General features: G+C 43.5%; 1 protein-coding gene across 2 annotated transcripts; it reads right to left on the reverse strand.

Moving 5' to 3' along the window:
• Positions 1-21,544: 21,544 nt before the first annotated feature.
• On the reverse strand, positions 21,545-414,563 carry EPHA7 (EPH receptor A7). 2 transcript variants are annotated; one of them, XM_033937544.1, is made up of 17 exons: positions 414,227-414,563; positions 408,338-408,402; positions 401,684-402,353; positions 309,171-309,326; positions 300,678-301,013; positions 125,365-125,489; positions 111,171-111,339; positions 106,732-106,840; positions 96,186-96,241; positions 87,129-87,242; positions 69,600-69,785; positions 68,201-68,262; positions 57,309-57,518; positions 50,434-50,583; positions 33,437-33,630; positions 28,089-28,244; positions 21,545-21,927 (listed from the first exon to the last, which is right to left on the reverse strand). In XM_033937544.1, exons 1-17 carry the CDS (start codon positions 414,321-414,323, stop codon positions 21,813-21,815), a joined length of 2,970 nt encoding a protein of 989 aa, XP_033793435.1. In that variant the 5' UTR covers positions 414,324-414,563; the 3' UTR covers positions 21,545-21,812. The 2 variants fall into 2 exon arrangements, with proteins under 2 accessions (XP_033793435.1, XP_033793434.1); XM_033937543.1 differs by having other exon boundaries at positions 87,129-87,254.
• Positions 414,564-576,716: the final 162,153 nt, after the last annotated feature.

Genomic DNA, 576,716 nt, shown 5'->3' on the forward strand with positions numbered 1-576,716 from the left:
TAAGGGGACGCATTGGGGGGATTGCACTTCCCCACAATTGCCATGCTTCGGTTCCTCTTCTTCCTTCCTTCCTCCCCCCCGCGGGACCCTGCGGCACCATCAACTCTTACTCCCTCTAATGTCGGCCCTGCAGCTCCAGACTTCCTCGCACCTTCTCCCCTCCCCCTTTGGATCGCTATTATTTTAAATGTTATAGCCGCGGAGCTGTATCCATCAGTGGAGATGTCTAACCTCGGCCTGCCCCGGAACTCTTACTGCAACAGTGACTTCCTGTTCCTGCCTAGACGGGCGGCTGCTGCAGTAAGAGTTCCGGGGCAGGCCGAGGTTAGACATCTCCACTGATGGATACAGCTCCGCGGCTATAACATTTAAAATAATAGCGATCCAAAGGGGGAGGGGAGAAGGTGCGAGGAAGTCTGGAGCTGCAGGGCCGACATTAGAGGGAGTAAGAGTTGATGGTGCCGCAGGGTCCCGCGGGGGGGGGGGGGAGGAAGGAAGGAAGAAGAGGAACCGAAGCATGGCAATTGTGGGGAAGTGCAGAGCTGCAGGGAAGAGTGTTGCGGTACCCAGCTGGAGGGAGAAGGAAGATGAGGGAGGGAATTAAAGGAGATGCCAGGGCTTGGAGCGTAGGAGGAAGGTATGCCAGTCTAAGGGAAAAGGAAGGGGGAGATGTGAGAGCATGGAGGGGGAGCGAAAGATGGAAGAAAAGGAAAGGAGAGAGATGCCAGAGAATCAGGGAAGGGGAGATACCAGACTATGAGGAGAGGTGTGGGAGAGGGAAGGCGAGGAGAGAGATGCCAGACCAATGGGGTGAAAGGAGAGATGGAAGGGGGAGGCATACAGTTTCTGGAAGGGGCATAGAAGGAGAGAAGATGCCATATAGGGGAAGAGAGACGGCAGACAGTGGATGGAAGGAAGAGAGTTACAAGAAGATGAGGAAAGGAGAAACCACAGAAGACAAAGGTAGAAAAAAATTTCTATTTATTTATTGCTTTAGGAGACATGTGTCACTGTTTCTGTGAAGCATTGTATGCAGAGTCCAGCTTCTTGCTGGTTCAATTTAACCTTTGTCTATGTATTTTTATTTTATCCCCCCTTTTACAAAACTGTGAAGCGTTTTTAGCACCAGCCTTGGTGGTAGCAGCTCTGATGCTCAGAATTTTATGAGCATCAGAGCTGTTACCTCCGTAGCTAAAATCCACACTACAGTTTTGTAAAAGAGGGAGGGGTTAGTTTGTGATTACATATTCCTTACTAGGCGAAGGTGTTTTCTGTGTTCTGTGTGTTCGAAAGACATGGTTTTCTGTTAGGATTGACGGTGTAGGATTGATCTGTGCTGGTCTGGCTTGTTTAGTTTTACAATGGGTGTATTGATGTACTGTTCACTGCAATATGTAAGATGCTGCCTTTTCCTAGGTACTCATGTGTGACGTGTGGCTTGTTACTAAAAATCACGTTTTTCGTACAGATGGGGGGGGTGCCAAAAAATGATGGGCCCCGGATGTTACATATGCTAGGTACGCCACTGTATGTAAAGATACCAGAAAGCTGGCGTAGCAAAAACTTCTAAGTTTTGAGTATTTAACCCTCCCACAATCTCACGGGCACTCGTTTCAAGTTTATTGAGATTTTGATTTAAACGCAATATCAAATATTTTCAATGCGTATAACAAAAATAAATTTGGGGAAATAAATAAAACCATTTGAACCAGTGTTCCCGCTAAGCTGCGCTGGCGTGCGCTGGCGCACAAAATATTACATCGCAGCGCACACGTTTCTCGTCACAGCGCACGATCGGAAGAGGCGTACGGCAGATGGCAGGGCGGCGAGAGGAGAATCGGGCGAGTTGGCTCATAACTTGCTGGCACCCGATATTTTTGGCTCACGGTGAAAAAAGTTTGCTCACAACACCCGCCCGCTTAGAGGGAACACTGATAACAAATCTGTTGACAAAATATAATGGGGCAACACCATAAGCAACTTTTTAGTATAGGCATCCCAACTTAAAGATCACACGGGCCTCTACCAGAAGCCAATAATAGGGGGTAACGTGGTCGTACCAGGGTCAGTCAAGCCAAATTTTTCTTGGTACTTGTCAAATATACAATACTAGCTGATGCCCCGGCGTTGCACGGGTATTTAATTATAGCAATTACACTGTAAATGGATTCAAATAAAGATACTTTATAGTGGTGAATGAAATTATTGTTTTACAGCTTAATAAAAAGTACAATATTCAAATTATAATGTGAAATATTTGACAAAATGAATACAATACAACTAACGCAAAACGTGATTATAAACAACATTTTTAGTTTCACCTCCAGGAGCAAGAACATATAAATTCTTGGGTGAAGAGACCCCCAGAACATATCACCCCAGGTAGTGAGGGATCTGCATACCAAGTTTCGTTCAAATCGGTCAAGCCGTTTTTGCGTGATCGCGGCACATACACACATACATACCTCCGATTTTATATATATAGACTAGCTGATGCCCCGGCGTTGCACGGGTATTTAATTATAGCAATAACACTGTAAATGGATTCAAATAAAGATACATTATAGTGGTGAATGAAATTATTGTTTTACAGCTTAATAAAAAGTACAATATTCAAATTATAATGTGAAATATTTGACAAAATGAATACAATACAACTAACGCAAAACGTGATTATAAACAACATTTTTAGTTTCACCTCCAGGAGCAAGAACATATAAATTGTTGGGTGAACCCACCCTTGAGCAAGCAACATAGAGTTGTGGGCCGAGAGACCCCCAGAACATATCACTCCAGGTAGTGAGGGATCTGCATACCAATTTCGTTCAAATCGGTCAAGCCGTTTTTGAATTACAGTGAGAATGGCAGCTTTTTACATTTTTTTCCATTGACATGAATGGGTGAAATCTGGTTTTCTGTTTGTAGCTCCGCCCACGTGTGCAGGTGGGCCGCGAGACCCCCAGAACATATCATCCCAGGTAGTGAGGGATCTGCATACCAAGTTTCGTTCAAATCGGTCAAGCCGTTTTTGCGTGATCGTGGCACATACACACATACACACATACATACCTCCGATTTTATATATATAGATTACAATAGTCCAGTATACTCAGAAGTAGTGTCTGAACCAGAACTGTAAAAGCAGCGGCATTAAAGTAGGATCTGATGGTACATATTTTCCATAAGGTATAGTAACCCTTTTGAACCACTAAGTCTATCTGATTTTTCATGGTCAGGCACTGATCAAGAACTCCCAAGTTCATTTACAGAAATTAGATAGTTCAAAGTCTAATAGATGCTGGCTTTGTCATCGCGAAGCTGGGATATTAGATTATTTATTATACTATTGTCCCTTGATACTTAAATTTTGGAGATCTATCTAGGATCAAGTGAACAATATATTGGAAAATTCAGTGGCATTGACGTACGATACCATCCTATTTGGTACATTAATGAGAGCTAAAGTCATATATCTGCTAGGAATAACAAACTTCGCTTTGTAATGACAGGGGTTGCCATACAACTTAATTGGAAGAACTGGGATAGGTTAAATTACACTTTCTGGTGGGAATCCCTTTGTTATACTTTTAAAATGGAGCATCTGATGGCTATACAGCAGGGAAGGTACAGGAAATTTATGGATGTTTGGGAGCCGTTGACTAAATTTTGTAAGGAATGATAACTGACTTTATTTTACTGACCTTTAAACATCCACATCCACGGTGGGAGGGAGGGGGAGGGGGGAGGGGATTGTACTGGAATTGTTTGGGGAAATTTTTAAAGTTTCTTGTGGGAGGGTGGGGGAAAATAATTGCTTATTACTATATGTAAGATTATTGTGCTTTTCTTGTAATATTATATGTACATGAATTATTTGTATGCACAATTGTAAGTTGGAAAATTTAATAAAGATATATAAAAATAAAAAAAGAACTCCCAAGATTTTAATTGTAGGGCTTATTGTATATGATGTTGAATTGATCTTAATTATTGGTTCAAATAATAGTAGCGACAGAACTGCTGCTCCTGATTTTTGTGCTATTTACCTAGCAGTACCATGAAATCATTGAAAAATAATTTACGATAAGGACATAAACACGGGTTGTGAGATTGTGACTACTTTTAGAAAATAATAGAAAATATAAGAAACATAAAGAGAGAGAGAGAGAAATAAAAATAATAAACAGAAAGAAAGAAAAGAAAAAAAGTAATTAAGGGTTTTTCGCCTAGATGATTGAAATGTGAGCTAAGTGATTTTGTCACTTTCTGTGACCCGTATGAGTTATTAGCTCGAACTGAGGCTTTTTCCCTAAAAAAAGAATAGATTGGGCAAGACAAGTACAGATCGTCATCGTATATAGCGCAGTAAAATAATAGCTGCTAAGTAATAACACTAATTTAGGGCTCCGATAGCGTTTTTAGCAAGCGCAGAATTTTAGCATTTAGAACTAATGCTAGCTCAATGCTGGCATTAGCGTCTAGTATTCGCAGCAATTCTGTGCGTGCTAAGCGCGCGCTAAAACCACTATCGTAGCTTTGTAAAAGGAGCCCTTAGGTTTATTAATGTGGAGATCCTAAAAATATGGTCAACATATCATGACAATGGTTCTAAAAGGGACCCCTCCCCCTTTGAGAAGATTATAAGATTATATGACTTTGTGGTAGAATACGTTACTGGTTTTACTGGATCCTCCTCCTTCAATTCCTCACTAACATTGGACAGAAATTCTCCCCTGTTGGATACTATTTGCTCCATAAAGGTCGACTTCTTTTCTAATCTCCAAAACTGGGTCTCTACGCAACCTCATACAGAAAGAGACATCATTAAGACATCAACACAGCAGGAGGGATACTATGGAATAATATGATGAGCTAAATTACAATCACACATTTCTTTGTGCCTGCTGTTGCTGAAATGCAAATTGCGATATATTTGAAGTTTTAATGTGAAAGAGATTATTGACTTCATGCTGTATATTGTAGATAAGGGTGTCAGGTCAAAAGTGCGCCGGGACAAAGGCGCGCGCAGACAATTGAGGGCAGTGCGGAGGCGCGCGCCGAAGAAAATTACTGTTTTTAGGGGCTCCGATGGGGGGGTAGACCCCCACTTTACTTAATGTAGATTGCCCGCGTTGTGGGGGGCTTGGGGGAAAAAGTTAAGTTTCCAGTAAAATGTGGGGGGTTACAACCCCCAAACCCCCCACAACGCTGCCGCGATCTGTATTAAGTAAAGTGTGGGGGGGGGTTCTCCCCAACAAAAACCCCCGTCGTAGCCCCTAAAAACAGTAATTTTCTTCGGCGCGCGCCTCCGTCATGCGCTCAGTTGTCGGTGCGTGCCTTTGTCTTCCGCGATTATGTCTATGAACCGTAGATAAGAGGTTAATGATGCGAAATATGCTCTCTTTTTATGAGTGAACTAGCAGATATAAGTGAGGGTCACAAGCGGTGGGGCGTGTGATGAGCAGCTTGCTAGCACATCGCCCCAAACTTGGAGAGAATAGATGAAGGTGAGGAGGAAATCCCTTTTTAGTAAGCAGTACCAGATAGCCAGTTTCCCCATTAATCTAGGAAGCTACGTGCTAAGAAAAGATGGCCTCAGTAGTAACTACAGCTCCCATGAGGGTGGAGTGAAACTGAGGACAGATTTACTAATAGCTGAAGCTGTTCATGGTGATAGGGAGAGAGCTTCAGTGCAGTGGCATAATAAGGGAGGAGGGCGGACTGCCCCAGATGCCATCTCGGTGAGGGCGCTGGCTTCAGTAATTTCCCCACGCACCATTGTTCCCTTCCCCTGTGCCTCTAACATTTTGCCGGCGCGAGCAGTGGCTTCAATCTGCCGCTCGCTCCAGCCTCCGCTCTCCCTCTGAAGTCACATCCTGGTCGTGGGACCAGGAAGTGATATCAGAGGGAGAGCCGAGGCTGAAACGGGCAGCAGGCTTGAGATGCTGCCCCCTACTGGCAAAGCTAAAGAGGTACAGGGGAAGGGAACAAGGGTGCATGCACAGGCAGGGGGAGTAAGGAAGGAGAGGGTTTGTTTGTAGTTCTGTGTGTATGAAAGACATGGTTTTCTGATAGTGTTGACCAGCCTTGTTTGGCGAAATGCAACAGGCATGGTTCCTGGGAGCACCTTGAAAAATAAACCTGATTTGAAGCTCCTTGTTGTCTGCCGATCTTCTTTTGTTCCACTTTGGATTCTTTGGTGGGCCATTTGCCTTGTTGTTTTGTTACAAATTAACATACATGGAGTGGAATGTACCAGAGGAGTTACAGATTTGGTTGTTTATACATATGGGTTAAAGTTGGACGACATAGAGTGAGGCAGTTGAGAGGAGTTGCAAACTTGGTTATTAATACAGACTTGTATTTCGGATAGTATTACGGCTGTACAATGCATTTGAACACTTTTATATACATTAGGAAAGGGTTCTGAGTTAAAGTCCTCGGCAAATAGGTGGGAAGGGAAGGAAGGGGAGATTTGTTCAGAGATGTTTGGGGCTTGCATAGAACTAAAACTGTACACTGGCACTGGTATGGTAATCTTTGTTGTTTGTTTTGAATTTTATAATAAAAGATAAAAAAAATACAAGTGGAAATAAAGAAGTAAATAAGAAAACAGGTAAATAAATGGGGTGGGGCATGGGAGGGGCGGGGCTAGGGGGGCCCAGTGTACTTTGTGGTATGCAGCCTATGCCAGCTAGGGTTGATCCTAGCCCTAAGCCAATGGCTAGAACATATAGCACAGTTACTTACCGTAACAGGTGTTATCCAGGGACAGCAGGCAGATATTCTTAACACATGGGTGACGTCACCGACGGAGCCCTCGGTACGGACCTTTTAACTAGAAGTTTCTAGTTGGCCGCACCGCGCGTGCGCGAGTGCCTTCCCGCCCGACGGAGGAGTGCGTGGTCCCCAGTTAGGATAAGCCAGCTAAGAAGCCAACCCGGGGAGGTGGGTGGGACTTAAGAATATCTGCCTGCTGTCCCTGGATAACACCTGTTACGGTAAGTAACTGTGCTTTATCCCAGGACAAGCAGGCAGCATATTCTTAACACATGGGTGACCTCCAAGCTAACAAAGAGGGAGGAGGGATGGTTGGCCATTAGGAAAATAAATTTTGTAACACAGATTGGCCGAAGTGTCCATCCCGTCTGGAGAATGCATCCAGACAGTAGTGAGTAGTGAACGTGTGAACTGAGGACCAAGTGGCCGCCTTGCAGATTTCCTCGATGGGCGTGGAACGGAGGAAAGCCACAGAAGCAGCCATAGCTCGGACTCTGTGGGCCGTGACAGATCCTTCCAGTGAGAGACCGGCCCGAGCATAACAGAAGGCAATACAGGCAGCAAGCCAATTTGAAAGTGTCCGTTTGGAGACAGGACGGCCCAAACGGTTGGGATCGAAAGACAAAAAGAGCTGAGGGGATGTTCGGTGAGCTCTGGTACGATCAAGGTAGTAAGCAAGGGCACGCTTACAATCCAGCGTGTGCAACGCCTGCTCTCCAGGATGCGAGTGAGGCTTAGGGAAGAAGACGGGAAGCACAATGGACTGGTTGAGGTGAAAAGCTGAGACCACCTTGGGAAGGAATTTAGGGTGGGTACGCAGAACAACCTTGTCATGGTGAAAAACAGTGAACGGTGGGTCGGCAACCAGTGCATGCAGTTCGCTAACCCTCCTGGCAGAGGTGATGGCAATTAGGAAAAGCACCTTCCAGGTAAGAAGCCTGAATGAAGTTGTGGCAAGAGGCTCAAACGGAGGTTTCATAAGGGCAGAGAGAACCACATTCAGGTCCCAGACGACGGGAGGAGGCTTGAGAGGCGGTTTGATGTTGAAGAGCCCTCTCATAAATCTTGAAACCAGAGGATGAGCCGTGAGGGGTTTCCCGAGAATAGGCTCGTGAAACGCAGTGATGGCACTGAGGTGGACTCTGATGGAAGTGGTTTTGAGGCCAGCGTTGGACAGCGAGAGCAAATAGTCCAAGACAGTTTCCACCGCCAAAGAGGTGGGTTCTTGATGATGCCGGAGACACCACGAGGAGAATCTGGTCCACTTCTGATGGTAACATTGAAGAGTGGCCGGTTTCCTGGAGGCGTCCAAAATGAGGCGGACCGGTTGAGATAGATTCTCCGGAGAGGTCAGCCCGAGAGAAACCAAGCTGTCAGGTGGAGGGAAGACAGGTTGGGATGTAGTAGAGACTGATTCTGCTGTGTAAGTAGAGTAGGAAACACAGGAAGAGGAATGGGCTCCCTGGAGCTGAGTTGAAGCAGAAGGGAGAACCAGTGTTGACGAGGCCACCGAGGGGCGATGAGGATCATGGTGGCATTGTCCTTGCGGAGTTTGGACAAGGTCCGCAACATCAAAGGAAGTGGAGGGAAGGCATAGAGGAACCGATCCCTCCAGTCGAGCAGGAATGCATCCGGGGCCAGACGGTGAGGAGAGAAGAGTCTGGAACAGAATTGGGGCAGCTGATGGTTGTGAGGTGCTGCAAAGAGGTCCACCTGCGGAGTGCCCCATCGAGCAAAGATGGAGAGTAGAGTCGGAGGGTCCAACGTCCACTCGTGAGGTTGAAGGATGCGGCTGAGATTGTCGGCCAGAGAGTTCTGTTCGCCCTGGATATAGACCGCCCTGAGAAAGAGATTGCGGTCCGTGGCCCAGGTCCAGATGCGCAGAGCCTCCAGACAAAGGGGGCGAGATCCGGTGCCGCCCTGCTTGTTTATGTAGTACATGGCGACTTGATTGTCTGTGCACAGGAGGAGGACTTGAGGACAGAGAAGATGCTGGAAAGCCTTGAGGGCGTAGAATATGGCTCTGAGTTCCAGGAAATTGATGTGATGACGACGCTCCTGTGGGGTCCAAAGTCCCTGGGTGCGTAGATCTCCCAGGTGAGCTCCCCACGCGTAGGGGGACGCATCTGTGGTGATGATCATAGAGTGGGGGGGCAGATGGAAAAGTAGACCCCTGGAAAGATTTGAGGAGTTCAACCACCATTGGAGAGATTGCTGAAGAGATGATGTCACAGAGATGGGATGAGAAAGAAGATCCGTAGTCTGTGACCACTGGTTGGCGAGCGTCCACTGAGGTGTACGAAGGTGGAGACGAGCCAGAGGAAGGACATGCACTGTCGAGGCCATGTGACCCAGGAGGACCATCATCTGTCGAGCAGGAATGGAGGGATGCATGAGTACCTGACGGCAGAGATGGAGCAGGGTCTGCTTGCGATCGGAGGGGAGAAAAGCCCTCATTAGCGTGGTGTCCAGAACTGCTCCAATGAATTGAAGTCGCTGGGTGGGAAGCAGATGCGACTTGGGGTAGTTGATCTCGAACCCCAGGAGGTGGAGGAGAGAGATGGTGTGATGAGTAGCCTGTAGCACAAGTGGAGACGTAGGTGCTTTCACCAACCAATCGTCCAAATAGGGGAACACCTGGAGGTTGTGAGACCTGAGGAAGGCCGCTACCACTATAAGGCACTTGGTGAAGACCCTGGGTGAGGAGGCGAGGCCGAACGGTAGCACCTTGTACTGATAGTGGTGGTGCAGTACCTGGAATCGCAGGTAGCGGCGAGAATGTTGATTGATGGAGATGTGAGTGTAGGCCTCTTTGAGGTCCAGGGAACATAGCCAGTCGTGTTGAGAAAGAAGAGGATAGAGCGTGGCAAGGGAGAGCATTCTGAACTTCTCCTTGACCAGACACTTGTTGAGGTCCCTGAGATCGAGAATGGGACGGAGGTCTCCCGTCTTTTTGGGTACCAGGAAGTAGCGGGAGTAGAATCCCTGCCCCCTTTGATCTGGAGGTACTTCTTCGATGGCATTGAGAAGGAGGAGGGATTGAACCTCCCTCAGGAGGAGGGGGGTTTGAGAAGAGTTTGAAGCAGACTCTACGGGAAGGTTGTCCGGGGGCAGAGTCTGGAAGTTGAGAGAGTAGCCGTGGCGGATGATGTTGAGGACCCACTGGTCCGACGTGATGACTTCCCAACGGCTTGAGAAAATGGTGAGACGACCCCCGATAGGCTGTGGAAGAGGCAGCGAGGGTGGATGACTGGCTATGCCCTGGAGAGAAGAGTCAAAAGGGCTGAGATTGTTTAGCAGGCTGAGGAGGCTTGGAGGGTTGGGTGGCCTGAGACCGAGCCTGGGCATGGTGCTGCTGTTGACGGGGTCGCCGAGATTGTTGGGGAGGCGGATTGAGTGGCCTGGCTGAGAACCTCCGCTGGTAGGATGATTGAGGCCGATAGGGTCGAGCAGGCGGAGCCTTCTTTTTCGGCTTGATTAGGGTGTCCCACCTAGTCTCATGGGCGGAGAGTTTCTGGGTGGTGGAATCCAGTGACTCTCCAAAAAGCTCATCCCCGAGACAGGGGGCGTTGGCCAGGCGGTCCTGGTGGTTGATGTCCAGGTCGGAGACTCTGAGCCAGGCCAAGCGACGCATGGCTACAGCCATAGCAGAGGCCCGAGAGGTGAGCTCGAAGGAGTCGTAGATCGAGCGGACCATATACTTGCGCATTTGGAGAAGGCCAGATATGTGCTGCTGGAATAGCGGGACCTTGCGCTCAGGAAGGTACTTCTGGAGGGCAGACAGCTGTTGGACCAAGTGTTTGAGATAAAAGGAAAAATGGAAGGAATAGTTGTTTGCCCTGTTGGCAAGCATGGCATTTTGGTAAAGCCTCTTGCCAAACTTGTCCATGGTCTTACCTTCTCTGCCAGGAGGGGTAGAGGCATAGACACTGGAGCCCTGAGTCTTTTTTAAGGTGGATTCCACCAGAAGGGACTCATGGGGTAATTGAGATTTGTCGAATCCTGGAATAGGGATGACACGGTAAAGGTTGTCCAGTTTACGGGGAGCTCCCGGTACCGTGAGGGGATTTTCCAAATTTTTGTAGAATGTCTCCCGTAAGATGTCATGTACGGGAAGTTTGAGGAACTCTTTAGGAGGTTGCTCAAAGTCTAAGGCTTCTAAAAAGGCTTGAGACTTTTTGGAGTCAGATTCAAGGGGAAGTGACAGAGCAGCAGACATTTCCCTCAGAAATTTAGAAAAAGAAGACTGCTCAGGTTTAGAGGAGGCATCAGGCGCCGATGGTTCCTCATCAGATGAGGAGGGATCCTCCTCGGTACCGAGAGGAGTCTCCTCCCATAAATCCGGATCCCTGACCTCTGGTGCGTGTCGGGACACCGGGGTGGAGGGTGCGGTGTGGTGAGTTTTGGACAAAGATTTACCAGAGCGCACCGAAACGGCACCAGGGGAGGACGATCGGCGTCGTTCTCGGTCCCGAGAAGAGTGCCGTACCGCCTGGTGCCGAGCAGGATCCACTGTGGTTCGAGAATGAACCACAGGATCATCAGGAAGTTGTTGTGCCGAAAGGATCGGCATCGAGGTGTTTACCGGTACCGAAGGAGTGGACACCGGGGGCTCGGTGCGGGGCTCGGGCCGGTCTGGTACCGGAAGGAGCGGTGCCAGGATAGAGGGTAGCAGTTGTTCAAGCTGTTTCTTCAACTGCTCCTGAAGCTGAGTTTGTAGGATGGCCGAGATACGGTCATCCAGGGGTGGCATCGGAACCGCTTTCTTTTTCTTCGGTTCCTTGGATGCCGCTCCACGCCCCGGCGATGAGGAGGCCGATGACGAGGCACTCACCGTTATCGGGGCGGAGCGTTTACGGGACCGGTGCGATGCCGGTATGGACGGTGTCGTCACCGTAGCTGGAGGGCGCTCGAGGGAAGAGGAAGGCTTCTTAGCCGGCTTACCTGGCGCCAGTGGCGCCGATGCGGGATCGGTCGGTGTCGAGCTGGACGGTGCCGATTTCTGCGGTACCGCCGCTGAGGGTGATGAATCCATCGCCGACTCGGAGCCGAAGAGCAGGGTTTGCTGGATTCTTCGGTTTTTAAGAGTACGTTTTTGTAAAGTGGCACAGCGGGTGCAAGAATCTGCCCGATGCTCCGGACCCAGGCACTGCAAACACCAATTGTGTGGGTCAGAAACGGAGATCGGGCGTGCACACCGCTGGCACTTCTTAAAACCGACCTGCGGGGGCATGAAGGGGAAGATAGCCTCCGCAAAATCGAAGTCCGAGGCCTGTATAATGGCAACAGGCCCCGCCGGGGCAAAAACGAAAGAAACAATAAAAATCAAAGTTTTTTTTTTTTTTTTTTTGTAATTGAAAGAAAAAGGAAACCCGGAGGTAGAGGAAGAAAAAAATATAACAAAAGCGCGAGCGGGAAGGCAAAAAGTGATTTCAACGGCCGTTGAAAAAATACACGCGTCTTCTTCGCTCCGCGGAAACGAAGAAACTGGGGACCACGCACTCCTCCGTCGGGCGGGAAGGCACTCGCGCACGCGCGGTGCGGCCAACTAGAAACTTCTAGTTAAAAGGTCCGTACCGAGGGCTCCGTCGGTGACGTCACCCATGTGTTAAGAATATGCTGCCTGCTTGTCCTGGGATAAGACCCTCTGTCTCAACAGTTTAAACCCCAAGGTGATTCTTTCCCTGACATTTTTTCCAATTCCAGCAGAGGGAGCCGGGGAGTAGAATTCCAGGCTTCCCCTCCCCCTTTTCTGCCCAAGGCTTCCAACCGGAAATGTGTTCCAGCTGGGGAGGTTGGGCGGGGCTGTAAACTCCTGAACCTAAAGTCTGAACAGGTAATTAGGGAGGGGGAGGGTTGGAGAGGGAGAAACCAGTCCCATGAACAGTTCCCCCTGGCTAGCTCAGGACTAGGAGCTCTGCAGGACCCTGAATGGCCTGAAGGCATGGAGCTTGGAGAAGCCGAGGCGGTGCTGGCTCCCAGTTGCTCTGAGGATCCCCAAGCTATGGAATTGGGAGTGGAACCAGTCCTGGAAGGACAACCTATGGACATAACTGTTTCCAAAGCAGTTCCCTGCCTACCTGACTCAGAGGTACAGCTAGTTCAATGAACTTTGGGATACTGAATTGTTTTGGAACTTTCTGGCTTTTTTGTTTGTTTGTTTTGCCAGTGTGGTGGGGAATTTTGCCCCACGTTTGAGGTGGGATTGAGGGCTCTTTAATGTGGCATATATCAGCACGTGGAGCACACCACCTGGCCAGCCTTACTACCGGCTGACATAGGGCAGTGTTGGGACACTGCTCCTTTTTGGACAAATTTTGTGTGTCTTGGAAAAAACCAAAAAGGACTGTTTGTGTTTTTCTGCGTAGTGCAGCCAAGTACTTTAAAGTTAAGACTCCAGAGTACAGAGTCTTCCCTTTGCCTTTCTTTTGGAGCTGTTTGGATTTATGATTTTGGCAATATGTGACTAAGAACATTAAGCTGTTTTCTTTCTTGTTTGGAAAAGCTCCTTGATTTATTTGAAGGATTCGGGACCAAGGGTGTTGGCCCCTTCCTATGGTGGAATTTAATAAATCCAGTCCGGATTTTCATCTTGACTCCTCTGGTTTTTGTGTTGGTGGAAATCCTGAACCACTGAGCGTATATCCTGACATTCCTTGTGTATCCTACCTTAGGTCACAAAGGCATAATTATCGTCCCTGCCTTCTGGGGCCCCTTGCCCTAAGGGTGCGGACGACAACTTGGTATCAGGAGTGGGATTATTTATTGCCTCCTGCTGGACATATTGGTGAACTTTGGCTATTGGAAAAAAAAAAAAAAACGTTTTTGAATTTTTTTTTGTTAGTTTGTTTTGTTGTTCCTGTATTAAGAGCTGTTTTTCCTCTCGTATATTATTAACACCTTTTATTTGTTATTAGAAGCCATATTATAAGTTGGCACACAGAGGGCCAATTTCAATATGATGTCTAACTCAGAGTTTAGACGTTTCGTGGAGCGCACACAAAATTCCAGTGCTCAATTTCAAAACTGCAAAACATCTATCTTGGGGGTTGTTGGTTTTTTTTTTTTTAATGGACGTGTTTGTGCTCAGTGCTTCTATCTGAGCCTTGTGGCGAACAGACTTGTACGGTCTGTGTCCTGCACTTTGCGAGAGACCAAGAAGAGTGGCTAAATCCAAGGAAGAAACAAAGACTGACAAACTTGTAGGGTCTGTGAATCGCACATGGCAAGAGAAAGGTGAAAGTTCAACAACACCAGTGTGTTGATCATTTCATTGTCACTCTAACAAATCGATTCTGGAAGACATCAAACAGGCTATGTCACTCAAAGCCTAAATGATGAAGTTACAACTTTCTTATTTTGGTCACACCATAAGAGAGAGATCACTGGAGAAGGACATCATGTTTGGGAAGATCGAAGGAGCCAGGCGAAGACGGCGATGTGCAATCAGATGGCTGGACACGTTGGAAACAACCATGGGGATGACGCTGGGGGACCTTTCCGGACTAGCACAAAAATGATTTCTTTTTAGATATGCAATTCATCAAGTTGAGTTGATGGCACCTAACAGCAGGAGGGAGGTAAAGGCATCTTGATTGGTAAGTTAAATACTGTCAGCAATACACCACATATCATCCCCATCATGGTTGACATGGTGGTGACTTCACAACCAGCATTTAATCATGGGTGACCTGGGCCTACAAAGAGTGGTGGGCAAGGTTCTGATCATCTTGTTGGGCAGACTGGATGGACCATGAAGGTCTTTTTCAGTCGTCATTTACTGTATTACAGGGTATTTACTATATTACTGAACCAGATCTCCCATATAAGGATATATTTTTCTTACATGGAAGATCTGACCCCTAGCAGTAGTCATGCCATTTTGAAGGCAGTGACAGATAGGGTAGGAACGATTGGGCATTGCTAGTTGCCCAGGAGCATCGGGTTATGGCTTTGTGGCTTGGTGCTACTAGGCCGTAAGAATAAAGTTGATTACAAAGTGGCTCAGAACCAGTGTTATTCCTCTAACATGGGATCCAGCAACCTGTGGTACCAGGATCCCACAAGTTACTGAATCCCGTGGACCATTAAGGTACGGTAAAGAGTGAAACTTTATCGCACCTTGATGAATTCTCTCCTTAAGGCAGACACGTCAAACTCTGGCCCACAGGTCAAATCTGGCCCGCGGTGTGCTGAAATTTGGCCTACCAATTTCAAATTTTCCCTGAAGCTGGACCACCGGTACAAGTGCCGCTCATCTGTAGGTTTGCGCCGCATCATCTATAGGTTCACAAGGCCTGCAGAGGATCGCTGGTCGGATATAGCGATCCTAGCAGGCCGCCTTAGCCTCAGCTGCACGTTCCCTCTGGCACGGTCCCGTATGTCAGCGGGACCGCACCAGAGGGAACGTGCAGCTGAGCTACGGCGGCCTGCTAGGATCACTACAGCCGACCAGCAATCCTCTGCAGGCCGCTTGAACCTACAGATGATACGGTGCGAACCTACCTGGAAGAGTGTACAGCCCACAGAACAGGCATGAAATACAGGTAAGGAAATAAAACTACTCGTTGCCAAATGTAATCTAACGCCAATTACGACTTATTTAGTGTCAATTTACATTTGCTTATGTTCAATCAAATTCAGTAGAGTTCTTGAATGTTCTCATTGCTGCAGAAGAGGGAAAATAGACTCAACAGTGAATCATTTAACTTTCAACTTTTCACATGTCCGTCTATAGTTAACTCTATATCTTCATGAACAGCATTGCTTTTATCTTTATTTGCATTTTACCAAAATCATACAAGTGTTACACTTGAATAAGAAACTTAAGGAAAGTTCTCAATCATTCAATAGGAAATTAAATAGTGCTTTATAGATCTCAATAAAAAAAAGGGCATGTAAGTACATAAGCCTGGGACCAACATGATTTTAATAAAGACCAGACAACAAAAGTTAGAAAAAATAATTTTATTTTCTGTTTTGTGATTACAATATGTCAGATTTGAAATGTGTATCCTGCCAGAGCTGGTGTTAGACAGCAAGCGTGAACTAGGACCTACAAGAGAGAGCAAAAGTCTTTGTATTTATTTTGTTTACATCACAGAGCCGGCGTGGGGTTGGAGAGGTTGTAACCCTAGACTTCTACTAAGACTAAGGGGTCCTTTTATTAAGGTGCGCATTTAGCACATGCTAAATTAGTTAGCGTACCTGAATAAAAGGACCCCCTAAGTATCATAATAAAAAATTTGGCCCGTGACTTAACCTATGTTTTAGATTTCGTCCCCTTATGTGATTTGAGTTTGACACCCCTGCCTTAAGGTGTACAGTGAGATGTATCCCTAGGATATCACAGACCTTTCAAGGAATACTATCGGATACATTTTGGAGGTCAGTTTAGAAATATCTACGTGCGGAAACAACAGCATATATCTGTAGATTTGTTACATGTGCAAATACCAATTTCAAAAAAGCAACTATTTACATTTGTAGATAACAGTGATGTGGAGATTTCAAAGGGACACGTTTTGAGCTTGAATTGAATAGGCAAAAAAGTGCACAAGCATTTCCCATTTTAAAATGAGAATACATGAATAGGCAACGTAATTTCTACATTGACCTTTGCTCCTCCTCTGAATCACACATGAAGGTCACAATCTTTAGTGTGCATCTATTGTATGGAATATGTTTTTTCATTTTTATGTCTGCTTTTTGCTGCTATGCGCTATGGTGGACTATGACAAGGTGAGCCCTATCACAGTTATTGGGGGTAATAGGCTACTGAAACTGGAGTTCCTGGCTCATGCATCACTTAGGACCCTTATGCACATACCCCTAAAAAAGAAGATAAAATGTACCTTTTGTTGATGAGTTCACTTGCTTTCCTCAAGAGATGCACATGTTGGATGCTGTTTTGTCTATTGGTACGGTTTCCCACTTGCTTTCTGTGCAGGGTATTTTTTCTGGCGCCCTACTCCGATCATTTTTGGTTGATTTTTCTCTCTTCAAGGAAGTCAAGTGTTTGGAGATTCTGCTACACCCTGGCGAAAAGAATGCTAGGAATGATTAAGAAGGGGATCACAAACAGATCGGAGAAGGTTATCATGCTGCTGTACCGGGCCATGGTATGCCCCCACCTGGAATACTGCGTCCAGCATTGATCGGCGTACATGAAGAAGGACACGGTACTATTCAAAAGGGTCCAGAGAAGAGCGACTATCAGTTAAGAGGCTGGAGGAGTTACCGTAGAGTGACAGATTGGAGAAACTAGGCCTCTTCTCCCTTGAAAAGAGGAGACTGATAGGGGACATGATTGAAATATTCAAGATAATGAAGGGAATAGACTTATTAGATAAAGACAGGTTGTTTACCCTTTCCAAGTTAGAGAGAACGTAAGGAAGTTCTTCTTCACCCAGAGAGTGGTAGAAAACTGGAACGCTCTTCCGGAGGCTGTTATAAGGGAAAATACCCTCCAGGGATTCAAGACAAAGACAAGTTCCTGCTAAATCGGAACGTATGCAGGTAAGGCTAAGTTTGTTAGGGCAATAGTCTTTGACCGCCGCGTGAGCGGACTGCTGGGCACGATGGACCACTGGTCTGACCCAGCAGAGACAATTCTTATGTTCACAATCTTGAGGCTCTCACCCAGGAGGCTACTTCTCAGATTTTTCAGTTCTTTAGCGTGTCTTATCTTTTTTGGCCATTTTTGAATCTACAGGCAGTCCCTGGGTTAAGAATGTCCGACAAACGTACGACTCATACTTATGTACCGGGGGGGTCCTGCCTCTCCCTTCCTGTGCCAACGTGCCCCCCTCTTCCTCCTTTCCTTTCCAAATGCGACCCTCCTCCTCCCTTCCACGTCCCAACGTGCCCTTCACGTTCTTCCCTCCATTCTGAGATAACACTAGAATCAAATGTTTTTCTTTATTTTGGTGAAATGTTCAAGTGCTGCAGTGTACATGTTGAAAGGGGAATTTCTGTGGATGCAGAATATTTGCTCAAAATGAGAACCATAACACCAAAATGGTTTATAATATTTTACTTTGGTGTTATAAATTGCACTCCAGTTCTTGCATTTTCTTTTGGTTCCTTTGTGTGCGAGCACCTTGGATCTTTTTTGTAGAATTTATTTTTTAGCCTGTCCTCCCAAAGGAGCTCGGAATGGTTTACAAATCAGGTACTCAAACATTTCCCTACCTGTCCCAGCAGGCCCACAATCTATATGATATTCCTGGGGCAGTGGAGGCTTAGGTGGCTTACCCAGGGCCACAAGGAGCATCTTGGGGCTTGAACCCACACCGCAGGGTGCTGAGGCTGTAGCTTTAACCACTACACCACACTCTCCTCTATAACACCATTTCAAATCCAATATGCATTGTCAGGACGTGGTATTTTTAGAGACCCATGATACTGTATATCAGGGCTGCCCAAGTCCGGTCCTCGAGATCTACTGGCAGGCCAGGTTTCCAGGCTATCCACAATGAACATGCATGAGAAAGATTTGCATACCAAGAAGGCAGTGCAGGCAAATCTCTCTCATGCGTATTCATTGTGGATACCCTGAAAACCTGGCCCGCCAGTAGATCTCGAGGACCGGACTTGGGCAGCCCTGCTGTACATAATTAAACTGCTACAATTTTTGCTGCATATAAACAGCATTGTGAAGTATCCTTTTTTTAAATCATCTAACCCAGGGGTGTCCAATGTCGGTCCTCGAGGGCCGCAATCCAGTCGGGTTTTCAGGATTTCCCCAATGAATATGCATTGAAAGCAGTGCATGCACATAGATCTCATGCATATTCATTGGGGAAATCCTGAAAACCCGACTGGATTGCGGCCCTCGAGGACCGACATTGGACACCCCTGATCTAACCGTACTGCCCGATATTCAGTGCTATTTAACTGGCCAGGAATGGCTCCTGGCCTTTTAAACAGTGCTAAGTGCTAATATTCAGCATGAGATAGCCATTAATATTAGTACTTAGCAGCCATGTTATGACTTAGCTGACTATCCATGAAATTTAAAGCGTTAACCAGATAAATTTAGTGACCAAATCGGGACATGTAAATAGGTGGTCTATTTTTAGCCACCATAAACTTAGCTGGCTAAGTTTTAGAGCGGCCCAAAATAAACCAGTCACCAGAAATATCCATGGTCAGTGCTAATCATGGGAGTTAGGCAGCCTATCTCCCGCAGTCTGAATATTAAGCTCTTAGAATAAAAGTTGTTTTTTTTTTTTTTATCTTGGAGCAACTGCCATTTTGAACCCAGGCCAGTATCAGGATGGGAGTGGAGGGGGGCCACTTCTGTCTCAAAACAACAAACCATTAAGGCGACATGGGGTAAAAACCCTGGGGGAAGGGGTATTGGTATATTTTGGTAAATTGCTGCTCTGGGAGTATGGTCTTTGATGGAGGGGAACAGCCAAGGGGGGGAGGGTGCTTTTGGGAAGAGGGGGATTGGGTGGGGGGACACCACTGTGGCTTAGTGAGTTATTTCTTTGGGTTGAGGCTGCGCTACCAGAATTCTGGTGCCATAACTACCATGGCCGCAACTCACCCTACTTGCCTTAAGCCACTAGACTGGGATTTTATTTTATCATGCTGGCTGTTTTAACAAGTGATAACCAATATCCATGAGTCAGTGCTATTGGCACCATAAAACCTGCATTAGCTGCTTAATTCAGCTTAGCAAAGGAGCCCCAAAATCAACCCCCCCCCCCACACACACACACACATGCACGCACATACATATTACATCCCCAAATCAGAGAACCTAAGCTACAAAGACGCTAGGGCAAACAAAAAAGACTCTGAAACACAATCCATATAGAAACTGTTATAGGTCCAAAAATATATTTACAGTCTATTATAAAGATTACAAATGGAGGTGTCTATGTATTGGTAATATGCTAAGTAAATACTTTTTACAGATTCTTCTTCAAAAGGAAATTTGTAAAATCACATTGTTGAGTTTTGTTTTTTTTTCTAATTAAAGAAATAAATAAAAGGCCAAAAACAATGTACAATGATCCAAAAGAGAGAGAGAAAAGAACCAAGGAAAACAAATCAGACTGAGTTTTCTGTAGCCGTCTTTGGTCCTAAATGTGGGAAGATAACATTATGTAGCTCTGAAGATACCTGTTTCATTTTGTGATGCTCTGTCAGTAAAATAGAAAAATATAGTGCATTTTCAGTGTATTCAGAGCTCACTACAGAGATAGTGTGTACAAAAACAACACAGTATAAATAAAAATTTACAAGCTTTACAGAGGAACATTTACAATTGTTTTGTAGACGCCCACATTATCAAACATAACCACTGTATGACTGATCCCTGGGATCTCTCTGTCAGAGTGTTAGACAAACAACCCAATTCTCTTTGGAGATACAGCAAATCATTTCTACGATAATTTCTAACTTTTCATTCTCTCTCTTTTTTTTTTTTTTTTTTTAAAGCAGTTCTCTTCATTTATAAGTCTGGTATAGACTATGATGTGTTCGTCTGTAAAGACACACATTCTTATTGCTTATGACAGTGTTCAACACTTCAGCACAAATTAATTTAATGGAAATTAAGAAACAAACAACAACAACAAAAAAAAAAAAGATGAGGCTTTTTTTTTCACGCTCCCTGTATAAATCAGAAACACTGAACAAACTTGCCTTTTGCTCGTGTTCCAAAATGGAGGACAATACGGTGCAACGCATGTGTGCACCTGAAGCTATAACAGCTTGGAAAACTATGCAATGCCACTTGCATCATGCTCCTTACTTCTAATACAAAACTTAAAGGCTTACGCTTAAAATATGACTGCATGCAACCGAATCTCTTATAAGATGGTTATCCCTCTCCAATTTGGTAGTGCAGAACATTGAAAAACTAATTCTGTGTGCTCAGATTAAATATTAGCTAACACTGAGGGCTCCTTTTACAAAGGCACGCTAGCGGCTTTAGCACGCACTAAGCGCACGCTACAATGCCTCTCGCGCTGGCTGCAACCGCCTCCTTTAAAGTAGGTGGTAGTTTTTCACCTTAGTAAAAGGAGCCCTGAATGATTCTATCCGGTTTCACGGACAGACAGTCCCTCCTCTCCCTAGTCTTCGATGTCAAACAGAATGCCTCACGACTTCTTACAGATGCGGATAAATTTTCTTTTATTAAAATCATTCTGCAAATTGTGTATTATTTGTTAAAGGTGCTTGGAACAAATCGGGGCTCATTATTGCTTCACTTGCTCTTTTTAGACATAGCACATGTCGGACATTACAAAAATATAAAAAAATAACGCCACTCTTTTCGACCTGCAATTTTCTGTCTACCTGCCCATTATCAAACAATATCAAAACAGCATTGACATAAACAGATTCAAAGAGTACAGAAAGGGGATACTGATATATATATATTTTTTTTTTTATAGAAATGCATTTTCAATCATGCTGTGTATGCTTCCAGAAACTCAAGAATCCTTCAGAGATCTCCCCCCCAAAAATAAAGAAGTCATACTATCAGCACTAAAAAGGTCCAAAGATATAAACTGCATACTAAAAGGAAGGCATTTATGAATAATAAGCAGAAATGATAAAAAAAAGAAGATTCATAAATCACAGATTTCAGGAAAATATTTTGTTGGATTTAACAATAAGACTGTGATTTAATGTGACAAATATAATCTATTTTCTTATATTCTTTATGCGTAATACCTTTTAAAAAGTCTTTGTTGATAAAAAGGAGGTTAGAGAAATCAAAGTGTTTTTCATTGTTTTGTTTTTTTTTTGTTTGTTTGTTTTTTCAGGTAGTACTTTTTTTTTTTTTTTTTAAATAGTCACTGCTGTTTCCTAAGCCACCGCTGGTGGACTCTATTTGCAATTTTTAGGTGGCACTTGGGAGTTCAAGTCTGTAGGTGCTTGTCCACTCTAGGAAGTAGTAAAGAGGACATTGGAGATCAAGTGTCTTCTAGCAGCTGTTCATGTGGTACTGAAGGCCAGTGCTGTTGTCTGAGTTTGTCAGCTCCCTCATAGGGGAGAAATGTCTATCAAACTTGGATGCCAGTGCCATGTAAATGTAGCATTTGTGCTCTCATAGTCTGAATACTGCTTATGATTTTCTTCTGATGACCCACTAGAGTGATTCCTAAGCTCAGTACATCCCTGTAAAATAAAGAAAAAAAATAAAATAAAATATGCATGTTTATTCTGTCTAAAACATGAGAAAAAATAACATTGCTTAAGGAACTGCACATTCCACTGGTCTCAGGTCAAAAGCGCGCCGGGACAAAGGCGCACCCAGACAATTGAGCGCAGCGCGCGCTGCCGCGCCGCTCTAAATTACTGTTTTTAGCGCTCCGACAGGAGGCGTGGGGGGGAACCCCCCCACTTTACTTAATAGACATCGCGCCGCGTTGTGGGGGCGTTATGGGGAGTGTGGGGGGTTGTAACCCCCACATTTTACTGAAAACTTCACTTTTTCCCTGTTTTTAGGGAAAAAGTTCAGTTTACAGTAAAATGTGGAGGGTTACAAACCCCCAAACCCCCCATAACGCCGGCGCGATGTCTATTAAGTAAACTGGGGGGGGTTCCCCAACAAAACCCCCCGTCGGAGCCCCTAAAAACTGTAATTTAGAGCGGCGCGGCGGCGCGCGCTGCACTCAATTGTCGGCGCGCGCTTTTGTCTTTCGCGCCGTTGTCTATGAACCCATTCCATTTTGTAGATTTAAACATAACAAAACTAAAATTAAAATGCCAGGTTCTAGATCATTTTGTACAAGAACACATCCCCATACATTTCTCAGATGTTAAGACAGCTTGATTTTAATTGTGGGATGGATTGTGTTTATATTGTGCATGTTTTTTCTTGGAAATCGCCTAGGTTTAGGCGGTGTAGAAATTTTTTAAATAAATAAATACTCTTTAAAGTTTTGTGAGATTGAATTCCATGTGATAAATGCTAAATAAAACATTAGCCATTTTGATGGCCAGACTGAACCATAATTACTAAGCATGCTTATGTTCTAATGTTCTTATATGATCAAGCAAAAAGAAAATTTAGAAAGCAGGTTTTATTGACATACATAAATTATTGTCACATGCATAGTAACTGCTAAATGCTTGTGTTAACTGTTGAGGCACTGCAAGCATTTTGGGGAGGGCTACCATCCAGCTGACACAGATAAGGGTTTGCTACTTTGCATGAATCGCCTGGCAGACGAAGCTAATTGTGTTGCACATTAAAGAGTCCTTGTAGTAAGGCATGCTAACTGATTTAGCGTGTGCCAACAATCAGTGTGCGCTAAATTCTGCTCCTATACTGTATAGCATTTATCGCGCATTAACTGTTCTGTACTATCAGTCATGTTAGCAATTAGGGCCAGATTTTCCAAATGGCACCGATGTCGGCGGCTGCCTTAAAAGCAGCCACCAACTGTGTATCAATCACTGGTTTATCCCCCCTCTTTTACTAAGGCACGCTAGACGATTTAGCGCACGTTAATCGATTAGCGCACGCTAAATTGTTTAGTGCGCCTTAGTAAAAGGACCCCTTAGAGACTTATGCCTCCAGCAAAGGTAGATGCCTGGGTTTTCAAGGACTACATGTCCAGCGTCTACCTTTGACGTGAATAACGCCTACACAGGTGTTTTACAGCACCTAACATCGCTTCCAGTGTTAACCATGCCTACAGTGGAATTAGGCATAATTCCCGTGCCATTTTTTTAGGTGCCTTGAAAATTATTTGAAAACATCATTTAAAAAGTGTTTTTTCTCATATGTGGGACTGCCTAGCTTACTAGAATGGGATGGAGGGAGTGTTGGCCATTAAGAAAATAAAATTTGCAATACTGCTTGGCTGAATTGACCATCCCATCTGGAAAAAAGATTCAAAAGAGTAGTGAGATGTGAATGTATGAACTGAGGACCAAGTAGCAGCTTTACAGATCTCATCAATAGGAGTGGAACGTATGAAAGCAACTGAAGTTACCATAGCTTGGACTTTGAGGGCTGTGACACGACTTCCCAGTTGCAGCCCAGTCTGAGCATAACAGAAGGCGATACAAGCCGCCAACTATTTAGAAATATTTTTTTGGATACAGGACATCCAAAATTATTAGGATCAAAAGAGACAAAAAGTTGAGGAGATGCTCTATGTGGTTGAGTTTTCTGTAAATAGTAAGCTAATGCTCATATGCAGTCCAAAATATGAAGAGCCGTTTCCCCAGGATGAGAATGAGGCTTAGGGAAAAACAGACCAGTCAATGGTAAACCTCTCACTGCTCATCCTTTTGTGTTCAGATTCATAAAAGGACTTTTCAATGTCAAACCACCTCCAGTGGTTTGGGATCTTAATGTGATCCTTGCTGCTTTGATGAAGCCTCCTTTTGAAACAATGTCTACGGCTTATCTCAAGTATCTTACTTGGAAACTGTTTTTTCTCATCTCCCTAATTTCAGCTCGACGAGTCAGTGAGTTTCAAGCACTGGTGGTTCCTCCTTTCACAGTATTCCACCATTAACAAAGTAGTGCTTCGCACCCATCCAAAGTTCCTTCCTAAAGCCATCACTGAATTCCATTTCAATCAATCTATTGTACTCCCAATGTTTCTCATGATCAGTGAGCTTTTGAATAGCATTTTCTATAGAGTCCCCAAATAGCTCATCACCCAAGCATGGAATGTTAGCCAATCTATGCTGGAGGTTGACATCTATATCGGAGACTCTGAGCCATGCCAGACATTTCATTGCCACTGACATAGCTGAGACTCTAGAAGATAATTCAAAGGAATCATAAGCTGATCTTGCCACATACCTTCTAGCCAGGGTGTGAGAGATGTGATGAAAATCCTGTAATTGTTGAGAAGGAATGAACCTATCAAAAGAAGACAATTTCTTAACCAGAGTCTTGATTTAGCAGGAAATATAGAAATTGTAGTTTTGGACTCTGTTGTCCATAATGCACCCTTCACGTCCTGGTGGCACTGATGCATAGATTCTGGATGGAGTAGATTTTTTCAAAGTCGAATCTACCACCAAAAACTGATGCTGGAGTTGCGGTTTATCATAACCAGGAGAAGAAATGATTTTGTATAAAGAGTCCAATTTTCTGGGGGCCATGATAATAGTAAGGGGTTTCCCAGTTCTTATGAAGAGTCTCCCTGAGAATACAATGTAATGGTAATCAAAGAAGTTCTTTAGGAGGTTCATCCTAGTCCAAAGCCTCCAAATATTCAGCACTGTAGGTAGAATCAGCTTCTAATTTGACTGGGAGCTCTTTACCTAATTGCCGAATAAATTTGTGAAGGAGTCTTTCAGTAGGAGACTTAGTTCTTTGTGGAGACTTTTGAGGAGACTTGCCAGAAGTATTGTCATAAGTCTCTGTAGTGGACTCAGGGCATCATCCACAGAGTCAGACTGTAAATCCAAATCATAAAAGTCTTTTGGTGAAGGGGTGCGTCGAGATCAATGTTGACATTGAGCCCAGTGCCGATCTGATGACGATGTATGATGTGATTTCCTTGTACGCTTTGTAGAACGGGAAGAAAAGCAATGCTTGCACTTCAAAGTAGCTGAAGATGAACAAAAATGAGTGGACTTGGATCATTGAGATGATGAGGAACAACGCTGATGACTCAAGGAACTGGATGGAGAACGGGCTCTATGTGCGGTGCTTGTACATGGAAGATCAACACTGTACCGAAGATCCAGTATCGGTACCGCAGGACCTTGTGGCCTTATGCTCAGGCTGGGTTGGTACCAATGGAGTCAGTGTCGGAGTAAGGAGTTTAAACATGTCACTGACTTGGAACAGGGCTTCCAGCTTTTCCTGGTACAAGGGCACCGGTACTATTTGGCATTCTGCTGGTACCATCGGTGCCTTGTCTGGCCTTGGAGAGGGTGAATTCAAAGAGAATGCACACCTCCATGGAGGAGAGGCCAGATGCAAGAGCGATAGTCGCTTGGTCGGCATCAAGGGGCTCGATGCAATGTTGACCTGCGAGACCTGTTGGGAAGCTGGTGGCTTTTTAGCTGGCTTAACTGATGACGCCGACGTGTAGAAGGCTGTGATGTCTTCTCGGTGTCCATACCTGTGCCGAACAACTTCTCTTGTTGGAGTTTATGACTCTTAATAGTATGTTTTTGCAGGGTAGAACTCAATACATGCCAACTATATGGTCAGTGGTGGAGATTTGCCACATGTGAGAATATTCTGCCTGCTTGTCCTGAGATAATCTGTTTTACTACTTGGGACCTGGGTTGGTCACTGTTGGAAACAGTGATGGCTTGATGGATCTTCAGTCTGCCTCAGGTTGGAAATTCTTATGTTCTTATTATAGTTATTACTTTTCTAAAAGCTGACATACGTATTCCAATATTAAAATGCAGAATAAAATGCTTTCTTTCTTCCTTTGTTGTCTAAGCATTTTGGTATTTCATATTTTTGTTCCCAGCGTCCATTTTCTGCTTTTCTCTGTTTTTTTCCTGTCTTTGTAGGGTCTCTTGTTCATTTGACATTTCTTATCTCTTCATGTCTATTGCTCAACCCCTCCCCCCCCCCGCCCCTTACAGCATTGCCCTTCCCGTGCTGGGCCACTCTCGTTCTCATAGTCCCTCTCTCATTTACACCCCTTTCCAGCATAGCCTGGTTCCTAGAATCCCCCCTGCCTAGCATCACTTCTCTACATTCCCTCTGCTTGAGTCCCCTCTCACTTCCCTTCCTCCATCATCCCTTGCCCAGAGTATTTTCTCCCTGTCTCTCACCTGACATCCCTGCCCCAGTCTGACATCTCTCCCGTCTTATCCTCTCTTCTCATTGAGTCCTTATTTCTCCTCACCCCCTCCACCAATCCAGCCTTTCAATCTTTTCCCCTCTACAATGAAGGGACACATGTACATCTTAATACATCAATAAATTAATATACCTAATCTTAAAAGAAAAATGGAACACACAATTCAGACAATTGCAAAATCCCTTCCCTTCCCCTCACCCCACACCAACCCAGTTTTTCTTTATTAAACTATCAGTACACTGCCAGCTCTCCTTCCCCATCTCTCCCTATCCCTCCCTTCCCCTCCCCAGTTTAGCATCTCTCCCTCTTCTTGTCCCTCTCCTCTATCCCATGAGTTTGTACCAATAAGGACAGCATTTCTTCTTTTCCCCCCTACTCCCTATTCATCTTCTGGGTCTGGCAGCTCTCTTTTCTCCCCCACTATGTGTCAAGTTTCAAGTTTAAGTTTGTTTATTTTTTATACACCGTCTATCAAAACAAATGTCTAAATGGTGTGCAATATAAAAAAATTATAAAAAAACTTCCTCCCTCTGGGTCCTCAAAAACCAATGAGCCTACTCCAGGCTCCCTGCTCCACAGTCTAGCAGCTATCTCTCCCTCTCATGGATCTCCCTTTTTCCACTTCCTTCCCTCTCCAGATCCAGCTTCTCTCTGTTTCGTCCCATGCACAATCTAATCTAATCTAATCTAATCTAATCTTGGGTTTATATACCGCATCATCTCCGCAGATGGAGCTCGACACGGTTTACATGGTTAGGGAAGGAACGGAACTCCAGTGGAATTATATAAGTATGAGAGAAGAGAGGTTGGTGTGAGAGTGCCAGGAGCGGGACGGGGTTACGTTCTGGAGAAGAGCCAGGTCTTCAGATGCTTACGGAATGGTAGAAGGGGGCTCAAATTGCGGAGAGGGGAAGGGAGACTGTTCCAGAGCTGAGTGATTACATATATGTAAAAAAAAAGGTGGGACCAAACAGAGAGAAGCACCAGGGCAGCCGGAAGCAGTGCATCTTTAGTGTTGTCCATGACTCGTTTTTTCAAGCATTGCAAGGGAGGAAGGAGTGCCGCTAGAGCCGGGGAGGGAATAGAGAATGGAAGAACCATGGGAGGGAGAATTGCCAGTGTGCAGGGCAGTGGGCAGGAAGCCTGTAGCAGGGGAAACCCTCCCCCCCAAAAACCTGGCTTTTCGGATGCCAGTTTTAAGGGTCTGCTGACAGCTGATCTGGCCATTGCAAAACCAGTCAGTTGGCAACCTTATTGATATTACTGTGCTATCATTAGGACATTATTTTACCGCTAACCTCATGTATTAGTAATTTGGCATCATTGTATGAAAATAGTACGAGCTATAATTTTTAAATATGTCTTTGCAGTATCCCACATTGTAACTATACCCCTGAATACACATTCATAATTTAAAATCTTCTCCCTCCCATACCATTCAGCTTTATAAACTGCGCCTGACCTGTACACCTGGCAAAAGTAGAACAAGTAAAATACACCGCTTTTCAATTCACAGTCAAAAACCTAACTTACTCTATAGTCATTCTGGCTACTAATTCCAGGGAGCTGTAGCCTGCTGCAGTGAAGTTGTCCTTATACTTTTCCATTTTGATGGCTTCTAACCAGTCTCCCACTGAACAAAACGACGTGAAGTCGAGAGTGCTCTGATCCAAAAGAGGGCTGATTGGTCTAAGTAAAAGAAGTGACAGTGAAGGATTGTTAGTTGTCAAAATCAATGTTAAGAAAATTTGATTACAAAGAGCCCTTTTAACCAAACTGTAGTAAGGAGTGACCTTTGCATGCTCTTATGCGGGTCATTTTTCTGTGTTAAGGCAATTTTTATTGCCAGAGTAAAATGGACGATTTTTGTATTTTTCCCTATTAATTGCTATGCACTAATTTTCCCATTAGCATGTGACACCTTACAACCAATACTAAAAAATACATTTTATCTTTTAACGCATGGCTTTCACACATATATGCGAAAATTGCTGCGGGATGCCTGAGTGTGCCCCGAGATAAGTCATGTTTTGCTGTGGTAAGCAATTTAAGGGCTCCTTTTACAAACCTGCACTAGCGGTTTAATGCGCGTAATAGCGTGCGCTAAACCGCCGGCCGCACTAACCACTACCGCCTTCTCTTGAGCAGGCGGTAGTTTTTCAGCCAGCGCGGGGGTTAGCGCGTGATGAAAAAGTCACGCGCGCAAAACCCGCTAATGCGCCTTCGTAAAAGGAGCCCTAAGTGGCCAGCACCCTTTCCTGCCTACTTAAATCATTTTGAATATTGGGTCCATATGATCTAAAGGAAAGGAGGGAGAAGGGAACATGATGGAGACCTCATAAGTATAAACAATGCACACAAGGGAAACATTATGAGGTCCTTTTATCAAGCTGTGGTAGGAGTTAAACTGCCTGCCGCGCTAGCCGCTAACGCCTGCATTGAATTTTTTAGCCGGCCGCGGGGGTTAGTGCATGATGAAATGTCCGACACGCTAACCCTGCAAGCGCGGCTTGATAAAAGGACCCCTATGTAAAAAAAGCTTTAGTGCCCATTTACTTGACAATTTAGGAGCTTCTCGAGAGGACAAATGGGTTTCTTACAAATAGTACTAGATCAAGATTTTGCTGTCAGATATGAGAGTATCTTACGTCTTTTGATAGGATTGTGGACACTCTTCACATTGAGAGAAATACATTTAAGAGACATCTATGTATAAATGGTTGTAGATTTATTTATTTATTTTTTTAATCTTTATTCATTTTTAAACTTTCAATAAATGTAACATACGATACAATTATTTTCTACTTTAACATAACTTAATATATCAACAAATTCAAACTCGCATCCAATATCCCAACTCCCATATACCCAACATTTGTTCTTAAACATTAACAATCATAGAGTGTTCCCTCCCCCCCTCCCCACCCTGGACGTGTATGCAAAATGGGGGAAAAAAAATTATACTGATTCTGTACAGTGTTTTGTTAATGGCTCCCATATATCCCTAAATTTCTTAAAATGACCCTGTTGTATAGCTATTGCCCGCTCCATTTTAAAGATTTGGCACAATGAATTCCATCAAAAATTGTAGTTCAGCCGATCCCAATTTTTCATAATCTGCTGTATGGCAACCCCTGTCATAATGATCAAAAATGTATTATTATTAGTCTCATTGCAGTACCAAATAACACAGTGTCATATGATAATGCCATCGGATTTTTCAGCAGATTGTTCATTGGCCCCCAAATGGATTTCCAAAAACTAATTATCAATGGACAATAGAATAATAGATGATCTAATGTCCCAGCTTCAAGATGACAGTGCCAGCATCTATTAGACTTAGAGCTATCTAATTTTTGTAAACGAACTGGGGTCCAAACTGCTCTATGTAATAAGAAAAACCAAGTTGTCTCATAGATGCCGACGCTGTACATCTCATCCTCCAAGCCCAAATTCGTGGCCATTGAGATGCATTAATTTGATGCTTAATCTCAATGCTCCAAATGTTACGCAGACCATTCTTTGGTTTTTTATTCAAAAATCCAGATATTAATTTATACCACTGTGCGGTCTGGTGTCCCAGGAAGTTCACCTGAAAACATAAGACCGGCAGACTATATTGACCAGTTAGATTTTTCCATTCAGGGAACCCCTCCTGAATGGCCTGCTTCAACTGCAATAGAATTCTAAAATAGCACTAGTTACTTTTCACCAAGGGTATACAGTCAATATAGACCAACTCAAAGGGTGGACCAAAACTTACATTACATTACATTACATTAGTGATTTCTATTCCGCTTGTGCCTTGCGGTTCTAAGCGGATTACAAGTTAGAAGACTGGACATTTCCAGTAGCATTGCAGTACATATAATCAAGAATGCGTTAAGTTACAATTGTTGTTCTGGACTTTTCCAGGATAAATTGGTAGTAGATAGTAGATAGTGATAGGTTGTTTAGACGAATAGAGATAATATTGTCCGGATTCTGTTGTTTAGACGAGTAGAGATAATACTGTCCGGATTCGGGTGTTGCTGGTGGTGGTGTTTGGGTAGTCATGAGAGCATTTTCTAATACTTTTGTGAGGTTATGATGATGGGAAGTGTTTTTTGAAGAGATGAGTTTTGATTTCTTTAGTAGATTGGTGATGGTAGTATCGATCTTTGCTGCCTGTGTCGCTAAAAGGCTGTCATATAGTTTCTTTCGTCGTGTTCCTTTGAGAGGGGGGTGAGTGAATAGGCTCTGGGTTCTCCTTAATCTGTGTGAGAGGTTACGGTGTAGTCTGTTGTTTAGGTAGCTGGGTGCTGTTCCATGTATTACTTTGTATAGTAGACAGTAGAATTTGAACTGGGATCTTGCTTTTATTGGTAGCCAGTGTGAGTCTAAGTATGCTTTGGTGATGTGGTCATATTTGCCTAGTGAGTAGATGATTCTGAGGGCTGTGTTCTGAACTGTCTGTAATTGTTTTATCATGTAATTTGGGCATGATAGGTATAGGCTGTTACAGTAATCTACAATACTCAGTACTAGGGATTGTACTAATATCTTGTATTGATCTTTGTTGAAGAATTTTCTTATTTTTCTTAGGTTACGTATTGTGAAGAATGCTCTTTGGATGATTTTGTGGATTTGAGACTGCATTGTGCAATTTCTGTCTAGTAGGATTCCCAGGATTTTGAGTGTGCTTTGCATTGGGTACTTGATTGTATTTACTTCTAGTTCTGTGAGAGATGGTTTTTTTTCCCTTTCCAGTAGTAGGAATTTAGTTTTTTCCGAGTTCAGTTTTAGTTTATGACTTGACATCCATTTTTCTACCGTTTCCATTATCATTTTCAGGTGGTTTGTGGATAAGGGGTCTTGAATATTAAACTTAGTCACCCCTTTCATGCCCTGGAGTACTTATAGATTTTACCCCGATCCTCAGCGACACCACTTGGAGCTCAAAACAATCTCATTGCTCCAAGCTTTACGTGTCAATTTGTCACTGGATCGATCGTTTATATTGTATTATTTGTATTTTTTTTAACTTTTGTCTGTTCTATATGTGTCAAACTTCAATATTCACATTTTGAAATAGTTTTAAGCATATCACTTAGCTTAGTCATGTGGTCTCTGGCAGGGGATTAACACCGACATGTTTCGCTATACAAGCTTTATCAAGGATAACCCCTGTTAAAAAACAAAAATTAATAATGTTCAAAAGGATAGCTGTCGAGGTCGCCAATCTTAATGGAACCAGAACAACTAAAGATTTCTTACCTCAACATGAATAACCGCCAACCTCTGACCACTATATCAAGAGAGATGGCGTCGGCGTCTTTTACAGAAATTAAATAGAGCAGAACCCGGGACAACTGTACCCACGTGATTACGTGGTCAACAGCATCACGGGACTACTTGCCGGATTTAAAGCTACAAGCTCGAATTATTATAGAAGAGACTGACAACCACCCAGAACAGAGGAGCAGAGATGGATATATGTTCTAGATACAGTAACACCTAAAGGCTTGATTGGGGAATTAGAGTGGGGCACGTTAATCTAGTCTGTGTTCTGGGTGGTTGTCAGTCTCTTCTATAATAATTCGAGCCTGTAGCTTTAAATCCGGCAAGTAGTCCCGTGACGCTGTTGACCACGTAATCACTTGGGTACAGTTGTCCCGGGTTCTGCTCTATTTAATTTCTGTAAAAGACGCCGCCGCCATCTCTTTTGATATAGTGGTCAGAGGTTGGCGGTTATTCATGTTGAGGTAAGAAATCTTTAGTTGTTCTGGTTCCATTAAGATTGGCGACCTCGACAGCTATCCTTTTGAACATTATTAATTTTAACTTTTGTTTTTTAACAGGGGTTATCCTTGATAAAGCTTGTATAGCGAAACATGTCGGCCTGCCAGAGACCACATGACTAAGCTAAGTGATATGCTTAAAACTATTTCAAAATGTGAATATTGAAGTTTGACACATATAGAACAGACAAAAGTTAAGAAAAATACAAATAATATAATATAAACGATCGATCCAGTGACGAATTGACACGTAAAGCTTGGAGCAATGAGATTGTTTTGAGCTCCAAGTGGTGTCGCTGAGGATCGGGGTAAAATCTATAAGTACTCCAGGGCATGAAAGGGGTGACTAAGTTTTGGTCCACCCTTTGAGTTGGTCTGCTTCAACTGCAACCATCTATAGCTTTGTGATTTGTTAAGACCAAATTTGTGTTGCAATCGTGAAAAGTCAAGCAGTTTACCATTTAATATAACATCATCCAAAGTACGTATTCCTACCTTCATCCAATGCTTCCAGATGACCTTAAATCCGCCAATTTGACATGCAGCTCCTGATTGGTGAGGCCCGACTTCAGTACAGGAAGAGGCAGTCGGAGCATACCGCGAGTGATTTCCTTCACTCGCCGGCGCTCTGGTTGCTCTCTCCTGTCTCCCCTGCTAAAAAACGTATTTGCAGTTTTTCAACATTCGCGGGGGTTGCTGGAACCGAATCCCCATGAATATCGGTAGAGTACTGTATATATCTATCTATCTATATATGTGTGTGTGTATATATATACTGTATATATGTGTATGTATATACATATATATACAATTTGATGAACATAATGTTGGAACCTTAAAGCAAAGGTGTTTATGAGCTGGGATCTAATGTGAAAGCTGCTGGGTTTGTGCCATTTATTTAATCCACATTTATGGTTCTAAAATGGCAGGTAAATCCCTACAGATATTTTGGAAAAGGCTGGAAATGAACACATCGTGGCTTGGACAACTCAATTCTGATCTTGACGTTCTACCGTATGTAGACCAGGACTTCACGTGTATGAAATAAAAGGCATAATTGCCCTAACAACCATTAAATGTAATCACAGGCATATGTCTTACCTACTGTAGGTCCCAAGAGGAGTTTTCAGACTGTTTGGGTTCCGAATCATTTTGTCCAGAATACCAACGATCTGCTCAAATTTTGGTCTTTCACTTCGCTCTTTTTGCCAGCAATCTAACATCAACTGGTGAAGACCTGCTGGGCAATCCATTGGTGCTGGTAAGCGATAACCCTCTTCAATGGCTTTTATAACCTAAGAACCCAAGTACAATTGTTTAGTCAAATAGAAATGCATGTTAAGAAAGCATTAACACTCGTACATTTGAAACCAAAACCCAAATGGTATGTCTCAGTTATTCAAACTCCTTTAACAAATCATTCTTTATATTGCAAAATAGTCTAAATCTGAACCATTTAAGCTACAAGAATGCCTAGAACAAATGCTCATACAGCTGGGAGAGAGGCCTAAGATTCCAGTTGGCCCAGGTGCCTATGGGAAGGGCCTTAAGTGACTGGGTCAATCAGGGCCTTAGGCCCCTCCCCGGTACATCCCACAATGCACCAGGAAGGGGGAAGACCCACCATTCAGTGCAGGTGGACTTGCCGGCCAGAGGGAGAAAGCATCCCTTCAGCCGGCCACCTAAAGAAGGTACTGGTGGGGTCTGGGTGGGCTTGGAGGGAGGGGGTTGGGGTGCTGGAGAATGTCTGGGGGGGGTTCTGGCAGGAGGGACTGGGTATCCCTCCTGCTGATGATCTTTGGGGGGGTTCCGGTAGGAGGGACTGGGCATCCCACCTGCTAGTAGGGGGAGGACGGGTTCCCTGCCGCAGACGCTAAAATGATCACAGCAAGGAGAATCCCTTGCTGCGATCAGTTCAGCGGCTGTGTCTATTTGAAATGTAGGCCAGCATTTTGCTGGCCTACATTTCAGGTGTCTAAGGCTGCCTAAGCACGCCTGAGGCCACTTCCGGGCGAAACCACGCTCACGCCTAGCCTTGGGTGAGCTGGTGGTAGGACGCTTACCGCCACCTACAATCCGGACACTATTTATAGAATTTGTCCCAAAATGTTCTTGGATACGTCTAAAAAGCTGTTTTCATTATCAGCACTTGGACGACCTGTCTTAGGCTATCAGTGGTATATAAATACTAATATAAATAAATAAAAAATCTGACCGCTGTCTTGAATCATCTGTAGTTTGTTCAGGAGAGTAGCGTTTTAGACCCAAATAGAGGGAGTTGTAATAATCCAGCTGGGACAGTATAAGCATTTGCATTAGCGGCAAAGTGACACTCTTGAAAAAAAGGCCTGATAAGTCTTAGTCTTTTCATATTGTAGAACAGTGGTCTCAAACTCAAACCCTTTGCAGGGCCACATTTTGGATTTGTAGGTATTTGGAGGGCCTCTGAAAAAATAGTTCATGTCTTATTAAAGAATTGACAATTTTGTATGAGGTAAAACTCATTATAGTTTATAAATCTTTCCTTTTGTCTAAGTCTTAATAATAATATTGTAACTTGTAGCTAAAGAGACATATGATCAAGAAACTGTTTTATTTTACTTTTGTGATTATGGTAAACATACCGAGGGCCTCAAAATAGTACCTGGCGGGCCGCATGTGGCCCCCGGGCCACGTGTTTGAGACCACTGTTGTAGAAGGTTTTCTTCCTTAGGTTGGTTACTTGAGATTCATAGGATAGAGTTGAGAATGACTTCTAGTACCTTGGACGTCTTGTTGATATACAGCATGGATCCTGAGGTTTAGAGTCCATGAACTAATAGATTGATCCATCCATCCTCCCATGCTGAGTTAAAACTTGTTAATATACACCTTTTCAGCCTTAGATACCCTGCCACTCACTAAGACCCTCCTAATTAAATATAGCATGTAAACTGGAAGACAAACCCAATTCCACTGTGAACAACATTGGTATCCAACTAGTATACAGACCCCCATACTCCCAATCTAATTGAACCACAAAATTCTAGAAATAATATCAAGCCTAGCCTGCCAATACTCCAGACTGTTTATTCTTGGAGATACCAACATATCTCTCAAGTCGACTACCAAAGATGCCAAAAAACTTCAAAAAAATTGCTAGAAGACAGCCAAATCACCCTTATGCCATCAACCTGCTCACATCTACACTCTCAGACCTCACCTCCAATGTCAAATGGACACTGGACCCCTAGTCAGACAACTACCTCCTTAACTTCAAACTGAACCTTGCAAAAGGAACAATAAAAACCCCAAAAGAGGAAAACTGGTATGAGGGAAAACAAATCCTACCACTTCTGGAACAAAGTTAATGAATCTCTTACTACCTAATTGAGCTGTACACATACAATGCTATCAAGCTGGAACACCTTCATTACCTCAAACACCTAAGACACTATTAAACTTGTTCATCGTGTCCTTGCTGGGGTGAAGTGTTCATCACTGATCTTGTTTGTGAATGAATGATTCAATACAAGCTCAGATTTATTAATTTGGTGTGCAAAAATCAAATAAAGAAAAGTACTTATCTTTAGCCTGACGGCTACCCAGCTGTTTCACTGCCAAGTTTTTTCAGGGGCTATGTCTCTTCAAAATCTCACCTCAGCCTCATTAAACTTGTGAGGTGCACCACTCATGGCGCTCTTCTCACATTGCAGGCCACTTTTGCAACACTCACACCGCAGGTCACTTTTGCGGTATAAGAAGAGCGGTATGAGTGGTGCGCCTCACAAGCTTAATGAGACTGAGGTGAGATTTTGAAAAGACATAGCCCCTGAAGAAACTTGGCAGTGAAACGACTGGGTAGCCATCGGCCTAAAGATAAGTGTTCTTCTTTATTTTATTTTTGCACACCAGATTTATAAATCTCAGCCTGTATTGAATCATTCATTCACAAACAAGACCAGTGATGAACACTTCACCCCAGCAAGGACACGAAGAACAAATTTAGCAGTGTTTGAGGTCTTGGAAAACAAGTGTTTGAACTTTGCATCAGTTTGTTCTTTGTCAGTTGTTAGTAAACTAGTTTAACAAACTGTGTTTTTCCACATACAGTTCGGACACCTCCATTACCAACACCCTAGGCATCTTTGCCCCGCAACACCCATGCAAAATAAAATGAGTTAAAACCTCCCCATGATTTACTGAAATACTGAAAACTGAAAAACAACAGTGCTGAAGTCTTGAAAGACTATGGCAGAAAAGCAAATCACCCGAAAACAAATCTCAATGGAGGAAGGCAATAAACAAATACAAATACAACATCTGGGAGGTTAAGAACTACCAGGCCAACATAATTGAAAACAAAACACTAGACAACAAAAAGCTATTTCATCTTGTACGGAGTTTAACGACACCCCGTAAATAAGACACCACAGGGCATCATAACCATCATAGGACATAGCTGACTTATTCCTCAATAAGACCAAAACGGTTCAAACAGAAGTTGCCAAAACGACTATCGCAACAAAACCCAACACAACACACACGTGAAAATCCAGTGGAACCCAGCAACGCTGACCAAATATGGAACTACTTCACCCTACTATCAACCACAGAGACAAAAAAGTTTACTAATTAAGCTTTCCACTTGTTGCAGTTCCCTGGACAACTGTCCCTCCTACCTTCTCTCTTCTGCACCTGAAACAATTATCACATGGATCACCAGGTTTCTACATTGTTTCCTAAACCAAAGCCAACTTCCAGAGGAGATGGGAAAAATAGTACTCATGCCAATACCTAAATCACCAAATGCAGATCTTTCTAATCCTCAAACTACAGACCCATTGCTGGCATACCCATACACACCAAAATACTAGAAATCCATGTAAGCAAACAACTTGCAACGTATATTGACCAACAGTCCTGCTTACATTCCTCCCAATTTGGATTCCTGCTACAGGAGTGACAGGTACCGCACTGAATTGGTTTAAAGATTTCCTCATAAAAAGAGAATACCTCGGTAAGAAAGATGACACCTTCTCCAACAAATGGAATACCTACTGTGGTGTACCCCATGGTTCATCACTCTTTCTTATATTATTTAACCTATTTATGAGCTCACTTGGAGATATTAAATTCAATGATGAGTGCATACTGTCATACGCAGATGACATCCTTTTCCTCATCCCAACAACTGCAAACTAATATGATACAACCCCCCAAAATCTCAGATAACATAGTTAAAATACAAACATGGGCAACCAACAACAAACTAAAACTAAACACATCTGAAATCAAAATTCTTAACTTCCATACTCCACAACAGTCAGCTCCAACAAACATCATTCTCCAGTCAGAAAATACCCTTGTAGTTGACAAATCCTCCAAGGTTCTAGGCTATATTCTAGACTCTACGCTATTAATGGAGCCACAAATCTCCATCCTCTGGAAGAAAACCTTCACCATGAAACAATTGAAATTAATCAAACCCTACTTCCATCAACAATACTTTGCCCTGCTTGTGCAGATAGTGATCCTTTCTCAACTAGATTACTACAACTCCTTTTACAAGGGTATCAATTCTACCCTTATCCGCAAACTGTATCTCATACAAAATACGGCAATAAGACTCATTTTCAGACTGAAAAAAATATGGCTCAATCTTTAACTACCTCAAACAACTTCATTCGCTACCTATCGCCTCTCAAATAAAATTCAAAACATCCTGCATTATGCACCACATACTCAACGGAAACTCTGCTGCACCCCTAATTCACCTACTATCCTCAGCATGGTCCATCTCACCCAGAAATCTCAAGAGAATACAGTTAAACCTCCCCACAACAACTAAAATCTCAACTATAAACATATATTCCACTCAATGTTCACATTCTCTAGGGTGAAAGTTGGAACGATCTCCCAACTGCCATCAGAACTGAATTTAACTATACCAAGTTTTGCAAGAAACTAAAGACCTTTCTCTTCCACTCAGCTCTTCACATCCATCAATGCCAAACAAGACCCAAATCCAACAGACTCTCAGAGTAATAGATGCATGGCACCACTCTTCAGCCTATTACCAACAGGGAACCAAGTACTCTGCTAACACTGGATAACGAATGAAACAGACTCTACCTTCCTCATGACTTGCTTCTTCTAACTATGCTAACTCTTCTGTCAGACATGCTCCTCCCCTTATGTTCTTTTAATGTACCTCCCGCAACACCTTAAAGTTGTATCAAACTCCCTTAATTGCACAACATGTCTTCTCCATCTCTTCAATTCCCAATAATCTTAGCCTATGCTTCTCTATGCTGTAATGTATTCCTAATATTCCTTTGACCTCTCCTTTCAGTTCTCCTTATTCCATTTTGTAAGTTGCCTTGAACCTATGTAGGCATAGTGCGATCTATAAATCCCTGATTAGATTAGACTAATTATTCTCCTTTTTTTGCCCCCTCCTTCTCTCCTTTCCCCTCTTATTGCAGCATGCTTGTTTTACATGAAACTCTTCAAAGCCAATTTCTGGCGTCAGCGGTATATCAACCAAATATACATAATTAAATAGTGGTATTATCTGGCATACACATTTACACAAAGCACTTAAAACCAACAAAGCACTAAGGGCTCCTTTTACGAAGGTGCGCTAGGGTTTTTAGCGCGCACACAAAATTACCACACGCTATAGCGCGCACCTTTGTAAAAGGAGCCCTAAGTCAAAACAGCAAATATCCAATAAATTTAAAGAAAGTGGAAAGAAAAATTAGAAAGGTTTTTATCTTTTTTACAAGCTTAATTTGTTTAGGGGAAATTCTCTGTGGTAAGAAAGTGACTAATGTAATGACATTATTTGAAAACAGCCCTCTGGGCATACCAGGACATCAGTAATAAAAAAAGCTCTTACAAACTATTTTAGGGCCCAAATTAGTCAACTTCTTATATCTTTAAAGGTTAAGAACTGCAGGCAGGGACTGTAAAAGGGAAGTATATGGCTCATTAACATGGTCCCATATATTTTTTTAAAAAATCTGGTAGGGGTGGGGGGGGTCTGGGAGGGTGGAGGGGGGGGTCCAGGGGATGGGATGGGCAATCCGGCAGGGGTTTGGGGAGAATGCCCAGCAGGAGGGATTGCATATTCCTCCTGCAGGTAAAGAGTTTTATCATGGGTGTGTTCGGGGAAGGGGGCATGAGAGATTGGGCATCTCTCCTGCCGGGGATCATTTGTGGGGTGTTTCACTGGCTTCAGGCAGGAGGGACTGGGCATCCTTCCTGCTGCGATTGTTTGGGGGGGGGGGGGGGGACAGTTCCAGGATTCTCTAACCGTCGTTGTTTATGACAGACGCCGGTTAGAGAATCATGCTTTTAGGTGAAGGAATGGCTATTTCTTCAACTAAAAGGTCTGATTTGGGCGTTTGGGACTTGGGTGATTTATTGGTTGGGAATGTGTTCTAAGCATACACGTAGTGGCGATGTGGGCAATTAAACTGCTGAACGTACAGGTTGGCCATTCTCGAAGAAAAAAAAACCACAATTTTTCGAGAATGGACATTTCCCTGCTGCCTAGGGCCTTAGGCCAAAAAGGGATTTAGACGTTGTTTTTGATTATGCCCCTCCAAAGAAGAACGGCCTGGGTGTTGAGGTCCACAGTTATGTCTACCACCAGCTCTTGCAGGATACATATTTCAAATTTGATATATTCTAAACACAAAATAGAAAATGAAATTATTTTTTTCTACCTTCTGTTGTCTCGTCATTTTATTCTTCAAATCATTTTAGTCTCAGGTGCTGGTCTATGGTTTTTTTTTTTTGTCTTCTCTTAACTCACTTGCAAGGGTCTCCTTACCATTAGACATTTCTTCTTTCTCCAAGCTCACTATCCATCTTCTATCTCTGTGTATGTATTATTCCCCATGTTCAGCATCTCCCTTCTCCATGTCTCCTATACATCCCTTTCTAGTATTTCCCCTGTGCCCATCTCCCTACCTTTATCATCTCACCATTCTATGATTCCCTCCCCCTGTGTACAGGGATTGAGAAAAGAGAGAGAAAGATCCAGTGTGCATTTCTCCCACTTCCTCTATCGCCACATCCATTTCTCCCTCTCTCATCCCCCAGATCATGTGCAGCATTTTTCACCACTGCCCACCAGCCCCATGCCCAACATTTCTCCTTCTATCACCCCTCTCTAGCACCATGCCACATCTCTCCATCCATCTATGTCCAACATTCCACCTACTTCATCCCCTTCAATCTGTCTCTCTGTTCCCTTTCAACAACCATATCCAACATTTATCCCCATGCATCTCTACCTCACTCCTTTCTCTATCTATGCCCAACAATTTTCCTCTTTCTTCCTTTCCCTATCACTCACACACTCATGCCCAACAATTCTCCCTTTCTATTCCCTCCCTCCCTCCTATGTCCCAAGTTAGTGCCCCATTCCTCCCTCCCTTGTGTCCCAAGTTCATGCCCCTTCCCTTCCTTCTGTGTCCAAAGTTCTTTCCCCCCTCCCTGCCTTTCTCCCAAATGTTCACCGTGCCATTCTCTAGTTGCCATCTAAGCTCACTCCAACCTATCCAACCATCCTGTTATTTGCAGGATACCTACTGTAAAGCCTGGCCAGTAATGTCCTCATGTTCCAAGTTAGTGGAGTTCCCATTGATGACCTCCCCAGCCCATCCTACACCGTATCACCACATATGGGACACAAACCGTAAAAGTTTGTCCAATACTGGCCTTAGTTCTTTAATTTATACCATTTGTTTTCTAATTAGAAATCCTCTGTGTTTATCCCATGCTTTTTTGAATTCCATCACCATTTTCCTTTCCACCACCTCCCTCGGGAGGGCATTCCAGTCATCCACCACCCTCTCCATAAAAAATAATTTCCTAACATTACTCCTAAGTCTTCCTCCCTGCAGCCTCAAGTTATGCCCTCTAGTTTTACCATTTTCCTTTCTCTGAAAAAGATTTGATTCTATATTCATACCTTTCAAGTATTTAAATATATGTATCATATCTCCCCTGTCCCTCCTCTCCTCTAGAGTATGCATGTTTAGGTCTTCCAATCTATTCTCGTACATCTTTTGGTTCAAACCCCTTACCATTTTTGTCATCTTCCTCTGGACCACTTCAAGTCTTTTTATATTCTTTGGCAGATACGGCCTCCAAAACTGAACACAATACTCCAAATATTGCCTCACCAATGACCTATATAGGGGCATCAACACCTCTCTTCTTCTGCTGGTTATTCCTCTTTCTATACAGCCTAGCATCCTTCTGGCTACAGCCACCGCCTTATCACACTGTTTAGATGCCTTTAGATCACTGTGTGCTGCAGTGTGCCTCCTGAGATTTCTGGTGTGCCGCGACACACTGGCGAGGAGGGGAGTCATCCACGCTGGCTGCCTGCCTACAGGATGTGCTTCTCGCGGCAAGAGGCACATCCTATAGGAAGTTAGCCAGCGTGGACGACTCTCCTCCTGGCTGGCGTCTCTCCTCTTCTCCCTGCACCTCCGGGATCCCTGTATTGGCAGGGTTGCGGTATGACATCGTCTACTTCCGGATGCCTTCCGGCCGGGGCACTGCATTTAGTGTGCCGCCGGCCTGGAAAAGTTTGCGGGACACTGCTTTAGATCCTCAGACACAAATCACCCCCAAGGCCCCTCTCTCCATCTCTGCTTATCAGCCTTGAGCCTCCCAGTGCATAAGGTTCCCTCGGATTTCTAATGACCATATTGTGATTACCGCACTGGGTGGAAGTGCCTCTCTTTGAACCCTCCTGAAGATGCTGTTTGTGAAACAGGGCTCCTGTCGAGAGATATGAAGCAGGATTTTGTATAAGAAGATGGCCTTCGATTTTTTAACCTAAGTGATTTGTGATATTTGTTTTCCTGCACAACTAGAACTTTAAAGAGAGCATATGAACTGCCCGTGGGCACTGCTTGCAACATTATAGATTAGAATCTGGTGTAGTTTTTTTTTTTGACTGATGATTAAACTGCACTTTCCATTTGTTAGCCCTGCTATATTGTTTTAAATGCCGACTGTACTGAAGTCTTTTTCTCCACCTTTATGGGGTATCTTTTTTCTATTTTATGGTGATATATGTAGCAACAGTCCCGGATTTCCTTCAGATGAGAGTAGTGTATTATTTTTTTTGTTTATATTTTGGTAGTTGAAATCACCCATTATTATTTTGTTACCCAATTTGTTAGCCTCCCTAATTTCTGATAACATTTCAGCATCTGTCCTTTCATCCTTGTCAGGTGGACGGTACTACACTCTTATCACTATCCTTTTCCCAGTTACACAGATTTTAAGGCCCGCTTCTGCTCCTGCAGAATTTTTAGCCCATTCGATTCTAGGGCCTCCTTAACATAAAACGCCACGCCTCCACCAATTTAATCCACCCTATCATGGTAATACAGTTTGTATTCCAGTATGACCGTGTCCCATTGGTTATTTTCCTTACACCAGGTCTCAGAGATGCCTATTATAACTATCTTTTCATTTAGTGCAATATACTGTATTCTAACTCTCCCATCTTGTTTCTTAGGCTTCTGGCATTTGCATACAGCCATTTCAAACAATGTTTGTCTTATCTATTTACAATTTGCTCGGCAGTTGGCATAGATAATTTGCAATCTTTAAAATAAGCCTGCTCCATATTTAAGGAAACCTAGTCTACAGTGGCCTGTATTGTAATCGCACTATCAGGATGTTCTGTCTTCCCTTTTATGATGATATCTTTTAAAGATACCTTGTTCTGAACCATGCTCTTTTGAATGATTGTTGTCATACACCTCCTCCTTATCATGTTATCTCAGCTACCAATGGCTCATGAGGCTGCCACAAGGTTGGGAGACCCTAAGTGGGATGAGGCTCGTCCCTGGCTATCTCAAGGCAATGAAGGAGCAATGGAATTTGAACTTGGATCTTCCTGGTTTTCAACTTGTGCTCTTACCAATAGGCTACTCCTCAGATACCCTCTGATCTTTAGTTGTAATTGTTTGATATGTATTATTGCTGGATGGTAAGAGGGGGTCTAGAGGTACTTTACAGATATCCATTCCTGACTGACTAATATTGGTTAGTTAGACAGGAAAAGGTAGCAATTTTGGCATCTTCTAATTGTTTAAGCACCTATTTTTGTTTATCTAATCAGTCTGAACTGGATTGCATTTTTTTAAAGAGTATTTTTAGGAGGAACTGCAGTTGTTTTCAACTACGATTACACAAGATATTCTGCAGTTGCAAAAATAAGTGCCTGATGGTGGCATGTTTCATTCCATGTGATGGGTATGATATAAATTTGTGTCGATACTCGTTAATTCATGCAGTGCGTATCTGATATGTTCTTGTGTGTTTATTAGATTCTCATGGCTGAATGTGGATTGTTAGCTCTTATTTTTTTCAGAAAATAGGAAAACAAGGAAGTTCAGCTAGATCTGTTGATACAGCTTTCTCCTGCATTTTAAGATACTGTACATTCTTCTTTCAAAGGTAGTTAGCTCTGCCTTAGTCATCTTCTATCCCTGTCAGACCTCTTCACATATTTGAATCAAGTACAGAAGGAAGGTGTCAAAGAAATGAAACTCTACTGGGTATCTAGGGAATGTAAATATTTCTCCGGCTCTGCCCCAAGGATTTATTTGCTCATATTTTGACAGTCCGTGAAATCTCTGACAGAGTCCTGTCAAATATTAACAACTTTCCACTCTGCCAAACTGACTTGCCATTAAAGACTTTTTTTTTTCTATTTTCTCCTATGATGTCGATCATCGAGTCCAAGGGGAAAAAAGATACATTAAATTACACTGGCATAAGCCACTGTTTAGCCAATTCAAATGTGCCACTCTTGGTCTTAGCTTTAAAGTGCAGAAAGTTTCTGTAGTTAATTGGCAAAATTTAACATGTGATAACATATAGTTAAAATACAGACAATGGTCCTCATTTTACAAGCCTTATTCGCTAGGCTCGGTTGGGGCACTGGTATTTAAACCAAGGGCCGCCGCGTATGCGGACTGCTGGGCACAATGGACCACTTGTCTGACCCAGGAGAGGCGATTCTTATGTTCTTATGATACTGTATCCCCCAAATTCTGTAAATGACAACTAACACTATGCACGCAAATTGGTGCACACAGCTGATTTGCACACAAGACTTAATTAAAAATTAACAGACCTAAATGGCACTGATAACTGGCAATTAACACCTCATAATAGCTGCTAATTGGCGTTAACTGGAAGTTATGCATGCAACTTGGTATACACACTGCCCATAATGTGCAAATCTGAAAAGGGAATGTGGTTAAGGGTGAATCATGAGCTTTTTTTTATTATAAGTTATGCGGAAGTTTATATTTTGCATGCCAATATGCACACAACTTTGGTGCAGGCATGTAGGCCAGGTTTTACTTGCTTAAATGGTTGTGCCTAAAAGTTATGATGAATACCGGTGTTAAACATGTCTCTATACAAACTTTTATAGAATCACGCGTAGCACTGCTCTAGTTGACGCCAATTTTTTAGGTGTGATATATAGAATTAGGCCTTATGGGCCGGATTCTGTAACAAGTTTCAAGTTTTATTTAAAATTTGATTCAATCGCTTATCAGGACTTCTAAGCGAGTTACAAGTAAAAAAGAGGGGATTAAAATAAACATCAATTAAAATACAAAAACAGTTTAAAACAGTATATAAAACAAACTGCTTAATTAACATAAGATGAGTAAACTTAACTAACATGAGACGAAAGGTAAGTAGGAAGGAAATACAATTATTATAGTAAAGGAGAACATTTAAGGAGAGCACAAAAGGTACGGGGTTGCTGAAAGTTGTTTCTTATGGAAGTTAAAAAAAGATGGAAAAAGTACTTGAATCAAGTTTTGAATGCTTTTTTAAATAACTAGCACCCAAATCGTGGGAGGGGCCATAGGGATCTGGTCAATCAGAGTCTTAGGCCACTCCCAGTGTATCCCAGAATGCACAGGGAAGGAGGCCTAAAACTCTGGTTTATCCAGGAGCCTAAAGCCCTCCTGATTCTATAAATGGAGCCTAACATGTAGGCAAGAAAACAAAACAAAACTGCAGGAAAATGTACAGGGTACAGGAATTTATTAAAATAGCAAAACATTTAAAAAATAAGACAAATACATAACAACATAAAATCCATCCAAAGAATTGGTCCTAATATTCATGTGCACCGGACCTGACCAGGGATGTATTTTATGTTGCGTATGTATTTGTCTTATTTTTTTGCTATTTTAATAAATTTCTGTACCCTGTACATTTTCCTGCAGTTTTGTTTTGTTTTCTTGTTGTGCACCTTTTCTGCAGGTTTTTGTTGATTCTTTTTTGTTTTGCCTAACATGTAGGCACCAAGGAGCACAAGTGTCAATCATAAGTTAGGTGCCATTTATAGAATTATGCCTAGTGGCGCCTAAAATGGTCTTAGGTGATATCTTAGGCACACTCTATTTATGCCAGGGTTTTCTTGGCTTAAATGAGTGCACTTAGGTCACAACATGCCCAAAATCTGCCCATTTAATGAAAAACATGCCCTGTAACCACCTTGGGTAGGCATCTACCATCTAATTAATTGCAATTTAATTACAATTTTCAATTAATGGTGCAGATTAAGACTTTTTAAATACAGGCAGCCCCCGGGTTAAGAACAGGTTCCGTTTTTTTAAACCGTTCTTAAGCTGAATTTCCAACGCGGATCCTAGTATTCTTCCCACCTTCTCCTTGAGGCCCCTCTTGCATCTCTTTCCATCCATCCCACTGTTCCCTCTCCACCACATCCAACATTATTCCCTCTCATCGCTTTCTTCCCCATGCATCTCCACCTCACTCCTCTCCCACCATGCCTAATAATTCTCTCTCCCTCCTTATGCCTAACAATTCTCCTCTTTCTTCATCTCCCCATGTGCACTATCTCTCTTTCCCTCTCACTCAGATACCCAATTCTCCCTTTCTATTCCCTCCCTCACCTCAACATCTCTTTCTCTCACTCCCTCCATTTTTCTATCCTATGACTGTGGCTGGAAGGAGGGAGCCAGCTAGAAGGTAAACACCCACTGGAGGGAGGCACATAATTGGGGCACAGAATGGAGGAAGGGAAGGAGAGAGAGGTGTTTGTTGGAACTCGGGAGGGAGAGGGGTACATTGGGACGCGGGAGGGAGGGAGAGGGGCGTGTTGGGACTCGGGAGGGAGAGGGGTGTGTTGGGACACCGAAGGTAGAGCAGGACCCCCGTTCGTAAGTACGAGTCTGACATAAGTCGGATGTTCGAGTTAGATGCCTAGATTGGCTAGCCGCGCTGATCTAGCCTCTCACCTCTCCGCACCTCCCTTGGATTTGTTCTCCCAAATACATCCCTCTGCACTTCTTTGCATTGAATATTAGCTGCCAGATGTTAAGACCATTGTTCTAACTTTTGCAGATCCTTTTTCATGCTTTCCACTCCCTCTGGGGTATCCACTCTGTTACAAATCTTGGTATCATCCACAAAAAGGCAAACCTTACCTTCTAACCCTTACATCATCTTAACTGAATTGTAAATAACACAGTACAATTAATATCATTTATTTATTTCTTATTTCTTAGGATTTATTTACTGGTTTTTTTTTGTTTTTCTTTTAAGGAATTCACTCAAGCCAGTGTGCAACAAGAATAAGTCAAACATAAGCAATAGACAATTACAGCAGTAATAATATTCAAATTACAATACAAAGTATGGTCTGAGGTGGCATTAACTGCTCTGTGATATTTGTCATGCTAACATAAGCCCATCATAAGAATAAGGAACCCAAAGATCTATCTAGCTTAAAATCTTGTTTCCAATAGTGACCAATCTAGGTCACAAGTATTTAGCATAGTAACACAGTAAATGACAGCAGATAAAGACCATCCAGTCCGCCCAACAGTCACATTAATTATCAAGGCAATGTTGAACCGACAATCCAGTACATTACAGCAATATAGCAAAAGACTAAAACAGATTTTATACTGCCTATCCTAGAAAAAAAAAGCAGTGGGTTTTCCCCCAAGTCCATCTTAATAATTGCATATAGACTTTTATTTTAGGAAATTATACAAAACCTTTTAAAACCCTGCTAAGCTAACTGCTTTTACAATTATACATTGAGTGAAGAACTATTTTCTCTGAGTTGTTCTAAATTTACTACTTAGTAGCTTCATAGCTTTAAAGAGCACACATATTAGGGATGGGCAATGATTAAAAAGATTAATTGTGATTAATTGTGCCTAGTCGCACAATTAATCGTGCCTAATCATAGTATGTGAAGGTGAAATTAAAATTGTGTTGGGGGAGGATCAGGACACAGCAGGGAGAAGGCTTCAAGGTTTGCCACAAACAGCGTGTAGGAATTTCTGCCTCTGCCAGCGACACTATGAAGAACCAGACCAGTTAACACGGAGAGGTGGGAGAAGAGATGCAGGACCACGAGATAAGCAAGGGAAGAGAAAGTAATGTTGGATAACAAAGGGGAGTTAAAAATTTTGGTCAGTGTTAAAATAGGTCATTGCAGTTAAAATTTTATCAAATTAAAACTGCGCCTAAAAACTTGGCACCAGCTAGTGTGGCGATAAACATAATTCTAGAAAAATTAGATGTACTTTATAGAGTCACGCTTAACGCCACCTAAATTGAGGTGTATCCTATGACAGGATTTTCTTCACTTTTAATACCTGCGCTTAAGTTAGGCACCTAACAGCACCTAATTCACAAAGAAGCGCCTGACTCAAAAAACACAACCAAAATCCACCCTTTAACATGCCCACTTTAAGGCAGGTGCTTTGGACTAGGTGCCTACTTTTTATAGAATTGTGTTTTTCAAGTTTGGTGCCTAATTTTCAATTGAGTCCAATTAAAGTAAATTAGGAGGTGTTAAGTGACAATTCTTGGCACTCACTAAGGGCTAGATTCACTAAGCCCACCGATCAACTTCTGACCACCTAGCGACTCCTTTTACAACCCAATTTCCCTCCGATCCGATTCACTAACCTCTGTCTCGATCATCCTCCGATCCGTGCATGCAAATGAGGGGGAACGGCATTCAAATGTAGGCAGGAAGCGATTCACTAAAAAGCAACACCGACTGGGCTGGCCAATCCAAAAATAAGCGACTGCTGAGGACCTGTCGCTGAGGTCCTTTCCGACTGCCCTGCCTTCTGCCGCCCTGCTCTCTGCCCTGATCTCATGCTCTCTCCTGCCCACCCCAAATCTCCTGTTCTCTCCTGCCTGCCCCGAATCTCTCCTGCCGCCCCGACTGGCCGCCCCGCTCTCGCCTCGACTCTCCTGCCCTTCCCCGCACTACGAACCCGTGGTTTTAACTTGCGGTTTTAAAGCGGGTTAAAACCACGGGCTCGCAAAGAAAAATAGGGTGGAGAGGAGTAATGTGCTTATAACCACCCTGGCAGAACATGAGGCGTACAGCAGCGTTTTTGAACAGATCAAAGGGGAGAGATTTGGGAACCATTGACCTTTTCCTGCAGTGTCAGGTCAAAACCGCGGAAGACAAAGGCGAGCGCCGAAGAAAATAACTGTTTATAGGGGCTCCGACGGGGGTGTGTGGGGGGGAACCCTCCTACTTTACTTTATACAGATCGCACCGCGTTGTGGGGGGCTTGGGGGGTTGTAACCCCCCACATTTTACTGAAAACTTCACTTTTTCCCTAAAAACAGGGAAAAAGTTAAGTTTACAGTATAATGAGGGGGGTTACAACCCCCAAACCACCCACAACACCGCCGCGATCTGTATTAAGTGGGGGGCCTCCCCCCCAAAAAACCCCGTCGGAGCCCCTAAAAACTGTCATTTTCTTTGGCGCGCGCCTCCTTCTTGCGCTCAGTTGTCGGCGCGCGCCTTTGTCTTCCGCGGTTTTGTCTATGAACCTTTCCTGCTGCCTAAAAAGCAACTCTTTATTGAAATTCCCTTACGTGTGATTTGCCCGAGTCATTCTCTTTTCCTTTGCTTGTGACTAAAAAAAAGTTAAAAAAGGTCTGCGCATGTGTCGGATGGGGGCTTGATTCCAATCGCCCTCATTTGCATGAGGGCGATTCGTGAATCAGCCCCCCCCCCCTGGACACGGATCGGATCAGATCCATGCCCTTTGTGAATCTAGCCCTAAGTCTATTAATAAATTAAGTTAGGTGCCTACATTGGCTAGGTGTACCAATGTAGGTGTTTAAATTAGGAGGAGTATATAGAATTGCCAATAAGGGGGAAATTCTATAAGAGGCGTCTAATTAGGTGCCTAGCTTAATTAGTAAAATTGGCTTCAATTATGAGCTTTAACAAGCTCATAATTGAAAATAATATAAATTAATTGAAAATAATCTAAATTAATTGGGTGATACACACTTATCTTCTTAGGTGCGATTCTACAAAAGATAGATGACGATCACATGGAGCCTAACTCCAAAGTAGGCATGTTTAGGGGCACAGAAGGACTTCTAGGGCCTAAGGACTTGGGCACTAGGTGTGGTTCTCTAAAGCATTGGTCACCAACCCTGTCCTGGAGATCCACCAGGCCAATCGGGTTTTCAGGATAGCCCTAATGAATATGCATGGATCAGATTTGCATGCCTGTCATTTCCATTATATGCAAATCTCTCGCATGCATATTCATTAGGGCTAGCCTGAAAACCCGATTGGCCTGGTGGTCCTCCAGGACAGGGTTGGGAACCACTGCTCTAAAGGACTTAAATATAGGCCTTAAAAACCCTGGCCTACATTAGAGGCACCTAAGTTTTAAGTTAGGTGCAATTCTGTAATAGGTGCCTAAGGGCTCCTTTTACGAAGGTGCGCTAGCGTTTTTAGCGCGCTCTAACCACGCGCTACATGAAAAATCTATGGAGGCGTTAGTGTTTGGCGCGTGCGCTATTGTAGCGTGAACTAAAACCGCTAGCGCGCCTATGTAAAAGGAGCCCTAAGTGTGACTGATAGGCGCCTTTATCTTTTTAGATGCCACTTACGGAATTTCCCCCTACATGGCCACCTTTATTATATATTCAAAGAGAGAAGTGAGAGAGAAAATGCTTTTATCTACCCATAGGCACTGATTACCTGCTATATGATTCAATAAACTTACATCCTGATTTGACATGTCCCAATAAGGCCTCTCTCCATAAGACATAGCTTCCCACATAACAATTCCATAGCTCCACACATCACTGGCTGATGTAAATTTGCGATACTGTATTGCTTCCGGAGCTGTCCATCGAACTGGAATTTTTCCACCCTGGTTAGAAAAAGAGGCTATTTAATGAACCAAATTTTCTTTTTTCCTTTTTTACTATGACTGGTAGAACAAGAAAATGTAATAAAAGTGCTAAAAGGTAAAGGACTGTTATTCAGAAACATGTTTTCATTCTGTTCAACATTTTCCACTGGATTTCACTTTGCTTATCGGTTGTAGGCAATTAATTCAGATTTCCAATGTCAACAGAGACACAGGTGCGCAAATGCTTAAGCTTCTCAGTCAATTTGTATGTTTCAATAATTCCTCAAGCGAACAGATGCTGAAAGTACCTCTGTTTTTCAAAATTCACCTCCTTGGGCGAATCTCTTCATAAAGGTGGTTAATAAATCCCAATAAATAAATAAAATTAATTATGACGCCTTTCTGCACATTTTAATGCATATTACTACTGTATTTGTCGATTCTAACGCATTGAAAATAGTGAAAAAAAAAGTTAGTATTGAGGGTGCAAATGTTTAAAATCCTTCTATTTGCTTCATTATTACTTTTTTTTTTCCCAAATTGTTAATAAAGCCCCAAATGGTTAGCTACTCGTCTGGCCTTCAATTAGTCAGGTGAAGACAATTCTATGGTAGAACAAATGCTGACACACTTCTAACCACCCCCACTTCTGTCTGCTCACAACAATTGCAGGCTCTTTTCAAAATGAAAGAGATTTACTCTCACAAAGCAGGGGAAAGCTATAAAATCATCTCTAAATGCTTCCAGCAAGCAATTTCAACAGTCAGAAACATTTTTAAGAAATGGAAGTTGAATTCGGGGCTAGGATCGAGAAAAAAAATCTCTCAAAGAACTGCCCAAAACTGGTCAAAAAAGAAAAAAAAAAACAGAACCACAGATCATTAAAAATAACCTGTTGAAGAATGTCGTTGATAATGGAGTCGTCTTCCACAGGCCCACAGTACGGGAGTAGCTAGAACTTGATTTTTTATGTGGTGGTGGTGGTGGTGGTGGGGGAAGTTATAAGTGAACTGGGGAATCAAACATTCCTCTCTGCCTCTCTCCCACCTCCCTCCTATATCTTTGCTGGCAGAGAAACTGAAGCCCTGCCAGCCAAATATATTCTCTGCCAGAGCCCGGGCTATGTTGCCTGAGTAGCAAGGAAGCAAGCGGGCTGCTCCAGCCACCAACACCAGCAATTCTACACAAGCTCAATTCAATTGCATGAACTAAGCATGCACAGTAGTGCCGACATCAGCATCTGGAGCATCCCATCAACTTCCTGCTTCTCTGACAATACAGGCGGAGACTCTGGTGGCAAATCTCTATGATTGGCGGGCCTTGAAAATCCCTTTAAGCCACGCTTGTAGGGCCACAATTTTGGAGGGGGCCTGAGTCCAAAGTGTGTGTATGGGTGGGGGAAGGAGGTCTCCGGGCCTCCACCTCCATATTTAAGCCACTGGTCCACAGAATAGCATTGCTTATACAACAATGACCATATAGGATTTATTAGATGGAAACCTCTTCTATGTCGTCATCTCCATTGTTTAAAGTATGCCAAAGATAACCTTGGTAAGTCTTACATTTTTGGGGAACAAAGTGCTTTGGGTAGATAACCTAAAAACATGCTATATACACTTGGACAACAGAAAGGTGAGGCAATTGAAAAACACTTTGCCAGTTGTTATGCTTTGGGGTTGTATGAAAGCTAATGGCACAGGAAAATATTTTGCAGATAGGAAGATAAGTCATTTTGAATTATACGAAGGGATGCTGAAATGTTCTCAGACCAACTAACCTCCTTCCTAAATTCTGAGCTTTATTTTGCAACTGTAACTGAAAAAAAGTGTTATCTTATTTTGGCAAGTGCCGATTTGCAGAAACAAAATTCTGTGTTTTGACATTGTTTCGGATCATTGATTGAACCATATCTACGCCATTCTCTTCTTGGTTGGGCTAAGAACTTTTCAGCACACCATCGTATATTTTTAATTTTGCTCTTAAGAACATAGCATACTGGTTCAGTCCAATGGTCCACCTAGCCCAGTAGCCCATTCTCATGGTGGCCAATCCAGGTCACTAGTACCTGGCCAAAACCCAAAGAGTATCAACATTCCATGCTACCAATCCAGAGCAAGCAGTGGCTTCCCCTATGTCTGTCTCAATAACAGAGTTTGGACTTTTCCTCCAGGAAATTGTCCAAGCCTTTTTAAAAACCAGCTCCATCAACCGCTCTTTCCACATCTTCTGGTGATGAGTTCCAGAGCTTAACTGTTCTCTGAGTGAAAAACATTTCCACTTATCGCTTTTAAAACTATTTCCCTATAACTTCGAGTGTTCCCTAGTCTTTGTAATTTTTGACTGAGTAAAACATTGATCCACTTGGACCTGTTCTACACCACCCAGGATTTTGTAGCCTTTAATCCTATCTCCCCTCAGCCGTCTCTTTTCCAAGCTGAAGGGCCCTAACCTCATCAGTCTTTCCTCATACGAGAGGAGCTCAATCCCTTTTATAATCTTGGTCGCTCTTCTATCGTTATATCTTTCTTTACATAAGGCAACCAGAACTGAACACAATATTTCAGGTGAAGTTGTACCATGGAACGATACAAAGGCGTTAGTCAAACCTAGGTTTGTGAGTAACATGGTTTGCGAGTGTTTTGCAAGACAAGTAAAACACTCCTGCAAACCTTAACTCGCAAAACGAGTGTTGACTCGCTAAACGAGCGCTCAGCTATGGTAGCCCAGGGGTGGGTACCTGCCTGTGGGTGCCGCAGCCCCTTTAGCACCCCTCTGAAGAGGCTGCGGCACCCACAGGCAGGTCGTGCATGCTTGTACGTGGAGCGCACGTTGTCGGGGTGGTGGCCGGTTTGACTCGGGAGTTGAGAGGTCCTGCAAAGTAAAACAAAAAACCAAAACAACAAACCTTTTGTTTCTTATCATTTTAGGAAGTTTGGTTTCCTTCTGGCTTGTATTTCCTCCCACCCTGCCCCTCACCCACTCACTCCATATCTTTCATTTCCTATAGAGACTAACTGGACTATTATACCCACTGAGGTAACTTCTGTCTATGGAATTGGTGTGTGGCTTTATCAGCCATTGACAACTCTCTCTGGAAGAGAATTAAGTTACTCAAGCAGTGGCCAACAGTAATCGCACCGAAGCCCACTGGAAATTAATGGGTTTCAGGGCTGTTGCCTCTTTGTAAAAGAGGGCGTTAATTTGTTGTCAATTATTAAATGAATTTTGGATTAAGGATTTAGAGTGTCTCTTTTAATAGAAAACAACCTCAGTACAAATGCAGGTTTAAATTTCAAAATATGCTTGATTAGAAGATCAAGATGACCCGGAAGCCTTCCCTTTGACATTGGGCCGCATGTAGGAGCATGTGATGGGAAACAAATGTAAGTGGAAGGCAGCAGGAGGATGGAGCCGGCCGGAGCAGGTAAACACCCATGGAAGGGAGGCACGAATTTGGGTCACAGAATGGAGGAAAGGAGCGCATTAGGACACAGAAGGAGGGAGCACAAACTTCAGACGAAGGATGGAGGAAGAAAGGAAGGAGGGAGGAGACATGAACTTGGGACACAGAATGAAGGGAGGGTGAGGAGCGTGAACGCTGGACAACTTCGGCATCAATCAGGACAATGAAGTCTTGCTTAATTTAAACTATCTCTGCAAATGTTACAAAGGAAGCAGAAACAAAAGATTGCAGCCCAAACTGCCCCTTTATCCGCTGATCACAGTACACACCAGTGCACCGAATTACCTGGATGTACAACACAGCTTAAAATGACATTAGCTCCCTCCAACCTCCCCCTCCCCCATCCAGGATAGTTTCAGCTATCTGCATTAATGGTGAGTTAGCTGCATTTGGGGCTTCCAAATCCAGTTCACTCTCAAGAACAGGCCAAGAAGGAGAAAGTTTGGATATCAGCCTTAACTAAACCCCCTCTTCCACGAAACTGAGCTAGCGGTTTTTAGCGTTGTGAGCCGCGCTGAATGTCCCGCCCTGCTCCCGACGCTCATAGGAACTCAATGAGCGTCGGGAGCAGTGCGGGCCATTCAGCGCAGCTCTCTGCGCTAAAAAACGCTAGCACGGTTTCGTAGAAGAGGGGGTAAGTGTCTGCCCGATAAGCCAGCACCTTGAAAGAAATCCTCTGACAGAGTCAGGAAGCAGCTCCTTTAGAAAAAAAAAAAAATATATATATATATATATATTAGTAACACTTTTTTCAATAAACCAAAAAATTACTTTTATTTTTGTAAAGATCTAACCCCTCTGTTTTACTAAGGTGCACTATGCATTTTAGCGTGTGTAAAGCATGCGCTAAACACTAATGTGTCCATAGACTAATATGCATGTGTTGGCGTTTAGCGCGTGGTTTAGACATGTTTATGTTATATGTGATAATCGTAGTGAAACAAGATTTTATGTATGTGATATGGAAACTACAATATTGCAAAAGGTGAAGTGGTGAAATATAAATAAAGTAGTGCAAAAAAACTCCACTTAAAGGTAGCCGAGAGTCTGCTCAAATGGAAGACAAAGCCTCAGGTTTTATTGGCAGAGCTCAAGCTCCAACCACCAGCTCCACAACACCGGCTTAAAAAACTTCCATAGAGTGACAACTCGCTGTTGACGTTTCAAGTAATTGAGGACTGAAATACTTTGCAACTGAAACCACTGGGAGTGTTTAAAGCAGTCTGTTGAAATGCCAACGTTTCACAGCACTAAGCCGCTTCTTCAGAGCTAATAAGACCTTGCTCGAATCTTCACAGAGTGACCGTGTTGTGCTCACGATCTCAGTGGTGGTCTGAGCTTGAGCTCTGTCAATAAAACCTGAGGCTTTTTCTTCCATTTGAGCAGACTCTCAGCTACCTTTTTTGCACTACTTTTTTTGTGATACGGTGGTATATAAATTTTTTAACAAATAAAATAAATAAATATTTATTTTATTTGTTAAAATAAAATGCTAAAAATGCTTTGCACACCTTAGTAAAAGGAGCTCTATGTTTTTTAAAAAAAATTCTTCCTTTTCCCCTATTTGAATATTACAAAGGAGAAAGAAGAAGAAAGCCAACAGACTCAAGAAACTCAAAGACACTGTGAGAAACATTTTCAAAACTATTTACCTGAGCAAATTGGCATTTTTGAGACCTGCCTTCCTTGTACATCTGAAAGAAGTATGTAGAGACTTTCTTAATGCTTATACCACTAGCCCAGGGGTTCTTAACCTGGGGTCCATGGATGGATTTCAGGGGGTCCATGAGGGTCAGATAAAAATTAACATTTATATTCATTATACAGCCCGGTTCTGTTGATTTTTCTCGCAGAATACGAGAGAGTAGATGTAGAATGGTAATAGAAAACGTAATAGTAATAGATCTGTTTTAATTTGCATAAGAGAATTGTATTTCATAATTTTAATGAGAGGCCATTACTTTTTGTATAAGAAAGGAATGGTTTATTTTAAAATTTACTTTGTATATGTCAAATATGTATGAGACAATCAAGGGCTCTTTTTATCAAGGCACGCTACGGGGGTTAGCGTGTCGGACATTTCATCACGCGCTAACCCCCGCGGCAAGCCTAAAAACTAATGCCTCGTCAATGGAAGCGTTAGCGACTAGCACGGCAGGCAGTTGAACGCGCGGTATTCCACGCGTTAACCACCTACCGCACCTTGATAAAAGGAGCCCCCAAATCTCGATAAATAATGTACATTATATTCATTGCATACAAAGTTGTGCTTATGTGAATATTTCTTCGGAAGCTTTCATCAGATTCTTAAAGGGGATCTGTGACTCAAAAAAGGATAAGAATCACTCCACTAGCCAGATAGAGAAGAGACATTCCTGAGAGCAGGAGAGCTTAGAATCAGGATCGACATTAGTTGGGAGGGGAGGAAAATAGGGCAGCTGCCCTGGGCCCCCACAGTTCCAGCAGACCCCCCCATGGGCAGGGATGTCCTTTCCTTCTCCTCACCAGGTTCCGAGGCCCTCCTCACTCTCAAGGAGGACATCGGTGCGACAGCAATTCTCTAATGCTGCCCACAGCCTCCTTGGCAATGTTCTTTTGCCACGGTCCGCCCCTTTTGACACAACTTCCTGTTTCTGCTTGGGTGTACCATGGCAGAAGAAAAGTGCCGAGAAGGCTACAGGCAGAAAATCACTGCCATGCTAGTGACCTCCTTGCATTTTTACAGGTGAGGGGGGCGTCAGAAACAGGTGAGAAGGGGAAAGACATCCCAACCCATAGAGAAACCCTGGAGCAGATGATTTGAAAATGATGGGAGGGCATTTGGAGTGTGAGGAAATCAAGAAGGGGGCAGGGAGAAGAATTGGGGGAGAGGCCTTTCTTAATATCTGCCATGGGCCCCAGAATGTCTAACATTAGCCCTGCTTAGAATAGGAAAACATTGCAAGTAAATTTAATTTTCTAGTATATGCATGTTTTTTCCCCCAGTTAATTTTTGCCCACATGGCTGATTTTTTGAAAATTGGTTATAAGATTTGTAGATTAAAAAAATACCCACATACTTTGCAGCTGTATGGGTCAGTTATTTAAGAACTGCTCTAATGTCTCATAATATGTTGCTGCCATTTTAGTTTCCTCATCCAAATATATTGACAGGCGCCAACCCAGGGATCTGTATTGCGTGCCTTCTTGGTGTCAAGATGACTGTTCCCTTTCATTATGTATTAACAACTTTAACTACCCCTCCAAATAAATAATCTTGTACAAAGCTTATATTTCTTACTGTAGTGGTGTAGACAGCTTCTGGATCATCCTCTATAACTCTGGACAATCCAAAGTCTGACACTTTACAAACAAGATTGCTGTTGACAAGAATGTTGCGTGCTGCAAGGTCTCTGTGTACGTATCCCATATCAGCCAAATACCTCATTCCAGCAGCAATTCCTCTCAGCATTCCTACCAGCTGAATAACTGTAAACTGCCCATCATGTTTCTAAAATGGAGAAAGAAAAAGGTTTCTGTATCATTAGAGTTAGGTTTATGCTCATTTCCATTTGTTATACTGCCTCTTGTAACCAGATGCGAGTACCACTGTGGTTTACAATCTGTTCTGTGAAAAGGAAAAACAACTCTCTAAAATTGAAAGGAACAACATAAGGAAGTTCTTCTTCACCCAGAGAGTGGTAGAAAACTGAAACGCTCTTCCGGAGTCTGTCTTAGGGGAAAACACCCTCCAGGGATTCAAGACAAAGTTCCTGCTGAATCGGAACGTATGCAGGTAGGGCTAGTCTCAGTTAGGGCGCTGGTCTTTGACCAGAGGGCCGCTGCGTGAGCTGACTGCTGGGCACGATGGACCACTGGTCTGACCCAGCAATGGCAATTATTATGTTCTTATGTTCTTTTGACTCTATCAAATGGAGGTGAAAGCGGGAAGAAAAAAAGAAGAGTCTAGGGAAGGGGTGTCAAAGTCCATCCTCGAGGGCCGCAATCCAGTTGGGTTTTCAGGATTTCCCCAATGAAAATGCATGAGATCTATTAGCATACAATGAAAGCAGTGCATGCAAATAGATCTCATGCATATTCATTGGGGAAATCCTGAAAACCTCACTGGATTGCGGCCCTCGAGGAGGGACTCTGACACCCCTGGTCTAGGGTGTCCTATTACTGTGCTAATGGATTTAGCAGACGTTAAGGCCTCAACGACGAGACCAGAACACACAACGAAGGAGTCATGAGGACAAGATGTCAAGATCTTCAGTTTTACTTTGGACATAAGCTTCTACATTGTTTTTACTGACATCTCTACAGCACTGTGCCACATTCAAGACAGACTCTTGATAAAGGCCTGGAAGCCGAAAAACTGCCAGTGTCGAGTCCTTGAGCCACTGCGGCATACTCATCAATAAAGTGACTTTTTGAACAATATACCCTTGGCTGATCTCTTGACATCTTGTCCTCATGACTCCTTCGTTGTGTTTAGCAGGCGTTAACCATTAGCACACTCTAAATGTTGTATACCAATGGGCTGCATGACAGCACACATTAATTTGTTAGAATGCACTAAATCCATTAGTGCACCTTAGTAAAAGGACCCCTAAGTATGCAGCAGCTTTATCTTTAGATATTTAAGTCTACAAGCCACAGGGCGCCTGGTTTTATAACAGGGCACCTATGTGATAGTACAAAAATCAACTTAACAACTCAAGAGAATGTAGCCAACAGGACCAATTAGAGGACTCCGTTTACAAAGCCGCGGTAGTGATTGTTGCTGTGGTAATCGCTCTGATGCCCATAGGGATTTAATGGGTGTTGAAGTGTTTGCTGCACGGCAGCCACTACCGCGGCTCTGAATAAAAAGAAGCACATATAATTGCTTCCTTCAAAACATCCTGAAATTCAATTATGGGTCCAAGCACCTTATTTAGGTGAAATAACTTATTTTAGTGAAGCAGAAAACCAACAGGTCTGCTCCTGGAAAGGGATTATGTTACCGAGATTAAACCAAAACAGTAAATTCTATGGGGAAATACTATAGTTCAGCTCTGCACCCATTGTTGCATGAGGAAGACTCCTGTGGATATAGAATATATGCTTGCATTTAACACTGTGAGAATGCAGAGTCAGGGGTCAGTATTTATTTTTCTATATTAGATTTCCAGGCAACATAATTTACAGCAACTCAATTAATTTTTGTTGCGTATAACCAGTGTTGGCAGTTTCGTTGGTTGGTTTGTACAGACTCACAATTCTTTATCCGAAATACTCGGGACCATTTTAGATTTTAGAATTTTTCATGCTTTTGTAATGGTGTCACCAGTGGCCGCAGTGATTCATGATCGTCGACTGCTGCAACACTGCAGGCTTCTCTGTGTCACCTCTTGCCTTGCTGACATCACTTCCTTTTTTCCTTCCTGGCTGGATGCAACAGAGAGAAGCATGCGGGGCCACAGCAGGCAAAAACTATCTCCCCTCTTTTACAAAGGCGCACTAAGCTTTTTAGCGCGCGCTAAACGCTAATGCGTGCATGTTATCCTATGGACGCATTAGAGGTTAGCGCACATGTCGATTTAGCGAGCGCTAAATCTGCGCTAAAACGCTTAGCGCACCTTTGTAAAAGAGGGGGCATGAGTCGCTGAGGCAACCGGCAACATCTCAGAGGTAGTGAAAAAACTGTGTGAAAAAGTGTGAAAAAACTGAATTACTAAAGTGACTTTGAGGCCCAGTTTCACTTTTGAAGTTAATAGTAAGCTTTATTGTACAAATTACTAATGTAACAATGTTACAAAAAAATTTAAATTTTTGGAGCTTTTTGGTTTTTAGAATTTTGGAGACAGGATCTTGTACCTGTATAGCTCTTGAATATAAAGATGACAGAGGTTAGTAGTCAACGGAGATTGCTCTGAGGAAAAGGATGTTACCAGTGGTGTGCCTCAAGGTTCTGTTCTTGGGTCTGTTCTTTTTAACATTTTTATAAGCGATATTGCTGAAGGGCTGTCGGGTAAGATTAGCATCTTTGCGGGTGATATCAAAATCTGCAATAGAGTAGACACCCCGGATGGTGTGAATAACTTGAAGAAAGACCTAGCGAAGCTTTAAGGATGGTCTGAAATTTGACAGTTAAAAGTTAATATTAAGAAATGCAAGGTCATGCATTTGGATTGCAAAAACTCGAAGGAACGGTACAGTTGCGGGGCCACCTTTTGGATTTGTCGGTACTTGGAGGGCCTCAGAAAAAAATAGTTAAAGTCTTATTAAAGAAATGACAATTTTGCACGAGATAAAACTCTTTATAGTTTATAAATCTTTCCTTTTGGCTAAGTCTTAATAATAATATTGTAATTTATAGCTAAAGAGACATATGTTGAAGAAACTGTTTTATTTTACTTTTGTGATTACGATAAATATACCGAGGGCATCAAAATAGTACCTGCATGTGGTCCCCGAGCCGCGAGTTTGAGACCAGTGGTTTAGGGGGTGAAGAACTTATGTGAACGACAGAAGAGCGGGACTTGGGTGTTATTGTATGTGATAACCTTAAGGTGGCCAAACGGGTTGAAAAGGTGACGGCGGAAGCTAGAAGGATGCTAGGGTGCATAGGAAGAAGTATGGCTAGTAGGAAAAAGGAGGTATTGATGCCCTTGCATAAGACTCTAGTGAGACCTCATTTAGGGGTCTTTTTACTAAGGCGTGCTAGCCGATTTAGATTGCGCTAAATGCTACGGCGCCCATAGAATACAAAGGGCGCCATGGCATTTAGCGTACGCTGAATCAGTTAGTGCGCACTCAATCAGATAACACGCCTTAGAAAAAGGACCCCTAAGAATATTGTGTACAATTCTAGAGGCCGCATCTTCAAAAAGATATAAAAAGGATGGAGTTGGTCCAGAGGAAGGCTACTAAAATGCTGTGTGGTTTTCGTGATAAGGCGTATGGGGACGGACTTAAAGATCTCAGCATGTATACTTTAGAGGAAAGGTGGGAGAGGGGAGATATGGTAGAGACGTTTAAATGCCTATGTGGGGTAAATGCGCATGAGTCGAGTCTCTTTCAATTGAAAGGAAGCACTAGGATGAAGTTAAGAGGTGATAGGCTCCGGAGTAATCTAAGGAAATACTATTTTTTACAAAAAGGGTGGTAAATGCGTGGAACAGTCTCCCGGAAGGAGTGGTGGAGACAGATACTGTGTCTGAATTCAAGAAGGCTTGGGATAGGCATGTGGGATCTCTTAGAGAGAGGAAGAGATAATGGTTATTGTGGATGGGCAGCTCTAAGACCTCACAATACAGGTGCAAAAAGCCTTAGCCTATAGGAAGAGGAGATGCAAATGTTAAGAACCTTAGCCAATAGGGAGAGGAGGAGATAATGGTTACTGCAGATGGGCAGACTGGATGGGCCATTTAGCCTTTATCTGCCATCATACTTCTAAACTGTGCTCTTCTTTTCCTGGAGCAACTACTTGATTAGTGTTTAGAATGAGGGGACCTCCTCAACCTATTTCCTGATCAGAGTTTTCAGGATGCCTGGGGGGATGCCACCTTACCCCTCACCTCAGGCAACAGACTGCTGTGTGCTGCCCCTTGGGATAAGTGCTGTTAATGGAGGGGGCCAAGAAAGAGGAAAAAGTTACGCCTGAGGAGGAGGAAGGTAGAAAAAAATTGCTGCCTGTAAGTGTGGGGAAGAAGTGCTGCCTGTGGATGGTCCCAGGAAAAAAAAAGTGCTGCCTGTTTGGGGTAGGCAGGGAGGGGAATACATTTTTCTATCCTTGTGGCATCGTATGGGGAATTGCTTGTAAGAAACATAGAAACATGATGGCAGATAAAGGCCAAATGGCCCATCTAGTCTGCCCATCCGCAGTAACCATTATCTCCTCCTCTCCCTATTGGCTAAGGTTCTTAACATTTGCATCTCCTCTTCCTATAGGCTAAGGCTCTTTGCACCTGTATTGTGAGGTCATAGAGCTGCCCATCCGCAGTAACCATTATTTCTTTCTCTCTCCGTGAGATCCCAAGTGCCTATCCCAGGCCCTCTTGAATTCAGACACAGTCTCTGTCTTCACCATCTCTTCTGGGAGACTGTTCCATGCTATCACCCTTTCTATAAAAAAAAAAGTATTTCCTTAGATTACTCTGGAAGAAGAAGAAAGAGGGAGGGTGCTGATATAAGTTCCAGGAAGGGGTAGAGGAGAGGTGTACTCTCCCCTTCCTAAGTCATGTGAATGTGACAGCAGGCACAATGAGAGAAATCTCTCACGGTACTAGCTCATTTCAGTTTTAAAAAATACCTGCCATACTCTTTCTTATACCCCACAATTATCAGCAAGAAATCATTGTGGCTTACATAAGATTAATAAGAATTCATAACAGTAACATCAAGGATCAGTCAATACAGAGTTCATGTCTTAGATTAGTGAGAACAGATGTGTTTCAGTGATTTTCTGAATTGAAGGCAGGAAGGGATCTGTCCAAGGCAGTTCCAAATCTTGGGACCTTGGAACTCAAAGGTACACTCTAAGAGTGATCTTTTCCTGGATTTGACGTGGAGAGGGAAGAGGCAGTTTGTATCCACACTGTTTTCATATGCTGACTTTAAATTCAGTGTTTTAGTCTGGTGTTTGTGTGTGTGTTGTTTTTTTTTTTTTTTAAATAACCATAATATTTATTTATTTGAAGGATTTATATTCCATGCTATCATTTAGTTTCTGGGTGGATTACAGACATAATAGTTTAGGATGTGGCACAACATAGCTTTCAGAGGTAGAGGAAATAAATATATATGAGATGTATGTATGCAAATGAATATGCTAATGCGCCAAGAGAACACAGAAGGAAATACCAGAAGAAACTGAAAAAAGCCAAGAGAGAGATAATTGCAAATGGCTAAAAATGTAAATAGGGGAGACAAAAATATTTTCAGGTATACAGTATTAGTGAAATCAGTCAAATGAATCTGTCAAACTATGCGCATTCTTATAACCCCTCAGTTCCAGGAAACTCACTATCCTTTCCTTCAGCAACACTTCCATTCCTTTTTCAATAACCGAAGTGAGGTTTATCGGCTTGTAGTTTCCAGCTTCTTCTCTGTCATCACTTTTGGGAAGAGGGACAACATCCATTCTTCTCCAATCCCTTTGGAACCTCTCCCATCTCCCAGGTTTTATTAAACAGATCTTTAAGAGGACCCACCAGAACTTCTCAGAGCTTCTTCAATATTTTGGGATGAATACCGTCTGGTCCCATGGCTTTGTCCACCTTCAATTTTTCAAGTTGTTCATAAACCCTTTCTTCCGTAAATGATGTGGTATCCACGCCATTCTCATATGTATCTTTGCCAGTCAATTGTGGTCCTTCTCTAGGATTTTCTTTGGTGAACACAGAAGCCTAAGAGAGCACAGAAGTATTTGTTTAGCACTTTTTGTTTTTCCTCATCACTCTCCACATAGCAGTTCCACTTTTAGCCTTCTTCCTTTCACTAATACGCATACTTGCAAAATTTTTTGTCTCCCCCTTTACATTTCTAGTCATTTGCTCTTCCGCTTTCACCAGGTGTATCTCTCTCTTGGCTTCTTTCAGTTTCATCTGGTATTTCTTTCTGTGTTCTCTTCCTGAGTTTGTTTGTATTTCATTAATGTCAGCTCTCTTGCCTTTATTTTCTCAGCCACTTGTTTGGAAAACCATATTGATTTCCTTTTACTCCTGCTTTATGTATTTTTCTCACGTAAAGGTCGGTAGCCATTTTTATAGCTCCTTTCAGCTTGGACCACTACCTTTCCAAGCTTATATGTTCTCCCATCCTGTCTACTCCCACATTTTACTGAAGTCAGTATGTTTGACATCCAGGACTGAGGTTTTGTGTGGCTGCCCTCTACTTTAGCTGTTATATCAAACCAAACTGTTTGATGATCACTACTGCCCAGGCAGGTACTCATTTGGACATTAGACACATTGTCCCCATTTGTGAGCACCAGATCCAGCAAAACTCATGGGTTCCATCACCATTTGTCTGAACAGAGCACTTTGAAAGGCATCCGCAATCTCTCGACTTCTTTCTGATTTCAGATGGAACTTTCCAATCTGCACCCAGCAGGTTGAAATCGCCCAGCAATAGCAACTCCCCTTTCTTGCCCAACTTCTGGATATCTGCAACCAGATCTTTACCAAGTTGCTCTGATTGTAATGGAGGTCTATAGATAACACCCATGTATTTATTATTTATTTAAAAAATATTTATTATCAGCCTAAACCCTAGGTGGCTTACAATAAAAACATCCTAAATCATCAAACGTTTACAAAAATCATCATTTACATCAATACAATAGATAAAATATTTTTGAGACAACTCTAATACAGGTTTAATTTTTTCAAGCTGATCCATATAGCCTCTTCATTCCTCATTCGCCATGCATTTCAGTTGAATGGATATTGTTTTTCATATATAGAGCTACTCCTCTAATTTTTTAATCATCTCTATCCTTCCAAAAAAGATTATAGCACAAATATGTTTGTGTTCCATCCATGGAAATCACTGAACCAGGTCTCTGTTATAGCAACAATATCTAAGTCTTCCTCTAACATCAGAGCTTACAGATCATGAACTTTGTTGTTTACATTCATTCTGATGGTCCTATTGGCTACATTGGCTTGTTAAATTAATTTTTGACTATTTTACAAAATTGGATATTTGGGGTTGCCTTTTTCTATATTACAAAATATACAGTAATAATGGCAAAATTCAAACAAATAACTCAAGCAAACACAAACTTATGTGGGATTCCTGAAATCTATAAAGTCAAAAAATGTTTTACATATACGTTATATTCTTAAAAGAAACAGTGGCCTATCATATGAGGCCAAGTCCTCAATAAAAAATTTGACCACAGCCACTTGAATATTTATATTCATAGATCCTCAAACAATTTTTATTAATTTTTTCAAACTTTCTACATTCAAATACTTTCCAGAAACAAAATTTATTTAACAAAGGCATCATTCTTCAAAATCATCTATCACACGCTCCATTCTATTAAATCAGCCATGCATTAGGAACAAAAGATCTAACAATTTTTTAATGTCACCTTAAGAAAATGATAATAGATGGATGATTTTTAATAGTGGACATTAAAAATGGTTACGTTTGCAAAATTTTTGAACTTAAGAGTTTCCACAATATATGGCTGTATATTTTAAATACAGTGTGTTCTGCTTTTCGAAAGAGAATATAGTCCAACTACTTCAGCTTATGCAATTTTTCTTATTCTAGTTAAAGTTAGAGTAAGTATGCAACCTGTCTATCATGCCCATGGGAAGCAAATAAAGTGGATTTGAGCTGCATAATTACTATTACTGATTATATATTTCATTTTAGAAATATTTCTAGTAGCTATATAAAAAATTCTGTATATAGCTTTATACCTGTTTTACTGACAAAGAAAAGAAAAACTATTCAAAACATACCTCATGAACCAACTCATAAACTAAGGTTAAAAAATACAGAAAAAAAACCTTTATGCAGAAAAAAAGAAGAATAAAAAAGAATTACAACAAATTAAACTACTGAACTAAAACTATTTTGTGTGTGAACAGCTGTATGATTACAACATTTTGCAAAGTGAAGTGGGGTCATGAATCTGATATACTGTCTTTCTGTGGTATAACAAAAGTGATTTACATTTATTGTATGCAGGTAATTTCTCTGTCTCTAGTGGATTCACAATCTAACTCCTTCCTCCACCCTTTTTACAAAGCCACGTAGCAACGGCCCTGAAGCCCTTTAAATGGGCCAATTGGCTTTGGAGCAGTTACTGCAGTGGCCCATGCTAAACGGCTTCGTAAAAGATGCTCTAAGCCAGGGGTAGGTAATTCCGGTCCTCGAGAGCCGGAGCCAGGTCAGGTTTTCAAGATATCCACAATAAATATGCATGAGATAGATTTGCATCTCAAGGAGGCAGTGCATGCAAATCCATCTCATACATATTCATGGTGGAGATCCTAAAAACCTGACCTGGCTCCGACTCTTGAGGACCGGAATTGCCTACCCCTGCTCTAAGTTTTTGTACCTAGGGCAGGGGTGGGCAACTCCGGTCCTCAAGGGCCGGAATCCAGTTGGGTTTTCAGGATTTCCCCAATGAATATGCATTAAAAGCAGTGCATGCAAATAGATCTCATGCATATTCAACACTTGTATTCAATATTTGTTTTGTATCTTATAGAACATGATTTCTAATTGAACCCTGGACCAATTTTCAGCCTCTAATGACGCCGACAGGTGAAACACAGACTTGTGTTGGGCACAATGGTTCAATTTTGATGAGATGATGTATGAACATGATGAAAAGTCAAGTGGATGAACAAACCGAGTTAAAAGAATAAAAAGAACAAAGTTTGCACATTATTTGAAGATTACGAAGTTTAACATTTGGACAACAAGTGAACTTTTATAGGGTGGGAAAGGTAGCTAGAGATATTTATTAGAGTTAAGATACATGAATTGAGTAAATGTTTGTGATTTATATGGAATTTTAAAGCATGAAATAAATGTTGATTGATTAAAATTGTGGTAATATAGCTCTTTATGGTGTATGAAATGATGCATATTCATTGAGGAAATCCTGAAAACCCGACTGGATTCCGGCCCTCGAGGACCGGAGTTGCCCACCACTGCCCTAGGGCAATAGAGAATTAGATGACTTTCTCAGGGTCACAGGGAGCTACAGTGGCTATTCCTCTACTCCTAAGGAATGTGATTGAACCATATTGGGGGAAATTCAGTAAATAGTACACAAAGTTAGACATGAGGAAGACCTTAGTATTCTTATTCTGCAAAGGGTGCTGGCTGAAACCTGGTGCAAATGCTGGTATGCAACTAATGGTGTTTGGCTGCGTAAATTATACTATTTTATAACACTGCACCTGAATTCCAGGAATGCCCATGCTCTTCCCAAGACTACTCTCCTTTTTGAGTCGCACACCATAAAATTTAGGCACGTATATTATAGACCTGGGATCTCAAAGTCCCTCCTTGAGGGCCGCAATCCAGTCGGGTTTTCAGGATTTCCCCAATGAATATGCATCGAAAGCAGTGCATGCACATAGATCTCATGCATAGTCATTGGGGAAATCCTGAAAACCCGACTGGATTGCGGCCCTCAAGGAGGGACTTTGAGACCCCTGTTATAGACTAAGGCACAGGGTAGATCCATATGTAACCCCCTCAGGAAAACCCTCTTGGGCCCCGAAAAGAGACAAGTGAGTTTTTCTAGAGGTTATTAGAAGAGAAAGTCTGTCAAACAGCCAGAAGGGGCTGGGATAACAGAATGTTCCTGGGAAATAGCCCAGTAGTTTAAGGGGGAGAAGACTACAGTAAAAGATGGGAGAGATGGTTGACAAGAGTCACTAAATTGGTGGAAGGTCTAAGTACTGAAAGTATTAGCTTGGACCTATGTGAAGTCTTTTGTAGCCCAGACCCCTGCTGAGATAGAGGAACTGAGGGGGGTGTCCTGTCTTGGTAAAATAAATGGAGTTGTGGCAGCACAGTTGGAACATCTCTGCCCAATGGCAGGGGTGATCAAAAGTGGAGAACTGGCCCTCTGGGGAGGAGGGAATGAGAACTCAAAGAACTGGGTAGGAAAGAGTCCTGTCAGTGAAGGAGATGGATGAGGAGAACTGCACCTCAAAGAGTGGACAGATAAGGGAGGTCTATCCGGTGAACAGATCTGGCATCTGGGAAAAGCCCAGTGGGAGCAGAGATGAAGAAGCCAGATCCAGATCCTGTTCTACAAAACAGGAAGGGATAGAGCCAACCACATGTGGGGAGTGACAGTGTTTGTCCTAGTGGATTTATTGGACTGTTTCTTGTTTCGAGATACAGTCTATTTGGTTAAAGACTGTTCATGAGTTTTTTTCCATCCATACCATTTAGTAAAAGGACCTCTTAAGTGGCTAAAGTTAACTGCTCAGCACAATCATTTTCAACAGGCTTTGATCCGGATGCCTTGTTTAGGCAGCTAGAACCCTTTGAAGACTCACCTCATAGCTACTAATCAATTTTTCCTCAAATACTAAAGAGATGAAAGTTGACGTTTTACCATTCCCAGGTTTGTTTGTTTTTAAATGGAGCCCAGCGTGTTTTACCTACTTGCCCTAAGAACTATTGTTTAGCATTTATGTGTAAGGCACTCACCCTAAGAAATGCATCAACGGCCCCATTTTCCATGAATTCTATCACGATCATGACTGGTTTCCCTAAAAGAAAAAAAAAAACACCACAACACAAAAACATTTTAAGAATGCATATCTTACTCTGCGGGTAATAATGGTCCAGATAACAAAAAAAAAAGCTTTTGATTTGAGAAAAGAGGAAAGTTACTCAGGTACACTCAGCTGGCTAAATAGCAAAAGCAGTCACAATCTCAGTTAACTGGTATTCATTTAAACAACCAGCAAAAAAATTGTTGGCAAAAAAAAAAAAAAAATCTCCAGCGCTCCTCAGATAACATCCACAGTGGTGCTCCTGACCCGACAACCCCCCTCCCTCCAGCCCCAGAGGCAATAACAGCAGCAGCCATAAATCTCCTTCCCTCCAGCTCCCAAAGCATCGCAGCAACCACAAATCTCCCTCCCTCTGTTCCCAAAACAGCAGGCAGCCCGTTCTGACAACCCCCTCCCTTCTTCTGTTCTTGAAGCTGCAGAGCCAGTCCTGACAACCCCCTCCCTCCGTTCCCAAAGCAGCAGAGAATCCTGACAAACCCACCTCCCTCCCGTACTCACCCAAATAGTAGCAGCAGCAGCAGCTGGCGAGCAGAGGAAGCACTGGTAAACAGGCAGCTTATGGACAGCCCAGGAAGTGATGTGACAGAGGAAAGGCCCAGCTGGGGCTGGCTGGAAGCAGCCTGTTTACCGGCACTTCCTTTGCTCACTGGCTGCCACTACAGTTTTGGATGAGTGAGAGAGGGGGGTTTGTCAGGACTGCTCTGCTGCTTCAGGAACGGAGGGAGGGGGTTGTCAGGACTGGCTCTACTATTTCATGAATGGAGGGAGGGAGGGTTGTCAGGACCGGCTCTACTGTTTCGGGAACGAAGGGAGGTAGGGAGTGAGGGGAGAAGGGGGAAGAGATAGTGGGGAGAGAAAGAAGGGAAGAACGGATGCTGGACCTACAAGTGGGGGTAGGGGGATGATAGAGTGAGGTGGGAAGGGAGATCAAACTTATTTTTACGGTAACTCTCAAACAACCAGAAACTAGTTATCCGGCATCTACCAATCCCCATGGGTGCCAGATAACTGAGATTCTATTGTACTACTAAAACTAAACCTAATTTCTTGTTTAAATTGCTTCCCAAGAAAAAAATCTCTTATTGGAGCATGTTAAAAAGAAAATCAGATTACAAACAGCGAGATGTGGTCATTCCAATCAAGCATCTTTTAGTCATTTATTTGTTCTTAATTTCTTTCCCGCCTAAAATATAGGAGGGTTACAAAATAAAACATAAAAAAAAATCATAAACAAACAAAATTCATACAAATAGCAATGACTCCTCACAACAATCTGCTAGTTTAATATGGCATATTCCCTGTGTTCTTACCTCTTGTAACAACGCCTTCTAAATGAACAACATTTGGATGGTCAAACTGGCCCATGATGCTTGCTTCACAGAGGAAGTCTCGCCTCTGTTTTTCCGTGTAGCCCACTTTCAGCGTTTTTATAGCCACTGCAACATCTCTCTTGCCGGGAAGTTTTAGGCGACCGCTACATACTTCTCCAAACTCTCCTGGAATGAATCACAAAAAAGTAGAGATAAATTCTAGATATTACTATTTATTATTGCCTCCTCGGTGCTTTCTAATTTTTTAATGTCATTGACTTGCCTGCAGGTTGGCTCTGTTCCCAACCCTCTTTCTTGTCAAAATCTCCTCCTTTTCATCTATAAAACAAATTCACTTCTTACTTGTCTATTTTTTTTAATGCACACTTTGTCCTTTTGATGTGGTCCTATGATGTAATGCCACATCACACATTTCAACGAAATTCATAGTTTGTAGAATGCAAAATATACATCAGACGTAATCTTGCAGCCAATATATTAGAGGAGTGTTAAGGCATGTTGCTGCTGAGTGCCAGCAGGGTAAAAAAAAAAACCCAGCTTAAATTTATATAACTGTTTAAGTGCTTTTTGAAAGAAAAGCTTTTGAAAAACTTCAAACACTCACTTTGCCTCGGGAATGAAACAGAACCTGAAAAGAAAATGATGTAACAATGCTCTGTTTCTGGTCCAACTGCGGCCTGAACAAGTAGGAAACTGGCATTCTCCTGTTGTTCAACTAATCCCATAGTTATCTCAGCTCGTGTCTCCCGGCCCAGATAACAGTTTCCACATGGCTGCAAGCACACTTTTCCCTCCGGATTCGCGGGGGATAGGGGCAGAGCCGGACCGCGAATGGCAAAAAAACCGCGAATATCCGGCTCTGACCTACCCCCGCCTCCCTCCCCGGCCTTACCCGGTGGTCTAGCGGGCTCTCGGGGCAGGAGCGATCTTCCTATGCTCCTTCCCCGTGCAGATCACCATGAGGAAATGGCTGCCGTGAGTTCCCATAGTCTCTCGAGACGCCGACGGGAACTCCCTACAGCTATTTCCTCATGGCGATCTTCACGGGGCAGGAGTGTAGGAAGATCGCTCCTGCCCCGAAAGCCCGCTAGACCACCGGGTAAGGCCGGGATGCCGGGGGGGAAGACTTAACGATGTTTTTTTTTTTCTTTTTTCCCCCTCCCCAAAAAATCGCGAATATGTGAAATCGTGATTACCGAAACCACGAATGGGGAGGGGGAAGTGTACCTCTTGTGTGTGCTTATGCTTGGTGTTGATTATTTATAGCAGTAGGTGCCACTGTCTCAGTTGTTTTGCTCTGCTTGGTTCTGATATTTTCTCCTCCACCAAAAAGTTTCTATTACAGATCCTTACCAATTCTTCTGTGACCTGGCCATCTGTTAAAGGAGGAAGGGGAAGATGAAGAAAGAGCAAAAATCCTCAGCACCCTGAGGTTGTGGGTTCAAACCCCATGCTGCTCCTGGTGACCCTGGGCAAGACACTTAATCCTCCACTGCCCCGTGCATATTAGATAGATTGTGAACTCACGGGGACAGATAGGGAAAATGCTCGAATACCTGATTTGTAACCCATTCTGAGTTCCTTTGGAAGAACGGTCTTTAAAAAATCGAATAAATTAAAACAATGGTTGCATACAACTCACCTCAAATAGTAGAAACATACACCCAAATAACAAGAAATATATACTTCCCCCTCCGAATCCGCGGGTTCAGCATCCGCGGATTCGGTTATTTGCGATTTTTTTTTTAGGGGGAAAAAAATAAAAAAAGCTTTGTTTCGGATCTTCCCCGCCTCCTCCCCCTCCCGGCATCCTGGCCTTACCTGGTGGTCTAGCGGGCTTTCGGGGCAGGAGCGATCTTCCTACGCTCCTGCCCCATGCAGATCGCCAATAGGAAATGGCTACCGTGAGTTCCCGTCGTAGTCTCGAGAGAACATCAGCATCTGGCATAGGAAAGCCTAGTAGAGTTGCACAGAGGTGTCTTATGTAGTGTGTGTGTGTGTGTGGGAGGGGGTGGACTAGTGAACCATAGAGAGGAGGACCCAGGCCCAAAAGCCACTCTAACCACTGCATTCATGGTGAAACATGTGCACTTACCAAACCCCCCCAAACCGTACTGCACTGCCATATAGGTGGCACCTGCAGCCATAAGGGCTATTGGGGTATAGTGGGTTTGGGGGCTCACCATGACCTATAAGGGAGTTGGGGTGAGATGTTTATGTGGCACACTTTTTGTGAAGTCCACAGCAGTGCCCTGTAAGGTGTCCCATTACTCTGTTGCCATGTGTGGGTGTCCAATCCATCACTTTGCTGGCCCCTTCCACGTCCAAAGGTCTTATTCTAGGCTTTTTTGACTTGGACAAATTTTTGGATGAGAATGGGGTATAAACTTAGTGGTCTGGACGATCAATCAGCTGGATGTACAAGTAGATGATTATCGAAAATTTTTTTATTTTGCATGTATTTTTCGAGAATGGACATTAGATGTTTCTGACTTTGGGCGACTAGCGACTTAGACCCAAAACGGACTTAGACTTTTTTTTTTATTATTATGCCCCTCCATGTATTGTAACAAGTGAATTAAGTTAATAAAAGTGAATGAAGTGGGAGTAGGTTTGCAGTTGAAGGGCACGACCAGGGGGCGTTTTGAGGCGTAAATCATCCTGGGAGTGAAGGGACTGGTTCAGCACATATGGAGGAAGCTTAGCCGTCACATAGCCTGGTGCCAAGTTCTGCAAGGATTTGAACGCTAGCATCAGGCCCTTGAAGACACAACGTTTGGCTACGGGCAGCCAGTGAGCTGATGCTAGTCTGGGAGACAGGGTTATGGGCACCAAGCCTGATCTTTTTAGAAGCCTGATCACCGCATTTTGAATACGCTGGAGATGTCATACATTCTTTGCCATGAGACCGTTGAATAGCGCATTGCAGTAATCCATGCGGGAGAGTACTAAGGCATAAAGTAGTTGGGCGAAGTTAGACTCTGAAAAGTAGTTCCTTATTTTTCAGAATTGTTGCAGATAGTAAAATGAGGAAGATACCACCTGAGAGATATGGTTGGAAAGCAACAGGTTGCAATCAAGGAGTATTCCTAGGCTGCACACTTGGTCTTTTGCAGTTATAGCAGTCGAGTCCCAGTGTATTGTTCCAAATTGCAACATATGGCTGCAAGAAATGGACATTCACAAAAGCAGATAGAAGAAAAATTGATGCCTTCAAGCTGTGGTGATGGAGAAGATTTCTACGAATCCCATGGCAGCAGCTTTCTTGAGTACATAACGAGTCGGGAGTGGTACAAGAGTACTGCTATGGTCCCTCTCCACAAAAGAGGAAGGAAGGAAGAGGACTGACTGTTTTTGAATCTTTGTTACTGCATTTCAAGGACCCCTGAGGAAGGCTTTATAAAGCCGAAACACAGCCCGTGTAGGGTCTGGTCATTGTTTTTTGCAGTGCCAACACTATATTATTGTTGGAAAAAGTCTTTGTGATATATTTTATTTGTTTTATACACCAATAAACTTTGCGATTTTAAACTCTTGGAAGTCCAGGAACTGGTTCCACATCTCTTTTCTTTGGTGTTACTTGATCATATAAACCCAAAGTTGTCCCTGGAAGGCAAGATTAACAGACAGAAACTGACCTATTTTGAACATGTGAAGAGGGCATATTCACTAGAAAAGTAAGTGCTATTCAGAATGGTCAGTGGTAAAAGGACGCAGGGGAGACCAAAGGCCCGTTGGCTGCATAACATTATGAATGACACGAGAATAAACATCAAGGAATTGAAAGAAGCCATGGAAAACAGGGAAGCTTGGTGAGGACTGGCCTACAGAGTATCCAAGGGTCAGACACGACTGGAAATGTAGGCCTGGAAAAACCCTGGCCTACGTTTTAGGTGCCCACTTTTGCCGGAAGCACAATTATCTAACTGTCACCAGTCACATGATTGACATGTGATTGGCGACCGCTTTTAAGGCAGCTGCCGACAATAGCACTAGTTAAAGAATCTGGGCTTCATGCACTAACTGATTAGTGCTGTCACGCCCACTTTCCACCCCCAAACATATCCCCTTTATGAAAAATAAAAAATATTTTTTACTATGTGGTGTACATGTGCAAACAGGCAAATTTACCACGGGATGCCAGTGCACATCCCATGGCAAGTCCTTTTTAATGTCTGGTAAGCACGCACTAGCGCTTACACAGTTTAATAAAATGACCCCATAGAGATTAATGCTGCTTCTATAACAATATATACCAACATTTTTTTTCCCACTGCACTGATATCTCTGAAAAACACTGTTGCTCACACTTACAGTGTTTGATAAATACTCACCACCACATTCAATTTCAGAACACCCCGGGGAAAGAACACACACTTCCCTTTCAGGATTTCATATTTTATTTTGGTCGATAGAAACAGACCCTTAATCAGAAATTATAACGTGCAATAAAAATATCACATTTTATTAATGTGAACAAATAAACCAGAGCTTTTAGAGTGTGGTTAAGCATGTGGTAAGCAGAAATGGGACCAGAACAATTGAAAGCAGTCACAAGATATAAATCAAGAACTTATTTTTCTAATGTAGTTTTAATAAAGATGCAAACCAAATAAGATTTTTTTTTTTTTCCGGTTAATTCTACTTTGGAAAAATATTTTATTTCTAAATCAAACCATCAAGGCAGCTTTAAGATCAAAACTGGCCTCTACATTTAAAACAAACTGAGGGAAATGAGGAGTACCAAACTAAGGGGCCCCTTTTACAAAGTTGCATTAGCAATTCTCGCGTGGCAAATGCACTGAAGTGCATTCAATTCCTATGGGCTTTGGCGCATTTGCCACAGGAGAATTGCTACTGCAGCTTCATAAAAGGGGCCCTAAAATTTTTATATCTATGAAAAATTAAAGCTTCAGAATCGACTTCTTCCTTTTGCTGTTTAAGAATAGCTTTACTGGTCCATCTAGCTCAGTAGCTCAACTTCACGGAGGCCAATCCAAGTTACAAGTACCAGGCAAAAACCCAAATAGTAGCAGCATTCCGTGCTACCATCCCATGTCTATCTCAACAACAGATTATGGACTTTTCTTCCAGGAATTTGTCCAAACCTTTTTAAAAAACCAGCTACATTAACTGCTCTTACCACGTCCTCTGGCAACACGTTTCAAAGCTTAACTATTATCTGAGTGAAAAAAATATTTCCTCCTATTGAGTGTCCCCCTAGTCTTTGCAAATTTTGATGCAATAAAAAATTGATCCAATTGTACCCGTTCTACTCCATTCAGGATTTTGTAGACTTTAATCATATCTCACCTCAGCCATCTCTTTTCCAAGCTGAATAGCCCTCACCTTTTTAGTCTTTCCTCATACGAGAGGAGTTCCATCCCCTTTATCATCTTGGTTGCTCTTCTTTGAACTTTTTCTAGTGTTGCTATATCTTTTTTGAGATAAGGAGACCAGAGCTGAAGGCAGTACTCAAGGTGAGGCTGCACCATTGAGCGATACAGAGGCATTATAATATTCTTAGTTTTGTTAATCATCCCTTTTCTAATAATTCCTAGCATCCTGTTTGCCTTCCTGGCTGCTGCTGCACATTGGGCAGAAGGCTTCAGCCTATTGTCTACGATGACACCCAGATCCTTTTCTTGAGAACTGACCCCCAAGATAATCCCTACCATCCGATAACTATGATTTGGATTATTCTTCCCAATGTGTATCACTTTGCATTTGTCCACATTGAATTTCATCTGCCATTTGGATGCCCAATCTTCCAATTTTCTAAGGTCTTCTTGCAATTTTTCACAGTCCACATGCATTTTAACAACTTTGAACAGTTTTGTGTCATCTGCAAATTTAATCATCTCACCCGCAGTTCCAATTTCTAGATCATTTATATATAAGTTAAATAGCACCGGTCCCAGCACAGATCGCTGAGGTACGCCGAGGTATCTGTCCGATAACCAGTTCTTAATCCACAATTGAACATTGCCTCCTACCCCATGGCTCTTTAATTTTCTCAGGAGCCTCTGATGAAGAACTTTGTCAAAAGCCTTCTTGAAATCTAGATAATACTATATCAACCGGCTCACCGTTATCCACATGTTTATTCACACCTTCAAAGAAATCAAGCAAATTGGTGAGGCAAGATCTCCCTTGGCTAAACCATTGCTGACTCTGTCTCATTAATTTATGTTTGTCTATATGTTTCACAATTTTATTTTTTATAATTGTTTCCACTATTTTGCCCGACACTGAGGTCAGTCTTAGCGGTCTGTAATTTCCCAAATCTCCTCTGGAACCCTTTTTTTAAAAAATTGGCATAACATTGGCCACCCTCCAATTTTCAGGTACTACAGACAATTTTAATGACAGGTTACAGATCACTGCAGCAGATCAGCAATTTCATGTTTGAGTTCTTTCAGTACCCTGGGATGTATACCATCTGATCCAGGTGATTTATCACTCTTTAACGTGTCAATTTGGCTTAGTACAGGGGTCTCAAAGTCCCTCCTTGAGGGCCATAATCCAGTCGGGTTTTCAGGATTTCCCCAATGAATATGCATGAAATCTATGTGCATGCACTGCTTTCAATGCATATTCATTGGGGAAATCCTGAAAACCCGACTGGATTGCGGCCCTCAAGGAGGGACTTTGAGATCCCTGGCTTAGTACGTCTTCCAGAAATTTCTTTCAATTCCTCTGCCTCATCACCCTTTAAAACCATTTCTGGTTCAGGTAGATTTCTTACAACTTTTTTCGTAAAAAGTGAAGCAAGGAATTCATTCACTCTCTCCGTTATGGCTCCATCTTCCCTGAGTGCACCTTTTACTCCTTGATCATCCAAGGTCCTACGGATTCCCTCACAGGTTTTCTGCTTTTGATGTACCTCAAAAAATTGTTACTATGAGTTTTTGCCTCTTTGGCAAGTTGTTTTTCATTTACCGGTAGCTTTCTTTATCAATGCTTTGCATTTAACTTGCCAGTGCTTATGTCTCGTCTTATTTTCTTCATTGGGATCCTTTTCCATTCTTTAAAGGATGTTTTCTTGGTTGTAATAGCCTCTTTCTCTTCATCTTTAAACCATGCCGGTTCTCATTTTCTCTTCTTTCCACCTTTGTTAATATGTGGAATACATTACATTACTTTCCATTAGTGATTTTTATTCTGCCTTAACCTTGCAGATCTAGGTGGATTACAAGAAGTATTCTGGGACATATCCAGGAAAATAACAATATTAGGTGCTATATCTAGGATTGGACTTGATTAGTCTGTCTTAGAAAATTTACTGAATAGCAGGGTTTGGTGGTTCAAAAATGTTTTTTCAAACTCAAAATGATTTGTTTCCTTTTGTCTATTTTGGACAACAAATATCTTAATATTCTTATTCATTCGCTGGTCATTTCCCATTTAGACTATTGTAATTCACTCTATCAGGGAATCACTCAGAAGGAAATCAGAAGGCTTCAGATAATACAGAACACGGCAGTAAAAAATTATCTTCATGGCAAAGAAATATAACCATGTTACTCCTAAGAACATAAGAACATAAGCAGTGCCTCCGCCGGGTCAGACCATAGGTCCATCCTGCCCGGCAGTCCGCTCGCGCGGCGGCCCAAACAGGTCACGACCTACCTGCATCACCAGAAGGGGCTCACTTGCCACCTTGTTTTCTCATTTAAGTCCTATCTTCCCATCGTAGTCCTAACCCTCCGGTCTTGCACATGCACGACCTATTGGGTTACTATACTTATTTCCTGGTTAGCTTTCTATACCTGTGTTACATCCCAGCATCTCTCTCAGTATCCCACGATCCCTTTATCCCTCAGGAATCCGTCCAATCCCTGTTTGAATGCCTGTACCGTACTCTGCCTGATCACTTCTTCCGGTAGCGCATTCCATGTGTCCACGACCCTTTGGGTGAAAAAAAACTTCCTTGCATTTGTTTTGAACCTATCTCCCTTCAGTTTCTCCGAATGCCCCCTCGTACTTGTTGTCCCCTTCAGTCTGAAGAATCTGTCCCTATCCACCCTCTCTATGCCCCTCATGATCTTGAAGGTCTCTATCATATCTCCCCTGAGTCTCCTTTTTTCCAGAGAGAAGAGCCCCAGCCTATCTAATCTCTCGGTGTATGGGCAGTGTTCCAGCCCCTTTACCAGTTTCGTTGCTCTCCTTTGGACTCTCTCAAGTACCGCCATGTCCTTCTTGAGGTGCGGCGACCAATACTGAACGCAGTATTCCAGATGTGGACGCACCATCGCTCGATACAATGGCATGATGACTTCCCGCGTCCTGGTTGTTATGCCCCTCTTTATGATGCCCAGCATCCTGTTGGCTTTTTTCGAGGCTGCTGCGCACTGTGCAGATGGCTTCAGTGATGCATCCACCAGCACACCCAAGTCTCTCTCAAGTCTGCTGTCTCCCAACAATGCCCCCCCCAATTTGTAGTTGAACAACGGGTTCTTTTTCCCTATATGCATGACCTTGCATTTTTCCACGTTAAAGCGCATTTGCCATTTGTTTGCCCAGTCTTCCAGCTTGTCCAGGTCCCTTTGCAGGTCCTCACACTCCTCCCTGGACCTAACTCTACCGCACAGTTTGGTATCGTCTGCAAATTTTATAACCTCGCACTTTGCCTCCTTTTCCAGGTCATTGATAAATATGTTGAAGAGTAACGGCCCCAGCACCGATCCCTGTGGCACACCGCTCGTGACTCCCTGCCAGTCAGAATATTGGCCCTTCACTCCGACCCTTTGCAGTCTACCCGACAACCAGTGCTTGATCCATCTGTGCACATCCCCTCCCACCCCGTGGTTCCACAGCTTCCTAAGCAGCCTTTCGTGTGGCACCTTGTCGAAAGCCTTTTGAAAATCGAGGTAAATGATGTCTATAGGTTCCCCATTGTCCACCCGACTGCTTATTCCCTCGAAGAAGTACAGAAGGTTCGTTAAGCATGACCTTCCCTTACAAAATCCATGCTGGCTTGTTCTCAGTAGGCCATTTCTCTCGATGTGCTCGCAAATACTGTCCTTGATCATAGCTTCCACCATCTTCCCTGTAATTGAAGTCAGGCTCACCGGCCTGTAGTTCCCGGGGTCACCCCTCGATCCCTTCTTGAAGATAGGTGTGACATTCGCCAATTTCCAGTCCTCTGGTACCTCTCCAGTTTTCAAGGATAGGTTGCAAACATGCTGGATTGTGCCCGCTATTTCTTGTCTTAGTTCCTTCAGAACCCTTGGGTGGATCCCGTCCGGGCCCGGCGATTTGCCGCATTTTAACCTGTCTATCTGTTTGAGGACATCCTCCTTACTTACCTCTATGTGTTCCAATTTTTCAGCCTGTTCCCCGCTCTGCTGAAAAACGCACACCGGTTGCCTTTCATCCACAGAATTACAATCAAATTACCGTATTTTCACGCATATAACACGCGCGTTATACACGATTTTACAAACCGTGCATAACCATGTGCGTTATACGTGTGAGCGCGTTGTACACATGTTTGTTTTTTTCATTCGAATCCAGCATTCCCCTGCGAACCGGCATCCTCCCCCCCCCCGCTCGCATCACCCGCCTCTCTCCCGCGATCCTACATCCCCCCCAGCACCGCAAAGACAACTCTTACCCGATTGGGCACCGGCACCGGCACCAGCACCAATGCACAGGATGTGCCAGTGCCCGAAGATCCTCCCTCGTTGGGTTGGGCTGGGCTGGGCTGGGCGGTGCGTTGCGAGAGAGATCCTTCTTCTTCCTGCGCCGGGCTGGACTAGGCTTTGAGCATTTGCGCATGCTCAAAGCCTTCTGGAGAGTGAGATGTGCCTAACGAACCTTCTGTACTTCTTTGAGGGAATAAGCAGTCGGATGGACAATGGGGAGCCCATAGACATCATTTACCTCGACTTTCAAAAGGCTTTCGACAAGGTGCCACATGAAAGGCTACTTAAGAAACTGTGGAGCCACGGGGTGGGAGGGGATGTGCACAGATGGATCAAGCACTGGCTGTCGGGTAGACTGCAGAGGGTTGGAGTAAAGGGTCAATATTCTGACTGGCGGGGAGTCACGAACGGTGTGCCACAGGGATCGGTGCTGGGGCCTTTACTCTTTAACATATTCATCAATGACCTGGAAAAGGAGGCAAAGTGTGAGGTTATAAAATTCGCAGACGATACCAAAATGTGCGGCAGAGTTAGGACCAGGGAGGAGTGTGAGGACCTACAAAGGGACCTGGACAAGCTGGAAGACTGGGCAAACAAATGGCAAATGCGCTTCAAAGTGGACAAATGCAAGGTCATGCATATAGGGAAAAAGAACCCGTTGTTCAGCTACAAATTAGGGGGGGTATTGTTGGGAGACAGCAGACTCGAGAGAGACTTGGGTGTGCTGGTGGATGCATCACTGAAGCCATCTGCACAGTGCGTAGCAGCCTCGAAAAAAGCCAACAGGATGCTGGGCATCATAAAGAAGGGCATAACAACCAGAACACGGGAAGTCATCATGCCATTGTATCGAGCGATGGTGCGTCCACATCTGGAATACTGCGTTCAGTATTGGTCGCCGCACCTCAAGAAGGACATGGCGGTACTTGAGAGAGTCCAAAGGAGAGCAACAAAAATGGTAAAAGGGCTGGAACACTGCTCATACGCCGAGAGGCTGGATAGGCTGGGGCTCTTCTCTCTGGAGAAAAGGAGACTCAGGGGAGATATGATAGAGACCTTCAAGATCATGAGGGGCATAGAGAGGGTGGATAGGGACAGATTCTTCAGACTGAAGGGGACAGCAAATACGAGGGGGCATTCTGAGAAACTGAAGGGAGACAGGTTCAAAACAAATGCAAGGAAGTTTTTTTTCACCCAAAGGGTCGTGGACACTTGGAATGCGCTACCGGAGGAAGTGATCAGGCAGAGTACGGTACAGGGATTCAAGCAGGGATTGGATGGATTCCTGAGGGATAGAGGGATCGTGGGGTACTGAGTAAACCAACCTGGTCATGCATGTGCAAGACCGGAGGGCTAGGACTTCGATAGGAGGGCAGAACTTAAATGGGAAACCAAGGTGGCAGGGGAGCCCCTTCTGATGATTCAGACAGGCCTTGACCTGTTTTTGGCCACCGCGGGAGCGGACTGCTGGGCAGGATGGACCTGTGGTCTGACCCGGCAGAGGCACTGCTTATGTTCTTATGTTCTCTCGCACAGCACCGCCCAGCCCAGCCCAACCCAACGAGGGAGGATCTTCGGGCACTGGCACTGGCACATCCTGTGCATTGGTGCTGGTGCCGGTGCCCAATCGGGTAAGAGTTGTCTTTGCGGTGCTGGGGGGGGGATGTAGGATCGCGGGGGAGGGGGGTGACGCGAGCAGGGGGGGGGGGGAGGATGCCGGTTCGCAGGGGGAATGCCAGATTCGAATGAAAAAAAAAATGCTCTCTCGGGTAAGCGAGCGGGGAGGAGGATGCCGGTTCGGAGTAGGCGGGAGGAGGTTTTAGCATGCGCGGTATATGCGTGTGCGCACTATATTAAATTTTTTTTACATAAATTTGTGTTCCCCGAGCGCTATACCCGTGTGCCCGTTTTACACGGGTGCGCGGTATATGGGTGAAAATACGGTACTTTTTCTTATCTTTAAGGTAAAAACAGATCACTCGTCATCTTTTATAGATAAATTGTTGACACTGTACACGATTTCTATAGATCTTCGACTGACATAACAAAATCTTCTTGCAATTCCTTCTGTTTGCTAGATCAGGGATAGGGAACTCCGGTCCTCGAGAGCCATATTCCAGTCAGGTTTTCAGGATTTCCCCAATGAATATGCATTGAAAGCAGTGCATGCAAATAGATCTCATGCATATTCATTGGGGAAATCCTGAAAACCCAACTGGAATACAGCTCTCGAGGACCGGAGTTCCCTACCCCTGTGCTAGATGTCTATGACTTTATGTAATCCGCCTTGAACCACAAGGTATTGGCGAAATAGAAATCACTAATGTAATGTAATGTAACTTGCAAAATAATCTTTTCGGTCATAGCACCCACACTATGGAACTCTCTCCCTTCAATTATGAGACAAGAAACTAATAGAGCTAAATTTAAAGCAAGCCTCAAAACCATTTCTAAAGATGTGTTTGGGGTAGAAATTAGAATCCTGATTTCAATCTATTCGAACTTTCTTTCATTTTTTTCCTTCTCCCTATCAACTTTTTTTTAATGTAATAATGTAATCCTGGCTGTTTTCCTCTTGTATCCTGTGTTTGTCCCTTGTTATCTTAATTGTCTATGTTAGTCTCCCTGTTTTAAATTCATTTTTTAGATTATGTTTTTATGTAAACCGCTTAGGATAAATTATAAGCAGTATATCAAACCAAAATAAAACTTGAAACTGAACTTGAATCACCAACCACCGCTACTTTACGCCTCTCCTAGTGGTCATGGATCCAGCAATTGTAGGGATTTCAAGCTTTGGTCCTTCCTCTCCCTGGGATGCTCTGATCTCTTCCACTTCCAGGGCAGCATACCGATTCTTTAGTTTAAGGGCGGTTGGAGTCACAGTACCAATCTTGCAGGCTTCTTTAATCTGAGTCCAGCTGTCTTCCCTCAGCACAGGCTGGAAAACCTTGATATCTCATGAACCATTTAATCGACGTACCTCTCATTCTCACAGATGCTTCTTGGTTTTGCCACTTCCTCTCTCAGTTCCTTTACTTCCTTAATGAGAGATTCAAGCTGAAGACAGCATGCACATGGAACCATTCCCTCTGCCTGGGTAACATTTTCTGTCTGCACAGAGACAGAAGCTATTATATGAGCAGCAGCTTTGGTGCCATGATTTTTCTCCAGCCCTAATGTGGTTGCAGAAATACTTACACATTGAAGAAAAAACAGAAAAATCCTACCAAAGCAATGCCCTGTTCCTGGTGGCAATTAACCTCAAGGGTCATCTGTGGAGTCTGATCTCTAAAAAATCCTCTCTGAGCCTACATACTGCTCTCTTGCCCCTCTATCTACTAAAACGGTCTCCTGCTCCTGTAAGGCCCAGTGGTATCTTCTGCACCACAGAGAACTAAAGCAGAAATGCCGCGTACTAGAGCGTAAATGGAAAAAAAAAATCTAAATCCCCCGCAGATAGACAGTCCTGGAGGGACAGTATCAAGTTCTACAATACAGTACTAAAAAAAGCAAGGAAGAATTTTTATTGTGACAAAATCACCAGATCCAATAACCAGAGCAGCACATTGTTTAATATCTGGTGCTCCTTAGCCTCTAAAAATGACTCCTCTATTCTCCCCTCCTCTCTAGCAGCGGACGACCTAGCAAAATTATTCAACGAAAAGGTTGCTACTATAAGAAGTTCTTTTCCATCAACAGTCACTTACAATTCTCTGGTGCCCAACGATACTAACCCTATCCCAGTAGACAGATTCTGGACAGTCTTTGAGCATGTATCCGAAGCCCAGGTCTCTAAACTGTGCCACAAATTAAGATCCTGCAAATGTGCCCTGGACCCGTTCCCTTCCTACCTTTACGAGAAAATTTCCGCACAGGTTATTTCATCTCTCATCAGACTTATCAACTCAGCCTTACTATCTGGCCTATTTTCCATACAAATGGGACACATTGCCCTGACCCCATTTCTGAAAAAAGCTGATCTAGACCCATCCTCCCCTTCCAGCTATTGTCCTATAGCAAATATTCCTCTCCTGACCAAAATGCTCACGGCTATTATATCCACTCAGCTCTCATCTTACTTAGAGAGATTCTCCATTCTATTACCTTGCCAATATGGCTTCAGACCCAATTTCAGCACTGAATCCCTGCTGGCCTCTTTAATCTCAAAGATCCAACAACTTCAATCTCGTAATAAGTTTGCTATCCTACTACAATTCGATCTATCTGCGGCCTTTGATGTTGTCCACCACGATATCCTAATTTACCAACTTTCTGAGATAGGCATTGATTTCAGTTTTAGGTTCTCAAAATTTTTATGATCCCGCTCTTACACTGTTAACATGAATGGAACCATGTCTTCTCCTTGGAGTCCGCTATGTGGTATTCCCCAGGGTTCACCTCTGTCCCCTATTCTTTTCAACATTTATATATGTTCTTTGAAATTCTTCCATCTATCTCCCTTTGAAACTCTATTACATATGTAGATGACATCCTTGTCCTTCTCAAGATAGATTCAAACCTCACTAACCTCACTGAAAATATAACAGCTTGCATAACGAAACTCCAATCCTGGGCCTTCTCTGTACAAATGAAGCTGAATGAGTCCAAAACAAAACTACTCTGGCTTGGCCCAAAATTAGATCAGTTACCCACGCTCATTCTACTATCTTCTGGTCCCACATTGCAGATCAAATTCTCAAGCAAAGTTTTGGGCATGATTATTGACTCTACACTTTCCCTTAATGATCATCTCAACTATCTGGTATAAAAATGTTTTTTTAGTCTTCCCATGTTGAGGAAAGTGAGATCCTGCTTCCGCCAACAAAATTTTGATGGCCTTATACAATCAATTATTCTTTCCAGACTGGACTATTGTAATTCCATCTATGTAAGTCTAACCAATAAAAATCCTCAAAGAGTTCAGTGAACCCAGAACACTGCGGCTAGGTTGACCTTCACAAAAAGCAAATTTGACCATGTTACCCTGCTTCTGTCAAAACTTCACTAGCTTCCGGTGATTTCTAGGATTCACTTTAAATGTACCTGCCTAATATTCAAGATCCTACATGGCATTCTTCCTCCCCTAATTCCACTATCCTGGAATTCTTCGAGACCTGACACTACCAGATCCGCCCATAAACTCAAACTATCTTTCCCCTTGTTAAAAGGCATTAAGTATGCAGGTATATTAGGGAAATCCCTTTTCTTCAAACTCACTGAGATTTGGAATAATCTCCCTGCCCTGCTGCTGAACCTAGGCTCATTCCAATTATTCCGAAAGTATCTGAAAACCTGGCTTTTCTCCAAAATGTAAAGCTATCTATTTAAAATGTAAAGCTAGCTATCCTCTTTATAACCTCTAATTTCTTATTATGTCCTTCCCTCATTTATTGAATTATCTGTAAAACGTGCTGAGCTCTATCTTTATGGAGATGTTGCAGTATACAAACTTAAGGTTTAGTTTGGTTTAGTTTAAAAAAAATCCTCAGAGTTCAGGTATGGTTAGGACCAGATTTTGGGCATGGGTTGACTTAGACATTGGTAGGCGCCTAATTCAGGGGTACTCATTTAGGCCAAGAAATTTTTTCATAAATGGAGTGCACCTAAAGTTTCAATGCCTAGCAGTGCCTATGACTTTGCTTAGGCACTACTAGGTGTGATTCTATAAATAGCGCCTAGTGGATGACTGACAATTGCGCTCAACAGCACTTACAAGTTAGGTGCTATTTATAGAATCAGGGCCTTACTGTCTACAACATGGAGGGTGGTAAATGTTTACATGGTAAATCCTCCCCATATACTAAGCAGTGGTAGACATTTCTACCACGGCCCTGAGCGCTAAATGCTCTGATGCTCATAGAATTCTCTTTTTTACGATTTAATTTCTGTCAGAGTTGAAAATCCAAGTTCTCCAAGATAAGAAGATCCAAATGGTATCATAGCCTAGATTACTTTATTGCTCAAGTTAGGATATCTACTGCATAAAAATAACAATAAAATTACTTGCTGTTAGTTTTCAAGGACCAATCAGATCAAAGAATGATGCTTGCCTGTGCGGTTGTATCCTTACACACGCAGACACTCATAAAATTGACAGACTCTTGCTTATGTGATGAACATGCAATCTATTCTAGTGTATACTTATGAAGGGAATTTTTTTTAAATATGGGTACGCTAAGTCCACTTTTTGCCACGGCTTTAAAAAAGGGGCCCCTAAGTGACTTGCCTAAGATGACAAGAAGCTACAGCAAGATATGAACTGGGGGTTTCCTGGTTCTCTTTCTTTTTTTTAATGATGTATAAAAATTTCAAAATAATACACCCAAGTATAATCACTTGTAAAGCACCAAAGAGAATCCGTGAAGATATAAAAGTTCATATTATAAGTCTTGATTAAGAAAAGAAGAAAAGGAAAAAAATTAGCCCCTTTATTAAATCTTAGCACACCTTAAATGCTAAGAAGTCCATTTTATACCTATGAGCATCTTAGCATTTAACATGCACTAATTCTGTTACTACACGCTAAGCTTTAGTAAAAGGGCCACTATTTTAAGTCCACGGACGTGGAGCATGGCATTACTTATATGGGAACCTAGGAAAAAATATTTCCATACAAACAGACAAGCAAACAGGGTTTCCATAGGGCAGACATGGTTTCCATAGGGTAGACAGGATTTCCACAGGGCTACTTCTCCACCCATATGAAATCAACTCAGAACACCATGAACTTAATAGTACATTTGCCCCTCTATCGTGTATGCCCGCTATTTAAAATCCAGTTTAAATATTACCCATCCAATATTCAGCGCTATTTAATTGGCCAGGAACAACCCCTGGCTGGTTAAATAGCGTTTGGCTGGCTAATCGCTAATATTCAGCTGTTGATAGCTTGCTATCCACCTTCGTGGCATGGCTTAGTTGGCTAGCCACAAATATTCAAGTGCTGACTAAGGGGTCCTTTCACTAAGGCCCTCTTTTACAAAGGCGCGCTAAGCGTTTTAGCATGGATTTAGCACGTGCTAAATCAAATGCGTGTGCTAACCGCTAATGCGTCCATAGGATGACATGCACGTGTTAGCATTTAGCGCGCGCTAAAACGCTTAGCGCATCTTTGTAAAATAGGGGGGGTAAGACATCCTAGCCATTTTAGCACACGTTAAACGCTAACGCGTCCTTTATAGTCTATGGACGCATTAGCATTTAGCGCGCTAAAACGGCGAGCGCACCTTAGTAAAAGGACCCCTAAGTTTAGAAGTGAAACTGGGCTTCCTAATAGCAGGTCTATTTTGGCCACTATTAACTTAACCAGTCAGCGGTGAATAGTAGGTTAAGGCCCCCTTTTTCTAAGCCGCGGGAGCGAGTGCAGTGCAGCAAATGCTCCAACATCCATTCACTCCCTATGGGCGTTGGAGCATTTCATGTGTCAGCCCGCGCTATTGGGCTTAGTAAAAGAGAGGGTACGTTAATAATGGTTACAAAAACGAAGAAAAGAAAAAACACAACCAGATAGTCAATGCCGGCATTAGAAACAGCCTGGAATTGAATTGGGGGGGGGGGGGGGGGTTCACTGACAACCACGGGGCTTAGCCAGGCTGCCTCCCACGGTCTCAATATTGGCCTTAATTGTTTCATCTCTCTCTTTTTTTACGTGGAAAATGTAATTTAGGTTACACATTTTTAAAGTCATGATGTATACTATGTTATACTATTCACATGCAGCTTCATGGCTTTCAATAGCTTGAGTAAATGCAAAGGCTTTACATGTGAAGCATAATTATTTGCCTGTCACTATGATATACGAGTTTTAAGCTTGGTTAAATAGAATAGCTGAGTGAGGAAGCCACAACAATCTTACCTGCGCCAATCACACGCTCAATTTTAATACAAGAGGCATCCAGCTCCTTGGCGAATTGATGGACAGCTCTATTTGGATCCTCGTAGGTTTCAGGGTCAATGTAGGTTTTGGTGCCTGGAAATTTAACTGTAATGATGTCAGAAACTATGACTGGGATGATGAAAAATGCTTACTGTGCATTCAGCCTAGACATTTCATTATACTAAGTAATCCTTGGAACACTGCAGCTGCTTCTGTGCCACCTTAGACGAAACAACTTGAAGCTGCTATAGCAGTGGACAATTTGTGGTGTGGTGTGAAGCAAGTTAAAAGGGAGCAGCTATTTCCTTAGGCATACATTCAACTAGTCCCTGTGGGGTCCTTTTACTGAGCTGTGTTAGGTGTTAAAGTGTGCCTAACGCAGCAAAAAAAATACCAAAAAACAAAAACGGAGTACTGCAGAATACGCTCAAGCATCCTGTGGCAACATTAAAATCAGTGCGTGGTAACCACTTACTAAAAAACTGTCTATTTTTTTTGGTTCATAGACAACCCCGCGAAAGACAAAGGCGCACGCCGACAACTGAGCGCAAGACGGAGGCGGCTTTTTAGGGGCTCCGACGGGGGGTTTTGTTGGGGAGCCCCCCCAGTTTACCTAATAGAGATCGCGCCGGCGTTGTGGGGGGTTTGGGAGGTTGTAACCCTCCACATTTTACTGTAAACTTAACTTTTTCCCTAAAAACAGGGAAAAAGTGAAGTTTTCAGTAAAATGTGGGGGGTTACAACCCCCCACACTCCCCACAACGCCCCCACATCACGGCGCGATCTCTATTAAGTAAAGTGGGGGGGTTCCCCCCACACACCCCCCTGTCGGAGCCGTAAAAACAGTAATTTTCTGGGGCGCGCACCTCCGCGCTACGCTCAATTGTCTGCGCGCGCCTTGGTCCCGGCGCGCTTTTGACCTGACACCATTTTTTTTTCATGGACTGAGAATGGGGGTCCCCTGCATTAACCAGTTAGCACGTCTATATTACCGCATACCAAACTGGTTAGCGCACAGATAATGCGGGAGTCCTTACCACCTACTAAATGGGTAGAGATAAGTGTTTATAAGATCATTTTAAAAAAGTGGCCACGTGGTAATAGCAACATTAATGCACGGCCATGAATGCAACAAACATTCTAAATGCTCCGACGCTCATAGAGTTCCCGTGAACACTGGAGCATTTAGAGCACCAGGTTGCAGTAGACACCTCTACCGTGGCTTGGTAAAAGAGGGCCAAAGACATCTTTTGTGGCTTGATAAAAACGGCTTTACGTGCACTAAGGCCACTTTTTACTGCAGTTCGGTAAAAGGAACCCCTGCGACTCCATGCTTTCTTCAGTCAATGCGCAATTAAACTGTGAGATAGTTGGCAGAGGATGTGGTCATATTTGACAGCAGCTGAGTTTATCAAAGATTTGGACAAATGTTTAGAGGACTTAACAAAAATGATTACAAGACTCAAACCCCCCTCTTTTACTAAGGCGCGCAAACTCATGTAGCGTGCGCTAAACGCTGACGCGTCCATTATATTCTATGGACGCGTTAGCGTTTAGCGCGCGCTAAATCAATTGGCGAGCACTAATTCAGTTTGTGCGTGCTAATCGGTGAGCGCACCTTAGTTAAAGGACCTAAAGTGTAAAAAAAAAAAAAAAGAATCGGAGGAAGTGTACTATCCAATAAGAAAACCTCAAATTAAAGAAAAAATAAAAACAACAAACACCCTCTAAGGAGCCCTTTTACTAAGCTGCACTACAAAATGGCCCCTGCACCAGTCTCTCCCATGCACTAAGCCCGTTTTTGCTGTGGCTGTAAATTCGGTTCACAGTCAAATGCGCGCAAGACAACAGCGCGCGGGCAAACCGGTGCGGACAAAAGGGCACAAGACAAGTGAGCGCAAGACAACTGAGCGCAAGACAATGTCGCGCAAATCATTTTCAGTAACAAGCACGAGCGGGACAACTGAGCGCAAGACATCTGAGCGCTGAGCTATCATTGCGCTCAATTGTCTCACGCTGAGTTATCCTGGCGCTCAATTGTCTCGCGCGCTATTATCTTTGCGCACTATTGTCTTTGCGCTGAGTTGTCTGCGTGTTTTTGTCCGCGCGCTGTTGTCTTGCGCGCATTTGACCTGTCACCGTAAATTCAGCCTTTTTCTGTTTATCTTTTTCTGGCTGTGTACTAATATTCGCATTAGCACGTTGCAGGAACACAGCGCCAGATCCTGTATAGGACACCTACATTAGGCGCTGCTACTTGCCCTAATTGAGGACATCTAGCGACGCCTAACTTTGAAATCTACACTCAACTTTTAAAAAAAAATTAGCTTAATTGGCACGGTAATTGATCGCACCATTTTTCAGTCAATCAAAACAAAACAAAACAAAAAAACCCAACTAATTAAGAGTTCGGCGCTAAACTCTTAGGGTGCCTAAGTGAAGGCAACCTCCTACGCCCACCTGAAAAGTATGCATGGTTAGGGGCAGATAATAGGCATGGTTGACAGGCATTGTTGGGCTAATATTCTGGCGCCTACCTCTAGAATGTCTAGCGAAGCGTAAGCACGCCTAGGTTCCTCTTGGCGGGATTCTATAAGCGGTGCCTTGCTATTGATTGACAACCATGCCGAGCAGCACCTACAATGTAGGTGCATTGAGGCGCTGTTTATAGAATCTGGCCCTTATTGCCTACTTTTTTGTAATGGACTCACTAGCATGTCAGTGGATTCGCGCAGCTATGCTCATTCTCCACCCTTCTCTTCCAAAAGAATAAATATGGTGTGGTTAGTGCATGCAGACAGCCAATAAAAATGAGCTTTGGGATTAGACACTTGCATGGACAGCACAATTGAAATGTTTCTCCCAAAGCCAAAACATGTTGTCTAAACTAGAGGTCTGCACGGGAACGGGGATCGCGGGAATCCCGCAGGAATCCCCCCATAACCCATGGGACTCCCACGGGGACCCCCCCTCTGGCCCACGGGACTCCCACGGGGACCCCCTTCTAGCCAACGGGACTTCCACGGGGATGGAAGGCTTTGGAAGCAGGGTTCGTCCACATAATATAATGGACACGTCAGCCTTAGTAAAAGAGGGGGTTTATAAGTTAATTACCTGAATAGAAAACAAAAAAAGGGTTCCATCAAAGAGATTCCACAAGGAAAACAGCAAAAGAAACTGTGGAATTGATGATTCTGTCAGAAGTAATTGCTGCTTTTTATTGACGGGCGGGGATGGAGGTAATTCCTTGCGGGGACGAGTGGGGACGGAGAGGATCCTGACGGGGACGGGTGGGGTCGGAGAGGATCCTGATGGGGATGGGTGGGACGGAGAGGATCCTGGCGGGGAAAGAGAGGATCCTGATGGAGACAGGAGAGGATGGGTGGGATTTCTGTCCTCGCGCAACTCTCTAGTCTAAACACCCAAAAACATTTCCCTTCTTTCTTGAGTGGATTTGGTTAAATTGGAGAAAATCCATACTTTTTGTCACATTCTGTATATTCCATGTTTTTAAAATACAAAATAAAATAAAAAATAGTCTCAAAATATGATCTTGATCTTTTGGAAATGAAAAAGTGGCCATAAGAGTTGCATGGGTAACAACTTCAGTTCTTGAATTCTCCATAAACCCTGGTAAATCCAAGAAATCTTGACTTAACTCATTTCATTCCTTATGGTACCTCAGCAATGTTTAATCATCACACAAATATCTTTACAAAATGTCTATAATGAAAATTTATAAAACAAACAAACAAAAAAGTTTTTGCAAAAACAAAAGGGGGGGGTAGTTTTTAATTTACTCTTAAAATGGATAAATCGGCACATAACAACCCCAACACTTTCTCATCTAATTTAGCTGCCTGATAGGCATGTGGAGGGGCATTTTTGATAGTGCAGACTGTTGAGAATTTCTTGAGTTAGAGAAACTGGGCCTCTTCTCCCTTGAAAACAGGAGACTGAGAGGGGACTTGATCGAAACATTCAAGATAATGAAGGGAATAGACTTAGTAGATAAAGACAGGTTGTTCACCCTCTCCAAGGTAGGGAGAAAGAGAGGGCACTCTCTAAAGTTGAAAGGGGATAGATTCCGTACAAACGTTAGGAAGTTCTTCTTCACTCAGAGAGTGGTGGAAAACTGGAACGCTCTTCCGGAGGCTGTTATAGGGGAAAACACCCTCCAGGGATTCAAGACGAAGTTAGACAAAGTTCCAGCTAAACCAGAACATACGCAGGTAAGGCTAGTCTCAGTTAGGGCACCGGTCTTTGACCTAAGGGCCGCCGCGTGAGCGGACTGCTGGGCACGATGGACCACTGGTCTGACCCAGCAGCGGCAATTCTTATGTTCTTAAACAACTACAATGTCAGAACAGGCTGATATTTGGAATACACATTTAGCTAAGACTTTAGAGAAATGGCACCACTAAAAAGGGTTCACCGTAATTCGCGCTTGGGACAAAGCCGCGCTGACATTTGAGCCCAAAAAATTGGGCGCAAGACTCCAGCGCGCCCCAGAAAAGTTAATTATAAAGAGCTCGGACGGGAGGGGGGGTGTACGGGGGGACCCTCCAGTTTACTTAATAGTGTTCGCATTGCCGTTGGGGGGAGGGTTGGGGGGTTGGAACCCCCCATTATAGAGGCAACTTAACCTTTTCCTGATTTTTTAGGAAAAGGTTAAGTTTTCTGTATAATGTGTGTGTGGGGGGGTTTGCATCCCCCCAACGGGAGCCAACGGCAGTGCGAACAGTATTAAGTGGGGGGTTCCCCCCCCATATCCCCCACCAGAGCTCTTTAAAATTAACTTTTACAGCAGCTCACTGGAGTCTTGCGCACAATTGTCTGGGCCAAAATGTCGGCGTGGCTTTGTCTGGCACGCTTTTGTCCCGATACCCTAAAGGTTCACAGTCATTTCCGCGCGGGACAAAGCCGCGCCGACATTTGAGCTCAGACAATTGGGCGCAAGACTCCAGCGCGCCGCCAGAAAAGTTAATTTTAAAGAGCTCCGATGGGGGTGTGTGAGGGGGAAACCCCCCCCCCCCGTTTACTTCATAGTGTTCGCGCTGCCGTTGGGCGCTTTTGTCCCATCACTCTAAAAAAAGGTCTTATGCCCCACTCACAAACAACTTTGGACCCTTAAGCGTGAAGGACGGAAACTAGAAATCTCGCCTGGATGAAGACAAGCTGAATTGTAGGAAACACATGACAAAGTGCCACCAAGCCTTAACAGCAGCCAAAAATCAATATTTCTTTCAATGCATTGAACAGGCTGCCAATTTAACCAAGCACTTGTTCAATGCAGTAAAGAGCCTACTGCATCCTCCTCAACAGAACCATTATATTACAAAGCTTTTTATATTCCGCCATAGCCCTTATGAGTTCCAGGTGGATTACAATAAAGCAGATGACCGGAAATAAACCCGATTAAACAGGCAATATTGAAAAAAAATCATAAAAACAACTAGTTCAAAAATTTCTTGAATAAAACTGTTTTTAAAGCTTTCTGAAAACTAAATCATTAGTTTCTGTTCTAACAGTGAGAGGAAGTTTACTCCAAATTGTCAGAGCTTGATAACTAAAAGAAACACTAAGTTCATTGACTAGCTTAATTGATTCAGGAGATGGAAATTGTAAACAGAATTGATTTTGTATATGAGCCGTCAAATCTGAACCTCAATGATTTTACTGCATACTTTGTCAACAAAATTAAAAGTATCTGCCAGGATTTACAGGCATTCCCATTTACCCTCCAATCAGCTAATCAGGAGTAAACAAACTCATTCCCTCTAACCCAATAACAGACAAAATCCTAAGAAACCTTCAACCAGCTACCTGCTCCCTCGACCCCTGCCCATCAAAGATAGAAAAGATGGCAAGCAGGGGCCTCATAGAAGGTGCCACAAAATTTGTGAATGGCTCTTTTTCAAATGGGCAACTATCAACAACATTAAAAAGAGCAGTGGTGTGGGTTTGTTTTTTGTTTGCTAAAGAAGAACAACCTTGATCAGGACAAACTCAAAAGTTGACGGCCAGTTTCTAACATTCCACTTCTAGGAAAATTTATAGTCTGTGTCCAACTCAGTGATTGGCTGGAAGAGAGAAACTGGTTAGACCCATGTCAATCTGGATTCAGACTCGGTTATGGAACAGAAACATTCCTTGCATCCCTATTAGATGATCTTCACAGAAACCCAGACAAGGGATCTGCGTCAGAGTTAGTACTACTAAGATTTCTCAACAGCTTTTGACACTGTGGATCATGATATTATGCTAGCAAGACTGGCAGAAACAGGTATCAACGGAACAGTACTTGTGTGGTTCAGATCCTGTCTATCAGACAGAAAACAGTCCTTACTGTTTGTCAGTGCCTCATCACCACCATGGATGATGTCTTGTGGGGTATCACAAGGATCAATACTGTCATTTATTCTGTTCAATATCTACTTCAAGCCACTAGCTAAGCTGATTCGATCAATGGATACTCAGTTCTACATCTATGCGTATGACGTTCAGCTACTCATACCCACTGAACCTGATTTATCCACAGTCCTGAATAAATTGACTACCTGTCTAACATCAGTTCAAGAAATGGCTAAAAACAACAAACTCTGCCTTATCCCAAGTAAAACCAAGCTTCTATGCGACCCTAACGTAAGCGAGTACATACCTGACATCAAAATCTCTTTTTGGAAAATTTAAACTCCTCCCTCAAATCACAAGTCAGGAACCTTGGGATGCACCTAGATTCAACACTTACTCTGATCCCCCCCCCCCAATTCAAACGACATTCAAGAGCTACTTCTCTCATTTGTGACAACTACACAGCCTCTCTCCTTATATTGGGAAGGGAAATCTTGCCACGATAACATCAAGATTGGGTTAGTGTAATGCGCTCTACACCGGTCGGACAAGAAAGGATCGGCACCAGCTCCAATTGGCCCGAGTTAATTAGCATCAATTAGGATTGGCTGTGCACTGTTCTATAGCTCGAGGTGGAAGAGGATATCTTCCGTCTTATGGGACCTTCGTCCACCAGAGGGCATCCGCTGAAAATCAGGGGAGGGAAATTTCATGGTGACTCCAGAAAGTATTTCTTCACCGAGAGGGTGGTCGATCATTGGAACGAACCCCCACGGCAGGTGATTGAGGCCAACAGCGTGGCAGATTTCAAAAATAAATGGGATATTCATGTGGGATCTCTAATGAGGTAAGGGCAGGGGGTTGGTGAGCAAACTCATGGGGGAAGGGTCACTGGAGTGGGCAGACTTGATGGGCTTTGGCCCTTTTCTGCCGTCATTTTTCTATGTTTCTTATAGCATGAATATGAAAGGGAGGCATGACCAGGGGCATTCTAAAAAGTTCCGTGTGGAATTACAGAATACTGCCTAACCGCACCTAACTCAAGCAGCAGCATTTATACTAGATTTTAACAGGCATATGACTGGCACCCAAAAGTTAGATGCAGGGTCTGCACCTCAATGCTATTCTATATAAGGTGTGTACCCTTTATAGAACAGCACTTAGCATCTAACTTTTTGGGTGCTATTCATTGAATTCCCTCCCTTGAGTGTCAGTGGCTCAGGTCTTGAATTATTGTAAGTACTATTTATTTCCATTTCTTAAATACTGCTTCTATTTGAAGCAGTTTACATTCAGCTACTCTATTTCTCCCTCTCTGTCCTGACGGGCTCACAATCTAACTCTGATACCTGGTGCAATGGAGTGTTAATGGACTTGCCCAGGGTCACAAGGAGCAGCATGGGGATTGAACCCACAACCTCGGAGTGCCGAGGCAAGGGTTTTAACCACTAGGCCACGCCTCCACTTACTGATTACAGAATAAACCCTGAAACTGGGTGTTATCTGAAATCCACCATCTACACTACTCACAGTATTGGTATTGATGAAGGGAGGGGCAGAATTAAGGAAATGAATTCTGAATGTACATGAGGTAGATATATTTTTGCTTTATTACGTTTTACCATAATTTGCAATTAGCACACATAAGGGTTCATATAATTTATGGTAGCATGGGAAAATTTTTAATCTGGTCAATTGGCTTAGGGCTCCTTTTACTAAGCTGTGTTAGGGCATTAGCGCACGCGACAATGCCGCACGCGCTAGACACTAATGCCAGAATTGAGCGCGGGATTAGCGCATGCTAATCTGCTGCGTGTGCTAAAAACGCTAGCGCACCTTAGTATAACTATTAGATAATACAATCTCCTAAGTAGATTGCCTAAGTAGACACAAGCCCACTAAACTACCAATTACATTTTATCATGGCTTATCATATGCATAATCAGAATTACTGTATTTTTCGCTCCATAAGACGTACTTTTTCCACCCCCCCGGTACCTTTTTTTTTAACTGGCGTGGTCAGTGCTGGACGGCTGCCTTTCTCCCTGCAGAGCAGTGCATAAGGCAGGAGCGCGCCCTTTGCGCTTCCTGCCTGGTCCCCCTTCTCTCCGTGATTGGCTTGCCGTCAGTTCTCGCGATTTGCGAGAACTGACGGCACGCCAATCATGGAGCGGAGCGGGACCAGGCAGGAAGTTAAAAATAGGTACCGGGGGGGGGGGGAGGGGGGCTGCGGGCTTCCTAATACCAGACATACCTAAGTGTAGAGGAGGAAAACCCAAGAAAAAAAATTCTCAACCAAATTTTTTTTTTCTTGGTTTTTCCTCATCTATAGGTGGGTGCATCTTATGGTCCAGTACGTCTTATCGAATGAAAAATACGATACTCTAAACCGATCCAAAGGAAAAAAACATAAATAAATAGATATATAAATTACATACAGAATATGATGAGCAATGGCAGACCCAGGCTTGCAAGTTTGAGTCTATTCAATCTGTTCTTATTTTTTGTACAGGCCAATCACTTTTATAGCTTTTAACTCAAGGACTATTGAATAAAAGTATCTGAATTTATATTGTTCACATAGAAAAGCCTGTTGTTTTACTGCAGTCTACAGCTGACTGCTCTCAGTACCCATAAGCACAAGCAACTTGGGAATTCTTGATGAAAAAGCAAAACACTTACAATGAAAGTAAAGTTCTTCATCTCCTTCCTGATCAGCTTTGCTGTAACCACAGTGCCTGAAAAGAAAACAAACTGTTTTAGTTGACAACCCTCTTAATTATATACAATGTGTTCAGTATCTTCCTTTCAACTAATTTTTAAGAGATGCGGGGGGATAAGGTGACATCCTGTATTACTGATATTCTGCGTGTCTTGGGGAAAGTCTTGAACATATGATTTTGAGCTTTTCTTATTTAAGAACATGCATAAGTGTTTATGCTAAGATGTATAAGTAAAGTGTGCTCCAGTGGACTTAAATCCCCAGAAAACTTTGCTTCTCCCAGAAAGCTAGGCTGTGACCACAGATCTTAAGCCCATCCTTCTTCTTCAGTTTGAGTGAGAACAGTTACCATATTTATCAGGCTGCATGGTTGCATGAGAACCTGAGTCTAGCATTGTTCTCCGACCAGATTTTCATTCTTTATTTCTAACAGTCTAATAGTACAGCTTAGGTTGCAATATCTAAGTTTGGAGCAGTGTTATTTTCCACTAGGTGTGTGGACACACTCCCAGCTTCCCCTTGAATAGGATGGGCTGGTAGAGTGAGAAGATTCTGTGAAAGTTCAACTGCCTTGAAATCATCAATTGTGTTTATTCTTTAGTTCATGTTATTAAAAAAAAAAAATTGTTCAAGAAATACAGAGTCTGGCTGATAACACTAAGATTAAAGAAGTAATGGTTAACGGAATAGGAGCCTCATACAATTGCTAATATAACTCAGAGTAAGTTCAGTAGTGCATGGCCATTCAGAGGAGTCCTTGCTTTTCAGTACAAAACCGGAGGAAATCTATGGTAAAGACTGTCCAGTAAAGCTGTAGTCAGCACATCTCCTATCTTTAATTATACCACTTACAATTCTGCACATTTAAACAACTAAGGGCCCAATAATCAAAGGATTTATGCTCCTTACTTCAGGCGACTTTTACTATGCTGTGTTAGGTGCTAACATGCACCTAGCATACCTAAAATGGCCTAAAGTGGGATGCACTAAAGCATTTCTTACTAGTTTTGCCATATTTATTTATGTATTCATTTAGGCATAGTAGGGATGGAGAATACGTGTTGAAGCATTAACCAGCTAGCATGCTGACATTACTGTATGCTAACTGGTTAATGTGGACTTAATGGGGGAGCTCTTATCCCCCTCTAAATAGAAGGCAGTCAGGACTCCTTTGTTAATTTTTTAAAAAAAATAGCTGTGTGTCTGATGGAAATATTAGTGCACAGCCAGAAATGAAACACACAGAAAAATAGCAATTTTATGCCATGTAAAGGCATGCTAAGTCTAATGACAGCCCCTACATTCTCCTCGTTGACAATCTATTAGAGTTGAGTGCATAAATTTACATTACATTACATTAGTGATTTCTATTCCACCATTACCTTGCGGTTCAAGGCGGATTACACAAGAGTTGTCAGGAGGTTACAGGAGTTGTAACATTACATAAGAATTGTTTATAACCTCTCTATCTCCTTCTTGCCTGCTCCCGACTCGCTAAGTTATATTGATTGATTGACTTATTTGTAAATTTCGCTGTAGATGTACAGTCTCTTATCATGTAAACCGCTCTGAACTACTCTGGTACTGCGGTATACAAAAATAAAGTTGTTATTATTATTATTATTATAAGAATTGTCGAGAACTTAAGAATTACATAAGAACTGTCGAGAACTTAAGGAGCAACATGTTGGATAATTCGAAACATTTTAGATTAGATATGGGTGGAGTGTGTGGTAGGTGGAGTTAGGGAAGGAACTTGTCGTGTTAAACAGGTTTTATGTGTTTTTTGAAGAGTAGGGTTTTAGTTTCTTTTTTGAAGGTTTTGTAGTCTGTGGTCGTAGATAGCAGATTGGTGATTTGTCTGTCTAGTTTAGCTGCTTTGGTGGCCATTAGGTTGTCATATAGTTTTCCTCGTCGGCATTTCCTAAGACCAAGCACTGTTTTAAGTTAAGTAATACTTTAGTCACTTTTTTCAGTTGTATGGAGTAATGCATTAGAATTTGACGAAACCTGAGATGAACTGTGAGAATAAGTAGTTAGGAAATACAATTGAAAAAAAAGAAAAAAAAACAAGAAAACATGAAAAAAGTATAAAAGGAAAATTTTTTAAATAATTTAAATCTAAGTTTAAAATAAGCTGCTATAAGGTAAAACTATTTATAGTAAATGGGTTTTTGGCCAATGACTGGAGCCCAGAGCACGGAGTCCATGACTGCGCGTAGGCTCCATTTCTGAGGCCTTTCCCTGTATGAAATTCACTATATGTCTAATGCATTTCTCGGGAAGAGTGGAAGAATAATTTGTATATAGTGTGTGATTTTGATCGGATATAGCACTCGGGTTAGTTTATAGCCCATTGCATCTTAGCCATATTTTGAGTATCAAGCTTCCTAGAATATACAAGGCCAATATTATTCTTCATTCCACCTGGACTACATTAAAATTTATAAATACCTTAACTCCTATTCCAATACAACAATCTACATGTCAATCCCTATGGTTAAACTCCAAGATACAAATCGGCAAGTCTAAAATCCTCTAGAAACACTGGTTGCAGGCAGGCATATGTACTCTAGATCAGTGGTTCCCAACCCTGTTCTGGAGGACCACCAGGCCAGTCGGGTTTTCAGGATAGCCATAATGAATATGCATGAGAGAGATCTGCATATAATTTGAGAAGCCAGGAATGCAAATCTGCTCCATGCATATTCATTAGGGCTATCCTGAAAACCCGACTGGCCCGGTGGTCCTCCAGGACAGGGTTGGGAACCACTACTCTAGATGATGTAATTTTTAAATGGGAAAATGGTAAATGTATTACAATTACAACAATCGTTTGGCATATCAAAGGGCTCCTTTTAGAAAGCCGCGCTAGCGGTTTTATCGCATGCACTAGACTAGTGCGCGCTAGCCGGAAATCTACCGCCTTCTCAAAAGGAGGCGGTAGCGGCTAGCGCACGCGGAAATTTAGCGCGCGCTATTCTGCGCGTTAAGTCCCTAGTGCGGCTTTGTAAAAGGAGCCCAAAGTCTCAAGCTTATAAATGGTTGCAGTTGAAACAAGGCCATTCAGAAAGGGTTCCCCGACTGGCGCAACTTAAAAAAATCAGTACAGCTTACCGGGCCTATGTTTCCAGACAGATTTTCAAGGGCCATCAGGCCGCTTAAGTGGTACAAATTAAAATCTGAGTATTTGGCGAAAAAAACCCCTAAAACAAGCTTACAAGACATTCGGAGTATAGAAACAAAGCAGCATATAATAATAATAATAATACCTTTATTCTTCTATACCGCCACAATCTTGCGACTTCTAGGCGGTTTACAATCAAGAGAGATGGACATTCAGCGAAATACAATAAGCAGATATTCAGAGGAAATATAGAGAGCAGAGGCCTTAAGAGGCAATAGTATAGAGATACAATTTGCTGAGCAAAAATATAGGATGTACATTTTAGTAGGTAATGTCCGACAGGATCTGTAGGGAATAAATAGCAACGTAAAATTACGATAAGATGAAGATAACAGAATATATATATAACAGTGCTGTAAGTTCTAGTGGAATAGGGAGGGGGGAGGGAGAGGGGAGAGCGGGTCAATTGTTTAGATATTTCTGGAACAGGTATGTTTTTAGGCTTTTCCTAAATTCCCCGTAAGTAGTGGGCGAAAGCAGTTGGTCTAGGTCTTTGCCCCATAGGGCTGCTTGGTGAGAGAGAAGGTGTTCGTGGTGTTTTTTTCATTTTGCAGCCTGTAAATGGAGGGGAGATGAATTTTGAGTGTGTGTTTCTCTTGAGTTTGTTATTAGAAAATGTGAAAAGGTCCGTTACGAAATTGGGGGTAAGGCCGTATAGTACTTTGAAGCACGCAATAGATTTGGACTTGGAGAATGAGATGTACAGCGCCAGCATCTATGAGATAAACATGGTTCTTTTTTGTTACACAGAATTTTTTGGACCCCCCAGTTCGTTTGCAAAAGTTGGATAATTCCAAGTCCAATAGATGCTGGCACTGTCATCTTGAAGTAGGGACACTGGATCATTTGTTATTCTGTTGTCTATTGATACTTAATTTTTGGTAAGCAATTTGGGGAAAAATGAACATGGTTTTAGGCGTCTCTCTGCCACTGTCTTATGGTGTGGTTTTATTTGGGACATTGATGAGACCCGGGTGTCCAAACTGACACACATAAAAGCAGACTTCTTCTGATTATGACCGGGGGGGGAGGAAAGGGGGGGCATGCAATTGATAACCAAGAACTGGAAAAATTATGATAGGCTAAACTTTTCTTTTTTGGTGGGAATCACTTTGTGTTAAAGGTATGAAAGAATGAATGCAGAACAATTGGGAAACAATAAAAGGTTAAAAAAAATATGGGGTCCTTTGGAAATATATGTTAAATAGCAGATTGATTAAATAGGTAAAATCCTTAATTCCTGGAATTTGTTAGTTTTCCACTCATATCCAGATAGGGAGGGAGGGAGGGAAAGGGAAAGGGGAAGGGCAAGGTACAGGGTAATTTGTTTTAATATTTGTCCCAATACAAGTGCTGTTAATTGTTGTATCGGTATGCATATTTGTATGTACTTTTCGTAAGTCTTGAAAATTAGTAAAGATTTTTTTTAAAAAAAATATCAACCAACCCGAATATAAACCGAGTTAACTCTCCCCCAAAAGGTTGACTCGAATATAAACCAGGGGGGGGAGGGGAGGGAAGGTGTCCTAACTGGCTCTACACCCAGTGCCCCCCCTCTCTCCATCCCACCTCCGTCAAAAGAGGAAGTTGCATCATCAGAGATGGGCCGGCCTAGCAAAGGCCTGAGGCTGCCTGATGGAATTCCCGGCTCAGTAGTATCTCTCCACTCCCTAGCGGCAGTTCACTGTGTGCTTTTAACTTCCCCACACAGCTGCCGTTAGTGCTAGTTTAGCCGCGGTTCCATTAGACAGCCTTGGAGTCTTTGCTAGGCCAGCCCGCCTCCGATGAAGCAAGTTCCTCTTTCTTTGGTGGCGGGCCAAGGCTGCCTGATAGAATCAACAGCTAAACTAATGCTAGTGGTCCGGGGGGGGGGGGGGGGGGAGGGAGGCTGGGAAGAGAAGATGAGAAAGGCAGGAGATATGTGATGGTAGAAGGAAGTTGGGAGACATACAGTGCTGGTGCCGTGTATACTTGATGGCGGAAGGAAGTTGGGAGACATACAGAGCCGGTGCCACGTACCCCCTGATAATGGTGCGTGTACCCCCTGGGGTATGCATACTGTGTGTTGAGAACCTCAGGGGTAGAAGACGTGTATTGTGAGACATTGCCGTGTGGGGACAAAACTGAGGTGCAGGGGAACTGCGCAGAAGAAGCCTGGATCTCATGCAAGGCTTTCCACAAAAATTTCAGAAAGTCAGAGAAGGTATCCTGACTAGGGAGCGTTGAGTCACCCCGAGATGACTCTACATTGGCCTGCGGGGCATCTGCGTCCTTACATGTGGAAAAGTCACTATTTCCAGGCCCTGAAAATAAAGATGGCCATCCCCAACAGGTTGGCTGCCCTTTTTGTCACCTTAGCATGCAGGGGAGAGGATAAGCTGGCTGTTACCGCCTGTTCGTGCCGCACAGCACATGGTGCAAGGACGCTCCTGAGATGCACATTTTGAACAATCCTGGCATGTATTTGGGATAGCAAAGCTCAAGGGTTCCATCCCAACCAGTTTTGAGGCAAAAATCAAAGTTTTGAAAGTGCAGTGAACTTTTGAAAATAAAATCGTTAAAAAATCCAAGTTGGCCACTGTCAAGAAATTTGCACCTAAAATCGCTATTTAAACAAACTAACCAAAGTGCAAAAACAGTGCTTTGGAGGGTTTTTCTGAGGAGGGGGGACCCAGGGATACATGCCAGGGACCCTCAAAAACCTGTATTTCAAATACTCCTCCAATTCACCTCAGATGCTGTAACAGGTTTACTCAATGTAATGTGCTGTAGCCTGCCTCAGCTCTCTTACAGTAGCTGGAAATGCCTCTTGAACACTGATCTTTGGGCTGCCAGTCAGACAAGGCATCTGACTGCTCCTCCATCCCTTCAGACCAAAGGATGCACTACTAGAAGGAGGGGGGCGGGACAAAAAATGAAACCAGCACCCTGCGAGACACCGCTGAGTCTCTTACGGATGCCTATCAGCCTGCACTCAAACCCCTTCTAAACAGTAGGTGAGGACAGTAAGTGGGGATGGCTCCGGGCTCCAAAATACTTCTGCAGGCTAGCTAACACGTACCACCAGGGATTGGCCTGTCAGCTGCAGACTGAAATATGCTTCTTCTCCACGCAGGCAGAGCTAGAATCAAGGTGAAAGCTCCAAGCAATGAAAACATCGAATAAGGTAAAAAAACAACAACAAAAAAACAACAACCCACAAATAAAATAAGAGAGAGCAGAACAGAAATACTCCTTCTAGCTCACATGCAGAAGGGAAAAACTGCAGGTGGCAGCAGAGCTCCCAGTGAAGTAGGAGGGACAAAGAAAAAATCCAGAGTGGATTCCTTCTGCATATGGCTCGTGGCCATGGGGAGATAACCCACTTGTCTAGAATGACAACTTGTTGCACTGAAAATACTAATTAGAAAACGTCCTTTTGAAAAGATCATGACAAACGTTAGATTAGGTCTCTGGACATGGTGCATGGATATAAGTAGCAAAATAGCTCCTTCAACATCTCTGAATATAAATCTCAACATCTTCAGGAAGACAAAAAGTCTTCTGGAATGCATATGGAAATTCTTTTGACGAGTATCCAAACCAGTATGGCTTTTCAGACAGTACTTTTCTGTTAGAATGAGTGATAGACCAGTTCTCTTTAGCAGTACTGGAATGTCAGCTATGTTGACATTTATGCTCAGAAATACAATCAATTTAATCATAAATATATCTAATCAAATTATGACAATATTGCAAACATAAGAAACCAAATTCTAAAATCCTGTAGGCCCAATCAGATAAAGATGGCTTAAAAAAATGGCTTTAGACAATAACAAATCATCTGCAAACAGAAATGGGTGTTAGGCCAAAGAGTCATGGACCTGGCAAAAGAGCCACATCTTCATAAATGCTTTCTCAAGGACTATATTATGTTAACATAGAGAGCAGAATATATTTCTGACGAGAAAGCAATATTTTTAAAGCAGCACTGAATTTATGTATATTTAATATAGTCAGCACCACTGCAATTGTCTAGTTAAGGCCTAATACAATAGCTGTTATCTGGATAATCTTCCCACTCTGTGGATGTATATGGTAATTGAAAATACATGGATAGATTATGTTTACTGAGCTGCAAGCTTGTAACTTTGTTTGAAAATTGACCTATTATTTAAGACAGGAGTGAGCTTGGAGTAAGACAGCAGTCGTACTCCCTATCATGTCTTTTTCTACAGATTATTTTTTCATCTATTAGAAAATTCTAAAACACTCGCTCAAAGAAGGTAGGATGAGATCAGACATTAGGGAATATTTCTTTACAAAAATGAGGGTGGAAGGAAGGAACTGTCTCGCAATAGAGGTACTAGAGATAAAAATGACATTAAAACTCAAGAAATTATGAGATAAGCACAGAGAATCATTATTTAACAAAAAGGAAAGGGCAAGTCGGAGATTGATAGGGTTCCATGGCATTGTTAAAATAAGTAATTGGCTAGACTTGATTGACTATATGGCCCTTATCTAACATCATGCTCTGTTTCTAAACAAAACCTCATCAATCTTTACACATCACTTCAATGGCCTACATTCTGCAGATTCTTCTCTTTCGTTTCTAACAAACACCTAGCAAACCTTCTAAGTGGCACCTCACCAAATCATACAACATATCAACAGTCTCCATAAGACAGCAGAAGCCTCTATAATGCACCTTATTAGCTGAGGGAGGCCAATGTAACGCCAATTTTTAAAAAGGGTTTCAGGGGAGATCCAGGAAATTACAGGCGAGTAAGCCTGACCTCAGTACCGGACAAAATAGTAGAAACGAGTATAAAAAATAAAATTACAGAACATGTAGACCAGGGGTGTCAAAGTCCCTCCTTGAGGGCTGCAATCCAGTCGGATTTTCAGGATTTCCCCAATGAATATGCATGAGATCTATTTGCATGCATTGCTTTCAATGCATATTCATTGGGGAAATCCTGAAAACCCGACTGGATTGCGGCCCTCGAGGAGGGACTTTGACACTCCTGATGTAGACAAACATGATTTAATGAGACAGAGTCAGCATGGGTTCAGCCTCACCAATTTGTTTGATTTCTTTGAAGGTGTGAATAAACATGTGGATAAAGGTGTTTCGGTTGATGTAGTGTATCTAGATTTCCAGAAAGCTTTAGACAAAGTTCCTCATGAGAGGCTCCTGAGAAAATTAAAGAGTCATGGGATAGGAGGCAATGTTCAAATATGGATTAAGAATTGGTTATCGGACAGAAAACAAAGGGTAGAATTAAATGGCCATTTTTCTCAACGGAGGAGGGTAAATAGTGGTGTGCTGCAGGGATCTGTACTAGGACTGGTGCTATTTAACTTATTTATAAATGATCTAGAAATTGGAACTACGAGTGAGGTGATTAAATTTGTAGATGGCATTAAATTGTTCAAAGTTGTTAAAACACATGCAGACTGTGGAAAAACTGCAGGAAGACCTTAGGAAATTGGAAGATTGGGCATCCAAATAGCAGATGAAATGTAATGTGGACAAATGCAAAGTGATGCACATTGGGAAGAATAATCCAAATCATAGTTACCGTATGCTAGGATCCACCTTGGGGGGTCAGCGTTCAAGAAAAAGATCTGGATGTCATCATGGACAACACGCTGAAACCTTACGCCCAATGTGTGGTGGCGGTCAAGAAAGCAAACAAGATTCTAGGAATTATTAGAAAAGGGATAGTAAACAAGACTAAGAATGTTATAATGCCCCTGTATCGCTCCATGGTGCGACCTCACTTTGAGTATTGCGTTCATTTTTGGTTTCCTTATCTCAAAAAAGATATAGCAGCAGTAGAAAAGGTTCAAAGAAGAGGAACCAAGATGATAAAGGGGATGGAACTCCTCTTGTATGAGGAAAGATTAAAGAGGTTAGGGCTCTTCAGCTTGGAAAAGAGACGGCTGAGGGGAGATATGATCGAAGTCTACAAAATCCTGAGTGGTGTAGAACGGGTACAAGTGGATCAATTTTTTACTACATCAAGATTTACAAAGACTAGGGCACACTCGATGAAGTTACAGATTGAAGACAAAGTTTTATTTTATTTTTCTTTCCAGCTTATGATTTATCTTTAATCTTATCTATTGTTTTGCCTTTTGTCTTTGTTTTGTTCTATTTCTATCATTTAAATTTCTCCAGAATTCTACTGTTCAACGGCTCCCCCTTCTGCTTCTATTCCTTTCTCTCCTCTCTTCTACCTTCCAAAGTATTTAGATCAATGCTGTCTTGTTAAAATGTTTATTTTATTTTTATTTTTCCTCTAACTCTACTTTTCACTTCTCTATTACCCTCCAGGTACTTTAGTTAGATTGTGAGCCTTCGGGACAGTAAGGGAATTTTTCAAGTACCTTTCTTATTTCTAATCTTAATGTATATTTTCTGTAAACCGCTTAGAACCTAACGGATGTAGCGGTATATAAGAAATAAATTACAAATTACAAATTACAGAGTAATACTTTTAAAAGGAAGAAATATTTTTTTCACTCAGAGAATAGTTAAGCTCTAGAATACGTTGCCAGAAGATGTGGTAAGAGCGATTAATGTAGCTGGTTTAAAAAAAAGTTTGGACAAGTTCCTGTAGGAACAGTCCATAGTCTTCTGCTGAGACAGACATGGAATAAGCCACTGCATGCTGTGAACTAGTGGCATGGAATGCTGCTACTATTTGGGTTTTTGACAGGTACTTGTGACTTGGATTGGCCTCCATGAAGACAGGAAACTGGGCAGGATGGACCATGGGTCTGATCCAGTAAGGCTATTCCTATGTTCTTATTTTACACAGCATATCAAGACTTCTAAACAGCATCTTATCCATCTCTAAGGCATTTATGCTGACCAACTGCATCTAAAAAAACTGGCTGATCGGTTTTTATACACGTGATCACTGCCTAGATAGCACCTCGTTAATCTCTAGACAGAGTTTTCTCACCCTCTTCAGAGTACCTCACCAGTTTTTGATGAGTCATTGGTCAGATGCTAAGAGGGTGCATTTGACATGGACTGTTGCCTGGCACTTTAATTGGTTATCTGATTTATCTGGGTGAAATATTTTCATTTTCCCAACACTCTTTTCTCCGTCCTCTGTCCCATTATGAGAAATGTATCCATGTCAGGAAGGAAGCATGATTTCTGCAGCTTTTGCTAGTATTATGTGAAGGTAGATAGGTGCCTGTGTGTCTTTAAAAAACAGCATTTAGCTTGGCGCCTAATTGTCTCTTAACTCAGGTACCCTGTTAATCCATATGTACTGCAGATCAATGAAAATACTTCTGAAGTACCATGCATTTACCTTCTTCCAATGATGAAGCCAAACACCATGAAGACCAGAATAATGGTGCCTGCCACTGCCACCACTGCTATGATGATGACGGGATTTTGTTCGCTGGTAACAGCTGTGGCTGGAAAAATAACAAAATGAAACACACCACGTTAACTTAGCAATGCAGTAAAAAGAATCGTAAAAAAGTTAAATGAACTCCTACGCATCCTAGCATGATCATTCATGTTTTCAATCACTACAAACAACAATTTTGTTCTATAGAAAATAATTTCTTCATGCACGCCGCCAGCTTAAATACTGCAAATGATATGAAACCATGCATTCTTCAGTGTTGCTTTTGCTACATAAGAGGAGAACAGAAAATGAGTCAAAATATTTTGCTGAAAGATCATTCAAATGAAGAATGAATAAAATAACAAACATTTTGCCATTTGAGTTTAGGTTAAGTAGACCATTTTCTCATTTCTCTTTCCGAAATCTATTATTAGACCAATTCTCTTATACAGTTGAAAATCTGTCTAAAGCAGCGGTCTCAAACACGCGGCCTACGGGCCGCATGTGGCTCTCCAGGTTTTATTTGCGGTCCGCGGTCCGCAGTCTGGAGGCATCATTCTCTTCCTTTTGGAGCAGCAGCCAGCTCGTTCTTTCAAAGCCGCGGGTTGGCGGCTCCTTGCGCTATCCACTCCTGCATCGGAAGCCTCTCTGATGTCACAACATCAGAGAGGCTTCAGACACAGGCACGGATTTCGCAAGGAGCCAGGTGCTTAAGGCCTCCTGCTGGGGAATGTTTTCGGGGGGGGGGGGGGGAGAGAGGGTTCCAGCAGGAGGGACTGGGCATTCTTCTTGCCAGGAGATGTCTTGGGGGTGAGGAGTGGCAGGAGTAATTGGGTATTCCTCCTGCTGCAGACATTTGGGGGTTGGGGAGTGGCTTCGGGAGTTCTGGCAGGAGTGACTGGGCATCCCTCCTGCCAGGGGATGTCTCAGGGGGGAGGGACGGGTTCCCTGCCGCTAAACTGATCGCAACAGGGAGATTCTCTTGCCACGATCAACTCAGCGACAACTTGATTCTCTAACTCAACCTTTTGACACCTATGGATTGGCAGAAATAAAAGAATTATTTTGTGGACCGGCACTGGTCCACGGAGCGGCGATTGAAGAACACTGGGCTAAGTCGTGGGCCAGATCTCGCCTAATCTCCGCCCCAGACCCCGTCCCCATAATAGTACTAATTGTAATGCCAGTTTTTCCATTCATTTTTCATATATACACAGAATATAATTTTATTAACAACACATAATGGTTAACCACAAAATTAAACTATACCAAACATACTGTATGTATGCTTCTTAACATTCATTCCTACCAGAAAACAGATAACCCTATGCAAATACGGGACCACAAACTAAAAGTACTAATATATACAAACAAACCCTAAAATTCAAGACTCTGTATGCTGTACAACCCCAGAGAAAAAGAAACATATGCATTTCTTCCTGAACAGTGCAAAATACAGACAGCCGATGTAAATTCTCAAAATTGACACTATTCAATCACTAAATTCAAAAATAAAGTCATTCCCCCTACCTTTGTTGCCTCCCTCCCTCCATGCTGTGCCTTAACTTCTGTCCTGCTCCCACCTGGCCATTTTATGCCACCCCCAGTGTTATCTTTGGGCCAGTTCCCTTTTCCTCACTGGCGCAGTGCACAAAACCGCGGGCAGCAGCTCCTTGCGTGTCCCGCGCCTGATCTGGAAGCCTTCTCTCTGATTTTATGACATCAGAGAGAAGGTTTCCAGTTCAGGCACAGGAAGTGCGTAGGAACCGTGGCAGTGAGGAAGAGGGAGCCAGCCCTAAGATAACGCCATATCAATCGCACCGCAGACCGGCGGCTTAAGAACACTGTCTCGGGCCCAGTGCACATGCCGGCCCTGTGGACCAGCAGGAAATTTGTGCGGACTGGCACCGATCCGTGGTTCGGCATTTGAAGAACACCGCACATGGACGCAGGTTAGAGAATCGTGGTGATTATATAGGATGCCCGTGTGTGATTCTCAAAAGCCGCTTAGGTGGTATCTGAGACTGGGTGTCCTATACAGAATCCAGCCCTTGGTGCACATTTGAATTAGCTTTTCCTCTTATTTGAGAAGGTTTGTTCCCCTTATCATTTTTTGCATTGACTGAGTCCTCAATTTTTATAGACTTTTAAGCATGAGGACCTCCGTGGTATTTAAACAGAAACTGGAACGGAAGACCACATTGATTGTGTTCAGATGCCAAATATCTTAACTGAATTTTCCTTCCTAAACGTTCCTTCAGCAGCCTTCAGACTTCATTCCTTTTCAGTTTCAAATATATTTAATAAACACGTTCAATACAGAACACATTTCAGACCTATTTAGCAGGAAGGTTAAATAAGGACTGATGTGCGTTAAAAAAATGTTTTCCCTAACACTTCTGCTTTGGAAGGAAAATGTGAACCATACAGGAGGATGCCTCTACTTTTGTTTAGTGGATGGGCGCATCGTGCGCAATGTGCGACAGCCTCAAAGAAAGCAAACAGAATGTATCACAACCCGGACGAAGGAAGTCATCATGCCGCTGTATCGCGCAATGGTGCGCCCACACCTGGAGTACTGTGTTCAATACTGGTCGCCGTACCTCAAGAAGGACATGGCGGTACTCGAGGGAGTGCAGAGGAGGGCGACTAAGCTGATAAAAGGTATGGAAAATTTTCCATACGCTGACAGGTTAAAAATGCTGGGGCTGTTCTCCCTGGAGAAGAGGAGACTTAGAGGGGACATGATAGAAACCTTCAAAATCCTTAAGGGCATAGAGAAAGTGAATAAGGACAGATTCTTCAAACTGTGGGGAGCCACAAGCACTAGGGGTCACTCGGAGAAATTGAAAGGGGACAGGTTTAGAACAAATGCTAGGAAGTTCTTTTTTACCCAGAGGGTGGTGGACACATGGAACGCGCTTCCGGAGGATGTGATAGGCCAGAACTCTGTACAGGGGTTCAAGAAGGGTTTGGATAGGTTCCTGGAGGATAAAGGGATAGAGGGGTACAGATAGAACTTGAGGTAGGTTATAAAAGTGGTCAGAAACCACTTCACAGGTCGCAGACCTGATGGGCCGCCGCGGGAGCGGACCGCTGGGCGAGATGGACCTCGGTCTGACCCAGTGGAGGCAACTTCTTATGTTCTTATGGATGAAATGACAATGTAGTGAAAAAAAGGAATGCTAGGGTTATTTTAGAAAAGCTTACACTTCTTATTATTCATCATTGCCATGGAAATTCAAGAAAAGGCCCAAAGATAGGTGCTTTAATTATGAGCTTTTTTTTTTTTTTTGTAAATCTTTATTCATTTTTATACGTACAATAAGTGTGATAATACATAAACACATTTGCACATTGAGAATATCACTTAATATTCAGCAATAATACCATTCATAAAATCTTATCTCCCTCCCTTCCCACCCCTTCATAATAAGTAATTAAATTACTTTATATAAGATGTTATACTTAAAATCCCCCCCCTCCCTGAAAAATGAACTTTAAGAATTAAGGGAAAAGTAACAACTAATCATTACAAAATTTTGTTAATGGCTCTCACCCATCTTGAAATTTCCTAATATATCCTCGCTGTGTTGCTATTACTCTTTCCATTTTATACATATGACATAATGAATTCCACCAAAAATTATAATTTAGTCTACTCCAGTTCTGACTTAGAGGAAAAACCAAACCCTTCATTGTCAATGTGCCCGGCTGCTTTGGGGGTTCTGCGGCAGCAGGCGGGACTTGTGTGTGTGTGTGTGGGGGGGGTCACCTGCTGCAGCCGCTCAGCTGATCGCTTGCTGCAATCAGATGATGGCAAGGGATCCCTCGATCAGGCGCCTGGGACATGGGTGCCGATTAAAGAATCGGGGCGGTTAGGCATCTGTCCATTAGGGCAGACGCGATTCTGTATAGGACGCTGATGTGCAATTCTCAGCTGCTTCTTAGGAAGCTGCTGAGACCGGCCTCCTATATAGAATCTGCCCTTTAGTGCATGCTAATGATTAGCTTGCTCTAAATGCTAAGAAGCCCATCTTATATCTATGAGCTTCTTAGCCTTTAGCACAGGCGCGAATCGTTAGCATGCACTAAGTTCGTTAGTGCATCTTGTTTAAAAGAACCCAACAGCCAGCGAGTCGTTAGCATGCACTAAGTTCGTTAGTGCATCTTGTTTAAAAGAACCCAACAGCCAGCGAGTCGTTAGCATGCACTAAGTTCGTTAGTGCATCTTGTTTAAAAGAACCCAACAGCCAGCGAATCGTTAGCATGCACTAAGTTCGTTAGTGCATCTTGTTTAAAAGAACCCAACAGCCAATAAAACAAGTCAGAAAGAAACTTGGAGGCCTTCAATGTTGCTTTTACTGTCTCTCTCAAACTGAAAAGAACAATACCTGTTGCTTCTTCTAGAGTGGCAACATCTAGTCTGGGACTGTAAAGTCCATAGCCCACTGCTGTGAAGGCGCGGATCTGGAAAACATACACTGTTCCTGGCTTTAGATTATTGATGGAGGCCGATGTAGACTTCGTTCTCACTGTCGAATAGGTGCGTTCCCTTTGATCCTGGAAAACAAGAAGTAATGACGCCATAAGACTGTCTTTACTATAATCCATCTCATAAATTAATCAACTAGTTTTCATAATTAAGAACATAAGAACATACGGAGTGCCTCTGCTGGGTCAGACCAGAGGTCCATCGTGCCCAGCAGTCCGCTCACGCGGTGGCCCATCAGGTCCAGGACCTGTATAGCAATCCTCTATCTATACCCTTCTATCCCCTTTTCCTTCAGGAAGTTATCTAATCCTTTCTTGAACCCCAATACTGTACTCTGTCCTATCACACCCTCTGGAAGCGCATTCTACGTGTGCTGAAATTGCTTGATTAACAATAGATCAGAACATTTGGATATATAGTAATACATAACTAACATTTCAAGGGATTTATAGTATGAAGCCAAAGTATTCTCTGGTCATGGAGAAACTCTAGTCATATAAAACTGCATTTCCACCAATCAAATAGACCAAAATATCTCTTATAGAAATAATTAACTGTGCATCCTCTGCAGTGTAGCAGTTCTGAGGGTTGGAATGGAATGGAACTTGATATACTGTCGTTCTGTGGTTACAAAATGGTTTACATATTATGTACAGATATTTATTTTGTACCTGGGATAATGCAGGGTTAAGGCCCGGATTCTGAAAGCAGCGGCGTAATTGGCAGGCGCAGTGCGGGGAAGAGCAGGAGCAGGCAGGAGAGATGGGGCAAAAGCGGGGCGGCATTCGAGGCGAGCAGGCGGGAGACATCGGGGCAGAGCAGGGCTTCTAAGGAGCTGGAGAGTCGGAGAGACGTTTTCGACTGGTCCCCAGCAGTCGCTTCTTGGGTTGATCGGCCAGCCCAGTCGGTTTTAAATTTTTGGTTGATGAATCGCGTCACGGTCCAATTTGCACGCGTTTCTCCTCATTTGCATGTACGGATTCGAAGCGAACCGCAGGAGAGGTTAGTGAATAGTGCAGGAGGGAAATCTGGTCGCAAAGGGGTGTGCCGATGTAGGTGCCTATCTTTAGGCGGACTATATAGAATGTGCCAGTTAGTGCTTCCTACTTAGGAAGAGATTAAGTATTCTCATGTTAATTCTACATTACCCAATGCAGGGCAGGGCAGCAAGTTAACTGTCAAATGCCTTCCATGCTTACTTTCCACCCATGCCCTATCCCTGACACAAAATGCACTTAGGGCCATATTCTATTAATGGTGCCTACATTGTAGGTGCTGCTCCGTACAGTTGTCCTTATAGAATCTCACCTAGTGATGCCTTGGCATGCTTAGGTGTCTCTAGGCATCCTAGAGGTAGGGTTAGGGGAAGTTTTACTTGGCGCCTAGCTCAAATACCTAAGTCAACCACGCCTAACCACGCTTACCTTTTAGGTAGGTGTCGTTAGGCACGAGGGCACCTTGAGTTGGACGTTGCTAGGCGCAGCTGCTGAGTTCCATGTGAAACTCTTATTAAAATGGTCAGTGTCAGAGTTAATACCGCCGTGGCCAGAGATAAAAAAGCCTAACGCGGCTTCATAAAAGGGGGGCCTTAGGCGCTTATTTCAGAATTGTGCCCAACTTAAAACTTAAGTGCTTGTAATGTGGGCCAGGGTTTTAAAGGCCTAACTCCTTTAGCGAGTCACGCCTAGCAGCACCTAAGTCATTCTCCACCCCTAAACATGCCTACTTTCGAGATAGGCACCATTAGGGGCCTATCTTTTGTAGAATCACACCTAAGAAGATAGGTGACCCATCAAAAGCGTGCCGGGTATTGGCGAGCCGACAATCAGACCCCAACATCTGTGCCCAGGACAAATGCGTGCCACTGCTCTGAGGCCTTCCCGTTTGCACTCTGAAGGGGGCGTGGGGGGGAAACCCCCCTTACTACACTTACAACTCATGCTCCTGTTTAGGGGTGAGGGGGGAACCCTCCCAGTACACTTAAAAGTCACGCTCTCCTCCCGAAGCCCGGCTCTTCCGCTCTCAGTGGGGGGTGTGGGGAAACCCTCCCCACTACAATCGCACTCTCATTCAGGGGATGCCGACGTGGTCTCAATTTAAAGATTGCCTTACCCCCCCCCACTACACTTACAATTTCACCCCGAAAACCCTGCTTACTACATGTGCACACTTGGCAGTGCACGCATTTCACGGAGCGGAATTGTCAGGGCGCATTGTCCTGTGAACTATTGACGGTGTACCAAGAAGATAAGCACCTATCACCCGGTTCATTTTTTTTTTTTTTTCAATTGCGAGTTTATTAAAGATCATAATTTAAGCCAATTTACTATTTAACCCTCTCTTTTTTCAAGGTGCACTAGAGGTTTTTAGAGCGGGCCAGCGAGGTATGAGCGTTGGAGCACTTACCTCGCAGGCCTATGCTAAAAATGTCTAGTGCAGCTTGATAAAAGAGGGGGTGAGTTAGGCACCTAACTTCTGGTGCCTATTTATTTAGGTGCCTTTTATAAAATCTCCCCCTAACCCCCTCTTCTATGAAACTGCGTTAGCGGTTTCTAGCGCGGAGAGCTGCGCTGAATGGCCCATGCTGCTCCCGATGCTCATTGAGTTCTTATGAGCGTCGGGAGCAGCGTGGGCCATTCAGCGCGGCTCCCTGCGCTTAAAACCGCTAGCGCGGTTTCGTAGAAGAGGGGGGTAAGTGTTTCCACGTAAGTGTCCCCTTTGACAAAGCCACAGTAGCAATGCTGCTGTGGTGATCGCACTGAAGTCCATTCGATTCCCGTGGACGTCAGTGCTTTTACTGCAGCAGCATCGCTACCGCGCCTTTGTCAATGAGGACCTAAATCCTGTGTTAACCAGATAGAGCTCACGCCACTTTGGTTGTTCCATAGCTATTTTGGTTATCTGCTCAACGACACGTACACTGTACACATATAGTCCTCATTTTTATCTGAGTACCCTATATCATCCGGACCCCTGAGGAAGGTGTGTTCGCTGAAACATGGACTGTGTAGGGTCCGGTTGGCCAATCACACGTGCACTATATATCTGGAGTTATACTTGTATTTTTATGGTTTTTTTGCAAAGAGCGAATAATAAATCATCTTTCAGAACATCCACAGCCACGGTTTTTTTTGTTTTCGTCGTTTGTATTGTTCTCACTGTGGAATATTGGGTCTTTGTTTTGTTGTGTTACACTAGCTGACTTCTATGTCCCCAACAAAAATATTTTTTTAAAATAATAGCTAGCACATGAATTGGTGCAAAATGCATTTGGTGAAAAGTCTTTTTTCCCTGCTGTGTGTGCTACCGCTTAATGCAGTTTAGTAAAATAGCCTTTAGATTAGTAAAATAAAACAAAAATATATTTTTAAAAAATCCTGAAGCACACAACAAAGACTGGAAAATTTTGTTTAATTTAAACATTATGATGGAACATTTTTCAAAAAAAAAAAAATTCCATAATTGATTATCTAAAGATTTTAAAAGCAAAGACTAAAATAAAATATAATCCCATTTTTCGCCTGAACTCAGTTTAAAGCAGTGTTTCTCAACTCGGTCCTGGGCTGCCCCTCCCTCCTTGCCAGTCAGGTTTTCAGGATATCCACATTGAATTTGGATAAACTTGATTTGCATACACTGCCTCCATTATATGCAAATTTCTTTCATGCATATTCATTGTGGATATCTTGAAAACCTGGCAAGGGGGGGGGGGGTACTCCAGGACCGAGTTGAGAAACACTGGTTTAAAGGATGATTCCTTCTGAAATAAAATAAAACAAAAGAAGCCCTCTCAAAAAGATATGCCTTCTACCTATAAACAAACATATCTAAGCTGTCCCTCCTAATCCACTTTAAAGCATGTTTTGTCATAACAAGGGGCAAGATTCTGACAGCTGTATAAATCTATACTTACATTTTATTGTATTCATATGATACAGCATAACCTCGCATCTTGAACCATAACAATTACATTTATCATGTCACATTTATTTTTAACAATGCAATACCTTCGATGGCTTTTCTAAGAAGACAACCCCGTTATTTTATTACAAGTCAGATATAATAAGAATGCATTTTGTAGCTTGACTGTGGGAAAATAATAAATCCTTCTCTTAGGCTTCCGCAGCTGGCATCATGTTTGTTGCAGTTGTCTGGGTCTCGCGACAACAATCAAACAATAAATCCCTTCTAAGGAGATAGCAAAAGACAGGAGTGCTTGGTGAAGGATTGAATTGAAACACATTTATGCCTGATCAGGTGCTTAGCGTGCACACACGATCGTTTAATTACAGCGATACCTTGGAATCCGAATGCCCCGGTACTCGAACAACTTGGAATCCGAACAAAAAATTCAAGCCCATTTTGCCCTGGAATCCGAGCACCCTGCACGTTGTTCGTGTGTGCTGGTGCCCCGGAATCCGAACGCCGCTTTGGAATCTGAATGCCAGGTCATCAAGTTTGCAGACGACACGAAGTTATGTCGGGCAATCGGATCGCAAAAGGATAGCGAGGAACTACAGAGAGATTTGAGCCAGTTAGAGAAATGGGCAGAGAAATGGCAGATGAAGTTTAAGGTGGAAAAATGCAAGGTAATGCATTTGGGCAGAAAGAACAAGGAGCACGAGTATAGAATGTCAGGTGCAACTCTGGGTAAGAGCGAACAAGAAAAGGACCTGGGGGTACTGATAAATAGGACCCTGAAACCGTCAGCACAATGCACGGCGGCAGCAAAGAAAGCAAATAGAATGTTGGGCATGATAAAGAAGGGAATCACAAGTAGATCGGAGAGGGTCATAATGCCGCTTTATAGAGCAATGGCCAGACCACACTTGGAATACTGTGTCCAACACTGGTCTCCCTACCTAAAGAAGGATATAAAACTGCTCGAGAGGGTGCAGAGGCGAGCAACGAAGCTGGTACAAGGTATGGAGAACTTGAACTACAAAGAACGACTTAAAAAACTGGAACTATTCTCCCTTGAGAAAAGGAGATTGCGAGGGGATCTGATTGAGACTTTTAAGATAATAAAAAGAATCGACAAGATAGAGCAGGATAAAAAGTTATTTACGATGTCAAATGTGACCAGGACAAGAAGTCATGGACTGAAGCTGAGGGGGACAAGCCCAGGACAAACGCCAGGAAGTTCTGCTTCACGCAGCGCGTGGTGGACACCTGGAATGCGCTCCCGGTAGAGGTTGATGCGGAACCCACAGTTCTTGGTTTTATGGGCAAGTTAGATGCACAACTCCTCAAAAGATGCACAGAAGGGTACGGGTGACTAACCTTTTTTTTTTTTTTTTTTCCCGCCAGGTTATACCTGGCTGGGCCTCCGCGTGAGCAGATCACCGGACTTGATGGACCTAAGGTCTGATCCGGAGATGGCAGTTCTTATGTTCTTATGCACGCTGTTCGTGTGTGGTTGTGCGTACGTTTCCCCAGCGCTCGGGCCACCCATACGTCGTTCAGTTCATTGTCGGAAGCTGTAGTGAAAGCATCTCATGTGATTTTCGCCTTTGTGTAGTGTGGTGAGGAAAATACTGTACTGTATTATTATTATTTAATATTTTACCTTAAATATTACATTGCACTGTATATGTTGTACAATGTCCGAAAGGAGCAGTGAGCCACAAATAAATAATCAGATGATCCAGTGTGGTGCAGGCTCATTCCACTGACAACACTGATTAACTGGATTATAGCCTTTTTTCCAATTTGATTCACACATCCAGGGAGGGAGGAATTATATTTTGTTGTATTCATTGACCAAATGAAAGTGCTGTTTATGTTTTTAATTGTATATTTGAAGTAATTCACTTTGTTTTTGTTCTTGAATTAGGGTGGGGGAGGGGGGTAATGTTTTGTAGTATTTCTTTGATCGATTGTAAGTGCTATTTTGAAGTCAATTGTATGTATATTTTAATGCACTGTTTTTGAATGGAAAATTAATAAAGATTTATAAAAAAATAAAAAGAAACAGCGGAAGAACGCAGGATTTGTCAAACGCTTTGAACGAATATATGTTTCTATGAGTGCTTAGAGGAAGTACATAAGAAATCGAATGTATATAGCATTGTCTGTACACTTGTTAGACAATGTACTGTTAGATGGAGTTTACAGGATGCAGTGAACCTAATTATTATGTTAAGTTCCTTTTGAATCTGGTTTAACCATGGGCTCCTTTTACAAAGGTGCACTAGTGTTTTTAGCGCACGCAGAAGATTAGCGCGCTGCTAAAAGGAGGCGGTAGCCGCTAGTGCGCGCGGCATTTTTAGCGCGTGCTAAAACAGCTAGCGCACCTTTGCAAAAAGAGCCCTATGTGCCTCTAGAACATCCTGTGGTAGTGAGTTCTGCAAGTTAACTATTAGGAAAAATTTTAACGAAGGCTGAGCACCTTGATTTTGTTTGCCTAGATTTAAGTTAATTTCCAACTAAACCTGAACCCTACATCTAAAGCTGCAATAGCTCTGGTTGAAAACTGACGTTTCTATTGGACTAGTAACAACTGATCAAGGTCACCATATCCATTAGGCAGTGGCGTACCTAGCATATGTGACACCCGGGACCCATCATTTTTTGACACCCCCCTCATCTATATGAAAAACATGATTTTTAGCATCAATCCACATATCGCACAACAAGATTGTGCCTAAGAAAATGCAACATCTTACATACTGCAGTGAGCAGCAGAACATCAATACATCCATTGTAAAACTAAACAAGCCAGACTAGTACAAATCGATCCTGCACAGTCAGTGCTAATAGAGAACCGTGTCTTTTGTACACACAGAACACAGAAAACACCTTTGCCCAGTATGGACTATGTAATCACAAACTATCCCCCCTCCCCACCTTTACAAAATTATAAGGCATTTTGTAGCACCAGCCATGGCGTATAGCTTTGACGCTCGTAGAATTGTATGAGCATAGGAGCTGTTACCACTGCGGCTAGCGTTAAAAGTGGTGGTGGCGGTGGGGTGCGGTGGGTTAAAATAGAAATATGTAGACAAAAGTTAAACTGAACCACCAAGAAACTGGACTCTGCACACAATGCAACACTACAGAAACAGCAATGCGTGTCCCCTAATATTGTGCAAAATATAAAGATAGGAGATGTAAAACACGCAAAATATCTGCCCGATTATAAAAAAAAAAAAAAAAAATTGAAAAGCCGGCAGAAGCCCTGACAGCAGTGACAGGAGGCTGTTTCTCCTGTCACTATTGTCAGGGCTTTAGCGATCCGTGCAGCTGGCTGGGGGCGTGCCAACGATCGTCTTCATTTGTATGCAGGCTTTTGGTGAATTCGTCGGCATGCATGCAAAACGGAAACGGATCGCACACGGATCGGAGGGTGAGTGAATCTAGCCCTTAGTTGCTTTGCTGCCACTTCACATTAATCCCCTAATTCTAGAAAGTTGTGTGCCCAAATTTGCAAGTTAATTATAGAATAAGGTCAATTGCATGCATAACTTAATAATAAACTGATAATTGGTGTTAACGAGTAACAATAGGCTTTGGCCTTAATTGGTGCTAACTGGTACCAATTAGCACTTAAGCTCGTAATTGCCCTTAGTTGGTATTCTAAAGGTTGCATGCTCAAATTTCAGAGCTAAAAACAGATGTAAAAGCTAGTGCCCAACTTAGGTGCACTTCAGGTAATTTCTGTAAATCCGCATGCAACTTCCTGGAATGTCCCCAACATGACCCCTGGCCATATCCCATTTTCAGATATGCATGATTGAAGTTAGGTGCTGTGCTTTATAGAACGGCGTGCAATGAGCTACATGCACACATTTTTAAGACTGCCAATTAGCATCAATAATTGATCATTAACCGATTATTGATGTTTCCAAGCTCATAAGTCAATTTATTTGCATGCACATCTTTGATCTGCACACGATGTAGGGTACAAAAATGTGGGCACGATATATAGAATACAGAGGATAGGTCATAAAACAGCAAGTTTTATAGGCAATTCACATAGATATTGTTTTATAAAATTATCTCCTTTATAACTCTTCTAGATCTGCTTTGCAGTCAAAAATTCTATCCAAAACATTTCTATAGCACTGCAAGTTGTAAGCAGTGCTACACACACAAAGAAGAGTCCCCGTTCCTCTGAGCTGACATTCGAGTCAAGATAGAATTGCGAGATAAACAAAATACAAATGACTGGCTAAAGCGGTGTGTCTCAGACTTTTCTAGCTCTGGCACACTAAACGGAGAAAATATTTTTTGTGGCACATTATAATTGAAATGATAAAACTGCAAAACCAACATAAAATTAAATTTGAGAGTTATTTATTTAAAGTTCTTTAAGCTACGAATGGGTAATTGTAACAATGGTGAAACTAAAGTAGATAGAATTGCTAATCAATGCAATGGATGTGCTTGTTTTTGAGTGCAAGTTAACTCAGAACGCAGCTCGATAGTCGACAGGCAAACACGCATTTCACCATCCACCATCTACAGTTGTTCTCTTTTAATTTCTGTCAGAGCTGAAAATCCAAGATCACAAAGATAAGAAGGTCCAAATGGTAACAAAGCCTTGACTGCTTTGCTGCTCAAATTAGGATAACTACTGCACAAAAAAATTAAAATAAAATGTCTTGCTGTTAGTTTTCAAGGACCAATCAAGTCAAAGAATGATGTTTGTCTGGGCGGTTGTATCTTTATTCTTACGTACATAGATGCTCATAACATTGACAGACTCTTGTGTACGCAATGTACATGTCATCTATTCTGGGGTATACATATGAAGGGAATTTTTCAAACTAAAATAAAATTCTGGAATCTCTTGTGGCACACCTGGTAGCTCTTCGGGGCATATGGTGGGGCATACAGTTTGAGAGACACTGGGCTAAAGAAACTGATCCAGATGCCAACAGCTGGCATTCATGAAGGTAGATGCTATTTACTTAGTTTACTTGGAAAGGGATATGGAGGTCAAAACCAGGGAGCAGCAATGAGGTTATGAAGTTTCTCCCCCTACAATCTGATTGACGTGGATCATGGATTAATAGAGAGAGGGGAACAGGGTACAGACTTTCTACTGTATCGTTTTCTCTGGAGGACAGGAGGTACAGAAGTGATATGATACAGCCATTTAAATATTTGAAAGGCATTAATATAAAACCAAATATTTTCCAGAGAAGAGGAACTGGTAAAACTAGAGAACATAAATTGAGGTGGAGGGGTGGTGGACTTAAGAAGAATGTTAGGAAATTTTTTTTCATGGAGAGGGTGATGAATGGCTGGAATGCCCTCCCAAGGGAAGTGGTGGGGAGGAAAATGGTGACATAATTCAAAAAAGAGTGGGATGAATACAGAGGATCTCTAATTAGACTATGAATGGGCAAACATTCACGCTCTGAATCCCACGAAGGAGATGGCTTGGATAGGCTGGAGTGGGTTTCAACGGCAACTCCAATAATTGGAACCTAAGGACCAGGTAGACTTCTCAGGTTTATGACCCAGAAATTAACAAAGAAAAATGACATTTTTAAATTTAATATTCATGAGCCATTGACCATAAATATCATCATGGTGGGTATTCTTTCCATAAAAGCGTCAATTACAGATGAACAGTCCAAATTATTATGTATTCTACTTAACTTATGGCTCCTTTTACTAATGTGCGCTAGTGGTTTTAGCACGCAACATTGTAGCGCACGCTAGACGCTAACGCCTCCATAGAGCTTGCGTTAGTATTTTTCATTTAGCGCGTGGTTTGCACGCGCTAATCTTCAGCGCGTGCTAAAAATGCTAGCGCACCTTAATAAAGGGATCCCTTAGTTATTAAAATAATTTTTACTCACTGGAAGGACTTTTCAAATATTGAATAAATAGAATGGCGGAATCTAGCAAGTCTAACTGCCATAAGAACATAAGAACATAACATAAGAAATGCCTCTGCTGGGTCAGACCCGAGGTCCATCGTGCCCAGCAGTCCGCTCACGCGGCGGCCCAACAGGTCCAGGACCTGTGCAGTAATCTTCTATCTATACCCCTCTATCCCTATTTCCAGTAGGAATTTGTCCAATCCTTTCTTGAACCCCAGTACCATACTCTGCCCTATTACGTCCTCTGGAAGCGCATTCCAGGTGTCCACCACACGTTGGGTAAAAAAGAACTTCCTAGTATTTGTTTTGAATCTGTCTCCTATCAACTTTTCCGAGTGCCCTCTTGTTCTTTTATTATTTGAATCTGTCCCTCTCTACTCTCTCTATGCCCTTCATGATCTTATAAGTCTCTATCATATCCCCTCTAAGTCTCCTCTTCTCCAGGGAAAAGAGACCTAGCTTCTCCAATCTCTCAGAATATGGCAGGTTTTCCATACCTTTTATCAGACATGTCGCTCTCCTCTGAACCCTCTCGACTAACGCCATATCCTTCTTAAGGTACGGTGACCAATATTGGACGCAGTACTCCAAATGCGGGCGCACCATCGCCCGATACAACGGCAGGATAACTTCTTTCGTTCTGGCTGTAATACCCTTTTTGATTATGCCAAGCATTCTATTCGCTCTCTTAGCGGCCGCTGCACACTGTGCTGACGGCTTCATTGTCATGTCCACCATTACCCCCAAGTCCCTTTCCTGGGTACTCTTATTCAATAACATCCCTCCCATTGTATAGTTGTGCCAAATATGAAAGAGTGTTTGCAGAAAAAAAGGGTTGCTTGCACATTAAAAAAAAAAAAAATTTGGTATCCTCTCATAAAATATTGCGACATATCACATTTAAAATGAATATTATTATTATTTCTCTAAATGGTAATGTACATCCATGCTGTTAGTTTCTTGTGTTAATACAGGTTGGCTTTAGAGCCAACACTATGGGCTCCTTTTACAAAGGTGTGTTAGGGCTTTAATGCGTGGAATAGCGCACGCTAAAATGCTACGCGCGCCAGCTGCTATTGTCTCCTCTTGAGCAGGTGGTAGTTTTTTGGGTAGCATGCGCTATAATCCGGTGCGTGAGCTAAAAACGCTAGCGAACCTTTGTAAAAGGAGCCCTATAAGTAGATTGGTTTGGGGGGTATTTTTTAATTGTAAAAGATATTGTTTTAAGAACTGCTCTTGTAATCTATTTTGTTTATCATTGGTTGTTATTCATCATTGTTATTATTTGAAAATTCTAATAAAAATTTATTGAACACACACACAAAAATAAAACAAAACAAAACAAAGAAAAATGACATTTTTTAATTTAATCATGTAATCACAGGCTAGATTGGATGGACTGTTCAGGTCTTTATCTGCTGTCATTTACTATGTTACCTGAACCCATGTGTACGCACACACACATAAACAAAGGGAAGTTCTATGAGGGGCCACGGAAAAGTGCTAGGTGCTATTCTATAAGAACATAAGAAGTTGCCTCCGCTGAGGCAGACCAGAGGTCCATCTCGCCCAGCGGTCCGCTCCCGCGGCGGCCCATCAGGCCCACTGCCTGAGCAGTGGTCCTTGACTATTTCTATAACCTATCTCTACTCCTATCCCTATAAACTACGTCAACTCTTATCTGTACCCTTCAATCCCTTTGTCCTCTAGGAACCTATCCAAACCTTCTTTGAAGCCCTGTAGCGTGCTCCTGCTTATCACAGCCTCCAGAAGTGTGTTCCATGTATCCACCACCCTCTGGGTGAAAAAGTACTTCCTAGCATTTGTTTTAAACCTGTCCCCTTTCAATTTCTCCTTGTACTTGTTGTTCCCCATAATTTGAAAAATCTGTCTCTGTCTACTTTTTCTATGCCCTTCAGGATCTTAAAGGTTTCTATCATGTCTCCTCTAAGTCTCCGCTTCTCCAGGGAGAACAGCCCCAGCTTTTTTAGTCTGTCAGTATATGAGAGGTTTTCCATACCCTTTATCAGCTTAGTTGCTCTTCTCTGGACTCCCTCAAGTACTGCCATGTCCTTCTTGAGGTACGGCGACCAGTACTTGACGCTAAACAGCCTTTATAGAATTGGTGCTTGGTATGGATTTTCCCAGTGCCTATCTTTGAATGTCTTCTATCTAAGGGGGGGCCAATGAAAATTTCTCAGCCCAACCAAGAAGAGAATGATGTGGAGCCACGAAACTTGCAAGTTATTCCACAATTTTCTTGACATTTCAGGCACTGGGAAGACCCATGCCAAGCACCAATTCTAAAAAGGCTGCTTAGCATCAAACAATCTTTATAAAATAAACACTTAGCCCAGATTCCGATGCCCATCTTTGGGCGCAAAGACTTTCCTCTGATGAAATCTGGTATAAATGCTGGCACGCAACCAGTGACAGCTGGGCATGTAAACGACCCTGTTCTTTAACACCGCATGCAAATTATGGGAATGCCCCTGACCTGCCCATGCTCCTCCCTTGGCCACACCCCCTTTTGAGCTGCATGCAAGAATTTAGGTGCACGGTGTTATAGGACAGTGCATAGGCAGAGCCATATGTACAGTAAGGTCCTAATTAATGTCAATATGTGATTATTAATGGCTCATTAATTAATCAGTTTGCCCACGGATCTGGAATCTGTGCCCAGATATAGGCAACTTTTATAGACTCTGGGGAATGTTGTTGAAAATTGCTTAGGGCAATACTGATGGATTATTTAAGTGTGATCTTAATTTAACAGAGCACAGAACACAAACTCCCTTTCTCACACACACACTCACTCACTGGAACACACTCATTCACTAACACAGTGGGCCAGATTCTCAACCATCGCCTAACTTAATTGGTTTACTTGGGTTTAAGTGGTGCGATAATTGGTTGTGCCAAAAAAACTCAACTGAAAACTTGTAAAAAAAAAAAAAAAAAATCCCTGTACACGGCCTACCTGACTGGCGCCTTGGTCCGTGGCGCCTACCACTGTCTAGTGATGCCGAAGGCCGGCAGTGGGCATGGTTAGGGATGGTGCTGGCCTTTGACATCACTAGGCAATGCTGGACATGATTCACAAAGAACCCTACACACTGGAAATGTAGTCCTGTGAAACCCTGGCCTATGTTTCTGGTGCCTAGGGTCCTTGCTAGGCACGCAGCTCCTGATTGGTAAGGCCAGACTTAGTGCAGGAAGAGGCGGTCGGAGCATACAGCGAGTGATTTCCTGCACTCGCCGGTGCTCTGGTTGCTCTCTCTTGCCTCTCCCACTGCCCTCTCCAGTCTCCCCATGAAAAACCATATTCGCGGTTTTTCAAGATTCGCGGGGGTTCCTGGAACGGAACCCCTGCGAATATCGGGGGAGTACTGTAAACATCTATGGTACATTGTCTTGTTAATGATGAATGTTTGTATACCCCCTCCCCTCATTTAAAAATAATTTTATTAATGTAAAACCGATTAGAAATCTGATATGCAGGATAACAAATTTTAATAAAACTTGGAAACATCACCCCTGACCTCATTCCGCATAATGAAACAGGTTCTCGGGGCCCTGGCTGGGGCAGGCTTTGTGAGGATACATCTGATCTATAAGAAATGATACATTGCAGCAGATTTATTGTTGCCCGCTCAGTAGAAGGGGGCAGTGTGGTTGTATAGACACCACTTTGCGGTGTTTCAGAGCAAGGATTCAGGTGCTTGCACAAGCCTTCTCTCTTGTAAAACTCTATCCTATTATTTATGGACAGCATCCAGCAATCATAGATTCCCCACTGAGAAGACAGAGAGAGGACGTGACTCACAAACACATGCAGGGCACATATGCTCCATCCTATTTGATGAGGAACAGCAGATGGCTGTGGCACTCCTATATATATATTAAACAGATATTGTACACAAAGGGAAGACACTCTTGGAATGACTTTAGTGCATATAAATCCAGATAACAAACAAGCGAATGTCAAAGACTTTAAAATATATACTTTTAAGACAGGCAGTACTCATAAAGGTTTTTTTTTTCCACTTGCCTTTCCCAAAACTGTTTCATTACTTATGGAGAACAGCACACAGAAAACCGCAAAGGAAGCCATTCTAAGAACTGCAATCTATTCCGTCAGACAACAGTAATTGTAATTTTTGCAGCATTAAACCTCTCCCTTCTATTTGGTGACTGGAGTACATGATGTAAACAGTGCACTGTTTATCGGTTTCAGATGCTCTTAGCACTTACTTTCTCATAATACTTGATTTCATATTCAGTGATGACTCCGTTGGGATGCTCTGGTTCCTGCCAGGAAAGCTCGATGCTCCGCTGCAGAACTCTCTCCTTCATTACTCCGCTAACCTGCGAGGGAGCTGTTTGGACAAGATGCGTCAAAAAAACAATGGTCAAGGGCGCTGGAGGCTTCAAAATAAAGTGTCACAAACTGATCAGCCCTCCCCCCCCCCTGCTGTTCCAGTTTCATTAAGGTAAATAAATAATGTACCTTTTCGAATCCCACCGCCGAGGGGGCTAATGAATATTCAAACCAGACCTTATTACTGTTCATAAACCATAATAAGAATTTAAATTAAAGTGCAAACAGCAGAAAGATGGCATTGTTCAAGTTAGTGCAAAACTCGAATCGATGGGATCGGAATCACAATTAAGCAAATGAATTCTAATTAAGCTCGGAAAACTATGCTTTCAAATTAATCTCCTGTGATGAAAAGTAAGATACACAATTTTTTTTTTTTTTAATCGCAATAGGCTTTGTCAACAAACATGATTAAAAAGTCATAGGTTTTGATGCCTTCAAGTGCACTTAATTCTGTATTGTTACGCATTTCCTCAACACTGCACAGACAAGTTTGCTAAACTTCCTTGTTTAATAGATGCCGACACAGATTGACTGAATGGTTGAAGCATTTCCATTCTAGTCTGGTAGACGAGACTCTGGAATGCAGAAACCCAATTTACTCTTCTTTAATTTGCTCTGTGATGATTAACTAGCTGTTTTCTCCTTTTTAAATGAGCAGTAGCACACTGAATTATTATTTTTTTGTCATATCATTATGTTTCATGTATCAAATTATGTATCACCAAGTACAATAAAATATTTCTAAATTGCTAAATCCGATTTTTAAGATGCTCAGATACCATTACCACCGTTCAAACTGATTTTGTGACAGCTTAAAATTACAGATGTCATCTCTTAAAATTGAATCCCAGCAATTTGAGCTTGTGTCATTTTTTTTCAATTAATTTTGCTCCTGAGTTTTACGCTTTCCAACATATGGAAATAATTACATAAAAGGGAGGTCGATGCCCAAATGTCTGTCCAATCATCCATTGAGTCTGTGCTATCTGTCTATATGAAATAATAATGCTCAAAAAAGGAAGCAAAATTCACCTAATTTGACAAGCAGGAAGAAAATGTGAATATAACGGCAGAATCATGAGCTTGGTACTTTCAGAAAACCAAGCTTCCAAAAGTTCTTCCTATTCTTTAACAGGGGGAAATGCTAGAACTGTTAGAATATCCAACACTCTCTATCTAAAACCCCATAATTCACCCTTTTCTTATCTCCTAAAGACCTCTACTTCCCGTTCGTAACTCTTTACCCAGCGTTTTATTACCTTAAAAATTCTATGTCATCGCTTATTCTATTCCTTCAAATTTTGAATGTAATTCTTGTTTTAGTTTGGATGTAATCCGCCTTGAACCGCAAGGTAATGGCAAAATAGAAATCACTAATGTAATGTAATATGGGTTCATAGACAACGGCGCGAAAGACAAAGGCGCGCCCAGACAATTGAGCGCAGCACGGAGGAGCGCACCGCTCAAAATTACTGTTTTTAGGGGCTCCGACGGGGAGGTTTGTTGGGGAACCCCCCCACTTTACTTAATAGACATCGCGCCGGCATTATGGGAGGTTTGGGGGGTTGTAACCCTCCACATTTTACTGTAAACTTAACTTTTTCCCTAAAAACAGGAAAAAAGTGAAGTTTTCAGTAAAATGTGGGGGGTTACAACCCCCCACAACACCCCCACAACGCGGCGCGATGTCTATTAAGTAAAGTGGGAGGGGGTTCTCCCCCCACACCCCCCTGTCGGAGCCCTAAAAACATAAATTTTGAGCGGCACGCGCCTCCGCGCTGCGCTCAATTGTCTGGGCGCGCCTTTGTCCCGGCGCGCTTTTGACCTGACACCTGTAATATGGACTACTGGTCCATACAAAAAAATAAAAATCACTTGCTCTGCCTTCCTGCACTTTGGCACAAAGAAACACAGGCACGCAGACAAAGGGGAAAATTACTCAAGTAGACTGCAAAAAATGAAATAATAGCAGTATCAAAGTCATCTTCCACACAATTCCCAAGAACACACACATACATTGTTTTATACTTATCACCTCACATCAAAACTATTCAAATCAATGATGAGTTTGCCTGTGGTTTGCTACCAAATGGGTACGTTGCCAGTTTATTTTCAGGGGTCTTTTTATAAGAAATTGAATAGTATTCTCACCAAATTTATTTGGCTGGGTAAAGCTGCTCGAATTGCTTTAGTATCTTTACAAAAACCAATTGGTCAGCTTAGTGTTGGGAAATCTGTCAGCTAGGTCACCACAGACTAGCCTTTGGTGGGGTGTGGGGGGCAAGGGGTGAAAGGGAGGTATTGGGGAGTTACGAGTTAATTGTTAATTGTTAGAATATTACTTCAATTTGTAATACAGATTTGGCCAAATCATGCCTATTATGCGGTATTTGCTGGTATGTGCTAGGATGGCTGCGTGCAAGTGCATGGTTACGAGGGGGTGTTAAAAAATTCTCAACCCAACCAACCAGCTTCCTAAATTCTAAGCGTTATTTTGCCATTGTAGCTGAAAAGCGTGTTATCTTGCTTCCTTAAGTGCCAATATACAGAAACAAAATTCTGTTTTTTGACATTGTTTCAGATCATTGCTTGAACCATATCCACGTCATTCTCTTCTTGGCTGGGCTGAAAACTTTTCAGCATCTCCTCGTAAAGCATATACTGTACCGTATGACCTTTTTAAATTCTTCTGCTTTAATCAATTGCCTGGTTTGTATGCTCTGCTCTTTATCTGCACTGCTTAAGCATTTGCAGATACCTACCCTCCTGTTCCTCTTGGTCATGTTTAAACAGAGTTATGCAGAAAACACATTTTGTATAGCCTTTTTAAAAAAAAAACCAAAAAACCACTATTGTACTTCTACAGATATAGCCACACCGGTACACTTGCACCCTCATCCCAACTCTGCATATACTCTCACCCATCTGCAACTGACACACATCCCTCTGGGAGGACAATTCTTTTTTTTTTTTAACTTTATTGATTTTACAAATATTAACAGTGCAACACACAGATAATGAACATGTCTGGGAGGATAATTCTATAAGTGGGTGTTTCCTTTTAGGTACTCTGATACAATGTGTTGAGAGCTCTAGTATACCAAGGGCGGGGGCGGTCCCAGGCAGTGGGAGGGGCTGAGGAGCGGTCACGGGGGCCACATCCCTTGTGCACAGCCGTCTGCTCTACCGGTCCCCGCCCCCCTCTAATGTTAATTTCCAGTTCTGGGACAGGGGAATGGCAGGGGCGACGGTCGTGCACACGCAGACCACAATCCCATGACTGCTCCACACATAGCCTCCACTGCCTGGAGAGGGAGTGCTCCACCCCAGGTGTCTGCCAAGCCAGGTACGATGCTGGTCAGGAGTATATTCTATAATAGCACCTGTGCACTCGGATTCTGTTAAGAAATACTAGTGTAACGTGGCATCAACACGCCTTCCGTTTATGTGCGACCAGTTCCACTAGCCACAGACCAACAGTGGTCACATAAATGCAGCCATGGTCTGCGCAACTTACAGTATTCTGTAGGTTGTGTCAGTGGTAGTCCCAACCACCCATGTGAATAGCCCCTTGCATTTACATACTATAGGGTCAGGCACTATAAATCATGCTCAAAAATGGGTGCCAGAAAAGACTGTCACTAAATGCAATTTTTTTTTTTTTTTTTTAAAGGCATCTGTCCTTTATAGAATCATGATTTCTGCCAATTCCCATACCCAAACTTTAAGCACCAGCCTTATGCCCAATGAAATCATGTGTATATATGCTGGCACCCAAGCTGGGCACCCTGATCCAGTACACCAGGGGTAGGGAACTCCGGTCCTCGAGAGCCGTATTCCAGTCGGGTTTTCAGGATTTCCCCAATGAATGTGCATTGAAAGCAGTGCATGCAAATAGATCTCATGCATAGTCATTGGAGGAAATCCTGAAAACCCGACTGGAATACGGCTCTCGAGGACCGGAGTTCCCTACCCCTGCAGTACACTATAATTAGACGTACAAATTTTTGGAATACCCTAGAGGAAAGGAGAGACAGGGGAGATATGATTCAGACGTTCAAATACTTAAAGGGTATTAACGTAGAACAAAATCTTTTCCAGAGAAAGGAAAATGGTAAAACCAGAGGACATAATTTGAGGTTGAGGGGTGGTAGATTCAGGGGCAATGTTAGGAAATTCTACTTTACGGAGAGGGTGGTGGATGCCTGGAATGCGCTCCCGAGAGAGGTGGTGGAGAGTAAAACTGTGACTGAGTTCAAAGAAGCGTGGGATGAACACAGAAGATTTAGAATCAGAAAATAATATTTAATATTGAACTAGGCCAGTTACTGGGCAGACTTGCACGGTCTGTGTCTGTGTATGGCCGTTTGGTGGAGGATGGGCAGGGGAGGGCTTCAATGGCTGGGAGGGTGTAGATGGGCTGGAGTAAGTCTTAACAGAGATTTCGGCAGTTGGAACCCAAGCACAGTACCGGGAAAAGCTTTGGATTCTTGTCCAGAAATAGCTAAGAAGAAAAAAAAAAAAAAAAATTAAATTTAATCAGGTTGGGCAGACTGGATGGACCATTCGGGTCTTTATCTGCCGTCATCTACTATGTTACTATGGCCACACCTCCACAGCCTCTTAATTCCTTGATTTATGTGAAGCTTTGAAACATCTAATACTTCTTTTGAAATGATTCCCCTCCTAAAGTTTTTGGCCCTCCCCATTTACAGTCCTTTTTTAAAAAAATTAATTTTACTTCGATGTATTTTAAACAACCTTTCCATCCCCTACTTTCCTTCCGTCTCATGTACGTTAATCCGAATTCGTCTAGTATTTTTAATATTTGATAAAATATTGCTTTTATTTACCTATTTTAATTGTCCCTTACAATCTTTTTATATTAAACACCGTCTAGACATTTGTTTTGATGGACAGTATATAAAAAATAAAGAAGCTTAAACTCCCTTTGCGATACATGCTATGGGAGACAGACGCTCTTCTCTATAGAACACTGCTCAACCAGATACCTATGTAAATTTTTGTAGGTGTCAATTTCAATAATTGGCTGTTAGCAGCCAATTAATGAAGGTTTAGAGCTAATTAGTCAATTAATATGCGAGTAAATCTGGGCACCATATATAGAATCTAGGACATGAAACTTGAAAGCGACAGGATTTTGTATATTTATGCCCTCAAATTCATATATACCTTCAATACATTCAACTAACCCCTCCTCAGAACATCTGTATATTATAAGATAAAAACCTATGGTTGGAAAGCAACCTCAAATTCATTTACCTGTATCTCCATGCTTTCACAACTTGTTTTTATTATTCTTTAATAATTCGTCTACCAGAGATGAGAAGATGGAAATGGGATTGGTGGAGAGCATACAAGTGTATTTTCATACCCATAACAAGTGTAAAGTCAATTTTTTTTCTGAAATATGGCTATTCTTCAGTTACCACAACAATGCTAAATCTATGTGGTTGGAAATTGATACAAACTAAATAACAAAAAAACCCCACACTCTTTAGAAAAAATGATGTATGGCTATCACACAAGAGCTATATTTCATGCTGTGGTGTTATACCTCAGACAATGAAGCATTTTACCCAATTCAGGTTTTTTTTTTCATATAATGATTTACAAGCTCCCGTTTACTTCATGGGTTACCAACCACCTACCTATTTCCATTTATTTTTTTTAAAAAATTTTCTTTTATTGTAGTGCATGTCAAATGTGTAAAATTATGGTCTGCACAAATATATTTTGTAATCCTTTGGATAAAACCAAATTCATCCTCCTAGAAAATGACAAGATCCAAACCACAACCAACCTAGACATAAACACAACCAATTATCCCATCCAAACCACCATAAAACTACTAGGCATGACCATAGACAGATGCTGCACAATGCAACCGCAAATAAATAAAACAATTCAAAAATCATTCGCAATCATGAGAAACCTGAGACAAGTCCGAAAATTCTTTGAAAGAACACAATTCCAACTTATAGTACAATCCCTAATACTAGGTATATTGGACTACTGTAACATACTCTTCCTTCCATGTCCTGCAACTACGATAAGACAACTCCAAACAATCCAAAATACAGCTTTGAGACTCATCTACTCATTGAAAAAACATGACCACATCACTGAAGCCTTCATCAACTCACACTGGCTCCCAATCCAAGAAAGAATCCAATTCAAATTCTACTGCATCTTATTTAAAACCCTACACGGAGACAGCCCATCATACCTGAACAATCGCCTCATCCAAGCACCCAGTACCAGACACAGAAAAACGCACTCCCCATTCATACCCCCCCCAATCAAAGAAGTAAAAAGAACAAAACTACACGACGGCCTCCTAGCCACTCAAGCCGCAAGACTGGACAACCAGATCTCCAACCTTCTGATGACCACCCCAGACTATAGGACGTTCAGAAAAGAAATAAAAACCACACTTTTCAAGAAATTCCTGAAACAGCAATAACAGCACGACCTCTAAATGCTCTTAAGATCTACAACTTACCTCTCTAGCTAATCATTGTAATTCTATCTTTTTAAATTAACCTTTTGTAATCCGCCTTGAACCGCAAGGTAATGGCGGAATAGAAATCCCTAATGTAATGTAATGTAATGTAATGTAATGTAAAAGAGAATACATCTTGCGCCATAATTCTAATTGTGGGGTTGTTTATATCATCAAATGCCCCTGCAATCTATTATACGTTGGTCAAACCTCAAGGCAATTTAACATCCACTTGAATGAACATAAAATTAACATCACCAGAGAAGTGTTGACAGCACCTCTCGTTAAGCATTGCAAAATTAATAAGCATGAATTTTTTTATTTGAAAGCAATAATAATTGATGTGATGTTTAGAGGGAGGAGAGGAGGGGATTAAAAAAAAAAAAAAAAATGCTAACCCAAAGAGAGCAAAGGTGGATTTTTAAACTTAACACACTAGAACAGGGGTCTGAAAGTCCCTCTGTGAGGGCCGCAATCCAGTCGGGGTTTCAGGATTTCCCCAATGAATACGCATGAGATCTATGTGCACGCGCTGCTTTCAATGCATATTCATTGGGGAAATCCTGAAAACCTGACTGGATTGTGGCCCTCAAGGAGGGACTTTGAGACCACTGCACTAGAACCTCTGGGTTTAAATAAGGCCATGGAGTGGCAACACTTTTATTGAGCTCGGTTTTTCACTGGAGCAATAATACAAATTAACTGGCCCCTCTTTTTTTGATTATAGTTTAATTCTTAATATGTGGATTTTGCGGCTTTCTAAGTAGACATTTGATGCGGCCGCGTTTTCCCTCCAGTCATGAGATAGATGTTAATGAGTTTGACGTCAGTACGTCTTTTTAACGTAGTACAGCATTTTTGGTGTGTTGCTTGGAATCGGCAGAAGAGTGGTGCACTGCTGCTAAGGTAAAGATGCTTTAGAATATTATTTTAAGTGATATATGTTAAGAAAGAAAATCGTATTTTCTTGTTTTCATAGTCACCGTTGCATTTGAAGCCCTGACACAGCGGGTAATTTGTTAACTCTGCGAAATGCAGGCTGCATCGGACTTGATTAAAATATATTCCAGCAACGGCTCCAAACTCCAATAATAGGCAGAGTTTGCAAGACAAGTACTGCCGTTTAAATGATATATTAACTAAATTTTTTGAACCTTCATGAGTCTTTGCACCATTTTGCCGATTTCCTTTACGAAAAGCCTGTTTGGCATTTAGAAACAGTTTGGCACTCTAAGCATAGAGTTTTAAGCACTTTATTACAATAAAATAAATTTTTCTTTAAATAAATGATAATAGGTAGGTGGTTGGTAACCCATGAAGTAAATGGGAGCTTGTAAGTCATTACATGAAAAAACACTGAATTGGGTAAAAATGCTCCACTGTCTAAGGTATACCACCACAGCATGAAATATAGCTCTTAGCTCTCATGTGATAGCCATACAGCGTTTTTATTCTAAAGAGTGTGGTATTTTGTTATTTTCTAAAGAGTGTGGTTTTGTGTTCTTCAGTTACAACAGCCTAATAAATGAAGAAATCTTAAGAACTGCAACTGAGATAGTATTTCAAAACTGACAAGAAGAAGATAATCTCTGCATGCATCCTCCTGACAGTACAATTTAGGAATGCATCTTCCTGGGAATATTCTCTGTCTGCAGAAAAGACCTTGATAAGCTAGCTGGACCAAACAAGTAAGAGTTATTTACCTCATGACATGTCTTGAACTTTAAGGCAATAAAGGAATGATTTATATTGAATGGCTTCTCAATTACAAAAAAAAAAAAAAAAAAGTACCTCCATATAATATGTAAACTGCTTTGGTTGTACCACAGAAAAGTGGTGCATCATAATCAAATATATAGATATTTAGCATACCAGCATATATGCACATACGATGCGTAAATGTTGAAATTATGTAAGTATGAAATATGCACATATCTCACAAAGGTTTATTCACCACACAAAATAATAAATACATAAATAATTAAAAGCCCGAAATGGCCATGTTTCGCTCTTTCATTAGGCGATATTTATTGGACTACACCTTCTGGATATATGGGGTATTTTGTAATCCTCTATACATGTCTTTTGACCAGCATTTCTCTCCTTCACCCTCTCCAGTCTCTGGTCTGGCACTGCTCCCTCCTCCTTCTCCTATGGCTAATAAACATAGCCTTGCTTTCCCGTAGCGACAATATGCAGAGCAGGCTGCTTTCAGATGGCTTGTGGAAATCCACTGCTTATTCCTAGGATAAACAGCATAAAATCTGTTTTACTACTTGGAATCTATATAGGTACTTGTGACTTGGGTTAGCTCTTGCTAGAAACAGGATACTGGGCTTGATGGATCTTCGGTCTGTCCCCATATGGTAATTCTTATGTTCCCTCTGCCGCATCCTGCTGACAGGAATTGCATCAGAGGGAGGCGGGATACAGCAGAGGGAAGACCCAGGGCTGGCTGAAAGCAGCCTCCTGTGCATGCTGTTGAAACTGGACAGCAAGGTAATATTAAGAGGGCCAGGGGAGAACGAGGAGGAAGTAATGCCAGACTATGGGCTGGACAGAGAAGAAGAGAAATGCTGGACCGAGAGGGGAGTGGGAGAAAGCTTTGGACCAAGGGAAGCACTAGAAATGGGCTCAGAGGCTAGGGGTTTTGGTGCCTTGTATCTCCAGTGCTTTGGATCAGTCTCACTTGGTCCAGTGGTTGAGCAGGCCCTGACCAAATTTCATCAGGTTCTTAGGATATCTACAATGAATATTTATGAGATAAATTTTTATAGAAAGGAGGATGTGCATGGCCACAAAGTGACAGACTGGGCCAGGAACTGATTGAATGGAAAGCGACAGAGGGTAGTGGTCAATGGAGATCTCTCTGAGGAAAAAGATGTTACCAGTGGTGTGCCTCAAGGTTTGGTTCTTGGGCCTGTACTTTTAAACATTTTTGTAAATGATATTGCTGAAGGGCTGTCAGGTAAGATTTGCCTTTTTGTGGATGATACCAAAATCTGCAATAGAGTAAACACCCTTGATGGTGTGAACAACATGAGGAAGGACCTAGCAAAGCTTGAGGAATGGTCTGAAATTTGGCAGCTAAGATTTAATGCTAAGAAATACATGGTTGTGCATTTGGGCTGCAAAAACCAGAGTGAACAGTACAGTTTGGGAAGTAAAGAACTTTTATGCACGAAAGAGGACTAAGACTTGGTTATGATAGTATGTGATGATCAAAATGTGGCCAAACAGGTTGAAATAGGCGATGGTGAAAGCTAGAAGGATGCTTGGGTACATAGGGAGAGGTATGGCCAGTAGGAAAAAGGAGATATTGATGCCTCCAAATAAGATTCTGGTGAGACCTCATTTAGAATATTGTACACAATTCTAGAGACCTCACCTTCAAAAAGATATAAACAGGATGAAGTCAGTCTCCCAGAAGAGGTGGTGGAGACAGAGACTGTGTCTGAATTCAAGAAAGAATGGGATAGGCACGTGGGATCTGAGAGAGAAGAAGAGGTAATGGTTACTGTGGATGGATAGACTGGATGGGCCATTTGGTCTTTGTCTGCAATCATGTTTCTATGTTTCTGTGTATACTTTGGATGAAAGACAAGAGAGGGGAGATATGATAGAGATGTTTAAATATCTACATGGCATAAATGTGCACGAGGCAAATCTCTTTAATTGGAAAGGAAGCTACGGAATGAGAAGGCATAGGATGAAGTTAAGAGGTGATAGGCTCTGGATTTATCTAAGGAAATACTTTTATGCCAAAAGGGTGGTAGATGCATGGTAGAAGTGATGGAGACAAACAGTCTGTCTGAGTTCAAGAAAATGTAGGACAGGCATGTAGGATCGCTTGAGGAGAGGAGAAGATAGTGGATGCTGTGGATGGGCAAACCGAATGGGCCATTTGGCCTTTATCTGCTTCCATGTTTTTATGTATCTCATAAATATTTATTGTGGGTATCCTGAAAGTCTGATGGGACTTGGTGTGCCCTGAGGACTGGCTTGAGAAGGGCTGCTATATGGAATAGAACATTATGCTCTTGAATTTGATCTGAGAATCAAATGAAAAGGAACTGAGGAAGCACAGGGTAAGAAATCAAGAGTGCTATGAGCAGATATCTTTAAGTGAGTAAAGTACCACTTGGGCACTATAATCTAAGGTTCTTTAATTCTGTTTCCATAGCAATAAAGCTAGACCTCTCACTGGGCTTTACTGGAACTAAAATCTTGTTTAAATTACTATTAACAAAAAGCACAGACACATACAATCCTGAACAACTTTGAATAAGATCAGTTTAATGCAGTTTCTTATGTGAATTGTCTAGAAATACCATTTACTTTTAAATATTTTCTGCAGATTCAATTGTATGAATAACCTACTAATTAACCTGGGCTGTATAATTAAGAAAAAAATTACTACAAAGAAGGTTAAGCTTGCCTGTTAATGACTGTCTCAAACAGGTCCCTAGGGCAAAGGAACATTAATGAACTGGAAATACCTCACCTAGAGGACATTATTACTACAATAAATGTTCAATCATAAAATAATCATTTTACGATGGTACAACAAATGGCTGGGAGTGAGGGAGGCTTCCTAGCTTGATCTGAGCTTCTTTACAGTGGAAAAAAAAAAAGAAAAATAAATATTGCTGCCAGGATACATTTTGAAATCACTTGTACGGCTTTTGCAAGGATGATCAATAAGCTTTCTTAACCTAAGAAGTAAAATCTGATAAAGAAGTATCCCTGATCGATTGCTTCCATGCAAAGGAATGAGATCCCGGGCACCCTTGGTTGCTCAGATTGAATGTAGCAACTTGATTATATGGACAAGAATTACCTGTTGGCGGAGACGGTTCTGGCTCAGTGGTTATAGGCACTGCTTCCATCTTGCACAGATCATGGGTTCAAATCACAAGTGTGGTCAGATACCCCAGCATATACTCCTACTTTTTTTTAGTGGCATTCTGACATCTGGGTGCGTCTCAATGACGCCAAGGTTGTGCATCAGACACGTCTACTTGCTCTGAACTACAGACATTGTGTGAGTAGTGTATCTCTTTTTCTTTTCTCAACCTTTTGGAAATGAAGGGCTCCTTTTACTAAGCTGCGCTAGCGGTTTTAGCGCGCTTAGCGCATGCTACAATGCCACGCACGCTAGATGCTTACACCTCCATTGAGCTGGCGTTAGTTTTTCCGCGAAGCGCGGGGGTTAGCGCGTGCTAAAAACGCTACCGCAGCTTAGTAAAAGGAGCCCTAAGTGTGATATGCAATATATATATTTTCAGGCACAGTGGTACCTTGGATTACGAGCATAATCCATTCCAGGAGCATGCTCGTAATCCAAAATGCTCGTTTATCGAAGCGAGTTTCCCCATAGGAAATAATGGAAACTCGCTTTGATACGTTCCCACCCCCAGAGGCCAGCGGCGCTGCTCTATCCCCCCCCCCCCGAGAACCGGCATTGCTCCCCCTGAAGGATCCCCCGCGATCCGGCACCCTCCGCCGCGATTGGGCACCCCCTTGCCGCTGCTTACTGTCATCTGAGCACCGGCATGTCCTGTGCGTTGGTGCCGGTGCCCGAAGATCGGCCTCCTCTTCTTGCTGGGCCTTGAGCATCTGCGCATGCTCAAGGCCTGCGAGTTCATTTATGTGCCTGACATGCAACCAACATGAACAGAGCTACAATGCCTTTGCTAAAAATCGTTGCTCTTTTATCTTGTTTAACTTCGAGCTAAACTCCACATTATATGAGTATAAAGTGCTCAGTTACCTCCACTATGTCATTTCTAAAGCATATTAAGACCACGATAGTTAAGGAACCACCACTGCACATTACAATTTCTTTTCCTGCCACAAATCAACCTGAATCAGCAGATATTAATTACCTTTTCTACCTCAATTCAATCTTAGTCTGCAAATGTTCATTTCTTGCTTATAGACAGTTCAAGATAATTATGTTGTGTACTTATCTTATTCCAGATGTCCCATTCACATTCTTCATTAGATATCATGCTATCGGGTCTTGTATATGCATCAATATCCCATTTGTGAAAAAGTGCTCTAACCAGTGTCCAACTTAATCAATAACATGCTCCGTATAAAGAGTATTAAAAAAATGTAAATGTTCCACCAATTACAAACTTCTTGTAATCCGTCCTGCTGCCCTCCGACCCAAGCTGGGTTTCAAAATCATCCTCAGGGAGAACAAACCCTAGGTGGAATTCTTCCGTGGCTGAGCTGCCGCTCCCAGGACTCTGTTGGTTGATTTTTAACAAAGGCATTGTAACTCTATTGAGATTTAAATTTGAATGCCAATTATGTAAATATAAGCATCTTGAAGTTTTTTGACAGTGATGCAACCAACCTGTCCATGCTCCTCCCAGGTTCACACCCCCTTGAAGTTGCATGCTCTGGAATTTGAGTGCACAACTTCTAGAATAGTGACAAATAGCTATATGCGCAACTGCTAACTGGTGCTAATTGGCACCAATTATAGCCAAGAATTGGTTGTTAATGCCAATTAGCTAATTATTGAATTAAGCTATGTGCACAGCTCACCTTATTCTATAACGTGCATGTGCAAATTTGGATGGTAATCAGAAATTTGAGCATATAAAAGATTATAGAACCAGGGAATAAGCGTATCTTCTCTGCATTAGCTTTATGAGCGTATCCTGAGAATGCCCCCAAAAGGTAATAAACATAGGGCTCCTTTTACGAAGGTGCGCTAGCGTTTTTAGCGCACGCACCGGATTAGCACACGCTAACTGAAAACCTACCGCCTGCTCAAAAGGAGGCGGTAACGGCTAGCGCGCGTGGCAATTTGGCGCGTGCTATTCTGCGCGCTAAGGCCTTAGCGCACCTTCGTAAAAGGAGCCCATAGTAACATAGTAGTATAGTAGATGACGGCAGATAAAGACCCGAATGGTCCATCCAGTCTGCCCAACCTGATTCAATTTAATTTTTTTTTTCTTCTTAGCTATTTCTGGGCAAGAATCCAAAGCCCTGCCTGGTACTGTGCTCAGGTTCCAACTACTGAAGTCTCCGTCTACACCTTCCCAGCCATTGAAGCCCTCCCCAGCCCATCCTCAACTAAACGGCCGTATACAGACACAGACCGTGCAAGTCTGCCCAGTACTGGCCTTAGTCCTTCAATATTTACTATTATGTTCTGATTCTAGAAACACCGCAGTTAATGTGCCTTTAGCAAAAGACTTCCTTGGTATCATTATTCACCCAAGATTCTCTTGACTTCCCTAAAACCAATAACAGTATTTTCTCTTCTTCCCACCCCTTTGATTCCTCTGTCAACCAAAGTGCCAATTTGGAATTGAAAAGGCATGACAACAACTAATAGAATGCACTAAGTCTGTACACGGAAATCCTACCCCCCTCCCCTCGGTTTCATTACTTAATCATCTGCATGCATTGTTCCCTGTTGTTCTTTGGCTGGAAGCGCACAAGAGCTGTCTGAGGGTATGTTCAGGATCAGTAGGGAGTGAATAAATAATAAACTATCTTGTCACTACACAGATACAGGATCTTTTTTTTTAATAATATGATTTGTTTTGGATAAAATGTCGCTTTACTAATCATACTGTTTGTACTTAACAAGCTAAGCCACTTATTGAATATTAAAAAGTAGAACTGCTTGGTCTGTGCTAGTGTCACAGTAGGTTATGCACCAAGGTATTGACCAAGATTTGTGACCAAGGATTCCTAAAGTCTTCACTGCTGTATGACCAGCCCGTCTTATGGTAAACCGCCTCGACCCACCTCTTATTGTAAACCCACCCCTACAATGTAACCTTATTCTGTACAAATATTCATGTGCTCAAAGACTTCATTGGGTTTTTTCTTCCGCTGAATGTCCAGCTCTTCTTTATTGTAAACCGCCTCGAACTACTTTGGCTTTGGCGGTATATAAACAATAAATTATTATTATTTAAAAGAATGGTGCTAGTGTTCCCTTTAAAAGGTGGGAACTGTACAATGATTGATTGATAAATATTCTACTATTTTAATTCACCTTGGTATTTGTCCTCTCTTTTGGTTCCTCACACTTCTTGCACTCTGTGCTCTCAAAATGGAAACCACCCAGGGCCCAGTACTCAGCCTAGGCCGATAAAACTGCTTCCAGCCGCGGATATACAATGTCAGGGCATGCTCAGCTTCCGACACTGAATATCTGGGTATGTCCACCAACCCGGAAACTAACTGGGCATTGTCTGATATTCAGACTGGCACCCAGTTAACTGGCCACATAAAGCTGGGACATTTATCTAGCTGGCTTATGCAGTTACTTAGCTGGTTAGAGGACTGAAAATTGTTACTAACCGGCTAAGTTGACACTCTAATCTAACTCCACCCTGAGCTGCCCCCTAATCTACCCAAGATAAAGAATGGCCAGTTAGCAGACACTAAATATCGGGTACGGACTTGTTCAGGTAAGTTTAACCTTAAACCCTTTTGTATATTGACATCGTAGTCTTGTCTTCGTCACAATTCCCTCAACCAAAGCCAAAAACAGCATCTCTATCAGGAGCAAACCCTGGGCATTACAGTCAACCACTAAGATCCTGGGAGTGATACTAGATCAGAAACTCACCATGAACACTCTAGTAGACGCTATGATAAACAAAGTACTTCTGAAGCTGCCAGCCTCGGGGCTTCCCCTGCTGGCTCAGCTGTTTGGGGCTTCCCTTGATAGCAGTAGTAGCGGGCAGCTTTTTAAATTTTGACAGAAGGGATGAGGGTAGGAGCTGTGCCTAGCAATTGCTTTTCTGAGCAGGTGCTAGGCACGGTTTCTCTCTCTTTTATTGGGGCTGCTCCGCAATCAGGCAGCGAGCCTCTAACCGGTGGTGTTGCCGCCATGATTTTCTAACTGGTGCTATTGTGTGATTGACACGTAAAGCCGACATGGGAGCCGGTTAGAAAATCTGGGGGTAAGGGCCTGATTCTCTGAAAGACCTCCCCCGAGTTCGGTGGCCTCCTAAAAAGCGACTGCAGATCGCATGTCAATCACACACATTGGCATCCTTTAGAGCAGGGCTGCCCAAGTCCAGTCCTTGAGATCTACTGGCAGTCCAGGTTTTCAGGATATCCACAATGAATATGCACGAGAGAGATTGGCCTGCACTGCCTTCTTGGTATGCAAATCTCTCTCATGCATGTTCATTGTGGATATCCTGAAAACCTGGACTGCCAGTTGATCTCGAGGACCGGACTTGGGCAGCCCTGCGTTAGAGACCCACATTTTTATTTTTCTAATAGACCCCTTAAATGTAGGCCAGTATTTTGCAGATCTACAGACGCCCAAGGCCACATCTGATGGAAACCACACCCACGCTGGCCTTGGGCGTCGGTAAGCATGCCTAGGTGCCTCCATAAGAGTGAGTCAGATGCTTATATTGTAGGCATGCTTCGCAGCATGGATTTTTTTGTTTTTAAACGTGCAACCTGATTGGCGAGATGGTGGTAGGATGTCTACCGCTGCCTACAATTGGGACTCTGTAGAATCCGCTCCTAGGTTCTTGATAGAGCATTGATCTACCGTATTTTCACGCATATAACGCGCGCGTTATACGCGTTTTTACCTACCGCACATACCCCTCGCGCGTTATACACGTGAGCGCGGTATACAAAATTTTTTTTACATAGTTCCCACCCCGCCCGACGCCCAATTCACCCCCCCCAGCAGGACCGCTCGCACCCCCACCCCGAACGACCGCTCGCACGCGCTCCCACCCGCACCCGCATCCACGATCGGAGCAAGAGGGAGCCCAAGCCCTCTTGCCCGGCCGACTCCCCAACTCCCCGACAATATCGGGCCAGAAGGGAGCCCAAACCCTCCTGGCCACGGCGACCCCCTACCCCCATCCCGCACTACATTACTGGCAGGAGGGATCCCAGGCCCTCCTGCCCTCGACGCAAACCCCCCTCCCTCCAACGACCGCCCCCCCCCAAGAACCTCCGACCGCCCCCCCAGCTGACCCGCGACCCCCCTGGCCGACCCCCACGACACCCCCACCCCCCTTCCCCGTACCTTTGGTAGTTGGCCGGACAGACGGGAGCCAAACCCGCCTGTCTGGCAGGCAGCCAACGACGGAATGAGGCCGGATTGGCCCATCCGTCCCAAAGCTCCGCCTACTGGTGGGGCCTAAGGCGTGTGGGCCAATCAGAATAGGCCCTGGAGCCTTAGGTCCCACCTGGGGGCGCGGCCTGAGGCACATGGGCCCAAACCGACGTCGGGGGGGGGGGGCATCAGGCTTTCAGAATGGGGAGAGACCTTCAAGGGGGACAGGCAGACCTTCAAGGGGGGACAGGACTTCAAGGGGGACAGGCAGACCGAAGGAAGTGAAAAAGCTATAAAATAAACCCACTAGCGTGTCAATGTGTTGAGAGGAAGAGGTGGTCTGGGAAATTCTGCTGAGAAAACTCCGGGTCCATTTCCAGGGCAGGGCCGGCGAAAGGAGAGTCGGGACAGCGCACGGAGAGTCGGGGAGGGCGAAAGGAGAGTCGGGGTGGCCAGAGGAGAGTCGGGGCGGGCGAAAGGACAGTCGGGCTGCATGCGCGGTATACCCGTGAGTGCGGTATACAAAAGTTTTTGTACATAAAATCGTGGTTTCTGCGCGCTATACCCGTGTGCGCATTTTACACGGATGCGCGTTATCTGCGTGAAAATACGGTATGTTCCCACAAATCTTCCCAACTCTGTTTTGCCTTTCGATCACTCTACTTGCACTACCTGCTGGCTATGTCCAGTCTCCGGATAATTCTGTAAACTGCATTAAACTTTCAGGTGTACAGCGGTATACAAATACAATTTTATGTTATGTCATGTTATTTCAAAAGTTGGGGGGAGGGGGGTGGGCTGCGCCTGGAAGAGATAACTACTGCCTTTATTGCAAATATACCCCTGTGCACCAAAGGGATACCACTAACATTTCTTAAAGGGATACCTAGAAGAAAACAAAAGTGTCATGTGTAGCCCTGGTCTGTGTGTGTAACACAATTTGCTCAGGGTTATTGTCTCTTGCATGATTTTGGGCCCTTGAACACTCCTTTTGCCTAAAATCCCAGTGAGTGCTAGTTCCTGAGACCGTGCCCTCTGACTAGGGTAGGTCACAGCTCCAGAAAGCTTCACAGGTTCTGCTCTGTCCAGTTTCCTGTTTCTTTAATGATTTCACTCCAGTAAGATCTCAGGCCTCAGTGTGATTAGCCTAGACCATTACCTCCCAGTAGCAGCAGTCTTTCAGGCCCCCTTCCCTTGTTTAAAAGCAGACTGAAAACCCACCTTTTTGATATAGCTTTCAATCCTTAACCCTGCTCCACTGCCCTCCAACCCAGCCTGCTGATTAACTGTTCCACCCCTTAACTGTAGCCATGACATCCTGTTTGTCTGTCTTGCCTGTTTAGATTGTAAGCTCTTTCGAGTAGGGACTGTTTTCTTACTCTTTGTGACTCTTTACAACGCTGCATGCTTCTGGTAGCGCTATAGAAATAATTAATAGTAGTAGTAGTAGTAGTAGACCTGTAGAAACATTTTTCCCCTACCATATGGTGGTTTGGGTTAAATGGAGGACTATCTAATGAGCAGAAAGATAGGTCATATTCGACTTTCAGGCTCAGGATTAGATGAACACTCATTTGAAGTTGCTTGGACCTCAGCTCCGTCCTTAAGTACGTAATCATCGCCATACTGTGACTAACAGAAGGTCAACCAAGACCAATACCTTGTTTCCAATAGGGGCTAATCCAGGTCACAAGTACTTGGGCAAGATCGCAAAAAAAACCTGTAGAACAGATTTCATGATGCTCATCCAAGGAATAAGCTGTGCATTTTCCCAAGTTCATCCTAATGATGGTTTATAGACTTTTATTTTCTGAAACTTGTCCAAATCTTTTTTTAAACCCTGCTAAGTTAACTGCTTTTACCACATTCTTTGTCAATGAATTCCAGAGTATAATTTCAAACTGATTGAATATTTTCTCCAACACCATATTAATAAAACAAATCAAACCATCACTGTATCCAGTGCCCTTCTACTGATATCCAGAGCCCAGTAATGAATCTTAATGCTTTGGGGGGGGAGGGGGCAATTCTAAGCTCTAAAAGGGACATTTATGGCCAGATGAACAACTGAGTTGATTATCCCATGACTTCCATATGGACTTTGGGCTGAGACCTGAGCTCCTCACTAGCTCCTCTTAACCCATCTAGCCCAGCATCCAGTTTCCACAGCGGCCAATCCAGGTCACAAGTATGTGGCAGAAACCCAAATAGTAGCAACATTCCATGCTACCAATCCCAGGGCAAACAGTGGCTTCCCCTATGTTTGTCTCAATAGCGGACTATGGATGTTTCCTTCAGGAACTTGTCCAAACCTTTTTTAAACCCAACTGCTCCAGTGAATTATGCATCCTGTTGACTAGAGAGCTTGGCATTTTGGGGATACTGTGCTTTATGGTAGTGGGAGAGTAAAGAAACAAGAGAAGGGAGGACTCCTGTACGGCAATTTTTCTGTCACTTGAAACAGGTACCACACCTGCAGCCTTCTCCTAGGCTACTGTACTACACTTAAGGATAAGTTTGGTTTGCTAGATTCACTCGAAGCAGTGAACACTAGCAGCTCTTTGATATCTCACCAATCTCTATTTTAATTCCTCTAAACAATTTTACTAACAAAATTTGAATCAGATATCATTTATTATGACCCAGATAGAACAGTGTACTATTACCTTCAAATTGAAGCATTATACTGAAAAGACTACCGTATTTTCTCGCATATAACGTGCGCGTTATACGTGTTTTTACATACCGCGCATACCCTTGCTTGTTATACGCGTGAGCGCGTTGTACAAAATTTTTTTTACATAGTTCCCCCCACCCGACGTACGATTCACCTCCTGCAGGACCGCTCGCACCCCCACCCCGAAGGACCGCTCGCACGCACCCGCATCCCCACCCCGAAGGATCGCTCGCACGCACTCCCACCCGCACCCGCACCCCCACCCTGAAGGACCGCTCGCACCCCCACAGCCTCCCGACCCCCCCCCCCCATCATGTAGAAGCTCCTACCGGTGTCCTGCTGCTTCCTCTTGGCGGTCCCGACACCTGACACGATCGGGGCAAGAGGGAGCTCAAGCCCTCTTGCCCCAGCCAACCGCGGCACCCCCGACACGATCGGGACAAGAGGGAGCTCAAGCTCTCTTGCCCCCCCGACTCCCCGACACGATCGAGGCAAAAGGGAGCCCAAGTCCTCTTGCCCCGCCGACTCCCCAACTCCCCGACAATATCGGGCCAAGAGGGAGCCCAAGTCCTCCTGGCCCTGGCAACCTCCCCCTCCTGCGGTCCTTTGGGGTGGGGGTGCGTGCGAGTGGTCCTTCGGGGTGGGGATGCAAGCGGTCCTGCGGGGGGGGGGGGGGGGGTGAATCAGACGTCAGGGGGGGGGGGATCAGGCTTTCAGGGTGGGGACAGGACTTCAAGGGGGAGAGGAGAGTCGGGGTGGCCAGAGGAGAGTCGGGCGGCGACGGGAGAGTCGGGCAGCATGCGCAGTATACGGGTGTGCGCGGTATATAAAAATTTCTGTACATAAATTTGTGTTTTTCACGCGCTATACCCGTGTGCGCGTTTTACACGGGTGCGCGTTATCTACGTGAAAATACGGTAAACTCTTCTTGGCTAGTCCCAATGATAAAATACATTGCTTCATCTTAATGGTCATGACTACCCGATTATTAAAACTATCAAAATTTTGGGAGTCACACTAGATTGCAACTTAACATTGACAGAACATACTAACTTAGTGGTTAAAAAAAAAATATGCTTTTTTGGATTGTGAACATTAAGGACCATAAAAAAAATATTTTGACCCTTTATCGTTCAGACTACTGGTACAGGCATTAATTTTATCCATTTTGGATTAATGTAACATCATTTGCTTGGGAGCTCCCAAGAAAATTCTAAGGAAATTGAGGATAAGTCAGAATACGGCTGTCCAATGGGTTTTTGGTTTAAAAAAGAATGACCACGTCAGTCCATACTATCGTTTACTTCATTGGCTGCCGTTAGAAGCAAGAGTATTATTTAAATTTTCTTGCATCTGCTTTAAGCTGATATCAGGATTGTCTCCAGCTTACCTTTTTCCTCATTTTGTGTTGCACAGACCGTTAAGGGAAACTAGAAATTCTCACTTATTTGCTTATCCAAAAATGAATGGTTGCAGATATAAGACCTTCTTAGATAGAACCCTAGCGTTTCAAGCAGGTAAATGTATTCACCAAGTTATTTTTTACTGCTCTTTTTGGAAATTAATTAAGACCACTTTGTTTGATAAATTCATTACCTAATAAAGGTTTTATTATTTGAAACTGTATTTTTACTGAATGTTTGCATTTTTAAGTATCACTGTATTTCGCTGCTTGACCAGCTCTTTTTTAGTGTAAACCACCTAGAACTTTTGGTTATGGCGGTATAAAAGAATAAAGTTATTATTATTCTCAGAAAGAGAGGAAGAACCAACCCCACAAACAGCAAAAGATGAAAACATCAGTGGAGATGACTAAAATGAAAACCGTTTTTATTAATTCTTGTGACTTCTTACTGACTCGACACTTACTTGTGTTTTCGCTCAAATGCCTGCGTCAAGAATCTAAGGCAACTTAAATAAATCAAATACCCACAGTGTAAGTATACATGCAAACTTTTACATGACTTGCACAACAAGAAATAACTAAGAAGAGTTATATCACATCATAGTGTGTTTTCAATTTCTCCTAGACGTTGTTCTCCCTGAAGACGAACATGAAACCCAGCTTGGGTCAGAGGGCAGCAAAAGATTAGACTTGATTGCAAGCATGACTATGTTATTTTAAAACGACACCGGACAGCACTTTATCACACAAGCACTTTATATGGATTAATTTAATGCGGTTCATGACACATGATAGTTAAACGCTGGACAGGAAGGCAACAAGAATAACAAGATAAGTACAGTTCTAAACATGTTTTTGATAGCATTTTAAAACAACTATATAGGTAATTGGAATATCAGCAATTTTTATGAGTAACATTCAAGTCATTGCACACTATGGGCTCCTTTTACAAAGCAGGCGGTAATTTTTCAGCTGGCGCGCGATAATCTTGTGTGCGCGCTAAAAATGCTAGCGCACCTTAGTATAAGGAGTCCTATGCTTTATGGAAGTGCAATGATGGTTCCAAAATTATCGTGGTCTGAACTGCATTAGCAATGACCTGGTGGTGGCACTGAGCACTTTACGATTATTTATTTATATTGGTAAAATAGTTATTTGGTCATAAATTGAATATTTAAAATAAGAAAATTATATTTTGAATGAAAGTGGCCCTATTGATAGTTGAAATACAATACAAACCAATTGTAGTCATGAATTTGCCAATATATAAACACACGGGCAGCTTAAAACTTAGGCATCTGGTATTCTACAGCAATTCAAATAAACACAAGCCCATGTCAAGTCAAAAAGGCAGTGGTCTTCGCTAATTTTTAAATAAGGGCCATTTTGAGTCCAAAAGGGGTGAAGGAAAGCAGAGAAATATATTCCTACTTTGAGCCATGACACCAACAACGCTTCTCAACATTCATTCCTACCAGAACACCTGGCCTTGATTACACATGCAGAACACAGATAAACTCAATGCAAATACAGGACCACATACTAAAAGTACTAATATACACAAAAAAAAACCTTAAGATACCAGAGAAACAGAAAGAAATGCATTTTTCCTTGAACAGTGCAAAATATAGACAGCAGATGTTAATTCTCAAAACTGACATATTTCAATCACTAAATTTAAAATATATATTTTTTCCCCTAAATTTGTTGTCTGGTGATTTAATTTTGCTAATCATCTTTTCCAAGTCTCAGGCTACACTTCCTTCTGTCTGTACTTAACTGTGTTTCCAGGGCCTTCTTATCCAATTGCTGTTTTTCTCTCCTTCACTTTCTGCTCTACATCCATCTTTATAGAATACAAAAAAAACCCTTATTTTTACTATAGCAGGCAATTCTTCAAAAAAACATTTAGAAAAGCTGTTAATACATTGAACATCTCTTCAGATAAGTGGCACTTTTTCCATCTTATATAGCATATCAACACCAATAATGTACTGTGGAAGCTGCATTTGCTCCTTTCAAATGTGACATGATTTAAATCTATGTTTGGTGTCAGCGACAACATATCGCTGTTGTGGTGCTTCTGGAGAACTTATGAGCACATTAAAAAAATTTAACAATGTATTAGCAGCTTTTCTAAATGTTTTTTTGAAGAATTGCCTGCTATAGTAAAAGTAATGTTGTTGTTTTTTTGTATTGTTCTATATTGAAGTCTTATTCCCCCTTTTGAAAGTGGATAGTAATTAAAATCCCCTGATCTTTTTGGATAATACCTACATCCATCTTTGGCATTAACTTTTAATATTCAACTTTCTTCATTTGTTCTGCTTTCTTCTCAAATCTATCTACTGTTCCATGTCTTCCCTTCCCATCTATCCATGTGCACCATCTCCTCCCTCTCTGCCCTTCCCCTCCATCCGTGTACCATCTCTTCCTTCTTTCTTTTCCCCTATTCCCATCTTTTCTTAAGCAACATTTTTTTCATCTCTCTTCCCTTCCCCACTCCTCTCATCCCTGTGCACCATCTCCTCCCTCTCCTCTTCATCCCTGTGCAGAATTTTCTCCCTTTCTCTCCCCCTCTGGTGGTCTGACATCTTTATCCTCTCCTTCCTACAGTCTGGCATCACTCTCCCCTACTTCCCTTCTCTCTTCCCCCTTTGTGGTCTGGCATCTCTCAGTCCTTCTCTTCTCCCTCTCCCTTACCTCTCTTTCCTTCTCCCCTGGTCTGGCAAGTCTCTCTCCTTCCCTTCTCGCAGTCCAACATCTCTCGCCCTCTCTTTCCTCTTATTATGGTCTGGTATCTTCTCTTCTCTTTCTCTTCCCTCTTCCTCCTCCCTACCATGGTTTAGGAATCTCTATCCTCCCCTTCCCTTCTGTCCTCTGAAGGTTTGGAATCTCTTTCTTTTTTCCCCTCCCCATCCCCGCAGTGCAGCATCTTTCTAAAAACTACCCCTCCTGCAATTCCCTCGTGATCCCTCCCCATGTTCCTTTCCTCTACAGTAAGGAAGCTGGTCTTGTACTCTTCGGGTCGCTGGCAGCATGAGTGACGTAAACACACTGCCTTTGGCGGCCTGGAAGCTTTGCCCCTGCTACTGCTTCCCGCCTTTGCAGGAAGCATTTTGCAAATGAGTCTCATAGGCACAAATATACTGTTTTTCTGGTAGACTGCTCATTTACCTTCTGGTTTTTTTTTCCATAAATCTCACTGTTTATCTCCAGTGACACATGTCAATTACAAGATTTATGGGATTGGAACGATAAAGCCCAATTTATAAATCATTCCCCATGCATGCCCACAAGTGTAATGACAGTGATTGCAATTGAATTGCTTGTTGCTATTTATTCCATTATGAGAAGATGTCAGTTTCGAGGTTGTTATTCATGGAACAAACTTTAAAGAAGACCTATCTTAATTGTGCATCCACCAATTCTTTTCAAATTGACCTTGTCTGAATATGAGTGATATTACTATTAGATTAGGAGCAAACAGCCTGATTTTCAACTGGCAGCAGGCTTTCACTGTACTGCCCGCCAATAGCACTGAAACCGGATATTCAATGCTGGGCTGTTTCCTGCAACTGGCATTGAATATCCAGTTTAATTTTAGGCTGCTTGTAGATGACCGTTAAGACAGCATTCTGTGCTAACCAGTCATCGACTAGTGAAAAAAGATAAGACAGTTATTTATATGGTCCTATTTATATCAGGTCCTAAGTTTGACCCACCCTCAATCACTCTGAGATAGCCAGCTCCTGGTTATGCACTAACCTCAAACATTCAGTGCACATAAATTCTTCACCCCCTAAACTGTACCATTCCCTCAGGTTTTTACAGCCCAAATGCATGAGCTTGCATTTATTAGCATTAAATTTTAGCTGCCAATTTTCAAACCATTCTTCAAGCTTCGCCAGGTCTTTCTTCATGTTATTCACACCATCCGGGGTGCAACATCTATTGCAGAGTTTGGTATCATCCGCAAACAGGCAAATCTTACCAGACAGCCATGCAGCAATATCGTTAATAAAAATGTTAAAAAGAACAGACCCAAGAACTGAAACTGGAGGCACACCACTGGTAACATCCTTGTCCTCAGAGCGATCTCCATCGATCACTACCCTCTGTCGCTTTCCACTCAACCAGTTCTTGACCCAGCCCGTCACTTTGGGACCTATCCCGAGGACACTCAGTTTCTTTATTAGACATCTATGTGGAACACTGTCAAAGGTTTTGCTAAAATCTAAATACACCACATCTAGCATACTCCCTCAATCCAATTCTCTGGTCACCCAGTCAAAGAAATTGATCACATTTGTCTGACAAGACTTACCTCTAGTGAATCCATGTTACCTCTGGTCCTGTAATCCATAGGATTCCAGAAACTTAACCATTCTCTGTTTTAAAAGTGTTTCTATTAATCTGCTTACCACAGAAGTCAGACTTACCGGCCTGTAATTTGACTTCTTCCTTACTTCCACTTTAGTGGAGAGGGATCACATACGCCTTTCTCCAGTCCTCCGGTACCACTCCCAACTCTAGAGACTCTTTGAAAAGGTCAGTCAGCGGAGCCACCAGAACTTCCCTAAGTTCCTTCAGCACCCTCAGATGTATACCATCCAGCCCCATCACTTTGTCTACCTTTCAAGTTTATTTGGACTTGATATACCACTTTTAAATACCTTTATTTAGCTAGCTCCTCACAAACAAAACCCTCTGAAAATCGATCATGGTCTACCACTCCTCCATCCCTATTCATATTTCTCTTCTAATTTTGTTTAACTGCTCATGTGCGACACCGCCATGGGTGGTGGACAGACTCTGTGGCACCGCAAGTCTCGCTGAAAGGGAATTGGGAAATGGGGGAGAATATTGGAGGAGGAGCTACTTCGACACCGATTAGCTCCCGAATTTTGTGACTAAGCCACACTGTATTGGAAAATGTTGATGTTGATTTTATTAAATTGTTTGCTGTTAACAATAAAGCTGCGGCCCATTTTTTGCCACTATATGTGAGTTGGTGTTTGTTATTTGGACAATCTGAACGATGTGCGAATTCCAGTGTTAAGTGGCTTGCAAATTAATCTGCAGCCTGATAACGCTGGATGAGCCAGTGAAGATGGTTGGGGGGGGAAAGGTTAATTAAATAATAGTAGGTAGGCAGGTGATTGTTAGGCAAGTTAGATAAGGGGAGGGAGAGTGGAAGCTGGAAGGGTAGGGATAGGTGTAAAGGAAAATGAGTTAGGATTGGTTGGAACGGGCTTTGGGATTGGAGAATTTTGTGAGGAGAATTGGCGTGCAGTGGAACACAGAACAGAAATATTTGTTAAGCAATTCAGCCTTTTCTATATCAGCTTCTACATATTTCTCCCCTTCACCTTTGAGTCTCACAATGCCACTTTTGCACTTCTTCCTATCACTAATATATCTAAAAAAAAAGTCTTGTCTCTCTGCTTTAAAGTGTCAGCAATTTTTTCTTCCTTTTGCATCTTTGCTTTCCTGATTACACGATCAGCTTCGTTGAACTTTTCCAGATATTTTTGCCACTTTCTGTGATCTTTTGTAGTTTATGAAAGCTAACCTCTTATTCCTTTCTTCTCAGCTCTCAGTTACTACTTTTAAGAACCAAAGCAGTCTTCTATCCCTCTTACTTTTACTTACTTGCCTCACAAAAAGATTTATCGCTCTTACAATTATTCCTTTCAGTTTTGCCTACTGCACTTCCAGACGTTCCCATCCAGCCAATTCCTTGACGTAATCCCCCATCCAACAAAGTTAGTTTATTAAAGTCTAGAATCTTTGCTTTTGAATGTGCCTTCTCTATACCCATTTTAATATTAAACCGTACCATGCAGTGATCACTGGATGCCAGATGATCACCCACTGTAACATCAGAAACACTTTCCCCGTTTATAAGCACTAAGTCCAGTATGACCCCTATCCCGTGTGGGTTCCATTACCAACTGCTGGAACAGTTCTCCTTGTAGAGAATCCAGGATCTCCCTATTTCTAGAAGACCCCGTAATAGGGATACGATACCCCAATCAACATCCGGTATATTAAAATCACCTATTAGTAAAACTTCCCCTTTTGTAAATATATTCTGAATGTCTACTATTAAATCTCTATCCACTTCTCCCATATATCAATGTAAATATATTCACCATTCCCTCTTTCCAAATTGATCCACAGTGCCTTTTCCTTGCCCTGCAGATCCTGCAATTGTGTGGCTTTAATATGATCTTTAACATATAACACTAGTCCCCCTCCTTTTCTTCTTACCCTGTCTTTCCTGAACAGATTATAGCCTGGTATAACTACATCCCAGCAGCCCTGCTCTCTCTGAGCAGAAGGAGAGAAAGAGTCCTCCTCCAATCTATGCCTCTTCACCATCGGGTCCCCCTGGGGCGACTGAAGCAGAAAAAGTGCCATAGAGGGATTTAATTGTTGGAGAAGAAAGGCCTGATGCAGAAGAAGCACAATCTCTGGGAAAAATGGCTGAGAAATCTTCAGACTTCCCTGGATCGCAGAATCATTTTTAACCATTTCTGTGCCCTCAGCCCCTTGGCTTGATGCTGTCCATGGAGGGACCCTTCTGAAGAGCCAGTAGTAAGTGCAAGTCTCACTGGGTACCCTTAACAGGGGGGTCTATCAATTCATCTCCCCCACTGCACCTCCATGTTCCCTGATGTCAGGGCACATGGAGCAAATAAAGGATGCTGCTCTCTGCTTCTCATAGCGGGAACAACATTTAACAAGCTCTGCCATCATAGAAGCTCGTTCTTGGCAAAAAAAAAAAACATGGCTTCTCGGCTGTCTGCATAGTTTGCGCCTTTTAAAAATGTGGTCGTAGTCACACAGTTTCCCCTTTATTTATTTTGTTTTCAAAGTCAGACTATCCCTAGGCTCCGCAAGAGGACAAAAAAATCAATCCCAGGGAAAATCACGGCACAGACCTGAAGCCGACAGCCAAAAAGAGGCAGGAACTGCACAGCCAAAAACAAGCACTGACAGCATCAAGCACAGACAGCAAGGGACTTACTCCGCTTGCTGCTTCTCACACTGTGCCCTGGGTCTCTGAAGTTAAATGCTGCCAACTGCAGAAAACTCTGATGGCAGAGGCCAACGCTGGCTCCCCTGGGGGGTTTTGCTGCAATTCAATCTTGTTGTTGTTGTTGTTTTTAAACTTTATTGATCAAATAAGCGAAAATATAACTCTCCTGCTAGCTGCTAAACAATACCTCCTTTTTTAACTAGAGGAGGGAGGATAGGAGTCATCTACCCATAAGTGATGCTGGGAAGGGTGGTAGGAACTGACCTGGCACCACTAGGTGTATCCCAATGCCAGGGACCCCAAAATATAAACCCTCAGCTCTCTGAATTAATATCCTAAGACAGGAGTAAGGCCATCACTAGAACAAAGCCAGGAGCATGGGAGAACCATCCATCCACCTGCAGGAGATAGAGAATACTGGGCATAAGAACATAAGAATAGCCTTACTGAGTCAGACCAATGGTTCATCTAACCCAGAAGCCTGTTCTCACGATAGCCAATCCAGGTCATTAGTGCCTAGCAAAACCCCCAAAAGTAGCAACATTCCCTGGGTAACCAGAGAATATACCATCCTTTCTCTCTCTCTATATATATATACAGTCAAACCTCGGTTTGTGAGTAACCCGGTTTGTGAGTGTTTTGCAAGACGAGCAAAACATTCTCGCAAAACTTGTCTCGCAAACCGAGTGTTGACTCGATTTGCGAGCACCCCCTCCGATAACCAGCATCGCTCTCCCCTGCTCGGCGAGAGGGAGAATTAAAAGGGCTTGAGCATGCGCAGATGCATGCTCAAAACCGGCAGAGACTGGGAAGAAGATCTTCAAGCGGCACTGGCACTTGTGGGCTGTGTGCCGGTGCCAAAGGGGGGGTGAGTTAAAGTTGGTCGGGTGGGGGGTTCCTGTTCTCGCGGGGGGGGGGGGGATGTGCCGATTCGAGCGGGAGAGGACCCTTTGCGAGCGGGGAGGGGAGCGATGCAGGTTATCGGGGGTGCTCGCAAATCGAGAATGTTTTGCTCGTCTTGCAAAACACTCGCAAACCGGGTTACTCAGTGCTCTCTATCTCCACCTGCTGGTGGATGGACATAATCCTTTCATTGGGATTTGTCTGCTGCTGATGACAAGAAAGGATTTCAGTTGTTAGAGGAGATAAAATGCTTCATGTTATGTCCATTACAGAATCTCGATTACATGACTCTGATGTGGTTTGCTGAATCAGATTAATTTCTAGAGAATTTTGTGGATTAACAGCCAGACGTTTATAGAGGTAGGCTGGAGGGCATGGTATTGATTTTTGAATGAGAGCCTGAAGAGTTACCCTAAGCTCCTATGAATATGGAGGCTTAGAATGTGTGTTTCATTGTGAGAAAAGGGGGCAACTGGATATTTTGGTTCTTTATTGGGCTCCTGGAGTAAGGGGAACAGTGAAAAGAGAGATTTAAATTTAGAGCAGAAGCAGTTCTTTTACCACCAAAATCATCGGGTTTTGATGATTTAAATTTAGAGGGTGAGAATCAGGGGAGGTTATTAAATGTTTTTAATTGCATGGAGAGTTTGAACAGTAATGTTAAAGGCGCTACTCAATCGGCAGGGTATATTAGATTTAATATTCTTTATTGAGAATCAGAAAGTATTTACTAATATTGGAGAATATGGAAACAGCTTGTACCTTGGTCAGACCATGTTGTCCTATCATTTTCCTTGAAGGAATTGTCTAAGCTAAGGTTGAGCAGAAATAGGGAGGATGAAAGGCAGTTTCATGATCGTAGAAGTTCAAGCTAAGTTCATCCCTGTCCTGAATTGGGATGAAGAGGATGAACAGGAAAAGCTTTGGTTTAGAATAAAGTTCTGCAAGAAGGGAGGTGATAAAATTTTCGCAATAAAGATGGGTTAATGTAGAGAGAAGACAACAGTTTATGGTTTTCTAGACTCTTTAAGTGATCCAATGGCATAAGTGGATATTAAAAGAATGTGGGAAAAAAAGATGATGCAATATAAGAGAATATTACATGGGATGAAGCACAATTACTCTGATAACAGGACTGAGTATGTTTATAATAAATTCAGGGAACTCTTTATGATTGTGAGGGAATTTGCAGGGAGTATAGCAAAGATAAGTCGTAATTGGCTTCTTTTAGTTGCACATCATTTAGGACCTTTGAAGAATAAGTGGTTTGCAAAAGTCTAGATTAGAATTTCTTTGAAGAGAACATTTTAGAAATTTTTAAAGGGTTTATAAATCAGACAGCCACAGTGGCATAGATGTGGACCGTAATACTTTCTGTAACATAAACCATAGCCAAAACTATAGTTACACTGCTTACCATATGAAAAAAATATATATAAACATTTGAAAAAATCTAAAAATAAATAACCTTCAGAAATATTTTTTTTTAAACTTGACAGCAATAAAAAATCAAGGATCTATCAGTTCAGAATAAATTCTAGAGGACTTCCCCATCATCCATAAAATAGTTCTGGTTTGGAAAGCAGTCTCTTACCCTTCTCCCATCTTTCCTCTTCCCTTGTGAACCATTTTGTATGCCTGTTCTGTGGATCTTTGTGGCCTGAATCTGTAGTTTCACTATTGTAAAAGCAGGTCATTTGAAACTGGGAGAGAGACTGACTGAGATCATCCCTCTTGAAAGCTGATATCCCCACACTGTTGAAAATGACAACTGTGAGACCAGCGTCATTGAATCTGGCAGTTGAGGAAAACTACAATAGGCCTGTGTGTAATGTTCTCTCTTTGATCAAGGTGTTTGCCAGGTACTTGTGACCTGGATTTGGCCACTGTGGAAACAGGATGGTGGGCTAGATGGACCATTGGTCTGACCCAGTATGGCTGTTTTTATGTTCTTATGTTATTGAAAAGACAGTAAAAGGCAACTGGTAGACTTTTTGGAAGATCATGCAGTGCTGAATGAATATTGATTGGGCTTCAAGGCATCTTATAGCAGTGATTCCCAACCCTGTCCTGGAGGAACACCAGGCCAATCGGGTTTTCAGGCTAGCCCTAATGAATATGCATAAGAGAGATTTGCATATGATGGAAGTGATAGGCATGCAAATTTGCTTCATGCATATTCATTAGGGCTAGCCTGAAAACCCAATTTGCCTGGTGTTCCTCCAGGACAGGGTTGGGAACCACTGTTATAGCACCAAGTTGTTAATCTTGGTAATGGGTGAGGTTTACCAGAAGCTGATCAAGGATTTAGATATGGCAGATGTTTAAAATTCACAAAACCTTTTGATATGGCCTTGCATGACCTTTTTGAGAAATCAGTTGTAGAAATAGTGATGTAAAACAGTGGGAAAAATGAAAATATCTTCATAAAAACCAGATAAAATTAAATTATGCTCAGATTCAGAAGAATTATTTTAGGAAATACCACCTAAAATTACATTTCTACAAAAGAGGCAACAGATTCAACAAATCAGATTACAATTTTAAACAAAAGAATACGGGGCTCATAATCGAAAGAGAAAAACGTCCAAAAACCGGCCTAAGTCGGCACTTGGACGATCATCAGTCAAAAATATCCAAGTGCCGATAATAAAACCGGGTTTTGGACGTATTTTAAAATGACCTAGGCCTTCACAGTGCCGCTGAACGACCACAGCTAAACGGGGCGTTTCAGGAGGAGTGTCGAGGGTGGGATTTGGGCGGGACGTGGGCAGGTTTAGACTTAGTCGTACTGCATGTATAACCGGAAGTTATACAGCACAGCATAGACGGAACTTGGACGTTGTGACTTAGACCATTTAAAACATGGTCTAAGTTACAAAAACCCACCTAAAGACACCTGATAAACACTGCAGAGACAAACTACAGACCCCCACACACTACCCCAGTGATCACCGAACCCCCCAACCCCATAAAAATCGTAATCACACCTTTAAAATTCAGCCTTCAGACCATCATCACCTGGCAGCCTGGCACAGGAAAGCCTAGTTGACCTGCACAGAGGCAGCTTAAGTTGTCTTGGCGGTGGGTTAGGGACCCATAGAAAGGAGGACCCATGCCCATAAGCCCCTGTAATCACTGCATTGATACAAAACCCTTTTGTACCGCCCTATAAGTGGCTTCTGCAGCCATAAGGGCTATTGGGGTGGTAGATAGGTGGGTCTAGGAGATTTTAGAGGTGTTTTGGGGGGCTCACCATGACCTATAAGGGAGCTATAGTGAGATGAAGACATGGCACCCTTTTTGTGAAGTTCACAGCAGTGCCCTGTAAGGTACCCTACTATTTAGGTGCCATGTCTGGTTGTCCAGTCCATCACTTTGTAGATCCCTCCCACGTCCAATAGGTCTGTTTCTAGGCGTTTTTGCCTTGGATGAAAAGTTGGACGAAAATGTGGTATAAAGATGGACGATTTAGCAGCTTGGACGATCAGATCAGCAGGACGTATAGTTAGACGATTTTCGAAACGGAAAATAATTTGGACGTATTTTTCAAAAATGTGTCCTAAGCTGTTTTTTTACTTTGACGACTTACGACTTGGACAAAAACGGACTTAGGCGTTCCTTTCGATTATGCCCCTCCACGTATAAAACAATAACCTAGACAATGAGTGAGTTTCAAACTCAGAGTGAAATCACAAAAGATAATTCTATATAACCTTTCTTTATTAAAAATGACTACTATGAGGGCCTGCTGAAAAGTTCTCAGTCCAACCATGCAACTTCCTAAATTCTGAGTGTTATTTTGCCACTGTAGCATGAAAAGAGTGTCATCTTATTTTTCTAAGGGCCAATTTGCAGAAACAAAATTCTCTGTTTTGACATTATTTCAGATCATTGATTGAACCATATCCATGTCATTCTCTTCTCAGCACCTCTTCATATACGAAATGTGCATAATCATTAAAATATCAAGCCTGCAGGAAACTCTAGTGATTGTGGATATATAAAAGCACACATAAAAAGGGTAAAGCCAGCTCTTAGACAGCATCTACTAGAAGAAACTGACTCAAGAGCACACAAAAGAATAATAAAAAAATCTCATCAGTGCATTTCCAAAGCAAGCACAGCTATATCTGAAAAAAATTCATACCAAGCCAGTTTTCTGTGGGCACATTCTAAATGCTTTTACATATAAACCCCACAGACCTGGAAACCCTGGAAAACTAATTATATGTGGACCTGGCACATTCACGGAGGAAATATCTGGACTTACAGAGGGGATTTTCAATCCCCCAGTAAACAAGGCAAACAGTTTCATACAAGATACCACAGACTTTATGAAGAAGTTAAAAAAAAAAACCCTCAACCAGCTAACACCTAACAGTCACCTGGTCATGAGCACTACACAGCAACAATCCCCTATATATACGGCATAACTGCATGTCACAATTTCCTAAATTAAGAACATAAGAAATGCCGCTGCTGGGTCAGACCAGTGGTCCATCGTGCCCAGCAGTCCACTCACGCGGCGGCCCTCTGGCCAAAGACCAGCGCCCTAACTGAGACCAGCCCTACCAGCGTACGTCCTTGTTCAGTAGGAACTTGTCTAACTTTGTCTTGAATCCCTGGAGGGTGTTTTCCCCTATAACAGCCTCCGGAAGAGCGTTCCAGTTTTCCACCACTCTCTGGGTGAAGAAGAACTTCCTTACGTTCGTACGGAATCTATCCCCTTTCAATTTTAGAGAATTCCCTCTCGTTCTCCCTACCTTGGAGAGGGTGAACAACCTGTCTTTATCTGTTATTCTGGGGTCTGTTTCAGATGTAAGCCAGGTTTCAGTGAGAAAGAGGCAGTCTAGTTTTTTTTCCCCTTTCTATCCAGTTTTTTATGTGTTCTGTTTTGGGGCCGATGGCTCTTATGTTCAAGTATGCACATGTGAGATTGGTGTAGTTTGTTGGTTCACTGTGAGTTGTTTTTGGGTAGATGAGCAATCTTTGGTGAGAGTGCATTTTAGTCTTGTAGGGGTTAGTCGGTCTTCTTCTTGTTATTGGTAGGTGTAGGTCTGGTGGTTTATGTTTCTGTCTGTTGTGATTCGTCTGGGTGGGTGGAGAATTCCATCAGTATTTGATATAATTGGTATTGGGAAGATGTTGTTTGTTGTTGCCCCCTCTATTACTAAAGCGTAGCACGGTTTTTAGCGCTGGCAGTGGCAGTAACTGCTCCGACGCTCAGCAGTTACTGCTGCTGCCGGCGCTAAAACCCGCGCTACATGTTAGTAAAACAGGGGGTAAGTTGTATGAACGTGTCGGAAGTGCACTTAAAATTTGGATGACATACACAGTTCACTCTAAGCCAGGGGTGTCAAAGTTCCTCCTCGAGGGCCGCAATCCAGTCGGGTTTTCAGGATTTCTCCAATGAATATGCATGAGATCTATTAGCATACAATGAAAGCAGTGCACGCAAATAGATCTCGTGCGCATTCATTGGGGAAATCCTGAAAACCCGACTGGATTGCGGCCCTCGAGGAGGGGCTTTGAGACCCCTGGCTTAGAGGGAACAGAGGTGCTATATAGAAAATGGGGAAGATGTATTTAGTATAGTAAAAAAAAGAATCAGCTTATTTTCTGCTCTTTGTTTTTCTATTTATTTATCAACACATAGATTATGTTTCTATTTTCATTTCATTCTTAAATCTTTTAATTAAAAGTTTTGCATAAAATTATTACATAAGTAATCCATACTGTATAAATGACACAAACATATTCATATCTTGGACATTTCATGAATTATTCTAAGGGCTCCTTTTACAAAGCTGTGCTAGCGGTTTTAGCACGCGCTAAATTGCCACGTGTGCTAGACACTAATGCCAGCATTGAGCTTGGGCTTGGATGTCTCTGCTTTCATCGAATCCTCTTCAAATACCATACTAAACAGAGTTGCTTTATTGGCATCATTTTTGAGAGAAGAAGATTAGCATACTAAATGCTTATTAAAAAAAAAAAAGGGGGGGGGGTTGCCATTTTGTGGTCAGTCTATATTTATCTTTCCTAATTTTGTTATGTTACTAAAGAAGGTTGCAAGGTTTTTCCACAGCTGAAAGCCTCAAATTCTGGCTGCGGGAGCAACATTTTTCTTCATTTTTCCATATAAATGACTGCTATCCTTGAAGGGAGTCAGATATACAAGGTTTGGGTCATTTACAATTAGAAACTTTTCTGGCAGACTATTCTGAGTCAGTTGGAACAGATGTGAATGATACAAGTAGGCTATGTAAATTGATGAGTTGATTGATATAAAGAAAAATATCAGTATCCCTATAGAAAAATTACCAATAGCTCAACAATTACCGTATTTTTTGCTCCATAAGACGCACCTAACCATAAGACACACCCTAGATTTAGAGGAGGAAAACAAGAAAAAAAAACATTCTGAACCAAATTCTCCGAGCCAGGCTCTGCACCCAACCTCACACTCCTTGCCAGGCTCTGCACCCTGTCCCTCCTCCCTGCCAAGCTCTGTACCCTGTTCCCCCTCTGGTGGTCTAGTGGTAGGCCGGGACAGGGCATAGGACAGGCAGGAACAGGGCACAGGGCAGGCAGGCCTAGTGGCAGGCAAATAGGCCTAGTAGCCTAGTGACAGGCAGGCCGGCAGGTCCCATACCCCCAGTACCTTAAATCATCCTCCATGCCCCCCACATAGCTCCCCAGTACCTTAAATCATCCCCCATACCCCTTTAAACACCTCCATACCTTTTAAATCATACCCCATACCCAGTACCTTTTATGCAAATACAGAACACACACAAGTGATAACGTAAAGTATGCAGCAGCAAAGTTCAAATAGTGCCTAATACCTAGAAAAACCCATCCCCAAGTACCAACCAGCCTTTCAGACAGACAAAAGGATAGGCCCAAACCCCTAGAATCCAAGCCACCCCCAATCCCAACCTCCCCAACCTCCATTGTGTGGCTGCCAAAGAATCCAAGAAATTAAGTCAGATAGAATACACAAATAAGAAATACACAAAGAATGAAAAAGCTAAATAGTGTACATGATCCCCCAAAGTGCCCCAGCACAGAAAAAAACAAAAAAACCAACCAAAAACTGTCAGGAGCTTAAAAAAAAATACCCCATACCTTTTAAAGTCCCTCCCATCCTCGCTAGACGGCTCTTGTAGTCAGGTTAGGAGCACAGATGTGAGGAGCAAGTGTTACGCGCTCCCGCTTGGGAGCGAATGGCATTCCGAATGGCTGGCATCAGTTCTCATGAATCCTGTGAGAAATGACGCCACCATTCAGAAAGCAGTGGCGGGCCCAAGTGGGAATGCGTAACGCTTGCTCCTCATATCTGTGATCCTGACCTGACTACGAGCGTGGGAGGGATACTACTGGACCACCAGGCTGTTTAAAAAATGTACCAACGATGGCGGCGGTGCTGGGGGGGGGGGGGTTTAAAGGTGCGGTGGCGGTGCTGGGGGGAGGATTTGAATAGGTGTGGCGGCGGTGCTGGGGGGAGTTTGAAAAGGTGCCACGGCGGTGCTGAGAGGGGGGGGTTAAAAAGGTGCGGCGGCGGTGCTGGGGAAGAGAAGAGCTTGCTGAGAGGGAGGTGGAAGGTGAAACCTCTAAGGTTCATTTGGTTTCTTCAATTGCCTTAATTCCACTCCTGAAGACGATTCTCATTGAGACCTACTCAGATGCAGAGTTGATTGGTTCTTGAAAGGTGCCTTTGGAAGATGTCTGGAAAAGCATTTGTAGAGCTGAGTCCCTCTAGAACGGGAGGGGCATAATATTTCTTTTAGATTTCAAGTACGGCGATATGCTATCCTGAGAGAATAGTCTTTGAATGTTCCTGCTATTTTCAATATCTCCCAGTGTTTTCTAAGGGACTGAGCAATCTTATAGCTCTGATTAGAATATGTTAGCACACATGTCATGACTTTTTCACAGGATTTCGCATTGTTCTTATTCCTACATTTTTCAAGTGCTCACCCCAGTTCACTTAGAAAAAGCCTTCCGTTCTCCCAATTCCTGAGAATCAGAAGAATTTGTACTTCTGATGTTGATTTCAAAAGACAAGCAACAAATCTGAAACGTAAAAATTTTTACAACGGGGTTACCCGGAAAAAACCATCAATATAGCTTATAGAAGGGCCCTATATAATCATAGGGAACTTCTATTAACCCCCAGGAATAAGAACAATGCGAAATCCTGTGAAAAAGTCATGACATGTGTGCTAACATATTCTAATCAGAGCTATAAGATTGCTCAGTCCCTTAGAAAACACTGGGAGATATTGAAAATAGCAGGAACATTCAAAGACTATTCTCTCAGGATAGCATATCGCTGTACTCGAAATCTAAAAGAAATATTATGCCCCTCCCGTTCTAGAGAGATGTCAACCAATACAGTAAATGAAATGCTGGGTCACCAAATGTGTGGTAATTGTCAAATGTGTGCCCTTATGGAATGCACTAAAACAAATTTAAATATGGGGGCCCCATTAGCAAGACACCGTATTGCAAAGAAACACGACTTTTTGACATTAAGAGCTGTCATTATAGAAGTTGTTAAACCTGATAAGAAGGAGCCCGAGAGCTGGTCTCAAAGGGCGGAGAGTAACACGGGGCTGGGAGGCCCGTGTGTTGCTTGCAGGCAAGGTAGGGAAGAAGGGGGGGGGGGGTTGGTAGAGAAGAACCGTTAGAAGGAATTATATGGAAGAAGGGGAGGGGTTCGCGCCAAAAGGAGAGGCAGGGATTGGATAGTGTAGGTAAAATGGGGGCGTTTTACTTGAGTTTTAGCACGAGCCTTGGAGGACTGAGTTCATTGCAGGTCCTCCAAGGCATTATTTTGTGTCTTACCGGAGCTTTGTCCTGTTTTCGCTGATTCGGGGGTGCTGTTATGGAGTCCTTCAGTCGGGTGGATGAGCGTGGTGAGGAGGAGGAAGTTGAAGTGTCATTATTAGCTGGGGACTCGTTCGCGGAGGAGCCGCTGGAGCAGGTTGGTGGGGGTTTGGTTGAGGAGCGTGTGCAGCCTGTCCGGCGGTCCAAGATCGAGGCGCTGGCGGTTTTAGCCATGGCTGGTGCGGGGGGCAACCGGGTGACTCGTTTGGGGTTCCTTCCTGCGGCGGGGAAGGCCCGCCGTAAGACTAGGGCGTCGGGCAGTGAGTTGGGAGCTGTTCCGGCCGGCCGCAGTTCGTTGGAGGAGTCGGGGGGCGGGGCTTGTGCAGCGGTTGCCAGGGGTGATGGTTCGTGCAGGAACGTGCTGCACAGGGAGACGGCTGGAGACTTAGCTTCGGTGAGTGAGGTGGCTGTTGGGGGCAGGGACATGTCTGTTGCAGCTGCTGTCTCTGAGCCCTCTTGCTCTGGGGTTTTAGGTGATAGCGCTGTCTCTACTGGGTTGCGTGCTGGGGGTCGTGGTGAGTCTTGTGGGTCTCCGGGGGTTTTTGGATTGGGTCGGGGGATGGGTGCACCTGGATTTATGCCGGTTCCCAGTGCGTCTGGTTTTATGTCCGGTACTGGTGGGGGGACTGCTGGGACGTTCCCTGGTTTGTTTTCGGGCAGTTGGACTCCGAGTTGGGGGGCGGGTTCATGGGGAGCTAGTTCGTCGGGGGGAGGTTTGATGCCTTCAGTTTCCCATTGGGGAGGTGGAGAACCGGGGAACATTCCCTTGGGGATGGTGCCTGGGGCCGGTTATGGAGCGGGATGGGGAGTTCCTGTTGGTATGCCCGGGTTTTGTTTTCCTGGTCCTGCCTCTATTTCTTGGTCTCCACAGGTGGCGTGTATCCTTCCGGGAGGACAGCTGGTGCAGACGGATGGATTGGGAGCAGTTGGCAGTCCTGGAGTTGCTGAGAGACCTGGCTGTTCTGGTACGGAGCGTGGATCGACGCTGAGGGCTGCTGCAGTTGCTGGCGGAGGCACTGCGGATTCTCTGCACAGTTCATCCCAGATGCCGGAGGTTGCTGTTCGTGGCGGCTCGGTGCTAGCTTCTGATGTTTCTTCCGTGGTGGGGACTGCTGGCCACGGCGTCTCTGGAGGGTCTGCTGGAGTTCCGGGAGCTTCTACTACAGGTAATAAGGCGCCTGCTCAGGTTGCTGGTGGGGGGAAGGCGCGGCGTAAGAAACGCAGGCGACGGCATAGGGGTTCGTCTTCCTCGTCGTCCGGGTCTTCTTCGTCGGGTTCGTCGTCTTCCTCTTCTGTGGAAGCAGGGCCTACAGGAGGTGTAGACTCTGCTGGTGCGGGTAGCGGGGAGGCATCTACAGGGGAAGTCCGGGGTGCGCCGGCTCTAGTGGCACTTACTGAATTGTGGGAAAAGGTTCCTCGGGACTTGCGGCGAAAAATTCGCCGGCGGTCCTGCTTGGATATTTTTCGCCTCATGGAGGGTAGAGCCCATAGGAAGAGGCATAGGAAATCTAAGCGGGACGGGAAGGTGGTTAAACCCTTTCCAGTTGCTCGTTCCATTATTAATTGGATCCGTGCTTTTTTACGGTTAGCGAGTGTGTGGGGTCGTGCTAATCCACAGGATGCCGGTTTATTGTTGTCCTATGCGGATTCTATTTTGGATTCCTATCAGCGCTTCGGCGGGTGGGCTTGGTTGAACTATGACGAAGCCTTCAGGGACAAAATGGAAGAAAATAGTTTCATGTCTTGGGGTTCTCAGGATGTGAATCTATGGCTTACACATATGGCTTCCAAATCTATATCGGGGGCGCCGGTGCGGACTTTTGGGAGTCCTGGGAGTGTTCGGCCCTTTCGCGGTGGGTCGGGGGGAGTTCTTCAGCAGGTTCCGACGTGTGTTGGAAATTTAATAAATCCAACTGTCCCTTCTCCGACTGTAAATTTCGTCACGCCTGCTCCATCTGTGGTCAATCGCACACGGCCGTTAAATGTCCCAAACGGGTCGGTGGAGCAGCTGCGGGAGTTGCGAAGTGATGTTTCGGTTGCGGTGCCTACTCCGATTCGGGTAGGAGCTATGCGCCCGTGGTTGCACAGTTATAGTCGACGGAGGGTGGCGGATATTTTGGAAGCAGGGTTTACAGAAGGTTTTGATATTCCTTTTTTGGGGGAGGTGTCGGCGGCGCGGGTTCAAAACTCATCTTCGGTGTCCATTTTACGTGGTATAGTGTGGGATAAGTTGTCTGCAGAGATTCAATTGGAGCGCATTGCGGGTCCTTATCGTGTTCCTCCTTTTTCCAGCATGAAGATTTCGCCTCTGGCAGTGATTCCTAAGAAAGTGCCGGGGCAGTATCGTCTCATTCATAACTTGTCTCGGCCGTTTGGTCGGTCGGTTAATGACGGTATTCCAAAGGATCTTTGCACTGTGCGGTATGCCTCTTTGGATAGTGCATTGAGGCTTATTGTCTCTGTCGGACGTGGTGCTTTGCTGGCAAAGGTGGATATCGAATCGGCATTCCGATTGCTACCCATTCATCCGCGGGCTTACCCGTTATTGGGTTTTCGTTTCGACGGTTTGTATTTTTATGACCGGTGTTTGCCCATGGGCTGTTCCATTTCGTGTGCTTACTTCGAAATGTTCAGTTCCTTCTTGCATTGGGTCTTAGTTCAGCAGGTCGGTGTTGACTCAGTTGTACATTATCTGGATGACTTCTTGTTTATTGGTGCAGGGAGTAGTGGGGTTTGTGAGCGTCTTAAGCAGGTTTTTGAGGATTTGGCGGAGGATTTTGGTGTGCCTTTAGCTCGTGACAAATCGAAGGGGCCGGTTACTTCTTTGGTGTTTTTGGGGATAGAGTTGGACACAGAGGCGTTAGTGACGCGGCTGCCTGTGTTAAAGGTTCATCAATTGCTCGGACTCATTGAGCAGGTGATTCATGCTCCTAAATCTACCTTGCATACGATTCAGTCTTTGTTGGGGTCTCTTAATTTTGCCTGTCGAGTTCTTCCTATGGGGAGGGCTTTTTCACGTCGGTTGGCAGCTTCAACGGCAGGGGTACGGGATCGTCATCATTTTTTGCGTCTCCCTGCGGGGGTCCGTGCCGATTTGCGTATGTGGTCAGTTTTTCTTCGGGATTTTAATGGGACTGTGCCGATGCTGGCACCTGAGATTTCTAGCGTTGACCTTGAGCTGTTTTCAGATGCGGCGGGGGGTGTTGGTTTCGGTCTGTATTGCAATGGAGATTGGTGTGCGGAGCGTTGGCCTGAGGAGTGGGTGCGGGCCGGCGTTACAAAGAATATTACCTTGTTGGAATTGTTCCCGCTCATAGTGGCTTGTGAGCTCTGGGCGGGTGTTTTGCGTAATAGACGTGTGGTGTTTTGGTGTGACAATTTGGGAGTTGTGGAGGTCGTCAATCGTCAGGCGGCGCGCTGTTTGGCGGTGAATGCGCTCATGCGGGAGTTGGTTTTGCGCTGTTTGCGGTTGAATTTGTTTGTTCGTGCTCACCATGTTCCGGGTTTGCAAAATGGCATTGCTGATGCTTTGTCTCGTTTCAATTTTTTGCAGTTTCGTCGGCTGGCGCCAGGAGCTCGAGCAGACGGTTCACGGATGCCAGCGCGTTTGTGGAGCCTGGTCGGGAAGGAGTCTGGACGATGCTCCATCTGTCTCTAGCATCTTCTACGTGGTCACGCTATTCAGCGGGGTTTCGGGCGGTAGCAGCTTTCTTAGCTGATAGGGGTTGGTGTCCGGGAGATGTGGCCGAATCCTTATTGGAGGATTTCGTGCTGTCTTCTTTTCGGGATCGGGTTTCTCGGGGTGTTGTGCGTGGTCAATTAGCGGGTTTTTCTTTTTTCTGCAGGGCCTTGGGTTGGGCTTGCCCGGTATCTAGTTTTTTGGTCCAACGGTTGGTACGGGCCTTAGGACGCGTACTTCCTCAGCAGCGTGACTCGAGGTTGCCTGTTACTCATGAGTTACTCTTACGCCTGTTGGCGGTATTGCCTGAGGTTGCCAACTCGCCTTTTGAGGCCTGTTTATTTCAGGCGGCTTTTTCCATTGCCTTTTTTGGTGCCTTACGGGTTAGTGAGTTAGTCGTAGGTCCAGCTTCGGGAGGAGTCCCACGGGGACTTCGGATTCAGCATGTGGCTTTGCAGGATTCGGTGTTGAGGCTGCATATTGTTAGCTCTAAGACTGATCAGTGTGGTGTTGGGCATTGGGTGGTGCTGCATGCTGTGTCTGGCTGTTTGTCTTGTCCGGTTTTTAGGATGCGTGGTTATTTAGCCATTCGACCCTCTATCACTCAGATATTGTTTGTGCATGCTGATGGTGCCCCTCTGACGCGTTACCAGTTTCGGGCTGTACTCAATTTAGTGTTGGCGCGTTGTGGTATGAATCCGGCTGATTTTGGAACTCATTCCTTCAGGATTGGTGCTGCCACGAGTGCTAATAGGGCTGGTATGTCTGGGGAGGGCATCCAGAGATTGGGTCGGTGGGTTTCCAATGCCTTTCGGGGTTATATTCGTCGTGAGGGTGAGGGTGCTGGGAGCCTTGTTGCGCGAGGTTCTCAGTAATGGGATTTTCGTAAGGGCCCAATGGCAGGGGGTTTGATCTGTTTTGTTTTATTCTCTGTTTCAGCTCCCAGTTCCCGTTCCTATTCTATGTGGATCGTGGGCCATTCTTTCATCCACTGGGCTAGCGAACGTGCAGGTATCCGCCCAGGTGGCCGTCATCTCGGACTGGGGCATATGGGACTTCGTGTTTCCTGGTGGGGACAACGTGGGATGCGTTGGAGTCAGCTGTTGGTCTTGTTGACTGATCTGCGATCTCGGACTAGTCATCCTGACATACTGCTGATCCATTTGGGGGGTAATGATGTGGATGCCTGGACGGGAAAGGACTTGGTCAATAGGATTAAGGATGATCTGCGGGTGGTGTGGGATTGGTTCCCGGGGGTGTTGCTCGTATGGTCTGACATTGTGCCTCGTCCAAGTCGTATAGTGTCCCGACGTTGGACGAGGGGCCTGGCCAAGCTTAACAGACAAGTTGGGAAATGGGTGGTTGGTCATGGAGGGTGGCAGATACTGCATGATTGGGTTGATGTTAATTGTTTTGGTTTGTTTCATACAGATGGGGTTCACTTGTCGGATGTGGGGTGGGACCTTTTGCTGGATGATTTTGCGTCCAGTTGTGAGAGGTTCCTCAGTGCTCGGTAGTAGCCGCTGCTCTTTTGGGGGAGGGCCTGTGTTGTACAGGCCTGTGGCGGGTCTCCCGAGCTACTGGGTGCTGGGGCTCATCCGGCGATGAGCGGTGGGCCGGCTGGGAGCCGTGCCTTGGGGTCAGGTGACCTGGGTTAAAGGGGCATGAGGTCATGCCACCCCTCAGACACTTGCTGTTGGTGGCGGGGTTGGGGGCAAAGGTACTGTTACACAGGGTAGCTCGGGAGGAGCTTGCTGAGGTTCATGGTTAATTAAGGTTCAATGTGTTAATGTGTTAATGATGTTAATTTATGTAAATGTATTTATGGGTTAATGTGATATAATAAAGAGCTGCGGCTATTTACCACAATAAGGTGTGTTGTTTTATTAATATGGGGTAGAGAAAGGAGGGAGAATGACAACATGATGGGACTATCCAGATCCCGATGTTACAGGGGCGGTAATTTCAGGCGTATGCTAGCTCAGCATGAACAACGATGGATTAGTCGGTTAAATACATTGTATCCTAATGGTCTGAACAAACAGATTGAATGGCAACATTTTTACTAAATGAAGCTGGATTTCAGTTCCAAGTCAAAAAGAAATGCAGGGGTAACTTGTTCAAATGAAAATTACTATCGAGTGACTAAAGAGGTCAATAGAACAAAAAATAAAGTCACCACTGATTCATCAATACACTTAGAAAATTTATTTTATGTTTAGAACTCTGCTCAGAGACATGAAGGCTGATTACTCGGCCTCACCTACCAATCATTGCAGTGTTCAAAAAAAGATTATTAATTTAAAGTACTTATTAATGCGCTAGCCAAAAAGCTATGCTGAACATATAAATGCTTTCATGAGGTTTATAATGATGAAAAAAAACAAAACAAAACTTAACTTTGAATAGTGACTGGTTCCAGTCACTATTCAAAGTTAAGTTTTTTGTTTTTTTTTCATCATTATAAACCTCATGAAAGCATTTATATGTTCAGCATAGCTTTTTGGCTAGCGCATTAATAAGTACTTTAAATTAATAATCTTTTTTTGAACACTGCAATGATTGGTAGGTGAGGCCGAGTAATCAGCCTTCATGTCTCTGAGCAGAGTTCTAAACATAAAATAAGTTTTCTAAGTGTATTGATGAATCAGGGATTTCAGTTCCAGGCTTTTGAATGTTTCCAGTCGAACAGAATGTAGTATAGATCAACGAGTTGTGCTCCAATGAAATCTGACACTTTGACTGACGTCAGTACGCTGCTAAGTTTTTTTAACTGAGGCTGTCGCCATTTTGCTAATACTTTGAGACCGCTTTCAGATGTACACAGAGCAGTAAGTAAGATAATTTACTATGAACAAATTTTAGGAAAACTAGTATTGTTTACTAAATATATGTTTCTTTTACAGCGGCTTGTTTCTCAAATAATTTGGCCCTGATGCAGTGGGTTTGAATCTTTGCCCATGAAACGCTGGCCACGTTGGCTTTCTTGAAATACAAGCGCTGACTTAAGATAAGTAACCTTTAACAGCACTGAACACGATCTGTTGATAGCAACGGTAAAGAGAGATAAATGAAAGAATGTAGTCTCATGAAAGATGAAAGAGTGTAGTGATAGTAATGAAAGTAAATGCTATAAAATAATAGAAAATTTTATTTTAACAAAGTTTAAAAATTTTAAAAATGACAAAATAGAAATAGCTAACTGAAATTTTTTATAATAAAATAGGTAGAGTTTAATGATTAAAGATACTGGAGTAAGGCCAATGATTGGAGAATAAGGAGCTAACATAACTACGCTGAATACCTCAGTCATTGAATACGACTACGCGTAGGCTCCGTTACTGAGGCCGACTCCTGTATGCAGAATAGAGTACAGGATACTTCAGGGGTGAGCCCGAATTCGTCGGGCGAACTCAGCCAGCAGCTTCGGGCGATGTTAAGCCCGGAACAGAGGCAGCCACCCCCACAACCTGGAAGCAATGCAGTTCTGGGAGTTCCTGATGCATCATGGACCCGGGAGGAGTCTTTGATCCTCAGTGAAGGAGGACTGGTAGCTCCAAGTTCATCTGGAGCCGAAGAAGAAGCTGCAGTACACTGACAGCTTACCCACACTGCAGGAGAGGAGAATGGAGCTTCGGGAGGAAGTAAGATCACTTTTGAGGTGTTAGAGAAGCCTAAGGTAATTGATATGGAGGCTTTATGGCAGGCTATTTCAGTTATGGACGCTAACCTCAAAATGTCTTTTTCCACTTTAAATACTGACTATGGGACTATCCACTCTAAAGTGGAGCAACAGGGTTTGGCCCTTAAAGATTTAAGTGAGAAAATGGAAAAACAGGAGTCAAGAATTTGTGGAATGGAAACATTGGACTTGGAATTAGTAAAAGAAAGAACATTTATTGCTAGAAAAATGGAAAGTTTCGAGAACCAATTAAGGAAAAATAACTTGAGACTCCTAAATTTTCCAAAATGTCCCTTAATTTCACCAATGGAGATGGCAAGAAAGTATTTTAAGGAAATTTTGCTTATTCCTATTGAAAGTTTGCCACCTATTGTTAGAGCTAATTATTTTCAAATCAAGAGACCTGTGGAAGTTTCCACTCCTAATGAGATTCAAGGGACTAACAATGAAAATATGAACTTAACAACTTTTCTGGAAAACTCCTTGGAGGTTATAACGGAAAGGAAAACCCTGTTAATAACTCTCGCTTTGGAAAGTGATAGAGAATATATATTGCGTTTGTATTTTCGTCATATTAATGATCAGTTTTTAGGTTCTAATGTTCGAATATTTCCTGATATGTCTTTAAGATCCCAGAGGCGTAGGAAATAATTCTTGGCATTAAGGCCAAGAGTCCTTGCCTTGGGGGCAAATTTTTTGTTGAAATTTCCTGTAAAATGTTTTGTCTCTTATCAGAATAAGAATTACTTGTTTTTTGAACCTAAACAACTAGTAGGATTTATAGAATCCAAAGAGCAAGTAGTGCCTATGACTGAGAATGTATAACCTGCCATGAATGGCTGTAGCACCGCAGATAATTGCCGCTTTCTAGGTTGGATAAAGATTGTTTCTATTGTTAATTTTTTTTCTAAGAATCTCCTTTAAAAGATTGTGGACTAAATATATTGGAAGTATAAATGAATAACCAAAACACTGATTTAAGTGGAATTGGTTTATAAGTTTTCTTTTTAATAACTTATGTTAATCTGAATACAAGTAATGTATTGCTTGTTTGTATTGATAAAATTGAATAAATAAATAATTCGGGAAAAAAAAAAAAAAGATAGTCTATCTTAGTGGTTGTTCTGTGTGTAGAGGAAGATTAATCGTTGATTTTTTAAAATTACTTCAAATTTAAGGAAGTTTCTTTATGTAGTCAGACATTTTCTCTATTCCCTGATGTTACCATCTATCTGCGGCTTTTGACACTGTAGATCACTGCCTATTCATCAATATGCCTTCCTCGCTTGGGTTTCAAGACTCTGTTATCTTAGGTTTTCTTCTTATCTTTTCAGTTCCACTTTTAGCGTAATCTTATTTATTTACCCCCTCTTTTCTGAACACATAGCGCGGATTTTTGTGCCGGCAGCGGTGGTAACTGCTCCAAAGCTCATAGAATTTGGTTGTTTAGTCCGTCTTCCCAAAAGAGCCCAGAACAGGTTACAAATCAACATACATAATTATACAATTGGACAATCCAGACAGATACTCATAAATAAGGTGATATAATTTCTTTGGTAACAGTACTGTAGATACGCAGCAACAGAAAAGGCACATTCTTCATACAAAAGTGAGACATTTATTTGTAGCGACAAGGTAGGTGGCTTTATTGGTGATAAATTAGGTAAAAAGGTGGGTTTTACTGTTTTCCTGAAATTTAATAGACCTGCCAGTGATCTAATAATTGGTGGGGTTTCATTCCATAATTTGGGTAGGAAGTGTGAATAGGCATATTTGTGGGTATTTTCCAGTAGAAGGGTTTGTGCTGATGGAAGATCATCCTCTGCCACCTTCCACTATCAGTCGGTGTACCTCAGGCTCTAAGTTCTTCCTAAACCCACCTCTCCTCTTCTTCCATTCTCTATTTCAGTAGATAATGCTCTCATCGGCTCTCAACCTCGGGGCCATCTTTGACTCATCTCTTTCCTTCTCTTCACATATCCAACAGACCAACAAAACCTGTCATTTTTGCCTCTACAATGTCACTAAAACCCGGCCTTTCCTATCATCACTTCTCGCCTGTATTACTGCAACTTGTTTCTCATAGGTCTTCTGCTAAACCATCTCTATACTGTCGTGCACCTCATATTCTGCCAGTGTCATTATGTCCACATGGCCCCTATTCTCAAGTCACCTCATTGGCTCCCTGTCTGCTTCCACATACAGTTCAAACTCCTCTTATTGGCCTACAAGTGTACGTACTCGTATTTCTCTTCTCTTCTCTCTCCCTATATTCCACCCCGGGAACTCCATTCATCAGGCAGTCTCTCCTGTCTGTACCCTTCTCCTCTACTGCCATCTCTCAGCTCTATCCCCTCCACTTTGCCGCACCATATGCCTGGAACAAACTGTCTGACTCGGCACGTCAGGCCCCATCTCTGGCAATATTCAAATTCATGCTAAAAACACTTTTTTTTTTTAAGCTGCTTTTAAGTTCTAACTTCAACCCACTTGTAAAGCACCCATATTTGTTTGTCATTCCTCTATAGTCCCCTACCCCATCCACTTCATCATTCCCTTTGTAGTTTTCTACATGAGCTACATATATAGAGTCACCCTTTTTGTCGTGTTTGTCATAATTAGATTGCAAGCTTTTTCAAGCAGGGACTGTCTCTTGTGTGTTCAATATGTAGCACTATAGAAATAATAAACAGTAGTAGTAATAGAAGGTTCTTTCACAACTTAAGCCATGGGTATTGGCTTTGGGGACCAACTTTCTCCATTTCTCATGTAATTGTCTTGTGAGCTTCCAGGAAAACAGGTATTCCTTTGTAGAATCATTACATTTAGAAGCATTTCTTGTGTCAGGGGTTTCTGATACTTAAGTTTATTTCTATTTTTATAACCAGCTTATTAAGGGTTTGAGCAAAGAATGTATTTGGTATGTGTGGGTTTTTTTTTAAAAAAATAATGATTTCTTAAAATTTTTTGATCCGTCCCTATTTAGGACTAGATTCTATAAATGGTGCTTAAAAAATCTGAGGCTGAAAAATAACAGCATTTAGCGCTATTCTATAAATGACATTTAAAGTTAGGTGTTGTCTATCGAATAGCGCAGTGCCAGGAACCATATGTTCACCAACTGAAATGTGGTGTAATTCATCACACCTAAATTAGGCATGGATTCCCCCCCCCCCCCTTATTCTATAACCGCGTGTATAAATTGCAAGAATGCATTTGTAAATTGGGGGGACCTTATTTGGAGTAGTTGCATTCCCGACGCCACAATATTTTGCTCAATGAGCTCTAATGAGTTGCTGTAGACTTTGGAGCCTTGCTTAATGATTGGCTTCTGTGCAGTGGTGGGGGGAGATTTTTTGGGGGACTGCTCTTTGGATAGGTGCTCAAGGGTGTGATGGGTTGGTGGTGGGGTGGTAGGGAGGTGTTATCTTCCATTGGTTGAGGGCATTACTATATATCTGCAGGTTTCCTTGGTAGTTTGTATAGGTTGGGGTTTGTATAGGCTGGGGATGGAAGGAACTCTTTAAAGCCTTGGGGGTTACAATTGTTCTCTTGTTCTCTCCGGGTAGTTTGTAAGATCAGCGATTTAGGGGGGGGGGGTAGGGGGAGTTGGGGATCTTTATTGCTGAGTTGGGGGACAACAAAACAAAATTATTTTTTTTTGATGACTGGTTCTTTGTATCGTTGATGTATTCTGGTTATTTTCGCTAAACTCTGTTGAGATGCTGTTATGTGGTCTTAGTTGTCATCAATAAAATTGTTTGAACTTATATTGCAAGAATGCCCCTGATCCACCCAAGACCTTCCCGTGGCCATATCCCCTTTTTGGAACCATGTGTAAAATTTGCATACAAATCCCAAACCTAAATTTGCGCATATACGTTTTAATTCCAATTAGCACCAGTGTTCCCTCTAAGCGGGCGGGTGTTGTGAGCAAACTTTTTTCACCGTGAGCCAAAAATATCGGGCGCCAGCAAGTTATGAGCCAACTCGCCCGATTCTCCTCTCGCCGCCCTGCCATCTGCCGTACGCCTCTTCCGATCGTGCGCTGTGACGAGAAACGTGTGCGCTGCGATGTAATATTTTGTGCGCCAGCGCACAAACTTCAAATGGTTTTATTTATTTCCCCAAATTTATTTTTGTTATACGCATTGAAAATATTTGATATTGCGTTTAAATCAAAATCTCAATAAACTTGAAACGAGTGCCCGTGAGATTGTGGGAGGGTTAAATACTCAAAACTTAGAAGTTTTTGCTACGCCAGCTTTCTGGTATCTTTACATACAGTGGCGTACCTAGCATATGTAACATCCGGGGCCCATCATTTTTTGGCACCCCCCCCCCATCTGTAAGAAAAACATGATTTTTAGTAACAAACCACACGTCACACATGAGTACCTAGGAAAAGGCAGCATCTTACATATTGCAGTGAGCAGTACATCAATACACCCATTGTAAAACTAAACAAGCCAGACCAGCACAGATCAATCCTACACCGTCAATCCTAACAGAAAACCATGTCTTTCGAACACACAGAACACAGAAAACACCTTCGCCTAGTAAGGAATATGTAATCACAAACTAACCCCTCCCTCTTTTACAAAACTGTAGTGTGGATTTTAGCTACGGAGGTAACAGCTCTGATGCTCATAAAATTCTGAGCATCAGAGCTGCTACCACCAAGGCTGGTGCTAAAAACGCTTCACAGTTTTGTAAAAGGGGGGATAAAATAAAAATACATAGACAAAGGTTAAATTGAACCAGCAAGAAGCTGGACTCTGCATACAATGCTTCACAGAAACAGTGACACATGTCTCCTAAAGCAATAAATAAATAGAAATTTTTTTCTACCTTTGTCTTCTGTGGTTTCTCCTTTCCTCATCTTCTTGTAACTCTCTTCCTTCCATCCACTGTCTGCCGTCTCTCTTCCCCTATATGGCATCTTCTCTCCTTCTATGCCCCTTCCAGAAACTGTATGCCTCCCCCTTCCATCTCTCCTTTCACCCCATTGGTCTGGCATCTCTCTCCTCGCCTTCCCTCTCCCACACCTCTCCTCATAGTCTGGTATCTCCCCTTCCCTGATTCTCTGGCATCTCTCTCCTTTCCTTTTCTTCCATCTTTCGCTCCCCCTCCATGCTCTCACATCTCCCCCTTCCTTTTCCCTTAGACTGGCATACCTTCCTCCTACGCTCCAAGCCCTGGCATCTCCTTTAATTCCCTCCCTCATCTTCCTTCTCCCTCCAGCTGGGTACCGCAACACTCTTCCCTGCAGCTCTGCACTTCCCCACAATTGCCATGCTTCGGTTCCTCTTCTTCCTTCCTTCCTCCCCCCCCCCCCGCGGGACCCTGCGGCACCATCAACTCTTACTCCCTCTAATGTCGGCCCTGCAGCTCCAGACTTCCTCGCACCTTCTCCCCTCCCCCTTTGGATCGCTATTATTTTAAATGTTATAGCCGCGGAGCTGTATCCATCAGTGGAGATGTCTAACCTCGGCCTGCCCCGGAACTCTTACTGCAGCAGCCGCCCGTCTAGGCAGGAACAGGAAGTCACTGTTGCAGTAAGAGTTCCGGGGCAGGCCGAGGTTAGACATCTCCACTGATGGATACAGCTCCGCGGCTATAACATTTAAAATAATAGCGATCCAAAGGGGGAGGGGAGAAGGTGCGAGGAAGTCTGGAGCTGCAGGGCCGACATTAGAGGGAATAAGAGTTGATGGTGCCGCAGGGTCCCGCGGGGGGGGGGGGGGGGGGAGGAAGGAAGGAAGAAGAGGAACCGAAGCATGGCAATTGTGGGGAAGTGCAATCCCCCCAATGCGTCCCCTTACCTTACCGACGCGTGTGTGCGCTGTGAAGAGAAACTTTGCGCTGCGATGTAATATTTTGTGCGCGAGCGCAGGCCAACGCAGCTTAGCGGGAACACTGATTAGCACCAATAATTGTTTGTTAAGATCCACAATTATTGGCACTAATTGTCCCATTATTTAATTAAATTGCATGCATGCTCAAATTTGCAAGTGCAATTTTTAGCATTTTTTAAAAATAAAATTCAGGGGTTAATGTGGATAGTAGAAATCATGATTTTTTTTTCTTTTTCCTTGTGGGATTTTTTTATATATTAAGGGTGCCATATTTTTTTCCCTCTATGTAAGCACTGTAGTGAAATTTAAATAATAATAAAAAAATAACAATAAAAAAGTTGTGTATTGCCCTGGGTGTGATCTCAACTACAAACTTCATCCAAAGAATGAGCTTTACCTCATTCTTTGAGATTGGATAGCAAGGAGGTGTGAATATGAAGTATGACAACAATTTGCAATATGAAACTACATACATGATGGGACAAGTCTATTATGCTACAAAATTAACAGGAGAGAGTACGTTCAATCACAAAATTCTACTATACAAACTCTATAGTCACTGATTTCCATAAGCCCCTCTGCACTCACACAAATACTATTTACCCAATGCATATAAGAGGAAAAGTATATAGAAAGGCCAATCACACACAATCATCCGAAAAAAAAAGGAAAAAACACATAAAAAAGGCAAAAAGAAGAAAAAACTCTCAGATGGGCTTCACTTTCTTAAATAAACTCCACTTCTTAAATAATATTCAAACAATCAGCCATTTCTTCTTCCAATCAGATGATGCAAAGAGTCATTTCAATACTTGCAGGTAAAGATTCAATATACAACAAAGGCACAGTTATTAATCAACAGAGCGCAGTCCAAGGCAAAAAATGCCAAAAAAGCCACAAACATTTAGCTATTATAAAGCGCTGCCGTTGCTGCCAATATCCCCAAAAGCCTGGAACAATCAAAGGCTCAACTTCATGCTAAACAAATGCCGTTAGCACGAGAGCTGACAGGGAACTTCCGTGTTTCGCCAGAGCTGCATCAGGTATCTTGTCTCAGCAATAAGCAGCTGATAATATCACTCAGAGGCAGAAACTGCAAAGGCACACTGCACACAGAATGGCGCCGTGGATTCCAGACACCAACAGCCGTCAACAAGAAGAACTGTAGAAACTCCACCCACAACGTCCAACAACCAATCCACTACCACTCAAGTAGGCCAATCAGAAGAAAGTAGACCACTCTACTCGTACGTTCAAGCCCAAAGGCTCCACTGATTGCAAATGAAAAATCCAACGCTGTTCCTTCTGACATAGGAGGCACCGCCAATCTCCCCATCCTGATTGATTTAGGGCAATGTTCCAGCACACAACATCTAAGAGACCCCAAATCATGCTTCAACTGGATGCAATGGGAGACCAGAGGTTCATCCACCCGCTTGGTAGTTAGACATGAACGATGTTCTAATAACCGGGTCTTCAAGGCCTGTGAGGTTTGTACAACAAACAGAAGGCCACAAGGACACTGGATGATATATGTAACGCCAACCAATATGCAGGTGGTATTGCTCTTTAAAAGGTAAGAGCGCATGGTTTTAGAGTGTACAAACATCTGGGTTTCTATCATAACTTGACACATGGTACACTTACCACACTTGGCATGCCCTACAATGACCACTGGCAATACATCCCCCAGTGGCCGCAATTCACTAGGGCTCAGCAGGTTACATAGATTGGTGTTTCTCCCGAAAGCAAATAAAAATCTGGTGTCAGTAAAACAAGAATGAACCCACAAGATATTTAAATGGGAACGGATAATGATAAGGCTCTGAAAAGCAACTCAGTATAATAGGAAAACTATTTTATTTACTGGGCACATCAGTGGCCTTGGTTTCCAAAGGTTAAATACATGTTCTAAATAATGCATATCAAGGACTGTGGTATATAGGAGGACTAGCTTAAAGGTTAGGGCTAATGGGGTGAAACCAGGGGAAACTAGAGTTCAAAACATGTCCCATTAACATTTCCTATAACCCTAGGCAAATGACATTATCTCCCATGCTATATATATTTTTTAATGTACAGAATTGCTGTAGCAGAATAATTTCTTAATATTTTAGGTTACCTTGAGTATAATTTGGAAAAGCAGGCTAAAAATCAAAATAATAATTAACAAAATGTTAAGTGTGGGAATTGTAATTTACTGTTTGCTGGTTAGTTCCATTATTGGCATGATGGTAGCAGTGGAATGTTGATTCATTATATAATCTCTTTTTTTTTAAAAAAGGCATGATATGTGAAGCACTTCCGTGGAGGGGCATAATCAAAAGGGACGTCTAAGTCCGTTTACATTCATCTCGCAAGTTGTCCAAAGTTAAAAAGAGCTTAAGACACATTTTCGAAAGATACGTCCAACTTTTTTTCGTTTCGAAAATCGTCTAATTATACATCCTGCCGATCTGATCGTCCAAGCCACTAAATCGTCCAACTTTCCGTCCAAGTCCAAAATGCCTAGAACAAGCCCTGTTGGACGTGGGAGGGGTCTGCAAAGTGATGGACTGCACACCTAGACATGCCACCTAAACAGTGGGGTACCTTACAGGTCACTGCTGTGAACTTCACAAAAAGGGTGCCATGGTTTCTCCTCCCTACAGCTCCCTTATAGGTTACGGTGAGCCCCCCAAACCACCTCCAGAATTCCCTAGACCCACTTATCTACCACCCCAATAGCCCTTATGGCTGCAGGAGCCACTAATATAAAAGTACAAAAGGATTTTGGGGGTGTATAGGGGAGTTTACATGTTTCAATATCAATGCAGTGATTACAGGGGCTTAGGGGCATGGGTCCCTAACCCACCCCTAAGACAGTTTAAGACACCTCTGTGCAACACGACTGGGCTTTCCTATGCCAGGCGGCCAGGTGATGATGGTCTGAAGGCTAAATTTTAAAGTTGTGATTAAAATTTTTATGGGGGCGTGGGGGGATCGGTGATCACTGGGGTAGTGTGTGGGGGGTCTGTTTCATATGTTTGCAGTGCTTATCTGGTGACTTTAGGTGGGTGTTTGTGACTTAGATCATGTTTTACATGGTCTAAGTCACAACGTCCAAGTTCTGTCGATCGTGGGCTGTATAACTTTCGGTTATACATGCTTACGACTAAGTCAAAGCCGGCCCACGTCCCGCCCATCTCCCGCCCTCGACTCGCCTCCTGAAACGCCCCATTTAGCTTTGGTCATCTACCGGCACTATGAAGGCCTAGGTCGTTTAGAAATACATCCAAAATCCGTTTTTATTATCGTCACTTGGACGTTTTTGAGAAATGTTCGTCCAAGTGCCAACTTAGGCCGGTTTTTGGATGTTTTTCTCTTTCGATTATGAGCCCCGTAGTGTTTAAAAATATGTAATTATTGCAACTGATCATAAATCAAGCTGCACCATTGATGTAGCTAGTGTCAACTTTCACAACTGTGTTAAAGCTCCATTGTGAGACATGGGTATTCAGTTTTCAGATTTATTCTGTTGTCACGTCTTGAGAATACAGAGCATCAAGAATTCCTTCCTTTCCATATGTGAAAAAAAAGCTTCAAGGACAATGTGGCTATGCTGCCCAGGCTTAATTGAGTAAGCAATTAAGCATACATTAAAAACTGACCTACATAATACTAATAGCTGAAACCCCACATTTGCAGAATTAGAGACATTTATCTGAAGAATCTACTATATTCTGAAACTCCTCTTAGGTGAACTATATTTAATGGAATCTTAGAGCAGAATTAATTTGATGGGGATGTGCATATATTTGTTTAAAAACACTTGAAAGTTTTTACTTAGGTATATCGGTATAGAAAAATAAAGCTATTATTATTATATCAAGCTTTTAATCATAATAAACTTGAAAATATTTATAACCCACTTTATCAATAGCACTGGGTGGGGGAAAAATACATACACAGTAAACCATAAACAAATAAAACTATCAGAAACAAATAAAAAAAAATCAACTCTCCCAAAACCTTCCCAAAACTTGACTATCATGCAACATGCATCTCTGGGACCACAGGAAATATTCTTGTTCAATATAATTAAGCAGTTCACTTAGAAAACAACACCTTAAATAACAGGTTGCCTGATTTACCAAGATCTACTGCAGGGGTCTCAAAGTCCCTCCTTGAGGGCTGCAATCCAGTCGGGTTTTCAGGATTTCCTCAATGAATATGCATGAGATCTATGTGCATGCACTGCTTTCAATGCATATTCATTGGGGAAATCCTGAAAACCCAATGGTATTGCGGCCCTCAAGGAGGGACTTTGAGATCACTGATCTATTGGAATACCAGCAGCTAATATAGAGTGGGAAATTCCAGCAAATCAAATTACTCCAACAGGTCGGTAGCTGTGTCTTGGTCTTACTGTAAGCCATAAATTACATAATTTAGACCCTTCCCCGCAAAGCCCATTGCAGTAGTCCAAATGTCTTGTTTTGGTGGCATTTCACTGGTTACCTGTTAAGCTGCTCTGCTTGGTTTTGGGTGTGCTGCATCTTGAGCCGCCCATGAAAGGTTTAGGAAGGAATATGGTAATTATGATTGCTCCTTTTATGCACTATATTCTTCTCTATCCTCTGTAATAGAGGTTAAATGGGATGGTTAACAAATTTTTGCGGTATGGAGTGGGATGAGGGAAGAGGGGGTAAATAGGAAATTTATTTAACAAATTAGGAATTTTAATTGTGTTTGTAACTTGCCTCAAGCTGATCGGTGAAATATGTCAACAAATATGGTAAAGTAAGTAAAATCCTAATGCATGCATCTGTAATACAAGGCAGAAATTGGGTAAAGATATAGCTCGACCAAACCAATCTTAACAAAAATTAGCATCAACTACTACCCTGATCTGATCTCTTCCAGATAACTTAGAATTCAAACAAACCCCTAGGTTATATACCACAAGCAACACTGGAATCAATACATCAACACGGCTACTGAGGATAAACAATCGGTGTTCCCCTCTTGCCCACCCAAAAGTTCATTTTATTAAAACTATTTAAGGGCAACCCATTTTGCCTCATTCAGACCCATACTAACTGGAAACACAAATTAATATCCCCTTCAATCTCAGAGAATTTACCCACCAGGATAAAAACTTGAGTCACTTCATAAGGGCAGTTAATAAAGTGCAATCAATTAATCAATCAATCACTGGTATGTGAAACATCGTTCTTTTCCTCAAGTAAAACTGCCTAAGGCTGCATATAAAAGTTTAAGAATAAAGTAGGCAGCAAGGAACCCTGAGAAATGCCAGTTGACAGGTATGAATTGCATTTCTTACTCCTCGCCATACATATTTTAATTTCTATGTCGACTTTCATTTTCCCTATCAGAGCCCGCTTCTGTCCAACCTTGCATCTCCCTATCCGCTTTCGGCCAGCCGCTTTTAGCTTTTAATGAGTCTTTGAGCCACTGTGGCATATCTGCAAATAAAGTGATTTTTTTGATTCCTTGACATTTTATCCTCACGACTCCTACGTTGTGTGTTCTTCTCTCGTCGTTGAGGCCTGTTCTTGGCTTCGAATTCAGTGAGTTGACAGTGTCACCCAGTCAGGTTCATCCTTCCCTAAGATGACCTTCTGCACTCTCCTCTCTCCAGAAATGACTGGAACTACTCCAAACCACACTAGCAATTATCTTCACCCTAAGTGGGGTTATTTTTACCACAAGTTTGGTTAGTTTAGCACAGGATCTCATTGCCTAAAATGGAGCCCTGTGCAAAACTAAACCATCCTGTGGTAAAACCTAACATTAGCCCACATTGATAATGTCCCCAAGGCTTGGGGCCGTTATGTCTGTTACTTTGTTCTGTGCCTTCCCTCATATCAACACATAGGCTTGCACCTCCTTGTTACATCTTCAGCTTCTGAAATGAAGAACCTGGCTTTTATCATTTTGAATAATTTTACCTTTAGCTAAATGGGAACATTATAAGTAAAACAACAACAACAAAAAAACAACAGTTCAGTTCCATTTGGAGGTCTACTAGTAATGCAAACTGTTGTTGCCTTAATGTTTTTGCCATTTCGGGTGGAGGCGCACATTGGCTCTGACGGTTTCAGTTGCACAGTAGAAGCAGGAGAAGACGGCAGTCAACTGTGAGGAAGGAAGGAGTGGCGGCTGGTAGGGAAAGGGGAAGAATTACGACTAAATTCACTAAAACCAAGTGACAAACTTCACAGCGGGTTTGATTCCCCCTTTATTTTATCGTGATACTCTAAGCAACCATCTGTTTGGCCTGACTGACTATGATGGTTATTTTAGAAACTCTATTTCTGATTTGTGTTTGCAACCTTACATTTACATGAACATCCAAATTCAAATTTTATAAAGTCTAAAACTGCAGTAAGTCCACATGCAAGGGGACATGTTTTGGGTGGGCCTAGGGAGGAGACAAAAGATGGACGTCCAACTCTGTTTGAAGAAGGGGAAAGGAAGTCCAAGTCCAAAAAGATGGATGTCCGTATTGAGACCCAGATTAAGTGTCTTGCCTTGTTAAATCCCACTGCGCTAGCTGGGTAGTGCCACTGAATATCACTACTAAGCGGACATTTTTTTTACCGGGGTAAGTTACGGGTGTCAAACAAAGTGGGAACAAGCAAAGCCTGTGAATAGAATGCAGTCGAACAAGCTCTTTATTAAGCAGAGACAGGACTCAACACTGGCCGTGTTTCGGCAAAAGCCTTCATCAGGAGTCCAAACATAGTCAGTACTCGTAAATCCCCTTACAGGGTTCAAAAATGGAAATAAGAGATATGTATGAACTAAGTTAGGGCCAGTTCACTAACCAGTTAAATACGTGAATATAGGCCCTCTTTTACAAGCCACAGTAGAAGTTTTTTATCTCACCCCAGAGCGCTAAATGCTCCGACGCTATTCCAATGCACATAAGAATTCCATGATCGTCTGAGCAGTGTTGGAGCATTTAGCGCTCTTGGTCATGGTAGAAACCTCTACCACAACTTAGTAAAAGGGGAGGGGGGAGCGGGAAGTTAGGACAACAAAACAGATGTTTCAACCTTATGGACCAAGTTAAACGTGCGCTAGTCTGAATATCGACTAGTGTCTGGCTCACTTCTGGGTCAGGATATGCAGTGCTGGGAGCTGCACATGCCACGGCACTGAATATTATGGGTGATGCAAGCCTGTGGCTGGAAGCAGCTTACAAGACACTTACCGCTGCTGACTGAATATTGGCCCCCTAATATCTGAACACTTATTTGGGGGGAAAATGCTAACATTTTTCAGGAATCCTGGATTGTGCACATTTTTTTTCAGTGCTAATTGATTTTCATGTGCAGTAGGGCTTACGACAATTTATTCCCTGATGCCGGTTTCTAAACACACCCATACTAGCAATTGCATGATTCTTGCTGAAGGAGAAGTCTTGGGTGAAGGTTATTCAGTCAGCAAATGACACACGCTGTGCAGACAATATCAAGAAAGAAGCTGGAAAAACATAATTTTTCGTTACAGGCAGACAACACTGGCTCAGTGGCTCAGAAAATAAAATTTCTGATGCTGCCAGTGCCTAGAACTGACAAGATATAGACAACTTGTTTTATGCCTCTATCAAGACCAAGGTACAGTTTTGGCTTTAAATGCAAGTGATAGTGATTTCCTTAGCTTGAATTAATATTTTTAGCTTTAAATTCATATTTTTACCATACAGAAGTAATAATAATAGTAATAATCAGTTTATATACCGCAAGGCCGTAAAGTTCTATGCGGTTTACAATAGTTAAATAAAAAAACAATAAAAGAAGTTGAATAGAACTAAAAAAGTTAAAAGCCAATAATTAGAGACACTAAAATGATCAAAATATTGCTAAAATTTTTACAAATTAGCTGCCTAAATACTTTGAAAACGGATATGTTTTTAGATGTCTCCTAAATTCCCCATAAGTGTCAGTAAGCAAAAGCAATTGTTCTACATCAGGGGTGCCCAATACATCGATCGCGATTGACCAGCAGATCGCTAAGGCAAAGTGAGTCGATCGCGGGGCCCATCCCGGGTTCTGTGATAGACTCACGTTGCCGATCAGCCTTCCTCTCCCCGACGTCAATTCTGCCATCGGGGAGGAAGTTCCGGGCCAGCCAATCGCTTCCTCTCCGATGGCAGAGTTGACGTCGGGGAGAGAAATGCTAGTTGGCCCTTGACGCAGGGAAGCAGGGAGAGCTTGAGGCGGCAGTGGCTTGGGGGCCTGTTCCCCAATGGCGGCGGCAGTGGCTTGCGGGTGGGCAGGGAGAAAGAAAGAAAGGGGACAGGCAGGGAGACAGAAGGAAAGAAGGGAAACAGAAAGAAAGAAAGGGGGCATGAAGAGAGAAAAAAATGAAAGGGAGGCAGGGAGAAAGAAAGGGCAGGGAGAGAGGAAGAAAAAGTTGGGGGAGGGAATGAGGTCTGGAGGAGAGGAAGCATACAGGCTGAAAGCATATAATTGAAAGAAGGGAAGAAATATTGGATGCACAGTCAGAAGAATAAAGTGCAACCAGAGACTCATGAAATCACCAGACAACAAAGGTAGGAAAAATGATTTTATTTTCAATTTAGTGATCAAAATGTGTCCGTTTTGAGAATTTATATCTGCTGTCTATATTTTGCACTATGGCCCCCTTTTACTAAACTGCAATAGCGGTTTTTAGCGCAGGGATCCTATGAGCGTCGAGAGCAGCGCAGGACATTCAGCGCAGCTTCCTGCGCTAAAAACTGCTATCGTGGTTTAGTAAAAAGGGAGGGGGTATATTTGTCTATTTTTATATGGTTGTTACTGAGATGACAGTGCACAGAATCATCTGCCTTGACCTCTTTGAAAAAAACCCAGAATATAAATGATAATTAACATTTTCTCTGCGTACAGTGCGCTTCGTGTTTTTTTTAAAATTTTATTGTTGGTAGATCATTTTGACTTGGTCATTTTAAAAGTAGCTTGCAAGCCCAAAAAGTGTGGGCACCCCTGTTCTAAATCCTTACCCAATAATGCTGCTTGATATGAAAAAAGATTTTGATGTGAGTTTCTCTTATGTCTGTTGGTTGCAAAAGAGAAAACCTCAATTATATATTTGGGAGCTAAACCAAACAAAGCCTTAAAACAGAAGCAACCAAACTTAAACTTTACCCGTGCCTCCATTGGCAGCCAATGCAGTACTCGATAGGAGGGTGTTACGTGATCTTATTTCTTCAGCCTAAAAATCAGCCTGTCCGCCGCATTTTGTACTATTCGCAATTGTTGCATATTCTTCTGGGAAATTGCCAAATAGGCAATATTGCAGTAATCAAGCTGGCTTAGTATAAGAGACTGTACCAAAACTCTAAATGATGACATATCAAAATACGCCCTAACGGACTGAAGCTTCCAAAGAGTAAAGAAACCCTTTCTGACCAAAGAGTGTACTTGGTTCTTCATAGTCAAGCCCTGGTCCAGTATTATTCCCAAAACCTTAATGGTAGATTGAATAGGGTAGCTGAATTTATTTATACGCAATGATGTTTTAGTATCAAACGGGTGCGGTGAAGCTACAAAAAAACTTTGTTTTTTCTGAGTTAAGCTTCAGTCTAAATTCAGTCATCCATTGCTCCATTAGACCTAATACTTCTGTTGCTTTAGGAATAACTTCAGAAAGAGAAATAGCAAATGGAATAATGATCATAAAATCATCTGCATAACTAAACAGCTTTATCCACAGCTGGGACAATTGTGCACCTATTGATGACATGTAAGCGATAAAGAGCAACGGGGACAATGGTGAACCTTGCGGAACGCCAGATGAATTATTCCAAATACCTGAAAGATCATTATTGAAACGAACTTGATAGGTGCGAGACATGAGAAAGCCCCCAAACCATTCTAACACCTCTCCTCTTAATACCAATAGCATCCAAACATTGCAGCAATTTCCCATGGTCCACTAAATCAAATGCAGAACTCATATCAAAGTGCATGATCAAGGCATTAAGACCTTTACTAAACCAAAGAACGATTGTCTTGCAAACTTTTTCGAGCCGAGGCACACTAAAGCTAGTGTCCTCGGCTCAAGACACCCGGAAGTGTGCTGGCGCACGCGTGACATCAGCGCGCCGACGTTCGCACATGCGCAAAGGCCCTTCAAACAGGCCTTGAGCCGAGAGGACGACTTGCGCTGGAGATAGAAGAGGTGTCGCGTCGGGAGATTGCATACAGGACATACCTCTCTTCACGAGAGGCGCATCCTGCAGATAGTCATCCGATGCCAGCACCTCTCCTCTTCCCCAGTGCACCGCCGCACACCTGAAAGGAGGCACACTGGTGTGCCGCGGCACACAGTTTGCGATACGCTGCCATACAGTATGCATTTGTTAGGCGGGAAAATTTTTTAAAAAAATAAAATTTAAAAACTAAACAATTTTTGCACTGCACAATGTTGTCTATAACTTTGTACAGCTGAATAGTTTGAGAGGATTAAAGTAGTGTGTTCTCACATGTGAATATAAAACTTCTAAAAAACAAAGCACAATAAAGTGTCAGTACCTAGACTACAGGCGTATAGCTCACTAGAAAAAGTATGATGTAGATATTGCACTCCCATGACACAGACATTCCCATCTACAAAACCACTGAAACATGCCATTCTTATGCAGGAACTCCCTTCTGTAGAATGACCATTAGGGATTAGCCTGAGACCACCCAACAAGTTTCATTTATCAAAAGGAACACACTCAGTCCAGGAACACAAGTAAAATTTATTGCACTTTCAATGTGCTCAGATTGCTTCCTTGGCTTGAATTTATTTTTCTCCTGAGCTAGGCGGGAGCTTCCTTCCTTTCTTTCTTTTTGCCATGTATTAAATCTTCTACATCTCCCTTCTCAAGACGTTAAGGCTCTCCCTAATACTGAAATCACTAAGTTGAACCTCTGAATGTAATTTTTGGTGTGAAATAATATGGATAAAAGTACGATCAGTATAATCAGGGAAAAAAATGAATTGACTTGGTGAATTTGGGATAAAAAAGGTCATACTACTTATTCTTATATGTTTGGCATTTCTCATACAGTTCACCATAGATCAACTTGAATACATAACATGTGGAACCCTAAACAAACGTAAGAGTTTTTTTTACTAAGTTGCAGTAAAAATAGGCCTTAGTGCACCTTTAAATGGGTCGTTCCCACACACTAAAACCATTTTTACCATGGCCACAAAAACCAGGGTTGCGCAGTCAAGTACACCAAATCTTTAAATCCGACTCCTTTATTTTTCTACTGTCAACTCCAACTCAGACTTCTACTGATATTAGGCTTTACATTTTTTGTCCTTGATCTAAACTACCAGTACTTTAAACCCAGAACAAAAGTTGTGTTTTTTTTTTAATTACCATATAATGTAAGTTTTATTTTGAAGTTGAAGTGTTAGAGTCGGTACATTTTTACCAATTCCAACTACATAACCTAGCTAAAACCCATGTGTCAGCATAGCTATTGCTACCATTCTTAGTTGGCATTACTAATGTGAGCGAAGGCCTATGGGAAATTATATCAATCTGACTCTGGATGCAGAATTCAGTGCTTCTGCACAGAATTCACATATATTAATCATTCAGCCAGACTGGATTGTTTATCAAGAAGATAGGCTGCTTGAATGGGACAAAGAAGCCAGAGACTAATCCCATCTACCATGCCTGCAAGTATCACACCCTCTTTATCAATTAAATTAACCATTGTTTCAAACAGTTTACAAATTCTAAACAGAAAGATACTGGGACATATACACAGAATAAGATTCCAAGCTATAAAAGCCTCCTCTCTGCAACACACAAAAATCTATCTCTTGGCTCTTGGCACTCTGGTCCTCTCTTCTATCTCTTGAGCTCTCTCTTTCTCTGTCTATCCTTCTCTTTATCTATGGAACACGAAGCTTGGACCATCACCCCATCCCCCTTTTCTCTCTCTCTCTGCCTTTCCCTGGAAATTCAAGCTTCTATGTCTCTCTTTGCCTCTGAACTATGTAAGGCAGGGAAACTGCTTTGCTCTCTACTTAATTGTAATGCTTAATTGTTGTAATGCCTATGAATACTACTTTTCTGTAAGCCTATTTCTATAATATATTCTTTATGCAATCACCTCTGGCTGTGCCTCTTTGATTCTACTTCCTGGTGAGTTATCTGTGAGGGAACTGAACCTGGGATTTTCTAATTCTTTTTTCAATTAATGGTCATACAGTATACTAATTGTTACCAGAAAACAAACAGGCAAATAGTCTGTAAAATCCAGACTAGCAGAAAAGTGATCAACAGAACTCACTTTTGGGGACAAACAATGTAAGCAACAGGAACTACAACAGGAAAGTACTGAAGGACCAGTTCCGGATGCAAGGAAGGAAGCTGAAAACCAGAACGCAGAGGGTAGCGTTCTCAGAGATCCTGCTGGTACCCAGGGCCGACGAGAAGAGGCAGACGGAGCTGCAAGCAGTCAACACGTGGATGTGGCGCTGGTGTGAGGAAGGATTCCACTTCGTACGCAACTGGACAACATTCTGGAGGAAGAGCAAGCTATTCAGGAAAGATGGACACCACCTCAGCGAAGACGGAACGAGGCTACTTGCAGGCAACATCAAGAGAAAATTTGATAAGTTTTTAAACTAGGAAGAAGGGGAAAGTCGAGAGTCGATGGTTTGGGAACCGGTATACCCAGAGGATACCATGCAGGAAGATAGCAGGGTAGATTCACCGGATCATGGGCAGAACAGAAATCCTGACGGATCGAAAGGGACACAAGAGAGAAGGAATTGAAAGAAAATAACAGGCCACAAACTCAAGTGTATGTACACAAACGCAAGGAGCCTAAAGAATAAGATGGGTGAATTAGAAGCTATGGCACAAAAAGATAACCTTGATATCATTGGCATCATGGAAACATGGTAGAACAAGGAAAATGTCTGGGACACTGTGCTACCGGGATACAAGCTATACCGCAGAGACAGAGTGGGTCAAAAAGGTGGGGGCATAGCCTTATACGTCAAAGAGGGAATTGAGTCTACCGGAGAGAACACAAAGAATAAGTTAGAGTCTCTATGGGTCTAAATTCCAGGAACAAATGGAACGGAAACAAAGATCGGCATCTACTACCGACCCCCAGGGCAGTCCAAGGAAATTGATGGAGAAATGACGGACAAGATTAAACACAACTGTAAGGGAGGCAATGCAGTTATCATGGGTGACTTCAATTATTCGGGGATAGATTGGAACCTAGGCACCTCCGGCTGTGGTAAGGAGACCAAGTTCCTGGATGCTGTAGGCGATTGCTTCCTGGAACAACTTCTCAAGGGAAATGCAATTCTGGACTTAATTCTAAATGGACTATGAGGACCGGCGCAAGGTGTAGAAGTTGAGGGGACACTGGGAACCAGTGATCACAATATGATCCGCTTCGACCTGGACACAGGGGCGAAACATCGATCCAGAACGACAGCCACGGCACTGAACTTCCAAAAAGGGAATTACGAAGGGATGAGACTTATGGTGGGGAATAAGATTAAGAAGAGGATAGACATTGTAAAAACGCTAGAGCAAGCAAAGACCTTTTTTAAGGACACGGTCACCGAGGCACAAAATCTATATATACCGCGTATCAACAAGAGATCCAAGAAGAAAAAGAACAAGGAATCGGCGTGGCTCACTGTAGCGGTGAAGGAAGCAATCAGACAAGAAGACTTTGTTTAAGAAATGGAAAAGGTCAATAACGGACGAAACCTGGAAAAAGCACAAACAGCATCAATGCAGGTGCCTTAAGGCAGTAAGGGGGACCAAAAGAGACTACGAGGGAAAAATAGCCAAGGAGGTCAAAAACTTCAAGCCGTTCTTTCGATATATTAAGGGGAAACAACTCGAGAAGGAAGCAGTGGGGCCGTTGGATGACCATGGAATAAAGGGAATGCTAAAGGAGGACAAATCCATTGCTGACAAACTGAACACATTTTTTGCGTGTGTTTACCGAAGAGGATACAACAAAACTAGAAAGGAAGAACTAAGAAAGTCAACTTCACTTAAATATATAAACTTTCAACCTGAGAGGTGCTCAGAATCTTGAAAAACAAGTTTGAACAAAGAAGTGGAATGGTGGGCGTTCCTCCACTAAGATTGACAGGTGTATCTGTATATATAGTGGGAGTTTAGGAGGAAGTCTCCCTATCAGGAAGCGATGCAAGGAAGGTACCACCGGCAGCGATGTAAAGTTCAGTGAGTGTTTATCTGTATATTTTTCTTTTAAAACAATGTATCATTGAAAGCACTCTCTTGTATTGGCAGGAAGAAGTTTTCACTCAGTTCCAGCTTGTTTGGCGGCTCTCTGAAGAAGTCTTGCGGTGAAACGCGTTAGAGCCCGCTGGAGTGAGACAGCTTCCTAAAGCACCCATGCAAGCTAAGTTCACATTTTTGAAAAAACGCTGAAGTTATTATTTTGTTCACATGATTGTTTTGGGACATTAACTCAATTTTTGGAAAAATTGGTTCACTATATTCTTTCTAACACGGGAGAGGATGCAATGATAGAACACTTAAATGTCTATAGGGGCTTGTCCCCATTAGCATTTATTCCACCTTGTTTTTCAAGGTTCTGAGCACCTCTCAGGTTGAAAGTTTATATATTTAAGTGAAGTTGACTTTCTTAGTTCTTCCTTTCTAGTTTTGTTGTATGATTCTGCTCTTTTGGGAGACATAGTTTTAAGTTTGACCCAGTAGTTTTCATTGGGTACCAAAGAGGATATACACAACATAACGGAAGCTGACAGACTATATGCGGGAAACGAAGATGGGAAACTGACAGGGTTGACGGTCAGTCTAGAAGAGGTATGCAGGCAGATTGATAGGCTTAAAAATCATAAATCCCCGGGACCAGATGGCATCCATTCAAGGGTAATCAAGGAACTGAAAGGGGATATAGCTGAACTGCTTCAACTAATAGCAAATCTGTCGATCAAATCGGGAAGGATTCCAGAAGACTTGAAGGTGGCGAATGTTACGCCGATCTTCAAGAAAGGTTCGAAGGGTGATCCGGGAAACTACAGACTGATGAGTCTGACTTCAGTACTGGGAAACATGGTAGAGGCGCTGATAAAGGACCGCATCATCGATCACCTTGACAGACACAAACTGATGAGGACCAGCCAGCACGGCTTCAGCAAAAGAAGATCTTGCTTGACAAACTTACTGCACTTCTTCGAAGGAGTAAATGAGTAGATAGACAAGGGTGACCCGGTTGACATCGTATATCTAGATTTTCAGAAGGCGTTCGAAAAGGTTCCGCATGAATACCTACTTAGAAAAACTGCGAGCCATGGAATCGAGAGTGATATACTCACGTGGATTAAAAACTGGTTGACGGATAGGAAACAGAGTGGGGGTGAATGGACAGTACTCGGACTGGAAAAGCGTCACAAGTGGGAGTGCCGCAGGATTCGGTGTTCGGGCCTGTGCTCTTTAACATATTTATAAATGACCTAGAAATTGGCACGACAAGCGAGATGATTAAATTTGCAAATGATACAAAGTTATTCAGAATAGTAAGGACACAGAAGGATTGTGAAGACCTACAAAGAGACATAAATACACTCGAGGAATGGGCTGCGAAATGGCAAATGAGATTCAACGTGGATAAGTGCAAGGTGCTGCATGTCGGTAACAAAAATCATATGCACGAATACAGGATGTCCAGAGCTATACTTGGAGAGAGCCCCCAGGAAAGAGACTTGGGAGTACTTGTACACAAGTCAATGAAACTGTATGCACAATGCACGGCAGCGGCGAAAAGGGCAAACAGAATGCTAGGAATGATTAAAAAGGGGATCACAAACAGATCTGAAAAGGTTATCATGCCATTATACCAGGCCATGGTACGTCCCTACCTGGAATACTGTGTCCAACACTGGTCGCAGTAAGTGAAAAAGGACATAGTACTACTCAATTAGAACCGGGCAAATACCAGATGACTGGAAGATAGCGAATGTCACTCCAATCTTCAAAAAAGGATCGAGAGGAGAACCGGGACTATAGACCTGTGAGTCTTACGTCGGTTCCTGGGAAGATGGTTGAAGCACTAATATAGTGCAACTGGCATAGTGCAACACCTGAAAAACCACGACCTGATGAGAGCTAGTCAGCATGGCTTCAGGAAGGGGAAGTCATGTTTGACAAACTTACTTCAATTTTTTGAGGAGGTGAACAAACAAATCGATAACGGTGAACCAGTGGATATAATATACTTGGACTTCCAGAAAGCGTTCGACAAGGTTCCACACGCAAGGCTTCTGAAGAAACTACAAAGCCATGGAATAGAAGGCGCTATACTAAGATGGATAGGCAAATGGCTGGAAAACAGATTGCAGAGGGTGGGCATAAATGGGAAGTTCTCGGACTGGGAAAAGGTGACGAGCGGTGTACCCCAGGGTTCGGTCCTTGGGCCCATCTTGTTCAATATCTTCATAAACGACCTGGAAGAAGAAACAACAAGTAATTTAATCACGTTTGCAGACGACACAAAACTATGTGCAGTTGGGTCACAAAAGGACAGAGAAGAACTCCAGAGAGATTTGAACCAGCTAGAGAAATGGGCAGAAAAATGGCAGATGAAGTTTAACATAGACAAATGCAAAGTGATGCACCTGGGTAAGAAAAACAAGGAACATGAATATAAAATGTTAGGTGTAACATTGGGCAAGAGCGAACAAGAAAGGGACCTGGGGGTACTGATAGACAGGACCCTGAAGCCATCAGCACAATGTGCAGCGGCAGCAAAGAAAGCAAACAGGATGTTGGGCATGATAAAGAAGGGGATCACGAGTAGATCGGAGGACATCATAATGCCGCTTTACAGAGCAATGGTCAGACAACACTTGGAATACTGTGTCCAACACTGGTCTCCCTACCTAAAGAAGGATATAACCCTGCTGGAGAGGGTGCAAAGACGAGCCACGAAGCTAGTTAAAGGTATCAAGAACTTGAGCTACAAAGAACGCCTCGGAAAACTGGGATTGTTCACCCTCGAGAAGAGAAGACTGCGAGGGGACATGATAGAGACTTTTAAAATACTAAAAGGATTCGACAAAATAGAGCAAGAAACATCGTTATTCACATTGTCCAATGTGACTCAGACAAGAGGTCATGGATTGAAGCTGAGGGGCACCAGGCCTAGGACAAATATCAGGAAATTCTGCTTCGCACAACGAGTGGTGGACGCTTGGAACGCACTCCTGGAGGAGGTCGTGATGAAGACCACCATTCCGGGATTCAAGGGCAAGTTGGATGCACACCTTCTCGCAAATCACATTGAGGGATACGAGTAAACAAGGTTTCTCAACAGGGAACACCTGGCTTGGCCTCCGCGGGTGCGGGTCGCCGGACTGGATGGACCTAGGGTCTGATCCGGCGAAGCCATTTCTTATGTTCTTATGTTCTTAAAAGCATCCACAGAAGAGCAACAAAAATGGTTAAGGGATTGGGGGAATTGCCATATAACGAAAGGCCAGAGAAATTGGGCCTCTTCTCCCTTGAAAAGAGAAGAGAAGACTGAGAGGGGATATGATCGAAACATTCAAGATATTGAAGGGAATTGACTTAGTAGAAAAAGAGAGACTGTTCACCCTCTCCAAGGTGAAGAGAACGAGAAGACAATTGCTAAAATTAGAAGGGAAAAGTTTCCATACAAATGTAAGGAAGTTCTTCTTCACCCAGAGAGTGGTAGAAATCTGGAACACTCTTTCAGAGGCTGTTATAGAGGAAAGCACCCTTCAGGGATTCAAGACAAGGTTGGATAAGTTTCTACTGGAAAAGAACATAAGCAAGTAAGACTAGATACAAATAGGGCACTGGTCTTTGACCTAAGGGCCGCCACGTGAGTAGACTGCTGGGCACAATGGACCACTGGTTTGACCCAGCAGTGGCAATTCTTATGTTCTTATTCAAAAGAACAATAAAAGCAAACATACAGCAAGAAACAAGACACAATATTGTAGATGGCAAGACAACTAGTAAGTCACGGAACATATTAAGCACATAAACGCTTTGCTGCTTTTGAAGCATAAGTTCAATTAACCTCAAAACTCCCTCTTCCACACCCTAAGTACATCCATGACTGATTAACCAGAAGGAAATAACATAGGAAAGGACTTTAAATAACCTGTTCCTGGAAAGATCCAAAGGCCTCTCTTCCATCCTTATCCTTCGAGAATCTGTCTGCTGCTTTTCAACTATTAACCACCACACTATCTTTGAAGATATCTTTAGTATCTGGGCCAATCTGAGTCTTAGGCCATGCCCATTGCATCTGAGCCAATCAGGGCCTTAGGCCCCTCACTGGTGCATCCCATTTTTAAGAGACGGGTCTGCCTACTGGAGAGAGTAAGCATCCCTCTGGCCGGCCTTTCTTCAACAAAGATACAGGAGGGGGGGCATAGAGATGTCTGGGGGTGTCGGGAGTTTGAAGTTTGGGGGGATGTCTGCAGAAGAGAGTGGGCAACCCTCCTGCTGGGCTACAACGGAGGAGGGGAGTTGAGGTTTGTGGGGTGTCAGCAGAATGGAGTGGCCATCCCTCCTGGTGGGCTACAAGGGGGGGAGGGTTGAAGTTCAAGGGGTTTCAACAGGAGGGAGTAGGCATCCCTATTTCCAGACTACAATGGGAGGGAGTGTCACGGGTTCGGGAGGGTCAGTGGCAGGAGGGGGTGGGCATCCCTCTTGCCAATTTCGGGGGTGGGTGCCGGAGGTCCCTGCTGTAGCCAACTCGGCTAATTGTGGCAAGGGGTATTTTCCCTCGATCAGCTGAGCTGACAGGACTCCCTGAAGCATGGGGAGTCCTGCCGGCTCAGCTGATTGGGGATTCCCTTGCCATGATCGGCTGATGACAAGGGATCCATCAGCTGAGCTGAGCTGCCTATCTTTGCAATCAGGCTAAGGCGTGATTCACTAACTGGTGGATGCCGGTTAGAGAATCGGGGGGGTTAGATCTCTGTCCATTAGGGTAGATGTGATTCTGTTTAGGATGTCTATACAGGATTCCCATCCACTTCTTAGGGGGCCACCGAGACTCAGCTCCTTAGTTTATACATGGTGGATTCTCCTCCACTGCTATCCCAAAATCAGTTGGTGTATCTCAGGGCTCTGTCTTGGGAACTCTTCTTTTTTCTATCTGTACTCATTCCCTCGGCACTCTGATCGCCGCTCTGATCGCCTCCCATGGTTTTTAATATTACCTCTATGCTGACAACTCCCAGATATACCTCTCTACACCAGAAATTTCCACAGGAATCCAGGCCCAAATCTGTGCCTGCCTGACAATGCTGCCAAGATGTTTCACCGTCATTTAAAATGAACATGGCCAAGTCTGAGGGTCTTATCTTTCTAACTAAACCTACTTCTCCTCTCATTCTCTATTTATGTGAAAAACACTCATCCTCCCTGTCTTGTCATCTTGATGGCAATAATAGTATTAAGCAGGATATAAGGGGGGGGGGGCATAACCCAATATGTATGAGACACCCCTTGCCTGAGAAACCTGAAAACACGTCAGTATATATAAAAATAAAAGATGAAGCTGAAGGATACAGAAATGCTTCAGATTTACAGTAAAAAGAATATTGTTTAGTTAGATGTTTGACCCAGCTACATCCTGTTCCATTAACAGAAAAGAGGAAGTGCCTATGGGATCAGGTCAGAGCGCCCTACATGAACGTTGTTACAAGATGTGCAATGCACTGAAATAGAACACCCCCTCTATTGCTCATGGGGCAAAATTGAGTAGCATGTGGTAACTAAGTCATTATCGTTGCTAGGGAAAATTACTAATGAAAGAAATTATGTGATCAAAATTAATGGAAGATTAGGTTTCTTCGTATGATAATCTTCTAAACTAAACTAAACTAAATCTTAGGTTTGTATACCGCACCATCTCCGCAGTGCAGAACTCGGCATGGTTTACAGAAGTTAAAAGGAAAGGAACTACAATGAAGGGATAGGAGAGGGCTAAGAAGATAGAGAGGGACAGGGTACTAGAAAACAGGAGGTGATTAGATTTTTGAAAAGAGCCAAGTTTTCAAGTGTTTGTGGAAGGATTGGAAGGAGCTTGAATTTCTGAGCGGGGATGAGAGGTTGTTCCAGAGATCTGTGGTTCTAAAGGGGAGGGATGTTCCAAGTTTTCCTGCGCGGGATATACCTTTTATAGAGGAGATTGATAGTTTAAGTTTTTGGGAGGGTCTGGTGGAGTGTGGATTTGAGGAATTCCAAAAGAGTGGGATAACGGGAGGAAGGACGCCATGTAGGATCTTGAAGGCTCTGTTAGTCCCTGGAGAATTCCATACGCTAGGTGTTCAATCCCAACCCGCAGTCCGGGTATTGCAGGAACTCACATTTTTTTCAGAATACATACTTCAGAATCCTGACTGTATTATTTCTATTCATCACAACAACCTATCACTATCTACTATTTGCTTTCAATTTCTCCTGGAAATGTCCAGACTAACAATTGTAACTTGACGCATTCTTGATTCTATGTACTGCAACGCTACTAGAAATGTCCAGTCTTCTAATTTGTAATCCGCTTAGAACCGCAAGGCACAAGCGGAATAGAAATCACTAATGTAATGTAATGTAATGTAAAATCAGTTTAGTCCCAAAGCCAAGCATATACCTGTAAATCCAGGACAACAGGAGTACAGGGGAGGATCCCCATCAACACAAGTCACAAACTGATTTGCTCTGTAAATTATCAACAAGTAATATACAGGCACAAATGCAAATCAGAAAAAAAATCATTGATGAACAATGTAGAACTAACCTGCTGTGTGCAACAAGCACCCCAAGAACAATGTGCATACACACAGAAAACTCCCTACAGAATCCAGCAACTGTCTGGAAAATCTTCAAGCCTGTAAGGAGAATAACCGAGACAGAAGAAGCAAACTATTCTAAACCACTGGATTCCATACGCAAGGTGATGTACCAAAGTCATGGAAGCTAGGGAGGGACAGAAGAGCCTGCCCACAAAACCGAGGTCCCGAAAAAACAGCAGCAAAATGCGCCGCCACATCCATTCAGTAAAACTGGGTAAAAGTATGAAGAGAGGACCAAGAGTCGCCCTGCAAATTTCATCAGGATGACTCATGCAAGATACTGCCCACGATGCCGCCAAGAGTACTGGAAGCAAAATCAGCGGCTGCACACCACGGGTGATGTAAGTCGTGGAAATGGCCATTCGAATCCATCGAGCGATCGAGGAATTGGATGCCGGCCCACCACGGTGAGGCACAGCAGAGAAAGCATAAAAGTGATCAGACAGCCTAGAACTCAGTTATCCTTTCCAAATAAAGGAACAAAATCTTCCGGACATCTAATCTGCGGAAGATCCGATCTTTGCGCTCCGAACCTGTCGCATGAAATACAGGCAATCTAACCTCCTGATGGACTTGGAAAACCAAAACCACCGTTGACAAGAAGGAATGTACAATACGTAGGAAAATACCCGCATCTATTACACAGAAAAAAGGTTCTCTGCACGAAAGAGCAGAAACTCCAAAATACACTGTGCTGAGACAACGGTGACCAGAAAAACTGTCGTGAACGTCAAGGCCAGAAGAACTATAGCCTATAGTGGTTCAAACAAAGCCTCATCAAGGCCTTGTAAAATGATGCTAAGAGTCCACGAAAGGAAAAGAAGACGCAGGGAGGACATGGACAAAGAGTCCTCCCTCATACACCTAGTCAAATTTAGGAGTAGTAAGCAAACTAGCTCCTCTCCACGCCTGTAAATACACAAAGCCTGCAACCTGAACTTTAGACTTCTGGCTAAACCCTCCTGAAGGAAAACCAGGACTACCTAATGGATCCTGCTCAGGCTGCACCTAACTCCTAGCACCCCCCTGTGAGAAAAGCCTACTAGGCTTTGGCAGAAGAAGCCAGAGTAGAGGGTTCTTTAAGCACAAAAGAGTTGAGATAACCGCTCACCATCAAGGGTGAGCGATCAAGAGCCATGCCATAAGACCAAAATGCCATGGGTTCTCCAAGGACACCGGTCTGACTGAGAAGACATTAATAAAAAGGGAACCGGAGCGTGTCGTCCCGCTAAAGACATACGAGAACTGCATACCTTGGGGGTGAGGCCAAACCAGAGCCACTAAAGACACCAGGCCAGAAGATGCACTTGTCCAGCAGATGACCTGACTTATCAGAAGACATGGGGGAAACATCATACTGGAACTCCTGAGCCAGCCAGGGCCAAACCAATACATCTGACCTTAGCTTCCACGCTGTTCGTCAACTGAAAAGGTGCCTGGCCTTCGTGATCTCTGACAAAGCCAACAAGATCCTCTTGGCCAAACCCCAGCTCTTGTAAGAGCAGCTCCTGTGAGAGGATCCAGGCTCCCGAAACTGGGAAATGTCAGTTCAGGAACACTGCTGGAACAGTGGTGATTCCGGCCCCATGGGCCACCGAGAAAGACCAATGAAGTGCTTCCTCCTAGTGGAATGCCACTGATCTATCTCGCCAAAAAGAGAGGGCACTAGAGCTTCCTCACAATGAACATATGCCACCACTGCTGGTCTTTTTAAATGGGTTGGAGAGCAAGTAGCGCCAGCTGAGTTTCCGAAGCTCCAGATGAAAGGTCCACCAACGTTGAGGACCAGGAGTCCACTACCTACCGCTGAATGGAGTGGGCCCCACAATGAGCCCGCAACCCAACAGGCTGGCATTCATGCAAAGAGTTAACCACTTGGAAATCCAAAGAAGCCAGCCATAGCCGAGAACCACCCTGAAGCCACCAGCTCAAATTGCTGCTATCTGGCTCCGTCCAGGAGAGCGGCCTTGAAAAGGGGAAAAACTCAGCAAAGAACATCAAGAGAAGGCACTCTGGCCCAGGGGATCACCCTCAAGGAAGCTGCCCGAGCCCCATAACCTGCAGATAAAGCCAGGCTGAGATAGCCGGACAATCCAAGAGACAAAAGTTTTGTCTACTCGCCCTGAGAAGAAATGCATGACTCCATCTCGAGACGAAGAGAAGCCCTAGAAAATCTAGAGACTGGGAGGACACCCTGCATCTCTTCCTGAACTTGCCCATGCATGCAGCAGAGGCACTACTGACCCCATCATGTCTTCGTACACCCAACAAGATGGAGCCCGGAGAACCCGCTGTCCCAGGAAGGGTGGATGCGGACCCCATGCTGGCGGAAAGCCGGCTCAACTACAATCACTAGGTTGAAAGGGACGCCGCCAAGGAGGCAGAGCTGTGAACTGGAAATGTTGATGCGGAACATGGAAACGCAGACACCTGTGATGCTCTGGGGAGATTGAAATATGGAGGAAAACCTCTGGGAGATCCAAGGACACCAGAAACTCCCCTGGAGGCAGCAGCTAGTCAAGAAATGGGTGAATGGCTGTAGAGCCAGAATGTGTCTTCAAATAACTATTCCCACCCAAAATATACTCAAACCATGACACCAATTTAGATTTACATACTTCTTTTTTTTAATACTGAAGCTAAAATGTTGTATGAGGTTGAACATTAAGGATCTTATACAGTGGGGGTCCTTACCACTGTTCTCTCTAAGCTGAGCAGAAGTCCTCCTACGGCATTCCTGCCAGTAGGGGGCAATGCTTCAATATTATGTTTTCAGTCTCTAAAGATAGGCAAGCTTCTTGCCTGCCCCTCACTATTGCAAATATGATAGTGAAACAGCATCACACACTGGCTGGACTATTGATAGAGAACTGCTCAGCTTAGAAGGAACTGTGGTCCTCATAAATAAACTTTATGTTTCTAAATCATTCCTGCAGGCTGGCCACAATCTTTGTTTTTCAAATATGCTATTTCAACCACATTTAGAAAAATAACATTCTAAACTAAAATTCTTAAAAAAAAAAAAAAAAAAGTTTTCTAAATTGTTTGATGAACTAGTTTATGAGAAGTCTATAAAATATTTATCTCTAGTCTTGGCCCTCCCCAAAAAGATAGAGCAAAACCTTGCTTTCCAGGCTAGTATAAATTACCAACTTGAAAAAAACAACAGCTAAATTATAAAGAAAAGAGCACAGATGTGAAAATGATAATTTTATTCTAAAATATGGCAATAAAGATGGATTTTGTTGTGCTGTTAAAGATGTTATAAGTAGCAAAGAAAACTGTATGAAAAAGAAACTTAAAAGACCTCGGGCAAAAGCAGTGTGCTTACTTTAACTTAAATGCTAACAGGTTGTGATTGATGGACGCATGTTATCCTCAAGTGAGCTATTATGTATGCAAAATTGGCAAATGGATTGTTTAACCAGTGTTTTTAATTAGAAACTACTGTTCTGAATTTTAAATGCCTTCCAACGCTGTTTTCTTTTGCTGCTAATGTGGTTTCTCTTCCATGATATCATGGAAAAATCAGTCAAATTATTTTCCATAAGCATCACATAGTTTGCTTTAACGACTAACTGGATCTCCAGACTCTGGATTAATTTCATATGTATTTACGGTGAATTTTTGCATGATGCAAACAAAGCATAGATGAACACCGCTGAGGACATCCAAATCTTTTGTGCCGAGTGCTACAATTTTATTGACCAAAGGGTTATAATGTATTTAAAGTAAAATGGACAACTTGCAATCATTATCTGCTTAATGCAGATAAATCTGAAGTGCTTTGGACTTTTCCTGAACCGCATGGCTTCAAGAACCATGCCAGGAATGGATTTTATACTACTCCAGAAAGAAATAAAAGACTTTGGGCATTTTGCTTGACTGTAAGTTGGCATTTGGAAGGTAATTTCATAATAAGGCACCTAGGTTAATAGGACAGGAAGGTACGTATTTTTTCTGCTATTTTAAACATACACATTGCATACCTTATGTGTCTTTGCGCAGATTTTGTGCTAGCATTTTACAATCACATGCATGCATGTATTTTATAAACCACAGAGTAAATACTCAGTTGGAGGCGGTCATTGAGTTTTAGCTGCTACTGACTCTAAGACCAGATATTTACTGCCAGGCCTTGTCTGGGAACCAACACTAAGGCCCTCTTTTACTAAGGTGTGCTAACTGATAAGCGCGCGCTAAACTCTAACACATGCATGTTAGCCCATGGATGTGTTAGCGTGAGCTAATTCGATTAGTGTGCGCTAATCGGTTAGCACACCTTAGTATAAGAGGGGGTAAATATCTGGGCATGTGTGGAAAGATGACACTTATCCAGTTAAAGGTCGATATTTAGACAAAATTACAGCTGTGTTTTATATGGTCCGATTTGTATGGTTACCATATTTTTTGCTCCATAAGACACACCTGACCATAAGATGCACCCTAGATTTAGAGGAGGAAAACAAGAAAAAAAACATTCTGAACCAAATTCTCCCTGCCAGGCTCTACACCCTGTCCCCCCCTCTGGTGGTCTAGTGGTAGGCAGGGCACAGAGCAGGCAGGCCTAGTGGCCTAGTGAAAGGCAGACAGGCCCCACACCACCAGTACCTTAAATCATCCCCCATACAACCACGTGCCCCCAGTACCTTAAATCATCCCCATGTGCCCCCCAGTACCTTAAATTATCCCCATACAACCACGTGCCCCCAAGTACCATAAATCATCCCTCCACGTACCATCCCCAGTACCTTTTTTAATCATACTCCCCCCCCCGTACCTTTAATCATACCCCCTCGGTACCTTTTTTAATTCTTAGATGGTTCTCATCTTTCCCAGCGGCACACAGGCCAGAAGCGCAGAGATCAGGAGCAAGTCCTCCACGCTCCTGCCTATGGCCGCGCCGATCTCTGAATGGCTGCAGTCAGTTCTCGCGAGTCCCGCGAGAGCAGGCTGCTGCCATTCAGAGATCGGTGCGGGCCCAGGCAGGAGTGCGGAGGACTTGCTCCTTATCTCTGCGTGTCTGGCCATGAAATTCGATAGACCACCAGTTACGAGGCATCGGGCGGGATGGATTAAAGATGCAGCAGCGATGGGTTTTTGTTTTGTTTTTTTAAAATATGCATCAGCGGGGTAAAATATGTGGCAGCGGAAGCAGGCTTCATAAGACACACTTATATTTCCATGCCCTTTTTGGGGGTGGAAAAAGTGCATCTTATGGAGCGAATAATACGGTACTTGATCCTGTTATCCATTGGTCTGATCCAGTAAGTAAGGCTATTCTTAAGTGCTGAATATTGGCACTTAACTGCATAAGTGCTGACCACCCCGACTCCGCCTCTGAACTGCCGACTGGTTTCAGCTTAGGTGGTTACAAGGAATATTTAGTGATAACATCCGGTAACTGCCAGTGAATATCCCTGGAGAGACCTGCACAGGCATTTTAACTTTGCAGAAGCCTGCCAGGTTAAATTGCTTTGAATATCGACCTCGTTCTTCTTCACCCAGAGAGTGGTGGAAAACTGGAACGCTCTTCTGGAGTCTTGTTATCGGGGAAAACACCCTCCAGGGATTCAAGACAAAGTTGGACAAATTCCTGCTAAACTGGTGAGACTGGACTCATTTGGAGCATTGGTCTTTGACCTGAGGGCCGCCGTGTGAGCGGACTGCTGGGCACAATGGACCACTGGTCTGACCCAGAAGCGGCAATTCTTATGTTCTTATGTTCTCTACATGTATAAATCGTGACTTTGCTCCACACTTTATCGTAACTCCACTCTCGAGCATGCCTACTGTATGCACCAGCTTTCACCGTGCAGCATACTTTTAGGCATGTCCTATTTTTATTAGATTCCCAATCAGAAATACTGGGTCAAATTATATAGAACGTCGTCTCCCAAAAGAAAAGAACCAAACAAAACAAAGGAGAGCTTCTTATATATAAAGATGGAGACTTTCAACCAGAGAGGTGCTCAGAACCTTGAACAAAGGTGGTGAAGACACTAACCCCTATAAGTGTTTCAATGCTCTATCATTGCATCATCTCCGTTGGTAGAAAGAATTCTGTGAAAAACTTGTGAAATAGGCTTAACTGGTGTCGAAAATATATATAGTATAAGCAAAAAAACTTTAACGTTTTCAATAAATAAACTGAAACTTAGCTTGCACGGGAGGTTAGGAAGCAGTCTCACTCCAGCAGACTCTAACGCGTTTCGCCGTTGGCTTCCTCAGAGAGCCTTCAAAAGCTGGAACAGAGTGAAACTTCTTCCTTCCTCGTCACCCATAATTACATCACTTCAATCAGAAATTTAAAACATTGTAAACAAGAAAACAATGAAAATACAGACGCAGCCTGCACTAACAGTGTGGGGTGCTGTAATTAAGAACCTCCCACAGCAAAGTCCACAAAATTTTGTGGGTATTATACTTGACAAAGGCTGTTAAAAGAATCATTCGTGCAACTTACAAATACTTATTAAGGCAGACAATTGACGAATCAGCAACTCTCAGGGTGGGTTCCATAAATAGAGTGTGGATTTACAAGAAAGAAGATTAGCAAAGGTAAGAACCTAATCTTTCCTTCCTGCACAATCCCACTGTATTTCTGGACAAATGGGATGTAACAGAGCAGTCCTTCAAATTCATGGTAGGACTGATGACTGTATTACAGATTTTGGTATCATCCGCAAAGAGGCAAATCTTACCTGACAGCCCTTCAGCAATATCGCTTATAAAAATGTTAATAAAAACAGGCCCAAGAACAGAACCATGAGGCACACCACTGGTAACATCCCTTTCCTCAGAGCGATATTCATTGACCACTACCCTCTGGTTCTTTCACTCAACCAGTTCCTGACCCAGCCTGTCACATTGCGGCCCATTCTGAGGGTACTCAGTTTATTTATTAGACACCTGTGAGGTACACTGTCAAAGGCTTTGCTAAAATCTAAATGCACCACATCTAGCACATTTCCTCTATCCAAGTCTCTGGTCACCCAGTCAAAGAAATTGATCACATTTGTCTAACATGACCTACCTCTAGTAAATCTGCCTTATTTTCAAGATCCTATATGGCATTCTTCCTCCCCTATTCCCACTATCCTGGAATTCTTTGAGACATGACACTGCCAGATCCGCCCATATACTCAAACTATCTTTCCTCTCGTTAAAAGGTGTCATGTATGCAGGTAAATTAGGGAAATTCCTTTTCTTCAAATTCACTGAGCTTTGGAATAACCTCCCTGCCCCGCTGCGGAACCTAGGCTCATTCCAATTATTCCGAAAGCATCTGAAAACCTGGCTTTTCTCCAAAACGTAAAGCTATCTATTTAAAATGTAAAGCTAGCTATCCTCTTCATAACCTCTAATTTCTTATTATGTCTTTTCCTCATTTATTGAATTACCTGTAAACCGTGTCGAGCTCTATCTTTATGGAGATGATGCGGTATACAAACTTAAGATTTAGTTTAGTTTAAATCCATGTTGCCTTTGATCCTGTAATCCACGGATTCCAGAAACTTCACCATTCTCTGTTTTAAAAGTGTTTCCATTAATTTGCTTACTACAGAAGTCAGACTTACCAGCCTATAATCCCCTACTTCTTCCTTACCTCCACTTTTGATTAGAGGGATCACATTCGCCCTTCTCCAGTCCTCCGGTACCACTCCTGAAGCATTGAAAAGGTCAGTCAGGGGAGCCACCGGAACTTCCCTCAGCACCCTCGGATGTACACCATCCGGCCCCATCACTTTGTCTACCTTTAATTTAGCTAGCTCCTCACAAACACAGCCCTCTGAAAATTGATCAGGGTCTATCACTCCTCCATCCCTATTTGCATTTGTCTTCTGCAGTCCTGCTCCCAGTATTTCAGCTGTGAACACAGAACAGAAATATCTGTTAAGCAATTCAGCCTTTCCTTTATAAGCTTCTACATATTTCTACCCTTCACCTTTGAGTCTCACAACTTCACTTTTGCACTTCTTCCTTTCATTGATATATCTAAAAAAATGTCTTGTCCTGGAGAGGGAGAGAGGATTCAACCAAGTTACACTGCACTGAGCCTCCACCATACAAAGGATATTCACATGCAGCAGATCCCTTTGTGGACTCCAACAGGAGATCAGTGTATCCTGGAGTGGGTGAAAGTGAGCTCTCATCCGGGGACTACATATATGACCACGCCCATCAACCCCAGAACCTGCAAATATTGCCAGGATATCGGGGTCTGAGAGTCCAGAAAAGGCACATATCAATTGATGAAGCTTTTTCTGGCATGACTCGGGAAAATAAGCCCTGTTCCTTCCCATGACAAAACGGGCCCCAAGTATTCCAAGTCTTGGTTTGGCATGAGTTGAACTCTTCCAAAAACTGACCACCCAGCCTAACCTCTGCAGCAACTGAATGACTTGGAAAACTGCTTGGTGTCTGTTGGATTCTGATTGAGCCCCGATGACTCAATTGTCTAGACAGAGATGGACTCGGATCCCAAGATCCATGTAGATAGGCTGCTACAACCATCACTTTAGTAAAAGTCTGAGACGTTGTCATCAGATGGAAAGGCAAGTCTGTAAAGTGGAAGTGCCGGTGCAAGACGTGGAACTTCAAATACCTTCTGTGTTCCAGAAAAGTGGGAATAGGAAGATAGTTCTCTCCGGAGAAGCCAAAAATTCCCCCAATGCCACCGAGACAATTACTGGCCTCACTCTTTCCATTCTGAAATGAGGAACTTTGAGGGCCGCATTGACCGCTTTGAGAAGCAGAAGCTTCTCTTGGACACAAATAAATATATTGAGTATCTGCCTGAGTCCAAGTCGTGCTCTGGAACAAGATCTCTGAATGCTATATCTAGCAATCGCTGGACAGTGGCTCTGACTTTGGTCTCCTTGACTTGTCTCCCTGCTGGAGAATCCAGAAAAAGTTCTGAAAAGAGTTGATAAAACTCAAGCTAGTACCCGTCCCGCAGAATATCCAGCACCCAGCGATCTGTGATGATATCCACCCACTCCTCCAGAAACTCTGAGAGCCTCCCTCCAATCTGCGGAGGGTTGTCCAAGGGTCTAGCGTCTTAACTGTTTCTTGGGGGCAGAAATAGAGCGGATACCCGATGATTGTGAGTGCCTAGCTCCCCCAAATCTTGGCTTGGAGCTCTGATATGATCTCGGACCTGAGGGCACTCTGAAGTATTGATGATTTCCTGGACGAACAGAAAGTGGATTAAGGCCTGCTGTCGGGTAAAGACTTCGGTTTGCTGTCCTGCACACTAATCCTACTGTCTCGCTTGTAGGAAGACAACTGGGAGTCAAGAAGACAGTCCTGAGGTAAAAGGGAAGGACCAAAATGACGTAAATAAGGCTTCCTAAAAGAGTTCTTGTGAGATGGAATACATGACCCACTTGTCCAGGAATAGAGTGGGATTGTACAAGAACAGAGTCTAACATGTAACTTAGCATAAATATAAGATGAATGACTGGTTTTCCACCAGTTAGTCTTTTACTTAGCTATTAAAATTTCCAATCCCTTCCATCTATTTAAACACTATTATATTTTCTGAGTAAGGAGATAGTTTTAAATTGCAATTCCCTCATTGTTGCAAAGCCAAGAGTATAATTTTGTACAAGCATTTGTTGTTGTATTCATCTTTCTGCATTGAACCATCTTGTTTGAAATGAGTGTGAGAAAACAGAAAAAAATGAAGGCAGTTAAAGACCATATGGCCTATCTAGTCTGCCTAACCATGCCAACTACTTTTCCTTTTCCCCCCCTTAGAAGTCCACCACTCCACTGGGAGGCCATTCCATGCATTTACTACCCTTTCCAATAAAAAGTATTTTCTGAGATTACTTCTTAATCTATCCCTTTCACCTTCCTCCTACCCCCCTCTCAGAGTTTCTGGAGGAGTGGGTGGATATCATCACAGATCGCTGGGTGCTGGATATTCTGCGGGACGGGTACTAGCTTGAGTTTTATCAACTCTTTTCAAAACTTTTTCTGGATTCTCCAGCAGGGAGACAAGTCAAGGAGACCAAAGTCAGAGCCACTGTCCAGCGATTGCTAGATATAGCATTCAGAGATCTTGTTCCAGAGCACGACTTGGACTCAGGCAGATACTCAATATATTTATTTGTGTCCAAGAGAAGCTTCTGCTTCTCAAAGCGGTCAATGCGGCCCTCAAAGTTCCTCATTTCAGAATGGAAAGAGTGAGTATTTAAACATCTCTATATGTCCCCCTCTTCTGCTTTTCCTCTAAAGCAGTGTCTCTCAAACTATTTTGAGCTGTGGGCACACTAAACCGATTGTCCCCGGCTCAAGACACCCGGAAGTGTTCTGGCTTCAGCGTGATGATGTCATGCACATGTCTGATGTCAGCGCGCCAACATCAGCGCGTGCGCAAAGGCCCTTCAAATGGCCCTTGCACCCAGAGGAGAGAAGGGCCGTCAGAGAGAAGAGCTGGCGAGAAGAGAGAAGAGCTGGAGATAAGGGGCGGCAGGGAAAAGATGGGCTGGCATTGGGAGATTGCTTACAGGATGTGCCTCTCTTGGCGAGAGGCACGTCCTGTAGACAGTCAGCTGGCGCTGGCATCTCTCCTTTTCCTCAGTGTACCGCGGCACATCTGAAATTTCAGGAGGAACACTGGTGTGCCGCAGCACACAGTTTGCAATGCACTGCTCTACAGTATATATACACTTCTCCCTCCATATTCGCGGGGGTTAGGGGCAGAGCCAGCCCGTGAATATTAAAAAAAAACCATGATTAATATGTGGGCCGGTTCTCCCCCTAACCCCCCGCTTTCCCCGGCTATTTTAAGCCCTGAAAGCCCCCCCTTAAGTCTTACCTGGTGGTCTAACGGGTTTTCAGGCAGAAGCACTCTTCCCACACTCCTGCCCCGTGCAAATCGCTCACAGGAAATGGTTTGAGAGACTACGGGAGCTCAAGGCAGCCATTTCCTGCGAGTGATCTGCACGGGGCAAGAGCGTGGGAAGATTGCTCCTGCCCTGAAAATCTGCTAGACAACCAGATAAGGTTTAAGGGGGAGGGGCTTACAGGGCTTAAAATAGCCTGAAAAATGAAAATGCTTTTTTTTTTTTTTTTTAAACTGCAAATAAGCGAATCCGTAGATACAGAATTCGCAGATACGGAGGGGGACGTGTATTGAAATCTTTAAGTCTGTCACCATATGCCTTATGATGTAGATCACTGACCATTTTAGTAGCCTTCCTCTAATACCATCCTGTTTATATATTTTTGAAGGTATGGTCTTTAGACAAGCCGCGAGCCGCACTCAAGTGGCTAAAAAGCCGCATGCGGCTCGCGAGCCGTGGTTTGCTGACCACTGGCCTAGACAAACTAGGCATAACTTCATACAGTTACGCAGATGATATCACTATCATCCTGCCTTTCGACCAATCCACCAAGAACACAACAATCGAGCTACACACAACACTAGAAACAATACCATAATGGATGAGAGACCACAAATTAAAGCTGAACCAAGACAAAATCAAATTCCTACTTCTAGAAAAAGAAAAAAATAAAAACTAACAAAACAAACCGAGAATTAAACTCCATCTTATGTCCCTACAACCAAATCTAAAACTGCTGGGAATAATGATAGATAAGGGCTGCATCATGCAACTGCAAATCAGCAAAACGATTCAGAAGGCATTCGTAACCATGTACATCTGAAAATACATCAACAAAGAACAATTCAGACTCATGGTCCAAGTGCTAATCCAGGGACTCCTGGTCTCCTGTAACATCCTATATCTGTCATGCCCCGTCTACTCTTTAAAACAATTACAAACAGTGGAAAACACAGCTCTCAGACTGATCTACTCGCTGAAAAAATACAATCACATTACCACTGCTTTCCGAGACTCACACTGGCTCCCAAAATAAGCTCGTGTGCAATACAAATTCTACTGCACCCTATTCAGAGCCCTAAATGGAACTGGTCCTAGCTACCTAAACAACCACCTAGTCAGAAAAAAAAACACATCAAGACCAAGGAGAACACAGGCTCTCTTCACCCATCCCCCAGTTAAAGGCATACAAAGCAAAAAATTATAGGACGAACTACCAGCCACCAGAGCAGCGAAAACAGACCGCCACATCTCCAAGCTACTGACCAAGACCACCAACTACATAACTTTCAGGAAACTATACTTTTCAAAAAATTCATTAAATGATCAAACTAAACTTTATAAACCCACCCCCCGATCTCATCGCTCATGCTATCCATCAATTCTTGCAAGCTCATTCCATCCGTTCAATTTTGTAAGCTCCCTGGGAATGCCCAGACCAATTCTTTTTGTAAACCGCCTAGAAAGGTATTGGCAGGATAGAAAACAGTAATGTAATGTAAAATGATTCTGAATAATATACGGAAGGATACAGACAGATGACAGTTCAGTTTGAGGCGACTGCAAATGGAATAAGCTACTTATTAAACAAACATGTTTCAGAGTGAATACCATTAAAAAGTAAGTGAAATCTATTGAACTATATGATTGACTTTGAAGTTACAAAACTGATGATTAAATACTGGACAACTGCCATGTACACAAACACTTGTCTCTGCTTCAGGTCAATTATTTGGGTTCTTCTTATCACCGCTCGTTTGTGAATTAAAAGACTAAAGCATGCAGCCGCCATTCGCCATTATAAAGAACTTCAAAAAGGTTTTTTTTTTTTTTTTTTACAACCTTCATTTCTTCTGAGCCATTGCTTTAGATCTCAACTGGACTCTTTCCAATTCTGAATAAAAATTAACTGCTTGAAATCACTTCTGGACACAATTTCCATATAGCGTCTTACTACAGATTTGTTTAAGGACATGACACTGAGCAGAGCAAAGGAAAATAGAAGTTGCATATATTTTAAGAAAAGAAAACAACTATATATATATATACCAGTATTACAATGGGAGCACTCAGCCTGGCTTTGTTAACTCTGCAAATCTTGACTTGCAGAGGCTCAATGGGTTCAATCGATGTTAATCTGCCAGTGTTGGTTAAACAAAGGGTAAAGGAAGCAAATTTTAGGATTAACTTTCTTTCTAGGCCAGTATGGTGCAGCATGAGCATTCACAAAAAAAAAATGCACGATCACCTCAAGGAACCAGGAGTCAGTTTCCAAAGAATAAGCAGTCTATTGTCACGTTTCATGCTGAACAAGTTACATATAGGGCATGGCATTTCTTTTAAATATCACTGCAGAAGTTTTAGTACAAAAGATGAATGTTTGTTGGTTATATAAGAGCTACCTGCTCTTTGCCTGATCTGTTTCTTATAATCTTTTGCTAAGATTTCCGCTGATGTGAAGAGGGCAAGCACTTTTATCACTGGAAAATTTGGGAGCATAACAAGTAATATGAGAGAAAAGTGCACATAAATTACTGCTATGCCAAACAGATTTATTGTTTTGGTTTTAATAAACTGTTACTGCAAGCGGCTGGAAGTGAATTAAGCAATTACATCTCATAAAGTACAATTCATCAGCACATCCAGTGGTCCAAAAATCAGATTCTACCTATTACCAAAAATGACATTGGCTACCGATAGAGGCCAGAGTTTTATTCAAATTTTCAAGTATCTGCTTCAAATCAATTTTCGGTATGTCTCCAGGTTACCTTGTATCCTGTTTCTCCTTAAATTACTCAAACAAGCCTACACGTAAAGTCTAGTTATCTACACACCCTTCTGTCAAATTATGTTGTTTTAAGATATCTGTAGAGAAAACTCTATCTTTTCAGGCAGCTAAATTGAATACCTGGTTTGGAAAAATTATGCTAGAAGTTCCATCTTACTATAATTTTAAAAAATAACTAAAAACACAACTATTTGATAAATTTGTAACTTAAGTGTTCTAATGTTAATACTTTTAATCTATAGGCATTATGTATCTTCTAGAAATAGCTTTTCTTGTATTGCAAATCGGCTGGATGTTCAGCCTTATCTTGCTGTGAACCGCTGGTATTGTGATGTCATAATGCCTCATTCCATCAGTGTCTAAGAGCCAACCTCATCAGGGATGTCACAATGGCTTGATAGCCCTTTACATGGTTCACTTTTGCAAACAGTAACAGATCAGAGCTGAACAAATCCAAGGTGCCAGCTGTCACCCAGATGCCTTGACAAATGCTCCTCCCTGTCTCTGCATTGCCCTGCGCGCACTAACCCCGCGCCAAGAACTAACGCCAATTCAATGCTGGCATTAACATCTGGTGCGTGCGGCAATGCAGCGCACGCTAAAACCGCTAGCGCAGCTACGGGGGTTAGCGCGTCGGACATTTCATCACGCATTAGCCCCCGCGGCAGCCTAAAATCCTAACGCCTCGTCAATGGAGGCGTTAGGTACTAGCGTGGCAGGCGGTTTAACGCACGGTATTCCACGTGTTAAACTGCTACCGCGCCTTTGTAAAAGGAGCCCTATGTTTTTCATCGCTATAGAATTTATTTATTTTTTTTGAGAAAAGTGAGAAAATTGCTTATATATATATATATATATATCTTTTTCCAGGGAAGAATAAATATCTCCACATCCTGAGGCAGCTGGAATTTAGCAAAACGCTGGCCACCGTCGGTGTGTGGTGGACTCAACATTAGATAAGGTGCTTTCTCTGTCTTTGTTTTATTCTGTGGTGATTTGTTCAATGCCAGAAGCTCTGCGTTGCACAAGGCCTTTTTTTTTTCCATGTTAAAACAGCCACTTGAGGAGGTTTTTTTTTAATGCCGACGAAGTAACTTTACCCCAGTGTAGTTCTCCACCTTTTGAGTTACAATATTGGCTGGTGGGGGAGGGGTTCTGAGGCTTTGTCCTACCTCATGGATTATTTGGCTTTCAAGGTCGGCCTTGGTGCTAGGTCCTCTGGTTTTTGAACATTATTGTTATTGCATATATTTCTCTCTGGATGCCCATGAGCATATGTATGCTGCGGTGTGTGTTTTTTATTTTTTTTTTGAGGGGTTTGGTAGTGGTTGTCTCAGTGATTTTGAAACATGAGGTGAGGAGGATAACTTCATGAAGTAGGCACTAACGTGTGTGTAAATGTGTAGAATTTTAGCAAGATAAGCAAACATATGCACATATACGACACGTTAATTTTATTTATGTGTGACCATCCCTGGAGAAAGATGGCTAAAGGGTCCAGAAACAACAACAACAAAAAAGAGGTTTCAATGACGTCTGTCAGCGCAAACAATTTGTAATACAACAGTCGAAACCCTCACCCTTTTATGTGGGGGAAAAAAAATCATTACAGAACATTTTGGATTCGCTATTTTTGTTACCTTTTCCCAGGGATGGTCACACCTTTTATTTATATTACACACAATCTACAATCCTTGGAAGATCACAATAAAACATACATAATACCAACATAACATATTCAGGTACATCAAAAATATACACACGGACTAAAATAATAGACTCCAAATAATATTCAAAGGTTACCCAGTTTAGTAAAAAAAAAAAAAAAAAAGCTTGCAGAAAAAAGTTTTCAAAGCCTTTTGAAACATTTCCAAATTCCTCATAGATCTTAAAGAGGAAGACAAGGCATTCCAAGCTGTACAGCTCTCCCTCCGGATTCCCGGTTTCCCTACTCGCGAATTTGATTATTCGTGATTTTTTTTTTTTCTTCTTTTTGCAGGCTGCCTGAAGGTTTGCATGCTGCCCGAACCTCCCCGGACCTTACCTAATGGTCTAGTGGCGACACGGGGCAGGATCGATCATTCTACACTCCTGCCCCGTGCGGAGTCATCATCAAAATGGCTGCCGTGAGTTCCTGTTGTAGTCTCGTGACTACAGCGGGAACTCACGGCAGCCATTTTGATGACGACTTTGCACGGGGCAGGAGCGTAGGAAGATCGCTCCTGCCCTGCATCACCGCTAGACCACCAGGCAAGGCCCAGGGATGCAGGAGGGAGGCGAGGGTGGGTCAGAGCCGGCCCAAAAACTTATTCGCGATTTTTCCCTACTCGTGGGCCAGCTCTGCACCTAACCCCCGTGAATATGGAGGGAGAGCTGTATATTCGAGAAGAACTAAACAGAAAGAGGAAACATCCAACAGATTTGCTAAAACAGATTCTATGATTGTCGGAGCTGTTACCGCCATGGCCAGCGCTAAAAATTGCGCTACAGTTTTATAAAAGGGGGGGAATATTGAAACAAGAGAATGTACTGAGAAAACATTCCAAAGTGTGCCTTTTATTTGACTGCTCTGGGAGATAAACAGTGTGATTTTATAACGATGTGTAATATTGGTGAGAATTATAATATACAGCACTGTTTGAAACTAAAATGGCCGATAATTTGTAAAGCTTTGCGAATTTATTACATGTCATGGGAAAATATAACTCCAGACTACATTTCAGAAATATAATTATAATTTTCAGGGAATATGAAACATGGCAATTATCACATATTTAGGTATTTTTTATATATGAACCTAACAACTCATGTGTCTCCACAACTAAAAATTATACGCCTTTTGTTTATTAAATTTCTTTATAATATTCCGAGCTGCATTAATTTCTTTATAATATTCCGAGCTGCATTAAAATGAAATTATAATTTGTCCACATTTTATGTAAAGCTCACACAAAGCAGCAAATAACAGTAAGTGCTTTGGTGCTAGCATGGCCCAACACAATTAGTGAAAACCTGAAACAGCATTATGAAGATAATTGCAAAAATGCAAGATAATAGTACACATACATAGTTTTGGTTGGATTCATTAGTAGCTTTTATCCTTGCCTAATGGACAAATCCATAATGAACTGAACCATGTATGTGCAGCTATCACATTGAGGGGGAACTCATCAAAGTGCACTACTGCGTTAGCATGCGCTAATCGCAATAGTGCATGCTAATGATTATTTTATTTATTCAATTTTCTATACTGTTCTCCCAAGGGAGCTCAGAACAGTTTACATGAATTTATTCAGGCACTCCAGCATTTTTCCCTGTCTGTCCTGGTGGGCTCGTAATCTATCTAATGTACCTGGGGCAACGGGGGGATTAAGGGACTTGCCCAAGGTCACAAGGAGCAGCATGTGCTTGAAACCACAACCTCCGGGTGCTGAGGCTGTAGCTTTAACCACTGCGCAACTCTAGAAATCAAAATGTAGCATAAGTGAGCCAACTATAGTACAATGAAGCCATTGTGACATCACTGATGAGGCTGGATCTTAGGCACTGGTGGAATGAGGCATTGTGATGTCACAATACCAGCTCTGGTTATCAGAGGCTGAAGCTTTTCACACTATTTATTCATTCAATTTTCTATACTGTAATCCCAGGGGAGCTCAGAATGGTTTACATGAACTTATTCAGGTATTCAAGCATTCTTCCCTGTCTGTCCTGGCAGGCTCACAAGAAGCAGCTTTAACCACTGAGCCACACTCTCCCTGAAGACGCCCATAATATTCCTATGAGTGTCTTTAGTGTTTAGCATGTGCTAATGCGGTAGCGTCCTTTGATGAATTTCCCCCCCCCCCCCTAAGAGACTTATTTACTAAATTATTTGGCAAAACTACTGTGCTAACTACTAGTGATGTTCCCATTAACTCAGATAATTTTTTTTCACCCTATATTAACTCCCATATTCTATATATGGTGCTGAAAGATCAGTGACTACCTTTAGGCATGGATCCATGATGTGCGTGTATCTAACCACTTTGACTAACCAAAGAAAGGCAGTATTTCAAGTCCCATCTCATTTCCTTTCCTTAATGAGCTACCAACAGTGAATTAATAAGCCCTAACAACAATAGTTCTTAAATGGCAGTACGTAATTCCTGTGTACTATTCTATGACACTCCGCACCTAACTCTTCTAGCACATAATGGAAAAGGAGGCATGCCCAGGGTAGGAGCATGGATGTTCCAAAATATTGCGCACGATTCTAAAGAACAGCACCATTTATACGTTGAAATGCTATGAGTTGCACGCCAATACAATAAAACTCTAAACAAAGAACCTATAAATCAAAACATGTCAGAATTCTCTGAAAAATATGAGATTTGTATATACTTTTCACTACATAGACAGAAAAAAAATAAAATAAAAAAAAATATATATATCTACTATAATAAAACGCTAAGCGCACATGCGCACTCTTACCTGCATGATCCGTGATCCGTGGCCGGCAGGAGTGCACATGCGCGCATACAATGGTCCCTGCGGTCTTGCCTGCTCCCTTACTGATCCCAGCGCGGCTCCCCCCTCAATCACTGTAAGGAAGTTCTTCGTCGCTGCACCCCCTCCACCCCTCCTCGGCACACCCAATCCCCCGTTAACCCTCCCATCCAAGCTTCCCACCACGAGATGACCAAAAACCTCCCGACTCCAGCAGTGTCCGCAGCATTGTCAACACGCTGCTTCGCGGCCTTCTACTGCCCTGATTTCCTCTGCCGCGTTCCTGAGAGTCAGGAGGTTTGTATGTCGTCTCGCAGTGGGAGAGTCAAATGGGAGGGCCAGTGGGGTCGGCTGCACGGCGGAGGTAGTGGCAGAGGGAGGAACAACGGTTCTACTGCACAGGGGGATGGGAGGGAGGGAGGGATAGAAAAATGCCGGGTTCGGGTTGAAATGGAAAGATGCTGCTCAAGGGTTCCACTGCACAGGGGGATGGGAGAGAGGGAGGCAGGCAGGCTGGCTTCGGGGGGTGGGGATGGAACGAATTCTGGAAGGTAGTGAGGGGGACATAGGAAAGAGGCACTGAGGGCACTAAGGACATAGGAAATGTAATGGGCTACAACACTAGTATATATATATATATATATATATATATATATATACACATATATTAGTGTCACATCCAAAAACCCTGCTGTAAAGCTAGCTATCCCTAAAATAAAGTCTTTACACTAAGCCAAAAGCCAGGCTTTAATTCTGCCAGAGAGAAAAGGCAGGTGTTTCAACAACCAGGAATTCAGGCAAGGACGGCACCTAAAACACAATCTAGCCTCTATTATTCCTTTCCCTGCTCTAAGGAGAAACATAGAGTAAACATAGAGGGGGATGGAGTTTGTCATGAGACTCTGCAGTCAGGTAAGCCTCAAACAGCAGAAAGGCAGGTGAATAAATTAACTCCAGCTGACTATAACAAGGGAAGAAGAACACAGCATACTCAGAGCAGCCCAGCCACCTTTGCAAGCCACCAGGAACGTGTGATTGCCCCAGGTCAACAAGCAGAGAGAGGAATTCTGCAGCCAGCTAGGTACTGTGAATTCCCAGGGGAGCCTGAGGGGGTAGGGCTAGAGGTTCTTTCAGACTGAGGAGAACCTGGCCAGGAAACTTTCCCAAACACCCAGAGAGGAGGATGGGAGGTAGAGAGTGAAGCAGGGGAATTCATGGAGACAGAAGACAACAATTACAGCCACTCTAAATTTGCTGAATATCTGGTTAAAATTTATTCTGCTAACTTTAACTAGACCATTTTTCTGTTAAATAGCGCCCCCTACGCTTTGTAAGATGTCTCCTCTTTGATCTTTGATTATCTTAAAACATGTGTGCAGACAGCTTAGCCAGAAGCAATACGGAGAGGTGTCTACAGGCTCATACACACTTCCCTTGTTAACACTCCAGTGCCAGTTTTATGCTCTACACACTATGCCTTACACTACCCACCTGGCCTTCCAGCTGCTGCTTGAAAACTCCATCTGCTGCTAAAAGGCAAAAAATAAAAAAAAGAACTGCAAGAGACAAAAGCAAGCTGTGTTGTGAAAAGAAGTATGTTACAAAGAATGCAATGTCGTCTGGGTCACAGTAACAGAATTTGAACATGCTCATATTTTCAGATGGAAGTCTTCTCCAGAATGCAAAGCAAAAGTTAGCCGTTACGAGGAAAACAGTCAATATGATGGATGTAGGAGTAAGTGGAAGTGACCCAAGTCAATGCATTAGTCATAGAAGGTGATAACGTAAACGTGATAGAGGGTTTTCACAGACGCAAGATATGTGGCCTAAAAGTGGGTTATGCTGATGGATGTCAACTTCAAGTGACTCTTGAAGGAATGATGGATTGTGTAATATTCCTATGCATGGTAATGATCCAAAATGTCCTCTTACCAAATTATCATAATTATATATTTTTTTCTGATACAAATATATTGATATATTTACCTTAATATACTATTTGACAAGTCACTGTTATTCTTAAATATTTTTATCCTTTGTAATTTATCAATTTAACAACTATGATTTTAGTCTTTTTATCTAACATCTCTTAGCCTGATTGCTTTTTAGATATAACACAATACCAGTTCTCCTGACCATCATGAACAGTACCAGCTGTGTTGCCATCTGTTCAGCTAAACACTTTCTCACCAGATCAGTACAAGAAGTTTATTTAATGTGAATGCAATCTTAAAATGTTAATTTAAGATTGCCCTTCAATGTTCTTCCCTCGTCTATTGAAAATATTGTCCAGCTGCACTTTAGAAAAAGGGTTTAAAATTAAAAGCTGATTGTTTACCAGTACAAAACAAACGTGTCAGATTTTGTCTTTTAATTCTCCTTTTGAAAATCAGACACAACATCTGGATAGTTCAAGGGCCTAAATAACAAATGATGGCACCATTCTTCACCTAGGAGGAGATTCTCAAAAGCCTGCCGTGCAAGTAAGATCACTTGAAGCCAGTCTTACTTGCAAGGCAGCTCAACCTCTGATGCTCAAAAGGGTTCTCAGGTAGTGCTGCCCGATTCTGGAAAAAAATATTTCGATTCAATTCGATTTTCCTGCCCAATTGGGCAAACATCCTGGTGGGTTTATTTTATAGCCTCTTCACCCCCTTTGCCCTCTCCTACCCACACTGGTGCTGTGGTGTAAACAAAATAAACAAACAAAAAAAGACTTTTCCTCTCTCTGTTAAATAATGGCTCACGTTTGTGGTCCAACACCAGCTCTAGCAGGATACACATTTCAAATCTGACATATTGTAATCACAAAACAGAAAATAAAATTAGTTTTTCTACCTTTTGTTGTCTGGTCATTTTTCAAATCATGTTGGTCCCAGGCTCTGCAACAAACTTCTTCTGATAACTTGCTTGCCAGGGTCTCTTGCCCATTTGTCGTTTTCTTCTTTCTCCATGGTAACCATCCATCTTCCATTTCTATCCTCCCCTTCCATTTCCCTTCCCTCCCCTGGAGGTCTAGCATCTTTCCTTTTTTTGTCTCTATTCCCTTAGCTGCAGCGATGGACACCACCATCCCCAGATCCATCATCTCTCCTTTTCTCAACTACCCTTTCATCCAGCATCTCTCCCTCCTTCCCCACCAGCTCTCCCTTTCTCTTTCTAACTACCCTCCTATCCAGTATCTCTATCCCCCACATACCATCCCTTGTGCCCAACTTCTCTCCCTTTCTGTTTCTTCCCTCCCTAAATCCTGTTGTTCACCATCTCTCTCCCTCTCCTGTTTATAGATCCATTATTTCTTCTTTCCCTCCCACCATCTCCCCTCTCCATAATCTCCAAGTCCATCTCCCCCCTCCAGCATTCATCTTCCCCCTCCACCAAGTTCACCTCTCCCATCCATCTTCTACCCATCTCTCCTTCTCCAGTCCACCAACACCCCCAAGTCCATCTCCCCTCCATGATCTCTCCCAAGTCCATTTCCCCTCCATGATCTCCCTCAAGTCCATCTCCCCCTCCACCATTCATCTTCCCCACTCCACCAAGTTCATCTCTCCCATCCATATTCTCCTCATCTCTCCTCCAGTCCACCAACTCCCCTAAGTGCATCTCCCCTCTTCCCCCATCTATCTTTATTATGACGTTACAACATGTTGCTGGTGGTGGAAGTTATTTAGCAATCCACTCTTGCCACCACTCTTTGCGTCTTCTCTCCATTGAGGCCCACCCTCAGTGAAAACTTCCTGCTTCTGCTTGGGTGGCCAAATGGAGAGAAGATGCCCAGAGCTACCGCCGCTTTTACCTGGCCAGGGAGAAGAGGAGAAATACTTCCAGGTGGGAAGGAGAGAGCCTTGCTGCCACCGATCTGCACGCAGAGACCCGTTCGGGCTTTCCCTCTGCCACTGTAGTCCTTGCTTCTGATGTATCAGAAGCAAGGACTCCGGTGGCAGAGGGAAAGCCCGAACGGGTCTCTAACAAATCGATTCATCCAAAGTGAATCGGTGAATCAAGTTTCAAGTTTCAAGTTTTATTTATATTTGATTAAACGCTTAATTAGATTATTTCTAAGCGAATTACAGTTTGTAAGTAAACACAATATTGAAACAGTAAATAACATAAAATATTAAAAATTTAACAATTTATACATTAAGTTTTAAGATAAAATCATATTAGTAAAATACACAATTACAAATTAAATGTTAGAAGATACAAAGATCATAAAAATTACAGAAATTTTAGCTTAAAAATTATATCATAAAATAAGAATTCAGCAATATAACGGATTTTGAGATATAAAAAGAGCACTTGGATAATTTTAAATATTAAAAGCGTCTTTAAATAAAAAGCATTTTAAATTCTTTTTAAAATCGTTTAAGTTATTTATTTCTCTTAAGTATATAGGAAAGAGTTCCAGAGTTGAGGTGCTACTACAGAAAACATATCCTGACGACGGGTTCCAATGATTTTTAACGAAGGAATAGTTAGAAGTTTGTGGTTATTTGATCGCAAAGAACGTGAAGAAGTATAGGGGATAAGTAATTTATTTATGAATTGGGGTTCATTGGTGTCTAAGGTTTTGAAAGTTAACAATAGAATTTTATAGGTAATCCGATGATTAATAGGGAGCCAGTGTGATTTAATTAAGAAAGGAGTCACATGGTCATATTTTTTTCCTTTATAAATGAGTTTAATGGCGGTATTTTGTATGATTTGTAAGCGTTTTTTTTTCTTTTTGGGTAATGTTTAAGAAAAGAGAGTTACAATAGTCCAGTTTAGAAATGATCAAAGAATGAAGTAGAATGTTTAGCGATTTAGGTTCTAAAAATTTTGAGACTGAACGAATCAATTCAAATTGCGAATCGGGTAGCACTATTCTCAGGGGCTTTTACCAATCATGGTAAGAACAATGGTAGAACACTATGCAAATGCATTCCAATGAGTCATTAGCATTAAAATGAGCACTCCTTGTAATACTCAGAAGGAAACACTCACCTCTTACTGGGTCAAATTTTCCAGCAAGTCTGGAGCTGCTGGTAGCGGTTTGTGTGTCTGATATGCGAGTGTATATCCTACAACTATGGTCAGAACACAGATGTTAGGTGTGGGACAAACACTCACATAACAGACGCACAACAGCTGTGTCCATATTGGATGTTTAAACAAACCAAGAAAAAAAAACTGTTTGCAAGCTCTGGCAAGAAGGAGATGTACTGGGCCTGAGCAGAAAGAGTGGTGTCTACCACTTAGCTCTTCTGCAAAGGTGCCGGGCACAGTTCCTCCCCCTTTTATTGAGCTACTCAGCACAAATAATGTGCATTTAATTTGCATGCTATTTGTGCTGAGCATAGTCTGGGAAAACAAAATTACTCCCAACATGGTATTTTTTTTATCAGGTTGTTGGAGCTTTGTGTATCCTGCCCTCAGAGTGGATCAGACTGCGGCAAAGTAAGAAAACAGTGTTAAACAAAGCTAAAAATTACAAACTCAAGGGAAGGGGGTAAAACGCAGACCTCGCAGATCTAAAACCGAACGTCCTTAAAAAGCTGAGGTCCGTGCCCCTTTCTGGCTCTGACAGACCTCAATGGCATCCATCAGATCTGCTAATGAGGCTCGCGCGGAGGAGGATACACGCAAATGCGAGGCGCACGTGAGGCTCCCGCCCCGACACAGCAACTTTTACCGCGGAACCCTCGCCGCGTCACCAGCGGGGGAGAATCCCAGCAGGGGGGGAGGGGGGAAATCGACTGCCGCTGCTTAAGGTGGATCTGAAAAGTATCGTCCGCCTCGCCTTTCTAGGGCTCCCTCCATCCCACCCCCCAGTCCATGAAATCTGCCCAAGCCGAGGGAACCGCTTCCGTTACCTGCTCCGAGCCACCCGATCTCTTGCCCGACTGGGGGCTCCGATGCGCGTGCTTATTATCGTTACCCGCCACCCTTGATTCTCTTTTCCCCTGGCACCTGCAGCCACTGCTTTCCCAGGTCCGCAGCCTCAGAAGGGCTCGCGCTGAATTCGATCTAAGGAGTGGGAAGAAATGGAGCGGATAATGACAGCTAGCAGGATGTTAGCAAGCAAGAACCAGAGCGCGGGTACTCATTTGTTTAATTCTGGGTATCTTTATGGAATTTAAATGCAAAAAACAAACAGAAGGGAGAAAACGTACCCAACACAGAACATAAACAAGGACCCATGAAAACCCTAGGATAATGTGGATACATTACAGCCATGAGGAATATACGATGGGCATGTGAGACGAATCCGTCAGAGCTCAATTGTCATCGAGGTCTGTTAGAGCCAGAAAGGGGCACGGACCTCAGCTTTTTAAGGACGTGCGGTTTAAGATCCGCGAGGTCCGCGTTTTACCCCTTCCCCAAACTCAAGGATTCTCTTAAACTGCAGTGCCTTACAGAAGTCTTCATACCCTTGTTCATTTTTCACATTCTGTTATCTAAAATATACAAGGCAAAATGCATTAAAAATACTGGTTTCTTTCACTGACCTACCCAATATACTCTAACTTTCAGTACATATATTCATAAACAGCCCAATGCTCAAAAGCAAGTAATGTATTTGCTGACAGGTGGCAAAATCAATAATCTTGTGTGCATATTTTCACTTTTAAGACTCAAAACTGCACACATAAGTTATATAATTCTGACAGTTACACATGTAACTTAATTGCTTAACTACACTTAGGGCCTCGTCTATTAAACTGCGCTAGCAGTTTTTAGCGCAGAGAGTCACGCTGAATGGTCCGCGCTGCTCCCGACGTTCACAGGAACTCTATGAGCGTCGGGAGCAGCGTGGGCCATTCAGTACGGCTCACCGAGCTACAAACCGCTAGCGCAGTTTGATAGAAGAGGCCCTTAGGGGAAGATTTTCAAATGTCTGCGATAAAATCTTGACAGGCTGCCATCGCAGCCACTTACTGTAACGATTTCAAAAAAGGCAAGTCATTCTTAAAAATATGTGCATGCAAATGAGGTTTGCAGAGGGTCGCTAAATTTGTATGTGCCACTCACTGGTGAAAGCAATTGGCACATATGCAGAATAAATGCACAAATTAAAAAAACAAAACAAAACAACAACAAATTGAAGATCAGCAGGAGGGATGTACACTCCCTCCTGCTGGCGACATCAAGCAACCCCGTCCCCCAGCAGCAGGAGGGATGCTCACTCCCTCCTGACACTGCCATAAAGCAATCCCCCACGCCCCCCCCCCCCAGGCAGTGTGAGGGATACCCACTCCCTCCCGCCGCTGCTGAAAAAGCAAATCCCTCCGACAAATCCCTCCCTCCCCCGGCAGCAGGAGAGATGCCCACTTCCTCACGCGGCCAAGCAACCCCCTGACACCACTCCCCCCCAGCAGCGGCAGAGATGTGTAAATGCCATTATAGAATACTAGTGTAAGCCTGCACTTATGCAACTAGGTTTAGGCATGAGCTTAGTGACTGGCTGAAATGCTTGCATCTAACTGCAGACAGGTGCTTAAAAGGCAGTATTTTATAAGTATTTTCTTCACCCAACGTGTGGTGGACACCTGGAATGCGCTTCCAGAGGGCGTGATAGGACAGAGTACGGTATTGGGGGGGGTTCAAAAAGGGATTGGACAATTTTCTGTTGGAAAAAGGGACAGAGGGGTATGGAAAGAGGATAACTGCACAGGTCTTGGACCGGTTGGGCCGCCGCATGACCGGACTGCTGGGCACGATGGACTGCAGGTCCGACCCAGCGGAGGCACTTCTTATGTTCTTATCTGCATACCTAACATGTCCCCAACCTGCACCTCCTGTAGGGGAGAGTGTGGCGCAGCAGTTAAAGCTACGGCCTCAGCACCCTGAGGTTGTGGGTTCAAACCCATGCCATTCCTTGTGACTCTGGGCAAGTCACTTAATGCCCCCCATTGCCCCGCTGGGACAGACAGGGAAAAACACATAAGGACCTGAATAAATTCATGTTAACGGTTCTGAGCTCCACTGGGAGAATAATGTAAATAGAATAGTGAATAAAAACAGTTTGGCATGTAACTGCTAATTGGTACTAATTAGAAACAATTATATCCAATAATTAGCTGTTAACTGCAATTAGCAGCTTATTATTGAATTAAGATATGCATGCAACTGATCTTATTCTATAACTTGCATGCACAAATTTGCTCACTAGACAAAAATTTGAGTAAACAAATGTATAGAATTAGGGGACAAGAGGCATTATTACCTTCCTCCGACCCTGGTCTGTCTCTCCAATATTTGGGACCTCTAATACTCCCCTTCCCCTCCCCCTTCTGCTCTTTGGGATATGCTGTCTAGTCTTGTCTCCGGCTGCCAAAATTTTAAATCCGGTCCTCGTTGTCACTGATAGTATCTCCTTCTCAGGCTATACAGAAAAAGAACTTTTATTAAAAGCTCATTTTTCTCAGAAATAAAGAAACCCCCCCCCCCCAAATCACAGCACTGTAACTGTGTGTAATAATGCCACATGCCCACGCTGGGTTTTATTGCTTATGTTGAAATTCTGCTTTAGGAATTCATTTGCGTTCTAACCTATAATTGTTTTTTGTCACATGGCTTTGTGTGTTTCTAATTAGCACTTAGAAGAACGGTCAATTATTTATGCGAATTAGGTAAACATGAGCTCACAGTTTGCCGCTTCATTTCCAAAATAGATATTTGCTAATAGTTTGTTCAAACAGTAGCTCATTTAAGTCTGGATCTGGTATGCCCTCTTTGCAAAGTATATTGCATACTGTATTTTCCATGGGTTCTTGCAAAAAAGAAAGGAGCTGCTTTTGCAGTGGTAGTGCTTATGTTCTGCATTCCCTAGATCAACTTCTTCAAGCCAAGTACCCCTAAGTCTAACAAATATCAACCGAGTACCCTGCCTAAGCTCCGCCCCAGACCCCATCCCTATAATAATATTACTAATTGTAATGCAAATTCTTCCATTTATTTTTCATATACAGTACTCCCCCGATATTTGGGGGGGGGGGGGGTCCATTCCAGGAACCCCTGGGAATCTTGAAAAACTGTGAATACGGTTTTCAGCGGGGGAGACAGGAGAGAGCAGCCGGAGTGCCGGTGAGTGAAGGAAATCACTCCCAGTATGCTCCGACCACCTCTTCCTGCATTAAAGTCAGGCCTCACCAATCAGGAGCTGCTTTGACACGCAGCTCCTGATTGGTGAGGCCCGACTTTAGTGCAGGAAGAGGCAGTCGGAGCATACCGCGAGTGATTTCTTTCAGTCGCCGGCACTCCGGCTGCCCTCTCCTGCCCAGTCATTCACGGTCGGAAAATACTGCGAATGACTGGGACCGTGGATCGCCGACCGCAAATGACCGGGAGAGCACTGTACATATAATATAATCTTATTAATAGATAATGGTCACCAAACACACAAAAAAACCCATCAACACAAGCACACTGTATGCAGAGAAAAAGCACAGTTACTTACCGTAACAGGTGTTATCCAGGGACAGCAGGCAGATATTCTTAACGTATGGGTGACGTCACCGACGGAGCCCCGGTACGGACACTTTTAACTAGAAAGTTCTAGTTGACCGCACCGCGCATGCGCGGGTGCCTTCCCGCTCGACGGAGGAGAGCATGGTCCCCAGTTAAGATAAGCCAGCTAAGAAGCCAACCCGGGGAGGAGGGCGGGTCCTAAGAATATCTGCCTGCTGTCCCTGGATAACACCTGTTACGGTAAGTAACTGTGCTTTATCCCAGGACAAGCAGGCAGCATATTCTTAACGTATGGGTGACCTCCAAGCTAACAGAGGGGGAGGAGGGATGGTTGGCCATTAGGAAAATAAATTTTGTAACACAGATCGGCCGAAAAGTCCATCCCGTCTGGAGAAGGCATCCAGACAGTAGTGAGTAGTGAACGTGTGTACTGAGGACCAAGTGGCAGCCTTGCAGATTTCCTCGATGGGCGTGGAACGGAGGAAAGCCACAGAAGCAGCCATAGCTCTGACCCTGTGGGCCGTGACAGCACCTTCCAGTGAGAGACCGGCCCGAGCATAATAGAAGGCAATGCAGGCAGCAAGCCAGTTGGAAAGCGTCCGTTTAGAGACAGGACGACCTAAACAGTTAGGGTCGAAAGATAGAAAGAGCTGAGGGGATGAGCGGTGAGCCCTGGTGCGATCAAGATAGTAAGCAAGGGCACGCTTACAGTCCAGCATATGCAGCGCCTGTTCCCCAGAATGAGAGTGGGGTTTGGGAAAAAAGGCAGGCAAAACAATGGACTGGTTGAGGTGAAAATCCGAGACCACCTTGGGAAGGAACTTAGGATGGGTGCACAGAACCACCTTGTCATGGTGAAAAACAGTGAAAGGTGGGTCGGCAACCAGTGCATGCAGTTCACTAACCCTCCTGGCAGAGGTGATGGCAATGAGGAAAAGCACCTTCCATGTAAGAAATTTGAGCGGAGTTGTGGCAAGAGGCTCAAACGGGGGTTTCATGAGGGCTGATAAAACCACATTCAGGTCCCAGACGATTGGAGGAGGCTTCAGAGGCAGTTTGACGTTGAAAAGGCCTCTCATGAACCGGGAAACCAGGGGATGAGCCGTAAGAGGTTTTCCGAGGATAGGCTCATGGAACGCAGTGATGGCACTGAGGTGGACTCTGATTGAGGTAGACTTGAGGCCAGCGTCGGAAAGAGAGAGCAAATAGTCCAGTAGAGTTTCTACCGCCAAGGAGGTGGGATCGTGGTGACGTAGGAGACACCAAGAGGAGAACCTGGTCCACTTCTGATGGTAACATTGGAGGGTGGCTGGTTTCCTGGAGGCGTCCAAAATGCGACGGACAGGCTGAGACAGATTCTCTGGAGAGGTCAGCCCGAGAGAAACCAAGCTGTCAGGTGGAGCGAGGACAGGTTGGGATGTAGTAGAGACTGATGCTGCTGCGTAAGTAGAGTAGGAAACACAGGAAGAGGAATGGGCTCCCTGGAGCTGAGCTGGAGCAGGAGGGAGAACCAGTGTTGGCGAGGCCACCGAGGGGCGATGAGAATCATGGTGGCTCTGTCCCTGCGGAGTTTGAATAGCGTCCGCAACATCAGAGGCAATGGAGGAAAGACATAGAGGAACCGATCCGACCAGTCGAGCAGGAATGCATCCGGGGTCAGACGATGAGGAGAGTAGAGTCTGGAGCAGAACTGGGGCTGCTGATGGTTGTGAGGAGCTGCAAAGAGGTCCACCTGAGGAGTGCCCCACTGAGCAAAGATGGAGCAGAGTGTGGGAGGATCCAGAGTCCACTCGTGAGGTTGAAGGATGCGGCTGAGATTGTCGGCCAGAGAATTCTGTTCGCCCCGGATATAGACAGCCTTGAGGAAGAGACTGTGGGCCGTGGCCCAGGTCCAGATGCGGATGGCCTCCTGACAGAGGAGGGGAGATCCGGTGCCGCCTTGCTTGTTTATGTAGTACATGGCGACTTGGTTGTCTGTGCACAGGAGAAGAACCTGAGGGTAGAGAAGGTGCTGGAAGGCCTTGAGAGCATAGAACATGGCTCTGAGTTCCAGGAAATTGATGTGATGTAGACGCTCCTGAGGGGTCCAGAGACCCTGGGTGCGAAGATCTCCCAGGTGAGCTCCCCACGCATAGGGGGAGGCATCCGTGGTGATTTTCATGGAGTGAGGGGGCAGATGAAAGAGTAGACCCCTGGAAAGATTTGAGGAGTTCAACCACCATTGAAGAGATTGCTGAAGAGACGATGTCACAGAGATGGGATGAGAAAGAGGATCCGTGGTCTGTGACCATTGGTTGGCCAGAGTACATTGAGGTGTCCTGAGGTGGAGGCGTGCCAGAGGAAGCACATGGACCGTCGAGGCCATGTGGCCCAGGAGGACCATCATTTGCTGAGCAGGAATAGAGCGACAAAGGAGCACCTGATGGCAGAGATGGAGCAGGGTCCGTTGGCGGTCTGAGGGGAGCAATGCCCTCATCAGAGTGGTGTCGAGGACGGCTCCAATGAACTGAAGTCGCTGTGTGGGAAGCAGATGCGACTTGGGGTAGTTGATCTCGAACCCCAGGAGATGGAGGAAAGAGATGGTGTGTTGAGTGGCTTGTAGCACAAGTGGAGATGTAGGAGCTTTCACCAACCAATCGTCCAAGTATGGGAACACCTGGAGGTTGTAAGACCTGAGGAAGGCTGCCACCACAATAAGGCACTTGGTGAACACCCTGGGTGATGATGCGAGGCCAAAGGGTAGCACTTTGTACTGATAGTGGCGGTGCTGAATCTGAAATCGGAGGTAGCGACGTGAAGTCAGATGGATTGGAATGTGAGTGTAGGCCTCTTTGAGGTCTAGGGAACATAGCCAGTCGTGTTGAGAGAGAAGAGGGTAAAGCGTGGCAAGGGAGAGCATTCTGAACTTTTCCTTGACCAAACACTTGTTGAGGTCGCTGAGATCGAGGATGGGACGTAGGTCGCCTGTCTTCTTGGGTACCAGGATGTAACGGGAGTAGAATCCCTGACCCCTTTGGTCTTTGGGGACTTCTTTGATGGCATTGAGAAGAAGGAGGGATTGGACCTCCTTGAGGAGGAGGAGGGTTTGAGAGGAGTGAGAAGCAGACTCTACGGGAGGATTGTCTGGTGGAAGAGTCTGAAAGTTGAGAGAGTAGCCATGGCGAATGATGGTGAGGACCCACTGGTCTGATGTGATGACCTCCCAATGGCTGAGAAAAAGTTGTAGGCGTCCTCCGATAGGTTGAGGAAGAGGTAACGCTGGTGAGAGATTGGCTATGCCCTGGAGAAAGGAGTCAAAAGGGCTGAGCAGGTTTTGATTGAGGAAGAGGCTTGGCAGGTTGATGAGATTGGGAGCGAGCCTGAGATTGCTGTTGCTGACGAGGTCGGCGAGGTTGTTGCGGAGGTGGGTGAAGAGGTCTGGCTGAGAATCTGCGTTGGTAGGAAGACTGCTGTCTATAGGGGCGAGCAGGTGGAGTCTTCTTCGGTTTGATGAGAGTATCCCACCTGGTCTCGTGAGCCGAGAGTTTCTGGGTAGTGGAGTCTAGGGACTCTCCGAAAAGTTCATCACCAAGACAAGGTGCGTTAGCTAGGCGGTCTTGGTGGTTAACGTCGAGGTCGGAAACTCTCAGCCAGGCCAGACGTCTCATGGCGACCACCATGGCAGATGCTCGAGAGGTGAGTTCGAAAGAATCATAAATGGAGTGCACCATGAATTTGCGGAGTTGGAGCAGACTGGAAATGTGTTGTTGGAAAAGAGGGACCTTACATTCAGGAAGATACTTTTGTAATGAAGAGAGTTGTTGAACCAGATGCTTCATGTAGAAGGAAAAGTGAAAGGTGTAATTATTAGCTCTGTTTGCAATGCATTGCATTTTGATAAAGGCGCTTGCCAAATTTATCCATCGTTTTGCCCTCTCTGCCAGGAGGGGTAGAAGCATAAACACTGGATCCCTGGGTTTTCTTCAAGGTGGACTCGACAAGAAGAGATTCATGGGGCAGTTGGGGTTTGTCAAACCCCGGGATAGGGATGACCCTGTAGAGACTATCCAGTTTTCTAGGGGCCCCCGGTACCGAGAGAGGGTTCTCCCAATTCTTGTAGAAAGTTTCCCGTAAGATGTCGTGGACGGGTAACTTGAGAAATTCTTTGGGGGGTTGCTCGAAGTCTAGGGCATCTAAGAAAGCCTGTGACTTCTTAGAGTCAGATTCTAACGGGATAGAGAGAGCTGCTGACATTTCTCGAAGAAATTTAGTGAACGAGGATTGTTCAGGCTTGGAACCAGTATCGATTGTGGAGGGTTCCTCGTCGGATGAAGAAGCCTCATCGTCGGTACTGGGTTGGGATTCTTCCCAGAGGTCCGGGTCCCTGACGTCGGTGTGTATAGGACGGGACGGTGGTGTGGATGGTTCTGCGTAGAGAGAGATTTGCCAGAACGCATGGAGACGGTACCGGGGGAAGAAGAGTGGTGCCGGTCTCGGTCTCGGGGGGCTTGGTGCCAGTCCCGATGTCGGAGAGGATCGGCATCAGAGTGTAGTTGCACGAGAGGATTAATTGGTTCCGCCGAGAGCACCGGCATAGACGTGTTTAATGGTACCGATGGAGTCGACTCCGGTGGTATGGTGCGAGGCTCGGGCCGGTCCGGTACCGGAAGGAGCGGGGCCAATATTGTTGGCAACAGGTGTTGTAGTTGTTGCTGTAGTTGCTCCTGTAATTGAGTTTGGAGTATGGCCGCTATGCGGTCGTCCAGAGGAGGCACCGGTACCGCTTTTTTCTTTTTCGGTACCATAGGTGCTGCTCTACGCCCCGGCGATGAGGAGGCCAATGACGAGGCTCTCACCGAGATCGGGGCGGAGCGTTTATGGGGTCGGCTTGATGCCAGGAGGACCGGTGTCGCCGCTGTGGCAGAAGGGCGCTCAAGGGAAGTGGGAGGCTTCTTAGCCGGCTTACCTGACGCTATCGACCCCGAGGAAGGATCAGGCGGTGTCGAGGTAGTCGGTGCCGATTTTAGCGGCGCCGTCGATGGTGTGGCAGACTCCATGGCAGATCCGATACCGAAAAGGATGTTCTGCTGGATCTGCCTATTTTTTAATGTACGTTTTTTAAGAGTGGCACAGCGGGTGCAGGTGTCAGCCCGATGCTCTGGACCCAGGCACTGTAAGCACCAATTGTGCGGGTCAGTGAGAGAGATCGGGCGTGCACACCGCTGGCACTTCTTAAAACCCGGCTGAGGGGGCATGAATGGAAACACGGCCTCCGCAAAATCAAACCCGGAGGCCTGTATGTTGGCAACAGGCCCCTCCGGGGCCGGCCAGAAAAATAAAGGAAAAAACAAATTTAAGATTTTTTTTTTTTTTTTAAGACGAAATAGAAACCCGAAGGGAAAAAAGCAAAAAAGGAAGAAAATTACGCGAGCGGGAAGGCAAAGTAGGATATTTCAACAGCCGTTGAAAGCACATGCGTCTTCTTCGCTCCGCGGAAACGAAGCAACTGGGGACCAAGTTCTCCTCCGTCGAGCGGGAAGGCACCCGCGCATGCGCGGTGCGGTCAACTAGAACTTTCTAGTTAAAAGTGTCCGTACCGGGGCTCCGTCGGTGACATCACCCATACGTTAAGAATATGCTGCCTGCTTGTCCTGGGATAATGTTAATTATCTTTTAGATTCGTTGGTTTTTTTTTTCAAAGAGGTCAAGGCAGATGAGTTTAAAATATGCAACGTCACCTCAGTAACAACTATAGAAAAATAGTGCTCTGACGTCGGAGAGAAGGCTTCCGGGTTAGCCATGTACAGTGTGCAAGAGCCGCTGCCTGTGTCCCTGTGGAGCTGAAGGCAGGAAGGAGCAGCCCAGCTGGACAGCCGTGAAGGAGGTAACTGGGATCCCCCGCTGACTCGGAAGGCTTCCCTTCGACGTCAGCTCCGGGTCGGCTTCAACGGAAGAGGGAATGCAGGAAGGAAGGCTTGGGATCCCCCGACGGCGGCGGTGACCATTAAGGAGAAAGGGGGGGTGGCGAGAGACCGGAGCAGTGCCATGTTCTCCCCAATAAGCAGCTCGCGTACCCCTAAGGTGTTGAGAAACTCTGCCCTAGCTAATGAGCAATTCTGGAAGTGGAGAATACCCGAGACCCAGAAGAAGACCAGAAACTAGCCAAGATGAAATTGTAAGCAGCAATAACAGAGGAAAACGCAAAGTGCATCTCCCAGGAGGCTCAGCAGTTTCGAGGAGCAAATAGAACAATTACTTCAAAATACTGTGAAATAAGTCATTTTGGCTAAATGAAATCATTCAGATGAATTTCATTAGTAACATACTATGTTACTATGTATGTTACTAATGAAATTCTTTAATGGTTATAATGCATGCTAAAAGCAAATTAAAGGAGAATTTTTAACACAGTTTACTTAGATAAAAAGTTGTTTGGGTTTTGTTTGTTTTTTCACATTAACTGAAATTCTGAAAACTGTTCTCTATCAGTATGATCAAAAGTTTGCAGGTTGTTCTATGGCAAGCAGGGTTGGTATGAGACATTCAAGGACCCAGGGCAGAAACCGGGGGGGGGGGGGGGGGGGGGGTGAGGGAGACAATGTTTTCTCTAAGCCAGGGAAGCAGCTGGTGCAAATCATAATGTGCTCTGAGCAGCGCTTGGTTTGGGCTGGGCTGGCATGTGGTGAGATGGGGGGAGGGGATGCACAAAGGCAAGCAATTTTTGAATATTATGTCAAATTATATTTTAAAAATTGAGAAGTTAAATTATGGCTCTTGAACAAAAAAGAAAATATAAACAAAACTGTACGTAAATGTGTCACACTACACAGAATGGTTTTTGACACCAGAAAAAAGAAATGTGTTCCTCCCCCTGTGCTGTGCAAAATACCATCCTGCCTCTGCCTCCTCTCTCCTTCCCACTTCCATAAAGCGTCTGCCCCCTCTCTCCTCCTCGCTTCCATAAAGTGAGGACCGTTTTGGGTTCAAAAGGGGTCAAGGACAGCTGACAAATATGTTCCAGCTTTGGGCCATGACACCAATAACGCTCTCGACATTCATTCCTACCAGAACACCTGGCCTTGATCATACATGCAGGACACAGATAAACCGTATTCAAATACAAGACCACAAATGAAAAGTCCTAATATACACAAATGAAACCATAATGCCAGACTCTGCATGCATGCAGCACAACACCAGAGAAATAGAAACAAGCACAATTCTTCCTTAACAATGCAAAATATAGACAGCAGATATAACTTCTCAAAGCCAACATAATTTCAATCATTAAATTGATCATTTCTTCTACCTTTGTTGTCTGGTGATTTTATTTTTCTATGCATCTTTTCCCAGTCTCTGGTTGCACTTCCTTCTGCCTATGCCCTTAACATGGCCTTCTTACTGATTTGCTGTTTCTCTCTCCTTTACTTTCTGCCCTACATCCATCTTTGGCATTAACTTTTAATATTCAACTTTCTTCAATATTTCTTCTTCATTCTCAATTTTATCTGCTGTTCCATTTCTTCCCTTCCCCTCTACCACATGCACCAACTCCTCCCTCCTTCTGCCCTTCCCCTCCATCCATGTGAAAAATCTTCCCTTTCTTTCTTCTCCCCTATTCTCATCTTTTTTTTAAACAGCATTTTTCCATCTCTCTTCCCTTCCCCGCTTGAAAGCGCCAGCGTGGGTTTGGAGAGGGAAAGGGGTTGGGGGTGGGTGAAGAAGCTGCAAAATAAACCCACCAACTAATTTTAAAGCTATATCATAGAAAGTGAATTGAATCGTATCGAATCAAAAAATCGATTCAATTGGCAAAATTGAATTGAAACAGTTTTTTTTTTTCCCCTGAATTGGACAGCTCTACTGCCACAGTTACATTGTGCTTAGTGCCTCGGGAAGAGATATTCAGTAGCACTTAACCAGGCAGCATTGCTGAACATCTCTTCGGACCACCATGGCGGTGCCCATTCAGTCTGTCTGTGGAGTCTGTGCAGAGTTTGGAACTATGCAGTCACTGGTGAGATTCAGGGCCGATGCCTGCATAGCTAATCCGGCAAGTAAGAAGCTTAAATAGCAGCCCTACCTTTGCCTTGCTAACTATTGGAGAATGGCACTGAATGTCAGCTGTAACCCATACAACTTCTGGGTACTGCCAATGCTGGCTGAACATTGATTGACCCAACTATATTTTAGAAAAACTATGCCTACCAGTCTGTTTCTCATGATTGGAACCAAAATATCATTGCCGACCCTCCAACCTATCATCATCAACAAAAGCAGCAGGAATACCATTGGAGGACTCCATTGCAGCTCAAAGATGCTTAGTGGGGATGTTGCTTGGAGTTGGTGCAAAATCACCAAGCTGGGTTGCACAGATCATCCACTATCCGCTTGGAGACAAAAATACTGAGTATTCTATAGTTTTGCTCTGCCTTTAAAGGGGGTAAATCACACAAAACCACTTTCTGTCTCCATCTGCTGGCTGATGGTCATAACTAATCCCATTAGTCTGGATTGGTGTGGTCGGACGACAAGGAAAAGTGTATCCCATGCAAACTTGGGAATGTATGTATGTATGGACTGTATAGATATACAAGCTCTTCCATCTTCCTTGCTCCCAAATACCCCGATGAAGTGGTCATAGACCATGAAACATTGGCCACCATAGGGGGGCTGTGCTATGTGTTAGAAAACAAACAAAATTTTTGGGGTTTGCAAAAGCATATAGGTTAGGCATAAGGGTATCACAATATTTTATAAGGAGCACTGACGGATTTTTATGCCTGTGATGTGTGTATGGTGGAACCATTGTTGCTGACACTCCATGATCTGAGGCTTTTTCCTTTTCTGCTACAAGAGTGTCCACAGTGGTTATTTAGAGTATTTCAGTGGAGATTATTACCCAATGTGTTTTCCTTTTTATGTAAAAATTTTAACAAACAACGAAATTGTAACTTTCCCCTGCCTTTCCATTTTACTCTTGTTAGTCCAATTTGTTTGTCTGTTGTCTAACTTGTTCAAATTATATGTATTGCCACATTCTGATGGTTTTTAAAGTGTACATCGCTTAGATATTGTTATAAGCGATTCATCAAATGCAAATTAAACTTGAAACTTGAGAGATTTAAATTTACCCCCTCTTTTACTAAGGTGTGCTAACCGATTAGCATGCGCTAATTGAATTAGCGCCCGCTAAACGCTAACACGTCCACAGACTAACATGCGTTTAGCGGGCGCTAAATCGATTAGCAGACGCTAATCGGTTAGCGCACCTTACTAAAAGAGGGCCTTAGTGTTTTTGTTAGGTTTCCTCCACTCCTTTAATATTATTTTTTTGGGGACCACATAAACCATGCCCAGAACCAGACCACTTTGAATCTTTAGATCCTGCAGCATTTATGTCATATCGACAGCATTACAAACCGCATTTACAGATGCATGCATGTACCCATGTAAATACCATGCAAAGCTTCTAAAATGACCTCCTTTATTTCTGTCTCACTGTGGACAGTTTGGAAATTGCACCTGTGGAGGCTAATGTTCAAAAGCATTTCTTTGGGTCAAACAGTATTTTACATGCAAAAACAGTTTGCAATTTGGTTTGTCAGCACATCTTTTAAAACCTACAAACTAACACATATTAATGCACTTTAGAAAGTTCTAATTGTAGTAAAAAAAAATTATTAACATGAAATTGGAGAATGAATTGGGGGGAAAAAAAGTCTAAACATGATCCAAAAATGAATTCTCATGCATAATCATAACAGTTAAAAAAAAAATAAAATCCACATTTATGAGTGCATAGCCTGTATATGTTTACATTTATGCAGACTTAGAAATGGCATTGTTGGAGACAAATTCCCAGAGAGATTAGAATTTCCATGTAGAGACTAGATTTGTACATGTTTAAATTAACCCAGGAATTTAGTACTTTGTCAAAAGCAGTGTGTAAACTCCTTGGAACAATTTTCATAGCAAAAGAATATGCTCATATTTGTTGGTAGCTGCACAGGTACCTCCGTCCTTTTAATGTGTACAATTAACATCATCCTATTCACTAATGCCTTAATGTGTGTGGTAAGGCACCCAATAATTCTTTCATAAACACTGCAGCACATGGCAGTAAACATAATGAGATGTAAATAATGAATGCCCACAAATTACCCTATTCATTAAACCACTCACCAATTAACAGAGGCAAGATACAGCCAACAAACGTATGAGAGAACCCAGTTGGCATGCAATGTGAAAAAAAAGTCACCTATTGGCTGGAACCACTTTGAAAGAGAAAATGGAGGCATTTGGGGCTTTACCCTCCACAGCACGATAGTCTGCAGTAGTGCTACCCAATTCGATTTGATTTGGCCTATTGAATTGATTTTTTGATTCAATTCACTTTTCCCGCCCTTCACTACCCTCTTTTAGTATGTGGCGTTAGGCTCAAGAGGTAACACCAAAGCAAGCACCCAGATTCACAGACCGTTTCCAAAGCCAACTCATGCCGCCATGTTGGCCCCATCACTGTAGTTACTAACATTACTTCGCAAAGGATTGTGTTTAACCAGGAAGCCATAAGAAGACACATTAGAAAGCAGAAGAGAAGAAAAAAAAAAAAGAGGAAAGAGAAAGGAGGAGATAGAGGCAGAGAAAGACAGCAGAGAACATAAGAATAGCCCTACTGGGTCAAACCAATGGTCCATCTATTACTGGGTCAAACCAATGGTCCATCTATCCCAGTATCCCGTCTTCACAGAGGCCAATCCAAATCATAAGAACCTGGCAAAAACTCAAATAGTAGCAGGATTCCATCCCACCAATCCAGAGTAAGCAGTGACTTCCCTCATGTCTGTCTCAACAGAAGACTATGGACTTTTCCTTCAGGAACTTGTCCAAACTTTTTTTTTTTTAAACCCAGCTACATTAACCGCTCTTACCCCATCCTCTAGCAACACATTCCAGAGCTTAACTATTCCCTGAGTGAAAAGAAAATATATATTTCCTCCTATTGGCACAGTGTCATCTGTCTCCCTCTCAAATGCTAGTCCTGGAGGCAACACCTTCCACTTGCCCTTTCTACATAAGAACATAAGAATTGCCGCTGCTGGGTCAGACCAGTGGTCCATCGTGCCCAGCATTCAACTCTCGCAGCGGCCCCTAGGTCAAAGACCAGTGCCCTAACTGAGACTAGCCTTACCTGCGTACGTTCTGGTTCAGCAGGAACTTGTCTAACTTTATCTTGAATCCCTGGAGGGTGTTTTCCCCTATAACAGCCTCCGGAAGAGCGTTCCAGTTTTCCACTACTCTCTGGGTGAAGAAGACCTTCCTTACGTTTGTACGGAATCTATCCCCTTTCAACTTTAGAAAGTGCCCTCTCGTTCTCTCTACCTTGGAGAGGGTGAACAACCTGTCTCTATCTACTAAGTCTAGTTCATCACATCAGTGTGGAGTGCAAGTCAACTGCCTGAACTCAAGCAGAATGAAGAGAAACAGGAGATGGCTTGATGGTTAGAAGAATGGGCGAGAACCAGAGAAGCCAGAGTTCAAGTCCCATTGCTGATACTAAAAATCCTTGTGACCTTAAGCAAGTCATTTTCAGGCCGATTTGCTAAAGTTGTTAATAGTTGAACACATGCCGAAATTACAAATTCACTCCAAACTCCATATTAAATTGTCAATGTTGCATTAGTTTTATGGCAGCTTGAACCTAGCAACATAGGAACAGAAGCAACTTGGGATTGTTCCAGTGTCATCTCCCACTCCTGCTCTCCTAGACACCAGGAATAGGGTCAGTAGGTCCAAGGGGACTATTCAAGAAGGAGGGCAGGGTCTGATCAGAGGGGGTCATTACTGGCAAGGTGATTGGCAGTTAGAGCCATAATTTGAAAACTTTTGGCCAGCTTAGTGAAGACCTACTTAGTCTGAAAAGTAATTATAGAACTATTCAAAAAGTAATTAAGAAACCCCAAAAAAAAAGCCTTGCATGTATTAATTATTCACAACCATGGTCATAAAATTGCTTTAAGAAGACACAAAGAAGACCTTTTACTAATGTGCATAAGATTTTTCAGTTATGCATCTTAGAGCAATTAAAGTGCAGTAAGTGCAAATTTAATGTAGCAACTATTGCAATGTGCCATCAGTCCCAAATTAAAATGTCCACTGCCATGCAGCACAGATGCACTTAGGGGGAAATTCTATAAATGATGCCTAGGTTACATGCCTCTAGGCACCCTAATCATGGAAGCCTAGTGGCGTCTAATTTAAATCCACGTGTAACTTAGATGTTTGTTAATGGGTTAATAATAATTAATTCTTATATACCTCCAGACCACGAATGGTTCTAGGGCAGGTAGTTCACAGCAGACAAGGCTGGACATCCAGCGAATATACAGTTCAAAAAGATACATCAATTTCTAGAATGTACACAATACATGTTATATTTAAAAAGCATTAGGAAGCCTGGGTTACAAATTTGTCAAATAGTTGTGTCTTTAATAGTTTTCTATTTATTTATAATTTGTAATCACATCATATGTATTATCATATTAAGAATGAAGACGAGGATGGGAGAAAATGATTGTTTAATGTAATAATTGTACAGTGAATAGTGTGTTTTGTGCAGTTTTTCTGATTTACTATTTGTATTGCACTATCGAAATTTGAAAATCAATAAAGATTTAAAAAAAAAAAAAGTTTTCTAAAAAAAAAAAATAATAGGATGAGACTCCTGGCATGATTTTGCCAAACCAGGCGTTCCATTTGGCTGCCTGGAAAGAGAGAGTTCTCTCGAGAAATCTCTTCAAACGACACGATTTGACAGTAGGACATGTGAATAACTCGACTCTACGTGTGGGCTTATTGGAGTGATTTAAAGAGAAATGGGAAACAAGGCAACCTGGGGACATACCGAAGATTGATTTGAAGCAAATACATGTGAATTTGAATAAAACTCTAGCCTCAAATGGTGTGGTAATGACCACGCCATTATAAACCCATTCAAAAAAACAAACAAACATATATATATATATACCTCAACAACGCTTAGCGATGCCTAGGCGCTTCTAGGTGTGATTCTATAAGGGACACCCCGTGGTTGACTGACAACTGCGCAGACTGGAGCCTACAAGTTAGGCACGGTTAGGCACCATTTATAGAATCAGGCCCTTAGGCCCGGATTCTGCAAATAGTGCCTAAATTGGTTGGCGCCTAGAAAAATGGCCCCCAGCTGCATGTTAATCACGCTTAGGTGTCATTTACAGCATAGCGCCTGGCAGCGTCTATGTAAAAACTTAAGCACTGGAAACGAAAGCCAGGGTTTTAAAGGCCTATATTTTAGGCACCTAAGTTTTTGGAGAATCATGCTTAACAGCATTCTAAGTCACACTCTGTCCATAAAAATGCCTACCTAGGCATTAGGTGCCACTAAGCGCTAGGCATCTACTTTTTTTATAGAATCGGGAAGGCGCCTATCATCCAATTATTATTATTTTTTCCAATTATTGAAGCTATTAAGGGAATTTTGCCAATTAAGTTAGGAGCCTAAAAAGCGACTAACTTTAGGTGCCCTTTAGAGAAATCTGGCCCTTAGGCCCTGATTCAGAAAAGTGCCGTCCCGATTTTAGGTAGCTGTAGGAGTCCTACAGCTGTCTAATCAACCAATTGGGATGCACGTTTTTTTTTTAAAATGCTCCCCAGGCAGGCTGCCTATATTGAAGGCGCCTCCGGGAGCCTAGGGAGGCCCGCAAGACGCCTAAGCTCGCCCAAGGCCCTTAGGCGAACCTAGGCGGCCCTATGCGTCTCCCTAGTAGAGGAAGAGATGCTTAAAATATAGGCCAGCAAAATGCTGGCCTACATTGTAAGTAGACACGGCCGCTATACTTTTTGCGGCAAGGGATCTCCCTGCTGCAATAAGTATAGCGGCCGCGGCCAACTGTCCGATCACCGGCAGGAGGGTGCCGAACCCCTCCTGCCGGTCGCCACCCTCCCAAACTCTCAATCGCCGGCAGGAGGATGCCCAACCCCTCCTGCCGGAAAGCCAGACCCCCTCTGGACCCCCCATGCTAAAGACCTCTCCCCCCATGACTCCCCTCCCCTCCCCCCAACTAACCTTTAAATGTTGGTCGGCTGGACGGGTCTTGCTGCCGTCCAGCTGACAGGCCCGCCTCGTCGAAATGAGACGGGCCCGCCCCTTCCCGGCCCATCCCCGCTAAGTCTAAGGCCTGATTGGCCCAGGCTCTAGAAGCCTGGACCAATCAGGCGTTAGGCATAGCGGGTCCGCCCATCCCCACTAACCCTAAGGTGTGATTGGCCCAGGCTTGTAGGTTAGCGTGTCGGACATTTCATCACGCGCTAATCTCCGCGGCAGCCTAAAATCCTAACGCCTCATCAATGGAGGCATTAGGCACTAGAATGGCAGGCGGATTAACGCGTGGTATTCCACGCATTAAACCGCTACCGCGCCTTTGTAAAAGGACCCCTTAGGGCTCCTTTTAATAAGCTGCGATAGCATTTCTAGCTTGTGCAGAATTTTAGCACGCCCTAAACCCACACTACGCGGCTAGAACTAATGCCAGCTCAATGCTGGCGTTAGCTTCTAGCGCGCTAAAACCACTGTCGCAGCTTAGTAAAAGGAGCTCTTAATTCACTTGTATATTGCTATGTAGTGTTTGAACCATTTTCCTTGGCTCCTGCTATTTTCACTTTATCCAAGAAAAATTTCTGGATTTCTATTTGAACTCAGACTAAGACATTATGGGCTCCTTTTACTAAGCCTCGTTATGGCTTTAACACGCGGAATAGCGCACGCTACATTGCCGCATGCGCTAGACCTTAATGCCTGCATTGAGCTGGCATTAATTCTAGAAGCGTAGCGTGCGGTAATTTCCTGCGTGCGCTAAAAGCGCTAGCGCACCTTAGTAAAATGAGCCCATTGAAAATGCCCATCTATATTATTTGTTTGATTTGAAAGGAAACTTCAAAGTTCTCAAAAATCAAAACAAATCCCCAAATTGACTTCTATTGTGGATAGATTTAATGGGAGCCCGAGGCCCTGTGTCGATGGGCGGAAGATAAGTTTCCATGTTTCCAAGTTTATTAAGTATTTGATTAATCGCTTATTCCACATTCAAAGCAATGTATATAGAAACATAGAAACATAGAAGATGACGGCAGAAAAGGGCTACAGCCCATCAAGTCTGCCCACTCTGCTTACCCACCCCCTGTCTATGCCCTAATGACTCAATTTCCTTATCTTGACCCTCGTAGGGATCCCACATGGGTATCCCATTTATTCTTAAAGTCTGGCACACTGTCTGCCTCGATCACCTGCACTGGAAGCTTGTTCCAATGATCAACCACTCTCTCTGTGAAGAAATACTTTCTGGTGTCGTCATGAAATTTTCCGCCCCTGAGTTTGAGCGGGTGCCCTCTTGTGGCCGAGGGTCCCTTGAGAAAGAAAATATCATCTTCCACTTCGACACGTTCCGTGAGGTACTTAAATGTTTCGATCATGTCTCCCCTCTCCCTACGTTCCTCGAGAGTGTAGAGCTGCAATTTGTTCAGTCTCTCTTCGTACGAGAGACCCTTGAGCCCCGAGATCATCCTGGTGGCCGTCCGCTGAACCAATTCAATTCTGCGCACATCTTTACTGTAATGTGGCCTCCAGAATTGCACACAGTACTCCAGATGAGGTCTCACCATGGCCCTGTACAATGGCATTATAACTTCAGGCTTTCGGCTGACGAAACTTCTATTGATACAACCCAATATCTGCCTTGCCTTAGATGAAGCCTTCTCCACTTGATTGGCAGTTTTCATGTCTGCTCTGATGATTACTCCTAAATCTCGTTCTGCTGAAGTCCTAGTTAAAGTTTCTCCGTTCAAGAAGTAGTTCAAGAGAAACAGACAATATGAATATAACTCACAAGACAAAACATGACTCAAGAGAAAGGGAATGGGGAAAGAAATACAAGTTTAACACGGAGCTGGTAGGCCTTCGTGTTGCCCATCGACCGGGACGGTCGGGGGGGAGGGGGGCATGGAAATAGGAGGGTAGTGGGAGTGGATAGCTAGAGAGGCAGGCCCCAAGTTTAAATTAATTGGTGGAAAGGCAGGGGGCGCGCGGGCGCGAGGTGATATAAAGGGGAGGCAGTGAAGGACTCAGCCGTTTGGGTCCTCCAGGGAGGTTTTTTCCCACCCACCCTCCTCATGCCTTTCTCGTAGTAAGGAGTAGCTTGGGGGGGCGGATCTCCAGAGCTACTGGGTCATTGGGGCTCATCAGGTGATGAGCGGTGGGCCGGCGGGGATGCCGTGCCTGGTGGGTCAGGTGACCCGGATAAAGGGGCATGAGGGACATACCACCCCTCTGACCCTTGCTGAGGCAGCAGGGTCGAGGGCACTGAATGTTTTTATTGGGTAGCTCGGGAGGAGCTTTTGGATTTCATGTTAATTAAGTTATAATTGAAGTTATAATATGTTAAGTTTTATGATTAATAAACTGAGCTGCGGCTAATTACCATCAAAGTATCTAGTGTATTTTGTGGTAAGGTATAGAGAGTGTAATGTTGTCAAAAGAGTTGGATTGTTGGGGGTGACAACGGGGCCAATCCAGATCCCGCTGTTATCTCAATTGCTGTCTTTCAAGCTATTTTTTTCTTGAACCCTAGTGCTTTTTCTTTTTTAATATTATAAATGTGAAGAGAGGGCTGCACTCACACCACCAGTAATACAATGCACTTGTGGAAACAATGAATAAAATAAAGGACTCTTCAATTTTCGGCACACATTGTTCCCGTTATTTAAATGGATATTTCCTCCCCCCCCCCCCCCCCCCCCTTTTCAGTGCTCTTCATTTCAACACAGGTTTCCACTGAGCATAAAGCTCTCTGTCCTGCTGGATTCCATCTTTTCAGCACTCATAATGGTCATCGAATTGTGTCTGTGTGGGTGTGCTGACCAACAGTTTGGGAAGCAGCGAGGGAGGTAACTGCAGTCTTTGCAAAGCTTTAAATGTGCTCTTCCCTGGGTTGTTTTGTGTGGTTTTTTTTTTTTTTTTTTTTTAATAAGGGGAAACAAAAACTCAATAGGTCTGATTCTGTCCGTTTATATGACTGAACATCTGTCGCCTATGAATGCTTTATGGGCTAGCAAAAATATGAAGCTGCAGGAAAGGTCTAAATTGTTTCCAGCTGAAAGGGCAACTGTATGGGGAAAATATAAAGGGCCATTTTATAGTAATTTTTGAACGTATATGGCCATTTATAAAACACCGATCAGCATAAAATGCATGCAATGACAAGATGATGCGTACTTTCCAGGTAGGTGTGTATAGGAATGGAACTTGAGTAAAGCATTGGGGGTGGAGTTTTCAAGTATGCACAGACACTATTCCCCAGATTCTATATTGGTTGAAAAGGGGCTTATGGGACGGGCCTTAGGCATTTGAGACAATCAGAGCCTTAGGTCCCTTCCAGGTGCATCCCAGAATGCACCAGTAAAGGGAAGGTCCGCCATTTTGGAGTGGTGGGTTAGCCAGAGGGTGTGAACATCCTTTCAGCCGGCCATTCAACTGAAAGATATGGGATGGGGTTGAGGGTAGAGTTAGAGGTGTGGGGCCTGAGCTTTGGGGGGGGTGTCAAGTTTGGGGGAGTGGTGGTAGGAGAGAGTGGGCATCCCTCCTGCCCAGTTTGCGTGGGGGGGGAGAGTGGCTCCAGGGCAGGAGGGAGTAGGCATCCGTCCTGCCCGGCTTACTTGGGAGGGGGGGGTTTCCAGGACAGAAGGCACTAACTGGAGCCACATCAAGTGCAAAAAGCAATGTTACTTACCGTAACAGTTGTTATCCAGGGACAGCAGGCAGCTATTCTCACTAGTGGGTGATGTCATCCGACAGAGCCCCGATACGGACATCTTGCAAGCATGTCTTGCTTGAAGAAACTCAGAAGTTTCGAGATGCCCGCACCGCGCATGCGCCAGTGCCTTCCCGCCCGATGTACCGGGCGCGTCTCCTCAGTTCAGGTAGCTAGCCTGAGAAGCCAACCCAGGGGAGGTGGGTGGGACGTGAGAATAGCTGCCTGCTGTCCCTGGATAACAACTGTTACGGTAAGTAACATTGCTTTATCCCAGGACAAGCAGGCAGGTATTCTCACTAGTGGGTGACCTCCAAGCTAACCCCAATGGGATGGTGGGAGAGTTGGCAACTTAAGAGAACAAATTTTGTAACACTGTTTGGCCAAACTGTCCATCCCGTCTGGAGAAAGTATCCAGACAATAATGAGAGGTGAATGTATGAACCGAGGACCAAGTGGCAGCCTTACAAATCTCCTCAATCGGTGTCGATCTGAGGAAGGCTACAGAGGCTGCCATTGCTCTGACCTTATGGGCTGTGACCTTACAGGGAAGGGATAATCCAGCCTGGGCATAGCAGGAAGAGATACAAGCCGCCATCCAGTTGGAGATGGTGCGCTTCGATACCGGTCGTCCCAACTTGTTTGGATCAAAGGAGACGAAAAGTTGAGGAGCAGTTCTGTGTGGCTTTGTGCGATCCAAGTAGAAAGCTAGAGCACGTTTACAGTCCAGAGTGTGCAAAGCAGATTCCCCAGGATGAGAATGAGGCTTTGGAAAGAACACCGGAAGCACGATGGATTGGTTGATGTGAAATTCAGAGACCACTTTAGGTAAGAATTTTGGATGAGTACGGAGAACCACCTTGTCATGATGGAATACAGTGAACGGTGGATCCGCCACTAGGGCCTGAAGCTCACTGACTCGACGAGCTGACGTGAGGGCCACTAGAAAAACCACCTTCCAGGTGAGATACTTGAGTGGAGCCGTGTTGAGAGGTTCAAACGGAGGCTTCATAAGATGAGAGAGGACAACATTGAGATCCCAAACCACAGGAGGAGGTTTGAGAGGAGGGTTGACATGAAAAAGCCCTTTCATAAATTTGGAAACCACAGGATGAGCAGACAAAGGTTTCCCTTGTAGAGGCTGATGGAAAGCCGCAATAGCACTCAGGTGGACTCGTATAGAGGTAGACTTGAGGCCAGACCGGGACAGGTGTAGAAGATAATCCAATACAGAAGATAGGGAAGCTCGCTGAGGTTCCGTGGCATTGGAAATACACCAGGAAGAGAATCTAGTCCATTTTTGGGAATAGCATTGTCGAGTAGCAGGCTTCCTGGAAGCCTCCAAGACCTCCCTCACTGCTTGAGAGAACTGGTGAGGAGTTATGTTGAAAGGAACCAAGCTGTCAGGTGGAGGGACTGCAGATTGGGATGAAGTAGTGAACCTTGATGTTGAGTGAGTAGTGAAGGAAACACTGGAAGAAGTACTGGCTCCCTGCTGCTGAGTTGAAGTAGAAGGGAGAACCAAGGTTGTCTGGGCCACCGAGGAGCAATCAGAATCATGGTGGCATGGTCTAATCTCAATTTGACTAGAGTCTTTTGAATGAGAGGAAAAGGAGGAAACGCATATAGGAAACGTTTGCTCCAATCCAGCAGAAAAGCATCTGCCTCCAGGCGATGAGGAGTGTAGATCCTGGAGCAAAATTGAGGCAGCTTGAAGTTGTGGGGGGCTGCAAAGAGGTCGATCTGAGGTGTCCCCCACTGAGCAAAAATCTGATGAAGGGGGTCGGAGTGGAGCGTCCATTCGTGAGGCTGAAGTAGACGACTCAATTTGTCCGCCAAGACGTTGTCCTTCCCCTGAATGTAGACTGCTCTGAGGAAGGTGTTGTGGCGAACCGCCCAATCCCAGACTCGAAGAGCTTCCTGACAAAGAGGGGCCGAGCCCGTGCCCCCTTGTTTGTTGACATAATACATGGCGACCTGATTGTCTGTGCGAATAAGGACCACCATGTCGTGAAGCAGATGTTGAAAAGCTTGGAGGGCATTGAAGATGGCCCTGAGCTCCAGAAGATTGATTTGATGGAGTCGTTCCGCACTGGTCCAGAACCCCTGAGTGCGAAGACCATCCAGATGGGCCCCCCATGCATAGTTCGATGAATCGGTCGTTAGAACTTTCTGATGGGGAGGAGAATGAAACAGCAAACCTCTGGATAGATTCGAAGAGGTCATCCACCAGAGAAGAGACTGCCGTAGAGCAGGAGTGACCACAATGTGACGAGATAACGGGTTGGACACCTGAGTCCACTGAGATGCCAGAGTCCATTGAGGGATCCTGAGATGTAGTCTGGCAAAAGGCGTCACATGAACTGTAGATGCCATGTGGCCTAAAAGGACCATCATGTGCCTCGCTGAGATGGATTGGCGAGAAGACACTGACTGGCAGAGTAGAAGGAGAGCATGTAAGCGTGGAGGAGGAAGGAATGCTCGAAGTTGAATGGTATCCAGGACAGCCCCTATGAAGGGGAGAGACTGGGTGGGCTGAAGATGAGACTTTGGAAAGTTGATCTCGAAGCCCAAGCTCTGCAGAAAACAAATGGTGGTCAAGGTCGCCGAAATGACCTTGGGAGCGGACGGGGCCTTGATGAGCCAGTCGTCGAGGTAAGGGAACACCTGGAGACCCATGTTCCGGAGTGCAGCGGCCACCACTACCAGACACTTCGTGAAGACTCTGGGCGACGAAGATAGGCCGAAGGGAAGCACTCGATACTGCAGATGCAGATGTCCCACCCGGAATCTGAGGAACTTGCGGGAGGCCGGATGAATCGGGATGTGAGTGTAGGCCTCCTTGAGATCCAGAGAGCATAACCAATCGTTCTGCTCGATGAGGGGATAAAGAGAGGCAAGGGTCAGCATGCGGAACCGTTCCCTGACCAAAAACTTGTTGAGGACCCGAAGGTCCAAAATGGGACGCAGATCGCCCGTCTTCTTCGGGACCAGGAAGTACCGGGAGTAAAACCCCTGGTTTTGTTGATCCACCGGTACCGGCTCGACGGCCCGAAGCCGGAGCAAAGCCTGAGCTTCCTGGAGAAGAAGAGCGGTCTGTGTGGAGTTGGAAGGATACTCTCTTGGAGGATGGTCCGGGGGGACCCGTTGGAAATGAAGAGAGTATCCCTCTCTTACGATGGAGAGGACCCAGAGGTCCGTGGTGATCGCCTCCCATCGATGACAAAAATGATGGAGACGACCCCCTATGGGAAAAAATGGGGTAGGCAGAACGAGATCGGTTAAGCTCCCTGGAGGAGAGTCAAAAAGGCTGAGTAGCCTTGGGAGCAGCCGGCATCTGAGGCTTTTGCTGAGTCTTCTGAGGCGGCTGTCGCTTTGCAGGCTGTCTCGCAGGAGGGGCCTGCCTCGGTTGATAACGCCTTTGGTAGATTATAGGCGGTCTAGAAGGACGAGACTGTTGTGGTTTAGGCTTAGGCCTCATGATAGACTGGAAAGATTTTTCGTGGTCTGACAGTTTTTTAGTAACAGTCTCGACAGACTCATCGAACAGATCCGCTCCCGCACAAGGCACATTTGCAAGTCTGTCTTGGAGATTCGGATCCATATCAATGGTGCGAAGCCAAGCCAGTCGACGCATGGCGACCGAGCAGGCCGCAGCACGAGCCGAGAGCTCGAAAGCATCATAGGAGGATTGCATCAATTGGAGGCGCAACTGGGACAGGGTCGCCACCACCTCCTCAAACTCAAACCGAGCCTCAGCATCGATGAAAGGTGTGAACTTGCGGAGGACCGGCAAGAAAAAATCCAAATAGGACGAGAAGAAAAAATTGTAATTGAGCACTCGAGTCGCCATCATTGAATTCTGATAGATACGTCTACCAAACTTATCCATCGTTCTCCCCTCCCTGCCAGGAGGCACGGAAGCGTAGACTTGGGAGGGGTGCGAACGTTTAAGGGAAGACTCGACTAGGAGGGACTGATGAGAGAGTTGAGCTCCCTCAAACCCCTTGTGGTGCACGATGCGGTATCGAGCATCCAACTTGCTAGGCACCGCAGGTATGGAATACGGTGTCTCCAAACACCGCATGAGAGTCTGGTCAAGTAACTTATGCAGGGGAAGCCGAAGTGTCTCCGCCGGAGGATGAGGTAAATGCATGGTGTCCAGATACTCCTTAGAGTACTTCGACCCAGTATCTAAGGTCACATCTAAGTCATCCGCCATCTGTCTGAGAAAGGATGAAAAGGAAAGTTGGTCCGCCAAGGCCGGCCGGCGAGACGGACTAGAAGACGTGGAAGCCTCCGGTTCCAGGGAGAGCTGAGAGCGGCATGGAGAGTATGAGGTAGATGGTTCTTCATACTCCGGTCCCTCTGGCTGGGATAAATCTGAGGATGAGTATCCCATACGCTGCATTTTCTTCTGTGGAGACACCTCCGAATGACGCGAGGAGTGTCTAGAAGAATGTCGAGATCGATGCCCCTCCCGATGCCGGGATGGGGAACGTGATCTTCGATGCATCGATCGATCCCTTGAAGCCTCGAAGGAATGGATTGGACTCGATGCAGTGGAGCGCATGGGAGGCAACGATGCCGACTCACGCAGTGCCACCCAAGTCTGGTATGGAGTGCGAAAGAACTCCTCCTGCGATGCAGTATGCCCAGGACTTCCGATTAGCAGGGGCCGATGTAGTACCCTGGTGACGTGGAGGTGTAATGGGCTCTAAAGGCGGCATGTCAGAAAGGGAAGCCCGCCTAGTGGGTTCCGCCGCCCTCCGCCGCTCCCCCTCGTCGAGCAGGGAAATCGAACGACGAGGAGGAGGAGGAGGGGGCGGACCGCTCTCCGGGACCGGGACCGTAGTATCGCCCTGAATATTAGCGATAAGCCTCGGTCCCATCGTCCGCATGAGCTCAACAAATTGAGCTTCGAGCAGGGATTTAAGCGATGCCGATATGGAGGGATCCGCACCGAAAGGGGGTCCTCCTGCACGGTCATCGCGTTCCTTCGTGGTCGAGTGCTTCTGCTTGGTAGCTTTGGGCACTTTTATGACCACGGGAGGAACAGTGGAAGGCGGTACCTGAACCGAGGAGACGGGAGCAGGAACCGATGCTGAACTCGATGCAGAAGCCGGTGTGAACGATGCTGGCTTCACGATGCTCGATGCATGAGTCGCAGATGCAGGCTTCGAACAGACCGGTGAAACATCTGTCGAAGTCGAAGCAGATGGCTCCTTAGAAGACTCCATCTTAAACATGGACTCCCAAAGTAAGCAGCGCCGTTTAAAAGAGCGCGCTGTGAGCGTGGAACAAGGCCGGCACGATTTCGGAACGTGTTCTGGACCAAGACACTGAAGACAGCGCCGGTGTGGGTCCGTCAACGAAATCGCACGCTGGCACTTGCTGCACTTTTTAAAACCGGTGATAGGCCGGGACATAGGCCGGAAAAGTGACGTTGCTAGGTCGAAGGAGCTAGGTCGCAGCCACGAGGCCGGCCCGGCCGAACCGCCGGACGAAATAATTGTAACTTTTTTTTTTTTTTTTTTTAAATAGAAATAAAAGTTCAAAGAAAGTAAGTAAAACAATAAAACGCGGGGAAAGAAGGCAAAATACTGAAATTTCAGTCAGCGCAGAATTGAAGAGAACTTCTCAGCTCCGCGGAAAGAAAAGAACTGAGGAGACGCGCCCGGTACATCGGGCGGGAAGGCACTGGCGCATGCGCGGTGCGGGCATCTCGAAACTTCTGAGTTTCTTCAAGCAAGACATGCTTGCAAGATGTCCGTATCGGGGCTCTGTCGGATGACATCACCCACTAGTGAGAATACCTGCCTGCTTGTCCTGGGATAATGAAAGTTAGGGTCCATTAATTATCATGACCTCACTGCGTTATGCCGTCTACGCTCATTCTCTGCCCATGATTTGCCTTGCTCCTATTCCAAGACAAAACGTATGCGGTTAAAGTGTGCAAACCATCATGCCAAAAAGATGCTGACGTGCTTCCATGGTTGTTGCTATTGCACCTTAATTTGTGCTTTAACTCCTTAACACACTTTAGTAAAAGACCCCTTCATTTTTATGCTCATTCATTCTGGGGTCCTTTCACTAAGGCCTGCTAAGTGCTAAGGCCCATAGAAAATAATGGACACCTTAGCATTTAGCGTGCATTAAATTGCTTAGCGCGCCTTAGTAAAAGGACCCCTATATTTTGATGACTTTTGGGCTGGTTAAGTCTTAGCAATGTACAAAGCTAAAAATATACATAAAATCAGAAAATAACTCCAATTGGAAAAAAAAAAGGGAAAGAAATTATATCATAGAAATAAGGAAGGGGGGGGGGGGCAGAAAACAAAGGAAAAAGAGCAAGAGGCAGAAGACAACGCTCTCCGCAGCCTTCTAGCGCACAGAGCTAAAGTTAGGCTAGATTAAACACCACCGAAAACAAATATGTTTTTAAACTTGTTTTAAATTTCACAGATATAATTTTCAGGGCAAAACTCCTGAGGCAAACTGTTCAGAAAAAGGAGGCAAGAGTTAAGAAAAAGAAAGCACTGGCTCTTGTGGACTCCCAAGTGCACTCGCTCAAGAATTAGGAGGGGAAAAAACCCCCACGAAAGGGCCAGTTAGGGCCTCTTTTACGAAGCCGTTTTGCGCGGGCCGCTGCGGTCACGGCCCCGAAGCCCGTAGAGATTTAAAGGGCTTTGGGGCTGTTGCCGCGCGGCAGCTGCTAGCAGCACGGCTTTGTAAGAGAGGGGGGGGGTTAGTGATCCCAAACGTTGCAAAGGAACATAGGGTATAGTGCTGTTTGCCAAGTGTTCCAGGGTACTCTCTCGGAATGCTCTAGTTAAGCACAGAAGTTTAAACTGAATTCACTAAAGGAAATAAGCACAAGTCTAATCACAAAAATAATGGTGTAATGTGATCACAGCATTTGGCATTGCTCAAGAAGTACACAAGGTGTAATCTTTTTATGGCCGATTGAGATTATCCTAAGTAGCGCCTAAGTGCTTAGCTGACCTCTTAAACCAGATGCTGTGCTATAAAATTTTCCTCAAAAATCTCCAGACGAGCAGTCCTCTAACATTTCTGCTCAACCACTCAGTGGTCCTGCTATGTTTTGGGGTTTATTTTTTTTCAAGATTTTAAGTTTTATTCATTTCTTATATTGCTTTTGAGAATTTATGTTCCTGCTTGGCTTCCAGATTTGTGTAAATCAAATTACAGTGAAACCTTGGTTTGCGAGCATAATTCGTTCCGAAAACATGCTTGTAATCCGAAACACTCTTACATCAAAGCAAATTTCCCCATAAGAAATAATGGAAACTCAAAAGACGATTCGTTCCACAACCCAGAAACTTTAATACAAAATACTGCGTATCGCAAGACCTCGCTTGTTTAAAACAGTCACTATACTCCTGCAGCGTCAGATAGAGAAGAATCATCGGCTCAATTCTGATGATGTGACGTGTGAATACTGCAGTGGTCTCAAACTCATGGCCCAGGCGCAGGGGTCTCAAAGTCCCTCCTTGAGGACCGCAATCCAGTCGGGTTTTCAGGATTTCCCCAATAAATATGCATGAGATCTATGTGCATGCACTGCTTTCAATGCATATTCATTGGGGAAATCCTGAAAACCCGACTGGATTGCGGCCCTCAAGGAGGGACTTTGAGATCCTTGGCCCAGGGCCATATGCGGCCCACCAAGTTCTATTTTGTGGCCATCGGTATGTTTATCATAATCATAAAAGTAAAACAAAACAGTTTCTTGATTATATGTCTCTTTAGCTATAAATTACAATATTATTATTAAGACTTAGCCAAAAGGAAAGATTTATAAATATAAAGAGTTTTACCTCATGCAAAATTGTAATTTCTTTAACAAGACATTAACTATTTCTTTCTGAGGCCCTTCAAGTACCTACAGATCCAAAATGTGGCCTTTCAAAGGGTTTGAGTTTGAGACCACTGGTATACTGTATGCACTTGTATTGCAAGACCTTGCTTGTTCATCAAGTTAAAATTTAATAAAATGTTTTGTTTGTCTTACAAAACACTTGCATACCAAGTTACTTGCAATGCAAGGTTTTACTGTATTTATCTTTCAATTTACAATTGCTTCACAATTTATGAAAAACAAAAGTGAAATACTGGTTAGGATTAAAAAATTTTTAAAAAAGTAAAAGGAAGCAGACAAATCAATGGTGCTTACTCGCCCAGGATGGCACCGTTCTGGGAAAGCTTTAAAGAACACAGGAAAGATTCAGTTGTTTCCGTTCCTGTTTGCATAAACAGAACCTCTTACCCTCTCAAGCAAACACAAGTCAGAAGTTTGCCTGTTTGCCTGCCATAAAGGGAGAAACTGGATACTTGGTGAGATTGATTACCTAGATACGGCATGATAATGCAAGTCAAATGGGGAAAGTAATTAAGGTGCACCTTCCATGAAAATTATTCATTGCCTTTGGATCAGGTGACAGATAAATCAGAAGGCATTTTAAAGGTTAGAGGTTAACTCGAGACAGGCTTTTCCTCCAAAGTAACTGCAGCCATTGAATATGAGTTGGGCCTCCTGCTCACATCACAGCAGGTAAGACAAAAGAACAGACTGTAACACAAGCTCCAAGAGAGAGAGAGACACCCATACGAAAAAAAAAAAAAAAAAAAAAACCTATCCAGATGAAGCTTCCAAACAAAAGGTCAGCTGGAGCAGAACAAGTTGGCTGGTAGCCTTCAGATTACTATATCACTCCATTTTTATATGTACAAGGCATTGGGGACCTCAGCCATAAAAAGGAAGGTAAATGATGAATTAATAAGATGACTTGCCCCCAGGGTGCAATTCTGGTAGATGAAAGACTTGCCATGGTAATCAGAGTGTGTCATAAATTTGGAAAATCCAATGCCAGTAAAAACATCCCGCATCATCATCATTATTAAATTAAATCTTCCTGTTCCTGTCAGTAAGTCTTTACTGTCAATAGATTTATTTACTGTCTGCAGACAGAATAAACAGAGTTCTTACTTATGACAAAGTAGTAAAATGAATCCAGAGAACACTAGTGCTAAGAATTACAATGTTAAACTTTTTCAGTTATGTCTATTTTTAAAAAGCAATATAGTGAATGATATAAAAATAAAGGTTATGGGGGCTCATAATAAAAAAAACCCCAAACGTCTAAAAAGTGGCCTAAATGGGTACTTGGACGATCAAAAAGCCTGATCGTCCAAGAACCCATAATCAAAGCTGGTTTTAGACGTATCTAAAACCAACTTAGGCCTTTCCCCTGCCTCTAAACGCACAGAGAGAAAAGAGGCGGATTTTAGAGGCGGAGAAAGGGCCAGCGGTGGGCGGGCCGACCTACACCTAGGCGTACAACACATATAACCAAAGATTTTGACAGGTTGCCTAGTCGGCACTTATACGTTTTGACTTAGACCAAGTCAAAATAGGTATAAGTGCCGAAAAGGGGCCGCTGAGCTGATCGCGGCTGCTGCGATCAGCTCAGCGGCCCCAGCAACCTGCCTACCCCCTACAGCAATGATCGCGGCAGGAGAGATGGACGGTTTTTTTTTATAATGGACATTTTCCCTGCTTCTACCTTCAACGTTTAAGGCCTTAGGCCAAAAGGTGACTTAGATTTTTTTTTTATTATGCCCCTCCACTTTTTTTTTTAAAAGGAGTAAAGTGTTATTATTTATTTATTTCTGTATTGTTTATATTCTGTATTGTTCATATGTGTATTGACTAAACACATATGAAGCCTATCTTGCACATGTCATTTATCAGTATAGGTAGAAAAAAGTTGGGACATTCCCAATTTGCAGAGTAATTTATAAAAGGCATGTTGAATGTTGATTTTTTTAAAATGTAAAATACATATAAGGCAGCAGAAAAATATGTATGTATTATGGCTGTATGCACAACAGAAATTCAGATAGCCATTTTAGAAATAAACATTTTCAAAAACTGCAGCCATTCAGGGCTCTGTATGTGTTTGCACACGTGTAAGCTAGAGGGCAACCAAAACTGGGGCTTTTGATTTTAGCTGAAACCAAATCAGCAGTCCAAATCTGCCATTTGGTTTCAGCCGGAACCAAAGCCGAAATCAATATAATTGCCTCCTGCCCCTCCCACCCCTAACCTAGTCAGACTCTCCTCCCCGGCAGAAATCCTGCCCCCCAGGGCCACCCATCAATTTTGCTCTCCCGTATACTTAATCCCAGATTCTCGTCAGGACGCTGAAAGTTGGCCAGACAGTAGGTGTCTTACCATCACCAAACTTAATTGTTTGGGTTGGTGCCAAATGACATGGTAATTGACCGCGTCATTTATAACCAATTAAAAATTAATTACAGTAAAGAGGTGACCCTACGCTCCGACTGACACCTACCTTGCAGGGGGCTAGGAGCACATAGCGATGCCAAAGCCTGGAAGTGAGAATGGTTAGAGGTGGCACCAGCCTTTGACATCACTATACGCCGCTGTCCACAATTCTGACATGACCCAAGCACAGGTATCAAAGCCAGTCCTCGAGGGCCGCAAACCAGCCGGGTTTTCAGGATATCCCCAATGAATACGCATAAGATCTATTAGCATACAATGAAAGCAGTGCATGCTAATTGATCTCGTGCATATTCATTGGAAACATATACAAAAGAGCTATATTACTACACCATTAATCATATAAGTAATCCCATAATGGTTAATTATATTCAAATTTTTATTCCATCAATTTTTGTAAAACCATTGAACTAATTCATCCATATAATCTTATTATAAATACGTCTGAAGCCCTTCCCAATCTACCCTATAAAGTGCAATAAAAATTAATTAGCTAAATAAACCAATGTCCGTCATAAATGTCCTAAAAAAACCTTCTTGTTCGTCATTAATGTGCTAACTTGTCATATTCTTATCTTGATCTTCCGGTATCAATTCCTCTCCAGATACCATTCAATGCATGCAAACCGAACAGCAACACATTGAATGGGTCCTATCAAGCAACAATTCGGGAAGTGGTGCCTGTCGGTGATTGACATGTGGCCTATTTTGTAAGCACCTTCCGCAGCAGGTTACGTCTACAGAATCAGCCCCTTAGGCCTTCTCTGGGTGTTCCTTTGAAGCCTTGGTGGTCTAGTAACCCCCCTATGGGATAGGAGCAATCCTCAGGTATGGTAGCCATTTTGAGTTGTTGAGGGCAGGGGCAACTTGAGATCGTCCTTGCCCCCAAAGAAGCCCCTAAACCTTTCAGAGCTTAGTTCAAAGGTAAGACGGCAGGGCCTACAAGTGGTGGGAGGGTGACTTGGTGGTCACAGGGGTGGGAAGTGAAGTGCACGCACTTGCCTTTTCAGATAAGAGTGAAACGCAGCTGAATCTGTATAGTAATGGGAGGTGGGTATATACGTAGGGGTTTCGTCAATCATAAGCCTGAAGTCATTATGCCATTGTATAGATCCATGGTGAGACCCCATCTGGAATACTGTGTACAATTCTGGAGGCCTCATTACCGCAAAGATGTGCTGAGACTGGAGTCGGTCCAGCGAATGGCCACCCGGATGGTCTCAGGACTCAAGGACCTCCCGTACGAGGAACGGCTGGATAAGTTGCGGCTATACTCTCTCGAGGAACGCAGAGAGAGGGGAGACATGATCGAGACGTTCAAATATCTCACGGGCCGTATCGAGGTGGAAGAAGATATCTTCTTTTTCAAAGGTCCCACGGCTACAAGAGGGCATCCATGGAAACTCAGGGGAGGTAAGCTGCACGGTGACACCAGAAAGTACTTTTTCACCGAGAGAGTGGTGGATCGCTGGAATGGTCTTCCACTTCAGGTGATTGAGGCCAGCAGCGTGCCCGATTTTAAGACAAAATGGGATCGTCATATGGGTTCTCTTCACAGAGAAAGATAGGGGAGGGTCATTAAGGTGGGCAGACTAGATGGGCCGTGGCCCTTATCTGCCGTCTATTTCTATGTTTCTATGTGGGGATATGGGTGGGTGGGTTATGTGTGGTAGTAAAAGTAGGTTGGGATATTAGGGGGGCGGGGACGTGTAGGGGGTGCAGAGAAGCGAGGGGGTCAGGGGCTCCCTCCTTAATTTCTGCCATGTGCCCCAGCATGTCTAAAACCGGCCGTGCTTCTAAGGCAAGATCCCACACCAAAAATTTTCTAATCAGGTTAAGGCGTCCTTAAGACAGCCAGATTTATGAGCATTTCGTTTGTTGCTCAAAAAGCATGACCTCTTGCTCTTGCAAAGACAGGACCGCCTAGAGAAGTGGAAAAGGAGTGGGAATGACTTAGAATTTAAATGCACACGCATATGAACAAGAGCAGAGTAAGATGGAATGGGAATTAAACACCCCCCTCCCTACTAAATTATACAGTTCAGTTCATCGGACTGAAATGATGGAGCACATTGTACTTATCTATAATTTTATGCAGTATACACCGGGTCTACCTTAGAAGGACAATGACCACATATTTTCATGAGCCATTCACTTCGCAAAGCTTTTTTTGAAGGGAAGGAAATAGGTGAATTTCTTACATTACACCAGATAAATGTTTTCAAGGACCTGTCTGGGGGAAAAAAAAAAAGCCGCTGACACAGAACAGGCTGAGAGTGAAAGATCACAGGAAGGTTTTTTTAAGCTGTTCAATACACTCATTAGATTCCATGTCTCCATTGACACAGGGCTAATATGTTGGTGGGGGGTGAGGAGGAGGAGAAGGAATTCTCATTTTTCTCAAAGACTTGAATAAACTAGTGTGTTGCCATGTTAATCCCGTTAAATGTGCACATTGACCTGATACAGGACATATAACCCACAAATATTAGCCATAAAAGTATTCATTCCAATAAAAAAATACACAACTATAAGCTTGCTTGTTGACATCCACTGTACATTTCAAGAGCTGCCAGCGAATGTACTCGTATGACTACTGGAGCTTATTCATATCAGCTGAACATCTGTCTGAATAGCCCTGATACTACCCCTCGGACAGTGAGGATATTGAGCAGAAATATACCAGAAAGCCTGTTAGGACTTTTACTGAGAAGTGGAGACCTGGCCCTTTAAGGTATTCGCAGCATCCACAGCCTAGGAGAAATCAGGTTCCACTTCTTAGGGAATTTCAGCCCAACCCCCCTCCTAGGAGAGAGGGGTGTAACTATGATATCATTAAAAACAAAGCCTTGAATCACAGATAGGGGGAAGCAAGGCAGAGGCACCAGCAGGAGTGCAACCAGGAAGGTGAGGGGTGGAGTCTTTCCCTTCCATCTCACAGCAGTGAGGACGTGGTAATGGCTGAGGACTTGCCCAGCCTGAGACCAGCTGCTGAGAGCTTGGTAGGAGCCGAGGCTATGGACACTGCTGAATTGCTATGAGTGGATAGAGGTTAGTTCCTAAGTTAAAGGGAAGAAAAGAACCTGTCTGGGTGAACTGTGTTTGTGTTTGCTGACTCTCTGCAAGCAGAAACCAGATGAGCCTAATCAAGTAGAGAAAAAAAGCCTCTCCATTTTTCTCAGTGACTTTTCTGTTGTTTTTGTTTACTGAGAAGCTGTGAATTTAAACCTGTTAAGTACCTTTCATAAAAGCCTCTGCAGCAATACTAGCTTGCCTGAAGCACCCTGCTGTGCTAGGTCCCTGGAAAAGCTCAGCTGCTACTGATTAGTGCTGCCCTATTCAGAGAAAAATATTTCGATTCGATTCAATTCACCCTGTTGAATCGATTTTCCGATTCGATTCACTGTTAATGACACAGCTTTTTAAGTTTAAACATTTTATTTAACCAAGGCAATATCATGTCAAAAATAGGAACATCCAAACTATAACATAGCTGTAAAATTAGTTAGAAACATAGATTCACAGCTTCCCCAAAGCAAATCATCCCCAAAGTTTCCCCAGCCCCCCTGCCTGATTCTCAGTTTTTCCAGGCCACTGCCAATTCTCAGCTTCCATCCCCAGCCCCCAAGACTCACTAGTCCCCCTGCCGATTTCAGCTTCCACCCCCTGCCCTCCTGCCAATTTCAGCTTCCATCCCCAGCCCCCAAGACTCACCAGCCCCCTGCCGATTTCAGCTTCCATCTCCAGCCTCCCTGCCGATTCTCAGCCCCCCTGCTGATTCTGAGCACTCCATGCCGATTCTGAGCACCCCCTGCTGATTCTCAGCCCTCCCCTGCTGATTCTGAGCACCCCCGACGATTCTGAGCACCCCCTGCCGATTCTCAGCCCCCCCTGCCGATTCTGAGCACCCCCTGCCGATTCTCAGCCCCCCCTGCTGATTCCGAGCACCCCCTGCCGATTCTGAGCACCCTCTGCCGATTCTCAGCCCTCCCTGCCGGTTCAGTTACTTACTCGACTGGATGTGGAATTGCGGGGAAGAGAGGAGAAATGCGGAGACAGCCAAAAAATACCCTTTGCTTCCGACTGGTCCACTGTACGAGGTCTGCTTGCTCCACCTCGACGCTCCCACGTCCTTTTGTTTCTTATGATGTAACTTCCGGTTTTGCAAAACCGGAAGTTACATTAGATGGGAACAAGTCCGGCGGCCGGCAGTGAAAAAAGAATGAACTTTAATCGGGATGAATCAGTAAGTTCATTTTTTTACAAAAATGAACCGATTCGAATCGATTCACCTGATTCGAATTGGTGAACCAATTTGAATCGTGAATCGGGCAGCACTACTACTGATAAGCCCTTTGAACAAACTTATCTCTGAACGGAGCAGGACTGGAAGCTGGAGCAGTGAAACTAAACCAGTAACAGGAACCCCAAAGCTGAGGTTTGGTTTCCCCAGTTCAGGCAACAGTATAAAATTAACTTGTCTGTTTTATCAGAGAAGCTGGACACTGTATAGAATCAATCAAGCTGGCGACTTGGACTTTATTATGCTAGGCTAATACTGTGCCAGCCTTCTATCTTTTGTGGTTTTGTTTTTCCTTTTGGATTTATTTTCATGGCATCTATGATTTGTCACTTATCTGAACCCTGGTGAAGAGGACTGTCTTGACCAATGTAAAGTCCAGGGAATTAGCCTGAATGCCATGTTTGAACTTTGAGCACTGCTGTCAAGTGCCTGAATCATTTTGTGTTATTTAATCTTGATTTATGGATTGCATAACCGAGGCTGACTTGGCTCAGCCAACCTACCAAATAAAACCTAGAATTTTTCATTTAACAGAACTTGGTCTGCTTCTCCCATTCTTTTGTGAATTTCCTGCTCAGTGTGGCCTGGGCAGACTAGGCAGGGGCCTAGGTCTGTTTTTTACCTGAAAGGCCTTCCTCTTTCCTGAGGAAGCCATGCCGACAGGTCATAGGAAAACGCTGTTAAGTCCACATGCGTGTCTAGGCAGGGGCTAGCTATGTGACAGGGTATATTTAGGTATGGATCCATGGCTAAATTTTACACATGGCCAAAAAGGAAGGTCAAGGACAGATTGGGGATAAAGGCATGCACCTAACTTTAGGCATGGTTTATAGATTTTTAGGCAAGTATATAGAATTCAGTCCTATATGGATTTGTCAGTGGATTCTATATAGCAGTGTTTCTCAACACATTGTATGGTACACAAGCCGCTTATTGGGGGTGCGTGGCATGGACCACTGCCGAGGATATTGCCTGCCTGCTCGCCAAAGCCACCACTCCTTCCTGCCCTCCACTCTCAGTCAAAGTTGCTGCTGGGAATCCCTCCTTCCTGCCCTTCACCCTCCGTTGAAGTCGCCGCTGGTGATCCCTCTTTCCCTCCATCGAAGCCGCCGCTGGGAATCCCTCCTTCCTGCCTGCCCCCTTCTGGGTCAGCGGGGAGAGAGGGTGTGTCAGGGTTTTGTACATAGAAGAGCAGCTACCTCATTACGATCTTTTGAAAGTCATCCCTTGAGCCAAGGAAGAAGTCCCCGCCGACATTTAAGCTAAGGGCTCCTTTTACGAAGGTGCACTAGCGGTTTTAGTGCGTGCTTAGCACGCGCTACAATGCCGCACGTGCTAGACGCTAATGCCTCCATAGAACTGGTGTTAGTATTTTCCATGTAATGCTAAAAACGTTAGCGCACCTTCGTAAAAGGAGCCCTAAGTGTTACATATAAATAATGCATATGTAAAACACATATGAAAAATGTGCATCTATATATACATAAAAATTTAAGACATTGAAATAAGTAGAATGAGAATATTTAGTATGAGACCAATGAAGATGGTGCAGTGTGCTAACTTGTACGGTAAAATTCAAGCCAAGGGTGTACCACTGAGGTCTAAAGTCTCACGAGACTACGACAGACAGGAACTTACGGCAGCCACTTTTGTTAACGGCTCTGCACGGGGCAGGAGTGTAGGAAGATCGCTCCTGCCCTGCGTCACCACTAGACTACCAGGAGAGGTCTGGGACGCAGGAGGGAGGCAGGGATGGATCAGAGGCAGCCTTTAAAAATTACTATCGTTTGGGAGGCAAAAAGCCACGAATAATCGAAGTTGCGAGTAATAAACCTGTGAATATAGAGGGAGAAGTATATAAGGATTCTATTTGCTATTTCAAAATTTACTTCATGGACTGTATTTATGGTTAATAACTGGTCACTGTATTATTGTTATATTGTTAACAAAATTGCATGATTTATGATAAGCTGTATCTGGTGTCCACTGTTTTGAGTGAATCTCTCTCAAAAGGTGGTTTATAAAGCTAAATAAATAATGCTATACAGTTCATTAAAGTCCAAAAAGGAAATTATAACAAATTTCAAGATGTGTGAAGGCCATTAATAGAATATTATAAAGATTAAAAATTATTCTTCCCTGAATAAAAATTTTAAGACATTAAAGGGGGGTGAGGGGGAGGGAATTTTGTTTTGATTATTAATAAAATAAATCATTTTCATAATTGAATAAGGGAGGGGATATTGTTTTATTATATAAGGACCAATTGTAAGATTTCAAGTGTATTTGAAAGTTAAATTGATAAATGCAATTATTGTACTTGTTTTAAGATTTGAAATGAATAAAGATTTAATATTTTAAAAAAAAGTGCACTGTAACAATATGAATTATAGTGGCTATTATTTTTACTTTTACACTTGTTTCCGGTGAGCAAAAATCAAGGGTTTTTTTTTTTCCAAAGCACATCCACTGTCATAAACGGGAGCAGCCCCCTTGAAAACAAGAGCCCCCCCCTGGGAGTCAAAAAAAAAAAAATTACAGGTGCATTCTTAGCAGTACAAGACATCAACATGTTCACTAGCACATGTCATATTACACACTTAAACAAACAAAAAAGGATAACCAAGAGAGTGGGGAAAAGAGGAAGGTCAAAAATAAGACCGATAGATGTCATCTGGAAGAGAACTGAAACAGACATCCAAAATGCAGTAAACACAGTTCATGACAGGAAAGGAGCTTTTTATTTATTTGGATTTTATAACCTCCTTCCAGAAGAGATCACAACAAGGTACAAGTTTACATACATAATAAAACAGGAAAGGAGCTTAGAAACACTGGGCCGGATTCTGTATTGGATGCAATGTTCCAGAGGGGGGCGGGGGTTTCCGGCAAAAGGAACTGAGCATCCCTCCTGCCACATGATGTTTGGGAGAGGGGGGGTTCCGGCAGGAGGGTCTGAGCATCCCTCCTGCCACGCAATGTTCAAACGATGTTCGGGGGGGGAGGTTTCTGGCAGGAGGGATTGGGCATCCCTCCTGCCGTGCGATGTTCAGAGGTGTGGAGGGGTTCCGGCACGAGGGACTGGGCATCCCTCCTGTCAGGTGATGTTTGGGGGGTAGGGGTGGGTTCCAGCAGAAGGGACTGGGCATTCCTCCTGCCACACGATGTTTGGGGGAGGGGGGGTTGCGGCAGGAGGGACTGGTCATCCCTCCTGCTGGTGATCTTCAGGAGGGGACGGGTGGCTGCGGCCTCTAAACTTATCGTGGCAGGAAGATCCCTTGCCGCGATAAGCTCAATAACTTTTGCTTACAATGTAGGCCAACCTCAGGAGGTTTTTTTTTTTTCTAAAAAAAACCAAACCAAAACAAAACCCAAAACATGCATCCAAATTGGCTGGTTAGGCAGCAGTTGGCCGCCTACAATCGGGACGCTGTTTATAAAATTTGGCCCACTGTATCTAAGCTGACCGGGAGTCCTTCAGCTACAGTCCTGCCAGTGAGGTAGGACACATTTTCAATAGTGAGGCACAGACAAGCTCTTTGGGACTCCAGGGAAAGTGAGTGAAAACATAATACTTAAGCACCGCCCTCTACTGGCAGCAATGCAATTGGAGGACTCCTACTTAGCTTAGAGAAAATAATGCTTAGGCACAAGGATGGTCCAAAGAATTACAGGGTGCAATGATGATAATGATGATGAGGAATATAAACAATTAATTGTATAAACCTTTTTAGATTTAAACAGTTTTATCACATAAAATCTTGTTTTAAGCACCTAAGAGGTCTTGTATAAAACCATCCCCATTAAATATTTAGGTAGAGAAGTGATTTCTATGTTCCAGGAGGGCTCACATATTTGTACTGAAATGAAAGAATTAAAGTGGGAATTAAACTTGGGCCCTGTTATTCACTGGCCACTGTGCTGACCATTCCATCCATACGCTTTCTGGTTTCTTAGAAATGGGCATAATATCTGGAGCTGTCATAGACCCTGGAATCTGCCATCACTGTTACAACTTGGGGAGGGGGGAGGGGATCAGTGACCATTGGAGGAGTAAGTGGGGGGGGGGGGTCATGCATAATTCCTACAGTGGTCAGCTGGTCAGTTAGGGCATCTTTTTCTGATTTAGTTGTGACTGAAACAGGTCTAGATAAAAATAAAAAAAAATAAAAAAAATGCACTGGACCTTTTCCTCTGTTCCATTGATTGTCCAGATTTTAGGTCTGCCCGCTTTTCACCCTAAACCTTTCTCCACAAACGTCCCAAATGTGCCTTTTTGGAAATCATGATTTTTGATGTGTTGGTGAGAAAAATGTCTATCTGCTACTTCATGCCACTTCTGAAATGTTTTTCCCTCTTGAAAATGAGCACCATAGTGTCCGGCTATAAAATTCAAAGCAATTCTATAAAGGGGGGGGGGGGGGGGGGTAATTATGAAGGGGTGTTGAAAAGTTCTCAGCCCAACCTACCAGCTTCCTATAGTCCGAGGTTTTGTGCCACTGTAGCTGAAAAGAGTGTTATCTTATTTCGTTAAGTGCCAATTTGCAGAAGGGAAATTCTCTGTTTTGACATTGTTTCAGATCGTTGATTGAACCATATCTACGTCATTCTCTTCTTGGTTAGGCTGAGAACTTTTCAGCACCCCCTCGTATTTATAGAATACTACTGCAATAGTTAAGCTCGCGAACGTATCAGAGGATGTGCTTTACAGTGGTTACCACACGTGGGTTTAAAGGTTTGGGCAAGTTCCTGGATGAAAAGTCCATAGTTTGCCATGGAGACGGACCGTGGGGGAAGCCACTGCCTTGGGATCGCTAGCATGGAATGGTGTTACCGTCTGGGTTTCTGTCAGGTACTTGTGAACTGGATTGACCAATGTAGAAACAGGATACTGGGCTATTATATAAGAACATAAGAATTGCCACTGCTGGGTCAGACCAGTGGTCCATTGTGCCCAGCAGTCCGCTCATGCGGTGGCCCTCCGGTCAAAGACCAGCGCCCTGAGACTAGCCCTACCTGCGTGCGTTCCGGTTCAGCAGGAAATTGTCTAACTTTGTCTTGAATCCCTGGAGGGTGTTTTCCCCTATGACAGACTCCGGAAGAGCTTTCCAGTTTTCTACCACTCTTTGGGTGAAGAAGAACTTCCTTACGTTTGTACGGAATCTATCCCCTTTCAATTTTAGAGAGTGCCCTCTCGTTCTCCCTACCTTGGAGAACTAAGTCTATCACCTTCAGTCCCTTGAATGTTTCGATCATGTCCCCTCTCAATCTCCTCTGTTCGAGGGAGAAGAGGCCCAGTTTCCCTAATCTTTCGCTGTAAGGCAACTCCTCCAGCCCCTTAACCATTTTAGTCGCTTTTCTCTGGACACTTTCGAGTAGTACCGTGTCTTTCTTCATGTATGGCAACCAGTGCTGGACGCAGTACTCCAGGTAAGGGCACACCATGGCCCGGTACAGCGGCATGACAACTCTCTCCGACCTGTTCATGATCCCCTTCTTTATCATTCCTAGCATTCTGTTTGCCCTTTTTGCTGCTGCCGCACATTGCGCGGACGGCTTCATTGATTTGTCAATCAGAACTTCCAAGTCTCTTTCCTGGGAGGTCTCTCCAAGTACCACCCTGGACATCCTGTATTCGTGCATGAGACTTTTGTTACCGACAGGCATCACTTTACACTTATCCACGTTGAACCTCATCTGCCATGTCGATGCCCATTCCTCGAGCCTGATTATGTCACGTTGCAGATATCCGCAATCCCCCTGTGACTTCACTACTCTGAATAACTTCGTATCGTCTGCAAATTTAATCACCTCACTCGTGTACCTAAGTCCAGATCATTTATAAAGATGTTGAAGAGCATGGGTCCAAGCACTGAGCCCTGCGGCATCCCACTAGTGATGTTCGTCCAGTCCGAGTATTGTCCATTTACCCCCACTCTCTGTTTCCAGCCAGTTTTTAATCCACGTATTTCACCCTCAATTCCATGTCTCACAGCTTTCCGAAGTAGTCATTCATGCAGAACCTTGTCGAACGCCTTCTGAAAATTCAGATATACAATGTCGACCGGGTCTCCCTTGTCTATCTGCCTGTTTACTCCTTCGAAGAAGTGCAGCAAGTTCGTCAAACAAGATCTGCCTTTGCTGAAACCGTGCTGGCTGGTCCTCATCAGCCCGTGTCCGTCAAGGTGATCAATGATGCGGTACTTTATCAGCACCTCTACCATCTTTCCTGGTACTGAGGTCAGACTCACCGGTCTGTAGTTTCCCGGGTCTCCCTTCAAACCTTTTTTGAGGATCGGTGTAACATTCGCCACCTTCCAGTCCTCCGGAATCTTTCCCGATTTGATCGACAGATTTGCTATTAGTTGAAGCAGTTCAGCTGTAGACCCTTTCAGTTCCTTGATGAACCTCGGATAGATACCATCTGGTCCCGGGGATTTATCGCTCTTAAGCCTATCAATCTGCCTGCATACCACTTCTAGACTGACCGTTAACCCTGTCAGTTTCCCTTCTTCGCTTCCAGCATATAGCCTGATGGGTTCCGGTATACTGTGTATATCCTCTTCGGTAAATACAGAAGCAAAAAAATGTGTTCAGTTTGTCGGCGATTGCTTTGTCTTCTTTTAGCACTTCCTTTATTCTTTGGTCATCCAGCGGTCCCCCGCTTCAATCGCAGTTCGTTTCTCCTTAATATATCGAAAGAACGGCTTGAAGTTTTTTCGCCTCCTTGGCTATTTTCTCCTCGTAGTTTCTTTTGGCCCCTTTTACTGCCTTATAGCACCTGCATTGAAGTTGTTTGTGCTTTTTCCAGTTTTCATCCATTTTTTATCTTTTCCATTCTTTAAACGAAGTCTTCTTGTCTCTGATCGCTTCCTTCACTGCTTATTAAATGGGGATGGGGATAATGTGGTAGTTAAATCATGCTATTTCCAGTTCTATAATATATGTCAGTTATGATCTCTCCTGACTGAGAATTTGGCAAAGATGATTTTTACTTTTGTAATTAGCAGATTAGACTACTGTAATATACTGTCCTACATTACATGTGCCTAAGTTTTAAGTTAGGTTTGATTCTGTAATAGGCACCTAAGTGTGATTGACAAGAGATAGGCACTTATCTTTTTAGAGGCCATTTACAGAATTTCCCCCTATGTGTCTAAGAGGGGAAAAAAAAGTACTATACCCGGAAATGCAAGAAACTGCACACAAGTTGTTATTGTGTATGCAGTATAAACCTGCTTTACCTAGAATGACAAAAACCCTAAGAAGTTTAATTGATCAACCACAAGCATAGAGAGATTGTGGTAGAAGTTATTTTGTTACCCTAATCCTTGAATCTTCTATCAGCCTTCTCCAAGAGATAATCTTGCTGAAAATAAACTAAAACAACGCCAAACAGCACATACTGTTGGGAGGTAAAATGGTCATAGAACAAATAGAAGCTACTTTTTTAAACATCACTGTTTGTTTTGCCCGGCTTTAAAACCTGTTTTTTTGCGATGCTATTAGTCAATGTACAAACACACATCTTTCCAGGGGGATTAGGTGTTGAGTATACAATATGTTCAGACGCCTTGCTCCTCTTAAGACTGCTGATTAAATTCAGCAATGGAGGCACTGGAAGCCCATGACATACTTCGGAAGGAGAGATTACTTTTACCGCTTCTTGCGTGTGCCAGCCGGGTAACCTGATCCCCAGAGAAGCCCGCAAAGGAAAAAAGGCTTTCACTTTGTCAGATCCGCATAGTACTCGACCGGAGAAGACAGCCCAAAACCTAGTCACTAGACAGAGCACCGCAATTAAAGCTCATTCATCCATTTCATCCCAGACCTTGAGAAAATAATGAAATGTCAGAGAAGCAAGACAGTGAACATTCTTTTCCTTCAATGTAATACCTGGTATTCTCCCCTCCCCCACAAGTCTTCCTCCCTTGCCATGCATTTTCTATATGTGCTTTCATGGATCACACTAAATGATGACAATGGGGAAATTTTACCGTGTTGAGTAAAACCACGGGGTTGTTTTACTAAGCCAGGGGTAGGGAACTCCGGTCCTCGAGAGCCGTATTCCAGTTGGGTTTTCAGGATTTCCCCAATGAATATGCAGGAGATCTATTTGCATGCACTACTTTCAATGCATATTCATTGGGGACAGGGATCTCAAAGTTCCTCCTTGAGGGCCGCAATCCAGTCGGGTTTTCAGGATTTCCCCAATGAATATGCAGGAGATCTATGTGCATGCACTGCTTTCAATGCATATTCATTGGGGAAATCCTGAAAACCCGACTGGATTGCGGCCCTCAAGGAGGGACTTTGAGATCCCTGATTGGGGAAATCCTGAAAACCCGACTGGAATACGGCTCTCGAGGACCGGAGTTCCCTACCCCTGTACTAAGCTGTAACATAATCTAGGGTTAACGTGGGACTGTCCCATGCACTAAACCCAAATTGATCATGGCATTTCTAAATGGCTTTTCTTTATCTATGACTCACTCCTTCTAAAAAAAAATAAAAAAAAAATTAAATAGGTAATGCTCGATTTAGCGCACATAAACAGGTTTAGAATGCACTAGCTGTTTGTTAGAGGCTTAACACCCTTTAGTAAATGGACCCCAGTGTTTAGAATAATCAAACAGGCATTTATTTAAAAAAAAAAAAGCCCTGGTGTATAAAACCAGAGGGAAGATACTCTAAGGGTCAGGGAATTAGCTGGATCAGCACTTATGGATCTATCTGATATTGTACACTGCTTTGCAAATTTTTAATGAAATGTGGTAAATAAAATAAACCATAAACCATCCTGACACCCAAAACTATTTACAGCATCATTGTAATGCTGTGTGCCGCTGGGTTCCGCGTTAGGAGCCGCTGCCCAGGAAAAGGATCTAGGTGTCGTTGTCGAGGATGAAGACAGCCCAGTTGATATAAACAACCGCCTTATCCGAACCACCACAACCAGGCAAAAGAGAACCCAGACACCATTCATGCACCCCCCCCCCCCCCCAATCAGAGGCAAAAAAAAATGTACGACGGCCTACAGGCCACAAAACTAGACCGCCAACTATCCAAGCTACTGATCACGACTCCAGACTGCAAATCTTTCAGAAAAGAAATAAAAAAACCCTGCTATTGAAGAAATCCATCAAGACAAACTAACACCGCCAGGAAGCACTTCAGTCCCCCCCCCCCAAGTAACCCGTTCAATTCTGTAACTCTTCTGGAAATGTCCAGATCACCTCTTATGCAAATCAGCCTTGAACTGCAAGGTAATGGCGGAATAAAACTCACTAATGTCATGTCATTTAACCCTCAGCTCAAATGTGCAGTGGCTGCTAAGAAACCAAACAGAACGCTAGGAATCATCAGGAAAGGAATGGAAAACAAAGATGAAAATGTTATAACGCCCTTGTTACGCTCAAATGTTACAGCCGCACCTCAAATACTGTGTGCAGTTCTGATTGCCATATCTCAAAAAAGATAGAGCGGAATTAGAAAAGGTACAGAGCAATAAAGATTAAGGATTAAGTAAAATTATTTCCCTTTTATTTATCAGTTCAGGATGTAGGGAGGGGGGGTATTTTATTATTACATCTATATATATAAAATCGGAGGTATGTATGTGTGTATGTGTGTGTGTATGTGCCGCGATCACGCAAAAACGGCTTGAACGATTTGAACGAAACTTGGTATGCAGATCCCTCACTACCTGGGATGATATGTTCTGGGGGTCTCACAGCCCACCTGCACACGTGGGCGGAGCTACAAACAGAAAATCTGATTTCACCCATTCATGTCAATGGAAAAAATGTAAAAAGCTGCCATTCTCACAGTAATTCAAAAACGGCTTGACCGATTTGAATGAAACTTGGTATGCTGATCCCTCACTACCTGGGCTGATATGTTCTGGGGGTCTCGCGGCCCACCTGCACACGTGTTATAATTAAATACCCGTGCAACGCCGGGCCTTCAGCTAGTATATTATATAATAATGGAATATATGGTTGGGAGGGATGGGAAAGGGGAAGGGATAAAAATTTATATAATGTACCAATGATTGTTTATAAGTGATGTATTTATTGTTACTGTGAATGAATATATTTTACACTTAATGTAATTTTGAAAATGAATAAAGAATTTAAAAAAAAAAGAAAAGGTACAGAGAAGGGCAACAAAAATGATTAAAGGGATGGGACGACTTCTTTTTGAGGAAAGGCTAAAGCAGCTAGGGTGCTTCAGCTGGGAGACGAGATGGCTCAGGGGTGATATGATAGAGGTCTATAAAATAATGAGTGACAATGTGTAATCAAACTCTGGAATTTGTTGCCGGAGAATGTGATGAAAGCAGTTACCTCGGTGGAGTTTAAAAAAACATTTATATAACTTCCTAAAAGAGAAGTCCATAGGCCATTATTGAGATGGGCTTGGGGAAATCCACTGCTTATTCCTAGGATAAGTAGCATAGAATCTGTTTTGCTACTTGGGATCCACAGTAGGTTCTTCGGACTTGGGTTGGCCACTATTGGAAACAGGATACTGGGCTTGATGGACTTTTGGTCTTTCCTAGTATGGCAATTCTTATGTCCTTATGTTCTTATCATTGCTTCCACAAATCATTTTTTTCAACTTTAAACATATATATATACTAGCTGATGCCCCGGCGTTGCACGGGTATTTAATTATAGCAATAACACAGTAAATGGATTCAAATAAAGATACTTTATAGTGGTGAACGAAATTATATTTTTACAGCTTTATAAAAAGTACAATAATCAAATTATAATGCGAAATATTTGACAAAATGAATACAATACAACTAACACAAAACTTGATTATAAACAACATTTTTAGTTTCACCTCCAGGAGCAAGAACATATACATTATTGGGTGAACCCACCCTTCCCACGTGTGCAGGTGGGCCGCGAGACCCCCAGAACATATCACCCCAGGTAGTGAGGGATCTGCATACCAAGTTTCGTTCAAATCGGTCAAGCCATTTTTGCGTGATCGCGGCACATACATACATACATCCGATTTTATATATATATATAAGGAAAAGGACTTATCCTTCCAATAGAACATTTCTGTGATCACAATCAGTAGATTACTGATCCAATATGAATTCACGTTCTTTGCTGCTCTAAAATTTGCCAGAAACTATTTTAAAAGTTATGATGCGATTGGATTTTTTTTTTTTTTTCTTTTGTTCTCCTTTTTACAGGAGCCAATTTCCCTGAAGCAGTTTGTCAAAACAAGATAATGATTAGAGAAATATTCTACAGGAAAGATAAGCTGTTTTACTGATATATTTTTGCAAGTGCCTGAAGTTGAAAAGCAAACTGGATCGGTGAAGAAGCAATGGTGCTTATAAATGACTTTTTAAAACTCTTTTTTTTAATGTATTTACTGAGTACATCAAGCAATTCACATTACAAACCACCACCAACAGTGGCAAAAGAACATACGTAAACCAACCCAACTGAACAAGGCAGCAGCCATGGTGTAAAATGACCCAAAACCCATAAAATGAAACTAATGGACTGATTGTTTCCTGACCCTCTAGTATTTATCCCAAATCATATGCTAAACATCAATTTTGACCCTAAACATATAAGATGATATTTCAGTTGGGTATACCAAAGTTGCAGCAAAGTCTTGCAAAACGAAGCTATAATGTACCTCGTTGCATAGATTAGATGACTAGCTAAATCCTGGTCTCTCCCCTCCTCCCAATTCCATAGTCCTCTTACAACTGAAAAGGTAAAACAGTGGGTCCAGGGTGAATCTCTTCACCAAGGGCTACGAGTAGGTCTAACTCCAGACTACCTCTCCTGCAGGAAGCAAATGAAAGCCTGGCTCTTCACCCAAACCTTACATAGGGTGATTGACTATACACTCATTCTGCACCAGGACTAGCTTGCCATATACACTTACTAAATCAGTTCATCACATAAAAACTTGAGAATAGCCTTACTGGGTCAGACCAATGGTCCATCAAGCCCAGTAGCCCGTTCTCATGGTGGCCAATTCAGTCCCTAATACCTGGCAAAAACCCAAGGAGTAAAAACATTCCATGCTACCAATCCAGGGCAAGCAGAGGCTTCCCCCATGTCTTTCTCAATAACAGACTATGGACTTTTCCTCCAGGAACTTGTCCAAACCTTTCTTAAAACCAGCTACGCTATCCGCTCTTGCCACATCCTCTGGCAATGCGTACCAGAGCTTAACTATTCTCTGATTGAAAAAAAAAATTCCTCCTATTGGTTTAAAAAGTATTTCTCTGTAACTTCATTGAGTATCCCCTAGTCTTTGTAATTATTGACAGAGTGAAAAATCGATCCACTTCTACTCCACTCAGGATTCTGTAGACTTCAGTCATATCTCCCCTCAGCCGTCTCTTTTCCAAGCTTATACCTTGTTTAACTGTATAAACCACTTCCCTTCAGTTTAGCCTCTAATCTGTTTATCCCAACGCACTCTGTACTACCCATCTTGTCCCTATCTAATATCTGCATTTGACCCCTCAGCTATAGGATAAGCTGTATTATAGAAAATCATTAGTGTCATGCCTACTGCATATTATTTGAATATTATGATTTGTGCTTATTAGATGCTGAATAAATATTATGGCCCAGATTCTGTATAGGACGCCCGCCTCGGGCGTCCTATATAGAATCGGACAAAACCCGCCCAAAGTAAACCCGATTCTGTAACTGACGTCCATGTTGCAGACACCGGTTACAGAATCGTTTTTTTGTTTAGACGCAGCCGCTATACTTAATCACGGCAAGGGATCTCCCTGCCGCGATTAGTATAGTGGCTGCGGTTACGGCCACCAGTCTCCCCTCCCCACCGCCCAAGACGTTTGCGGCAAGAGGGTGACCAACCCCTCCTACCGAACCCCCCAATGGCCCCCCCGAAGATCGCTGGCAGGAGGGTGCCCAACCACCCTCCCCGGACCCCCCACCAACGGCCTTCCCAAAGATCGCCGGCAGGAGGTTCCCAACCCCTCCTGCTGGACCCCCCCAATTAAACCCCCACCCCGGAACCCCCCTCAGGCTTACCTCCAAGTTGGCTGGATAAATCTTCCCACCGTGTGGCCAGCAGGCCTGCCTCTATCCAAATAAGGCGGGCCCGCCCCTCCCCCTACCCAACCCACAGGATCCTAGGGCCTGATTGGCCCAAGTGCCTAAGGCCCTTCTATAGTGGGAGGGGCCTTAGGCACCTGGGCCAATCAGGCCCTAGGATCCTGTTATATTGAATTATACCTGCTGTGTTTATCACCATCTTTGGTGAATCTCTTCATAAAGAGTATGGGGAGTGTGTGGTGCAGTGGTTAGAGCTACAACCCCCAGCACCCTGGGGTTGTGGGTTCAAATCCTGCACTGTTCCTTGTAACCTGGGCAAGTCACTTAATTCCCCAGTGCCCCAGGTACAATAGATAGATTGTGAGCCCAGCAGGACAGATAGAGAAAAAATGTTTGGGTGCATGAATAATTTGTAATCCACATAGAATTGTAGGATATGCAGAATAAAAATAAAGGCAGTCAATAAATAAATAAGATACCCACAATATTTCTATTAACTTGCTGCTAAAAAGATGTAGCCATCACACAGGACTACCACAGGTCCACCATACTGTCTTCCAGAACCTGGCAGATGTACTGCCCATGTGAAATGTGAAAAAACTGAAGGGGGGGGGGGATTCTGTACTTTTGGTGCAGAAGTCTATGAATTCATTCAATCGGGTGACAGCACATAGATCCTGAATGGGCCAAGGGCCAGATTACTTCCCAGTCTGATTCATCCAATGAAGTATGAAGATCACCATTCCACAGCTCCAGGATATCACTTGGCACCAGTTTTTCAGCTGTTTCACAGTATAAAGATTTAATTATATGGTAGAACGCTTTTTGAACAATTTGATGTATTTTTTCTTTGATCTGCTATAAGATAAATATACCACAATATGCTACTTGAATCTTGAAATACATGCATGCATGCTGGTTCTTACTGACATACTGTATACAGCACAAAGTTCTTCCTGTACCAGAGCAAGTGGAGCTGGGTGGCTGACTAGGAGGAGGCCATTTAATTAATCCACACTGGCACATGTGTTTCCTTAATAGAATAGGCTTGACATATGCACCTATGTGCCTTCCCTGGCTAGATGGGTGAGGGACCCACATGGAGGGGCATTTTAGAAAGGATATTCAAGTCAGAATTGGGATGTTCTGCTCTTAACATCCCAAACAAAACAAACAAAAAACCTCCACCTCACAGCTGTTCAGGACAGACAATCATGTCATGAAATATGTGTCAATATTGGAAATCTGAATTATAAGCAGCAATCAAAACTAATGCTTATAAATGCTTATTTGCCAAACTATAGAAAATATGTTGCAACTATATTTCAGAACGTGGGATTTTTCCTATTCCAATGTTGTTCATTTGGTATTGTTTTTCTTTTATGCTATTATTATTGAAATTTTCAATAAATAAATAGAGCTAAAAAAAATGGAAATACAGTATATTGTTATTTCCTGTTCAAAAATGCATGATACGGTTGAAAATGGAAAGTTATTTTACAATCTGAAACATCCAAATAATGAGCGCCAAAAATCTAGTGACAACAGCATCCATCTGGCAGTATTATAATAAAAATGGCAGCACAGATATCCGAGCAGAGGAGCAGCCTAGTGGTCATAGCAGTGGATTGTAAACCAAGGCACTAGGTTCATATCCCCTGAACTCTTTTATTTTAAATGCTGAGCCCTCCAGGAATAAGGAAACGGTGATGAAATTCAAAAAAGCATGGGATAAACATTGAGAATCTCTAATTAGAAAACAAAGGATGTAAATTAAAGAGCTAAGGCCGGTACTGGACTAACTTGGAACATGAGGATGTTACTGGTCCAGACTTTATGGTAGATATCCTGCAAACAGGACGGTTGGATAGGCTGGAGTGAGCTTGGACGGCAATTTCAACACTTGGAACCTAGGACAATATCAAGTGGACTTTAGAGTCTTTAACCCAGAAATATTAAAGAAGAGACAAGTTAATGTAATCACGAATGGGCAGACTGGATGGACCATTCAGGTCTTTATCTGCCGTCATTTACTATATTACTATGTTACCTGGCAGAAACCCAAAGACTAGCAACATTCCAGAGCTGAGATTGTGATGTCATAATGCCTCATTCCACTAGTGCCTAAGAGTCAACCTTAGCTGTGATGTCACAAAGGCTTGATTAGTTGGCAACTCCATCTCTACAACTCCAACTCCAACTTCATAGCCCTGCATGTAACTTATAGAATACTGTAAAATATGTGAGTCCTTGCTGCGATTTATGTAATCGGAGGCTATACCAGATCTATAGCTGGTTTAACTGCAGGCATGTAAATGTAACCCAATGCCAGGTTACACTAATATTCAATAATGGAATTCAGGTGTCCAGATTTTGCAATAGAAAAGGCTATCACTTCTTGGTATCGGGGCACCAAAATGGAGGCAGAGAACTATAGAATTGTCTTCCAAATACTACCATTGCTGCTTCTGTCCTTCAAAGTATGGTGTGGATTGTATGTCTCGGGGGAGTAGGGGTAGGGAGGGGTGTTTGCCCAAATCATCTAAACCCACAATTCAAAATTGAGCGCTCAACTTTGGGCCTAAATTGTGCACTGATAAATGGAAGCTAACAATCAATTATTGGCACTAATTAGACTTTATACGCACATCTTTATAGTTACTGTGCGTGAATATGAAAAGGGGTCATGGCTATGGGAGAGGAATGGGTGGATTGGGGATGGGTCAGGGGCCTTTCTAGGATTTGTGCACAGTTTTAACAGAATTTGGGGGAGCAGCGTATAATTTAGGTATGGAGATTTACGCCACGGCTCACTTGATGTAAAATCTCATGCCCAAAATTGGGCGTAGATCTCGATGCTATTGTTCTATAAATGCTAAAGAGCATAGGAAGAGGTATGACCAGTAGGAAAAAGGAGGTATTGATGCACAGTGGTGTACCAAGGGGGGAGGGAGGGGGCAGGGGCGGTCCGCCCTGGGTGCACAGCCGGCCACCCTCCCTATTCTGCCGCTGCTGCCTTTCCTTAACCAGCAGCAGCGGCAGCAAACAGGGGTGAGTGTGGGTGCTCACCGGCATTGTCCAGCTTTTGGACGGCTCCCCTGCTGAAAGCCGCGGGCGTCCGCTCCTCACGCGATCCAGGGGGTGATCAGGGGGGATTTGGTGGGGGGGATGCCTGCTATGTTCAGGGGGGAGGGGGTTTCCGGCAGGAGGGGCTGGGCATCCCTCCTGCTGGTTGTCTTCGCGGGGGGTGGGGAAAGGTTGCCGCTAAACTTATCGCACCAGGGAGATCCCTTACTACGATAAGCTCAGCAGCAACCCGATTCTCTAACCGGTGGACGTTAGTTAGAGAATCAGTTTCTTAGGTGGGCTTAGGCATGATTCTCTATAGGACACCCGTGTGTGATTCTCAAAAGCCGCTTAGGTAGCTTCTGAGACTGGGTGTCCTATACAGAATCCAGGCCAAAATATGCAAATGTGCTTCTGCCTTTTTATATGTTGAAAGTTTTTTTTTCTCCATTCTTAAATGGACAAAATAATTTGATTGTACAATTTTTTTTCTGAGAATGTAGGAAATTAAAACCTTGGAAAAGCAATACAGTACACAGTTTCTGCAAGCAAACAAATTTGCTGGGTTTTTTTTTTCCATTTTCCGCACAAAACTTAACCATGGCCCTCAATATGGTGTAGCTCTCTCAAAATGTTATGCATGCTTTAACAAGCAGACCTCTGGTCTGACCCAGCAGAGGCACTGCTTATGTTTTTATACAGTATTGGGGTTCAAGAAGGGATTAGATGATTTCCTGAAGAAAAAGGAGATAGGAGGGTATAGATAGAGGATTACTATATAGGTCCTGGACCTGAGGGGACGCCGCGTGAGCGGACTGCTGGGCATGATGGACCTCTGGTCTGACCCAGCAGAGGCACTGCTTATATTCTTATGTTCTTAACAATGATAAAACAATATAAAAGATGCCGTTTTTGGATAATACATGCATATTTTTTTGTACAATATGGGGCTCATAATCGAAAGAGAAATATGTCCAAAAAACGGCCTAAGTCGGCCCTTGGACGAACATTGCCCAAATACGTTCAAATGCCGATAATAAAAACGGGTTTTGGACGTTTTTCTAAACGACCTAGGCCTTCATAGTGCTGCTAAACGACCAAAGCTAAACAGGGCATTTCGGGAGGAGTGTCGAGGGTGGGAGTTGGGTGGGACGTGGGCAGGTTTAGACTCAGTCGTACAACATGTATATCCGAAAGTTATACAGCCCAGGATTGACGGAACTTGGAAGCTGTGACTTAAACCATGTAAAACATGGTCTAAGTCATAAAAACCCACCTAAAGTCACCAGATAAGCACTGCAAACACATAAAACAGACCCCCACACACTGCCCCAGTGATCACCGACCCCCCCACGCCCCCATAAAAATATTAATCACACCTTTAAAATTCAGCCTCCAGACCATCATCACCTGGCAGCCTGGCATAGGAAAGCCTAGTCGTCCAGCACAGAGGCGGCTTAAACCATCTTGAGGGTGGATTAGGGACTCATAGAGAGGAGTACCCATGCCCATAAGCCCCTGTAATCACTGCATTGATACTTAAACATGTGCACTCCCCTATACACCCCCAAAACCCTTTTATACTGGCATATAAGTGGCTCCTGCAGCTATAAGGGCTATTGGGGTGGTAGATAGGTGGATCTAGGGGATTCTGGAGGTGGTTTGGGGGGCTCACCATGACCTATAAGGGAGCTGTAGTGAGGAGAAGACATGGCACCCTTTTTGTGAAGTTCACAGTAGCGCCCTGTAAGGTATCCCACTATTTAGGTGCCATGTCTGGGTGTTCAGTCCATCCTTTGCAGACTCCTCCCATGTCCAACAGGGCTTGTTCTAGGCGTTTTAGACTTGGACGAAAAGTTGATCGAATATGTGGTATAAAGATGGACGATTTAGCGACTTGGATGATCAGATCGGCAGGACGTATAGTTAGACGATTTTCAAAACAAAAAAAATTTGGACGTATTTTTCGAAAATGTGTCCTAGGTTGTTTTTTTACTTTGGACGACTTGCGACTTAGACGAAAACGGACTTAGACGCCCCTTTCGATTAGGCCCCTCCACTTGTTTCACCAAAATGCTCTTTGCACAAACTGAACAATTGCTATTACCTCATTACAATTAATATTACCAAATAAATACGAAAGAATGGCTGGACCATGCTGGGACCTGAACCCGTGAACCTGGAGAAAACGCCTTCTGAATTCCTCCTCAGATGTGACATCTAAAGGTAAAAATAATTAATCTGGTATGCCTGTGAAACTATAGCCATTGATCTTCTCTGCAAAATACTAAGCCTAACTGAGCACAAGCAGGCATGAAAATAAAAAAAATCTCTACCACGTAGTTGGCATTGCCAATAGATTTGGAAAGCCCAATGAAGTAGCATGACATTCCTGTTACTATTATCATCAAACCATCATCATCAAAGTTATTCTATGAAGTCATAATGATATAGACATCGTGCAATACCGCAGATGACTCTGCATTTCCTCTTTTCTATTTCCCTTGTAGTTAACAACCAAATATTGTTTAAAAAAAATTGGGACACTAATTATCTGGTACCTACAAGTTATGGATAATTAAATCCTCCTCACACTGATTCTGTACTAATTCTTTGGTTGTTTTATTTTTTTCACAGACCTACGTCTTTTATCATTTTGCCACTGAAGGCAGACGGTGACAGGTCTGCACATAACTGCAAACCTTTGTCGTGCATTTTGTCACAGAACATACATCACCCTTTCTAGCTTATCCCCGATTAATTTTGCTGGCTGGCAGCAATCATCTCTGCCTTTGTGTCTGACCTCTTGTTACATGGCATGCAGGTTGGCCTGCTACTTTTCCTCCTACAGATTAGTTCCTCTTTCTGCTCCCCGCAATAGGCCCCACACGGAGCAGAGTCATAAAAACAACTGAAACCATAACGAATGATTTTTTTTTTACAGTTGCAATCAATAGCCCTTGGAAGTCAGATCTCCATTTTGTTCTCTCATTTGCCCTATTATGTGGATCAGTCGGTTAAAGCTGCTAACGACCCATCTGGATCAATGTCTTCTGCTTGTAGCTACAAATTTACCACATTACTGGATTAGGGACGATGCCGGTGTGTATAGGATGCTGTGTCATTCCACTAGTTTTTGTTGCTGCTGACTAAATAAAAACAAACAAACAAAAAGATAAACAATTGGGACCAGAGTCTATAAATGGTGCCTAAATGGTCAGTTACCTAAAAAAAAAAAAATGGCCGTCAATCACACTTAGGCGCCATTTAAAGAATCCAAGCTAACAGCGCCTACCAGAAAACGTAAGCGTCTGCAAGGTAGGCCAGGTTTTTACTGGCCTACATTGCAGATGTCTGAGTTCTTTAGTGAATCGCATCTAACAGCGCCTTAAGTCCCACTCCGCACCTAAGCAAGACTTTAGGCATAAGGCACCATTAGGCATCCTGCTGTAGACGCATTTTCAGTGCCTACGCTGGAGACACCTCCCGGCGCCTACTTTTTTTTTTTTTAAACAAGTTTTTAATCATTTTTAAATGACGTGGTCAATTACTGCTCCAATTAAAGCCAATTACTACTACTACTGCTATTAATTATTTCTATAGCACTACCGGACGCACGCAGCGTCACAAAGAGTAAGAAAACAGTCTCTGCTGGAAAGAGCTTACAATCTAAACAGGCAAGACAGACAAACAGGATGTCATGGATACAGTTAAGGGGAATGGTTACTCTGCTGGCTGAGTTGGTGGGCAGTGGGGAGTACAGGACAATCAAGCCACTGTGACATCAGTGGTGAGGTTGGCTCTTATTGGTGGAAGGAGGTTTTATGGCATCACAATCTCAGCTCTGCTTCCCAAAGACAAACAGGATGTCATGGATATAGTTAAGGGGATCGGTTAATCAGCTGGCTGGGTTGGAGGGCAGAGGAATAGGGTTAAGAATTGAAGGCTATATAAATAAGGTGGGTTTTCAGTCTGCTTTTAAACCAGGGAAGGGAAGGGGCTTGACGGACAAACTCGGGTAATTTATTCCAGGCATAGGGGGCAGCTTGATGAAAGGAACGAAGTCTGGAATTGGCAGTGGAAGAGAAGGGTAACGTTAAGAGTGACTTATCTGAGGAATGGAGTTCTCTGGGAGGTGTGTAAGGAGAGAGAAGCGAGGAGAGATATTGAGGGGCAGCAGAATGAACACACTTGTAGGTCAGCAATAAGATTTTGAACTGTATGCGATGGCAGATAGGGAGCCAGTGAAGTGACTTAAGGAGAGGGGCATACTAGAAAACAATCACTCCATTTGGTCAGTACATACCAACGCCAGAAAAAGTATTTTAAAGCGAAAGAAAAGCCTCAGACACAGAGAGGTGTTCCTACTCTCTTCCACCCAAGCATCACTGGAAAAAAAAACTTTTGCATATTTTCCTTCCATTCCTCTTTTTTGCTATTTGTGTTCCTTAAGAAGAGGGGTGACATAAGCGTAACGAGATTGGTGGAAGATGAGTCACGCAGCAGAGTTTTGCACGCATTTTAGTGGGGGTGGGGGGTAGGGGTTCACCTGGGCAGGAGGGGTTGGGCTCCCTCCTGCCCGATCTTGCAGAGGGAGGGTCATGTGGCCAGGAGGGCTTGGGCTACCTCCTGGCCCGATCGTTATCGGCGGGGGGAGGGTTTGATGATCGCAGGGGCAAGAGGGCTTGGGCTCCCTCTTGCCCAAATCGAGTCGGGGTGCTTTGGGGTGCCGCCAGGCAGGAGGGCTTGGGCTCTCTCCTGCCTGGATCGTTGGGGGGGGGGGGGTGTTGGATTCTGTAACTGGTGTTTTTTTTGACAGACATGGTTACAGAATCCAGCTTTTAGGTGAAGGACTGGCTCCTCCTTCGCCTAAAAGCCCTTGTTTTGGGCGTTTGGAACGTAGGCTTTTTTAAGGTTGATTATATGCTGTTAGTGTAGATGTAGTGGTGGCTGGGCGTTTAAACAGCTGAACGTAGAGGCAGGCCATTATTAAAAAAACCTCCTTTTGAATGGGGTTTGTTTTTTTATAATGAACATTTTCCCTGCTTCTACTTTCAACGTTTAAGGCCTTAGGCCAAAAGGAGACTTAGATGTTTTTTTTTATTATTATGACCCTCCACGTGTTTTACTTAATCAGCTGGTCTTTATGAAATAATATCGGTAGAAATCAGAAGTTTTGCTTTGAGAGGGAACTGGCAGTTTTATCACCATCACTGTAAATATTAGTAAAATGAATATAGAAAAGACAAAAAAAATATTTAAAAAGGGAAATATAAAAATACAGTACTCCCCCGATATTCACGGGGGGGTCTGTTCCAGGAAGCCCTGCGAATCTTGAAAAACCGCAAATACGGTTTTCAGCGGGGAAGACAGGAGAGGTCAGCCGGAGCGGCAGGAGAGAACAGCCGGAGCGCCGGCGAGTGAAGGAAATCACTCGCGGTATGCTCCAACCACCTCTTCCTGCATTAAAGTCGGGCCTCGCCAATCAGGAGCTGCGTGTCAATCTCAAATATGCAACGTCAAGGGGAATATTAGTGTATGACCATTAATTTCTTTTTTTTTTTTCTAAAAAGGGCTGCAGTAAATGTGGCCTTAACACATGGGAAAGACCCACGCAAGGGAACATTAAGGCCACTTTTTACTGCGTCTTAGTAATAGGGCCCTAAAAAGTTGTTGGTTTTCTTTTTTTGTCCTATAGGCATAACATGGAAGTAGAGTTAGAAGATGAGTTCCTTCATGTTTGTGTATTTCCTAAGGCCTTGCAGTTTAACAAACTGTATTAAAGATACAGGCAGCAGAATAAACCATGAATTTTTGCTAATGTATAAATATGCAGTGCTTGTCACATCATTTCCTAGCTACAGATTTTTTTTTTTTTTGTACTGGTTATCTTGGTTTAGAAATGAAATATTTGGTGACAATATTAGGTTTATTTCTCAAAACGTTATTAGTTGGAATGCCTACATTTAACACACTCTTAAAGTGTCTCCTTTCACTCAATGGTCTTTTCATGTCCTGTGTGGAATGGTCTGGAACGGGCAATTAGAAAAGACAGCTGTTTTAGAAGTTGTTTTTAATTCCCTGTGGCTGCTCCAGGGGAGAGTGTGGCACAATGGTTAAAGCTACAGCCTCAGCACCCTGAGGTTGTGGGTTCAAACCCACGCTGCTCCTTGTGACCTTGGGCAAGTCACTTAATCCCCCCCATTGCCCCAGGTATGTTAGATAGATTGTGAGCCCACCGGGACAGACAGGGAAAATGTTTGCATACCTAAATAAATTCATATGAACCATTCTGAGCTCCCCTGCGAGAACAGTATAGAAAATTAAATAAATAAATACACAAGTCCAGCGGATAATCCACTGGGATGTACAGATCACCTGGTTCCTTGAAAATAGCATTCTGGGATTCTTATTTTTTCTTTTATGCAGTAGGGCTGAAGCAGCAGTTAGGATCTGCGTACTGATAGCCTGGATTTGGCGCCAAGGCCCTGAAGCAGTGGTTACCGGCCACGAAACGATCGTCGGCCTGGCCTGTTTGTGTTCAGTGGTTTTTACCATTAATCATTCTCGGCTATTTTTTGCTCCCACCCGCTAACTTTAAACTTGTGCGAAAGTTTTTTTTGGCTATGATGCTTGGGTGGAAGAGGGTGGGCACACCTCTCTAATTGTCTGAGGCTTTTCTTTCGCTTAAGTACACTTCCCCCTCCCCATTCGCGGTTTCTGCACTCGCAATTTCACATAATCACAATTTTTTTCTGGGGAGGGGGAAATTTAAAAAAAACCACATATTTTTTACCTCCCTGCTGCCTTCCCGGCCTTACCTGGTGGTCTAGCGGGCTTTCGGGGCAGGAATGATCTTCCTACGCTCCTGCCCCGTGCAGATCGCCATGAGGAAACGGCTGTAGGGAGTTCCCGTCGTAGTCTCGAGAGACTACGGGAACTCACAGCAGCCATTTCCTCATGGCCATCTGCACGGGGCAGGAGCGTGGGAAGATCGCTCCTGCCCCGAAAGCCCTCTAGAGTCTAGACCACCAGGTAAGGCCGGGAAGGCGGCAGGGAGGTGGGGTGGGTCAGAACCGGATAATCGCAGTTTTTCGCCATTCAAAAGCGTCAAGAAATAGAAAAGTCTTACACTTTGTCTTAAATTGATTAAGGATAGATTTGTCTCACAAATAAGCTGGGATACTATTCCATAAAGAGGGAGGAGCATTCACGGAAAAAATGGAAAACCCTCCTGGCTTATTCGCGGTCCGGCACTGCCCGTATCCCCCGCGAATAACGAGGGAGAAGTGTAATAAGCTAGCTTTCTTGGCTTATGTGGTGCTTTTGTTTTGGAGTGATATTTTGAATCTTTGTACTATACTTCCCTCCATTCCTCCCTGTTTTTTGTAGGGCTGACTGATACACATCATAATAGCTAGCAGATAAACCACCGATGGGATCATGGCTGCCACAAATAATTTAAAATACAGGAATGTACTGTGTTTATGTTCTCTTCAACTGAGTTTGCTGATGCACACTTGTGCTCTTTACTAAGTGGCCGTTTTACTAACCTGCACTACAAAGTGTCCAGCGCGATTACTAGTGTAAGGTTTTCCCATGCGCTGAGGCCATTTTTAACACAGCTGCATAATGGCCGCATTTCCTACTTCCTCCTAATATCAGTCACGTCTGCCATGTTTTCCTAAACCAGTTCCTGGGGAACATTTATGTTAGACTGTACTAATATTAATAACAGCCTATGGACTTTTCCTCCAGGAACTTGTCCAAACCTTTCTTAAAACCAGCTACGCCGTTATTCATAATTACGACACGTTGCTGTACTGACTTTGGACTATTTTTGTTTGAAATACCCCCGACGCAGCAAATAGCGAGACGGGGATTTCTCTGTTGGGTCTTTGTGGATGACAGTCTTCGCTTGTGGGGAGTGATGAAGATTGCGTTGGTGACAACCCCAGCGGAGAGTCAGATACGTCCGAACTACCAATACAGTTACAGTGTTGGATATTTGGAATGAATGGAGTTGTATCCTATGCTTTGTGTCGCCAAATGCTCTGAATTCGTTGAAAGACAACGCTGTTCTTTGCACTGATACCCACATCGTTAAAAGGGGAAGTTATGCACTTTTTCTGAAGTGGAGTTTTTTAACCATATGAAGACTAACTGAGGTTTTTTTCCTCCACTCTTTTTTGTTTGTCTGGCCACATTGGCCTGTTTAATGAATTCTTGGCGACTGCTAGGAAGCCTCCTGCTCATTGCTTAGTTTGGAGCAGGGTTTGTTTTCGTTTTGGTTTTTTCAGCTTCACCCAAATTAGATATTGTGGTAATTGAAATCACCCATTATTATATTGTTGCCCATTTCTCCAGCTTTCCCAATCTCTGAATACATTTCTTCATCTTGTCTGCTCATTTTGTCCCAGGGGGACGGTAATATAACCCTATATTTATATTCCTTCCCTTCACACATGGAATTTCTCTCCATATGGATTCCACATTGCTATCTATGTCATGCAGAATGTTTATTTTATTTGATTTCAATTCCCTCTTTAACATACAGCGCAACCCTCCCCCCCCCTCCAATTTGATCTACTCTGTCCTTGCAATATAATTTGTATCCAGTGTCCCCAGGTAACCAGTGACCCAGGTACCCAGGTAACGCAGTGTCCTCCTTCCACCAGGTCTCTGAGATGCCTATTATATCTACCTCATCATTCAGTGCTATATACTCTAACTCTCCCAATCGGTTTTAAATTTTTGCTTGATGAATTGCGTCGCTGTCCAATCTGCATGCATGGATTCGAAGCAGATCACAGGAGAGGTAAGTGGTGTCAGGTCAAAAGCGCGCCGGGACAAAGGTGCGCGCAGAAAACTGAGCGCAACGCGGAGGCGCGCGCCAAAGAAAATGACTGTATTAAAGGACTCCGACGAGGGGTGTGGGGAGGGGAACCCCCCCACTTTACTTTATATAGATCGTGCCGCGTTGTGGGGGCGTTGTGGGTGTTTTGGGGGGTTGTAACCCCCCACATTTTACTGAAAACTTCACTTTTTCCCTAAAAAACAGGGAAACAGTTAAGTTTCCAGTATAATGAGGGTGATTACAACCCCCTAAACCCCCCCAACGCTGCCGCGATCTGTATTAAGTAAAGTGGGGGGGGGTTCCCCAACAAACCCCCCCCCGTCAGAGCCCCTAAAAACACTCTTTTTCTTCGGCGCGCGCTTCCATCTTGCGCTCAGTTGTCGGCATGCGCCTTTGTCTTCGGCAGTTTTGTCTATGAACCGAGGTAAGTGAATCAGGCCGGAGAGAAATTTGCTCGTTAAGGGGTTGCAATCCGATCGGTTTGCTTTGTAAATCGAGCCCCAAGTGTTATAGAATGGAATGCAGCCTGATGTGCGCATAAATCCTAATTGGTGCTAATTAACATCACTTGGTGGTTAGAGGCATATTAATCCTCATTAATAGCTCATTAGCCAATTAACTTGCATGCGCATCCCGAGATTGTGGCCCAATCTAGGCACCACATATAGAATCTAGGGGGTTTAGCGCCTAATGGAATAGCTTAAAACTACAAAGGGAGCATGTGCTTGGGAGGCTCAGGGGAGGGGCATATTTCTGCTATGCAATGGCCACGGATTTAGACTTGGAGAATGTGATGTACAGCGTCAGCATCTATGAGACAAACTTGTTTTTTTTTTTGTTACATAGAATTTTTTGGACCCCAGTTTGTTTACAAAAGTTGGATAGTTCAACGTCTAATAGATGCTGGCACTGTCATCTTGATGTAGGGACACTAGATCATTTGTTATTCTACATTAGAGAATGACACGGGGAAAAAATCTGTCCCCGTCACTGCACCGTCCCCGGCCCACCATCCCTTCACCGCCCTGTCACCGTCACCGCCATCCCTTTCACCGCCCCGTCACCGCCACTGCCATCCCATTCGCCGCCCCGTCACAGTCCCCGCAGCATCCATATAAGCCTCAGTACTGCGAAACATCATGAAGACAGAAGAGCGTCCTGCCACTACTACTACTGCACTGAGAATCTGTTTCAGTGCCTCTGCCCTGTAGTAAAAACAGAACATAAAATAAATCAATTGACTTGTCCTCCCTTGCAATGACGTGTCCCCCATGTTCACCTATAGCTCGAATCAGGTCAATTGTGCACACTAAAAATGCAGGAGGATCTGGAACGTGAGCGCAGGCAGGCAGTGATACAAAAAAAGCAGAGACCCGACCGACTGCAGTGTTCCGCCATCTCCCTCCCTCCATCTCACCTTAGATGTAGAGTATGCCGGCTTTCTTTTTCGCCCAGCCGTACGTGCGGGTGCTCATTTGTTCAATATTCTCCTCTGACGCAACCGGAAACAGGACGTTGTAAGAGAGGAGAAGATTGATCAACTCGAGCAGCCGCGCAAGCGCGGCTTTTTGAACGCATGCGGCTGGGCGAAAAAGAAAGCCGGCATACTCTACATCAGTGTTTTACAACCTTTTTACACCCATGAACCGGCAGAAATAAAAGAATTATTTTGTGGACCGGCAAACTACTAGGACTAAAATTTTAAAACCCTGTTTCCGCCCCATCTCCGCAAGCTCGGTCACCTCAGTAACTATAGAAAAATAGACAAATATAGTGCAAAATATAGACAGCAGATATAACTTCTCAAAACTGATACATTTTGATCACTAAATTGAAAATAAAATCATTTTTCCTACCTTTGCTGTCTGGTGATTGATTTCATGAGTCTCTGGTTGCGTTTCCTTCTGTGTGTGTATCCTTTCTTTCATTTCTTCTTTCTGCACTCAGGCCCAAGAATTGTCCCTTTCTATTCCCTCCCTCTTTCCTTCCTATGTCCTTAGTGCCCCCGGTGCCTCCTTCCCATGTCTTTAGTGCCCCCAGGGCCTCCTTCCCATGTCCTTAGTGCCCCTTCCTGTCTTTAGTGTCCCCAGTGCCTCCTCCCCATGTCTTTAGTGCCCCCAGGGCCTCCTTCCCATGTCCTTAGTGCCCCTTCCTGTCTTTAGTGTCCCCAGTGCCTCCTTCCCATGTCTTTAGTGCCCCTAGTGCCTCCTTCCTATGTCCCTCTCACTGCCTTCCACACTTTGTCCCACCCCCACCCCCACCCCCAAATCCTGCTTGCTTACCTTTCTCCCTCCCTAGCCAAAGCCAGCCTGCTGCCTCCCTGCCGCTCAAAAAAAAAAAAAAAAAAAGCCTCCTTCCTTTTCCCCTGCTCTTACCGCCATGCTCATGCTGCAGCTACTAAAGCCGACAGGAAGTCTTTCAGACTCAATTCTGAAGTCGGAGAGGACGTTCTGGGCCAGTCAGGCAGCTGTCCCGCAGAGGCCACTATTTTTTCTTCCCCGTTTCGGCGGGTTACCCCCGGCTAAATGCGGCTAGCCGCGGGTAACCTGCCACCGTGTCATTCTCTATTCTACATCTTATTATGCGTCTTTTGGCATTGTTTAGTATCCCTAACTTTTAAATTTGTTTTTATGCAATTTTTATATTGTACACCGCTTAGAAATCTGATTAAGCGTTTAAAATTTTTTTTTTAATAAACTTGAAATTTAAACTACTGTCCGTTGATACTCAAGTTTTGGAAACCAATTCGGGGTAAAATTAACAGGATATTGGAGGTTTCTATTCCACTGTCTTATGACATTGTTTTATTTGGGACTTTATTGAAAACCGAAGAGTCCAATTGATGTAAAAAAAACAAAAACACTTCTTATTATTATGACGGGGGTGGCCATGCAGTTAATAATGAGAAATTGGAAGAACTGGGACAGATTGAACTTTACTTTTTGGTGGGAAACTCTTTCTCAATATTATAGATATGAAAGAATGAATGCTGAACAATTGGGCCATAATAAAAAGTTTAAAGAAACATGGGGTCCATTAGCAGCATCTCTGAAAACTGATTACTGAAATAAACTGTCAATTCCTAGTTGATCTCTACACACATCCAGAGAGGGAGGGAGGCAGGGAGAGGGGGGGAGGAAATGTACTTTGTATTAATATTTGTTTGGCTATAAGTGCTGTTTAATGTATTATTTGATTGTATATTGTTTGCACTTTGTATTTGATCTGAAAATCAATAAAGATTTACAAAAAAAAAAAAAAAATTGGTTCAAACGGCAGTTAATTGAACAGCGCCATTAAAAACCATTAAAAAAATTAATACAAAAATAATTTTCGGGTAGGCGCCATGTAAGCGTCTACACTGGGATGCCTACCTGAAAAGCAGGTGTGGTTATGGGCGGAGTTTATACATGGACAGAGTTAGGCGCCCTAGACACTGGTACTGTTAAGTCATGAAAACCATGGTCTAATATACCGGTACCTAAGTTGTAGATGCCTAGTGATGCCTAACTCAACACCCAAATTGTCCCTTATTCTATAGTTGCATGCATAACTCTGAGGAACGCCCTGATTCACCCATGACTCTCCCATTTTTCACTTTGGATTGTGAGCCTAAAACATATATTTAAATTAAAACCAAGTCATGGCAATTGCTTAAGGAGCCAATTATCAGCACTAATTGGCCTGTTATTCAATTAAGTTGCGTGTGCAAATTGGGTACGCGCGCAACAAAAAGTGCCATTTGTAGAATTTGGGGTAAGCATGAAGTTGGGGGGTCCCAATTTTACAAAATTGGGCAATTAAGTTTTATGTCAAGCTGTACCAGCTGTACGAGGGGGTGCTGAAAAGTTCTTAGCCCAAACAACTCCCTAAATTCTGAGCATTATTTTGCCACTGTAGCTGAAAAGGTGTCAGGTCAAAAGCGCGCCGGGACAAAGGCGGGCCCAGACAATTGAGCGCAGCGCGGAGGCACACGCCGCTCAAACTTACTGTTTTTAGGGCTCCGACGGGGGGGCATGGGGGGGCATGGGGGGCCACCCACCCCCACTTTACTTAATAGACATCGCGCCGCGTTGTGGGGGCGTTGTGAGGGTTGTAACCCCCCACATTTTACTGAAAACTTCACTTTTTCCCTGTTTTTAGGGAAAAAATTAAGTTTACAGTAAAATGTGGAGGGTTACAACCCCCCAAACCCCCCATAACGCCGGCGCGATGTCTATTAAGTAAAGTGGGGGGGTTCCCCAACAAAACCCCCCGTCGGAGCCCCTAAAAACAGTAATTTTGAGCGGCGCACGCCTCTGCGCTGCGCTCAATTGTCCGGGCGCGCCTTTGTCTTTTGCGCCGTTGTCTATGAACCGCTGAAAAGAGTGTTATTTTATTTTGCAAAGTGCCAATTTGCAGAATCGTAATGCTACGCTTTGACATTAAAGTATGGAATTTTCAAGTGTAGAACTCTGAGCCATCCTGAAGTTCCATATTGTAATATGCAATAAGTAATATTTAATAAGTTGTACCCTCACTTCTTACATTCTTTAATTCGCTGATTGTCTAGCCTTCTTTGCTGTGAACTGCCTAGAAGACTGTGGCGATATTGAAGAATAAAGTTCTTGCTGAAGAAAGCTTCAAAGGAAAGACATGAATGTATAATACAAATATTGAATGACAAATGCCCATCATACTCCACAGTGAAGAAGTGCTGTGCAAACTTCCAGCGTGGAGATTTCAAGACCGAAGATGCAGCAAGGTCTGGGAGGCCTGAAAGTGTCAACTCCTGAAACTGTTGACTATGTCCATGACCTGATTTGGGCAGGTCAGTGAATATGGGCTAAAACAATTGCTGAGACAGTTCCGATATCCAGGGACCATGTTGGGTGTATAATCCACGAGCAGCTGGGTATGCAGAAGCTGTCAGCCAAGTGGGTGCCCAAATGTTTGAATGCTGATGAGTTATATAATATTAAGATTGGATTTTCATTGCATCTGTGTCATTTAGGCTGAATGCTGATGAGAAACATTTTGCAGCATTTTCAGCGAGCTGGTGCCAGCTTTTTGGAATGACTAGTTACTGTTGATGAAACATGGTTATATACCACTATAATCCTTAGGCAAAACAACAGTCCATGCAATAGTGGCATTCAGGTTCTCCAAGGACAAGGAAATTCAAGACCCAAAAGGTCATGGTCACAGTGTTTTGGGATCAGGAAGCTGCAGAAAGGAGTTCTCTTTTTGCAAGACAGTGCACCCTGCTCACCCGATGAATGTTTTGAAGCAGTTGGGGTTTCAGTGCATAAACCATCCACCCTACTCTCCAGATCTTATTCTATCTGACTATTTTCTTTTTCCAAACCTTAAAAAGAGTGATTCGGAGGTGATTGCAGCAGTGGGGCAGTATTTCAGTGGCCAGAGTATTTTTTTGGAAGGGTTACAGAAATTTCAGATACGATGTGCCAAGTGTGTTGAACTTAGGGGTGAATGTGTGGAATAACTTGTAAGTTTCAAGGTTCCACGTCATTCCCTTCTTGGTTGGGCTGAGAACTTTTCAGCAGCCCCCTTGTATACCTTGGGTGAATCTCTCCAAAAATAAATAAATCCCAATAAATAAAAAAAATAAATACCTAAATAAATAAATCTCAATAAATAAAAAAATAAATACCTAAATAAATAAATAAAAAAATAAATACATAAAACTGTGCTGAGGACTCAAATAAACAGCGGAAAGTAACAGGCTATAAAAATCCCTATGAGTAATTGTGGGGAGGGGATGTGGTTTTGTGTAAGACACACTTTATTGCTGGGACTGTGTGATTGACATATTTCAGAATGAACAACTTGTTCAGCAAAGAATCTAATTGCAGAGTCTTTATGTACATATTCCAGGCAGCTAATCAGTCTCTGAAATTTAAATAGACTTTAAATATGCATCAACAGAATTATATATGATTTGTTCAGAGCATTTACTAAAAAGTACTTAACAATCAGCTCAATAGTTTTTCACCTATTTAAACAAACCTCTAGATTTGGATTAAAAAAAAAAAAGTGCTCATGCATTTATAGGGAAGTTCATATTTTTTACCCCTCCCCCCCTTTAGAGCGGCTGCCGCTGCAGTAACTGCCCCCAAAGCCCTTAAGGAATTAAAGGGCTTCAGGGCTTTTGCCGTGCGGCTTTGTAAAAGAGGGGGCAAGTGAAACAGCTTTTTTTTAAAAAAAAAAAAAAACCCAAAATACCCTTCTTGTTCTGTGCCAAATTCTTTCCCCTGCAGGGGACAGACACTTCACAATTTAAGATGCAGTGAGACGGCACATCCCAAGCCTTGCCTTAAAATGACCACTTAAAAATTAAACATTAACATGCAAAACGACACACTCTCAGGGTGAAACTTTGTCCAGGACTAATAATGTTTGTCCTTTCGAACGGTCCTGATTTATAACATCTACTAGGAAAGCATGGCAATGACATACATGAATAGTTCATTGTGCCTAAAAATCCCCCGGGACTGGTTAATACGGCGCACATGGTGTCAGATTTCCTTTTAATTTTCACAAGAGACCTTCAGTGCTGATCCAGCAAAACTTCCCAACGGTGTATTTATGCATTAGCATAACCCTCTCCATACGGTGGGATTTCTAACAGTCTTAATAGTATTTCATAGGCTAATAGAGAGGGGAATAGCTGTCTAAAGTAACATTCAAGCATGGTTTATGTACAAATAAAAAGTCCTTGTTTGAGGATATAATATTCTGGATGATACACTTGGGTTCTGCATTTATTAGCATAGTAGGTATTTCCCTGTCCTAAAGAGCTTACAATCTAAAGATCCTATATACTAAAAAAACAAAAACACATTGTTGCACTATTTTATTATGTGAAAATTTGCCACGTTTTTCACTAATCTGTGGCACCTCAGTTCAGCAAGGTAATGAATCCCACAATAAATGTTTTCTGTATTGCTGAATTCAGGTATATTACACGCCCAACTGAAGCAATGAAAAGATAGCAGATACTAACGCCCTCTTTTACAAAGGCACGCCAAGCGTTTTAGCGCGGATTTAGCACACTCTAAATCAACGCATGCGCTAACCGCTATCGCGTCCAAAGGATAACATGCACGTGTTAGCGTCTAGCGTGTGTTTAGCGCATGCTAAAAAGCTTAGTGCACCTTTGTAAAAGAGGGGGTAAGTCCTGCAATAGTTTAGAAAGAGCAGCAGTCCACAATAGCAACAGAGTTATTTGGCAGCCTGTCTCTTGTGGAAGTAATGTGAAACTACTGTTAGGGAGCTGAGGCAGCCATTTTGAATCAGTGTGGCACAGGTAAGAGCACTTGAGTATTGTTGTTGCCTCCTCCCTGAGGAATTGAGAGCCGATGTTGGGCTGGAAGTCCCTTCACGCGTGCGCGGTGCGGGCAATCTCGAAGCTTCTTAAGAAGTTTAAAGTGACAGTGCACTTTTAGCACTGTCCAAACCGGGCTCCATGGATGACGTCACCTACAAGTTTCAAGTTGGTTTTTATGTACCGCCTATCAAGATTATCTAAGCGGTTTTACAATCAGGTACTCAAGTATGTTTCCCTACCCGTCCCGGTGGGCTCACAATCTATCTAACGTATCTGAGGCTATGGAGGACTGAGTGACTTGCCCAGGGTCACAAGGAGCAGCACGGGGTTTGATCCCACAACCCCAGAGTGCCGAGGCTGTAGCTCCAACCACTATGCCACACACTCCTCCCCCTACATGTGAGAATATACTGCCTGCTTGTCCAAAGATAAATGTTTTTATTTCATCATATTTCTAAAAGACTGTCTTGAGGAATTGTCATATTTGAACAAAAATATATTTCTTTTTATTAATTATTTTAAAAATGTATAGTCCTCATATCCCGATTACAACAAACATCCAAAATAAAACAACATATACATAACAGTTTACAAAATAAAATAAAAGCAACCAATTAAACATAAAAATAATCGAACATGCATGTTACCATCATTTTGATACAATTGTTATGAAGAAATAAAGAATTGAATCAAGCAAATATTCATTTTTGGGCAGTAATAAGTCGCAGTGAGTACAATGAGAAAACCGTGATTTAAATCAAGTCTTTCTGACTATTGATTTAAATCAAATCCACCTTGAATACAAGTGAACAGAAAGACAATATATCAAATCTATGACCCCCCCTTCTACTTGCGACAATGGAGGATGATGACTTGCCCAAGGTTACAAGGAGCACCAGCAAGACTTGAACCATGGCTTTCTTATGTCTCAGCCTACTTCACTAAACATAATACTAGACCTCCATTTGGACAGCTACTTTATACAGATATATCACAAAAGCTGCATCAGGGAGACCACATGCTCAATCCCAGAGATAAATAAACTATGCAACTCCAACCATGGCATCCCCTGATATGTCAGTGAGTTGAGGTGAGGAATTGTTTTAGAGGGGGAAGTTCCAGCAGCCACTGGAGCCAATGAAGTTTCAAGTTTTATTAAAATTTGATATATCACCAAATCGGCATACAAGGCGATTTCTGGAGCAACTCAGGACATGGCATCTGTGGTAATAGTTTATATCATGAATAAACACTGGGATGGAAGGGAATAACTAACCTTCAGTTAAAGCTGAATAAAATACAGATTGCATACCAGTTACAGATAAGGTCACTTTTCATAAGTTTGAATTTTGTGTCCAAACAAACAACAACAACAACAAATAAACCAACTATATAGTGAGTTTCTCTCCACTCTTAAGAGCTAGAAGAAAGCAGAGTCCAATTTGGATGGAATGAACGGTTAGTCAAATAATGACAAATTTAACTATCAACTTTTATTTTTTGACTTGCACAGGTTCTTCTGCTGCCAGTTTAGCACTGCACAGTGCACCTGCGACTAATCATTCAAACATAATTTTTAGTGTTGGAATTCTATTTTAAGCTGTATGTTAATTCAATTAAAGCAGTTTCTGAAGCTGCTGCATTTATCATAATTATCCAGTTTTTCAACAACTTGAAACAAGACAGTGGCTTACAGACCATCCAGCAAGGTTTTCTTGGCATCCGTGACGAATACACAGGTCACTGATCTCTAAGCAACTGAAGCACTGCATTCAAAACATGCTCATCCATATTCATCATCAATATCCTATAAACGCAAATGGCTGAGGATAGAGGTTTGAGAACCACTAGTCCGGGATCCTGATTCCTCTAATGAAAGAAATGGGGGAATAGTAGAAAAGAAATGGGGTTTATATAATATCTTTTTGTGGTTTCACATTCAAAGCAGTTTACATATATACAGGTGCTTATTTTGTTCTTGGAGCAATGGAAGACTAGGTGACTTGCCCGGGAAACGCTTTATACCTATGCTAAAAAATGTAAAGTAATGCACCTATGCAAAAAAAATCCACACAGAACTTACACACTAAATGGTGAAACCTTGTCCAGGACCACGGTGGAACGTGATTTAGGAGTGATCATTAGCAATGATATGAAGGCTGCCAATCATGTGGAAAAAGCTTCGTCCAAGGCAAGACAAATGATGGGCTGCATCCGTAGGGGTTTTGTCAGCAGAAAACCTGAAGTCATAATGCCACTGTACAGATCCATGGTGAGACCTCATCTCGAGTATTGTGTTCAATTCTGGAGACCACACTACCGGAAAGATGTGTTGAGAGTTGAGTCGGTTCAGCGAATGGCTACCAAGATGGTCTTGGGGCTCAGGGATCTCACGTATGAAGAAAGGTTAAAAAAACTGCGGATGTACTCACTGGAGGAGCGAAGAGAGAGGGGGGACATGATTGAGACCTTTAAATATATCACGGGGCGTATAGAGGTGAAAGATGATATCTTCAGTCTTACAGGGCCCACGGTAATCAGAGGACACTCGCTGAAAATCAGGGGAGGGAAATTTCAAGGTGATGCTAGGAAGTACTTCTTCACCGAAAGGGTGGTCGATCATTGGAACGAGCTGCCTCAGCAGGTGATTGAGATTTTAAGAGAAAAGCGTGTCAGATTTTAAGAGAAAATGGGATATTCATGTGGGATCTATAGGGGAATAAGAATCAGGGAGTGGGTCATTGGTATGGGCAGACTCGATGGGCTATGGCCCTTTTCTGCCGTCAATTTCTATGTTTCTATATCTTTATATTGATCGAGATTGATTCAAACATTACCAAATTAGTCTTTAAATTAAATCATTGTACTTACAGACTTCAAGCTTGGGCTATGTCCGTCCAGATGAAGTTAAATGCAACTAAAACCAAACTCTTGTGGTTAGGTCCAAAACTAGATTGTCTCCCTTCCACCATACTATTGGATTCTGGGGCTTCTCTGCAAATTGAGTTATCTTCCAAGATCTTGGGAATACTTTTGGACTCTTTCCTTACCTTTAAGTATCAAATAAACTCTCTGGTCAAAAAATGTTTTTTTTAGTTTATGAATGTTGAGAAAGGTTAGATCTTATTTCCATCCAACGCCATTTTTCTGTTTTGGTCCAATGAATTATACTATCTTGGCTAGATTACTGTAATGCTATCTTTCTTGGCATCACAAAGATCTGCCTTCAAAGGTTGCAGTTGATTCAGAATACCGCTGCAAAGTTGATCTATGGAAAGAACAAGTTCAACCACGTGACTCCTTTGTTTTTGAGCCTCTACTGGCTCCCGGTTCATTTAGAATTCAATTTAAATGTGCATGTACTATTTTTAAGATTTTATATGCCATTTTTGCTCCTTTTGCTCCTCTATCATTAAACATTTACAGATTTTCCTATGCGAGAGGTACCCAACAATTTAAGCTTTCTCTCTCTTCTAGGAAAGGAATCAAAGGATTCGAGAATTTTGGTCTTTCTTTGGTTTTTAAATTTTCTCAACTATGGAATGAACTTCCTTTAACCTTGCGATGTCCTAGTCCTTTCCAAGTCTTCTGCAAATCTTTAAAATCTTTAATATTTGCAAAATATTTTAAAAATTAATTCCCTTGCAATTTTTGGTATATTTTTATTAATTATTGTTAACCGTGTTGAGCTTCCTTTGGTTGATGACCCAGTATACAAAGCTAAGGGCTCCTTTTACTAAGCTGCGGTAGCGTTTTTAGCGCGCGCTGAAGATTAGCACGCGCTAACCCCCGCACTACGCAGAAAAACTAATGCCAGCTCTATGGAGGCGTTAGCATCTAGTGCACGTGGTGTAGCGCGCGCTAAAACCGCTAGTGCAGCTTAGTAAAAGGAGCCCTAAGTTTTAGTTTAGTTTAGTCACAAGGAGCAGAGTTGCGATTTGATCTTACAACCTCATGGAGCTGAGGCAGTAGCTTTACCACTAGGCCACTCCTCATCAAAAAGAAATGAAATAAAATATTGTGGCTAGCCAACAGTTTTTGTTCTATAATTTTCTGAAAAATGTAATAGAAGAGCCATTTACACAAGATCGATAAATGACATTTTGCTGATAAATGCAGTAGGCAGGGTACAAAAGCACAACCTGAGCAATGGAAAACAGCTTTCAAATTTATGTGGTTCTTAACAGAATATATAAAAGACATGCAGGATTGCAGTAGGTTCCAACTGGGCTGAAAGCATACATGTGGAGAAGAATGAGCTAGAGGCTTAAGAAAATGAAAAGAGTAAATGCTGACGAATGAAAAAGCTATGTTTTCTATACTTTTTACAGAAAGCACAGTTACTTACCATAACAGGTGTTATCCAGGGATGGCAGGCAGATATTCTCACATATGGCAGGGACAGTTTTAAAAGTGCATCGCCACTTTAAGAACTTAAGAAAGTTCACAAACTGCCCGCACAGCGCATGCGCGAGTGCCTTCCCGCCCAATGCAGGCTCGCGGTACCTCAGTTCTGTAAGCAAGCCAAGAAGCCAATCAAAGGCGGTGGGTGGGTTGTGAGACTATCTGCCTGCTGTCCATGAATAATACCTGTTATGCTAAGCAACTGTGCTTTATTCAAGGACAAGCAGGCAGCATATTCTCACATGTGGGACTCCCTTACAATGGGATGGAGGGAGAGTTGATCATTAAGAGAATAAATTTTGCAAAACTGCTTGGCCGAATAAGATTCCAGACAGTAGTGAGATGCAAATGTATGAACTGAGGACCAAGTAGCAGCTTTGCAGATTTCATCAATAGGAGTGGAACATAAAAAAGCAACAGAAGCTGCCATAGCTCAGACTTTGTGGGCTGTGGCACGACTCCCCAATTGCAGCCTAGCCTGAACAGCCACCAACCAGGTTCTTCTGGATACAGGTCACCCCAACTTATTAGGATTGAAGGAGACAAAGAGTTGAGGAGATGTCCTATGTGGCTGAGTGCGCTGTAAACAGTAGGCCAAAGCTCGTTTACAGTCCAAAGTATGAAGAGCCGTTTCTCCACGAGAATGAGGCTTAGGAAAAAAAACACTGGAAGCACAATGGATTGAGATAGAGGTTCAATGACTACCTTTGGAAGGAACTTTAGATGAGTGTGAAGCACCACTTTGTCATGATGAAACACTGTGAATGGTGGATCCACCACCAGTGCCTGAAGTTCACTGAAGGACTAAAATTGGACACAGAGCTTCTGTTTTCTTTGCGATGAGAAAATACCAGGAGTAAAACCCCTGGTTTCTCTGCGCAGGTGGAACCTCCTCTATAGCACTGAGAAGAAGGAGGGATTCTATCTCCTGAAGAAAAAGGGACATCTGCTAAGGGTTGAAAAAAGCCTCTCTTGGCGGATGATCTAGAGGCATATTGATAAAGTGAAGAAAGTATTCTTCTTGAATGACTTTTAGCACCCAAAGGTCTATGGTTATCAGTTCCCAACGGGGATAATACAGCTGGACCCAATCTTCGATTGGTTGAGGAAGAGGCTGAGAAATAGGAACAGCGGCTATGCTCTCTAGAAGCCTGTCAAAAAGACTGAGCAGGCATTTGAGGAGCTTCTTATTGAGATTTCTGAGGGCGTTGTTATTTTTGCTTTTTCTGCTGTGGTCTGGGAAAAGCAGCTGGTTTTGAAGAAAAACACCTCTGATATGAAGAAGAAGGCTTAAAAGATTTAAAAGTTGAAGGCTTAGGCTTGGATTTAACCAAAGCATCCCAATGTTTCTCATGGTCAGTAAGCTTTTGTGTGGCATTTTCAATAGAGCCACCAAACAGCTCATCTCCTAAACAGGGAATGTTCGCTAATCTGTCCTGAAGATTGATGTCCATATCTGAGACTCATATCCATGCAAGACTTCTCACTGTTACTGACATAGCTGATGCTCTGGAAGATAATTCAAACGCATCATAAGCAGATCTTGCCATATATCTTCTAGCTAGGGCAAGGGTGCAAGAGATATGATGAAATTCCTGCAAATATTATGGAGGAATGTATTTATCAAAAGAAGGCAATTTCTTAACAAAGTGCTTTATATAGCAGGAAATATAGAAATTATAATTAAGAACTCTATTCGCTAGCATGGAATTTTGGTACAGGTGACGCCCAAATATGTCCATAGTGCATCCTTCACGGTAGATTTTTTCAAAGTCAACTCTACCAATAGGAACTTGTGCTGAAGCTATGGTTTGTCAAAACCCGGAGAAGAAATTATCTTTCTTCTACTAGATCTCAGAGATGCCTACTATATCAACATTTTCATTTATTACTATAGTCTATTTTTTTCACCTTATTTTTAGGCTTCTAGCATTTGAATACAGATATTACAAGTAATATTTTTTGTGCCTATTAATAACTTGTTCAGTAGTTGACAGTGATAATTTGCAGTATTTCAGGTCTGTTTGTTCTTTATTTAAAGGTCTACAGTGGTCTTTTTTTGCAACCTTACTATTGAAATTCCCTAACTTCTCTGTTTTGGTGATATCCTTCAAAGATACCTTGTTTCAAACCATCTACTTTTGAATGATCATGGACCTTTCTCCCATTTCTAGTTTAAAAGCTCCTCTATCTCCTTTATAAATGTTGCTGCCAACAGCTTTAGTTCCAGTCTGGTTAATGTGGAGTTCATATTTTCAGAACAGGCATGTTACCCAGCATGTTACCCAATTCCTATCAAATCTAAATCCCTCCTCCCTCCACCATTGTCTCATCCATGCATTGAGAATCCAGAACTCTGCCTGTATCTTGGGTCCTTCATATGGAATAGAAAGCTTTTCTGAACAAAAGCTGCTCTGAAGGTTCTGGATTTCAAATTTCTAAAAGCCCAAATTTGGCTTCCAGAACCTACTTCCTATTTGCTCCTATGTTACTGGTATCCACATGTATCAAGACAGCCAGTCCCTCCACTGTACTGCCTAAAATCTTATCTAATCTAATCTAATGTTTGGCTTTGTATACCGAGACTTCAATCGAGAAAAGCTTGTCTCGGTTTACAATAGATAGTTTAAGCAATAAGAACTATAGAGAAGGAGATATCAAAGAGAATTAGTTACCAAAATACTTAGTGAACAGGATAGTTTTCAAAGACTTACGAAAAAAGGGAAGGGAGACAGCTTCTTAGAAAGAGTGGAAGATTGTTCCAAAGTTGAGGGAACTTGAAGGTCAAAGATTGACCAAAGATCTTGATTCCTTTGATACCTTTGCTAGAAGGACAGGATAGTTTGAATTGTTGGTCACCCCTTGCAAAAAAGAAACTAGCACACGAGGTCTGCCATTTTCGAATCAGGTAGGCAAGTGACCTGAATCAGGTAGGCAAGTGATCCTCCCATTCATCAGCTATCTACATGATCAAATCAGCAACTAAAACAATTGTCCTAACCCTTCCCTCTTGGGCATATATCTTTGGAGACTCATCAAGTTTGCTTAAGACTTTCTATTCTGCTGCTGCCAGACAAGAATGACTAAACCTTGCTCCTGCCTGATTTCCCTCTAGACCACCAGGGACTCTTCCAGGTAAGTCTTGGGGGAGGGGGGAGATAGAAGTGAAAGGGGGCTAGGGAAGCCCTCTATCTCTTTGAAGAGGAATGAGAGATGGGATCAGGATGGGGCAGAGGCTTTTTTATTTTTTCCGGTCCTGGGCAATATATGGCTGGGGACCACATAAGCTATGTACAGCCAGGACATTCATAATTAGCCAAGATATTCAGTGCTGGTGCTTGGACATGTATATCCTGAGCTAAATTAGCCAGTGACAGTCAGTTTAAAAAAGCACTGACCACCACTGGCTGAATATCAGCCAGTGTATTTCTAACAGCTAATGACTAGTTTTTGTACATGCCCCAATTAAAACCTCTATATACCTAATTAGGTGAAAATCCTATAAAACAAAGATTAGGTGTCAGGTCAAAAGCGCGCCGGGACAAAGGCGCGTGCAGACAACTGAGCGCAACGCGGAGGCACGTGCCGAAGAAAATGACAGTTTTAAAGAGCTCCGACGGGGGGGGGGGGAACCCCCCCCCACTTTACTTTATACAGATCGCGCCGCATTGTGGGGGATTTGGGGGGGATTTGGGGGGTTGTAACCCCCCACATTTTACTGAAAACTTCACTTTTTCCCTAAAAAACAGGGAAACAGTTAAGTTTCCAGTATAATGAGGGCGGTTACAACCCCCCAAACCCCCCACAACGCCGCCGTGATCTGTATTAAGTAAAGTGTGGGGGGGTTCCCCAACAAAACCCCCCGTCGGAGCCCCTAAAAACACTCTTTTTCTTCGGCGCGCGTTTCCATCTTGCGCTCAGTTGTCGGTGCGCGCCTTTGTCTTTGGCGGTTTTGTCTATGAACCCAAAGATTAAGCCTAGGATGGTGGGACTCACACACTACACAATAACTTTAAAACTTCTTTGCTAAGCTCTAACTACCATACATACTCGAATATAAACTGGGATTTTGGGGCCAAAAAACTGACGGGAACCAGTCAAGAAGCCACTCAGCGCCAAGCAGCAGCGCAAAGCGCTTTCCTGCTCAGTGCCACTCAGCGGCTGAAGAAACCCAATCTCGCGGCAGCCACCACTGACCAGGTTAGCAGCGGTACAGAAGCGCGGAAAGCGCGCTCCTGCTCGCTGCACCTCTGGACTACCAGGGATTGGCAGAGGAGGTATGAGGACATGGCAGGGAGGGGGGACAATGGGTGCAGAGCCTGACAGGGAGGAAGGGAAGAGGGCTGGGTGCAGTGCCTGACAGGGGAGGGAGGGAGGGGGCTGGGTGCAGAGCCTGATAGGAAGGAAGGGAAGAGGGTTGGGTGCAGTGCCTGACAGGGGAGGGAGGGAGGGGGGGCTGGGTGCAGAGCCTGACAGGAAGGAAGGGAAGAGGGCTGGGTGCAGTGCCTGACAGAGGAGGGAGGGAAGGGGGCTGGGTGCAAAGCCTGACAGGAAGGAAGGGAAGAGGGCTGGGTGCAGTGCCTGACAGGGGAGGGAGGGAAGGGGGCTGGGTGCAGAGCCTGACAGGGCAGGGCACTTGAATATTAAGCCACCCGACTTATATTCAAGTCAACCATTTTTCCTCCTTTTTGGGTCTTGACTTATATTTTGGGTCTTGACTTATATTTGGATCGAGTTATACTCGAGTATATATGGTACTTTTATAAATTCAAATATTAAAGTGATTTTAATAACTACTTTACTAAGCTCTAACTGCTGTTTTTGAAATTCAAACATTAAACAGTGACTTCAATAACTTCTCTGGTAGACTCTAAGGGCCGTATTCTGCAAACAGCCCCTAATCGGCAGCTGCCTAAGGTCATTTCCAGTATAATCCATGCCTATTTTGACCACAGATGCCATTAGGCACCTCTGTAGACACAATTATGGTATCCTTTTTTGTAGGCGCCTAGGGGCACCTACAATTTTTTAATGACATTTTAAATGACCCTGTCAATTACCGCACCAATTAACACTAATTAAAATGATCTACCCTCCCCTTTACTAAGCCGAGGTAGGGATTTCTACCGCAGCCTGGAGTGCTAAAATGCTCTGACAACTCAAAGAATTCAATTAGCATCAGAGCAGCATCGGCGCATTTAGCATCCCAGGCCGCGACAGAAACCTCTACCACTGCGTAGTAAGATAGGGCCCAAGTTAAGTGGCAGTAGGGCGACTAACACCACCTAAATTACGATGCTGTTTAGAGAATTTGGGCCTAGCTGTTTAAAACAGTAAAAGCAGAGCATTGTGCACATACGTTTACACACAGCAATCACGAGTGATTACAGTTGTTGGTAAAATGAGTCCTAAATACTGAAGAAAAAAAACAAACCTGCAGAATTTCCAGTCCTAAGAACTTAAGAAGTAAAAGCACATTGCACAAATACAAAAAAAAAAAGACAGGTTAAAACAATATTGGACCCTAGGCAAACCTACATTTATGGTTCCCCGCAATGGACTTTTACTTTTTCCCACAAAAGTCACGCTCCATTTCTGTTCCCCAACCCCCCTCCTCCAAGATCTCTATTCATGGCTTTTCACCTCTATGGAAGTAGCATACGGAAAACCGAAGCGCTTCGTTCTGGGTGTGGCGGCGGCAGCAGGTTGTGAAAATGCTTGGAGACTATCAAAGCACATGGTTTAAGTCAGGGATCTCAAAGTCCCTCCTTGAGGGCCGCAATCCAGTCGGGTTTTCAGGATTTCCCCAATGAATATGCATTGAAAGCAGTGTATGTACATAGATCTCATGCATATTCATTGGGGAAATCCTGAAAACCCGACTGGATTGCGGCCCTTGAGGAGGGACTTTTGACATCCCTGCTACAGAAACAGCTTTAGTTTTCATCCAAAGGTGTGTGAATCAGCTTAACAACTGTGGCTGTACACAGGTGAACTCCTACTTAACTCATTTTAGACCTTATTAAGGCAAATTTTGAAGATGAAACTACTTTGTTATGACATAGGATATGAAGTCCAATAATCAAGATGTTTGGTTTCTTATTCTCCATCACTTTCATAATGTTTCTACAATTATTTTTAAAGTAGGTTGTATAGATCAATTCATTTTATTTTAAAAATTTCTATGGGCCCTCTTTTACTAAGGTGTGCTAACCGATTGACGTGCGCTAATCGAATTAGCACACGCTAAACCAGGGGTCTCAAAGTCCCTCCTTGAGGGCCGCGATCCAGTCGGGTTTTCAGGATTTCCCCAATGAATATATATGAGATCTATGTGCATGCACTGCTTTCAATGCATATTGATTGGGGAAATCCTGAAAACCCGACTGGATTGCGGCCCTCAAGGAGGGACATTGAGATCCTTGCGCTAAACACTAACACATGCATGTTAGTCTGTGGACGCGTTAGCGTTTAGCATGTGCTAATTCGATTAGTGCACGTTAATCGGTTAGCACGCCTTAGTAAAAGAGGGGGTTACTCTCTAAAGCCTAAACGGTTTACAAAATGTTACATACATAAGATTTAAAATAAAAAACAAAACTCTTACGTTAAAGTATTTTGAATTGAATTGCCTTGCCTAAATGTAAAAAAGTGCTATCAATGGCACATTAAACAAGAGACAAATTCACAAGGTATAACAGAGCAGGATATTTCATCCGTTAGAGTAATTATTACGCCTTTAATCTTACCTGCTTGTCCAGTGGTAATACTAACAGCTGCAAAGAGTCTCTGTGAACGGCTCAAGTCGGAGACCCCGTTGACAGCTTCAACTTCAAATGTGTAGTTGGCATGAGCCAGCAGATCCATAACTGTGACGTAGGTATCTCCCAATCCACTCTGCTGGGGCACATATCCAATGCTACTCCCACAGGAAACACATTCCCCCTGCTCCCAGCTGCACCTCTTACACAAAATTCGATAGGTTACATCATTTCTTCCACCACTGTCAGCTGGGGGGCTCCATTCCAAGCTCACTGTAGTCTGGTTGATATTATAAATGAGGTTCTGGGGTGCGGATGGAGGTCCTGAGCAACATAAGGATGTAAAAAGACATGAAATCAGTATGGAATGCTTGGCTACAGAAGCACTTTAATTATAAAAAAAAACCCCAACATGGCCAGTTCTCAGCATTTTATTAATAACAAAGAATTTCTTTATCCTCATTCTATAAACCAGAGGTGTGATATTAGACCTGGACATTCAGGGCCAGATTCTGTAAAGGACGTCTAAAATTTAGGTGTTGTTTAGAAGTCCAGAAGCAGAATACTGAGCACGATTCTATAATGCATAGATGCACTATAGAGAATCGTGCTCAGCAGCGCTGAGTGAATCTAAGCACGTCTATATTGTTAGACGTCCTTTACAGAATTGCCTTTTAGGAATTACAAAGATGTCCTCATAACATCTATAACGTTATCTTGTGCTAGCATTATGATGTCATTAGAATGGCGATTTTATGCTGGGTTTTTTAATATTAAAATTGTATGCAGTAAAAGGCTGGTACCACTATTATATTAATTTATTTTTTAATTATTTATATACCACCTATATCCTATGTGGTATTTATATTTGGCTCCTTTATCATATTTCTCTTCTGTTCGTGCAGGGTCACAGGGAGCAGGGGGGGATTGACTGTGATAGGGGATTAACAGACCCGTGAATACAGAAAAAACGTGAATAACTTTTTCATATGTTATTCGCTGTTTTCTATTAAAAACCATTGTGATATGGTGAAACCACGAATAACATGGTGGGAGACCTGGACTGTTCCTGAAGAGAGGCAAAAACATGGTGAAGAAAGTGCTGGGAATCAGCGATTTTCTCTTAAAAGCTTGGCATCAGCGATTTCTCTATGCAAGCTAACGTAATGGGGGGAGGAGCCAGCAATCTAAAAACCGCGAATGCTGAAACCGCAAATACGGAGGGAGAAGTGTATCCTCTTCCCCTACAAGCAGTCATTTCTCTAGGATAAATATCATGCATGTACCTTCAACACTTGTCCAATTCCTCTTTTGGCCTCTATGTTCGTCAAAGTACATGAAAAAAAAATATATATATATATACAGTATATATTGCATTCTAAATCCTCTATTGTTTAGTAAGAGGACTGCTTGTAAAAGCAAGTCTACTTTTGAGCGCGAGTTGGGTGCTAGATAGGCTTCAGTTAGGTGGATGCAATTTAAGCGTCACTTAGGTGTGCTGGAGGCATCCACATATAGGTGAATGAAGCTTCTATTTTTTGATGTTCAATAATGCATTACTTGAGCAAAGCACATGAAAAAAATATATACTGTATATTTCATACTAAACCTCATTTCCAAAAGGTTAGGAAAAGAAAAAGAGATATGCTACTCACAATGGCTGTGCTTCAGAGCAAGTAGATGTGTCTGATGCACAATTTTGACATCATCCATATGCACCTAGAAGTCAGAAACTGGAGTATGTGCTATGGCACCTGATCATACTTGGGATTTGAACCCATTACTTTTGAAAGATGAAATCGTGCCTTTAACCACCAAGCCACAGATGCTTTCTTTTAGGCGGGGGTTTATGCCATATGAGATGATACCTTAGGACATTATAAACATCTCAGGGTAAAAATAAGTTTCCCTCTGGACCCTGAAAAGGGCAGAGTGCAAACGTAAATAACAAAGTCCACAATCTATATTCTCTTATGTGACCAAAAAGAAGCTGTTAAGGTACTGGGAAGGGTGTGTATGTGTGTGGAGTTTTGAACCCATGACCTGTGGAAGATAACATAAGTGCCTTAAACCACTGAGCCACAGGCGCTTTTGTTGAAGTAGTCATTCCTATTATTTTTTAGTGGCATTCTGCCTTCTAGGTGCATATTGTGACAAACCTACTGCATCCCCGAGGTTGGTCACAGAGAAATATAGAAAGGTAAAAAACCACGGTGCATAGGGTTGACCAAGTCAGGGTCCAAGGGAGTAGATCAGATGACTACCCTGTAGACAGCGAGGAAGAAATGGAAGTAAAACAGGAAAGTTGTGACTTTTCTGAAGCAGTCCCAAAGCCAGTTAAGAAGGTTCTGCCCTGCTACTATCCAGTGTCTATTAGGCAGAAGGCAGATCAGCAGGGTGCCCTGAGAGAAACGATACAAGCAGCGGGAAGGAAACTCTCCCCCCTGCATCTACAGGGGAGTGGTTTCTTCCCTCAGCTTAAACCGAGGCTCTGTAGAGAGCTGAGGGGGAAGGAGTTAGGCTGGAGAGTCCCGGAGAGACAAGCAGGGGTCCCCCTTCGGGTCACGGGGATCCCATGGGGATGCCCCCTAGGGTCGTGGGGATCCCGTGGGGACGCCTCCAAGGGTCGCGGGGTTCCTGCGGGGCTGGATGTATTCAGCCGCGAGGCTCGTCTCCCTCCCTACCTGCCCTGCCGCACACAGCCGAACGGAAGTCTTCCTGATATCAGCGCTGACGTCGGAGGGAGGGCTTAAGCAAAGCCCTCCCTCCCTCCGACGTCAGCGGTATTCAAGGGTATTCCTCGCGGGGACAGGTGGGGACGGAGGGGATTCCTCGAGGGGCCGGGGGATTCCTCACGGGGACGGGTGGGGACGGAGGGATTCCTCGCGGGGACGGGTGGGACTTTGGCGGGGATGGGTGGGGACGGGTGGGATTTCTGTCCCCACGCAACTCTCTAGTTGGAGTCTGACTAGGAGATGAAAGAGGAGCCAGTGGTGAACTCTGCTGTGGAGCCCAGTGATACTGAGCCTATGTTAACTGAGGGAAGTAATGCCCAGTTGAATACCAGCCTGAAGCAATGGAGACATCATAAAAACCTGTGAGTTCAAAGGAAAGGATTTTTCTTTCCTTGGTGTTTCTCTGTGGTTTCACTAGAGAATGAGGGCATGTTATGGCAAAGACTGTAATATTGGAGAGGGCAAAGTTTAATCTTAAACCCCTGGCTGGGTAAAGCACAAGTGCCTGTTCTAATGCCTGTATGAACCTTAGCTTAGCTAACAAACGCTGGGCAGGAAGACAGCTGAAGAACTATGGTATCAGGTTACCAAACCTCCATGGCTGTGCACAGCTGCAATGTGTGAAATGCAATTAAGTCTGCCTGTCTTTGCAGTCTTGGGGAAAACGCTAAACTGAGAACTGCTCCATTTTGCTGGATAAACAAAGGTCAGCTTTATCGAATATGTTCAGTTAGTCAGCTTTACTGGACAGTAATAAAGCTAGAAGAACTGTGACTCTGATAGAAGATTGCTTGCTCTAATATACAACTCTGGTGAAAAGGACTATTGAGACTGTGTTTCATGTGTGATAAAGTCCAGAGCAAAGTGATTTAGATTTTGTTTGAGGAAGTTCTTCTGTATTCTTTTGACTGTAAAATTCATGCCACCGGGAGTACTTGGGCATGGGGTTGCTGTGAGTGAGGCTTTAATAAAGATCATTATTATACACTGGAACCCTCCTGACTGGTGGATTTCTCTAAGAGCCCACACAGGGGCTGTGCTAAGGAGCAAATTCAGGTATCCTAGTTGAAAGGTTTCCCTTACTTCAAAGGGGGCTCACGCCAGTAGTTAAGTGTATGTTACTGCCTGGCTACCTAAAACCGTTCGGTCAAAGCATAGGTGGTGACAATATTGATGATGTCACAATGATGTCAAGATTGGGCATCAGGCACATCCACTTCCTGAAGCCTAGCCATTGTGAGTAGTGTATCTCTTTTTATTTTTTTCACCTTTTGGAAATGAGGTTTAGTAAGCAATATATATATATTATGTGCTTTGCTTGAGTAATGCAATATTAAACATCTTTTTCTATTATTATTAAATAGGAGTCCTCTTTACCCCCAAAATAGAAGCTTAGTATGCAATATATACCATAAGAGGTACATTTTTCCCCCCAAAAGTGGGTGGAAATGTCTGTGCGTCTTATGGAATGAATATAACAATTTTTTATGTGCTTCGGGCCATTTCCACGCTGCAGCCGCTAGCACAGCTTTTTAAAACAGGCCCACAGTATATGCACATCACAACTGAGCCGATGGTTCTTCTCTCTCTGACGCTGCAGGAGTGTAGTGACTGTTCTAAACGAGCAAAGACTTGCAATATGAGTACATACAGTATACACGCGCCACATCATCACAACTGAGCCGATGGTTCTTCTCTCTCTGACGCTGCAGGAGTGTAGTGACTGTTCTAAACGAGCAAAGACTTGCAATACGAGTACATACAGTATACACGCGCCACATCATCACAACTGAGCCGATGGTTCTTCTCTCTCTGACGCTGCAGGAGTATAGTGACTGTTCTAAACGAGCAAAGACTTGTAATACGAGTACATACAGTATACACATCACAACTGAGCCGATGGTTCTTCTCTCTCTGATGCTGCAGGAGTGTAGTGACTGTTCTAAACGAGCAAAGACTTGCAATATGAGTACATACAGTATACACATCACAACTGAGCCAATGGTTCTTCTCTCTCTGACGCTGCAGGAGTGTAGTGACTGTTCTAAACGAGCAAAGACTTGTAATACGAGTACATACAGTATACACATCACAACTGAGCCGATGGTTCTTCTCTCTCTGACACTGCAGGAGTGTAATGACTGTTCTAAACGAGCAAAGACTTGCAATACGAGTACATACAGTATACACGCGCCACATCATCACAACTGAGCCGATGGTTCTTCTCTCTCTGACGCTGCAGGAGTGTAGTGACTGTTCTAAACGAGCAAAGACTTGCAATACGAGTACATACAGTATACACGCGCCACATCATCACAACTGAGCCGATGGTTCTTCTCTCTCTGACGCTGCAGGAGTGTAGTGACTGTTCTAAACAAGCAAAGACTTGTAATACGAGTACATACAGTATACACATCACAACTGAGCCAATGGTTCTTCTCTCTCTGACGCTGCAGGAGTGTAGTGACTGTTCTAAACGAGCAAAGACTTGCAATACGAGTACATACAGTATACACATCACAACTGAGCCAATGGTTCTTCTCTCTCTGATGCTGCAGGAGTGTAGTGACTGTTCTAAACGAGCAAAGACTTGTAATACGAGTACATACAGTATACACATCACAACTGAGCCAATGGTTCTTCTCTCTCTGACGCTGCAGGAGTGTAGTGACTGTTCTAAACGAGCAAAGACTTACAATACGAGTACATACAGTATACACGCGCCACATCATCACAACTTAGCCGATGGTTCTTCTCTCTCTGACGCTGCAGGAGTGTAATGACTGTTCTAAACGAGCAAAGACATGCAATACGAGTACATATTAACTAAACTAAACTAAACCTTAGGTTTGTATACCGCATCCTCTCCACAATAGTAGAACTCGGCACGGTTTACAAGAGTTGGGAGAGAAAGGAACTCCAATGAAGATTAAAGGATATAGCCAGGTTTTCATATGTTTGCGGAAGAGTTGGAGAGAGCTCAGGATCCAAAGAGGGGAGGTAAGGTTGTTCCAGAGCTCAGTGAATCTGAAGGGGAGGGAGGTCCCTAGTTTTCCTGCACCAGAGATGCCTTTTAATGAAGGAAAGGATAGTGTTAGTTTGTGGGTGGGTCTGGTGGTATTAGAATTTGAGGAGTTCCAAGAAAGTGGGAAAAAGGGAGGGAGGATGCTGTGAAGGATTTTGAAAGTTAGACAGGCGCATTTAAAGTGGACCCTGGCATTTATCGGAAGCCAGTGAAGCTTGGACAGGAGCGGTGAGACATGGTCGAATTTACTTTTTGCGAAGATAAGCTTAGCCGTGACATTCTGAATCCGCTGAAGTCTGTGAAGGTTTTTCTTGGTAAGGCTTAGGTAGATTGAGTTGCAATAGTCCAATCTGGACAGGATGATGGATTAGACAAGGACGGTAAAGTGTTTTCGATGGAAACAGGATCTTACTTTCCTCAGCATGTGAAGGCTGAAAAAGCATTTTTTTGCCAAGGAATTGAGGTGGGCGTTGAAAGACAAAGTAGAATCGATGATGATGCCCAAAACATTGCTTGAGAACTCAAGCTGCAGAGTGGCACCAGAGGAAAGAGGGATGGAGGTGGGAAGTTGGTCTAGTTTTGGGCCCAGCCAAAGTAGTTTAGTTTTGGACTTGTTCAGTTTCATTTGGACAGTATGGGCCCAGGATTGAAGGTTCGTTATACAGGAGGATATGTTATCCTAGAGGTTGGTAAGGTTTGGGTCGGTCTCGAGGAGGACTAGGATGTCATCAGCATAAGTGTAAATTGTTTCTAGGGGGGATAGATGGAGGAGTTTAAGGGAGGACATATAGATGTTGAAAAGAATACGAGAAAGAGGTGAGCCTTGCGGGACTCCACAAATTGGTTTGCAGGGGGCGAGTGAGGTACCATTCATGTTGTCTGTGTAAGAACGAGAACGTAGGAATTTTGAGAACCAGTCTAGGAATGTGGAGTTGATGCCTATCTCAGAGAGTTGGTAGGCTAGGATATCATGATGAACAACGTCAAAAGCAGCGGAAAGGTCGAACTGTAGGAGGACGGCGAACTTATTTCGAGAGTGAAGTAGTTGAACCTTTGAGATTAAGGAGGTCAGTAGGGATTTGGTGCTGAAGTTGGGACGAAAGCCATATTGGTAAGGTAGGAGAATACAGAATCTCTCTAAATATGATGAGAGTTGGGTAGATATGATGGACTCTAGCATCTTGGTTAGTAAAGGGATATTTGCTATTGGGCGATAGCTGGATGGTGTGGAGGGGTCTAGGAAATACAGTATACACGCGCCACATCATCACAACTGAGCCGATGGTTCTTCTCTCTCTGACGCTGCAGGAGTGTAGTGACTGTTCTAAACGAGCAAGGTGTTGCAATACGAGTACGTGTGGAGGGGCATAATCGAAAGGAACGCCTAAGTCCGTTTTCGTCTAAGTCGCAAGTCGTTCAAAGTAAAAAAAACAGCTTAGGACACATTTTCGAAAAATAAGTCCACTTTTTTTTGTTTGTTTAGAAAATCGTCTAAGTATACGTCCTGTCGATCTGATCATCCAAGTTGTTAAATCGTCCATCTTTATACCACATTTTCGTCCAACTTTTCGTCCACTATGAAGTCCTAGGTTGTTTAGAAATACGTCCAAAACCCGTTTTTATTATCGGCACTTGGATGTATTTTGACAATGTTCGTCCAAGTGCCAACTTAGGCCGGTTTCTGGACGTTTTTCTTTTTCGATTATGAGCCCCATAGTATTTTGTATTAAAGTTTTGGGGTTGTGGAACGAATCATCTTGAGTTTCCACTATTTCCTATGGGGAAATTCGTTTTGATATACGAGTGCTTTGGATTACAAGCATGCTTCTGGAACGAATTATGCGTACAAACCAAGGTTTTACTGTATATAAAACTGGATGTATCTATGTGTGTATGTATGTATGTATGTGCCAGCATAACTTTGAAATGCATAGACAGATTTCAACCAAACTTGGTATACATATGACTTACTATCTGGGGAAAAATACTGTGGGAGTGGGAAGGGGGTGACATGTAAAAATTTTCAAAAGTGACAGATTTTAGTGTCTACCCCGTAGTTTTTGGGCTCGCTGAGATGAATACTCAGCATAGCTCTGAAACTCATGGAGAGATGTCACCCATTTGGTACACATATGACTTACTATCTGGGGAAATATTCTGTGGGGGTGGGAAGGGGGTGGCATGTAAAAATCGATCCGATACCAGAAGATTGGGATAAATAAATATCCGGGCAACGCCAAGTGATCAGCTAGTCTTTTAAATAAAACAGGGCAACTTTCATTGAATTCAAGCTTCAAAGAGTAGCCAATGAAGTTTAGCATAATAAGAAAATTAAGCCAACAGCTACTATTACTACTTATCACTGTGTTTTGTATAGACTAAAGATTTTTCATTTGCATACAAGAGTCCCAAATAGATTAGATTACAATAATTTACCCCCTCCTTTACAAAGCTGTGCTAGCATTTTTAGCGCTGGCCACTGCGCTAAGAGCTCTGACGCTCATAGAATTTGTAGTGCTATGGCCAGTGCTAAAAACTCTAGCACGGCTTAGTAAAGGAAGGGGTTAATTGGGTAAGAATTAAAGCTTGAACCAATAAACTATTCTAGATGAAAGCATTTATGAATAAGATACAATTTACGTAACATATAAAAAGACATCAGAGGGGGTCCAAGTACAAACATTTACAAATCCTTTACTATTATACTCTTTATTGACTCACTTGTACATGCAACATATGGTGGATCGGAGAAAGCACGATAATAGCCATCTTCACAGTCACATCTGGAAGAACCTTCCCTGTCCGAAAAGCTGTGAGCTGGACAACGGGAGCACTGCAAATCCTGGGAGGATGATTTGTAGAACCCAAGGCCACAAGCTAAAAATTAAATAAGCAAACAAACAATATCATTAAATACCTATATTTGTGAGTAAATGTCACTGTCATATTGTTGACGGTAAAGAATGTCACAAGAAAATCTATTCTTGAAAGAAGTGCAGCATTCTGTTTTGTTTAAGGATTAATAATAATAATAATAATAATTTATTTTTATATATCGCCTAACCAGCAGTTCATAGCGGTTTACACAATAGGTACTCGACATACAATATAATAATAACATCATACATAATAAAATTCTAAGTAACTAATAAAAGCGTTAAAACTAATGAATAAGGAAAACACAATATAAACTAAAATAAGTATAGATAAAAAGATTAAAAAATACATTATAACTACATTATAATAGGAAAATTAATAATGTATATTATATTGTTTAAATAGGTGGATTTTAAGATCCTTTCGAAATTGATAGTAAGTAAGAAATGGAGAAACAAGAAGATTCAAACATGAATTCATTAATCCTGCTTGGAGTGCTAAGGTCCTATCCATGCATTTGCTGAAGGAAAATAAAACCAACCAGAAAACAGTACAAGTTGCAAGAGAAGAAACAGATAATCATAACAAAAGAACAAGTAAAGTAAGAAACTTAAGGGCAAGGTCATAGATATACTTAGGGCTCCTTTTACTACGCTGCAATAGCGTTTTTAGCGCACGCCAAACCCGCGCTACATGGCTAGAGCTAACGCCAGCTCAATGCTGGCATTAGTGTCTAGCGCGCGCTAAAACCACTATTGCAGCTTAGTAAAAGGAGCCCTTAGTGGTCTATGCAATAAAATAGGCAGGAAAGTGTTTTTAGCTTGATCTGGTAAAAGCAGTTCACAGTCATTTGCGTGCGGGACAAAGCCGCGTCAACATTTGAGCCCAGACAAATTGGCGCAAGACTCCAGCGCACCGCCGGAAAAGTTAATTTTAAAGAGCTCTGAAGGGGGGTGTGAGGGGGTAACCCCCCCAGTTTACTTAATACTGTTCGCGCTACATTTGGGGGGGTTTGGAACCCCCATTATAGAGGAAACGTAACTTTTTCATGATATTTGTGAATGTGTATAATGTGGGTGGTTTCACCCCCCACTCCCTCCAACGGCAGTGCAAACAGTATTAGGTAAAGTGGGGGATTCCCCCACACACACTCCCCGTTGGAGCTCTATAAAATTAACTTTTACAGCAGCGCGCATGCATGCAAAACTCTACTTAATGGTCTATGAATACTGTTTTTGCCTTGACACATTAAATTCTGACCACTTTAGTGTAGCCACAGTAGTGGTACATATGGTAACATAGTAAATGACACAGATAAAGATCTGAACGGTCCGTCCAGTCTGCCCATTTACTGCATGCTACCCTTTGAAACCCCTGGTCTCATCTTCGACTCGTCTCTTTCCTTTTCTTCGTATATCCAACGGAAAGCCAAAGCTTGCATCTTCTTTCTATACAACGTCATGTCTACTTTTTCTTTCTGAGCACGCTGCCGAAACCCTCGTACACGCTCTTGTCACTTCTCGCCTGGATTACAGCAACCCTGCTTCGCACGGGTCTTCCACAAAGCCATCTCTCTCCCCCTTCAATCTGTTCAGAATTCTGCTGCACACTTCATTCTCCACCCAGCGTCATTATGACCATGTTACTCCTCAGGTCACTTCACTGGCTCCCTGTCCACTTCCGCATACAGTTCAAACTCCTCTTACTAGTCTACAAGTGTATTCATTCTTCGTCTCCTCAATCTCTCTCCCTATGCTCCGCCTCAGGAACTCAGTTTATCAGGCAAATAGTCTCTCTTCTGTTCCCTTCTCCTCTACTGCCAACTCCTGACTCTGTCCCTTTTGCCTTGCTGCTGCTCCGCACGCTTAGAACAACCTGCCTGACTCAGAACATTAGGCTTCATCTCTGGCAGTATTCAAATTCAGGCTAAAAGCCCACTTTTTTGAAGCTGCATTTAAGCACTAACCCCACCGACTTGTAAGGAACCATATTTGTTTGTAATCCCCTATGTAGTCCCTGACCCTCTCTACCTCCTTATCCCTTTGTATTTCCCTACAAGAACTGCATATATTTATTCTCCATTTTTGTCCAGTGTGTCTGTCATAATTAGATTGTAAGCTCTTTCAACCAGGGAACATTTTTAATGTACAGTGTTGCATGACTCTGGCAGTGCTATAGAAATAATAAACAGTACTACTAGTAATTGAAGTGAACGGACCATTTAACAAAGGGAGATAAGAACATAAGCCGTCTAGCCCAGTAACCCGTCCCCAGGGTGGCCAATCCAGGTCACTAGTACCTGGTAAAAAAATAAAAGTAGAATTATTCCATGCTATCGATCTAGGGCAAGCAGTGGCGTCCCTCATGTCTGCCTCAATAACAGACTAGTAGTAATAGTAGTAATGGCGGGGACAGGAACAGGGACAAATTGACAAGTTAAAAAGTGATAAATCACCTGGACTGGATGGTATACATTCCAAGGTACTAAAAGAACTCAAACATTAAACTGCTGACCTGCTATCAGTGATCTGTAACCTATCACTAAAATCGTCTGTAGTACTTGAAGATTGGAGGGTAATCAATGTTACACCAATTTTTTAAAAAGGGTACCAGGGGAGATCTGGTAAATTACAGACTGGTAAGCCTGACTTCAATGCCAGGCAAAATGATAGAAACAATTATAAAAACTAAAATTGTGGAACATGTAGACAAAAATGATTTAATGGGACAGAGTCAACAGGGGTTCAGCCGAGGGAGGTCTTGCCTCAACAATTTGCTGGACTTCTTTGAAAGGTGTGAATAAATATGTACATAGATAAAGGTGAGCTAATTGATGTAGTGTATCTAGATTTTCAAAAAGCTTTTGACAAAGTTCCTCATGAGAGGATCCTGAGAAACTTAAAGAGTCATGGGATAGTTGTGGATTAGGAATTGGTTATCAGACAGCAAACAGAGGGTAGGGTTAAATGGCCATTTTTCTCAAAGGAGGAGAGTAAATCGTGAAGTGCCGCAGGGATCTGTACTGGGACTGGTAGTATTTAACTTATTTATAAATGATCTGGAAATTGGAACAAGCAAGGTGATTAAATTTGCAGATGACACTAAACTGTTCAAAGTTGTTAAAACGCATGCAGATTGTGAAAAATTGCAGGCAGACCTTAAGAAATTGGAAGACTGGGCATCCAAGTGGCAGATGAAATTTAATGTGGACAAATGCAAGGTGATGCACACTGGGAAGAATAACCCAAATCACAGTTACCGGTTGCTAGGGTCCACCTAGGGGTCAGCGCTCAAGAAAAAGATTTCAGTGTCATCATAGACAATATGCTGAAACCTTCCGCCCAATGTGCGGTAGCGGACAAGAAAGAAAATAAGATGCTAGGAAATATTAGAAAAGGGATGTTAAACAGACTAAGAATATTATAATGCCTCTGTATCTCTCAATGGTGTAGCCTCACTTTGAGTATTGTGTTCAGTTCTGGTCTCCTTATCTTAAAAAAGATATAGAGGCACTAGAAAAGATTCAAAGAAGAGCGACCAAGATGATAAAGTCGATGGAACTTCTCTCGTATGAGGAAAGACTATAAACATTAGAGCTCTTCAGCTTGGAAAAGAGATGGCCGAAAGGAGATATGATTGAAGTCTACAAAATCCTGAGTGGAGTAGAATGGGTACAAGTGGATCGATTTTTCACTCAGTCAAAAATTACAAAGACTAGGGGACACTTGATGAAGTTACAGAGAAAAACTTTTAAAACCAATAGGAGGAAATATTTTCACTCAAAGAATAGTTAAGCTCTGGAATGCTTTGCCAGAGGTTGTGGTAAGAGCAGACAATTTCCTGTGGTATGAGTGGACAATTTCCTGGAGAGAAAAAGTCCATATTCTGTTATTGAGAAAAACATGGTGGAAGCCATGGAACATTGCCATTCTTTGGGTTTTGGCCAGGTACTAGTGACCTGGATTGGCCACCGTGAGAATGGGCTACTGGGATTGATGGACCATTGGTTTGACCTAATAAGGCTATTCCTATGTTCTTATGTGATTTTCTTCTTTCCTCCTTTCTTCAGTAAGAGCTATCTCCTTCTAGCAAATCCTTCTAGCCCCACACCCAGCATGGCAATCACAACCATCTCTTCCCATAGAATACAGAATTGCCCTCAGCCATCCTCCCAGCACAGGATTCTCCCAACACGTTCCCTGTCCCCCGGATTCCAGCAAAATCACTACCAATTTTCCAGGCACGTAATCCCCCAATTCACTTAATATCTATCTCCCAAATCAAGAGATTTCTTCTCCCTCTACGAAAGTTAAAAGGCCCTTAGCCACCGAAGCTCTCAAGTCCCTAAATTACCTTGGCACATCTTCAAAAAGTAGTTACCCTTCTGGAGGGTCCCAGTGTTTCACCAGGGTGTGCAAGCCCCATATTATACTTTTGTTTTGTTTCTTGTATCAATTTGGGAATACTCTTAGAAGTACACACTTTTTTTTTTTAAGATAATGTACATTTTTCCAAAACATGTGTACTCTTTGCAAATAGTGCACAATTTTGGAAGAGAGCGTTCTATTAATACAAACCAAAACCCCCCAAATTTTGATTTTTGGATCCCATCATTTGGGGCAAAGTAATTGACATCTCCCATGGTTTTCCAAATAAATTCATATCTCTACTGTTTTTACAGACATAAACAGACAAATAATACCACTATTAATGCCTCGCCAATATCTTGTGGTAGTGAAGCATCTCCAACAACCCCATTTCTCCCCCACTAACTCCTACTAAAATAAACACTTGATCTCTGATTTCATTTGTTATGTTAAAACTCAGTGGCCATTATTCATATTTGGTATTTTTATTTGCTTGAATGACATTTTTCATTATTGGTATTGGTCCAAATAGTAAAATATGCTCTTCGGTGCCGCTGTCACCATTCTAGAAATAGGGGAATATTGACCCCCATCAGGAAAAATGTACTCTGGCAAAATGAAAACCCAGAGCTGCATCTACAGTAAATAAACAGCATCCTAATGTATGTGTTACTAATATCTCATAATGCTAAAACAGAAAGAAAGTATGACCTTTTTTTTTTTTCTTTAATCTGATACTCACTGAGGTGGAGACAGGAAAACTAATGCAATTTCTTGGTATGTCAATGTATTTTTTCTTTTCCCGCTCTATACATCAAAAAACTAGATTAAAATTCCCATCCACAATGTCAATGAGTGTCATGAACACACACGTCTCAAATCCCTGCTGCAGCTAAGTAACAGGACAAGATTGGATTTCATTCACCATGCACAGATTATTAAACAGGCAAGGGTTCCCCCCCCCCCTTTTTTTTTTTTTTTTAAATGTGATTGTCCTTGTTCTCAAACCTGGTAGAAATTCTTTGAAGAGGAGATAGTCATACACAAGACACAATGGGAAATGCCACTAGTCATAAACAGATTATGACCCCCCCCATCTCACCTTTAAAGAAAAAGGTTAGAGCAGTGTTCTTCAACCACCGGTCCGTGGACCAGTGCCGGTCCACAGAAATTTCCTGCCGGTCCACAGGGCCAACACTTGCATCAGGCCCAAAACAGTGTTCTTCAACAGCCACGGTGCATTCGATGCGGCGTTATCATTGAGCCAGCTCCTTCTTCCTCACTGATTTAGTGCACAAAGCCACGGGCAGTGGCTCCTACGGGCATCCTGCGCCTGAACCGGAAGCCTTCTCTCTGACGTTGCTGCGTAAAAACTGGCTTTAGCGCATCCGTATAGAGGCTGACCAAATTCCAGTTTGGGATTCAGCACTAAAACCAAACCAAAATTCAAGTTCGGGTTTTGTCCAAAAATGCCAGTGCATTTTTAGTTGAAACTGAAACTCTGCCCCAAACCCCCACAATCACTCTCCTACATCCCACCCTGCCGGTCATAGGCCCTTCCTAGGTATACCATAAGCAGTCCTGTTGGTCAAAGAGACATGAATCAGCTCCTTTCTCTCTACACAATGTATATAAACAAGCGTTCCCAGGACACTAGTAACACAAATCAATCAATCAATCTGTCTTCTTGCTTATTTGTGCATCTGTCTAGAACAGGGATAGGGAACTCCGGTCCTCGAGAGCCGTATTCCAGTCGAGTTTTCAGGATTTCCCCAATGAATATGCATGAGATCTATGTGCATGCACTGCTTTCAATGCATATTCATTGGAGAAATCCGGAAAACCCAACTGGATTCTGGCCCTTGCGGACTGGAGTTACCCACCCCTAAGCACTTAGGGCAGGGGTAGAGAACTCCGGTCCTCGAGAGCCGTATTCCAGTCGGGTTTTCAGGATTTCCCCAATGAATTTGCATGAGATCTATGTGCATACACTGCTTTCAAGGCCTATTCATTGGGGAAATCCTGAAAACCTGACTGGAATACGGCTCTCGAGAACCGGAGTTCCCTACCCCTGGTCTAGTGGCCTCTTTGGGGGGCAGGAACGAGCCACACTTGTTTTTTCCCTGTGCTACTGCTCTGTTGCAATGGCTGCGAAGGTGCCAGCCTCATCCTACAGGACTTATTTGACCATTTGGGTCAAGCTCTAGAGCCAAAATCCCTTGGATCTCCTCCCCCCCCACCCCATGCAGGTGGACCCAAAGAGGCTGCGAGGACAAAAGTGGCTGGGAAGATCCAAAATGGAGGATATGGAGAATCCTTCTGCTGAGAAACAGCAGGAGAAAAGACAAACTGAAGCAAAATGGTTGCCGTTCCTGCTGAGGTGGGTCTAAACTAAACCTTAAGTTTGTATACTGCATCATCTCCACAATCGTAGAGCTTGGCACGATTTACAGGAATTGGTATAGAGAAGGAACTCCAATGAGGGTTACAGAACTTAGTATAGAGAATGTTTAGAAGGACTTAGTATAACAAAGAGGAGGAAGTATTACATTTTTGAGAATAGCCAAGTTTTTAGATGTTTTCGGAAAAGTTGGAGGGCGCCCAGATTCCGAAGTGGGGTAGTAAGGTTATTCCAGAGCTCTGTGATTCCAAAGGAGAGGGATGTCCCTAGTTTTCCTGTACGGGATATGCCTTTTAATAAGGGGAAGGATAGTTTGAATTTTTGGGTGGATCTGGTGGTATTAGGATTCGAGGAATTCCAAGATAGTGGGAGAAGGGGACAAAGGATGCCGTGTAGGATCTTGAAAGTTAGGCAGGCACATTTAAAGTGAACCCTAGAGATTACTGGAAGCCAGTGAAGTTTAGACAGGAGTGGGGAGACATGGTCAAAAATTTACTTTTTGCGAAGATTAGCTTAGCCGCGGTATTCTGAATCCGCTGAAGTCTTTGAAGGCTTTTCTTTGTTAGGCTTAAGTAGATAGAGTTACAATAGTCCAGTCTGGAAAGGATGATGGATTGTATGAGGACAGCAAAGTGTTGTTGATGGAAGCAGGATCTCACTTTTCTCGGCATGTGAAGGCTGAAAAAGCATTTTTTTTTTACTAAGGAGTTGAGGTGGTCGTTGAAGGATAGTCCCAAATAGGGTTGCCAGATTTTCTTTTCAGAAAATCTAGACCCCCCCTAGTTCCGCTTCCCAGGCCTGCCTAGTTACGCCCACCCCACTCTAATCCCACCCCCCAAGCCCATCCTAGTCCCGCCCCTGCGATTTGAAAAACCATCTAGATCCCTGGACATGTCCTCAAAAGGAGGATAAGTCCGGGGAAATCCAGAGATAGATCTGGTAAGCCTAGTCTCAAAGCCTCAGACCAGGGAGAAGCAGCAGCTCCAGCAAGATTTGAAAAAGAATAAAGATTTAAAAAAAAAAAAAAAACCCTCCCTACCCCTCCTCACCAGGGCCTTTTCCAAAGTCATAAACAGCCAGCTGATCTGCCAGCTCTTGCACTATAGAGGGGCTACATCTAACTCCAGACTACCTCTACTTCACAAAGCAAGCAAAAGCCTGGATCTTCACCCAAGTCTTTAATCCATAGGCTGATTGACCAGGTCTAGCTTGCCACACGCACTAACTATATCAGTTCATAAAACCTTGTTTAATTGTTTAAACAACTTCTCTTGAGTTTAGCCTCTTATCTGCTTATCCCAACGCACACTGTACCACCCAGTGGTTAGAGCTACAGCCTCAGCAACCTGATGGTTATGAGTGCTTATCTGGTGAGTTTAGGTGGGTTTTTGTGACTTAAGCCTTATTTTAACATGGTCTAAGTCACAACGTCCAAGTTCCGTCAATCGTGGGCTGTATAACTTTTGGTTATACATGCTGTACGACTAAGTCTAAGCCGGCCCACATCCCGCCCAAACTCCCGCCCTCGACACTCCTCCCGAAACGCCCCGTTTAGCTTTGGTCGTTCAGAGGCACTATGTAGGCCTAGGTCGTTTAGAAATACGTCCAAAACCTGTTTTTATTATCGGCACTTTGACGTATTTAGGAAATGTTCGTCCAAGTGCCGACAGGCCTGTTTTGGGACGTTTTTCTCTTTTGATTATGAGCCCCTTAGCGCACCTTAGTAAAATAGGGGGTAAATTTCAGTGCTGTTAATGAGTATATTTTTGAACTGCTTCATGGTAGTCCTAATAATAAGTTTTGCCTTTACCTCATTCATTGTATTTGTATACAGTAAAACCTTGGTTTGCAAGCATAATTCGTTCCAGAAGCATGCTTGTAATCCAAAACACTCGTATATCAAAACAAATTTCCCCATAAGAAATAATGAAAACTCAGATGATTTGTTCCACAACCCAAAAACTTTAATACAAAATACTGTATGTACTTGTATTACAAGACCTCGCTCATTTAGAACAGTCACTACACTCCCGCAGCATCAGAGAACCATCGGCTCAGTTGTGATAATGCGATTCGTATATACTGTATGTACTTGTATTGTATATACTTGCTCATTTAGACCAATCATATAAAGACCTGAACGGTCCATCCAGTCTGCCCATAAGTTATACTCATAAAAAAATACATGATTAGATTAACTTGTCTCTTCTTTGATATTTCTGGGCCGTAGACTGTAAAGTCACTACACTCTTGTAGTGTCGGAGAGAGAAGAACCATCAGCTCAGTTCTGAAATTGTGATGTGTGTATACTGTATGTGCTTGTATTGCAAGACACTGCTTGTATATCAAGTTAAAATCTAATAAAATGTTTTGCTTGTCTTGAAAAACACTTGTATGCCAAGTTACTTGCAATCCAAGGTTTTACTGTATTTATATTTGGTATTTTTACTGCTGTTATGCTGTTAGATTGTGAGCCTTCGGGACAGTAAGGTAATTTCTAAGTACCTATTTTACTTATAATTTTAATGCACCCTATTGTCTATTTTTCTGTAAACCGCTTAGAATCCTAACGGAGTTTAGCGGTATATAAGAAATAAATTACATTACATTACATTAACAAAATTATAAGTTTTATGTTGAATAATACCTTCTGTACACTGCCTTGGGTGAATTAACCATAAAGGTGGTTAATTAATCCCAATAAATAACTAAATAAATACTTGCAGGCCTGCCCTGCCTCTCAGTATGACTCAGGACAGGCGCCATTTCCAGAATCAGGCCTTTAGGGCCCATGAACTATCTCTGTGTTTTGATTTTTATTATTATTATTATTATTGGCTCAAAACTAGTGTGGATAACAAACAAACTTTAAACAGGTTCTGAATGCAATTGTATAGATACTTATGAAAATTTCTTAAATTTGAGAATTTCTTAAATTTTTACACTTTTAGACAGGAGGGGAAGACCTCAGAAGCCTGCACCATCAAGAATATCAATTCTCTAATGATCATACAGCAGGACAGGTTTTTAATCATAGGTCTCACACACCCCTCCACACCGGTTGATAGCTCAATACTCTGATTGTGTATTTAAACACTTCACTCATTTGAACCGGTGAAAAAATGAAATGCACTTATCTGTAGTTAAGGATAAGAGCCCGACGGGACCCGTTTCGCCACTCTCTAGGCTTCGTCGGGGGACTTTTTTTTGAAAGCTGTGAAACAACACAAAACAAAAAGACAAGCGCTGTAACATTCCATATAGACAATTGTCTTAATTTTTATGCGAAATAGTACTCACTGCATTCAGTTTAGACTGACACTTCAAAAAATGGCGCCGGTGGCGCTAAGACGCCGCGCATGCGAATTTCTAGGCAATGCGTGATGACGTCACTTTGCACGTCCACAAAGTTAAAGCACATCAGAAAGTTCAAGCACATCTAAAGAACTTTAGAAGAAAGAGTGCCAGCCAATATTGCTATTCAAACCCACTGGTTTCATCGAATTAAGTTGAAACGTCCATCTAGCTTCTCTCTGAAGGAGTTTAACATGCCGATCGCCTCCCCGATCATTCTTCCTTTCTTTATCAATGCACATACATCTGAGTTGTTGAAAATCATGTGCAAATTCAAGGCAATGTTCCACGATCGGGGCACTAATTTTCTTTAGTTTAAGGTTTGCAAGTGAAATTGTGCTGTAGATAATATTTTTTGTTGTCAGCAGGATTAGTGAAAATCAATACATGCGATACATGGAGCACCATTGAGCACATCTCGTCTCCTCAAGGTTTTGTGCAGTGCGGCTCGTGTAGTATTTGTGCCATTACGATGCAGGGTTTGATTTTCACTAATCCTGCTGACAACAAAAAATATTATCTACAGCACAATTTCACTTGCAATTCCGATTTTGTGGTGTATGCCATTGTGTGTCCCTGTGCTAAAGTGTACATAGGCAAGACCATACGTCCGTTTCGCATACGGATGTGTGAGCACAGATCCAACCTTAAACTAAAGAAAATTAGTGCCCCGATCGTGGAACATTGCCTTGAATTTGCACATGATTTTCAACAACTCAGATGTATGTGCATTGATAAAGAAAGGAAGAATGATCGGGGAGGCGATCGGCATGTTAAACTCCTTCAGAGAGAAGCTAGATGGACGTTTCAACTTAATTCGATGAAACCAGTGGGTTTGAATAGCAATATTGGCTGGCACTCTTTCTTCTAAAGTTCTTTAGATGTGCTTGAACTTTCTGATGTGCTTTAACTTTGTGGACGTGCAAAGTGACGTCATCACGCATTGCCTAGAAATTCGCATGCGCGGCGTCTTAGCGCCACCGGCGCCATTTTTTGAAGTGTCAGTCTAAACTGAATGCAGTGAGTACTATTTCGCATAAAAATTAAGACAATTGTCTATATGGAATGTTACAGCGCTTGTCTTTTTGTTCTGTGTTGTTTCACAGCTTTCAAAAAAAAGTCCCCCGACGAAGCCTAGAGAGTGGCGAAACGGGTCCCGTCGGGCTCTTATCCTTAACTACAGATAAGTGCATTTCATTTTTTCACCGGTTCAAATGAGTGAAGTGTTTAAATACACAATCAGAGTATTGAGCTATCAACCGGTGTGGAGGGGTGTGTGAGACCTATGATTAAAAACCTGTCCTGCTGTATGATCATTAGAGAATTGATATTCTTGATGGTGCAGGCTTCTGAGGTCTTCCCCTCCTGTCTAAAAATGTAAAAATTTAAGAAATTCTCAAATTTAAGAAATTTTCATAAGTATCTATACAATTGCATTCAGAACCTGTTTAAAGTTTGTTTGTTATCTACATTGAGGAGGTTCAGTTCCATTTCAATCCTATAGTAGTTCAAAACTAGTGTGGTCAATTATCACGTCAATTTTTTAAAAATGTAGAGCGCAGATTCCAAAGTTAGTCCTCACTTGATGCCCTTGATTAGAGAAGTTAGCAGTGCCCAATGTGGGTGTCCTATACAAAATCTGGCCCTTAGTGCCTCCTAAACAGGAAAAATTAGCACAGGACCTGCAAAATACATAAATATATAGATTTTTAAAAAAATCCTTAAAATTCTGGTGCATTAAATATGGGCTCAGGCAATGGAAACCACTAATGTGTACTGAATTATAAGGTTAATACCTGTGGCCATAGTTTTGTACACATCTGGGGCAGACTTAGGCCTATGAACCATTACTGTCATGGTTCCTGATGCAATGAATTCTGGATTCTGTGCATCTTGCCAAGGACAGGATATCTCAGTGTGAAGACTGAATGCTTCCTTTGTTCATTGTTCTTTATTCTGAACATGAGGGAGAGACACTTTCCCCACTAAACATTGATTGGATGTCCTTGGTCTGCAACACTGTGTGTATTTTAGCTCACTCCAGATCTGGTACTGTCCTTTGCTGTCTTGGCTTTCTCCATTTTCACTTGTAATCATGGTTCCTCTATCTGGCCATATGATTGCAATGCCCAGTTCATCCAATCAAGAGATCTGGATTCTAGTGCAGTGGTCATACTTTACATTTTTCCATGATAAAATAAACAAGAACCAGCTTTGTGATTGCATCAGCTCTGATGTGTACAACATTGTAAAAGTATCATTACATATATGCCTAACTAAGTAGAACTTCTTTGCAAACATCTTTACATGACAGAACAACACCGGGAGGGTGAGCTTAAGAGAAGTTGAGAGTGTTTGGCAGATAAAAGAATTTGTTCCATATACCAGAGACTGACACTTTTAATAGTGGAGGACATGCCAGCCTAACTCAGCACCATTCAGCTACGGCAGATCCTGAGGCTTTCTGAGAAATTCAGCTGCTGTTTAGGATAAGACAGAGTCTACTGCTTGGATTGGATGGTGGTTCGACACGCCTCTGACGTGCTCATGCCCTTCCCATGTCAATATCACCTTTGCAGTTACACGCTATAGAACTTAGGCACTAAGGGGCAAATTCTATAAAGGTGTCCCAATTGTAGGAGATAGGCGTCCTACCATTGTCTAACCAGACAATCGAGATGCGCATTTTAAAAAACTCCAGAGGCAGGCAGCCTAAAATGTAGACATTTTTGCAAGCTTAGGGAGATGCTTAGGGTCACCTAAGCTCGCCCAAGGCTTAGGTGTGGTTTCACCTGGAAGTGGCCTTAGGCATATGTGGCCGCTAAGCCAATCGTGGCAAGGGAATCTTCCTGCCATGATCAGTTTAGGGGCCACGACAGGGAACCCGTCCATCCCGTGAAGTTGGCCAGCTGGAGAGAAGCCCACTCTCAACTGCATTCAATGCATGACTGTATTCAAACTATTCTTAAGTACCATCATTCTTCAATTTAATAAACCATTTACCTGTAAAAACATAACTCAACCATATATAACTGTCATATATTCACTTTAAAAAAAGCTTGAACAAACAGGTAGGTTTTAAGCAACTTCCTAAATTGCAGGAGGTTCCTGACAAGGCATTGCACATCAGTGGACTGGCTAAAGAGAAGCAAGAACTCTTGTTTGTACATACCAGATATTATTCTCTCTCTAAGGCCCAGATTCTCTAAAAGTGCGTCCCGATTTTAGGCAGCTGTAGGCGTCCTACAGCTGTCTAATCAGCCAATCGGGATGCACGTTTTTTTTAAAAAAAAATGCTCCCCAGGCAGGCCGCCTATATTGAAGGCGATAGGCCCTGATTCTGTATAGGACGCCCGGGAGAGGCGTCCTATTCAGAATCAGCCTAAACTAAACCCCGATTCTGTAACCGGCGTCCATGTTACAGACGCAGGTTAGAGAATCGGGTTAGATTAGACACGGCCCGCTACACTTATCGCGGCAAGGGATCTCTCTGCCGCTATAAGTATAGCGGGCCGCGGCCTGTCCGATCGGATGCCCCCCCCCCCGACACTACCGACCGACCGCCCCCCCCCCCCGACACTACCACCCGCCCCCCCCCCCGGCATTACCGATCTCCCTCCCACCCCGACACTACTGATGCTGGCAGGAGAGTGTCCAATCCCTCCTGCCCGAAGACGGCACCCCCCCCTCCTGCCCGAAGACGGCACATCCCCCCCCTCCTGCCCGAAGACGGCACACCACCCCCCGGCGCTAACAACCCCCAAACTAACTTGTTCTTCGGGCCAGACGGTTCTTTCCCGTCTAGCCGGTAAGCCCGCCTCGTCGAAATGAGGCGGGCTCGCCCCTTCCCGGCCCATCCCGCCGAAGCCTAAGGCCTGATTGGCCCAGGCTCTAGGCCTTAGGCATAGCGGGTCCGCCCATCCCCACTAAGTCTAAGGTCTGATTGGCCAAGTGGGGATGGGCGGACCCGCTATGCCTAAGGCCTGATTGGTCCAGGCTTCTAGAGCCTGGGCCAATCAGGCCTTAGGCTTCGGCGGGATGGGCCGGGAAGGGGCGAGCCCGCCTCATTTCGACGAGGCGGGCTTACCGGCTAGACGGGAAAGAACCGTCTGGCCTGAAGAACAGGTTAGTTTGGGGGTTGTTAGGGCCGGGGGGTGGTGTGCAGTCTTCGGGCAGGAGGGGGGGGGTGCGCCGTCTTCGGGCAGGAGGGGGGTGCGCTGTCTTCGGGCAGGAGGGATTGGGCACTCTCCTGCCAGCATCGGTAGTGTCGGGGTGGGAGGGAGATCGGTAATGTCGGGGGGGGGGACAGGCCGCGGCCCGCTATACTTATAGCGGCAGAGAGATCCCTTGCCGCGATAAGTATAGCAGCTGCGTCTACTTACAATGTAGACCAGCATTTTGCTGGCCTACATTTTTAAGGTTTCTTCCTTTACTAGGGAGACGCGTAGGGCCACCTAGGTTCGCCTAAGGCCCTTAGGCGAGCTTAGGCGTCTTGCGGGTCTCCCTAGGCTCCCGGAGGTGCCTTCAGGCCTGCCTGGGGAGCATTTTTTTTTTTTTAAACGTGCATCCCGATTGGCTGATTAGACAGCTGTAAGACGCCTACAGCTGCCTAAAATCGGGACGCACTTTTTGAGAATCAGGGCCTAAGTGTCCACCAATAGATGATTCTCAGATCTCAGCTTCCACGATGGAATATACAGCATTAAACATTTTTCCAAATAATAAGGCAAAAATCATAAACACCCTGATGTATGAGTTTCAAAACCTTGAATTTAATGCGAAACGCCATGGGCAACTAATGCAATCTCTTCAAAATGGGAGAGATATGCTCATGTTGGTCTACTCCCAAGAGCAGTCGTGCTGCAGAGTTTTGTATCATTTGCAGCGCTTTGATACACATCTGTGATAAACCCAGATAGATACTGGGCAAAATAAAAAAAAACTGTACCACAACCTCCTAACCACTCAAGCTGCAACACTCGACCCACAACTCTACAACCTATTGACCATGACCACAAACTACAAAACCTTCAAAAAAGAAATAAAAACCCTACTATTCATAAAACACAGAAAACCGAACTAACACAATCAGAAATGTCCCGAGCATCACCTGCAACTACTACATATAAACTTCCAATATCATGACAACTCAGATGTAATCCTTAGCAACTCAACGAAATGTACAAACTACTCCCTAAATACTTCTAATCTCCGGACAATCCATTTGTAATCCACCTTGAACCGCAAGGTAATGGCAACTAACCTCATCCCACAATAACTGATCCCTAGAGTTGTTAATCACTAGTTTCTAACTTTGCTAATTCCACGCAACTTGTTGCATCTTTCAATCAATGTTAACCGGCAGAATATTGCTAAATCCAAACTGTAACATCTTCTAATTATTGTAAATCGCATAGAACTTCACGGCCCTGCGGTATATAAACTGGTATATTATTATTATTAATCCACCTGTGATAATACCAAAGCTTGAAGTACTTGCCTAAAATCACAATTTGATATTACATTCTTTAAACTAACAATTTAAGCATGGTAAAATAAGCTGATTGAACTACTTTCGCAATTTGAGCTTTGAACGTTATGTGCCGTTAGAGAATGCACATACACAAGTGGAAGCAGAGACTATTTCCATTTTGTCTGTAGATTGTAAGCTCTTTCGAGCAGGTACTGTTTTCTTACTCTTTGTGACTGTGCAGCGCTGCGTGCTTCTGGTAGCACTATAGAAATAGTTAATAGTAGTAGCAGTATCAACAGCTGCTACGTTAGCTAAAGAAATTGTATACTGTCATTTTCACAACCGCCATACAGAAGAGCATTACAAACTGAAAAGGGCTGATTCAGCCAAATGAGTCATCATCCCCCATGTGCAAATTCCCCTAACTGGAGGGGGAAGGGTACAAGAAGGTCAAAGATACATGAATCAGCTCCTTTCTCTCTACACAATGTATATAAACAAGCGTTCCCAGGACACTAGTAATACAAATCAATCAATCAATCTGTCTTCTTGCCTATTTGTGTATCTGTCTAGAACAGGGGTAGGGAACTCCGGTCCTCGAGAGCCGTATTCCAGTCGGGTTTTCAGGATTTCTCCAATGAATGTGCATGAGATCTATTTGCATGCACTGCTTTCAATGCACATTCATTGGGGAAATCCTGAAAACCCGACTGGAATACGGCTCTCGAGGACCGGAGTTCCCTACCCCTGGTCTAGAACAAGGGTGGGCAACTCCAGTCCTCGAGGGCTCCGCGGAATCCAGTCGGGTTTTCAGGATTTCCCCAATGAATATGCATTGAAAGCAGTGCTTGCAAAGAAATCTCATGCATATTCATTGGGGAAATCCTGAAAACCCAACTGGATTCCGGCCCTCGAGGACTGGAGTTGCCCACCCCTGGTCTAGAAAATCAGCTGGCTATGTCTTTGGCTATCCATGACATGACGTTGCTGGTTCAATATATTTGCACGTGACTGCTCTTAGTAGATGCATTTTATGCACATTTTACTCTGCGGCATTTTTGTTTGTTTGTTTTTTTGTTTGAGAGAGGTGATGAGTTGCTGTTAATCTTAAAAGTCCTTCTTAATCTCAGCCTTGCATGTTTGGCACAGCAAAACATTGTCATTGGCAGCAACGGATTTTGCTGTTTTCCTCACTACAGAAAGGCCGCAGAAGCTAGCATTCAAAGGGAGAAGGGGGTGGGGGGTCTAGATTTCCTCCACTGTAGCTTCTAAACATGCTTCTCATGTCAGTGTCTTTCCCACTGTAATCCAGTCTTGAAAGTGCAGCTTGTGCAAGCAGTATTCCCATTGTCAATGCTGCCGACCACATCTCGGATGAACAAGTCTGGAAGCTTTGTTTTAATCACACTGACTGCTCCACAGAGGGAGCAATTACAACAAATGGCCTCAGCTACAGACCTTCTGCCACCTATACAATATTAATTTTCATACTGCAAATGAGCAGCAGATGAGGTTGTAACAGGATGCAATATTTACACTATATATTCAAATTTACCCCATTCCCCCCGTCTACGTCCAGCACCTAGCATAAGACAGCCTGGAAAAAGAATACTGGGGGAAAACACTATTTGTGGCTATTAGTGGACCAGATCATTATCTCAGAAAGGAAGAGAATCCCTTTACATTTCTTTGTGGGATTTTTAACGTACATGACAAATTCAAGGAAAGGTGGCCCTTGACTTTCCGTAGGGCCTTGGGCAGCTTAGTAACATATCATCAAGTTCAAGGCCAAAGTGGGCGTCGACCACAACTCCAGTAGTTGGGAAGTAGGACAGGTGGGAGACAGACTTTTACAGTCTGTGCCCCAAAATTAGCAGGGAGCGATAGAGATAAACTGCTCAATATTCAGCAGTATTTAACGGCCGGGAATGGCTCTTGGCCAGCTAAATAACCCTAAGCTGGCTCACCATCGATATTCAGCAGGAGATAGATAGCCAGCTATCTCCCACTGAATATCCCAGTAGAGAATGACACGGTGACAAAATTCATCACCGTTCCCGTCCCCGCGGATAACCGCAGGAAACCATCTTCATGTCATTCTTTAAGGAGAGAGGGAAGAATCAGAGTATGAATGGGCACAGCCACTGACCCTCAAGCTTTGCTTTGAAGAATGCTGGTGTAGAAGGACTGAGGTTGAAATAGACACTAAAAAATGACATGGGATTATTTCTCGCAGTTATCCGTGGGGACGGGAACGGTGATGAATTTTGTCACCGTGTCATTCTCTATATCCCAGTCACTGGCTATGTCATCAACCGTTGACACCAATACTCATTGGCTAACCAGTTACATCTAGCAGCCAGATAGATCAGGTCCATTTTTGGCCACTATAACTTAGCTGACCAGCTGAAGTACATTGGCTTGACCAGCTAAGTCTAAGGCACTTGCCCTTAACCCAAAATTCAATGCCTATTGCCAGATATGACCCTGGCATTGAATATTCAGGTTTGCCACTGACCGTGGGAGGAGCTGAGCTGACGCCCAAGGTCTGAATTTTGAGTCCAAAGTACACCAGTGTTTATTCATGAAAGAGTGGTACCTGGGCAGAGTGCCAGAGTACACAAATGTTTAACGAGCCAATTGGCACTAACTGGTCACCAACAAGCAGTTATCAGCACTAATTGACACTAATTAGAATTTGCACACACAAGTGTCTAAGAGTGTTCTATAAAGTGGTGTGTGTAAATTCTCATGTGTGGATCTCAAAAGGGGTTTTGGCCATGGGAGGGAAATTGGCGAGCTGTGATATAAATTATGTACACTGTTATAGAATATAGAAACGTAGAAACATGACAGCAGATAAAGGCCAAATGGCCCATCTAGTCTGCCCAACCGCAGTAACCATGATCTCCTCCTCTCCCCATTGGCTAAGGTTCTTAACATTTGCATCTCCTCTTCCTATAGGCTAAGGCTCTTTGCACCTGTATTGTGAGGTCATAGAGCTGCCCATCCACAGTAATCATGATCTCCTCCTCTCCCTATCGGCTAAGGTTCTTAACATTTGCATCTCCTCTTCCTATAGGCTAAGGCTCTTTGCACCTGTATTGTGAGGTCATAGAGCTGCCCATCCACAGTAACCATCATCTCTTTCTCTCTCTGAGAGATCCCACGTACTTATCCCAGGCCCTTTTGAATTCAGACACAGCCTCTGTCTCCACCACCTCTTCTGGGAGACTGTTCCACGCATCTACCACCCTTTCTTCTGAAGTCCTAGCTAGTGCTTCTCCATTCAAGGTGTATGTTCTGCATGAATTTCTGCTGCCGAGATGCATGACCTTACACTTCTTAGCGTTGAAGCCCAGCTGCCATGTCGAGGACCAGTTTTCCAACGTGATCAGATCCTGCGTCATACTATCCTTGAGATTGCTTTCACTTACTATGTTACACAGTTTGGCGTCGTCGGCGAACAGTGCTACTTTACCCTGAAGCCCCCGGGTCAAGTCCCTTATGAATATGTTGAAAAGGGATGGTCCCAGGACTGATCCCTGCGGCACTCCGCTAATGGTGAATGCAGGGAAAGGGGTGACATGATTGAGACATTTAAATACGTCACAGGTCGTGTAGAGCTGGAAGACGACATAAGAACATAAGAACATAAGAAGTTGCCTCCGCTGAGGCAGACCATAGGTCCATCCTGCTCAGCGGTCCGCTCCCGCGGCGGCCCATCAGGTCCATTGCCTGAGCAATGGTCTATACCTATCTGTACCCCCCAATCCCTTTTTCTTCTAGGAATCTATCCAAACCTTCTTTGAATCCATTTAGTGTTTTCTTGTCCACAACAGCCTCTGGAAGCCCGTTCCATGTATCTACCACCCTCTGAGTGAAAAAGTACTTCCTAGCGTTTGTTCTAAACCTGTCCCCTTTCAATTTCCCCCAATGCCCCCTTGTACTTGTGGTGCCCCTTAATTTGAAAAATCTGTCTCTGTCTACTTTTTCTATGCCCTTCAGGATCTTGAAGGTTTCTATCATGTCTCCTCTAAGTCTTCGCTTCTCCAGGGAGAAAAGTCCCAACTGCTTCAATCTGTCGGTATATGGGAGATTTTCCATTCCCTTTATCAGTTTGGTTGCTCTTCTTTGTACTCCCTCAAGTACCGCCATGTCCTTCTTGAGGTACGGCGACCAGTACTGGGCACAGTACTCCAGATGCGGCCGTACCATTGCACGATACAGCGGCATGATAACTTCCTTCGTCCTGGTCGTAATACCCCTCTTAATGATACCCAGCATTCTGTTTGCTTTCCTAGAGGCTGTGGCGCATTGCGCCGATGCCTTCAGTGTTGCATCTACCATCACTCCCAGGTCTCTCTCCAGGTTACTAACCCCTAGTGGTGTTCCCCCCATTTTGTATGTGAACATCTGGTTCTTTTTCCCCACGTGCATGACCTTGCATTTTCCCACGTTGAAGCTCATCTGCCATTTTTCGGCCCACTTTTCCAGCTGCGTTAGATCTTTTTGGAGCTCCTCGCAGTCTTCCTTGGTTTGAGCCCTGCTGTATAGTTTGGTGTCATCTGCAAATTTAATGACTTCACACTTTGTTCCCGCCTCTAGGTCATTTATGTAGATATTGAACAAGAGCGGTCCCAGCACCGACCCCTGCGGAACTCCGCTCGTGACCCCTTTCCAGTCTGAGTAGTGACCCTTTACGCCAACCCTCTGTTTCCTGTTTGCCAGCCAGTTTTTGATCCATCGGTGGACCTCCCCTTGTACCCCGTGGTTCCATATCTTTTTAAGCAGTCTCTCGTGTGGCACCTTGTCGAAGGCTTTTTGGAAGTCAAGGTAAATGATGTCTATAGATTCCCCTTTATCCACCTGGCTGTTCACTCCCTCAAAGAAGTACAATAAGTTTGTGAGGCATGACCTACCCTTACAGAAGCCATGTTGACTTGGTTTTAGCTGCCCATTTTTTTCGATGTGCTCACAGATGCCGTCTTTAATCAGTGCCTCCATCATCTTTCCCGGAACTGAAGTCAGGCTCACCGGCCTGTAGTTTCCCGGGTCCCCCCTTGCGCCCTTCTTGAAGATGGGCGTGACATTTGCTATTTTCCAATCCTCCGGGATCTCTCCGGTTTTTAATGATAGGTTGCATATTTGTCGAAGTGGCTCCGCTATTACGTCTTTTAGTTCCTTGAGTACCCTTGGGTGAATGCCATCCGGACCCGGCGATTTGTCGCTCTTTAGTCTGTCAATCTGCTTGAGTACATCCTCTTGGCTTACCTCTAAGTTGACCAGCTTATCGTCTTGGTCTCCTATTACGATCTCCTTGGGTTCCGGAATGTTGGTTATATTCTCCATCGTGAAGACTGACGTGAAGAACTCATTTAACCTGTCAGCTATCTCTTTCTCTTCTTTTACAACTCCCTTTTGGTCTCCATCGTCCAATGGTCCCACTTCTTCTCTCGCCGGTTTCTTCCCCTTGACGTATCTGAAGAACGACTTGAAGTTTGTTGCTTCCTTTGCTAGTCTCTCTTCGTATTCTCTTTTTGCTTTTCTAACCACTCGGTGACATTCTTTCTGGCGTTCTTTGTGCCCTTTTTGGTTCTCCTCTGTTTGGTCCTTTTTCCATTTTCCATTTTCTGAACGATGCTTTCTTGTCGCTTATCGCCTTCTTCACTGCACTTGTTATCCACACTGGGTTTTTTGTTCTATTTTTTTTGCACCCTTTTCGTTTCCATATTCGTTTCCAAGGGACCCTCGGTCACAAGGGGGCACCCGCTTAAACTTAGAGGAGGGAAATTTAGCAGTGACACCAGGAAGTACTTCTTCACAGAAAGGGTGGTGGATCATTGGAACAAACTTCCGGTGCAGGTGATCAAGGCCACCAGCGTGCTCGAGTTTAAGAATAAATGGGACATCCACGTGGGATCCCTACGAAGGTCGAGCTAAGGAACTAAGTCATATGCACTCAGACTTAATGGGGTGGGTCAGTAGAGTGGGCAGACTTGATGGGCTGTAGCCCTTTTCTGCCGTCATCTTTCTATGTTTCTATGTTTCCATAAAAAAGTATTTCCTCAGATTACTCCGGAGTCTATCACCTCTTAACTTCATCCTATGCCCTCTCACTGCAGTTTCCTTTCAAATGAAAGAGACTCAACTCATGCACATTTATAATTCATAGGTATTTAAACATCTCTCTCATATCTCCCCTCTCCCGCCTTTCCTCCAAGGTATACAGATTGAGATCTTTAAGTCTGTCCCCATACGCCTTATCACGAAGACCACACACCATTTTAGTAGCCTTCCTCTGGACCGACTCCATCCTTTTTATATCTTTTTCAAGGTGCGGCTTCCAGAATTGTACACAATATTCTAAATGAGGTCTAACCAAAGTCTTATACAGAGGCATCGTTTTTCCTACTGGCCATGCTTCTCCCTATGCAACCTAGAATGCCCAATCCACGCAGAATTTAGGTGTGGGCATTTACACCAGGTTTTGGCTAGCATAAACAGCTGTGCCTAAATTTTATTTGCAGGACTGGCTGCTATACATATTCTATAAACAGTGCTTAATTTTAGGTGTAGTTACTAGAATAGCTCTAAGCATGTTTCTTTTCTGAACCAATGTTTTCAGCGCTATATATAGAATCTGGCCCAAAATGCCTCATAATATTAGGTCACACTTAAAGGTACACATGGAACACATAGGTGTATATTTGTAGAGCAAAGTGGACAGTCGTGACTGGACCTTTGATTAGTAGATGCAAAACCAGCTGGACCAAGGTTGGATGAAGGACTCGAGGAGCGAACAGAGGACTGGAGGAGTGAGCAGAGGATGGACCTATTCACACATATCATAAGGGTACGTAATGAGCTATACTCTGGTCCTGACTCTTTTTTTTACTCAAAAGCTGTTTTTACATTTATTATTTATTTAGTTCCATTTTTAATTTAGCATGATTTATTATGGTTATATGTTATGCTTTACAATGGTTTTCTTCATTGTCTAAATATGATTTTTAATCATGATTAGACAATTCTTTTATGTTATAAGAACATAAGAATAGCCTTACTGGGTCAGACCAATGGTCCATCTACCCAGTATCCCATCTTCGCAGAGGCCAATCCAAGTCACAAGTACCTGGGGAAAACCCAATAGTAGCAGCATTCAATGCTACCATCACATGTCTGTCTCAACAGCAGACTAGGGACTTTTCCTCCATGAACTTGTCCAAACCTCTTTTTTTAAACCAGCTGCATTAACCACTCTTACCACATTCTCTGGCAATGTGTTACACTATGGGCGTAAGTACACATATCTTTGAAAAGAGTACCTATTGTATTGATATTTTTCACTATGCAATAACTTGCATAGTATGCAATAACTTGCATAGTACTTGTAGATGTTCCACAAGTTCAGTGATACCTTGGAATCCAAACTTAATCCGTTCCAGAACCCTGTTCGAGTTCCAAGACAATTTTCCCCATTTAAAATAATAGAAACTTGACTGATCCATTCCTGGGTCCCACAAACTCAAATTTTAACAGTAAATACACTGGATTTTAAGGAAAAATATTAACAAATAATAATAATACTGTACAGGGGGGTCACGTGATGACGTTGAGCTGAGCGGCGGCTCCTTGCTCGTGCTCCGACCCTCTCGCGCTATAATCTTCGCTTTTTAAAGCCATCCTGCGGACGACCGAGGAGAGGGCCTACAGGTCCTTTGTTGGCTCTTTTATCTGGCAGAACCGGAGGGCACGCGTTGGGTTTTGGAGACTCACGCAGAGCAGAGACCGGGGTGGTTTAGCGCTCCCGGATCTCCGGTTATATAATGTGGCGGCCCTGATGCGCTGGGTGCATGAACTCTACACGCTAGGTTACCGATTTGCTCCTCCGAGATTGTTCGATTCTTGGGTGGCCCCGCACTGTGCGCTGGCTTGTCTTGACGTCCCTAGGTGGCGGCGCCCCAGGACGGCTTGTAATTCTCTTTGAATGGATCCACTGCGGCGTGCGCTGCTTTGGTGGCGGCGCCGGATAGGGGGGGACCGCGGGACCACTGGGCTTTTCAATTTGTTAAGGGTAACCCTGCGTTCCCGCCGGGTGTTGGTGGAGCACGAGGCCTGGAGGCCAGCTTTGGCACTTGTTTCTGCTTGGGGCATGTTGATTCATCGCCATCCGCAGATGGGACTTTCCCTTCCCTTGCTGACCTCTGCCGTCACTGGTCTCTCCCTGATATGCCTTTCTTTGCTTATTTACAGCTGCGTCATTTTTATGAGGCCTCTCGGAAATGCGCCCCAACTGGCTATCGTTTCTTGAAGGTTGACCACATCTTTCTCTCTCTCCCTGCCTCTATGAATTCTCTCTCTACTTGGTATAGGATGGCCCGGGCGGAACAACCGGACCCTCGGCTCCTTGGTTTGGCTTCCCAATGGACTGAGGAGCTGGGGGAGCCGGTCGGGGTTGAAAGTTGGTTGTCTGCTTTTCCAGCATCCCCAGAGGGGCGCGGAACGTTTCCCTGCAGGAAATACAATTCAAAATACTACACCGCACATATTTTACTAGGGTACAGGGCAGGAGGGCGGGCCTTTGGGGATCTGATCTATGTGTTAAATGTCAGCGTATGCGTGGCACCCTTGTACACATGTTATTGGAATGTCCGCAGCTGGAAACTTATTGGAATGGGGTGTTGGATTTCTTGGCTCGGGTTGTGCAGCTGCCTTTTCAGTGGTCCTATTTACTTATTCTACTGGGGTGTGAGGGAGAGGTGATAGACCAGGGCCTTAGTTCGGAGCACTGGCGCTTTCTGTACACCGCTCTGTTGGTGGCCAAGCGTGGAGTGCTCTGTCTTTGGATGGATGTCAATGCGCCTGAGGTGCTAGGATGGAAGCGCCCCTTACTCGAGGTGGCTCGCTGGGAGCTTCGCATTAGCCCGGAGCCGCTGTCGGCGTCCCGGCGCCTGTACCGCTCTCTATGGGATGCTACCATATTGGAGGTTGGCTCTCTGTGACTGGATGTGTGTCTTGCCCATATTCACTTTCACTGGACTGGGGGGGGGAGCTATCTGTTTCTTCGTTTGCTTGGATGGTTGCTGGTGTGTGAGTGTGCGGGTCGGTGTGACTAGGGTATGACTGGAGTATGGATGTTGTGGTGCGTGTGAGTTGGCTGGATACTGGGGGTTTCTTTTCATGTGTTTCTCTTGGGGGTTCTGTTCATTACAAAATGTTGAATTGTACTGATCAGCTTACATGCACTTTGTGCTTCTTTCTTATGCGGACTGAGACGGGGTGGCTTTTGATTTGATTTGCCCTTTTCGGGGCCTCGTGGGGTTGGTCTTCCCCTCCTTTTGGGGGTGCTCCCCTGTTTGCTATGATGTTTTGCTCAATCCTAGTCCTGTCTATACTGTATTGTTTTCCTTGGCTGTTCAGTGCTTTTCTGTTTAATAAAAATTATTTCAAACTAAAAAAACAATACTGTACAGTATTTTCCTCAGTACAGTGCACTATACAAAGGCGAAAATCACATGAGATGCTTTCACTACAGCTTCCAACAATGAATGAATGACGTATGGGTGGCCCGAGCACTGGAGAAACGTACGCGCAAACACACACGTACAACTTGCAGGGCGTTTGGATTCCAAAGCAGCGTTCGGATTCCGGGGCAAAATTTGCTCAAATTTTTTGTTCGGATTCCAAGTTGTTCGAGCACTGGGGCATTCGGATTCCAATATATCACACTGTACTATTATTTCACTCTACTGAGTTGGATGCTTTAAGACTCCTGATGCAGGCCATTTGAGCCAAAACACATGTGTTGAGTCAATGAGTGAATAAAGCAGAGTTTTGAAACACATTTGCACACTTGTGTCTTTGGACACCTCCACCGTTTACTCGTTTGCTATTAACTTGTGGAGGTGACTCTCCTGTTTTTTTCACGACTGATGCTTATTTATGATTTTATATGCTTGTATATTTATTCATTAGTTTTTTTAAATCTTGTATTCTGCTTAAACCTAGGCATTTTACAAAAATATAAATAATTTGAAATTACCAAAAAACATAAAAACAATCCATCAGCTATCCAACATTACCTACCCATACTTACTCAAATGTAAAAAGAAATTAGGTTCTAACCTTGCTAATATCTTTTCCAGTAGATAGGTGTGCCATTCTAGACAAGCGGGTAATCTCCCCACGGCCGCAAGCCTTTGCAGAAGGAATCCTCTCTGGATTATTTTCTGTATCCCTCCTACTTCACTGAGAGCTCTACTGCCATCTATAGTTAGTCCCCAAGCAAGCAAGAGCTCTACTGAAATTAGGTGACGTAGGAATATAGGAAAACTTCATTCAAAATAACCCTTGCACATCTGAAAATTATTTCAAAACATAAGCAAGCCATGAATAAATTGTTTGAATCAAACAGACAGCCCATAAACAGAGAGTTTAGAGGAGGAAAAGCCTCAGAACCTCGTTAGGGAAGAACCCTTCTCTAACAAGAAAGGGTGCAAATGGCCTCATCAGCATAAAAACCTCCACTCTCTCTGTATTAAAGCTGAACTTTAGTCAATATTAATTGCTGTTCCAATTTAAGGCTAGCATTCATAACAGCATTCATTAATTCAGCCCCCAACACAGTGGGTGTCTCCTGAGGCAACAAAGGAACAGTGAGAGATTCATCTTCACCTGTAGCCGCATCCATAATGTTTCTCATGCCCTGTTCAGAAGGAGCCTTTAAAGCAGGAGCATTTGGGGAGATCTTGCTCCCATGTGCGGTGCTTGGAGCGCTTCCAGTCTATGCTGCTACAGAGCAGCTGTCCTGAAAGGCTTTCCACATCAAATTGACAAATTCCAGGTAAAATGCTGAACCAGGCAAAGCTGCGTCTCCAGAAGAGGACTCCAACTTGTGTCTCTTGGGTGCAGGTGCATCCGCGCCTATCTGCGCAGAACAGCTATGGTTTGGGGGCCTAGAAAAGAAAATGGCATGGATCAAAGGGTTTGCCGCCTGTTCTTCAGCCTGAGAGTGCAAAACGGAGGCTGAGTCAGATACTCCCGTATCCCTCTCCCATGGCACGTGGCGCAAAAGTGCTCATCCAGGGCACTTTTTGTGCAATCCTGGCATTTACTAGAGGTAAAAGAGCCAAAGGACTCCATCCCCACCAGTTTTGAGGTCAAACGAGAAGATTTGAAGATACAGGAGACTTTTGAAATAAAGATCACTAAAATCCAAGATGGCCACCATCAGACTTTTGGTGCCAAAAAACAGTAAAATGAAAAACCAAAATACGTCGATTTTAGGATTTTATGGGTGGGGGAACATATACAAACATGCAGAAATGCTTAAATTTACAATTTACAGGACACAACCCTCCCTCCCCTCCAATTCACCTCACAGGCTATAACTGCCTTACTTACTGTGACCTGTGTTGGCAATGTGCTACAGGCTGCCTCAGCTCCCTAAGATAGCTGGAAAAGGAGAAGAAATCACTGCCTCATTCAGAATGAATCTCCAACGCTGAATCTTCAGGCTGCCAGTCGGACTCAATTTCTGACTGAATCCCACACCCTCCTGGACCTAAGGATGTGCAAAGCTTAAAAGGGGGAGGGAGAAATGCAGCCAGCACCCTACAAGACACTGTTGAACCTCCTACGATGCCTGACAGCCTACGATCAAACCATGTCAAGCAGTAGGTGAGTAACACTAATCGGGGATGGCCCCAAGCTCCAAAAATGCTTCTGCAGGTTGGCTAACAGGTACCACAAGGGTTTGGTCAGCTGCAGACCACCGTCTGTTTCTTCTCCATGCAGATAAAGCTGAACCCACAAACAGGGAAGCTCCAAGCACTGAAAATCTGAAAATAACTCAAATAAAATAAATGAAAAGTAGAGAACAGAACAACTCCTTTAGGCTCGCATGCAGAAGGGAAAAACTATAGTTGGCAGTACAGCCCTCGGTGAAATAGGAGGGATACAGAAAAAATCCAGAGTGGGTTCCATCTGCAAATGCTCAGGGCCATGGGGAGATTACCCACTTGTCCAGAATGACACACCTATTGCACAGGAAATATAGTTTTTAAATGCCTACACAAACAGATGTGTTTTCAACACCTTAAACTGACTAGCTCCTGTACACAATTGTAAAGCCCCATACAGCACATTCCACATCCATGGACCAGCCACAGAAAATGCAGCACCCCCAGTCTCAACATAAAGCGCATCTTGTAAGCCTTGAGTCAACAAATGTATAGCTGTCTCAGACTGTAACTGCTGATGTAGTTAGTAATGTACCAGAACCTGAACCATGCACCAAAGAGCCGTCGCATGCAAAGCCTGGTGAATCAACAATAACACTTTAAACTGCACCCTGAACTGAACAGGTACCGTATTTCCCCAACGATAGGCTGCGGCTTATACACTGATTTTGAAAACCTGCGTAGTGGGTGCGGCTTGCTTAAATGGGGCGGCCTATCTATGAACATCAATACTAAGGACTCCTTTTACTAAGGTGTGCTAGCGTTTTTAGTGCACGCAGCAGATTAGCGCATGATAACCCTGCGCTACGCGGCTAGAACTAACGCTAGCTCAATGCTGGCATTAGCGTCTTGCATGTGCAGCATTGTAGCGCGCGCTATTTCACGCGTTAATGCCCTAACCCAGCTTAGTAAAAGGAGCCCTAAGTCCTCCCCCTGTACCTTTGAGAACAATCAATTCTTTTCTATACAGGACAGCATTCACTTTAATTGGTTTTGCATGCTACAATAGTTATGCTCTTTTATTGCAGGGTAATAACCTCAAGGGAAAAGTTATCAAAAGGGCAATCTTTCACTTCTATAATTTGTGTGCTAAGTACTTGGATTAAATAATACGCATTACAGTATACAGTGGTACCTCGGTTTACGAGTGCACCGGTTTGCGAGTGTTTTGCAAGACGTGTCTCCCCCCCCCCCCCCCGCAATCCAGCACCCTCCCCCCGTGATCCGGCACCCCCCCCCGACGCGATTGGGCACCCCCCCACCACGATCTGGCACCCCTCCCCAATGCGATTGGGCACCCCCCCTGGCACGATCCGGCACACACCCCGACGCGATTGGGCACCCCCCGCCATGATCCAGCACCCCCCCAACGCTTCTTACCCTCATCTGGGCACCGGCATGTCCTGTGCTTGGTGCCGGTGCCCAAAGATCAGCCTCTTCTTCTGCTAGGCCTTGAGCATCTGAGCATGCTCAAGGCCTGCGAGTTCACGTGCCCAGATGAGGGTAAGAAGCGTCGGAGGGGTGCCGGATCGTGGCGGGGGGTGCCCAATCGCGTCGGGGGGGGTGCTGGAACGTGGCGGGGGGGTGCCGAATCACGGGGGGTGCTGGATCGCAGGGGGGGCCTTCGGAGGGAGCAATGCCGGTTCTCGTGGGGGGGGGGAACGCATCAAAGCGAGTTTCCATTATTTTCTATGGGGAAACTCGCTTTGATAAACGAGCATTTTGGATTATGAGCATGCTCCTGGAACGGATTATGCTCGTAATCCAAGGTACCACTGTATATTCAAAGACTGGCAATATACTAAATTGATTTTCTTTCTATATGGGCAATGGACAATATGCTGCATGGAATAATTAAGATGCAATACAAAAATATCATCCCCCCCCCACACCCTGTACCATTTTAAAATCCTGGCTCGCTCCTGTCTCTCCCTCGCTGGACGGCTGCTGGCTACATCCTCCAATCCCTGCCCCGTTTCCTGAATGGCTGCCGTCGGTTCTCGCGAGTCTGAGAACTGATGGCAGCCATTCAGGAAGCAGGCGCAGGGATTGGAGGAGGCAGCCGTCCAGCAAGGAAGAGACAGGAGCGATCCAGGATTTTAAAAAGGTACATTCGCTCTATAAGCCACAGCTAATAACATGGGGGTGGGCTTATCTTAGAGGTTTTAAAAATAAATGAGCATTTTATGCGGCTTCTAGAATGGGCGGCCTATCATGAGGAGCGGCCTATCGTTAGGGAAATACGGTAATCCATGTAACTGCTTCAGCATAAGGGTAATGTGAAAATGTTGATGCATCTGTAATCATTCTAGCTGCAGCATTTTGTTCAACCTGCAATATCCTACGTATTTTATATTGTCTTTATTTACCCTACAATATATTTTGCCCCTGAAGCAGCCCATGCCAGGCAAAAATCATTGGACATCATTTTAACTAAGTTTACCTACTAATACGTTCTTGTTTTATCTTCCATGCTTGCTTTAATGGTTTCTTTTCTTCACAATCTATATAGGGAATATGCTAGTATTTTATAAAGGCATATACGGTGCCTTAGCTTGCTGTTTTAACCACTAGACTACTCCTTCGCTCCCTGTTAAGGTCTGAATTTTTGAAGCAGTAAATTGGGTGCAATAAATCTGTTAGTTTCCTTGGGGAACATGCAGAAATACTGAATATGACTCGAAAGGTCTTAGGACTGAAAGAGGAGACAATTTATGAGCCTGGTTACTGTGTAAAGAATGTGACCCCCAAATATTTGCATTCCAAAAAGATGTTAAATCTCAGTAGAGACACAGACTTGGTCAGAGACATAGACCAAGAACAGCTTACAGTGTTGTGTCAACCAACTTGACAAAGGGGCCTCAAAATATTGTTAAACAGATATTGTGTTTCACAGCTGTCTTATGGGATGATTTCATACCAGAAGATTTATGACGTATTGCTTCTTGATCTGTTGCAGAATGGTATCCAAATATTTTGAATCTCTCTTTTTTTTTTTTTTTCCAATTCAACAGAGCAAATCCAGCAGAAAAAAAAAGCAAATTTTGCAATCCCTCATCCTTTATTACACGGACTCATCTGAGTCTACCTAGTTCAGCTTTCCTTAGTGTAAATTACTTTTACAGTCAGATGTAGCATCTGTTATGCCTTCTAAAGCACCTAATATAATATATTTTCTTTTACAAGGATCCCAAACTGTAACATATTATTTGTGTCTCAATGTGTCACAGTGATGAATGCCCCACAACAAAATAAGCTTATTTTATCTCACAAATGTGTTGGGGTTTTTTTCCAACTGAAATACTATCTAAAAAGTACACTTCTCTCAGTCAAAGAATTTATGTCGCACAGGGCTCCCAAAGTAAACTCAAGCCTTCAGATGGTGCTCTACCAATAGTGTGAATGACATGTCTCCACAGGGCGGTTCTGTGATTACCTACCATCATCAGCGGAATGTTTGCTCGTGCTTTATCTATGAAAGTTCGACAACTCAACTGTCAGAACCATCTCTTGTATCTTTTCAGTAGCTAGCATAATCTAGAATTTTCATTATGGAATCCCCTCCCTCTCCTCCATCCCTCCATCACACCTTTAAAAAAAAAAAAAAAAAAGACAGGCCTACGAGAGTGGTTTGAAAAGATTGGTAAAAAAGCAAGTCTCCATCGGGGGCTATACATTTAATCAAGCGGGTTTTCAGTTTTTTTGTATCATAGGAAAATTAGCTTACAAAAAAAACCCTGGAAACTCGCTGAACTAAGCCTCTGTAAATTGGACATCTCTGCATTGTAAACCCAACTTTCTATTCCCTCCTAATCTTAAACTTTTTTTCCTCTGTTCCAACACCTCACAGGTCCTGCTACTCTCTACTGGCTCCTAGTTGTCTATTCCCTACAGAGCTGCTAATTTCCAAGCCAACAGTCCTTGAAATCCTGAGTTTCCCCCACCCTACCTCTGAAAAGGTGCTTTAATTACTTCCTCACATCTCTACTTTAAAGCAAATAGAAAGACTCAGTCATCCCCTCTTTCTCTTTCCCCTACTTCTGGAACTGTCTATGCTTCTTTGAGCTCAACTTTAGAGATTGTTTTCATACCCACAGTGTGCTCTCAAACCTGTGTCTAGGCCTAGCGCACATTACATTTATATACAGTGGTACCTTGGTTTAAGAGCATAATTCGTTCCAGAAGCATGCTCGTAATCCAAAGTACTCGTATATTAAAAGCAACTTTCCCCATAGGCCTTAATGGCAACGCTGACAATTCGTTCCAGAAGCCAAAAGGTGCCGAGGAAGTGGTGAGGGGTGTGTACCTGTTGGGTGCCGGGTCTCTAGGAAATGCCTCCTCCGTCTGCCAGCCGCTGGAGAACCCCGCAGTGCCGCTTCGGGGGGATGCCTCTTCTGTCCGCCAGCTGCTGAAGAACCCCTGAGCCCACATAGCGCCGCTTCAGAGGGATTCATCTTCCATCCGCCGGTCAGCCTTCCGCATGTTGGAGAGCTTATGAGAGCTCACGCAGCCGAGTGCCGTCCCACCTGCACATTGAGTATGATCACGTACAATGTTGATGACTGACGTGTGTGATCATACGCAACAAGCAGGTGGGACGGCACTCGGCTGTGTTGGCTCAGATAGAGGCTCTCCAACATGCGAAGGCACCCGGGGTGGAAGGCTGGCCAGCGGACGGAAGAGGAATCCTCCCTGAAGCGGCGCTTCCTGCAGCTGTAAGTACTCGTTTATCAGGGCAGTGCTCGGTTTGCGAGACAAAAGTTTGCTGAGTGTTTTGCTCGTCTTGCAAAACACTCGCAAACCGCGTTACTTGCAAACCGAGGTTCCACTGTATGTACTAATCACCCTCATATATCCCCCAGCTGACACATACAAGTAAATATCATCACTAATTAACACTCCTCCAACCAAATCCCCACCAAATCAACCACTTATTCACCCTCTCCTTATGCTTGATGCTAATTTGGTCTAGTGGTTGAGACTGCCTCAACACCCAAAGGTTGTGGTATCAAACCCCAACAGGTTACTTAACCCTACACAACCCTCTTCCCCCCCCCTAGACACACACTTTGAACAGGGAACCACAATAACATAATACATAAATCCTATTACCTCTCCTTATTACTCCTAAGTCAAAGTAACCTCTCTACCACTATCACCTTCCCTACCTTACAATACATCCACTGACTCTTCCTCCAGAATAATCTTTAATCTACCTGGGCTGGTCTTTCTCACCCCAGGTATCTTTGCCTTCATAGTCTATGGCTCCACTTTACCTTATTCTCTTGTTCCTAATCTTACCCAACCTCCCCATCTGCCCTAAACCACTGTATTCCTCAAATCCACATGGTCCACTTCATAAATTCACTAGTGTGTGGCACGGTGGTTGAAGCTACAGCCTCAGCACCCTGGAGTTGTGGGTTCAAATCTCACGCTGCTCCTTGTGACCCTGGGCAAGTCACATAATCCTCCAGGTACGTTAAATAGACTATGAGCCCACTGGGACACATAGGGAAAATGCTTGAGTACCTGATGGTAAAACCGCTTAGATAACCTTGATAGGCGGTATATAAAATCCTAATAAAAAAAACCAAAAAACCTCCAAGTATCTTCCCCCTCATTCAACCCTCCCCATATTGTATAACATCTCGCCTACGTCGCCTTCACCACACCTCTTCTACTCAACACTCTCCTACTCTTCCTTCTGCTCACTTTAGTGGACATCAACCCAATCCTGGCCATCCTAATCAACTCTCACCCTGCTCAAGCAGATCACACTGCAACATTTGCAATCCTATTTCTGTTCCTCTCCTCTCCTTCTCTACCTTTCTCATGCACCCTCTGGAATGCCCGCTATATCTCCAACAAGACGGCTTATGTCCATTGCCTCTTTATTTCTCATTCTTTTCACCTGCTTGCACTACCTGAAACCTGGCTCTGATCTGATGACTCTACTTCAGTCGCTGCCCTGTGTCATGGAGGTTATTGCCTCGCCCAGTTGGCCACGGAGGAGGAGTTGGTTACTCTACCCCTCCTGTAGTTTTCAACCCCTTCTTCTACTTCTTATGGGAGCCATTCAGGAAGCCACTCAGCACTAAGCAGCAGCGCTAAACTGCGCTCCTGCACGGTACTGCTCAGTGGCTGAAGCCAAGGCCGGATTAATCAATAGGCCCAGTAGACACGTGCCTAGGGCCCGAAACTGTGAGGGGAGCCTGCTGAAGTAGGATGACTCACCTTGCCATTTTTTTAAACAGCAACGGCCCCCTAGCGGCATCAATGGCAACAGGCCCCTCTTGGCAACAGCAACGGACCCCTCTCGCAACAACAGCAACCTCCCCACCCCCACCCCCCCGCAGCAACGGCAACGCAGACGGATGTTACAGGAAGGTTCCACGATGACTGCCTCTGCCGATCCATCCCCCTCCAACATCACTCACTTGCTCCAGAAGAAGTGACGTCGGAGGGGGATGGACCGGTAGAAGCAGTCATCGTGGGAACTTCCTGTAACAGATTCGGCCGCGTTGCTGTTGCTGCGGGGGGGGGGGGGGGCATTGCCATTGCTGTGGGGGGGGCACGTTGCTGTGGGGGGCGTTGCCATGGGTTGGTAACCCATTGCCATCAGCTGTTCTAATGCTGCTTTCGGGCAAAGGAGCTCAGCAGGCAGAGCCTGCAGCTGCAATGTTTGGAGGGAGAGAGAGAAAGGAGTATGGAAGGGTGGTGGAGGAAGAGAAAGGGGACAGGGTGGTATGGTATGGAAGGGTGGTGGAAGGAGAGAAAGGAGCTGATGGAATTGGTGTGCAGGGGAAGGGGAGAGATAAGGGGAAGGATACTGGATGGAATTGGGTTGAAGGGAAAGAAAGGGGGCAGATGCTGATGGAATTGAGATGCAAGGAAAGGGGAGAGAGACATAAGGTGGAAGGATCCTGGATGGAATTGGGCTGGAGGGAGAGAAAGGGGGCAGATGCTGATGGAAGTGGGAGGAAGGAAGAGGAGAGAGTGAAATGCCCGACCATGGGGGTATGGGAGAGGGAAGGAGAGGAGAGGAGAGGAGAGAGTTGCCAGACCATTGGAGGAGGGAAGGGAAGATGATGGATGCCACACCAATGGGGGGAAGAAGAGATGGAAGGGAGAGGCAGACAATTTCTGGAAGAAGCACAGAAGGACAGAAGATGAAAGGAAGATAGTGACAAGAAGATGAGGAGAGCAGAAACCAGAGAAGACAAAGGTAGGTGTCTGTGGTGTTGCATTGTATGCAGAGTCCAGCTTCTTGGTGGTTTTATTTAACCTTTGTCTACATATTTCTATTTTATCCCCCCTTTTACAAAAATGTAGAGTATTTTTTAGCACTGGCCGTGGCTAAAAACCATACTACAGTTTTGTAAAAGGGGGAGAGGTTAGTTTGTGATTACATATTCCATACTAGGTGAAGGTGTTTTCTGTGGTCTGTTTGTATGAAAGATACCAACAGCAAGGCAGCAAAAGTCATTAGGTTCTGAGAGTGGTAACTCAAGGGCGAAAACCACTGTGAATATAAACACCACTTAAAAAGCTGATATAAATAATTAGTGAATGTGATGAGGTACCCTCAGTGTGAGGAATCAGCAAAGGGAGAATTTCTCCAGCACTTTACTCAACGAGGTAGAGGCAACCATACCCCCAACTACACACCATCATCAGGTACCCCATGTGTGTTTTACATCAAATTATAAATTAAACCACAGTGAAAACCTAAATCAATACAAGTGAAATCGCTCATTGAGACCACTCAGAGAACCCCCCAGCCAACTCCCCAAAAAATGATAGTAGACTTAGCTTTGAATAATCTTCCAAAGTCGAACAGCCAGGATAGGGGAAGGAGGATGGTCAAAAAACCCCTGGATACCAGGTTCAACCAAGACCGGTTTTGGGAGCTCAGTGTCCCTTCATCAGGAACCCGCAGGTGAAAAAAATCAGAGGTATCAATCCAAGCCGGCTGGATTCCCATATTTCATCTTACAAAATTCCCATATTTAATGCCTACAAAAAAGGATGCTGTAATTGCATCTACAGAGGCTCCTAACAGAGCCTAAAGTCAAAGTAAGCATGGTTTAAATTACCATCGGCATCTCTGTAGATGCGATTCTCGTCAAGCATAGGCGCTGCAAAACCCTGGCCTACATTACCGGTACCTATGTTAGATGCAAGCTTTAATTCTCTTAACGGTGACTATACATGATTGACATTTCTGGAGGCACCGGCCAACGTAGGCTCTGTTAATAAAATCCAGGCCTTAATGTCTTCATTCTAGTTATTAACTCAGATTTGATCATGTTTTGATCACTATTGACAACTGGATCCAACACTGTTACCTCTCATACCAAGTCCTGTATTACACTAAGGACTAGAAATAAAACGCCTCCTCCTCCCTTTGATTCCTGAACCAGCTGCTCCATGACACTGTCCTTTCTTTCATCTAGGAACCCCTCCATAGCATTTCCTGACATTGGCATGGATCCAGTCGGTATTAAGGTTTTGCAATTGGTTGTTATTATAACATTGCCAAATTTGTTAGCTTCCCTAATTTCTGTTAATAATACATCATCTGTCTGTTCATTCTAGCCAAGCAGATGACAGTATAGCCCTATCAGTATTCTCTTTCCCTTCAGACACTGAATTTCTATCCTTAAGGATTCTATGTTGTTATTGGATTCCTGCTGAATTTTTATTGCTAGACTCAATTCCCACGTTAACATAGAGTGCCATAATTCTCTCCAATTTAATCTACCCTATCATTGTGATATAATTTGTACCCTGGTAACAAACACAGTGTTCCACTGATATTCTCTTTCTACCAGGTCTCTGAGATGTTTATTAAGGGGAAAATTCATCAAGGGTCATCCCTCCTGTCCTGTCAATTTTTTTTTAAGTTCAGGGGTAGGGGAGGGAAGCCATCATCAGGGGGGCATTGTCGGAGGGGGTTTCCCAGCATGACTTTTTTATTTTTAATGGGTACAAATATTGTGCATATGTAATACACACACAATGTGTGTGCCCATTAAAAAAAAAAAAAAAAGCTGTGCTTTTTTAATGCTACTGGCCCCTCCAGACCCATCGGAGATTTTGGAGCGTTAAAAACCAGCGCTTCATTTGGGCATCATGCGGAATGATCATTTTAATACTGATGAGCTCATTGTAATCCATTTACCGTACATTTGATTATTATTAGAGGCTGCTACACACCACAGAAAAGACCACAATTTGCTGTTTTGGGTATTGATAGATGTAATACTTTGACGTTAAAAAGGTTAAAACTGGTTTTGCATTGATCACTAAAGGCACGGTGAGCTTTGAGCATATGGGCCCAGTTGGGGCACCTAAGTGAAGGCATTGTAGAATGGATTCCTACCCCCTCCCACCAAGGACTGTGAACACAGCTTCCACAACATCCCCAATCCAGGGTGTAGAAAAGCCAACCTGGAAATCGAACCCAGGGCTTTTCCTCACCAAGATCGACAAAGTCAGCCTAAGGCGAGCAAGTTTCAATTATTTAACAAACAAGGACAACAATGAGGAAAATTTACAACAAAATGAACTAATGCTTGTCACCCCCCTCCCACCACCACCACCACCACAACCAACACACACAAAGCCAGGATTATTAGTAGCTAATTTATCCAAGGCTTTTGCTTTCAGTAACCCTACACAACACAAGAACAATGGCAAATAAGAAAAGATACTGAAATACTAAAATAAAGTCAGACTTGAAGGTCAAAACCCTGAAGGCAGTCTACAGAGACTGGGGGGAGTTGTGTGGGATGTGGGAAGTGGGAAGATGGATAGAGAGAGAAAGTCCAGATCGGGGAGGGGAAGTGATAAGAAGAGATGAGATAAAGAGCTTTGTTTTTAGTAAGATTTTAGAAGCTTGAAAAAGAGCTGAATAACAGACAGAAGACAATTCAATCAACAGGGAGTCAACACAGAGAAGGTACAGAAAGCAAGTATTCAAAGCTAATCAGAAATTGACAAGCTTGATTTTTTTTGTTTTCTTTTTCCATACAGCTCCTCCACCATTCACTCATGAAAGGACTCATTGATGAAACGTCAAATGTGTGTCGAACGTTACGTTTCCTTAACGATTAATTTTGTGAGTTTCTTCTCAGGGTTAAAGGGCACGCCTCAAGCCTCTCATATAAAACACTTTTTCTAAATTAAAAATTGTAGAAAGAAAGTCTAATTGTAACCTTATATTACAGAGTATATTTGGAAGCAGGTCGTATTACCAGAAACCTCATAACCTGGGGCTCCTACCATTCCAGAGTCCACTGGATAATGAGAAACCAATTTGGCATAAAAGCAAAAATAATACCTTTAAGGAACTCAGAAATTAAACAGCAGCCCAAACTGTGTCTGCCTGTTTCACCATAATAATTAAGGCTAGTACTCCTGTGGAGATGGAATTGCTTAACCAACCCATTAGCGATAAAAAGTCATTTTGTAAAAATTAGCCCTGTTTGCTTTAACATATCTACAGATTACTAGTCTCTGCTTGGCTGCAGGCTTTCTTACCTATCATACTGTATTTTAATTCTCTCTTTAATTCCTCTGAAGTGCAATTTCATGTATCCAGCTCACTCTCCATAAAGAAATATTTTCTAATATTACTCCTCAGCTTTCCATTATCTCTGCTTCTTGAAACTGCAACTAGAACTTTAAGGGGCTGATTCTATAAAGGATGCCTAACTTAGGCCCCCCTTTTATCAAGCTGCATTAAGGGATTTTTTTTTTTTTTTTATCATAAGTTGCTTCAGTAAAAACTCCGACGCTCACAGGAATTCTCTGAGTGTTGGTGCTTTTATCGCCACAGCCTGCAATAAAAAACCCTTACACAGCTTGATAAAAGAGGGCCTTAATTGGCAAAATACTCTTAATAGCTTGAATAAATGGGGGAAAAATGTAATTGTGCAATAGGCACCTATACATGGTGCTTAGCGGTGCCTAATGTCTAAGTGGGTGATTCTTTTCTATGGGCAGAGTGTGACTAAGCACGAATCTCCCCAAACTTAAGGGCCTGAAATGTAGGCCTTCAAAACCTTGGTGCCTAAAACCAGGTGCCTAACGAAACCGCGCTAGCGTTTTTTAGCGCAGAGAATGGCCTGCGCTGCTCCCGATGCTCATTCGGCGCGGCTCTCTATGCTAAAAAACCACTAGCGCGGTTTCGTAGACGAGGGGGTAAGTTTTTAGATAAGGTGCCGATAGCCGCAATTCTGTAAACGGTGCCTAAGTGTGAATGACACGCGGCCGGCGCCATTTTTTTCCTAGGTGCCCGCTGATTTAGGTGCCGGTTATAGAATCAACCCCTAAGTTCACACTTCTAGGAGATGTACAGTTATTGAAGAAAAAAAGGATTGTCTGCAGACTGCGATAGCTTTTACTGGGGCAGTGTTAAAGAATTTTCCACAGAAGAGGCTATTGTACATAAGCCATCAAACTCACAAAGGTCCTTTCACTTGTAAAGAAGGGACTCCTGTGGTCTCCAAAGCTTATGAACGACATGTGTTGACAGTTCTTATATTAGTCCTATAAAAGCTGCCACAGCTTTAAAAGAGAACAGAAATTGATAAGCCACAATTACTTTGATGTAATAAACTAAGGGCCATGCGATGTACTGTATTTCGGTCATAAAATTTCCCAGAGACTGATCCTGCAGTAAGCAGCAGGTTGCACACCGTGCAGCTGAGGCAGAGTCAACCCCCCCCCCCCCCTACGCATTGTGGGGCGATTTTCCATTTGATGCCTTAGGCATCACTTTCTCATCAGCCGACAATAAAGACAGATTGGCTGGTGGGATCAGAAGCTGAGCGGGACCTTGAAAAATGCATCTGTATTTCACATATTTTGTTTTGAAAAGCCATAGCTGCCTTCAAAATATGTTTATCAAAAGAGAAATGGTTGCATATTCTAAAAAAATAAATGCTCAGTCTCCATTTTCACACAATTGTTTAGTGATGTTTACTGTTTTACATAATATTGAATATACTGCTTATTACGGGGTCCTTTTATTAAGATGTGCTAATCGATTTAGCGTGTGCTAAATGCTAGCATATAATGGATGCCTTAGCATTTAGCACACCTTCATAAAAGGACTCCTTATGTATTCTTTAAGGGGGGTCAGGTGAGCTCTCAATGACATGAAGAAAGCATGGGATGGATTCCAGAACCTTCTGAGAACTCTGAGGAACAAAGCAAATTTTTCACACCAAATTCCATTCTTCTTCTTGATTGCGACTGTTAGAAATCACAGCAGTGCTGGAAAAAGTGATGTGCGATGCACTCTAATCCATACAAGTCATTTCTATGGAGCCCAAAAGGTAGAGCAGATGAAAATTAGCCATTATCCTGAATACCAGACATGAAGAAGATCCTCTTGTGGTAATGCCCCCCCTCCCCCCCCCCTCTCCCCGCAATAAAGAAATAAAATAAAATAAAGAAAATGTATAAACAAGAAAAAAATTTCCAGGCTCATGAAGAGGAACCATCTTCCACCTGAATGCCTCAACAAAGAATAGCTGAGCAGAATAACAATGTTAAACCAGCTGTTGGCAATGCCACCTTATCTATTCCCTTTGACAACAACAAAGGGGAAGTATCAACCTCCTCAGGCACCCACAGCTCACGGTTAGAGATGTCACCATTGGAGTAATGAATCTTTCACTGACATTTAGTACAAAAGAGCTGTCTTCTGTGCCTTTTCCACAAGGAAAACAAATAGTAAGGTACATTACACAAAACACTTTCAATTTACATTAATTTTGGATCACTTGTTTCAGCTCCCTGTCTACAAAATAAACTAACACTGTAAAAAACCATACAGCTCAAATTTACAACTGAAGAGGGAAGAACAGAAAGTTAACTTTTCAAGGTTCCTGATAACAGGTCCGTGCCATATTCATCTTACTTCCAAGGACACGAGTGCAGAATGCAACGCTTTGAGCTGACATTAATCATGCTTTTTGGCATCACCATCTACTCCCCACCTCCCAAGTAAAAAAACTGTCAGAGGTTTTATGTTGTTGCTGGGGGGGAGGGGGGTTACATTTTTTTCATGGTCCTTTACTTAACATGCTACAGCAATGCTTAATGATCTCATTGAAAATGCAGCTGAGAAATGGTGTCTGAAACACAAGTGAAATATCATATCTGGCAACCGCAGTTAAAAAAAATCAAAAGCAAGATTCTTTCACTTTTGGGGAGAAGTTATCAACATGGGCTACTGTGAAGTTGGGTTACTTTACCACAAGTCTGATTATTTTAGTATGGTTCCCATTTTATGTACTAAGGTCCTGTGCTAATATAACCCAGATTGTGGCAAAATAACCCAATTTAAAGGTAGTCCACATTGATAACATCTCCCCCTTTGTGTACACACTACCTGTCAAAGTTATGTTTCATAAGGACTTCATATGTTAAATGCATTCTTGCCTATCATACCTTCTCTTCTCTAATCCAGATCAATTAACATTTTTTACATTCCAAGCCGAGGTTCGCTTTGCCACCCTACAGCCTTTCAAATCAGCACTTTCCCCTCCCCTAAAGAAACCTATGCGAATCCTATTCGAAAGGCAAACGACTTGAGACATATTTCACCCAAGCAAAAATTTGTTATCAAATATTTACTTAAAGAATGGAGGGTGAAGGAGAGCAAGATCCTTATGTGTGAGATAAGAAAAAGTGAGGTCCGAAGCAACAAGTTCAAGGAGTCCCAAGGTAATGATAAACACTTCTCTTTATTAAGGTTACAAACAATGATTGCAGCTGGAGAAGCACAGTAACGATTGCACAGAGGGCTGCTGTGTTCTACATTGTGATTGCCCAAGCAATAGCTGCCTTTATGCAATGCATGGTAGCCCTCTTTGCAATCATTACTACATTTATTATCAACTTTTTAGTGCATTGGACTCCTGATGCAGACAACTCTTTCGAAACATGGCAGCCTAGCAAGACCCCCAGTCCCTTCTCTGGTCAGCCCCCCAGCTTCCCGTCTCTTACCTGCCCAATGAGCACAAACTTCTAGTAGCATCTAGTTTCCATCCTTCCCGTGTGACACCTACCTTCTTCAGCTGCACAGGAGAGGCTCTTTACCTCATCTGTCTACTCTGCTAAACGTATCCAACAATACCTATGATGATATGAGCATCTCAATGTGCCAAAGGAATGAGTGACCCTAGACCAGGGGTGTCAAAGTCCCTCCTCGAGGGCCGCAATCCAGTCGGGTTTTCAGGATTTCCCCAATGAATATGCATTGAAAGCAGTGCATGCAAATAGATCTCATGCATATTCATTGGGGAAATTCTGAAAACCCGACTGGATTGCGGCCCTCGAGGAGGGACTTTGACACCCCTGCCCTAGACCATCTAATTCTTAAACTGATTTCCTACTGCTGGTTATGAGACATTCATCACTTTGCCCTGTGCCCCCACAGCCCAGCGTCTCTCCTTCTCAAACCTTCCTTCCAGCTGGGGCTCCTTCTTAGTGGAGCAGCAACAGCAAAATTGAAAATACTGTTAGTAACAAGAACTGTGAAGCGTTCACACCCTCCCTTTCCCTTCTTCTACAGACCGCTGAAGGCTCTCCCACGTTCCACCACCAGGTGCCTTAAGGGGCAGGACATTGCACAGCCTTTTAGGGGCAAATGTTGCTGTTGCTGCCCCTCCAAGAAGAGAGACTCAACAGGAAGGAAGTTACATAGTAACACAACAACACAGTAAATGACAGCAGATAAAGACCTGAATGGTCCATCCAGTCTGCTCATTACTTATTCTCATTAGAAATGCATGATTAAATTAACTTACCTCTTCTTTTATATTTTTGGGCAATAGACTAAAGTCCACTTGGTAATGTCCTAGGTTCCAACTGCTGAAGTTGCGGACCAAGCTCACGCCAGCCTATCCAACGATCCTGTTGTTTGCAGGATATATACTGTAAAGTCGGTTCATAGTCTAAAGCGCGCAAGGACAAAGGCGCGCCGACAACCGAGCGAGGACAACTGAGCGCAGGACTTCATCGCGCCGAAGAAAACCCATATTTTAAAGGGCTCCGACGGGGAGTGTTGGTGGGGAACCCCCACTTTACTTAATAGAGATCGCGCTGGCGTTGTGGGGGGTTTGGGGGGTTGTAACCCCCCTCATTATACTGTAAACTTAACTTTTTCCTTGTTTTTTAGGGGAAAAGTTAAGTTTTCAGTATAATGTGGGGGGTTACACCCCCAACATGGCAGCGTGAGGCAGTGCGATCCCTATTAAGTAGAGTGGTGGGGTTCCCCCCCACGCCCCCCATCAGAGCCCTTTAAAATACGGGTTTTCTTTGGCGCGATTAAGCCCTGCGCTCAGTTGTCCGTGCTCGGTTGTCGGCGTGCCTTTGTCCTCGCAAGCTTTTGACCCGTCACTGTAAAGTCTGGCCGGTAACATCCTCATGTTCCAAGTTAGTGGAGTTCCCACTGATGCCCTCCTCAGCCCATCCAGGGACATAGAATTCAGGATTACTTAGTTTTTAGAGATCTGCAGTGCTAAAAGCACATGTGCTCCCACCAAGGCTTAGGCTTTGTCCCAGGAAAGGAAGTACCCCAGGAGATGGCTCCTTCTAGCGACTCTGGTTCAAGGCAACTACAGTATTTTCACGCATATAACGCGTATGCGTGTATAACACGCATACACATATAGCGCGCGGGTCCAAAGCATGTCTGTAAAAAAAAATTTTTTATATAGCACGCACACACGTATACCGCGCATGCTGCTATAACCTCCTCCCACTCCTGCTTACTCTTCTGGCCTGCGAACCGGCATCCTCCCCCCTGCTCGCATCAACCCCCTCCCCCGCAATCCTACAACCCCCCAGCACCGAGATTCTCACGGAGAGAGCGAGACCAGAAGGCTTTGAGCATGCGCAAATGCTCAAAGCCCAGTCCAGCCCGGCACAGGGAAGAAGGAGGATCTCCCTCGCACCGCACAGCCCAGCCCAGCCCAGCCCAACGAGGGAGGATCTTCGGGCACTGGCACGTCCTGTGCATTGGTGCTGGTTCCAGTGCCCAATCGGGTAAGAGATGTTTTGCGGTGCTGGGGGAGGATGTAGGATCGCGGGGGGGGGGGCCGTGACGCGAGCGGGGGGAAGGATGCCGGTTCGCAGGGGGATGCCGGATCAGAATGAAAAAAAAAGTTGTAAAACGCGCTCACACGTATAACGCGCACGTTTATGCACAGTTTGTAAAAATCATGTATAATGCGCGCGTTATATGCGTGAAAATACGGTAGTCAAATGTTCCAAAAGCAAGCCAAATCCCTCAGCTCACTATACTACAGAGCTGAACATATGCAGGATTTTCTAGAACACAGAATTTGCTAAGTTTTGAGAGGAAGAGATGCTGAGCCTGGGGGCTCAGGAAGAAGGGTACAGAAATCAGTGGCTGCATCAGCACCAGGGGGGGCGAGCTTAAATATAAATGGTCTAGAACTAGTGTGGCTTTCTTCCTTCCAGCAACAGTCTGCAGTATTTGGAGGAGTAATTCCTCTCCCAAACTACTCTCACTCCTTTGACACATTGAGACCTGCATATTATCAAAGGTAAATGTTGTGAACCTTTGGCAATGGGGGCAGACGAGGTAAAGAGCCTCAATATCACCACTAATCCAATCTCTCCACTCATTGCCCCTCCAAACAAAAACCCCCTTTTATCAAGCCACATTAAAATAATTTTTTATCGCCGGCTGCTGCGGTAAGAGCTCTGACACTCATAGAATTCCTATGAGGACGAAGCTTTTACCGGTTTTACGAAGCTTTTACGATGATGTTGCTGGGCCAGCTGGAGACCAGAATACATTGGTCCGATCATATGTAAGATTGAGACATTGCAAGCAGGTTGGAAACTACAACACAGTAATTCAGATTTGGCTATAGGTTGTAGTTTTCCTACTCTTAAAGGCTCAATACTCCAACCACATCCATCTCTTCCCCATAACCCAAAATGTACGGTATTTCAATGTAGTTCTAATTAATTTGCTGAGTTCCACTTTTGAGCAAATTTCCAGTATATTCCAGAAAACAGGCTTGCTTTCCTAAAATGTAAATGTAAACTAGACTGATGGGCCAAATGAAAGTTAACAGAAAACTTACACAAAATTCCAATGGTATCTATTTTTATATCAGATGTAATTGATATCGGTTAGCTAGCCATTCTGGAGATACTCAGAGAAAATCACTTGAAATTTAAAAATAAGCAACCCCTGCATCTGCGGAAATAAACCCTTGAATGCTTAACGTTTTCAAGTTTAGGGAGAAAGTATTGCCAGAAGCCACAAAAACTCCTATAAAAGCTGCCACATCCTTAAAAGAGAACAGAAACTGATAAGCGAGTCCCGCGCGAACTGGTGGCAGCCATTCAGAAAGGGGCTCAGCTCCGGGTAGGAGTGCAAAAATATCATTCCTGCTTGGTACACCGCTGGACTGCAAGAACGCAGCAACCATTCAGAGGGGCTTAGCATGGGGCAGGAATGCAGAAAGCTCACTCCTGCCTGGCACACTGCTGAACAACAAAGAAAAATGGGGAGACCCAATGATACACAGTGAAAACAATCCACCAATGAAAACAAAAACTGTGGATACAGATGTTCTGGAGATAATTTATTAAACACTGACATATAAAACCATGAAAATTCAATTAAAAAAGTACAATGATAAAAATCCAACCGGTAAACTGCTGAACCACCAGGGATTCAAAAAGGTACATGAGGGGAGGTGGGAGGGAGGGAAAAAAATAGTCAAGAGTCAGCCGGGAACAGGAGACGGGAGGGACCTTCCTGTCCTGGGCCAACAAATCATACGGCAGGCCCGGCGGAGGCCTGCAACAAGTCTGGGAGGGGGGCGGGTGGGAGTTAACCCAAATATAAGATGAGACCCCCATTTTGGGGCCATTTTTTGGCCCCAAAATCTTTTCTTATATTTGAGTATATACGGTAAGTAAATTACATCTAGCACACGTCCTCGATTCAGTTCTCTGGTCGCCCAGTCAAAGAATTCAATCAGATTCGTTTGGCATGATTTACCTTTAGTAAACCCATGTTGCTTTAGATCTTGTAATCCATGTTGCTTTGGATCTTTTAATCCATGTTGCTTTGGATCTTTGGATTCTAGGAAAGTCACTATCTTTTCCTTCAGCAGCACTTCCATTATTTTTCCAATAACCGAAATAAAGCTTACCAGCCTGTAGGATGCCAAAAATAATAAACACTCCCAAAAGAATAAAAAGGGTTCAGAGGCTCGAAGGCTGAAAAACTGACAAAAAATGAACCAAAGTCGGGCAAAATACTGGAACACAATAAAATCGATGAACTATGAGGAAAATAATGAAAAATAAGTATGGAAAGACACATAATAAGGATAAAAGTTTGATGCGTTGAAGAAAGAGCTAAAGACACAGCTTCTCAGTTTCACAGAAAACAAAGAACTGAAAGTCCCGCAAGCCAACGTCAGGCGGGAAGGCACTAGCGTGCAACATGGTATGGGCATCGCCAAAAAAAAATTAAAATGATAGTACACTTGGTAGTGTCCATACTGGGTTTCATGGATGACATTACCCCCATATGTGAGAATATTATGCCTACTTGACTTCAGAGAAACTTAGCTCTGCAATCCTCAACAGTGAGTTGTCACTCTATGGAAGTTTTTGAGCCAATAATGTGGAGGTGGTGGTTTGAGCTTGAGCTCTGCCAATAAAACCTGAGGCTTTTTCTTCCATTTGAGCAGACTTTCGGCTACCTTTAAGTGGAGTTTTTTTTGCACTACTTTATTCAAATTACTAGTCCTTAAGCCCGTTACATTAACGGGTGCTAGAATAGATGTGTGTGTCTTCTTTCTTTCTCTCTCTCCTTGGCTGCTTTCTGTCTGTCTTTCTTTCTGTCTCTCTCTTTCCTTGGTTGTCTACCACCACCCCTTGCCTGCTCCCCTTCTCCCTTCCTTTTACCTTCCCCGTGTCCAGCAGCACCCCTTCCCTGCTCCCCCTGTCCAGCAGCAGCCCTTCTCCCTTCGTTTTACCTCTCCCTGTCCAGCAGTACCCCTTCTCTGCTCCCCCTGTCCAACAGTAGGCCTTCTCCCTTCCTTTTACCTCCCCCCTGTCCAGCAGCACCTCTTCCCTGTTCCCCCTGTCCAGCAGTAGGCCTTATCCCTTCCTTTTACTCCCCCCCCTGTCCAGCAGCACCTCTTCCCTGTCCCCCCTAAACCACCAGGGCTTCACTAAAGTAGGCACAGGATCTAGTGAGAAAGGGTGGCATGGGGTAGAGATTGAGTGGGGTTGCCACTGGGAGGGGGGATTTTATGGGAGAGGGGGATGGAATGGAGAGGGGCAGTTTCACTTACAGTTTCAGATTCTGCTGAAATCGAACAGCCAATTTTGGTTGTAGATTTGGTTTCGTAGAAGCAGGAGATCCTGGGATTGTTTGGGCTCTAACAGCCCTTGCATGTACCGCCGCAGGCTCTGTGGTTACTGCAGGTTAATTTTATAGCATTACCCCCCCCCCCCTATTACTAAGGTGCACTAATCGAATTAGCGCGCGATAAACGCTAACGTGTCCATAGACTAACATGCACGTGTTAGATTTGAGCACGCGCTAAATCAATTAGCGTGCACTAATCGGTTAGCGCACCTTAGTAAAAGAGGGCCTAAACGTGCGATAACTGCAAAACCTACCATATTTTCATAAAAGGGCAGCTAAGGTTGCACCTGTGACAACAGAGAGTTAAGTGATTGCTCTAACCTTTAGGGCACTGCACAATTATTACTCCTCAGCTGAGGAGTATATTAGTGAGATATATTAGTGAAAGGAGGAAGATAAAAAATGGAATTGCTAGGCTAAAAGATGCTGGGAACAAATATGTGGAGAGTGATGAGGAGAAAGCAAATGTGCTAAACAAATACTTCTGTTCTGTGTTCACAGAAGAAAATCCTGGAGAAGGACCGAGATTGTCTGGCAAAGTTACACGAGAAAATGGAGTAGATTCTGCGCCGTTCACGGAGGAGGGTGTTTATGAGCAACTTGAAAAACTGAAGGTGGACAAAGCGATGGGACCAGATGGGATCCATCCCAGGATACTAAGGGAGCTCAGAGAGGTTCTGGCGAGTCCTATTAAAGACTTGTTCAACAAATCTCTGGAGACGGGAGTGATTCCTGGGGATTGGAGGAGAGCGGATGTGGTCCCTATTCATAAAAGTGATCAAGGGATGAAGCAGGAAACTACAGGCCGGTGAGCCTCACTTCAGTTGTTGGAAAAATAATGGAAGTGTTGCTGAAAGAAAGGATAGTGTATTTCCTTGAATCTAATGGGTTACAGGATCCGAGACAACATGGCTTTACAAAAGGTAAATCGTGCCAAACGAACCTGATTGAATTTTTTGATTGGGTGACCAGAGAGATGGATCGAGGACATATGCTAGATGTAATTTACTTGGATTTCAGCAAAGCCTTTGATACAGTTCCTCATAGGAGGCTGTTGAACAAACTTGAAGGGCTGAAGTTAGGACCCAAAGTGGTGAACTGGGTCAGAAACTGGCTGTCGGACAGATGCCAGAGGGTGGTGGTTAATGGAAGTCGCTCGAAGGAAGGAAAGGTGACTAGTGGAGTCCCTCAGGGTTCGGTGCTGGGGCCAATCCTGTTCAATATGTATGTAAGTGACATTGCTGAAGGGTTAGAAGGAAAAGTGTGCCTTTTTGCAGATGATACCAAGATTTGTAACAGAGTAGACACCGAAGAGGGAGTGGAGAATATGAAAAAGGATCTGCAAAAGTTAGAGGAATGGTCTAATGCCTGGCAACTAAAATTCAATGCAAAGAAATGCAGAGTAATGCATTTGGGGATTAATAATAGGAAGGAACCGTATATGCTGGGAAGAGAGAAGCTGATATGCACGGACGGGGAGAGGGACCTTGGGGTGATAGTGTCCGAAGATCTAAAGGCGAAAAAACAGTGTGACAAGGCAGTGGCTGCTGCCAGAAGGATTCTGGGCTGTATAAAGAGAGGCGTAGTCAGTAGAAGGAAGAAGGTGTTGATGCCCCTGTACAGGTCATTGGTGAGGCCCCACTTGGAGTATTGTGTTCAGTTTTGGAGACCGTATCTGGCGAAAGACGTAAGAAGACTTGAGGAGGTCCAGAGGAGGGTGACGAAAATGATAGGAGGCTTGCACCAGAAGACGTATGAGGAGAGACTGGAAGCCCTGAATATGTATACCCTAGAGGAAAGGAGAGACAGGGGAGATATGATTCAAACGTTCAAATACTTAAAGGGTATTAACGTAGAACAAAATATTTTCCAGAGAAAGGAAAATGGTAAAACCAGAGGACATAATTTGAGGTTGATGGGTGGTAGATTCAGGAGCAATGTTAGGAAATTCTACTTTACGGAGAGGGTAGTGGATGCCTGGAATGCGCTCCTGAGAGAGGTGGTGGAGAGTAAAACTGTGACTGAGTTCAAAGAAGCGTGGGATGAACACAGAAGATTTAGAATCAGAAAATAATATTAAATATTGGACTAGGCCAGTTACTGGGCAGACTTGCACGGTCTGTGTCTGTGTATGGCCGTTTGGTGGAGGATGGGCAGGGGAGGGCTTCAATGGCTGGGAGGGTGTAGATGGGCTGGAGTAAGTCTTAACAGAGATTTCGGCAGTTGGAACCCAAGCATAGTACCGGGTAAAGCTTTGGATTCTTGCCCAGAAATAGCTAAGAAGAAAAAAAAAAAATTAAATTGAATCAGGTTGGGCAGACTGGATGGACCATTCGGGTCTTTATCTGCCGTCATCTACTAAGTTACTATGTTTAGCTATCTAATAAAAAATCGGAACCCCTAAGAGTTCTGTTGGTTTTAATTTTTTTCAACTGCAGCAATGGAATAGAACTGCTGCTTTAAAGGCAAGTTTTTAATAAAGCACTCAGTAGACAACATAGACCTTCTAAAGCAGTGTTCTTCAACCTTTTGACACCGATGGACCGGCCTAAATAAAATAATTATTTTGTGGACCGGCACAGGTCTGCGGACCGGCAGTTGAAGATCACTGGGCTAAATCATGTCCATCTCCACTCAATCTGCGCCCCAGACCCCGCCCCATAATAGTACTAATTGTAACACCATTTTTTCCATTCATTTTTCGTATATACATATATACACAATATAATCGTATTAACAACACATAATGGTTAACCATAAAATTAAAATACACAAAGCACACTGTATGCTTTTCAACATTCATTCCTACCAGAAAACAGATAACCCCATGCAAATGCAGGACCAAAAACTAAAAGTACTAATATTTACAAACAAACCCTAAAATGCAAGACTCTGCATGAAGTATAACCCCAGAGGAAAAGAAACAAATGCATTTGTTCCTGAACAGACAAATCAATCACTAAATAAAAAAAAACCAGACAAATCAATCACTAAATAAAATGCTGAACAGACAATCAATCACTAAATAAAAATAATAAAAGCATTTCCCCTACTGTTGTTGTCTCTCTCCCTCCATGTGCCTTGCCTTCTGGCCTGCCCCCCGGTGTTATCTTCGGGCCGGTCCACGGTGCAATCAACGCGGCGTCTTCGGGGAGGCTCCTTGCGCACCTCATCTGAAAGCCTTCCCTCTGATGTTGCGACATCAGAGAGAAGGTTTCCGGTTCAGGCGCAGGACGCGGATAGGAGCCTTTTCACATGGCTTTGTGCACTGCAGCACTGAGGAAGCCAGCCTGAAGACGCCGTGTTGATCGCACCGTGGACCGGCGGCTGAAGAACGCTGTCTTGGGCCTAGTGGACCGTCAGAAAATTTCTGCGGACCGGCACCGGTCCACGGACCAGCGGTTGAAGAACACTGTTCTAAAGTAAATGCAAAGTTTCTGCCAAGGGTGTCTCTGAAGGTCAACCCCTTCCTTTATCGTACTAAAGCGTAGCGTGGGTTTTATGGAAGGAAACAGTAAATGTGAAAAAATAAAGGAAAAATTCATTGTTTATGTGAATGAAAGTCTAAGAAAAGTGACAGATAAAAAAAATGTTTAGATACTGTAGATAGATAGATATTTGTTTTACATACATGGCTTTTTATTCAACTATCTTGAAACATCTTTGCCTGATTTCCTGCAACCTACCATGCATATAAACTGGTTAGATTACAGCCATGGGTGATATTTAATAATATCAGATTTTAAAAATTATATATCAATTGGTCTATAGTTCAAATGCAAATTTGGGGATGGGAGGTTGTTATGGAAATCATTTTAAAATGCTGAATAATTAAATAAGCCCTCTTTGCTAACTTCCTCAGGAAAAAGAAAAAAAAAAATCAAACAAAACAAAACACAGACGACCCACCAACATCTGCTTTTTGAAGTGTCAGATAACATTATTTCCAAGATGACATCCAAGGCCTTCATTGGCTATGCATAAGGTCAGTGAATATTAACTTCATTTACACTTGGCTGAGAATTTGCTGGTGTCAACAATAGGGGTCTGCAGAGCAGGGTTAAAAGCCTAAAGAGAGCTGCCAGTGAGGAAGATGGATGATCATACTGGTTGATCCTATTCTCCCCCTTAACAAAGTGTCACAGTTTCGGCCTCCTTTCTATCACCACAACAAAAGACCATCTTGGATCTTCCCAGTGGCCTTCAGCTTTATTGGTGCTAACAAGTCCAGACGTTTCCATCGATCGGATTCTATGCCTTTTAAGAAAAGAGCTTGCCCTCTAGGGCTAGCTAAACCTTGGCACAGCTGGGGGGAGGGGGTAATTTCTTCTCTGTAGCCTGTTGGGAAGGATACAATCAGACATGTGAGCATCATGTCAACAGAGAAGCTACTTCACCATTTATCTTATGCTCCCGGCATGTTAAGAGAAAGTGATATGCAGTTAAATCTGAAGCATTTAACTCTTTAAGACCTTGCATGCATTTCAAACGATATACAGTACTCCCCCGATATTCGCTGGGGTTCCATTCCAGGAACCCCCGCGAATCTTGAAAAACCGCGAATACGGTTTTTCATGGGGGAGACTGGAGAGGGCAATGGGAGAGGCAGGAGAGAGTATCCGGAGCGCCAGCGAGTGCAGGAAATCACTTGCTGTATGCTCCGACCGCCTCTTCCTGCACTAAGTCGGGTCTTACCAAACAGGAGCTGCGTGTCAAAGCAGCTCCTGATTGGATAAAGCCCGACTTAGTGCAGGAAGAGGCGGTGGAGCATACAACGAGTGATTTCCTGCACTCGCTGGCGCTCCGGCTGCTCTCTCTTGCCTCTCCCTCTGCCCTCTCCTTCTCAGCGGTTCGCCATCGGAAAATACCGTGAATGACCGGGACCGCGAACCGCTGACCGTGAACGACCGGGGGAACACTGTATTGAGATGCTCTGAAGGGGTAATGCATAGATATATTGTTTCACTACCGTGTTTCCCCGAAAATTATATCTAGCATGATTTTCGGGGTAGGTCTTAATATAAGCTCTACCCCCTAAAATAAGACCTAGTCGTAGGCAGCCACGCTTCTCCTCGCTCCTGCCGTGCAGCCAAACCGCCAAACCTCCGCTGACCCTCCATCCTTCCCTCCCAACTGATCCCCACCGACCATGACCATAAATACCTTCCAGCAGAGGAGTGTCGAGCCAGCAGAACTCACAGGCTGCTTCATGGTCTTCTCGCTGGGGCCTGATGTGTGCCACATTACTGATGATGTCATCAGTACACAGAAGGCCCCAATGAGAAGGCTGCGAAGCAGCCTGTGAGTGCTGCTGGCCCGACGCTCCTCTGCCAGAAGGTAGGCAGGGATGGATGGAGGGTCAGCGGGGGTTCGGTGGTTCAACTGCGTGGTGGGGGGAGGCGGGTGCTCAAGGGTTCTGCTGCATGAGGGGTGTGAGGGAGGGAAGGATGGAAGCCGTGCAAAGGGTTCTGTTGCATGAGGGATGGGAGGGATGGAAGGAAGGATGGAAGCTGGGCAAAGGGTTCTGCTGCACAGGGGTATGGGAGGGATGGAGGGATAGAAAGATGCTGTAGAGGGAAGGCACAAGAGGATAGATGAGAGGGGAGGAAAGATGTTGCACATGTGGGGGAAAGGAAAGAGGAAGAATTGAGGTGAAGGAGAGGATGGGAGAGATGATCATATACATGAAAAAAAAATAAGCTCTACCCGAAAATAAGATCTAGTGCCTTTTTGGGGCCCAAAATGAATATAAAACACTGTCTTATTTTTGGAGAAAGCACGGTATTAACCCCAGTTATTAATAACAAGGTCTCATTTTATAAAATAGGACCAGTGCTGAAATTATTCCTGGAAAAATTCTACCTAACTGTGCAATGCAGAATTTGCGCAGAATTGCACAGTCACACAGAATTCCCCTTTTCCTGCACAGAATCTTGGACGGTCACAGTATCAGCAGCGATTCCCACATGCTGCCTGCTGCTAACCCAGAAGTCTCTCTGCAGCAGATGGGAGGCTTCCAGTCAGGAGACAGTGTGTGTGAGAATCGTTGCCGATACCATGACCCCATGAAGCAAGCCTTAATAGGGAGAGTACAGAGGAGGGAGAGAAGGGTGAGAAAGAAAGTTGTTGGCACAGAGGGAGGGAAAGGAGACATGCATGGTGAGGGAAGAGGGTGAAATGTTGCACCTGATAATGGAAAGGAAGAAGGGAGAGATGGTGCATGGAGGGCGATAGAAAGGTTTGTTCCAGGACACAAGGCGGGGGAGAGAGAGATGATGGACAGTGGGAAAGAAACAGAAATGTTGGATATGACAGTGGAAGGGAGGAAGGGAGAGAACGCTACATGATCTTCAACTGCCGGTCCGCCAGATACGAACTAGATTGTCCAAACATAAGAGTAGGCTCTCCCATGAGGTTATCAATGCCCTGATGGTCACTCAGTGCATGGAGAAAGCACATGTTTTTCAGGATTCGAGGTGGATGGTACTTGAACAAATCCCTGAAACCTGGGTTGGTGACAGAAGATCCTATCTCCATTTACGCGAACAGTACTGGATTATTGAGATGGATACAGTTGACCCGGCTGTACTGAATGACACTATTGAATGGAGCGCATGGTTGTAACTGCTCGTGCTTGTGTGTATGCTGCTGATATAGCTTGTTGAAGATGACACGGTTCTCAGCTGTTTTAAACTGCCTTGCGTCTCTGCCCCTCGTGTCTCATGGGTGGCGTTCTACAAACCTGCGTCTTGCTCCCTTCATAAGAACATAAGAAGAACATAAGAAGTTGCCTCCACTGGGTCAGACCAGAGGTCCATTGCGCCCAGCGGTCCGCTCCCGCGGTGGCCCATCAGGTCTATGACCTGTGAAGTGGTTCCTGACCATTTCTATAACCTACCTCTGTTTCTATCTGTACCCCTCAATCCCCTTATCCTTTAGGAACCTATCTAAACCTTCCTTGAATCCCTGTACTGTGCTCTGGCCTATCACAACCTCTGGAAGCGCATTCCATGTGTCCACCACCCTCTGGGTAAAAAAGAACTTCCTAGCATTTGTTCTAAACCTGTCCCCTTTCAATTTCTCCGAGTGACCCCTAGTACTTGTGGTTCCCCACAGTCTGAAGAATCTGTCCCTATCTACCTTCTCTATGCCCTTCAAGATTTTGAAGGTTTCTATCATGTCTCCTCTAAGTCTCCGCTTCTCTAGGGAGAACAGCCCCAGCATTTTCAACCTCGCCTAAGCTCCTGAAGAAGGGTGTTTTACCTGAAACTGGACCAGTTGAGCTACTAACCTGGCGGTTTTGCCTTGTCTGGAACCCGAGAAGTCATTCTGAGCGTTTGAGAATGTTGGATATGAACCATCCTGGCAGCCATTGCAGAGAAGTTTTCAATTTCCGCTGGTTCCGAGTCTTAACCTTGAATCATTGACAGCGCTGCATTCTGAGTTTGCTGATTTCATATTTATATATTTATTTATTGCACTTTAAACTCACTATAAGTTGGGGGGGACTCTGATGGTGCACAGAGTGGCTTGAGAAAGAGCCTCGCTTTCAAGTGGTAAGCCAGGAGCATTGGTAATCAGCACACCGTAGCTGTTACTATTGTGCTGCGGGCTCACATTTATTTATATATTTATAGTTATATCGCCCTTATTTAGGGGTTGTGGCTTGTTCGTGTGCAGTGCTTTCAACCTTTCTTGGTTTATATCTGGGGACTTTAGCTTTTTTCATTGTTTGAATATTCCCCTTTGGGTTTTCTGATATTGTTAGAAATAAAAGATGACAATTCCTCCTTATGGAAAAGGCGTAGCGCTGTGGGATCATCCACTTCCCTACCTAGCGCTTCATCAAACTCCAAATCTGCCACCTCCCCCTCCTCTAGAGATTCTGGGATAGCGAGAGATAGGCTGGAGTCCGATGGAGGGTCCCCTCCATCCGTGGTTAACAGTCTGCAACGCTTAGCCACCTGAGACTCCACAGAGAGTGGAGAAAAAAATTGCCCAAACTAATCTCCCCTTGCTGTGCAGGCTGAGAGGTATGCAACAAAAAAAGCTTTATGCATCAGCATAACAAACTCCGTGGAAAAAGGAATCTGGTGTGTCTCTGCCATTACTGCCGACACACTGCCTTGACCTGTAACCGCCCCCGGTAACGGAGAAACCCCGCTGACATTCACTAAAATTCCCCCACTCGCCTATGTGCTCTGAACTGAAGTGGGCACCGCCGAAAGTGAAGGGGAACGTGGCCGTCCTTCATCTGCATGGGAAAAAGCTGACTCCTCCGGTGCCATGTTGGACTCCTCCCCCACAGCATCCGCGCAGCCGGCCGCACACAACTCCGATGGTGTTTGGCGTTTGCCACAGCGCGAGCACCTCTTTACTACTTCTGCCGCTATTTTTGCTCCCGAACCATGCGCAGCACACACAACCCAAAGGCAATAAAATTAAAACTAAGGGCTCCTTTTACTAAGGTGCGCTAGTGGTTTTTAGCGCACGCAGGAAATTACCGCATGCAACACCATGCGCTACGCTTCTAGAGCTAACGCCAGCTCAATGCTGGCGTTAAGGTCTAGCACGCACGGCAATCTAGCGCACGCTATTCCGCGTGTTAAATCCCTAGCTCACCTTAGTAAAAGGAACCCTAAATTTACCTCAGGGGAAACTGTCCTTACCCGACCTCGGCAGAAATCGTTGTTATTATTGGTAGTTGTAGTCTGCAGACTGTCAGGAAAGCACAGTCCAGCCACAACAACTTTGGTCTCTTTTTTTTTTATTCTTTTTTTTAAGGAAAGAAGAAAAAATAGAGTGCAAAGCAAACCCCTCAATCCACCGAAGGGAAGGGTGGAACAGGGACCTGGGAGGGGGGGGGGGCAGGTGTAACTCTCAAAGCTGGCACCGCTCAGCCAGACACCCCTATCTCACCGAAGAGAGAAACACTCAACAGGAGCTTCAAGAATAAAATTTGGAATTGCACAGCAAAAGCCAGGAGCTAGTGAAATAGTGATCATCCGCCTGCTGGAGATAGATGATACTGAAGGTGCAGGAAACATTCCATCCAAGAGGACCATCTGTTAATTAGTTCTCTATCTCTACCTGCTGGTAAATGTGTGCTATCCCACTAATCTCTGGATTTATCTACTGCTGTTGCTAAGGAAACAATTCTTTTAAGCCACTATGAACCTGGCAAACATTTTTTTGGCTTTACAGGTAAGCTCTCACGTCTGTGCATTGCTACATTTACATTTGTATATCCCACAGAATACCTAGTGCATGCAAAACTGGTGTTAACCACATGTTAACACTAGTAATAGCTTTAAACATTGGCCCTCTATGGTCCTCCTGTGTGATCTTATGCAATGGTCAGCATCTCTTCCTTTTCCTTACCAAGTAGGATGTGAGTGCTGCTTCTGCAGCACTTACAAAAAACAAATGCTAAAACTCAAATTAAAAAAATCTAATGTTTGTACCCTGAGAATATGCAGTTATAGCCCAAGGTGAAGGACACCTATCAACAAGTATGGTGATTCGATTGAGTTGAGAAAGTGTGATAGAATCTCACCATATATGATGAGGTTGCATTGGCTTCCTGTAGAAGCTAGGATATGGTTTAAGTTTTTTTGCTTTTTTATTAAAAATTTATTATGGAGAGGCACCAAGTTATATGAATTTGCTAATTAGTTTGCAAATGATAAAGACGTAAAAATCTAAGAATGAAATCCCCATTTCAATTTCCGAAGGTGAGAGAAGAAAAATATGTTTGAATGTTTAGGTCAACCTCTGCCTACTAAGATGATAAATGTTGGAAAAACTTACTGGTTCAAGATACTTCTCAGACTAATGATAAGAGTTTCAGAAAATGTTTAAAAATATATATTTTTAGTAAATTTGTGTTAAAAGCAAAATGTGTGCATTTTATAGTTTTTTTATTGTTTTAATTGTTATTCTGGACATTGTCTTTACTTTTGCTGATTATAAATCGCAGTAAACTTCTATAGGTATTTGCAGCATATAAGCAATGATTGTAATGTAATGTAAGTAAACCTCCTGCACCGCTGCCTCATTTTTAACTCATGTGGCTATCCAACTTTTGATGAGCATATACAATATACATTATAAAGAAGGCAGCCAAAATAAAGGCATTCTGCCAAGCTGAATTAGACTCCGCCCATCTTTTCTCCCTTGTCACTCAAGTCTCACAGCCAAAACACAGTATGAATACACATTACCCATATTTACCAAATCACACCAGACATCTCTTAATTGATGACAATGGCATTAGAAAATCAAGATTTACTTTATCAATCAAGAGGACCTCAGCTGCTGTGAGATGCCACAGAAGAAGACACCCTTGCAAGGGTCTTTCTTTTCTTGCAGCTGCAGAGCCACTAAAATTTTATAGGCTGAGACGGAAGGACCTAGCAGCCGGCTCCTGCATATTCCCAGAGCACGTCCATCAATCAATGTCAATGTTCTCCCAGATTCCTTTCTGACTAGCAACCAGCCCTTCAGTTATCTGCTGAATGTTAATGAATAATGAATGCTAGGTCTTTGCTTAAGCAAGCGTAAATCTCTTTAAAAGCCAGAACTTGAAAACTCCAGTTTGAGCTGAAAGAGAGTTTTTGTTTTTGGTTGGGTTTTTTTTTTGGGGGGGAGGTTTGGTGTGTGTGGGGGGGGGAATGTTGGCTGCACTTAGGCATAAGACAAGAGAAAAGGCTGCAGAAAAAAAAGGTTTAAGTTTCATTTGCACACTGGTAATCATAAACGCCTACTGGCCTGTCAAGACTCATCTCAATGCTTGTAAACTATAACTTTAAATGATCAAGATATTGCGTGTACAAATACATACACACATGATATTGCACACACGCATACATGACAACTCATACAATTTGACATTTCCAGAAAAGAGTCATGAAATCTCTGCAATATCATTGTAGAAGTGATTTGTCCTTGTCATTTTCCAGGAACAGGTTATAGAAGTCTGCCTTGGCATTGGCCTATCTGTTCAGCCAAAATTAGGGCACAGATTGTAGAAGTTTACGCAGCACTGGCTTTGCTTCTCAATTATTAGAGTTGCCCTTTAATCATGGCTAAGCTTGTTTGGTTCCGTGCCCTTTCGTACAGGATTCCTTTAAGTTTATCCCACGCATTTTTAAGTTATTGTTTTCATCTCCACCATCTCCTGCAAGAGGGCATCCCAGGCATCTAGCACCCTCTCTGTATAAAAATAAAAAAAGTACTTCCTGACATTATTCCTAAGCCAATTGTGAACACAACTATTCAAAAACAAAAGACAAATGCCCACACTACTTTATATTACTATATTACCAACAATTGTGAACTATATAAGTCCTAAACAAGAGAAGTGATTGGCTCAGTATCCTTATATATATATACTCTCTAGGTAGGAGGAAAAAAGACCTCAGTGAATGGGACAGCCTGCACCAATGAAAAAGAAAGTAATGGAATTGCAGGTAAAGAACAAAATTTTCCTTGATTTACTCATAAAACAAAAGATATCCAAAAAATGTGTATTCTGAGGAATAAATTAGGACACACCCACATATCCTCCCTCTTAAAGTGGCTCAAATCACGCACAGGTGTATCACATCAAGTGCACATGAATATAACACCATTACTCAGCATTTTGAAGGAGGTTTGCCCTACTTAAACCTCAGACATTAAGTCTGGTGTGCTCATGACTGCTTAGGTGAGAGTGAACTCCATGGTGAGATCAAAAGAGCTGTCTGAGGCACAGTTGGGTCCTCTCCGCGATCAGGGGCCTCCATCAGATCCAGATCCGGCCCCCTGAGAGATGAAGCAGCATCTCCTGCAACAGAGGACCCTGACAGGGAGAGTAAAGGCACTGAAATAGAGCTCACGTCGTTCCAGTCTTCCTCAGACTTGACCTTCCCATTTTGCACATAGCACTGTTGCTGGGAATTGCACTCTTGGGGGGGAGGGGGGAGACCTTCAACGTCAGCAGGGCTGCAATCCCTAAGGGTTCCATGTGGCCCTTATTAATCATGTAAGCTTCAAACCTCATATTGATGAATTCAAGGAAAAGTTCCTGCTCAGGACGTCCAGTTCACAAGCTCCTTGCTGGAGTTCTGTGGCAGCACCATAGCTATGCTTTACTGGGGATGTACTTGTGCTGCTACCTAGCTCAAATCTGGACTTTATTTTTCCTGGCCCTAGTCAGTGGCTCCTGGCCTCCCCTCATGTTCTATGCAGCACGTGGAACACAAACCATCCTCAGATGGCCATCCATCACAAACCTGGCATGAATCCAAGGTATTCTGGCCTGAGGACTCTATCACATGAAAGGCTTTTATTTTCAAATTGGAAAATCCAAGATGGCTACCACAGCAACGATTTTAGTGCCAGAAATGGCCTGTGGGAGCTACACTGGGGACCAAAGACTAGCAATTTGGGGATTTAGGAGTTGGGGGAATCCAAATCTAACCTCAAAACAAAAAAAAATTTTAACCCCCCCCCCTCAATTTTTTATTCCAGGCTGTTATCCTGTTACATGCTGTGTGATGGGAGCTGCAAATGTGGAAACTCCAAACAGCCTGGAATCTGGACTGCTTGTGTCTTCGGACTGCCTCTCGGGCCTAACAAACCGGCCTGAGACCTCAACCCCACCAAACCTTGCAAGCGCAAATGGAAGGGATGAAACTAGTAAGCCCCAAACCTGGAAAAACTGCCATGGAGCCACTCAGCCTGTGCTGAAGCCCATTGTAGATGAACCTGGGGCGAGTCTTGCTCCCTACAGAAGAGTTCCTGAGCCCCTGAGCTGTTAGTGCAGACTGTCCAAGTGGGTGCACTAAAAAGCAGTCTGCCCCTTGAAAGCAGACTCTCGACCTCAGAGTCTGCGTTCTCCTGCAGCCAGAGCTGTCCCAAGCTTCTTTATTCTTTGATATACTGTTTATGAAGCAGGTACCTATATGGTTTATAATGGGAAATGGCTAAAAATTAAAATATACCAAATAATATAAGGGGAAAACATGACTCACTGACTTACTGGAAACAAAGAGAAGGAGGGATGTGGTAAGTAGTAAATGCATCAAGATAGAAAAAAAATAAAGGGAGAGGGGAAAAGTACAATGGGTTAGGGCTTGCTTCACGAGAAACGTTTTTGGAGAGGTCCTTGGAGGAGCTGCATGGATTTTAATTGAAGGAGATTGGATCAGAGGTTATAAGTATCTTTGAAAAAAAAGGTCTTAAGTTTGGACTTGAATTTTTCCAAAAAGCTTCTAAACAGAGATCCAATGGGAAGGCATTCCACAAAGAGGGTGAAGTAACTGAAAAGATTGCTTTACGAGTTGAGTCCTAAAATAATTCACGTATGGAAGGGATTGTAAGTAGGTTTTCATTATTGGATCGGAGTGTCTGGGAGGGAGCATATGAAATCAGAATTTTGTCAATAAAAGCTGGGGAGTTGGAAGGAAAAATTATGTTCTTACCTGTTAATTTTCTTTCATTTAGACGCAGCAGATAAATCCAGAGACTAGTGGGATAGTACACATCTACCAGCAGGTGGAGATAGAGAAACTGATTAACAGGTATTGGCTGGCACGCCTCATAGAAACATAGAAACATAGACATAGACGGCAGATAAGGGCCACGGCCCATCTAGTCTGCCCACCCCAATGACCCTCCTGTATCTTCAGTATTGCTCCTTGCCCAAGCATCTGGAACCATGTCAAAAAACTTCTTTCCCATAATAAATTTTGAAGATAATACAGAATACAACAATCAAATATAACAAAACTCCTGAAACCTGTTAAAGATAAACCGACAGTCAATATCCAGAAAGGGTGGGGCTCTGGATTCATCTGCTGCGTCTAAAGGAAAGAAAATTTACAAGTATAAACATAATTTTTTCCTTCCTTAGCAACATCAGCAGAGGAATCCAGAGACTAGTGGGATGTAGCAAAGCAATCCTCAATCTGGATGGGAAGCAAATGCCGCCTCTGCAATAACCTAAGCACCAAAAGCAGTCTCCGCACTTGCCACCACATCCAACCAGTAATGCTTAGAGAAGGCATTCTTAGAAGACCAAGTAGCCACATGACAAATCTCCTCCAAGGAAAAACCTCTGGAGTGAGTCCAAAAATAAGCCATCGCTCTGGCTGAATGGTCATGAAGTTCTTCCGCCAACCGCTTCCCTGCCTTCAAGTAAGCGGAAAGAATATTCTCCTTGACCCCTCGAGCGATGGAGGCTTTAGACGCTGCCATACCTTTGTTGCGACCCTTGAATAATGCAAAGAGGTGAACTAAACGACCAAAGTCGTGAGAAACCTAGATATAGTGTAGAAGCATTCTACTCACTTTTAAGAAATGCAGTGAAGACAGTGTTTTTGGAAGACATGAAGTCATACCGTATATGCACAGAAGACAGCACTTCAATAAGTGAGATCCACTGTGAATAGGCAGAGGAAGGCAACAGGTATGTGGAGCAGAGTATATCAACTATCTACCATTGGTCTTTATGGTCTCTATCAAAAGGAAAAGCTATATCTGAAGTCATAATGCCGTTGTACAGGGCCATGGTGAGACCTTATCTGGAGTACTGTGTGCAATTCTGGAGGCCACATTACAGTAAAGATGTGCGCAGAATTGAATCGGTTCAACGGACGTCCACCAGCATGATCTCGGGGCTCAAGGGGCTCTCGTACGAAGAGAGACTGAACAAATTGCAGCTCTACACTCTTGAGGAACGTAGGAAGAGGGGAGACATGATCGAAACATTTAAGTACCTCACGGGACGTGTCGAAGTGGAAGATGATATTTTCTTTCTCAAGGGACCCTCGGCCACAAAAGGGCACCCGCTCAAACTCAGGGGCGGAAAATTTCATGGCGACACCAGAAAGTATTTCTTCACAGAGAGAGTGGTTGATCATTGGAACAAGCTTCCAGTGCAGGTGATCGAGGCAGACAGCGTGCCAGACTTTAAGAATAAATGGGATACCCATGTGGGATCTCTACGAGGGTCAAGATAAGGAAATTGGGTCATTAGGGCATAGACAGGGGGTGGGTAAGCAGAGTGGGCAGACTTGATGGGCTGTAGCCCTTTTCTGCCGTCATCTTCTATGTTTCTATGTATCTTTTTTCTATAATATTCTGAGAGATCATTTATTCACTTTTTCATATCAATCTATGAAACACTGGGATAATATACTCACCATTCCGCTATCTGACATTGATTGGGAACTCTTTTGGTCTTCAACAAACCGCCCACTTCTATCTTCTAGAGTTTCACAATCAATGTTCTTTATTATGTGGAATGCAATATGGACCCCATTTTGCATGTGAAAAGCCAACTTAAAACTTGACTCTATTTGCTGGAACTGCTTGAAAGAGGAGGGAACTCTTGATCATATGTTTTTTCATTGTACTTTAGTCCGCTCTTTTTGGACCCAAATTTGGAATACCATACAATCTATCACTAACTGCTCAGAAGAAATTTCTATGGACATTATAATCCTTCGATCTCAACATCCCTGCTTCGCGCAATCAAAATGTCCTCCTAAACTCATTGATACCATGATTGTGACTGCTCTCATGCACATTCTGAAAAATTGGAAATCATTTTCGTTATTAGATTATACGTTTTGGTGGAACTCACTATGTATGTATCATAGAATTGAATCATATGCATATGAGAGTAAAATCACACTCCGAGTCTCCATGAATTTAAAAAGCAAGAAATCACCCTGGTCATTTTTAGATTCATATGTACGCTCTGCTTTGTAGACACTCCTGTCTTCCCTTCCTTTTCTCCACCTTTCCTCTTTCTTTCCTTTCTCTTTTTATTTTTACTCTGTCTTCTTTCATCTTTTTCTCATACAGTCTTCACAAACAACTCCATTACTCTGAGCTTTTCTTAATACTATGGTCCTTTATAATTAATTTTATATTTATAGATCATATATATACAAAACGTTATCTTATTCTTATGTATTTGAATTGCTCCTTGTATTTTTCAAAATACTCAATAAAAATTTATTGAACTTAAAAAAAAAAAAAAAAAAAAAAGAAATGCAGTGAAGAAAAGCTTGCCTCCCCATTCCTCCTCCCAGAAAGCAGGAAGGAAAAGTGAGAGCAGCAGAGAAGAAATGGATGCCACTAGCTTAAGAAAAAACTGTGAAACTGACCGATCTGACACCCCAGAATTTGTAATTCACAAAAAAAATAAATCCCTGCAGGACAAGGCCCGCAACTCAGAAAAACGCCAAGCTGAAGCCCTGTCCACAAGGAATTCTGTGTGCAATTCTGGAGGCCGCATTACCGTAAGGATGTGCTGAGACTGGAGTCGGTCCAGAGAATGGCCACCCGGATGGTCTCGGGACTCAAGGATCTCCCGTACGAGGAACGGCTGGAGAAGTTGCAGCTGTACTCACTCGAGGAACGCAGAGAGAGGGGTGACATGATCGAGACATTCAAGTATCTCACGGGCCGCATCGAGGTGGAAGAAGATATCTTCTTTTTCAAGGGTCCCGCGGCAACAAGGGGCGGGAAACTGCACGGGGACACCAGGAAATTCTTTTTCACTGAAAGGTGGTTGACCACTTCAGGTTATTGAGGCCAGCAGCATGCCTGATTTTAAGGGCAAATGGGATAGACACGTGGGATCTATTCACAGAGAAAGGTAGGGGAGGGTCATTGGGGTGGGCAGATTAGATGGGCTGTGGCCCTTATCTGCCGTCTATTTCTATGTTTCTTTTCAACGTCAAATTGCATAGAGTCTGAATAGACAAGGATCAAACGGAGCCTTTTGTAACTGCAAAGAAGTACCTTAAGACTGCACTCCGGACAGGGCTTCTTAAGAGGTGTACGAATATACTGTACTCCATTTAGGAGCTGAACTACATCGGGCTGAAAAGCAAGGGAAAAGTGAGACACCTGGCCCCTGCAACCAGCAATGGTTGGCACATGAATCTGAAGTGAATTAAACGTCCAGCCCTTGGCTACACTCTCATTGAAAAATAAAGAATAGAAGACAGAGAAGTCTGGAATGGTGAAATACCTTGAGAACTACTCAAGAGACGAAAACCCTCCAGACGCTAGCGTAAGCCAAAGATGAAGACGTCTGTATTGCCTGGAGAAGAGAAGAAATAAGTTACTTCGTAAAACCCTTACACCTCAGCTGTGAGTTTTCAAGATCTAGGCCGTAATACCAGAGTGATACAAATTTCCATGTTGATCAGACCCTGGGAGAGTAAATCCGGAGTAACCGGAAAGCTCAACAGTTGGCCATTCGAGAGACCCATCAGATCCGCATACCATGGATGGAGCAAACAATCCGGAGATACCATGATCACTGTGCCCTGAAAGCGAGCCTGAGAAGGAACAGCCATGCAATCAACGTCCAGGGGGAAAACACTTATAAAAGAGAAACCAGAGGCAAGAAAGAAGCAACACATTTACCCCCTCTGACTGCCATTCCCTGCGTCTTCTTAAGAAGGTAGGAAGCTTTGCATTTTGAGACGAGGCCATGAGATTTAGTTCTAGGATATTTCATCTCTATACAAAAAGCTGGAATGTCTGAGCGTACAGTTCCCAAATTGCATGATGTAGAAGATTTTTGCTGAGAAAAGCTGTGGAAATCCTTTTCCTGTCCCAAAAATGAACCGCTGACAGAAGGGGAAGATGTGATTCCACCCACTGAAGCAGAATTATTACTCTGCTCACCAACTGAGGACTTGATGTACCTCCCTGGCTGTTTGGAAATAATATCTCTATGACACTATGCTAAAAGACCCTTGTCGCCAGCCTGGAAGCATGGTCTGAAACTACTGAAGCGCTAGCCTGATCGTGCACTACTCTAGAAGAATGAACAAACAGTTAGTCTCTGCTTGAGACCAGGCTTCTTGTGCTGAGGATTGAAGGCACTGAGCCCCCAACCCGACAGCCTGGCATGCTTGGAGATTATGAACCAGTTCACCGAAGACCGTGGCATGCTGTTGAATAGATTGATCTTGCTGAGCGTTGCTTGAGGAGCCTGCTGGATACTATGATTGGAGCCTTGAGATACCGGGAACCACTAGAAGAAAAGTGGCTGCTGCAGTGTTGTCAAAGGTCCCAGTGTATTCTCTAACATGGAGCTTAGAACCTGAACCAAATCCCATACTCTTGTTCTTGGTAACTGAAGAAGGTGAACCTGAAACTGTAACCTATTGCCCTAGTCTTTAGGCAGAAACACATTTCTCACCTACTTGACTAACAAGAGCCTCAGATATTCTAATAATTGGCACAGAATAAGAGAGCTTTTTGTAAATAAGAAGATTCACATCGAAAGAATGAAGAAAATAAATCACCCTTTTGTGTCTATGAAATTGATCAGGCTGGAAGATATCAAGCAACCATCAAAGAATAGAAACATAGAGTATGACGGCAGAAAAGGGCCATCGGCCCAACAAGTCTGCCCACTCGAAGAAACCTCCCTCAACAAGAACCCTCCCTCTAAGAATTTCCCGGAGTGAACCCACTCCAAGAACCCTTCCTCAACAAGAACCCTCTTTTTAAGCATTTCCCCGGAGCAAACCTACATGTTTATCCCATCGTCCCTTGAAGTCGAGTGTGTTACTGGCCTCAACTACCTAATGTGGAAGACCATTCCATCGATCAACCACTCTTTCAGTGAAGAAGAATTTCCTGATGTCACCATGAAATCTCCCACCCTTGAGTTTGAGCAGATGCCCTCTGGTTGCCGTGGGCCCTGTAAGGAAGAAGATATCTTCCTCTACCTCAATACGGTCCGTAAGATATTTGAATGTCTCTATCAAGTCACCCCTTTCTCTGCGCCACCACTACTGGTCTCATCTTCTAAAGCAAGGGTGTCAAAGTCCTTCCTCGAGGGCCGCAATCCAGTCGGGATTTCAGGATTTTCCCAATGACTATGCATGACATCTATTTGCATGCACTACTTTCATTGTATGCTAATAGATCTCATGCAAATTCATTGGGGAAATCCTGAAAACCCGACTGGATTGTGGCCGAGGAGGGACTTTGACATCCCTGTTCTAAAGTGTTCATGGAGTTGAGGCTAGGTCAAAAGGCATCTGCAAAAACTGATAGTGTTGTTGGTTATTAAATTTGGATGAGAGATTTCTGGGCAAAAATCATATTGATTGTATGGCCTGCTATGTGTTAGAGATAAGAGGGGTTAGCGAAACGTCAGAGATCAGGGTTAGAATATCTGGGGTGTAAGAGTTATTTGGGGCATCAAAGTGAATATTAAAGTCGCCCAGTATGACTGGGTTACTACACGAAATACTGAATTCTAGAATGATAGATTGAAGCGATGTCAATGAGTCCCTAGAGATACGGGCGGGGGGGGGGGGGGGGGAGAGGGGGACATGTATATGAGCTTAAAATGAAGTGGATGGGGGTTGGAAAATGTAAATGGATGAATTTCTGCAGATGAACCGATAGCGCTAGGTCAGGGGTAGGGAACTCCGGCCCTCGAGAGCCGCATTCCAGTTGGGTTTTCAGGATTTCCTCAATGAATATGCATTGAAAGCAGTGCATGCAAATAGATCCCATGTATATTCATTGGGGAAATCCTGAAACCCCGACTGGAATACGCCTCTCGAGGACCGGAGTTCCCTTCCCCTTCGCTAGGTGATTCAAAACTGAGGAGGCGAGAAGAATGCTAGATGACTGAAATGCTTCTTCCTATCTTATTTGTGCGCTAGAGAAATTTAAAGATGTTTGGTTTTGTTAATATAGGCAACCTCTCCCTCAGATAGCCAGATTTAAGTGAGATAGAAAATGTTTAAAACCATGTTGTAATATAACATCATGTACTATGTGATGTTTGCTCTTAATGGAGCGAACATTTAGGAGACCGAGTTTAATTTTTGTCGGGAAAGCTTCAGTTTGAATTGCAATGAAGGATGGGGAGGCAAGGAGATTTGGAAGTAAGCATCTAGGACAGGGGTCCCCAAAGTCCCTCCTTGAGGGATGAATCCAGTCGGGTTTTCAGGATTTCCCCAATGAATATGCATGAGATCTATGTGCATGCACTGCTTTCAATGCATATTCACTGGGGAAATCCTGAAAACCCGACTGGATTCGGCCCTCAAGGAGGGACTTTGGGGACCCCTGATCTAGGACATGGAATGTTTTTAGAGCAAGAAGTTTGAGATTGTGAGATCCCCTGCAGCATTGAAAAGCCTTGGAAATGGTTAGTAAAAAAAGACCAAAGTTAGGTGACAATAAACACGAGAAGAAAAGATTTTTTTTGTCAGTTACTCACATTAAACTGCAGACTTTGTCTTCTTTTGCAAGCAGGAGAAACACCCCATGCAACTTTAAGTGCTGACAATGAGAAACAAACGTGTGCGAGTCGGAGCAAAAACCGAAAGCACGCTTCGGTGCCTGTTTTTTTCTGTGCTTAAATATATGAGCCTTTCAAAAATTGCACTTAAAATTTTTGAAAGCAAAGAAAAACAGGCACCAATATGTGTTTTTACTGACACTAGACAGTTACCTTCATAAAGATAGCTCAGCTCCCAAAGATAAAGTCCATATATTACTTCAGGAAAAGAAAAAGAAAGTGTCACCGTGTGTGATTTATATGTCTTTGAGGATTTTCAGCAAGAAATGAAAATGTATCTATTTTATAACAAGCATGTTTGACCTTGCTTTCTCCTCTGTGTTCTTATACTGTTCAGAAGTGGACTAAACTGATCTGGGTTATTTGTTCTGTGTTGAAAATCTTTTCTCGTGGCTTTTTATCAAGATAATAATGCATGTCTAAACTAAACTAAACTAAACCTTAGGTTTGTATACTGCACCATCTCCATAGTCGTGGAGCTCGGCACGGTTTACAGGAATTGGGATGAGAAAGGAACTCCAAGGAATGGATGAAGATCGGAGGAAAGAAGAATGTTTAGAGGACTAGGATATCAGAGGAGGAGGGAGTGTTACATTTTTGAGAAAAGCCAGGTTTTCAGATGTTTATGGAAAAGTTGGAGAGAACTCAGGTTCCGAAGAGGGGAGGTAAGGTTGTTCCAGAGCTCGGTGAATATGAAGGGGTGGGAAGTCCCCAGCTTTCCTGGATGGGAAATGCCTTTTAATGAGGGGAAGGATAGTTTCAATTTTTGGATAGGTCTGGTGGTATTGAGGAGTTCCAAGAAAGTGGAATAAATGGAGGAAGGATGCCGTGGAGGATCTTGAAAGTTAGGCAGCTGCATTTGAAGTGGACTCTGGAAATTATCGGAAGCCAATGTCTTGATGCTCTTCTAAAAATCAGCCAGAGTTAAAAAGAGAAGTGCTGTAAAAAAAAAAAAAAAAAAATCTAAATTAAACCGCAAGTGGCCACACTTGCTTTTTCCTTTCACATAACTTATTTTCCCACTGCAATATGAGCTGCCATTCAGAATGTCACAATTTTGAAACTGTTGGGGGGGGGGTGTCTGGGGTTGTTTTTCATGTGGAGGAAATGAAACCCTACTAGTTTCCCATTATATTTGGCAGGCACGGCTCAGAAATATTCAGATCCTATAATGGAAGTGGTCTGTCCAGACATGCCCTATATGCCCATAACTCCATTCCCCTGATTGAAAATGTTCAGCACTTAATAGCTAGACTAATTCATTCAGGCCCAAGGCAAATGTCACATTTCCGACAAGCAGGGGATTTACATCTGCATAGCTCCATTCAAATTTACTGTCCAAACGTACTGAGCACTTATTCCAGACAGTCAACAAGCTGTAATATATTTTTACTGGACAATCTCGACACATCTGTGCCCAGCTTTCCAGAGCTAAGAAACACAGAATCATAGAAACATGATGACAGATAAAGGCCAAATGGCCCGTCCAGTCTGCTCATCTGCAGCATCCACTATCTCCTAGTCTCCCTAAGAGCAGGGGTCTCAAAGTCCCTCCTTGAGGGCCGCAATCCAGTTGGGTTTTCAAGATTTTCCCAATGAATATGCATGAGATCTATGGGCATGCACTGCTTTCAATGCATATTCATTGGGGAAATCCTGAAAACCCAACTGGATTGTGGTCCTCGAGGAGGGACTTTGAGATCCCTGCCCTAAGAGATACCATGTACCTGTCCCACACTTGAATTCAGACACATTCTTTGTCTTCACCACCTCTACTGGGAGACTATCCCATGCATCTACCACCCTTTTATTTAAAAAAAAAAAAGAAAAGTATTTCCTTAGATTACTCCCAGCCTATCACTTCTTAATCTCATTCTATGCCAGGGGTGTTAAAATCCCTCATCGAGGGCCGCAATCCAGTCGGGTTTTCAGGATTTCCCCAATGAATATGCATGAGATCTATTTGCGTGCACTGCGTTCATTGTATGTTAATAGGTCTCGTGCATATTCATTGGGGAAATCTTGAAAACCTGACTGGATTGCAGCCCTCGAGGAGGGATTTTGACACCCCTGTTCTATGCCCTTTCACTCCTGAGCCTCCTTTCCAACTGAAAGAGACTTGCCTCATGTGTATTTATGCCACATAGATATTTAAATGTCTCTATCACATCTCCTCTCTCACACCTTTCCTCCTAAGTACCTAATATACTCAAATATAAACAGAGATTTTAGTGACAAAATCAATTTATATGAGCCATCACCCGACCGATGATGCTGCTGCTGTCCTCCATTCAACTCCCAATGACGGACAATTTCCCCACCCCCACCCTCCCTGCTGAATACATGCCCCCCCCTCCCTGCTGAATACATGCCCCCCCTCCCGTGATGAAACTCAAAGCCGCTATCCTAGAAACATAGAAACATAGAAAAATGATGGCAGAAAAGGGCCATAGCCCATCAAGTCTGCCCACTCTATCGACCCTCCCCCTTAACCCTCTGAGAGCTCACACTCTCATGACCCATCCCCTTAACTCTACCCTCTTAGAGATCCGACATGGGCATGCCATTTATTCTTAAAATCTGGCACGCTGCTGGCCTCGATCACCTGCACTGGGAGCTCATTCCAATGATTAACCACTCTTTCGGTAAAGAAATACTTCCTGGTGTCACCATGAAATTTTCCGCCCCTGATTTTCAGTGGATGCCCTCTTGTGGCCGAGGGCCCTTTAAGAGAGAAAATATCGTCTTCCACCTCGAGACGCCACCCTCCTCCATGCACGTCCCACTCCCCAACATCACACTTACCATTAGTACTGGAAACATGCTGCTACTGTCAATGCTATATTCTGATCTGGTGCAGGGCCCAAGATTCTCAGAGAAGACGGGGAGCAATGAGCTGGCGTTAGTTCTTGGCGCATAGCGCGGGGTTAGCGCACCTTAGTAAAAGCAGCCCTTAGTATACATGGAAAGGGACATCAGATCTTGTAGCCTATTCTCTTAAGAACATAAGAGTTGCCATACTGGGACAAACTGAAGGTCTATCAAGCCCAGTATTCTGTTTTCAGCAGTGGCCAATCCAGGTCACAATTATTTGGTAAGATCCCCAAAAAATAAAACAGATTTTATGCTGCTTAGCCTAGAAAAAAAGCAGTGGATCTGTTCCCTTATGTCTTATGGCATAGACCACAACCATTTTAGTTGCCTTTCCTGACTCCAACTGCCAAGGAGACAATAGGTTTTTCAAAGCCTCCAGGCCTGTTTCTTTTTATGGTACTACCGGTACCTTTTGGCCTTCATGGTACACCTAGTTAACCGCCTGGCACATATGGGGCTGCCTTCTTGGACAATGTCAAAATTTACAACAAAGACTGGAGGAGCCACCTAATCCAGGTGGAAGTGCTCCTAGATAGTCTGAGTAGCTAGATTAACAGTGAATCCAAACAAATGCTTCCTGGGAGGACAATTAATCCTGTACCTGGGGAATTCTGTCAGGAAAGAACAAATAAAACTCTAGATGAGTACCTGTGCCTCAGTCTAAGAAGCAGGTGCGAACATTCTTGGGACTAGTTGGGTATTAAACTAATATAAGATTCATTTCAGGGTTCACCAGGAAGGCAGGATCATTGATGCGCCTCCTGCAGAAAAAGGTCCCTAATAAGATGCATAAGACATTGGAGTTGGACGATGCAGCCTTCTGCTCTGAACTAGAGGTCTGCACGGGAACGGGGATCGCGGGAATCCCACGGGTCCTGCGGGGATCCCCCCTAACCCACGGGACTCCCACAGGGACCCCCCTCTAGCCAACGGGACTCCAACGGGGATGGAAGGCTTTGGAAGCAGGGTTCGTCCATATAATATAATGGACACGTCAACCTTAGTAAAAAAGGGGGTTTATAAGTTAATTACCTGAACAGAAAACAAAAAAAAGGGTTCTACCAAAGAGATTCCACAAGGAAAACAGCAGCGCAAACACAAAAGAAACTGTGGAATTGATGATCCTGTCAGAAGTAATTGCTGCTTTTTATGGGGACGGGTGGGTATGGAGGTAATTCCTTGCGGGGATGGGTGGGGACGGAGAGGATCCTGGCGTGGATGAGTTTGGACAGAGAGGATCCTGGCAGGGACGGGTGGGGACGGAGAGGATCCTGGCGGGGACGGGTGGGGATGGAGAGGATCCTGGCGGGGACGGGTGGGGACGGAGAGGATCCTGATGGGGATGGGTGGGGACGGAGAGGATCCTGGCGGGGATGCACGGGGATGGGTGGGATTTCTGTCCCCGCGCAACTCTCTACTCTGAACCTGAACCTTGTGAGCCCTTACTGGCCTTTTGTTGTAGTTTAGTTTTATTTAAAAAAATGGATATATTACTTGCCTTTGTTAGGTCTGAGCAGTTTAAAATAAAAGTACAATAAAAATAAATATATTGTCTAAAAAGAACTCCATAAACAGATAGGAAATACCGCCCCAGTCAAAACAAGACCAGCCACAACAGGGAATAGCCGCACAGATGATAACAGGTGATTGGAAGAACTATGATTGACTTTACTTTCCTTTCTGATGGGCTCCAGCTACAAATATGAAAAAAATGAATGCCGAAATTTTGGGGCATAGTAATATATTTAACTTGGTGTGGGGCCCATTGGCATCTTTTATTGCTTCTATATAGTTGGAATTTCTCTTTTATTTTTGTATGATTTCCTTACACATCCAGGGTGGGATTGGGGTATTACCGATCCTTAAGAAAGAAAGATAAGTTGTTTTTTTCTTCTATTTCACTCAATTTTTCAAAGCAATTACCAACATAGCACATTGCGTGGACCATCTTTAACAGGAGGTTTTGAGCCAGTGAAGTGACTGCTCGAACACCGATATTCCACCATTGTGGAGGTGGGCGGGCCCCTGTCTGAGGCTTTTTCCTCCATCAAGTCTGGTCTTTTGCTTGTGCTTTATTACCGTTATACCATCTTTGTATTCCATCTTTGTGAAAATGTTTTGTTTATTATTTTTAGTATTATTTTATACTAGCATTTTAACCCGTTACATCAACGGGTGCTAGAATATATGTCTGTGTGTCTTTATTTCTGTTTCTCTCTCCCTCCCGCTGTCTATCTCTCTCCCTGGCCCCCTTTGTCTGTCTGTCTTTCTGTGTCTCTCCTTGCCCCTGTATCTTTCTTCTTTTCTTTCTATCTATCTGTCTCTCTCACTGCCTCCTATGCAGCAGCATTTCTCTCCCACCACTTCCCTGTGCAGCAGCCACAGCAGCATTCCCTCCCCCTCCATTTCCCTCCCCCCACACCACTTTCCTGGGCAGCAGCAGCGCTTCCCCTACCCCCCTCTTTCCCTTCCCACGGTCTGGCCAGCTCCCTTAGTCCCTTACCGTCCCCCCTTCCCTTGGTCCCGACAAACCTTCCAATTCCAGCAGTGTCTGCAGCACTCTACACACGCTGCTTCGGGGCCTTCTACTGCCCAGCAAATCAGGGCAGTAGAAGGCCCCGAAGCAGCATGTGTAGAGTGCTGCAGACGTGCTTGAATCAGAAGGTTTCAGGACCCGCAGCCCTTGCTGGACCCAAAGCGAGCTCTGGGTTTTTTTGGATTTTTTACGTGGGCCAAGCCAGAGCAGGAGGAGAAGCCTGGGAGCCAGGAATTAAAGTCCGTTGGGGGAGGGGAGGAGAGCAGCTCCTCTCTCTTCCAGCTCCGGTCCGGCCCCCGCTGACGTCGCCCTGGCCAGTTCACACTCCGGAGATGCGATGCTGTACGGCTTCTTCTTTCTGCTGCTGCGAGCATGGACCGCGCACGTGCGCACTCCTACCTGCGGGTCCCTACAGTGCACGGAAAACGGTAGCACGCAGGTGGGAGTGCGCATGCGCGCTTAGGGCTTTATTATATTAGATAAGAATGGGTTATTGGAAGAATAATTGCATTTTATTAAGTAAAAAGGGGGGGGGAAATATTACTTTCAATTATTTGTAAGTTCAAAGTGCTTTTCTTGATTTGTTATATGTTCAGATTCATATGTAATGCACTGTTACTACTTGAAAATCAATAAAGATTAAAAAAAAAAAGACCAGCCACAACAAAATAATATTCACAATATTAATAAAAAAACTAAAACTAAAACATGAAAGCACAACTAAACATAAATAAGCATATGAATAGCTATAGTGGGTCTGTCTAGCCCAGGTATCCCACTACCAACAGTTACCAACAGTTACCAACAGTCTCAAGCACCTGGCAAAAACCCAAACAGCAGTAACACTCCATACCACTAGTCCCAGGGCACTAAGTGGCTTCCCCCAATAGCAGACCATGCACCTAAGATCCATTTACTAGGTCAGTGAGGAAAGAGACAGCAAATGCAAATAGACCAAGTTTCCACAGGAAATGAACAAATCCAAACAAACGAGACTGTGGAAGTGCAATGTTCTCGGCCCTTGGAGATAATTTTATTCAAAATTTTTTTGGTAAAAACAAACACAGCGAAAAAAAAACCAACCTGTAATAAAAGCTCAATTCACATATGTCTTTAAGAAAGGACCCAACACGGGCCATGTTTCGGCTAAACACACCTTCCTCAGGGATCCAAGGTGCAGAAGACAATCATATAGATGTGGAGAAAATGTTTACAAATAACGAATCCAGACGTAAAAGTGCTGGCGCAAAGTCTAGCCCTTTAAGTACGGTAAGGGGGAGAGGGCAGGGGTCATCGGAAGGTAATGGGGAGAGGACAGGGGTCGTCGAAGGCACGGGGGGGGTTGCGTGGTAGCGAGAGAGAGTAGGTATTTCTCCCACTGCCGATGGGGTTTTGGGGGCGTGTTGATTGGTGGCAGGAGAGTGGGCATCTCTCCCGCTGCCGGGGGGGGGGGATGTTTTTTGGGTGAGGGGGTTCATTTATTCTGCACCTGTGCCCATCGCTATCACCAGCGATGGGCACATGCAAATTTAACTAATCTTCTTTACTCTCCGCCAACCTCATTTGCATGAGCGTTTTTTGGAGAATGACTCGTTTTTTAAATCACTACTACGACGGCTGCAACAGTGGCCTATCGGTTTTTAACGCAGATTTTTGAGAATCTAGACCTAACCCATGAATTCTATATACGTATCACATTAACGGCCCCTTTTACAAAGCCGCGCTAAGCGGCTGCTGCGCGGCAACAGCCCCGAAGCCCTTTAAATCTCTACGGGCTTCGGGGCCGTTAGCGCAGCACAACCGCTAGTGCAGCTTTGTAAAAGAGGCCATAATAATAATAATAATAACTTTATTTTTGTATACCGCAGTACCATAACAGTTCAGAGTGGTAAGACTTACTCATGCAAATTTGGGTGTATGTGCCCAATTTATGCGCCCAATTAAGTTAAATAAGAAGCCTATTAGGTCAGATAACTGAGCCCTAACAATTATTGGTGCTAATTGGCTTTAATTTAAATTTATGCCCATAAATCTAGGCACCAAGTGTAAAATTCAGTGCGGCTTTAAAAAGGAGGTACAGGCAAGGGAGGGTCATGGACAGATCAGGAGCATTCCTACAATCTGTGCATGTTGTTGTAGAATAAGAGAGATCCACACCTAATCTAGGGCTCCTTTTTCAAACGTGCGGTAAAGGTTTCTACCATGGGCTAGCAAGGTAAATGCTCCGACGCTTATAGGAATTCTATGAGAGTCGGTGAAACCTCTACCACAGCTTCTTCATAAAGGCCAGTGTTAGGCATGAGGATTTACACCTGGGTTCAGCTAACGTAAATCTTCATGACTAAAGTTATGTATTTTAATTGGTTTTATGTGATTTTAAGATTGTTTATTATATTACATTAGTGATTTCTATTCCGCCGTTGCCTTGCTGTTCAAGGCGGATTACACAAGGAGAGATCTGGCCATTTCCGGAGGAATTAGAGAGTGGAGAAGGTTGATACAGAAAGTTGAGGTGGTTCTTGTGGCGTCAGATTGTATTAGAGATTAGAGATGGTTCTTTTGGTGTTAGGTTGATTTCAGGGATTTGTTGGGTAGTATTTTTTTTTTTTTTTGAATAGTAGGGTTTTTATTTATTTTCTGAATATTTTGTAATCTGAGGTCGTTATCAGTAAATTGGAGAGTTGGTGGAGCTGCTTGTGTGGCTATGTTCGATTGTGAACTGCAAAGATAGAGCACAATGTAAGTTCGGAAAATAAATAAATACATTCTTTAAACTGTGCCTAACTTTTAATGTTATTTTTTTCAGCGCGGATTTTTAGGCACAGCTTATTGAATTTAATCCTAAATGCAATTTTTTTTTTTTTTCACAGTCAAGTAAAAGGACTTCTAAATGAGAAGTACAAAAGATAACTTATCTTACATGATTTGTGAAAACAATTGTTTTTAAATTCTTTATCTGTATTATTTGAATGCACATTATGCTTAATGTGGAACTCTGGAAGAACGCTAAAGATCTTGACATTCCAAGTTTTTCAACAAATATTATATTATGTACATTTCTTATCAATTTCAGCCTACTAGCCTACTGCTGCAGCAAAGAGAAGGCTGAAGGGATAAAAATAAGGCCATGCATTATTAATGCTGAAAGTGAGGGAGCAATAATTGATTTTCACACTGTGGTTCTCAGTGGTAATAAATACGAGAGTAGCTGCAGGCTCAGACGAAGATCTAAGGGAAGCACAGTGTGCATAGTTTCTCAGGTGGAAGAAGACAGGTAACCTTTCTGAAGTTCCAAAGATAATCAATAATAATAGAAGGATACCTAGAAATAGAGGGAAGTTAATTTAATTTAAGGCAGCTGCCGAAGCTGCTTGATGCCTGGATTAAGTTCCAGGAAAATTCAACCATTAAAGACAAATGACTTGCCAGATCCTACTTCAGCCTGGCCTTCTGAAAGTCTACGTCTTGTGAATTACTACATCAAAAGTCCATTCCGTCAAGAAAATACTAGATGGAGTTACTTCACATAAGGTTGTGGGGTTTTTGTTTTCCATTCTGTGTTGCTAATTTATTTGTACAATATGTAATAAATTACACACTTGTAAGGTCTCTTCGCAAAGAACCTACAATCTAGGTTTCAGCAAAGGAGATTAAGAGCCAGATACACTCACTGTTTTCTCTGAAGTTGTGTCTCTGGGGAACATGTTTAGGGATATGACTACTAAAGGGTGGTGTAATCCCCTAACGCACTTGTAGCACACATGAAAATGCTTACCACGATGCGTATTAAAGGATTTTGTGGTACGTAACTCGTTTGCATGCTAAGCACATGGTATCTATTTATTTTCTGGATGGGGCATATCAGGGTAGGGAATGGGCATGAATGCATTATCTAGTTAGACCCGGATTCTGTAGATGGCACTGTTGTCAGCGACTGCCTTAAAAATGGCCGCCAATCACATGTCAATCATGCAACGGCACCGTTTACAGAATCGCAGCTACGTGGAAGACAGGCACCAAAAATACAGGCCAGGGTTTTAAAAGCCTACATTTCTGGCATCTATCATCCAAGAGAATCACATTCACGAAGGTGCTTTATGATGCCTAACGCCACTTCCGGTGTTTTCCATGTCTCAATTCATGTCCTCTAATTCTTTCTTCACTATGTCTTCCAGAGGCATATGGGGCAATAGAACTAAAAGACATGAATAGAGGTTGTAGGGAGGTAGATTTAAGGGTAATGTCAAGAAGTACTTTTTCACAAAGAGAGTGGTGGATGCATGGAACACCCTTCCAGGAGAGGTGGTAGAGTAAAAAACAATGGATGAATTAAAAAAAGTATGGGATAGACACAGGGGATTGCTAAATATGAAAATGATGGAAGCACATCCTGGCTCTTGAGCTTTTATCTTGGGCAGGAGTAATGGCAATTGAGGCTGATGTCAGACAGACTTCTTTTTTTTTTTTTTTTTTTTTTTTTTTAATGCTTAAATCTTTTATTGATTTTTCAATTTAAATTTCAAGTATTACACTTGTACAGAAAGCAATAATAGAATAGATATCAATTATACAGTAAATATAACTCACAAATTAACAAATTTTACTATTTATGCTCAAGTCCTCAACTTAGGATCCAAGAGTCAAAGAAAATTGGCGAAAAATAGAAGAAATTAATAATAATACATAAGAAACTGAAAGCTATAGCACTGAAATGAGGTCATCAATAATCAAATTTAGGGTTCAAAGGTTGTTGCATTCAGACGAGACATTGCCACAAAGTTTGTCAATTGGGATTGTTCAAAAATCACATATTTGAGAGTACGGTAACACACAATACATTTACACGGATGTCTCAAATAAAAAGTTGCCCCCAAGGATAAAACCCCAGGTTTCAAAAGAAGACGGGAGACGCAAAGGCGCCGCCGTGAATTTCTTCTTCAGACAGACTTCTATGGCCTGTGTTCCACAAATGGCGAGAGACAGAGGAACTGAGGATGATGCAGGACAGACTTCTACGGTCTGTGTAACGCAAATGACGAAAGATTGAAAGATTAGCCAAATCCAGTTTTGGGGGGAACTGAGGCTGAAGCCTAACAGACTTTTATGATCTGTCCCGCAAATGGTACGAGACAGGTGAAGTTTCAACAACTCCAGTGTATTAGATCACTTTATTATCACTGCAAGTGGTGGGGGGGGGGGGAGAGGTACTGTGAAGGGAAGACGTCTTGACTGGTAAGTTGAATAATGTCAACAATACTTGTATTTTTGGTTATAATCATGTATCATCTCCATCACATTTGACTGCCTATATGGTTGGCATGGTGGTTACTTCATAACCGGCATGACTGATAAACAAAAGTACCCCCAATATTTGTGTGTGGCAAGGGATTGCACAGAGTGTCAGGCACAGTTCTAGCCATCTTGATGAGCAGACTGGATGGGCTATGTGAGTCTTTATCTGCCAACATTTACTGTGTTACTCTGTAAATTCTGGTTTCACCTCAGTAACAGTAACACAAAATCCCTCCACTGCCAGATACTGAACATACACTACTCAGAAACTATGGAGACCTGAAGAGTCATAGGATAGGAGGCAATGTTCAATTGAGGATTAAGAATTGGTTATTGGACAGAAAACAAAGGGTTCAAAGGGAAGGGTTAAATGGCCATTTTTCTCAATGGAGGAGGGTAAATAGTGATATGCCGCAGGTCTACTTTTCAGCAGTTTGGACTTCAGATAGACCTGAGTTCTATGGACGGAACTTAGGCACAGTTTGGATGTCCTTAATGCGATCTGCTAAATAGCTCTCTGGGTTTTTATTTTTGCTTTATTAAGCTCAAAATGCATTTAATAAGGCACCACATACACAGGGCACATTAAAACAGATATATTGCATGCAAAACCTTCTATTTTTGTGGACAAACAGAAATGCTATTTGCTAATTAGAGGAAAACATCAATTAACTAACTGAAGCACAGCACATGAAAAACACAGCTTTATGTTTCTTGCTAAAAAGCTACCCCCTTTTTTTCTGACTAAACTGTGCTCCAATCAGCTCATTCTTGAAAGCAAAGAAAGCACATGAAAAAAATATGTAGACTGCATACATAACTTCATTTGGAAAAGCTTAAAAACTGGGGGGGAAAAAGATAGTTCATTGCAAATGGAGGTGTGTACCTGTACAATGCTGATCTCATTGTAAGATAATCAAGGTGCACCCGCAAGGTAGAATGCCACCATTAAGATATGTGCTAGAATTTGAACCCATGATCTCTGGAAGATGAGCACAGGGCTTTTACATGGTGAGCCACAGCTGCTTCCTTTCAGGTGTGGGGATTCCTATCATGAGAGCTTAGAGATCCTGGCCATGTGTAGGTAAAAATACCTGACAAGATCATAGCTTAGCAGATCCTTAAGCTATCATATCAGATGTGACGAAGAAAGACATTACTGGAAGCTGCTGTGGCTCAGTGGATAAAAGCCCTGTCTCCATCTTCCTGCTTGGAGATAGAAAATACTGAGGAGCTCAGGGAGGGATTAGTCCTGGATCTCACAGCTCTTCAAGTGTGTTCTATCTCCACCTGCTGGTCAATGAACATAAATATCCCACTGGTCCAGAATAGTGGGAAGGATACCATGGAATGTGCTATTGCTTGTTTAGATACTATTGATATTTCTGGAACTGTACATCAATGGTTTGAGAGGGTTGTTTTGTTTGGGGGTTTTTTGCAATCTACACTATCAGGTGTGTTTTGGTGATGCTCTTTCTGAAACATGGAAGGATCACCGCTCTTTAATGTCTACTTATCTTCCCTAGGTATAAGATTATCTAGTTTAGGTATTAATCATTTTAGTTATGCAGATGATATAACTGTTATCCTTCCGGTGTTATCTGTACCTTTTGCTGAGATCAAGTCCATTAATTTAGTGATCTCTACAGTGGAACAATGATGACATAGTTTAAGTTGGGTTTTTTGCTGCTCCTACCAGGTTAATTGGAGATAATTTGAAATTGAATGGTATCATGTATCCTATAAATCATACAATTAAAATCCTATGGGTGTATTTAAACAGAACATTAACAACGTGCACTCAGACCAAGGCAGTAGTCCATAAGAGTTTCTTTGCGCTTTGGAAACTCTGATCAATTAGATCATATTTTGAAGAAGTTCCTTTTCATTTGTTGATGTAATCACTAATCTTGGGCATTCTGGACTATTGCAATATAGTCTATTTTGCTGAACAAACGCATTTGCACTGACTTTGCATTGCTCAAAACATGATTGTGTGTTTAATTTCTTTAACCTAAAAAAAATCTGACCAAGTCACAATCTATTTTAGAAGACCATACTGGCATTCTGTAGAGGCCAGGGTGGTCTTTAAATTTGGCTGTTTTTATATAAGGTGTTACATGGTTTAGCACCAGGATATCTTGTCAATCAATTTAGGGCTCTTTTTACCAAGGTGCGCTAGCATTTTTAGCGCACGCACAAGATTAGCGTATGCTATAGCATGCGCTAGCTGAAAAATTACCGCCTATCAATTCCTAACTTAAAGCGCTGTTTTTAGACTATGGGCCTCAGGGCCTTTGCTGTCTAATGCAAGTTTTTATTTTCATTTTAAAACCTTTTTTTTATTTGTTAAATATCTTTCTGAACGATGTTAAGTAATTTAATGTTGTTGCAAAATTTTTCTTCTGAATTGTAAGCCATATCAAGCTTTATGGTATTGCGGGTGATGTTATATTATGTTACACTGCAGACGCTTGCAGCGCCATCCTCAGGAAGAACCCAAGCATTCCTGAAGCAGTTCCTGGTAGAATCTGTGGGAAAGAAGTGAGGGAGAGGATGGATCTAAAGGTGACTCCATGTGTTGTTCCGAGAGCTAAATCTCAGATGGAGAAATGCTGAGTCGCAAAAAAGTCTGAAACTGCTCTTAGTACAGACCCCAGGGAACAATTCAGTCTTCATAACTTACATCAGGCTGCTTCTTGCAGGAAGCTAGTCATAGGCAGCGGAGCGCTGCTTTGTTTGAGGGTGGACCCAGGAGCTCCGCCCTGGTGCATGACCTCTCGGCAGCTCCCGAGTCCCCCATCCAACTCCTCCCGGCACTATTGTTTTAAATCTTCGGGCAGATGTCACGCAGCATCCCACAAGTAGGCCTGCCCCCAGAAGTAGAATGAAGAGTTCCAGGGGGCAGGCCTGCTGTTTGACGCTGCGCAGCGGATGCCCGAAGATTTATAATCATAACACCAGGAGGGAGGGCGGGCAAAAATTGGCAACCAAAAATTTGGGGGGAGGCTGTGGCCCTTGTGGCCTCCCCCATTCCAATGCCTATGAAGCTAATTACATGTATCATCTGAAAACCTACAACCCTAGGAGTGCACCAACCCTGAACAACAGAAACCATTTGCCACCCAACCATATGAAGTAACCAATGATGTAGCTAGGACTCAGTGGGCCCTGGTCAAGAGGACCAAGATGCTACCCCCCTCCAGTTCCAGCACACCCCCTTGGGTCCAGCACCTCCTCCCTTCCACTTATCCACCCGTGGGGTCCTCCACAGTTACAGCATCAGAGACAGTGCTAAAGACTATCTCGCTGGCCGCCAGGACCTTTCCTTTGCTGCAACCTTCCTGCTTCCATTGGTCTCCATACCTAAAAAAGGATATAATCCTGCTGGAAAGGGTGCAGAGGCGAGCCACGAAGCTAGTAAAAGGTATGGAAAATTTGAGCTACAAAGAACGCCTCGGAAGACTGGGACTGTTCACCCTTGAGAGGAGGGGATATGATTGAGACTTTTAAAATTCTGAAAGGATTTGACAAAATAGAGCAAGAAGCATCGTTGTTCACATTGTCAAAAGTGACACGGACAAGAGGTCATGGACCAAAGCTGAGGGGCAGCAGGCTTAGGACAAATGTCAGGAAGTTCTGTTTCACACAGCGAGTGGTGGACACTTGGAATGCTCTCCTGGAGGAGGTGGTGACGGAGTCTACCATTCTGGGTTTCAAGCGTAAGTTGGATGCACACCTCCTTGCAAATCACATTGAGGGATACGGGTGATCAGGGTCTCCATCTGGGAGCACCTGGCTTGGCATCCGCGTGTGCGGGTCGCCGGAATAGATGGACCTAGGGTCTGATCCGGTGAAGGCGTTTCTTATGTTCTTATGTTCATTCACCTCCGTCCATATATGCTATAAATAAACCTAGTTTTAGGTGTGGAGGTGCCATGGGGAATTCTCTTAGCTAAGGGATGAATCCTTCACAATATAAATTGCATGGCCTCAGTAAAAAATAATAATAAAAAAAAAACCACTACATGGGCCCTTTTCCTATTCTGTAACGGGATCAGCAAATATGAGATGGAGAGCAACTGCTGAATGAAACCCTGGATCACTTCCAGAGGAGCTCAGTTCTCCCGGTGATGGTTCTGGCACAGTGCCCAAAAAAATGGGGAAAAAGTGTGGATGTGGTGGTGGGAGGGGACAGGGTTTGGAAATACTTTGTTAAAGTACGAGCGTTCATTTAATTCCTTTGCCAGCATCAGTGTTGAGAGAAACTGAAGAACTTCTTCCATGTTCAATAAACCTGTTGTGTGGTTTTCAGCTCTCCCCCAATTCAAAGCCCTTTCCTTCTTTAGTGAAAGGCAAATAAATTTAACAAGAGTAACAGCAGTCAAACTGGTTCGTGCATTGTGTTGAAGAGAATGAAAATGGCTGCCGAATTAGCAGGAACCACCGCCAAAAAATCTCCGTCGGGCTTTGTAGCGGGGACAAACAGTAAGCACATAACTTTTTCAAAGCATTTTAGATGTAGCTAGAGAACAGAAGTAATCTTTTGAAAATAAAAAGATACCATGGCTTTGATACCTTCTGCTGTCTCAACAAAGTAATGATTTTGGGTGTATGAGCAGATTTTCACGGTACACCGTCAATAGCGCACGGGACATTGGCGCTCCGACAATTCCGCTCCGTCAAATGCGCACACCGACAAGCGCACGCATGAAGGAAGGGGAATTGTAAGTGTAGTGGGGAGGGGTGTCTGCGGCAAAGATCGCGTCGGCATTGGCCCTCAACGAGAGCGTGGGTGTGTGGGGGGGAGTTACCTCCCACACACCCCCTCAGAGCGCAAACGGAAAGGGCAAACAGGATGGGCAAACTGCTTGTGCGTGAGTTGTAAGTTTAGTGGTGGGGGGGTCACACACACACACACCTTGAACGAGACCACAAGTTTAGTGGGGGGGTTCCCCTACACACACCCCACCCGCAAAAGGGAAGGATTAGGGTGACACACATTTCCCCTACGCGCAATTGTTGGAGCGGAATTGTTGGGGCACCAATGTCTTGCGCACATTTGACAGGTCACCAATTTTCACACGTACAATTTCACTTAGGTTACGTCATGCCCTTTTTGTAGAATGATTAGAAGCTGAAGGAGCTTTCAACGCATGTAAATAAATGGGCAAATAATTTTTCAAGAAAAGTCATTTTTTAGTGAAACATTTGCATGTATATTTATATATATACTGTATTTGGGTTTTACAAATAATATCTTATGAGGGGGTGCTGAAATGTTCTCAGCCCAACCAAGCAGAGAATGGCAGGGATATGGTTCAATCAATGATCTGCCACAATGTTAAAACATAGCACACACACACCCTTTTGCAAAGCCACGTTAGGCTTTCTTATCGTCGGCCGCAGCGGTCGGCAATGAAAAAAAACAAAAAAAAACTAACGTGGCTTTGTAAAAAGGTGGGAGAATTTAATTTCAGCAAATCGGCACTTAACAAAACAACGCAGCGGCAAAATAACGCTCGGACTTTAGGAAGTTGATTGGTTGGCCTGAGAACTTTTCAGCAACCCCTGGTATTCTCTCAGGGAAGCAGTTCCTAGATCAAATGAATTAACATACTGCTTTAAGCTTTGTGGAATTTTTAGATTTCGGGGGGGGGGGGGGGGGGGGGGGGGGGAGTTTGTTTGTTAAAGTGGCAGCGTCACCTTTTTTTAAACATTTTCACTTAGTAGGGTAGTTATCATGCTAGATCTTATGAATATGCAAAAATATGAGGCCAATAAAAAGGTTCAGGTGATAAATTTGTTTGCATTAGACTAGCCAAACACAGTAATAACAGTCATTGCCTACAACTATTTTGTTAACCTTCATTTCTGTTTATTTAGTAGGGGCTGAGAAAGAGGTGAGGGGAGGAATTTAGCACCTCTCTTCACTTCTAAAAACAAACATTCACCATATTGTGTTACCACAGCTTAACACTATTACTCCCAGACTCTATATATGGCACCAAAATTTACACACACACACACACAACTTGTGCTATTCTGAGACATGTGCATAAATAAATTGCCTAATTAACATTAACAGGCAACAATATGGATTCACGTCTGCATCTTGCTAAGCGCTATTCTTTCACGATCCGCGTGCAAATATTTTTACCATGTGACTCAAAAGGGGGCGCGCGGCCAAGGGAGCTTCCTGGGTCGGTCATTGGGTTCACTAGGGATGCGCGCAATATTACAGGATTCAGGAGACCTGCACCTAACTGGCGCAACAGGATTTACGCCCAGTTTTCAACTGGTGTAAAATTCTCGCTCAAAAGTCTGGCACAGATCTTAGCGCGATGGGCTAGTCCAGTGTTCTTCAACCACCGGTCCATGGACCAGTGCCGGTCCACAGAAATTTCCTGCCGGTCCACAGGGCCGGCACGTGCATCAGGCCCAAAACAGTGTTCTTCAACCGTCGGTCCACGGTGCGATCGATGCGGCGTTATCTTCGAGCCGGCTCCCTCTTCCTCACTGATTCAGTATATAAAGCCACAGGCAGCGGCTCCTACGGACGTCCTGCGCCTGAACCGGGAGCCTTCTCGCTGACGTTGCAACGTCAGAGGGAAGGCTTCCAGATGAGGCACGGGACGTGCAAGGTGCAATTAGTACTATTATGGGGGCGGAGTCTGGGGTGGAGATTGGGTAGAGATGGGCGGGGTCTGGCCCATGACTTAGCCCAGTGTTCTTCAACCGCCGGTCCACATAATAATTATTTTATTTCTGCCAGTCCATAGGTGTAAAAAGGTTAAAAAACACTGGGCTAGTCTATAAACAGCACACTTCTTCAAAGCAAGACCTGGGAGCCGGCCCTCGTCATCATTCACTTTTTTTTTCTGCTACACTCTGCTTTTCTAATCAAACAGCAGAAAGAGGGAAATGGGTGGAAGGGAGAGCCACATGCTTAAAGGATAAGGCATCTCTCAATAGATGAAGAGAATGCATTTGGCAATGCCAACCTCTTTGAGGATTATACCCAATGAAAATTTTGAAGACGGGCAGGTGAGGTAGATATTATTGACACATACTAATTGGCAGTGTTGAGGACTCGCATGGGAAGATATTTGGTGGCTCACCTTCAGCTCATTTGGATCCAGAGGGGCCCCCACTTAAAAAAATTAGGGAAGACCACTGTTTTATAGAATAGTGCTCTGCATGGATTTTTAAACTTGAAACCTGAAACTTGATATACCGCAAGGCCGTAAAGTTCTATGCAGTTTACAATAGTTTAAATTAAAAAAAAACAACAACAACAATAAAAGAAGTTGAATAGAACTAAAAAAGTTAAAAGCCAATAATTAGAGACACTAAAATGATCAAAATAGTGCATAATAAAATTTTTACGAATTAGCTGCTTAAATATTTCAAAAACAGATGTTTTTAGATGTCTCCTAAATTCCCCATAAGTGTCAGTAAGTAAAAGCAATTGTTCTAAATCCTTACCCCATAACGCTGCTTAATATGAAAAAAGATTTTGATGATGTTTTTTAAGTTTGCATCCTCTAAAAGGCGGAAAAACAAAATTCAGATGTGAGTTTCTCTTATGTCTGTTGGTTGCAAAAGAGAAAAGCTCAATTATAAATTTGGGAGCTAAACCAAACAAAGCCTTAAAACAGAAGCAACCAAACTTAAACTTTACCTCCGCCTCCATTGGCAGCCAATGCAGTACTCCTTAATGTGTGTTTTTAATAAATAATGTGGCCTTGTGCATTAATGAGTGTCAGAGTGCAATAATATAGTTGTATGTTTTAGTAAATCTAGTTCTAACGTTACAACCTAGATTTCTTTTTTTTTTAAGCAGGGTAGGCTGAGCTAGGTGTGGGTTTTATTTCTTTGCATGCACATGCTTCAAATTCTCATTTCCATTTGAAAAAAAAAAGGCAAAGCCATGCAGGCAATGAGATACTTAAGAGGGCTGCAACTATGTCTGTCTGATTTTGGGGAATAGTTTACTGATAGAAACTGTAAGCTAAGATCCAGGGAAGTTTCAAGTTTTATTTATATTTGATTAATCGCTTAATTAAAATTTTTTTCTAAGCGAGTTACAATATATAAAAGTAACATATAGTTAAACATAGTATTAAAACAAAAACAACAAACAGAAAACAGAAAACCAAAACAAAACAAGACATAATTTACACAATAAATATAATTTAAAAATGTTTACACAATGAGTATAACTGGCGAACTGATAAAGTAATACAGTGGGAAAAAGAAAGACAAACATAAAGAGGAAGAAAGTTATGGAAGAAAGCAAGGGAAAGGAAGAAGGGCTAGAAAAGCAATTTATAAGCTAAAAGCATCCTTAAATAAAAAGCTTTTTAAGTACTTTTTAAAATAGCTTAGGTTATTTTCATCTCTTAATTGTAGAGGTAAAGAATTCCAGAGTTGTGGTGCTGATACTGAAAACATATCTTGTCGACGGGTTCCAATAATTTTCAAGGAGGGAATTAGTAGAAGTTTTTGGTTAGTTGACCGAAGAGAACGTGAGGCACTATATGGCATAAATACTTTACTAATGAATTGAGGTTCGTTAGTATCAAGAGTTTTGAATGTTAATAGTAAAATTTTATAAGTAATACGAAGATTAATGGGGAGCCAGTGAGATTTAATCAGAAGAGGAGTGACATGATCATATTTTTACGCCCAATTCAAACCCCTATATGACTCCTTGGGACCTTAGAGAAGTCATGATGGTTCATCTAGCCCAGTAACATGCTTCCAAACAGTGGCCAATCCAGGTCATGAGTCAATTGCGTCTCCTACAAACTTAAGAGTCAGTGCAGTAAAATGTGCTATGCTTTTCTGCAGCAGTTTACTCAAGACCTTAAAAGTCTAGTTCTGCTCTTTGAAACAGAAAGCAGAAAGATGGAACATGGAACATGGAAGCAAAGGGGCCAATTTGCGGTGAAATGAGGAACTTCACCTCTAATGAGCCAAAGATCACTGGTAGCCTGGACCCTTTGATTCTCAACCCTCAAATGCTCCTGAATCCCTCTGACCCCACAAAATATTCCTGCTGGCCCAGCAGCTCCAGGTCCATGACACCTCCATCCCCACCATAAATATTTTCCTGGTGACCCAGTGACCGCTTGTCCTCACTCCCCACCCCAGGGAATTTTCTGGTGGTCTGTGGCCCTTACCCTTCCCCAACCCCACCAAAAATACCCTTGGGGCCCACGATGACCCCCATACCCTGACCTCCCCCCCCCAAAGATCCCTAGTAGCCCAAGTATGCCCCCAACCTCCTGACTTCAAAAAAAAAAAACCAAGTGGTGCATTGGCCCCCTATTCCACACAACCTTCCCACCCCACCCCAAAGATTTTTCTGGTAGTCTGTGGAACCCACCAAAAATATCTCAGAAGCCTAAGTGGAAACCTCCCCCCCCCCCCCACACACACACACACAATAATCCCTAATCCCCCCAGAACCCCCAAAGTTCACTCTTAAAGTTGGGAGGCAGGAACAATACCTACTCACTCCAGTCTCCATGTCACCATCTTAGACAGGAAAATACTGTAACTGAATGTAACTCGCCCTGAGCAACAACTGGATTTAAAAAAAAGACATGAATTGAATCCAAAATCTCTTAACACACACCAGTAGCTATCTGTGGAAACATAAACAGCCTGAGGTAATGGATTAATTGGGTCCCAACAAAAGGCAGAAAGGACTCCTGCAGCATCTCTTCCTCCATCCTTTCCTCAGAATAGATAAGGCCAAGATACCAATTAAGAGTTTCTAAAGCAATTGCATACTAATCTGAGCAGAAGGTGATGTTGATGATTCCCAGACACTTTTGGCAGAACCAAGTTTGCTAGGGATTTGCAAAGGAAATAAAAAAGGCTTTCATTCATTTTTTTTTTTTTTTTAGATTTTTTCCCAAAATATTGGTGATCTCAATCTAGTTTCCAGTGGAAAACGGTTAACATAATAAGCGTTGCTATACTGGGAGAGACTGACGCTTCATCATGGCCAGTACCCTGTTTCCAGCAGCAGCAGCCAATCCAGGTCAAAGTACCAGGCAAGATCCCAAAAGAATAAAACAGAAAGAATTCTGCTTATTTAATAAAAAGTAGTGAATTTCCCCAAGTCCAGAGGAACGCAACTAAAACAGTTGATGGTCTAAATCAGGAGTGTCAAAGTCCCTCCTCGAGGGCCGCAATCCATTTGGGTTTTCAGGATCTCCCCAATGAATATGCACGAGATCTATTTGCATGCACTGCTTTCGTTGTATGCTAATAGATCTCATGCGTATTCATTGGGGAAATCCTGAAAACCCGACTGGATGGCGGCCCTCGAGGTGGGACTTTGACACCCCTGCTCTACATAATCAGGTGTAGAGGGACAGACTTAAAGATCTCAATATGTATACTTTGGAGGAAAGGTGGGAGAGGGAAGATATGATAGAGACATTTAAATACCTATGTGGCATAAATACACGAAGCGAGTCTCTTGCAATTGAAAGGAAACTCCAGAATGAGAGGGGCTTAGAATGAGGTTAAGAGGTGACAGGCTCAAGAGTAATATGAGGAAAAATATTGTTTTATAGACAGAGTGGTAGATGCATGGAATAGTCTCCCAGTGGAGGTGGTGTAGACAAGGACTGTGTCTGAATTCAAGAAAGCGTGGGACAGGCACGTGGGATCTCATAGGGAGAGGAGGAGATAGTGGATGCTGCAGAAGGGCAGACTTGGATGGACCATTTAACCTTTATCTGCTATCATGTTTCTATGGGCTCCTTTTACTAAGCGGTGTTAGGGCATTAACGCGTGGAATAGCACGCGCTACGATGCCGTGCATGCTAGACGCTAATGCCAGCATGGAGCTGGCGTTAGTTCTAACTGCGTAGCGCGGGGTTGGCGTGCACTAATCGGCTGTGTGTGCTAAAAACACTAGCGCACCTTAGCAAAAGGAGCCCTGTGTTTCTGTCTATGGATTTTTCTTTTAGGAAACTGTCTAAACCTTTTTAAACCTTGTTAACTGCTTTTACCACATTCTCTGAGATATTATAATTTTACTTTTGTACACCGCCTAGAAGTTACTATAGGCGGTATAACAAATTTTAATAAGCTTGAAACTTGAGGTAGAGGTGGTGGAGACAGAGGCTGTGTCTGATTTCAAGAAAGCCTGGGAAAGTCACTTGGGATCTCTTAGAGAGAGGAAGAGACAATGGTTACTCCGGATGGGCCATTTGGCCTTTGTCTGCCATTATGTTTCTAGGTTTCTATGAATTCCAGAGTTCAATCACACACCTGAGTGAAGAAATATTTTCTACAATTTGTTTTACATTTACTACTTAGTAGTTTCTTTGCATGCCTTCTAGTTCTTGTATTTTTAGAAAGAGTAAACAAGTGATTTACATTAGAGAATGACACGGGGACAAATTTTTCCTCGTCCCTGCAGGAACTCATTTTCCCATCCCCGCTAGCTCTTTTCCGGTTCCTACAAGCTCTGTCCTTATCTGCACAAGTCTCAAACGCTTTAAAATCATAAGTAGCAACATTCTAGAGCTCAGATTGTGATGTCATAATGCCTCATTCCACCAATGCCTAAGCTCCATCCTCATCCGCACAAGCCTCAAACGCTTTAAAATCATAAGTAGCAACATTCTAGAGCTCACATTATGATGTCATAATGCCTCATTTCATCGATGCCTAAGCTCCGTTCTCATCCGCATAAGCCTCAAACGCTTTAAAATCATAAGTAGCAACATTCTAGAGCTCAGATTATGATGTCATAATGCCTCATTCCACCAATGCCTAAAATTGAGTTCCTGTGGGGACGGGAAAATTGAGTTCCGACAGGGACAAATTTGTCCCCGTGTCGTTCTCTAATTCACATCTACCTATTCCACTCCACTCTGTAGTTTATAGATCTCTATGAAATCTCCCCTCAACCATCTCTTTTCCAAGCTAAAGGGCCGCAGCCTCTTTAGCTTTGCTTCATAGGGAAGTCATTCTATCCCTTTCATTATTTTCCTCATCCACTGTCAGAGCAAGTACTGATCAGCACCTTTCGTGGCAGCTCACAAGAGAGGTCAAGAAACAGTTGGGCAGAAAACCTCAATTATCTTCTCACAGTCTCTCCGGAAGAGGGAGAATTTGTAGCCTCACTGCTTTGTACCATGCTTGCTGTGTGAGGTTTAGAATGCATTAAATGGAGAACCTTTTCCCCCCACCCTTATCTGTCCTTGAAAAAACATGTGCTGAAGGTTCTGATGCATTAAACAGCTACCCTTAGCAAGCAAAACAGCTCTGGCATTTCATAAATAGCACGAATTTAAATGATATGCATGTTCTTCCAAGATTTGATAATACACCTTCCATACCGCCAAATACATTTCTTACTTCTGCTCCCAAATGTACTAAGGCAACTCTACTTCTCATATCACATGCCCCTATTTTAATTTTAATTTTAATGCAATGGGCTGCAAACCTGGGGAATTGGATACTGCTTCTTGTGACCCTGGACAAGTCACTTAACCCTATACTGCCCCAGGTACAAAATTTAGATTGTGAGCCCACTAGGGACAGAGAAATTACCTGCATATAATAACTGTAAACTGCTTTGGTCGTATCACAGAAAGGTAGTACACTTCTCCCTCGTTATTCGCGGGGGATACGGGCAGAGCCGGACCCGCGAATGGCGAAAAACCGTGATTATCCGGCTCTGACCCACCCCCACCTCCCTGTCGCCTTCCCGGCCTTACCTGGTGGTCTAGAGGGCTTTCGGGGCAGGAGCGATCTTCCTACGCTCCTGCCCCGTGCAGATCGACATGAGGAAATGGCTGCTGTGAGTTCCCGTAGTCTCTCGAGACTACGACGGGAACTCCCTACAGCCATTTCCTCATGGCGATCTGCATGGGGCAGCAAGCGTAGAAAGATCGCTCCTGCTCCGAAAGCCCGCTAGACCACCAGGTAAGGCCGGGAAGGCGGCAAGGAGGTAAAAAATATGTTTTTTTTAATTTTCCCTCTCCCCAGAAAAAAAATCGTGATTATGTGAAATCGCGAGTGCAGAAACCGCGAATGGGGAGGGGGAAGTGTACATCAAATCCATGACCCTTTTTGCTCTTGATACAAACAGACACATTGTGAGAGGAGATGCACTACTAACCATATAATCTTTTAAGTTTTATAAGCTTTGTATGACCATAGAACTTGACATGCCATGCAAATGTATGGCAATGAAGGAAAAGGGATGGAACCTAGCGCCGTCTACATTAATTAAAAACAGCGGGAAAACATTCTATCTTGAGTGGAGAAACCTATTGATGGGAGCAGTAGGCTGGGGACCAGGGATGCCAGGTTCTTTGACAAGTCACTCAACCAACCCTCCACTACCTCAGGTACAAAATTGGAGTGAAAAGCCCTCTGGGGATAGGAAAATACCTACAGTATCTGAATGTAACTTGCCTTGAGCTACAGCTGAACAAGGCGTAAGTTAAACGCAAATCTCCTTCCTTTTCACCCTGGGATCAGTAGCATGGAATGTTGGAACTTTGGGGGGTTTTGCCAGGTACTAGTGACCTGGACGGTTCATAGACAACCCCGCTAAAGACAAAGGCGCGCGCCGACAACTGAGCGCAAGACGGAGGCGCGCGCCGAAGAAAATTACAGTTTTTAGGGGCTCCGACGGGGGGTTTGTGTTGGGGAGCCTTCCCAGTTTACTTAATAGAGATTGCGCCGGCGTTGGGGGGGGTTTTAACCCTCCACATTTTACTGTAAACTTAACTTTTTCCCTAAAAACAGGGAAAAAGTGAAGTTTTCAGTAAAATGTGGAGGGTTACAACCCCCCACCCCCCACAAAGCCCCCACAACGCGGCGCGATCTCTATTAAGTAAAGTGGGGGGGGTTCCCCCCACACACACCCCGTCGGAGCCGTAAAAACTGTAATGTTCTGCGCTGCGCTCAATTGTCTGCGCGCGCCTTTGTCCCGCCGCGCTTTTGACCTGACACCGACCTGGACTGGCCATCGTGAAGACGGGCTACTGGGCTAGAAGGAACACTGGTCTGACCCAGTAAACCTATTCTTATGTTCTTATTCAATGGAGAATGTTCTTGAAATCTTTTCATACGAGATGCAGCATCTGCATTCTCTAATCACACCAGCAGAATACAAAGGAATAACAAATGAGTTAAAAAAAAAAAAATACCCTGATTTGAGTTAGTCAAGATACGAAATACAGCAGCACATAGTCGAAGTGTGTAATCAGATAACAATTTCATTTTTTTTAAATGTGAATTTTTATTACATTTTTCATTAAACCTAATCTCAAAGCACTCTTCAGTTCAGTGCTCCATAAATACTGATATATCATCTGTGAAAATTTGCTATTTATTTGAATGCCTTAAAAAAAAAAAAAAGATGTTTTAGTTGGGGATGGGGGAGGGGAGGGAAGCAGTCAAAATAATGCTAACTAGCATACATGAAGACAGAAAGAAAAAAATAGATAAATTGAACTCACGTTCACATGTGTCTCCTTTTTGCTGGTAGCCCGCTTTGCAGATACACTTCCCGATAGGTACTAGCCATTCTCCCTCCGCACTGCAGTGCATTCTGGGAGAATTATCTGCCTCTTCTTCTGCACTGTTCACACAAGTGCCCCGCACCTCTACCAAGGAGGAAAATTCAGAGCCAGTCACTGTATCTGGGAAAACAGCTAAGTTCTCAATAATGGACCAACACTTCTTGTAGTAAACTTTGACAGACACCAAAGCGATGCAGGCCCCTACATCCTGGAAGGCCAGATAGAATCCTTTCTTGGACAAGGGCCCAATCTCCCGAACTTCAGTGTTGAGTTTCATTTTTCGCTCACCCAGGTCACCCTGTGTAAAGCTTTCATCTGCTGCAATGGTGTCGATTTTGACATACTGGCTTTCTTTTATGGTCCTGACACCGTCATAGTCTGTTTCATAATAATGCAGGTTAAAGGTTTCCTTGCATGTTCCCAGTACCCCAGGAAGACTATTACAATCCCTCAAAGTGAACTTCAACTCCACAAAAATTCTCTGTGCATTTCCCTTTGCAATCCAGTTAGTCCGAAGCCAATTGTTCTGGTTCGGTTCCATCACCTGGCAGACCTGGTATGTTCGTATGGGTGTGTAATTTTCATCCAGTCCACTGATTTCTTCCCACTTTTAAAAAAAAAAAGAATCAATTAGAAAATATCCTATATAAATTCACTACTTTTTTGTATGTGAAGCTACTCATATTGAAAATTAAAAAAAAAAAATCAAAGGTCTTACTTTTTTTTTTTCAGTGTTTATAAATGTGTTCAGAATTGTCATAATGATCTTAAAAGTCTGTAATCAAAACTATGGATTACTTTTTCTTCACTGCCACAAATAAATAAAATACAGGTCCCCCCTCTGTATTTGCGGGTTCAGCACTCGAGACTTCGATTATTTGCGGGGTTTTATGTTGCTGGCTCCGCCCCCAAATGACATCATCCTGGAGCGCTGTGAAAAAAGTTTGGCGCTTTCTTTTCCAGCATGGACGGTGCAGAGAAAAAAATTTCAGCGCGTGTGCAGAGAAAATTTCAGCATTTCAGCGTGTGTGCACAGAAAAGTTCAGTACTTCAGCATGTGTGCAGAGAAAAGTCCTGCACTTCAGCGTACAGTACTTGAATTATACAGTACGATGAAATACATAACTCGGTATTTTTATTTTTATTTTTTTAAACAATCGCGAATACATTTTTATTCGCGATTTCACAGCATTCGCGAGGGGTTTAAACCATAATACCACAAGTAAAATAGAAAAAAAGTTATTTGCAATTTTTTGGTATTCGTGGTCCGGCTTTGCCTCTATCTCTCACAAATACGGAGGGAGAAGTGTACAACATTTTTGGGAGGGCTGGGAGGTAGGCTAATTTATATATTACCTTTTTTTATTGTCCAGCGTCCCTGTCAGTCATACACAGTCACAGTATCGGTAATGGAGTACATGCCACAATAGCTTTATAAAATCAATACCATACTTAACCCTACCTGCAAATACCCTTGGCACATTAATCAGAACAGTAATAACACACATTTGCTACCAAATGCACATTACTACACCACTGCTGTATCTTCATTTTGTTACGTTGTAATTATTTTAACTATATTAAGCATGAATATTGACTGTTGCCTCTGTGCACGGGTTAATTACTTTGTCGCAAGCGGTATTTCAAATAAATAAAATGGAATGGAACAACATTAATTTGCAGAAGCTATAAAATAATTCACTCCCAGCCCAATTTCACAGCAGAAATTGCTACTTTAATACAAGTAAATGAAAATGTGTTAGATTAGATTATTTTTGGGTGTCCATCCTTAAATGATTAATGTATTTGCGTCTGTATTTTTAAGGGGGCTTCATCTGAACAGTAAATGTGGTTTAGACCAAACTTAAAAAAAAAAAAAATCATATTCCTTCATATGGAGAAATGAAAAATAATCTAATCTAGCACATTTTCACTTAACTTGCATTTTACTTGTATATACAGTATATATAATTAATCCTTTATTTGGCATTGTAGCTCAGAAGCAACATGCGTTTTCTATGGCTCTTATGGAAGATCTGCATCTCCAAATGCCTGTTTACTTGGCACCGTTACTCTCGTTCAACATCAAGGGGTCCCTTTAACTAAGGCGCGCTAATCGATTTAGCGGATGCTGAAAGATTATATTCTATGGGCGCCTTAGCATCCAGCACGCGGTAATTTTTATCGCACATTAAATCGTTTAGCGCGCCTTAGTAAAAGGACCCCAAGGGCCCTCTTTTATTGAGGTGCATGGAACTCCTCTCATGAGGAAAGGCTACAAAGGTTAGGGCTCTTCAGCTTGGAAAAGAGACGGCTGAGGGAAGATAGGATTGAAGTCTACAAAACCCCGAGCGGTATAGAACGGGCAAAAGTGGATCGATTTTTTTTTTTACTGCATCAAGATTAAACAAAGACTAGGGGACACTCGATGAAGTTACAGAGTAATACTTTAAAAACCAATAGGAGGAAATATTTTTTCACTCAGAGAATAGTCAAACTCTGGAACGCATTTACCAGAGGTTGTGGTAAGAGCAGTTAATATAGTTGGTTTTAAAAAATTGTTTGGGACAAATTCCTGGAGGAAAAGTTCATAGTCTGCTGTTGAGACAGACATGGGACGGTAGCATGGAATGCTGCTACTATTTGGATTTTTGCCAGGCATTTCTGACTTGGATTGGCCTCCACAAAGACGGGCTACTGAGCTAGATGGACCATGGGTCTGACCCAGTAAGGCTATTCTTATGTAACATTCTGTTACAGCACTCACACATGTAAGTGCCCTTATAGATCACCAGTCGGCACCATGATTTTGGACGCTGATTTCATGGCACTCTGTTGAAAATTCTTTACTGAATTGCCCCCATAGCTTTTAACATGGTAAATTTTCAGAGTACCTGATCGGGCTATGAAAAATGGTCACCAAAAAAACAAACAAACCCAACAACCCCACATTCAAACTCTTCGACAAAGATGTCAGCCACAAGGTTTCTTTTATGCAATACAGTTCAGAGCAGCTTAATCTACTGCAGGCAAAATTAGAACTTCCACAGGATTATTTAATTATATTTTTTTCTGTCTATTTAAAACAAAAAGCTTCACAGATAGCATAGGCAGTTTAATGCCTGTATTCACTCCTTATTCTATGAGGCACTTTAAACAAAGCCAAAAGTTGTTTTTTTGTTTTTCCTAATGACACTCTGATTCTGACACTTGAATGATTTTTAATGCCATCTCATTGTCAATAGGATATGCAGTGCTCACGTTGGTCAACGAGCTATTACATACCTTCAAATATGTCTAAAATATGTTCTATATCCTGTATAATTCTTCTTATGTTACACTTTATAGAAGGAAAATACCTACCCCCCCCCCCCCATATATTTTTTTTTTTTTACTAAACCACAGTAGAGGTGTCTACCACGGCCTGGAGAACTAAATACTCCGACACTGTTCAGATTCTCCAAGAATTCCTATGAACAGCAGAGCAATGTCGGAGCATTTAGCGCCCCGGGCAGCAGTATAAACCTCTACCATGGCTTAGTAAAAGAGGGCCTAAGTTAAAACTGAACACAGGCCACCTGGATTTTTGCAGCATGCAGGTTAGTGTTGACATGGAAACAACCAGAAGGAACACCTCCACCACCATCACCACAACAAAGATGATTGTAAAATTTGATTCTATCTATCTCATGTCCAAGCTTATGGCTTAGCGATGAGCTAGCTTGCTGACATTTCTTAAAATGTGGGAAGCTTATGGGACACAGAAGGAGTTAGACTAGGAGGGAGTAGCTCTTAACTCAGATAAGCACGGAAGGAGTTAGAGTAGGAGGGAGTAGCTCTTAACACAGATAAGCACGGAAGGAGTTAGAATAGGAGGGAGTAGCTCTTAAAACAGATAAGCACGGAAGGAGTTAGAGTAGGAGGGAGTAGCTCTTAACACAGATAAGCACGGAAGGAATTAGAGTAGGAGGGAGTAGTTCTTAACACACGGAAGGAGTTAGAGTAGGAGGGAGTAGCTCTTAACACATAGAAGCACGGAAGGAGTTAGAGTAGGGAGGGAGTAGCTCTTAACACATAGAAGCACGTAAGGAGTTAGAGTAGGGAGGGAGTAGCTCTTAACACATAGAAGCACGGAAGGAATTAGAGTAGGAGGGAGTAGTTCTTAACACACGGAAGGAGTTAGAGTAGGGAGGGAGTAGCTCTTAACACATAGAAGCACGGAAGGAATTAGAGTAGGAGGGAGTAGTTCTTAACACACGGAAGGAGTTAGAGTAGGGAGGGAGTAGCTCTTAACACACGGAAGGAGTTAGAGTAGGAGGGAGTAGTTCTTAACACACGGAAGGAGTTAGAGTATGAGGGAGTAGCTCTTAACACATAGAAGCACGGAAGGAGTTAGAGTAGGGAGGGAGTAGCTCTTAACACATAGAAGCACGGAAGGAATTAGAGTAGGAGGGAGTAGTTCTTAACACACGGAAGGAGTTAGAGTAGGGAGGGAGTAGCTCTTAACACATAGAAGCACGTAAGGAATTAGAGTAGGAGGGAGTAGTTCTTAACACACGGAAGGAGTTAGAGTAGGAGGGAGTAATTCTTAACACACGGAAGGAGTTAGAGTATGAGAGAGTATCTCTTAACACACAGAAGCATGGAAGGAGTTAGAGTAGGAGGGAGTAGCTCTTAACACAGATAAGCATGGAAGGAGTTAAAGTAGGAGGGAGTAGCTCTTAACACAGATAAGCACGGAAGGAGTTAGAGTAGGAGGAAGTAGCTCTTAATGCACAGAAGCACGGATATTCAACACTAAAGCCAGTGGTGTAGCGAGGGTGAGAGGTGCCCAGGGTGACGGCACCCATCTCCTTCCCTCTTTTGCACCACCCCACTCCTTCCCCACCCCCACGTGTGCACCCCTTCTCTACCCCGTACCTCTTTTTTCCCTGGCACGAACAACATGACCAACTCACTGCCCGCATCGGCTCTCCCTCTGACATCACTTCCTGGGCGCAGGACCCAGAAGTGACGATAAAGGGAGAACCGCCGCTGGCGCAAGTAGCAGGCTGAAGTTGCTGCTCATGCCGGTGAAGAAATACAGGTACGGCAGGGGTAAGTGAAGGCGTGCGCACGGCAGGGGCAGGAGTGTGAAGGAGCAGTGGGAGCATAAACAGCACCCACCAAGACAGTGCTCAGGGTGGACCCTACCCTCTCCCCCTTTCCTATGCCACTGACTAACCCCCTCTTTTATTAAGGTGCACTAACCAATCTGCGCCCGCTAAACGCTAATGTGTCCATAGACTATCATGCATGAGCCAGCGTTTAGTATGCGCTAAATCGATTAGCGCGCACTAACTGGTTAGCGCACCTTGGTAAAAGAGGGCCTAACTTGTAAGAGTATCTATAGAGTTAGCAATATAAAAGTGGTGGTGGGGTGGGGGGTGTTTGAGAGAGGGAAGGTATGGGTTGGTATTTAGCCAATACTGTTATTTGAATTTATCTGTCTAAATTGCCGTGATGATATTATGGTGTACGTTCAAGCAATGGTGATGTTGGAGTCTTGCTTTGGGTTTTTTTTTAGGTTTGAAATTAATAAATGTTTTGTTTTGTTTTTAAAGTGTGTGCATGCTGTTGAATATTAAAATTCCAATGCATGCAACACAAGCAAGTATTTTAGGACAATTCTTGGAAATTATTAGATAGCACACTAGTCTGAATGGATTCATGTCAGCTGCTTGGCATGAGTACTAAAAGAATGCAAGCGAGTGGCATTAGCCTCTTTCATAAAGCATAGAAAGCCTATAATACCCAGTGGGTATTTGCTTGCAATGCAATCTGTTTTGGCGCAGTGGTTCTCAAATTTGTATTGCATGACCACTGTCCAGTTTAGTTTTTAGGAAATCCCCAATGAATATGCATGACACAGATTTGCACGCCTGCTACCTCCATTACATACAAATCTCTCTCATGTATATTCATTGGGGATATCTTCAAAATCTGGCTGGTTAGTGATCCCCCAGGAAGTTTGAAAACCTATCAAGGTTATCTAAGCGGTTTACAATCAAGCATTTTCCCTACCTGTCCTGGTGGGCTCATAATCTATCTAACATACCTGGTGCAATAGAGGATTAATTGACTTGCCCAGGGTCACAAGGAGCAGCACGGGGTTTGAACCCAGAACCCCAAGCTCTAACCACTAGACCACTCCCCTATATCTAGCAAACTAACCTGAGATATACATATTGAAACAATAAATGCTCGAGCCTCTGGTCCTGTTTCTTTTTTTTTTTTTTGCCATGGTTACCTTCCCTGGTATAGGAACAGTTGGGGGAGGAAGGGATTTGCAAAGTAGTTTGTTTTAAGTGAGTGGCTCTCAACCCGGTTATCAGAACACACCCTGCCAAGCAGTTTTCAAGATCCATGGAATATATATGCATGAGACAGATCTGCAAACTATGGGGCAATACAGATATTGTGGATATCCTGAAAACCCAGCTGAGTCTTCCATGGACAAGGTTGAGAACTCCTGCTTTAAGCATAAAGAACAAGATAAGTAGGCAGGACAGTGTGTGCTATTCCTTTTATTATTTGAAGGGCACAACTTACCCCATTGGAGGGATATGGGATCCATTCCAGCTCTGTTTGTTGTGCTTTAGAATCCAGCAAAATTACTACAATAGGAACAAAAAAAAACAAATAAAAAGTTACTTCCACGTTCTCTTGTTCAGAAGGTAAACTATTATATGTAGAATATAATCTGAAACAAATAAGACAGTTGCATAAAACAATTTTGCACCAACTGGAAGACTAATATGAAACAATGCACCTACCGGTACGTATATTAATCAATTTTGCTTGAACACAATTTTTTAATTACATGTGGTGTTCTTCACTTCAAGAACTTAAAAGCAAGGATCAGCAGTTTACATAGCCAAAGAGTGGAACAAAGACTCCAAAATCAAGAGCTAACGGAGACGGTCCACTAAAGGTTTTGTTTTTGTAAGGCTCAAAATGAGAGGCCTTAAGACTCCCCCTCTCCATACCCACACCCATACACACGGGGTCTCCTTTTACTATGCTGCGTTAGGGCGTGAACGCATGGAACAGCGCGCGCTACATCGCAACCCGCGGGCTAGACGCTGACGCCAGCACTGAGCTGGAGTTAGTTCTAGCCGCGTAGCGCACGGTAATTCCCTGCTTGCGCTAAAACCGCTAGCGCACCTTATTAAAAGGAGTCCACACCAAAAAAGAAACAAGAATAACAGGCTAGAAAAATGATCATCCTTTTTTAAGTAATACGGAAGGATCAAGAAAAAACTTCCACTCAACAATTTCTCTACAAAATATAAAACGAACGGCTTGCATGCATTCAATGAAGATGGTACAGAATCATTACAAAGATACAGTACTGAATAACTTTTTTTCTATTTTCTATTAGGCTTTACAGATGCAACATATTGCACTTTCTACATCAGAGCTGATCCATTTCATACCGCGTGTGTTTTCTAAGGGTTCTTAAATATTCTACTCCTGCCGCTATTAACCCTTTCAGGACCATAAGGATCATAGGCAAATTTTTGTGGTTTTGACGACATTTTTATGGTAAAAAGGGCTTGCAGATGCCAAAAAATTGATTTTTTTTTGTGAAATATCATTATTTTTATTTAAAAAATCACACTTCTGGCTTATGTACAGTGTGGCAAGTGAATCTTCTCGTCAATCTGGCAACGACGCTAATGAATGAATGCCGGAACCAGTTGTTTACATAAAGGCAGTATCATATGGAATCCGTACATATCAAATTTAGAACTGTAGACTATCCCAATCAAAATTTATAGGATTTTAAAGTTATGGGACAAATATGTCCCTTGGTCCTGAAAGGGCTACAGGCTCATTTTACTAAGCTGCGATAGCGGTTGTAGCACGCGCCCTAGACCTTAAGGCCAGTACTGAGCTGGCATTAGTTCTAGCCGCGTGGCGTGGGTTTAGCGCGCGCTAAAATCCTGCGTGCGTTATAAACGCTATCGCAGCTTAGTAAAAGGAGCCCTGAATATTTTTTTTTTTTTTTTCGCATTATGACAGTATGATGGATAGTTAAACTGCACTAGAAAGACATCTGTTTATCTTTTAGGGTCTCTGAAACTTTGGATAAGGTCAAATCTTTTAGGTGGTTATACAACTAATATATGTAAAATGATTTTTTTTTTTTTTTTTTACTATTAACAAACAAGTAGTTACGTGAATAAATTTGGAAGATATTGAAGTCCAGAGCACCTTAATAGTTGTCTTTTTGAAAAATGATTGTTCTCATTGGGATTAAGGTCCTCTTTTACTAAGGCGCGCTAAGCGTTTTAGCGCGCATTTAGCATGATCTAAATCAACGTATGTGCTAACCGCTAATGCGTCCATAGAATAACAGCCACGCGTTAACATTTAACGTGTGATTAGCGCACATTTTAACAGGGGTCATTTCTCTAACTTTCCATGCTTGTACCTGATGTACTCCTATCGACTGTCTTATCATGTATTTTATTGACTGACTGTATGTATTCTCTTGTTGTGAACCGCTTCAAACTTTTGGTATAGCGGTATACAAAAAAATAAATTATTATTATTATAGTGCACCTTAGTAAAAGAGGGGTTAAGTTTTATAGACGTGTTTAACAATACTATGTTTGCTGGGTAAGTATGACTGCAGATACAAACTTTGGCAAATAGGTTTCAGGAATGGCTTCTTATTGGCTTGATCCAACACATTTCTATCTAGTTTTAAGAACGTTATGCCTTACCCTTCAGGTCATATGTTTTCTCTAAGGAAATCACTGTTTCCAGTTTATATTTTTATTGCATGGATTCCTTGATTCCTTGTTATTTATACACAGAAAAAATATTGGTTATTTTTTTAATTTTTGCACCAGACTATTGAAGCTTTATTATCAGTTAAAAAAAAAAAAAAGTAAAAGTTTATACTTGCTGCATGGAAATTTTGCAAGTCAATGTATTACTGCAAAACAATCTAGGAACAAATAACATCAAATACATTCATTGCATTTTACAAATGTATTCATATATTTAAAACATTATAGTCCACCTACCAATATATTATTGATATTCTCAACAATATATATTTCTGTGTTTGCCAGCCACAGCTATATACTTGTAATCAGACAACAAAATAAAATAAAATAAAAAATCCATAAGATCAACAATAAGTTAAAAATGCCTTTTTCTTAACCATCAAAGCTTTGTAGTGAAAGGTGTGTATGTAAAGTGTAACTTTTTACTTTAGGATCACTTAAACTTCAATAAAATAGTAATAAGTTGTGCCACGGAGAGGACTGGATGACGAATGTTTTAAGACATTGCTCCAGCTGTGAAGTCATTTCAATTTTAATCTCCTTCACCACACAGAAAAAAGATAAGCGGCTGTCGAGTTTATGGCTGGGAAGAATATTGCGGAATGATACAAGAAAAGGAATATTTACATTTTTATTTCGGTCTTCCAGTGTCATATACAAACAGTTGCCCAGGGTCAGATTACTGAATTCTTCTGCCTCTGGCAGTGTTTCATTGGGACAGCACTATTTATCCACTCCCAGGCACTAAACACGTGTTAAAATCTATTTGTGGCTTAGATCTATTTTTCCTTAACAAAGAATCATAAATAAACACTACCCATTTTAAGAACATAGAATAACATTTTAAAAAAAAAGGGGGAAGAGTACAAGATCCTACAAGTCATGCAGAAAGAAGAAAACAAATCCTCAAAACTGCTCACTAACACTGCACTGGTTCCTAGCTCACAATTCCATGATTTTAAATCCCCTAACCCCACATACAACTGCAGAAATGCATAAAGGATGCCACTGACGGACAAAAACACATATATTCTGGACAGACACACACAGTTTATAAATCTATAAACAGAGGCTGACACACATCCATGAAACACTAACACTGCAGAAATCTATGGCTCTGAACCTTTTGCTGACCGTCACTAACCCTGTACAAGATAGGGCTAAACCAATGGCCTCAAACTCGCGGCCCGGGGGCCACATGCGGCCCTGCCAGGTACTATTTTGTGGCCCTCGGTATGTTTATCATAATCACAAAAGTAAAATAAAAGTTTCTTGATCATATGTCTCTTTAGCTATAAATGACAATATTATTATTAAGACTTGGCCAAAAAGAAAGATTTATAAACTATAAAGAGTTTTACCTCATGTAAAATTGTCTTTTCTTTAATAAGACATTAACTATTTTTTTTTCCCTGAGGCCCTCCAAGTACCTACAAATCCAAAAATGTGGCCCTACATAGGGTTTGAGTTTGAGACCACTGGGCTAAACCTAGTTAGTTGCCTGATATAATAATGGGATGGGGGATGGGGGGGTGGTCGATTCTCTAAAACGCTGTTTACTTCGGGGAGAGGAAAGGAAGTCATATAGGCAGTAAGGAAGGGGACCAAATTCAGCATTAGTGGCAACATATAGGGGAGAAGGGGAACAGCTCTCGCCCCCATGCCCCTCCCAAAGCTATGTGAAGATAAAAAGCCTGGGAGCTCCATCTCTCCTGTGTGACACCCTCCCCCATCTCGAGTTGCCAGACAAGAGGCGAAGAAACGGCCTCATTTCGCCTCCAAGCGTCCAAAAAAGATTTTTCTTTCTCTCTCTTAATACATTTGTTTAAAAAAAAAAAAGCTTCTTAAAAAGAAGCCAGAGTGGAAGCAGAAAGCCTCCTAGTCCCTCTTTGCCTTCCAAGGTGTAGAGAAGGGAGTGTGTGTGTGTGTGGGGGGGGGGGGGGGGGATTCTCAAGGAACGCAGCAGCCCCTCCACTCGCGCCAGCCGCTGCACGTGGCTCGAGAGGCAAGCCGCCGCCTCACGTTGCCCTTCAGCGCGGGCAGCCGGCGCGCGCCTCCAGCCCAGGGGCTGAGCAGCTGCCGCGTCTAGGCGCCAGAGCCAAGCCGAGGTCCCCGAGCCTTCTGCCACGCGCGGGGCGGGAAAGGAGGGGAGGGAGGGGGGCTCGCGCTTTCGGAATTCCCTCACACCGCGCTTCTCGCGCGATGCTGTCCGGGACACTTTAGGGGAGATGTTGTTGTTGTTGGGTTTTTTTTTTGTCCCAGATGGTAACAGTGAAAGCCGATTCTCGGTGCTCGAAAATCTCGAATTTTTTTCCCCCTGTTGTGACCACCCCTCCACACAAACTTCCCTGCTTGCGTGTGGCGTTTGAACATAAGGAAGGGGGATGCATGCAACTCCTTTTTCGTTTCATGATCACAATTTCTGGGGGAAAGGTTGGGTTGGGTTTTTTTTTCTTCTTTAAAATGTTCCAAACCCACAGGTAATTTGCGGTCACTAATGTTTTCCTCCCTCAGCTCCCGGCTCAGGAAAGATAAAGAAACGCAATCCGAGGAGAAAATAGGCTCCTGCCAACTATGCAGGAAAAAAGAAAGAAAAAGGAGATGGTTGTGTTGAGGAAGAAATCAAACACTGCAAATCTTTCTACCATGCACCACCTACAATGCTTCAGAGATCAGAAGTTATTTTCGGTGCCAGGGTTTATATTGCTTCGGTCTTGACAATCGTCTGTGCGGAACCCCGTTAAGATTAACGCGTGTGTCCCAAAGTGACCGAAAAGGTCTCGCTTTAATTGAGGATTTTAAGCACTGGACGGTATGTTACCTCCTAGGTCAAGGTAAAACAGCTTTCCGCAAAGAACACTTTATGTAAATCAAGCCCAAGGTTCGAAATCTGAGAATTGCTCGTCCAGTGAATTTTTTTTTTTTTTTTTTTTTTTTTACATCGCATACAATCCCCTCCCCGAAACAAATGTTTACTTTCAAATCTTTGGCAACAAAAAAAAAATCGTGAAACTTATTTATTGAATGTCTATCTACACTAACTACAGTTGCATTGCGAAGACTGTTGGCTGGAGCCTTCCACCAGAAAGAAAATTTTAAAAAAACGCATATTTAAAAAAATAAAATAAAATTTTCTTGTCCTTGAAAAACATTTGCAAGATGGCCCGTCAAAAGAAAGCAAAAGGCACTTATGGGTTTATTTTGTTGCATATCAAAAATGTATGTGAACTGATTTTGACAGCTTCATGCGCTCTTGAGCTTCTCGCGCAGCCTTTGCATGGGGGACATCCAGCCCTTCGTCTCGCGCATCTCTGGCAAAACCGTCTGTGCGAAGGCAGAAGCAAGCAGTCGAACTTCTTGACATGCCAGCATTTTTAACATTTCGCCTACCAATTATTCACCGCCTAATCGCCGCCTCATTGATTTACTGCCCATCATAAAGCATGCATCAGAATAATTTATGAAATAAATGGGACGGTGCATTTAAGCGGCGTTGCTGGTCTGATGCATACACCGGCCGGACGGCAGCTCGTCTTCTGCGCGAGGTGCAAAAAAAAAAAAAAGCCATCGCACCGAGATTAATTTGTTTTCCTACGTCTGAAAATAAAAGACAGCAAACTTTGCCTAGCGGACTTACCTTCTTTTGCAGCCTGTGCTTCCCCGGTATGTGCAAATCGAAACTGCCAGATGAAGCATACAGTAATCCAGAAAGGGTACGTACTTTGAAACTGCATGGTGCAAGTGCTGGGTTTGACGGTGGGGTTTGGGTTTTTTTTTTTTTTTTGCAAATATAATTGTTGGCTCCTGCTCTTCTGGAAGTATCAAAAGATTTTTATTTCCCTTTTTCCTACAGCTGCATGTGCACGTACATTTGAGCATGAATGTCCTTTCACGACCCCGCGAGCACCGAAGAGAGTTTACCCCCCCAAGCCCCACTTCCCGTTAGCAGCCGAGCGCCCACTGGAGCAAACCGCTAGTATCTGACTGCAAACCGGCCGCTAGCTTCTACACTCCAATAATATCAATTAAGAGGAAAGGGGGCGGGACGCTACCCCCCCCCTTCCCCGTGCTACGGCCGTCACTCCGAGTGAAGGACAGCTCGAGTCAGCCTATCCGTGGCGGAGATCGTGGGCACGGCGAAAGGGAGCCGTGTCGACGAATAGCTGTACAGAGGGAGGGTCCGGAGCCAGGCTGGGCCCAATGGGAACAGAGCGGTGTCCTATGTCTTGGGATGGCTTTGGAGGAAGCTGCGGCGCGCGCCTGTGTTAGCATTCAGGGTTGCTTTGCTGCTTTGGGAGCGACTATTCCGTACTGTGATTATGGTTGCAAATATAAAAGGAAATAATAAATATAGTACGTAGATTCTTTGAGAACGTGCACCATCAACTTTCTATAAATCCGAGGGCTCATGGGGAAGACGCATCTGTACGCCACAGCCAGTGGGATCTATTTTTTAAACATACGATGCATATTAAAAAGAAACCAAGCGGGAAACGTAGCTGCACTTTCTAGCAATTGCGACGTTCTGAAAGGAAGGAGTATCTCTGAGTCTTCGTCAGTTCGTTCAACTTGCGAGCCGTGGGTTAGGAATGTTTTTGGCCAGTCATTCGTCGCGCACCCAATCAAAACGAAGATGCTAAAAATTGCACTTCCAGAAAATTAGACTGGGACTTTTTGTGGCCTCGTTTTTTTGGATTTTGCTGCCCCTTCTTGACGGTTTTACAGAATGCCTCTGAAGAACGGGACCTTTTTAAAAGAACATTAGGTTTATACTTACAAATTTTATTTAACATCCTTGAAAGCACATTTTAAAAAAACAAGGGGAGATACTTTCGAAAATCGTTTTGTGAACAATGAAACGAAGCTTGTTGAAAGGAGCGTGTGGGCACACAGAAGATAACGATATAAGTAAAACCAACTTGTCAAAGTAGATTTCAGGCTCAAAATTAACTTTTGAACGCGTTGAATAAACAAAAACAAACCTACAATACTGGGATGCTGTGAAATTACGTAGGGGCAGATTCTCAAAACTAAAATCTGCCTTTAGCGTGCTCGCTAAACCTGTTTCAGCTAGTTTAGCGTGCAAGTATTATAGCAGCGGATAATCAAAACGGCTCATCGAGGTCTTTGCCAAGTTTTCTAGCAGTCTCCGATACTGCCATGTAAATGTCATTAATATTAAAATAATCACTCCGAGCGATTCTCTATAATCACTGAGTGATTGTCTGATCTTGTGCCAGATTTGCAGCCAAAATTTACCGACAGGTCTGAGCTGTCGTTGCCTTACATTCTGATCAGTGCCTGATCGCTGATCGCCTCAGCACTAACAGGAAAGTAAGGTTTGACAGTTCAGACCAACCAACCCCCCCCAAATAAAACCAAAACAGATTGAAGATCAGCAGGAAAAATGCTCACCCTCTTCTGCCACCAAGCAATGCCCCCATGCAATGCCCCCATAGACACAAACACACCCCGGCAGCAGGAGACAAGCCCTCTTCCATTGCCAAGCAATGCCCCGGCAGCGGGAGAGATGCCCACTTGGCAGTGGGAGAGCCCACTCTCTCCCGCCACCAAACAACACCCCATACCCGGCAGCGGGAGAGATGCCCACTCTCTTCCGCCACCATGCAACATCCTCCCCCATGCCTCTGACGACCCCCCCCTCCCCCTTACCTTACTTAGATGGCTGCCTACTAAATGGCTGCCTACTTAGAAGGGATGCCTACTACCTCCGGCCAGCTGGCGCGGCTTTTCACCGGGGAGGGGAAGGCCCACCATTTTGAAGAGGTAGGCCTGCTGTTTTTAACACAAATATTTGAGAATCTAGCCCATAGTGCTTGATTTATAGGTCATGATTTTATATACAGTAAATTCAAGCCAAAAACAGCACCAAATGTGATACTATCAATACTAGAAATACCTCCACCAGTCACAATATAAAGTTACTAACGTTCCTCAGATTGCCACACCAGTCTATAGTGTGGTAGCATAGCCTCACCGGAACAATTTTTTGTAACTTATGTGAACTGAGTTTTTTTTTTACTTTATAGTGATATATTAATAGTTATTAGCACGGAATATCTTTAATAACTATTAGTATATCACTATAAAGTTAAAAAAAACTCAGTTCACATAAGTTACAAAAAATTGTTCCGGTGAGGATATGCTACTACACTATAGACTGGTGTGGCAATCTGAGGAACGTTAGTAACTTTATATTGTGACTGGTGGAGGTATTTCTAGTATTTACATACAGTAGTCATAATCTTTAATCTACACAACAATCAGTTCTTTCAGGGGCCAAAGATAGTTAACAGAATTCTACACTCCTTTACCTACAAAACAAATACCTATTCTTAGTGATTTTTTTTTTTTTTTTTTTTTTTTTTACATGTAGGAAAGGTAAGGTTGGTGCCATTGTTTTTGTTAATTTTGGTACTGTGCATAATGAAGATTCTAAAAGTTTTGTGCCTCCCCCCAGCATCTATAGAAAAATCAAGTTTATTAGGATTTTATATACCGCCTATCAAGGTTATCTAAGCAGTTTTTACCATCAGATACTCAAGTATTTTATCCTATCTGTCCCGGTGGGCTCACAATCTATTTAAAGTACCTGGGGCTACAGCAGACTGAGTGACTTGCCCAGGGACACAAGGAGCAGGGCAGGGTTTGAACCCATAAACCCAGGATGCTGAGGCTGCAGCTACGACCACTGTGCCACACACTCCTCTTCAATGTACCAGGTTTCAACAAAAATTGCCCTTACTGGGCTTTCACGTGGGTCTTTCCCACATGCTAAGACCAATGGCCAATTTTCCAATATTTGAATTAATGCGCTAATGTTAACCATTAGTTGGCATGTTGCCATTAGTGCGCAGCCATTAAAATGTAGCACAAGCACAGTGCGCCGCCACCTATTTTGCAGCTGGTAAGAGCTCATGCACTAATCAGCACACGGTAATGCAGATACACTGATTAGTGCAGAAATGCTCACTTTCCACCCCAAGACCCTTTTCTTGGTTGGTGGCACCTAATATGCAACCCAGCACTGTGTTCCTACGGTTTATATTGGGGGGTTTTCTTAGATATGTAATAATTTGCTCTTGTCCGCATTAAGAAGGTTAGTTACTCAGTTGTGGAAACATATTGTATTTTACTGTACCTTAATTTAGTGTGGGAGTCACTAACTGTATATTGTAATTCGCTACTTTTTAAGATTCTGCATACTGTAATTCCACTTATTATCTGCATAATGTAACTCGCTGATTGTCCAGCTCTCTTCAATGTAAACCGCCTAGAAGTCGCACGATTATGGCGGCATAGAAGAATAAAGTTATTATTATTATTATTAACTGGCTCCAGAGTTAGGTATGGAATAGAGACAGTTTTTGTATCCCTGTTTCACAGTCTTCACAGACACCCCACAGAGGATTTGCCTTGCTACACATGTTGAATTTCTCAGCAGCCTACAAGGTCATAATATGAGGGTCATTTCATAAATAATGCACACTTTTAAAAAAAAAAATTACATGTTTTTTTTTTTTTTTTCCAAGTATTTCTTTGCAGTCTTTGTACCCGAGGCATTTGGCAACTGAACTAAAATGGTGTCTTGGATGGAATAATGAAGTTTCCCTGACGTTGGGACTTGGTCATTGCAAAGCAGGGTGACTATATTGAAGGATTGTAAAGAAATACTTTAAGGAAAAAAAAACTTAAATTAAAAAAAAATAGCGTGCATTATTTATGAAATGACCCTTGTATCATGCTTGCATGACTGGTAGAAACAGTTATCAATGGCACAATATTTGCATGATTGAAATCTTATCTGCCAGACAGACAACAATCAAACATCATTACCTTGGACACTGAACTAGAGGTACCACAGGGATCCACACTGTCAACTATTTTATTTGATATTTATCTCAAACCTCTAGTTGAGCTGCTTTGGTTGATGGACACAAAATTCTGTATCTTTGCCAGTGATGTACAGAAACCCACTGAACCAGAACTACTCACTGTTTTAAATAAATTGTCTGCCTGTCTAACAACAAACTCTGCCTGAACTGAAGAAGAACAGGAATTCTATGGGTTTCTCACCCAAGAGGGCATGTACCTGACTTCAAAATGTCATTTGGGAAGTATGAACACCCCTAAACATCACAGGTCAGGAATCTTGGGATACGACTAGACTCATCACTGATCTTGATCCTGCAAGTTCAATCAATGTTTAAAAAACTTATTAGAGCATAAGAGTTGGCATACTGGGACAGCCCAAAGGTCCATCAAGTCCAGTATCTTGTTTCTAACAGTGGCCAACCCAGGTCACAAGTACCTAGCAAGATCCCGAAGAGTAAAACATTTTTGTGCTGTTTATCCTAGGAATAAGCAGTGGATTTCCCCAAGTCCATCTTATTAATAGCTTATGGATTTCTGTTTTAGGAAATTATTCAAACCTTTTTTAAACCCTGCTAAACTCATTGCTTTTAGCACATTCTTCGCAGTGAATTCCAGAGTGTAATTACATATTGAAAGATGAAATATTTTTTCCAGTTTGTTTTAAATTTACTACTTCATAGCTTCATCACGTGCCCCCTAGTATTTTGGGAAAGAGTAAACAAGGGACTCACATTTTCCTTTTCCATTCCACTCAGTACTGTATAGACCTCTATCACATCTCCCCTGAGACATCTTTTCTCCAGGGTGAAGAGCCCTAGCTGCTTTAGTCTTTCCTGATAAGGAAGTCATCCTATCCCTTTTATCATTTTTATCGCCCTTCTTTGTACCTTTTCTAATTCTCCTATATCTATTTTTTTTTTTTAGATCTGGCGATCAGAATTGCACACAGTATTCTACCACCTGTGGCAACTACAGAATCTCTCTCTATATATATCGAGAAGATGAACTTGATCACAGAAGTCCATGTAGCGCTCTTAATATTAATCTAATCAAAAAGAATTTGCACCAGCTCTTTGCTAATTCAGAATGCTGCAACATGACTGATAAGTCTGCAATCACTGTGACAATACCACACCCTTCCTGTAAAAAAAACAAAACATACTGCCTCTCAGTACTCTACAGAGCCAAATGTAAAACTGTATCTTTGATTTTCAAGACCCTAGACAAAATTGGCCAGAGTATCTAAACAAGATAGCCTTCTGCACACCTTCAAGGCCTCTAAGATCCTCTTGAGAAGCATCACGGCCTATACACTTATCAAAAGAAATTGCACCCTAACCAGTACACCTCAGAAGTAGCCCCCCCACACTCTGCAACTTACTCCCAGAGGAGCTATAACATAACATTGTGCTTATTAACCGCGTAACCCTAGTGTACAAAAGACTATAGGCAATGAACAATATCATTATGAATAGAATAAATTATGTAACCAAATATTTTAAAAAAAGATAAGTTTTCAGTTGAGTTCTAAAGTGTTTGTAGGAAGAGGCAGAAAACAATAACGATCGAAATTCTTTGTCATGGGAAGCTACCTGAAATGCCTAAGTCTGGTCAAGAAATTTCTTACTTTTACGTCCCTGTACTGAAGGAAAATTAAACAAGGTGTGGGATGTTCAACTAAGGGCTCCTTTTACGAAGGAGCGTTAGGGCCTTAACGCGTGGAATAGCACGCGCTAAAATGCCCCGCACGCTAGCCGCTACCGCCTTCTTTTAAGCAGGCAGTAATTTGTCGGCTAGCACGCGCCATAGCGCGTACTAATCTTGTGCGTGCGCTAAAACCGCTAACGCACCTCCGTAAAAGGAGCCTAGGTTTTTGCAACGCTATAGAAAATCGATTAACCAGGTAGAGTGGAGCAGTACCACACAAGACCTTATAACAAAAGCAACCCAACTTAAACAGAACACGAGCCTCCATCGGCAACCGATGCAACTCACAATAAAACAGCGTGACATGGTCACACTTCTTCAGGCCATAAATCAGTCTGACTGCTGTATTCTGAATCAGTAGTGATCTGGTCGTGTCTTTCTTAGAGATTGTCAAGTAGATAATGTTACAGTAGTCAAGAAGACTCAATAGCAAAGACTGAACCAAAAATCTAAAAGCACAAAACTCAAAATATGGTTTGATAGTTTGCAATTTCCATAAAGTATAATAACCTTTATGTACTACCGCATCTATCTGTTTCTTCATAGTCAGATGCTGATCCAGAACAACGCCTAATATTTTAATTGTTGGGTGAATGGCATACAATGTTGAGTATTGCCACGTCCTTCCTGATTGGGCGCCGCACCTCAGGAAGCACGTGGCGATACTTGAGAGGGTCCAGAGAAGAGCGACGAAGATGGTAAAGGGCATGGAAGACTGCTCATACACTGACAGGCTGGACAAGCTGGGGCTCTTTTCCCTGGAGAAGAGGAGACTTAGAGGAGACATGATAGCAACTTTCAAGATCATGAAAGGCATAGAGAAGGTAGACAAGGATAGATTCTTTAGACTACGGGGAACCACAAATACAAGAGGGCATTCGGAGAAACTTGAAGGGGACAGGTTTAGAACCAATGCCAGGAGGTTCTTCTTCACTCAGAGGGTTGTGGACACATGGAATGTGCTCCCAGAGGATGTGATCAGGCAGAGTACACTACGGGGACTCAAAGAGGGATTTGATAAATTCCTGAAGGATAGGGGAATTGAGGGGTACAGAAAGAGTATGGTTAGAAAATAAGGGGTCTATAGGGCTAAATTTGGGTAACTTTATTCTTTATTTATACTATATATTATGTTATTATTAAATGTAGGATAACTGAAAATCTTGAATGATATATATGTTACCTGTACAGATATTAGTGTAATGTATGTAATACTTACTGTTTGTTCATTTCTATAACACTGTTTTAGATTAAAAATCAATAAAGATTTTTTTTTTTAAAAAACCAATCCAAAACATTACCATGAGTATCAGCACAGTTTTGAGAGTCTACGATGTTTCATCATCGATATTGTTAAGGAAAACTTCAGGGTTGGAGAACGTGACAAGGATTTTGTTACAGGGAGAACAAAAATGGATTAAGATGTTACAATCTTTGCAACCAAAAGGTGTAAACAGCCACATAGAGTGGAAAGTATTTATATAATCTTAATCACTTTAAACAATAAGCCATGATGGTTTAACAACAATGATGCAACTATAGTTCATAGTTTTGATTAATGATGGCATAGCATTTTTGGTTAGTCTTAAGAGTTTTTTCTAAATCGTAAATAATACGTATGTGAGAGAAACGGTGAATAACATCAAGAATAATATTCATGCATATGTTAAGAGTAGTTTTTTTTTATCTCTCTGGTTTCCCCATTATGACTTATGAACAGCTGATATGTTAAAGTTGATGATGCCCTTTTTTGAAAAAGGCCGCCACCATTGTCTCTATCTCTTTAAATAATAAGATACAATGCTTTAACAACAATGATGTAATCGCAGTTCATGGCTTTGACCAATGACAGCATAACATTTCTGGCTAGTTTAAGAGCTTTCTCAAAATTCCAGATAATAAACATTAGAGAGAAATGTTGAAAAATAAGTTAGTTAAATGAAAGGTAAAAACTTTGAGAATAACATCAACATACAGGTTAAACAGTATTTTGTCTCTCTGGTTTTCCCTATTGTGACATATGAACAGCTGATTGGTTAAAGTGAATGGCATCCTTTTGGAAACAGGCTGCCGCCATTTTTTTTTTTTTTTTTTAAACCATAGCATTAAAATGTGAATGCATTTATGAAAGCCTAAACGTTTGGCGATTTAACGAAAGGTTTTAAAAATTAAGAGTTCCTTTTACTAAGGTGTGCTATGCTTTTTAGCGTGCACTAAATATTAGCATGCGCTAACCACACGCTAAACGCAATGGGTGCTTTAGCTCGCGCATAGATTAAATACATAGAAACATCGAAAATGACGGCAGAAAAGGGCCACGGCCCATAAAGTCTGCCCACTCTAATGACCCACCCCCCTAACTTCTTCCCCTAAGAGATCCCACATGCCTATCCCATTTTTTCTTAAAATCTGGCACGCTGCTGGCCTCAATTACCTACAGTGGAAGATCATTCCAATGATCAACCACCCTTTCGGTGAAGAAATACTTCCTGGTGTTGCCATGAAATTTCCCGCCCCTGATTTTCAGCGGATGCCCTCTTATGGCCGTGGGTCCTTTAAGAAAAAAGATATCATCTTCCACCTCGATTTGGCCCGTGATATATTTGAATGTCTCAATCATGTCTCCCCTCTCTCTACATTCCTCGAGTGAGTATAGCTGCAATTTACTCAGCCTTTCCATATACGGGAGATCCTTGAGTCCTGAGACCATCCTGGTGGCCTTTCGCTGAACCAATTCAGCTCTCAGCACATCTTTTTGGTAATGTGGCCTCCAGAAATGTACACAATATTCCAGATGAGGTCTCACCATGGATCTGTACAACGGCATTATGACTTTGGGCTTCCGGCTGACAAAACTTCTACGGATACAACCCATCATTTGTCTAGCCTTGGAAGAAGCTATCTCCACTTGATTGGCAGTTTTCATGTCTTCACTAATGATCATTCCTAAGTCTTGTTCTGCTGCAGTCCTAGCTAAGGTCTCACCATTTAGGGTGTAAGTTCTGCACGGATTTCTGCTGCCAAGGTGCATGACCTTACACTTTTTGGCATTGAAGTTTAGTTGCCAAGTCGAGGACCAATGTTCCAGTAAGAGTAGGTCCCACGTCATACTGTCGGGCAATGTGCTTTTGCCTACTATGTTGCATAGTTTGGCGTCATCGGCTAATAATGTTATTTTACCTTGAAGCCCCTGATCCAGGACTCTTATGAAAATGTTAAATAGGATCGGGCCCAAGACCGAGCCCTGCGGCACTCCACTGATCACCTCCGACGTTTCGGAGAGGGTACCGTTAACCACCACCCTCTGAAGTCTACCGCTTAGCCAGTCTTTGACCCATGCAGTTAATGTTTCACCTAATCCCATCGAACTCCCATCACTAAAACGCTTAGCACACCTTAGTAAAACAGGGGGTAAGTTAAACAAAGTATAATTAAATGAAAATAAGTAATTACCCTATATACTCGAATATAAACCAATCCGAATGTAAACCAAGGTGACCTTTTCAACCTAAAAAAGAGGGGGGGGGGAAAAAAAAGGATGACTCAAATATAAACCGAGATTAGAAATTTGGGTGATCCTGGTGTGCCAGTCTACATAAACTTGAGAATATCCATTGCTTTTTTCTAGGCTAAGCAGCATAAAATCTGTTATATTTTGGGGGGATCTTCCCAGATAATTGTGACCTGGATTGGCCACTGCTAGAAACAGGATACTGGGCTTGATAGACCTTCAATCTGTAGTGTCACTACTCTTATGTTCTTAAGAGAATAGGCAACAAGATCTGATGTCCCTTTCCATGTGTACTGAGAATATGAAAAACACACCGGAGTGCTGTAATTACAAACACTTCCTCTTTTCCTTCTACTCACAAGCAAGTTCCTTTTCATTATAAACCATTCTGGCATTTACACAGACATGGAATTAGAAATTAGATATTCCCCTCCCCCAGCCAGCACTGTGCTTACTCTTGGTACCGAAGAAACTTGCTGCTGAACACCAGCATGCCTATCCTCCATGCAGGCCTTCCCCAAGTGATGAACATTGGTGCCACTATCCTCCGTGCCCCCGACCGATGGCGGAGCTGACCTCCATTCAACTTCCGATGATCACCAGGGCTGTAATTTTAGGACCCCCCTCCCCCCGCTAAATGCATGTCCATGGAAGGGGCCAGCAGACGCCTCTCCTCTCTGTACGTCTTCCCTTCCAGCACCCCCCACTGGCAGCTCACAGCCTGTCTGTAGGGCTTTCGAGCATGTGCGGATGTTGACGTGATGATGTCATGCTTATGTGTGATGTCATCACATCAATGTCCGCGCACTTCCAGATGCCTTGAGCAGCAGCCACTATGTTTAGTGTGCCGTGGCTTGACAAAGTTTGTGAGACACTGGACTAGAAGAACAACTGGCTAACACACAACAGAAATGAGAAAGTTTATAGAACAAGGTTTGGATATCATTTGTAGTGATAGGGTTAATTAATTTCCAAATTGATCTACTGCAATATTGCAGTTTAAAGTTTTGGAAAATCTTGCTTATAAATTGTTTGTTCCTTAATTAGATTATGTCTTATCAGTTTGACCTTATTTGAAAAGTAATCAGCTAATTTTTGTCTATTAGGTTGTAATGTTTGAGAAGAAATAATCTAAACTGGAGGAAGATATAAGGTTCCCTACCAACTTGAAACAGTTTTTTGATATCTAGATAATTAATTCCCATTTCCTTGACATGATAAGATTTTCTAGCCTCCACAATTTTTAATTTATATAACTTCATTTCTTTTATTCCAAGATAGTCTAGCAGTCAAGTCTCTATTTTGACACCAATTTCTTTCTACACAATGACAAGTCTGCTTTAAGGCAGGGGTCTCAAAGTTCCTCCTTGAGGGTCGCAATCCAGTTGGGTTTTCAGGATTTCCCCAATGAATATGCATTGAAAGCAATGTATGCACATAGATCTCATGCATATTCATTGGGGAAATCCTGAAAACCCGACTGGATTGCGGCCCTCGAGAAGGGACTTTGAGACCCCTGCTTTAAGGCATTTGGGTGGGGGTGGGATTCATCAAGGATAGTTGTAAAATTGATGCCCCATAGGATTCAGCAAACTATGGTATCCCAATACCAGAGGTTGCTGAATACTGCCCTATAGGAATAACGGTGCCTGTGAGCCACCACACAAGCAGCATTATTCCTGTGGCCCAGGAGTAAAGGACCGTGCAAAACCACAGCCTGATGCTCCTATGCTCCCCCCTGCAAGTGACAACCTCCCCCCACCAGAGACCCTTCCGCCAGAGACCTTCCCACCAGAGAACCTCCTGGCATCCCCCCTCCTAAAGAACCCCCCCCCCCATGGACCCCATACCCCTCCTGATGACTATCTGTAGTCTGGGGGAGGGTCTGATTGGGTCTGGGGGGCAGTCAGGAGTGACTTCTCATTGCTTCTGACCTTTCCATCACTTCTCACAAAATGGAACTCCTAGCAGCCATCTCCTTTTTCCTATTGGCCATGCCACTCAGCAGTCGCTTGAGTGGTGACTGGGTTCCTGCCAAATTGAGAGAACAAACTTCATGGCTTTCTCTGTACCATTCTGTTGAAGGGAAAATGAAATTGTGGTAATGAAAGGAACAAATTTATTTCACCTGTGACTAATGTGTATGAGATTCTTGCAACATATTTCATATATGATATATTTTCAAATAACATTGAAAATTTTAAAACATTTTAAGAAATTTTAGATGAGAAAAGTTCCACCATCCTAGTGAGAAACTAAATTGTCTTACCTTCCAGAGTTTTTTTTTGACAGTGCTCGCAAGTGAAGTGATTTGCCCAAGGTTTGTCTTGATTCCCAACAGACATGCTGAAATATGCCTTGTAGGCATTGAATATCTTAGCAGATGCTTCGATGGAGTACTTTTTTCCCTCTTGTCTTGATAAATTGGTTGCATAAATAGCAAAATGTATCTGCCGGATGTTTGTGCCTTAGTAAAATGGCCCCTAAGTTTACTCAGCTTGGAATCAATCTGGAATGTTCTGCAAAAAAAGGTAAATTTCAAAATATCAATGTTCTGCTCACAAAAGCAAAGTTTGAGGTGAATGATAGCCATTTTTTATAATTTTGTGGCATAGGCAATTAAGAAAATTTGACCTGTATTGAATGCTCTATTTATGTGATAGAACTACCAGTCATTGAGACTCTTGACAAAGGCATAGATGCCGAAATACTGTCAGTGCCAAGTCTTCGAGTCCTCGCAGTGCTACGATCGATAAAGTGAAATTTGAACTTTACACCCCTGGCTGAGTTTTTGACATCTCATCCTCACGACTCCTGTGTTGTGCCTTGATTGTCTCGTCATTGATGCCTCCTTGGGCTCCCTTTTTGGTGTTTAAAAAAAACCCCATATTCACGGGAGAATTCATCAAGAGGTGCTAACTGATTTAGTGCATGCTAACCGATTTTGGGCATGCCAAATGCTAAGTCGCTCATAGGTTAGTGCCCCTTGATGAATTTCCCCCCTTAATTTCCTGATCTCGAATGATACATTTACAAGGAAATTTCCAATAAAACTCTGACTCCAGATGGGAGACTTCAGGTCTCATTAACAAAAACTGTCTTCACCGAACATGCATCAAGATTAGTCTTGAACAGGCTGTTCCAACTAGATGAAACAGCATCTATAAAATGCCAGTATCAATATGTAAAAACTTTAAACATCTTATACACCTGGCAACTGAATTCGATGATTTTAAAAAACTACAGACACTGCTTTTGGATTTAAAGGAACTATTGTTAAATGACATCATTTGTGTCTAGTCTGCCTTTGATGTGGCAACAAGTCTTGTCTGCTGATCAGATTCCTACCACTTGCAATGTTCTTCCATAACATGTCCAGTTGTTAAAGTATCTTACTGTTACTGCAACAGATTTATTACATTACATTAGGGATTTCTATTCCGCCTGTGCCTACCATCGTTGCTGGCATCAAGGAAGATTTCCAACCTTATAATATTCCTGTTTCATACTCCCTCCTTCCCTATGCCCTATCCAGAATTCTACACTCTGTTCAAGAAAAACTCTTAGGCATACGAGTCAAATATTTTATGATACTACCCATTCCACCATATTCTCACTAACTGCACCAATACTCTGGAACACACTCCCAACTCACCTCCAGTGGCAGACCTAGGGTATGTTAGAGTAAAAACTTTCAACACTGAATGTGAAGATGTCCAAAAATGTAAGACAGGAACAGCATAGACCTAACTCAATCCAAAAAATGAAGGAAAAAGCCTCAGAAAGGGCCCTCCCAGCTCACCAAAACGGCTCAAAGAGGTGGTCGAGCGTTCACCTCACTGGCAAAAAACCTTCATTATGTGATAAAGTCTTATGCTGAGCTGTAATGTGCCAACGAAAATTAAATAATACAGGAATTATTCCACTTATCTTCACTGTTCGGTACACCAACGGTGGCCAGCGTTTCACAAATTCATGCTGCCTCAGGGTGTATCCCGACCGATCAGGTTTCTTTCAGAACAGGACGCCAAACCGCATCTTGCTCTTGAGACTTTATCACATAATGAAGGTTTTTTGCCAGTGAGGTGAACGCTCGACTACCTCTTTGAGCCGTTTTGGTGAGGTGGGAGGGCCCTTTCTGAGGCTTTTTCCTTCATTTTTTGGATTGAGTTAGGTCTATGCTGTTCCTGTCTTACATTTTTGGACATCTTCACATTCAGTGTTGAAAGTGTTTACTCTATCATACATTGGTTTTTCATCACATCTGGGTTACCAGCGGAGACCTAGGGTATGTGACACCCGGGGCCGATCATTTTTTAACCCCCCCATATAAAAAATATTTTTAGTAATTTATTTGTCTATTCCATCCTCCCCAGAGAGCTCAGAACAGGTTACAGTTTAACATTCACCATGTTACAATATAACATTACATAGGGTTACAACCTTTCCAACCTCATGCCGGCACTATGGTGTAAACAAAATAAAAAAGACTTTTCCTCTCTCTTTTAGGTCCTAGCTCATGCTTGCTGTCTAACACCAGCTCTGGCAGGATACACATTTCAAATCTGTCACATTGTAATCACAAAATAGAAAATACAATTATTTTTATACCTTTTGTTGTCTGGTCATTTTATTATTCAAATCATACTGGTACCAGGCTCTGGTTTCTGTTTGTCTTCTGTTAACTCACTCACCAGGGTCTCCTGCCCATTTGACTTTTCTTCTTTCTCTGTGCTCACCATAGAAACATAGAAACTGACAGCAGAAAAGGGCCTCGGCCCATCTAGTCTGCCCACACCAATTACCCACCCTTACTTACCTCTATGAAGAGATCCCACGTGCCAATCCCATTTTTTCTTAAAATCTGGCACGCTGCTAGCCACAACTACCTGAAGTGAAAGATCATTCCAGCGATCAATCACTCTTTCGATGAAGAAATATTTTCTGGTGTCACCATGAAATTTCCCACCCCATCTATCTTCCATCTCTGTACCTTTCCTTCTATTGCAATATCCAACATTTCTGCAGCATCTCTCCCTTCCTCCCCTCCATTATCATGTGCAGCATTTCTTTCTCTCTCCCCATGTAACATCTCTCCCTGCCCTCCATCCTATGTCCAGCATTTCTCCCTTCCCTCCACCATATGCAGGATGTCTCCTTCTCACCCCTTTTTACCTTTTTGTTTCATCTTTCCCTTCATTTCTTCCACCCCATATCCAGCGGGCAGGCAGAGACAGGCGGTGAACAGGCTGTTCGTAGTCTTCCCACCCCCTGTGCTGCATCATCAGTGATGTCATCAGTGACACGGCAGAAGGAAGGCCCCCGCAGGGCCAGCCAGAACAGCCTGTCTCTGTCTGTTGGCCTCCACCACCACTGCTGCTGCTTCAGGAGTCCCGGACAAGACCCGGACATGTCAGGAGACTGAAGGACTCACTACATAGTTGAGTGAGTTGGTGAATCAATTTGAATTGGGCAGCACTACTTCCTCCTGCCTCAGTGAAGTTCCCAGACCATGATGCCGACCCCGGGAGCACCCGGGGCGGACCGCCACCCTTCTTGGTACACCACTGCTCACTTCCATATGGAATCCTCTCTCGACAAGTTTAAGACTTCACTCAAACATTTTTGTTCTCTGAAGCATATTTACGGAATATCTGATTCTCTTTACGTTTTGTTGTTTTTTTTTTCTTCAAGTATTTCTTTACAATCCTTCAATATAGTCTCCCTGCTTTGCAAAAATAATAGCACATTTTAAGAAAAACAAAGCTTTATGTAATCAGTGGCTTTGAGCAACCCCAGGATGGGCTTTAAATATTTTCATTATTTTCTGATCAAGCGCAACCAGATTCATGGGAAAAAAACTTCAATTGGCACAATTTTGCCAACTTTGACAACACTAATGCAAACACATAAACACACAAACGTGCATACAAACACATTCATACACACAACTGTATACTTACCTATATCCACTGTAACCTCACCAACCCTGAAATGTCCTGTCTAAATTAGATTGTAAGCTCTTCTGAGCAGGGACTGTTTATTGTATGTTAAAATGTACAGCGCGGTGTACGCCTTTTAACACTATAGAAATAATAAATAGTAATACGTAAACATACACAAACATACAATATCTTACTTTTCGGCTCTGATTTATATTTTGCTCCTGAGCACTAATCTTAAAGCCCGGCAGTGTCTTTGGATTAGTCTTTGATACAAAGAGCAAAATATATATTTCATGTTATATTTAAGCCTGGAAATTGCTTTTGAAGAGCAGCTTTGCAGTTTTTGAAAACTGCTTCTCTTTAGTGAATTGACTACTCTTGCTGAGCCCCGAGAGAACCCCAGGGAGATATGCCATACAGAATGGATAAATGCAGGGCACACAACAGGAGACTCTGAAATGGTTTTTAAAAACAAAACAAAAACCCAGAAGCAGTGGCCAAACCAACAAAAAAATATGAATGCACAAGAAATATAAGAACTCCGAACCCTTTTGCCTTCCCTCCACTCAAGGGCACTCAGCGCAAAAAAGATGTTTGATAACCTTCTGGCGACGCAAGCAGCAAAACTTAACCACTCCACCTCCAACCTGTTGACGGCAACGGGCGACTTCAAAACTTTTCGAAAAGAAATCAAAACCCTTCTTTTCAAAAAATTTAACCCAACCCTTCCCCCTCCTCCTAGATAAATTCTCCCCCAAAACCTCCACTTAAATAATCTCTTCCTCCCCAAAACACCAACCAAGTATTCAGTTCCCTGAAATGTAACGTAATCTTATTTGTACTCTAATTGTAATCTATTTGTTATATCACACAGTAACGTACAGTCAATTTAATATCCAATTTGCAAGTTCTTCCGGAATTAATCCAGGTACCTCTCCTCCCTTGTAACCAAAAAAAAAAAAACCCAAACTGTTGTAATTTCACTGGAAATGTCCAGTTAGCTCTTTTGTAATCTGCCTTGAACTGCAAGGTATAGGTGGAATAGAAGTCCCTAATGTAATGTAATGTAAACCGTGCCGAGCTCTACGCTTGTGGAGATGGCACGGTATACAAACCTAAGGTTTAGTTTAGTTTTAGTTTAGTAATGTAATATAATACACTATGCACCCCCCCCCCAAATCTACAGAGAACTGAGGGCTCCTTTTACTAAGCCGCGGTAGCGTTTTTAGCGTGCGCTAATCCCCGCACTACACGGAAAAACTAACGCCAGCTCAATGGAGGCTTTAGCGTCTAGCGCGCACGCTAAAACCGCTAGCGCAGCTTAGTTAAAGGAGCCCTGAGTTTAAGACCTGAAAGTAAAGTGAACCGAGCCTTGAAAAGATGGACAGGATGGCCTAGATTCAGCCAATGGCTCAGTGCTCCAAGTTGCACGCTGTTTATAGAGGAGCCCTTGGAGCCGATTTTCATGGCAAACTTTGCGTGTGAGGATTTAGCTTAACATTGGTTACCAGTCACAAGGCGAACACAATTCACCATATTGACCTTCGTATTTAAATCTGTTCGTGACTTCTTCTTCTTTTTTTTAATTCTTTATTTATTCATTTTAACTTTTGGACAAACGCATAATCAAAAAGAAAGAAATAATACAATTCCAGTTTAACAATTATTCTCAAAAAGCAAATCACAATTTGCCAAGAAATAACAACTGTGCCGGCTTGTATAATAAGTCTGTAATGTGGGAGGCTAGAACTGCAAATGTAACTGAAATATTTCGCTGGTAATTATTCGAAAGAAAGAAAATAAAGATGTATCTCATGTAATATCTACAATTTGACCTTTGGCAGAAATACATTTTGACAACTGCTGAGGTTCAAAAAATACATATCTACTCCCTTGATAGTCCATAACACATTTGCAGGGGCATCTCAAAACAAACGTTGCCCCCAACTGCATAGCCTGGGGCCTCAAAACAAGGAACTGTTTTCTTCTCCTCTGAGTTGAACGTGACACGTCTGGATACATTCTCACTACTTTTGACATAATAAGAACATAAGAACTTCCATCTCCGGATCAGACATTCGGTCCATCAAGTCCAGCGATCCACACACGCGGAGGCCCAGCCAGGCGTAATTTTAGTCACCCATATCCCTCTATGCCTCTCGTAAGGAGATGTGCATCTAGTTTACTTTTGAATCCTAGGACGGTGGATTCCGCAATAACCTCCTCTGGGAGAGCATTCCAGGTGTCCACCACTCGCTGCGTGAAGCAGAACTTCCTAATATTTGTCCTGAACTTGTCCCTTCCCAGCTTCAGTCCATGTCTTCTTGTCCGTGTCACATTGGACATTGTAAATAACTTATTTTCCTGCTCTATTTTGTCGATTCCTTTCAGTATTTTGAAAGTCTCGATCATATCCCCTCGTAGTCTTCTCTTCCCAAGGGAGAACAATCCCAGTCTCCTAAGTTGTTCCTCGTATTCCAAGTTCTCCATACCTTTAACCAACTTTGTTGCTCGTCTCGGCACCCTCTCCAGCAGTTTTATATCCTTCTTTAGGTTGGGAGACCAATGTTGGACACAGTATTCCAAGTATGGTCTGACCATCGCTCTATAAAGCGGCATTATTACTTTCTTCGATCTACTCGTGATTCCCTTCTTTATCATGAATAATATTCTATTTGCTTTCTTCGCTGCCGCCGCGCATTGCGCTGACAGTTTCAGGGTCCTATCTATCAGTACACCCAGGTCCTTTTCTTGTTCGGTCTTTCCCAGAGTTGCACCTGACATTCTATACTTGAGTTCCTTGTTCTTTCTGCCTAAATGCATCACTATGCACTTTTCCACATTAAACTTCATCTGCCATTTCTCTACCCATTTCTCTAACTGACACAAGTCACTCTGGAGTTCCTCGCTATTCTTCTGCGATCTGATCGCCCGGCATAACTTTGTGTCGTCTGCAAACTTGATGATTTCACTGGATGTTCCTTCTTCTAGGTCATTGATATAAATATTAAATAAGATGGGCCCAAGTACTGAGCCCTGGGGCACACCGCTAGTCACCTTCTCCCAGTCAGAGAACTTCCCATTTATGCCCACTCTCTGCTTTCTGTTCTCCAGCCATTTGCCTATCCATCTTAGTATATCTCCCTCTATTCCATGGCTTTGTAGTTTCCTGAGAAGTCTTTCATGTAGAACCTTGTCGAACATCTTTATATTTGGAAAAAAAAAAGCTTAAGCATCCATTTCTTGTCTGAATCAATGGCAAATTGTACAAGCAGTGTAGCAGTAACGGTAACCGGTGTCTCGCTATCCGATCTCTCCAGGAAATTTGTTAAATCCAAACTATCAGCAGATAAGTTCTGCTGGTTTGCATTTTGAGCCTTATCTCTATTAGCTAAATAACAAATTTTTGAGAGAGGCGGATAGGAGGATTCGGGTACTTTCAAAATTTCAGTTGTCTTATTTATAATTTATTTTCTTTATACAAAACTCCAGTTTTTAGACTTAAACTAATGGATTAGTTAAGACTTATCTTTGAAGTCCTGGTTCAGACATTAGCTGATACCAGGAACAGTAATGGTTTGCTAGCACTTGGTTATTGCCCACATCTCAGGAATTTGCCTGCTATTTATAGAATCCAGGGAGCATATGTTGCTGACCTCACAACGTTTTTTGACATGCACTTATATACCAACCATTCATCTGAGGGTCTTATTCTGCCCTGCATTATTCTGGAAGGTTAGTGTTTAACTGTAGCATTCGTGAGCAGACCTCAGAGGAGGACGCTCTGCTGGGTGACTGTCATCCCCCTCCTCCGCTGCAGAAATGCAGCGTAAATATCCATTTTCACCCACATGTCCTTGAAGAAAATGAAACGAATGGGAGCATTACAAGCCATGTACTAATCGATGAAACAAACCATAAGAGAAAGAAGAGTTGTAAATGATTTCTCAGCTCTCTTTCTAGGAAATACAAATAAAATAAGCCTTTATCTTTGACAGCAAAGAAATACATTACACTTCTCCCTCGGTATTTGCGGGGGTTAGGGGCAGAGCCGGACCGCGAAGTGTAAAAAATTGCGAATAACTTTGTGCCAGCTCTGACCCACCTTACCTGGTGGTCTCCGCCTCCAATCGCCTCCTTCCGTGCATGTTGCGTGTTTGCAGGGGCCAGTGTGGGTGCTTCAGTCTCCTCATTCCCCGCTCCGGGCCAGGCAGAGCGAAGATCGTTCCTCTCTGGGCTGGGCAGCCTATGAAAGCCTTACCTGGTGGTCTAGTGGGCTTTCAAGGCAGGAGCAATCTTCCTAAGCTCCTGTCCATGCAGATCACCAACAGGTAAGGCCTGGATGCTGGGGGGGGAAAGCAGGAGGGAGGCGGGGAAGGTCCGAAACAAATCTTTTTTTTTCCCTAAAAAAAATCACGAATAACCGAATCTGCGGACGCTGAAACCGCAGATTCGGAGGGGGAAGTGTATGGCTCTTAACTAATAACATTGGTCTAATGGCAATATGTTGGTATCCCATTGAACTAAAGGTAGATGTGCCTTCATTAAAAATGTGTCTTCACATAAAACTCCACATCATGTCACATTCACAATGCCTCCTGTGTGCCACATTGCAATCAGACGTACGCTAGCAACACCTTGTCACAATGTTCCAGGGAACAGGGCATATTGAGATCTCTGTCACTTAGACCCTATTCAGAAAATTCTATAAGTGGTACCTACATTAATAACAATCAGTTTCAAAATTAGAGTTTAACTGCATCATTAATGAGCTTTAACAAGCTCATAGTGACAAAAAAAAAATTGGATTAATGTAGGCGTAGTTAGGTGCATTTTTTTTTTTTAAGTTAGGCATTTCTAGGTACCTACATTAGGCACCTTAATGTAAGAACATAAGAATAGGCTTACTGGGTCAGACCAAAGGTCCATCAAGGCCATTAGCCCATTCTCACGGTGGCTAATCCAGGTCACTAGTACCTGGCCAAAACCCAAAGACTAGCAATATTCCAGTGTCTCAAAAAGTAAGCAAGACTCTGGAACCCCAAAGAGTAGAAACATTCCATGCAGCATCCCTACAGAGTAACAAGATTCCAAACAGAATCCCCAAAGAGTATCAAGATTCCATGCTACCGATCCAGGGCAAGCAGTAGCTTCCCCCTTATCTTTCTCAATAACAAACTCCAAACCCTTCTTAAAAGAGAGATATCCCCTGTCCTATATTAAGAGACACCCAGGGCTCCTTCTACGAAGGTGCGCTAGGGTTTTTAGCGCACGCAGGAAATTACCGCGCGCTATAGCACGTGGTAGCCGGAAATCTACCACCTGCTGAAAAGGAGGCGGTAGCGGCTAGCGTGCTCAGCAATGTAACGCGTGCTATTGCGTTCGTTAAGGCCCTAGCGCACCTTCGTAAAAGGAGCCCCCAATGTAGGCATGATTCTGCTAGCAATGCCTACTGCATGATTGGCACGTCTGGGCGCCTAGATTGTAGCCGTCAGATGACATTTAATGTGAGCAAGTGCAAAGTGATGCATGGAGGAAACAGGAACCCGAAATATAGCTACGTGATGCTGGGTTCTATATTAGGAGTCACTGCCTTGGAAAAGGATCTAGGTGTCATTGTTGATGAGACATTGAAACCCTTAGCTCAATGAGCAGCGACGGCAAAGAAAGCAACTAGAATGTTAGGAATTATCATGAATGGGATGGAAAATAACATGAAAATGTTATAATGCCCTTGTAGCGTTCTATGGTACAGCCGCAACTTGAATATTGTGTGCAGTTCTGGTCATCCTATCTCAAGAAAAGATATAGCGGAATTAGAAAAGGTACAGAGAAGGGCAACAAAAATGATAAAAGGTCTGGGATGACTTCTCTTTGAGGAAAGGCTAAAGCAGCTAGGGCTCTTCAGCTTGGAAAAGAGACGGCTCAGGGATGATATGATAGAAGTCTATAAAATACTGAGTAGAGTGGAAAGGGTAGATGTGAAACACTTGTTCACTCTTTTCAAAAATACTAGGTCTAGGGGGCATGCGATGAAGCTACTAAGTAGTAGATTTAAAACAAACCAGAGAAAATATTTCTTCACACAAATTCAGGGGCGGGAAATTTCATGGCGACAGCAGGAAATATTTCTTCACCGAGAGAGTGGTTGATCCTTGGAACGAGCTCCCGGTGCAGGTGATCGAGGCAAACAGTGTGCAAGAATTTAAGAGCAAATGGGATGCCCATGTGGGATCCCTTAGAGGGTTAAGCCAAGGGAACCTGTCACCAGGAGTGGGATCCCTAGGATAGTAGACTTGGGGGGGGGGGGGGGTCAGTAGAGTGGGCAGACCTGATGGGCTATGGCCCTTATCTGCCGTCATTTTCTATGTTTCTATGTAATTAAACTTTTGAATTTGTTGCCAGAGAATGTGATGAAATCAGTTAGTTAGTGGGGTTTAAAAAGGTTTGGATAATTTCCCCAAAGAGAAGTCCCTAGGCCTTTATTGATATGGCTCGGGGAAATCCACGCTTATTTCTAGGATAAGCAGCATAAAATCTGTTTTGCTACTTGGGATCAGGCTAGGTACTTTGGACCTGAGTTAGCCACTGTTGGAAACAGGATAATGGTCTTGATGGACCTTCAGTCTGAGCCAAGTATAGGACAATCAAGCAATTGTGACATCACTGAAGAGTTTGACACTTAGGCATTGGTGGAATGAGGCTTTATGACATCACAAACTCAGCTCTGGAATATTGCTACACTTTGGGTTTCTGCCTTGTATTTGGTACCTGGGTTGGCCACTGTTGGAGACAGGATACTGGGCTTGATGGACCTTCAGTCTGTCCCAGTATGACAATTCTTATATTCTTATGTGAGCCAAGTATACGATAATCAAGCCATTGTGACATCTCTGATGAGTTTGACTCTTAGGCATTGGTGGAATGAGGCTTTATGACATCACCATCTCAGCTCTGGAATGTTGCTATTCATTGGGTTTCTGCCTGGTACTTGGGACCTGGGTTGGCCACTGTTGGAAACAGGATTCTGGGCTTGATGGACCTTTGAATAATGTTCAGTGTTTTATGTTGGTTTTCATTATGTATGTTTGCTCTGATGCCTACTTAGGTTTTAAGTGGGATATAAGTTTTTTCATTAATTAATTAAATTAGATAGATATAGCTATGCGGATGGCCAATGGTCAGTTAAGACCAATGTTTAGTGCTTAACTGGATAGTTGAAACCAGACAAAGATAGGACTGATGATCTGATTTGTCCACCTGCCTTATTTGGTTAAGTGCTGAATATTGGCAGTTAAGCACACGCCACCCTGACTCCTCTCCCAGACCATCCATAACACAGCCAGTTTTGCCCCAAGCTCTTAGAGGGGATATTCAGCGGCACTATCCAGTTAACCAGCCAAGAGCCTCTCCTGCACAGATAAATAATTTTGAATATTAACTACAAAGCAGTGACATAGCCAGACAGCCAGTTTTGGCCAGACCTGGCGGGCACATTGTCCAGGTTTTGAAAAGCCTCCTCAAATTGCATTGGGCAGGGAGGAAATCCGCACATGCACGGGGCGGTACTGGTGGGGGCGGAATTAGGGCTTTACAGGGCGGGGTGGGGCTAGGGGGGTCTGGATTTTCTGATTGGAAAATCTAGCATCCCTAAGTGGGCAGGCCTGAGCCCAAACTAGATGGGCAGACCCATCCAGGCCCACTTCGTGGCTATGCCCCTGCTCCAAAGTATAAAAATAAATAACTATAATTTTTTTAACAAAAATACAACTAGCCATCTGGAAACAACGCTGTCTTCAAACCCTTCCGGAACAAAATAAATAAATAAATAAAGGAAGAGGACTGTCTCAGATCAAACAGCACTTTGTTTCAAATGAGTTGGACTGCTTGCTCTAAAAACCCTCTTTAGCCAAGTTACTCTAGGAAAAGCAGAGCTGCCAAGGGGGCTGACCCACTCAGCGGGAGATTCAGAGTTCTCCCCCAGCCTGCCCCGCCCCTCCCATCATTCAGCCCCACCCTGCCCTTTGCTCTGCCCTACCCTACATGTTGCTCCACCCAGCCCGACCCATTACTCCACCCTACCCCACCCATTGCTCTGCCCCTGGCATAAATGCAAAAGTAGAGCGGGTACATGGTTTTACACTGCTACTGTTATAAATAACCAAAATGCATAAAATCCACGCCGGCTGTGGAAAAGCATATAAATATTATTCAAAATAATCAAGGAAGGTGGAAAGACCTCAGACACCCCTTACCCACTCAAAATAGGACAGCAACTGCTGGACCATTCATTGGATTTGTCTTTTTAATCATTACTCCTGTCTGTAACATGTTAAAAGGAGCAGCTTGAAAGATCAGCTGCTTGTTTGCTTGGGGCATGTGCAATTGATCACATTTCTAGCACCAGCTAAAAAAAAAAAATACTACTGTTTATTGTTAAGGCCACAACTAAGGGCTCCTTTTACTAAGGTGTGTTAGTGCTTTAACGCGTGGAATAGCACGCTAGACCTTAACACCAGCATTGAGCTGGCGTTAGTTCTAGAAGAGTAGCACGTGGTAATTTCCTGCGTGCACTAAAAACGCTAGCGCACCTTAGTAAAAGGAGCCCTACCTGTACTAATAATATATTTTGGGGATTAAATCACCTTCCACTGTGATAAATGTCTTATAATATATCAAATAATCACAGAATAAAATTTAAAACTTTATGTGTCATATACCAAATAATACACTGAAACTCAACAGCTCCACTCATCCAACTCTTCTCAAAGGTATGGCCTTCCTCCCACAGATCCCTTAACAGGATACTACTAAACCTTCCCTCAACAAAGAATCTCCAAAACAAGCAAATTTTTCACTTCATGCTTCCCTTCCTAGGGGTGAAAACCTGGAATGACCTCACTGAAACGACCAGAACGGAACCCAACTACACCACATTCCAGAAAAAAACTGAAAACCTACCTCTTTGACACCTGAATATCTCAGATCTTCCCCTGACCAAATGTTCCCCCTATGTCTCCTCCTCCTCTCTCCCTGCCTCTCTCCGCTTCCTCTCACTTCTCTTTGTAAGTCGCCTTGAGCCTGCCTAGGTATGTGCGACGCAGAAATAGAAGATTAGATTAGATAAATAAATTATTTATAATATTGTGAATTGCTCAGACCCGCAACCAGTGCTTTTTCAGTGTAGAACCTAAACTGAGGTTGCCGATGGGACCATCATCGCCTTCACCATCCCAAACCGCCAGTAAGAATTCTAAAGTAGCTCTTCTTAACAAACAGATGGTGAAGCACTTATCTAATGACGTTCCTGCGTGGCGGTCAATCTTTCTTTGAACTCATATGGCAACCACAGTGTACTTATGCTTGTGCTTATAACATACTTCTAAAGCTATTACTATCAGCTCCACCCCACCCAACTCGAGTTTTGTACTCTTCATTGTCAGACAGACATACAAGACCCAGACTGCAAAAGTATCACAACTAACTGTACACATTTTAACTTTACAAACCAGAAGCATATGTGTTCTTTATCTCCTCACAGCCAAGCAGTTTCATAAAAGAAGATGCAATGGATCCGAACTGCTAACCCTTGGGGCTGGGTGATACAGCAGCACTACCATCATGCTCAGAATATCTGACAGTATCATGCACCTTTGTAGCAAAAATGCTCAGATGCCACCAGGCTTCTTTAAAAGTGTTTTGCATGCCTTTGCTTTAATTCTCTTGTGTATGAGACAGCAAGCTTCTAGTCCTAGGTAGGGTTGCCAGATTTCCTCTATTAACAAAGAGGACGCCTGGTCCCCCCGCGGTCTAATCTAATCTAGTCTTCAATTTATATACCGGGGTCATCTCCCAACGGAGCTCAACTCGGTTCCCATGTAATTAAGACTAGAGTACATAAGAAGAAGTGCATGAGAGAAGTAAAAGCTGTATTATTATCATTTTGTTGATACTATACTTAAGCCGTTTAAATATTAAGTGAACAGCAGAGTTTTCAGGGCTTTACGAGATTGTTGTAGCTGGACTGTCTAATAGAGTCAGGAAGTCCATTCCAAATCTCTACTATCTTGGAGACAAGGGATTGATTAAGCTTCCCAGTAGATTTAATTCCCTTAAAGGAGGGGAAAGATAGCTTATATCTCTGTGCATTTCTCGCCCACACACGAACCTCCCCGAGATCGGGACCGCCTCTGGAGGGTGTCTACGCATGCGTGGACGTCGATATGATGATGTGGCCCTGAGGTCAGGGACTTCCAGAATCCAGAAAAAAACTGCCGGGTGTTGAAAATCGCTCCGGGCACCTAGACAGTCCTCTAAAAAGAGGCCATGTCTGGGTTTTCATGGATGTCTAGTAACCCTAGTCCTAGGGCCAGTGCAAAGATATTGTAATGTCCTGGGTCAGTAGATCTTCACTTTCTACGCAATATTCAAAGTGATTTAAGTGGGTAAGAGAGGCTCCTGCCTGCTTAAGTCACTCAGGGGTTGTCCAACCGCTGATATTCAGCGGCACCTAACCAGGCAGTTCCACGGGATATCAGTTCTGACCAGTCATCAGAAGGATGGACAGATTAGGGGCAGTACAGCGAGAGGGGTTGAGGAAGAACCAGCAGTTATATGCGTGCTGGCACTCATATAGCTAAGTGGGCAAATTATAGTCAGCTTTTGAGCAGTCCTAAATTTGTCTGCTTAGCTATGTGGGCTGCAGCTGAATATCAACTGGGACTTGCATAACAACAAAAAAAAATTGGTTAGAGGCCCTCTGATTCTCCCCTCTGGTGCCAATCACCCTCCCCCCTCTCAGGCTTACTTCAAGGCAGCCCCCTCCTCCCTCCTCTCAACCATGTAACCCCTTAAAGCCCCCCCTCCCATCCTTCTAATAAGCAAAGCCCACTCGCTCCTGCAATTGGCAGCTGCCTTTCCAAAATGGCTGTAGCGAGAGTTCATGACAGTCATTTTAGAAAGTCAGCTGCTAGGATCAGGAGAGAATGTGCTTTGTTCCTTCCCCACACCTCTGCTGAACCATCAGAGATTGCAGGTAACCTTGGGGGGAGAGGGGGAGGTGCTATCTTGCATATTGGAGGGATGGGAGAGGGATTGGAGGGTTTACAGGTCAGGGAATAGAAAAGAAGGGTTGCCTTGGAGTAAGCTTGAGAGGGGAAGGGGAGGAGGGATTGGACCGGGGGGGGGAGGGGGAAATCAGCGGGTCCCTATACATTTATTTATTTTTTGTTATGTGGGTCCCGACTGATATATGGATGGGGCCCGCATAACTGTCTTATGTATGCCTGGCTAAATATCAGCCAGAACCCACATAAGCTCCACATCAGCCAGTCCCACTTAAATGAGCATCAGATATTCACCGTCAGTGCCCTGAGGGGTGGTTTTTGGTGGCGTGCTGTTCTATTGACAATGGAGTTCTTGTCACTCTTTTATGTTTTGATCGATTGTGCACCGCTGTTTTTTGGGTAGTAAAGCAGTCTATTAAATTTAATAAACCTGTAATTTAGATGGTGACAGTCAGCGTTAAAAAAAAAATGTTGACTGCTGTTGGCTGAGGGGGGCCACTTTGGCAAAAAAAAACTATATGAGAGTTAAAGGTCATTGCTGGGCAGGCAGGAGTTCCCTCTCCAATGACACAGTTGTCATGTTGACTTCCCTCTCTGCTGACATGGTCAGCCTGGCTGCTTATGCACATTTACAGTAGCATGACACATGCAACTCACACAGGCTACTCACCTGCACTCTCCTAAAGTCCATATTTCCCCAATACGTTCTCATACCGTGTTCCCTAGCCCATTGCCCCTGTTCTCCCTCTGACACTCTCTGAGTGATTCAAGACAAAGTTAGACAAGTTCCTGCTGAACCAGAACGTACGCAGGTAGGGCTAGTCTCAGTTAGGGCGCTAGTCTTTGACCAGAGGGCCGCCGTATGAGCGGACGGCTGGGCGTGATGGACCACTGGTCTGACCCAAAAAACAACTGCAGACTATGTACAAGATGCAGGCACTGTTTATTTCAAACTCTAATGGTATATACAACCTTATTACCAACCGAGGGACCCGACACGGTCCGTGTTTCGGACAACAAACCTTCCTCAGGGGTCCGTGGTAGATAAGGTTTTGCAACAAACAGCATTAAAGGAAAAAACAAGTGCCCGAACGAGTGTAGTGCTGAGATTGCAATGCTTTTTACAATCCAGCACTACACTCATTCGGGCACTTGTTTTTTCCTTTAATGCTCTTTGTTGCAAAACCTTATCTACCACAGACCCCTGAGGAAGGTTTGTTGTCCGAAACACGGACCGTGTCGGGTCCCTCGGTTGGTAATAAGGTTGTATATACCATTAGAGTTTGAAATAAACAGTGCCTGCATCTTGTACATAGTCTGCAGTTGTTTTTTTGGTTTTTGCTTTTCGCTTGGTTTTGCTGTAGTTCCTGTTGGATTTTTTTCTCTTGTTTGTGGCCACTGGTCTGACCCAGCAGCGGCAATTCTTATGTTCTTATGTTTTCCCATTCAGTCTCCATTCCCACCAGTTTATAATCCCACTCCAGTTTATAATTGTTCCTATATTTTCTGCAGAGACCTTCTGGCGTCTGGAACAGCTGTTCTTTCCTTCCAGCACCAAATCACTCTTCATGGAGTTTGAAATGTACAGGGCCTCTGTTTTTTCCCCTGCTCTTTCAATCTCATGAGAAAAGTGTAAGAGCTTGGGAAATACATGATTCAGGTTTACAGGGAACCACAGAATACGTGGATGTAGTTCCTGCAACAAGTGTCAGGACAAAGTAGGGAGAAAGTGTATATGGTGGAAGAGTCAAGCAGTAACACTTAGGGCCTCATTCTCTAAAGGACGCCGATCTCATAGATGATTAAAGCACGAGCAGGCAAGTGATTTATACATATACAACATGTCTGTGAAACATTGCAGGCGGACCTTAGGAAATTGGAAGACTGGGCGTCCAAATGGCAGATGAATTTTAATGTGGACAAATGCAAAGTGATGCACATTGGAAAGAATAACCTGAATCACAGTTACCGGATAGTACCTAAGAAAAGGATCTGGGTGTCATCGTAGAAAATACAATGAAATCTTATGCCCAATGTGCTTTGGTGGCCAAAAAAGCAAACAGGATGCTGGGAATTATTAAAAAAGGGATGGTTAAGACTAAGAATGTCATAATGCCCTTGTATCGCTCCATGGAGCGACCTCACCTGGAGTATTGTGTTCAATTCTGGTCTCCTTATCTCAAGAAAGATATAGCGGCACTAGAAAAGGTTCAAAGAAGTGCGACCAAGATGGAAAAGGGGATGGAAAGACTAAAACGGTTAGGGTTCTTTAGCTTGGAAAAGAGATGGCTGAGGGGAGATATGATTGAAGTCTATAAAATCCTGAGTGGAGTAGAACGGGTACAAGTGGATCGATTTTTCACTCCATCAAAAATTACAAAGACTATGGGACACTCGAAGTTACAGGGAAATACTTTTAAAACCAATAGGAGTAAATTTTTTTGCACTCAGATAATAGTTAAGCTCTGGAACGCATTGCCAGAGGATGTGGTAAGAGTGGATAGTGTAGCTGGTTTTAAGAAATGTTTGGACAAGTTCCTGGAGGAAAAATCCATAGTCTGTTATTGAGAGAGACACGGGGGAAGCCACTGCATGGAATATTGCTATACCTTGGGTTTTGGCCAGGGACTAGTGACCTGGATTGGCCACCGTGAGAACGGGCTACTGGGCTTGATGGACCATTGGTCTGATCCAGTAAGGCTATTCTTATGTTCTTATGTCTGAGCGTGGGATGGCATCTTCAGAGGCAAAAGTGTCGTCCTGCGCTCAGTTTATATATAAATTGCTTGCCTACTTGTGCTGTAATCATCTACGGAAGTGTCTTTTATCCCTTGAAGAAGGCATCTATGGATGCCGAAACTGGGATCCTAGTTGGGACAATCTAGGAGATCTTTTTACCAAGATTGACCTCTTGTTATAGACTTGTGATTCTCTATGAGATCCTTGTACCAAGATGGACATTGTGTTATAGACTTTATAGACCTTATGTGACTTTTTACCATTTATAATAATAAAGTAACTGTTTGGTTGATTTTTTTGATATCTCATTTGCCTCCTTTTGTTGGGTTGTTCTGCACTCTTATCCATTGGGAAGGCATTCATTCTTATCCCTCTCATATTTTTTCATTTTTTTTTCTATTATTAACTGTGAAATGGCTCATGGATTATACTGGGTATATTGGTCTATGATTATTTTGTAACACTGGGTTTTCTGTCATGCTGGTCTCGTTTATGAAGTGACAGTTTTCAGTTTTGACTTTCCACAAATTGCTCAGCTTTTCTTCAGATCTGCTTCAGAGTTTTGGACGTGTCCAGAATCCAGGATTGGTAGAGAGGATGAGCACAGCTCTTTTTGTGGATCTTGGCAAAACCTGTGGAAATTTTCAATCTCAGCCTAGGTTTTTGCTGAGAAGAAGGTACAGTAAATGCCTGGATCAATCTGCTAGCAGATGTCTTGGAAAACAATCCATTGCAAAATTCAAGCATATTTGGGATAAATATAGAAACGAGACCAGGTGGTTGCAGTATGGAGAGCAGAGATGAAGGAAATTGAGGAGAAAATAAGGAACAGATAAAGGAAGCACGATTTTTGAGCAACCACCTCATTAATCTGGGACAACAGCTCAATTAGTTTTGATAGCCATTTAGATGATGACAAAGACTGGTGGTAAGACATGAAGAGGGCCTGAGTACTGGATTAAGTATGGAAAATTGCATGCTTATGTAACGCCCCCTTCAGGGCGGCTCTGGTCCATGGCCCGACCTGATTAGAGTCCCCTGAAGGCAGTCTACGTTGGTCCCTCACTTGATTAACACTAGGTACCTCCACATGAGGAAAAGAAGCTTTAGTGGGTTCATAGGTGTCGGAACAGAGGCTTCCCACAAAATTGGCGGTTGCTGATTGGTGCCTGCCCTCCCACCCTTTTACCGATGTTGTACTTTAAATCTTCGGGGCATCCACTGCACAGCGTCAACGAGCCGGCCTGCCCCAGAACCCTTCATTCTACTTCTGGGGGAAGGCCTGCTCGTTGACGCTGCGTGGCAGCTGCCCCGGAGATTTAAAGTACTACGCCAGGAGGAGGTAGGGGGTGGAGTCCGGAGCTGATGACGGGCCATGCCGCAGGATTCTGCTGGAGCTAGGGTGGAGCTCCTGGAGCCCCTACCCCAAACCAAACAGCATTCCGCTGCCTATGAGTGGGTGGATGCATCTGCTTCTTTCTCCAAGAAAAATCCAAAAAGAGCTCTGTGAACAAGGTTGGCTAATAAATTAAACAGGTTTATTTGAACTATATACATAGGCCTAGCCACAAAACCATTTATCATAACCACTTTCAATAGTTTCAATGAACAGACACCTATATCAAAACTTATGCAGTTAAACCAACAGCATTAGTCTATATTTCAGATATCCAAACCCATTAACTCAGTAATTTGAACCTTTTAACTCTCAGTTCTATTTTAGTCTTTTGAACCTTTTCACCCCTTCCAGTTCTGACTGTAACTGTAGTGCCTCCTAAATTTTTCAGTTCACCCAAATAGGTGGGCATGGCTGTGTGCCTAAATCCCTCCTCTCCTTTCCAATCCACCCTCACCCAATCCCCAAGATCTTACCCATCTGTGGAAGCTCTCATTGGTAGGTGGCTGCTGTCTTTCCAGGCTGGCTGAACCTGCTCCTGCTATAGCCTCCTGGTGATTCTCCTTGGAAGGCTGCTGTCCTCCCAAAAGCTTTCCCTCTCGACTGACCGTTCCCAGGGAGCCTCCTCCCTAATTGGGTTACCGGTGCCAATTCCACCCTGGTAGTCTGATTCCTCTGTTGGGCTACTAGTGCCGAGTGCACTCCGGTAGCTTGGTTCCTCTTTTGGTTGTGCCGATCACACCTCGGTAGCCTCCCCCATCTTCAAAATGAGCCTCTGGGGTAGTTCCCTGCTGGGATCCAGACTACTAGCCCTCAACAGGGCTCTGCAACCGCCAGTTACAGGGCTACCTCTAGAGGGCTGCCTCTGCTCTTCTCGGCCTTTAGGCACGGATAGTGCCTCAGCAGGCCCTTTTCTTCTGCCCTAAGCTGCTCCCAAACGTAAGGTGACTATTTATTTTTTTCCTCAAAAGGGGACATCTACTAATTTCAATTGGACAAGTCACTTAACCATCCACTGAATCAGGTGCAAAACTTTAATTGTAAGCCATCCAGGATGATAAAAATACCTACTGTACCTGAATGGAACTTGCCTTAAGGCTATTAACTGAGAAAGGTGTGATCTAAATCCAGTAGCGGGCATACTGTGAAGTAATACAGAACACTACAGATGTCACCCAGGACCTGAAGAGCAATTCTACTGTACCATAATAGCAGTAACATCCACGAGTCATGAGTCTCTCTCTCCGCCTCTACCACATGTGGCATTTTCCCTTTCTTGTCTCCACCCCTTTGCAGTATATCTCCCTTCCTCCCCTCCACCCCATGTTCTTAAATCCTTCTCTTATCCTTTCAACCCAGTGCAGCATTTTTCCTTCCTATCCCTCCCCACCACACTTACAGCTAACTCTCTCTCTCTTGCTGGCTCCTGCACCTCCCTCTCTGGCTTCAATGGATCTGTCAGAAGCAGCAGTCGCTACAGACTGCCTACCGCTAACCCAGAAGCCTCTCCTCTGCTGTGTCCTGCCCCGGAAGAAACAGAAATTTGTAAATAGTGGCAGAGGAGAGGCCTCCAGGTTAGCAGCAGGCAGCATGTAGCAGTCGCTGCCACTGACTCTCACCCATTAAAGCCTGCAGCGGACAGTGAAGAGAGGGAGATACAGAGATTGCGGGATCCCAACCTGCTTCCCTGACACTGATGTGGAAGGGGGAGTCCGCAGCTGAGCCTGCCCATTGCTACACCCCTGCCTCCCTTCCTGTGCCATCCATTATCTCTCCCTCCCTGCTCTGCCTGCCATCCATCTGTGTCTCCCCTCCCTTGTTATCTATCTCTCCCGCCTACTCCCCCCCCCATGGTCCGATGCCAACCTGACCTCCCATGCCCTACCTTTTAATAACACCAGTGGCCTAGTGGCTTCTTTAGGAGCAGGAAAGAACCCAACTCTTTCCTGCCCCTGCCGCTGCTAGAGCCCTCCGTTGCTGCTGGTCCAAAGATTCTCAAACTGACTGCTAAGGCTTCATGGGGCAGCCTCACAAGATTTCATGAAGACTTGCAAGGATGCCCCATGAAGTATCGGCAGCCATTTTGAGAATCTTTGGACTGGCAGCAGGGTGGAGGGTGGAGGGTGCCCTGGATCCCTATTGCCGTGGTATTACTGTGGCAGTGGTTCCTGTTCCCACGGCGCCACCATGAAATGGTCAACCTTTGCCACGGTAATACTGAGCAAAACCAACATTTTTCTGTTGCCGCAGAAATTCCTGCAGTAACCGCAGATTTCCTGTGGTAAAGGTTACTGTGTCACTCTATTTTCTAACTCCTGTAACTTGTTACTCCATCTTATCGGTCTATATGCCCCACCTCTATTTACGTCCTTTTCTGTTTATTAAGGTACTTATATACCACCTTTCCCAATACTTTCAAGGTACTCTTAGGTATTTTTCCTGTCTATCCAGAAGGTCTTGTTCTTATATACATTACAGAAAGTTACTGAAATCATTCTTGTATGTAAAATTTTTAGAGAATTGAATTGATTGATGTCTACTTTGTAGTTCACCTGGAATGTCCAGTTTTCTATTTTTGTGAACTGCATTGATCCGCTTAGTTTTGCAGTCTAGAAATGTAATGTTTTAATGTGTATTATATTGACATTGTCATAATATGTACAGTTATTTCAATATTTTTTTTCTGACATAATTGTCCATCATCTATGACTGGATTCTTTTTGCTGTATGCCACTGTGGGTGAATTTCTTCAAAAAGGCTGTGCATAAAGCCATTAATCCTGACCAACAAATCGGCCAGTCAATGATTATTGACCCCATTGGACAAATACTTGATTTGATTGGCACCCATTCAATGGGTGATAAAAAGAAAAAGGGGAGGCTCTTCACCAATCAATAGGGAAGGCCTTATAGAAGCTTGACCAAGCCATGGAAAACAGAGTCATTGTCAGGGCACATCTCAGATCAGCCAAGGACAATTTGCCGGGAAAAACTGTCTGACCCATTCTGGAAGAGTGCCTCAAAGAGCTTGATGAAAACTTTCTGTTGTGTTGGCGGGCTCCATTGGCAAACTCATCAAATTAAACTTTGGATATTGACTTTCAAAGCTTGGAGAAACAAGTCAGTGATTATTTTAACACAGTGAACACATCCACTGAAATATCATGCCAATATTAATATTGTTTGAAAAGGTGCTGGAGAATATGATGCAAGATTTAATGAAGACCCACATGTGCTCTTTAGTCTAATAATGCACTTTGGAGTGCTCTAAGGAAAATATAGAATTTCAAAGGGAAAATGAGATTCTGATCAACAAACTTAGACTTGAAAAATGTCAGGATTTAAGGTCTGGCAGACAACAGATTTTCCTGACAATGTTTGGAAAATGATTATAGCATCATTGGCTCAGCTATTGGAGACTATATTTGAGCAGTTGCTGTGCGGGGATACATATTATAGTATTAACAACCTGAAAGTTTTAGGAAAAGTCTAAGCCTTTTTCCTCATGGACACAAAATTGGAAAAATCTGACCTTCAGTGAGTAGATAGTACATTAATGCTGAGCTTTACTACACAGCGCTAGAGGTTTTTAGTGTGGGCCGGCAAGGTAAATGCTCCAACGCTCATGAGCGTCAGAACATTTACTTTGCCGTCCCGCGTCAGAATCCTCTACCGCCGTTTAGTAAAAGGAGCCCTAACTGTTAGAACAGAATCGCATTTACTAAAGTGTGCTAAGTTTTTGCACTTATTACACCTTATGTGCAAACAAATCTCATCATGCAGTAAAGGGGAAATTCTATAAGAAGCGCCTAAAGTTGAAAGGGGATAAATTCCGTACAAAAGTAAGGAAGTTCTTCTTCACCCAGAGTGTGGTAGAAAACTGGAACACCCTCCAGGGATTTAAGACAAAGTTGGACGGGTTGAACCAAAACATAAGCAGGTAGGGCTGGTCTCAGGGCACTAGTCTTTGACCTGGGGGCCACCGCGGGAGCGGACTGCTGGGGCAAATGGACCACTGGTCTGGAAAATTCTTATGTTCTTAAAGATAGTTGCCTAAATAAACAGGTGCCAAAGTTAGGCGCCTAACTTAGGGATCCTTTTTCTAAGGTGAGCCAGACGATTTAGCGCACGCTAAATGCTAACGCATCCATTATAGTCTATAGACACGTTAGCGTTTAATGCGCACTAAATTGTCTAGCGCACCCAGGGCCAGATTTAGATGAAAAGAGGCCCTAGGCTATTCCACTTATGAGGCCCTTTCACCTCCCATTTAATACATCATTACTGTGATATATATCAATATGTTAAATGAAACATGTTGTTATTGGTACTAACCTTTATAAAAAATGTGACACGGATAATAAATAAAAAAAAGTCGAGAACACTTATTTGGACATTTATTCTCAGCACCATATATAGTACTTGTAACAATAACTAATCAAACATAACACACAACATTGCCCCTTCCTATGTCCATAGTGCCCCCAGTGCATCCTTCCTCACCTCACCCCCTCCTCCGATGCCCGCCTGCCTCCCATCCCCCTTCCATTGAACACCCCCATGCCATTCTGCCTGCCTGCCTTCCATTAAACCCCCCACCCCCCCCTCCGATGCCAGCTTGCCTGCCTCCCATCCCCCTTCCACTGAAACCCCCACCCCACCCCCCGATGCCAGTCTGGGCCACCCTGTCCTGACGGATCCATGTTATGCCTCTCTCCCCACGGGTCTGGGCTTTGCCCAGCTGTTTCCGGACTGACGTCTTTCCCTCCCCGATCCTCCTCCCAGGGCGAGAAAAAAGAAAGGGAGAAGCCGAGTCAGCGCCCCGTTGCAGCCGGAGCCGGTTCCGATCCCGAAGCGTAGAATTTCTCCTTATTTTCGGTTCAGTGTTTTAGTGTTCACTGTTTTTAGAATAGTGTAATTTTAATTTTGCTAACAATTTGAATGTAGGCCCCTCTTGATCTTGAAGCCCTAGGCTGAAGCCTGGTTAGCCTATAGGAAAATCCGGCCCTGAGCGCACCTTAGTAAAAGAGGAGGTTAATTAGTAAATTGGCTTCAATTCTGAGCTGTAATAAGCTCACAATTGAAAAAAAAAATATTAATTGGGTGATAGATGCCTATCTTCTTAGACGTTATTCTACAAAAGATAAGCGCCTATCGCATGGTGCCTAGTGGCGCCTAACTCCAAAGTAGGTGTGTTTCGGGGACAGAGAAGGACTTGGGCACCAATAGGCATGATTCTCTAAAGGACTTAGGGCTCCTTTTACTAAGATGTGCTAAGCTTTTTTAGCGTGCGCTAAATATTTGCGCTCGCTAACCATGCTCGCTAAGCCTTCCTCTCTGCTTGTGTTCTGTTGGAGGCCAGGTTCCTGAAGAAGGGCTCCTCCCGAAACCAGCGCGGTTGAACCTCTCCTCCTGGCGCGGTTTTTCCGTTTGTGTGACAGTTTTGGATAAGTATTGTTTCTTTTGGACATGTTTTTCACTTTTTGGTATGGTTTTTGACTTTGTTTGTGATTTTGCGTGAGTTTTTTGAGGGGGTTTGGCTGGCAGGGTTTGTGTGGGGGTCGCTCAGGTTGCTTGTGTTGAGTTTCATTTACTCACTTTGATTGTTGATTGGTTTGATTTCTGCACACACAGGGCGCTCGATGATGGTGTGCGGGTGGAGGCTTATGGCCTTGGCCCAGAAGTGAAGTGTCGGAGCTGTGCTCCTATCACTGAGGGTTCACACTGAGAGCGCCCTATAACATCATATAATGTGACATGTTCTTTGACATATTACACTATATTTGGTTTGCAAGTTGTGAGCCAAGTTAGGCACTTTGAGCTTCCCCCTCACAGACCTTGATGTGACTTGGTTGCCTTCCTTGTTTTTTCTAGTCATGACAATTCAGACATAATTTATGTTATGTTATGTTTGGAATAATGGTTACATATATGAGGTTCAATAAAAGAATATTTTCACTCCCTGTTTCTATTCTGACCATTTATACCGTTTCATGGTTATTACAAAAAATATTTTTTAAATGGAGGGTGGGTGGGGGGGGGGGTGTCAAAAAATGATGGGCCCCGGGTGCCACATACCCTAGGTACGCCACTGGTTAAAACCAAGCTATTTGTAGATGCATACTTTTGATTTGCCTTTCCTAACGTTGTCTGGGTATTTTGGTGACACCTTATCAAATACGTTTTTGAAGAATTTGTAGGTTCTATTTCTTATGTGTTTTGATATTATTTTGAAGAGTGATTTGTATTGTTCTTTGTTCATTGTTTTTGCATTATGTATGTTTATATGGAATCCACTGCGACTCCAGGCAGTATATAAAGTTTGTAAATAAATAAATAAAATAAATAGACAGTCTGGCAGACATGCAGATGATACATCACTTATATCACAACAAAGAAAAATGGGGAGACCCAATGATCCACAGTGAAAACAATCCACCGATGAAAACAAAAAACAGTGGATATACGGTAGATGTTCTGGAGATAATTTATTATACACTGATATATAAAAACATGAAAATACAATGATAAAAAATACAGTGGTAAAAATCCAACTGGACCCTACACAGTCCATGTTTCGGTGAACGTGCCTTCCTCAGGGGTCTAATTGTTTGCAAACTCACATATAAAGAATTGAACTGAAAACAGTCTATTGTCTTTAAACATGTGAGCAAAGAACACCGCAGACAAGCTGAAGTAACAAAGGCCTGAACCAAGGGATCCCAGTCAAAATCCTTTCCCCTAAAACTAAGAACAATAGGGCAGAGCAATCTCATGTGGTCAAAAGAGCCAAGAGTACTGTTGCAAAGCCAGCTTAAATTAATTATATTAGAGTTAACAGCAATGTACTTTTCAAAGGAACCCAAATCGCTTTGAGCCACAAAATGAAAGGTTTGTGGTATAGAAGCCGGTGACAAAGACCTTAAAGATTTAGCCCAAGAAAATGACCAGTGGCGGTCATCAAAGCGTGAGCTCACATCACATGTCCATGCTTCCCCCCCTCCCCATTCAACGGAGTTGAATTGGCACAAGTTTGAAGCTTTTGAGCCATAGAACCACTTGTCAAGCCTTCGATGCTAGTTACTGTCCACCCACACATTTTCAATTCCTAAGTCTTTCCGCACCTAGACTGTGAGAGAGCATTGCAGAGCAGCATTTCGCAAGATGTTCCAGGCTGGTTTTCAGGATATTTGCAGGGAATTTGCATGAGATAGATTTGCAGGCATCCTGAAATCCAGAATAGCTAAGGGGTACTATAGGACCTCCTTAGGAGTATGATCCAGCAAATCTATGATATGTGAAAGGCTCACAAAAAGAAGGTTCTGGTACCTCAGAGCTTGTAAAGGACCAAATATTAAACTTACAAAGTTTTGGAATGTTCTTGATTGGAGTAAAACCCAAATCAGAAGCAGTGTTGCCTGTTGTAGGTCTCAATCATAGCCTGAAGGCATCCAAGGACAAAACCTTGGAGTGGATTCCTTTAAAACAGTGGTTCCCAAACCTGTCCTGAAGGACCCCCAGGCCAGTCGGGTTTTCAAGATAGCCCTAATGAATATGCATGGAGCAGATCTGCATTCCTGGCATCTCCATTATATGCAAATCTCTGTCATGCATATTCATTAGGGCTATCTTGAAAACCCGACTGGCCTGGGGGTCCTTCAGGACAGGTTTGGGAACCACTGCTTTAAAACATGCTGCTGGAATTAGCAGGGTTAGTTTCCACAATTTATTTTGACATTACGTGATGCTGCTGACGAAACTGGATCACACCGTCGAGAACTGAGATAAGAGCCAAGGCAGAGACAAGAAGAAGAGAGCTGGGCTGCAGCTGTTGAAAAGGAGAGAAGAGACGGGATATCTCTGAGCTTCAAGATGAAAAACTGTGGCCAGAGCATACCTCCATGCCAAAAGCCCATATTGGTCTCCCTCCAAATCAATTAAGCTCCCCCTCTAGTGATACCCTAACCAGATCCTCCCCAACCCAATGGGCATTGCTATGTGCCCCCCCCCCCAAGCACTCTTCCCTGCCACCCCATCACCGCACCCCCTGCTCTTCTTCATTGCCCTGACATCAGCACACCTGTGCCTCTTCACATCTTCATGGGCAGCGACCTGGCTGGAATACCCACTGCTCACGTCGGCTGATCTTCCTTCGGATGCCACTTCCTAGCCCTGTGAACAGGAAATGATGTCAGCGCCTTGGGTAGTTCTCCTCCTTTGCTATGCCATTGCCAGAGGACACCCTCCCACTCCCCAGGGAACAACCTCCTTTGGAAGTTACTTAGTTACATATCCCCCAACTGTATACCCTCCCAAAGCAGTAACTCCCCATCCTTTCTTAAGGTCCTCCCCAAGCCTACCTTAGTCAAAATCTACGGTGTCTAGTAGTATGGACAGAAGTGATATCTAAGTGGCACCAGCAACCCCTACCATTAGGGATCAGTTAACTGATGTCTTCACCCAAGCTCTATCCATATTAATGAATATTAAATGCTCCCCCCATAGATTCTTATTCCTGATCTGAAAAGTTAGAATTACTCCAACTGATATCTGCCACACTTTGCAAACCAACATATCAAGGGCTCTCCCACATTGTCACTTAGTTGCAATTATTATTCTGACTTCCATTAAACTTAGATTTATTTATTTTTTTTGCCCTGATCAGTAAGGAATTTCATTTTGAGACGAATTCCGGCAAAACCAAGGGCTAAAAAGGCAGCTCATTGGTGCCTGAAAAATTCTTACGTCTAGAAAGAAACAAAACCCCAACCATATCAAACCTAGAAATAAACTCCATCACCTATCCCCTACAGCCCAACCTAAAACTGAAGGGAATAATGATAGACAAAGGCTGCACCATGCAACTTCAAATCAGCAAAACGGTTCAGAAGGCATTTACAACCATTCACAACCTAAAACAAATCCGAAAATACTTCAACAACGAACAATTCAAACTCATAGTACAAACGCTAATCCTAGGACTCCTGGACTACTGTAACATGCTTTACCTGTCATGCCCCGCCAACATGCTAAAACAATTACAAACAGTCCAAAATACAGACCTAAGACTAATATACTCGCTGAAAAAATACGACCACATTACCTCAGTTTTCCAAGACTCACACTGGCTCCCAGTACGAGCACGCATACAACACAAAGTCTACTGCACCCTGTTCAAAGCCCTAAATGGAAATGGACCAAGATATCTTGAACAACTGCCTAATCTGGAAAAACCCATCCACACCAAGGAGAACTCAAGCACACTTTACCCATCCCCCCCAATCAAAGGCATGCAAAGCAAAAAAATATATGACGGTCTACTAGTCACCAGAGCAGCAAAAATAGACCGCCACCTCTCAAATCTGCTGACCACGACGCCCAACTACAAAACATTCAGAAGAAATTTGTCAAATGACCTAACCAAACCGTATCGACCCTTCCCAGATCCCAACACAAACTATAGCTATTAGCCTTGTAATCTCCCTGGGAATGGCCAGGCTAATTTCTTGTTGTAAACCGCCTAGAACTGAAAGGTATTGGCGGGATAGAAGACACCAATGATGGGTCGCTGAAAAGTTCTCATCCCAACCAACAAAGCTGGAGCAGTCTCCACCGAGGGCTATTCACTTAGGGCTCCTTTTACTAAGCTGTGCTAGCGTTTTTAGCGCATGCAGGATTTTAGCGTGCACTAAACCCACGCTACGCGGCTAGAACTAATGCCAGCTCAATGCTGGCGTTAAGGTCTAGCGCGTGTGGCAATTCAGCACGCGCTAAAACCACTATCGCAGCTTAGTAAAAGGAGCCCTTAGTCCAGCGGTTTTTCACTTTTTTTTGTTCTGTATTTTTCTTACGGAACGAAAAAAGTGGAAAATCACTGGACTGTATATGGTCCTTGAAAGAGACTGCCCCAAGTTTGTTGGTTGGGTTGAGAACTTTTCAGCGGCCCCCAGTGCCGCTGCCTGGCTGGCCCAGAACGTCCTCTCCGACGTCAGAATTGATGTCGGAAAGAAGACTTCCTGTCGGCTTTAGCAGCAGCGGCAGGGCGGTAAGAGCAGGGGAAAGGAAGGAGGGAGGCTTTTTTTTTTTTTGTGGGGCAGGGAGGGAAGGTGGTAGGCAGGCAAGCAGGCTGGCTTTGGCCAGGGAGGGAGGGAGAGAGGTAGACAGGCAGGCAGGCTGGCAGGCTGGCTGGCTTCGGGGATGGGAGTGGGACAAATTGTGGAAGGCAGTGAGAGGGACATGGGAAGATGCACTGGGGGCACTAAAGACAGGAAGGGGCACTAAGGACATGGGAAGGAGGCACTGGGGGCACTAAAGACAGGAAGGGGCATTAAGGACTTGGGAAGGAGGCACGGGGGGCACTAAAGACATGAGAAGGAGGCACTGGGGGCACTAAAGACAGGAAGGGGCACTAAGGACATGGGAAGGAGGCACTGGGGGCACTAAAGACATGGGAAGGAGGCATTGGGGGCACTAAGGACATAGGAAGGAAAGAGGGAGGGAATAGAAAGGGACAATTGTTGGGCCTGAGTGCAGAAAGAAAGAACTGAAAGAAAGGATACACAGACAGAAGAAAACACAACCAGAGACTCATGAAATCACCAGACAGCAAAGGTAGGAAAAATGATTTTATTTTCAATTTAGTGATCAAAATATGTCAGTTTTGAGAATTTATATCTGCTGTTTATATTTTCCACTATATTTGTCTATTTTTCTATAATTACTGAGGTGACCGAGCTCGCGGAGATGGGGCAGAAACGGGGTTTTTAAATTTTAGTCCTAGTAGTTTGCCGGTCCACAAAATAATTCTTTTATTTCTGCCGGTCCACGGGTGTAAAAAGGTTGAAAAACACTGCTTTAAATCACAGCTTCTCCAACAACTCTTTTATTTCAGGCTAATTTAATGTGATTTATCAGGAGTTTTTTTTTCTCTATCTATCTTTTCATGATTTCCCTTTATTTTGAGGCTAGAAAACATCTTGGAACAAGATTTGTAAGAGCTGACCTCAGTTTATTGGTCTTTCACTGGTTCGCATTTAATCTGGATGCTGTCGCTGTAGCTTGGCAAAGTTAATTGTTGTTCTTTAATTGTGCCTGTTAAAGTGGTAGTTTGCTTTCATAAATCTTGACTGAGTAGTACGAGTAGTTCTTAACTCTGGAAGGACTTTATCAGACTATTTGATGCTGGGATATTTATCTTTGTTGCAGACTGATGAATGGATTCACCTTTTATTAGTGAGGTATTTCTTGTGGAAATTCAATAGCAAAGGTTCACACAAACAAAAACAAAGCAAAAAATCCCAGATAACAATAATGTGAAATACTGTAAATTGAAAAAGCAAACATTCACCTAAACATATATAATTCATTAAAACTAGACTTACTGATTTATAGATTTTGTTTCCAACATTTTACTGAGTAAAAGAGTCAATACGGTTGCTAATTATTTGCAAAATTCAACTTAGGGCTCCTTTTACAACGGTGCGCTTGTGTTTTTAGCGCACGCACTGGATTAGCGCGTGCTATAGCATGCGCTAGCTGAAAAACTACCGCCTGCTCAAGAGGAGGTGGTAGCGGCTAGCGCGCGGGGCATTTTAGCGCACGCTAATCGGCGCGTTAAGGCCCTAACGCACCTTTGTAAAAGGAGACCTTAATAAGACCAACATTCAGAAAAATATAAAACACAACTTTGCAATTCAATTGTACACTCTGGGTCAAATTCTATAAACGGCATCCTACTGTTGTCTAACCAGCCAATCGGGATGCACATTTAAAAAAAAAAAAAAAAAAAACCCACCCCGAGGCAGGCAGCCTACATTGTAGGGATTATCGCAAGCCTAGGAAGGCATGTAGGGCCGCTTAAGCTCGCCCAAGGCTAGGTGTGGGCGTGGTTTTGACCGGAAGTGGCCTTAGGCGAGTTTAGGTGGCCCTAGGCATTCAAGTTTCAATTTTTATATACTGCCTATCAAGGTTATCTAAGCGGTTTTATAATCAGGTACTCAAGCATCTCTCTAGGGCCACGATAGGCACCTAAAATGTAGGCCAGCAAAATGCTGGTCTACATTTCAAATAGATGAGGCCACTGAGCCGAGGGCAGCAAGGGAATGTCCCTGCCTCGATCAGTTTAGTGGCCAAGTCGGCCAGCAGGAGGGATGCCAGCTCCCTCCTGCTGTAACCCCGAAGCCTCTCTCTCCTGAATGTCCATGGCAGAAGGAGTGCCCAATTCCTCCTGCCGCCACCCCCCCAAGACATCCCCCGGCAAGAAGGATGCCCACTCCCTCCCACAGCCACCCCCCAGACATCCCCTGGTAGGAAGGATGCCCACTCCCTCCTGCCAGAACCCCCAAAGCCCCCCTCCCGAATGTCCATGGCAGAAGGAGTGCTCAATTCTTCCTGCCGCCACCCACAAGACATCCCCCAGCAGGAGGGATGTCCACTCCCTCCTGCCGCTGTCCCCATCATCCTCTGAAAGCCCCCGAGACACTCCATGCCTCTACCCCACACTCCCCAACTCCACCCCTGACACTCTCTGACACCCCAAAATCCCCCTGACACTCCCCAAACACCCCCGAACACCCCAAGTTCCCCCTGACACTCCACGAAGCCTCCCAAATGCCCCTTTATCTTTATGTGATGGCTGGCAAGAGGGATGCCCACACCCTCCTACCAGCAGACCCGCCACTGCAAAATGGTGGGACTTCCCCTTCCCAGTGCATTCTAGGATGCACCGGGGAGGGGCCTAAGGCCCTGAATGCCTTAGATGCCTAAAGCCCTTCCATAGAAGGGGCCTTAGGCACCTGGGCCTCCTTCTCAGTGCATCCTGGGATGCACTGGGAGTGGTCTAAGACTCCGATTGGCCAGATACCTAAAGCCCCTCCATTTTGCAGAGGCATAAGGCTCCAGTTGGCCCAGGGAAGGGTTTTAGGTGCCCCACTGCTCTGTTGCCATGTCTGGATGGTCAGTCCATTACAAGATTGGCTCATCCCACATCCAAATGGTCTTGTTCTGGACGTTTGGGATCTGGATGACATTTTAGTTGAAAATATGGTATGAAGATAGACGTCCTGGCAGTCTGGATGAACAATAACCTGGATGTTCAGATAGATGATTTTTGGAAAAAAAACTTCTAGATGTATTTTTGAAAAATGGGCCTTTTCCCACTGCCAACTTTGGGCGTCTAGCACCATATGCCCAAATCGGACTTAGACGTATTAAACCCCTCCTCATGTCTAACCGTTCCTTATACTAATGATTTATACACACTACCCTCTCCCCCCTCCCCCACACACTTATGAAGCTTAGGCTTTTTATTGCCATGGCGGCAAAAGCTCCGACACTCATAGAATTCCTAGGAGCATCGGAGCTAATACCGCCACATCTGGCAATAAAAAAAGCCTTATGCGGCTTAAATGCTAAAAAGCACATTTTGGGCTCCTTTTACTAAACGGTGGTAGAGGTTTCTACTGTGGGCCTGCGAATTAAATGCTGCGACTTGCAGTCCGGCAGTAGAAACCTCTACCACCATTTAGTAAAACCCAGATTTTATTTCTATGGGCTTCTTAGCATTTTAGTGCATGTTAATCGTTAGTGCACAATAAATCTGTTAGCTCATCCTGTATTGCACCTGTTAAATATGTTGGTGTCATTTTTCATTTTTTAGGAGAAATGCACTCACACACTTCCTAAACTAGATAAAAAAAATATTCATGTAAATGGAAATCTGTATTGACTCCCACTTCCTGGAAAGTTTCTATTGGGTGTGGGTAAAAGTGCATAGACAAGGATTATGCATTTACATCCTACTGCACATTGAGAGATCAATTGTATTATTTTTTTTATAAAAGGATATTTCCCTCCAAAAAAAATGCTGGTTTTTCTGTGGCAATGCCTTTTAGAACTGCCCTCTTTGAGACAGGATGAGTCATCATGTATGCAACCAATGTGAAGGATATGGGAGCAATGAAAATTTCTTGATAGCCGAGAATACTTTATTTCTCAGGAAATAATTTATTGAGCCTGCACAGCACAGATGTGCAAGTTACATGGTTATTCTGAAACCTCTACAATGGCGGCAACATGGAAAAGGACTATTTCACGAGATGCCACATTTCATCTTTTCACCCAGTGACAGCATGAATGCATGCAGTAAACAGAGACCTCTAAATCAGTGTTCTTCAACCTTTTTACACCCGTGGACCGGCAGAAAAAAAAGAATTATTTTGTGGACCGGCAAACTACTAGGACTAAAATTTAAAAACCCCGTTTCTGCCCCATCTCCGCAAGCTCGGTCCCCACAAATCATCTGATCCCATCCACACAAGCCTCAGTTATGATTTTATATTGAATGTATTTTATTAAAGTATAAAAAGAAACAATATTCTGTACAATTGTCATTTTATAAATACAAATAATTCAGAGCAAGGATCAACAAAACCCCTGTCTCCCCTCCCCCTTCACATATATCCCCTCTACTATCAAAAAAACTGAACAAGCCAAATTATTACAGAATGCTACACAGAAATATCATGCTAACAGAATACTGCAGTCACACATGACAGGAATAGTTTTAGGGGAGTGCAACTAGGGCAACTACCCCCTGGTCAGAGAGCGCCCTAAGCCAGCTGGAAGCTAAAGAAGCACTGCCTGGGTTTTGCAGTCCCCATTTATGTCTAACACCAGCTCTAGCAGGATATTTCAAATCTGATATATTCTAATCACAAAATATAAATAAAATTATTTTTTTCTACCTTTTGTCGCCTCTGGTTTCTGCTTTCAATCTTCTTTTCACTCTCTTCCTTCCAGCGTCTTCCCTCTCTGTCTCTTCAATCCAGTATCTGCCCCTTCCATCCACTGTCTGTCCTCTCCCCCTTCCATATGGTATCTGTCTTCTTTCTATGCCGCTCTCCCCTTTCCATCCAGCTTGTACCCCCTCTCTCCTTTTTACATGATTCATTCCAGCTTCACTGCTCTCTTCATTTTTATCTCTCCTACACCAAATCTATCATCGTTGTCTCTCTCTCTGCTTATTTTTTCTGCTGACCCCTTCCTATCATCAATCTCTCTACTTTCTCATGCCTGTGTCTCCCCTTCCCCTCCTCTAATCTCTCTGCCAGCTGTTTCCTTCCTATTTTCATTCTCCCTTCCCTCCTCCTCCTGTCCAGCAGTAACTCTCTTCCCTTCCTCCCCTCCCAGCAGCATCTCTCCTTCTCCCTCTCCAGTAGCAGCTGTCCCTTTTTTTCCCTTGCCCAGCAGCTTCCCAGACTCCAATAGTGGCTTTCTCCCCTCCCAGCAGCTCTCCTTACTTCTCAGTGCAGCGATTCAGGAAGGCAGCTTCGGGTCCTTTGTTGGGTCGCGCCGCCTCTGAGGAAAGAGGAAGTTGCATCATCAGAGGCAGCCGCGACTCAGCAAAAGCCCCGAGGCTGAGTTCGTGAATCGCTGCGCTGGGAAGTAAAGGAGAGCTGCAGAGAGGGGAGAAAGTCACTGTCGGAGGCTCCCCAAGATCTCTTTAGCCCAGCGCAGACTTCAGATGTCAATCTTGCCGGCCCTGCGTGGACCGGCAAAAATTTCCTGTGGACCGGCACCGGTCTGCGGACCGGCGGTTGAAGAACTGTGCTCTAAATCACCATGACAGCACCTCCTGCAGGCGGAGAGAAATTGATACAACGTGCACCGACGTGCATGTTTAATTTAAATGGGACAGCAGTTTTAAAACAATGTACAACTCAATAGCTTCGGGAGCATCTTTAAGTTCTACTCATAATAGCTAAGCAGTTCTTTAGGGTTTTCTTGGGCCTGACATCTGGTCTGCACCAGTCAGCAGTTTTTAAGCTGTTGGCAGCCATGAGCTGAATGAAGCTTGGATATTCAATGCCGGGCCATGCCTGAGCTCTGGCATGTATATCTTTTTGTACACCGCTTTGTAATTAGGTGGTCTATACAATTTTTAATAAATGAACGTGGCCTAGTGGTTAGAGCAGCTGCTTCGGCACCCTGAGCTTGCGCGTTTGATTCCCACTGCAACTCTTTGTGACTCTGGGCAAGCCACTTAAAACTTTGTTGCCCCAGACAAGTAAAAAATAAGTACCTGTCTAAAAAATATGTAAACTGCTTTGATTGTAACCACACAGAAAAAGTTCCATCTCCTTTACCTTCAAATGAAAATATCCGGGCAAGCGTGCTCACCCAAACGCTACCTAATCTTTCATGCTGCGTTTCTGCTCTGCTTAATCAGAAACAAAATGAGATCTTAGTAAAACTGTTTCTATTCTGCTGGGGAGGGAAAAAAGAAAGCCCTAAAAAAAATGTAGGGGCGCATGAGTGAGGCTTCTCTCTCTGTCTTTCTCTTCAGAGAAATGGACACCTGTACAAATAGACCAGGGATCTCAAAGTTCCTCCTTGAGGGCCGCAATCCAGTCGGGTTTTCAGGATTTCCCCAATGAATATGCATGCACATAGATCTCATGTATATTCATTGGGGAAATCCTGAAAACCCGACTGGATTGCGGCCCTCAAGGAGGGACTTTGAGACCCCTGAAATAGACCCAGAGATGAAGGGGAACATTCTAGCAGAGTTGAAAAACTGGTAAATGCTATAATCCAATTTGGAAATCACTGGGAAGATTGAAATAGAGCTCACTGCAATGGCTTCACAATTAACAGGGTCATTCTATAACAGCATACCGACATAGGGGCCCAGAGTAGGGTTAACCGATATTAGTTGACTAAAATCTGGGCCCGTAGCCCCGCCCCCCCAGGCCCGCCCAGTTACGTCTACCCATGCCCCTTGACGCCTACGTCACGTCCCAGCCCCGCCCCCCTCAACCTGTTCTCGTCGGGAGAGCATTCGCGGATGCAATGTGACGGCGTTGCGTGCGCATGCGCGCTTGGGCGCATGCACGTGACGTCGCCGTGTTGCACCCGCCCAGGGGCAAATGCCCTTCCAACGCAGTCCCAAAGAGGAAGCTTTTCAAAAACCCGGACAAAGTGCCGGGTTTTGAAAAGCCTTGAGGGCATGCCCTCTAAAGAGAGGACATGTCCGGGTAAATCCAGATGTCTGGTAACCCTAGCCCATAGGGTACATGGTAGGCGCACATTTCATAAAGGAAAATAGGTACCTACTTTCCTCTTTGGAATACTAATATACACTTCTCCCTCGTTATTCGCGGGGGATAGTGGCAGAGCCGGACCGCGAATGGCGAAAAACCGTGAATATCCGGCTCTGATCCACCCCGCCTCCCTTCCGCCTTCCCCTGACATCCCGGCCTTACCTGGTGGTCTAGCTGGTTTTCGGGGCAGGAGCGATCTTACGCTCCTGCCCCGTGCAGATAGCCATTAAGAAATGGCTGTGGGGAGTTCCCCTAGTCTCTCGAGAGACAGCCATTTCCATCCTGCCCCGAAAACCAGCTAGACCACCAGGTAAGGCCAGGATGCCAGGGGGAAGACAAAAAAATGGGGGGGGGGGTTATCCCTCTCCCCCCCCAAAAAAAAATTGTGATTATGTGAAATCGCGAGTAGGGAAACCGCGAATGGGGAGGGGGAAGTGTAACAAGAGTAATGCCCTTTCAAAAGGTATTTGGCCGGTGGCTGAACTGACAAAAAAACCCCTGGGACTTGCTCAAATGGTCCCTTATCTATTTATCTATGGCCTTGTGCCTCCAACTAGGGTTAAGGGGTTTTAATGGATATAATTTCCCTACATTTCCCCCAGGAAACTACAACAGCAAACCCTTCTGTAAATTTAACTCTCTCAAGCTTTTCCTGTCTCATCACATCACTCCTTACAAACTTCATAGATCTCCCCTGAGCAAAAAAAAAAATAAAAAATCTCTAATTACTCAGGGTACTCCCTCCCTCCTCCTCCAAAGCATAGGTTGCTATGGAGATGAGAAAAGTTGCATGTCACTGGCAAAGTGCACCGTCATGTCGCATCAAAACTGACATAGAAATCGCACAGACAAATTCCAGCCTGTTTAACACACACAAACCATGTTTCACATGGTTTCTATACCAGTGCCTCGCAGAATTTGGAAGCCGGCGGCACACTAAATTGGGGGCCGTGGCTCGAGGGCATCTGGGAGTACGTGGACATCGACACGATGATGTCATGCACACGGGTCTAGGGTTGCCCGATTTTCCCCGAAGGAAAATCCGGACCCATGGCTATGCCCCCAGGCCTGTGTCATGCCCCCTTCCGCCCCCCCCCCCCCCCCCACTCCCAGCCCTGCCCCAGAAGGCATCCACGCATGCACGGACAAGACGCAATGATGTCACCATGCTGCATCCGCACATGCACGGATGTCCCTTCCTGACGCAATTTTGATGGGAAGCTTTTCAAAACTAGTGTAATCTGGTATTAGTGCACCTTACATTTAGACACCCACCAGCAGTAGAACTATTATTCTAATGTATTACACTATTGTATTTTATTAAAATAATAAAATTATTTAAAAAAACAAAACAAAACACCTCAGGTGCCTAAACATGACGCTGGTACACAAAACTTACAGTATTCTGCAAGTTACAGTATAGGGTTGTCGGATATCTGGGAAAATCCAGACAAGTTCGCTTTTTAGAGGACTGTCTGGGTGCCCAGAGGGATTTCCAAGACCCGTCAGTTTTGGAAGGCCTTGAGCTTAGGGCTGCATCTGGAAGGCCTCTGCGCATGCGCAGACGTTGACGTGATGAGGTCGCATGCATGAACACATGCATGCGATGTCTTTGTGCTGATGTCCACGCATGTGTGTGGGGTCCTCCAGACGCGGCCCCCAAGCTCAGGGAAGGATACACAAGGTTTATGTGGGGGTGGGGCTAGGAGCAGAGTGGGAGCAGGGCTGGAGGGCGAAACTATCCAGGGCTGGAGCTGAACAGGGCGGGGCCAATTGTCCTCTTTTTTTTTTTTAAGAGGAAATATGGTAACCCTAGCAAATTATGCATGTGACCAATGGCATATCTAGGAAGGTTGGCACCCCAGGGCAGTGGCCTCTGGCATCACTGCCTCATGCACCGTCCTACTCTTCCCTGCCCCCCACCCCCACCCCTCACCGCTTGAGCCCCCACCCCTCACCGCTCCCTTCTGATGTCACGTCCTGGTCCCGCTACCAGGAAGTGACATCAGAACGGAGCTGAGGCTGGAGCGAGCAGCAGGTGGAAGATGCTCCTCATTCTGGTGAATATTTCAAGGGGTGCGTGGGAGGGGGCGGAGAGGCGCCAGCAACCCTGTGCCTCCCTCTTACTACACCGTTGCATGTGACAGCCCCTCATGCCTCTCCTCTTGCATTTACACACTATACCAGTGCCATACAGAACAGAGTTCAGTCAATTCGCTGGAGATAATTATTAGGTGGTGGGCTGGTCATTCCATATTGAATCACAACCTACTTTGAAACATCCCCATACCTGTGTTCTTTAAGGATCTAAACCACAATACCGCTAAATGCTTTCTGAGTTTTATTCTTAATATTTCAGTTGGCTGGTTATAGCTGTTTAGCTACCTGATATGTGTTCTCTAGGCCCCAGGGACTAAACTCGGTAAACAGTGCCCAAATTTGGGCACAAAATAAAAGAGCGTTGAGCACAATTCCATAAAAGTTGCTCCGAGTTAGGCATCATTTATAGATGTAACCCCTGGCCTCCTATACCCTGTGGCTGGTTAGGTGCACAGGAGGCAGGCCAGAAGAACACTATCAGGTAGAAAACTAAACTAAACCTTAGGTTTGTATACCGCGCCATCTCCACAAGCGTAGAGCTCAGCACGGTTTATAGGATTAGGTTGAAAAGGAGCTACAATGAAGGGTTATAGGAAAGGAGCTAGGAAGATAGAGGGACAGGGAACCAAAAAGCGGGAAGTGTTAGATTTTTGGAAAAGAGCCAAGTTTTCAGGTGTTTGCGGAAGGATTGGAGGGAGCTTGAAAATCTGAGTGGGGATGTGAGGTTGTTCCAGAGTTCTGTGGTTCTAAAGGGGAGGGATGTTCCTAGTTTTCCTACACGGGATATACCTTTTGCAGAGGGGAATGATAGCTTCAGTTTTTGGGAGGATCTAGTGGAATTAGGGTTAGAGGAGTTCCAGAAGAGTGGGATAACGGGAGGGAGGATGGTCCTGGGACACTAATCTCTTGAGCTATATGCATGGAGGTAGCCAACTGAATAGAGAAATTCTCAGGCAGCTTCCCTAAAACTACTAACCCGAGAGAGACAAACTCTTTCTCCCTGCTCCCAACTAGTCACTTTCCCTTCTTACACCAACTGCTTTCTGTGCTTGTCTCCACACTATTTATCAGGCTGAAAAAGCTCCGACTCTTTCGAAAGAGCCAATAGTAGCGCTCTGCTCTTGGCAGTGGGAGGAGTCCACACGGTGTGCATGACAGCTTCCCTGTTGCTATGACATCGGAAGCCTCTTTGCTGAATTTCTGCTGAGTCAGTGAAGACAGAGACAGATTTAGGGAGCACAGGAATCCCCCTCCTCACACTCTCCCTCTGCCACAATTGGACAGGTCCCCCACGTCCACCTGTAAGGCAAGTGTGGTAAGCACAATTGCTACCTAATATAGCATAGTCGTCCTGACTAGGCAGGTGGACATATTTACTCAGGCGTTCAAGAACTGTCAACCCATCAGCAATGAGAGACTTTGCAGAAATTTGTATAGACTGACTAGCTGATGCCCCGGCGTTGCACGGGTATTTAATTATAGCAATAACACAGTAAATGGATTGAAATAAAGATACTTTATAGTGGTGAATGAAATTATTTTTTTACAGCTTAATAAAAAGTACAATAATCAAATTATAATGTGAAATATTTGACAAAATGAATACAATACAACTAACACAAAACTTGATTATAAACAACATTTTTAGTTTCACCTCCAGGAGCAAGAACATATAAATTCTTGGGTGAACCCACCCTTGAGCAAGCAACATAGAGTTGTTCATGGGAAAAACAGGGGGATCTTAAATCCACTCCACAGTATGTAATAGTCTGTCCCTGTGATTTGTTGATGGTGATAGAGAATGCAAGTCTCACTGGAATTTGCAATCTCTTAAACTGAAAAGGAAGATCTGTTGGAATAAGTGGCATCCAAAAGTTTTAGTATTGATTTAAACAACTCAATATGTGGAAACTCAGGTTGAAAAGAAACTCCATGCAGTTTATTCCCGGTTCAGAATGGAACCTGTGTTCCTAGTTCAGCATATGTGAGTACTCATTATGAACTGGGGTGCATGAAGGAAACAGTTACAAACACAGTTAGAACATACAAACTCTATATGTATGGTGTCCGTGGTAGAATAGAAACGATGTCCCTAGTGGTTATAGTGTCATAGAAAGTATTTTATAGTTGGAATTACTGTGAGAATGGCAGCTTTTTACATTTTTTCCATTGACATGAATGGGTGAAATCTGATTTTCTGTTTGTAGCTCCGCCCACGTGTGCAGGTGGGCCACGAGACCCCCAGAACATATCAGCCCAGGTAGTGAGGGATCAGCATACCAAGTTTCGGTCAAATCGGTCAAGCCGTTTTTGAATTACAGTGAGAAAGGCAGCTTTTTACATTTTTTCCATTGACATGAATGGGTGAAATCTGATTTTCTGTTTGTAGCTCCGCCCATGTGTGCAGGTGGGCCGCGAGACCCCCAGAACATATCACCCCAGGTAGTGAGGGATCTGCATACCAAGTTTCGTTCAAATCGGTCAAGCCGTTTTTGCGTGATCGCAGCACATACACACACACACACATACATACACCCATACATACCTCCGATTTTATATATATAGATTAGATGGGGTGCCCAATTCATCATAAACAAGTTGTGTGACAGGCTTATGGGTCCTGTCTGACCAGCGTACCACAACAGTATCATTAGCAAGCTGACCAGATGAATCATCTGAAACACCAGCCATACTTTCACCATTAGCTGCATTCTCCTCAGTTATACCAGTTCAAGGTACAGAAACGTTAAGGTCTGCCAATATTCCCTTGTAAGAACTGTTATCAACTGTGGAACTGCTAAGCCCAGGTAGAGGTTCAAATTCACTGGCTGATTCAGATAAATTTGGCAAGGCTTCGTTCTGGCCTATGTAGAGGAGGTGCATGAGGTGTGGGGAATTTCTATGTTCATTGCATCTTTCAAAGTGCAGTGAGAAGGGAGGTTTCTGTGTTCACTAAATCAGTCTCCATGTTCAGTAACACTGAAGCTAAACTGACCAAGAAAAGACATAAGATGATAAGAAAGAAAGAGGCGAGTGATATATAGAACAACATTAAATAATCAGAGACATTTAAAAGCAGAACTCAAGAGGTAAAATGTTTTCTCCCCACCCCTACCCTCCAACAAAAAAAAGAAAGGAATTGTCAGTCCATCAATACAGTCCAAGAAAGAAGAACGGTTATGAACTTGAAAAGCTAAAAGACATGGAAGAGGGGGGGTGGCGGGGTGGTGGGATGAGAGGATTGCATAGAGGTAGGAGGTGAAAGGGTAGGGAGAGAAGTAAGTGTGATATTTGATGAGGAAAAGATCTTCCCTTACAGATTTTATTTTTGCTGCCGCTGACCTGGTCAGAAGAGAAAGAGTGTTGAAAACAATGGAACAAATGGATGTTGAAAGAGACACAAAGGCATGATGTGAGAAAGAGAAAGGATGTGAAGATGTGGTAAGAGCGGATAGCGTAGCTGGTTTTAAGAAAGGTTTGAACAAGTTCCTGGAGGAAAAGTCCATAGTCTGTTATTATACTTATCAAACTTCTAAGAATAGAAAATAAACAAAACAAAAAAACAACCCCAGGAGAATTACTGGTGGGTAGGGAAAAGGGAGGCTCAAGAATACTGCAAGGAAACTTTCTTCAAGCCAGAGTGGTGGACACATTGAATAAGCTCCTCTCACCATGGGTTCTGCATCCCCAACCTTATATATCATGCCTGCCTGCCCAGGTTAGATTGTAAGCTCTTCTGAGCAGGGACCATCCATAAATGTCAAAATGTACAGCGCTGCGTACGCCTTTCAGCGCTATATAAGTGATAAGTAGCAGTCGTAGTTGTGGATGTGATAGCATGAATGATATCAGAATTCAGTAAAGCCAGAGAAAACCCCAGAGGATCTTGACAATGGGGAAGCAATAGTAAAGCCATAGATTTAGGGGTACTTTTGCTAAGCCGCGCTAGCTGTTTAGCACGCGTTAGAACGGCTAGCGCGCCTTAGCAAAAGGACCCCTAAATAAGGTTGCAGCACTGGAGCAAGTATGGAAAATAAATTTGCAAACTATGTAGGTCTTTTAAAGGGCAATTTTATATGGTACATTTAAATGAAGGTACCAACTACACACCAGTGTTTATAGAATACTAGCACTTGTACATGGGATTAGTGCACATGTCATAAGAATATAGAAGAACTTAGGAGTTGCCATACTAGGCCGGATCAAAGTACACTAGGCCCCCCCTCCACCCCCGTCCCCAGCCCTGTCTGGCTTTGCCACTCAGTAATACAAAGCTAACATATTCCAGTTAATAAATTCCAAAATAAAATACCTTGTCTGGATATTTTCTTTTTCCCTCATATTGGTTACGGTTTCTCTTCTGCCTTTCTGTGTTTTCTGTTAATTCTATTTTCGGTGTCTGCTATCCATTTGGCTTTTCTCACCTCTCCTGTCTTGCTTCATTCCCTTCTGTCTCTGATATACTGATCGTTCCCTTTTAAGTTTTTCCTCCTTTTTTTCTCTTCTGCCCCTGTCCACTTAAATTTCACCCACTTTCTCACCTTTCTTTTTATTTTTCAACTTTCATCTCCTTCCCTCATGCTCATGTTCTATCACTTCCATATCCCATCTCATTCCTTCCCCAGCTTCCTAGTCCCTGCTACCTTTCATCTACACCGCATTATCACGTTTCTACCTCTGTACTCACTATCCTCCTCTCACTGATCACTTTGCCACCCCCTTGATCTCTCTCACATGGCTCCACCATTTCTGGTACTTCTCATCCCTCCACTCTTGTAGCTCAGCATCTCTTCTCCCTCTCCCCTCCCTTCCACCAGATTCCTGGCCCATCTCTCTTTCCTCCCCCTACCATGGTCCACCTCACACTTTCCTGCTGTTCTTCCCTAATTCTGCCCCATTATCCAACATTTCTCCTTCCCTCCTTAAGTTTAACATTTCTATCTCTCTCTTCCCTTCTTGTCCAGCATTTCTCCCTCCCTCATTCCCATCCCTAGGACCAACATACTCTTGCTTCCTGACTGCAGCTTATCTAGCATCTTTCTCATCCCCTCTGCATCCACTATCTGTCTGCCATCTCTCTCTCTCTCTCCCCTTCCCCTTCCTATTTTTGGATCTATAATTTCTTTGTCCAGGCCTCACCTTTGATCTATCATTTCCCTTTTTCTCTCATCCCCTCTCCCCACAGAGCTAACTGAAAATATCTCCAGGGAGCCCTAAAGCCCAGCATCTCTTCCCATTCTCCCTAGCATGGCCTGATGTTTCCCTCCCTTCCCCTCACCTTCCAGTTTGCAGAAGCCATTTTCTACAGCTGTGACTCAGACTAGCTGTCTCAAATCTTTCTCTTTGGCGTATTCTGGTCCCACCCCTGATGCAACTTCTAACACAGCAGAGAGAAATCTTCGAGGCAGTCAATGTGAGTTACTACTGCGGGAGATAGATTTTGTGGATCAGAGGGTAAGTGGAAAGGGAGGGGGGCTAATATTGGGCCATGCTGGGAATAGGTGGGAGATGCCAGGCTACAGGGCTCCCGGGAGCTAAGGGGCCCAGGGCCCAGGACCCAGTAAATGATGTGACATCATTGGAGCAGCGCATCAGGCCCCCAAGACATCCTCGGACCTGAGGCACATGCCTACTGGGTCTACTTTTTAATCCGGCCCTGACCAAAGATCCATCAAGCTCATTGTCGTGTTTTCAACAGTGGCCAATCCAGGTCACAAATACCTGGCAAGATCCCAATGAGTAAAACAGATTTTATTCTACTTATCCTAGGAATAAGCAGTGGATTTCCCCAAGTCAATTTTAATAAAGATTTATGGACTTTTCTTTTAGGAAGTTAGTCAAACCTTTTTTAAACCCTGCAAAGCTAACTGCATTCACCACATTCTCTGGCAATGAATTCCAGAGTTTAATTACATGTTGTTTTAAATATACTATGTAGTAGCTTCATTGCATGCGCCTTAGTATCTGGCAGAATCTCAAATATTAGCAAGATTCCATGCTACCAATCGAAGAGCAAGCAGTGGCATGCCCCATGTCTTTCTTAATAGCAATCTAAGGAGTTTTCCTCCAGGAACTTGTCCAAACCTTTTTAAAACTCAGATATGCTAACCACTGTAACCACATGGAAACATGATGGCAAATAAAGGCCAAATGGCCCATCCAGTCTGCCCATCCGCACTAACCATTATATCTTCCTCTCTCTAAGAGATCCCACGTGCCTATCCTGGGCTTTCTTGAATTCAGACACAGTCTCTGTCTCCACCACTTCTTCTGGGAGACTGTTCCACCCATCTACCACCCTTCCTGTAAAATAAAGTATTTCATTAAGAACATAACATACGAACATAAGCAATGCCTCCGCTGGGTCAGACCTGAGGTCCATCATGCCCGGCAGCCCGCTCACGTGGCGGCTTAAAAGGTCCAGGACCTGTGCAGTAATCCTATCACCTCTTAACTTCATCCTACGCCCTCACATTGCAGAGTTTCCTTTCAAATGAAAGAGACTCGACTCATGCACATTTACATTATGTAGGTATCACACCTCCGGCATTTACATTATGTAGAATCACACCTCCGGCAAAGGCACCTGCTGTTTCAGTCACCACTTATAGGATCAGCTCCTTAATGTCTCATTAATTTTTATATTTGTTTATATTTTCTGTACATTGAATTCCTTAGATTTTTGTATGGCTACTTTCCAATCTACTTTTCTTTCTGCATGGAGTGGGCTCTGCTCACCTTGTCAGGCAGACTGGATGGACCATGGGGTCTTTATTTGCTGTCATTTACTGAGTTTGCTGTGTTATTAGATAGGGTTTGGCGTCTGACCCACACAAAATATTTGGTAACTTTACAGAGGGTCCAAGAAGACTCCAGTGAGGTAATATTTTTTTTAATCAACTTACTGCACGTTCCAGAGAGTAGGATTCACGAGTGCTGCATTTGGAAATGTGAGCGAGAAATGTGCAGTATTTTAAAAGGTTTGATTTAAAAGAGAAGCCTTGAGCTTCCCTGAATTATACTGTGTTTAGGGAATGCAATTGCTTCTCTAAATAGTTTTACAATTTGTAATTATTGGTATAGAAGAATTCTTCTCTTGATTAAATAGTTCACATAATTATTTGTATACTGTACATATAACATCGATTACATTTTATTAAGCAACACTACAGATTTTCTATCAGGCTGTGTTTCTCTCTGTCTTATCTACGAATAGATTAATAATATTTAATGAACCAATAATTACCTCAAGGGGAATAGCCTGGTCCTGAACTGGTTATCCCAATAAATGAGGTAGATCATGGCCAAAAATAACAGCATTCTGATCCAAGTTCTGCTATTTTCCCAGTAAAACCAGCCAAGGACATTTGCAGTCTATTAAATTATTGTAAATATTCATACATTTCGAGCTTGTAATAGCCACACAGCTGGGATTGCTCTGCAGTTCTCACCGGTATGTTTGATGGGCCAGTTTGTTCCTGATTTCACGGTTAGATGTCCAAATGAAGCATAATGCATCATAAGAACAATATTTCATACAGCGACAATGCTTAGACTGGTGATTAACTAGTAATGTTTATTTGTTATGGCTTTTGTATGCCCTGCTGAATGTTTAGTTGTCTGCGAAATATCAGACAATGATTTTAATGGGATATATTTCTGATTTGGATTAACAGCTCGAGTTACTAATGTGCGCTGATAACATTAATGTGCTTTATTAGTAGCAAAATGAGAACTTTGGTGAAATAACAAGCATTAATGGTGTAACCCTAGTGTCACTCACAGTCTTAGGCACCAGCTAGCTCTTTGGGTCAGATACCCATGACCAGGGCATAGAAAAAGAAAGTTTGAGATGGGTGCAGGTCGAAGCCGGGCTAAATCCCCAGTATGCTGAAGGATAACTTTCCTCGGGGGGGCTCAATCACAGCAAACACTTAATCGGAAGAAATCAAGCTGAGACCGATGAATAATTGTTAACTTGAACTTTACTTGAAATCTTGATGGCACTTTCAGCAGCTCGGCTATGAGGGTTGATTGAAAAGTAATGAGAGGGAGGGAGGGATGCCAGCCAGAATATGGAGGGTGAAAGGAGAGAGATGCCAAGGGGGAGAGAAGGAAAAGGAAAGATACAGAGATGCCGGGACTAAGGATGGAAAGGAAGGAAAGAAAAGAAGAGAATTATGCCAGAGCTTGGAGGGAGGGATTATGACAGAGAGAAGAGAGAGAAAAATGGTGAGGGGGCGAAGCTGAAATGAATTATGTATGAGGGCTGATTGAAAAGTAATGGGACTGTCTCTATTTTTCTTTACAAGAAGTAGATGTGGCAACTCTGTGCTGGTTCTTGTGATGCTCATACATTGATGTTTCTGAATCTGCAGTTGGATTGCCGTAGTCTTCATTGTTGGGTCACAACGAGAGGAAGAACTTCGTACATTTCATCATGGCAAATAAGGAAGACGTGTCTGTGAGAGTACATCAGAGGTGTGTGATTGGATTTTGTGTTAAAACCTCCTTCCTCAGGTCAGTACAGTAAAGTATGTGTTTTCCAGAGGCCAGAAGAGCAGCTCAGCACACCAGCTTGCACCTGGCCAAAGAGGTGAGAATGTAGACTACCGAAGGGAGACTGTAGGAGCTGTGCCTAGTCCTGAGCATATGGTAGAAGAGTCCTGAGCACATGGCAGAACAGTGAGCGGAGAGTGTGCTAGCAGGAAGAAGCAGAGAGAGGAGCAGAGAAGGCGGTGCTAGCAGAGGAAGAGGCGAGAGCTAACTCCGCCCACCCCTGACGTCACCAGCCAAACTCCCCCCATAAAAGGGGACGAGCCAACAGCAGAGAGTTCACAGTGCAAGGCCAGCCGAAGGGAGACTGTAGGAGCTGTGCCTAGTCCTGAGCACCTGGTGGAAGAGTCCTGAGCATATGGCAGAACAGTGAGCGGAGAGTGTGCTATCAGGAAGAAGCAGAGAGAGGAGCAGAGAAGGCGGTGCTAGCAGGGGAAGAGGCGAGAGCTAACTCCGCCCACCCCTGATGTCACCAGCCAAACTCCCCCCATAAAAGGGGACGAGCCAACGGCGTGCAGCCATTCGGCGCGCGGCAAAGGCGCTCGCCTTAGAGAGAGCACCTTTGCGAAGAGCCTTGAGAAGGGCCTTGTACAAGGCCTAATCTAAACTTTTCATTCTCATATACAACCAAACACAAGGCCTAATCTAAACTTTACATTCTCATATACAACCAAACACACTCCCAAACTCTCTAGTATCTCTATCTTCCTCTTTCTCCTTGCATACTCTCTGACATCTCAACCTTTCTCTTTACAGAAATAAATCTCTCTAACTTGCATACTCTCTGTCATCTAAACCTTTCTCTTTACAGAAATAAATCCCTCTAACTTGGAAATGGCAGGGAGGACATGGAGTACCAAAGCTACTATCAAGATCGACACTCCAGCATCCGGAGGGACCCAGGGGATGGTCAAGGTCTGTACACAAAAGGCAGAGGGCGACATGGATCAGAGGGCAGAGGTCTCAGTGCAGACCGAGACCTTCCCCCCACCTCCCAAAGTGCACTACAGTCTCTACGCAGACAGAGGAGCTAGGAAACTTAGGCGAGGATATCTTGCAGGAACTACTGAGCCTCAGGGAGGAGGTAAAGCACCTGAGGAGCATCAGGGATGACGAGGCTTTCATCGATGACGCCATCCTGGAACTGCCACACATCACAGAGAGAACCCATGACAGGTCCATCCTCGACACGCTCAAACCTACAGCACTAAACACAATGATTGGAGTAAAGGAGATGATTGGAGATGCTGTCTCCTGGCAACTAGTAACATCCTCTACGGGCAAGCGAAGTAAACCCACCTCATTCTCACTCTCTTCTTCTTCTTTTTCTCTTCAACAGGATAGCCATTCATCAATACCACAGCTAACTCTCAGAAATAGATTTCAGATCTTACAGGATGGAACCACCGAGGAAATAGCAGAAGGGACTCATGAGGATACCCAGCTCACAACGTCAAATCCAGAGCACGCAGACCGGCCCCCTCGGAAGGAACGAAGAGTGGTAGTCATTGGTGACTCCATGCTAAGGGGAACCGAGGGACCAATCTGCAGGCCTAATTTGCAGTCAAGAGAGGTCTGCTGTCTCCCTGGAGCCAGGATCCAGGATATTACCACTAGCCTAGACAAAATTCTAAAACCTAATGATCATTTTTCCATGTTTCTCATCCATGTAGGCACAAACGACACTGCTAGGAATGCCACAGAGAACATCCCCAGAGATTTTGGAGTGCTGGGAAAGAAGTTGAAGCAGATAGGAGCACAGGTGGTCTTTTCATCAGTTCTTCCAGTAAGAAACAAAGGCAGATCTAGAGAAGAGCGTATTTAACGAACTAACGAATGGCTCTGAGAATGGTGCATAGAAATGAACTTTGGATTTCTAAACCACGGCGAGACACTCCAGGGACTACAAGGGCCAGACGGACTCCACCTAACCAGAAGAGGTAGAAACGTATTTGGACATCGATTGGCCCGCCTACTCCATAGGGCTTTAAACTAGGTAAGTTGGGGGAGGGTACATACTTATATCCCAGAGCAGTAAGAAACCACCCTGAGGAGGCAAGTCGCACTCACACTACCAAGTCTAAGGTAAGTACCAATGATATCCACAATAATTCAGGGAGAAATATCACAGATAATTTAGGAGCCACACTAGCTCGTAAAGGAATCTCTTCACAGATATGGAGGGCTATGTATGTTAATGCACACAGCTTGGGCAATAAAATTCTAGCATTAGAGACTGAGATAACAAACGCCGATCTTGACGTGATAGCGATATCTAAAACCTGGTTCACGGAATCGCATGGGTGGGATATGGTTATACCAGGGTACAACCTACTTCGTTGCGACCGAGAGGGTAAATTGGGAGGAGGAATAGCGCTATACACTAAGGAAAGCATCAAAACCACCAGAATCACAGATGTTAGATACACCGGGGAATCCCTCGGGGTGAACCTGGCCAGAGGGAATGAAAATTGCCTATACCTTGGGGTGATATATAGACCTGCCAGGCAACAGGAGGACAAAGACATGGAATTAATCGAGGACATAGAGAACATCACACTGCGCGGGGACACAGTAATGCTAGGAGACTTCAACATGCCAGATGCAGATTGGAACACACTCTCCGTGACTACGGGTAGCAGCAAAAGAATATTAACCTCCATAAAGGGTGCACGTCTCAAGCAATTGGTATTGGAGCCCACCAAGGACCAGGTGTTACTAGACCTAGTTCTCACCAACAGAGATAGCGTCACGGAAGTCTCAGTAGGAGACACACTGGCCTCCAGCGACCATAATATGGTATGGCTCAACCTCAAGAAAGGTTTCCCTAAGACAAACACAGCAACAAGGGTTCTCAACTTTAGAGGCACAGACTTCAACCGCATGGGAGATTTTGTCCATCAGGAGCTACATAAACAAGCAATATCTGACAATGTGGAGGATATGTGGTCGTCTCTGAAGTCCATCCTACACGAAGCAACAGACCGATACATAAAGACAGTAAGTAAACACAGGAGAAACAAAAGACCCCAAAGGTTCAGTAAAGAAATTTCAGACCTAGTTAAACAGAAAAAAGACGCATTTATCACCTACAAACATTTAGGCAGAGAGGGGGCGAAAGAGGACTATCTAGACAGATCTAAAGCTGTCAAAACAGCATTCAGAGAAGCCAAACTCCGAATGGAGGAAGAGCTAGCACGGAAAATTAAGAAAGGGGATAAATCTTTCTTCAGCTATATTAGTGACAGGAAAAGAAACAAAGATGTGATAGTACTCCTGAAGCAATCGGATGGTAACTTTGCGGAATCAGATTCTGAGAAGGCAGAACTACTAAACAAATACTTCTGTTCAGTGTTCACCCGCGAAGCGCCGGGAGCTGGTCCACAGCTGCAGACGGGAGATAACCAGAAAGACCCGTTTCAAGATTTCGAATTTACGCCCAGTAGCGTCTATGACGAACTATCAAGACTCAAAGTAAACAAAGCCATGGGACCGGATAACCTACACCCCAGAATGCTCAGAGAGTTAAGGGAAGTCCTGGCAGAACCATTATCTGTTCTTTTCAATCTTTCCCTAAGCACAGGAAGGGTCCCCTTGGACTGGAAAACCGCCAACGTAATCCCACTCCACAAAAAGGGCTGCAGGACAGAGACAGCAAACTACAGACCAGTGAGTCTCACGTCTATAGTGTGTAAACTCATGGAAACACTGATCAAACAGAATCTTGACACAATCCTAGACGAAGAAAAACTGCGTGATCCACACCAACACGGGTTCACCCAGGGTAGATCCTGCCAATCTAATCTGATTAGCTTTTTTGACTGGGTTACTAGACAACTGGACGCCGGAGAGTCACTGGACGTGGTATATTTGGACTTCAGTAAAGCATTTGATAGCGTCCCTCATCGAAGATTACTGAACAAGCTGAAATCGATAGGATTAGGAGACACTCTAACTACATGGGTTGGGGATTGGCTGAGCAGTAGACTTCAGAAGGTGGTGGTGAACGATACCCCATCCGAAGCATCGGACGTGATCAGTGGAGTGCCGCAGGGCTCGGTCCTGGGCCCGATTCTATTTAACTTATTCAAAAGAGATATGACGCAAGGACTAAGAGGAAGGGTATCACTGTTCGCCGATGACACCAAACTTTGCAACATAGTAGGCAAAAGCTTATTACCTGATAATATGACACACGACCTACTGTTGCTGGAACAATGGTCAACTACTTGGCAGCTAGGCTTCAATGCTAAAAAATGCAAGATAATGACCTGGGTAAGAGAAACCCGCGTATAACTTATGTACTAAATGGTGAGACCTTGGTTAGGACCACGGCGGAACGCAACCTAGGGGTGATCATTAGTGAGGACATGAAGGTTGCCAATCAAGTGGAGAAGGCTTCCTCCAGGGCAAGACAAATGATGGGGTATATCCGCAGAGGTTTCGTCAGCAGGAGACCTGAAGTTATGATGCCATTGTACAGAGCCATGGTGAGGCCTCACTTGGAGTACTGTGTTCAGTTTTGGAGACCACACTACCGAAAGGACGTGCTGAGGATCGAGTCGGTTCAGCGAACGGCCACCAGGATGGTCTTGGGGCTCAAGGATCTCACGTATGAAGAAAGATTTAAAAAATTGCGTCTGTACTCACTTGAGGAAAGAAGAGAACGGGGAGATATGATTGAAACATATAAGTACATCACGGGACGCATCGAGTCAGAAGATGATATCTTCTGGCTCAAGGGACCCTCGACCACCAGAGGGCATCCGCTAAAGATCAGGGGAGGGAAGTTTCATGTCGACTCCAGGAAGCACTTCTTCACCGAAAGAGTAGTGGATCATTGGAACAGACTCCCACTCTAGGTGATAAAGGCCAGCAGCGTGACGGATTTTAAGAGAAAATGGGATACTCACGTGGGATCTTTAAGGGAGTAAATTCAGGGGAGGGGATACTTGGAATAGGCAGACTTGGTGGGCTATAGCCCTTTTCTGCTGCTTTTTTCTATATTTCTATGTTTCTATGATATATGGTAACCTTTGTTTGCTTACTCTAATATCCTTCACTTGACTGTTAGAACTATACCTGATGTACACCTGAGTAGCTCTTCTGATGAATGAAATAAATGTTCACAATGCTAACATGTTTCACACTTTTATTTTTCTCTTCACACAGGTGTCCTGGATGAATTTCAGAGACAATAGTAAATTGGTGATAGTTTTGGGCTCATGCCATGCATTCCTGCTCTGATGCACACAGTCATATTTATTTCATTTAGTCTATTCCCTCAAATGAGCTCTAAACAGGTGCTGAAACATTTATCACAACTTTATGTAATAGACCTGGAGCAGTGGAGGATTACAAGTGATTTGAACCCACACCATCAGCGCGCTAAGGCTGTTGCTCTAACCACCACACCACGGTGAGATCTAAGCAGCTCAACATAAAGGGGGTTAACACATTGCTTCAGGGAAGGGAGGACAGAATTTGACCTTGGGGGGTTAAACCCTTGGAACATCTCCAATGTGTAAACTGGCTTCTCTTTTCCGTTTTCAGGTGTCCTGGACAGCCAACTGTAGTTCTTGCTGCGGTATTGTCAGATCCAGTTTTGTCTTGCTGAGACCTGTGCAGCCGTGAGCATCTTTGTGGTTTATAGGGAAGCATGTTCCTGTTTCCACACCCGGTTTACCAAAACAGTGCAGGCTGCTTTTTTTAGGGTGTAGTTACCATACAGTCACAGAACCAGGAGGATAGATTGAGAAATCTGGCCTTTACTTCCATCGCCTTCAGTGAAAGGAAGAAAAGCCCACATGTCTCATTTGGGCATCCTCCTGTTGTAGAGCCTGACTGTTCCTAGCAGCAGCCCTTTTCCTCAACAACAATTCTACCACGGCATTGGTATAGAGACCATGTGAAACATGGTTTGTGTGTGTTAAACAGGCTGGAATTTGTTTGTGCGATTTCTATGTCAGTTTTGATGCGACATGACGGTGCACTTTGCCAGTGACATGCAACTTTTCTCATCTCCATAGCAACCTATGCTTTGGAGGAGGAGGGAGGGAGTACCCTGAGTAATTAGAGATTTTTTATTTTTTTTTTTTGCTCAGGGGAGATCTATGAAGTTTGTAAGGAGTGATGTGATGAGACAGGAAAAGCTTGAGAGAGTTAAATTTACAGAAGGGTTTGCTGTTGTAGTTTCCTGGGGGAAATGTAGGGAAATTATATCCATTAAAACCCCTTAACCCTAGGTGGAGGCACAAGGCCATAGATAAATAGATAAGGGACCATTTGAGCTAGTCCCAGTGACTTATTTTCTCTTCCTGATGTAAGCATCTGCTGTGGAACTGGGAGTGGCTTACTTTGCAGATCATAGCTAGGATCTCATATCGTCTTCCTACAGTTGCGTACCGTTACACTCGCTTGCTTCTTTCCTAGATTCTGCAATGATTCCACATCAGAGGGGCTAGCAGGTAATAGAATGACCGACACCAATAAAGATTATCAAACTTTCTATATGTCACCTTGTTGTTATTTAGAAAAGGAATGGCAGTACCTCCTGAACCCTATCTACCTTGCACTCTGTCCACTAAACTGAAGATGGTACAAAGATAAAACCACACAGGAAAGTTATCAACCAAGTAAAACAATTTTTTTTAATAAAAACTTTTTAAAACTTTTTTTTGTAACTATTTACAAATAGATAACACATAACACAGGGAAAGAGAGGGTGGGTGCCCCCCAAGAGCAGCTACCTCAGGAGAGGGAGGTGGAAGAGGTGCAGTCATGGAGAGGGTTCATGGTTGCTGGAACCATGCCCTCTTTCAGCTACCAGCCGAAAGAGGGCATGTTCCAGCCTTTCCATGCACCCTCTCAACAACTGCACCTCCAAGAGGGTAGAGAAGGGGTCGATCTGCCTGGCCCCCTCCTGAGGCTGGTCGAGCTGCTCCTGGGGGGAGACAGCAAGGAAAGGGGGTGGGATGGGATCAGGAACAGGAAGGGCAGGAGAGTGAGAGGAAGGGCTATGGCTGGGGGAAGGGGAAAGTCCAACAGGGGATGGTGGTGGGGGTCGTAGGGGTGGTGGTCCTGGGGGCAGCGGTGGGGCAGGCGGGGGTCCTGGGGGCAGTGGGGGCAGTGGTCCTGGGGGCAGCGGTGGTGGTTGTGGCAGCGGTGGTGGTGGCGTTGCTGCAGGTGTCAGTCCCCCCGATTCCTCCTCCTCATCATCATCCTCCTCCTCCTGTGAGGACCAGGGTGGGGCTCCCTCCAGCTCCTCTGGGGCCCAGGGTGGGGTCGCTGGTGCCACCTCCTGAGGGGGTGCCTGCGCTGCTGCTTGACAAGAGGGAAACAGGATACAGTCAGGTATGTAAACAACACTTTTGAACATGACATTCTATACTACTTTATTTTCTTCAAATGCTAATAACAGGACGCACAGAGCACGTACTCCACTGTAAACATCACAATGTAGCGTAAGTAAGTGAGGCAAGTAGAAGACCATAAAGCCATTGTGACATACCAGAGGAGGGTGGCTGTTATGATATCACAATAGCGGCTTTTCCGCAGATTTTATGATTGAGAATGGTTTACTCAAGCATTTTCATCTATTTATTCTAGTAGGCTAATCACAAAGAGCCACACTCTGGACTCGTTACTCGCCGGCTTCAGCACGCATTTCCTCCCTCACCCCCTCAAGGAAGGCCCGCTCCTGGCGCCTCAGCAGCCGATCCCGTTTCCTGAGATCCTCAACCTGGATAATGGAAAGAGAGAGAAAGAAAGAAAGGAGAGGGAGGGATATGATGAGTGCCATACAGCACTGTGGCATAAAACGTTTACTTAACTATTGACCTCTATAATCGTCTTTGATGCCTGCGTCCACCCCCTCCTGCCACATGTTTTACATCAATGTATTCATGTACTCCAGCATTTTCCCCTTTCTGTGCTGGTGGCCTCACTATCTATCTACTGGAACGAATTCTGCTCGTAAACCAAGGTTCCACTGTATATTAAAAAAAAGATTGCTGTGTACGTATGCCAAAGAAAAATTATAGGTACATATGTGTAATCAGGCAGGCACTTTAATATTTTACATTATTTGTATTTTATATATATATATATATATATATTTATTTATTTATTTTATTTTTTTTTTTTTTGCAAAGTGAATTTCAACAGGTTTCTATTATAAACAAGCTGTTTAGTAACATTTGCTTGTGGCACAAAGATTAAAAGCAACAAATTGTGAATGAAAGTGATGAAGGATTAGAGGTTGTAAATTCAAATCCCACTCTGCCATCTTTGGGGGGTTATTTGTAAAAAGAACTATTTTGTACAAGTTTATATACAGAAAATAATTTAACATTATTCTTAGTGATCACTTGAATATGAATAATGATGGAACAAACTGGCCAGAAGTCTGGAGTCCTCTGTGCTAAAATAAGGATTTCTCCTGGTTGCCATTTTCTCCTAATAGAATCTATCTATATATATAAAATCGGAGGTATGTATGTGTGTGTATGTGTGTATGTGCCGCGATCACGCAAAAACGGCTTGACCGATTTGAACGAAACTTGGTATGCTGATCCCTCACTACCTGGGATGATATGTTCTGGGGGTCTCGTGGCCCACCTGCACACGTGGGCGGAGCTACAAACAGAAAATCTGATTTCACCCATTCATGTCAATGGAAAAAATGTAAAAAGCTGCCAACGCAAAAACGGCTTGCCCGATTTGAACGAAACTTGCTATGCTGATCCCTCACTAACTGGGGTGATAAGTTCTGTGGGTCTCGCGGCCCACCTGCACACGTGGGCGGAGCTACAAACAGAAAATCTGATTTCACCCATTCATGTCAATGGAAAAAATGTAAAAAGCTGTGGGACCAATTTGAACGAAACTTGGTATGCAGATCCCTCACTACCTGGGGTGATATGTTCTGGGGGTCTCGCGGCCCACCTGCACACGTGGGCGGAGCTACAAACAGAAAATCTGATTTCACCCATTCATGTCAATGGAAAAAATGTAAACAGCTGCCATTCTCACAGTAAATCTAAAACGGCTTGACCGATTTGAACGAAATTTGGTATGCAGATCCCTCACTAACTGGGGTGATATGTTCTGGGGGTCTCTTCACCCAAGAATTTATATGTTCTTGCTCCTGGAGGTGAAACTAAAAATGTTGTTTATAATCAAGTTTTGTGTTAGTTGTATTGTATTCATTTTGTCAAATATTTCACATTATAATTTGAATATTGTACTTTTTATAAAGCTGTAAAAAAATAATTTCATTCACCACTATAAAGTATCTTTATTTGAATCCATTTACAGTGTTATTGCTATAATTAAATACCCGTGCAACGCCGGGGCATCAGCTAGTGTGTTATAAAAAGAAAAAGGTGAATCTATGATGTCACAACGCTAAAACAGCATGATGGCGAACAGCATAGGTGTGCTACTAGGGTCTTTAGGACGCCGCTAAGAAGATAATCGTTAACGACGCCTATAATTTGCATATGACGCCTATGCGGGAAGATCTGCTATAATGTTCATGACACCAAAAAGACTACCGATATTTCGCATATGACGCCTAAACAGAAAAGTACAATTGAAGAATAGATACCATTTTATTCCTCATTCAGTAACACAGTGGTTAGAATGAAGGTTAGCGTGTGAGCATGGTCTGGGTTGGACTCCCTCAAGTCCTTCAGCTGACACAGTACTCATTTTAATAAAAATTACAAGATACAGACCAATCACATCTAATTTTTATCTCAAACAGCACATTAGCAATACCAGATACAATACATTAGAAAAGTTGAGCTTATGTTTGATCAAAACAGTACTATTGGATTCCATGTCACATTTATTGAACCATACTTGAGAATATGGGTTTCATGTTAGTGCAAGCAATGCTTTAAACCAGTGTTCTTCAACCTTTTTACACCCGTGGACCGGCAGAAAAAAAAGAATTATTTTGTGGACCGGCAAACTACTAGGACTAAAATTTAAAAACCCCGTTTCCGCCCCATCTCCACGAGCTCGGTCCCCACAAATCATCTGATCCCATCCACACAAGCCTCAGTTATGATTTTATATTGAATGTATTTTATTAAAGTATAACAAGAAACAATATTCTGTACAATTGTCATTTTATAAATACAAATAATTCAGAGCAGGATCAACAAGTTTAAGTTTAAGATTTATTAGGATTTTATATACCGCCTATCAAGGTTTTCTAAGCAGTTTTACAATCAGGCATTTTCCCTATCTGTCCTGGCGGGCTCACAATCTCTCTAATGTACCTGGGGCTCTGGAGGATTAAGGGACTTGCCCAGGGTCACAAGGAGCAGCGTGGGGTTTGAACCCACAACCCCAGGGTGCTGAGGCTGTAGCTTCAACCACCGCGCCACACACTCCTGTCTCCCCTCCTCTTCACATATATCCCCTCTACTATCAAGAAAATTGAACAAGCCAAATTATTACAGAATGCTACACAGAAATATCATGCTAACAGAATATTGCAGTCACACATGACAGGAATAGTTTTAGGGGAGTGCAACTAGGACAACTGCCCCCTGGTCAGAGAGCGCCCTAAGCCAGCTGGAAGCTAAAGAAGCACTGCCTGGGTTTTGCAGTCCCCAATTATGTCTAACACCAGCTCTAGCAGGAAATATATTTCAAATCTGATATATTCTAATCACAAAATAGAAATAAAATTATTTTTTTCTACCTTTTGTCGTCTCTGGTTTCTGCTTTCAATCTTTTTTCACTCTCTTCCTTCCAGCGTATGCCCTCTCTGTCTCTTCAATCCAGCATCTGCCCCTTCCATCCACTGTCTGTCCTCTCCACCTTCCATATGGTATCTGTCTTCTTTCTATGCCCCTCTCCCCTTTCCATCCAGCTTGTGCCTCCTCTCTCCTTTTTACATGATTCATTCCAGCTTCACTGCTCTCTTCATTTTTATCTCTCCTACACCAGATCTATCATCGTTGTTCCTCTGCTTATTTTTCTGCTGACCTCTTCCTATCATCAATCTCTCTACTTTCTCATTCCTGTGTCTCCCCTTCCCCTCCTCTAATCTCTCTGCCAGCTGTTTCCTTCCTTTTTTCATTCTCCCTTCCCTCCTCCTCCTGTCCAGCAGTTACTCACTTCCCTTCCTCCCCTCCCAGCAGCATCTCTCCTTCTCCCTCTCCAGTAGCAGCTGTCCCTTTTTTCCTTGCCCAGCAGCTTCCCAGATTCCTTTCCCTCCTTCCCTCCCAGAAACATTTCTCTTTCTCCTTCTCCCTCTCCAGTAGCAGCTGTCCCTTTTTTTTTCCTTGCCCAGCAGCTTCCCAGATTTCTTTCCCTCCTCCCCTCCCAGAAGCATCTCTCCTTCTCCCTCTCCAGTAGCAGCTGTCCCTTTTTTCCTTGCCCAGCAGCTTCCCAGATTCCTTTCCCTCCTCCCCTCCCAGAAGCATCTCTCCTTCTCCCTATCCAGTAGCAGCTGTCCCTTTTTTTCCCTGCCCAGCAGGTTCCCAGATTCCTTTCCCTCCTCCCCTCCCAGAAACATCTCTCCTTCTTCCTTTCCAGTAGCAGCTGTCCCTTTTTTCCCTACCCAGCAGGTTCCCAGATTCCTTTCCCTCCTCCCCTCCCAGAAGCCTCTCTCCTTTTCCCATTCCAGTAGCAGCTGTCCCTTTTTTTTTCCCTTGCCCAGCAGCTTCTGATAGTGGCTTTCTCCCCTGCCAGCAGCTCTTCTTACTTCCCAGCGCAGCGATTCACGAAGGCAGCCTCGGGTCCTTTGTTGGGTCAGGCCGCCTCTGAGGAAAGAGGAAGTTGCATCATCAGAGGTAGCCGCGACTCAGCAAAAGCCCCGAGGCTGCCTTCGTGATTCGCTGTGCTGGGAAGTAAAGGAAAGCTGCAGAGAGGGGAGAAAGGCACTGTCGGAGGCTCCCCAAGATCTCTCCGGCCCAGCGCATGCTTCACATGCTGATCTTGCCGGCCCTGCGCGGACCGGCAGGAAGTTGAAATGAGACAATCTTGCCGGCCCTGCGCGGACCGGCAAAAATTTCCTGCGGACCGGCACCTGTCCGCGGACTGGCGGTTGAAGAACTGTGCTTTAAACCATTAAGCTACCACTTTTTTGTCTCAGCTAACTGTGAGATGATAGCTAAGCAGATTTTACCTTAGCAGTTCACTAAGGTATGATATGACAGGGGAGCCAGAAACACTGGAGTGAAAGGTGCTGTAGCTCAATGAGTAAAAGCGCTATACTGATCTTCCAGAGGTTGTGAGTTTAACTCCTGGCCTGTCTTTTACTTGTAGCATTCTACCTTCCAGGTGCACCTTGATGATGTCACAATGAGGTCAGCATTGTGCTGCTGGCTACTTCCTTTTGCTATGAACTAGAAGCCACATTCAGGTCTGTTCTGTGTTTTATTCTGTTTTTAAGCTTGGCCAATTGAAGTTATGGGATTTGCCTTTGGTCTGAAGAATGAGCTGACTGTAGCAATGTTTCAAGACAAGGAGAGTGTTATTTAGAGCAAGGAATCACTTCTAAAAAACCTCTCTCAAATAACATCTCTGGGAAGCCCAGAGAAAGCTCATTGGATGACTTAGGCTGCCTATCCTGCCAAAGTCTTTCTGGAGCTTAAACTACGTCTAGCAGAAGCCTATATGGTGCTCAAAGCCCTATGCTTTCCACTTTTTATAGGATTGATTATAACATTACTGTACAACTTTCTGTGTAGCATAAAACTAAAGATTCCCCCCTTCCATGCTGATCATTTGAGTTCAACTCCCATTCAGTACTTCTCATCTTATATTTCTCCTTTTAAACATGGCATATTTTTTTAGTTTTTATAATGTTAAAGTATACAATTCTGAAATCATGAAGAAAAAAGATATAACAGAGCAGTGTTCTGTTTCCTAGCAGAATTAACTGCCATTCCCTACCTATAAGGCGTAGTATAATCAAATCAGAATTTCTATTATTGTATGGTTTGTTGTCTAGCACAGCGGATTAGAGTGAAGGTTATCATGTCATATTTTTTCAATATACTCACTGATATTCCCAGATCAACTCCCACTGAAACTAATATATTATAAATATAGTTTAAAAAATGGTATACTGTGTTTTTATTATCATTTTAATGATCTTATACTTTGGGTTAATTATGTGAAAGCTTACAATGCTGAAATAATGATAATAAATCAGCAAAAAACACTTCATATTTATATATATATATATATAACATCGTAGGGACGTCTAAGTATCGCTGATTGACACTGCGCTACATGGACGTCTAAACCACGCCTAAGTTTAGACGCAGTTTACAGAATCTAGGCCTTAGAGCATGGAAACAATTTGAGATGCATTTTGTCCTAACAACTTGAGCTTCCATTGGACTCACAGCTCTCCATTTTAATTGTGTTGTGATCACTGCTGGGTGCCCTAATGAGATCATCGTTTTATTGCCAAGCTTAGAGGATCAGCACATTGCCTGACAAAGGATCAATGCTATAATATGATTAACTGCTCTACGTCTCGTCTTTTGTTTGCAAAGAAAAGACTGCGGAGGAGCTGCACGGCTCTGAATAGTCAAAACAACCAGTTGGCATGTACACTGAAAAGTTCCCCAAGTTTGCTTCATTGTTTTCCGAGGGATTCCATTGTGCAGTCAGGGCTTTTATTTTGGGCCTCTGATCTTCAAGCATATTTGCACAAGAGCCTTTTCATATTTTTGCACTGGATTCACTTCTCCGGTATGTATTGCTGACAAAAGGGAAACTGGCGATCCCTAGAGGCCTGAACTGCGGGATCCTCATTAATCTTCTGACCGTTTTCTTTTCTGTCATCCTTCTTCAAAGTCCCTTCTCTTGTCGAGCAGTTGTAGCAAAGCAAGAGAGCGCTGGCCCTCCACTTAGTGGTAGCATCCAGTCGGATCTCAACAAAGGGTGGCGCTTTCTTTTTCCGTTGCTGTCGTCTCAGCTGTGCAAACCGGCCAGCGTTCTCAAGCTTGTAAAGGAAAGCAGTATTTATTTAACTGGCCTTTATAAACTGGGGCAGGGGGCAAGAGGAATACGACCTACCAAGCATGTTTTTGTCTTCTGTGAAAGAAATGTGTATGTAGATCATGAAGTCATTTTCAGTAAATCTCTCTGAATGCGTCGAGATTAAGCCTTTGAATGTTTTGATTTTTTTTTTTTTTTACACTATGATGTGTGTACTGAAATAATAATATTACAGTGTTACCTCCACGAATCTTAAGCCCTTGATTAGGACCGGAGTAACAGGAGAAAATCCAGTCTGTGTCATTCAAATGAAGACTGATCTGAATAATCATAATAATGATATAAATAAACTTGGAACAACATCTTAACACACTGGGTATTGACAAAATCACTATTTTTCATTTACAGAAGGCTTTGGAGCTTTAAACTGCCCCACATCCTGTGCCAGTACCTCTGCATATCCTAGTTTCTTGGGAAGGACTGTGTGTTGAACCAAAAGAAGTATGAGAAGGGACTGGAAGTCCTAAATATGTATACTGTGGAGGAGAGGAGGGACAGGGGAGATATGATACAGACATTGAAATGCATGAAAGGTATTAATATAGAACCAAATCTTTTCTAGAAAAGAAAAAATGGTAAAACTAGAGGGCCTAATTTGAGGTTACAGCAATGTTAAGAAATTCTTCTTCACGGAGAGGGTGGTGGATGCCTGGAATGCCCTCCCGAGGGAAGCGGTGAAGAGGAAAACGGGCATGGAATTCAAAAACGCCTGGGATAAAAATAGAGGATCTCTAATTAGAAAATGAAGAATGCAAATTAAAGAACTAAGGCTGGTATTAGACAGTCCTGCACGGGCTGTGTCCCATATAGGATAGACAGGGTGGGCATCAATGGAATTCCACTAACATGGAACATGAGGATGTTACTGACCAGGCTTTATGGTTTGGATATAATATTATCGGTTGTTATTCATCATGTAGCAGTTAGTGTTTGTTTGTTTTTTTTAATGCTAACAGGCCTGTGTGGAATTAGTCCCAGATAGTCAATGCCGGCCCATGCACAGGCAACGACACTGAATATCTGGTGGGGGGCGTCTAGAATGATTCAGCATTGCCAGTTCAGCATGGCCATTTCATCGTTGAATCAGCCACAATCAGTCTTCTTAAACCCGGCTGTCAGCTCGTGGGCATCATAGCAACACCAGACTTTGGCTGGGGGGGGCAATGCCACCACCCCCAACCTTTCCAAACCAGTGATGTCCCCTTACTGGAATCATGTGGACTCTGTATCCCGGGATGCAAGGGGGAACAATCAAAGGAGGGGCCTTTGGCATCTGAGCCAATCAGAGCCTTAAGCCCCTCCTTGTTTATCACATGATGCACTGAGGAGGGGCCTGCCATTTTGGACAGGCGGGCCTCAGAGTAGGAGTGACTGAGCATTCTCCTGCTCACAACTTCCTTGAAAGATACAGAGGGGGTTTGGGGGAACTCTGGTGGCTGGAGGGAGTGGGCATTACATCTGCCTTTTTTTGGGGTGGGGAAGGGAGAAGATAGGGGATGTTTGGGGGTGCCTGGTGCGGGGATGGGCCTTCGGTGGCAGGAGGGAGTTGCCATCCCTCTTGCCGTTTTGCTGCCACAGAGGGAGGATGGTTGGCATGGCAGGAAGGAGTGGGCATCCCTCCTGCCATTTTATTCTTACACCGGGGGGAGGGGTGGCATGGCAGGAGGGAATGGGCATCCCTCCTGCTGATTTTTGCTAGTGCGATGAAGGGGGAGGGAGATTACCAGTGCTGCGTTCATCGGGGGTCGTCGGGGAGGGCCGTCATTAGCGGTGGTGGGGGGCTTTTTTCATTTTTTTAATGGGACAGATATTTTGCGTGTGCAACACATGTAAAACATCTGTGCCATTAAAAAGAAACAAAACACAGGCAGACCTGTCGGGTTTTTTTATCGCTAAAAATTTTGCTTTTTTTTTTTTGTGCATAGCCAAGCGATGTTAGTGCATCAATAGCTAGTTTGCAGGGGTTCTAGATAATTTGCATGGCCTGATCGGAAAATGGGCGATTGAGGGGAAAAACACGCGGTGAGACGTTTTGTGCGTCAGGCCAGCAAATACGATCATCGCTAAAGCTGTCAAAATAGGTTTGGCGACAATCACTGGCTTTAGTGCACCTGGCCCTTAGGGGTGTAGTTATCATTGTGGACTACTGTGAAGATGTGTTACTTTACCATTAGTGAGCGGCCATTAACAAGAATTAGCACTTGAATCTTTACTGTTACCTATTTTGAAGACGATAAGGGCTCACATGCAAATCCTGCACTAAGTACATGGCAATTCTAAATGCCCACTTTCTGCCTTAGATATGTCCCTTCGGTCAAAATAGATATATTTTTAGCCCATGCCCACAGAGTTCTGTCTATTCACCCCACCCCTGTTGGCAGCAGAAATCAGGAAGCAGTGCGTTATACCTACTGTTTCTTTCCCTGTAGCCAAAACCATGCAGGGCCCCATTTGTGAGAGTTTTAAAATATGCATATGATGGTGTGGAAATCTCAATGGGATTGCCTAGGGCCTACCAAAGGGTTACGCCTGCCCCGAGAATAGTATTGCGTTTCTATTATCATAACCCTTAAACTATGAAATAGCACTGTATATTGTTACAATATATATGACAATAAACAGTTGTAAGAGCTGTACTCCCATATAGTTTATACACTGGAAGTATCCCGGGACCCTCACTAGAGCAAAAAACCAGCTCAAAGTGCGTTCAAAAGAAATTAACTCTGGATTAGAAATAAGAAAATGCTACAAGAGTGATCATCAGTAGGAAAAATGTTCCTCATATTTATTTTAATATCTGCTATCCAGGGACTTTTGAAAGTCTACAGCAATGATAAGAGTGTCTAGGAAATCTGTGAACATTTCTAGGACTTGGTGGATTCCAGAATCTGTAGACATTGCTCGGAAATGAATGTCGAGTAGGCTCAAACGTCTTATTTTTTTTTTCCAAATCATTGCAGCTATCTGAAGGCGACTTTGATTAGCAATGTAATAGCTATTCAGCTTGCAGTAGACCTTGACAGCCCAACAAGGCAAATCTTTAACTCAAGATGAACACTTGAATTTCTGTGATTATATGAAGCAGAACGGGTCTTTGTTCAATATAAAGAATGCCTCTTTTTTAGTAGAATCAGTACGAAGGGTATTACAGCCAGTGGCGTAGCGAGGGTAAGAGGCGCCTGGGGTGGGGGTGCCCCACCCCCCACCCCCAACCTCTTCTCTGCCACCCTCCCCATCTCCATACACTCCTTTCCCACCCCCCTCCTGCCGCGCACATGCCGCTTCCCTTTTCCATACCTCTGTAGAGTTCCTAGTAGACATGAAAGAAAAACACACCCGAAATTTGTCTCCCCTTCGGCCAAAGGGTGCAAATATAAGAAATACCACCAACAACTGCTATCGTACCAAGCAGCTACATGGGGTAAAGACTTAGAAAAACTAATTGCACACACAAACAACTATGGAGAATTTAGGAAACAACTAAAAGCCTACCTATTCTTAAAATACCTAGACAACGAACAAGGACATCAGCCCTCGTAACACCATCACAAACCTGATCTTGTAAACTGTTAACCCTAACCCCTAATCACCAACTATGAACACTCCATTCAATTCATGGAATATTTCTAATTCTCTGTAAGCAGCATGGCACTTCTTGGCCTTGCAGCACACAAACTGTTGTCACTATTACTAATGTTGATACTATCAGATGTATACTGCAATAATTCGTTGTATGTACAGCTTCTATCTATTGTATTTACTGTTTCCCTTTATTGTAAACCGCCTAGAAGTCGCAAGATTGTTGGCGGTATATAAGAATAAAGTTATTATTATTATTATTATTATTAGTATGAGCGGCAACCCTCAAGCAGCGGTTACGTCAGCTCTGATGTCACTTCCTAGGCGGGGGTCCAGGAAGTGACATGAGAGGAAGAGCCGATGCTGGTGCATGGCCTATTTTGAAATTGTGTTACACAAACTAAACGGATTCAACAGGATTAAATTCCAACTTCAAATACAGCTGTTGAAAATATATATTGCAGGCAGACCTTAGGAAATTGGAAAACTGGGTGTCCAAGTGGCAGATGAAATTTGATGTGGACAAATGCAAAGTGATGCACATTGGGAAGAATAACCTAAATCACAGTTACCTGATACTAGGGTCCAAGGGAAAAAGATCTAGGTGTTGTTGTAGACCATACGAGGAAACCTTCCGCCCAATGTGCGGCGGCAGCCAAAAAAGCAAACAAGATGCTAGGAGTTATTTAAAAAGGGATGGTTAACAAGACTAAAAATATTAAAATGCCTCTGAATCGCTCCATGGTGTGACCTCACCTAGTCTCCTTATCTCAAGAAAGATATAGCGGCATTAGAAAAGGTTCAAAGTTCCAGCCCCTTTACCAAGATGGTAAAGGGGATGGAATTCCTCTTGTATGAGGAAAGACTAAAAAGGTTAGGGGTCTTGAGCTTGGAAAAGAGACAGCTGAGGGGAGATATGATTGAAGTCTACAAAATCCTGAGTGGAGTAGAGCGGGTACAAGTGGATCGATTTTTCACTCTGTCAAAAATTACAAAGACTAGGGGACACTCGAAGTTACAGGGAAATACTTTTAAAAACAATAGGAGGAACTATATTTTCAGAAAATAGTTAAGCTCTGCAACGTATTTCCAGAGATTGTGGGAAGAGCAGATAGCGTAGCTGGTTTTAAGAAAGGTTTGGACAAGTTCCTGGAGGAAAAGTCCATAGTCTGTTATTGAGAAAGACATGGGAGAGAGCCACTTCTTGTCCTGGATCGGTAGCATGGAATGTTGCTACTCCTTGAATTTTGGCCAGGTACTAGTGACCTGGATTGGCCACCATGAGAACAGGCTACTGGGCTTGATGGACCATTGGTCTGACCCAGTAAGACTATTCTTATGTTCTTATGTTCAAGGAGTATCCCTAACCACATTCTCTCTGAAGGACATCACACAATGTGATACTGCCAGTGAGCCTTCTCCGGAGTAGCCCCCACATTCTGGAATGCACTCCCTGAAAGGCTTTGCTCAACACAAGACTATTTCGAGTTCAGGAAGCAGGTAAAAGCTTGGCTCTTCACGCAGGCCTTTAATGGAAGAAGTAACTAACATGCTAGTCACACACACAAGGAGTGACGTTTGGTTGCACATACTATAGCAGGACACACTTATCCACTCCTACCCTACTCAAGATAATTTTCAAGCACCAGTCTAACCAGTGGTGTAGTAAGGGTAGGAGGCACCTGGGATGGTGGCGCCCTCCATGCCCTCCTCTCCACATCCCTGCTCCTTCTGCACCCCCCTCCTTCCTGCCTCCACTCCACACTCACGCTCTTCCTCCCCCCCCACCCCCCGGTACCTCTAAATCTTCGCCAGCATGAGTGGCTTCTGCAGCATGCTCCTCATGCCAGCATTGGATTTCCCTCTGATGTCACTTCCTGGCCCTGTAACCTGGAAGTGATTCAGAGGGGAACTAGGCTGACGTGAGCAACAAACAGAAGTTGCTCGGCTAGCAAAGATTTACAGAGGTATGGAATAGGGGGGGATGGTGTGAGTGTGATGTGGCAGGGTGAGGGCGGGGCAGAGAGGTGCCAGCGCTCCCACTGATATGGCGGGCTGATCTGACCCTCCCTTTACTATGCCACTGAGTCTGACCTCATGTACAACTTTCTTCAGATCAGTCCCTTATTTTCTAACTTCTGTTATTCTAACTCCTCTATCTATTGTACTTCTTCTTTACTTACATCCTGGTGCAAACTCATTTTAGTTTGACTACCGTGTTTCCCCGAAAATAAGCCCTAGTCGCTGGGAGCAGCAGCACTCCCCCCCTCCCCCCCACCGATCCCCCCTCCCACCTCTGCGACCCATCTCTCCCTCCCATCCGAACCGTGAAACAGAAATAAATACCTTCTAATAAACTGGCAGCATCTGCAGCAATCTAGACAGCAACGCGGCAGAGGAACAGCCCAGTCTAGATTGCTACCGACGCTGCAGGTTTGTTATAAGGTATTTATTTTTGTCTCGCGGTTTGGATGGGTTGGAGAGATGGGTCGGCGGCAGAGGGTGCGTGGCCGTGGCGGGGGGGGGGGGGGAATAGAAAGATGCTGCACAAGGGATGGGAGGGAGGGATAGAAAGATACTGCACAAGGAGATGGGTGAGAGGAGAGGAAAGATGCTGCACCGTCCTCCCCTTAACTACGCTACTGGCTATGGGTAACTAAGAAGTAGCCTCTTTAGCAATGACACAGTTGTTACAACAGCTTCGGGGGGGGGGGGGGGAAGCCAAATGATTGATGTTTCTGAAAGGGAGTTAAAGCTTGGTTACGGAGTTCAGCATATGGTTCTCACCGAGATGGGAGTTTGTTATATTGATACCCTGTGTTGTTTTATTGCTATTTAATTGTTTTGTTGTAAATCGCTTCAAAGGTTTCCCTGGGAGCACTTAATAAATTGGTATAAAAAAATTTATATATATATATATTTTTTTATAATTCTTTATTCATTTTCAAAACTTCAATTGTGCACAAAAGATGTTGCATTTACATAAAATATTATCATTACAGCACAATATACTTAATAGAATAAAGACAAGATTTGTTTTCCCCACCCATTTTCCAATTGACCAACAACTCATAAAAATACCTGTAAACAACCCATCTATACCTCTTAACCAATGCCAAAACGTACCCCCCTCCCCGGATGTGCATGTTTTCCTCAGTTATATAAATAAATAAATCCTTACAATATTTAGTTAATGGTTCCCAAACTTCCATAATTTTTTTATAATATTTCTTCTGAATGGCCATAAACTTTTCCATTTTAAAGACATAACATAGGGATTCCCACCAGAATGAATCATTTAATCTCTCCCAATTTTTCCAATTCTTTAAAATAAGCTGCATGGCAACCCTTATCATTATAAACAAAAGTTTGTTATTTTTTGCCGAAATTTGACTTTATGCCCTCATAGATGTTTCAAATAAAATGGTATCATATGATAATGCCACTGGATTAACTTGATCCCAAATCGATCTCCAGAATTTTAGTATCAAGGGACAATAGTATAGTAAATGATCCAAAGTCCCAACTTCCAGATGAGAGTGCCAGCAACTATTAGACTTGGAACTATCTACTCTATGCAAACAAACTGGGGTCCAAAATGCTCTATGTAATAAGAAAAACCATGTTTGTCTCGTAGATGCAGACATTGTACATCTCTTCCTCCAAGACCAAATTCGTGGCCACTGAGATGCAGTAATTTGATGCTTAATCCCAAAGCTCCAAATGTAAAAAAATTAATACACACATTACACTTTTGAGATTTTGGTGGGTGTTTTTGTACTATCCCTTTCAAACTAAACTTCTTTTACAAAACCCGACAGCGTGAGCCGATGGAGTAACTGCCCTGAAGCCCATAGGTGTTTAAAGGGCTTTGGGGCTTTTGCTGTGCGGCAGCTGCTAGGACGGCTTTGTAAAAGAGGTGGGGGTGGGGGGTTAAATGAAGCCAGTATTCATTTGCGCTTAAGGCCTCTAACGAGTGACACTGTCAAAAATGAGAAAGACTAGGGGACACTCGAAGTTACAGGGAAATACTTTTGAAACCAATTGGAGGAAATTTTTTTTTCACTCGGAAGCTCTGGAACACGGTAAGAACGGATAGCGTAGCTGGTTTTAAGAAAAAGTTTGGACAAGTTCCTGGAGGAAAAGTCCATAGTCTGTTATTGAGAAAGACATGGGAGAAGCCACTGCTTGCCCTGTATTGGTAACATGGAATATTGCTACACCTTGGGTTTGGGCCAGGTACTAGTGACCTGGATTGGCCACCGTGAGAACGGGCTACTGGGCTTGATGGACCATTGGTCTGACCCAGTATGGCTGTTCTTATTGTGCCAAGTATAGGACAATTAAGCCATTGTAACATCACTGATGAGGTTGGCTCTGAGGCATTATGACATCACAATCTCAGCTCTAGAATGTGGCCCTGATTGGGGTTCCGGAATCTTTCTATTCTTTGAGATGCTGGAATGTTGCTACTCCTTGGGTTTTGGCCAGGTACTAGTGACCTGGAATGGCCACTGTGAGAACGGGCTACTGGACTTGATGGACCATTGGGCTGATCCACTAAGGCTATGTTCTTATGATGATTTATCAGTTGGCTTAAAAAATTACTTTCACTGTAAAGCTACAAACTTTGATGTATTAAACCGAATAACTTGTCAAAAGGAATCTGGAAATATTTAGTGTCTCAGGTAGCCGACATACAATTGGTGACACCGCCATTACTGAATTTTTACAATCTGCAATTAATACTATTAACACGATACATGTTCTGGCATTCCAAAGTAAAAGGGCTAATTTGCGCACAACAAACGAAAAAGAGAGATGTCCTAATAACAAATATTCTTCCAGCCAGCCATTTAAGTAAGGTAAGGGGGAGAGGGCGGGGGTCGTCGGAGGCATGGGTGGGGGGGGGGCTTGCATGGCGGCAGCAGAGAGTGGGCATCTCTCCCACTGCCATGGAGTGCAGTTGCGTGGCAGCAGGAGGAAGTGGGCATCTCTCCTGATGTGGGGGAGGGGTTTTGTCGGGGTGTCTGTTGCCTGGCGTTGAGAGAGTAGGCATCTCTCCCGCTTCCAGGGGGGGTGTCAGACTAATTCACCCTTCTTCCCCTCCTCAACGCTCTAGGGCACTCCCCCCCCCTCTCTAATCCAACCCTGCAACTTCACCACTCTCATGTACCTTATCTACCACACATGTATCGATACCTGTATCCATATTGTACCTCTCCTTTATTGTACACCGTCTTGAACTGAAAAGGTAGAACGGGATATAAATAAAGCTATTATTATTATTTATTCTGTGCATTTGCCCATCTCTATCACCAGCAACGGGCACATGCAAATATAGCGAATCTTCACTACTCTCCACCAACCTCATTTGCATGAGTGTTTTGGGGAGAATGGCTTGTTTAAAAAAAAAAAAAAAATCGCTACTATAACGGCTGCGACAGCATCCCATTGGTCTGTAATGCAACTTTTGGAGAATCTAGGCCTAAGTGCTTAGTCCTTGATGGAGACTGCCCCAACTTTGTTGGTTGGGCTAAGAACTTTTCAGCAGCCCCTCCTAGAAAATTTGAATAAAAACAAATGTATCTTTGAGAGAGCGATAAATTTTTAAAAAAAGCTACAATATCCCCAATGAAGAGATTATAAGAAAAGCTGAAGTAGCCTGCAAGTATTTAAATAAAGGACATATAAAGATAAATAATTTCAAATTACACCTGTTGGTTTGATCGTGCCATACCCTTATTAATCATTGAACATTCGCTTCTGGTCTCTGCCCATATACAATCGAAATTGTTGACCTTGGTATAAACTTAAAAAAACACTCTGACCTCAAAAGGCATCCAATGCAGTCTGGCATAAAAATCATATTTCTTAAGACCAAAGATCAAACGGACATTCTGAACTAATCGTAGTCATAATAAAGTCTTTTTTGGTAACCCCAAATAAACAATATTACAGTAATTCAAGGTAGACAATACAGTAGACTGGACCAACAACCGGAAGGACTCCATGTCAAAATACTTCTTAATGGTCCTCAATTTCCACAATATTGCATTGCTTTTTTTAAATTAACCAATCCGTATGCTTCCCAAAAGTTAAACTACAATCCAGAGTTATTCCCAAAATTTTCAAATTTGACACTATCTCAAAACTTTGACCCTTCAATTGAAGATATCCAAATCCAGACTATATTTTCATTTGCATCATGGAAACAATTTTATCTTTGGCTCTTTTTAGGGGGGGGGGAGGTTGAGGGAAGGGGGAAGGGGGAAAGGGGAGGCACTTATTTGTTTCCTGGACTGCGCCCCACAATGAAGATGTTGCAACTCCGTGCAGGAATCCGTGCAGAACTTACACCTTAAATGGTGAAACCTTAGCTAGGACTGTAACAGAACGAGATTTGGGAGTTATCATCAGTGCAGATATGAAAGCTGCCAATCAAGTTGAGAAGGCTTCATCTAAGGCAAGACAAATGTTAGGTTGTATCCGCAGAAGTTTCGTCAGCCGGAAGCCTGAGGTCATCATGCCGTTATACAGAACCATGGTGAGACCACATCTGGAATACTGTGTGCAATTCTGGAGGCCACATTACCGTAAAGATGTGCTAAGAGCAGAGTCAGTTCAGCGGATGGCCACCAGGATGGTCTCGGGGCTCAAGGATCTTTCATACAAAGAGAGGCTGAACAAGCTGCGGCTCTACTCTCTCGAGGAACGTAGGGAGAGGGGAGACATGATTGAGACATTTAAATACATCTCCGGACGTATCGAGGTGGAAGAAGATATTTTCCTCCTCCAGGGACCCTCAGCCACAAGAGGGCATCCGCTTAAACTCAGGGGCGGGAAATTTCATGGGGACACCAGAAAGTATTTCTTCACCGAAAGAGTGGTTGATCATTGGAACAAGCTTCCAGTGCAGGTGATCGAGGCAGACAGCGTGCCAGATTTTAAGGGTAAATGGGATGCCCATGTGGGATCCTTAAGAGGGTGGAGTTAAGGATGGGTCATTAGGAGAGGGATCTCCAGGAGAGCAGACTCAGGGGGGTGGGTCTGTGAAGTGGGCAGACTTGATGGGCTATGGCCCTTATCTGCCGTCATTTTTCTATGTTTCTATGTTTCAACTCGGTTCCACCAGGCACTGGCCGGCTGCTTCAGCTGTGGCCCCAGGGGATCCCAGCAGTGACATGTGCCTCGCAGCCTCCCCCTACCCTTTGTGTAGCCATGACGTGCGCGGCGAGACCCGCATTGAGTCATGGAGACGCTCCCAAATCGAGCAAAGGTGTGCCCGTGTGTGCGTGCACTTAGCACCCGGGGCGAGACACCTGTGGCCCCGCCCTCCCGGGTGCGTATATAGAGGGGGGGGGGCGGGTTGGGCCAGCTGGAATGTGCGTTGCAGGCTTGGTTATCGTAAGCTTCATGATTTCTCTCATTTGGGCAGATATGGTTTCGGCGTCTGTGCGGGCGCTGCTGGGTGCCAGCTTTGTGATGCAGGTCCTGGGCACGCCACTGTTAGGTAAATGCCCCACGCGCTTTCAGCCTTTGCATCTGATGCAGGGCCTGTACCTGTCTGCCGGCGGGCCAGCGTAAGTGAAATTTTGAAAATGGTTGGCGGGCCAAATTTTATCACACCACGGGCCAGAGTTTGACATGTCTGTCCTAAAGGGTCTTTTTACTAAGCTCTGTTCGACACTGGCATGCACCTAATGTAGCAAAAATTGGATTAACATGGCATGCATTAAAGCATGGAGCGGACCGGACGTGCACTGGAAGCGCAGGAGGGCGGCTGCAAGAGGCGCGCGAGAGCTCCGTGAAGAGAACGGTTCCCAGTAGAAGTCAAGCTGCTCAGCTGATGCCTTGATGCCTTATTTATGGTCCTGAAGCAGCGGTAAAATTCTAATTCCGCGAAATGCTGGCCTGCGTCGGCATATAGAATAACGCTGAGTGAGAGGCATAACAGCGATTGAGATAAGTAAAATAACTGTCAATTTTCTCTAAATAAAGGAGAAGTGCATTTTAAATGTTTTTTTGCTTGCTTGGGATAGTAATTTGAACAAGTTTTGGTAAAGAAATAAAGAAGCTTGTATATTAAGAAGATATTTAATTGGGATAAAAGATAAAAATTAAAAAAATTTTGAAAAAATGTGAATAAAGCGTTCAGGTTTTTGTGGCCGATGACTGGAGTTTGGAGCAGTATAAACTAAGCGGATCATCTCAGTCTAAACTAAACTAAACTAAACTAAGCCTTAGGTTTATATACCGCATCTTCTCCACTGAAGTGGAGCTCGACACGGTTTACAGAGTTTAAAAAATATGGGAAGAGAGAAGAGAAAGAGTTTACAAAGCATAAAAAGAGGGGATGTAATCAGGAGAAGAGATTATTATATGCTAGAGAAAAGCCAGGTTTTCAGTTGTTTTCGGAATAGTTGGAGGGAGTCCAGGTTCCGCAGCGCGACAGTGAGGTTGTTCCAGAGGCCGGTGATTTTGGAGAGGAGGGATCTACCCAGTTTACCTGCGTGGAGGATGCCGTGTAGAAAGGGGAAGGATAGTTTATGTCTGTGGGCAGATCTGGTGGTAGTTGGTGTCGGGGCGAGGAAGGATAGAGGGATTAGGGGCGGAAGGATGCCGTGAATGATCTTGAAAGCCAGGCAGGATCATTTGAAATGAATTCTGGAAAGTACTGGGAGCCAGTGAAGATTGGTAAGTAGAGGGGAGATGTGGTCATATTTGTGTTTAGCAAAAATCAGCTTAGCCGCAGTGTTCTGGATAAGCTGGAGTCTGCGAAGACTTTTTTTCGTTAGGCCTAAGTAGATGGCGTTACAATAATCGAGTTTGGATAGGATGATGGATTGTACAAGGACGGTGAAATGCTTTTGGTGAAAATAGGATCTAACTTTCCTCAGCATGTGGAGGCTGAAAAAACAAGATTTTGCCAGGGAATTCAGGTGATCGTTGAGGGAAAGGGAGGAGTCGATAGTGATGCCAAGGACCTTGCTTGAGAACTCAAGGTGTAGAGCAGGGCCTGTGGGTAGGGTGAAGAGGGCGGGCAGGTGAGCTAATTTTGGGCCGAGCCAGAGTAATTTTGTTTTTGATTCATTTAATTTCATCTGTACTGAGAGGGACCAGGCGTGAAGTCTCATTATGCATGATGTGATGTTCTCTTGGAGGTTTGTAAGGTTTGGATCTGTTTCGAGGAGGATGAGGATATCGTCTGCATATGTGTAAATTGTTTCAAGGGGGGATAGTTTAAGGAGCTTCAGGGAGGTCATATATATGTTGAAGAGAATAGGGGATAGGGGAGAGCCCTGTGGAACACCACAGGATGGTGTCCATGAAGCGGATTTGGAGCCGTTTATGTTGACAATGTAGGAACGATCGTGAAGGAAGTTTGAGAACCACTTTAGGACAGAAGAGTCTATCCCAATCTCGGAAAGTTGGTAGATTAGTATATCGTGATGCACGACGTCGAAAGCCGCGGAGAGATCAAACTGTAGGAGAACAGCAAATTTGTATCGGGCGTGTAGTTGTTGCACCTTTGAGATTAAGGAAACTAGGAGGGACTCGGTGCTGAAATTGGGCCTAAATCCGTATTGGTAGTGTTGGAGAATGGAGAATCTCTCTAGGTAAGAGGAGAGCTGAGTGGCGACTATGGTCTCTAGAAGTTTTGTTAAAAGAGGGATGTTTGCTATGGGGCGATAGTTCGATGGTGAGGAAGGGTCAAGATCGGGTTTTTTCAGAAGAGGGGATAAGGCAATGTGTCCCATTTCGGTGGAGAACAGGCCTGATAGTAAGACTTTGTTTATCAGGTTAGTAAGGGAAGAGATGGCCTGTGTAGGGATTTTTTCGTAAAGGTAGGATGGGAAGGGATCTAGGATGCACTTGCAGGATTTAAGTTTAAGGCAAAGTTTAGAGATCTGGGACTCGGATACAAGTTCGAATGTAGTCCATGATCTGTCGGCAGGGATAGCGTCGGAGTCTTTCGGGGGGAGAGAGTTGTAAGAGATAGCTGAGGGAAACGAGCTCTTTATGGTAGTGATCTTCTCGTTGAAAAATTTGGCTAGGTCATTTGGAGATGGGAGGGGAGGGAGGGGGGGAGTCATTTTTAGAAGTTAGGTTCCGCCAGATGTGGAACAGTGTACTGTTTTGGTTTTTTGACCTGGAGATTTTGTCTCCATAGTAATTCTTCCTAGCTTTTTTTAGTACGGAGTTGTAGGATTTGATGTTTTATCTCCAGGATTGCTTATCTAGGGGGGATTTTGATTTTTTCCATCTCCGTTCCAAGGCCCGACATTTCTGGTTTAATTCTCTGTGGTAAGGGAGGTACCAGGGAGCCTTGTGAGAATAGGAAATGGATTTAGTGGTTAGAGGGGCAAGGGCACGGTACGTGGATTCAGAAAGAGTCACCCAGTTGTGCCAGATTGAGTCAGGGTTCGTGTGAGTGGGAAGGGGAGGGAGTTTGTTGAGAAACTGGGACCAGAATAGTTCATTTGAGATCTTTTTGCGGTAGGTGATAGAGTTTGTGGCACGGGTTGGGGTATCAAGGGCTGACATGAAGACGGAGGCAGAAAGAGCCTAGGAGGTGATCCAACCAGGGGACATGTTCCCAACGGGTCGTATCTGTGGAAGTTTTATGCTCAGTCAGGTCAAGAAAGCTAATGATGTCAATGGACTGCCCCTTTTCATGGGTAGAGGTGGGCGGGGAAGCAGTGAAGCCTAAGGAGGTGAGGAAGTCTATGATAAGACTGTGCGTAGGCTCCTTTCTGAGGCCTTTTCCTGAATTAGGAGAAGAAATTGTAGTAAGATGCACTGATCTGATTAAGTGAATCTACTATAAGGAGTGTTATAATGCATTAAAGCATCACACATTAGCTTCTCTATTTGCATGCACTATTTTATATACATTTAGGGGGAGTGTCAGAGGCAAAGACTGAATGTTCCTGCACTAACCAGTTAGCACATCTACATTACTGTGTGGATAATGCGGGAGCCTTTATCGCTTACAAAATTGCCCCCCCCCCCCCTTTTATAAAACCGCGCAAGAGGTTTCTAGCGCTGGGCGGTGCGCTGAATGTTCTGTGCTGCTCCAAGTGTCATAGAATTCCTATGAGCGTTTAGCGTGCAGGCTGGCGCTAAAAACCTCTTGCGCGGTTTTGTATAAAGGTGGGGGGGGGGGCGGTTAGTGGTGGTTAAGTGCTCCCACAGTACCTATTTAAAACGGCTGCAAACTAATTGCAATATTAGCACCCAACCCATTAATGAAATAAATAAAAAAATCGGGGGTTTTACCACTGCAGTAAAAATGACCTTAGCATGTGGGGAAAATCCCATGTAAAGGTGCACTAAGGCCATTTGATAGTGCAGCTTACTAAAAGAGTCCCTTAACCCCCCCCCCCCCTTAAGAAGCCGCGTTAGGCTTTTTTTTATCACTAGTTGCGGCATTAGCTCCGACGCTCATAGGAATTCTATGAGCGTCGGAGCTAATTCCGCCATGGCCAGCAATAAAAAGCCTAATGCAGCTTCGTAAAAAGGGGGGGAGGGGAGAGTGTTTCATTTGTTATTTGTACAGACCTCTACATATATTTCCACTGCAAACAAAATGTCATTCTTCTGACAGTGCACAGTTGAGTAGTTTAGAAGCTCTCTGTGCACCTACCTTTCATCCACATACTGGATCTGTCAGTAAGAAAATATTCTAACAATGATACATAGCCTGGAAGTTTGTGAGGGGATAGCTCACAGAATGTGAAGGGACTTTGTACATCATAATATGTGTCTAGGCAGAATTGGCAGCAAGAAGCTTGACAAATTCAGTATTTACAGAAAGAATATTCTCAAGGCAGACCACAATATGTACAATCAATAGCCTCAGCCTAGCCCACTCTGTATCAGGGGTCTTCAGCCTTGGTCTTAGGCGCTCATGACTGTCGGGTGCATTCAATGCACCGGCCTGTGCTAAAAACCACTTTCACTTTCACGTTTACCAGTTTTGTAAAAGGAGAGTGGGGAGGAGGTTTAGATCAGCAGCGCCTAGGCGACACCTTGATCTGGCCCCTACTGACACCTAAACCGAGGCACCTACCCATGCCTACCTGACAGAGACTGAAAGAACCCCCATATATGGTACAAAGTCCAAAACACCAAAAGTAGGGGTAACGCACAAGACTTCCAAGACAGATGGATAAGGCCATCAGAAGTTGAAGGTAAAGCATAAAACTTTATTAAAACAACAAAATTAGATACACAAAGGGGCACTTATGTAAACAGAAACTATCACAATTAAAACAATAAATCAGAATCTGTGTTTCAGTAAAGAATGCCTGCTTCAGGAGTTATAAAGTCTAGATTACTAATCTAATCTAACTTAATCTAATCTACAATTTGTGAGTTCTATGCCTACATACAGTAGGTTCAAGGCGATGTACAATTCAAGTGACAGGTAAAATTGAAAGAGAATTAAGGAGTGAGATTGTAAACAGGAGGGGGAGAGAGAAGGGTGAAGAGTCTTCTACAGGGAAGAGATGAGTAGACAAAAGAAGTATTGTTTACATTGGATGAGGGAGAGATCTTTGAATTGGAACAAGTTACTGATTGTCAATGGAGAAAATTGTCTCAAAAGAGAAGAGGCTTTAATTTCTTTCTACTCTGTAGATACAAGGAGGGTATCTGCAGAGTAGATACCAACCTTATAGCAAGTATTAAAAAAAATCTGAACAACCCTCAATGAGACACAGCAGATACAAGGAAATAACGCTAAACACTGGCGAATGAACTGCTAAAATGTCAAGGCAAGGTATTCTACTCTGTATATTTTGGCACTGCATTAATCTAGACCAGTGGTTCCCAACCCTGTCCTGGAGAACCACCAGGCCAATCGGGTTTTCAGGCTAGCCCTAATGAATATGCATGAGAGAGATTTGCATATAGTGGAAGCGACAGGCATGCAAATCTGCATATTCATTACGGCTAGCCTGAAAACCAGATTGGCCTGAAGACTATGAGGGTTAAACCATCGACTAGTGGAATAAGCCAGGGGAGCACAACTATTTATTAGCTTACATACTATAAACTGGCAACAAGGTTAATAAAAGTGTTGCCATTCAAAGATTTTATTCAACCCTTTCGGGGAGAACGTGCCAAGACGAAATTATACCCTGAAACATACTTCAGACTGTAAAACATTATTAAATGCCCTTGTGAGCTACTGTATGTTGGTCACACCTCCAGGCGCTTCAACATTAGACTTACTGAACATAAAAGTAATATCAAGTTGCCAGTTTTAGGAGCGCCACTAGCTAGACACTGTGTAGGAAAGCAGCATGATTTCCAATCCCTGAGAGCCTGTGTGATAGAAGTAGTCCTAAAAGGAAAAAGAGGGAGGATTTTAAAAGATATTTGGCTGAGCGTGAACAGAAATGGATATATCGTCTTGGCAGGTTATCCCCGAAAGGGTTGAATAAAACCTTTGAATGGCAACACTTTTATTAACCTTGTTGTCAGTTTATAGTATGTAAGCTAATAAATAGTTGTGCTCCCCTGGCTTATTCCACTAGTCGATGGTTTAACCCTCATAGTCTTCAGCCAATAAGATAAGAAGGGGTGGAGCATGTGCTGCTGATTGGAGGGTGTATAATATTAAATATTGAACTAAGGCCAGTTACTGGGCAGACTTGCACGGTCTGTGTCTGTGTATGGCCGTTTGGTGGAGGATGGGCTGGGGAGTGCTTCAATGGCTGGGAGGGTGTAGATGGGCTGGAGTAAGTCTTAACAGAGATTTCGGCAGTTGGAACCCAAGCACAGCACCGGGTAAAGCTTTGGATTCTTGCCCAGAAATAGCTAAGAAGAAAAAAAAAAAAAAAATTGAAATTGAATCAGGTTGGGCAGACTGGATGGACCATTCGGGTCTTTATCTGCCGTCATCTACTATGTTACTATGTAACGTGGGGTAAGGCCATCTTTCCAGTGTTTGAAAAACTTCTGATAGAACACTAAGAAGCAGTAAATACACTTGCTAGATTTAAATGGCTAAATTTAAATGGTTTTTCAAATTCTGAAGCGGTCTGCACTCAATCAGTTAATGTGCAAAATAAGAGATATAAGTTATAACAAAAAAGTTTAAAAAATAGTTTTAAAAAATAGTTTAAATTAGCAGAAACATAATATGGATAATGACATAAAAGAAGAGGTTTTTGGCCAGTGATTGCAGTACGGAGTACGTGTTTGGAATACACCTACGCTGGTAATGATCACCACTGAAATTATAAGTGTAGTACTCCTTATTTCTGAGGCCTTTTCCTGAACGAATATCAAGCTCCAAGTATAGATAAAGTATAAAAGTGGAGTGCGAGTGTTTGAGTATAGACTTCTTCACAGGAGTGGAGATTTGACTTTTATGATGTTTACGTTATATGTGGAAATCGTAGGGAAACAAGATTTTATGTATATGACTTGGAAACTGCATAGTTGTATGCGATTTACAAATACAAATAATAAATATATGGAAAAACAAAGGGCTCTACTTCTATGGCAGGACAAAGGATCATTATGAAGAAAGTGTGTTACTAGGCATTTAAACTAGATTTTTGTTTTTTTTTGGGGGGAGTGATAATAGGAAGCAGGAACATTCAGTTAGTCACCCCCTGCAAAAACAAAAACAATGTGACAATAGAAGGACTGATAAACTTAATAATAAAAAAGCATGTAAAGAACTCATTCATTAGCAATATGTTATTATGGGCACCCTTTCTAAAATAGGCACTTTCTTGTCTTCTGATTATAAATAAAATTTTAAAATGTTTAGCATTGAGTTTAATAGTTTAATTTAGGAAAGCTTTTATTCTGTCCTAAATTAAACTGCCTAACTATATGGATAGTGGCCCAATATTTCTGCCGTTCTTATAGCTAGGTGAAATACTCTGGTCCTGCTGGAGCGTTTAGAGGGAATTTTCAGCAGCACCCTCCATGTGAAGGGTAATTCTATATCAGGGTGTCTAGAGTATAGCCCCAGTGGGCAGGTATATACTGTACAAGTATATGCACTTAGACATGAGTACTTACTCCAGCCATAGAGCCGGTGCAAGTGTTAGTGCTTAAGTGATTACTACTACTTATAACTTCTAAAGAGCTATAATAGACATCCCTTTCTCAGAAGAGCTTACAATCTAATTTAGACAGACAAACAGTACATAAAGGGGTTGAGGAGTCTCTCAGAGAGAATGATAAGATGGCGTATGGTAGTTAGGAGTTAAAAAGAGCCACAAAAAAGTGAGCTTTTAGCTTGGATTTGATTACTGCTAGAGATGAAGCTTGACATAATGACTCGGGCAGTCTGTTCCAGGCATACTTAGTAAAAGGGGCCCTTAAGGACCGAGACTCAGAACATTTATAAGCAAATTGAAAGTTTATTTTCTTTTTAGAGCAGGTATAAAATTACAACCTAGCCGGTAGAAGCGGTTTACAGATAGGATCTTTAAGCAAAGAATTAACAGACATGCACAGACAAAATTTCTCTAGGATTAAAGGTTCAAAGTTACTCACACTGGTGGTTGAAAAGTCCTTAGAAGGCCCAGCACATGTTTAGAAGCACATGTTTAGAAGGAAGTTGGAAAGAGAGAGAGAACGCTGGGATCTTCTGGCTTTATAAATGTGGGGAGATTTCCCAGGATACATCAAAACTCTGGGGCAGTCTCTATCTCGGTGAGGTCATGATGAGATTTTCTCCAGCCATGCTTTTGTGTATTTGCCTTAGCTGCATCTGTCTGGCCATGTCTTTTGTCCTTTTACTTAACACTGTCTGAGGGCAACAGGCTCAGTCATTTTTTCTGGCACACCCAGCCATGCCCCTGTAATAGGTGCCTTCTATCACAGCACCTGGACAAGATGGCTTGGGAGGGGGGGGCGGGACTGGACTCTAAACTTTTCAGAATCCTAGTTAGAAGTCATTTTTACTTTAAGTCCATCATTTCAAGCAAACTTAAATATACTAATTGTGAATAAAAGCAGTCTACTAAGGATGCAATTACTATATACAAAATACTTAAACCTTGAAAGAAAGGAAGAGAAAGGAAAAAGAGGGGGGGAGGGGAAAAAAGAGACCACTTGGTGTACGGAGTGTGGTAACATAATATCACGCTACACTTCCTTTTCCTTATGTTCCAGTTTGTAATTGATGTCTCTGTCTTTTGTCATGTTTTTATATGATTACTTGTTTTCCCCCTCATTTTTTTTGTAAATCACTTAGAATTTTACATGAAGCGAGTAATCAAATTTTAATACACTTGAAACTTGATAACAATAAATTGTAAAAATGTACTTTTTGTTAAAAAGATACATGATGCATAATTTTAAATTGTATGCTACAGGTTTCTAACCAACTCAAAGTTGTAGTACAGTTCAGAGTAAGGGTCTCAGAAATCCTGCAACGTTCAATAAATGAACGCCAGAATGGTAATGCAGGGAGGATTTTCGTTCATCGACCCGACTCTTACTCATAATTTAAAGCATTTTGATGTTGAATCAATATGAATAAATAGATAAATAATTAAATATAATGTGCACTTATCTTTTAGCTTTGTGTAGAAAAGTGCTCGAGTGCAAAAAGTGCTATTAGCAGTACAAGTTTTGCCCGACGGGTCCTGTTTCGCCACTCATTAATGGCTTCCTCGGGGGTCTTTCATGAATACAGCAAAACAAAAATGTTATTATCATCTAACAACTTTTAAATTTGAAAAAATATGTTTTAAACAATGCAGTACTCACTATTAACGGCTGATAAGAAAAGTTCATAAAATACCGCCGGTGAATTTTGGACGCCAACACATGCGCATTAAATACTGAACCAGCTGATTTTAACCACTTTCCTATTGGTTCAACCCCATTAAGCACACCCCCTATCTCATTGGATAGTTATCAATGAATGTCAAATGTTCAAAAACAGATAGTGGGAGCCCAATGTGCAAGATATGTTTCAAAAATATTTCAAAAAAAATGCTTTCCAGCTGATGTTTGCATTTAAACCAAAGTTTTTTGTCCTGACACATTCCTAATGCTTAGTAAGTGACACAGTGTGTTTTCGTGCAATGAGATTTAGTTTCATTCCTTTTTGTCTTTTGCAGTCTGAACAACCAACCACTCCGTTTTTTAAATTGTGACTTCTGACTCGAAATTAATGGATCCCAAACAGATTTATTAGAAAAACAAACTAAGCTCCAGGAACAGTCAATTCATTTTGTAGCCCAGAAGCTAAAATAAATCACAGTAACAAAGAGTAGCTAATGCCAGCACATACTCACACAGGCAAGAAAGCCAGTGGAGCTGAAAACAGCAAGGTTAATCACTAACCCCCTCCAAATTCTATTCACGGCATTTTGAGTTGGGCATTCAGATTTGGGCGTGAACCCAATTTGCACGCAACGCTTAATCAAATGAGTCAATTACTGCTGATAAAGGGCTTCTTAATAATCAATTATCAGCGTTAATTGGATTTAATTAAAATTTATGTACGTAAGTTTAGGCACAAGATCCATTCCTAAATTTTATACATGGTTCCAAAAAGGGAGCGCGGAAATGGGAAGATTATGGATGGATCAGAGGCATTCCTCACATTTATGCATGTAATTATAGAATATGACCCTGGAGATCATTTCTTTTTTTTTTCTCTATTTATAGACGGGAACAAGCCTCAGAATATTGAGTATTAAATTTTCACCCATTCAGGGTTCTTTCAAAGAGAAAGACTCTTCTTTTCTCTTACTCACATTCACATCACTGGCTTGAACCCATCCTCCCTACCATCTTTCTAACATTAAATATAATTTTATTTATTCACTGATTTTCATTAAGATTACTGCTTAGGAGTTGGCCTGTAGCCCAGATAAGGTAAAAGATATTTTGTTTTTTAAGTATTTAGCTGTCTCTTTGTAGATAAAGCAATTCTTTTGTAGATAAAGTAATTGTTTGGCTCTCTGTTTTTCCATCATTGCAAAAAGACTCTCCCCTGACGCAGGGGGGGATGTAATTTGATCCCGCGAAACGTAGGCCACGTTGGACTGAGAGTAGCAAGCAACGGTCCTGGTTCTTAAAGAGCATAAGAACAAAGTTAAGTACTGTAAGTTCTATGAGGATTAAAAGTTTACAGCACATATGCACCTGTTGGAATGACATTTTAGGAAATGACACTTTAGCACTAGTGCACTTTCTGTCGGTCCAGAGTCTCTGAAATGAACTGTGAGGTTTAAATAGTTTTTTATGAATGAAATATACAGTCCCTCTAGTATTAAATAGTAGTAAATAGTATTAAGCAGTAATCTTAATGAAAATCAGTGAAGAAATAAAATTATATTTAATGTGAGAAAGATGGTAGGGAGGATGGGTTCAAGCCAGTGATGTGAATGTGAGTAAGAGAAAAGAAGTGCCTTTCTCTTTGATCTAGAAACAGGGACGAAGTGTGAGGTAATAAAATTCGCAGACGACACCAAACTATTTACTGGAGTTGGGACAAAAGAGGACTGTGAGGATTTACAAAGGGACCTGAACAAACTAGAAGAGTGGGCGGCGAGATGGCAGATGAAATTTAATGTAGAGAAATGTAAAGTCTTACATGTGGGAAGCAGAAACCCGAAGTAGAGCTATACGATGGGAGGGCTGGAAATGGGTGAGAGCACCCTAGAAAAGGACTTGGGGGTAATGGTGGACAAGACAATGAAGCCATCGGCATAGTGCGCAGCGGCCTCAAAGAAGGCGAATAGAATGCTAGGTATTATCAAGAAAGGTATTACAGTCAGAACAAAAGAGGTTATCCTGCCGTTGTATCGGGCGATGGTGCACCTACATCTGGAGTACTGCGTCTAGTATTGATCGCCGTACCTTAAGAAGGATATGGCGTTACTCGAGAGGGTTCAGAAAAGAGCGACCCGATTGATAAAGGGTATGGAAAACCTTTCATATGCTGAAAGACTAGAGAAACTGGGGCTCTTTTCACTGGAAAAGCAGAGATTTAGAGGGACATGATAGAGACTTACAAGATCACGAAGGGCATAGAGAAAGTGGAGAGGGACTCAGAAAAATTAAAAGGGGACAGATTCAGAACCAACGCTAGGAAGTTCTTCTTCACCCAAAGGGTGGTGGACACCTGGAATGAGCTTCCAGAGGGTGTGATAGGACAGAGCACGATATCGGGGTTCAAGAAAGGATTAGATAATTTCCTGAAGGAAAAAGGGATAGAAGGGTATAGATAGAAAAATACTATACAGGTCCTGGACCTGTTGGGCCACCGCGTGGGCGGACTTCTGGGCATGATGGACCTCTGGTCTGACCCAGCAGAGGCAATGCTTATGTTCTTATGTTCTTAATATTCTGAGGCTTGTTCCCGTCTATAAATAGAGAAAAAAATAAATTATCTCCAGTGTCATTTTGGTGGTTCTATATATTATATTTAATTGATAGGTAACCATCAGGTTTTTTCTACTTTTATTATAGAACTAGTATTTAAGCCCGTTACATTAACGGGTGCTAGAAAGCAGCCCCCTTTCCCTTTCCCCCTCCAGTTCCTCCCTGACTGTCTCTCTGTGGCCCCCCTTCTGTCTACCCCCCCAAGCAAAGCTGTCTGCCTCTCAGCACAACCCCCCCCCCAAAGCAGCCCCCTTTCCCTCTCCCCCTCCAGTTCATCCCTGACTGTCTCTCCAGGGCCCCCCTTCTGACTTCCCCCTCCCAAGCAAAGCTATCTGCTTCCCAGCACACCCCTCCCCCTAAGCAGCCCCCTTTCCCTCTCCCCCTCCAGTTCATCTGCCCCATTTCATCCTCTTTCCTTTGATCAAGGTCTCTCCCTACCCCTTAAGATGCATTATCTCTCACCTCCCAGTTCTGGCCCCTGTAATTTAGCATAGCTGTCTCATTACCGCCACAGCTCTCTTCTCCTGTCCAGTTTTTTTCCCCGTGTCTTTCTTTGGTTAATCCTCTTCTCTCAGGTAAAAGATTGGCCCTCTCCCTTGCTCTTCCCTCGATTTCTCTCCACTTTGGTCCAGTATTTCATACCCTCTTCTCCCCCTCCCCTTCTGCGGGTTGGGCGTCATCCTTACATTGTCTGCTCCCCGCCGGTATGCAGGTGGGCGAGTCACCGGCAGAGCCAGCAAAATACAGGCTGCTTCCGAGAATCATGGAAGAGAGGCCGCCGCTGTTCCTCCTCGCCTGCCTTTGCATCCCCTTGCTGCTGGGCGGCGGCAGCGCCCTGGACCTGCACTTTTTGGGCCTCGAGGCTGAAGTGGCACTCAACCTGTCGCTGGGGGCAGACTGGACACGAAATTTGTGGTGTCAGAAAGGCTCTGGACGCGAGCTGGGAGGAAGACCGGCAGTTGCTGAGGCTGCGGCCGCCTGGAGACTGCGCTCAGTTGCCCAGGAACCCCGTTGCACTCTCGGTGCGCCTCCGGGTCCATGTGCGTATTTTAAAATAGCACCTGGACACCTAAAATCCATTATTTAGGTAGACTCAGGGAAAATCACTACTAATCCCTGGAGTTAGTATGAAGTCTTGATATGGGATTCTGGAATCTTGCTAATCTTTGGGATTCTGGAATCTTGCTCCACTATGGGATTGGCCAGTGTTCAAAACAGGATATTGGGTTACATGGTCATAAGAACATAACATAAGAACATAAGAATTGCCGCTGCTGGGTCAGACCAGTGGTCCATTGTGCCCAGCAGTCCGTTCACACAGCAGCCCCCATGTCAAAGACCAGTGCTCTAAATGATTCCAGCCTCACTTGTGTATGTTCCAGTTTAGCAGGAACTTGTCCAACTTTGTCTTGAATTCCTGGAGGGTGTTTTCCCCTATAACAGACTCCGGAAGAGCGTTCCAGTTTTCTACCACTCTCTGGGTGAAGAAGAACTTCCTTACGTTTGTACGGAATCTATCCCCTTTCAACTTTAGAGAGTGCCTTCTCGTTCTCCCTACCTTGGAGAGGGTGAACAATCTGTCTTTATCTGCTAAGTCTATTCCCTTCAGTATTTTGAATGTTTCGATCATGTCCCCTCTTAGTCTCCTCTTTTCAAGGGAGAAGAGGCCCAGTTTCTCCAATCTCTCACTGTACGGCAACTCCTCCAGCCCTTTAAACCATTTTAGTCGCTCTTCTCTGGACTCTTTCAAGTAGTACGGTGTCCTTCTTCATGTATGGTGACCAGTGCTGGACACAGTACTCCAGGTGAGGGCACACCATGGCCTGGTACAGCGGCATGATAACCTTCTCCGGTCTGACCCAGTGTGGCAATTCTTATGTTCCTATGGAGTCACAGGTGATCAGAACCTCTTCATTCTCCATAATTCTCTTATGATCATGATTCCAATGCTTACCTGGCACAATGAAGTTGTAATCTTTACAAAGGTTCCAGTGAATGAGACATACCTCCTTATTGTGTCTTTCTGTATAGATATTTTCTGCCAGCTGAACTTTGCAGCAAGCTAGAAGATGAGCAACCGTTTCCAGCTCTGTCTTACAAAATGTTTTCCTTTGCTTGCTGTAAACCATCTTGCCTGTAACCCGCTGTCCTGGGCTGCAGCGATCAATCACTCATGTTGAGGACTCAATCCACCTCTCCTTGAACATTCAATATATGTCCGGTTTTGATTAACAAGTACTCCCTGGACTAACACTTTGTATTTACCACCGTGTTTATGCATTTGCCAGTGGTTTTTCCTAATTTGCTGTCTAATTCCTTGATCGTCTTGTCCTTGGTTTTCTCTTCCTTTGCAAATTCTGTTACATCCTTTCCTTCCTTCTCTCTTCAGAATGCTGCCAACATTTAATGATGGGAACGGATTCTAGATGTTTATGTTCATATTTCAATACCTTTTGTGCATTTGGATCTGATGATGCTGTTAAGTAAGCCTGGAGACCTATGATAATAGCTCGATCATTATAAATTATTCTATGAGGCCCATTCTTCCTTCAGCTTTGGGCAATATGAAGTCTTGACATACATTGATTCTTATAAATGAGAGGGTGCCTATGAATCAGGGAACCTGTTTCACCATTACCTTGGACGATACTGTCCTACAATCTGTGAGCAGATTTAGGTCCTCTTTTACTAAGGCATGCTAACCGAATAGCGTGCGCTAATTGATTTAGCGCACGCTAAACGCTAACGTGTTCTTGTTAGTCTATGGACGCATTAGCGTTTGGCACGCGCTAATCGGTTAGCACACCTTAGTAAAAGAGGGGGTTAATCTTGATCAGCATAATTCTCATCCCAGGCGGGGAATCTTTCTATTCTCATTTTGAGCATTAAAGGGATTTCAAAGAAATTTTGGGGTAAAACTTTGGGGTCCTTTTATCAAGCTGCGGTAGGGGTTTAACGCGCGTAATACCGCGCATTAAACCGCCTGCCGCACTAGCCGCTAAGGCCTGCATTGAGCAGGCATTAGTTTTTTAGCCGGCCGCGGGGGTTAGCGTGTGATGAAATGTCCAACGTGCTAACCCCGCTAGCGCGGCTTGATAAAAGGACCCGTTTGTTTTACTAGGCTGGTGTTTGGTGTAAAACTATAAGTGGTTTATTTTTTAATTCAATTTCCTATCAAATGTTTAGAAGATCTGTGAAGACTTATTTATATGATAAATTTGTATAACAAACTCTAGGTACGGATGGATATATTTCTGTTTGTACTTCATTTGCATTGGCAGATCGTCTTGATGTAAACCGCTTTGAACTCTCAAGGTAGCGGGCTATAAATAAATTATTATTATTAGATATTTCGATATTTATTTAGATATTTAAATTAAGCGATTCAATAAGTTAAAAATAAACTTGAAACTTGCAGTAGGCGCCCTACTGCCCCCTAAGCTAATTACTTTAATTGGTTATAATTGGCGAGGTATGTGACCGTACCATTGAAAGAAATCTAGGTGTTGGAAGGCGCCTATGAAGGTAGGCGTCAGAATCGCATCTAAGCATGGCGCCGAAGGTCAAAGTAGGCGTGGTTAGGGGGGGGGCAATGACCTTAGACGCTGTTAGCGGCAATTCTCAGTCAAACTGAAGCTCCGGTAATATAGGCCTTTAAAATTTTGGCCCACATTACCGGGGCCAAAGTTTTCCTGCAGCTGCAGTTCTGTAAAACAGCGCCTACGTGCGATTGACACACAAACGGCACCGTTTCTTTTTATCTGCCGCCCAATATAGGCGCTGTTTACAGATTCTGGCCCTTTTACTAAGGTGCACTGCTGGATTTTTTTTTTTTGTACACTAATGAATTAGTGAATGTTAAGTGTCAGGCAGCCCATAGGTATACAGTGGGCTGCGTGATATTTAGCACGCGCTAAAAACTATAGCTCGCCTTAGTACAAGGACCCCTTAGTAAATTTTAGTTTAATGATTATTTTAAATAAGGTAACATGCTTTATTATGATGCCATTCTAATGACTTTGCTGCTTCCTGTGTGACCTGAGCAGGATCTTTGCTGTTTCTTGCCTTTGGCCGTGCGGCAGAAAGGAGAGTAAGAAACTGGAAAGAATGAACAGCAATAAACTTTCAATCATGCTCCAGTGGGATGGAAGAGACAAACCCCACATGTTGGCATGCTGGCCAGACAATAACACGGTGCAGAACCAGGACCAGACGCTGATGAAATATTTTCTACCTTTAAAAAAAATGATTTTCTGTACTCTGAACCCTGCTACCCAAAACGCTAGGAAACTGACGTGCTGACTATAAATACTCTTTTCCGGTTCATAGTCATTCGCGCATGAGACATCAGTGCGCCAACATTGGAGTGCAGATAATTTGGCGCAAGACACCAGCGCGCCGCAGGAAAACTTACTTTTAAAGAGCTCCGATGCGGGGTATGAGTGGGGACCCCCCAGTTTACTTCATACTCTTCTCACTGCCATTGGGGGGTGCAACCCCCCATATTATAGAGAAAACTGAACTTTTTTTATTTTTTTTAGGAAAAAGTTCTGTTTTTTCTATAATGTGGGGGGTTGCACCCCACACACCCTTCCAACGAAGAGTACGAAGTAAACCCACACCGCCCCAAAGGAAGCGCAAAGAGTATGAAGTAAAGTGGGGGGGGGGTCCCCCCATACCCGCTGTCGGAGCTCTTTAAAAGTAAGTTTTTCCGCTGCGTGCTGGTGTCTTGCGCTGAATTGTCTGCGCTCCAATGTCGGCGCGCTGATGTCTCGCGCACTTGTGTCCCGTCACCGTCTTTTCCATATAGAAACATGTAAATACAGTATAAAAAGTCCACAGATGAGGACCTCAAGGCCAATCTAGTCTGCTCAGTTTCATCTCTTCAACAACCGTCCAATAATACTTGAATTTTTGTTTGTAAATTTGCAATATATCTTATCTACTTCATGCGCAGAACTTCAGCTAGACAATCAACAATAAATTACTTTTCTGTTCCAGGATCCTCAGATTGCCACTGCTGTAGCTTAACACCTTGCGGCTGCAATCCTCATTAGTCCCATGTAACACTTAGAGGTCCTTTTACTGAGGCGCGCTAACCGATTTAGCGCGTACTAAATGCTAATGTGTCCATAGAATAGCTAAATCGGCTAGCGTACCTTAGTAAACGAGGGGGTTAATTTTTTCTTTTTACTTTATGCTTAAACAGTTTCATTATTTGCTCTTCATTTTATGATTGGTTCAACCTTAGCGTATCTTACAGGTTCCGACACTGACTGGCGAGGGGGGGATGAGTCAGTGTCAGAACCTGGAGGAAAAGTCCATAGTCTGTTATTGAGAAAGACACGGGGGAAGCCACTGCTCGCCCTGGATTGGTAGCATGGAATGTTGCTACTCTCTGGGATTCCGGAATCTTGCTATACTTGAGGCACTGTGGAATGAGGCATTATGACATCACAATCTCAGCTCTGGAATGTTGCTCTCATTGGGGTTCCAGAATCTTGCAACTGGGATTGATGGACCATTGGTCTGACCCAGTAAGGTTATTCTTATGTTCTTAACTTGTATGATAAGCTAAGTTTGAACCAATCATAAAATGAATACCAAATAATGAAACTGTTAGATTAAGTAGAAGGTAATAAGTAGAAATTAAGGGCAAAATTCTCAAAAGTTTAACGCCGTCGCTAAACTGTTTTCCGGCGGTTTAGCCTGTCTGTAGTTTTCCGGCGGATTATCAAAACGGATTATCTCTGTCTTTAGCGAGGTTTCTAGCAGTCTCCGACACCGACATGCAAATGGGCTCTTCAGCATTGAAATGAGACTTCCGGTGAATTCTTAAAAAATGCCGAGCCATTTTCAAAAAGTGGAGTCGGCTTTTGGCGACAAAACAAAAAAAAAAAAAGCGACTGCCCATTCTCTCCTGCTGCATCACAACACCCCCTTCCCTAACATCCTGGACGCGACCTCCCCCCTTCCCCCCCCCCCCCCGGCAGCAGGAGAGATGCCCACTCTCTCCTACTGCACTATTAAAAAAAAAAAAATCCTGCCCAGTGTTACATGGGACTAATGAGGATGGCAGTGGCAATCTTAGGATCCCAGTTTCATTTCTGGCATACAGCCAGGGATCCTACTTGATCTCTGCTTTTCATTCACCTCATTCCATCTATTGATCATCTAGTCATACAGTAAGGTACGCTAACCGATTAGTGCGCGCTAATCGAATTAGCCCACGCTAAACGCTAACGCGTCCATAGACTAACATCCACGCATTAGTGTTTAGCGAGCGCTAATCGGTTAGTGCACCTTAGTAAAAGAGGGCCTAATATCTCTTTTCACGAACTCTACTACCTTCCTTTGGAGACCATTCCGTGTGTTCACCACCCTTCCCATAACAATTATGTTATCGCTTGTCATTTAGTTAACCTGCCTCGTCTAATAATATAGGCCTAGACAGCGTACAATCTAAAAACAAAAAAAGTTCTAATATTTCTGCTGTGTCTATCTCCTTGGAGCCTCCTTGGCGCTCTCTTATTCTTGAACATTTCTTTCTCTAAGCAAAAGCTTATTTCTTGTGCATTGTTTATACACTTTAGCTACTTGAATGTCTCGGTCATATTCCGCCACCTTTCCTCTCCACTAAGCTATACACATTGCGTGTGTGTCCTCCAGTCTCATCTCTTATTTTTTTTTTTACGTCAACATCATTTGGTGTATTGAGAAAGTGATTTTTTGGCGTCTAGGCTAAATGAGGAATATTGTGCTCTAGTTAAAGATAACATACTGTGAACTGTACGAGCTAAAATATTGGCGTGAAAGAAATGAGAGCAGCACATTTCACAGGCTGCATTCATTTTGTTAGCAGGCCTTAAACCAGGGGTGTCCAACCTATTGGCTTCACTGGGCCGCATTGGTCGAAAAAAATGTTTCTGGGGCTGCACAGACGTGCAATGCAAACTCTGCAGCAAGACAGTAAACACCAGGGGGCAGCAGAGGAAAACACTGCATCGTCCTTGACCGGGGCCCGCACAAAATACTTCACTGGGCCGCATGTGGCCCTCGGGCTGCAGGTTGGACACTCCTGCCTTAAACTATACTGCCTGCTAAACTGGTTTACACATGAATCAGTCTGAAAGCAAAGAGAAACCTTGCTAACAGCCAGTAATAGTGTTAGAATTTCAGGCTGATCAAAAGAGCAACTTTTAAAAACAGCATTTAGGGGTCTGAGGCCCCGATGCTCAAAACCTACCGTGCCTGTGGCGTTCGATCTTAAACCAGTTATAGCCAGTGTACAAAAGGGCTCTGTGAGGTCTTTTCCGTGCCCCAAAGCAGCTTCTGATAATAGTATGCAAATGCATTACAAGGAGCTCAGTATTAAAATGAGCTCTCTGTGTGATGCACAAAAGGGAGTGCCCACCTCTTACAGCAAGGGTGTCAAAGTCCCTCCTCGAGGGCCGCAATCCAGTCGGGTTTTCAGGATCCCTTCAATGAATATGCGTGAGATCTATTAGCGTACAATGAAAGCAGTGCACGCAAATAGATCTCATGAATATTCATTGGGGAAATCATGAAAACCCGACTGGATTGCGGCCCTCGAGGAGGGACTTTGACACCCCTGTTTTACAGGGTAAAATTTTACGGGAGGTCTGGAGCTGGTGGTAGATGTTTGTGCATCTGTTATGTGAGTGTATATCCCGCACACCTATGGCCAGAATGCAGCTGATACGCACGGGACATATACTCACATAACTGATGCACGACTGCTGTATTCAAATTACTCTAAAACTTGCTCAGGATCAAAGCCATCACCTCAGGCTGCTTTGAGGCAGAAGCTCTAACTACTTAAGCCACTCCTCCTGTGTCTGAGCTTCTAAGCAGCAGCAAATAAACAAAAAAAGAAACTTCCAGCCTCTGATGTCTTTTTTTTTTTAATACCGTTTATCAGAGCTAAAGGACAACTCTACACAGCGTGGAGAAGTGGCTTAGTGATTAGAGCTCCTGCCTAAGCAGCCTGAGGCTGTGGGTTTAATCTTGGGTAGGGTTACCATATGGATCCAGAAAAAGGACGACGGATTATGCCATCCGGGTTTTACTTCCATTGCTTTCAGTGGAAGCAAAACCTGGCTGTCTGAAGCCATCCTCCTTCTTCTGGAGCCATATCGTAACCCTAATCTTGGGCAAGCCATGTATTTAAAAAAAAAAAAAAAAAAAACTGCTTACAAGCTCTAGCATGCAGGAGCTGTCACTGGTGGAGAAGACTGATTTGAACTTCTGTGCGGGCGCCAGACACAGCTCCTTCCCCTTTTACCAAGCTGCGGAGCACAAATAGCGTCCATATAATTTGCATGGAATTTGTGCTGAGCATAGCCCAGAAAAACAAAATCACTCCCAACCCAGTATTTTTGTACCAGGTTGCCGGTCTTTGTGCATTTAGCCCTGAATGTCCAAGGTAATGCGCCATTATAAACATACAGAAAATCATCGCATAAAGCGGGCCCGCATATAACGGACTTTTGGATATAACGGACAACTAATTTGGTCCCCAGAGCCGCTTTTAGCTGTAGTTTTCATCGGCTATAACAGACATGCTCCGCCTACAAGGCGCATGGCGTTTCTAGTGATATAGTATCAAAATGAAGCCCAGAAGAAAATGTCAGAGTATTTTTCTTTCCGGTACAGTACGACATAAATGCTTTAGAATATCTTTTAGGGCTCCTTTTACAAAGGTGCGCTAGTGGTTTTTAGCGCACGCTTAGCACGCGCTAAAAATGCCCCGTGCACTAGCCGCTACCACCTCCTTTTAAGCAGGCGGTAGTTTTTCGGCTAGCGCGCGCTAATCTTGTGCGTGCGCTAAAAACGCTAGCGCACCTTAGTAAAAGGAGCCCTTAGCGTTCTGGTTTTGCAATCATTTCGTGCCATACCAATGTTTTGCTGAGTTTTGTTCTTGATGTTGCCGATATGCTTGTGCAGTGGCTGTTGTTCACTGATTGTACGTTGTTTCAAGTTGACCTAAATAAAGTTTAAAAAAAATTGCAACTCTGGATATAACGGACCATTTTTCCAGGTCCCTTGAAGTCCGTTATAACGAGATTATACTGTGCCTGACATTCTGGGCTTCTAATAAATAGTGGGTAGTTCCATAATTGGATGTACAGTACTCCCCCGAAATTCACGGGGGTTCCGTTCCAGGAACCCCCACGAATTAAAAAAACAACAACCCACAAGTGCAGTTTTTCGCCTGTCAAAAGGCAGGGGAGGCAGGAAAGCTGGCGGGTGAAGAAAATCACTCGCGGTCTGCTTCCGACCGCCTCTTCCTGTAGTCAAGTCGGGCTATGCCAATCAGGAGCTGCTTTGACACGCAGCTCCTGATTGGTGTAGCTCGCCTTGACTACAGGAAGAGGCGGTCGGAAGCAGACCGCAAATGAGCGAGTCCGCGATTCGCGAACCTCGAATGCGCGGGGCAACACTGTATATTCATTAGGGATATCCCGAAAACCTGACATGTTTTGGCACAGGGTGCTTGCCTCAGGGGCATCTTCAAAGTAACTCGATCAGGATCAGGATCTCACCTAGGAAAACGTACAAAGGACTTATGAAAATGTTGTCTAAGGCAGTGTTCTTCAACCACCGGTCCATGGACCAGTGCCAGTCCACAGAAATTTCCTGCCGGTCCACAGGGCCAGCACGTGCATCAGGCCCAAAACAGTGTTCTTCCACGGTGCGATGGGGCGGGGTCTGAGGTGGAGATTGGGTAGAGATGGGCGGGGTCTGGCCCATGACTTAGCTCAGTGTTCTTCAACCGCCGGTCCATGGTGTGATCGATGCGGCGTTATCTCCGAGTCAGCGCCCTCTTCCTCACTGATTCAGTGCACAAAGCCACGGGCAGCAGCTCCTACGGGCGTTCTGCGCCTGAACCGGAAGCCTTCCCTCTGACGTTGCAACGTCAGAGGGAAGGCTTCCAGATGAGGCACGGGACGTGCAAGGTGCAATTAGTACTATTATGGGGGCGGGGTCTGGGGTGGAGATTGAGTAGAGATGGGCGGGGTCTGGCCCAAGACTTAGCCCCGTGTTCTTCAACCGCCTGTCCACGGACCGATGCCAGTCCACAGAATAATTATTTTATTTCTGCCGGTCCATAGGTGTAAAAAGGTTGGAAAACACTGGTCTAAGGAACTTGTTACTAACAGAATAATAGTTTTAACAGACAAACCAAAGAGAAAAGAATGTAAGATAAAAAGGAAAGAAAAAAGAAGAAGAAAAAAAAAAAGACCTAGGGCTCCTTTTACTAAGCTGCGGTAGCGTTTTTAGCGCGCGCTGCAGATTAGCGCACGCTAACCCCCCACGCTACGTGGAAAAACTAATGCCAGCTCAATGGAAGCGTTAGCGTCTAGCGCGCACAGCATTGTAGCGTGCGCTAAGCACGCTTCTAAAACCGCTAGCGCAGCTTAGTAAAACTGCTCCAAATTCTGCATATGGTGCCTTACGTTGTACACGCAAATCAGTGTGCGCAGCCAATTTGGATGCACAACTTAATTGATTAATTGGCCTAATCAGAGCTGCTAATTAGAGTATTCTGGGAGCCTTGATCAGTTACAGCTCTTGAAGATGCTTCTGAGCGAAACACAGGGGTCCTTTTACTAAGGCGCGATAGCCGTTTAAGCGCACGCTAAATATTAGTACGTGCTAACTGCTAACGTGTCCACAGACTATAGCATTTAGCGCGCACTAAAACGGTAAAAGGACACCACAGTTCTGTGTCGAGCTGAGCTGCTGCTAATTGAGCCAATTGGAGAATTTAAGAACTGTTGTGAACGGCGCATATTGTATAATCCGAGAAACGTCAATTTTATGAGGGTGTTTGTGGAAGAGGGCTCCTAATGTTTTGATTTTAACATTTTGCCGACGTGATGTGATTATGTGATATATTGAGTGGAGTATTTAAGTATGTGGTAAATAAATGTTGATTAAAGTTTAAAAAAAATGTAACATTTAATAAAACATATTCATAGAAATAAAATAGCTACTAATAGAAAGTGTTGTGTAGAAACTTTGGGCTTCTAATAAATAGTGGGTAGTTCCATAATTGGATGTACAGTACTCCCCCGAAATTCACGGGGGTTCCGTTCCAGGAACCCCCACGAATTAAAAAAACAACAACCCACAAGTGCAGTTTTTCGCCTGTCAAAAGGCAGGGGAGGCAGGAAAGCTGGCGGGTGAAGAAAATCACTCGCGGTCTGCTTCCGACCGCCTCTTCCTGTAGTCAAGTCGGGCTATGCCAATCAGGAGCTGCTTTGACACGCAGCTCCTGATTGGTGTAGCTCGCCTTGACTACAGGAAGAGGCGGTCGGAAGCAGACCGCAAATGAGCGAGTCCGCGATTCGCGAACCTCGAATGCGCGGGGCAACACTGTATATTCATTAGGGATATCCCGAAAACCTGACTGGCTGGTGGTCCCCCCAGGACAGGTTTGAGAACCGCTGATCCAATGTTTATTTTGAGCTCTGTTTCATCAGTAAAAAGCACCCATTGCTGTCACAGTGCCATTCTTTCATTCCATCTGTCTGTCCATTCATGCAAATGTTCCTAGGGCTCTCCCCATGGACAAACTTAGCTAATATCTGTCAGGAGGCCCTTTTCCCGGGGCATTGGCTCTCCTACCACATTTCATTCAGTTCTCCCTGATAAATATGTTGAGAGACTGAGGACAAGCCTGACTTAACAGAAACGAAAATGAGCCTTTGCACCACTGTGCGCTCCTTTTAAACTTGTTTTTTTAAAAATTCCGTTTCCTTATAATGGGGTCCTTTCATTAAGGTGCGCTAACTGATGTAGCGCACGTTAGAGATTGGCGCGCGCTAAATGCTAAGGCACCCATAGAATACAATGGATGCTTTAGCATTTAGCGCGCGCTAATCTTTAGCGTGCACTACGGGATCCTTTTATCGAGGCGCGCTAGGGGGGTTAGCGCGTCGGGACATTTCATCACGCGCTAACCCCTGCAGCAAGCCCAAAAAAACTAACGCCTCGTCAGTGGAGGCGTTAGGTACTAGCGCGGCAGGTGGTTTAACGCGCGGTATTCCGCACGCTAAACCGCTACCGCGCCTTTGTAAAAGGACCCCGATGTTAGGCTATTTGGCAGTATTCATACAGTTAAGTGTCTCATTGTAACTCAGACAAGTAATCTCCCAAAGCCCCATGAGGAGGAACTAGATGTGAGGGAGAGACTGCCTATAGAGTAGGAAACACTAGAAAAAATGAACTATTGAATTTTTAGGATTTTTAGAGAGCCCTCAGTCACACAGCCTCCCTCCGGGAACCCCCAGAAGTAACGGCTGCCACTGGCTTACACCCAATAAGGTGTTAACTGTGAAACATCTCGGGGCTCTCTGTGAGAATTAGTGATAAATAACACAAAAGTGCTGGTAAGTGCTAACAAAATCAAAAACACACTCTATAGGTAGTCTCTACCCCTGATCCAGGGGGCCCGAACAAAACGTTCGAATGTCCAAATTCAACCATGCAAAGCCAATAGGAAGTACTTAGCTTCTCTGAAAAAATACAGCCAGCAGATAACCAATCCGTCCTATATATCCGTTCTTATAGATTCAAAACGAATGCTAGGAAGTTCTTCTTTACCCAACGTGTGGTGGACACCTGGAATGCGCTTCCAGAGGACGTTATAGGGCAGCGAACGGTACTGGGGTTTAAGAAAGGATTGGACAATTTCCTGCTGAAAAAGGGGATAGAGGGGTATAGATAAAAGATTACTGCACAGGTCCTGGACCTGATGGGCCGCCGCGTGAGCGGACTGCTGGGCGCGATGGACCTTAGGTCTGACCCAGCGGAGGCATTTCTTATGTTCTTATGTTCTTATGGGACTCCGTTTAGGGGGTGAAGACCCCCCTTCTTCAGGAACGGCTGAGCTGAGCTGCAGTCTCCAAATGTTCAGGCTGCAGCGGTTTGGCAAAGTGGAAAACGGTGCTTGTACCGGAACAGACGCCTCCAATTTAAACTGCAGACGAAAAAGCGTCACTAAATTGACAGATCACGTGACTGAAACAGCCACGGTCGGGGAAAAAAAGGATATATAAAACCTCCCCGCTCTCTAAAAATTTAAAAATTCAATAGTTCATTTTTTTCTAGTGTTTCCCACTCTATAGGCAGTCTCTCCCTCTCATCTACGTCCTCCTCTTGGGGCTTTGGGAGATTACTTGTTTGAGTATTGCTTTATCTCCCATTTTTCGGGTTCTGCTAGTATTCATTGTAACTCAGAGCATCTATTACCTTAGATGGGTTAACTTAGGCCCTCTTTTACGAAGGCGCGCTAACCGATAAGCGCGCGCTAAACGCTAATGAGTGCATGTTAGTCTATGGACGCGTTAGCGTTTGGCGCGTGCTAATTCGATTAGCTAATCGGTTAGCGCACCTTCGTAAAAGAGGGGATTACTTTAATGCCCTAATATCTTTTTAAAGGTCTGTCTTGAGCGGTCAAACTATTCGAGTACAATTGTCACGACACAGTCGTCTTAGCCAGTTTCACCTGGCATCGCTGTGCCAGTGCTTCTGACATGGTATCTGTCAAGGCGAGATCCTCCGGGAGCTGGTGACTCAGATAAGAAGATGAAAACAAAAGGAAACTGGTGTGTTTTTTTTTCTGTTCTCATTCACCAAAGTCCAAAGGGGGAACCCCCCCCCCCCAAGAAAAAGAGGAAATGGAAATTTAAGACTCAAAGCTGCTGACATGATGAAAGAATAGGTTTAGATGCCGTACCCTATTCTCAATGTATTTATTTTTGTTTCCACTGGTGGCACAGAGCAGATGATGCCTTTTTTGAAAAGAGAAACCATTTGTTTTATCTTCATTTTTTTAAAAAAAAAAACAAAACCCCCAAAACCTGAAGGCTTTCTCTGAGTTCCTTTATGGCCGTCCCATCAAACCAATAAATAATTATTTACTGCAAAACATAAAATCTAGCTTTGGCCTTATGGAATGTGTTAAACAATCTAGTTGTTCCAGCGCTTAATTCCTCAAATTGCAAGCTATGTCATGGTTAGTTTATTTTATGTGGTGAAACATTAACTACCCCATCCCAGACTTTCTTTATGTATATTAGAATCTGTTTATTGCCAGTTCTGTGCTACCGTTCAGCCTAGCCCACTGCATCAGCATTTTTCTATGCATCCCAGCTATGCACGAAGGCTTTTCATGATTCTTTTTCTCCGAGTCTAACGTTGATACTCTTGCACAGTTGCAAGGTTATATGTTAAGACATAAAATTATTTCATTTTCCTTTATTGAGTTTCATACTGCTCTCCCTATTAGCAGAATGATCTCCAGTGGTGCTCATCAAATACGAAGTTACACAGAATTTATATAACACCAGAAATATGTACATAAAAGCATCACATACAAAAATTGCATTAATACAAATCATTATTTTTAAAAGAGTCTCCCTCCCTTCACATGCTCATGGTATTATTTGGTTTATGGACAAAAAGCAGCAACCAACCAACCAATAAGCACAAGAGAATTTATTTAAATAGTAAACATAAGATTTTTCAGTGGTAGAGAACTTGTATTACTGGCATTCTATTCTACTATTAATTTTATCGTAATCCGCGTGTATGGTATTGCTTCACTAGACGGAGAAATAAATTTAATAAAATCTAAACATAACGTATGTCTCAATGGTGTGCCAAGGTTGCAGGGAGCTCAGGGGTGCTGGAGCAGTGGTGGGTCTGCAGTCCACCTGCGCATGACCATCAGCTCCGCTGGCCTCCGCCCCCTCTGACATCAACTTCCTGTTCAAGGACAGGGGACCAGCAGAGTCAATGGCTGCCTGAAGGCAGCCCACAACCTCACAACCAATCCACACACCTTCCCATTGCCTGGAGGAGGGGGAGTGTTCCACCCCCAAGTTACCATCCCACCAGGTAAACTACTAGTAAGTCCAGTTAAGCCTGAAGTCATAATGCCATTGTACAGAGCCATGGTGAGACCTCATCTGGAATTCTGTGTGCAATTCTGGAGGCCACATTACCGTAAAGATGTGCTCAGAATTGAATCGGTTCAGTGGATGGCCACCAGGATGATCTCGGGGCTCAAGGGTCTCTCGTACGAAGAGAGACTGAACAAATTGCAGCTCTACACTCTCGAAGAACGTAGGGAGAGGGGAGACATGATTGAGACATTTAAGTACATCACGGGACGTGTTGCGGTGGAAGATGATATTTTCTTTCTCAAGGGACCCTCGTCCACAAGAGGGCATCCGCTCAAACTCAGGGGCGGGAAATTTCATGGTGACACCAGGAAGTATTTCTTCACGGAAGGAGTGGTTGGTCATTGGAACAAGCTTCCAGTGCTGGTGATCGAGGCCAGCAGCGTGCCAGACTTTAAGAATAAATGGGATACCTATGTGGGATCCCTGCGAGGGTCGAGTTAAGGAATTGGGTCATTAGGTCATAGACTTAAGGGGATGGGTCAGTAGAGTGGGCAGACTTGATGGGCTATAGCCCTTTTCTACCGTCATCTTTCTATGTTTCTAACCTGTTTCCACACATCAGGGGCAGTTACACCCTTCCCCCTGGGTTCTCTATAGTGCGCCCACATTTCCAGCTCTCAATATGGATTCAGAGCTTTGCACAGTAAAGAATCACTATTATTAGAATGAACATCAAACGCAAAATCACATAAGGGCAAATTCTACAGGAGGCGCCCAAAAGTTAGGCGCTGAAATAGGCGCCGTTCAGCGCGATTCAAGCAAAACTGGGTGCTGTTTAATGAGTCACGCTGAGTGGCACCTATTTTGGAGGCGCCCAATAAATAGGCCACCTCTAGGCGCAACTAACCCCCTGCTTTACTAAGGTGCGCTATGCGTTTTAGCACACGTTTAGCGCATGCCAAATATATGTGCACGCTAACCGCTAATGCGTCCATAGACTAACATGCACGTGTCAGCGTGTGGTTAGCATGCACTAATATTTAGCGCGCACTAAAACGGCGCACCTTAGTAAAAGGAGCCCTAAGAGTTAGGCACCTCTGGGAGCGCTTAAGCACGCTTAAGAGCAGCAATTCTGGCAATAAGGCGCTTAACACGTAGCCACGCCCACGCCTAACGTGCATAGCGCCTATTTTTTTGAAGGCCACCTAAATTTTTAGAGGTACCTTATTGCAAAATCACTCTTTCTTGATAGGCGCCTGAATTTAAATTATTGCTGGTTAAAAAAAGCTTAATTGAGCTTGTTAATCAATTTAGATAGGCGCTTATCTGGTTGGGCGCCTCCAAAATAGGTGCCTAACATTAGGCACCGGATACAGAATTTGGGCCATAGGGCCAGATTCTATAAATGGAGCTGTAAGTTAGGTGGCAGTAGGCACCATACAACCATCTAACTTAATTGCTTTAATTGGTTTTAATTGGCTCGGTAATTGACTGCACCGTTAAAACTTGCACACACAAAAAAAAGTATGCACCAGGAGATGCCTACGAAGGTAGGCATTGTAATTGTATCTAGGCGCCTAAGGTCAAAGTGGGCGCGGTTAGGGTTGGAGATGACCATCAGTGCCGTCAGACGTGATCCTCAACAGAACTTAGGTATCTTCAATATAGGTCACTAAATCCCTGGCCTACACTTCAGACACCAACCCCCCTCTTTTACAAAGGTGTGCGAGGCTTTTTAGCGCGCGCTAAACGCTAACGCGTGCATGTCATCCTATGGATGCGTTGGCGCACGCGTTGATGTAGCGCAGCTTTGTAAAAGAGGGCCCAAATTTTGTAGTAGGTACCATTACCCATGATTCTTTAAATGGCACTTAAGTGCGATTCTAATCAAACTAGCAGAAGCCAAAAGATAAACAGGAAAACTCAATGTACACAGACAGGCTGATATTGGTCTAAACCAGAGTGTGGTGTCACTAAGATGTGAGGAAAAGGGCCTCAGACACCCAAACTGCGGGTCACATCCCGAGTCTTTCTGGGGTCATGGATATTATTATTATTGGACCCAAAAACCTCACAAAAATCTTTTTATTTTATTTCTCTAAATGAACAATTTTTTAAAAATTATATTTGTATTTTTTCGATGGGGGAGACAAAATGGTGACGGCGTGCTAACAGCTTGTTAGTTACGCTCCACCGTGCCTTGCTATTCCTTAGCTGTTACCTTTTAGAAGAAGAGCGTTAAATCTCTTCCTCTTCAAAGACGATGCCTCACACTAAACGCAAGGGATTTCTCCGGGCTGATCCCCCCTTGCTCGGTCAAGTTTTGATGGAGCGTTTTCTTACTAACTCTCCGGCCAGTTCTGAAGGGGGTAAGAGCCCAGCAGTGATTCCGTTGGAGGGAGCCTCCGGAGCTATGGGATTTGAGATCTCACTCTCCCCTCCAGCTATCTGCTTGCCACCTAAGCAGACACCAGACGACGTCGAGAACGTGGGTCCAGCGGTCCTTCTGAGTCCAGCGGCTTCACGCAGTGGGGAGCCCGACACCGCTCTGAGTGCCAAGTTATCAACAAGTCCAGGAGCGGCGAATACCCGCTCGACTAAGGTGACATTGGACAGCATTTGGCGGGTACTCCAGAACTCGAAGATGTGTCTACAAAATCTGCCGGTGATATCAGCAAAATAGTGAGTAAATTGGATGACCTTTCTACCTCGGTAAATAACATGCAAATTGAAACTTCAGGCAAATTTGACCAAATTAATAAAGAAATTGTTGCAGTTCAACAATCGATTGGAACTTCAATTAAAGATAGACTTTTCTAAACAACTGGAAAATCATAGTAGGAGACTTAATCTTAGAGTTATAAATTTTCCTAAGTCTTTGTCTATTACCCTACTTGATATGTTCAAAAAGTATCTCACTGAGAGCTTGAAATGTCCTCCTGAAGCAATTCCTCCTATAAATAAAGTATTCTATCTTCCAAGAAAGAATCTTCTTTACCGGACAAACAAAAGGATGGACTTCATGATATGGATTTAAATAATTTAACTGATATATTGGAAACCACTCAAGAAAATATTGAATATCGTGGTACATTAATATTGTCTTTAGTATTTGAACAAGATCTAAATGCTATAATGAGAACCTTCTTCCGACATTCTCAGGACCCGTTTTTGGGCCAGAGAATCTGGATTTTTCCAGATGTGACAAGATCGGAGGAAGGTGTTTCTTGCTATGAGAGAAGAAGTAAAGAGTTTGGGGGCAACTTTTCTGCTTAGTTATCCTTGCAAATGTTTGATAAGATACACCGGTATTAAATATATCTTCTATATGCCTGAACATCTTCGTAGCTTCTTGGATACTGAGAAAATGCTGTAAAGATAGCACAGCAGGGGGACATGATCGAGACGTTCAAGTATCTTACGGGCCGCATCGAGGCGGAGGAAGATATCTTCTTTTTCAAGGGTCCCACGACAACAAGAGGGCATCCGTGGAAAATCAGGGGCGGGAAACTACGAGGTGACACCCGGAAATTCTTTTTCACTGAAAGAGTGGTTGATCGCTGGAATAGTCTTCCACTGCAGGTGATTGAGGCCAGCAGCGTGCCTGATTTTAAGGCCAAATGGGATCGGCACATGGGATCTATTCACAGGACAAAAGTAGGGGAGGGACATTAGGGTGGGCAGACTAGATGGGCCGTGGCCCTTATCTGCCATCTATTTCTATGTTTCTAGTTAAAGACCGGAAGTTTAAATGCACGCCAGGCCATTTCTTTTATTATATTGATTATTGTTTCCTATTAATGAGATCTCCCTATCTCTGAAATTTTGTGTCTCCCTGTATAATTGAGGTCTTCTTAAGAGTTAAAAATTTCCTTTTCGATTTAAAAAATTTTAACACTGGAAAGATTTTCCTTGATTATTATGTTAATATTGGAATTTATGGTGTGTTATTATTTGAATACTCTGAATTGCTGTAACAAGTGGATACTTGTGATATTGTTTGAAAAAGGATAAATTAAAAAATATATATATTTGTATTTTTTCTATATTCAAACTTGGATAGTGAACAAAGCTTTAAACAGAAGAAGTTTCAAGTTTCAAGTTTCAAGTTTAATATTTATTTGTTTAATCGCCTTTTCAATATTCAAGGCGATTTACATATTAATAAAATTACACAATAAAATAGTTAAAAACTGACAAGACTAGACAATAACTATACGAACTGGGAACAAAAGGAAGGACGGGAAAGAAGTTACAATGTAATTAAGCAAGGAGGGGAACCAATTAAGGAAAACACGAAAGGATGGGATAGAAATAGTTGAATATATGAAGACAAGAGAAATAGAAGTAAATGAAATTGAAAAATGTTAAAAAGACAACTATAATTCAGAAGACAAATGCGTCGTTAAATAAAAAAGTTTTCAGTTTAATTTTAAATTTGTCTAAATTAAGTTCCTCACGTAAATAGATGGGAAGAGAATTCCAAGTTTGGGGGGCCGTTACTGAGAAAATATACTGACGGCGAGTATTTATTGTTTTTAATGATGGAATAGTTAATAAATGCTGTTGGTCTGATCTTAGAGTTCTATTGGAAGAATAAGGAATTAATAGTCTATGGATGAAGGCCGGAGTTTTAAACATAAGGGATTTAAATGTGAGCAGACAAAGTTTGTAAGTTATTCTGTGAGCTACTGGAAGCCAGTGAGCTTCCTTAAGAAGAGGAGTTATGTGATCGAATTTTTTAGCTTTTGTGATAAGTCGGATAGCTGTATTCTGAATAATCTGAAGACGTCTGATTTCTTTTTGTGATATACCGTTAAATAAAGCGTTACAGTAGTCTAATTTAGAAATTACAAGGGAATGGATGAGAATTTTCAAAGAATCATTATTAAATAGCTGGGAAATGGAACGTATCTGTCTCAGTCTAAAAAAAGAAGATTTAATAACACTACTGATGTGATCGTGAAAAGTAAGTTTATAGTCCAGAATTACGCCAAGAATTTTGGTTTTTTGTACTTCTTGTAAAGGGAGTCCATTGATAGAGATTGGCGAAATAAGAGTAGGGTTATCTTTCCAGGGAAAAAGCAGTATGTTAGATTTGTTGATGTTCAAAGCTAAACGATTATTGATTAACCAGTCGTGGATTTGTTCAAGTTTTGTGTTAATTTGGGCTATGGCAGAAGGGTTGTCAGGATTAATAGGGTGAAGAAGCTGTATATCGTCAGCGTAAGCAAAAGTGTTGAAACCAATTAAACATAAGAACATAAGAACATAAGAAGCGCCATCTCCGGATCAGACCTTCGGTCCATCAAGTCCGGCGATCCGCACACGCGGAGGCCCTGCTAGGTATTCACCTGGCTTATTTTATAGCCAACCATATCTTTATATGCCTATCTCAAGGAGATATGCATCTAGTTTGCTTTTGAAACCTAGGACTGTCGATTCCGCAATAATCTCCCCTGGGAGAGTATTCCAGATGTCAACCACTCTCTGTGTGAAGCAGAACTTCCTGACATTAGTCCTGAACTTGCCCCCCCTTAGCTTCATTTCATGTCCTCTTGTCCGTGTCAAATTGGACATTGTAAATAATCTTCTCTGCTCTATTTTGTCAATTCCTTTCAGTATTTTGAAGGTCTCGATCATATCCCCACGCAGTCTCCTTTTCTCAAGGGAGAACAATCCCAGTGTTTTAAGTCGATCCTCATATTCCAGTTTCTCCATACCCTTCACTAGTTTAGTTGCTCGTCTCTGCACCCTCTCCAGCAGTTTTATATCCTTCTTTAGGTAGGGAGACCAATGTTGGACGCAGTATTCCAAGTGGGGTCTGACCATTGCCCTATAAAGCGGCATTATAACTTTCTCCGATCTACTCGAGATTCCTTTCTTTATCATGCCCAACATTCTATTTGCCTTATTTGCCGCTGCCACGCATTGTGCCGACGGCTTCAGGGTCCTATCTATCAGTACACCCAGATCTCTTTCTTGTTCACTTTTCCCCAGAGTTGCACCTGACATTCTGTACTCGTATTCCTTATTTTTACTGCCTAAATGCATTACCTTGCATTTCTCCACGTTGAACTTCATCTGCCATTTCTCCGCCCATTTTTCTAACCGACACAAATCGCTCTGGAGTTCCTCACTGTCCTCCTGCGATCTGATTGCCCGGCAGAGTTTTGTGTCGTCTGCAAACTTGATGATCTCACTGGATGTTCCGTTTTCCAGGTCATTGATATAAATATTAAAAAGGATCGGCCCAAGTACCGAGCCCTGGGGCACACCACTAGTCACTCTCTCCCAGTCGGAGAACTTCCCATTTATGCCCACTCTCTGCTTTCGGTTTTCCAGCCATTTGCCTATCCATCTTTGTATATCTCCCTCTATGCCATGGCTTTGTAGCTTCCTGAGAAGTCTTTCGTGTGGAACTTTGTCAAATGCTTTCTGGAAGTCCAAGTATATTATGTCCACCGGCTTTCCACTATCAATTTGCTCGTTCACGGTCTCAAAGAATTGGAGTAAATTCGTCAGACACGATTTCCCTTTCCTGAATCCATGTTGACTGGGTTTCATCAAGTCGTGTGTGTCCAAGTGCTGAACTATGCTATCCTTGATCAGTGATTCAATCATCTTGCCGGGGACAGACGTAAGACTCACAGGTCTATAGTTGCCCGGTTCTCCTCTCGATCCTTTTTTGAAAATTGGCGTGACGTTCGCTTTCCTCCAGTCGTCTGGTATCTGACCAGTTCTGATTGACAGGTTTGCAAGTTTTTGCAATAACTCTCCAATTTCAATCTTCAATTCCTTCAAGACTCTCGGGTGAATTTCATCCGGTCCAGGTGATTTGTCACTTTTAAGTTTGTCGATCTGATAGTATATCTGGGCTAAGTCCACTTCAACTGTGGTGAGGCTGTCTTCTATTTCTCCTGCAAACACTTTCTCCGCTTCAGGTATTGTTGAGGTGTCCTCCTTCGTAAAAACGGACGCAAAGAAGGAATTTAGTTTGTCTGCGATTTGTTTATCTTCCTTGATGTACCCTTTTCTTCCCTTGTCGTCCAGGGGTCCCACTGCCTCTTTTGCAGGTTTTTTCCCTTTCACGTATCTAAAGAAGGGCTTGAAGTTTTTGGCCTCCCGGGCTATTTTTTCCTCATAGTCCTGTTTTGCTTCCCTCACCGCCTTGTGACATTTCTTCTGTTCATCTTTATGTTTGTTCCAGGCTTCGGTTGTCTTCGTGCATTTCCATTTTTTGAAAGAGTCCTTCTTTACCTTTATGGCTTCCTTCACCTGTATGGTAAGCCATGCCGGTTCTCTTTTGCCTTTAGTTCTCCGATCTTTGGAAATCCTCGGAATGTAGAGATCTTGTGCTTCTGCAATAGTATTTTTCAATAGGCACCATGCCTGATCTACTGTTTCAAGTTTGTCCACCATCTTCTCGAGTCGTTTTGTTACCATGGCTCTCATGCAATCGTATTTACCCTTTTTAAAGTTTAAGGTGGTGGTTAAGGTTTTGACATGTTTCCCTTTCCCGATGTCAAGTTTAAAGTTGATTACATTGTGATCACTCGTTCCCAGTGGAACCATGACTTCTATAAAGTCAGCAAAGGAGCAAGAAAGATGTTGAATAAGAGAGGAGAAAGTATAGAACCTTGAGGAACACCGTACGATGTGGAATGAGTATCAGATATTGTATTATTGAAAGAAACAGATGAGGAGCGGTTTGAAAAGTATGATTTGAACCAGGATAGTACCTGGTCTGTGATACCTATTGTTTGGAGTCTGTTTATTAGTAGGTCATGATCGATTGTGTCAAAAGCTGACGATAGGTCAAGGGAGACTAGAAGAACTGATTGGTGGTGGTCAAGGAAATAATGAATAGAGGTGGTCATACCTATTAAGGAGTGTTCTGTGGAATGGTATTGCCTGAAGCCTGTCTGATTCGGATGAAGAATGTTGGTTTTTTCGATAAAGTCGGAGATTTGGTTATAGACTACTTTCTCCGTTAACTTGGATAAGAAAGGGATGTTGGCTATGGGTCTATAATTAGTACAATCCTCAGTGCTTATTTTGTGATTTTTTGGAATGGGATGAATAATTGAATGTTTCCAATCCGTTGGCATAATGCCTTGTTTTAAACTTTCACTGACTAATGTAGGTATTATAGGACCAAAAATACTGAAAAATCGTTTTAGAAGAAAAGGAGGAATTGAATCGGTTTGTGAACCTTTTATGTTAATGGTTTTAATGATAGATTCTATTTCAGTAAGACTTGGAATATTAAAAGAAGAACATTTAGAAGAAAATGAGATAAGATCTTGTGATGAGTGAACTGATTTGGAAATGGAGTTAATAGTGAAAGAGGAACGAAACTGCGATAGCAGTGTCTAGCACAGGGAGCCGCGCTGAATGTCTCGTGCTGCTCCCGACGCTCGTAGGAACTCGATGAGCGTTGGGAGCTGCGCGGGCCATTCCGCGCGGCTTCCCGCGCTAGAAACTGCTATCACAGTTTCGTAAAAGGAGGCCTTAGCTTCGAACACCCAACGGAGAGTCTGCCGTTTCACACGTTGAGTGTTCAAAGCTAAGGCCCTCTTTTACAACTGCGTTATAGCGCAGATTTAGTGCGCGCTAAATCAACTTGTGCGCTAATGCGTCCGTCGAATAACATGCATGCGTTAGCGTTTAGCGCGTTTAGCGTGCGCTAATATTTAGCACGCGCTAAAAAGCTTAGCGCACTTTTGTAACAGAGGGGGGTAAGTGTTTCTTCTGTTTAAAGCTTTGTTCGCTATCCAAGTTTGAATATAGAAAAAAATGCAAATATAATTTAAAATAAAGGGCTCCTTTTACTAAGCTGTGGTAGTGTTTATAGCGTGTGCACTGCAGATTAGCGCGCGCTAATCCCCGCGCTATGCAGAGAAACTAATGCCAGCTCAATGGAGGCGTTAGCTAGCGCAGCTTAGTGAAAGGAGCCCAAAAAGTTGTTGATTTATAGAAATAAAATAAAATTATTTTTGTGAGGTTTTTGGGTCCAATGATAATAATATCTATGACCTCAGAAAGACTCGGGGTATGACCCCCCCAGATCGGGTGTTTGACGTCCTTTCCTCACATTTTATTGACACCACAGTCTGGTTTGACCAATATCAGCCTGTCCGTGTACATTGAGTTTGCCTAAGTGTGTCTGGCATGCAGCCGATGCCGTTTACGTAGGCGGTTGCCAATGTACGTGCCATCTACAGAACCAGGCCTGTATTATTTGGGTGACTGGAGGTAAGAAAGAAAACTCAGCGTAAAGGCATAAAAACAAAACCATAAAAACATTCTAACCTCCTCTATTTTCTTTTTTTTTTTTTAACATTTCAATTTAACTGTAATTTTCCAGCGCCTTGAGTTTTCTGTTTCGTTTTGAAAGCAGCTACTCATAAATGAAAATGTTCACATCTCACACGGCTCTGACAGCTTCTATGCACCTGCTTGATGGATGGTACAAGATAAATTCTCCCTTCCTCCCACCTCTTCACCAACTGAACACCTAGTCACGGTCTATAAAATTAATCATAATGTGACAAGATGGGTGTGCTTGGTGTTCAGATTCGCGCGCGGTCATTCACTCATCCTTTTCCTTCAAAGTTTCCAATTCTTTTTTTTTTTTTTTTTAAGTCATTCATTTTTTGCGTTCTAGCATAATGCTCATACGCAGGGGACAAATGGAAGGAAAACGTGTGTATTAAATCCCCCTGCATTACTGAAAGGTTTTTGCCTAGGTCACCAGTGCTTTGAAATCGACTGTAAAGATTATTCTTGAACTTGTACCCCCCCCCCCTTCTTTTTCAGCGCATCCTGTACTGAAAAGAAGAAATTTGAAAAGCCCTCTCCTTTAGAAATAAGAGGGGGGGAGAAGCAATTGGCTTCTTCAAAATTACTCATTTCTCTGAGCTATTATTAGTTTGATGTGTAAAAAATCCACAGGCATGCAATCTTTTTTTCTTTTTTGATTTCTAAAAATGTGTAGTAGAAATCCCAGTCTCCTTATTGAGCTATGAACAATTATTTCCACTATAAAAATATTCTTCCCCAAACCATGTAAAGCTATCAAGAAGTGTTTAAGCCCTGAAATATTACATTATTTGATAGTTCAGTATTGAAACATAGAAACATGATGGCAGATAAAGATAAAATCGCCAATCCAGTCTGCCCCTCCACTATCTCCTCTCCCTATAGGCTAAGGCTCTTTACACCTGCATTGTGAGGTCATAGAGTGTTATGGTTATAGAAACATAGGGCTCCTTTTACAAAGGTGCACCAGCATTTTTAGCGCACGCTAGCCGAAAAACTACCTCCTGCTTAAAAGGAGGCTGTAGTGGCTAGTGCACGTGGCATTTTAGCGCACACTAAAACCGCTAGCCCATCTTTGTAAAAGGAGCCCATAAAATCACGACAGCAGATAAAGGCCAAATAACTCATCCGGTCTGCCCATCTTTTCCCTAAGAGCAGAACATAAGAACATAAGAAGTTGCCTCCACTGAGTCAGACCAGAGGTCCATCTCGCCCAGCGGTCCGCTCCCGCGGTGGCCCACCAGGTCCGTGACCTATGAAGTGGTTTTTGCCCACTTTTATAACCTACCTCTAGTTCTATCTGTACCCTTCAATCCCCCTATCCTCTAGGAACCTATCCAAACCTTCCTTGAACCCCTGTAAAGTGCTCTGGCCTATCACCTCCTCCGGAAGTATGTTCCATGTGTCCACCACCCTTTGGGTAAAAAAGAACTTTCTAGCAATTGTTCTAAACCTGCCCCCTTTCAATTTCTCCGAGTGACCCCTAGTGGTTGTGGGTCCCCACAGTTTGAAGAATCTGTCCTTATCTACTCTCTCTATGCCCTTTAGGATTTTGAAGGTTTCTATCATGTCCCCTTTAAGTCTCCTCTTTTCCAGGGAGAACAGCCCCAGCATTTTTAACCTGTCAGCGTATGCAAAATTTTCCATACCTCTTATCAGTTTAGTCGCTCTTCTCTGGACTCCCTCGAGTACCGCCATGTCCTTCTTGAGGTACGGCGACCAGTACTGGACACAGTACTCCAGGTGCGGGCGCACCATTGCGCGATACAGCGGCATGATGACTTCCTTCGTCCTGGTTGTGATACCCTTTTTGATGATGCCCAGCATTCTGTTTGCTTTCTTTGAGGCTGTCGCACACTGCGCCGATGGTTTCAATGTTGTGTCCACCATCACCCCCAGGTCTCTTTCAAGGTTGCTCACCCCTAGCAATATTCCCCCCATTTTGTAGCTGAACATCGGGTTCTTTTTCCCTACATGTATGACTTTGCATGACCTTGCATTGCAGGGCAGGATTAATTCTTCGAGGGCCCCTAGGCACACAAGTACACTGGGCCCCCCTGGCCCTGCCCACGCCCCACTCCTGCCCCGCCCCATTTATTTACCTGTTTTCCTATTTGTTTTATGCTTTTTATTAAATGATTATATAAAGCTTCACTTCTATCATTTGCCCTGCCCCCTTCTCTCTCTCCCTTACGTTCTGCCCACTTCAATCATCTGCCCGACTGCCAGTGCCACCGTCTCTCAGTTCAACTGCTTCATTGAATTGCACAGCCCTACAGGTGCAATCACTAGGTCACTGGTCTACTGTGCCCCTAACTTGAGTTTAAATCCTACACTTGGATTTCTCAGGTAGCTGGGCTCTAACCAATTTGCCATCCACTTCACTTCTGATCAGTAAATACATGCTCAGCCTTAGATTGGTAGTAAAGATGACTGGTGAACTCTGCTAAGAAACTATCATGCAAATGGTAGCCCCCCCCCCCCCCCCCCCGAAATTATAGGTGTCCTGCATGGTTCAAACCACAAATCAGGCCCCCACTTACTTGGCTTTGCTATGCTATTCTCAGTGCCAGACCAAAGCCCACACAGCTCTCCCGGCTCCACCCCAGGCCCATCTCCCTCCCTCCCTTCCCCTCACCTTCGCGCTTTGGGTCACTCACCACTCACCTTCTTTCTGATTGGGGTTGCTTTTTGTTTGTTTTTTTCCAAACAAAATCTCCTCTCACCCATTTCTTCTATCTTTTGCCAATTACTTGAATTGTACGTCGCCTTGAACCTGCTGCTGTCGTCTTCATACTTTGGATAAGGTTGAAGGGAGTGTGAAGGAGGAAGAAATGGAAACGGAAGGTGATTTTTAGGCCTGCTAGTTTCTTCTATCATTTGGTTCATGTAAAGTTTTAATAGAGATGCATTTTTTTAAAGTTGTAGCTGAAGGCAAGTTACATTTGAGTGCAACAGGTATTTTCCCATTTCCAGAGGGCTTACAAACCTATTCCCCTCTTCTACGAAACTGTGCTAGTAGGTTCTAGCGCGGGGAGCCGCACTGAATGGCCCGTGCTGCTCCTGATGCTCATAGGAACTCTATGAGCGTTGGGAGCAGCAACTGCTAGTGTAGATTCATAGAAGAGGGGGTATGTTTGTATCAGATACAAAGCAGAAGTAGGATTTGATATGGGCTTCCCTGGTTCTGAGCTTACTACTCTATTAAGCTATTCTTAAGTTCAGAGTTTAAATAGTTTTTTTTTTTTTTTAATGTTTATTGAGTTTCTAAAGCTAACAAAAATGCAATACAATATCTATACAAATAATAATAATCATATATGCACTTATAATCAATCAGAATCCATACAACATTAAAAAAAAAAACCCCACCCAACCAACATTACTGCAATTCCCTTTTTTTTAATATACCACAAAAAGAAAAAAGGAGGTTACAAATTATACAAAATACTGCAAACTAATTTACAATGCAAAAAAAAATTGACCACGTCACCCCTCTGTTGATAGACTCCCATTGGCTTCTTATAACCCATCGAATTTCGTTCAAAATATTACTGCTAGTTTTCAAATCTATGACCCATAATGAACCCCAGTTCATTACCAGAATGCTCATTCCATACAACGTTTCACGGACCCTCCGATCAGCTTCTAACAATCTGTTAACAGTTCCATCCCTTAAAATAATTGGAACTAGAAGACAAGATATGTTTTCAATTATTGCCCCTCTTTTGTGGAACTCTACGCCACAGTACATAAGAGACATAAAGGACCTCTTTTCTTTTAAAAGAGCTTTAAAAACCTATCTTTTTAAGGATGCTTTTAATGTATGACCCCCAGACATAGAAGTTTTTTTGTCCCTAGGCTTGACATCCTACAATTTTTTTTTTCTCTTTTTTTTCTTCTTTTACCCTTCCCTGAGTTATTTTCCCTTTAATATATTTTTTTCTTCTACAAACATATTGTAACTTTTCCCCCCTATCCTCACGATTCATGTATGTCTACCCAGTATGTTTTTATTTAAAGTCATTGTATTTGTCTTTCTATTTTATTTGAATTGTACATCGCTTAGATATTCAATAAGCGATTTATCAAGCACTAATAAAACTTGAAACCATACAAAAGAAATACCCCCCTCCCGCCCTCCCTCCCCCTGTGTGTGTGTGTATTATACCAACATAAATAAAGGAAAAGTTAGCTATAATAGTTTTATGTTGGATAAAGATTGTGCATATAACTCCTTAGGCCAGTGCCGCATAATATATAAATAAACAAAAAGGGAGACCCAATGATCCACAGTACAAACAAGCCAAAGATAAAAACAACAGACTGAGGATGTGGATGTCCTTGTTTCAAGCCATTTTCAGGTTTCATGCTCAAAGACATGGACAATGTTTTGCTCATATTTTAATTTTGTACCCTACATCATCTGGACCCCTGAGGAAAGTGGTCTCGCCGAAACGTCAGAACAATCGCACAGTATATAAACAGATATCTTACTATGCACATAAATCCACAAGTTTTGAATGTTAAGTTTTGTTTGGGGAGCTTTTTCCCCCACCGGAGACAGCCAAGACAGAGAGCTTAACATAAGAACATAAGCAATGCCTCTGCTGGGTCAGACCTGAGGTCCATCTTGCCCAGCAGTCCGCTCACGCGGCGGCCCAACAGGTCCAGGACCTGAGCAGTAATCCTCTATTTATACCCTTCTATTCCCTTTTCCAGCAGAAAAATGTCCAATCCTCTCTTAAATCCCAGTACTGTATTCTGCCCTATAACGTCCTCCGGAAGCGCATTCCAAGTGTCCACCACACGTTGGGTAAAGAAGAACTTCCTGGCATTCGTATTGAATCTGTCCCCTTTCAACTTTTCCGAATGGCCTCTTGTTCTTTTATTTTTTGAAAATTTGAAGAATCTGTCCCTCTCTACTCTCTCTATGCCCCTCATGATCTTATAAGTCTCTATCATATCCCCTCTAAGTCTTCTCTTCTCCAGGGAAAAGAGACCCAGTTTCTCCAATCTCTCAGCGTATGAAAGGTTTTCCATCCCTTTTATCAGACGTGTCGCTCTTCTCTGAACTCTCTCGAGTAACGCCATATCCTTCTTAAGGTATGGCGACCAAAACTGGACACAGTATTCCAGGTGTGGGCGCACCATCGCCCGATACAGCGGCAGGATAACTTCTTTCGTCCTGGCTGTAATACCCTTCTTGATTATACCTAGCATTCTATTCGCTCTCTTAGCGGCCGCTGCGCACTGTGCAGCTGTTTGTGTACCTGCTCCTCCCAACCGCAGTGCAGTTTAAACATAATCTAGAACTGACAGGGGAAACTAGCCATAATAGGAAATTAGATGCCCGGTGATTTCTATAACTTTGCTTTACAAACCAAGTTGCACATACACACCTCATTGACCTTAGCTTGCTCAAAAACAATGTATTACAGTGCTCCCCCCGGTCATTCGCGGTTGGCGATTCGCGTTCCCAGTCATTTGCGGTATTTTCCGACCGCAAGTGACCAGGCAGGAGAGGGCAGCCGGAGAGGCAGGAGAGAGCAGCCGGAGCGCCGGCAAGTGAAGGAAATCACCTGCACTTTGACACGCAGCTCTGACAGACACAGCTAAAACTTGTCCCGGTAGAGTCAGAGCCGCCTCCAGGATGAGAAGCAAGAGACCTGCGTGAGAGGGAGGAGTCCCGCTGCTGTGCAGCTGCCGGGGCCCGCCCGAGGCAGGGCAGAGGAGGAGAAAACCGGGGTTCCCAATCCCCAAGTCAGCTCCCTGTTCCGTCATTCGCTTCTAGGATTCTTTCCACGTTAGGGGGGGGGGCCCAGGTTGCTGATCTTTCCTGGGGGGGGGGAGCAATTACCATTTGAAAAAAAAAAACCCAAAACCCTGAGTCATCTGTTTCTTCAGCAGGCCCCCCTGACAAGTTTGGGCCCTAGGCACATGTCTACTGGGCCTACTCGTTAATCTATCCCTGCCTGTCCCACGCTTTCTTAAATTCAGTCTTTGTCTCCACCACTTCTACTAGGAGACTATTTCACGCATCTACCACCCTTTTATTAAACTGCATTCTCTACTGACGTTTACCTAATGCATCTTAAAATGGTGTGTACCGCAGGACTTGCTCAGGCATCCTGCAATAGAAGCCATTTTTACACATGCTAATCCACACACTCATTTTTTTTTTTCTTTTTTTGGAGCGGGTATGTCAGGGGTAATTTCTGTGCTAATGCAGCTATATTACTATGTGTTAACTTGTTAATGCAGGATTACTGTGTGAGCCCTTACCACCTACAAAATGGACGGTGATGAGTGCTCATATGGTAATTTTTTTAAATGGCCATGGACTAATGGCAAGCACATAAGCACATAAGCATGGCCTCTGCCGAGTCAGACCATAGGTCCATCATGCCCAGCAGTCCGCTCCCGCGGCGGCCCCCCAGGTCAATGACCTGTAGTGATCTATTACTCAAGCATTTTGTCTTGTATAGTATCCCTCTAATTGTACCCCTGGATTCCCTTACCCTTTAGGAACTCGTCCAATCCCTTTTTGAAACCCAAAACCGTACTCTCCAAAATACAGTAAGCGCATGGCCATCAATACAAAGCATGAAAAATTGGTCATTTTAGAGGCCAAAAATGGCCTTAGCCTGTGGGGGAAAACACTCACAAGGGTGCTCTAAGACCACCTTTTGCTACAGCTAGGTAAAAAGACCCCTTAGTTACACAGTGAAAAAACAACAACATTCCTTTCAATCTCACAGGTTTAGATACAATAGGACCTGACCAGAGTTTATCTATAGAAGCTTTGGCTCTGCGATTAAGTTGACATCATAGGCATTTGAAGGAATCCTATATTTCACTGTCCATAGTCCGTAATTTACCCAATGTATAGTAGTTGCTGAAGGAAATGCTCTTTATGATTTGCGGTGACTGGAGTCTGGGACTAGTACAATTTATCGTGGCCGTTTCAGTGCTGCCATTGTGACCAACAGACTTTCCCACCATAATTAAAATTTAAAACATAAGAACATTAGAATAGCCTTACTGTGTCAGACCACTGGTCCATCTAGCTCAGTGTCTCTGACATGTGATATGATACCTGAGGAGATCATACCTTATGAGATCCCTGAGGTATTATATCACATCAGGAGGAGACAGCTAAATGGAAGCTGCTGTGGCTGCTCTTATCTTCTAAAGGTCATTATATTGGGCTCAAATCCCAAGTATGGTCAGCTCCCCCTGCAATATTCCTATTTTATTAGTGGTATTCTACCTTCTAGGTGCACCTTGATGATCTCACAATGAGGTCACCATTGTACAGCTGGAGACATCCATTTGCTCTGAACTAGAAGCCAAGGTGAGATCTGTATCTCTTTTTTCTGTTCTTAACCTTTTGGAAATGAAGTTATCTATGATATATATTTATATGAACCTTGCTTGCTTAATGCAGCTCTTTCAAGACTTTGCACATTGCAGCATCTTTACTCAGAAAAAGAGAAGCTTTTTAAGTAAGCAATATAAAGATATCTTTATCATGAGCTGTGCTTGTTAATGGATCTTTTCCTATAATTAGCATATACCATTGCTGTTTGTCTACAAAAATAGAAGATTTTGCATGAAATATATCTGTATTAAGAACATAAGCATTGCCTCTGCCAGTTCAGACCAGGGGTCCATTGTGCCCGGCAGTCCGCTCCCGCGGCGGCCCTCCAGGTCCATGACCTGAAAGTGTTCCCTATCTAACCTAAAATGTCCATACCCTATTCGCTCAATGTCCTGTAAGGTAAACCTCTCTCTGTACCCTGTTATCCCCTTCGCTTCCAGGAAGTCATCCAGTCCCTTTTTGAACCCCAGAATTGTACTCTGTCTTATCACCTCTCCGGGAAGCGCGTTCCAGGTGTCTACCACCCGCTGAGTGAAGAAGAACTTCCTGGCATTCGTTATGAATCTGTCTCCTCTCAGTTTTTCTGAGTGACCTCTTGGTTTAGTTGTCCCTGCTAGTCTAAAGAATCTGCCCCTCTCCACCTTCTCTATTCATGTGACCTGTTTATGTGGTGCATTATTAAATGTATTTTGAACTTAATAAAGCAAAAATAAAAACCCCATAAACCTATTTAGCAGAATGCATTGGAGACGTCCATAGTCCACCTAACTCACGTCTATCGATCGGCCAAACCATGCTCAAAAGTAGACCAGCTTTACAATGCCTATAAGACCTATGCACTTCACTAGATCACTCTGTCGCACACTGGTTAGACCTACAGCCATCCACCCTGATGTTGCTGGTTTGAATCCCACTCACTCCTTATGACAGAAGAGAAATTAAAAAAAAAAAAAAAAGCTATAGTGGTGCTAGCATTTCACTGCTTACAATTTTAATAACAAAATAACATTATAACATTAAGGATACTGGGTGAACGTCTAACTTCTACCTAAAAAGCGATTCTCTAAAGGATGCCTAAAAATGTGGACTTTAACTGACACTGAGCACTGCTGAGCGCAATTCTATAAAGGCCATCTAACTTTTGTAGAATCGCATTTAGCTGGATGCCCAAACCACGCCTAACTTTAGTCGTGCTTTACAGAATTTGGCCCATAGTGTTCACTGAATTCGACTGAAGATGCCTCTTGCTGAAACTTGCTTCCACTGGGAATTTTAGCACTGAGAATAACAGTACATACTGAATGGACATTTCTGCACTAGAAAAGTGTTGCTTGCTCCTAGATGTAAATGTTTTGTAATTCACTTGAAGTATATTATTCAGTACTATTGGGTATTTTTGAATATTATTGGACATTATTACATACTAGCCAAATACATGATGACAGGAAGGAAGGGAGGGTTTTTTTTTTTTTTGCCGTTGATTGAGATCACAATAAGCATATACTGGACCCGGGGAATCTATGGTCTTTTTCCTTCCAATTTTCAGTCCATTCATATTTGGTTAAAATATTGTTTAGATACTTTTGAAAGTGCATATGCATTAAATCGCAGTTTAGACACTGGCTCTTTTGTGGGACCTAGGTCCACCCGCTTTGGGCTCAGACCCATTCAAAATTGTGACACTTTCATCAATGATGGTAGGGATCTCTAAACCCCACTAGCAGAAAAGCTTCTGACAGAACCTCTGCTCCGGCAGCCCTGAGCGTTCCTGCACTTTGCTGAAGGCAGTGGCAGTCTCTATAGGTCATCGCTGCATTGGCTTATCTCTATCCTACGCATGCTTGATTTTTGCACATGTGCAAGAGGGAGGAAAGCTAACTTAGCGACAACGGCCCACAGCAAGTTACTACAGGAGCACTCTGGGTCACCGGTGCAGGACCTCTTCAGCTGGCAATTCCTACCAGCTTAGGTATCGATTTGAATTGGGGGGGGGGTCACCAGTGAGGAGGTGGCAAAATAGTGTGTGCCCACCCACTACGGTCTGAGACTCACTCAGATTGGCATAACTGGCTACATCCCTGCTTGGCACCTCCTGTTAGCTGTGTCGATGCCAATTCCATATCAGCATCTGTGTGCCAAGACGTCATTATAGAATACTAGCATAAATCTGAATGGAGCGCCTAAATTTAGGCGTGGCCTTCTAGAGCAGGTCAATGGCAGGCATAAAGTTCACCGTACAAAGTGTGTAATATAAATCTGTGCGCATAGGTGAATAATCTCTTCATGTAAAGGCAGTTAATAAATCTAAGTAAATATATATGTTGAAGATATACTCACATCCCTCCCATGTTCTGACTACATGCACACCCCTTTGTGGTTTCACACTGTCTTAAAGAAGAGCTGATATTGTACAGCCTCAGCACCCTGGGGTTGTGGGTTCAAACCCACACTGCTCCTTGTGACCCTGGGCCAGTCACTTAATCCCCCCATTGCCCCAGGCACATTAGCTAGATTGTGAGGACAGACAGGGAAAAATGCTTGAGTACCTGAATAAATTCATGTAAACCGTTCTGAGCTCCTCTGGGAGAAAATAGTGTGACAAGTTTCAGCCTCTGATAACCAGAGCTACCATTGTGACATCATAATGCCTCATTCCACCAATGCCTAAGAGCCAACCTCATCAGTGATGTCACAATGTCTTCATTGTCCTCTACTTGGCTCCCTTTTACTACATTTTGATTTCTAGAGTGGTGCAGTGGTTCAAGCTACAACCTCGGCATCCTGAGGTTGTGGGTTCCTTGTGACCCTGGGCAAGTCATTTAATCCCCCAGCCCCACCCCATTGCCCCAGGTACATTAGATAGATTGTGAGCCCACTGGACCAGACAGGGGAAAATGCTTGAGTACCTGAATAAATTCATGTAAACCGTTCTGAGCTCCTCTGGGAGAACGGTAGAGACAATTGAATAAATAAAAAATAAATTTAGCTAAGAAGTTCAGTTTAAGAAACTTCTGAAGGCTTATTTGTTTGCCCTCTGGTATGCTCCCCTACGAGGAGGTGCTGAAAAGTTCTCAGCCCAAGCAAGAAGAAAATGACCTGGATATGATTCAATCAATGATCTGAAACAATGTCAAAACTGAGAATTTTGTTTCTGAAAATTGGCTCAATGAAATAAAATAAAGCTCTTTTCAGCTACAGTGGCAAAATAATGCTCAGAACTGAGGAAGTTGGTTGGTTGGGCTGAGAACTTTTCAGCACCTCCTGGTATGTAATAAAAGTGAGCCAAGTACAAGACAATCAAGCCATTGTGACGTCACTGATGAGGTTGGCTATTATTGGTGGAATGAGGCACTATGACATCACAATCTCAGCTCTGGCTACCAGAGACTGAAAGTCTTCACACTATGAGGGGGTGCTGAAAAGTTCTCAGCCCAACTAGCCAACTTCCTCAATTCTGTGCGCTATATTGCCACCGTAGCTGAAAAGAATGTTACAGTATCTTATTTCGATAAGTGCCAATTTTCAGAAACAAAATTCTATGTTTTGACATTGTTTCAGATCGTTGATTGAACCATATCTATGCCATTCTCTTCTTGGTTGGGCTGAGAACTTTTCAGCACCCCCTTGTAAAAAAAAAAAAGTGCTAAAAACTTTGCATGCAAATTTGGTTGCTTAGCCAATTTATGTGCACAGTTGAATTGAATAACATGCTAATTAGCACTCAATAAGCAATTATTGGCACTCGTTAGAATTAACTACAAGTTACATATGGAAATTTAGCTGTGGACAAGTCATGGGCAGATCAGGGGCATTCCTTTAAGTTGTATGTGTTGTTATAGATTAATGGTATCCACTCCTAAATTTAGGTACAAGCATTTGCACTACATTTTCGTTGGTGTAAAAGGCCATGCCTAAAGTTAGGTGCAGATCCCAGGCGTATGTGCTAGTCTATAAATCGTGTCTAACTTTAAGCACAGTTTATAGAATAGTGCTTTCTTCAGCGCTGATATTTGCACAATTTACCCCTTGAGTAGAGTGTAGGTACTATGATAAATGACAAATGGTTCATCCAGTCTGCCTTGTAATCATAATTTTCATGATTAAATTAAAATGTCTTTTTTCTGAGCCATGGACCTTACAAGTCTACTCGGTACTGACCTTACTGGAGCAACTACTGGAGTTGCTCTTGAAGCTATCTAAACCAACTCCTTTGCGGGATTCAGACCAAGAAAGTTTGCCCATAAAGTGAGGGATGAACACAGAGGATCTCTAACTAGAATATGAATGTAATTCTGTCACTGTTTTCCTTTCTACCATCTCCCTTGGGAGGGCATTCCAGGCCTCTACCACCCTCTCCGTGAAAAAGAATTTGCTAACATTACTCTTAAGTCTACTATCTCTCAACCTCTCGTTTTACCAATTTCCCTTCTCTGGAAAAGATCTGGTCCTTTATTAATACTTTTCAAATATTTACATGTCTGTATCATATCACCCCTGTCCCTTCTCTCCTCCAGAGTATACATGTTGAGGTCTTCTAGTCGTTTCTTGTACTTCTTCCTTGCGCTGTCATTGAGTTTCTTTCCCACCATTTTCCTCATGGCATCATAATTCCCTTTTTTGAAGTTAAGTGCAGCCATTGTAGTTCTTTTCACCATTGGATCATCAAAGGTGAAAAGAACTATAACGACTGCACTTAACTTCAAAAAAGGGAATTATGATGCCAGGAGGAAAATGGTGGGAAAGAAACTCAACGACAGCGCAAGGAAGATGGAGTCCGTAGAAAATGCCTGGACCATACTGAAGGGCACAGTGCACAAAGCACAGAACCTGTGCATCCCCAAGTACAGGAAAGGGTGCAAAAAAAAAAAATAGAACAAAAAAACCCAGTGTGGATAACAAATGCAGTGAAAAAGGCGATAAGTGACAAGAAAGCATCATTCAAAAAATGGAAAAAGGACAAAACAGAGGAGAACCAAAAGGAACACAAAAAACACCAAAAGGAGTGTCATCGAGTGGTTAGGAAAGCAAAAAAAGAATATGAAGAGAGACTGGCAGGGAAAGCAACAAACTTCAAATCATTCTTCAGGTACGTTAAGGGGAAGCAACCAGCAAGGGAAGAAGTGGGACCCTTGGATGATGGGGACAGAAAGGGAGTGGTAAAAGAGGAAAAGGAGATAGCTGACAGGCTAAATAAGTTCTTCACGTCAGTTTTCATGAGGGAGGAAACAACCAACATTCCGGAGCCCGAGGAGATCGTAAAAGGAGAGCAGGATGAAAATCTGGTCCAGCTGGAGGTGAGCAAGGTGGATGTCCTCAGGCAGATAGACAGGCTAAAGAGCGACAAATCGCCAGGTCCGGATGGCATTCACCCAAGGGTACTCAAGGAACTAAGGAACGAAAAAGCTGAGCCACTTCGACAAATATGCAACCTATCCCTAAAAACTGGAGAGATTCCAGAAGAGTGGAAAATAGCAAATGTCACGCCCATCTTCAAGAAAGGCTCAAGGGGAGACCCAGGAAACTACAGGCAGGTGAGCTTGACCTTGGTCCCGGGAAAGATGATGGAAGCACTGATTAAAGACAGCATCTGGGAACACATCGACAACTATGGGCAGCTAAAGTCGAGCCAGCATGGCTTCTGCAAGGGCAGGTCATGCCTCACGAACTTATTATACTTCTTTGAGGAGGTAACCAGCCAGGTGGATAAAGGGGAATCCATAGATATCATTTACCTTGACTTCCAAAAAGCCTTCAACAAGGTGCCACACGAAAGACTACTAAGGAAGCTATGGAACCATGGGGTGCAAGGGAAGGTCCACCAATGGATCAAAAACTGGCTGGCAGACAGGAAACAGAGGGTTGGAGTAAAGGGACATTACTCAGACTGGCAATGGGTCACGAGCGGAGTTCCACAGGGGTCGGTGCTGGGACCGCTCCTATTCAATTTATTCATTAATGACCTGGAAGCAGGAACAAAATGTGAGGTTATTAAATTTGCGGATGACACCAAACTATATCGCAAGGTCAATAACATGGAGGACTGCGAAGATCTCCAAAAAGATCTGACAACACTGGAAAAATGGGCCAAAAAATGGCAAATGAGTTTCAACATAGGGAAATGCAAGGTCATGCATATAGGGAATAAAAACCCGATGTTCACTTACAAAATGGGGGGATCAGCGCTAGGGGTGAGCGACCTTGAAAGAGACCTGGGAGTGATGGTAGACACAACATTGAAGGCGTCGGCGCAGTGTGCCACGGCCTCAAGGAAAGCAAACAGAATGTTGGGTATCATTAAGAAGGGTATCACGACCAGGACAAAGGAAGTCATCCTGCCATTGTATCGTGCTATGGTGCGCCCGCACCTGGAGTACTGTGTTCAGTTCTGGTCACTGTACCTCAAGAAGGACATGGAGGTACTTGAGAGGGTCCAGAGAAGAGCAACTAAGCTAATAAAGGGCATGGAGGACCTCTCATATACTGACAGACTGAAAAAGCTAGGGCTTCAAATCGTGCACTCAGCACTGTTGCTCATACCCTTCATGGTCTAGCGTGGCACAATGATGACACTCAGGCGCTTGTCAACTCAAGTGGAATTTATTCGGCCGCAGCCATAACAGCACAATTACATCAAACTGTTATCAACTGAACATCATAATCAAGCATGAACGGTGATGAACTATACACAGTAACCGCACTTCAGAAAATGGCATAACACACAATGTACATCACCAGGCAACATATAAGGAACTGATGGTCAGGCGCACAGCATCTGGCTCTCTATCCCGCACAATGTGGGGCGCCGTACAAGCTTCCCCAGCTCACCGGACCCTTCCCGTTCAAGGAGGTGTCCCCTCGTCAGCTGTACGTTGTTGTGAAGATCATGGCCTGGCCCCCTGCCGTCCAAGCAAGGCGACGTGCCCCATGTCTTAACCACTGTAAAGATGTCAGCCTTCTACCCATATGCTGTGCTTACCTGCCACCTGCCAGACTGGCTGCGACAGTAGTGAAGGGTGGGCGGGAGGGAAGTCGCGTCGATCTCCCTGGACCGCCGTCGGGAAAAGGGGCGACCTCCCTTCCGCTTCCCCCTCATCTCCTAACCCTCCCCTCCCCCCTCCCTCGCTGATTGGCGTTTCCTATCCTCCTCCCTCCCCCCCCCTCCTATATATTCGCTCCGGCTTCAGGCCGATTTGGCCTCGCTCCTCCCTATACGGGATCGGAGCTTGTTCTCAAATCGTGCACTCAGCACTGTTGCTCATACCCTTCATGGTCTAGCGTGGCACAATGATGACACTCAGGCGCTTGTCAACTCAAGTGGAATTTATTCGGCCGCAGCCATAACAGCACAATTACATCAAACTGTTATCAACTGAACATCATAATCAAGCATGAACGGTGATGAACTATACACAGTAACCGCACTTCAGAAAATGGCATAACACACAATGTACATCACCAGGCAACATATAAGGAACTGATGGTCAGGCGCACAGCATCTGGCTCTCTATCCCGCACAATGTGGGGCGCCGTACAAGCTTCCCCAGCTCACCGGACCCTTCCCGTTCAAGGAGGTGTCCCCTCGTCAGCTGTACGTTGTTGTGAAGATCATGGCCTGGCCCCCTGCCGTCCAAGCAAGGCGACGTGCCCCATGTCTTAACCACTGTAAAGATGTCAGCCTTCTACCCATATGCTGTGCTTACCTGCCACTACCCGTGATAGCGAAACCTCGCTTATCGCGGGTTCCCCCCAAGTGTCATGGCTGCGGCCCCGCACAAGTTAACATATGCCATATATCCAGACCGATGTCGGAGCAGTGTACCCCGCCAGTACAGACGCAGACCGCTGTCCTCTAGCAATTAGACTTGTGTTTTATTATTATATATACATCCAGACCGCTGTCCTCTAGCAATTAGACTTGTGTTTTATTATTATATATACATCCACCTAATGAGTTTCTTGCGAGTTAGTTATCTCCACGGCTGTGCGAGATCTCACACCTTTCATACTTACCGGGGTATAATAGTTATCTCCACGGCTGTGCGAGATCTCACACCTTTCATACTTACCGGGGTATAATAGTTATCTCCACGGCTGTGCGAGATCTCACACCTTTCATACTTACCGGGGTATAATAGTTATCTCCACGGCTGTGCGAGATCTCACACCTTTCATACTTACCGGGGTATAATAGTTATCTCCACGGCTGTGCGAGATCTCACACCTTTCATACTTACCGGGGTATAATAGTTATCTCCACGGCTGTGCGAGATCTCACACCTTTCATACTTACCGGGGTATAATAGTTATCTCCACGGCTGTGCGAGATCTCACACCTTTCATACTTACCGGGGTATAATAGTTATCTCCACGGCTGTGCGAGATCTCACACCTTTCATACTTACCGGGGTATAATAGTTATCTCCACGGCTGTGCGAGATCTCACACCTTTCATACTTACCGGGGTATAATAGTTATCTCCACGGCTGTGCGAGATCTCACACCTTTCATACTTACCGGGGTATAATAGTTATCTCCACGGCTGTGCGAGATCTCACACCTTTCATACTTACCGGGGTATAATAGTTATCTCCACGGCTGTGCGAGATCTCACACCTTTCATACTTACCGGGGTATAATAGTTATCTCCACGGCTGTGCGAGATCTCACACCTTTCATACTTACCGGGGTATAATAGTTATCTCCACGGCTGTGCGAGATCTCACACCTTTCATACTTACCGGGGTATAATAGTTATCTCCACGGCTGTGCGAGATCTCACACCTTTCATACTTACCGGGGTATAATAGTTATCTCCACGGCTGTGCGAGATCTCACACCTTTCATACTTACCGGGGTATAATAGTTATCTCCACGGCTGTGCGAGATCTCACACCTTTCATACTTACCGGGGTATAATAGTTATCTCCACGGCTGTGCGAGATCTCACACCTTTCATACTTACCGGGGTATAATAGTTATCTCCACGGCTGTGCGAGATCTCACACCTTTCATACTTACCGGGGTATAATAGTTATCTCCACGGCTGTGCGAGATCTCACACCTTTCATACTTACCGGGGTATAATGTGGGACCACAATAAGGTAGTGTGGGGAAGCCTGCTGTCTGAGGATATTATTGTTCTGTGGGGAAGCCTGCAGGCTGAGGATAACCTTCGTCTACATTTAACTTGTTGAGTATATTCCGAGTTCTATATCAATAAGGTAGTGAGGGGAAGCCTGCTGGCAGAGGATAAACCATCGGTCCGCATTGCTGGCTGAGGATAAACCATCGGTTCGCATTTTATGGACTATCTGTACACTGTTCGTGGTCTCTAGCGCCCACGGAACCAATGTACTGAGGAACTTCCGCTGTTAAAACCATACCCAAGGTACCTATACCCTGTAACTGTGACCCTAAGTATCCCGTCACCACCCTAATCCCAGAATGTGAGACAAGTAAATGCTTTCGCAAACAATCAGGGGAGCCTTAATGTAAACCCTAATTATTAAGATCATTCAGCCTCTCTTGAGGTGCAGTAAGCCGTAAGTTAAATCCCGTAATGTAACATAAGTATGAAGGTCATTGAGGTAATGTGAACCAAATTGCGAGGCAACATCCATCCCTCAACCTGATGTAAACCGAATAGTAACATCCATAAACCAACTAGTAACATCCATAAACTGAATGTATATCCCACATCCATCCCTCAACCTGATGTAAAACGAATAGTAACATCCATGAACCGAATGTATATCCATAATATTCCGAATGGGAAAACACTGATGAGGTAATGTCACCTAATAAGGAAGGTTCTTCGGCAAAACTATAAGGTAAAAGATGTAAACCCCAGGTAATGTCACCTAATAAGGAAGGTTCTTCGGCAAAACTATAAGGTAAAAGATGTAAGCCCCCAATAAATGTAAGGTAGTGCCACTCTTGAGGTTATGTAACCCAATTATGAAGGTAATTCACACTATAAACCATCCACGATGTAAACCCCGCATTGTAACATCCATAACCCGAATGTATACCCCTGGTAAAGGCCAATTCTAGTCACCATTCATCCGAACTTTAATGTCCACCCTGTGACATCCATAACCCGAATGTAGACCCTGATTTACAACAGCAATCAACTCTATGTGAGCCCTATGTAGCGCCCGATCATCCGCACCATAACACCCTTCATAACTTTCGTAAAACTGAGCGTTCGTTCTTACCTCGCAGATGTTGACTCTCCTCTGAGTAGGGGACTCCTTACGTTACTCTCCTTCTGAGTAGGGGACTCCTTACGTACTTCTCTCCCAGATGCCTGTGAGTGATGTAAGCTGGTCCTAATGCTAAGGTCTCTGGTAATCAGCGAGGTGATAAGTGATGATAGCAAGGCCGTGTAGTTGATGACGAGAGTTGCGTGAGGCAAGAAAAAAAAAAAACAGTTAATAGAGGAGGTACACACATTGTTGTCAGTAGCATCACCCCGTATAAGGGCGCGCTATGGTCAAGGAGACCTCAAGGAAGGCAAATGAGGGCTCAATGCCTACGTCTAACTTCCCGTTCTGCAGGTAATAAGGTCGTAAGCACGGTGGTATTGAGTGAGGCACAAAACCGGTAATACATGAGGTACGCATGAAGTGAGGGCAACACAACGCTTGCCTGTAGCACCCCGTATAAGGGGCCGCCATGGTCATGGAGAAAATCAAGGAAGCCAAATATGAGGGCTCAAAGCTGTAAGGTCTATGTCGTAGTTCCCCTCTGGCTAAGTAGGAATTCGTAGATGAATGGAGGAAGAAAATGATACCATGGAGACCAAGAGTCTTATTGAAGAGGGATTGATACGACCTGGATATGGTCCGCTCGATTGTAGGCTTCAGGGAGGATGAAAGTCTTGAGTGGTGAACTGACCATGTTAAGGATGGTACCTAGATGCGTAATCCTGGCGTACTTAAGATGAGGAGCTGCTCCTGGCGACCAACTCATGGGTGCCCCTACTCGGGAACGATCCGTTGTTAGGCCCATCCTAAGGCCACTGGAAGAGGACATAGTAATTTGTTGGGTAACATATTAATGATGACGCAATTATGAGCTAACAGTTATGATGTGGAAAAGGCTGGGATATGAAAGCAGGTATCATTGTGTGTCTCCCATAACCTCACATAGAAGAAGTTGGTGGCTAAGGAAAGGGGTCTGTCTTTGTGACTCAACCAATCAGGACTCTCCAGCATGAGTTGAATCTCTCGGTCTCAGGATAAAAAGATAATGGTTACAGCAGATGGGCAGCCTAGATGGTCCTGATGGGTCTCCCTCACCATCCGGTTTATTGAGATACAGGGGACACATCCTGGCGTGCCGTATATAATAGTTCCTATGTAAAAAAGGGGGGCAAAGTACAGAGGAGCAGACTCGCCGAGGGACTTGGGGCTGGAAGGCCGAAGGGAAGTAGATTGTATAGCGGCAACGAGAAAAAAGGACGTACCTGTAGTACTGCGTCCAGCCCGGGTCCAGAAATGCGACAAAGATGGTTACGTGGTAGGAGGAGGTGCCGTACTGTGAAAGATTACAGAAAATCATCCTCTTCTTTCTCAAACAGAGGAGAATGAGAGGGGACATGATCGAAACATTCAAGGTACTGAAGGGGATAGACTTAGTAGATGAAGATAGGATGTTCACCTTCTGCAAAGTAGAGAGAACGAGAGGGCACTCCCCACCATCGAAAGGGGAGTTCCGCTGAACCAGAGCATATAGAGGCAGAGCCGACCAGAAGGCCGCCACACAAGTGGACTGCTGGGCACGCTGGACCGCCGGCCCGACCACGCAGCCACCAACCTTATGTTCTTAACTTCGGTGCTAAATTAATAAAAGAAAACATACCTATGTGAGAGAACAATAAAGGCAGTTGTGTGAGGAAACAGGGTAACCTGAGTCCAGAAAATTTTTAATTTTTTTTTTTTTTTTTTTTTTTTTTTTGATTTGATTGTTTTGGACACTTAATACAAACTGTCCAGATTGCTATGTTATTAGATTTAAAGGTCCTCCGCAGTCAAATCCCCAGGATAAGAATTATAGTATCATTCTAACATGATGATTGGACAGATGGCTAGGCTAGAGATAACCCCGAAAAGCCGTGAATTAAAGACTATAGACTTTTAACAGGCTGTGGCTTTCCCCATGTCTTTCTCAATATCAGACATGCGCTCTTGCCACAACCTATGGCACTGCGCTCCAGATCCTAACTCTTATTCTCTGATTTGAAAATATTTCCTCCTATAAGTTTTCAAAGTATTTACCTGTAACTTCATCCCTCAGTCTGTAATTTTTAAAATTCGATCCGCTTGTACCCGTTCTACTCCACTCAGGGTTTTGTAGACTTCAATCATATCTCCCCTCCGCCGTTTCTTTTCAAAGCTGAAGAGCCCCAATCTCTACAGTCTTTTCCCACAGGAGAGGAGCCTCCTGGTGCCATCTCCGATCTGGCGAGAAAGGAATCACCGACAAGGGTGCTGACCAACAACAGGGCCCAACACAGGAAACATGGAAAGAGTGCACTAGAAGAGAAAGGAAGAAGGAAAACCCACCAAAGAGGAAAAGGAAAAAACCCACCAAAAGCTCAGCGCCCACCCTGCACAACGCCCCAAGCACAGAGCCAGGCACTGTGTTCTCCCGGCTAGCCCTAAATGGGACTCAATGGCTGTTACCATGGCAGAGTCTAAAACATCCCACTCTGGAGGGAACGGGAGGCAGATTCTAATGAATCGCTTGCTTGCCCACCTCGCCAGTACACGACTACAGGGAATGAATCCAAAAGAAAACCAAAATCCCTAATGCACAAAGAATTTCTTATCTATATTTCAATGCATATATTTAAAAACTATGTAAATAGAAGGAAAACAATTGAGCTTATAACTTAGCAAGTGTGCAGCTCCAGGAGAAATTATCCCATGCCAGAAACTAAAAACCTACTGCAACAACTTGTCAGGTCATTCTAGCCTGGAACAGGACTCTGGGCTGGTTAAAAAGCACCGAGTCAGGACCTAATTAATATTTGGTAGCATGCAATTATGTCTGCCTGCCGTGGTGCCAACTTATTAATGCCAGGATGCTCCAGAAATTATCTGGGCTCTGCCAACATTAAGTACAGTACCTGGATAACCAATTGAGCAAGTAGGTTTTGGCATAACAAACAATCCTAACTATGCGTGGTTAGTTATCCAAGTACTGGCCAGACCTGGATAACTTCTGTGAGCCACTGAGGGCCCGCCGCCGCAGCGAAGATCGAGGCCGGCACCGGGCCACGTGGCGCAGAACTCGCTCCCAGCGTCCGGCCGCCCCCTCCCTTCCCGGCATGAGGGACAGAAATCACAGGCTGGGCGGCGCATGACCCGTCCGCCGGCAGCCCTTAGACCTGCAGTTATTTGTTAGCCGTGCGGGCGGCGTGCCCGAAGCACCTAGGGGGCCGCCATGGCACACGGAGGTCCGGGCATGGGGAGCAGTGTCCGGCGCTGGGCCATGTGGTGCCGCACCCGCTCCCAGCGTCGGCCCCCCCCCCCTTCCCTCCCGGCGTGAGGGTAGAAATTACCGGCGGTGGACACGAGCCTCAGCCGTCTGGTTTTGCGTCCACGGATGGAGACTCGCGCTGGCCTATGCCGCAGCCCATGTGAGACGCTCCTACCTCACATCTCGGCGGGATCTGGCAGGCCGCGGCACACGTGCGCGACTGCACGATGGAGCAGTGAACTGCTTCGCCCCAGGGACTACACTCGGCGATGCCCTGGGGGAGACAGGCTGCAAAGGTCTCCCGCTACTTCCCTTCCGCTGCTGATGGGTGGGGAAATGCTCCTGGCCGCGTGTGCAGCGGCCCAACGTCCCAGCCCACACATGGCTCACGGATACTGGAGCCGGAGGCGCCTTGTTGATGCCCTGCCGACTTCTGGCTCCGCGGGACCACTCCAGCAAGGTGAGAAAAAACCCACATTTCTGTAGTGGGTGAGCGGAAGGGAAGTCGCGTCGATCTCCCTGGACCGCCGTCGGGAAAAGGGGCGACCTCCCTTCCGCTTCCCCCCTCATCTCCTAACCCTCCCCTCCCCCCTCCCTCGCTGATTGGCGTTTCCTATCCTCCTCCCTCCCCCCCCCCTCCTATATATTCGCTCCGGCTTCAGGCCGATTTGGCCTCGCTCCTCCCTATACGGGATCGGAGCTTGTTCTTTCTCCCTGGAAAAGCGGAGACTTAGAGGAGACATGATAGAAACCTTCAAGATCATGAAGGGCATAGAAAAAATAGACAGGGACAGATTTTTCAAATTAAGGGGATCAATAAGTACAAGGGGGCACTCAGAGAAATTGAAAGGGGAGAGGTTTAGAACAAACGCCAGGAAGTTCTTTTTCACACAGAGGGTGGTGAATACATGGAACGCGCTACCAGAGGATGTGATAAACAGGAGCACGCTACAGGGGTTCAAAGAAGCTTTGGATAGGTACTTGGAAGACAAAGGGATTGAGGGGTACAGATAAGAGTAAAGGTAGATTATAGGGATGGGATTAGAGGTAAGTTACAAAATTAATCAGGGACCACTGTTCAGGCACTAGGCCTGATGGGCCGCCACGGGAGCGGACCGCTGAGCAAGATGGACCTCTGGTCTGACTCAGCAGGGGCAACTTCTTATGTTCTTAAACCCCTTACCATTTTTTGTTGCTATCCACTAGATCGCTTCAAGTCTTCTTAAATCCTTGACCAGATACTGCCTCCAAAACTGAACACAGTACTCCAAGTGGGCCCTCGCCAATAACCTGTACAGGGATATCAACACCTCCTTTCTTCCTTCATCTGCCTTCAGATTCTCAGACACTATCACCCTCTTCCTGTCCGTGCGTATCAGCCTCTCGCCTGCCAGCACATACATTTGCCTTGGATTTCTTCAAATGCATCACTCTGCACTTCTTTGCACTGAATTGTAGTTGCCATTCTTCCAACTTTTGCAGATCCTTTTTCATGTTTTCCACTTCCTCCAGGGTGTCCACTCTTCCATTCTTGCTATCATCCGCAAAAAGGCAAACTTTTCCTTCTAATCCTTTTGCAATATCGTTCACAAACATATTGAACAGAATTGGCCCAGCACCAATCCTTGAGGCACTCCACTACTCACCTTTTCTTCATCCATTAACCACCACCCTCTTATGTCTATACATCAGCCAGTTTCTAATCCAGTTCACCACTTTGGGTCCTAACTTCAGCTGGTCAAGTTTGTTTATTTTAAATGGTCCTTTTTCTTATCTATTTCTGGGCCAGAAATCCAGAGTCCTGCCTGGTAGTGTGCTTAAGTTCCATCTACTGGAGTCTCAATCAAAGTTCACTCCAGCCCATCTTAACCATCCCAGCCATCGAAGTCCTCCCCAGCCCGTCCTCAACTGACCGTGCAAGCCTGCACAGTACTGGCCTTAGTTCCTTCAATGTATACCCATTATTTTCTGATTAGAGATCCTCTGTGTTCATCCCACACTTGTTTGAACTCTATCACTGTTTTCTTCTCCACCACCTCCCTCGGGAGCGCATTCCACACATTAACCACCCTCTCCGTAAAGAAGAATTTCCTAACATTACCACCCCTCAACCTCAAATTATGCCCTCTGGTTTTACCATTTTCCTTTCTCTGGAATAGATTTTGTTCTATATATGTTAATACCTTGCAAATATTTGAACATCTGAATCATATCTCCCCTGTCCCTCCTTTCCTCTAGGGTATACATATTCAGGGCTTCCAGTCTCTTCTCATACTTCTCCAACCATTTTCGTTGCCTTCCTTTGGACTGCTTGAAGTCTTTTTATGTTTTTTCCAGATACTATCTCTTCCCTTCCACAACCATCACTATGCACCATCTCCTCCCTCTCCCGTGGTCTGACATTTCTGTCTTCCTCCCCCCCCCCCCACATCCTAGGGACTGGCATCTTTCTCCTCTCCTTCACAAGGTTTGGCATCTCTCTCTTCTCCCATGGTCTGGCATCTCTCTCTCCTTCCCTACCTCTTCCTGTGGTCTAACATATTTCCCTTCCCTTCCCCCCTTTCCACAGTCTGGTATCTCTCTCCTCTCCTTCCTGCAGTCTGACATCTCTCTCTCCTTCCCTCCCCACCCCCTGGTCTGCATTTTCCCCTGCTCTCATCCCTCCCCACCCCACCCCTACCCCTGGGCTAACTTAAAACAGCTCCAGAGGGCCCGACAGTCCAGTCATCTCTTCCCCTTCTGTCCTACTCCCTCCCTCCCTTCCCCTCCCCTTCCAGGTCTCCTTTCAAAAAGAAACCTTTTATTTCAGGGGGGCCCTGGTGCAGCAGCCATTCTTACGGGCTGCCGACGCTGCCTTGAAGCTTTCCTTCTGCTGCGATCTGCATTGACAGCCTGTGAGAATTCCTGCCATGCCGGGGCCCCTCTGAAAAAGGGTTTTTTTTAAAAGGAGACTGGGAAGGTGAGGGGAAGGGAGGGAGATAGCCAGAAGGGAAGAGATGCCTGGACTGCACGCTGGCCCTAGTCACATGAGATTCCCAAAATTTTGCGGGTGCTCAGGCACCCACAGAGCTGATGCCTCTGGACATAATGGAATGAAAAACAGTGGCAAGAATTCAGAAAGCCTGGGATACATGGAGGTGACCCCCAGTTCTGAAGAAATGAAGTTAAAATTAAAGAAAAACTGAAGTCTGTGGCATCGCATGAGGAATGGAATTTGACAGATGATTTGAGCTTTTTCTGCTGTCTTTTTTACTCCCCTGTTTCTCTGTTTCTACAAATCTTCCTAGGCATGAATTAAGCAGCAGAAGGAAGCTGTAAACCAAATGTGAAGTTTGGAATCTGATTATGTATGCACTGGTGATAAACAGTAATTTTACAGTGGCAGAGGGTAAGCTACTTACTTTAGAAAGTTACATAAAATAGGAACTGGGTGATTAACAAAATGTTAATTGCCAAATGTGGTAAGTAATTGAAAATGTGATAATTGCCTTCGCCTGTAATTTCAGTCGTTAGTAGAGACTCTTTCTACAATGTACACAGTTTTCTTTCCAGCAGTTCAGGCCTACCACTGAGCAATGGTGCTGTATTTTCCAAACCTAGGGGCCTTTTACTTAACCACGTTAAGAGCTAATGCATTGTGGGGGAAAAAAGGCTTACTGAAAAACACATTAAAGTGTTTTCTGTGGTAATTTGCCTGTCAGCGTGTGGTAATTGTGCATATTTGTTTCTAATTTTTATTTTCAGGAAGGGGTGTGCCATTGCTGAGGAATGCCTCTTACCAGTCTCACTAAACCAAATAGTAAGAGAAAACCCTCAGAGATGCCACCACTATGCTCAAAAGTTTCATAGTGTCTGGCTTTGTGCATCAAGTCCTCATCGGGTCCGATATTTAATATTTCTTATCAAGTTCAAGTTTTATTTTGATTTGATGAATCGCTTATTCAGATTTACTAAACGAGTTACAATAAAAAAAATATAAACATATATTTTAGGCATACTATTTAAAATTTAAAAATGATGGGTTAGACTGACAGACTTAGAGACTAATCAATACACAAGGTAAGGAGGGATAGAACTACAATTCAATGCTTTAAAGTACGGAAAAGAACCATAGATGGAAAGAACAGTAGAGAATTAAATCTGCCATTAAAATCCTTAAGATGTTTAAGTACTTAGCTTTTTATATTCGTGGTCAGGTTCACAGGGACTAACAAGAAATATTAAATATCGGACCCGATGAGGACTTGATGCATAAAGCCAGATACTATGAAACTTTTGAGTATAGTGGTGGCATCTCTGAGGGTTTTCTCTTACTATTTGGTTTAGTGAGAGTGGTAAGAGCTGATCTTAACGGATTATCTTAAATTATGATGAATTCTTGATTCACTCTTCTGTTAATTTATATGAACCGTGTTGCAGTTGGTGAATTTAATAATTGCTGAGGAATGAGCATAGAAACATTATCCAGCTAATGCATTCTGATTGGTGAACCCTAAGGGTTCTATATATATGACGGCTAAAAAATTGGTGCCGGAAAGAATGGCACCTGGCATGATTCTATAAAATGTCTTTGGAGTTCGGTGCAGTTTAAAGAATCCCCACTTAGGGCCCGCATGCATGACTAACATTTATGCCAACGTTTCTCAAAAGTTTTTTTTAGCTCTGGCACACTAAAAAGGAGCAAATGTTTTTTGCGGCATGTTATAAATGAAATTATAAAATTGCAAAACCAACAAAAAATTAAATTTGAGAGTTATTTATTTGAAGTTCTTTAAGCTATGTATGGGTAATTGTAACAAGGGTGAAACTAAAATAGATGGAATAGAATCGTTCATCGATGCAATGGACGTGCTTGTTTTTGAGCGCAAATTAACTCAAAATGCGTCTCGACAGTCGGCAAGCAAGCACGCATTTCATCATCCATCATCTGCTGTCATTCTCTTTATTTTCGATGTAATGTCTGTGAGAGCTGAAAATCCAAGTTTGCAAAGATAAGATCATCCAAACGGTAACAAAGCCTCGATTGCTTTGTTGCTCAGGTTAGGTGAACTACTGCATAAAAAAATAAAAATAAAAGCTGACAGACTCTTGAATGCGAAACTTACATGTCATCTATTCTAGTGTATACTTATGAAGGGAATTTTTAAAAGTAAAGTAAAATTCTGGAATCTCTTCAGGGCACACCACTGTGCCGTGGCACAGTTTCAGAGACACTGATTTAGGTGCACCCATCTTGGCTAATGAAATCCAGCCCTAAATACCTGTGCCTAAGGGCTTCTTTTACCAGGCTGTGATATCGGTTTTAGCGCGTGCTTAGCGCGCGCTGAATTGCCGCGTGCGCTAGACCTTAACGCCAGCATTGAGCTGGCGTTAATTCCAGCCATGTAGCGCGGGTTTAGTGCGCACTAAAATCCTGTGAGCGCTAAAAACCCTATCGCAGCTTAGTAAAAGGAGGCCAAAGTTGTGCAGGGATTCAGGATATTCTATAACAGTATGCCTAACTTTTAGGAACATGAAAAGCCATATATAGAGCCCGATGGGTGCCTCCACGACGAAAGTGAAGATCCAAAACCAGAAGTCGTGAGGAAGTGATGTCATCAACCACAAGACAGTTTGTCACAAGCCCGAGTCCAATGCCGGCCTTGTGCCAGGGAAGAATGATAAAAAAACACCCCCTGAAACTAGTCCGGGCTAACCATGTTGTCCCTGTTAGGCAAGAACAAGAACAGGAAGCACAGGCTGTGTTTAAACCTAATGCAGAACACAGCCTGATGAAATCTGGTAGGGCCCCTTTAAATCCTCCATTTTGTGGAAAGCTGGCTAAGCAGGGGAGATGGCAACCACAGCTGAAAGAAGTTCAGCCCCGGAGTAGGGCTGGGCGTGGTACAGCAGCTTGGCAGCATTTAGAGAGCTGGCTGACCAAGAGGAGGGGAGACAGAGGAGAAGCTCTCAGGTGGAAGGAGCCTCCAGGTCCCCCTGAGACAAGGGACATTGAAATGCTGGACACAGAACCAGAAGATACAACCCTGGGAAATCCTGAAGGTGAAGCTATGGATTGTAACACTTTACCAGAGGTGGGACTATTTGAAGAAATGGAAATCAATTAGTTTGGAATTGTTTTTTTTTGTGCTGAGTTTTGTTGAATGTTTCCATTTCTGTTGAACATGAGGATTTTCTTGAAGTCTGCTAATTAATGGAATGTATGCTAGCCAAGGGTTTTGCTGGTATGAGAAGTTTTTTTTCTTCTCTTGCTTATCAAGAGAGCTGCTGTGAAAAGAACTTCAGCAAGTTCTTTCCAGCAGGTGTGAATATCCTGTAAGCTTGAGACAGGATTTACACAGTACCATGGTGAATAGTTTGCAGGATTCTTTTCCTTTGATAACAAGGAACCCTTTGACAAATCTGCCAATCTTTTGTTACTGCATTTAATGAGGCAGCGCTGTACAGCGCAGTGCACCATGCATAGTTGGCCTATTTACCAATAAGACTCTGGGAGAGTCAAGGACTATCAAGAGACTCTGTTACACCTGGGACATTGATAAAGAACTTTGAGACAGATATTCAGACCAGGCTGGTTTCTATCATATTATGTTGTTCTTCATAATTTTGCCAAAGACCTTTGGAATACATTTTCTTTTGATGCATTTTTTCTGGACTTGTCAGTTGAACAATAAATTTGATTTTTGTTATTTCATAACTTACCTGTGTGAGGCCATTCTGTTTATACTCATAGGGTATGTTTTGCACAACAGGGACTTCCTCCATCTTGAGGAAGCACGCTGGGGAGAATATTGTAAGCGTGGGCCGGTTACTGCGAGCCTTGAGGGCCGGCCACGCTACTAGTTCAACAGATCAGGTCTTCATTAATAATACCAGTGTTTCAGCAACAAATGCCTTTCTCAACAGTCAATACCTTGTTAATCACCGGATGTAACAATATTAAATAACACTTCGACCAATCACAGTTTGGCGACTGAAGCAGGTAGGCAGCACCTCAAAATTCTTTGCAGCAGGCTCAGGCCCAGGTGACGACAGATTGATATATACAGTTAAGGAACTTTGCATAGTGAGTTTGAGCTGTGGCCACCTGTTATTTAGTTTATAACATTTTATTGAAGGAATCCAATAAATATACAATAATATAATACAATAAAATAATCATTACATTTAAATTCACCATATAAATTTTATCGTATGTCTATCATTTCTTCAAAATATATTTCCAAATTGTAGCCACATGGCAGCCCAACCTTGAGGCTCTCCTGCACTCCTAGTGGCTAAACACAAAAAGTACACCAGCGTGTGACCCGGCCTGGAGTCACCCTGCAGGATTGGATTGACAAAAAGGAACTCAAATCAAAACCACAACTACAGTTGTATAAATGTTAATAACACAAGTTTATTCTTCCAAAAAAAAAAAAAAAAAAGGTAAGGTTGGCCCAAATAAAGCAAACAGGGCTAGCTGCAAAAATTCATCAAGAAAAGCCTCAAAAACAAAACTACTTCAATAACAGTTCAGGATTTTTGTCCAAGTCAATAATTCCCCTGAGGTATTTCTCTCCTCAGAGCTGCTTTTTCTCAGGGTTCTCACAGCCTGCTCTCAAACAGGTAGAAATGAAAAAATATAGTTCTCTGCTCTGGTACACATTGTTCACAGTTTCTAAAACAAAAGCCTCCAGCAGCTTCTAAAGCACTGCTGGGAAATGGAGAGTGTCTTAGGTTTGCCTTTCAAAAGCCTTCACTAAACTGCCTTCAAATTCCCTCCCTGGGTGTTTACAAACCTCACCCCAATAGACACTTTCAGCTTTTTTAATTCCAAACCACCAGTCAGAGTTCAAAAGAGTCAAAAACCAAAAACTCATGGTCTTAGGCTTATTCCTGGCACTTGGTGGTTAAGCCAACTTCCATCGGTTCAGGAAATTCAACAAACTCCTCTGGCAGTACTCCTTGCAGCTCCATAGGAGTTTCTTCCTCTGGCCTTGGCAGATCCAGTGGTTCACCAGCTTCTACTTCCTCCATAGGTGTACAGCTGTCACCTCTGCTTGGACCAGGTAGGTCATCATGGGAGAGAAACCTTAACTTTCTCCCTAGCCTGCTTAACTGTTTGTTCCAAACTGCTGCCTTTTCTAGTGAGGGGTCACGCCCTGATCTAGCTGAGATAGCACGGAACTGCCCGGCTCTTGGGCTCCCCCGGTGGTGACCTGGATACTGTAAGTCCTTAGTTCTACTGGCTCCCCCTGGTGGATGACAAGTAAATCACCGTGATCAGGCAAGGACGGATCCTGCCTGGTCACAATATTACCTATTACATCTCTCAATACAGTCCTCCTGTTTCCTTCCCCCTTCCCATACTCCTCTCCTCCCCTTCCCCCCATTGTTTTAATAATAATTATAACATTGTAATAAATGAATTAAACAAAAATACAATTCAAGTAATTCCACACAAACTATCATCCCTTACCTTTAAATGAAAGGTGATATCAAGTACCAAGTATTAAAATGCAAAGAACGTTTCAAAGCTTCAATGTAAAACATTAAGAATCATACTAGAGGGCACTCGGAAAAATTGAAGGGAGACAGATTCAGAACAAATGCTAGGAAGTTCTTCTTCACTCAGAGGGTGATGGACACCTGGAATGCGCTTCCAGAGGAGGTGGTGGTAGAGCAGAGTACGATTTTGGGCTTCAAAATGGACTTGGACAAGTTCCTGAAAGAAAAGGGGATTGAAGGGTACAATTACTATACAATACAAAATGCTTTAGAGTAGTAGATCACTTACAGGTCATTGACCTGGAGGGCCGCCGCGGGAGCGGACTGCTGGGCATGATGGACCTATGGTCTGACTCGGCAGAGGTGATGGTTATGTTCTTATACTTCTTGCTCTAGTGGATAAATTTTGTATATAAGGGTCCCAAATTTTCAAAAAAAACCCGAGTTCTTCTAGGAAATTTACGAACCTCCCAAGCCTCAAATAAAATTAAACGATGAAATTGGTTCCTCCAATGCCAATAACTAGTGGAATCTTTTTGTAACCAATAGTGCAAAATGCATTTGTGACCAATCATACGTGCCTTTTGAAATAAAATACTTCTTCCCTGTCCAAAAACCCCACAAGCCGCAGCTTTACCAAATAATATCCCCCTTGGAGATTCCACCAATTGACAATTGCATAATGAACCTAAAAATAATAGGATGGCAGACCAGAAAGATTTAATAAAATGACAATTCCACAGTGCATGAGATAAAGTATTCGGATCTTTCTCACATTTGATGCAAATAGGAGAATTACGGTAACTAAACCAGCATGAAATGCTTGTACCTGTGAAAAATATGCCCTATGCAAAACTCCGTACATTCTCTCCAAATATATCCACCTGTTATTTAAAGAATTTCGTATAAAGTATTAAGCGCAAAGTTTGGATTCTGATTTTCAATAAACACCCCCACGGTTAAATGAAGGGGGTGGAGGGCGAGAAATTGGTAGCATTGACAGTTGACAATGTAAGATATGTGGCAACTCAACTTCAAAAATGTTTTCTATTGCTGGGATGTTTCAAGTTTATTAAATTTTTACTATACCGACTATCAGCAAATATCTAGCCGGTTTACAAGTTAAAATAAGATAAAAAAAATAAAATTAATACAATATATAAAATAATTGAAAAGAAAAAAAAAAAAAAAAAGAAGGGGGATTGTGAACATTTAGACTTTAACTGGACATACTGGAAAGTGATGGTAGGGAAAAGTGATGGTAGGGATGTCATATTGGAGTGAACTTACTGGCCAACTAAGGGCTCCTTTTACGAAGCCGCGTTAGCGGTTTAACGCGTGTAAAAGCGCGCACTAATTTGCTAGGCGCTGCCGCCTCCTCTTGAGCAGGCGGTAGTTTTTCGGCTAGCGTGGGAGTTAGCGCGCGCTAAAAAATGTGCGTGCGATAAAGCCGCTGACGTGCCTTTGTAAAAGGAGCCCTAAGATTATGTACAGATCATTTATAGCTTTGCTGAAAACCAAGCCGTTTATAGACGCACACTTTTGTCTTTCCTAAAAATGTGTGGGTATTTTGGTAACATGGAACCTTATATGTTATTGAAGAATCTGTAGGTTGTATTTCTTATGTGTTTTGATATTGGTTTTAAGAGTGATGTGTACTGTATTGTTTTTTGTTTTTGCCTTATGTATGTTTGTATGGAAACCGCTGCGACTCCAGGCGGTAAACAAAGGCCCTCTTTTACTAAGGTGCGCTTTGCATTTTAGCACGCGCTTAGCGCACGCTAAATCAACACGTGCGCTAACCGCTAACGCGTCCGTAGGATAACATGCACGCGTTAGTGTTTAGCGTGCGCTAAAAAGCACAGCGCGCCTTAGTAAAAGAGGGGGAAAGATTTTTAAAATAAATACATTGATGGCCCGTTGTACTTCTTGCTTCAATTTACAGGAGCGCATGAGTTATTAGTTAGGTTTCAGGCTTATTAAAAATTTGATATACCGCCTTATTAAAAATTGCTCCACTTCATCACTGACGCTGAAACCGTGGATTGAAGACAAAGTTTTATTTTATTTTTCTTTCCAGCTTATGATTTATCTTTAATCTTATCTATTGTTTTGCCTTTTGTCTTTGTTTTGTTCTATTTCTATCATTTAAATTTCTCCAGAATTCTACTGTTCAACGGCTCCCCCTTCTGCTTCTATTCCTTTCTCTCCTCTCTTCTACCTTCCAAAGTATTTAGATCAATGCTGTCTTGTTAAAATGTTTATTTTATTTTTATTTTTCCTCTAACTCTACTTTTCACTTCTCTATTACCCTCCAGGTACTTTAGTTAGATTGTGAGCCTTCGGGACAGTAAGGGAATTTTTCAAGTACCTTTCTTATTTCTAATCTTAATGTATATTTTCTGTAAACCGCTTAGAACCTAACGGATGTAGCAGTATATAAGAAATAAATTACATTACATTACATTTTACATAATATAAAAACAGAGTGTAATAAAAACATACATTAAAAACAAATTACAAACAATGCTACAGACAATCAAACGCACTGACGAACATAAACTTACAAGATGGAGAAGGGCAGAAATACAATTTGTATGAAGAGAAAGAGAGGAGAAGAGGGATCAAGACAAAACACAAGCGTGGCTAACACCCAACCCTTGCTTGACCTCTTGAGCATAGATAGAGGAGATAGAAATAAACTACCTTATCTATATCCTTCTAACTGTACCCTTCTTCATCCTATATCTTCCCTATCTATATCCTTCAATAACTTCTTTCAAGAATTTATCCAATTTCTCTTTGAAACCCTGTAATTTTAATTAGGAGTTTTATTATTATTACACATTTTGCAGATATTAATTGAGATGAATGATAATACTTGTTACATATTTTTCTCCTCTATCTTATTTTTCTCTTCTATCTTTATTTTCTTTCTTTATTACTCTTCTAATTGTCATTTTTCCTGGTACTTTAGTTAGATTGTGAGCCTTCGGGACAGTAAGGGAATTTCTAAGTACCTATCTTACTTATAATTTTAATGCACCAATATATTCATTGTAACCCGTTCTGGGCTCTTTTGGGAGGACGGACTAAAAAAATCAAATAAATAAATAAAGTACTCTGTCCTATCACTCCCTCCGGAAGCGCATTCCAGGTATCCACCACCCTCTGAGTGAAGAAGTACTTCCTGGCATTGGTTCTAAACCTGTCCCCTTTCAGTTTCTCCAAGAACAAGGGGGCACTCGGAGAAACTGAAAGGGGACAGGTTTAGAACCAATGCCAGGAAGTACTTCTTCACTCAGAGGGTGGTGGATACCTGGAATGCGCTTCCGGAGGGACTGATAGGACAGAGTAGTTTACAGGGTTTCAAAGAGAAATTGGATAAATTCTTGAAAGAAGAAGTTATTGAAGGATATAGATAGGGAAGATATAGGATGAAGAAGGATATAGATAAGGTAGGAAAAAAAAAAAAGGATTGAAGCGATAGAGGGGTACAGATAGAGAACTACTACACAGGTCCTAGACCTTTTGGGCCGCCGCGTGAGCGGACTGCTGGGCACGATGGACCTCTGGTCTGACCCAGCAGAGGCACTCCTTATATTCTTAAGAGTAGTTTTCTTGGTCTTAACGAAAAAAAAAAAAAGTGCAGGAGCGGGAAGCAACTTGCTAATGCTACAGTGCTGAGAGACATAACAGTGCTCTCCTTTAATGCTCTTCCCTCAACCCACCAACATGCCCTGAGGCACTCATTCACCTCTGGGAGATCTTAAGACTCGAATGTATTTCCTGGAGCATGACTGGAGTAACATTGCACTGGAGTTCTGCAACAGCCACTTAGTTCTCATTACTTCCTACGGGAGAGATTCACGTAGAATAATTCAGGCTTCTGCAAAAAAAAAAGAGGCACCTGGAATAAAAGAAAATGGTTTAAAATGCTCGATGACACCCTCTTCCCAAATGTTAACAACTTATCCTTATCAGTAAATATGTCTGAATTTTCCATAAGGTACATTTTAAAAGCCAGTGACATTTCCTCTGCGTCCCCTTTCCTTCATGCTACTCTGGTCCTTATTTTAGCCACTCTAAGGTCTAAACATTGTATTGTATTGTCTAGGATGTTAAACATAACATAGTAGATGACGGCAGATAAAGACCCGAATGGTCCATCCAGTCTGCCCAACCTGATTCAATTTAAATTTTCATGAAATATCTCTTAATCCTGTTCTTTTTTTTTTTTTTAATTCTTTATTCATTTTTAAGATTACATTAAGTGTTACATATATTCAATCACATTAACAATAAATATATCGCTTACAGACTATCATTTGCACATTACTTAAAATCTTATCCCTTCCCCTTCCCCCCCTCCCTACCATATAATCCAGTATAATATAAATATGTATTAATAAAATATCCCCACCCTATCCAATTAATACTAATAAATTTAAGGGAAACAAACTCTACTACTCCGTACAATATTTTGTTAATGGTTTCCTTGGGAAGATTCTTTTATCAGAATCTCTATTTTAATTAAACTACTTCTCTCAAATCCTTGCACTTCACACTTGCTTAGGGTGGCCCCCCTAGACTCGCCCACCCCCCGGCCCGCCCAGTTCCAGTCATCCCCATCCTGTTACACCCCAGTCCCGCCCCCAATCCCGCCCTAGCCCCGCCGCCTGCTTTCGTCGGGCAGGAGGAAATCCACGCATGTGCGGATTTTCTTCTGCCCGACGCGATTTAGAGGAGGCTTTTCAAAAGCCGGACAAAGTGCTGGAGTTTGAAAAGCCATCCGAGGAAATCCGGACGTCTGATCACCCTACACTTGCTCTCCATACATTTTGCAGCTGCCTGCAAACCTTTTTCAGACATATAAGCTCCTTATATGCTTTAAAATCACCGTTCAAATCCTTTGGGTCGCTTGTGGTGCTGGTAAATTGTCAGATTTGAAAATGGCGATCAATGTTCAAACAACTTTGCATGCAACGGGGGTCCGCCGTAATCCCATCCGATCAGTCGCAGGAGAAAGCGACTGATACATGCGTAGAATAGCTACGTCGCAGGGATGCGTGAGCGTCAATCATAGGCGTGCCTTTTGGCAGTGCATCATTAGCGCATTAGTGCATCATTAGCGCATGCAAGAGGGAAGGGGCGGAAAACTAACAACAAACCATGCAAATGTGAAAACTCAAGGCATTTATGCTTTTTTCTACACTGCTTCAGTGGGACATGTGCAATCGTCAGCCCCAGACCAGCCAGAATATGCTTTTAATGAATGCACATGAGACACGCTTTTAACACGTGCACATGAGACATGCTTTTTACACATGTAAGAACATAAGCATAAGAACAAAAGCATTGCCTCTGCTGAGTCAGACCATGGGTCCATCACGCCCAGCAGTCCGCTCCCGCAGTGGCCCCCTCAGGTCCCTGACCTGTAAGTGATCTCTTTACCTAAAACATTTCATTCCCTAATCATCTGATATCCTGTATATCAACCATCTAACTATACCCTTCAATCCCCTTTTCCTTCAGGAAATCATCCAATCCCTTTTTGAAATGTGTATATTATATGGTCCCCAATGCCATAAAAAGTATTTTATGAACTTCCACATACAATCAGTGGTCCAGACCTGCCGGTATACGCTTCTAACACGCTTTTTAATGTTACCGGCACGTCTTGACTTATCACTAATTTTGGATTGGTAAAGGCCAGTGCTTCATTTTGTGCATCATTTGGGCACTGGTTGGAGTGCTCATTTTAATATTGATGAGCTCGTTGTAATCCATTTACATACGATTAATCAGAGGCTGCTACAAATCATGGAAAAGACCGTGATTAGCCAATTTGAGCATCGGTAGCTCAAATACTTCAACGCTAAACTGGCTAAAACTGGTTTAGCGTCGATCGTTAAAGACGTGGTAAATTTTGAGCATATGGGCCTTAGCCAGGAAATTATATAGACAAAACAGCCCTCAAGGTGCTTTTGGCATCATCTTGCCTTTCTGACATTCCTGTTGAAAGAATAACATATGACCCTAAAGGGAATCGTGGCACCCACATCAGACTTGGCATCTACCGTGGTCACCGTGCTTGTCCATAATTATATTAAGAACATGTTTCTATGTTTCTAAGGTGCTTTTGGCATCATCTTGCCTTTCTGACATTCCTGTTGAAAGAATAACATATGACCCTAAAGGGAATCGTGGCACCCACGTCAGACTTGGCATCTACCGTGGTCACCGTGCTTGTCCATAATTATATTAAGAACATGTTTCTATGTTTCTAAGGTGCTTTTGGCATCATCTTGCCTTTCTGACATTCCTGTTGAAAGAATAACATATGACCCTAAAGGGAATCGTGGCACCCACGTCAGACTTGGCATCTACCGTGGTCACCGTGCTTGTCCATAATTATATTAAGAACATGTTTCTATGTTTCTAAGGTGCTTTTGGCATCATCTTGCCTTTCTGACATTCCTTTTGAAAGAATAACATATGACCCTAAAGGGAATCGTGGCACCCACGTCAGACTTGGCATCTACCGTGGTCACCGTGCTTGTCCATAATTATATTAAGAACATGTTTCTATGTTTCTAAGGTGCTTTTGGCATCATCTTGCCTTTCTGACATTCCTGTTGAAAGAATAACATATGACCCTAAAGGGAATCGTGGCACCCACGTCAGACTTGGCATCTACCGTGGTCACCGTGCTTGTCCATAATTATATTAAGAACATGTTTCTATGTTTCTAAGGTGCTTTTGGCATCATCTTGCCTTTCTGACATTCCTGTTGAAAGAATAACATATGACCCTAAAGGGAATCGTGGCACCCACGTCAGACTTGGCATCTACCGTGGTCACCGTGCTTGTCCATAATTATATTAAGAACATGTTTCTATGTTTCTAAGGTGCTTTTGGCATCATCTTGCCTTTCTGACATTCCTGTTGAAAGAATAACATATGACCCTAAAGGGAATCGTGGCACCCACGTCAGACTTGGCATCTACCGTGGTCACCGTGCTTGTCCATAATTATATTAAGAACATGTTTCTATGTTTCTAAGGTGCTTTTGGCATCATCTTGCCTTTCTGACATTCCTGTTGAAAGAATAACATATGACCCTAAAGGGAATCGTGGCACCCACGTCAGACTTGGCATCTACCGTGGTCACCGTGCTTGTCCATAATAATATTAAGAACACACAAAAAATTCATACTAAGCCAGATCAAGGTCCATTGAGCCCAACATCCTGTTTCTGATAGTGGACAGCCCATATTGCAAATACCTAGCTGAAACCAAAAAGTTAATCTGTTTCCAATAATTCATTCTAAGTATGAACAATGGCTTTTCCACGTGTACCTACAGTAGCTAATAAATGGCTGTGTACTTTTCCTCCAAGAACTTATCCAGTCCTCATTTGAAACTTGCTGCTGGTCACCTTGGCCCCATCCTCTGGCAACAGATTTTGCTATGTAATTAAGCGTTGCATGAAAAAAATCTTTCTTTGATATATTTTTAACGTGCTGATCGTGGAATAGCCTCTTACGTTTGTGTAATATGACAAGTTAAACAACTGTTCTGTATTTTACCATTTGACGCTACTCATAGGAGCCTAAGTACTCATCTGTGATGATAATATAAGAACATAAGAAGTGCCTCTGCTGGGTCAGACCAGAGGTCCATCGTGCCCAGCAGTCCGCTCATGCGGTGGCCCAACAGGTCCAGGACCTGCGTAGTAGTCCTCTATCTATACCCCTCTATCCCCTTTTCCTTCTGAAAATTGTCCAATCCCTTCTTGAACCCTAATACCGTACTCTGTTCTATCACGCCTTCTGGAAGCGCATCCCAGGTGTCCACTACCCGTTGTTGTTCATAGTTAGTACCTGTTTCTCTGAAATTTATCTTGGATATGTAAATGATTTCTTGGATAATTCATATCCCTAGCTAAATTTTGCTGGAAAGCTTTCACATACTACCATAGCAAGGAATGTTGCACATTCCAGGCTGTGCGTATGTGATGGTTGCATAAATTTAGACAACTAAAAAGAAAAAAAAACCAAAACCTGTGGATGCTGATGTTCTGAAAATGATTTATTATACGTCCCTTCACCATAAAACCATAACAACATAAAAATACATATGAAAAAGTCCACACCTTTCTCAGGGGTCCAATTGATGCCAAATGCACAAATAGAGAAATGGACTAAAAACAGTGTACTTGTCTTTAAGCATGTAGTCGGAACTGACTGGAGACAATGTTATTATGGTTTTATTGTGAAAGAACGTATAATAAATCATTCTCAGAACATCAGCATCCACAGATTTTGGGGTTTTTTGTTGTTGGATTGATTCTTCTGTGGGTTTTTGGGGTCTTCTTTTTCCTTTTGTCCTGTTGCATAAATTTAGAGCCCTTCTAGCTTGAATCCGAAGTCTCCTCCAGTGCAACTGCCCCTAGGGACCTTACTTCTCTAGCGGCTCACTGTACCTAATATGATCTCCACCCCCACCCCCACCCCCACCAATTAAAAAGATTTACCCCCTCTTTCACTAAGGCACGCTATGCTTTTTAGCGTGTGATAAATATTAGCGCATTTTACCCATGCGCTAAACGCTAACTCACGCATGTTATCCTATGGACATGTTAGCAGTTAGCGCACGCGCTGATGTAGTGCGCACTAAACGTGAGCTAAAACGCTTAGTGCGCCTTAGTAAAAGAGGGCCTTAAAGTCCGGCTATCATGGAAAACCCACCCAGTGGCGTAGTAAGGGGGGAGGGAGGCATTCTGCCCTGGGTGCTGCCTTGCTCAGGGCGCCGCAACCCTTCCTTCTCTCCACCCCTTCCCACTCCTCCCCCTGTCACGTGCATACCCCTTCCCCCGTACCTTTTTAACTTTGGCGCAAGCAGCCACAACTTGCCACCCGCATCAGCTTCAGCGCTCTCTCTGATGTCACTTGCCGGGCCCGCACCTAGGAGGTGATGATTCATCCTGGGATGCGACAGAAAGGGGCCTAAGGCTCTGATTGGCCCAGGCTTAAGGAAGGATGTCTGGAGGTAGTGTGAGTGCAGCGGGAGAGAGTCGGCATCTCTCCTGCCAATCTTCAATTTGTTTTTTGGTTTTTTTTTAATATGAGCGTGTATTCTGCACATGTGTTGATCGCTACCACCATCGACTCATCTCAAGTAAATTTAGCGAGCCTACATGAACATCCGTGAACCTCATTTGCATACAGAGTCTTTTCAGAATGATTCGCCTTTTTGAAATTGTTACCATAGAGACCTCAGTAGCAGCCCATTGGATTTTATCGTGAAGTTTTGAGAACCTTCTTCTAAGACCTCTTCCTCCCAGAATCTGTCAGCACTGGTTCCTCAGTAACTCCAGTTCTAACAGACCTAAGCAAGAGCTGGTCTTAGAGGTTCACGATACAACCATTGGACCGACCCATGACTGCCCATTTCACAACACCTTAAAGGAGAACTTTCTTCCACTAAGTTTTTTCCATCAGAAATCACATGCGCTATGAAAAACAACGACAAGATAATTAGCAATTAAGCTTAATGTATTTTCCAGTTTCAAGATTTTGCATTAGATTTTCCAGTGACTGGAAGGGAACCAGAATTTTTTTTTTACAAATGATGGAACACATTATTGTATGTGAAAAAGCATCGAAACAGAAGCATTTTAACTTTCATTAAAGTAAATGTCTAGTGCTGTTTACAGTTTATATGAAACAACATATCTGGAATAAGGAGATAAAGGAACCCATCTCAGGAGTTTATAGTGGAACAAGACATACTGCATTTCACTGAAGGCACTGCTATTAAACACAGCAATTCCTCCATTGTCTGGGGGATTACACCAGAAAATCAAATTCAAGAATATCAAAATTGTAAATAATTGTTTGCCAAGTCATGTTTTTGTGGCAGTAAAATAGAAACCATATCTCCCTGTGTAGGGATGGCTGAACTTTTCACAACTGAGCTCCTTTAGAAGAATTTGACTATTCTCGGATTGTGTTCGTAAAATTTCTCCTGGATAAAATGAAAGCACATAGGACATCAGCGAAAAGTAGTTCAACTGTTGTGATGCAGTGCAAAGCAACTAGGAAGAACATACTCATGACTTTATGGTATGTGTTTGCGTGTGAACGGGGCTGATGTTGGGGGGGGGGGAGCAAACAGGGCACAGTGACCCGTCAAATGCGCACATGACAAATGCACTCATACTGCCCCGATCACAATCCACATGTGGATACTATTTTCTTTTTTCTTTTTTGAGGGTAGGGTGGGGTGGGGGGAACCCACCCCCCTCCACTACACTTAAAAGATTCACTTCCTATCTAGTGTTAGGGTAAGGTTAACATGATGATTATGGAACCAATAAGTGAATATCTGGAAGGCACTGATTTGCTCAGACTCCTTAGGCCCCATCCCTTGGGAGGGGCTAGGCTTGAGGTGCCTCATGCCCCTCAAGCCCCTATCAAGGGACGGGGCCTGAGGAGTCTGAACATAATAGGGACTTCCAGATATCTACTTATGGCAAAGTATGTATACTTTTCAAACATACTAAACCAAACTAAACCTTAGGTTTGTATACCGCGCCATCTCCGCAAGCGTAGAGCTCGGCACGGTTTACAGAGATTAGGATAGAAAGGAACTCCAATGAAGGGTTATAGGATAGGAACTAAGAGGGTATGGAGGGGCCAGGGTATCGGAGAGGGGGGGGGGGGTGGGGTGTTACATTTTTGAAAAGAGCCAAGTTTTCAGGTGTTTGCGGAAAAGTTAGAGGGAGCTTGAATTTCTGAGCGGGGATGTAAGGTTGTTCCAGAGTTCTGTGGTTCTAAAGGGGAGGGATGTTCCTAGTTTTCCTGCACGGGATATACATACGGGATGCAATTGACGGGGCGCAATTGTCGTGTGTACATTTGTCAGGGTGCATTTATCGGAGCGCAATTGACGTGCACGGATTTGTCGGTATGCCACAGGGCACTTGCCCTGGGGCTCCTAGCTCCAGGAGAGCTTCCCCTATGGGCCAGCATGGCTCCCCTTTCGCTCCACCCCCATCTGGCAGCTCTCTCACCTTCCCGGTTTCAATTTAAATGTATTTTGCTTTGCCGGGTGTTGCTGGCACAGTAATGATTCCTGATATGCTACCTGGAGCCTCCTCAGCACTTTCCCTCTGCTTCGGTCCACCCCACCTCTGATGAAACGTACTATTTCTGCCTGGGCAAAGTGCAGCAGAAGAAAAGCGCCGAGGAGGCCCCAGGCAGCATATTGGGAGGAAGAAATATGGGCTGGGAGGGTATCTTAGAAGATAAGATAATGGACTTGGTGGGGAAGGAGGGAAGGAGGGAGAGATACTAGTTGAGAGGGCAGTCTGGAAGAAAGAAAGAAAAGATAGAGCTGGGAATGGGAGGGAAGAGAGAAGGAGAAATATTAAGTTTGTGGGTGGAAGGGAGGGAGAGATGCTCAACAATGGGATGGAGGGAGAAAAGAGATGCTTCATCAAGGGAGGAGGTGAAAAGAACAACAGAAGATAGGGAATTATGTTGAATCATAGGGGTGGGAAGAAAGAGAAGAGACGGACCTATTGGGGGCAAGAGAAAAAAAAAAGTGGGATAGAAAATATTAGACGATAGAGGGAAAGGGACTGGAAGATGTCAGGCATTGAAAGTGAGGTGGGTTACACGAGTGGAGAGAGGGAGATGAAATTCTGGAAATGATTAAACCATATGGGAAAGGTCAAAATGGGGTGATAAGAAGATGTGTGAGGAAAGAGTGTGAAATGTGGTAATGGGGAGTAGATGGAAGGAAAGAGGAGGCTGGGAAAGGTGTCAGATGAGAAATGGAAAATTGATAGCTAATTCAAAATTAAAAAGTAGAAGAATGGAGGGTGAAATTTGAGTGGACAGAGGCAGAAAAGAAAAGGGAGGAAAGATCTGAAAGGGAAAAATCATAATGTTAGAGATAGGCATAGTGAGGAAGTGGAACAAGAGTAAAGAGAGGAGAGGAGAAAAAAAGAACAGCAGACACTGGAAAGAGAATTAGCAGAAGATAGACAATAACACAGACAAGAAAAACTGAGACCAGAGTGATGGGAAAACAAAATGTCCAGGCAATGAAAGGTAGAAAATTGTGTTTTATTCTGTATTTAACTGGAATATGTTAGTTGTGGGATATGTTGATCATAGATGTTTTTTTTATTGTATTCAGTGGCACAGCCAGATGGCTGATTTGATGGACAGGGGCTTGAAGCCAAAATTGATGGGCACCAAATTTTCTTCCTGTCTGAATGCAAACTATAAATACCTGAGCTGGTGGGGTTCCCCAAGCCCTACCATCTGAAGACCACCTTCTTCAGTACCGCAGCCAGAAATATCCGTGCTCTGCAGCTGGTGGCAGTATCTCCGAGATGCTACTGCTGCCCCCCACCATGCATGTTAAATTTTCATATATGTGGCAGGTGGGGGGGGGGAAGGAATTGCAGCAGCTCTGAAATACTGCTGGCTGCAGAATTTGGAGAGGTCTGGTCGCTAGATCTGAGGAGGTCATCAGCTGGTGAGACTTGAGGATCAAGAGCATTGAGATCTGAAAACCGTCTGTTACTTGATACAGGAAAATTGAACAGTGTCCGATAACTAAAAAAATCTTGTTTCTATACTGCTGGGCTGGCCCTATGGACAGGGAAGGATTAAAGGGTAGGCCCAGTAGGCACGTGCCTCGGAGCTGAAAACTTCAGGGGGGCCCCAGGGCCAATGTTAGGAGGGAGCTGCCCTGGGCCCCACAATTGCAGGGAGCCCCCCGACAGCCTAGTGAGGTGAGGTGAGGTCAGCTTCTCTCCCTTCCACTCCCTTGCTGTCCTCTTGCCTGCCGCCTATAAGCAAACTGAACCCAGGCCCGGGGCTCTAACTGTGTACGCCGGCTTCCCTTCTTCTCCCTCCCCCTCATGACGTAACTTCCGGCGCGTGCAGTGTTAGAGCCCTGCGGCCTGGGTTTAGTTCACTTACGGGCAGTGGGCAAAAGGGCAGCGAGGGAGTGGAAGGGAGGGAAGCTGACTCACCTCAGCAGGCAGTTGCGGGCCCAGGAGGAAGAAAATAATTTGTGAGGGGAAGAGAGATAGTCCCAAAGGGGCAGGGGTGGGTGGGACAGGGGGCCCTGTGGACTTGTGTGCCTAGGGGCCGTCGACGAATTAATCTTGCCCTGCAAATGGAATGCCATGATAGGCACCTTGAGGTTTTGTGGGAACTTGCTGCAATTTAGAAAACTGCTCAAAACCTATCTCTTTGTAATTGTAATTTCTTTGACATCTTGAAGCTGGGACACTAGATCATCTTCTATTCTACTGTCCTTTAAAACTAAATTTTTGGAAATCTATATGGAACCAAGTTAATAATCTATTAGAAAATCCGGTGGCATTATCATATGATACTGTTTTATTTGGTATGTCAATGAGAGTTAAGAGTCAAATATCATCTAATAATAA

The sequence above is a fragment of the Geotrypetes seraphini genome, chromosome 3 (genome assembly GCF_902459505.1).
Source record: "Geotrypetes seraphini chromosome 3, aGeoSer1.1, whole genome shotgun sequence".
Taxonomy (NCBI): Eukaryota; Metazoa; Chordata; class Amphibia; order Gymnophiona; family Dermophiidae; genus Geotrypetes; species Geotrypetes seraphini.

Coding starts and splice junctions, on each gene's coding strand:
- EPHA7 (XM_033937543.1), bottom strand. CDS start 414,323: ATGCAGTTTCAAAGTACGTACCCTTTCTGGATTACTGTATGCTTCATC. Junction 402,354..408,337: donor TCCCATATCCCTCCAATGGG/GTAAGTTGTGCC, acceptor TTTTTTTAAAAG/TGGGAAGAAATCAGTGGACT. Junction 50,584..57,308: donor AAGCTGTCTACACCACTACA/GTAAGAAATATA, acceptor TTTTCTAACCAG/GGTGGAAAAATTCCAGTTCG.